Source organism: Phoxinus phoxinus (genome assembly GCF_949152265.1).
Source record: "Phoxinus phoxinus genome assembly, chromosome: 16".
Lineage (NCBI taxonomy): Eukaryota > Metazoa > Chordata > Actinopteri > Cypriniformes > Leuciscidae > Phoxinus > Phoxinus phoxinus.
In genome coordinates, this window is record NC_136891.1 from 9205330 (window position 1) to 9782045 (window position 576716).

Here is a 576716-nt window from a genome sequence, read left to right on the forward strand (position 1 = left end):
CATGGTAACAACAACAGTGCGTTTGAAGCAGGTGTTCACATTGGCACATGTCAGAAAAAGCCATGAAGACTCAGTCTAAACATTCAAGCTGAGTTAGTTAACGATACGCCTTTTCAAAATCAAAGGAAAATAACTTCAGTCATAACATGTTAACCATCATAAACCATTTTGCTTCATTAAACATAGTTAAACATTAAACATCAACTGTTTTGCACCAGAACATTAATTTGGACCATCGTTACACTATATTTCTAGAGCAAATGCTATTTAATATATACACACATGCTGTCAAATCGATTAATCACATCTAAAAAAAAAAGTTTGTGTATATGTGTAGAGTATATATACACACAAACTTTTGTTTTGTGTGTGTGTGTGCTATGAACGTTTCTTCTTGTTATTGCACTAAATTATTGTTATGCCGGGCAATCACCATCAAGGACATAATAGGGACTGACAAACGAACCCAAGGGAAGATAAACTAGCATCAATATGGCCATTAAAATTGACAATAAACATATAAACAAACGTATAAATGTTTATTACTTGTACAAAGCTCAGGTTTGATTTGGCAAATTTAGCTGTCACAGTTGCTGTGTCTACACTCAGCTCAAAGGGAAAGCCAAAGGCGTTTGCCCTTCAGACTTGTTTGTTTGAGATGAGATGTGCGCTGTGTGTGTTCTGAGAGAAAGAGAGAGAGCATCCATGCAGCTATGATCAGAACCCGCCGCTTTCTTCCACCCTGCCAGGTTGAAGCACACACTTCTGCTTGATAGTACACCTGGACACCTCGAGCCTGATTCGTTTAGCCTGCGCGTAACAGCCGTGAAGCATTGCTCTCCGATACGAGATCATCCTTTGTGGCACTTTCAATTCAATTTCACCACCAGCCCCTCGATCTGGCGTCATTAGCGAGTCATTTCTCATGGGATTAGGTGCTAATGATTGCGGAAAACCGATATATATACTCTTCCATCAGTTCCTGTCATGTTTTCATGACATTTCATAATTGCTTTAGCAAGAGAAATCTAGTCCAAGTGCTGCTTTTTTTTTTTTAAACACTATTAGCCAAAACACGTTTTTTCAATTATTGTCTATCTGTGGATACGTGTTTGTTTTTGTTGTTGTGTGTGAAAATCAGGCCCAAACAGAATATGTGGCTGTAGAATCAGAATTTACAGAGTTCCACAATTCCATTCCCGTAAAGAGATAGTTTACCCTAAAATGAAAGTTCTGCCATTATTTATTTACACACTCTCATGCTGTTTCAAACCTGTATAACTTTGTTCTGCATGTGGAACAAAAAAAAAAAATATATATATATATTTAAAATTACATAGGCATTTATGCTCATCAAGACTGCATTTATGATAAAAAATACAGATTTTTTTATTACAATTTAATATTTATTCATATGATGACAAAGCTGAATTTTCAGCATCATTAGTCTTCAGTGTCACGTAATTCTTCAGAAATCATTCTAATATCCTATTTTTCATTTGTGCTGCTTCATTTTTTAAGTAAACCGTGACAGATTTTTTTCTTCAGATTCCTTTGATGAATATAAAGTTTAAAATAACTTTATAATTATCATTATTTTCTTGAATTAATCAATCATGTCCCGACCTTATTCCCTCTTCATGAGGATGATTAAATGATGATGGCTAATTTGATTATGATTTGCTGTTTAAAACATTTTACCACGTGTAAATCCACTATGCATGTTTTCCCCCAAAATTAGCATAGGAAAAAAAAGCCCATTTTCTATCTAGGCCTGGTACAGATAATATACAAAGCCAGCAGGTAACATGACGGTTTCCAGTGAATGTTCCCAATAATCACATTAAGACTGACATCAATAGCCGATTCTGTCCAAAAGCAAGCAAGCAATTATGCAACGACCCCATCAAAATACAGAGACCTCCAAAAACAATATTCCATCTTGCTTACATTACATAGTTCAAGCCTCATGGTGCGCTTTCATTTCTTCTGTAAATAGACGACAAGATGATTCACATCAGCAATCTCATTTGTTGAACAATGTGAGATGGCTGACATATGTCTGCATATATTCTGGCTGCTGGTGCTATTAGTCACCAGGGTCCAGATGATCTCTCTACGGGATGTAATACTGTTAAAGCCAGAGCAGGTCTGTTTCTAACACGTGCGTCTGGCCACAGGATCCAAACACACCCCAGCTGTGTGAGGGATCGTCTCTGCAGTCCTGGACACAATACAGTAACGGCTCTCCCCGTGTGTCCATGCCTTGCTTGAAGCCAAGTCAGCATTTTAATGCAGATGGCGGACCACTGAGAGCGCAGCGAAGCTTCCAGCAGGCTCGGTGCGGTGTGCTTGTAACAGCGAGGCCTCTTCATTAAGCTGTTGGAGGAAATTAAGGCCCAACTTTGATCATGTCCCAGCCCACCAGGACCCAACAAGCAAATCTCCAGACTATAAGCTCTCAAGGAGCTGGAATGCAGGCGCGCCAAAAGTGAGAGGAGAACAAAGGCACTCGGCCGGGCTGTGGACTCGGACATTCTGTTCACCACGAGGACAGGACAGCGGTGACGACTTGTCACAAATTGCCTCCATGAGGAATACAATTCGTTTGCTGTAGGTCTTACAAAACAAAGTAAAGTAAAAAGAAATGAAATGAAACAAAAAGATAAAATAAAAAAGAAATTAATAAAAAAAAAGAAATGAAAAAAAAATACATTTTAAAAAATAGGAAAAGATTAATTAATAGATGAAAAAATAAAAATGCAAAGCAAATATTTTTTTAATATACAAAAACAAAATAAAAAACAGAGCAAAATGAACACATTTTAAAAAAAACTAAACAACAAAAAAACTAATTAATTCTAATTCTAAATAAGTCAACACAAAACAATAAGTTTCAATTCGTTTACGTTAGGTTTCATAATCAATAACAAGCATTATTAATCTATGTTGTTAATTAATTGCATTAAAGGAGAACTCCGGTCAATTTTAACATTGAGCTAAATTTTTTGTAAATTTGGAGTGCTGTCAATACAGAGAACAACGACAAAAATCGGTGTTGCCTACACTGTGTTATCCTCTTTTTAAAATTTGCACCCTATTGACTTGAATGGGGTCTAATTTTAAACCTGCTTTTATTTCTCTTATCATCCTTGATGTGTCATACAAGTGCCCAGCCATGTTGAGTGATTCCTTCAGAGTGAACACGAGTGAATCTGACTGCAGTAGATGTGAAAGATATGAATAAAAATTATGTTATATCAGCCAGCGCACATACCTGTATTTAGTTCCTGTTTTCGGTCAAAGTCCAAAGTAGTCGATTGTCGAGTTCATGCGCGTGATCATAGGTAACTAAACCCATAGACATGTATAGAAAGGCTAGATGGCTTACCGGCGCTGAGAGCCAATGGGACCCGACGACGTCACACGGCGGCCATCTTAGGACAGGACCGCTCGTCCAGTTATAACATTAAAGGGCACCTATTATGACATTTTAAATGTTCCTAATGTTGTTTAGGGAGTCCCCAACAACAGTTTTACATGCATGCAATGACAAAAAACACTTTAGTTGTCGTATAATATGCATTTATTTTTACCTGATTTGCTCACCGACTCCCAAATGAATCGTTCAACGACTCGTTTTTCAAACCCCTCCTTTGCGCGACGCTAATCTGCGTTGATTGGTCAGATGACCCAGCAGTGTTTACAGAGATAATACTTATTTTTAACACGGAATACAATGATGCTTTTATCAATTAAATTGTGTTATAATAATGATTATAGTCCACTGCTTTATTTTGTAGTAAAAAAACAAAAAATAAGATAAAGAATTTAATGTTAGCGAGCATAGCCCAGAGTTCATATTGTAAAAGCACAATCAGTCTTTGTTTGCGTTAGCCCGATGCATAAACATAACGTTTTTACAAAAAAATAAAACATAAAAATGCAGTTACTAGTACGAGGTATTACTCTATTCTTTAAGACAACTCCGAAAACAACGACAAACACTTCACATATCTCAATACAATTGTCATTGAAGACCTAGAAGCTAAACGGTGCTTACACAACAAACAAAATAATTATTAAGCATGCTACATAAAACATAAAAGCAACAATTATTTATAACACTTACAGGTTGTGATACGGAGGAGGAAGCTGATGCAAATACACTTGGAACTGAACCTTCCTTCAATATCAGCCGAATCGCGAATCCAAGTTTGATTGCATTTAAGTTGGTAAAGCAATCGTCTTCAAAATGCCGCGAACAAAGCACAAGGCTCGGACTATACTTCTGTGGTATAGTTGTATATATGAATTGTAGCCACTTAGTCTTCAAATGCTCCTCCTTGGGCAGATGAAAAAAGTTTGCTTTTGAGCCGCACTTCAGAACACAGCGTCTCGTCGCCATGATGTTGTCCCTGGCCTTGGAGCGCAATAAGTGGGCGTATCGTATTCAAATAACTTGACAAGTTGACGTCATCTAGTCAGAGAAAAAGCTTCGGTCTTCTAACGATTCATAAAAATGACTCCGAGTCGACTCTTACTTTTGAAAGACAATAACTTTATATACGGTGCACTTTCATATTTCAAACTTTGCAGGATGTTTTTGTTCACTTAGATCTATGTTACACACTACATGAAAGGTAAATTTCAAAATTCCATAATAGGTGCCCTTTAAAGTCTATTGTGCATGTAGTGCTGAAATAACTATATTTTGCTCAATTTTCAACCGATTTTCAAACGGCTTGGTGTGTCATAAACGTCAGGGATGCGGATATTTAACTGCATACTTGTGAAAAATTATAGCCACGGAGTTTATTAAACATCGGCATCAGCACAAATCATAGCCACGTTAATAAGGTTTGTAATAAACCAAACCGTTTGTAAATCCGTCAAGAATTCAGCAAGTTACGAGCATTTTAGTTGGCATATGTCACTCACCTTCCGTCCACAGCAGCAGGGAGCAGCAGCGCAGTCTCCTGACCTAAGATGGCCGCCAAGTGACGACACAGCTGACTCCGCCTTGAGCCATCTAGCCTTTCTATACAGGTCTATGACTAAACCTATGCGGGTGAATTCGACAATCGACTACTTTGGACTTTGACCGAAAACAGGAACTAAATACAGGTATGTGAGCTGGCTGATATAACATCATTTTTATTCATATCTTTCACATCTACTGCAGTCAGATTCACTCGTGTTCACTCTGAAGGAATCACTCAACATGGCTGGGCACTTGTATGACACATCAAGGATGATAAGAGAAATAAAAGCAGGTTTAAAATTAGACCCCATTCAAGTCAATAGGGTGCAAATTTTAAAAAGAGGATAACACAGTGTAGGCAACAGTGATTTTTGTCGTTGTTCTCTGTATTGACAGCACTCCAAATTTACTAAAAATTGAGCTCAATGTTAAAATTGAGTTCTCCTTTAATAAATGCACTACACACTATATTTAAACATTCCTAAATCAAGAAACAAACAAAACAACATAAGATGTTAAGTCTTGTTTTCAGAAACATTTATAAAAAATTAAGGGAGTTTAAGCTTAAAACTAGAAAAAAAAAAACGTAAAAAAACCCCAACTTAATTTAAAGGGAAAACAGGTTTATTTTTCAGAACCCTCGGATAGACATTGTTTTTCTTGTTTTAAACTTAAATACCCAAAAATGTATAGATTTTGCAGATATCGTTTGTCATTTTGCTTCTCGAGTTAATGTATCTTGATTTAAGGAAGTTTAGATATTACTGAAAAACAAGACAGAAAGAAAGAAAATCACTTTTGCAGTGTTGATAATAAGATCAGCTCTTCCGTCACACATACAGTAGACTGACTTCATGCTCACACGCACCATGATGGAGTATTATACTGTTTAGGGCCAAAGGAAAGCTGAGATCTGAGTCAAGTAGAGGAAGAAACACTGTGGGCTTTCTTCTGTCTTGAAGTGCTCTGCGTTCTTTACCTCTGACACTGGTACTTGAACCAATCAGATGTTTCTGTGCCGGTCCTTCTTCGCTTCTCTTTGGTGTGTGACCTGTTGAGTATTTGAAGCCAGATCCTTTGAAGACACCCTGATCTCAAGGTTTTCTTCTCGACAAGCCATTCAGCACACTCATATTTACATTCTTTCTTAGCCCTTTCTATAGTTGGTGACACAGTAGAAGTGTTGCTGAAAGCCTCCATGAGTTTGTATTGTTCTGCGGTAACCAAACACCTCTTCTTTAAAGCTGCTCCCTTACAGCCTGTCATGTGGAAGGAATTTACACACCTGGCCTCAAAGAAAGTTATTTGTATCACTGGTTTTAGACTTGCAAGGTAGGAGTGCTACACCAGTCGCAATCTCTGCATGTTGAGAGCGCATCGACTCGATCGCAAAGGCTGTAAACATGGCTAAATGTAATTTTGGCCAGATTGAAAGCTCATTCGCTCAATTCACTCTCTTTTTCATCTGTACTCAAAGCCACAAGATTGAACTTTCAGACATAAGAGTGATCTCATTGTTCAGTCTGCTGATCTGTGACAAATGTAATGTCCCTATTCAGCAAATCACACAAGCGGCGTATTCACAAATGAACAAGTAACAAGGCCGTAAGCGCTGGTGTACAGTCGAACTGAAGAACAGAGGAGCTAAACTTGGATTCATGTGTGGCTTTCTTCAGTACATTAGAACAATTGGTCAATATCAGTCCAGACAAAAACGGCCTATTCTGTGTCTTTTTGGAGCTCAGATTCCAAAAGCCTCATCGTGAATGTTGTCTTGTATTGTGTTTGAAGCTGCTGTGTGACGTTTCTGTGCCTCCAGTGGTGACGAGAGGAACTGCCGATAACTGTTTCCGAAAAGGTTTCCCAAAGACTTGCCCTGTCTGCCATGCTTATGCTGGGTACACACCAAAAGATAATCGGGCTGATTTTGGGCCGATTTCCCCCCTTTCCGACAATCCTAGCTATGTCCCGATTATCTTGATGGTTCTACAGATTATCTTATCAGATTTTCCCTTGGTGTGATGTGTGTTAAGAGTGTCCGAACCTGCTCGGAAGAACGTCGGAGGCGCCCCGATCGCAAATCGTAAATATTCAACATCAGAAATCCTGATGTTTGAGGGGAACCCCGAGAACAAACGCGCACGCTCTGGAGATTATCACGTGAAACGAAACAATATCCAATCAGAAAGCGAGATGATGGAAGACGGAAGCATAACAAACGTAGTCATGGCGCAGCACAAAGTGAAATTGATGTGGACAGCAGAGATGGAGGATCAGCTTGTTGATTTGTGGCAACAGCGCAAATGTTTAAACAACATGTCGTGTAAAACCATAATAGACTGGACAAGGAGAAGAGTTGGTCAGAAATATTTTTCTTTTTAAAAATAAAAGAAATTTTCCCCCGTGAATTTTCTGTGAAAATCATTCCAAACAATATCATTGCAATTTCTTCCTGCATATCGTCCGCCTTCTGAAGTCTCGCGAGATTTCCTGTGTTCACAGTCGAGACTGTTTGAAAATCTGTTTGTGTGTGGTGTGCCGTCTTTGTCACATCATGGCACACCACACACTATAGGATCAAGACGGTTAAATCTAGGATTTTTTGTCTTCATGTTTGTGATCCATCACATTTTGAAAATCCTATAAGATGTAAAAAATCTTTTGGTGTGTACCCAGCGTTAAACAAACAGGTTGTCAATGCCAAGAAAATATCCCCACCATTACACCGTCAGACTGAACCATTGATACAAGGATGGATCCATGCTTTGATGTTTTTTACTCCAAATTCTGACCCTAAAATCTGAAATTCACAGCAGAAATTGAGACCCATCAGAGCAGGCAACGTATTTCCAATCTTCTATTGTCCAATTTTGGTGAGCCTGTGGGAATTGTACCTTCAGTTTTTAGCTTACAGGAGTGGTGTGTCTTCTGCCGCTATTCAGAAGGTATTCAGAGTATTCAGAGATGCTCTTTAGCAGACCTCGGTTGTAACAAGTGTTTATATGAGTTACTGTTGCCTTTCTTTCAGCTTTCTATCCTCTGACCTCTGGCATCAACAAGGCATTTTTGCCCACATAACTGCCTCTCACTGGATATTTTCTCTTTTTCTGACCATTCTCTGTAAACCCTAGGTTGTAGACTATGTGAATATCCCAGCAGATCATAATTTTCTGAAATATTTAGACCAGCCATCTGGCACCAACAACCATGCCACATTCAAATTCAATTACATCTCCTTTCTTCCCCATTCTGATGCTCAGTTTGGACTTCAGTAGATCATCTTGACTATATCTATGCCTAAATACATTGACTTGCTGCCTTGTGATTGAATGACTAGATATTTACACGGTGAGTATATTATCAAAGTTTTATTGAATATTTTGAATGGCCTTCAATGGAGAATAAAGCTCGCAAGCTCTAAAAAGGATACAAAAGAACTATTAAAGCATGAAAAAATTGTGAAAAAGTATACTAACATCCAAAAACCACACACAGAAGTGTTAAATAGAAAAAGATGAATTGAGAAAGACAAATAGAAAGAGATAGGCTAACAGAGATACTGATAGAAAAAAAAGGATCTACCAGCAGTTAATCCCATAATAGTCCATTAGGTCTTAAGAGACACAAATGCCCCATTATGGCCTGAGCTGGAGTAAAGAAGCCATCCATCAGATGGACAATAAGAGCAAACTGATCAGTGATCAGAGAGTGCTGCCTGCTGCCATCTCTCTCCCAAAAGCTTTCACTGTTTATGAAAGTCCAATTACGTCCTCTGACAAGTTGCTGTGACAGCACGCCTGCCAGATTCAAGCATTAGCCCACATGTTATCAATGCATTAGTTATTCATTTGGGCAGAGAAAGACTTTATAATGAGCTCAGCAGAGATGGGCTCCAGAAGTCTCCAATGTTGCTTCAGATCGACAAGCCTTAAAGGGCCAGTTCACACAATAATAAAAAGTCTGTCATTATTTGCTCAAACTAATGTCATTTCAAACCAGTATGCTGCCACTAGACCATGAGAATATTTTAAAAACACAAAGATTCTTTAAAAAAATCTATTTGTTTCTTCCACAGAAAAAAATAAAATAAAATCAAATGATGTTAAGGCTGAGTAAATAAGGCAGAATTTATGTGTGTGTTTTTTTTTATATATAAATTAAGCCCAGCTTTCAGCCATCACCTAACTTCTGACTGTCAGTGTTTCAGATGAATAATACATTAGCTCTCACAAACACATTGAGAGGGTGAATTCAGTTTGTTGTTTCCCTTCTCTGACAGTTCCATCACCCATCACTCAGTTCACACGAAGACTGGCCCGTTTCAGAGAACTGATTGGCACCGTCGGACTGCCCCAAGCACCCTCTGTTACTGTCAGACATATTCAACAGAATAATGCCAGCTGTTCGCATTTTAATCCCACTGTGAGCATGAAATTAGTCAGGTCATAGTATGCACATTCAGAGAGATCACAGTCACCCGTCACGTCCATATTGCCCAATTGCACTTTGCACCAGCTTCAATGCTAATTTTTATCTTAACCTGCTGTGGGAAACATTAAGGAATAGATACAGTGCCAAAAATTTGGATTTTGTATGGTATTTTATGGTAAAATATTTCTTAAAGTCAAATAAATTTACTTGAGAAGCAAGATTACAAGACTTGTTTACTTTTCACAGTATTATTAACACACTGAATGTGTTAAAGTTTATCCTCATGTCCCATTCAAGGTCCCACGCCTCTTTTAAGTGCAAAAAAACATTTGTGGCATTTACTAATTTTATGATATTTAGATTACTTTAGTTTGGTGGTGTCAAATAATGACACTAAAAAAGTATTGTTGATTTAACTTTAAAAAGTAAGTAACATGATTGCCTTGAAGTGTTGAATACAGGATTTTGAATTCAAATTTGAGTTAGTACAATGGAAATTGGTTTAATCAACAGAAACTCAAAATATTATGTTATCTGAACCACATGATTTGATTATATGACAATATATAATTATTTTTGTGTTATGAAAATATTTTCTTATAGTGTATGAATAATATTTTATTTTATTTATTTAACCAGAAAGGTCCCGTTGAGACAAAAATATTAATATGAATGAATTCAAAGATTTTTTTCATCTTATGTGGTCATACTGACCTAAAACAGAAACAATCAAAATTGCAAAACAAAGGGTAAAATGTTCAATAAGGATCCATTTGTCCTTGGAAGTGGAAATTTCCTAGTTCCAGGAAATAACTTTTAATGGAACACAGCATCAAATCTAACCAGTTTAAAGTAAAATGTGTGCATAATCAGACACCCAAAAACATTTATCATTAACTATACATTAAATTACTGTACACAAATAACGAGTATTATGAATGTAACATTGGCATTTGTGTACTTCTAGCTTAATTGTAACCAACTTGATTAAGTTATTAATTTAATTGACACTGTAATTTAGGCTTAATATTTTCCCTAAAAATCCTGTTCTCTCTTACGTATCGTCTGTTTAAACTGAATCAGCCAGAGATACTGTACCTGTACTGTATCCTAAATAAACTCTGCATGGACTCCTCGCAATCCTTTTCTCTTAGAATCCGTCTTCAAGTATTGTCCACTCAGTTTACAGACTCTTCTGTTAAAATGCTGTGTAAACAGAAAGTGTTGAAAAGCGAATAATTACTACTTCCCAAATCAATTACTTTGAGGACTCAAGAGGACTCCAGTCTGGACCAATCCCAACATCCAACATTGCTTATTCAACACATAAAGACTTCACCCTTTTCTAGTTTATTCAGCATTTTTGAGTGGATGTACTGCCCCAAAAAAATGACCATTACCAAAATGCAAAGATGGAGAAACACGCAACAACATCATCCAGCAAAATTTGATCACTTCATTTCAAAACGCCCGGATATCAGTTTTTATAACATTAGCCGGGCCTGCCACACATCCTGAAATTGAATCAAAGCCGACTGATCATGAGTAATTAATATATGATTAGACAGTTGCAGACGACAGCCGTTTCCCGGTGGCAGACGGGGGAAGCGGGAGAGCGGGTATTCGGACAGTGTGCCCGTGGACAGCTGTGAGGCAGAGATGACCCCTGTCTCACTGCTCCGCTGGCACGCCACACACGCCATGCATGGCTGCTCCCAGGAAGAGGGAAGTAGGGCCGCTTTTGATGGCCACAAACCTTTAATTAGCCATCAGGGCTGAATCTGGACCAGCCGCCGAGACCCACCCCCTGCCCACCCCCCGCACCGCCCGCCCGGGCGCGCTACTCAACAGCTGTTTCTCCATCGATGGGCTGCTAGAACAAGAGCTCATCACTGAGCCTTCCTGATGCCACTCTAACTGTTGTTAATGAAGGTGCTGGCACACAGTCAGCTTTGAAGTCTGACTGCACACTTAGTGTGCTTTTGTTCTTTACACACAGTTATTTGTCTTTAATCTGCTTTTAGCAATCGTCTCTATTGTGGTGAACAACAATTGTTGATAAACTAGGATTACGCTAAATAAATCCATTTGATGATGTAAGGTTTCCTTGCTGTCAAAATATCTCATAATAAAGAATAATAATTCATGGCCTAGACCAGGGCTTTTCGATCTTTTAGTTGACACGGACTCCCAAATATGATCATCCTCATGTGAGGGATCACCATCCTGAAATGTTAAATGCAGCTATATATTTCATATAATACTGTGAATATGTTTTATAAAAGTGTACAATTTCAAGCGTGTAAGCGTTTCTATTACATTATATAATTCCACATTTTCCTACTCACTGTAGTACTATACAGTTTGACGCAAGTTGTATTCATATATTTATTTATATCAAATTATTTAAAAATGTATTAAGTCATAATATTTTGTATTAATTTATCATTTATTACTTTTACACTTTTTCACAGCTTTATTTGTATGTATTTAAATCAAGTTTTATTTATTTAGTTTTATCACATTTATTTGAGTGAAGTTGAATTTCATTTACATTTTTTCAATTGAATCATGTTTTATTTATGCAGTTATTTATTTGTATTTACATCAAATTGTATGTATTTATTATAATCAATTTATTTTAATCAATATATTCATTTATAATTTATTTAAATACAATTTTATTGATTTATTTTAATATTTTACTTCAATCGAATTTATTTATTTATTTATTTTAATCTTATTTTTATTGATTTATTTTAACATTTTTAACACTGCTTTTCTCTAATCTTTACCACAGACCCCCTAGCACTCCCTTACGGCACCATGAGGGTCCCCGGACCCCAGTTGGAAAACTCCTGGTTTAGGCTTTGAAGCTTTTTTAAGTTCAGTTTTATTTTATATTAAAATGATGATTAAAAAAAAAGTTACTATTTACCTCGTTTCATTCAAAACAGAAAGAAGAATGAATTTCATTCTTATGGGAGATACAAAATGTGAATTTTTAAGAATTCTGGCCACCTTATTTAATATAATGAAATAAAAGGCCACTGGGCCTATCAAACTCTAAAATCCAAAATAGGACACTTCATGCACTAATGGTCTTGTGGACTTACAATGGCTGCCGTGTTCATTGTGAAGTCCACGAGACCGCAGGGTGTCACATTTGTCATTTTAGGTTTCTGAAGGGTTCTCACGATGCGCACTTTCGCCGAGCTCTGCAGCAGACTTCTTCCTGACAGTCAAAGTGGCATCACGAAAGTGCACACTCGTAGGAAGACCGTGAGTGTTTAGGGTGCCATTTGGGACAGGGCCCATAAGTCTTTTTGTGTGATACTAGTTTTGTGTAAGTAACCACTGGAAATGAAAGTTATTGACTGAAAATCTTGACATCAGCCCTACAGCTCTCCTTGGCGTGTGAGAGTTCATGCGTCTGACATGTGAACAACTCATTGATTTGAGCTGGCTCTTTTCAGTTCATTCAGTTTTACAAACCAGTCTGAATGATTTGTTCTCAAACTTGAGAGTTCACCTCACTGACTCCGTTTATAGCGCACTGAAATAGAAACGCATCAATGAATTATAACATAAATCTGTTTGTGGTCCAAGAAGTCATTTCATCTTTTTCTTTTGTGTTCCGATACGATAAAAGACAAATTTTAAGAGAAAGAATTTTTGAGTAAATACTTTAAGAAAATCAATATATTTTAAGAACAATACATTTAACAGCCATAACAAGGTAAAACTGTTGCCTAGCCACTTTAAGTCAACAGTATGGGAACACAAAGCAATACAATGATTTGTACCTTTATACAGACTTGCTGTTCTTTGTGAACAATAACTTTGAGGAAAAAAATGACTTCATTCCATAATACAGTGTTCTGACAGAGCTGTTTTTTTTCTGAACTGACCTACTTTGCAGTTTATTCCTGTCTTTTCAAGCTTTTTTTTTTCCCTGAGAGAACAGTATGGCAGAATCTCCTCCCTGACTTCTCTATCTCCAGGAGCCCAGGTCCGTGAGCACTGCAGCCGCAACATGATAAATGACTATTGGAGTGTTTATTATTCTACTTTCCAGGAACATGGCATGTCGAAAAATTGACTTAGAACCCCTGCCATCATCACACCCTGTCTGTTCCAACAGTCTATCCTGTTTTGCATATTGCATAACCATCAATTGTTACATTATACAAGAGCTGTTAATTCTGCAGAGTTATAGATTTCTATATCAACCTCTCCTTGCAGGTCATTTGAAAACTTTAGACTTTAACACAGATGTACTGCAAACTAATGTCAACTTTTCAAAGGATTCTCACACGGTGGTAATACTAAGGGTTTTGCCCTCTTCACTAGATTTCAAAATGAGCGTGGAGTTTTTGCCTGACAGTGCTGGTGAATGTGAAGTACAGGTGGACTTTAAAACAGACAGAAATGCAGAAAATATGACCAAATCTTATAATCCTCATCTGATTAGGATGAAGCTGCTGAGATATTCATGTAAAAAAAAAAACTAAATTGCATAGTGTTCTTCCCCCAATGAGTCCATGGTATAATACAGTCTCAAAACATCATTAAATTGACACCAGCACCCAATGGATTTTTATGTACTGGTAAATGGCTGCATCTGAAATCTCATACTTCTAACAAAAAAATTGTTATTTATTCAAGTGTGCTATTAGCATAATTCTTTTAAACTATAATAAGAAAGTATACTTGGTGTGCTTATTTGAATTACACTCAAGCACTTGACTTAGGCTACTGCAGAAAAATCTATGGTCTATACTATATACTGTAAGGTCAATCGTTCTAGATATACTTAAAAGTATAATTAAGTATCGTAAGTATACTTGACTTGTAGTTGTTTACTTTTTTGATTGAGTAGCCCATTAAATACCTTTTTTCACATAGTTTTATAAACTTACATTGTTAGAAAATATTGATTTATAAAGAAAGATTCTGAGGTGTTCATACGATCATGACCACTTTACTATCCCATGAGGCCACAGGAGAGGACACACTGGTGTACAGTAGGTCACATGATAATGATAACATGGCGAAAGTAGTACATCCGGATTACATACTAAACACATTCATACTCTATAGACGGGTTTCTGTGCAACGTCATCACAGAGATGCGCGCGCAACTAGGCGGCAGAAAGCAGCACTCTTTACAGCAATTCTAGCAGAAACAGAGATGACACGGAACTTGTGGTGCTGTAAACTACACTAACCGCCAAAAAGATGGATTCAAAATGTAAGAAATCAATACTTTTATTCATCAAGGATTAATTAAATTGATCAAAAGTTACAGTAAAGAAATTTATAATGTTACAAAAGATTATATTTCAAATAAATGCTGTTCTTTTGAACTTTCTAGTCATCAAAGAATCCTGATAAAATATGTTTTTATCATTACCATATTAGACTGGATTAATGATGCTGAAAATGCAGAACTCGGCATAACACCTGTTAGCGGTTTTGCCTCTTGAATGCGCGCGCATCCAGTATTGTTTGTATACAAGAAACCCGTCTATAGAACATACTTTTTAGTGGTCACAAAGAAATTTTTTTTTATTCAAAATAAGAACTTACTCAGAGCATGAGATGTCAGACACAGCCTATGACTCATAAACATTGTCTTAAGTACAGTTGTGGTCATGAATTTAAATAAACCTTGCAAAATCTGCAGAATATATTTTTTTTTAAAGGGGGATCATAAAATTTGCATGTTGTTTTTTATTTAGTACTGCCCTGAATAAGCTATTCCACAAAACAGATGTTTACTGTAGGCCACAAGACAGAATAAAAACTGAAATTACACCAATCAAGCAGTTCAGTAGTTTATAAGCTTGATTCTTAATACAGTGTGTTATTATTCATGACTCCCTTGTTAATCCTGAGCAGATAAACTGCACTGTTCTTCCGAATATCCTCCACATTCTTTGTTTTTCCAGCAACTTCCGCATATTTGACCCCTTTTCAACAAGGGTTACATGATGTTGAGATATCAATCTTTTCACATTGAGGACAACTGAGGGACTCTTACACAACTATTACAAAAGCTGCAAACATTTATCAATGCTTAAGAAAACAACACAATTCATTAAGTGTGTGTGTGGGGGGTGTAAACTTTTGAAAATGATTAACAGTTTTATTTACATTTGACTTTATAGAGCTTGCAGTACATATAATGATAAAATCTAATAGTTGGAAATTAGAAATATCTTGATTTTTGATGGGAGATCAATTGAACGTTCGCAAAGACCCGCCCCGTTTAGTTACTGTTGCTATGTCCGACAAGCCACGCCGCTCTCACGCCACACCATGTTCTCACGCAGTGAAAAATACATCGCGGAGCAGAGAGGAGACTGACAACACACTGACAGACAGGACAGAGCTGGTTACTTTTGATATGAAGCAGTCTCACCTTTCAAATTTGGTAATTTTTTAAAGAAACTTAATACCGTTTAATACCGAAACAATAAATACCGTTTTGTGGCTCTTTATTGTGTCTGACAGATCGATGTAGAGCCTCAGTTAAAGCTGCTCGTGAACCGATCATCAAACATGAATGAACATAAGAAGGAATGCTGTTTTAACCGCGGAAAGACGTCAGTACACACCGTTTTTCAAGTTCCTCCAACGTTAATCTGCTAACTCTCCTGACTGCTTTGTCGGACAAAAATGGCGGACTCTGCGGATGGCGGATTATGATTGGTCAGATCACCTGTCAATCAAACTCCCTGCGAAGGGTCAATTGTCGGGGACAAAATGAGTAAACCCTGAGCATGAAAGGGTCAATACGACTAAATAAATGAGAATTCCACCAATGAGCAAATGTTCCTATTGACTCACATGGATTTATTTGTATTCCTTGTATTCTAGATAATTGTGAGTGGTTGCTCATTATCATTTCATTTATTTTTCATAGTTTTGTAGATTACTAGTTTGAGTGGTAACATTTGAGTGTTTCAGAAACAGATGGTTTAAAGATGGGAATAACACTGCTTATACACAAAATAAAAACATTTCTGGGAAATGCGCACCTTCTGCCTGGGTATATTACAGCAATACATGTGATGAGCAGTTCAGGAACACAGGAAAAGCTAAACAAATATATCAGTTTCCAATTTAAGCAATCACTCATGTGCACCGATTATCTCAAAAGATTCTTCTGTCATCTCTCACATCTGAACGGTGCATTAGACAATGTGAGAATCAGATGGAGTGTATGTAAATCTGCTATTGTAATTAGCTAACAAGATTCAGCACTGGAATAAAAGCAGAGAAAAGATCTCACAGTGCCATGCAAAACAAATAGTTTATTTGACTGTAAACTAAACCTAGACTAGAGTATTATACGACATAATGTTTATGTTATTAATACTCCCCGCCTTAAAAAGTTACTGACCACTCCTGCCTTAGCAACCGTTGTCAGGCTACATTAGCATAAGCAGGTGTAGGGTATTCTAGAAAGCGTTTATGTGTTTAGACGTCTGTACCTTTCCTCTCCCATGAAATCAAAAGTCCTTACTGTCTTTTTCCGGTGAAAATCTGTTGTTTATGAGTTTCAAACAGGGATGCTCCACAATGCCAATGTCAGCCTAAAAGCAAAGCTTCTTCCACGGGTGACCACCATATGTTAGGACAGCTGGTTAATCTGGGCACACTGGGTGTCATGGAAAGGCTTTGCAGCCAGCATGGTCCAGCTCAGGAAACCGCAAAGGCCAGCACCAAAAACACGTGTTTCTGACAAACTCTGTTAATGTCACTTCAGTTGGCTTCTTTCTCAGAGAATATTCTAATTCTGGACGTATTTTCATCAGTTTGTATGTGATAAGGAACTTGATACCTAACCTTTTTTGCTATGACAAAGTCTGTGCCATTGCTGAAATTTTAGAGATGTAGAAGAAACAAGACTTTAAACTGGAATGATTATAGGATGAAAGTTTATCCTAAATGCAGAAAGGGGGGCTCAGGTACGCATTTTGAACTTGTAATGCATTTCTTGCAACTGACAACTTTGAAGTGGTTGAAGAAAAAAAAAAGAAAAAAAAATTACTGCAGAAAATAATAATACTTACATGAATTTATTTGCAACTGAGAACTTTGCAGTGGTTGATTTGATAAAAAAATATGTAAATAATAAATCTTTACTGTAGAAAATATTGACTTGTACCTTGTTTGTTCTTGCAATTGAAAACGTTGTAATGGTTGAACAAAATAAAATATGGATAAAATCTTTACTGCAAAAAAATTATAAAATTGACTGTACCCATGATTTATGGTTTTAAAAGAAACTGAGCAAGTCAAAATTATTTTCAACGGTAATCAACATTATGCCACAAATGCTGTTGAAAAGGTTTAACTTGAACTCTGGGACAAGTTCTGTTAGAAGATTCCCCCATTTTACTGCTATTTCCTTACAGAATGACTCGCTCTTTTGCTCTTTTTGCGGCGAACAGTGAAGTAATGCTGAGCTGACACATAAATACAGTTTGTAAATTGCCCCCTGGATCCAAGATGAAGATAAAAACCACATATCACTGCTGCAACAAATTATTTGCAGCACATTTCTGTCTGAGTCAGACCCATTTGAACACAGACAACCCACTGATCACAGAGGATGAGAACTGGGGAAAAGGGGAAAAACTGGGCTGATCGCAGGGGAGTCGTTCCTAGAGCATTCAGCTACTGGTGGAGTAATTCAGACTTGGTGTCAGCTTGGGGATAGATGCCTCTGAGCAACACAGATAGAGCTCCCCTGCAGTACGCCATCCTCCATCCAAGTCATTTATTTTACAGTGGTAGAGACAAAGTGATACGTCCAAAAGCAATCTTTTAACAGATTCACAACAACCAACAGATTCTCGAATGATTCCTAGACTCATTTATGAAAGCTGGCATGGAAATATCTTTCAAACAGAATGCACTCTCAATGTGAGACTGCAAGATGATTGATTAGTCCAGTAAGAAAATAATATATCTGTACATTTTTTGTTATTATTTATTATATATTCATCTTAAATGGTTAAAAAAATGTGTTTCCGTATCTTATAGGTATTTGTTTCTCTTGCCCAAAACCTTAAAGCTTTTTAATGCATATGAAACTGCCTTAAATGTAAAACTGTCTGGGAAAATGTCTCCTTGAGAAAGTCAAGGAGCCCATTACAATCATTCACTCCATGCTGAAAGTAATGTATGCCAAATTGTCATTGTCTACTTCCATCTGAGACTGTAAAAGAGCTACACATACTTTCAGTAGCAAGGTTTGGCGTACATTTCCTTTGTATTGGCAATTTGCATGGATGACACTTGTAGCAGCACATATATACTTAAAGATATGTTTCTATATACAGTATATCCATTAACAACTGGCAGTGTAATTCATTTATAGGTGATATTTCATCATTATTAAGCTTTGATGACACATAGATTCCACAATGCAAGACTGCAAATTAATATTGAATGTAGCATCTGGTTTATACTTTTTTTTTTTACTTGACAAACAAACTCGGGTGTCTCATTAAAGGAAAGGAAGTCACTTGGTGAATCTGTTCTTTATCACAAGAATAGAAATTGTGTTTGATTAAACATGATTAATTTGTGAAAAAGCTCACTTTAATAATATTAATTTAAGACTATACAAGAGAACCAGTCCAAAGAGAGCTGTGGAGGTACAACACTGCACTATGGCATTTCTTACACTTCTGGTTTGAGGGAGAGGGGACACACTATAAAACCCAGATCCTGCTTTGCTTATATTGACAGCATTCCACTTCTTTTCTTGCAATGGATTAATAACAACTGAATGCAAAAAAAAAAATGCATGGATACTACTATGCATATGCATGTCAAAGATGTTAAGTGTGGCCTAAAAAATGTAATTCAATTAGATTTGTTACACATAACAACTTAAGACTTGGTTCTGTCTGTGTTCATTGTTGTTAATCTGTTATTGTAATCTCTAGCTCTTGACGTCTTATTAAATTGGCTATTTCAAACTAATTTGCTTACCTTTATCATTTTAATAAGCCATGATTTCATTCTAACTAAAAGATGACCTATGTAATAGGGGGTAAGAGCACGACTTTAATTTTTTTTTGTTTTTACATAATTCGGCAAGCAGTAGGCTATGCCTTCTCTTTGACAGCACAGAGTGAGTCTATTATGAAAACAGAGACAAATTTAGCTTTTATTTTAAAAAAAACATCATAATTCATGGAATATATTTTGAAGACTTCTAAAACAATACGACAGTGATCCTCTGAGAAGCAGACCACAATTTAACTCTTTCGCCTCCAGTGTTTTTTAAAAGTTGCCAGCACCAGCATTTTTGATCATTTTCACAATTTCATAGCCCCCAGAATTTTTGTGTATGAATATCTGAACAGGCAATATTTCAAAAGAAAGAACAGAGCCTCTGCTTTCAAAAAAACAAAACAAAACAACAACAAAAATTTATTCTAGCTTCATGCATTCTTTATCAACACTTGTATGTGTCACGGTTTCCCTGGTTTTCCCTGGCCCTGTCACGTACTACATTTCCCAGCATCCCCCTGGATCCACACCTGCACTCACTTCCCTCATCACCGCAGCTGAATCCCAGCTCCTCATCTTTACCTCATCACCAGCCTTTATATTCAGTTCCCTCACATGCACTCAGGGCCGGGTATTAATGTGACTTGATGTTATGTTCTGGACCTAGTTTGGTTATCTGTCACTGGTTCCAAAGGTCATCGGCGAGAGATTCCAGGTTTCCTCTCTCGAGATGATTCCAGGTGATCTAGTATCTACTGAGTCAGCATCTATGTTTCATGCATCTCGTGAGTTCCAAGTATTCAAAGATCTCTCCTGAGTTCGGCATCTATGTTTCATGCATCTCGTGAGTTCGAGTATTCAAAGACTATTCCTGAATTCGAGTATTCCAAGAGACTCTAAGCTCATTACCTTTTGAGTTTGACCTTCAGTTGCCTCCAGGGATTCTTGGGGTTGCACACGTGTATAAATAAAGTTTGAGTTTAAATTGTATTCTGGTCTCCTGTCCTGGTATAGCGTGACAGTATGTGGGTACGTTTTATACAAAAACAACATTTTAAACAAAAAGTTGAGAAAAATCACATTTGATCATAAACGTTTATCGACTAGATCGAGTTCAACACAATTACCAACATTTAATTTGGTAACATTTGGCCGTCTTTATTTATATGCTGTTTGATGATCACATTAGCTTACATGCTATTTTCTATCGCTTGTTTATGCTTCTACTTGGTTTTTGGATCTGTAGGTCGTCCAGGTACTTTCGTTTATTGTATCATGAATATTATGAATTCAGACACAACTTGGATACTGTTTTTCGGCTACTTTGTAGTATGGAAGTAGGCATATTCGGACACAGTGATGGATTGCCGGAAAAACTCTTGGGGAAGAGTTGTCATAATTTATGGAAAATCTCGTCAATGACAAGGAAAGAGTTAAATCATTCAATGAAAATCTGAAAAATGGGCACATTTGTGAAGGAAGTACTGCTTTTGAGTTGTATCTTTTCAATAAATTAAATTACATTACAATGATTAATTCACAAATTTTACTGATCAGGTTCTCAAGATATAGTTTTAGTACACTGAAAAAAACAATAAGTAAAATTTACTTCATTTTTCTTTGGCAAGTTTTTGCTCTAATATTTTTTAAGTAAATTTCACACGCTTATTTTTTAAGTAGCCTAAATTTCTCATATGGAATTAAGTAAACTCTACTTAACTAAGTTAAGTGAAAGTAACAAAGAAAATAAGTAATTCTAACTTCGAAAGTAAAAGGTTAAGTAATATGTTTTTAGTTGAAGCTTCCTTTGCAATACATTTCACTCAGGCAATATAACATTGAATAAAACCACACTTTTAAAGTATATGCTTTACTTAGAAACATCCAAGTAATTAATACAATAGATATTGTGTGAGACACCATATCTACGTTTCAGAAGATGTGTGTGAACGCAGAGACCTCAATACTTGGTAGATAATACACAATGACAGTAACATTTGATGGATCGGTTTTGTGTTTTGAGTGTCATTTTGAGTAAAATTAACTCCAAATGTCACAAAATGGCAAGTTACTAAACCTAACAACAAAAGCAATGATAAAACAGTGTAAATACAGCTGGAAAACAGTGAAAAATGAACCTTGTTAGTTATTCAAGTCCCAGTGCATGATGGGAACACCGGAATCAGACAATTTTACCAGAAGAGTAATTTTACTTCATTTTATAACGTTGATATTTATGCTTTTATTTCTACACGATTGGATTGAGTACTAATATAGAATTTACTTCATTTTTTTTTTATTCTTGCCTGACTTTTTCATGTAAATGACATTTTTCTGTAGTATTTACTTCACCACAAAATCATTTTTATCAGTGTAGTTAAAAACATCCCACTGGACATGAAGATTATCAGTAAATATATTGTTCCTCACATTATAATAGCTGCCATATGGCTTCAGGGGAAATAGAATATAGCACATGTCCGTAAATAAAGACAGAAGTTTAATTTTTAAATGACCTAATCCTCCTATAACTATAAAACTCAAACATTATTTGGGTATTCCAAATGCTTAAAAAAGTGAATCATTAAAAATGAGTCATAAAGAAATCAAGTTGCCATATAAAGCATGCATGCGCAGACCTGAGGCACTTGTTAAACACTTCACATTACATCATCCCACGAGTCTTAATTTTGTGGGATCAATTACGCTACAGAAATATGCAGCCGCAAATATGCAAATTATGAGTGGCAATCAATGAATGTCTTCAGCAGAGCCCTCGAGAATGTTCTCCACTAGTCTCATTTCCCATTCAGCTGCGTATGTCTAGTGACCAAAGTCATTTATCAGTGCAAAGTACCGATGACTGAACAGATAATGTGTTGTCACATGAAATTACAGAGAGAAGTGAAAGGCTGCCTTTCACACATCTCAATGTGAATGAGCTCAGGCCTGAATGTAATTGATATACAATATGTAAGGGCTAAGTACAGTCACCGAGTCATTATGTAAGGCATAATGTATAGCCAGTGGGTCATTACAACAATATTTATATTACTGCACGGCTACTCACCAATTAAATAAATAAGTGGAAATATTGATTTGAGCTGAAATTATTATTTTAGCTGTGCAGGTATATTATCTTTAAGCTAAGAAACAGAATAGAGCATTATAATGTATAAAATACAATCACCCTAGCAACAATATTACAGTAATAGTAAAGTCCTCCAAGATCATTTCACAGTTGATAACTGACACCCTGTTCAGAACAATCCTGGTGTGAGAAAACATCCCCTGACTTTCATCAAACTAAGATAAGAATGCAAAGCACAGTAAATGATAAATGTTGTTTCAAAAGTTTCATTCATACAGTATAATGCACATTACTGTAAATTAAGTGGAATAACCTGATTGTTGACATGTGACAAAAGTGCATGCATTTAAATTGACTTACAATGATTCAAATGTTGGTAACACTTTACAATAAAGGTCATTAGTTAACATTAGTTAATGTATTAACTGACATGAACTAACAATGAGCAATACATTTGTTACTGTATTTGTTAATCTTTGTTAATGTTAGTAAATAAAAATCCAGCTATTTATTGTATGTTCACAGTGATTTTAATAATGTATTAGTAAATGTTGAAATTAATATGAACTAAGATAATAAATGATGTAGAAGTATTAGTCATTCTTAGTTTGTGTTAACTAATGAACCTTATTGTAAAGTGTTACCATAATGTTCAAGATAGTCCCTATTGTTTCCATAGTTCAAGATGGTTATTTTAGTTTCCATCCTAAAAGTTATACTGTATGTAACGACGATGAATGTTCATGTTATTTGTTGACGTGTTTTTGTAAGTGAAGTATTTGCGCACACGGCAATGATTAAACTAACAAATGGGTGCAAATCTCCACATCAGAGGAAAAACAGCAAGACTGCCGCTGTCTATCACTTCTGTTGCATGAAGACAGCAATTATCTCTCTCCAGTCTCACACACATGCATATTTAATGCTGAATAGCTCATATTGCAGTGTATCCATGTGTTTTTCCAACATTGTTCATGACAGATTTAATAAACAACATATGGCATACGTCCAAAACACACACCACAGAACATCAGTTCTCGATTCATGACATGAAATTGATTTTGTTCCCAGCATTTCTGCAATGTTAATCTCTATACAAATGACAATGGGTTTCATTCAGTGTATACACAATCACATGCTTTTAAAACCTTTGTGTGAATGTTAGTACTTCAAATTATGTTAAAAAAATTATGAAAAAAACGTGACCGAAAACCAAATAAAAAAATACATGAAAAAATACAACAACAAAAAACACGAGAATGAACCTCAATGGTTCTGCAACGTCAAGTGAACATGCTTGAGCTTCTGTTTACCACAACTGATGTTGATGAATGTTTATATGTGAATAAAAGCCTGTTCATCATATAGAGCGAATGAGTCTTCAGAAAATTTTGGACTAAACTGCTCAATTCATATGGATTAGTTTAATATCTCTTTATTAACTTTTTTTTAAGCATCAAAGTGTCATTTGAGGGACAGAAAGCTCTCAGATTTCATTATAAATATCTTCATTTGTGTTCCAAAGATGACCGAAAGTCTTACGGGTTTGGAACGACATGAGGGTGAATAATTAATGACAGAATTTCCATTATTTTGTTGAACTATCCCTTTAACACAATATTGATTTTCTTTCCCCTTTTTGTGCTGTACCAAACGTTACACTCTACTTCTTATTCAAAGCATGCAATTAAACATATATTCAATATACTGAACTGTCCTATTATTTGTTTTAATAGCAACAGCAGAGTGTCATTAACTGTGAACAGTTAAAATAATGCTCCAGTTAATTACTAAAATGATCACTCTATGATCTTCTTCTGCAAACAAAACTGCAATAAAATATGTTTAATACGCATCTGAAAAGCAGTATGGTAAACAGCTAGCCAAGAGCATTACTGTGCCAACTGCACAAATCAGCCACACACAAACACGCACGCACACACACACACACACACACACTTTGCTGATACCATCTACTGTACTTGCCCATTGCACTGCAGAGTCCAGGCACAGAGCCACACAACGGCAACTGATCATCTGGGCTTTCCAAAAAGATAATCCAAGTAATCATCAACTAAAGGGATATTAGCAATGTAATATTCTCACACTCACCAGCAAAGCACATTACCCTGTGTGTGCAGCAATGGAAAATAAACCATGTGGCCAACAAGTAAACCGAGATGTCATCATCGTTTCATGCATGCATGCCGCAGTTTTCATGCATTGCTAAGCACAGAACAAGTTACTCGTGGAATTTTGACAGGACGGTGCTCACATCCTCAAATATGTGCATAGCATTAATATCATTATAACCTGGTCATTAAATTAGCATAAAATAATGCATTGTGAAAAATGCCTAGCATTTTTAATTTGTATGCGGTGAGCTTGCTGGAAAATTACTTGAATAAATCTGGAGGTGATGCCATTTTGAGAGCAAGTCTCAGGCATGAATAAAATCCTTAAGCATTTACCATAACTAGAGTGTCTTCGCTCCCTGGGGCGGCAGTGCTTGTAAACACCTCACTAATCAGAACGCTCAGTGCTCACAGGCTTATTGTCTCATGCTTCTTTGACCCAGAGCATTCCTTAACATGATTAAAACAACACTATTAGCATTATTTCCAGAGAAAAGATACAGCGGGGAAAACGTGAAAACTCCTTAACCTGTGACGTTATCGCTCTGAGATCTGCAAATATGAAAAACTTCTCGTTCACACCAAGAACGATAACTGTAAAGACAACTATATTAGCATGCACACCAGAGGACGATAACGGCTGTGTCCGAAAACTTAAAAAACCCTGTGGTAAAAATCAAGGTTTTTAATTTTGTTTATATGTCAATGTGGTGTTTTTAATATGCTCAATATTTAATGCTCAATAAGTCAATATTTTCTCCTTAAAACTGCAGTGAAAAAAAAAGACTCAAAAACGAGGTTTGAAGCTGGTGTTTCTTACGTCACAAACTACCTTGCAACCAGTCTCAAAAGATGCCAGGTTATCCCAGTAAATTTTTCTGTTGATATGAAAAATTGGATACATTTAGAAATATAACTGGTGAATTATGTATATGATGTATATTACGATGTTGCATTGTACGCCTTTCTCCACTGATGTTCATCAAAACGTTTCAAAGGATGCCGATTTTTAGAAGACTGAACATGGTTTGTGTAACATTAGCAACACATTATTAGCTGTTTGATAACGTAGTCAACATAGTAAATATTAATTACAGTTATGTGTCCGACGTTGTAGAGAGCCATAAAACACATTACCATTATGTTACATTGACTTGTAGATGACGCTGTATGAGGGAGTGCAGGCAGTACTAATTTGCATAGCCTATTCAAGATATTTTAAGGCATGAAAAAAATTACAAAAAAAAGTTTTCACACACAAAAAAAAAAAGTTTAAATATGCCATTTTGGTGATCAAAGAAGAGTTTTAAAGGGATACAATTATTGACTACATATGTAAATACAAAAAAAATACATAAATACATTTTTATCATTTAAAAATGTATAAATTATGTATAAAAAATTATAATAAATAATACATAATGTATAGATTATGTAGTTTTTAAATATAATTTTATATAATTATAATTTATTGTTTAATTTATATAGGATAGGCTATAGTAGCAGACTGTCTTTAACAAAATTAAGTTATCATAGACGATTCTCTCAGCAATTCTCTTTTTTGTTAGTCTCGCCATTATGCAATAGCGTGCAAATCACTGACCATGTCAAAAAATCATGTCCAGTGCTACAAGGAGTAACACTGCAGCTCTTTCATTTCTTGTCGACAATGTGGCCTTTTTGATCTATAATGAACCATTCACAGTTTAAATCACACACTTTATGAGCTATTGTGTTTGATCATACAGCCGAATGCACTGGCTATAACCCCACGCAATGTTCAACTACTTTAAAAATGTCTTCCATCACAGACTCCGAGAGAGAAAACAGGATGGCAAAGAAATGGTAAAACTCTGTGCAAAAACGGCAACAATTACACGGACTAATCGAATACTTTATACTTGGGAATAATTAATTTGTTTATTCAAATAAGCTGCTTGTCTCTCAAGTGTAAAATTACAAGACAGGGAAAGGGCTCTAAATGTATTTAAAATACGTATTTATAGAAGTGCCTAATAAATTCAGAATAATTGCTTTGATTAATTTGAGAGGGAAATGTTGTTCCCGTTGTTTGGTGGGTTGAGGTGAAATGAAACAAATGACCCCTGCAGGATCACCTTTCTGCTTATATATTAAAAATAAATATGCTGAACTGAATTGTTAATGTAAAAGCATGAACAGAATTCAGCATACATTCACAAGAATCAAAAGCTTCAGCATAAATTAAAGCAAATGACAAAAAAAATTCAGGTGGCAAATATTCGAGTTTGACTTAGAGAGTCAAGAGGACTTCCAAATCGTCTGAATCACTAATCAAGTTGAATTTCATAAAACATTACCAGGATCAAATGAATGCATCAGGCGATATTACATCAACATCAGAGCGTTCATGGAGTGAGGGCCATCCTTCAAAAAGATGTCTGGTCCACACGGCAAAAGCAATATCAAGTCATGTGACAAGCTGGATCTGCTCAGAGGGTCTGGTCTGATGGGATTAAGATCTCTCTTTAAATGCATGGATTTCTTGCTCGAGTTCTTCACAACCTGCTCCAAATATGCTGACTGCTCATGTTTTCGGAAGCCCAAATGCTCTGGGAAATGGTGTTTAAAAAGTGCTTAAGGATGCAGAGAAGACACTTATGGGTTATTGCATAGCTGAGATATGGAGTAGCAAATCTACTATAAATGCAGTAGGTAACTTTTCTGATTTATTAAATTTGAGTCTAACTACTGGCTTTATTATGTTATGAATTAGATTCAAATCACTATGTGGTCTTAATAAAAGTTGATACTTTCTCTTATCACAGCTTAATATTTGAATAGTAATAGCTATACCACTCAAAAGAATGATTTTTGTTTAAAATAAATTTAAAAAAGACCTTTACACTGTTACAAAAACATTCTATTCCCAATAAATGCTGTTCTTTTGAACCGCCTATTCATCAAAAATTCCTGAAAAAAAAACACATCACAAAAGTATTAAAGGGGTGGTTGAGTATGATTTCACTTTTCTAACTTGAGTTAGTGTGTAATGTTGCTGTTTGAGCATAAACAACATCTGCAAAGTTACAACGCTCAAAGTTCAAAGTAAAGGAAGACATTTGCTTTTAAAGAAAAGGACTACAACAAACGGCTGGTAGGGACTACACAACATTCCTCCGGGGTTAGTGACATCAGCAACCCTAAAATGTACATAAACCCCGCCCCGGGAACACACAGTCCATGTTGAGAAGAGGAAAAATTGTTGTATAAGAGTACATTTGTGAGCCAGCTCAAACTTTAGCATCCATCTTTTCACATGCAATAGAGAGTCACTCTGTGTGCATCTCACATCAGTTACAAGCGATTTATAGATTACCATGACAGAATATCCTAATTGAAGATAGTTAACTCCACATCAGCAACATCAATTCATCAACTAACCATTCAGAGACGTCCTGTTGCATTCTACATGTTGTCACTTCTTCTTGAGTCTCTCCATCTTTGTCTGACTCCGTTTTAACATTAAAGGCAGAACCGTTTCTGTCATTTTAGTGTGTCTGCGTGAGGAAATCGCAGCTGCTAACATACATGAGCTCTTGAAACCCCGCCCTCTGCAGCAGCTCATTTGCATTTAAAGGGCCAGGCACAAAACGGTGAGTTTTTGCAAAACCTCAAAAAATGACAACTTTAACATGCTATATAAAAATGTCTGTGGGGTATTTTGTGCTAAAACTTCACACACACACTCTGGGGACATCAGAGATGTATTTTACATCTTGTGAAAAGGGCATTTCACCACCCCTTTAAGCAGCACAACTGTTTTCAACATTGATATTACTAAGAAATGTTTCTTGAACACCAAATCAGCATATTAGAATATTTTCTGAGGGATCATGTGACACTGAAAATGCTGAAAGTTCAGATTTGCCATCACAGAAAAAAAAAATACATTTTAAAATATATTAAAACAGATATTTTAAATTAATATTTCACAATATTACTATTTTACTGTATTCTTAACTAAATAAATGCAGCCTGGGTGAGGATATGATGTTTTTTTTTTTTTTTTACTTTTGAAGGGTACTGTATGTTGAATTAAGGAATTTCCAACATTCAAGTTTGTAATGAAGAGGTGAGCAAATACAGAATTAAAATTTTTGGGTGAACTATCATATTAGTTCTTGGATTCTTGTCCATACCTATACTCCTTAAGCATTCACACCACTTTTGTCTTTTGAATGTGGGAAAAATGTATACAAATCCAAGCTACACCAGATCCAACGCTGATGTCATTTTATCCGAAGTGTTTAATACGATCAACAATTATCTGCAAGTATCAGCGTGCGTTAAGAAGGGAAGAATGCGCAGACAGCAGCTCTCGCTGAGATTCCTGGCCTTGAGAACAGTCTTGCTAAATTCCAAACATATTAGCACAAGCTCTTCGTGCCTCATGCCACTTGGTGCGGCTGCACTTCTCTGGATCTCCAACTCTCCCAAGACCTTGTAAGGCAGTAGGCAAAACAGCCCTGTCCAGGCGTGCCTTTACTGGTTGGAATGGTGAGATATTTGTGATGCGCAGGCAAATAACAAAACGCTTTGGCAGACAGTCAGGTTTGCTCCGCCTTGCCAAGACGAATAAAAGAAAAAGCTCACATTCCTTTCAGATATGCGGCTTTGTACAACCTAATTTACTCACTTAAAACAAATAGCAGAACACATGAAGATTTGTATGTCATACTAATATATGATAAATAGAAATGTAAATGTTTATTCATCTAATGGTTCAGGCATAAAATCATGCAGTTCTCCAATCTAACAGATTTTTTGCAAAGATATGTATTTATTGGTTGCACTCTATAAAGCAGCAATAGAAGAGTGTTCTATACGAGTGCATTTAACTTATTTATTTGAATGCGTTTAACTTTTTTGCATTTTCATATCTTTGAGGCATAACATTTAGAAAACAATAGTATACAGATAGTATTTTATGACGGACTGCCACATTCACAAAAAAATGTAGGCAACAATTCACCTTTTTACTGTAAAAAATTTTTTTACTATGAATCCACTAACCTGAAATGAGCTGCAAGTTCCCATAAACAAACTTTTACAAATCTATATATCAATCATCGCAAAGAGCATACAGTATTCTCATTGCACAATGGTCTTTAGCTTTTAAAAGCATATTTTAATATGCTTTGTGGTCCTTATAAAGACTTGCAGTTTGTTGTAAGACATTCTAAAGGACTTTATGAATCTTTCAGCAGAAGAATTCTCTGCAGTTTAGCTTAGAAACTTCCCAAGGCATTTCCTCTGGAACTGCTATCTTAATTAACTGTCTTGTAGAACAGTTGAGCAGTGAATATATTGGTTAACATATGCATGATGAAAAGACTAAAATTAACCCTTTTTTTCTGGTGAGATTAACTTTACCATTTTTGTTTGGGGTCCCAGAGACCCCAATAATGTGCCTATTAAAAAATAATAATAGTGATTTCAAAAATGTCCTCTTATTTTCCCTTCAAATTATTTTAAAATGTTCCTCTGAGCTAACCAAATCCCAGTAGGCAGATAACTTGAGTTTTAACCCGCTTTTCTATCTTGGTGTGATAACTCAGTAGGGACTTGTGATCACACCTGGGGTTTTCTCTCCAGTTGTTATATAGACAGTGACCAAGAAAAAAAAAGCTACTAAGCCAGCATGAGTGATAAATACTAAAGCCCTTTGTTGAAAGGTTTAACTTGCAGACATATCAACCTGTGAACCGCCAAAGCCAATGTGTTGATGGTAGGCAGATCTATGTGTGGAAATGTTAACTGTTTATGATCCCTACCTGATTCAAAGCAATCCTACGAGTAAATGCTGTAATACTTGGAGAAAAATATATTTATTTATTTTTTGATTATGACTTTGATATTGACTATGACTCTATCCAAATAAAAACTATTTATGCATAGTGTGGCCTCTCTCCTGTTCTAAATATTCTAATTATTCAGGCCAGCACTCTTAAAATTTACTTTTAATCATTGAGTGAAGCCCGCTCCTATTCCCATTTACTTCTTGATAAACCTTCATGGTGAAACTGGAAAAGTAAACTATGGTCCTGTTTACACCTGGTATTAAGAGGAGTTTATTTTTATTTTCAGGGTTACACTTTATTTTAACACCTCTTCCAGATCTTTCGATCCTGATAGACAAAATAAGCTTAAACAATTTGCATATGAATGTGCCCGGAGACGACAGTAAACATACAGAGAGCACCAGCTTTCGTACCGACAGCGGTGAGTTCATGTTAGAAATCAGGCATAGTAAAAAACATTAGGCTTGGTACGTTTTTCACAAAATTAAAATCCCGTCTGGCTAGCGCACTTCCAATGATGTTAGAGTAGGCGGTCTTTTGTGGCCGTTAGAACACATTCGACCACATGAGCGTTTACACTACGAAAGCAACCCAGTCAAATGCGTTTTCAACTACCTCTGGAAGTGATCGAAAGTGGACAAGCTCAAAACGTTTTGGACCCCGTTTACACCTGGTGGGTGGGTGGGTGGGTGGATGGGTGGATGGGTGGATGGATGGATGGATGGATGGATGTTCTCCATTGCATTTGCTGAAAAATAGCTTACACTCTTGCCAAGTTGCTTTGTCTAAAAAAACTAGCTCTCATCAGCAACTATGTGGGGGTAACTGCTATGTTGAGTCAAAATTGGACCCAAGCCCTGTAATTAAGGGTCAAGAGGTTATTTATATCATACAGCTGAGAATACAACATTTGTCTGTGTGTACAAGTAACCATATCCCACAGAGGTTACATAACATCCAAAGTCAGAACAAATACCAGTTTATCAAGCTTGTCTGACAGGAGAAAAGAAAGACTACATGACACCACACCAATGCCGAATTCAAATCTCTTGTGTTGGAAAATGATGGATTCACTTTGATTTAATCTTGTGGATGCGAATGACCAGGCTGCAGTTTAACATTTCTTGAGTATAAACAGCGTAAACAAATTAATGAATAAAAGTATTCCTTAATTAACAAAAATGTCTCATTTTATTTTACTCTGCATTGATGACTTCTCAACAGGCTAGAGGAACCTTCACTACAGTCATCACTACAAAGTGGAAATAATGAGCCATATTTTTCCATTGCGTAATTAATGCATGACTTTTTAAATAACTGAAGCGCAAAATGAATGTTATAATTGGTTTCAGTGCACCCTTGCCTGGGCCTCCTCTCTTCTTAGCGAGGACGGTTACAGTGTTATGGAAGGGTTTCAATGAAGCTGAGGTGCAATTAATCCTGCATGCTGCGTATATCATTATCACCGGGCTTGTGTACAATTTCTGTCTCTTCTCCTCTGAGGAGACATACTGTGAATACTCTCACAGCCCAGCTTATTATGTGAAGGCGGATGGCATTTTGATAAGTACTGAGTTAAAAGAGATAGCTGTGTGTTTCAGGAAGTATATTATAAAAGGTTTAAATATCAGGATGATGAGTGTATTCCTGCAGTGTGAATGATCTGATTATTATTACAATTATCTTTGCTCAGTACACTTTAGACATCACAAGCAAAGGCGGTTTTTTAAAGAAGCGATCTACAACAAGTCTCTTTAACATGCATAATTAAAAAGATGAACACTTAATCGTTTGTGTGATATAGATTATGCTAATCTGTTTTTAATTTGATACGGGCTAAATAAAGGCAATGCCAGGATATTCTTATATAAATATTATAGTAGAACAATAAACATTATTGCCTTGATTGTTTAAAAAAAAAAAGAAAGAAAAAAAAAAGATTGTTATGATGTTATTTCCATCAAGAAATGCATACATTTTTGTATTGACAATGCAAGAGTCCAGCACTCTGTATAGTCTACTCCAGCACATCCCAAAGACTTTCAATGAATTTAAGATCCGGACTCAGTCAGAGCTGCCCATTCATATTCATATGTGAAAATGATTATTCGTGCTCCCTCCCAACCATTCTTTCACAATTTGAGCCTGATGAAACTTTTGTCATCCTATATGGGCAAGATGTGTCTTACTTGGTTGTTTAAGAAAATGACACACTCCATCAATTAGGGTTAGAAGAACTGTTGCCAAACATATAACATGCTTGACATATAAGCATCACTGCGATAATGATCCAATCATAGACTCTTAAGCATTTGCCTATTTAAATCCAAACAGCTTACCCGTCACAAAACTTTCTGTTTTCTTCATAGGGACCAACAAATGTCCCCACAAGGACAAGGTTTTCGGATATTGCCATGATGATATTTGGCCCCCATTATAAATAAATGTAGGGTTTACAGGGCCCAACACACACACTCACACACAACTTTTATGTTATATGTGATTAATCACAATTAATTGATTTCACAATACTAGTAATTACTTTTCAAAGGTCTCAGAATTAGGATTTTCAAATCCATAAAAATAGACTTCATTTGGGTCAGTAACCATTCATTCATTCATTTGACTTATAAAGCACTTTTAAACACAACCGTAGGTTGACTAAAGTGCTGTACATAAAGTTAAAACCATTAAGCAATGCACTTGTAACATACAAAACACCCTAGCAACCAACCATCAGCCTGGCAAATGCTTAGCAATGCCCTAACCAACCCAAAACCCTATCAGTTGCCTAGCAATGGCCTCATCCATTCACTATTTGTTCTATGTATGTGGATGATACCTCAAATTGCAGAGCGTTTTGTGGAGAAGTATGCTATTATTATTCTAATCTAAGCGATCAGACATTTTTCACCTGGCGGATGATAAAACAGACATTAAAATCCCATAGACAGAGTGTAACAACTCTGAACCCATGGGGGCCTAGCCATTTCTTGGCACCAGTATATCATAGACATATGGAGATGGGTACTTTTGACTGGGGGCAGACATCAGTAGTGTGGCGCACCGCAAACAACACTCACATTTTCTTCAGAAATTTAAATGTTTATCTGCTCTTTCTGCCTACAGCGTTTGGTGTGTAACTCAACCCACACCCTTTGTGCTATGGATATGAGTTATACCTTAAATTGTGTGGCTTATTGTTACTTTTTCAAGTGATCATAAAGCAACCTCAGGTAGTAAGCAACATCATCTTAGCCACTGCATAGCAACACCTTAGCGATGCCACTGAAAACACCCTGAACACCTTCTCTCACATTCCACTCTTACATCAACATACTCTCACAAAGACACTCACATTTTCATGAAAAATCTAGTTTGATTTGTAAAAGACTTTGAATAATGAACTTATTTCATGACATTCTTTTGTGCAACTAAGAACACTATGTAAATGAGAGTCCTTGGGATTTGCATGAACAAGAATATAAACTGGATCATGAAGGGCAGGCAAATGTTCTCCATGTGAGTGGCATGCGAGCGCAACGTTAGAGAAAGAGGCTTGTATAACAGCATGTGGTCCCTCTCTTTCTCTCCCATGCACTTTCCCTCAGCATGTGGGGGATGGGCTGCCAGCTGTTTCCCCCAGTACTATCATGTTAAAAACTGTTTTTGCTGAGACTACCGAAAAGAGATCACACATTAATTTTCTGCTGAGTTCCAGAAACCATACACAGGGCATGCTCGCATGTGTTTGTTTATTTATTTATTTTAGGGTGGTCCACCAATCAAAAAATTTAATCATATTAATTACACGATTTACTAATTAATTCAATTACTGCGGCAGATGAAAGAACTGAATAGACATTAAAATGTGGCTTTCGACTATTATTGTTTTATGAAGTTATTATTGAAGCACTGAAGTGAACATAAGCCTATCACGGTCCACCATGTGCAATCAAGTTATCCCTCTGAAGTCAAATTAGAGACTGTTTACACAAAGTATTCTTTCTGTAATAATTATTTAATTATCTGCAATTATTTTTTAATTGTTATGGTAAGTTGCAACATAGGCACATTGGAAAACATGTCTCTACCTACATTTTTGCAAAACTCCAGACACCTATACATACAATCCAAAGCAATTCCCAGTAGATTGTTTTCACGTGGTTCTTTGCACATTACTATGTTAAAGACCTCAAAACACTTTTACCATAGTGAATTATTTGGACACTATTCCATTTCTGGACACCGCTCCAACCAGTTACAAATGTATAGCTTTTCATCAGCACTGACCGGACCGAACTGCCGCGATGCGTACAATTTCCAACGCAATATAGCGTTGCCACGTTTATATGTAATGGAGGAAATTGAATGCACTTTTATTTTGCATAATTCTCACATTCATGGTTCCTGTTTTTCATCTGAATCCTTGCCTCATGTGATCATTTCATGTGCTTCCCTACTAGAGTGCGGATCGGGCCGAATTTTTCAGTCCGAGCCCGGCCCGCGTCCGACAGAGCAGTAATCGAACCCGACCCGAGCCCGACAGGCATAAAGATATTTATGTTCGAGCCCGACCCGAGACCGGCAGTTAAAATCCCATTTTTTTCTCATACTAATGACAAACGTTTGTTTGTGTGGAAAGCCCGCTTTTATTAAGCAACTGTAGGAAGGCAATCGGAAATGTCAACAGGACAAGCGCATCAGTGCGCGGAGCAACAAGCGCTCTTAACACCTGGCGCGCGCACATTATGCACGTGTTTCGTTGTCACGGCTACATAAACAAATGTCCGCACACAGGAAGACGGATGTTATGGTAATATTTTACATGTATTTTAATCACAAAAACGAACGTTTGCATCAAGTGAAAGCATCAGGCACATTGGCTACCTACATAATAAGCTGTTTTAAATTTAAAATGTTCAATGCCTTATCGCGCTGATGTGACCGAGAGCGACCCGAACCCGAACATCATTTCTAAATATCTGTCCGAACCCGGCCCGGCCCGTCGGGTACCGGCGGGTCCCGTCGGGCTCGGGTCGGGTATCCATCCTCTATTCCCTACTGTGTCATGTTTTCAATGGTTGATTTAGTAATGTGGCTCTCTGTTCTGTTTGGTCATTGGTTCACTATGTTCATTGCTTTCAGGTGTGTCGAATGTCATTAATCCTCAAACTACCATTGTCTCTTTTCTAGCTTTGTTTCGTGTAACTGCTGATTGGTGAGTTTATCTTCAGGTTAAAGGTTGATTGTTCTGTGTCAAGTCGAGTCATGTCATTGTTTATTTTTTGTATTTGTTCAAGTTTTGTTAATAAAATCTCCACATGGGTTTGGAATACTCGCCCTCAATGGAGTTTATTACACTTCCTCAATTCAAATTCAGGAACTCAATTTTAAAAACATAAATTTAATTCTGATCAGACACGCAACAATTGATGGTTACAGAACAGCAGTTGAAAGCGTTTTTCTCAAATATTACAAATGATCCCCATTGTCCTCTTTTAAATCTGCATATAATGTCTCCAGTACAAAACAACACTTGAGAGAGTACCGGAATGGAACTAATTAGTCCTTATGCAATTGAATTACCCTATATTGTCAGTTTGTACTCAGCACAGGCCCTTTAAAGGCTTTTACGTCGCCTCATTATACTTCACCAAATTACACCAATAAAGTTTCAAACCGAATCTCTTAGATCAACAACTCTGCTCAGATTTCACCCTGGTGACAATTTCCCTGCAGAATCCCCCGATTTCCTTTGCTGGCCAATTTGTTCAGACATCCTGTGAATCTTAATACTATAGAGAAAGGTGACGCAGGTCTCTAGACTCTGGAATGGTCCGTAGGATCCCATTAATCACTCACTCGCACCTCCTCCAACTACACGCACACACAAACACAAGCACACACTCCAGCCGATCGCTCAACCTCGTCGTTGCTCATCTCTTCCCCTGCTTTTAAAACGGAAAGAGGAATAGCAGTGTCACTGCTGCTTTAGCACGCATGCCCTTTCAACAGACCCTCTGTAGACACATCCTCTAATGACCAACACAATGAGCCTGGAATGTGACCACTACCTATTAGCCCATTCTTAATGCTTTTAGAAAGAAATGGTCTTACAAAGGCAAGGGCAAATCCACAAATCCATGGCTGTTAAGCCATGTGGTAGTTAATTTAGGAGAGGAGGGATGGGATGCAATAAATTGAGGACCATTTTAGGTAGTATACCGGTTTGCTGGATTGTCTTGGAATACAAATGTTCTCACTAATGGCCTTTTATCAAAGCAAATGTCTAGTGTTTTGCATAGATCGATATGGACGTAAAGTAAAAAAACATTGATCCTTTAAAGGCACTTTTTGTAACATCTATTCAATTATTTACCCGTCTAACCCAATAATGTAAAGTCTCAGCAAATACTGATATATGTGATTAATTGCAATGAAATTGATTAACTAGTATTTCATGTAATTATGTTAATGTATTACATTGCTAATCAATTGATAGCCTTAATTAATAATTAAGCACTTACGGTTTGGTGTCTGTATTGACGTTGCTACCTGTACCACCGTAATAAAGCCATCCGAAAAGGAAGAAAGGAAACTGGCACCTGTGTAAACAGACATGTCAAGTGGCTGTCAAAAAATCAGAAAGGGACATAAATGCTTCATCGTTTAACTTGCTGTAAAGCAAGGCCACTCTCAGGTTTTTAAATGAATCGCAGGAGTGTACTCTTGAAGATTTCCCATGAATACTTTGATTGCAGCCACGCTTTATTCTAATGATTCAGACAATCTGGCAATCATGTATTGCCCAGACCACACGGAAGCGTAACAGAATAACATCTCAACGGATCAAATATGTCACTATAAGGTTTAGAGTTAGAATTCCAGTGTGTACGCATTTTGTTCTAGCTGGTTTCAAAGTCCTTCAAAATATTTGAAATAATGTTAAATAAAGTCCTTTAAATATCGACATGTACTTTAAAGAAAAAAACCTGAGAAATATTCAATGGAGTAAAAAATTGTGGCAATTAGTCCCACTCTCCCCTATCAAAACATCCATCCTCATTCCTCGCTGTGCTGGGAACACTGCTTCATAACTACCGGGCAGATCAGCACTTAATTTGGATTCATGGATCATCATTATTCAACAGCCTGACTCATGCCGCCTATACTAGTTGACAAACTGGAGGTGTCAAATTTCTAGACAAATGTCATTAGCTCGACCCATTCACTGTTGTAAAAACATCCTGTGTGTGTGTTTGATTAAAAATGCACTGTTGCTCTGGCAGGTTCCGCCAACTTAGAAATAGGCTGTCGAATAACCACTGAAGCATTGCCTCTACCTCTTTATCTGGTGTGTGACCTACTTAATGATGAATCTATAATAACTCAGTGGAGGAAAACATGTATTGGCTCGTGCATGAAAATGTGTTAATAAATTAGAAAAAAAAAATAAAGGAAGTGATACTGGAGCGGTCTTACTCGACGTGAGATTGGGCCGTTATTAATTAGCAAACGATGTCGGCAAAAAAGCATTATAAATCATCTTGGCCTTTCTGTATTAATATCAGGAATAATAGATGGCTTTAGTTTGTTGTGACCAGTGCATTGAGACTGTGCAACACAAAAGCAACTGGAGGTGATTAATGGACATCGCTGGATATAGACGCCAGATCTTCTGTTCTTTTTTCGGGCAAGGGGAAAATCCAGAAGCCCTCACATGCTGATATCTTCCCTATTAAAGCTCTCTTCCTTGATTCCAGCCTTGTAATAGTATTACGGATGACATTGTGGTCATTGATTTGTGGCCTTGAGCAGTGGAGATTACCATCCTCTGTCAGTTATTGTCCGTCTGAGATTATGAATGACTCATATTTGATTTTGACACAGAGACGGCAACTGAATGTCAGGACTATTGAGAGATAACTGAATTGTGCACTAGAAGCGTCCGATGGATAGTTTCAGTATCAATCTGTGTCCTTTTGTTACAGGGATCAATTTGAGCTCAGGTTCTGTATGAGGCGACGTTTAATAAAACATGTTTATATTGGACATGAGGATTAACCTCATGTTTAACACACTGTAAAAACAGGGCATTTATATAACCTAAAAAAAAATTAAGGCAACAGTTTGCATGCCTTTTTAGTTTTTGTACTTAATTATTAGAAGTTATCATGACTTAAAATCTGACAATTATCTTATTCAGACTTAAATGAACAGTTCACCTGAAAAAGGAAAACTCATTTAACCTCATGTCCCTGAGGCACCCATATGAATTTCTTTCTACTGTGGAACACAAAATTAATAACTTTTCAGCTTTAATTTCATATATAGGCCTATGTGTAATGGAGGCCAGGTAGTAAAGGGCTATGCGAGAAAAACTTCACTCCACTGACTTCAAGAGGTGCAGTAGAGACTGACACTAGCGGCTGCGGTCCTTAGTGTTCTTGTTAGCGCCCGCCTCTCATGCCGGTTCGAATCCTGCTCGGAGCGGTGCAAGTCGAACTAGAGGGGTTACATTGGTGCCATGATCTGGATGGGAGTGAGGTTTAGGGAGTTGAGTACAAAGGCTGGGACACACCAAACTGACGGTCGATCATCGGGGAATGTCGGGCTGTTTTTGAGCATCGATAAACATCTGTTTTTTCTTTTGGCGTGTTCCACACCATTGGCTCTAGTCGGACGGCGTCAAGCTTTTTGTGCTGATTCAGCATGTTGAATCGGCGTCGGGCCGTTGGTGAGAGAGAGAACTCTGATTGGTTGTTCAGCTTAGTCAAGACGGTACAGACAAAAGGCTGTAATAATTTTACATCATCTTACCTGAACATTCGAATGCACAAATATTTTCATAACATGAATTGTGTAAATAAAGTGATCAATGTGATTGATATTCAAAATGGTAAGCGAGCGCTGCTTTGTTTACGGTTTGTATATCTGCTATCACAACATCCTCCCCCCTCCCACCATTATTAAAAAAAATATTATACTATTATATTAATTCGCATGAGCCACCTAACACGGGTTTGTTCATTCAATAGTATTTGTATGCCTAAAATGAAAGTGATGTAGCCTAGTTGAGTGTGATGAAAATAGAAGCGAGGGTCTCCACAAAATCCGACGCATTTGAGACGCGCGATAATACCAGGTGTAACGATAATGTCTTGGCTGACCATTGTTCACCAAAAATGCATCTTAATTCCAGGTGGAAACTGGCTTTTTGTCTATCTTGCTCGATTTCAGGGATATTGTATATAATTTGCAGGCATCAGGGAGCCACTATATGCATAAGACTTGTTTGTGTGTGAAGTTTGTGTCTGTGGTCGAACTGCTTTGGTTGTGTTTGGAGTTTGTGTTTAAATCGCTTGTCTGTGTTTGAAGTTGTGTTTGTGCTTCGAATTCGCTTGTTTGTGTTTGAAGTTTGTGTCTGTGGTCGAACTGCTTTGGTTGTGTTTGGAGTTTGTGTTTAAATCGCTTGTCTGTGTTTGAAGTTGTGTTTGTGCTTCGAATTCGCTTGTTTGTGTTTGAAGTTTGTGTCTGTGGTCGAACTGCTTTGGTTGTGTTTGGAGTTTGTGTTTAAATCGCTTGTCTGTGTTTGAAATTTGTGTTTGTGCTTCGAATTCGCTTGTTGTGTTTGAAGTTGGGTCTGTGGTCGAACCGCTTTGGTTGTGTTTGGAGTTCGTGTTTCAAATCGCTTGTTTTTGTGTTTGTGTTTCGAATCGCTTAACTGTTAACGTTAGTTTGTGAGCGTGTGAACATATCTCCGATACTACTCTCTATAAAAAATAAATAAAAACAATCGGATTGCTTTGATATCGCTAGTTATATCCAACTTTCCGATCTTCCGTTACTATCTCTAACGTTAAGTTAGCCCGCTAGCATTTGCACGCGTGGTCTCTCCTATCGACCGTCTTATTTACACTCGAATCACTGGAAGGATACGGGTTCTATCCATGATTTCAGTCCTAAATTAGTAGTGATATTGGTAGCATCACTGCTAATTTATTGTTCATCTGTCATAATGGCGAATACATCGTATGTGTGTCTACCTCTGAGTGCAGGTGAGGACACGTTTGAGCTGCATTCGGTGCGGTTGGAGCTGGAGTCCGTGGAGAAGCAGATCCGTGATCTGCTGGGGAGGCAGGCCGAGCTGCGAGACCGACGATCAGCGCTTGAAGCATCACGCGCCGATGCTCACAAGTCAGTGGTTAGTAACTTTTCGACTCCGGCCTCCTCTACTCCGTGTATTTCTCTGCACAGGACCCGAGCACCCCTGGTTTCGTTTACCCCGACACCGACACAGCACCATGGACCCTGGATGATGCCACAGCGGAAGACACGAGCCAGGACCAGAGCAAGGACCTCTCCGCCCCTCCCGGTCTTCGAGATCTCCACCCGGAACCGCTTCTCCCCTCTTCGCGAGACGGAACGCGACGACGCTGTGATCATCGGCAGTTCCATGGTCCGGCATGTCCGCGCTACCTCAGGTAAAGGTATGGTGCGCACTCACTGCTTTCCTGGTGCTCGTGTTCTCGATGTCGCTGCGCAGGTCCCCGAGATCCTGAACGGTGACGAGCGCGTCGGAGCTGTCGTGCTGCACGCGGGGGTGAACGACATCAGGCTGCGGCAGACGGAGGTTCTGAAGAGGGACTACAGGAGCCTGATCGAGACGGTACGCAGAACATCGCCTGAAGCAAAGATCGTCGTGTCTGGACCGCTTCCCACGTACCGACAAGGACAAGAAAGGTTCAGTAGATTGTTTGCACTAAATGAATGGTTGATGTCATGGTGTAATGAACAGAGACTGCTCTTTGTAAATAATTGGAATCTGTTTTGGGAGCGACCTAGGCTCTACCGTGCTGATGGCCTGCACCCCAGCAGAATCGGAGCGGCTGTTCTGTCGGACAACATCTCCAAGACGTTACACACCATATGACTAGTAAGTCAAAGTCCAAATCACATTCTTTGCTGTCCCAAATTAATTGATATAAGTACCAGTGTAGAACACTATATAGAAACAGTGTCTATTCCTCGTTTAGTGAGGCCAAACAATAAATCTACTGTAGGATCTAAGAAAAATCTAATTGTGATTAAACCAGAAAATCTCAATATTAGTGAACAAAAACAATTTCTAAAGCTAGGTCTTCTAAACATTAGATCGCTTACACCTAAGGCGGTTATTGTAAATGAAATGGTCACTGATAATAGCTTCGATGTACTCTGCCTTACTGAAACCTGGCTTAAACCAAATGATTATTTCGGTCTTAATGAGTCCACTCCACCAGGATACGGTTATAAGCATGAGCCCCGTCTGATTGGTCGTGGCGGCGGTGTTGCAACAATCTATAGAGATATTCTTAATGTTACTCAGAAAACAGGTCACAGGTTTAATTCGTTTGAAGTACTTGTTCTAAATGTTACGCTCCTAGATGTAAGAAAGAAATCCCTATTATCTCTAGCCTTGGCTACCGTATATAGACCGCCAGGGCCTTACGCTGATTTCCTAAAAGAGTTTGCAGATTTTCTCTCAGATCTATTGGTCAATGTCGATAAGGCAATAATTGTTGGAGATTTCAACATACACGTTGATAACACAAATGATGCGTTAGGAGCTGCGTTTACAGATTTATTAAACTCCTTTGGGGTCAAGCAAAACGTTAGTGGTCCCACTCATCGTCTTAATCATACTCTAGATTTAATTATATCATATGGAACCGATCCAACCGATATAGATATTATACCGCAAAGTGATGATGTCACTGATCATTACATGGTAACTTGCATACTACGTACGGCTGAAATGTGTCATGTTGCGCCACGTTATCGACCAGGCAGAACAATCCTTCCAACCACTATAGATAGATTCTTGAATAGCTTACCTGATCTATCTCCGCTCCTCAGTGAACCCAAACAAACAGATGAGCTAGAGGAAATGACTAGCAGTATGAGCACCATTTTCTCTAGTACATTAGAAACTGTTGCACCAATTAGACTAAAAAAGGTTAGAGAGAAAACTAAAGCACCATGGTACAACAGTGCTACGCATGTTATCAAGAGAGAAACTCGTAACTTAGAGCGCAAATGGAAACAAACTAATTTAGAGGTCTTTAGAATCGCGTGGAAAGACAGTATGTCACGTTATAAAAAGGCTCTAAAAGCAGCCAGGGCTGAGCATCTCCGCAAACTAATAGAAAATAACCAAAACAATCCAAGGTTTTTATTTAACACTGTGGCTAGATTAACAAATAAACAGACATCACCTGAACAAAATATTCCATTACATTTTAATAGTAATGATTTCATGAATTTCTTCACTGAGAAAATAGAAAGCATCAGAAACACAATTGTAAATGTACAATCTTTGACAGCGTCTTATGATTCAGCCTCAATTATCGCCCCTCAAGAACAACTACACCGCTTTACAACTATAGGACAGGAAGAGCTAAATAAACTTATCACTGCATCTAAACCAACAACATGTTTATTAGATCCAATACCCACTAAACTACTGAAAGAAGTGCTACCTGTAGTGGAAGAGCCTCTTCTCAATATTATTAACTCGTCTTTATCTTTAGGACATGTTCCAAAAACATTCAAGCTAGCAGTTATAAAACCTCTTATTAAGAAACCACAATTAGATCCAAATAACCTAGCAAATTACAGACCCATTTCAAATCTTCCATTTATGTCTAAAATACTTGAAAAAGTTGTGTCCGCTCAATTGTGCTCTTTCTTGCAAGAAAACGATATCTATGAAAAGTTTCAGTCTGGATTCAGGCCACATCATAGCACAGAAACTGCGCTGGTTAAAATTACAAATGATTTACTTTTAGCTTCTGACCAAGGCTGTATCTCAATACTAGTTTTACTCGATCTTAGCGCTGCGTTTGACACTATAGATCATAAAATACTCTTAGATCGACTTCAAAATTACACTGGTGTTCAGGGACAGGCATTAAGCTGGTTTAGATCGTACCTATCAGACCGTTACCATTTTGTCCATTTAAATGGGGAAAAATCAAAGATAACGTCAGTAAATTATGGAGTGCCGCAAGGATCTGTATTAGGCCCCCTGCTATTCTCAATTTATATGCTGCCACTTGGTAATATTATAAGAAAACATGGAATAAGTTTCCACTGTTATGCTGATGACACTCAATTATATATTTCATCTAGACCAGATGATAACACTAAATTATCTAAAATGACAGAGTGTGTTAAAGATATAAAATATTGGATGACGTGTAATTTTCTTCTATTAAATTCAGATAAAACGGAGGTATTACTGATTGGTCCAAAAAACTGCCCACAAAACCTCTTACAATACAACCTTAATCTAGATGGATGTCCTGTTACTTTATCCTCTACAGTAAAAGACCTGGGTGTTATACTAGACCGCAACTTGTCTTTTGAAAATCATATTTCAAATGTCACAAGAACAGCCTTTTTCCACCTTAGAAACATTGCTAAGCTACGTAACATGCTATCAGTTTCTGATGCAGAAAAGTTAGTTCATGCATTCATGACCTCGAGACTAGATTACTGTAATGCTCTATTAGCTGGTTGTCCTGCATCCTCAGTAAACAAGCTACAGTTAGTCCAAAATGCAGCCGCTAGAGTTCTTACTAGGTCAAGAAAATATGATCATATAACACCAATTTTATCATCTCTACACTGGTTACCTATTAAGTTCCGTATCAATTACAAAGTATTGTTACTGACCTATAAAGCCCTAAATGGTTTAGCTCCTGTGTATTTAAGAGATCTTCTATCGCCATATATTCCATCGCGCTCTTTAAGATCGCTAAATTCGAGGCTTCTGGTCGTACCTAGGATATCTAAGTCCACTAAAGGAGGGAGGGCGTTTTCACATCTAGCTCCTAAACTATGGAATAGCCTTCCTGATATTGTCCGAGGCTCAGACTCGCTCTACCAGTTTAAAACTAGATTAAAGACGCATCTCTTTAGCCAAGCATTCACATGATGCATCTCATACCTTTTATACTACAGTTAAATCAGATCAAATGCATTCATATTATGAACAGCAGCTACGCTAATTATTTCCCATCTGCCTTTTTTGTTGTTATCTCGGGACGCCTGTCCCGAGATAACTCAAATAGAGTTCGTCAGCTCCAGTTATGTATCCAGCCTCTCATGGAGACTTCAGATGCCCCAACGCCTGTGATGAGACGACTCGACGCCTGTGAAGAAGACGACCCAACGCCGGCGATATGTTATGCCCTAAATTTCATGATTAACTAACTGTATTTTTGTATGTATATTTTTGAAATGCATTTTCTGTAAAGCTGCTTTGAAACTATGTGTATTGTGAAAAGCGCTATACAAATAAACTTGAATTGAATTGAATTGAATTGAATAAGACTCCCGGACCTTCCAGGAGAGGTGGGATGTCTGTAAAGATATAATTATGAAAGATTATATGTCAATCAATAATCAGTGGGGTTTTTCTTGTATCTTTTTTTGTTTTGTTATTGTTGCTTGAATTGTACAGACAAAACAGTAAGCATTTTTCAAATTATCTTTAAAAAAAATGAAATGCGTTCAAGTTTGGAGCGACATAGAATCTTGGGTGAACTATCCCTTATTTTGTACACACTATAGACTAAACCATAATGAGCATGATTATTCAAACATTAAAAGTATTACCAACATGCAGTTAACTAATTTCTTAAGGTATTCCAATTTGATTCAGATTTACTCTGCAAAATTCCACCATTGTCAGAAGCATCATTAAAAATAGTGTTTTAACATGACACTGCTCCTGCGTTCTGAATGAACTTCAGGGCTAATGTGTGAGACTTGGCAAGTCTTAATACTTCCCGTCTCTTCAGGTAGTCAGATCTGACAGCATTAAAAACATGCAGTACTCGGACATGAGTGCTCTAGTGCCAGCGCTGTACATCATCTGTCTGTTAGTCCAAAGAGCTGTTACCATGGCAACCTGTCAGGACAGGAAGTGGCAACCAAAATTATTCTGAAGGTCATACCTGTGCACTCAAAAAACAGAAGGGAGAGAGATAGATATGCAATTTGCACAAATGGCAATTTGCAGTGTTGGTTACCAGTAATTTGTGGTTACGTGTATATGGCAATCGATATGAGCACATGAATTATAATAAATGTTATTCACCTCTGTAATTTTGGGGTTATGTAACTGCAGCCCTAAACAGCTTGAATAATTGATTTCACAATATTTAACAGGAGCAAAAATTATCTGCCAAAGTCATTTTCTCAAATACAGGGGTTATTTTTCACATGAGCCACAGTGTTGATTTTTGAGTTAAATCTACAACGATACAAAACATCCCAGATGATCCAGCAGCCAGTGTGAGGAGCATTAGGTCTGCTCCATTAGTTCAGCGCTGCATGATGAACTGCACAGTAACTCTGAGATACGCTAATGAGCTAAGCATTCTCAGCATACCATGTGTTTGTGTGTGAATGTGTGTGTGGGAGAGAGAACGTGAGAGATGAATTAAAAAAAGAGGTTTTGGAAGGATGTTGGAAGTCAATCGTTTGAAATATTATTGCTTTTAAATGCAATACGCTGACTGTTAGAATTCATGCTTTCTTGAGGTGCTTATAAATTTGCATTCTAATGTGCATACATAATTTCCACTTACTTTGCTGTGTGTTTACACGTCATGTATTTTGCATATAGGGGATTCAGCACCATTCTTATTCACTTAGCCTATCACTTGATATCACTATCAAGTTATAGGTAGGGTTAGGGCAAATATATATATGCTGAGAATATATATAAATATAGGCAACTGTTTATAGTCTATATATATATGTTTACTCAAATTGTCCTGCTAAGTTATGATTATGATTTTCAATTAATAAGAAACAAAAAGAATGTGTTATTTAGAGTATACACACTAATGCTCAAAAGTTTGGGATCAGTAAGATTGAATCTTTTTTTTAAAGAAATCAAAGGATCAGAGGGAGAGTGAAAACTTTTACAGTGTTACAAAAAAATTAATGCTGTTCTTTTGAACTTTCTATTTCTTAAAGAATTCTGAAAAAGCTCCAAATCCACATATTAGAATGATTTCTGAAGGAAATAATACTGAATCAGCTTTATTACTGCTTTTACTGTATTTTAGATTTAAACAATGTATATTATTCTTATTTTATATCATAATTTTTAGTTTTGCTTTATTTATTTTTGAAGTTTTAGGATGTTCAAACCTCCATCACAAAGCATTTTGCCATCTGCCTGCGAGCAGAAGTTGGGTGATGCAACAGGACAACATCCCAAAGCTTAGGAGTAAATCAACAACCGAATAGCTTCAACACAAGAAAATAATCCTTCAGGAGTGCGGCCCAGTAAAGACTACTGACCTCGGCCCGGTTGAGATGCTTTGGCATGACCTCAAGAGAGCGATTCACACCAGACATCAAAAATACTGCTGATCTGCAACAGTTCTGTAAAGATCACTGGTGCAGAATTCCTACTGACCGTTGTGCACGTCTGATCCGCAATTACAGGAAACGTTTTGGTGGAGGTTATTGCTGCCAAAGGAGGGTCAACCGGTTATTAAATCCAAGAGTTCACATACTTGGATAGGTTCTTTTACAGAACAGACATACCAAGAATGTTCCCGTGTTCACAAATCTGTGCGAGTCCACAAGTTTCAGAATATTACATCAGTGTACAATGTTTGTTTTTTTTCCTACAAGATGTGAATTTTTAATTCAAAATATAGTCAGGTAACAACTATCTAGGATAGTTTTGTTGAAGCAAAACTAAATGTTTTTGTATAGTTTGAGATACGAAATCAATCATCAATGGTCATCAATGGATCTAGTTTTATCTCTAACATTCTCATTAAACAAATGCTACTAACACAAATATCATCATATTTGGAACTCTTTCCAGTTTGTTATCATAATCCTGGAATGTAAATTATAAAATTAAATCACTACAAATCGGCACTCAATAAAAACAAAATCATATGGATAATAACCCAAAATCACTGTAAAGCATAGTGGTGTGTGTGTGTGTGTGTGTGTGTGTGTGTGTGTGTGTGTGTGTGTGTGTGTGTGTGTGTGTGTGTGTGTGTGTGTGTGTGTGTGTGTGTGTGTGTGTGTGTGTGTGTGTGTGTGTGTGTGTGTGTGTGTGTGTGTGTGTGTGAGAGAGCATGATTACAAGTAGATTGCTACAGAAGACACCTTTTAATGAGAACTGTATTCCAGGCTTCCTTTGAGATTTTAATCTAGGGTGCTCCTCAAAGGAACGCCCATTATATTCTTTTCAATTAAGTTAGGACTTAAATTCTCAAGTACACTAGATAACATAATAACAGATAAAAATAGAGTATTAATAATAGCTGGTACGTATAAAATGGGTGACAGCTGTATGACACTAATTTTCCTGCTAGGCCGTTCGATTGATATGAAAACTGATATGGAATAATATCATCAGAGACACATTAACATATATATATTAATCTTTGTTAACGTAAGCTGATGAAAATACCACTGTCCGGTCACATTAGCTCAGGTCCATTAAATAATATTAACAGATACAACTTTTCATCTTAATAATGTATTAGTAAATGTTAAAATGAACATTAACTAAGATTTATATATTTGAAGTATTTTTACACTGATGTGTTGTTTAATGATGATAACAGATTGTAAAGTGTTATTAAAGGTCAATATTTTCATATATAAACTGATGAGCTGAAATGACTTAATATTAGCATGGCTTCACTCGTGTGATACTGCACAGCATTAAAAGCTTGATATAGAAAGTGTTACTTGTTTTAGTTTTGACGTGTTATTTTGAACAAAAAGAGCAGAAACTGAAAAATAAAATACGATAACGGTGGCATTATGCAATAGAATGTTTTGAGTGGGAATTCATGTAAATGGGGGGGAAAAAAATATCCAGAGAATCGACACTTTAATCTCATCCCATGTTAAATCTACAGTCACACTGTATGCATGACAGGGCAATGGGATAAGCCTGAGACATTTCAGTCCTCTTATTACCACAGGGTTTCCTCTCTCTTTAAAAAGAGCATGTTTGGGCTGAGATTTACTCTTGTAGAAAACAGGATTATATACCGCAGATCTTATCGGATACTGACCCGAGCAGCGGAGGTGGTATTTTAAAATAACGCTTCTGCCTCCTTGTTCTAAAGAACAGCCTTCACCTTCTCGTGTGACAACTTGACTAAAGCTCCACCGCCTCTTCCTGAGAAAAGGGAGAGGAGATGAGACGTTCCAGCCAGCTAAAAAATTCCCCAGGTCTCCCGCTCTCTGCGGCTCCCCAGGATGTCACCTTGAGAAAGATGAGGCCGGTGTGTAAGCTCTCTGCCGCACTCTGTGTCAGGGCTCCTTAATAAATCATTAACGGCTTATGAAAAAGGTAAACTTCCTTCAGGCCACAGGAGCCATTTGCACCAAATACATGGCACAGGGCCAGCACACTATCTCTTTTTCTCATCCATTCACAGAATAATAACTGAGACATGTTTTTGAGGTGACTTATGGAATGTATACAGTGCAAAAAGTCCCACAAGACCAGGACAGAGTCATGTTTCAGTCGTATGCCGGGAAACACCGCGAGCACCACAAATCAGACCAAAATGTGATCTTTTTAAAACATGATTATAATGCATTGATTCTGTTAATACAAATTCTATAAAATGAGATTTAAATGTGTCATTAAACTACTTTCGAGTAGTTAAAAATATGACCTGATGATGCTGCACTATAAAAAAAAAAGTTGCTGCCTTAAATTTCGAAGTACAATCAACTTGGATGTTTAAGTGATTTCAACTTAAAAAAAATTTACAGTGTGAAAAGTCATTCAAAAGACTGGGGTCATTAAAAAAAAAATTATTACGGTAGAAGGAAATGAATACTCTTAATCTTATTCAGCAATGATGCATTAAATCGAAAGTGATAAAGACATTTATAATGTGACCAAAGATTTATATTTCAAATAAATGCAGTTCTTTTGATATATTCATCAAAAAAATCTGGAAAAAAAAATTGTATTGCGGTTTCCACAAAAATGGGAGCAGAACAGCTTTTCAATTTTCATAATAATAAGAAATGATTAAACGGTATTTATATAGTTTTTACCTCTTGTAACACAGCCACGTCCAAGTGATCTGAGGGCGCGGGCGCTTCCTTCTGTGTGACGTGTGCGCAGACTGGTGCATAGATATATACACTAGATGTCGCCTTGGCTACGGCAGTTCATTGGAACGAATGTCTTTAATGTGAAATCTAGTGTATATATCTATGCACCAGTCTGCGTACACGTCACACAGAAGGAAGCGCCCGCGCCCTCAGATCACTTGGACGTGGCTGTGTTACAAGAGGTAAAAACGATATAAATACCGTTCGTTTTCTCACACAAACCGCTCGTTTCGTGTCTTAGGCCATCAATGTGTACTTACGATGGGGAATTGTTGAATTTGGACGATGGGGAATTGTTTTAATTTGGACTCTGTGTATGCTCTTTGAGACAATGACCATGATATGACTGTCAGACAAGAACGGTTTGACCTAAAAATATAAAAATTGAAACTACTGCTGAAAAAAAAGACACTTACATCTTGGATGCCCTTGGGGTAAGCTAAAACATACCACAATTTAATTTCAAAGTGAACTATCCCTTTAAGACTGTAATAATGGTTTCTGAAAATTCAGCTTTGGCATCACAGGAATAAATTCCATTTTAAAATATATTAAAATGTAAAACAGTTTTTGTTACAATATTAACTACATTAATTCTATTTATATTGTATTTCTGTTTAAATGCAGCCTGGAGCATAAACGATTTCTTTCAAAAAACATTTTTAAAATCTTTGACCAATAGTGTACATTTGACCGATAGACAGTGTACCCCAAGTTATTTACTCTTCTGCATAATTTACGATCCAATTATTTTCAGTGATGCAAAGAAAATAAAACAAATAATATACAGATTCTAAAACCATGTTTTGCAATATTTTTTCAATGTTTTTATCTGCCACGATAATGTCTTGTAAAAATGATTAATTACCTGACATGTTATGCAATTAGATCTGTAAAATGTAAGCATGTAGGAGAGGTGATGACTAAATTATTGAAAGATTGAAAAAGAAAAACCTTTTAGCAAAAACAATAAATAAATAAATAAAACAAAGATGCATAATCGCACTCGATCACACAGTGTTTGCAGCACAATATCAAATGGCTGATCTTTTAATCCAGCCAATTTGGTTCAACAACTGCCAAAAACAGGGGTTTAAATATTCTATTAATGTCGAGCCCCCTCTCTGAGAGAATGCTGATTCATAAACAGCAGATGTCCTCGTTTTCTTAGCGAATTTACATAACAGTACAAAGTGCTCCTTTTTTGTGTCTATTATTTTCCATTGCACCTTCTTGAGGTAGACATCTCATTTTCAGGGGATTCGTGTGACAAATGGTCTTGTATGACAATATGTGACAGGACAACTTTTGCAATCATAATGAGAGTCTCAAGACACAGCTGCAGAGAATCTGTCTTCCCTCTGCCATAACTATTCAACCACTACCTGCTTTATATTACTCAAAGTGAGAGCCATAATTAAACTACCTTATTATCATCATCATCACTGTTGACAGAATCGTTATCTACACTTTCAACTAATGTGGGTCGTGTACATCACTTATGCTCCGCGCCTTTTCCCGCCTTGTCGTACACACTGCCTATTACTGTGCCAAATGAACTATTTGCACACAGATCAAACTGCATCAGCATCAGTGAAAAAAATGTTTTTCAGGGAAATTTCAATTTAGCTGTTGCAGAACAGAAAACAAAGTGGCAATATTCTTCACAATGAGAGCGGTATGTGTGCGATGCAAAATATGAGTGTGATTATTTTGGGCTAATTGCTTTTGTACAATGAAAAATGATTACAACTATACGGGGGGGGGGGGGGGGGGAGTGAGAAACAGGAAAGAGACAAAGCAAAAAAATGCAGACACTACCTGATCACTGCTCCTCTTTCATTACTAGCCTAATAATACTGCACTGCAGGGGGAAATGTGCATTTGCATTTTATTCCTAACTATTATATGCTATACTTTAACTGTATTTTTAGAGCAGTGGTTCCAGAATTTACTATAATTAAGTGATGCATGAATACTATGGCTTGACAAGAATGATTGTGTACAAGTGAAGTGATTGTGTGTCATCGAATAACGTTCAAAAGTAAAAAAAAAAAAAGTAAAAAAAAAAAAAACTTTTAGTCAGCAAACTTGATGGTAAACACTTGCATTACAAAAAAAAATAAAATTGTTACACACGTTACAAGTAGTTACAGTAATAACTTTAAATTATGCTTATTTACATGCAACTAACCTAAACCACACCCTAACCCATATAGTAAGCACATGTAGTTCATTATCATTACTTGGTACTTAAATGTATATACACTGTAACATGGACACCCTAAAATTAAGTGTCCGTTAAATTAAAACTTTCCATTCATCAAAGAATTCTAAAATGTATCATAGATTCCACAAAAATATTAAGGAGCACAACTGTTTTCAGTAATGAATATTATAATAATAATTATAATAATAAATATTTTTGAACACAAAATCAGCATATTTAAATGATTTCTGAAGGATCATGTGACACTGAAGCTTGGCCATCACAGGAATGACATTTTAAATAAAAAAAAACATTATTTTAAATAGTAATAATATTTCACAATATTATTATTTTTACTGTATTTAATTTTTTTTTAAATCCAGACTTCATGAACATTAGAGACTTTAAAATAAATACAAACCGCTATAACTTTTGAACAGTAGTAATTCAGGGCACAGTTCAGACGGAATAAAAAGATAAGTTGTCTCTCGCCATTGACTACCATACATATTTTTCCCGAAATAAGGTCCCATGAGCCGGAAGCGGAGGGGCGGGACTTAGGCTCTATGTGCTTTGAATTTCAGCTCTTTTTGTATTTAAATTCAGTTCAAACTGAATTGGAATCTAAAAGCAATTGCAAATTCAGTTCTGATTTGCACAACTCTGGTGACAGAAAATGACCTACCCTGCAATGCTGATTTCACGGTTAAAACTCTGAATACGGTTTTAAATGACTGTTAAATCCTGTAAAATCACATCAATACCACAATAGACTGTTTGTTCAGGATCATTTTGGAAATGGTCTTGGCCTTCTGAATGTCTGTGTGGAGTTTCAATTGGATTGACAGAGGATGGGGCAATGAATGTTGCAGTGCTTATCTCCATGAGCCCACAGATCTCGCTCAGCGCTTGTTAGATCAGACAGATGGTGTTCTGCTGTCTGAAGGGGAGCAAAACATTTTGCAAGTGCTCTCAAGCAAAACTGTCGTATGATAAGTTGGTCTGAACAAGATGTTTTGGACAACTGTTACATTCATAAAGCCGTGGAGCGGTAGGACGTTCATTCTCCCTAAAGAGGACCTGATGTTTTTAAGGAACAGAAAAGATTTTTCAAAGCTTTGAAGCTGAAGCGTGTAATTTCTGCACTACTATCAATACTGGAACGGAACAGAAAATAGAATGGTGTTTGAAAACAGGTCACCTTTTTGAACACGTTTCAGAGAACTCAACCTTATAACTAAGATGACAGGAATGTTATTTTAACTTGAATTTTGATTGATATTTTATTATTATTATTGACCTAAATGTACTTAAAGGGATAGTTCACCCCCCCAAAAAAAATCCGCCATTAATTATACACCCTCATGTCATTGCAAACCTGTAAGACTTTCGTTCATCTTCGGAACACAAATGAAGATATTTTTGATGAAATCTTAGACATTTCTGTCCCTCCATTGGCAGCAACACAACTACCACTGACGCTTCAAATAGTTCGTAAAACTAATCCATATGAATTGAGCGGTTTAGTCCAAATTTTCTGAAGAGACACTTTATATCGTAAACATATACAAACATTCATCAACTCACACATTAGTTGTGATAAACAGAATCTCAAGCATTTTCGCTTGACGTGTGCGAGAACCAATGAGGTTCATTCTCGCGTTACGCAGCATGTTTGAGCTTACACAAAAGGTTTGTTCTGTTCATCATATAAAGTGTTCAAGAATTTCAGAAAATGTGGAAAAAAACTGCTCAATTCATATGGATTCGTTTTACGATATTCTTTAAGAACTTTTTGAAGCGTCACGGTGGTAGTTGCGTAGCTGGCAATGGAGGGACAGAAATCTCTCTGATTTTTGTCAAAAATATCTTTATCTGTCTTCCGAAGATGAATGAAAGTCTTACAGGTTTGGAACGACATGAGGGTGAGTAATTATTGACTGAATTTTTTTTTTAATTGGGTGAACTAACCCTTTAAAGTCGGCATGAAACTGAAGTTGTGACAGTCTTTTCTTCCCTACACTGTCCAGCGAAACCGCTTCTCAAACTACAAAAAATGTAGAAAATGATCATTGAGATTTGCTATTGCTGTGATCTCATTTGAGTGAGGTTAGGTTGTTGAGCAATATACCATAAAAAAAACAAGACATATCCATTTTGATATCATGCCGACTATAAATGTGTATTTACGTTTTTATAATTGACATCATACAAGACTACAAATGCTTAAAATACCTCAACAAGAAACCAACCACCACTATTTTAACCTGTGTTAACCCCTCGCATGAATTTCAGCTTCGATTTCCACCACTTCTCCGTTTTTAATTTCCTTCATCTCTCTAGGTCCCAAAATGTCACACAGTTGGCTCCGAAAAAGGAACATCAGCCACCTGGAGCAAGCTAGAATTGGTTTGCTGTTTACTGTATGCCATGATTCACTGTATGACATTACCGGAACAGGGATTTCTATTTTGATAGCATAGCTCAATGAATTTATCTGTCGGAAATGCAGTGTAATTTATGACATTAATCTACCAGGAATAGCCTCTGACCTCCGTCCATGTGTCCTCTCAGACTCACTGATATTGGTGCTGGCCTCCAGCGACTCCCACCCATATTTTTACTGATGTTTCCTCACAGAATTCACATGTGAGCTGACCCATGAGCTCTACTAGTGAGTGTTAGAAGCAAAACCATTTCAGCCTGCTCAATGGCTTAAATGGAAGAGGCAGATTTGCTGTTTCAAATTTACACCATGAAAAGAAATGTGGTTTGGTCAGATGCAAATTCTCATTGGTTTGTTGGTCATCCTCACAGCTAGCAATGTACTGAATATTCACGATATATTCACATGATAATCACACATGATTTTGCTGCCGTAACAAAAGTAACACGTGCGATGTTTTCAAAATTGTAATTACGCTTCATAAAGAGCATTAGACTACTTTAGCAAAAGCAGCAAGTTTAAAGCTATTCATTGAATATCATCAAAAGACTGAAGTCTTCAGTATCACATCAATTTAATATCTGTAAAATCCAACTAATTAAGTAGAACCTTGCCTACTCAGCTTTAAACAATATTTATGAGAACTGTGAACTGAGTGAAAATAATATTTCTTAATACATTAAATAATAATCTCTACTCAAATATTTAGTGTAGCTGAAAGTTCACTGACTGAATTGAGTACAACCATTACAATTAGAAACAAAATGAACTTGATTCTCTTGTATTTAACTGCTGGCAAAAATACCGTTTTTTTGTGTGTGTTTTTTTATATAAAGCAACACAGTAGAAATATAGTTTTCCTTGGTAGAACATGTTTGAACACTACTCTTTTTGTAGACCACTATTTTCATTGTAGAAGCGGCATGCATTTTACATAAATCAAGCAACCAATATCACAGAATCAACTGAGGAAAGTACGAACACGAAGCTACAGTGCATAAGAAAAAAACAGCCAGATGAGCCCACTCACTTTTCAACATCAGTTTAGCAGTTACTGGTCTTCCATTCTTTCTTACAATATGACTTTCACCAAACCAAAATGAGAATTAGTCAACATAAAAATGGACCCTATTCACTTTCCTAATGCATGTTCCTGCTCTTAATGTGAATGATTCATTTATGCTCGCTCGATTCACGCTATTCCAAAGGAAAAAATGACTTGTCTTGGTAATCATTAATCATAATGTAATACCTTGCTCTTTATCTGAAATGACTTTCCTTTTCTGCTGGTATTACTTAAGCCATCCCAGCTAACAGGGAACATTCTCAGAACTTTCTACCAGAAACGTTCTTCCAGTTACGTTAATAAAATGTCCGTTAAGATATCTGGTCTTTAATATTGACCATTAATTTTTCATGGGAGCTTTAGTTGGACATTCATCTAACATTAACAGGAAATTCAAAAGTAACATTCCCATAATGATTGCAAAATGATAACATTGGTGTTTTTTAACGTTTGCTTTACCGAGAAAAACAATTTTTAAAACATTTAAAAACTGGACATTTTGAAGGTTCCAAGAACATTCAGAAATGTTTTCTTAGCTTAATACGAACATTAGCAAACCGTTTTTAGAACATACTTCTTGTTAGCTGGGATGCAGGATATTGGATAATGTTAAATTCCCCCTGTGGTGAAAATCAAGCTTTTAATGTTGTTTATACGCCTTTGTGGTGTTTTTAATATGCTTTAAGACAAACCATGTGCAAATTCATGTCAACACCATTGAGTATTTTCTCCTTAAAAGTGCAGTGAACCAAAGACAGCGTCAAACTACCTTGTAACCAATCACGACAATGTTTGATCATCAACAAGTGTATCTCTGAGCTGGTGTGAGTGAGTGTGGATGTGGGGGGAAATTTACATACCAGTATTCATAGAATCGCGTATACTAAATGAGGCAATGGTGTAGAGTTATTTTAAGGCATGAAGAAACTTTTTTCCAAGGAAAGCATCATGTGCAACTAAACCTCTACAAATGATCCAGAATGCTGCAGCCCATCTTATCTTCAACGAGCCCAAAAGGGCCCACGTCACTCCTCTGTTCCTCTCTCTGCACTGGCTACCACTCGCGGCTCGCATCAAGTTCAAGGCATTGACGGTTGCTTACAGATCGACCACAGGCTCAGCCCCCTCCTACTTTCACTCGCTCCTACGAGTCTACATCCCTACTACCAGAAGCCTATGATCGGTCAATGATCGACGGCTCGTGGTACCATCACAGAGAGCCACAAAATCACTCTCCAGAACATTCTCATTCAGGGTTCCTTGCTGATGGAATGATCTTCCCCACCCTCATCCGGAATGCAGAATCCCTGACAACATTCAAAAGACAACTCTCTTCCGGGAACACAACCTAAAAAAAGAAAAGAAAAAGAAAATTCTTTCCTTTCACTTTAATCCTCCCTTGTCTGGCGTATGCTACTCTGAGCAATGCCTGCCCTGAACTTTGTATTTTGAGCACTCCTTGCGTTGTTTTTGCCTCTTCACAATAACTCGCTTGCTTTAGTCCTCATTTGTAGGTCGATTTAGACATAGGCGTCTGCTAAATGTACATGTAATTTTGGTAATCAAAGATACAATTATTGACAATAGGGGGACTTTAATAGACATTTAGCTATTTAAGCATTGTGTTTTAGCAAACTCGCAGATATATATATATACACACACACACAGAAATGGTTTCTGACCATTAGAAATGGTTTCTAATAATAAAATCAAGTCCCACCCCATATTTTGTCTCGCTTTGATTGTGACCATGTGATATGTTGGAAGTAAAAATGGGTTCCAAACAATAATTTACATTGACTTTAACAGTCTTTAACTTGGCATTAAACGATTTCCGCTCAAGAAATCAAAAACAGGCAGCAGATGTCATTAGTCACGGGCAGCATGGTTTTTGGAAGAGAGCAGAAGATAGTTGACTTCCCTTTTCAGTCTCCACTATTTCCCTAGTGACAGTGAAATGACTGGGTAATCTTCGCCATCGATTGAAATCCAGCTAACCATTTCATGAGTATTGTCAAGCACAGCACAATTGACTTGTCTTTCCACACGGGCAGCTGGAGGAAGCTGGAAATGCTTCCTTACAGTGCGAAATTGATTGATGAAGTGCATGCTACTGACTGCTGGGCGCATGTTTATATTGGCTTTTATTATCAATCAGACTCTATGGAAGAATTAATTAAGCCTGCTGTTTCCAGAAGGATATGGTTCCTTAGACCAAGACACCGAATGCAACACAGTCTACAACATACGTCTGTAGCAATAACAAATCCATCAGAAGCGATGTGCTATCAGGGCAGTTATTTGATATAAAGGATTTTTGGAGGGGGGAAAAAAAAACTTTCCTTGGCAAAATTTCTGCAATAGAGCTTGTTTTGTAGAGACAAAAACAATATCAATCATCTCATTCCAAAATTGTGTGCTCTAGAATTGTTTAAGGTCAAGCTACAGTAAGAGAAAAATAACTTGGTATTTTATTAAGGCTAAAATCACTAAAGTGCAGTCCTGGCCAGTTTAAGTCGAGACAACAATCATAAACAGCTATTGTCAACATGATCACCTGTTTTAACCCTCTAATGCAAATATTATAATAGCAATGATTCAAATTTAAGGCATAAAACTTCACTACTAGTCCAAAAACTAATAAAAAAAAATATTTGTTGTATTACCTGGAGGCAGCATTGTGCCCTGATGGAATAGAAAATCTAAATATTCATTGTAAAGTTAAGTGAATACACATCGTTTATTGATGACAAAATGCAAAAATGCTAACAAAAAGCTAATTAGCATAACATCGTTTACAATTACTGCTACATGACAGAATCTAATAGATTTACTTCATTTACTTAAATTATCTAAATTTTCATGTACTTCTATAATTTTCAATAATGGCTTATCATTGAACATCCAATAATGTATAATCTAGATAGAAGAAAATTGACGCAATATTGTGCAGTATGCCAGAAACAGATTTTAAATTGGCCACCAGTGTTGTGAACAAGAAAACCCCTTTTATTTTGTTTATTCAAAGTCTTTCCTTTATAAATAACCATGTAATGCCATTGTATAAACATCATGAGGTTTCCAATTAATGACTCAGAGGCAACATCATATAATAGAGGTTTAAAATCGTGTTCAATCACTGAAAATGTGAGTAATGTATTATTGTTTGAGATGCCAATTAAATTTCAGAATGATAGGGTGATAAAGAAATCATAGTTTCACAGATACCACTGTTATGTTATTTTATCCTTTGTCAAATATAAAGATCTAATGCAAATAATCTGAATATAACCTTGTTTGAATAGGAGGGTCATCAAATCATCCTTGATCTAACTGCGGCTTCACACCCACTGGTTACATGGTGCCATTCTCTACAGTCATCATTTAGCTAAACTGCATGAAATTTATGGGTGGACTCAAGGTTAATAGATTTCCACGAGAAATCCCATTAGGATATCATTTGCTCAGGATGTACAGGCAGACCTAACATTGGAGTATGGGCTATTACAAGTCCTGGATTCAAGCTAAGCAATACCCATTCAATTTACTCTGACTGTGTTCATAGTCTGTTCACGATGGGTTTATTGCTACTGGAAACATTCATTTGAAACCTGACACATGCTTTTGAATTCTGAATATCTTTTGTGATGCTTGTTTTAATTGATTTATGGGTTAAATCCTATAGAATTTTACTTGTAATATTAATTGTGTCACCTTAAAAGTTTAAGATTTCAGATTATTATAACATCAATAATTGTCTAAGTGAATCATGAACCTGAATTATGTGGATTTGTAAAAGCAATAGTTTTATTACAATAAATGAGTGGTCTTGCAGAGTCCACCCTTGAGAACATTTGCACAGGCTTTAAATCAATTACTTATTACAAACAAGCAGCCATTCTGAAATGTTATTTCATAAGGCTGATAATCATTGCGTACTCTTAATCAGTTTCTCTAATGCACACACATATACTCAAAGATAAGCACCACAAACATTTTGAAAATTTAATTCAGTAATGGAGAGCTTTATCCCCCCCTCATCCATTTGAATATTTCATTAGGCCACTCTGTTCCCCATTGAGAGAATGGCTGGTAATAAGAGTAATCCCTGGAATGTGTGGGCCCTGCGGTAGGAGCCGCACAGCCAGTGCATTCGACAGCTATTACTGCACCAGTCCCTCGCTCCACACACCCCTGTGCCTGTAAGAGGAAATGTGGCAAACCTAAAAAAGCCCAATGAAAAAGAAAAACAAACAGACAGTCAACCAGGCTGTAAACAGTGGGTGCAACGTGATACAAAACCAAATGCCACTTGAAAGGAATCACAACAGATTGTGGTTTCATTAGTGCAGTCATTGATAGCATATGCGCTAATGAAATGATTTGACCTACAGTACATTTTTCTTTTCAGCTATTCTTACAGCTAACCAAAAAATAATCTTATTTTACTCTGATTATGCTTAACCCAATTTGGGGAAATTTGTGTAGCTGCAATGAGTGGAATTTAAGACGAGACACGGCATGCAAAAACAGTTTGTTTGTTTTTCACTGGTCAATTTTTAATTGACCAGTGAAAAGTTTAAATAAAAAAGAATGAACTAATAAACTAACTAATAATAGAGCAAACTAACTATAGAATGAACAAATAAACTAACTAATAATAGAGCAAACTAACTATAGAATGAACAAACTACTGAGAGAACAAATTAATAAAAGAACAAACAAACAAAAAGATGAACAAACAATTTAATGAAAGAACAAACTAACGATAGAAGTTTTATTAGTCTTAGTGTTGCCAGTAAGTTACTGTAAAAACGGATGGATGGATGGATGGATGGATGGATGGATGGATGGATGGATGGATGGATGGATGGATGGATGGATGGATGGATGGATGGATGGATGGATGGATGGATGGATGGATGGATGGAAGGAATGCGGACAGACGGACGGATGTGACTTAGAATAGAGGAACATAACCAATTCTATTTCAAAATCTCATGTAAACGCTTAAAAATATATATTCAGCCTCAGGCCCTCTTAATCCTTCATCCTATCAGACAAGAACTGTATTTGTACTCTTTCCAAGGGTGGAGACATGAACATTAAGTGTACTGAAAAAAAAGTAATACCCCTCTTCCCAGGTAGTGTTTTGGCATTATGAACCGCCCTCCCCACTAAATGGACTTTAGCCCTTGAGCCATGACTCCAGGTTGCAAAGCTTTTGTGCCCGGCTTGACACAACCTCCGGAGAGGTTAGCCTGGATTTCTACTTGTAGGCATTGTTATAACCCTCTCTTACTTCCCTTCTGCCTCCTGGGAGGCTCCACTTTAATTTTTCTCCACAAGCACACCAGATTTATTGCTTCAGTAAATTTCTACGAAAGAGAGCGAAGCGCATACCCCGGGGGAATCGCTGCGGCAGATCACCTGACCCAGAGTTGTGGCCGCAACTGCAACAAAAACACATTCTCCAAGAGACATTTGTTATTTTTATTCTAATCCAGGAGCAGCGAGGGGTTTGGTCAGGGGGGCTCCTTTGCATTGGGGACTAAACATGGCCCCCTATTTATATGACGTACATACAAGGACGTTTTCCAGAAAAACAAGGGTATGATTCTCCTCACATCCGCGACTCTGACAGGCAGGGTTGCGCTCACTGAGCAAGCATGCCCTTGTTCTCTATTATTCATTCACTACGGAACCTGCAGAGAAGAATCACATAGCACACGGATGCCTGATTCTTTACCCCAAGACTAGCGGGTGTATATCATCCTTTTGTTTGCTATTGTACACTCAACAAGCTCTTTCACATAATCCAATACAAACTATTTGGTTTGTGCTGGCTCAGATATGACATGCTCTTGTGTTATTCTGGAGAGCGCTGTGCTGGCCGCAGCTGAATTCTGCCCAGAGCTATTTGATGTCTGTTTTATGGACAGCCAAGTGTCCGAGGTTTTCTGTCCATATTTTCCACACAGAACTCCAGTAGAAAGGCCCTTTTGTTCGTTTTTTTTTTTTTTTTTTTACATTTAGATGTACCAGTTTATTTGCAAGGAAATAAATTATATCCATGCACAGTTTGACAGTACATATTTTATCAGCCAATTAATAAACTATCAGTTCTTAGTGGTTTGCACATTCTATTGTTCTCTAATATTAATCGGGCAAAAATGATGTACACACACTTATATCATTCCAAGACTGTATGACGTATGTTCTTCTGCAGAACACAACAGATATTTTGAAGAACTTTTTGTCCATACACCTTGAACCCCATTTACTTTCATTGAACATTGATAAAAATGACTGAACTTACAACAATTAATTTAACAAATAAAGCTTTTATTGCCACTTAGATCATTTGAGTAGGTTTCTTAATATAGGTTTGTAGCGAAAACATTTTTTACGATTATATTTAGAATTTATTATCCTGAGTAATCTAGACAAGTCTTTGCATATACGTTTTCAAGATACTATTTATTCAAAAGATTACTGCTGGATTTGGCTGATACAGGATCAACATGAGGGTGTAAAACAATGACGGAATTTAAATTTTTTAGTGAACAGCTTCTTTAAATCATACTTTGAAATTTACAGTTTCCTTTCCATGAAATGTCTTGACTTTATTCCTGCACAGAAAGTCCCAAATGCAGATTGAATGTTTACAAGACTATATATTTATATTTAATCAAACAGATTGTCAACGGTTTTTCAACACCCCTTCCAATCTAAATGAAACTTTAATTTGATTACATCAGACTGGGCTGCCAGTATTAGAGTCTATTATAATTATGCTCCATGTAAATGGATGCTGCTATTGAAATAGCAACCTATTTACTATGACACTGCCCTGCGCAGCCCATTTAGCAAAGCTATGGAAACATGTCCTGACAAGTCATTTCCTCTCGTATTCAGACACTGACGGGAGGCAGAACATGTTACAACACAGTAGAGAAAGGCATGCCATACCAAAACTAGGAAATGGTTCCTCTTGTCACTCTGAAGAGTCCTTAACCCCATACAATGAGATTGACAAGCAAAGGTCGAAGCCAGGAAATAGTTTTAAATGGGAACAGTAATTCTAACAGACTCTTTTTCTTTATGTTTAGTAAGTGCAAAGAAAACCATTAGTGACAAACCAAGTTTCCACTTACTCTTCTAATTTAGTATGAGTTCTCACCTACTCATATCGCACATAATATATCAATATAAAATTGTATCAAAGAACTTGCATAAGAAAAAGTTAAAGAATCCAAGCAAACACAACAAATTTAAGTCTCAAGTTAGGAGGACATATGTTTAACAGCTGGTTATTAGACATTTTTTATATAACTTTATGGATATACTTTAAATTCAAACAATCCGATAGTCACTTGCCGTTTCAGACGCACAGAACTTCTCAGAAACGGGTTAAGAAACGACAATGGCGATTGATCTTAAACATCAAAGACTCTTAACGGATCTGCCCGTATATTAAAGCAAAAGTTAATTCCGAAACTCTGCGTCTACGGAATTGAAAACAGCTCCTGCATGTTGAATATGGGACAGCCTGCTGGAGACAAGCCAACAAGATTATGGGATGTGCTTTCTCATGGCCCACAGGCATAGTACGGAAAATGTGGGTGTGGGGGGGAGGGGGGGGGGGGGGGGGCTTACTTCCAGCTCACTGGAAACGAGACTGATGTAGCCAAAAGCAACGGGAAGTAATTTGTACCTGCTATTTTGAGTTTTTCACACTTGGATGGCAAAAACGCACTGGCAGATGGGATAAACTAATGACACTTCATTACATGAACCAGCTTACTGAAAACTGCTGCCTATTATTGAGAGCATTAACACATGATGTGCGTAACAGCCGCATAACCGAAAATGACATAAATTGCCTTACCCATTTAATCTTCCTCCTGATCATTGTTACACAGATTGAGGCCATTTGATCACAGTTATTTGTTGAATTTGAACACAGTCATGAACTGCTACAATCTAATGCAAATTGCCGTGTTTGAAAGTAAAATATTATATACTCAGAGATTTTATTCTGAGGGTTTGTTGTGCTTTTCATTTTAACTAATACGATTTTATGACATTGTGGTTTCTGTATAAACTGGCATGCTTTCACTCTCAATGGAATGTATCTTGTCTCTTAGGGATCTTGGCTTTCTGTCTGCGATTCTGACTGCATGCCAGTATGTTAAATCTTAAACTAACAGACTTTATGGTTGACTACTTCATGACCATCTCTAGTCAGTGCCAGCTGGCTGAGGCAAGCGGGGGGGGGGAATGGTAGAGGTCCTAAACAAGCCCCTTCAACAGACACAACGAATGAATCAGGGTGGGAAATGAGAAAACCACAGAAAAATAAATTCTTCTTTTAGCGTCATCCAAGTTGTCTTGGTCATCTGCTTTTGGAATTATTTTCCCTCAAAAAAAAAATTCTCAATGGCCCTTTTCGATTCAAGCGTAACATCAGCAGATATTACCAGGGATAGTTGTGACATGTTTTACTTGTTTACATGTCTTCTGTAGGTTACTGCACAGGAGAAAGTTACAGTTCCTTGAACCCAATAGCAGTGCATGCTGTCAAACTATATGGGGTAAATTACCATAATGGAATTTGGCAATTGTAAGCTTTTTCAAGTGAAAGAAATACAATTATTAACAGCAATGTACTGTAAAACAATATAAACCATCTCATTCAATTGGGGAAAAAAGAATGTGTGGCAACTAGCTAATCTTCACTACTCTTCATTGAGATTTAAAGATGTTTATCTTAATTGAATAACCACTTGGTGGATCTACTTTATAGTCATGGAAGCATGCTGAATAGCACACTGCAAGTCCTGAGGGGAAACTATAATATCACTGTATCATGCCATATTTTTTATGAATCATACTCTTCTTGCACTGAATATCTTATTTTACATTTCTACTTAGGCAATTAGCATTATTTTTATTCTTTAAACAAATGAAATAATGTAAAAAACTAAATTTTAACTAAGTACCGGTAATCTTCTTTCATTACCAACTCTGTGTTCATAAAAATTTTATTCATTGGAGAATTCTCTGAATTCCAATTGAGCTTTCCCTTGACATCTGTGTGTCTGTAGCTTAGCTCGGCCTCCCTGGTATGCCATCAAATTCACTGAGTTGAAATGAGTATGGTGTTAAAATTATTATGATGTTTAAACATGGTTTACAGGCAAGGATGAGGCCCCCGTGGAGAACTACACAGGGCCAGAGGCTCTTATTCAAGTGAGAGGAGAAGGGTGAGACGCTGACTGATTTCCCTTCAGCCATGCATGCATCAGGAATGCCAAGAGAGACCCATTTCCAATATACACTTGCTAACATCCACGAAGAAATTAAGCTCTGAAGCCTAAAATGCAAAGCATGGGGAGAATTAATCCTCAGTCTTTCTTATTATTTAAAAAGAATATGATCTCAACGAGATTCTTTCAACAATATCATGATCTGATTCTGAACACACTAAACAATTGCACCAATTAACTGAGCAGTATTTTTGCGGAAAAACATGTTTTATTCAAAATGCTCTAGATCTTATGATAAATTGTGTTGCACTTAATGTGATTAACATTGTGGAAAGAAGATGGCAAACTATTGAATTTCAAAGGGAATTTATATACAATTACATACAAAAAGAGCCAATTCAGGTACCTAAATGTGACAGGATAATTTTTTTTCAAAAAATTCAGAATTGAACAACTGGATTGCTTTCTACTGAATTTAAATTGAATTGGAACTTGAATTAGAGTGACAGGAAAAGAGATTTACTGAATATATACCTCATCTATATATCTATCCATCTATATACCACTGAAATTCAAACTGAAAATTCTGCACCCTGTTTGTTCAAATAGAATTGGAATGGACTTTATGCACAGCTGCACTACTTCCTGAACTTTAGCCAGCTCCTTTGTTTCCTGTCTGCCATTATTGGACAAACTGATTAATCCAGGTGTGCAGACACACCTGGATTAATCCGTTTTTGTCCAATAATGGCAGACAGGAAACAAAAGAGCTGGCTTAAGTTCAGGAAGTAGTGCAGCTGTGCATAAAGTCCATTGAACAGAATTTAATTGTGAATGGCACACAACCGTGATTCATGATGCTCTAAAGTATGCCAGATCAAGGTAGTCTGCAAGTCTGAAGCAGTCTGCAAGCATGCAGTGCAAATTGTTCATTAAAAATGTTTTGGGCATGTTTGCACATGATTTGCATTCATTCCTTTAGTGTTAAAACCCCCCAAATCTTCTCTTTCATATTATGAAACTTATCACAACATACACTACTATTCAAAAGTTTGGGGTCAGTAAGATCTTATTAATTATTTTAATAAATGTACACTTTTATTCATCAAGGACAAATTAAATTAATCAGAAGTGACAGTAACAACATTTATAATGTTACAAATTATAACATTTTTATTTCAATTCTGTTATTATGAACAGTTATCCAAGAATGAAAACAAAAAATGACGGTTCCCACAAAAATATTAAACCGGTTTCAACATCGATTATAGTACCAGTAAATATTTATTGAACACAAAATCAGCATATTTTAGAATGATTTCTGGAGGATCATGTGACACTGAAGACATTGAGTAATGACTGAAAATTCAGCTGAGAAAATTCACACACATTTTAAAATTACAAAATTATAAATTTGCAATACTGTTTTTTACTGTATTTTTGATCAAATAAATACAGCCTTCTTTCAAAAACATTTAAATATATATATATATTACCGACCCCAAACTTTTGAATAATAGTTTACGCTTACAGAGAATTTAAGCAGATGAAACTTGTTAAAGTTTGCGAATTTAAATTTACACCACTCAGGTTAACGGTCAAGGTAATAATCTGCTTAACTGCAGTGAGAGATAAAGCAGCCATTGTCAGAGAGTGTGGGATTTTTGCTTTATCACTTTATTAGCCCTGTAATGATAGTCTGGAGTGCTGTGTGGGCAGGCCATGCGGTTCGGAACAGCCTGCTGTAATTCGAATCTGTGAGATGTATATGTTTCATTCTCCTTCTTAGTAATCAACAGGGCCAACCAGAGCTTCCATCGCCACCCATTTCATCTGGCACACAACTACTTGGCTGGCAGTTAAAATGCAGATGATAGCGCAGTTTGCAACCTGTCTTCATAATCATTGCACAGTGTAGGAGGCCCTTCTTTAGTAAAGCTTTTATAATCTTCTGAACAGATCCCAGAATTCAGCAGTGAATGATCTTCAAAGGCAAATGCGTAGTGTGCATCGAGTTTGCTTTGCTAATTGCATGCTGGGCAGCACAGTTGTGCTTGCAACAGTACAAACACATCTCACGTGTTGCCACTGCCGATAAAACATTTAGAAGAAAAAAAAAATCACATCTTTTCAAGACAAAATGCTAAAAGAGAGCCAGAGGGGGAAAAAAAGTCAAATAATGCTTTTAGTTGAATCAGCTGAATGCTTTGTATTAACTTCCATTAGTCTTGTAAATGCATACTCAAAGGAGCGCAACATTACTGCTGTTATTTGTGTATTATAGAGTTATTTGCAGGTTCAATATTTATTATCTCCCTTGGACCATTACTTTGAGGGAGGCAGTAAACAGGATTTTTAAGAAAATTGTAAATTAGATGTGAATAAGGAAATCTGACAAAGAAATTATGTTGTAACTGTGTTCATTATATATATATATATATATATATATATATATATATATATATATATATATATATATATATATATATATATATATATATGTACAGTGGGGAGAACAAGTATTTGATACACTGCTGATTTTGCAGGTTTTCCTACTTAAAAAGCATGTAGAGGTCTGTAATTTGTATCATAGGTACACTTCAACTGTGAGAGACGGAATCTAAAACAAAAATCACATTGTATGATTTTTAAATAATTCATTTGCATTTTATTGCATGACATAAGTATTTGATCACCAACCAACCAGAAAGAATTCCGGCTCACAGACCTGTTAGTTTTTCTTTAAGAGGCACTCCTGTTCTCCACTCATTACCTGTATTAAATGCACCTGTTTGAACTCGTTACCTGTATAAGACACCTGTCCACACACTCAATCAAACAGACTCCAACCTCTCCACAACGGCCAAGACCAGAGAGCTGTGTAAGGACATCAGGGATAAATTTGTAGACCTGCACAAGGCTGGGATGGGCTACAGAACAATAGGCAAGCAGCTTGGTGAGAAGGCAACAAGTGTTGGCGCAATTATTAGAAAATGGAAGAAGTTCAAGATGACGGTCAATCTCCCTCGGTCTGGGGCAACCTGCAAGATCTCACCTTGTGGGGCATCAATGATCATGAGGAAGGTGAGGGATCAGCCCAGAACTACACGGCATGATGACCTGGTCAATGACCTGAAGAGAACTGGGACCACAGTCTCAAAGAAAACCATTATTAAGACACTACGCCGTCATGGATTAAAATCCTGCAGCGCACGCAAGGTCCCCCTGCTCAAGCCAGCGCATGTCCAGGCCCGTCTGAAGTCTGCCAATGACCATCTGGATGATCCAGAGGAGGAATGGGAGAAGGTCATGTGGTCTGATGAGACAAAAATAGAGCTTTTTAGTCTAAACTCCACTCGCCGTGTTTGGAGGAAGAAGAAGGATGAGTACAACCCCAAGAACACCATCCCAACCGTGAAGCATGGAGGTGGAAACATCATTCTTTGGGGATGCTTTTCTGCAAAGGGGACAGGACGACTGCACCATATTGAGGGGAGGATGGATGGGGCCATCATATATCGCGAGATCTTGGCCAACAACCTCCTTCCCTCAGTAAGAGCATTGAAGATGGGTCGTGGCTGGGTCTTCCAGCATGACAACGACCCGAAACACACAGCCAGGGCAACTAAGGAGTGGCTCCGTAAGAAGCATCTCAAGGTCCTGGAGTGGCCTAGCCAGTCTCAAGACCTCAACCCAATAGAAAATCTTTGGAGGGAGCTGAAAGTCCGTATTGCCCAGCGACAGCCCCGAAACCTGAAGGATCTGGAGAAGGTCTGTATGGAGGAGTGGGCTAAAATCCCTGCTGCAGTGTGTGCAAACCGGTTCAAGAACTACAGGAAACGTATGATCTCTGTAATTGCAAAAATATCTGTACCAAATATTAAGTTCTGCTTGTGTATCAAATACTTATGTCATGCAATAAAATGCAAATGAATTACTTAAAAATCATACACTGTGATTTTCGTTTCCGTCACTCACAGTTGAAGAGTACCTATGATAAAAATGACAGACTTCTACATGCTTTGTAAGTGGTAAAACCTGCAAAATCGGCTTTGTGTCAAATACTTGTTCTCCCAAATGTATGCATGTATGTATGTATGTATGAATATATATAATATATATATATATATATATATATATATATATATATATATATATATATATATATATATATATACACATATACACACACACACATATGTAAAACTGGGTTACACTTTATTTTAAGGTGTAGTTGTTACACTGTAATTATATATTTAAGTACTGAGTAATATTAATTAACCACATGTACTTACTATAGGGTTAGGGTAGGATAAAAATTTGGTTTCATGTAACTATGTCTAATTTACTGTTATTAATATGGTAAGTGCATGTAACACATGTAACAAGGACACTGTAAAATAAAGTGTTAACGAAAACTGGTTCTAAATACAATACAGAAGCAAACTTTTCACCAATGTTTAGGGTGAGTTTGAATATCTAAAATACTGCATCAACGCCATGTCACAACTGTCTCCCTTGGTCTGGCTTCGATTAGACCATCAGCTCCAGATGACCAGCATGTTACTGACAGTGAGTGACCAACTCCAACTCTACTAAATATTTACTGCTTTTCTTCCCACAGAGTGTGTGAGTTAATGATGTAACACAGTGAAAACCTGACGCTGTCTTCCACCGTGTCAAAAGCTTGAGTGACTTATTTTCCAGACACTCTCTTTTTAATTGGGTCACACTTCTCCTCAGCACAGAAAAATGATCTGACAAATTTATGTGCGCATAAACAACCTAGCCATTTTGGGAAGTCAAGTGATCATGTTCTGGACTAATAATTGCATTATCATTGATGCGTGGAAGGATATGAATCACCTTTTAATTCCACAGGAGAAAAAGGTTCATTGTATCTGGGCATCTAGCTGTACATCTGTTCCCAGATATATGCATAAAGACAGACTGGCTGCTCCTTCGCAGGGCAATTACCTTACAGCCTGGTTATTATTTACACCGTAGCCTGCCTGGCACACTAATGTAGCCTCACGTTTCCCTTAAGACTGCCCTATCAATAGTAAGGACACCTGCTCTCTGGTATTCGATGATTTTAGCCATTAGAGATGCACTATATTTCCCATCACAGAGTCAATGCTGAGCTCACTTATGAATTATACATGGTGCAACGAGCAATACGGGGTAGACTGTTCTATATTAACAGAACGATTTTGGTCATTATATTGCCACAAGGTCATGCTTGATGACATTCAGAACACAATCTTCTGTTGTTTTGCATTCGTTTAAAAAGTATTCTAAAATACATTTACTTTACTGGGATCTGGGATCACAAAAATGACTAATCTGGGATCACAAAAAATGTTTAGTTTTTGGGTTGCACTGGCTGGGCCGAAAACCACAGGGTTATCAAAGGGGCATGTCCTGCTTTGCGTGCAGACCTAGAGTTTCTCATTAGAGCAGGCCATCAAATAAATAAATACCAGAGGTATTTACTCTGCATTCACTTCCACTTACTGTAATTGATGATATTTTCTGAATTCTTCAGAACATAGTAGTCATGACAAGCCAGTTTATGTGCATTCATCAAACAGAGATGAACTGAACTGAAAGGAGACGACCGTGAGACGAGTTGTTCTCATAGCAGCAATTTCTTTTAAAGTTATGTGTTTGGCCTTTTTGTGCCTTTATTGGATAGGACAGATTTTGACAGGAAAGCATGAGGTAGAGAGAGAGGGGAATGGGATCAGCAAAGGACCTCGAGCTGGGAATCAAACTCGGGTCGCCGGAGGTTATCAGCGCGGACAGCAAATTTTAAACTAGCCGGTCAGTCAAAACATTCAGCGCTGCTAAAATTATTATGAAGAAACAAGTTTCAATCACAGCAAACGTAATTTTTCTAAAAAAAATTGTCAAATTTGTAAGAAAAGATCCTGTGGTTGCCAGGATGCATCTTACTCCCCTCAGATTGTTCTACTGTCCAAGTCCATCATTTTGAATGTAACGGGTGAATTTAGGCATCACAGCATTATATGCAGTATGAAAAAAATGGATAATCATTTTGGAATATGCTGAAAATTACATTTTACATTGGTTATTAAATAATTAGTGCGACTAAGAAGTAAGACTAACTTCTAATGAGAATTAGATGACAGGGTAAATGAGCATGCCCAGTAAAATATCAAATATTTGACCCAATATATATATATACAGTATATTGTATGTACTGTATGTATGTATGTATGTATGTATGCATGCATGTATGTATGTATGTATGTGGAACTGTTCATCTCTACCCATTTCTGCCTCTAACATTTCTCTTTCAAGTGAGTTTCAAAATGTAGTTTTTGCAGAAAATTGAAAATTATGATTTTTTTTTTTTTTTTTTTTTTTTTAAGAAAATCAAGGGAGGAAATTATAGGCAACCACTGTAGAGAACAGATGGGGAAAAATAGTTTTGATTATAGCCCATATGGTTCCAGAGTTGTTTGCACAAGCATAAATGTACATATTATAGTGTCACTTAGTGTCAGAAAGATGTGTGTCTAGACCTGGGTAGCTGGTGGGATTTGGGACTCTCCAATAATGGGGATAATCTAGATCTCTGTCGCACAAACTGTTTTAGGCCAAAAAACGAGTTATGAGATAAACGGCTTAAATAATGTGTGCTTGAAAGAAAGAAAAACTGAAAGAAAAAAATGATGTTCCGGCTAACTCAAGAAACGGCTAAAGATGCACAAGACCTGTTAATACTAACACTTTCTAATCTATTAAATTTCTATTCTATCTATTCATTTATTTATTGTAAAAATAAAAAAAACTTGCTACATATACTGTGCTAGACTAACTGGGACTCGTCACAGCACTCAAATAGTTGCTCTATTGTTGGTTTGATTGCTTCTATTGTTCTCCTCATTTGTAAGCCGCTATTGATAAAAGTGTCTGCTAAATGATTCAATGTAAATGTAAAAAGAGTGTTAAGAATGACATTTCCTCAGTTCAAGACGTTGATTAAGTATGGGGTTAACAGATGACTCAAGAACAAACATGGAACATTGACTATTTCCACATTTAAATGGATCTTAATTGAATCAGATGGTATTTCGTTGATTACAGGCTGATCTGCCGGGACCAGAAGATGCCTGAGGGTTTGTATGCTCAACAAAGTCAATGGGATTAAGATCAATATGTAAAAAAGGGGCCTAATCCCATAGGTCAAGACCAGACACTTCCCTAAATTACACAACTCTTTGCTATAATTAGCCAATCACACATGTGCATTCAACCCTTTACATGCATTTGAACACCGTTAGAAAAAAAAAGAAGAAAAAAAAACAGCTGTTCATGTAAGAATGATTATTTTTGAATCGGTTTAACCTGTGACACAGGAAACAGCCAAAATGGCATAATTTCAATGGTAAATGCTGAGTCTCCTACCTACTCTTGATCTTGGCTCTTTTTTAAGCAACATGGCAGGGTGCTAGTGCTCTTTGAATGTCAGGGAGTAGCAGCCTAGACCTGCTCCCCTGTGCTCTAAATGGCATGGCCATATTCAATGAGTTATATTACAGATGGCAGGAGGTGACATTTGTGCCCTGTTATATGCAAAACATTTCTATTGGGGAGTGCAGTTTAGTTACATGTCTTGATCTCTTTTGGCTTTGTCTGGAGGCAGAGTCAACTCCCAAAAGAAATTTCAAATGGCAACAAAAGAGGAACAATACACAATTTAAATCTGCACCTGTGCATTCGTCTGCAGTTACATGAATATCATTTAAAAAAAAAAAAAATTACCCATGAGCATGCGAGACTAATTAGATGTCTCTATCTCTGCGTAATATGCACAATTTTAGCTGATCAAGGCAGTGGTTCTCAACTGATTATGCTGTAAAACCAAAAAAAATAAAAAATTCCAAAGAAAATAAACTGTAGCCAGCCACTTAGCGCTTCTCCTGTCAAACAGTTGCAATGGCAGTCAATCAAACAGTATGGATATTTTTTACTGCATGGTTGGGTGGGTTTTATGGTACCACTTTACATTAAAGAATTTACATAATTCACCCAAAAAATTACTCACTCTCATGTCGTTCCAAACAAGTAAGTCTTCGTTCATCTTCGGAACACAAATGCTTGTCGCTTCATAACATTAAAGATTGCACCACTGTTAGTCATATGGACTATTTTACCGATGTCTTTACCATCTTTCTGGGCCTTGAAAGTGGTTTTGATGTTGCTGTCTACAGGAGGGTCAGAAAGCTCTCGGATTTCATCGAAAATATCTGAATTTGTGTTCCGAAGATTAACGAAGGTCTTTCCGGTTTGGAACAACATGAGGGTGAGAAATTAATGACAGACATTACACTTTGGGTGAACTAACCCTTTAATATTTGTTAACATTAGTTAACTGCATTAGTTAAAATGAACTGACAATGAAAAATACTTCTAAATCATGTATTAATCTTAGTTAATGTTAATTTCAACATTTACTAATACATTATTAAATCAAAAGTTGCATCTTCTTTTAATATTATTTACTGGACCTGAGCTAACATTAACTAACAATGAGCAGTTGTATTTTTTTAAACACAGATTAATAAACACTAACAAATGTATTGTTCATAGTTAATGTTAGTTAATGTACTAAAGGGGACATTATTGTAAAGTGTTACCATGTTTATTTACATTTATAATTTCATTTTTAATTGTAAATGTGTAATGTGTAGAAATGTATAAAGTAGTTTTCATTAAAACAGATTTATTCAAACATACATAAATAACAGTATTTAAACAATTGGCCAATGTCTTTTATCAGCCATACAAGCTATATATTTGCATCCCGTGCAATACATCATCTAATCAATATTCATGAGCAAGGTTTATATAATATATCCATCCACCCAGTAGGCCTTGGACAACAGTTTTAAGAAAATCATATTGCAATTGTTGGATGACAAAAGGGCAAAAAAAAAAAAAATGCACACAAAGGTTTAGAGACTGCGCATGAAAAGAGACGTGAATCACTTAGTGAAGTCGTGTGGTGCAGCATGAACAGCATGCCCTCAAGACCCATTCCTATGGTGTGAACAGGGCTGCCTGACAAGCCATGACAAATTGTAGCCATTGATCTATGTGGTCCATTTCCCTTAGGGCAGAATCTACTAGTTACAACTGATTATTATTCCAGATGGGTAGAGGGTTATCTTGTTTGCAAGTATAAATACTTCTACTGTAGTCACATGTTTGATGAAGACAGCTACACAAGGGCTGTTATCAGTGACAATGTGACACAAATCTCTTGTAAAGATTCAGAGAATGGGAGTTTATCACTACGAACAGTAGCCTACGCAAATCCATTCATGCAGCGAAAGACCAAATTTGAGATGACATTCAGCAGCAGAATAATCTCTGGCACTGGCCAGGTTGCAGGATAGTCTAATGCTAGTCATAATGGGTTCTCGTGTTCATATCCTAGCATTAATGTTTGTTTGTTTGGAATAAATTGCTACACTGAATTGATTTCATGTTGTTATGAGCTAATACTATGCCAATTTTGTGCTGCGACTTGATGCCAAAATAATTGCACAGTGTTATGGCCTAATGTTGCGTCAACCTAAATTTGTGTGTTTTGAGTTATTGCCAACATAATTTTGAGTTACCAAACAAAGAACAGGAAAGGTTTTGCATTGTATAACAGAATATAAAGTGGTAGTTGTAAAACAAGTTTCTATACACTAGCAAGATAACAAGTAATGTCCTGAAGCAACCTCTAGACATGTAGATGGAGGAATTAAAGGATTTCTGAAAAATGTGCGTTAAAGGGTTAATTCACCCAAAAAATGTAATTCTGGCATTTACTCACTGGAACAATTCAATGGTTTCAAAACAGCATTATAGGGTTATACTGGTACATGTATTCAGAGGAACAGAAAGAAAGATATTTTGAAAGTCAATGGTTTCGAAACAACATTATATTTATATTTATTTATTATATCAGAGTATTTTGGCTCTGACTCGACGATAAATGCAAGACGCTCGTCTCCGCTTCTCAAATACATAAAGATAACCCTTTATATGGTGGTATAAGCCTATTGAAATGTGTATAACACATTGCTTCATTTCACCACTAACTGGACTACACTCTCCTCTTCAAGAAAATGAGTTATTTTATTCCAATAAATCACATTGTTGTTTAACATTTAATGAGGTGCATTACTGCAGATAGATGGAATTTATTGCTCTCCCGTACACAATAAATGTACCCATGCTGTAATTCTAACTTAACATCCTAACTCTATTCCAAACAAATGATGTTAGGGATGCGTTTAGCCTGAGCTGGAGTTATATCTCCATTATCAGATCATCTTCTGACCATAACATTCCACTGGATCAATGTGGCGTCTAATTCTTTATACATATGTTTTCTGGTGGCGTTTCCCTAATAAATTAATATTTACCAAACTGTTCCTTGAGAATGGTTGATTTAAATCCAGTAAAACATTACAAACCTTTTGTTCTTTAGTACAGAAATTCCGTCAAGGCTGATGATTTTGAGCTACAAAACTGATGAAGAAAAAACCTTGCTGTAGTGAGAGCTGACACTGGAAAAGTGTTTTTGTCCTTGTCAGGATGTATTGCTTACCTCATCGAATAGTTTTGGTTACTAACCAGGAAAACTGAATAGCTGCATGAATGTAGTTTTATGAGTGCTTAGGCAATATTTGTAGAAAGGTTTTTCAATGTTTATTGGATTGTAATTGATTCTTATTGCATTTCAACTTTTTCTTTTTTGTTATATGAAGGTCACAATAAGTCATAATTTGTCTTTAATTTCTCTTATTTTTTTTTCAATACATGTATTATCTAAACAAATAAAATACTATAAAAAAAATGTTAAACGTGAAATGTAAAAAAAAGCATGCTTCAGATGAAATATGGCATGGGAAGTTACACATCACTTGCTAAAATAATATTTTTGCGCACCATTTCCAATCAAGCTGTTATTTTGTCAATTAATTCCAAATGTGTGTTAATAGGCCTATTTCATTTGCATACAATGCTAAGACAAGTTTCTGCATGTGTTGAAATATAAAACACAAAATTATTATATTGTATTCTTATACTCAAATCAGAACAGAGATTTCAGAAGAAAAAAAAGATAGATAAAATGACTAATTAAAAATAACTATTGTAATGCATTTTTATCCACGGTTGTGCAGTAGACAATTTTTCTTTTAAACCTCCACGGGGCAAATGACCCGTAGTTTGAATGTTTAACATCTTTGGGAGTAGATACAAAGGACAAATTTCATATTTACACATGGACTGAAAGATTTCTGTCTCACCACTGACTTATCTTTCTGTCAGAATAAACATCCCAAACCTCTAGAAACCTATTAAATCATTTCCTGAGAGCAGTGTATGTGTAAAGGTTAGAAGCACAGTCAGGGGGCCGAACGATTTGTGGCTTCAGGACACAGGGGGCTGATTCACCTACGGTTTCATCCTGCCACTGCCGTAAGGCAAAGTCTTTTACGCTGTACTTTCAATCTTCTGCTAGAGCAGCCTAGTTCATTTGTACACCCTTAAGTCCATTGCAAACCAGTGGTGGAGTTTCCCACATCCCCCTAGAGAGCGGCTAATATCCTCCACTTTACTTCAAACACAACGAATGGAATGGATGACCATTCAATGAGCTTAGGAAAGGAAAGGAAAGGAAAGGAAAGGAAAGGAAAGGAAAGGAAAGGAAAGGAAAGGAAAGGAAAGGAACATCTTACGGTAAGAGTAATTTTATTTCACGATAACTATTTATATCACGCTATAGTTATTTGTGCATTAAATAAGGTTTTCATATTTAATAAAAATGATATAGTCTGTCTCTCAGACAGCGTGATCACATACCAAAATTAGTAGTTTTTTTTGCTGCTTATTGTGCTTCACCGGTTTAAAATCACTTTTTTTCATAACAGCAATGCTTAAAAACACATGCAAAGGATAATCATGTCTTCCGGTATATCGCCCACCCCTAACTCAGATTAGTTTCTTTTCCCAATAGTGACCAACATAAGAGTAACGCACAACACGGTCAAGAATGCATTTCCAGCCACCAGATTTTCTTTCCTCTCGACAATATTGCACTTCTTGCTTACACAAGTGCTAAATTCTTTGCTAGCAGACTTTTCCAAGAGAGTCCTCAGATGAATCTCTGGAAAACACTGCTTTATTATGATGTTCCCCATTGCTTTTTTTTTTAAACACATCTGTAATAACACAATCAGAAGCCTGGATACCTCAAGCAGTACAGTAGAAACTTTTTCAGTAGTTATCCCAAAGTGAAAAACAACATTTTTTAAAGTCATTGAAATAAAGAGAATAAAATGAAAATGTAATTTCCTTGAAAAACACATATCTTCAAAACGTATCTGGAAATTTCCATCAGTCATGAATTCCCATGAATTTATCAAATCCAGGCAACTACAGGGAAAACATGCTATTATTGAATTTAGTAACTGGCCAGATGTATGGTTATCATCATTTTAAGTTTACTAAAACTGAAAAAGAAAAAATATTTTTATTATTATAACAGAAATTACAAAAGCCGATAACAAAAAGACTAGATTAACTAAATTATGAAATGAAAGATGAAAATATTAATAAAAACTAATAGTACATAAATAAAACCAAAAAAAAAACAATGGCCATATGACTGGTAAATTTAGATAGTGTTAAATATTACAAGCTTTAGGTATTAATAATAATGTATTCCTTTCTAACTAATTAAACCAAACTGATTCAAACAGTCTGGTAAAGAAAACATCTTCAACGGCGACGTGTCTTACACCTCAATGGATTGTACCACCACCAGAGATTTAGCTAGTAAACAAGTTTACTAGTACAAAAAAAAAGTTCACTGACTAAAACCATGTGATGATGAATTTATTCAATAATTGATCCCTAAAATATTTTTTCCTGAAAGCACTGCAAAATACAGTTTTATACATGTACACATAATGTGATCTCCTATATGCCTTGAACCTTTCAAGAGCCCTAAACCATTAGGCTACTTTCACCCTAAACAGCGCAAGGCAGTCATTGACCTCAACAGCACCGATCCACAAACCCCCTCTGCTCATGTGACTATTTCATGCTCATATACTATTACATTATCTGTAGCCCTCAGAACATGTAGAAAATGATGGCACCGATACACAGGCAGAAAATAAGGCAAGTCCCAGGCACAAGAATAATGTTCCCACTACTATCTAATCAATATGTCAATCCCTGCCACCACCAGATAAAAGACACAGGACTATCCCACCGCATCGCACGCTTCAACACCTCTGGGTAAATTGAAGTGCATCCAAAGCTTCATCCTTTTAGAATGGATTCCAGTGATAGAAATTTCAGGATCCAACACCATGACATTTTATTTTGGCTCATGACTGTTGTGCAACGAGTATATTGTTTTTGACAGTAATGGTTATATTTTGGCTTTACAAAGGGAAGAATAAATAGTTTTTCTTATAATTGATATCTTTGCTTAATTCATAAGAAATCAAATAATTATTTGGTGACTGACAAAATATGGTGACAAACATTTCAGTCAAAAACGCCATAATCCAAAAAAAATTAAAAAAATCACCTTTCTGTACTTGTTGCAAGCTCAAACAAGTGTGTAGAAAAGAAAAAGTAATTGATATGATGATCTATATATACACATCACATCCCCATAAAACCTTCAATTATCTAAGCTACAACTGCAAATGCAAAATAGATCCCACAAGCATTTCTAATTCAAATAAACAGAGAGAACAACATGACAAATGTTTTCTAAGTACCGGTAGAAGCCTATAAATCTCATGGTCTGCATGTTATACCCTAAGCCTTGTGAAATGAACCACATTCGTAGTTGTTGCACATACAGGGACCATATGTGTGCCCATCAGAGAATAAATAAAACATGAAACAGTCCATGCATAACGTATGCCTATCAGTGTGTAGCACCGTCTCAGAAGTATATGTGATGCGTTACTTTATGTGATGCGAATGTGAACCTCAAAATCATTTTGACATGCACGTCGTGACAATTTTAAAATATGTAAAGAGCTACTTAAGTTATACTAAATGGATTTTCAAGAGAATTAAACAATTAAATAAATAGAGAAACAGCGGTAAAGCTTAAGTGTGTGTAAATTCTGTGCCATTAGTCTCACTAAAACGATCTGCAAAGATAATGTCATGCAAGCTCTCTTCTGATTTTGAGAATCTGAAATACTGGTTCAAGGTAATCTGGTTACAGCAATCAGGTTAATGCCTATACATGAGGCTTACATAACTGGATCAAATTATGATTAATATTGGAATATTTGTGCATGTAAACACAGTCAAGGCCAAATAAAAATATAGAGGCAACATAGAGGTGTTTAAACTGACTTGTTGTTGTGTTCCACGGCTATACTTGACAAACCCCAAAAGCATACTGCATATAAAAGGGTCCTAAAATATTGCATTTGAAAAGCAAAAAAAAACCTTCAGATTTGCTAGCTCTCCTCTGCTCACATCCATGTACTCTCCTTTCCTATCAAGTATAAGATTAAAACCATAATATGAATACGACTTCAGAAGAGAATCTTGTCCATATACTATTAGTACAGCAACAGGGTGCCTGGAAATGTTTGCATAATTGAATGGCAAACAAAGAAGACTCTTGGGTAATCAAGCTCAAGCTAGCTAAGCAGCTATAAAATGACCCAGTTACAGAGCTGAGATAAAACCTACACACAGTGTGTGTGCGTGTGTGTGTGTATAATGGCACAACTCTCAAACTACTTTCATGAGTCAGCCAACAAATATGTTTAACACCACGACTGCAAACACCTAAAACCCCTCTCCACTCGGAAAACCAGTGGATGGTTTCAATGGCATGTTAATGCAGCAAGGTTCATTAGAAAAAGATCTTTCTTACTCATGTCTCATCACTGCCCAGAATTTTAAGACAGACTGCTCATTACAGCCAAGAATCACATCACGTAGATGTCAGAAATCTGTTGAGAGCCAAGTGTGAATTCATGACTTGGAACTTTGTTTCAAAATGACACATAAGCCACAGGAACAACTGCAATACATCAAAACAACAAATTCAAAAAAAAACACAATACAGATGTTTTCAACTAATGTTCAGCTATTATTTTCAAGAACATCTTGTTTTTCACACATTAAATTTACCATTAACCAACTTGATGTTGAAGATTTCCAATAACAACTCCATCCACGTCCTTCAAAGCCAGCTTTTGGTTGGAAAACTAGAGTATGCACATTTGAGCAGACGAATACACACATGATTTGTTATGTGCATTTGCTAATCAAAGGTGGTAATGGCATTTTCATTACATGTATGCATTTAGGAGGTTTACATTTAATGAGTTCATGCACTCCCTGGGAATCTGGGAATCAAATCCACGACCTTGGCATTGCTGGCTCTACGGTTTGAGCTACATGAATCATACATGAACATTTAAATGTGTATCTGCTAAAAATGTAATGATGGTTAAGATTAAACTAGCCTATATGAACTTAAGCCTAACAGACATGGACTAAAATCCATGATATGAGTATTGAAAAACTAGCTCTAGCTAAGCTATTTTTTCCCCAGTAATTGTAAAGTTATTTCCAGTAATGTTGTATCCTCGATGACCAGGAATCAAAACGATAGCCTACATGTCCTTAAGTTAGAAAAGAATATATTTCATAATGAATGTTTTTTTGTTGTTTTTTTAAAGGATGGATATTTTTTCCCCATAAAAGCAGTAAAGTTACGCCTTAACAACCAGCATTATAAGTATCTTTGTCTTGAAGACAGGGATACTTACCCTATACTTAGGTACTTGCCATCCCAGCAAACACTGGCTTACAGCGGTACCATATTTACAAACACTGCTTTTGCCACATCCAGCTATTCTATCCAGCCCTCTGCAAATTTGAACGTGGCACAAAATTATACCCTGCTACAAAAATCAACAAAAATGTACCACTGGCTTCTCATAATGCCAATTTCAACGTGAAAGTGATACTTGATGCAAGGGCTGAAATCAGTTTTATGAACTAGACTAAGAATAACATGAAGTATGTTTCTTCAATGCATTTTAATCATAATTTCGAGTCTGGCTCAAACAGACAGCTTCGGAGCTCCAAAAAAGAATTTCATTTGGGGCTTCTCCAGTATTCCAGTTCCTCCTCCCAGTAGGGCTCCACAATATATCATTTCTGCAACGACATTGTGATGTGAGCATCCACGATAGTCATGTTGATAGTCAGGATGTGCGATGTCAAGTAAGTAGTGATTGTAGTTGATCCATTATCCGTACAGACCAGGTCCAGTTTGGAACGCATGTGGTTTGCAGATTAATTGATTAATTGCAGAATAATTGAAAGTTTATCTTTGGTATGTTTTAAGTCCTGTCAGTTTAAACATTCAAGCGTGTATAAAGCATTTGTTTGTTTTTAGCCTCGTTCAGACTGTCAGTCCAAATCTGATTTGTGAACGGCAAAAAAACAACAAAAAAAAAACAATTTGAGCTACATTGAAATGTGGTTTGAAATAGTTTCAAATCGCATTCTTGAAATCCGTGTCAGTCTGATTGCTTGAATCGGATTTCGCGTGGTTTATGTCATATTCTCACGGCACACAAAATGTAAACATGTCTGACGTTGTTATAGGAAACATACTGAAAGTTGCTGGAGTTGTTGCAAAGTGCCGGTCGAGCAGAAAATGACAATTTAGTGGAGACATGTTTTGAGACCGTCGTAGACAACAGCATGAAATAAAGCCACGCATTCCAGCTTATAGGTTTCATCCGCTGCCTCATAAGACGTACTAGCCCAGTCTGGCTGGCTACATATTGTCATGTTGTAAATAAGACAACATATGTATTGCAAACCCCCATGTTGCTGCTGTTGTTGTTTTTGGCATTTGCCAAAAAAACAATGCAGATATTTCAGAAAACGGATTATAAATTTGGGCTTATATAAATTATATTTGGGCTGTGAACATAGCCTTTGTGCTTGAACGGACACAAACATGAAAAAATATATCATAATGACAGTCTCGACGAATATCCTCGCAAACACAGTCGCTTAAGTGAACGTAAACAATTGAAAAAAAAAAAAGATGCGTAGCATTATATAGGATCCGTGAATTACGTCTTAAAGTGGCAACAGCCTAATATACATGCTGCTGTCTGTGTCAAAGTTAATCAAACAACAAAAGACAAAGAAAATCACTTTTGTAGCTTTTTAACAAAGATTAAAAAGTTATTTTACATTTGATTATTCAATTTCTGTACATGTTAGACTTGCCTGAAAAACAAAGCACTGTTTATTTCATTAAATCACTATACATTTAATTTGTATCTTTGTTGTATTTATTCAGATGCACTCCATTCTAAAATGATTGCATGGTGGTTTTGTAGGGATTTATTCTTTCCAAATACAGCTATTTTCCAGTACCGTGCAGCCCTACCAGTCCCTGTGTCAGATACCTTAACAAGAGGTTCTGAAAGCCAGCATGCCAGTCAGCGGCAAAGGAACCAGGAGGATTCTTTGCTGCTGTCTTTATTTTACATTTGTGCAGCCATCTGCAGTAACAGGCATAAGTGATAATTAACCATTAGTCATCAACTGATCCCATTTCTGCCCTTGTTAATTACCACGTCGGTGCCAGAGCAGGAAAGAAAGTGATCGGCTCATATTTTTCCACGTCGAGATGTCACTCATCACTTATTCCAAATTCTCTCTCTCAGAGAGATGATTTGCCCTAGATTGATGAAGATGGCTCAGTGCAATGATCATTAGAGTGTGCAGTGATTGACAGGATATTGCTGAAACCTCCCGGTCAAGTTCTTTTCTCCCATACCGACCCCATTGCTTACTGTTATTGCGCTGATTGCAAGAGACAAACTTTGCCAGAATCAGGCTCCTTTGCCTTCCGTTTATCCTTCATCTGTGACACTGCTAGTCTTCGAGATCACAGCAGGGCAAATGCTAAATTTGCTTAAATACTCTCAGCGTTGTCACTGCTGTCTTAAATATCATCCCTGTTGAGATTAATCATTTGTGTGTTTTAATATGATGTTAATACAAACTGTGGTTTCTTACCACACCAGGAGATACTTCAAATCGACTTATTTCAATGCAAGTTCACACAGTGCTTAGGCAGTGTGTGTTCATAAAACAGGCGTCTTAATTCCCTCTGCAGCTTTGTTGCAGTTGACAGTTCTGTTATGCTTTACACAATGAACCTTTTTTTTGTTTCATTGTCTCTTATCCCTTGATGCTTCTTTATACACATTGAGCTTTCACAAAACTATGATCTTGAGAACAGGATGCATCTTATCTTTTGAGCAGCCAAGTGTGTGTGTGGGTTTTTTTTTTTTTTTAAGTAATACTATTATTCAGCAAGGCCAATTTAAACTGATCAAAAGTGACAGTATAGACTTTTTCAAATGACTGAATCATGAAAGAATGTTTCTTTTTACTGTATTTTGGATCAAATAAATGCAACCTTGGTAAGCAAAAGAGACTATTTTCAAAAACATTCAAAATCGTATTCTTTGATACTGAAAGCAATGGAAAGCATGCAAGGAGCGTTGCTGAGCATATTTGATATTATAATGTGACAATATTTGGTGACTATAACTTAATATAACCTTTGTGGTTATTGAGTTATGCACACTTGTTTGCAAAAAAAAGAACTAAAACTAAATGATCTAGCAAAGACAGACAGACAGACAGACAGACAGACAGAAACTGATGTTTGAACAAGATGTCTTACTCTGAAAGTGGGAGCTGTGCCACTAAACCAACTGGATATTCTTTTTTCATTTTTAGGCATTGTGTATGGTTTCGCCTTATATAAGGAGACCCCCCATTAGACATGAATCAATTTGAGCACTGGCTCCAGAAACAAGTTCACAAGGGCTGAAGCAGATAACATGGGAATAACCACAGCTGCCCATCTGCACTCATATTAGGCTTTCTTTTCCAAGATATTTTAGGTTATAAATGAGCTGGAATTAGGACAGCAGAATGAGTAACATGTAAACATGCATAAACAGAGCTTAGACTCAAGGTTTTATTACTTTCCAGGGTAAAAAAAAAAAAAAAAATCCTGGATTTCTTCCACCAGGTCTACAAAAAGGCCAACCACAAAGCATATTTCACTGTAAATTAGAAATTAGACCCTGAACCTAGAAAGGTTGCGTGTTTGGGTAAAGAAGTATAATAGCCAAACTGTTTCAATAATGCTCTACATGAAAATATGTTTCATGAATAATTCATCTACAGAGAGAGAGCGGACAAAACTGTCCTCATTCAAGCTACTAAAAGAGTGAAGTGTGAGATTCAAGTGTTAATGAATTCAAAGTGGAGGGCCATCTAGCACTGCACTATGTTATGCTGAGCTAACTTTAAAACTGGACTATTTTGGTTGGGCCCAGTGAAGCGTGGTGTTAAAGGCATCTTCCCAGTCTCCCTGTGCCTGCTACTGACCTGGATAGCAGCAAGAAATCTCATACTCACTTATTCCATGCAAAAAAATGCTTACAAATTAACTCACAAACCAAGTGAAGGAACTATATAATAGCAGACCGTGATCAATAGATGAGTAAAGTTATTTAAAAGTTAGTCACAATATGCCATAGCATTACTTTGTGGAAGCAAAGCAGAGTTTGATTTTGCTGTCAGATGAAATGGAAAGCTTGATTCTTGACTATTGGAACTATTTTCATTGGTTGAGAAAACATGCCAAATTTGGCCTGAAACATAAGTTATGTTTTATGTATAGAAATGGTTTCCACAAAAAGTAAGCAGCAAAAATGTTTTTAACATTGATAAAAATAAGAAATGTGTCTTGATCAAATCAGCATATGATTTCTTAGGGATCACATGACACTAAAGACTGGAGTAATGAGGCTGAAAATGTAGCTTTTATCACAGGAATAAATTACATTTAACATATTACAATAGAAAACAGTTATTTGAATTGTAATAATATTCAAATATATCAAATAAACGCAGCCCTTGTGAGCATAAGATTTATTTTTATTTTTTCAATCTTACCGATCCCACATCTTCTGAACAGCGGTGTTATTTTTAAAAGTAATGTTACACAATATTGAGTTACTCCCTAAAAAAAGTGACTACCGGTAATTGCATTACTTAATTACGTTTTATGGAAAGTAAATAATGTGTTAAATTACTTTTGCGTTGCTTTTTCTGACCTGGGCTTGCTTGCTTGTTTGTTTTTTAATAACAAAAAAATTGTTCTGGCAAATGTAAAGGCCCTTTCACACCAAAATTGAATAGGCCTAAGCCTCAGTCTGAAAGAAATGCAAATGCACACCTATACCTTAGAGGGCGCAGCTCAAACAAACCTTTCAGTTGTGCAGCCATTCTGGACTGCAGAACAATAGGATGCAGGAGAAGAAAGTTCAACACTCTTATTTCAGACGTTTTTTTTGTTTATTATTATGGTTGAATTGGATCATAGAAGGCCAGCAGCAAAGACATTGGTTAATAAAGTGAGATTATATATAAAGTATATTTGTATTATTTAACATTTAATTATTAAAGGTTTGCACAATATTATGAGTTTGCATTTCACTGTTTTAATCATTTTGGAGAATACTGAATTTGTTTCTGTGCAATTGACCTTTGGCTAAGCCCCGCCCCCCTTAGTTACTGTTGCTACCTCCGACAACTTCATCTGGGCTCTGGTTTGGTATCAACATGGCTTATGCTGTGACAGCTTTAACAAGCGATTAAACCGCTTGTTAAAAAACAGCAACTTGATCCTACAAAACTAGTCAATTACAGGCCGATCTCTAATCTGCCATTTCTGTCAAAGATATTAGAAAAAGCAGTATCCTCACAACTGTGTTCCTTTCTTGAAAGAAATGATATCTGCAAGGATTTTCAGTCCGGATTTAGACCGTACCATAGTACCGAGACAGCTCTCGTTAGAGTCACAAATGATTTGCTCTTATCATCCGATCGTGGTTGTATCTCTCTATTAGTATTACTGGATCTTAGTGCTGCATTTGACACCATTGACCACAACATCCTTTTAAATAGACTCGAACATTATGTTGGCATTAGTGGAATTGCACTAGCATGGTTTAAATCATACTTATCTGACCGTTATCAGTTTGTAGCAGTAAATGAAGAGATGTCTTATCAATCACAAGTTCAGTATGGCGTACCACAAGGCTCAGTACTAGGACCGCTGCTGTTCACTCTGTATATGCTACCATTAGGAGATATCATTAGGAAACATGGAATTAGCTTTCACTGTTATGCCGACGATACTCAGCTGTATATTTCTTCAAAACCTAACGAAACCTACCAATTCACAAAATTAACGGAATGCATAGCTGACATAAAAAATTGGATGACTAGTAATTTCCTACTACTAAATTCAGAAAAAACAGAGATTCTAATTATTGGACAAAAAACTTCCACACGTAATAACCTAGAGTACTGTCTAACACTTGATGGCTGCTCTGTTAAGTCTTCGTCGTCGGTTAGGAACCTGGGTGTGCTCTTTGATACCAATCTTTCATTTGAAAGTCATGTGTCTAGTATCTGTAAAACCGCTTTCTTCCATCTTAAAAATATATCTAAATTACGTCATATGCTCTCAATGAATAATGCAGAACAATTAGTTCATGCGTTTATGACCTCAAGGCTAGATTATTGTAATGCTCTACTGGGTGGCTGCCCTGCACGCTTAATAAACAAACTACAGCTAGTTCAAAACGCAGCAGCTCGAGTTCTTACTAGAACCAGGAAGTATGACCATATTAGCCCCGTTCTGTCAACACTGCATTGGCTGCCTATTAAACATCGTATAAATTTTAAAATATTGCTGATCACTTACAAAGCACTAAATGGTTTAGCTCCGCAGTACTTGAGCGAGCTCTTAACTTATTATAGTCCTTCACGTCTACTGCGATCTCAAAATTCCGGCCAGTTAATAATACCTAGAATATCAAAATCGACTGCTGGCGGTAGATCCTTTTCCTACTTAGCACCAAAACTTTGGAACAGTCTTCCTACCATTGTCCGGGAAGCAGACACACTCTGTCAGTTCAAATCTAGACTAAAAACACATCTCTTCGGCCTAGCATACACATAACACATTATAGACTTATATAATTAGGCTGCATAGTTTAGAACAGCCGGGACCGGGAACACTTCCCGTAAATCCTGATGTACTTGGTACATCATAATAAGGATGGCGTCTACGCTAATATTAGTCTCTCTGTCTATCCCGAGGTTTACTGCTGTCCACCGGAACCAGGCCGTATCCAGATCTGATGAAGGACCAGCGCCAGGACACGACGACGACGCCGCTGACCTGAAGTGTCAACCAGTCTCTCCTCCTCTCCACTCCGACTTCAACCAACCGGAACTGGACAAATACTCTGATTCATTCTGAACTTCATACACTGTTTACTCATTGGCCAGAGGAGAACTGGCCCCCGACTGAGCCTGGGTTCTCCCAAGGTTTTTTTCTCCATTCTGTCACCTGATGGAGTTTTGGTTCCTTGCCGCTGTTGCCTTACCTTCTGGCTTGCTTAGTTGGGGACATTTAATATTCAACAATATTATAGATCTGCCTTAAAGGTGGATGATGATGAAATTGTTTTTTTTTGTATTATTTTCATGTTATCACTGTGAAGCTGCTTTGATACAATCTGTATTGTAAAAAGCGCTATATAAATAAAGATGACTTGACTTGACTTGACAGCTCTTCCTGCTGAAATTTTATCAAACTTTTATAAAGCAGCAAATAAAGTGTCCGATAGAAGTAGGCAAAAGTGGCTGCAGTGTGCGTTCGAAGGCTATATTCAAGACATACCGGTGAAACGCAAGCAACAACAAGGCATCCAAATAGAGGCAAAAGCATAACGGTCACAGTCAAAAAATGAACCACCGCATATCCTACTAATCGAGACGGAGGCTGTGACTAACAATATCAGGAGAACACTGTTCATGCAAAGCTGGGTAGGTCTCTATTCACTTCTATAATCGTTATTATTTACAAAACAAACGGACTACGCGAGTATAAAGTTGTATTTATTAGCAGCGTGTGCTAACGTATCAACAATTAGGGTAGAGAACCGAAATCATAACCTAAACAGCATAAAACTGTCTAACTATATAACTTCACAGTAAGGTTAAAAGCTAAATGCATCTTAGAGCAAAAGTGAGCTTGTTGATCCTTGAGGGGTTTCGCTCACTGAGAACGTCCACACAGTTTAATCCAAAGATGACACTTGTCAGTATTTAACTTCGGTTTTGGGAAGGGAAAAAACGGACACCCCCCTCCAACCTCTCTGGGAAACGCGTATCTGTGTTACAAATGCCCCAGGCACAACGTTTAACCGTATTTTTAATAAAACGACGACGTAATAGCCTGCCGAGACCAAAAATATGAGCCGCCTGCGTTGAAGTCAATGGAGCGCCGTGAAAAAGTGTCGGACCCTCCGTGGGAGCTCGTTCTTGGCTGCGCTGTGAATGGTCAATCTACATTCTAGGGCGTGGCTTAGCCAAAGGCGAATTAACCCTTCGCAGGGAGCTTGATTGACAGGTGATCTGACCAATCATACTTCGCCATCCGCCATTTTGTCCGACAAAGCAGTCAGGGGAGTAGTAGATTAACATGGGAGGATTCGAACTTGAGAAACGGAGTGTACTGACGCCTTTCCGCGGTTAAAACAACATTCCTTCTTATGTTCATTCATGTTTATTTGATGCTATAAATAAACTAGAAGGAAGAGATGATCGGTTCACAAGCAGTTTTAACTGAGGCTCTACAGCGACCTGTGAGACACATTAAAGCGCCACAAAACGGTATTTATTGTTTAAATTTATTTAAAAAAATGACCAAATTTGAAAGGTGAGACTTTGTTTAATATGCTTAATATCAAAAGTAACCGAAAAGGAACCTAGTCTGTCCTGTACTGTCAGCGCGTTGTCAGTGTCCTCTGCTCCGCGATGTATTTTTCACTGTGTGAGAACATGGTGTGATGTGAGAGCGGCGTAGCTTGTCGGACATAGCGACAGTAACTAAGGGGGGCGGGTCTTTGCGAACGGTCAATTAGGATGAGTAAATGCATGTTCACATTAGTCTAGAACTGCAATAACCATTATGTTTACACCGCGCACACGACACCTCAGCACTTACTCACGATTTCTCTCAACATGGGGACAGACAGGAGAGCTGTCAGTTATAAATGGGAAAACAAAGTAATTTGCATTACTTATTTGAAAAAGTAACAGTAATAAGTAAAAGTAATCCGTTATTGAACAAGTTACCTGAAAAAGTAATCTGATTACATAACTCGCATTACTTGTAAAGCGTTAGCCGCAACACTACTGTACAATTTAAGACAAAAAAATATATATTTATTAACTTTGACATATAAAGTATTACACTAGCAATTGCGCTGTTGTACTGAATATCAACATGGATATGATTTGGCTGGTGATATTCCATACAACATCCATCTTGCCAAAGTGATAGTTTAATTTAAAGAAAACAACCATAAAATGCATTTCCTTTGGTACTGCATCACTCACTTCAACAGAAAATAAATACTGAATTAGTTTTTAGTGCATGTTCAACCGTGACTTCAGAGGATCACGTTCTCTTTTAGTGTTTGCTTTTCCCAGTAATATAGCATGAGCCGCCTCTGTTGAGATGAGCTGCAGTGATGTGGATTGACCTACATTTGTGGCCAGTTGTGTTTGTCAGGAAGAATCCAGTTTTTGTCTTCCGTTTCAGTTTAAGAGATCATTATTTGATCTTTCTTTGTCCATTACTTTGCATGTTGCCTTTTGACAACATGGATTGAGGTTTGGTCCATTACACAGTGAATCACACAAAAAGCTATTAAAAAGTCATCTTAACAACATAAGACTTTGCGTCATTAAAGATGATTACATTCAAAGGCTTTATTTTAAGCGTTATACAATTCATTAGCGCTGTCATTATGCTTATACAGTAGATAACTAAAAATTATATTAAATCGAATCGAGATGCTGTTTATGCTCTCGGGGAGCGCCTGCAAATGTTGTACTAAAACAATCAGGTTTGTCCTTCAGTTTATGCCTTTGCAGTTAAGTGATTTATCCATAATTAGTAATGCACTTAAAATATTCCCTCCCTTAATCAAGGTGTTCGCCAATTGGTTACACCATGGGAGAAAAATAAATCTGGAAAACAAGACCAATTTACATTTTTCCCATTGTTTTAAGGATTAAAGCTGCAAATAACTAGACTTTTCCCCTTGCCGCAATATCACTCCCTTAGACCATAGTAATTTTACAGCTGTCTCAATGTTATTTTAATTATTTATTTTAGTTTTTGATATTTTCAATTAGCTTTTATTTTTAGATGTTTAGATTTCTTTGAATTTTAGTTTAAGTTTTAGTAAACTTTGTAATGTGCTTTTGTTTATATTTATGTTTAGCTTTAATTAATGTTTTATTAGTTTTGGTCACTTTGGTAGCTCAGCTTAAACTTACTGCAGTTCCCAAGGAAACTTAAGTTTTTCATCTAAAATGTATATTCTGTTTTATTAATAGTTTAAGTTTTACTTAACGATAACAACACTGGTATGTCTGATGTCAGAAAGTTGCAAAAATATAGATCAAGCTATTTTTGCAGCATAGTTAAATTAAAGATAGATTGGCAGATATTCTGACAGATACCAACAACAAGCAGCTGATTATTTTCATGGTATGGTTATGGTCACATTTATGGTTTCCCCAAAGAGCCTTTCAGTGATTAGTTCTTAAAAGAACCAATGTCTTAATGCAAAGATCATTTTAATAACCTACAGAAAAAATTTTCATCATAAAGAACCTTTTATGAAAAATGGAAAGGTTCCATGGGTAAAGGTTCTTCATGGAACCATCAATGCCAATAAATAACCTTTATCTTTGAGAGTGTAAAGGTTTGGCCAAAATTAATTATTCTCGTGTAATCTTTAAAATGCTCATAACACACACACACACACACACAATCATTGAGCCACAGCTGGAGAATCCATGCGTCTAGTTAGTGTATACAAATTATACAAACTATGTAACAACAATTTTCCTGCACAGGCAATAAAATACTAAATATCAAGAAGTGCAGTTGCTGCACTTGTCATAGCGTTTGGTGTGTCAGCAGAAGCCTGTTCAACCAAGCTGTCAACTTCATAACAGAAAATTCAGACTCTATTGCTGTTCCTATTACTCCTTCACACGAGCCTGACATGAGATGAAAAATTTAATGTCATAACTCCACCAGGAAAAGTCCAGAGGGCAGTGGAAGACACAAATTATAACACAAGAAGCACAGCAACAACAAATGGAGCAACAGTCTAACTGTACAAAATTACATCTAGAGATGAAATACCTTCACCAAAACCAAAGTGTAAGATTAAGGACTTCAAAAATCAAGGCAAAACTTTTTAAAGGTTATTTCAAAAACCCCATCTCTGTGGTGCAAATATTTTTGTCTATACTTTACAGTGGCGCTTTGAAGGCAGAACGCTAACCTCTCCAGGATATAACAGTGGTGTTTTGAAGGTTAATTCCTCGGCAGTGTAAAGAGCAAACTCTCTAAAGCAGTGCCCCCCTGCCATCCTCTGTGCTTACAGAAAAAAAAAAAGAGCTGAGATAAAGAGCCTTGCACAACCTTCCATATCGAATGAAGCTCACGAGCAGCTTCTGTGCTCCTGAGTGCGAATCCCAGGGGTGCATCACCTCCCCTCCTTCTCCCCCTCTCAGGGAGTCTCTCTCTCTCTCTCTCTCTCCCTCTCCCTCCCTGACAGTGAGCAAATATTTCACCCAGACTCTAATTGCCAAGGGCTTCATCCTTCGCTGCCATAGCCATTGCTCAGACTACAGACTGCAGCTTCATGATACTCTGGACTGAGGTGACGGCTGCCTCTAACATTTCAAAGACAGATGGCTGACCATCACGTTGCTCCTGGGTTTCACTCAAACTCTTCAGTCATTGTTTGCAGTTTAAGGAGGACGATACTACACCGTCTTGTTTTATACTGTCTTGTCACCACGGAAAACAAATTCGGTTTGGAATCAGAGTAATGTTGCTTGGGTTTTGACCAATGCATCAATAATGTTGGGCATCAAAATCATGCCCAAATAATACAATTATTTTCCTAATCAATAGTGAAACTTATTTATGAGATGCTCATAAGTGAATCATTCCCTGCTACAGGGATTTGAGAACTCAAGGTTCTGAAATCATACAGATCAATTTAAACGACACAAATGGGGCACAACACAACTGTACGGCTTTAGAAGACTTAATATACTATAATAACATTTTTGGAGCTTGACAGCCCCTAGTCAACATTCAATTTCATTGTAAATAAGAGCAACAAGAACATCCTGCCTTTGGTCTACAGAAGAAAGAAGTTGGTTTGAAATCAAATCAACATGAATAAATGATGACTGTGCTGTTCTTGAGGAATTTAAAACAACTTGGTGTTCAAGGTTGTTTAAAACATATTACCGGTTTACCCACAACATGTCTCAAAACGTAGCATATTAAGCTTATTTTGTATTGTGCATGTGAAGAAAAAAAAACACTAAGTATTGTCCCACCAAACAGTCAAATGGAACCTACACCACTGATTCTGTAGCACCAGCATCTTAGATGCCATCTTTGGGAATGACATCAGAAATGGCAACAACACCTACAACAAACAAGGGGAGGATGAGGGGGATAGTAACAAATAAGGGGAGTCTAACCAGGCATGAAATTCGTCTGTGTCTTTTGCTGCATGGTGTGATTGCGCTGACATTGTTTGGAAGCTCCTGCTACAAATAGCCCAGTCTGCAGAATGGGGGGAGGGGAGCGTTTTTCCCCTCCTTGCATTTCAAAGGTTGTAACCGGATCCAGCGTCTTCCAGCTGACAGAGCTAAATGCCAGGTTTGAAAATTTGCAAAACATATTGTGACGAGCCACCTTCTAAGCTTCCCTTCCAAGTCTCACAATGCAACTGGATTTGGTTTAGAACAAGAGTGCAGTGAATAATACTTCAACTACACACATTTAACAGAAGTTTTGAAGTAGCCACCTGCAAAAAGAGGGGGAGTAGGCTTGTATTGCCACGATACGAGATGCACAGCATGGATGACTAATCCGACTTTTTCAGTCTCTTCAAAGCTTTATGCGACACTCTTTCAAACATTAACATAAGCAATTCCAATGATTTTTTTTCCCCCTTATAGGTTTATGTGATATTACAACCCTACAGTTGTACATCCTCGTGTTTACTTTCATATATAAATGTGCTTTGAATTGTAATTTGCAAGTATATCCTGACAATGGACCCTTTTCACATTTCCAAAGTTCTCAGAAGTGGAGGTACTCATAGTTGGTTAAACTTTTATACAGGTGAAAACTATAACAAATATAATGTTTGCTTCACCAATAGCAAAAGGAAAAAACCTTCTATGACTTTACAAAAAGAGGAAAAAATATTGAGAGATTAATTGCGTTACTTTCAGCATTGAATTAGAAAAGTGATAAAAAAATATAAAGAATTGCTAGAATTATGATGTTAATAACATCATCACAGTGTGTGAAAAGGGTCCTCTGAAACTGATCATACTGATGAACTGCATACTTCTGTGTATATGGGAATAAAAACGGCTTACTGTGGATTCTCATTTACAATCTTTATTCTAACCATGTGGTTTACCCTTTATGAGTTTGCACTATTTTTACAGCCATATGTCGCGGCAGAGTATCACACTCCTCTAAGCCTCTTTCAACTGTCTTCCATACTTTACACAAGCCTGTTCCTTTCCTTCCAGGTAGGTGAAAGCTGCAAATGTGCCGTTTCCCCCCCCCCATCCCCCCCTCCCCCCCTTTCAAAAGCATTAAGATGCTCCAGGCACTTGTGTTTTTCCTCTCACTTTTTCTCTAGCCTCATAAAAAAGAAAGTTAGAGGGCTATTTTCCAAAGCATTCTTTTTACGGGAGGGATCCAAACACAACAGAGCGAGACAAAGCAAAATAAGCCCATAAACAATGAGATGTAGATGTGTGACTGACTGTGGAAACAGCGGTAGCAGATGAATATGTTAGATGGAGGGGAGGTTATAAGGTGCAGCCGATAAGACAAGCGCTATCTTTCTGGCAAAACACGATTCTCCCAGGGATAAGGATAACCCTTGAGATTGAATATCCCTTTAGCCTCTTACACAAGAAGTTTATGAAGAGCCTTTTCAAAAATCTTTCAAAGGAGCAGAGATGACTTCGGTATCTGATTGTGCCAATTTTATGCACCTTTTACATGTTCTTTCTGCAGGCATTGACTAAAGATACAGAGTCAAAAATGGGTTTATTTTTAAATGAGGGTTTAAAAAAAATGCCCCGCTGGCGATACTTGGAAATTGAAGGTAGATATTGGTTGTCGTGCACAAGGAGGAGGTCTAAAATATGTTATCATTGACATTTATCTAAAATGCAGTTGCTCAACTGGTGCAGGGCTCACTATAAGTATGCAATTTGAATTATGCCATCTTGGCTTTCCTTAAATGTAAATGCCCTGTAACTACTGGGACACATACACTCCACAACTCTTCAATAGCAACTATCCTAAGCAGTGGGGTAAAAGACAGCTGAGAAGAAAAAACATTCAAAGTCTTTAATATGATCAAATAAAAATATAATTTTTTTGTATATTATGTAAGTCAATTTCATGCTTTTAAAGCATCTTGTATAATACAATAAAAAAATTACGATATATACCAGTTGCTTGCTAAAAATATTAATTTTGTTAGCTTTTGAATGACTACCCATTGAGAAAGATGGATTTTGCCCCAGAACAGAAAAACATTGTACATCAACGTGCAGGTCATAAGAGGCACATGCTAACCAATCAAATCTTGACCCATTGGTTATGCAGTGTTTGGAATTGACCTATAGAATACTAATACTAAGTGCAAAATCCCAACACTACGGTTTCTTTGTCAATGATGAAATCATTAGCTATACGTCTAATTCTCCATTTATAAATAAATATGTTTATTTACACTTTTCCAGATTAATTTATTTCCCGACTTATGTTTTTTTCCCAAAATGTTTGTTTTAACTGTAATTAGTCCAGAAATAACCAAACTGTAGTTGACTGTAGCTGCACATTTTTTCTATATTATTGAGTGCTTTTGCATGCACAATCTTACACTGACTATAGCCTGACAAATGCTACAAGTGAATTTAGGCATCACAAAATAATAATTCTCATAATAATTGAAAGTATGAGATCAGCTAAAGGTTACTTTAAAAATAATTTAATTATTGTGTAAAAGCAAGCTTTAAGCAAGCATTAAATGATGGCAGTGGTCATGATATGCATGTGTTAAATATCCAAAATTGACGACACTGATAAATAAATACAAAAACAAATCACTAATGTAGGCAACTAAATCAGAGTTTTGTTGTCTAAACACCTAAACACACATTGAAAAATCCTGCAAATTTATGAAAATATTAACTTGCACCTTACAAGAAACTCTGAGATTCTTAAAAGTTCTTACCTCTAGCATCACCAAATGGAACTGCACAAATAATGACAATTTCCTAACTGGTTTCCTAGACCAGTGTTTCTCAAACCTGTCCTGGGGACAGAGCTGGTCCTTCCTAAATGTAAAGTATGCAAGTTGCATCGGCCACCTTGCTCTCAAAGGTGATTTAATGTCTAGGGATGCGATCAATAGAAATTTATTTTCGGTTTTGATTTTGGCTTCCAACGATTATGAAAACATGATGCTGCATTCCGTTCCTTTCCTTTAAAGCGATGCGATGCGCTGTCACCCCTCCTCCGTAACATCCAAATCAGCAAAATCATGTAACATGACTGTTGTGACAGACTTCTGCCGATAAAAAAAATTATAATAAAAGAGTTAAAAGCATATTGAGCTGCGAAAAAAACACTGCTTGCTATGTGTGCGCTCCGAGACGGAACAAAACACGGACAAGTATAGGCTACTTTGAGCTTCAGACGGGCACTTAAATGGACAAATACGCACAAAAAAATGTCAAAATACCCGTCTTAGCAAGTTTTCACTTAAACAGTCATTTATGTCTTAAGTGAACATAAACAGTTGGGAAAGTAATCGAATGCTTGTCATTCTATTAGATCTGTGCACTTGCATTGCTGCCGTCTGTTTCATTTAATGTTAATCAATCAACAAAAGAAAATGAGAGAATCATTCACTACTCTTCACTGAATAACTTTTGTTACTTTAATAAGAATCAATGGGCTATATTTAGGCTAAATTGTTTATTTCATTTGTATCTTTTTTCTATTTAATTTGTCCTATTGTTTGTCATTACTTTTTTGTTATTACTGACTGTTTCAACTCACTGTTGTTTGCTGACAGTAAAACTGCTATGAAAGAACAGATTAAGGGGTTTGGGGTCATTTTGGGGGTTTTATGAATGCTTTGACGGGAGGCTCCAGAAGTCAAGGACCGCACAGCACATTTTGTATGTCTCCCTGATCTAACACACACGATTCAATTCATCAGCTCATTAGTAGAGACTGCAAGACTTGCCTGATGAGGGAGACATACAAAATGTGCAGTGGTGGGGGTCCCCAGTACAGGTTTAAGAAGCATCTTTCATCTGAAATCGCATACTCTCGAGTAGGTACTTATTTTGAATAAGTCTTTCCTTTCCTACTGCTATGCTCTATATAGTATGAATGTAATCCGGACGCAATACATTTGCCATGTTGCCATTACCATGTGGTAGGGGTGTAACGGTACGCAAAAATCACGGTTCGGTACGTACCTCGGTTTTAAAGTCACGGTTCGGTTCATTTTCGGTACAGTAAGGGATAGAAATGCAAAACATTAAACTGCTGGTTGTTTATTATAAACTTTTTTTTAACAATTTGTTTACACTTTTTTTAAACACTTTTTAATAAAATATAACGTTAGGCTAATAAATAAAAAAGATATCAAATAAAAAAATAATAAGAAATAAAATACTGCTGCAAAGTTCTCCACTAAATAAAATACTCTCAAACCAATATTGGCCATGACGCTAGCTAGCGAGAGGCTGGGCTAAAGCGAGCGTGCCGTGTATGTGGTGATCTTTATTTATGCGATATTTATGTCCGAGCCCGACCCGAGAGTTAAAGTCCAATTTTTTTTTCTCATACTAATGACACGTGTACGTTTGTTTGTGTGGAAAGCCCGCTTTTAACAGAAAGGCATTCGGAAATGTCCACAGATGAGCGCATCAGCGCTCTTAACACAGGCGTGATTGCACGTGTTTCGTTGTCACAGCAACATAAACAAATTTCCGCACACAGGAAGACAGATGTTATGGTAATATTTTACATGTATTTGAATCACAAAAACGATGAATCAGATTTAATCAGTGCAACGCGGAGACTTCCGACACTTAATATGTTCGTGTGGAAACTCGGAATTGATGTATGTTCCGCACACAAAACTAGCCTAGTTTACGTGAAAGATTGCATTCGGTGCACATGTGCACCGTACCGAAAGTCCTGTACCGAAACGGTCCGGTACGAATACATGTACCGTTACACCCCTACCATGTGGCCTACCAGCGTCTTTTGTGTCACTTCACTGCCATCCACAATTATCTCCCGTGGCCTCATGGGATAGTAAAGGGTCCATCGTATAATGCACACTTCAAAATTCCGCCAGTCATCCGGTTACTTTTTGCCTACTCTTATGAATGCTGTGAATTAGGACATACTTCTGTCACATACTGTTTTTCACCTACTAAATAATAGGGAAGTGATATTGAATGCGGCCTCTATCATTGATCAAACAAACATTTTCCCGCCCCAAACTTACTTTTATAACCATTGTTGCTATGACAGAATGATAGGGATGCTCAAACTCAAGCAATTATTTGTTAGCACCACAGAGTGTTGCTCTGTTTCGATTTATAGTTGTCTCAGCACATTAAACTGGGGGGGGGGGAAGAATATAAAAAAAACTCACGTTTTTGTAATATGTTGTACTAATTACTCACAGTATACATCATATTGTTTTTGCAAGAAGTGGGACAGTACTCTTCCAAAGCCGTAGTTCTGTAGGGACAACAGACCCATACAATATTTAGAAGCAGAAAAGATGTTCTTAATTATTGAGTCCACAACATTAAACAAGTCTTACAATCTAACAATCAAATCAAAAGGAACCATACGGTCCTGGGAAGCAAATAAAATTTCATTTAGCAGTAAAAAAAGCAAAAAATTAGCCAAACAAAAGAATGTCAGAGAACAATGTCCAATTAACAAAGCCACTTACTGTGCATCATGTATTCATGTCTCATTTCAATATTGTGAAACTTAATTAGTTGAGCTTTTAGTTAATTGGTTTATGGGGAAAGATGCATTGAGTCATGAGTTGCTTTGCCGCTTATACAAAAACGATTAATTAAAACATTCAGGCTCACGCTATCAAATCTACAGTTAAAGGCAGTTACAATTCTGAGCTCAATCGCACTTTCTTCTAAAAAGTCTTAGATGAACAAACGGATGGGTTTTTTTGTACTCTAGTCATATATTAGTCATTTAAAGCATCACAGGCAGACTGAATGTTGTTAATATGACCCCTATTCTCTAATCATACAGACTGTCATGAACAGACTGTCTGTTTATGTATCATTGACAAGTCACACAATCAACATACTTTCACATTGTAATAAACTCCATTGTGCAACTCCCTGAATTCCCAATAAGATTAGTTTTTTTTTTTTGTCCAGTCATGTACCCTTAGGGAGGAGGGGGAGGTTGTACTGCAAATCCATTTTTAAGAATGAATACCATCTGCCAGGCAGAGAGGTCAGAAAAAGGTTGGCAAGCTCTTCTGTGTTAGATATTGTCAGTCATCCTGCTTTCCTCTGCATCCTGTTTACCAATCATAAATGCTCCTCTCTTGCTACCCAAAACTGCAAAATTAAGATTTACATTTATTAATATTACCATGAAAGGCATTTAAAAACAACTGGCAAAAATTATTAACTTAGACTTAATAGGAATATTGACTACATTTGACCAGCAAACAAAACACATTGCGGTCAGCACAAACCATAAGAGGAAATAGAAACCTGTGTGTATACGCAACCTGTCCATGCTGACATCAACCTCATAACAGCTTGTAACAATTTGTTGTATGAGACTTGTACGTGGACCAATGACAAACATTCCCAATTAAATCATGTTGGGTTTAGGTTTTTGCAGGACTCAAATAGTTTTTGCCGTCTCATACAATTTATAACGACTTCTCATGAGACCAGGTTAAAATAAAAGACAGAGTTTTGAATGCCATGGTTTTAAGTATCAGGACATAATCAAAAAAATTGTCTTAAAATTAGGTAAATACAACCTCAGATGAACAACAACACAGGCACTCTGTCATTATTTATTTAATAAAAATAAAGCCAAAATGGAGAAGCCACGTGTTATAAACCAAGTGCACCTTATGATTCAACGGTTTGCAGAACCACCTTTAGCAGCAATAACTTGATGTAATCATTTTCTGAATGAATTTATCGGTCTCCCACATCGTTCTGAAGGAATTTTTGCCTCTCTTATGTACAATGTTGCTTCATTACTTTGATGGTTTGTGGGCATTTGTTTATGCACAGCTCCCTTAAGGTCCCACCACAGAATTTCAGTCTGGTTGAGGTCTGGACCTTGATTGGTCCTTTGACTGGATTTTGACTGGCAACACCGTGATTCTTTTCTTTTTCAGCCATTTGCTGGTAGATTTGCTGCTGTTCTTGGCATTGTTGTCTTGTTGCATGGCACAATTTAAGGGCCAAGCTGTAGCTGTCAGATAGATAGATTCCCATTTGACTCTAGAATACTTCGGTATGCTGTACAGAGGAGTTCATGGTCGACTCAATGACTGCAAGGTGCCCAAGTCCTGTGGCTGCAAAACAAGCACAAAACATCCTTCCTCACCACAGTGGTTGACAGTTGGTAGAGGTGTTTGTGCTGATATGCTGTGTTTGGTTTTCGCCAAATCTCCACACTTTGGTTTTGTCTGTCAAAAGGACATTTTTCCAGTCTTGTGGTTGTTCAGATGCGACTTTGCAAACCTAAGCCATGCTGCCATGGTCTTTTTAGGGATAAGAAGCTTTCTCTTGGTAACCCTTCCAAACATGCCATAATTGTCCAGTCTTTTTCAAATCGTACTGTAATGAACTTTATTATTTAACATGTTAACGGAGGCCTGTAGAGTCTGAGGTCTAGTTCTTGGGGTTTTTGTGCAATTTCTTGTGCAATACAGTCTGACCTTAGGATAAATTTGATGGGACGTCCACTCCTGGGAAGATTGGCAACTGTCTTAAATGTTTGCCACTTGTGAATAATCTTCCTCACTGTAGAATGATGTCTTTAATTGTTTGGAAACGGTCGTATAACCCTTCTCAGATTGATGAGTAACAATTGCTTCTCTAAGATTATTGCTGACATCTTTCCTCCTTGGCATTGTGTTACACATCTGAATGCTAAACAGCAAACAACCAAAACTTCTGGTTGTGTAGAGATGGTCATGCTTGCTGATGATCAGTTAATCAATGGTTTTTGATCAGCAGTGCTTTACTGCTATACTTAACCTGTACTCACACTCTGTGTGAATCGTCCCTAATTCCTATGGAAGCAGTAAGGGTGTACTTAGTTTGACAGCCTTCTCTCTCTCTACTTCTGCCACATATATATATATATATATATATATATATATATATATATATATATATATATAAACTTTTTCTTCCACCTTTTAAAAGTTAATGAGCCTATTTATTTAAATATTTATGATTTTTTTTGCAACCCACCAGTTGTGAACTACTGCATTTAACCATCAACCATAAAAACTAACTGACCCCTTTCTTCACCAAACATGCCCTTTATAAATTCATGCCCATTCTAATTCTTTTCTGTTAAATTTGTGAACCATTATGAGAAGTCTTGTGTCAACGAGAGCATGCAGTGTGTCCTTGCTTCAGATTGAGTCATAAGTCAATGTTATGAGGAAAAGGAAATAACTATTTATAGGGCTCTTCTGTGGGCAAGGAGGCTTAATGAAAGTTAATAAAGCTTATTCTTACTTAGCCTAGATTATTTGGAATATATTACTTTCCATTGAGAGAGGGAGAGAGAGAGAGAATGTACAAGAGTGAGAGGGAAAGAGATTGAGAGATCTTCTATAAGCACATATTTTATAAAAGCAGCTTGAGGATCATGAAAATAAACAATTATCTGTAAATAACCTGGTTTAAAGGGGAACCATTATGAATTAAACTTACTTTTCAACAACATATCCTATATCAATATAACGCATAGAATACCCTCAAATAATGTATAGTTGCCAGTACACGTCAAGCTTTTCTGGTATTTTAGCCGCTGTTAGGTACTTTTCATACACGAGGTGCGTTTAAACCTGAACATGCAAATGGCGGCGGCAACAAACAACAATAACTTGACATACCGACTTATGTTGGCTAACTTTTAATTGAGGTAATCTGTTTATAATAGGCTAATGACTTTGGAGATATTGTAGATTTATTTTTGCTGGTTTTGCCTTTTATTAGGATAGGACAGTAGCTAGACAGGAAGTGAGGTGTGTGAGTGAGTGAGTGAGTGAGTGAGTGAGTGAGTGAGTGAGTGAGTGAGTGAGTGAGTGAGTGAGTGAGTGAGTGAGTGAGTGAGTGAGTGAGTGAGTGAGTGAGTGAGTGAGTGAGTGAGTGAGTGAGTGAGTGAGTGAGTGAGTGAGTGAGTGAGTGAGTGAGTGAGTGAGTGAGTGAGTGAGTGAGTGAGTGAGTGAGTGAGTGAGAGAGAGAGAGAGAGAGAGAGAGAGAGAGAGAGAGAGAGAGAGAGAGAGAGAGAGAGAGAGAGAGAGAGAGAGAGAGAGAGAGAGAGAGAGATCCACGAGTCAGGACTCAAACTCAGGTCACCCGAAGCACAACAACGCTACATGTCGAAGTAGGGCTGGGCGATAAAACGATAACGATAATTATCGCGATATAATTTTTCTCGATAAAACGATATCAAGAGCTCGATAAATGTTCGATAAATGCCACACGGACCGTTTATCCGCTCGGCTCAAAGTCCAAACGGCAGCGCAGCGCGAGTTCACTCGAGCAGACGCGTTTACTCTGATCGTCTCGATCACTAGATCCAGTGAGAAGCGCTTGAATTCAGCGAAGAACACAAATGTCTCAGTGATTTAAACCAGTTTAAAGGCAGATGAGACCGCGCTGACGAACAGGAGAAACACTGTGCGCAACGATACAGTCAGAAGCTTCTCCGTCGACACATTCCCATCATTTACCACGGATTTAACGTTACTGTAACGTTAGCCTAGTAATATTAACTGCACCATGAAATGTGGGATATATATATATATATATATTGAATTGTATAATATTATTAATGTAGACAATGTATTAAAGGACTAATGGAATATAATTATAGTTTTTAATAATGTATTTAGGCTACTGGTTTTCATAAATACCATAGAAACCATAAAGTTACATTTTATCTGTGGTTATCATGATCTAAATGCATGATGCTGGATGACCAATTGTTAATTTTAATAAAACTAAAGAATATTACATTTTACCAAATACAAATAATGTTGTTGCTTTTTTTTTACAGATGTTACTTTTTTTGTTAATGAACATAAATTGTATAAAGTAAATCTGCATCCTAACTCAAGCTAATACTACTGAAATAAAGATATTTATTTTGTTAAGGAAAAATGTCAAATGTTTGAATGTTCTACCTCGGATTTGTGAAATGTTCACCTGTTTGGCAAGTGTTTGTCATGATATGTTCTGACAATAAAGAGTAGTTTAAAAACACAACGCTCTGGTTTCTACAGCTTTCACTTAGGAGTAAAAATCTCTTTAAACTTGAAATAAATAAAGATTTGACATTTATCGATAATTATCGATATCGACTGATATAAAAAAAAATATTGTGATATTTTTTTTGGGCCATATCGCCCAGCCCTATGTCGAAGCACTTGCCCACGAGGCTATCGGCATCGACGATTCAATTGTTTTTAATAAAAGCGTCTATAATTGTTACTGCTGCTAAACGCTTAAGTTTAATGTATAATGATCATACTGCAAGGCTACTACACTATATATTTTATCCAGCAGCTCTCAGTATGAGATTTGACTGTTTGATTGATAGATTAAGTAGGCTATTCCAAATGGATCACATATACATACTTTTTCCTCTGGGGAGGAGTTGTTAGACTAGTTGACTATTTGATTACAAAATTTCCGTTTAAACGTTAATGAAATTAGTTGTGTCACACATCCCTAGTCTGGAGGCAAAAGTGCAGCATACATATACTGCTACAGCATGGATGAGTGAATCCATTTGTACTTTAATCAGAAGCTCACTGAAGCTACAACAGCTCTATGTCTGATAAACCACTTCAAAATCAGTGTCCGACACCGAGGGAGGAGTCTACAACTTGTGACTCTGAACATGAGGTCAATTTCAGTGCCAACCAACTAGAGGGACAAAAATGTCTGCATGGTTGATGTTTGACTTGATGGCGATTACATAGTTTGAGGCTGACCTTTTTCTCCACACAGGAATTAAGCTGAGATTACAAAGAACCATATAAAGACACATTTAAACATACATTATTACATATTGGATTGTGGTGTGTGAGCCAAGTTAGTGTTTCAGCTCTGTCAGTGAAAACAGCTAAATGAAGCCGTATGGATAACCAAATGCATTCTGACTTGTTAAATCCTCCATTTCAGTGCTTAAATTGTGTAGTTAAATCTAATCCTGCAATGAAGAGCAAATAAAATGCTTAAGCAACACAACAGTACAGCTGGCAATCTCTCTCCATTACTCTGCCAGCTTAGAGACTCAGCATTAAGTTGCTATATAGAGATGTTAACACCTCTCCTACTCTGCTATTCTGAACAGACAGGATGTAACAGTAGGACATATTTTGCATATCTTAAGTCCCCAAATGAATCTTTAAAAAAGTGCCAGCAGTCTATCAGCAGTCCATGTTTTATTAAACAGCTATACAATTTAAACTGGGACATCTCCATTCTATTCAGACTTGTACATTATCTCCCTACATGTTAGCATATCATGCTTTGGTTAATCCACTCCTATCTATTTAGTGACTGTAAAATTACAAGGCTCCAGGGTGCGTAAAATTTCAAGGTTTTTCAATAGTTCATGCAAAAATTGCATGTCAAATTCTGACCCCATTGACTTTCATTGTATGAACAAAATAACACGGACACATTTATAAATATCTTGTTTTGTGTTCCCCAGAAGGAATAGTCATACAGGTTTGGAACAACATACGGGTGAGTAAACAATTTTCTTTTTTGGGTGAACTATCGCTTTAACTGTCAGTCGTCCTTGCAACCATGCTGAGCGGTAGGAGCTTTTTAGGGGGGAAATACATATTTTATGCACTCACACTGGGTGCCGATTCCAGCTCTACACATTGATTAACATTAGCAGAAACGCAGATCAATACCCACTAGACTGGGGCCAGTAGTACTGTATTATAGAAAAATTTGTCTGGAGCTCAACTAGTTTGCAGTGTATGTGGCGTGGGAGAGACCTTTGCCCCCTCATCATAAGACAGCCAGTCTCCATTAGGTCCAAAGGTTGTCGACATCACATGGCCTGCCAGCCTATGTTTGTTTACACCATGATTTTTGTCCTAATTCCAAGCCATGGCAACACAGGAGCAACGGCACAGGGGAGTGCCGTCGTAGCGAAGGAATGTGGATTGTATAACAAGAGCTAGGTTCACAAAAAACACCCCTGGAATGGATTTGGAAGGCTGTGAAAACACTGCGGTGCTGCAGCGCTTTGGATACTGACACGCCGTTGTCACAAGGGCATTCCAGGCTGGAAAGGCAAGGGAAGGGGAAAAACAAAGTCAGCAGCATCAGCAGTACACCCTCCCTCTCTTTTTTTCACCCTCATTCCCCACTCCAGATACAGACAGCTGTTAGAGTCCTTCTTTTAAAGACACAGCATCTTATGGCAAAAGGGTGCAGGAACTTCAGGCCATAAGGGACGGCGATGCCCTTGGGGCAGACTCGAAGAGGAGGAAAAATAGTTCCTTTTGAGGCCTGTTAGAGCTGGAAGATTGAGGGAATGTCAGCCAGGAATTCTGGAGCCTGGGAAGGGGGTGGGGGGTCTGCGTTGAAATGAATAAAGCCCTTTCTTCATACACGGAGCAATGCCAACTTAAAAAGAAGGGTGGTTGATTAGGGCTTGTTTTGCTTGTTTGACCTTAGTGCTTACAAGGTCTCGACCCCCCTGCTGGGTCCGGCAGTGGCCTGGAGGAGTTCATTTCAACCTCGTTTGGTTGTTTCTGTTTCCTGCAGAGATGCAAAAGCATGCAGTTTTGTCTTATGGTTGAACAAGAAAAATTGCTGTTGAGCATTACAAGATCCTTTTGAGTAGGTTAGCTGTGTAACTGAATATTTATTCTAAACCTGCATTTTTTTTGAGGGATAATTTTTTTTTAAATAATTGCAAATTTTACCTAAAACGCTGAATTACACAAGGTTTATACTTAAATCAAACTATTGGCCAATGTTGTGAAAATAATAATAATCATTTTCACGATACTTTCAATGAAAACTAAACATAGGCTAAACATATTTGTACCGATTATGAACATGCGGTGTAATATCTCATTGACACAGGTGACATTTACAGTCTTAACATCTATTTCCTAGTTTCTAGTAGGCTACATAAGATAAGACCTGTATAAGATGGCAAATGTGCATATGTAAATATGTAGATAAGGTCATGCATTTAAAAAAAGTGTTGAAATGTATGGATATTGTGAGGAGGACATCAGAAGAAATAGAGCTCATGCATGAACACAATCTCCAAGTATTCTGCCATTTATATACGGTTTTATAAATCTGAAAATCTGCCTTTTCTAATCGGCGTGTAATTTTATACACAAACCCCCTCGATTTTATGAGGAAGCCATAAAAGCCTAATTACACAAAGCAATATAGGATTTGAAAGTCAAATGGTTATCGTCGGTGGTTAGCATCAATTTCTCTCGAATGAAGTTTGTCATACCTAATGCTAACAATTTCGCAAAGAGATTACTTTCGTGAGCTCTGGCTTAAAGCTAAATTGTCTGAAAGTACTGTCTTTCACCTACTATTTGATGAGGGCGATAAATGACTCATCTGGTAAGTTTTGTTGCAGTAAACATTTGTCATGATGTTCTGCTGCAGTTGCCTGGCAACCTTTGCGAGATGAGAAAGATAAGTATGGCAGGGCAGCCCACACTGCTCTAATCAAGTTGCTGAGATGAAGCTAATTATTGCTCTGGTGAAATTTAAGGACAAAGACAAAGCCCTAATCTTCTCTCTAGCAAGCCAACGGAAATCCCATTTCTGAGTGATATTTCAGGGTATGGTGATATATTGTGAGAAACAGTTGGGTATTTAAGTTTTAACTATGTGGAATGGGTTCATTTGCAGCAGTGCTTAAAGCCTGGCACAAATGAACGCTAGTTCAATATGAGTCTGAACAGTTTCACAAATTTTTCACAAATATTGAATTCGGGCACTTCAAAATTGAAGTATCATTGAACAGATTTGTAGACTTTGCTAATAGTACAAAGATAGTAATTTTGTATAATCCAACACAGTGCATCCCCAAAAAATTCAGAAAGCAAAGCAAATCAATTCTGTGTAATGGCTTTTAGAATCCACATAGCTCATATGCAGATCAATGATGTGTTTGGAAACGGTCAATGTGATTTTGCCAAGACATGTTCCTGGATCAACATATTTTGTCTAGGGATGGCGAAAACTAAAAAATTATTGACCGACCACCGAGCCTCATTAGCCGGTTGAAACCGGTTAACCGATTAGTTTAAAATATGCTACGCTATTTGAAATAACAGCCATTCGAGCCGCGCCTGCAATTTCACAACTCTGTCGTATCTCTCCGCCGCTCTGCCTCCCGCTCACACACACACACACACACACACACACACACACACACCCCGGTGCCACCCTCCCGCTCTCACACACACAAACACACACAAACACACGGCGCCGGCGCCGCCCTTCCACTCACGTCAATTTTTTAAATCCCCAATAGCGTGAAACATGAGTCCCGCAAACGCGGCGCCGAGGAGCTTTATGTAATCGGCGGACAAATGGCTCCTTAGTTTCGAAATGGTTTGGGTACAAGGTGATCACGTTGAAAATAAAGGCGTTTGTCTAGCGTTAGAAGCTCATTTGAAACATTGCCGCGGCTCATTTCAGAAAATGACAGCTCCGAACCGAAGAGATGCCGCTTTAGTTTGAGGTAGTGCTAACAATAATAAAGAAAGATGATGATCATCATCACCTTATCTGTTACCACTGAAATGTATTTGTAATGTATTTTCATATTTAAGCACTATATCACACAAGTTGCAACTTACGTTACATCTGTGTCATTCTGTTTGGTGAAATGGTCCCACACACACACTACTATTTTCTGCACGCTTCCTCCTGTCGTCTGCCCTGTCTCTAACCTCGAGTGTGTTAGCCTGTAGCCTTTACTTTTCGCAATCCTTGTGATGCGCGCGAACCCAAACGCTGTGACCTCGCGCCGAATGTTTTTATTGGTTTATTAAGTACAAACGGGCGAGTTATGAAAGATTGAGTGAGGGATTTGTTCACTTCACACAAAAAGATCTTGGAATGTGACGGCTAACTGTAGTAGCGTTTAGTCCACTGTCTATAATAGACTAATTTAGAGATCACTTTTTTTTTTTTTTTACCGACTACCAACAACTTTGATCGGTTAACATTGATACGGTCAACCATCGGTCAAACGGTCATCGGTTAACATCCCTAATTTTGTCCCTAAATTTAGACCTTACCCTATCCCTACCCCTAAACCTAACCCTACCCATAACTTTTCCCTAAAATCAGAGGGAAATTATAGGTGAATAACACTGATGTTGAAGCACCTCACCCTGGTTCTAAGTCTAAACTTTACATAAACTGTAAACTTGTCCCTCAAATCTGATTGGTAGATTGGAATGTTGCTCCAGGATCAACAAAGATGTTGATCCACGAACATGTGGTACTTGGTGAAATCACGTTCACCGTTTGGAAACAGTGAACATGATTTCATCAAGTAGAACATGTTCCTGGATCAACGTTTAGGAAAACCATTCCAATCAACCAATCAAATTTGAGGGATAGGTTTACAGTTAATGTCAACTTTAAGCTTAAAACAAGGGTTAGGGTCTACACCATGCTTAATACTCACCTATCCTTTTCCACAGATTTTAGGAATAGGTTATTGGTAGGGTTAGGTTTAGGGGTAGGGATAATGTCTGGGTTGTATTTGGACATGGATGTTGTTCCAGGATCAACAAAAGATGTTGATTCAGGAACATGTCTTAATTGGCAAAATCACAGAGACCGTTTGGACACAAACTAATCATTGAAGTGTGTGTAGTGGTAGTCGGTCAGGTTTTGCCAATAGAATGGGGACCAACTATCTCCACGTGGACAAAAAAAATGAAATCAGCAACATTGGGACCAAACAAACAGTCCTGTTGAGGAAAAACAAAAGGATTCTTTGATGGTTAGGGAAAAAAAAGGAAAAGGAAAGTGTGTGTGTGTGTGTGTGTGTGTGTGTGTGTGTGTGTGTGTGTGTGTGTGTGTGTGTGTGTGTGTGTGTGTGTGTGTGTAACACAAAGAGAGAGGTTAAATGAGTGCGTTTCTATCCTATGTTAGCATCATTTAGGTAAGATCTGTCAATCTTCCTTTAGTCATTTTTGCTGGGAAGATGGCCACTAACCATCATCCAGGAAAGAAATATGGAAATAACAAAAAAAATTAAGCTTTTCTTCAAACAGCTCAGTTCAAGCTCAGACTGCTTAATTTAATAGCTTCAGGCTGCCAATTACATTCAGGGGAGCAGGCAGTACACTGTCAATTTCATCCTGTTGGGTTGAGTATTAATTTCCAATGACTCTTGTTGCTTGGAGACCAGCATAAAGTTGGATTGCTTCAATGTTTATTTATCAGAGTGCTTTCAGCCAGTGGAGGGGAATAATGCTAGACATACTTAAGATGGGAATAATGTCCTCAGTTCAGTGCAGTGAACTCACAGTCTGTACTGTGGCATTTCCAGATAACTGCAAGAATGGCTTGAATGCAAAAAAAAAAGGGAAAAAAAAGAAAAGAAAAAAAGTACAAATCATCACAGCTGTCTCTATTTTGTTCTATGATCTTCACTACAATAAATACAAATGCACTGTAATTAATGTACTGGAATGTACTGGAATGAACTAAAAACGTGAATATGGTCCATTTTGCTGGAGAAAAGTCACAATAGAAAATGTTGATATTAACATCAAGTTTAACAAGTTAACTTGGAAAAAAAACTTAACGGTGAGTTAATAACATTATTTTCTGATTTGGTAATCAATATATGCCACAGATGCTGTTCATGAAGCTTCACTTGTATTGAACCCAGAACATTCCTTTAACTTAGAGTACCTAATCAATAAATGTTGGGGATGCAGGCATGATAAAATGCTGATATATAACAGCACACAATAAATGTTGATTCAGAAACCTTTTTTACTAACACATTACACCTAGTTTCTAGCCTTGCAATCTAATTTGTTAGGCTCAGTGGAATTCTGTTGTTGACCCTGCATTTCTGTTACGGCAGTGTGAAATGAAGCAGAAGAGTGCATGCGCCAGGACGGCGGAATTCCACAATCATTTTGCCACGCTGAGCAGAAGCTCACCAGACAGGATGGCAACTACATAGCAGAGAGCAAGACAGTGTCATAATATTGAGCAAGTTTTCAAGAGTCAATGGCTAATACTGCGTTAGTGTGGCATTTGCTTCGCCAGCTTCTTCACAACAAAGGTTTGTTGTTAAAATGCCATTATCACTACTGTCAATTAATGACAGGCCCAGACTCAGAGAAAGCTGCAGGAAACTGCAAGTATTGTACGGTGGCGCATTGCTGCCACATACATCGTTTTTGTCCACTTAATTATGTCATAATAACGAGACGTCGCTAAAACGTCATTTTTCTCATTAAAAACTAATTATTTTCTCGTAATAACGAGATGTTATGTCATTAAAACAACATGTTTTGTACATGACGTGTACAAAATATGCCTTTATACACTCAACTATGATGACTAAATCAGTGCCTTTGTTAAACTTCAGTGCCTACATTTCATAAATAATGTAAAATACCAGTAAAAACTAAATCAAACATTATAAACATGTACTTTAGCCTATTTCCTCAACAAATCCTTCAAATTTAACAGTATTCAATACAAAACAAGAATGAAAAATAAGTATAAAATAAATTAGTGGCATTCATTACAAACAATTATTTATTTTAAAGCCTAAAGTAATTTATTTAAAGCGAAACAAACTGGTGTTGGGCTCCTCTCTCATTTACTTGGATACTAAACTATTATTTATTATGTTAACAATGTTTTGTACTTTACTCATTCCCCAGTATCCACGTTACACAGCATCATTCACATACGCAAAAACATCATTTATGGTCATACAAATAAGAGTATAAGTGTCATTCAAAACAGTAAAGGGTCTATTTTTGTGTACATTAAATACAACAAAACTTTTGTAAAATAAAGAAAACAAACAAGATGCGCTTTCCGTCTCAGTCTCAGTGAACATCTTTCAGGAGCAAGTCACAAAAATGAACCAAAACTCAGCGAATACTTGTAGCACAGATAAGCAATACATTTATAAAAGCATTTCAGGGGACGTTTACACAACAACGTTGTGCTAAAAACGGAAAAGTTTTTTCTTAGTATAGATGACAACGTTATCCAAACGATCCCAGTTCACATGGATCCGCGAAAACTACTAATAATGCTGTATTATGCATGCCAGACAAGTAGTTGGCGATGTCACTTTGTAAAGAAAGATGTGCCTGCGTACATAAGCATTATTTTTCTACAGTGCACTCGAGCCGAACACACATAGACACAAATTACATAACTTATAAAAGAAAACATTATCCGATTGGATGTTAATCTTGATAATACTGTATTATTACTTTGTCTTCTGGGTAAATTTCATCTTCACAAAGCCAGAAACATTCACTGAAATCGCAAATTTAGAATGTTCTCCTCTGATATAAAGTCCCGTTTTACTTCCTTTAAGAAAATGTCAAAACCTTTGAACACAAAGGCTTGGAAAACATGTATCATCCCTGAGTCAGTTTTTCATGATGACAAAATGTTACATAACGTGTTGATTTGTGTAGTTCTTATAACCACTAGTGATGTCCACTAGTTGAAAACGGTGTTTTGTAACTAAGTGTCTACTTTTACATAAGTATAGCTTATTTGATGTTAAATGCATCACAGCATTATTCAATATAAAAACATATGAATCTGGAGATTTACTCATTTAACAGTGTTTATTATCAGTGTTAGGGTAACATTAGAAGTAACGTGAGATACGTTACTTTTTTAAACAAGCAACGCAAGTTACTTTGTTTTCCCATTAATCGACCGACAGCTCTTCTGTCCCCATGTTGAGAGAAATTGGGAGTAAGTGCAGAGGTGTTGTGTGCACTGTGTAAACATGATGCTTATTGTAGTTGTAGACTAAAGGCTGATTCATACTTCTTGCGTCTGACCTACGCCGGCGCCTCTACGCTATAGACTACGCGTTGGTTTTCATTTATCATTATGCGTCGTTGTCCGCGTTGACGCGCAATTACACATGCAGAGGGAGCATGTGAAACCCGAGGGAGGGGTTCAAGCAGACCAATCACAACGCTTGCTTCCGCGTAGAATTGACGCGTTGTTACATTGGCGCGCTACACACAGCCTACGATGTAGCTACTCGCTATGGCGGGAGTTCGACGCAGAAGTAGAAATTGGGCTTAAATGTTAGGAGGCATTTACTCATCTCACTTGCACAAAAGATTCAGTAATCCTCAAATTAAATAAAACAGGAAAAAGTGTAAAGTCAAGATATTACGCACACCTGCAATAATTAAATATAGGCTACTATATTTAATCTCACTTTATAAACCAATTTCTTTGCTGCTAACCTTGAGAAGATCAAATTCAACCAAACTGATAAACAAAAATGACTTAAGATAAACATTTGTTTCTTTTTTATTGCTGATAGGCCTAAGTGTTAAACTCTTATTCTTCTGCAAACCAGAATGGCAACACAGCAGAAAGGTTTGTTTGAGCTGTGCCCTCTACTGTACAGGCGTGAATTTGCATTTCCTTCAGCCTGAGGCTTATTCGTTTCCCTTTTAGTGTAGAAATGCCTTTACATTCGCCAAAAATATAACTTTAGTTTTTAATGTTATTAAAAACAAACAAACAAGCTCAGCCCAGAGGACAGAAAGTAATGCAAAAGTAATGTGACACATTAACGCAATTAGTTACTTTTTTTAGGGAGTAAGACAATATTGTAAATCAATGCGTTCATTTTCAAAGTAACTTTCCCCGACACTTATTATTATTCTAATAAAGACAATAGTGTTGTTTGCTCAGCACCATTTACACTGCAAATGCAAACACTTTGTCAAGTGATCTCATCACAAAACATTTTATACATGTCTACTACTACTGTATATTTAGCTTTGTCCACAAAGATGTTCATATCAAGACTTTGTTTTACATCCAGGAAGTTAGGCTACATGGTTACAGACACACACCATGAGGCTGCTCATGTTTCAGATCTCAAAAATATCTGACAGGTAATTGAGATGGCAGAAAACAGTTTTACAGATCTGCCTGAGGAAACTGCGCTGAAGGGAATGTAACTAGAGGCTCAAATAAGCAGTTCATGCAAATAAAGCCAGATTAGATCTACATTCAACATCAGACATGGGTATCTAAACTACTAAAGCAAGCCTGCTCTGACCTCACAGACAAGCTGGAAACAACAACACTTGCAACTCCATAAATCAATGGAAACCTTGATGAACTGTGGAGGCGTAATTGTTGCAAAAGTTGCCTCATGCCTCAGCACTTTCTAATTGACTGAACTTATCCACACATCTACCATGCGTACACACACCACTTAAAAGGCTAAATGAATTGATTTATGGCGACTTTGTCTGTAAACATCCTGTCTTTGCAAAATGAACAAATGAAGGCTTGAGAGCCCAGTCTGCCTTCCCGGTTTGGGATAGCTGGAATATGGCGATCACACACACGCATTCCTTCTGCAGTCCACCGGAATCGTCTTCCAGACCGCCTTGAAGCAGCTTGTTTGGTGGAAAAGACTCCCAAAAAAGAAACGCCTTCAGTGCAACATGCACCATGAAAACCAGACTGGCATAAAAGGAAATTGCACAAACAGAGGAATTAACTAGCAGTTTAGACAAATTCTCCATGACTCACAGTAACTGCCGCTTAATATATGGGAATGTCTTTAAAAAATAAAATAAAATAAAACGTATGACCACTGACCAAAATAAATGCGTCATTGTCAAGTGTATTTTGTTCTAGAAAAACTGTGCTGGTAAATTGCTTCGCACATCAGTATAAATCAATACACTTGGATGACACTGTAGATGAATCATTTGAAAATATTGACAGACCAGTCAAGCAATGGAAAAGCAATGCATGGTGTCCCCTCTCTAATGTGATGCCAGAATCTCATAGGGGATCTCAAATGAACACTTCTACCTTTAATACACATAAACATGACTCATAGTTCAACAGTTCATTAACAACAACCAATGGAAAATGATATATGCTTGCTTACTTACATATGATATGCATAATTAACCTTCAACATTTGAAAAACACCCTCTTGAAGTGGCCCTTATCATCCCACCACAGCAAATCTAGTGGAAAAGTACAATCAAATGACTTCACAGATCAATGGAAATTAACTAGTTAGGTCCACACACACACAAAAAAAACATATTATATTTGCTATTTAACTTTGGCTAATAAAACTATCGGTAAAGAGTGAAAACTTAAAAGCAGACCACTTAGCCAACATGTTTTGTCATGTTTGAGAAATGAAGGTATGTATAAAGCATGCAAACATCACAGTTCATTATGTAGTGCTGTTTCCCTGAGTCATAATTGGCTCTGGCTGGCTTTGAGATACATGCACTACATCCAATATATAGCTAATAGGAAAGAAAGAAAGAAAGAAAGAAAGAAAGAAAGAAAGAAAGAAAGAAAGAAAGAAAGAAAGAAAGAAAGAAAGAAAGAAAGAAAGAAAGAAAGAAAGAAAGAAAGAAAGAAAGAAAACACAGTCTGAGCTAAAATATGAGAGGGAATAAATAGGTCAATGTCTGTTCCACAGACAGACAGCCTTCATACCATAAAATAAATGTCAGACATTACGTGTGGAAAGGCAAGCTGATACATGCTTAATGCAATAGAGCAACTGACCCCAAAAAAATCCCCTTCATTTGGCCAGCTTATATGCTAAACTACATAATGACCAATCACAAATATTTATATATTTTAATTTGTAGAATATTTACTGAACAACAACAAACTGCAGTTTGTTGCTATCAATCTATCATAGTTTCAAGTTATGCAATGCTATAAAATGCACTTATTTCACATCTGACAACCACTATTATACATACAGCAAATTCTATATGCAAGCAAAGGCTTACGAGGCATTATAGCCTACTTAATTACCGGTATTTAATTTTGGAATAGCTATAATAAACAGAGGATTTAAGGAATCTACATGTATATAATATTTTGCCAACATTAATATAACAATGTTAATGATCAAATTAAATAATCACGGATCTTGGCTATGACCGTTATGACTATGAGCAGTGTTGTACCATAGTGGGCGTGGCCATGTGTATGACGTCTGAAACTGCGACTAATAAAAAATATAAAATACATTTCAATTATGTACATATGATAATAATTATGATGTCGATAGAGTACCATGGTAGGCTATACAGTTATGGTGCCACTGTGCCACACAGTATAGCCTACCATAATACCTGATATTGCATATATTAGCCTACTAAATTCATAGGCTAGGTCTATTTCCCCCTGAAACGCCAATAGGCCTAGTACTTCAAAGAATAGGCTACCACATGTCAAACCATGTAATGTCACGTCACGGTACTTATTATGGTTTGTACTTGGTAGGCCTACTTTTTTGTGTTGTTTTAAAGCACATGTTTTGGAAAGAGTGTTTACCTTGAGAGTCGATCTTCAGGTGCACTGCGGGTGTTTAACTTAATTAAGATCTTCATCGCTGGAAAACAACGATGTTTCTGTAAATATCCATATTTTCCCGCGCTCTTTCTGTTCCCCGACCCCGTATTGTGAACTAACGTTAGAATATGCTCCAAACGATCGATTGCAGCGCGTGGCTGAGCGATCCAAGTGATTCAGATTAAAAATCACGAAGCGATTCATTGAAAAGAAAGAACCGAGTCAAAATAGTGATTCATTTACAAACGTACATCGATTCGCCGATTCTGCTTCAGACAGAAAATGCCATATTTGCCATAGGCCTATACTTTAGAGCTCTGAGCTAAAGCACCAGCTTTACATCTAGAATGTTTATTTTATTTAGGCTATATTTCTACAGTTTCTCTGACTTAACCTAACTTTAGTTGCCATATTTTAGTTAAGGTTATATAACTGCGGCAGTGAACGATGAGATGCTCAAATCCCACCCTACACACTCTGAAGGAGACATCAACTAGGCACACTAACTAGGTCGTAGACGTAGCCTATAATGTAAATTTTAATTGATAGTTTATTCACCTTATCATAAATTAAATGTCCATGATTGGTTCAGAATCACGCATGAATGAATAAATATGGCACCCAGTCTTGTAAAGCTGACCAATCTATAAAATCTATAAGCAACTTTTTCCCCTTGGGTAAACAGAAGAGGGGTTTACTGTACTTTTACTATAATGCTCTGTCTCATGAAATGCTACAGGCACAATCCACAGAGTTCTTAAGTTCACAGTTCAATTACTGCTTAAAGGGGTAAATAAAACTATAGGCTAGCTTTTATTTTCTCCATTTCTAAAATGGATGTGTGTTTATAAATTATAATGAAGGCTGACACTCTTTTTGCATGTTATATTAACACAAACAGATTTTACTCATGTATCGTCCAAACCAAATAAATGAAGTAAACTTCTATTTTACAAATTTAAATGTGTTGAATGCATTTAAATGAAATTAATTAATTAAACAACAAAATGTTCAAGAATCCTGTTAATTTAGTCAATTTAGCAATCAGCTCAAAAGTCTTTTTTGAGTTTAATACCGACTGAATGTTGAATTTAATCAAGACATATGGTACACATTTTAGATTTATTTAAATGTGTTTATATTTACATAAAAAGATTACGTAACGAAGTAAAAAGTAAATTTATTAAAATTGGTCAAAAATGAAATGATAGTCAGGTTAAAGATTTTAGGTTTGGCACTGCTACTCAACAAACATAACATAAGATTACCTAACCAATGTTAAACGCTTGTTAAAGATTTTAGGTTTGGCGCTGCTACTCAACAAACATAACATAAGATTACCTAACCAATGTTAAATGCTTGTACTGGACATGCATGGCTGTTCACATGCACAAAGAACTGAAAGCAACAGAGAGAGAAAGTGATTCAGAGTGATCCTGAGATAAGGAACACACGGCTGTTGCATGTGCTGCTGTTATGTTTTCAGTTGTTATTTAACTTGTCATTATCCTTTACACACCAGCATGACTGTTATTGACAGTTCCAGAATTTAAATAGGCTACTATAGGTATCTTGCAACACTGCACTGCACCAGGTCCAAACATTTCCACCTCTTGGCGAGAAATGAGGTTACCAGCTTCTATTATTTGTGCTGTAAAACTCCCATAGCTTACAGTCTCACGTGAGGCTATATTTTGTTGATCCTGGAGCAACATTCATATCTGAAAATTGAGTCTTAACCCTATGCCTATACCCTAAACCTAACCCTATGCCTATAACTTATCATTTCTCTAAAATCAGTGGGAAATGAAGCACTACACCTTGTAAGCCTGTAACATAAACTGTAAACTTGCCCCTCAAATCTGAATAGTCGACTGGAATGTTGTTCCAGGATCCTGGAACATGTTGCACTTGTTGAAATCACGTTCACCCTCCACTGAAGGGTGAAAAATACATTAAACCTTTTTATTTTTATTATGAAATAAATATCCTCAAGATCCTCCAATGAAACTCGGAGTATAGCACGGACAACAATTTACCTGCAATTTATTGTCCATAATAAACCCAGTTCTCTAAAATAAAATCATGGTCCCTGACGGTTTTATTGGTTACAATGCAGAGAGATTAAAAAATATAATTTTTACACCACATAAAGACAGTTAAAAGGCTAGGGCAATAAATTCGATCCAATAAATCAAACTGAAAAAGAAGTCTATTGAAACATTAACAGAGCATGTTGCATTTGCTTTCAAAACAAAAGCTCTCAAATCAATGAGTGTCTTCTTGCGACACAAATGCGCAATAGGTTTCGAACACAAGGCTTAGAGAGTGTAAAGCTCATTAGTTAGTTTCCCTAGTGAGGCTGATTCAGGCATGACTTTGGGATTAAACGGCTGCTGGAATGCTATTGTCTAAGCAGACTCTAAAACTGAAGGAAAACTTGGATGTGTCCAGGTCTTTCTATGCATAAACTCTAAAGATATGGAAAGCTTGATCTCGTTTGACAGAATAAGCAGTGTCTCAAAATTAATGAAGTATAAGCCATTAATCTGATTCTCGATTATGCTTGTCTATATATAGATATTTCATTTCATCCTTATGGTTTTCTCTCTCCTCAAACAGTGTATTATTTTAGATCCTATATTGAAATTAGGAGGGGGGGCTTTTTAGGCACAATTTACCCAAAGGCAATGAATATCTGCCTTTCTAAATAGCACAATGCTCACGTTCACACATCACATGCTGGATGCTTTGTTTAGAAGAAAAAAACTGTTCAAACACAAATATGGCCACAATAGCATTAATTAATGACTGTTAATGGGCCCATTAAACAAATGATCATGGCAACCAATGGTGTAGCTTTCTTGTGAAGACATATACATTATAATTGAACTGGAATGGCTTGTATTTAGAGTTGAGATGCTCAAAATGCATGAAGCTCTAAACAAGATTGCAATTATTTTTGGTATTGTTTCCAGGCTGTTGAATTTCAGAACATGCATTTACTCTCTTATCCGCTCCATCTACCTGGTCTATCAAGACTCGTATTGAGATCATTCTTTAATTTCCTCAAATAGTAACTTACAAACTCACAGTGATAAGAAAAGATGCCTTCCTGGTCGGAAAAGTAAACAGCTCAAAAAAAAATTTCACTTATTGATTTTAAGACTTATGTATTTATGTTAGATGATTGAACATTATAACTTTTACACATCTTAAAGCTTTGGTTTGTTTACATGATTTCTTGAGATCAAACCCACTGTCAACTGTCTCTCAGCAGGAGAATTGGTTTGGACGTGCAGAATGTGAAGATTAGTTGGCAGCACTGCAGACAGACTCGTCTTATCAGCACTCCTGGGATTTAATTGCTGCTCATTTTTTATTTGTCCTGTTTTATGCACTTAAGTTTGACAGTGTACAAAACTGACAGTTAACATTAGTGTTCAAGTTACAGTGTGATCACACAACAAAATTAACAAACACTATTTCAATAAAAGTAGCCGATAGCTGAATTGACTTTCTTAGTTTTTGTCATGTATCCTTTTTATTTTAGAGAATTTCAACTTATACTGTCACCTCAGGAGGATGATGTTCTTTTGATTGTCATTTCACTTGCAGTATTAAACTTGGTCATTGGTAAACTCAATACAAGTCATGTTATGTGTAACACGGGGAGGGGAGTGTAAAGTACCACCAGCCCTGTTTATCTCAATCAGTTGATCGTGTTAATGTAGGTTTGCGCACGCACAACTGCCTTTAAAACCTGTGAAACGTGATTCCATGTTCTGCTCACTCTTGCCATGAACAGAAATAGCCGCAATGAGGTAATGTGTGCAGCGGTGTTGCTCCATGCGCGCGGAATGGGATTGGTCGCGCGCTTCAGGTCCACGTTTTGCACGAGCCCAGATCCATACTTTTGCGGCAAGCCGTTTTAATATTTATTTCAGTATAAAAGTACACTGCCACTTTTTTTTGTTGTAGAAACGATTTTCACTCAGAAATTTCTGATTAACAATAGCTGATAAACATTTTTACACTAGTGTATTTTTAGTTAGTCTAAAAATTATTAGACTAACTAAATTATTAATTAGGCCTACGGCTAATAATAGCAAGTAGCCTAGCCTATCTTTTTTTTTTTACTATTAACTCATTAGATGCTAGCTATAACTACTAGTAGGCTACTTATTTATCAGATACGCATCTATTCAATTTATTCCAGTTTCAGAACTTCTACTGTAGCCTACTGTCTAGATAAATTGTTAGACATAGGATAGGCCTACCAATTTTTGGTTCCCAGAACGCTCTGGGAATGTTCGTTTCTGGTTCCCAGAACAGACATCCTAACCTTCACTGTTAGTTAGCCAGGAAAGTTTTCTTTACGTAAATAGAATGTTCCCTGTTGTTTTGGAGAACGTCCCCCTAACCTTCCAAGAAAGTTCCTTGTTTTGATTAAATAAGATTGAATTTATGCATTAATATGTAAGATTTCGTAACTTCTATCACTGACACTCTACCAAAATAGGTTAACCCAGATTTTATGTTTCTAAGCACCAAATAATAATGACTTCAACACAACATAGGGTTTTTTAAGTGTGAATTTTATTCACAGAATAAAATAAAATTATAATGCATTTGGACTGATCTAATAAATAAAAGCTTCATTAAACTTCAGACATGTAATTCTGCAAAATATAGTTTATGTATAAATTTCATCATTAGAATAATCTCTTGTTCATCACACAAAAACATCTTCAACGTTTTAATTAGTTAACATGGTTATGAAAAAATAAAACGTTCTAAGGTTCTCTTTAGGTTATAAAATAATAAACTGCAGGGAACATTCTGAGAAGGTTCTCTTTGGATTATAAAAAACAACAACATAGAGAATGTTCCACTTTCTTATTTGTTCCTAAAATGGGAACCATATAACATTAGGGGAAGGGGAACGTTCTGTGTTTGCTGGGTTAGACTTTACTTTCAGTTGCTTTTTACTTGTCACATTTAGTGAAAAGTCAGAGTGGCTATTTTTATTTCAAATAAAAATTATATTAAAACATTACACTGTAAAAAAAAAAAAAAAAAATCTAACCTCCCCAACTCAAAATTTTCTAGTGACTGGTCACATCTAAATTTTTCAATTGGCCCAAGTGAAATTCTGCACATTTATTTTAATCAATTTGCAGAATTTCACTTGGGCCAATTGAAACATTTAGAAGTGACCAGTCACTAGAAAATTTTGAATTGGGGAGGTTAGAATTTTTTACAGTGTACTAGTAACACACTAATAAAATGGCACTAGTGTATAATTGCTAGGAATGTTGGAATATCTCATTATTCCACAGATTCAGGAAAATGTACATTTTAAGTAAGCATGTATGTACATTTTAAATACAAAGTATTTAAAATAGTTTGCAGGAACAGCCTCCATGATAATCCGGCTTGCCACAGGCTGGAGTGTAGTCAGATTGAAGGTTGGCTTTGCTCCGCCCATGGCTTGATTGTATATGAGTGCTGACCGAGAAGCATGCAGCAGTTTTTTTCGTAATGTTTTTGATGCGGCGGCTGGCGCTGAATGCGGTCTGTATTTGGAGAGCATACGCTTTTTATTGACTTGGATTAGGAGGGATTGTAAACTCTTTCATCTCTGGGATTGTCAGTTACTTTTTGCTGTTGCCGACTGCGGTGGTGCGACGCACTCAGCAGATTCAAGCAGAGAGGTAAAGGTTACAAAGTTTAGCCTGCTTATGAATGTTTATGACACGGTCAGACGCGTGTGTGTTTACGCGTGCATGGTGCAAATAAGCTTCGCTTGAATGTTTCCAAACCAAATCATGCCGTTTGCGGATTTATCGGCACTATTTTTAGCTACGCGCATTTTATATAGGCTGTTAACTTTTAAATTAACTTTTGCAAACTGTTTTCCAGGGGAATGGTAGACCGAATGATGGCAATGAACCATGGACGTTTCCCAGATGCTGTGAATGGGCATCAGCACTCCGCGCGCAGGATGGGAATGGGACAGTTTTCCAACGCGCTTCCACAGCAACAACACTATAACGTTATCATGGGGGATCACATGCATTACGCGGGAGGGAATGTAAACGCAAACCACGGGATCCGGCATTCCATGGCCTCTGGGAATAATATAAACGGAGGGATCCCCAATGGCAACTTGCCTGCCCGCTTTAACTCCCAGTTTGTCGGACAAGGGCAGCAGCTCGCTGCCAGCATGCAGTTGCAGAAGCTCAACACGCCTTACTACGGTCACCTCACGCATCCTTCCCATCATCACCATTACATGCACGAACTGCACCCCGCCAGCCACCAGTTAAACGGGACAGGACAGCAGTTCCGAGACAGTAGCGCTAAGCAGAACGCGTCTGGAGTTCCTCTGCCTGGCCACCACATGCCTGCAGCAATGCTGCCCCCCAACGTTATCGACACGGATTTTATTGACGAGGAGGTCTTGATGTCACTGGTGATAGAAATGGGCTTGGACCGAATAAAGGAGCTGCCAGAGCTGTGGCTGGGACAGAACGAGTTCGATTTCATGACAGACTTTGTTTGTAAGCAACAGCCCAGCCGAGTGAGCTGTTAATCTCACGACTTTATCCGTTTGTTTTAAATGAGACTGATATTACTGGTGTGTTTTTTTGGATCCGTACACCACAGGGTTCCCACAGTCCTGGATATATCAGGGAATTTGAACAAAGTGTGATTTTCAGGCCTGAAAAAGTCATGGAAATGTGTGTAGTCAATATCAAATTTTCTCTGGTTATGCTCAAGTAAATCTTAGGCAAAAAATAATGTGATTTCTATATCAAAAAAAAAAAAAAATCTTTCAAATTGCAAATGACTGGAGAATTTATGAACAAAATCATATAAATTTGGTGGTCATCATAAAGGGTGGGAACCCTGAAATCCAAAATGATAAACCCCCAAAACACAATAGCCGTGGAAGTGAATGATTCAAGAGCAAACTTTTATCAGCTGGTTCATGCCATTATGTAACAGAAATTGATTTGTTTTGCATGAGGATGGTATGGACACCCAAGAGTCATGCTATGCATCACATACGCAGGGGCTGGAGAGTGAGAAAAGCAAAAAAAAAAAAAAAAAAAAAACCCAGAAAGTCTGTTAAGTATTAATGTAGCAGACAAAAAAAAATTCATGTTTTGTTCCTTCAGACCTCCAGTGATATCAGATGTCAGTGAATGCATATTCTAAATAATGTTGGTGGTTATGTGACATGATTGTAGATAATAGTGTGTAATTGTCTCAATCAGCATTGTACTATAAACTTTATTGGCCATATTTACCAGAACCCTGTGCTGCTCAGAGATTCACTGAACTGTGAGCAGGTGCTTCAAGTTGTTCTTCTCTCCACCCTTTCGACATCTTCTCAGGCCTATGTTGCCTCCATGACGCTTGTGTGTATATCAGAGCCTAAAAACATCTAAAGTGATATGAATGTGAGCGAGAGTGCACATTTACTGGTTACTCTAGCTTAATTGAGTACAGTGTATATGGAAAAGACATTCCGATCCTGAATGTCACAGTCTGGAATGTTGTAAAGGAAGGGAATGTGGAAATATCCCAACGCAGAAGAGTTTCATCTTCATCGGTTTTCAAAATAGATAGACCACTGTGCTTATTATAGTATGCGGTACATGGCAATACTACTGTGTTGAGGCTTTCTAGGAAAGTTTTACAGTATTTTTGTATATTTTTAGACAAAAAAATGTTAATTTATTATATTTTAATTTGCAAACATGAATAAAGCAGCAGAGGCTCATTACTGAAGTCAATGCTCTGTTCTTTTTGGGTGTCAGCATCATTTATGATTCCAAATTTTGGTTATGTTCTTTTCGTGTCAGTTTTTCAATTAAAGTCCTGTTCTAATCAACATATACGTTTGTTGTAACATCATAAATCTGCGAATAACGTGCAACAAGAGTATAATTATTATTTTTAATTTATTCTTAATTAACTCAAGTGAAAGTGAACATAAATATAAGGATATACTTTGTTAGTCTTCTCTTTAAATTATGTAATCTGACACTGTAGGCAGTTTTTTTTTTTTTTTTTTTTTTTTTACCAGAATAAGATATGAACATTTCAAAAAAGCACTGTAGATGTGCATTTAAATGCAAGACAAAGTGCTGGGTAAAGCGTCCAGTTTCACTGCATGAATAATTATCATGCAAATAGGTGGCATTCAGCAGACTTTGTCCTGCAGTGAAATTGAAGCTTCTCAGAGTTGTCAGCTTACTAGTGCCAAGCACAGTCTAAAAACCATCAAGGGTTGATATATGACTGAGCATTAGCATAATTTTGGAAATCATAGCTCATCCTCATTCCTTCAAGACAAGACCTGTATTTAACAATGATATCAAATGTTCTTCCAGAGTTATTTGTAATGCAAATATGATTATGTAAATGATGAAAAATATGTCATATCTAATGTAATATCTCTTTGGAATCATATTTTAATCATATCTAAAATGGTTTAAAGGGATAGTTCACTCAAAAATGAAAATCTGTCATAATTTATTCACCGATATGGATTGATTTTGCCTTTATGAGCTTTTTGGATCTTCTAAATTTGTATTACTTGGGCTTTTAACGGAGGGACAGAAACAGTTTCAAGTATTATAAAAAATATCTTAAAGTGTTTTGAAGATTAACCAAAGTCTTATGAGTTTTGAACATGAGGGTGAGTAAATTATGACAGAATTTTGTTTTCCTCTCTTTAAGAACAGGAGACCTTTCATTACCAGTACACAGACACTGTCTAAAAAAATTAGTCCAGACTCAAGGTTTAAACACTTTTAAAGAAAAACTTTTTTTTTTTTTTTTACTTCTCAATATAAAGTACTAGACAAATGAATCACTTAGGAATAAATTAAAATGATGCCACTTTAATTGTAGTTTCATGGCTTCCCTGTGGTGATATTGACTTATAATGGATGTTTCAGTAATGCCATTTTTAATAGCAGAAACCAACAGGATATCTGCAACCTCCTGCTCCCATGCTAAATGTGAAGGAGACCCTCATGTAAAGAGCCTGTGGAGTTAAACTGTGTGTTTGATGGCTGAGTTCTCAAGTTCCTTCCTTCATTAGTTCTTGCAAAGGCAATTATTCAGAGCACCATTATGTATCCATTACAGCAAGTTAATTTGAAAAGAATTTTAAACACAGCTTATATCAATAATTGAGACTAATAAAAAGGAAATGCCATAAGACTCCCCAATGAATATTGCAGAGAATATGCGGGCACACGCTCTTTCTCAAGGTCTGCCGTCCTTCAGATTTTTTGGCAGAGCTTCAGATTCTGCCACTTCATTCAGAATCAAGTAAAAAAAAGAGACAGACTCGTGGAAGTGGAGGAGAATTAAAACCATCTTATTTGCGACGAGGGAAATTACATTTACAGAGCAGGGCAGAGATAAGTAAGAATGGTAATTACGGAAACACATAGGCATCGTTACTGAGAAACGAGGAATGGAAGTGGAATGCTAAACGCTCCGGTGAATATCTGTCTTCAATAGGAAATCCATTTTGGGGGAAATAATTTGTCTGTGTCAGATTGATATAGGCTACTCTGCTCACGTTTGTAATGAATGATTGCATTTAATCAATGACCCATAAATTAAAACTATTACATACATATTTCACATTGATAAAGAGACTAGTAACTTCAATGACTGGCTTGCTCAAGGAGATCTAGTTTGCACAACATGGGACCGCATAACTTTCTGAGCCAATCACCTGAGCCGTAAAGGTCATGTGACTAATCACTCCGGAACATGGGAAAAAACAGAGACATCAAAGGCAACAGACAAGGAAAAATATGAAAAATGTACATTTTCTTTAAAAAAAAAATAGTTAATCATCTATAATACAAATATTTAATGAATACATACATTTTATGTTTTGATAAAAATTAATACTTTTATTCAGCAATGATGATTTGTTTTATTTATTAATTCTAATGGCGCTGCTGAAAAATAAGCTTTGCCATCACAGGACTAAATTAAATTATAAATTATAATACAACATAAAGCAAATTGTAATAATATTTCACAATATGACTGTTTTTACTATATATAAATAAATGCGAGGCTTCTTTCAAAAATCTTACCAGCGTTCAGCTTTTTAACAGTATGTCAATAAACGCTAAACTGCTACAGTGGATTTTCATCAAAAATTTCATAGTTGCATAATTAAGTCATTTTATATTGTAATATTTCATGATATTGCTGTTTTTACTGTATTTTTTTTTTTTTTAAACAAATGCCTTGGTGAGCATAAAAGGCTGTTTCCCAAAACATTTAAATCTTACTGACCCCAATTGTTTTTTTAAAGGTTGCATACATCTAAAATTATTGTTATTCTGTAGCCTATATTTATTGCCAAAAAAAACCCAGAAGTTTCACCAGAATGCACGGCTGCTTTTAAATACAGATGCTTTTCAAAACCACATCTAACACAGCAGGGGCTAAACTGTCAAACTGACCTTTTTGGTCTTGATCATGTCCTGAAATATCATTTCTAGTCTCAAATAATCACTTTCCGCCTCCTTTTGATATCAATCATCCTGCTAAAACAGTCATGACACTAAATCGGTGTGTAGAACATTCTGTAAACGGGCAAAGGCCAGATGACACTGATCTGGATTGTGACATTGTTTAATATACTAAGTGAGATCCATTATAGCAGTCTGTCAATAGAGGTTCTGCCCTGCTGCTCAGAGGTGAGTTTCACCACAGCATGTTTTTACAGCTTAATGCACCACAGATGCTGTCATTGCACTGCATGAAAGAGCATTGGACACTTACATGGGACCTATCAACAAATCCATTAACATGCTATGAGTCAGACTGTGATAATGCCATTCTAGGGGCTAAAGGGGTTTTCATTTAGGCTTCATAGCATTGCTGCTGTTGATGTCTTCCTCTGAGATGTAATTGTACCTTTTGTACCTACTTGCTGAAGCACTCATGTTGGAGAGTATTTTTCCCCATTCCTCAATGTTTTGAACGAACACGATCGCGAGTGTTATTTTTCTTTCACACATCAGTTCAATAAACAAAGAATTGAAATAGAGTAACATAGAGTCATAGACACATTTGTTAGTTTGACAGTTAGGCCTAATTTGTCACAGTGTCTGGTTGTGTTTCCCTGGGTTGTCACTAGAGGTCCTCGTTCTCACGGTGTCTTTCACATTTGACTTCAATTCCCAGCATTCTGTCTGTCACTCATCAGTTCATTACACTCAGCTGTTTCCCATCACCTTGTTAGATCTGTCTGTGTGTATATATACCCTGGCTGTTTCTGTGTTAGTTGTCAAGTCCTTGTTAGATGTCCTCACACTTCCTGGTTGGTTTCTTGCCTGCATGGTCCTGTATTTTGTTATTCTTGTTGGATTGCTTACATGGTATTTGACCCTTGCCTGGACTGGATTACGCTTTACGGATTACCCCAAATAAATACATCTAACTGCACTTGGATCTGCTGTCTCTCCATTGTGTGTGCCTATTGCTCGAGGACATACTGGCATAAATCGAGTTAAATTTATATTATATTACATATTTATACAATATTTTTCCCTCAAACCAGTGGAAACACAGATTTGAAAGATTTTGTTGGTCATATCAATCACAGGGCATATTGCCTAAACACTAAACCCTAACCCCACCCTTCACCATCTGTGTTTGAAATCGCCCCCATACCCTCATTCACTATTCCCTACATTCCAAATCCACCAATATAGTTCACTTGAAGAAGTGTATGAAAACGAGTGAGTAAATTCGGACACGGAGTGAACCGGAAGTCCTGCTGCTTTTGCATAATTTGTGCTAGCTCTGGAATTATCAAAAATCATTTGAATCTTAGCAAACTGGCTGCTCCAGTAGTAAGATGAAAATATGTATCTTGAACTCTGTCATGGAAACTAGCATGTATAGGCTAAACCTTAATCAAACAATTAAATAATTAATTTAAAAGAATTTTATATTTGTATGGTACGCTTGATTTTTCCATCAAAACAGTTCAGCAAACTTCGCCCCATAGGTGATTCAATGGATTTCATTACTGGTGTCAATCACATTGCTGATTGCCCACACAACAAATACAAACCCCTAAAACCTATACCCTACACTCTAACCTTAACCTTTTTGCAGAAAAAAATCTGCAAACATTGGAGATACATATTGGATTTAATCCAGAACGTCACATCACAATACAGAAAGCAGCGAGGACATCTTGGTCTTTCTGGAACGAGCGATACAAACAGTGAAAAATATGGAAGCTTATTTCTTCCACTGAATAAAAAAAAGAAAAGTTGCAATTTTGTTTTTTTTATTCTGTGGTGGAAACAAGCTTCCATAGAAAAGTCTAACGCAGCTGAACTGCTAAACGCTCTTTCTATCCTGTATAACACATAGCCTAAATATAGCTGAAACTCCAAGTCTAATTAAATGTTCATGACTTGCAAGCTGGGAATGCGGTCTTGTCCTGGTCAGAATTGACTTCTGTACAGTGCCGCATTCCTTTGCTCTATGACTGCGTGCAAATTGCATTAAAGTCAATGCAGAGGGATGTTGACTATAATTGCCTTCACTGTGGGAATGTTGGTTGTGCTCATACCTAACAGTTAGCTCTGAGCCCCCCTCTGCTACTGTGAACCCAGACACCTCCAGTCTGCATTGCAAGGAGATATTGTAGTCTACAAACAAGTCAGTGACATTCAATGTCAGGAGAGCTGCTGGAATGTGTCTTATTGAGAGCGTGAGGAGAAATGCTCTCTGTTAGCTTATGCTACATGCACATGTGTGACACATCTTCCTATTAAATGCTCCTCCATCCTCCCCTGTGAATAAAACACTAGCTGAAATAAGATTTTCACATTCCGAGATCTGTATTCCTCTATCATTTTTCATACGGCATTCTTTGATTCACTAACATGAGAGGCAAGATTCATTTGCAATATCAGAGTATCTGATTGCACTGGTAAAAATATAAAATAATTTGTAGATTTATACTCAAATCAATATTATTATGAGTATCAATAAGTAGTAATATAATAATAATAATATATTTTATTTGTAATGCACTTTACATTTGGAGCAAATCTCAAAGTGCTACAGTTAAGATCATAAATGCATGGTAAAAACATCAATATAAAATACAAATAGACATAGTAGTTAAAAGTCATAAGTTCTCCTAAAAATAAATGTTTTTAGTCCCTTTTTAAAAGTCTCAATAGTTTGAGTTGCCCTCAGATGGTCGGGGAGGGCATTCCAGATACGAGGAGCAGCAGAACAGAAAGCCCGATCACCCATGGTGCTGAGCTTAGTCTTGGGGAGGAGGCAGTTTGAGTTTGTTGAACGGAGGGATCGAGTTGTAGTTAGAAGTGTGAGAAGGCATTTCCATAGATGCACTGGTGGGTAAGAAAGGATGGAGAATGGAGAATGGGTGTGATGTGGTCGTATTTTCGCACTCTCATCAGGATCCTTGCAGCACTATTCTGAACATACTGCAGTCTCTGCAGGCTTTTGTTAGGGATCCCGATGAGAAGTGCATTACAGTCTGGAGGAGATAAAAGCGTGGACCAGTATTTCAGCATCTGCTAGTGTGGAACGGAGTTTTGCAATATTTCTGAGATGGTAAAATGAAATCTTGCAAAGGTTTTTGATAGGGGCTTCGAAGGTGAGTTGTGGGTCAAATCTTACCCCAAGATTAGTAACAGTTGTGGACAGGGGAATGTCATGACCAGAGATAGTTATACCAGTTATGGAGGAAGACTGGGTTTGATTCGGGGTGCCAACAAAAATGGCCTCAGTTTTGGAGCTGTTTAACTGAAGGAAGTTGTGTTTCATCCACACCTTTATCTCCTCCAGACAGGCAGTGAGTGTTGAAGATGGAAAATATGTTGGTGAAGTTGCAGAGGCATGTGTTTCCGATTTCATGTACAGTTGTGTGTCATCAGCATAGCAGTGAAATGAGACTCCATAGCGGCTAATGACATGACCGAGGGGGGTGATATAAGTGATGAAGAGGATGGGGCCAAGGACTGACCCCTGGGGGACCCCGCAGGTGACTGTGTGTTGCCGGGACCTTGCACTTCCAAGTGAAATGTACTCTGTTCTGTTAGTGAGGTATGATCTAAACCATTTAAGAGCAGTGTCAGTGAGTCCAATGGTTTGATGTAGCCGATTGAGGAGTATGCCATGATCCACGGTATCGAAAGCAGCAGACAGATCGAGGAGGAGTATGAGGAGGGATGGTGAACCAGAATCAGCATACTGTAGATAGAGTTTGTGACTTTAACCAGGGCCGTTTCCGTGCTGTGGGCAGAGCGGAAATCAGACTGGAATTTTTCGAAAAGATTGTTGTGTTTAAGATGATCCTGGAGGTGGGCGGCAACAACTTTTTCCAGTACTTTGGAGAGGAATGGGAGATTGGAAATGGGCCAATAATTTGCAAATACATCTGGATCAAGAGTGGGTTTTTTGAGAAGTGGTCTGATGATGATTATTCATAATAATAAATAATAATAATATGTTTATTTTATTTTATATATCACCTTTCAGAAGACTCAAGGTCGCTTCATGTCTTGTTTTCCTGTAAAAAATATTTTTACAGAAAGAATTATTGATTTTTCAGGGGAAAAGTTAAGGTTTCTTCCATTGGAAAAATGTTGCTGCTGTTTTATTAATAACATAACCTCATAAAATTTAGCCTATAGAAAACGTTTTCCACTAGTAGGAAATTCATATTTTTAGTAGAGAGAAAAAAGAAAATGATAACAAAAATTATTTTGTGGCATTGTTTAGAAAGTTAAAGGCACACTATGTAACTTTTTGGCTCTCTAGTGGATGAAAAACAAAACTGCATGCATTTTGCGGAAGAACATTGTTTTGGTTGTGCTTCGGCTATGCGTGACTGTGCGGATGAATATGGTTATCTACTGCTCATAAAACATTCACTAGGCTTAAGAGATCCAACCAGTTTAGATGGCAGGGATCTCAAGATGAAGAAAAAAAAATCCCAGGATGTCTTTCGAAAGAGTAGGGGTGTAACCCCGGCATCCTGGCCAAATTTGCCCAGTGGCCTCTGTTCATTTCGGCTTTTTTTCAAACAAGTGATTCCCTGGAGGTTCGATATTTAGCGTGCTCCATGTCAACCTTTCTTGCTCATTGTGACAACTAGCCAGTCCCACACCAAAGTACCTGCAACTTCTCTCTAATTAATTACGGATATGGCGGTGACGTATATATGCAACTTCATGTGAAACCATCCCGACCGGTCGAACAAATAAACAAATAAAATTACATAGTGTACATTTAAATAGGACATTGTTTCAGAAGCAGACTCAAGAGATGGATATGAAGTTAACAGGAGTTTATTGACAACAGAGCAGGAACAAAATGCAGGTAATTGAGATGAACAATGATAATTTGGAGAGCGTGTGCAGGCGATGAGTGGAATGGTTCTTACAGGTATGAAGACTGATGGTGGGTGAGACGAATGACAGGAACAAGGAACACTGAAGACACAGAGGAGAGGAGAGGAGAGGAGAGGAGAGGAGAGGAGAGGAGAGGAGAGGAGAGGAGAGGAGAGGAGAGGAGAGGAGAGGAGAGGAGAGGAGAGGAGAGGAGAGGAGAGGAGAGGAGAGGAGAGGAGAGGAGAGGAGAGGAGAGGAGAGGAGAGGAGAGGGAGAACTGTTGATTATGGAGATTATAGAGACAAGATGCGGGAGTGGAGACTGGAGAATGATCGTTGAAGAATTCGGAGATTTAAGGTTTGTAATAGCAAGGTAAGTAGTCCTCTTCGTGTGAACGAGACCAGACAGTGAACAGTGGTGAGGAGTGTGTCTTTATAGTGGTAGTGATGATGGTGACGACGAGGTGCAGGTGTGTGTGATTAGAATTTAGGTGAGGGAGTGCGCTGTGATTGGCTGGTGTGAGAGCCTGGCTGATCTCTAACAGATATAAACAACCATCTGATTTTCCAGCATCTGCCAAAACTTTAACAACACAGTCTGCGATTTAAAAAATGATGAACGGCAGAAATCTTATAGCAAACCTCATTATCAACCATTAAATACAACATCTCCCAGAGCAAATGAAATGTAGGATATATGGACGTTCCTGTCTCTGCAACACAGTCCAACGATCTGTGCTTTTGACAGCACCTTGAGAGATAGGAGAGCGAAGCAGGAGAAGCGGACAAATCTGGCTTAATTTGACTGCATGAGTCAGCAGCTCATTTAGAGGAACCCTCAAGCCAAAAAAAAAAAAAAAAAACCTGAGCAAGATTCTGTTGTGCCTTTGTCAGAAGAGACCTGTGTCATGAAAACCAGGAAGCGAGCAGTCCTCAGGTGTATCGCTCATTCATACAGTACCAGTCCATCTGTGCATATAACCACAAGACCTACAAGGCCAGAAACATTAGTCCAAGCCCTTGCCTCACCAGCTCTGTAACATGCTGACAGTTGCGGCAAAATGCGATTCAAGGTTAAAGAGACAAAGTTTATCAAAAAGAAAAACAAGCAAGAGAACCAAACGCAATTCTTTCCAGTGTCTCCTCTCAAAGAACAAGGACGTTACAATCATTAATTGAGAGCTGAGAGAAATAATGAAGCCTGGAGCCAGAAGAAGTCAGAACCATTTCTATCTGGTGATTAAAAGATTCACTAATAAAAGCCACGGGTGAGGATTATCAGAGAGAAAGACTATCGCCCACCACTCTTTACAAATCCTTAACCTGACCCGCAATAATTTAGACTCATTTGGGCTTTTACTAAGTGCCATTGCAAATAGCAAAATAATGATTCTAATGCCCAAAATTGATAATATCAGTGTTAAAGTGCACTACATAGGTCATTCATTAAAGACCACATGATATTGTTTGATGAATGGGTGGGTGGCCGTGTTTCGCAGTTGCATTCCAAATATGTTCAAATATTTAGAAATGTGCAGACAAAAACACTTACGGAGTGAGTTGCATTGGAGATGCTAATCACTTCACAATTCGCCATTTGCATGATTTGGAGTGATTAGAGTGCAATTGACTGGACAAATGTGATATAAATGCTAATAGGAGCCATTAACACCCAATACTAAGCAGATTGTTACAAGAAATTGGTCCTCAGGCATTCAGTACACAAGTCAATAACTGTGAGGGCCACCCAGATTTGCATGTTAACCCTATAAAGCCTACACAAATTTCTCTAAATTATTAAGATTATCAAAACTTTATACACAATCTACTACATGCCTTCTGCAGTCTGATTGATCGTTCATACTTTTTTAGCAAGTAAAATACCTCTTATAAAGTTGATGTAAGAATAACTTTTATATTGTTAGTAATATTTCTTAAACTTACTTGGACTGAAGCAACTTTACTTGATTATCCATGCATCATTTATCTATATGTTAAAATGTGAGTATCAAATGATACCTCAGGTTCATCATCATTCCATTGAATTGCATTATGTTTTTCCCCCACAATAAAAAATGACAGAGCTTTGATTAAAAAAAACTAAGCATTTAAATTTCATCTTAATAAGATATAATATTGGGAGATGATATTATAAGCATTTGATGTAAGTATGCGTTACAGTTATAAATATCTCATTGATTTACATTACAAACCTATTCGAATTCCATCTTACTTTTTGAATATTTATAAATATCAGAATCTGCACCAAATTGCTCCTCTGAATAAAACCGAGGTGTTTTCCCCCTCCTCGGGTATGAGCTCCATATATGAGCCATATATCAAATATCGTACTCAACAAAAAACACATATGCAATCTTTTTTTTTACTTTTTCTTTTATTGTTTGTCAAATGATTCAATAAACTGTTCCGTTATAATAATAAAATAATAAATTCTGATTATTATTTGATGTCAGGCTTCAGAAGGTTAAAAACCTATCATCTACCTAACTGACCTTTTGTAACCAAGTGCCAAAACAGAATGAGATTTGGATTAGTAGTAGAGGTCGACCGATTCATCGGTTTTGCCGATTAATCGGCACCGATTGTTGACTGGTGGAACTATCGTTATTGGCAAAAATATATACCGATAGTTTTTCCTGGTTGCGTCCATTGCTGGAGCGGCTGAGAAGCGCACGCTGTCATTCATTACACAGAGCTGAGAAGGGTCTGCTGGCACGATGCAGTACAAGAGCGGCCTCTAGAGGTGTAATAAAAACTTGTGCCTCGTGTTGTTTATTTCGACACGTGATTCTGCGTGCTGCACTGAGAGCACATGCTGCGTGGAGAGCGCTGACATCAGATGCGCGTTTAAAGCACCGACAGCTCAAATGTATGTAGCCTATACAGTACATTTTGTCATATCATTATAAAGTGATTAATTTGTTGACTAAATGCTGCATTAGTAGAGACAGTAGGCGTTTGTTTGCCTTCGAGGCTGAGAGGACGCTAACATTAGTAGTACCTCAAGCGGTTAAAACACTGACAAACATAAACGTAAGTCCCACCCGAATGTTTAATGTCACAATTGTTACCTCTATTTGCATTAGTTCATATCCAGCTGGTCACTTTTATGCATTACATATGCAGATAAGTTGCATATTTAAAGCTAGAGACGTAAGCAAACTGATATGTTCATACAGCCGACAGAAACATAAACGAATCAGAAAAGCATTCGATTTCGGTAATTTATTTTTTTCATCTTCACTTTAATACAAATTTTGTTACTTTTTAATTAATTAAGTTGGCTTGAAAAGAACAGTTAAATAGTTACATTTTGAATGTAACTGGTTTTATTTGTTATTTAGAGTTACTTTTTGTTTCAGTTTGAATGAAAGTCTTTTATTGACTTAAAATATTTATTCACATTTATATATTTATTTCATTTAGCATGTTTTCATGGTTCAATACAGTTTTTTTATTTTTATAATAAAGTTCAGCACTGTTTTACTTGGAGTGTTATGTTTGTTTTTATCCAGTATCAATTTTAAAAACTATCGGTTCATTAATCGGTTATCGGCAAGTATGGCCCAACCTAGCTATCGTTATCGGTAAAATCCACTATCGGTCGACCTCTAATTAGTAGATCTATGATAGCTCATGAAAAGGTCTGATTTGAAAGCCTTCAAAGGATACTACAAAATTAGCTCCTCAGCTGTCTTCCTGAAAAGCCTGAAAGATCTTGACAGGCCGATTCATTCAGAGTGTTTGGACAAGGTTTCCATTGGTGTTCCAGTGGAGGTTATTTTGAGGGGCTTGTGTTGTCAGCTGTTGTCTTGAGTCCTGGCGGACCCTCCTCACGTCTCTCTGTCACTCTCCTAAAACTGTGGACTGCCTGGTTCATTGTCCTCCTTTTCTATTCGACCTGAACAGACACGAGTAGGGTAAGTCTTGAGCTTCACTATTTTATTTAATGTTGAGCTGAATGTCACAAACGTGTTTTTGAGAAACATCTTGAGTTAGTTTTTACTTGGCTGTACATTTTGTTTCAGTCCTTATAGTGTGATTCCGTTATTGTGATTTTAGTAAGGACAATATGAAGAGAAAGTCTCCAATGCAATAATTCTGTCATTTTCAATTTAACGTAAGAGCAAAGTAATCGTGTCTTTTGCATTTCCCAAAGTTAGTCTAAACTGTGTGTTTCACTCTTAGCCTCTTGTTTTAAAGGTATACTGATGATCAGAATAGTCATTGTTTTTTTCCACTTTGCGTAAAACTGCCATCATTGACATCAGAAGGTACGTGGCAAGAATAAGAAATAGCTTGTCCATATTTAGAGGGTCCAAAAATAGCATGTGGCTTCACAACAGGTGCCGTGTTGCTGAACGAGGAGGGGTGATGGGATAGGAGGAGGAGTGAACACATGCACGTGGGGTGGAAAGAGGGCTGTAATTTTAACCTGATAAGCAACAGAGCTTCGACATAAACAACCTCTGGAATCTCAGAGTTCATTCCACATGAAATCAGCCGTGTTGAGCTGAAGGGCTCCAGGCCTGGCGCTATCTGTGACACATCAGATTTAGAGGCTCAGCGATACTCTGCCACTGTGATTTGTGCTATTTTCTCTGCTCCCCCTCCCATAGCCTTGTGTGTCACACGCGGCTCATTGCTTCTCTTCAGATGTCCACTCGACATGGAGGCAACTTACAGATCAGATGAGACTCTTTTTAGTGTTGCTTGCATTAAAAACTATCACTGACTAGATCACATAGATATTAAGAGACAGACCTTTTAAATTATCCACTGATAATAATAAAAATGTATATATTTGTATATATATATATATATGTATATATATATATATATATATATATACAGTATACACAACCATTCAAAACTTTTGGGTCAGTCTTTTATTTAGCATGGATGCAAAAGTGACATTAAAGACATTATAATCCTAAAACAATATATCATTTTACACAAAAATATTAAGCAGCACAACTGTTTTCAACATTGATAATAATATAAATGTTTCTTGAGCATCAAATCAGCATATTAGAATGATTTCTAATGATTTTTTAAAAGATCGTGTTACACTAAAGACTGGAGTAATGGCTGCTGAAAATTTAGCTTTGACAATATAGGAATACATTAAATGTGTTAGATATATTAAAAGAGAAAACAGATATTTTACATGGTAATAATATGGTAATAACAATATTAGTGTTTAATTATATTGATCGGACAAATGCAGCCTTGGTGAGCATAAGAGAGACTCTTACGACCCCAAACTTCATCTTATTTTTTTTTTACATTATTTATTTACCTACTATGTAACGATACTGTTGTATACCGATATTTTATTAAAATATATATATATATATATATATTTATATTAAATATATAAATATATATTAAAATATATATTAAATATATATATAAAAATATCGCCATACAACAGTATTGTTAACTTGGTACACAAAATAAAGAAATAGTATGAATACATAGAACAAATTCAATTATTTAATTAATTAAATTATTGTAAAAATTACATTTCCCTCCAGTTATTTTCCAAGTCTCAGTTTTACGGTTCAGCAAACATTTATTTTTAAAAGTCACTTATTATTATGATTGTTTCTGCCTGAGGCAAATACATTAATCAAATGTTAGATTTCACATTTATTACAAACAACCTCATGCATTTCAAACACAAATTCCTTCTATTAATGCAAACATACATACTGGCCAAAGGCCATCCGTCTTCAGTTTAGTGGCTGGTGATTTCAGGGAGTCATATCAAACCTCTCTACAAGAAATGCATAATCACTTCTCATTAATTTCAACATTCTCATTTCAGCATCAAGCCAAGAGTGTAATCAAGGAATTGGCTGTTCTACCTCTGCTAATCAATCTGCTTTCTTATGAGGCACTTTTATGATATATTTAACTTGATTTTTGCAGCATGATGATGGAGGGCAGTGACCAGACCCCTGAGAGCGCCAATGAACAAGTGGATGGCAACGAGGAGCCAGAGGACCCCATGGAGGACTTCAGCAGGCAGCTAGAGGATATAATCAACACGTATGGGGCAGCGTCCAGCCTGATGCAGGAGCAGATCTCCATCCTGGAGTGTGAGGAGGAGAAGGCTGATGAAGAGGCAAAGCCCAAAGAAGCTGCTGAGAAGGAGCAGAAAGCTGAGAAGAAACTCCTTTATGGCCTGGGTGAGGAATATGCACTTCTCCTCTGTTAGTTTGACATCTTGAGATAATAATAATAAAAAAACTAAAAGACTAAACGTCACAAAGAGAATTGACATGTGGTCAGCGTAAAAAAATGACATCCTTATGACGCAAAAAAAAAAAAAAACTTGAAACATTTTTTTTTAAGACTCAACCGTTCAAAAGTTTGCGGTCGGTTAGGTTTTTTAATGTTTTTGAAAAAAGTATCTTATCCTCATCAAGGCTGCTTTTATTTGATCAATAATACAGTAAAAACAGAAATATTGTAACAATTTAAAATCACTGTTTTATATTTTAAGATGTAATTCATTCCTGTGGTATCAAAGCTCAATGGCAGTTTTCAGTCACATGATCCTTCAGAAATCATTCTCATGCTGATTTAGTGCTCAAGAAACACTTCTTATTATAATTATCAATGTTAAAACCAGTTGTTCTGTTTAAAATTTTACGATACAACTTCTACGGGATTATTTGATGAATAAAGAAATCAAAAGCACAACATTTATTTGTACTGTCACTTTTGATCAGTTTAATGCATCCTTGCTAAATTAAAGTAAATTAATTTCTTCCAAAAAATAATCGTACTGACGCCAAATTTGTAGTAGTGTATGAACGAGTGACACAAATGGCATCCATTTTGTAGAATGACCCACATAGCAGAGATTTCAGTGAGAATACTGATTACTGTTTTAAAATAACATGGTATGCAGCACCTCTCAATCACACAGATGGAGCCATAAACAGTGATTGGGTTTTTCTATCAGCAGGATGGTCGAGTGCCATGAGTGCAGTAATCAACTGTTTCCATAATCAAATTTACATTCTCAAGAAAAGGGTCCTCACGTCAATACTAAAGACCCACTTCACCATCAAAATGCTGACAGACACACTTGCTTGACCTTTTTTTTCTTTTCTGCCACACTCTTGGGCTTTTTACACAAGGATGAAAATTCTGTCATCATTTATTCACTCTCATGTTGTTCCAACCTGTATTACTTTCCTCTGTGGAACACAAAAAGGGAACATTTGAATAAAGTACAGTATTGTACTGGTCACTCATTTCAATTCAATTACAATAAACAGGTGCATAAGCTTTCAAGATAAAAAAAAGAACACAAAAAGTAACAGAAATGTATCATAAATTGGTCCTTATGACCCATGCTCTAATATTTCAAGTCTTCTGAAGTCATATTAGTAGTTTGGTGTGAAAATATTCAAAGATAATTTGAGCTGGTGGCCATTGCAACTGAATCCTTCAGTGAGTCAGTCAGTGAACTGAACCAGTCTGATTTGTGAATAAATTTTGGTTTTGTGAACTGGATCAACAATTCATTCAGCGAACAGTGAATTAAATGTGTTATTTGTTAATGTTAGCTAACAGGGAATGTTCTCAGAACTTTGTTCGAAAGTTATGAATAAAAGTTCTTCCGATAATGATAATAGAATGTTCATTCAAAGTTATCTTGTTTTTAATTATTTTCTCAAAACGTCAGCACAAAAAAGTTTTTTATACATTGTTCATGGAACGTTTTTTTTCTGAAAGTTTCCATAAAATGTTACTACAGAATGTTCAAAGAACATTCACATTTACCATTTCCATTATTAGATCAAATGGAATGTTCCCTTAGCGAATCTTCGCATAAACAGTAAAAATGTTTTAGAACATTTAATAAACCGGACGCTTTGACCGTTCAGAGAACGTACAGAAATGTCAACGGAAGCTAAATGTTCATAGAACATATTTTTATTAGCTGGTTAACAGTTTTTCTCATTTTGAAGCTTTCTAGAGAAAAAAAGACAATCATAAAGGTTTGGAACAACATGAGAAACAATAAATAATGACAGAATTTTCATTGTTGGGTCCCTTTAAGGCTGAGTACTATCTCCTGAGCCTTGTTTGCTTTTCTCAACCGTTTTAGCGTATAGTAAAAATGATCACGCTGTGATTTCACCACTTCTGCCATTGATTTATTTTGAAGCTTGCGTGCAGAACTCTCCCTTGTGGGCTTCTGCTCGTCTTTTCATTCTCTGATCTGAACGGAAAACGCTTGTCTCGTAGGTAAAGAGGCTGCATCTTTATTGCAAAGTCTGAACAAGCTCGGCTCACCAGAAGAGAAAGTGGAAATGGTGTTGAGGAAATACACTGAGCTGGTGAGTATCCAGACCCCGAGAGAGAGCGGTGCTCTCTGAACGGTTTTCACCACCGGCGGCAACAATGCATAGAGGACAGTTAAGAGGAAACAAACAACACAAACCGGATTGACACAGAGAGAAAATAAAAGAACTCCTGGTGTGATGTTAAGAGTGGTTTCACTGATACTGCGATGACCTAAATATACGGCGCCCCGGGCTGAATAAGCGAGTCTGAACACAAGGCCATAAGCCACACAAGAAAGCCACAACACTCTCTTCAATTGCAGAACACAAAGATAACGGCAGGGACACATAAAGCCGTAATTCGGCCTAGTAATTCTCCTAGTTCTGACAAAACCAGATCTATACAATATTTGGGCCCCGTTTATGTGGGAAAACTGAAAAAGTCTGTATCCCGCCATTCCAAAATCCTCTTGAGGACATCCGAAAAACCAGGCAGACATTATTTAAAGCAGCTTTAGACCAGCCAGAGGTGTTAATGCGGTGCATAAGATGATGTATGGATCACACCTGTGTGTGTTTTGTGCATGTTGGCCAGGTGGAGGAACACAGGACTGAGAAGAAACAGCTGGAGCAACTTCAGCAGAAACAGGGTCTTCTGGTCAAGCAGAGAGATCAGCTTCAGTTCGAGCACAGTCGTGCCATCCTGGCCCGCAGCAAGCTGGAGATGCTCTGCAGGGAGCTTCAGAGACATAACAGGACACTGAAGGTGAGAACACTCTACTGACAGCTTAAGAAATACAAGTTGTGATAGAAAGTTAGGCTATTTACATTGGTGATATCATTTTTCCCAGCCTAAAAAAATCTGCTTAAAGGTCGTTTCTGAGGCAGAGAATGTTATTGCATTTAGATGAAAAGAAAAAATGTAAACAAACTATGATATGAAACGTACATTATTTCTTTTAGAAAAAGTAAACATGTAAATTTCCATAATCCATTTAAAAGTTTCGGGGTCAGATTAACAAAAAAAAGAGAGAGTTTGCTTTAAAACTCTCTCTTTTTTTTGTGCGTTCAATTGAGGTGCGTTCAATTGATCAAAAGTAACAGCAAATACATTTATATTCTTACAAAATATTTCTATTTCAAATAAATGCTGTTCTTTTAAACTTTAAAAGAAGTATCTTGAAAAAAATGTATCACTGTTTTCATTAAATATTAAGCAAAATTGATAGTAATAAGAAATGTTTTTTGAGTACCAAATCAGAATGATTTCTGAAGGATCATGTGACAAGACAGTGGCTGCTGAAAATTCGGGTTTCCCATCACAGGAGTAAAGTACATTTTTAAAATAAATTAAAATAGAAAACAGTTATTTTAAATTGTAATCCTGGAAATATTTGGAAAACAGTGATATTTCACTATATTTCTGTTTTTACTGTATTTTTGATTTTGTAAAAAGCAGCCTTGGTAAGGGATGTCTTTCGTAAACATTAAATTATTTGGAAAATTTGTCTTTGATTTTTTTATTTTATTGAATAGGCTGTGTGAAATTGTTGACCACAAAAGCCCACTGTTTAATTTTTGCAACAAAAATATCTGTTTATTCAATTGTCTCATATTTGCATTAGATTATGCTGTATTTTGGGGGGATGTTTCCATTTTTTCCATCCCTAAACTAGAAAAAAAAAGTATTACCAGTAGGGCTGGGACAACGCGTCGACGTCATCGATGACGTCGACGCAAAAAATACGTCGACGCAAAATATGCACGTCGATTCGTCAGACCCAAAACAAAAATGGCGGCGTCGGAGAGTAGTAGCAACACCACTCGCTCCTCAGACTTTCAGATGTGCAAGGCGGCACGCACTCGTTCCTCTAATGTGTGGGAATTATTTAATTAAAAAGGAAACAATTCCCTGATATGTCGTCTTTGCAAAATGGAGATGGCCTTCCATTCTAGCACCACGGCAGAGAGAGAGGCGCGGGCGCGATCGAAAAGTCGTAGAGTGTTTGATTATGTGTGTGTGTGTCTGTGTGTGTGTGTGAGAGAGAGAGGCGCGATCGCAAAGTCGCAGAGTGTTTGATTATATTTGTGTACGCGTGTGTGTGTGAGAGAGAGGCGCGATCGCAAAGTCGCAGAGTGTTTAATTATGTGTGTGTGTGTGTGTGAGTGTGAGGCGCGATCGAACAGTGGAAACAAAAACATACTCCGTCATTTTGTTTACAGGGCATCATTCAAACTGCAAAGTGTTTAAGTTGTTCTGTTAATTCAAATTTTAAGGAAAACGAATATATTAATCTGAAATCTGTATGTTACACACATAGGATTTGATTTGCCTACTTGTTGATATTTAATCAAGGTTTTATTGAATGCTACCTCTGACTAAGAAATGCATGCACTTGTACAATGTTTTATTTTGGAATTTTAAGAGCAATAAACATATAGGCTATTGCAATGTTAAGGAATTCATGTTTTTTCATTCAGACATGTAAATCAACATGTATAAATTGCTATTATAGTCAATTAATGGGCAGACAATCGATAATCGAATCGAATCGGACTGGGAAAAAGAATCGTTAGATTAATCGATGCATCGAAAAAATAATCGCTAGATTAATCGTTTAAAAAATAATCGTTTATCCCAGCCCTAATTACCAGTTAAATAATTACTTACTTGAAACACGAGATAAAATTATATATGAACCATTCACTAGAAAAGAAAAGCCGTCTGAATTACATGTAAAGCATTTTGTTTTTAAGTGCCATTCAGGGGTGTTTTCATCTGAATTAGATCACACCACAATAACAGACCTTATAGCAACTTGTTTGACATGTTGGAGATTGTTGAGCTTGACTTGTTGTCCTGTTATCTTGTTACTCAGTGTTTTGATTGCCGAGAATGGGTCGACTCAACTTCCTTCTGAGGAAAGGGTGTCTTTGAGCCCAGTGGGACGTTACTGCTGTGTCTCTGTGTCTCTGCCTCGATCAGACTCAAAGCGCTGCTGACAGGTCACTATGACAAGAGGGATAGTGTTACCGAGCTTCAATGGCATTTGCCCTTCTTTTATAAATCAAAAGTCAAAGAGAATGTCTCACTGGCTCAAATCACTGCAGAGGCCATGGCCTCCTGTTCTACCGTTGTGTTGGTGCTAGAGACAACATCTACATCGTAGACAAAACATGTTTTTTTTTCAGAATTCGGAATCAACCCCTTAAACGATTTCCATATTTATTTCAATTAGAGCTTTTATAAAAACAATTAATTCTTTACAGACTTCACTGTGCTGTGTGATTTTAATTCACTTTAAGAAAAGGTTTATAAGTCATGCACTCGAGAATCCGACTTCACTGGTCGCAGCTTGTATGTTTCGTGCAGAATACAGGGAACACTTTCAGAATAAATTGCTTTAGTAGTAGTCTGAGGGTACGTTTACATGACAACGATGTACTAAAAACAGAAACGTTTTTCCATTGCGTTTTACACGTACAGGCGACAACGTTGTCAAAACTATCCCCGTTTACACGGATCAGCAAGAACGATTAAAAACGCAGTATTAGGCCAGTAGTTAGTGATGTCACTTTGTAAAAAAAAAAAACTACGCACCTACAGACTGAAGTAAGCATGCACATGATGTCACCGTTTTCACAAATTCGCGTTTTTGTAGTCTACACGGAGACAAAATGGTATCGTTTTCAAAAACTTGCACTTTGAAAGCGTTTTTCAAAGGTTTGCGTTTCAGGCCCCCAAAAAGCATAAAATGTTTTCCATTTTTAGTTGACAACGATGTCATTAAAAACGGCCCCTCAAACTATCTGCACTGCAGAGTTGAGCTCCAACCTTAATTAAACACATCTGATCCAAATTGTCAAGGTCTTCAGGATACGTGATTTTTTCCCCCCCAAAGCAGTTCAGCAGAAATCCCATCCTGCAGTTAATTTCATTGTTTAAGGTTAGGGTGAAGGGTAGGGTTACTTAAGGTTTAGTGTTTGGTGAAATCAGCACCGTGACTGGCATGACCAATGAAAGCTTTAGAAATGGCTGGGTGGTGGAGTTTCCTGAACTGGTTTTAGGTAAGCGTGCCGCACAAGTCCTGAAAGGTGAAGCCAAAGCGCCTCGATCGCCCCCAGTTGGTTGGTTTGGGGGGGAACCCACCTTCAGGATTACTAGAAACTTTCAGGAAGGTGCGTGGAGCTGGTTGAAGCTAAACTCTGCAGGACAGTGGCCCTCCAGGAGCTGAGTTTAAGACCAATGTATACGGTTCAGAATATAAAGAGCTGCAACCTCATTTGTGAAGGCCTCTCTCAGCTGAGCTTCCATATTTGTTATTATACACAAACTATTCAGCACATGAAATGCTCCCAGTTGTCGGATATAGTGGTCCACTCATGCCTTTTCACTCTGCTAAACAATTATGTTGCCTTCCAAGAACAATTTCACCTCCATTTGGTGAATGTTTACGCAATATGAAAGATGTTACGAATCTTGTGCGAAGCACCTGGAGCCATTTTCTCTGCATTTGAGAAACTGATTTCAGTCTATTTGTACTATTCAATGAACAGGTGCTGGAGGACGGTGTGAGAAAAGGGAGCGGTGTCTGTCCCAGCATTCATACAGACACTTTTTTTTCTCACAATTGTGAATTTATATCTCACAAATCTTTACTTTGTGAGATCAAATCTGAAAACGAGGCTGTGATGTGTAGAATTACAGTACGTTTGAATATTACTGTTGTTTAACCAAAATAACAAAAAACTGCAAGTCTATCCCTGGTTTTCATCCACGTTGAATTCAATGGTGACTAAACTAACGTCTATGAAGATTGTTTCCACAATTGCAAGAAAAAAAATAGCGTTTTTGTCAAAGACTTCGTCCGGATCGGATTCAGAATGATGATCAAACATAGATGGAGTAGGATGTGAAAAAAGTATTTAATAGACTACTAATCAAAAGAGTAAACACAACTACAAGTCAAGTATACTTCGAATACTTAATTATACTTTTAAGTATATCTCCCTCAAAAGATTTAGTGCAAGTGCAAAGGATACTTAGACTTTTCTGTCAGTAAGCCAAGTATACTTTAATATTAATTTTAAGTATATTTCCGAGAAATATATTAAGTACATTTCTGAAGAGACATAATCTCACAATTAAAAAATTGCAGAATTGCAAGATATAACTCGCAATTTTTCTCTCTTGCAATTGAGAGTTTATGTCTCTCAATTCTGACTTTTTTCCTCACTTCAGAAACATCTTGAAATTCTGAGTTTATATCACACAATTTGGAAATCATTAAAAAAAATGCAAATACCTTTTTATTTTATGTTTTGTACTCCATGGCGGAAACCAGCTTAGTAAAGTGACTCAGAGAGAAGCTTTCTAATCATGTTTGTGTTTTTTTTCTTTTCTCCGAGCATTGAAGATATTAAACTCTTGCACTAATATGAACTCTGCATGTCTTTGGAAGTTGATGCTATCGCTCCCTAGAGGCTGTCTTTGACCTTGTTCCCTCCCCAATCAATTTTATTCAAATATTATAGAAGCCATTAGTGAGCAGGTCAGAAAAGAACATCCGAGCCCTGTGTGTAGGTGCGACTCTCGGCTATGATGACAGTAAATTACATTTAATCTGGGGTCATTTCCCTTGTGCTCACGATTCACCTCCCTAATGAGCTTGCGTATTGGTAGAACAGCTTCACCTTTCCCAGATGGGAGCTTGAGACTCATGCCATGTGTAAACACAGGCAAGCAAACAGCTTCAGCCCTTGAGAGGAACGCTGCATGCTTGAATTCCTTACGATTAGATGAGTCAGGAAGCCGGCGTCTCTGAAACAGGAGCTGGTGTTTACAGAGCGCACACATGGGATGGCAGACCTGTTTAGCAATCACACGTCCAATCCGAGACACTAAAAATAGGTGATATTGTTTATCTCGTTCCGCAAATCTAGATCTTTCTAGAGCATGATATGACATTAACACCATTTGATTATTAATATGCTCATAAGCTCTTCACACTCAGCCCTTGTATAGTACAGCTCAAAGATGACCTTTTTGTTGGTGCTGTGGAGTAACGGTTTGTGCACCTGCTTTGAACATGTTGAGCTATGGTACTCATGTGGACACTTAGGTTCAAGTCCAGCCTAACATGTCCATTCCCTCTATCACTTCAATTTCCTGTCATTCTCCACTATATCTATATATTTTTTATATGAAGGTCACATGGCAACTGCCTTAAAGAAAAATAATAATCATTAAAAAAAAAGATTTTTAATCTATGCTAATATGAAAATATTAAATTCCATCATAGAAATATTAGAACATTATGTTTTTCAATTATTGAAATAAACATAGACCACTAGGCATATCAATATTTTTGATAGTAAATAAATAAATAATGAAAATGTACATTTATAAAAATAAAACTTTAATATGTGTCCATAGTTGTAGTGTGATTTCCAATTATTTTGTCTCTAAAAAAAATGTGTCTACATGTTTATTGTTATTTTAGTATTATTTATACACACACTATTATGTATTTATTAATATTTTATTTGTCTATTTACAGTTTTCATTTTAATTTTAGTCATGTAATTTGTATTAGTTTTTTAATTAGTTCCATTTAGCTTCAATTAAATATTATTTCAGTAATTATAGCACTTTAACTTTATTTCAGTTAGTTTTTTCAGTTGAAGTTTTTCATGTAATAGGATATTTATATTTTATATTATTTCAATTAACAAAACTATTTAGTAATTTTAGTTTTAGTTAATGACAACACTGTAAGGGAAGAACACAACTGAGATCAAATATGCACATTTATGAGGGAAGAAAACAAACAAACAAACAAATGTCAAGTTAAATATTGCTCTTTTTGTCATTTCTAATCATGATTTCAAATAATACAAAATATGACTTAAATATTACTTCAAATAATACAAAATATTACTCAAGTACGTAATATTACTTTTTAGCTAGCCTACATAAAATGCCAACTATGAAATAATTGAGTCAAGCATTATTCCACAAAGGTTTATAATGTCATTTCCCCCACGAATGCTATCAATACAATACATAATTTGCCCATCTCACTCCAGATATATTGCTTTCATATCTTAAGGCTATGTTTCCCACACGTTTCCTTCTCTCTTTCTCCCTGCAGGAGGAGAGTCTGCAAAGGATGCGGGAGGATGAAATGAAGCGGAAGGAGATCAGCGCTCATTTCCAGAGCACGCTGGTGGACATTCAGTCTCAGATCGAGCAGCACAGTAACCGCAACAACAAGCTGTGCCAAGAGAACAGCGAGCTGGCCAGCAAACTCAAGACCATCATAGAGCAGTACGAGCGGCGAGAGGAGGTACCCACACGCATTACAGTAAACACACAAGCCTATACAAATCTGGAAATCCATTAAACCCACAGCAGGTCCAGATTTCATCAGTGTTTCTGCTGCATAACAGCTCCTGCCACACATCATTGTGCTGTTTACACAGGCGGTGCGGATACTGTAACCTGTTAATATGGGCCCGAAAATAAATATGTGCTTGTGGTGTGAAGCAGACCGAAAACCTGCGCAGCCAGTGTATAGCTACAGCGAAAGCCAGCAAAATGAATTGACCATTTCAAACACCCCAATATCTAACACATCTGTCAAAGCGATTCAGCCACAAATCCATTTAAAGCTGCACCCCCAAGGTATAGCCGAGATTAGATTTTGGCACAAGTGTGTGCACCATAAGTGATTGTAATACATTTGAAAATGCATCGGATTTTGTTCTGGTCTCGAAAAATTGACCAAACTTAGCCACTGGACTACTGGTTAAAAGTGTGGAATAATTCATATTTTGTAGTCATAAGAAGTCTCTTATGCTCACCAAGGCTGATTTTTGATCAAAAATACAGTAAAAAAAAATGTCATATTGTGAAATATTATTAAATAACTGTTTTCTATTTTAATATATTTAATATATATATATATTCCAAAGCAGAATTTTCAGCATCATTACTCATATAAAATAATTCTGATTTGGTGCTGAATTAACATCAATTATTATTGTTGCTCAATTATTAATAATGGTGAACCGTGTTTAAACCGTGATAAATAAATAAAAATCTGGATATTTTGATTAGTAAAGTTCAGCATTTATTTGAAATATAATTATTTTGTAACATTAATATCTTTGCAGTCAATTATCAATTTAATGCATCCTTGCTGATTAAAAGTTTAAAATGATTGTTCTTTTTTAATGAATCTTATTCCAAACTTTTGCATGCATGGTCACAGTTTTCATAAAAATATGAAGGAGCACAACTGTTTTCAACATTGATAATAATGAGAAATGTTTCTTGAGCGGCAAATCAGCATATTGGAATGATTTCTGAAGGATCATGTGACACTGAAGACTGAAATAATGACTTCTGAAAATTCAGCTTTGCCATTTACAGGAATAGGCTACATTGTACAATATTATTATTTTTTTAACTCTAATAATATTGAACAATTTTACTGGATTTTTGATCAAATAAATGCATTCTTGGTAAGCATAAGAAAATTATATTGAAAAACTTTTTAAATCATAATTATTCTGAACTTTTGATGGGTAGTGAAAAGGTATGGGCATTTTTTTTACAGTCTCTATGCATAAAAAGGGATGCGCTATTTAGAGTTTGAGCTGTAATTTCACAACATGAGGCAGAGGAAACTACACCCTCACACTTTCTAAACCTGCTATATGCACAGCAGATACTTGATTTTTTTTTTTTTTTTTTTTACTTTGACATAGTGATTCACGCCCGGTTTGACAGTGAATATTGCACCTTGTAGAACACTCTTGTATTCTGTATCTAATCACATGAGGATCGGCCTGTGGAATGACAAGCCTGATGTGAGGGGAAGTTAAGCTCAATCTGTCATCCTGATGGGTACCACGGAGACTGCTCACACACAGCTGTGTGTTGGGCTAAATCAGACCCTGTCTGTCGGGCAAGAATTTAAATGACTCAAGATCAAATTGCGCTGTGTGTCTCTACTGCCCTCTGCTGGCTGAAGTAGAGACATGAATCATGATTTACACAAGAAGAAGAACATGTTCCTGGAACAACATCCACCAATCGCAACCCTCTGATTGTATCTGTAAAAGAATGATTGACAACGAAAGCTGTTCCGAGAACAACAAAGGATGTTGATCCTGGAAAATGTTCTGGTTGTGAATATCACAGTATCATCATGATAGAGACCAAAAATGCAGTTGTTAGAATGTTGTACTGTGTTGACTGATGCAGATAAAGGTTTATTTCTAAGAAGAACTGTCTACCGACCAAAGCTGGAAAAAAACAAAAACACGGCGATACAATTCCAATTCCAGTCAGATGATATCTATTTAAAAGGTTCCACATGTGGTTTTAGACAAAAAGACGTTAAAATGAGTCACTCATCCTTCTTTTGAAAATATTTGTTAGTTTTAGAATAAAAAATTATAATAATATATATATATATATCCATGTTAAGAAACAGTTTAAGCATTTTCAGTCTTTTGGTGCAAAAAACATTACTATCATTTAAATAGATGTGTGAGGGGTAAAATATAATATTTATAATCAATCAAATAATTTAATCTGACATGTTCTCTTTAAGTCTAAATAAATACTCTTCATTGTGTGTGTGTTTTATGCAGACTTTAGAGAAGATCTTCAAACACAGAGATCTACAGCAGAAAGTGTCTGATGCCAAGCTGGAAGAAGCCAACATACTTCTCAGACAAGCTGAAGAGAAGCACAAGAGAGAGAAAGAATATGTAAGACACACAGATCTCCTGTTCTGGCTCTTCAGATTTGCCTCGAGTAAAATGAAGAGCAGAGACAGATTCATTTGCATGTGAATTCCTTTACAAGCAGGGTCTAAAATTAACAATCATCAAGTGCCAAATGCAAGTATGGGGGTTCGTTTTATAAGGAACGGCAGCATAATATATGAAGTCAATCTATACTCTGACCTTTGCTGTTAACTGACATGATGATTGTGTTATTCAAATTGAGCTGTCAGCTAAATAAAAAAAACGTTTAAATTCATTATTGTGTTAGATGAGAAAAGCATTACCTTTAGACATATATTTTTTTATTCAACATAATGTATTATACATAAACCTTTAAGCTGCATCTGAAGTGGCATTTAGATATTACACAGACTGTTTAATGAAGCTCAGAGGTGGCGTGAATATGAATGAAAGATTAAATGAAACTAAAACCACCAGGTGGCGGCAAGTGACTGTTTTAATGAGTGAGTCATTCAGTCATTCATTCAACCGATTCATTCAAACGGCCGATTCATTCAGGAATGAAGCAGTGACCGTCGTTATGAATGGGTTACTGAATCACTGGCTCACTCGGTTCATTAAAAGCCGCGGAGTCATTCATAAACTGCTGTGTGGCTTTGTCTGTTTTTGCTCAATTTCACCAATGAAAATAGTTCCAAAAACAATGTTGACAATATTGTGTCTAAAATGTAACAATATTAACTTCTTTTTAATTGAACGGTTAAATCCTTATCTAGTACATTTTCTCAAGTGTGGCAAAAAGTGAATTTTGGACCCTGATTATAACAATGTTTTAATGCAACTGGAAAGTGCCACATGTTAACATCTCACCATTTATGTTGTTAGTTGCTTAGAGATGCTATTGAAAAAACAAAGAAATGCTACACAATGACGGAGCAGGAGTTACAGATGAAGAAACAGGTAATGGCGAGTTCTTGGTCTCACCTGTTTGTGTGTGTCTTGTGTTTAACCAGTTACTCACTCAGGCTGCAGAGTGGAAACTACAGACTAAAGAGCTGAAAGAGCAGCACACAATCATGCAGGCTCAGGTGAATATCTACCGCTGTGGCATTACCCACAATCCCGCTCTCTCTCTTCTCTAGCTGTGGCGTTTCTCTCGTTGAGCTGTGTGACAAACCACAAACAAATTTAGATTTAAAAGGCAATTTACAGTGCTCACGCGTATCCATTAGGAACAAACGCATTAAATGCACTTCAGTTGAATACATTTCAGTTGAGATGGATAGATGAATTACAGAACAAAGCAGAAGAGCTTAAAATAAACTTTGAAGTGCTTAAAGAAAACCTTGACCCAAAAATGAACATTTGGATTCATCATTTACTCACTCTCATGCCGTTCTAAACAGGTATGAATTCCTTTCTTCGGTGGAAATCAAAAAGAGAAATTTTGAAGAATATATTGAGCACTTTTTTTCATGCAATGATAATGACTAAGGACTGAGGTTGTCTACAGCTACAAAAGTATCATAAAAGTGCTGCAATGAATTTTTTTTATCATTTTGTGTTCGAACAGATATGCAGATACTGATACATTTTGTAATGTCTCTGAATTACCACAAAGATGAGCTAATTATGGTGATGACTGTATGAAGACTTCCTCCATCTCACCGCTCTATAGTGAACACAAATACATTATGTCAGTAAATTATTATAGTTCACAAGTGCCTAAACACTAAATTAGACCTGGATGAATTGATTCACCACTGAGGTTGTGAATGATAAGTAAATGTAAGTAATGCTTTACACATTAAACACAGAGTCCTTGCAGAAGTGCTCACTTACTGCAGTGCTGCAGCTTTGTGTTTTTTGAATGGAACATTTGCCTTGTCTAATTAAAGATGAAGTGCATATAAAGTGCACACGGCAAAACCCGTTAAGTACGTAATACTCAAAACATTCATGGAAACCGATTACTTCAAAACATTTAAAGTAAACTAATTAACTCAAAGATAAAGTTAGTATAACTTTACCATTTTATTTTGCACTACACAAACATGTTAATTACAATTTAATTGAAATATTGAATTAACTATATTCAGTTTGCTTACATTAATATCATATTTAACTATTAAGCAGCACACTTGCATGTGCTAATGTACATACTTGCATGTACATAGTTCATCAACATGCAGTGTACAGCCTTGAAGTTTTGCAGCCCATCCTTGAATGGTTGGGTTACCATCCACAGTGGTAACCCAAACCTTCAACATAACAGAAAACCCTTTAAATCCCAACATAACAGAAAATTAAACACTAACACATCTCTTCCTATATTGTGCAAAAACCCAAACAATAACACATTTTTTTTCAACATTTAGCTTAATACAATCAGATTTTGAGTTCATGTAACTTTTTTCTATTAAGTAGAATGAAGTTTCAGTAGTATTTGAGTGAAATTAACTAATTTCTTTGAATTCATTTAAATTGTTTGGTTTACAGTGCAGTTGCAACATCAGTGATTAATTACTATTATTATCTTTACATTAGGCCTGAATGAATGAATGAACGAACGAACGAACGAACGAACGAACGAACGAACGAACGAATTAATGAATTTTACAAAGCAAAGAACAAATTTGTAACTCATTTGGATTGTTGGATTCTAGACCTGTAAAAAACTTGACATATTTTTCCAGTGTGTAAATATAAGATCAATATATAATACTTGAATGATAAGAAAGGCCAAGCTGATGCAGTATAAATGTTAACATTCTTGATCATGCATGTTTCTCTTACTGTACATGGATTTAGGCATTATTTTCCAAAGCTTTTCAGAAGGATGATATGTCTAATTATTTTTTTACAGATTGTGTTGTACTCCCAGAAGTTTGATGAGTTCCAGAGCACATTAGCAAAAAGCAATGATATATACGCCACTTTCAAACAGGAGATGGATAAGGTTTGTTGTGTTGCACACATTTACAGTCTGAAGCCGACAAGTAATAGGAAAACAATGCAAGAACCAACATCTTAGTTTTAATTAGTAATTTTTCTTCCAGTACAAATATTTAAAAATACTTGAGAAGCAACACAAGAGAATTTTACTTGAGAAGCAACACTGCATTAGATATTAAGACTTTTTTTGTATAGTTTAGTGTATTTTGTCTCTTTGTACTGTCAGTTTTTTCCCACTTCCATTTTTGTTTTATACTTAAAACAACTGAACAAATCTGCCAGTGCAGTAAGACAAAATCACATTAAAGATACATCATCTGAATAGTCTTAATATCTTATGGTGTTGTGTCTAGCTCATGTATCTTGCTTCAGGGATTTTTTGATATTTCAACAGGGAAAATTAGACAAAAATGCTTGTCAGGAATAGAATATTGTTGTTGTTGTTGCTGTGACCAGTTTTAAGTGTCTTTGTCTATTTTAAGGCATATACCTCTTACAAAACGCTGATCACATTTCCATTTTAATAGATGACAAAGAAGATGAAGAAGCTGGAAAAGGAGTCAAACACATGGAAGACCCGGTTTGAAAGCTGCAATAAAGCTCTAGTTGAAATGATTGACGAGGTAACAAACTCACACACACATGACTTGTCAGTATTTGAGCATTAGCTTTGCACTTACTAACTGATTAACTCAACTCCAACAGAGATCAAAAAAGGCAGAGGAGTTTGGGCTCTTCACTTTAAAAATCGACCGTCTGGAAACTCTGTGCCGAGTGCTGCAGGATGAAAGAAAAGGTTTGTACGACAAGATTAAAGAAATACGGCATTCAGAAAAGGAGACCTTAGCACCTGCGGTGGACATGCCCCAAGTAGATGATCTTCCAGAGCTCGCTCAACTTCCTATCCCGGCTCTCAACCCCGTGTTCACCGCAGAGATGGAGAGGCTGCGAGTGGAACAGGCCCGTCTGCAGGAATTTGCAGCCTCCTTGGTAAGTCCCATAACAGATGATGCTGGAGAATCGGAGAGTGAGGAAGAGGAGACAACACAAGAGGAGACAGCAAAAGAGAATCCAGCGATCACTGAGGCTCCCCAACTTGAGTCCATTGAGACTCCCCAACTTGAGTCCACTGAGGCTCCCCAACTTGAGTCCACTGAGACTCCCCAACTTGAGTCCACTGAGACTCCCCAACTTGAATCCATTGAGACTCCCCAACTTGAGTCCACTGAGACTCCCCAACTTGAGTCCATTGAACCCACAGAAAAACAGGAATCAACACAAGAGGAACCCTCTACTGTAGAAGAAAACAAACCCGAGGTTGTTACTGTAAACGAAGAGAAGCCATTAGAACCAATAAATCCTGAACCAGCCAACCCTGAGACGGAATCCAAACTTCCCCAAGAGCCTCTACAACCAGAGATCACAGAAAAACAAGAGTCTGCCAAAGAGGAACCAAGCCAGGAAGAGGTGACAAAAGCAGAAGAGACAGTCAAAGAGGAATCCACTCAGCCAAAGCCTGTCATGAAAGAAGAGGACAAAGATGAAGCTGTTAAACCTGAGCTACCTGAACCAGAACCGGCCAAACAAGAGCCACTCAAAGAGGAGCACGGTCAGAAAGCCGCAGCTGCATCTGAGGGAGCCAAAGCACCGCCGACCAAACCTAAGGCCCCAAAATCCCAAGAGGCCAAAGCGAAGGCCAGCAAAGCCCAGCCTAAAAAACAAGGTTCCGCCAAGAAGAAAGGTCCTGCTAAGGGGCAGAATAAAAGCTAAACCGAAATGCTTATGCTTTTTATGATTTCTTGATCAGTTTGTTTGACAAGTGTCTTGCCGTTAACGAGTTACAAGTTATACAGAAGATGACAGACACGTTCCTTTAAGAAAGTTTAATTCAAGGATGAATTCCTAGCTTACCAAGTGTAATATGGACTTTTTTCAACTTGTAATACTTTCTCAAGTACCCTCAAATAAACGTCTACTGTTCCTAATCCTACATAATGTTCTCTTTCACAAAGACTTTAATTTTATGACTAAGTTAAACGCAAAGCAATGTGTGAAAAAGGCACTGGAGAAAAAGTTTGCCAGGGCGTTGCTGACAGAGATTTACGTCACTTTCAAAGGAGATGGAGCAGACAACTAATAAGAAAACAATGTTTGGGGGACTTATTCTTGATCAGATTTTTTATTTGTCTTTTTTGTTTGTTTACTTGTTTTCCAGTAAAATTCTTGAAACATTTTACATTTTAAATTTGAGAACTTAATAGTTAGACATACAAGTTAATAAGTTAAATGCAAACCATTGTGTGAAAAAAGGCACATATTTTCTGGAGAAAATGGTTGCCATGGCGTTGGTCGTTGCTAAGATGTCTTGAGTGGCTTTTAGAACATTACTATGCAGTTGCTATGGCGATCTAAGTGGTTACTAGGAATTGGTGGATGCTATTGTGTTCTGGGTCGTTGCTAACATGGCATAAGTCATTACTGGTATATTCTCATCCCATGGAGACAGTCCTTTAACGCAAGAGAAGACTATGGGATTTTTGTGTGATTTATTTTTTGGCAGCATTCAAACAATAAATATGGATTTGGCGCTCTTTAATGTGACGTGACAGATGGCTAGCTGTTGCCCCCTCAGATCAAGCGAAGCGCATGTGAACGGATCATCTATTCACTATTAGTTACAGCGCGAAATAAACATGAATTAACATCAGAAGGTATATTAAAAGATACAGTACAACTTAATGAAATTAATCACGACTTATGTAATCGCCAAATCAGTATTTCAACCACGGAAAGATTAAACAGCTTTAACAGATTAAAGTACCATACTGTTCTTCAATATTAGTTTGAATCCGTCTTTTTTTATTACAACCACTGTTTAACCCTTTATATTGGCACCACGGCCATTACATATTTAAAACAGTAATATCCTATAAACCAATCTTGACAAACCTATATATCATTTGAAAGCTTACAATCTCTAGTTTTCATTTTTGGTGACTGATTTTTAAAATACATTACAGAGGAACCGTAATTGATCAATTTGCAACAAGAATATTTTCATACTCCTAAGGAGTGCTCAGGCCTTTATTTTGAAATAGTGATGAACATGAAAAATCATGAAAGAATGGTAGAAACCTCAGTTTGTTTTCATGCCAAGAGTTCAAAAGATAGCATCCATTCAATTATTTTAGAAAAATAGGTCTGAAAATGTTTTAATTATAAAAAAAAAATAGATTCACCATTTGTGATTCACCATTTGTGGCAGCGAGTTAGAATGCACATGCGTGTTCTTTTTATGTTTCTTAGAGGTTGAATTAATTTCAAAATCTGCCAAACTTCCAATACTACTTCTGAATACTTCTGTCTACTTCATAAATTGTATGAAAATTGTAAAAATAATGCTTCAGATCACTCAAACTACATATGGAAATGGAGGCGCCCTTATATGGCCAGTAATGTCAACTAGTGAAAAAGTTTGGTACTGCGCCCAAACAAAATCTCACTGAAAGCTTATTTTTCGAAATATCAACCTAAAATTTGAAACACAACTTGTTCAGATTTTTGCCTTTGATTTTTTTGCAGTTTTAGAGTCCACCAGGTTTTGAAAATATATATTTTATATAAAATATGAATAATTAAATTTTTAACGTTGTACATTTTCATACACTCAAACTTCTATAACTTTTTTTCTGTTTAATTTAATTTAATTCAAATGTCTTCTTAAAAACAAGACCAATCTTACATCTATACTCCAAAGCATTCTTGAATTACAACCATTTCAGTTCGGAATGTGCATTTTCATGTCTATTAGAAAAAAGGGGGGCGCTTGATAAGGGGTTAAATGTTAATATATAAAAAAAATTTGAAGTACAAACATAACTATGTAATTATATTATAACGTTATTATTATTAAAAAAAAAACTCTGTGTGTAATTTGTGTTTGCATGGGCCTATACAAATGAGTTAACTTAACCTTATAGGAGGCTAATGTAGGCTACTAGCTATAACTCCCTGTATAGTTGAGCATTAGTTTAGATTTTAGATTTTCTTTTCTTGTTGCCATGTAGCTTACTGTATATCCAAATGAATTGATAAACGCAAATTTAATCGGAATTGAATCATGGAATTTGTGTCAATACCCAGCCCTAGCAATAACAATAATAAAGAACCTTCAATTATATTCTGGAATATCTTTTAGAGAAAAGAGTTAGATTCATGATGAATAATGTTAACTGCTGTCCACATATAATAACTCTTATTGCACACCATGGTTTTTTTTTACCCAAGCAGCAGCAGTTTCCATGGCAACAGCCTAAAAAGGCAAGCAGCTTTCATGCTTACACTGTTCAGAATGATTCAGTGTCTATACCTGCAAGTAGATGTATTGACCTGTATTTATTTATATAAATGCTGTCACATCATTTTCCGTTCTGGGTTACACATCCTGTACCTCACAGACCTTGTACACATACTAAAGCAGAGCAGATTTGACTAGATACCCATATCGTTTGGGCATACATATATGGTTTTTCGGCTTCCCTCGAAGTGCACAAAGAAGCCACCTTTGTCCTAAATAAATGCACAAACAGACACAAACACATATCGTCTGTTGGAACAAACTAGATTTTGTAAAAAATAAAAAAAAGAAGAAGAAAAAGAAAAAAAGAAGATTCAGAGTAAGTCAGAGAATATTATACCTGCAGGCAATCCCAGCTTCTAACAGAATGTGAGTATGTATCAGAAGTCATGGTCATGAGTGGGAATGAGGAAGCCAGCGCGTCTGTACTTAACTTGACCTTTAGCCTGAAGCATAAAATATAGATGCATTAAAAAAACACACACACACACACATAAAAAAATGGAGTTCACTAGGCTTTGTGTATACAGTGTAAACTTCAGATTGTCTGATCTTGAATTACGTTGTCTTTGAAAGCCCTGCAAAAAGTGGCAGAGGTTTGACTGAGTTACCTTTTTAAAAAGATGTATACTGTCCTAAAGACAGTTAATACGGCAACACAAAAATAGCTTTTTAATTGACTTTTCACACTACATTTTCTTGATTCTGAGGGGATGTTTACACGACACTGTTTTCAACTGAAAACGGTTTTGGCCGTTAATTTACACGACAATGGCATTTTGGCGGCCTGAAAACGCAAACTTTAGAAATCGGGTTTCAAAATGCAAGTTTTTGTCTCCATGTAAACAACAAAAATGTGAAAAATTTGTCAAATTTGTGAAAACGATGACATCATGCGCATGCTGACCCGCCCCCTTTCAGCGCTGCACTCATTGTGTTCCGGTTTGAAGGCTATTTCCACAGCATGAAGGTAAGATTTTACGGATTTATAAAAGAACCGTTCGTTTTCCCAGCATACATGGCATTTGCTTCAAACATTACAATAGGTCTATAGGCATGTAATGTTTCTTTACAAAGTGACATCGCCAACTACTGGCCTGGCATGCATAATACAGCGTTTTTAGTTGTTTTCGTGGATCCTTGAGAATGTTCCTTGTTGGATCATTTTGACAATGTTGTAGCTGGCCTCTCTCCATAGACAAGCGTTAACTTCCTTGAAGGCGGGTATTCTGTCGAAGTTTAAAACTATTGGATCTGCCCAGAGTCACTCTGGATCTGCCATAACCAATCGCTAACGTTTGGTCGTGACGTGTGACGACTCAAACTAGCGCACAACCTCAACGTCATCGTTCTCAGCCACTCCCTCTGTTCGCTGATTGGACCGGTAAAATATTGATCGGAGAAAACCCAAGAATATACCACAATCCCAGACGTAGTACTGAAGGAGAATGAAAATTGAGCGGAAGTACGTAGGAGGGCGGAGCCAGGCTAAGTATAATCCTCATGAGATATATTATATCTAGGAGGCTTTAAAATGTAAATTTTTAGCAGAAATATGGCCAACAACAGGCCAGCAGATCCAATTGTATGGTAAACATCAACTGACAATTATAGATGCTTGTTGTATGAATTTTATATGGATGCTTTATCATTATACAATAACAAACATGCCTTAGTTCCTTGTTTCTTTAAAAAAAAAAAAAGTTATCTTTAAAAAAAAAAAAAGTTCTAGGACATTTTACATTTTAATCTAAAAAATGATTTATATATTTCTCTCACTTAATAAATGGCTTTGTCTTCCAAAATCCAAGATTCACAAACCAAAGGTTTTAGAGCACCTCTTGATTACTTTATCAAAGAAGCTGCTTCATCTGCAATAATGATGCTCATTGAGCATTGCTATTTGATATGGAAAACAGGAATTATGTATGCAGGTTCTGGGCGGAATGAGATTGAGATAAACAAATTATTAAAAAAAAAACACTGACCAAGCCTTGGAATAATTAATAATTACTCTGTGAAAGAGGAATGACCCTTTTATGTATTTTATTGTTTTCTTAGTTTTTTGTACAAAAGAGCAAATTTGGCATACAGAGATACATTCACTTGTCACAGTATTGTTGTTGCTTTGTTTTTTTTAAATGCAAGCTCAAACATTTCAAGGATGGCGTTAGAATATACGCAAAAGCACACCCTCTTTCTCTTAATAAAAGACGCGCTCTCCGACGTAACGGTGTATGCTTTGATTCTTTCTATTTTGTTCCTAAAGAGAACATAAGCTCACACAAAGTGTCGACAAGAGCCCAAAATAAGTAATTCTATGAATAGAAAAAACAGGGAAAAAATACTAGCATGCAAATGCAACTTTTGTCAATAAGCTTCAAGAACTTTGAACGAAGAGAATGGCTTTACAAAGTGATAGTCCAGATTGCCACAGTGAGGACACTGCTGTACATTGCTGTACTCAGAGAAATACTGCATGCCCACACGTACATCTATGACCGGCTTCCCACAATGCTTGCAGTTGAGCCGTGCCTAGGCAGACAAAGAGGAGTGACATTTTAGTAATATATGTATATATATATTTATAGCAATATTAAATGATATGTTATATTGTTTCTGTGCATGAACAGATTCATTACCTGGCAGCATGGCGTTGCCGCCAGTATGTCGTATGTGTACATTGTGCCCAGCTGGTGCCAGCTTCCATCCCACCTAGACTTGCACTTTATACACACGATTTTGTGTACTCCTTCCAGGCAGTCCACACAGATGGCATAAAGGTGCATCAGCCTCCCTTTAGAACATAAACAGAAAACCCTTTTAAACTGCAATTAGCCTCTAATTAATGAAAATATATTCTAATAGGGATTTAATGATATGCCATGATCAAAGCATTATTTTCTGTCACAGCTGCTTTGCTTCTTTATTACAAGAAGAAAGGGTTCATTTTATTCCCAATCAATTTGGTACTTTGCCTCAAAAATCCCTGCTTTAGTGTTCAGCAGCAGTCATATTTCGTTCTCAAATGTTATACTTGAATTGGTTTTGCTATGGTAAAATTATTATCACGTAGAGTTTGTCAACGGACTCAGCTCAACGTCATTTAATAAACATGGAGAAGCTGGAAATGGAAAGGTTTTTGCTGTTCTTGCTATTTTATCAGAAATTAATGATGTGCCTGCAATGCAATTCTTTCTAACCAGGGAATTATTATTATTTTTTTAAATAAAGAATGCGAAACCATGTGGATAAGACTCTTATGACCCTCTTTTATAAATCTTACATTGAGCCTGTAATCTGTATTCATATTTTCTATAATATGTTGGTATGGCAGTCTTACTATCCAGGCTAACAATGCTCTGTTCAGAATAGTGAAGGCCGGCAGCAAAATTTTAGACGTTGAGCAAAGTAGCCTTACCGTCCTGTACAATAGACAGGTGGTGGTACGGAAAGCCAAATCTATTTAATCAATTAGAGCCCATGCCCTTTACTCTGAGTTTGAGACCCTGCCCTCCGGCTCGCGGTTTCCATTTCCTTTAGTATAGATATATATATATATATATACTCATTTATTCCCACAGCCATTTCTCTACTAAATTGAGGCAATGGAGGTGGTGAGAAGGATCAGTGGGTTATTCACAGTCAGTGTATTGTTTTTACATTACATGTCTTTAATGGTTGTCGGTCTGTATACCTTAATAAGGTCTTTACCTGCCGTAAAACTAATTGCCCCCTGGCTGGGGGACATAAAATAAAAAAAACGCTGAACGTTGACCAATACCAAAAACAACTGACTGACATTTTTATTTTAGGAATACTGATAATATCATTACCATAAATACATCAATACTACAATTTTGTCCGATAATTATTTTCACGTTATGGCTGATAATAAATAAATGGTCAATATTAAAATTCTATACTTTTTTTTACTCAAGTTAAAATAAAGCATTAGATTTACTAGAGAGATTACATTTAGCAGCGTTACTGGATTATTAGTGTTGTTTAAGATTAACTTTGAGTATTAGATGGTGGCAAAGGTAATCTAAATGTAAAAATAGGAGAAATAAGCATGAACTATTAAATATCCAATATCTGCCAATACTGATAAAAAAAAAAAAAAAAAAAAAAATATCATCCAGTAACTGATATGATACTCATCATGCATCCCTAAATTATATTTTTACTTAACACTTAACATATATATATATATATACATACACACACAAATATATAGCAAATATATATATAAAAATTCACAAAAATCGAACCTTTCATCAAAGTAAAACAATCTCAAGTTTTTCTCCAAAACACATTATATATAATGATTTATAATATTTTAATTATAAATATAAAATGTCAGAAATAAAGCATTGATGATATTGAAGTGACTGCACAACAAAGTTTGGAGACACTGAAAATATGAAGAGAAATTTGTTTAATGAAAATTTTATTGAATGTAAACAGAATTACAGTTAAAATGAATTCTGTAAATCTTTGTAATTTATGAATGAATTCATTTAGATTTCGACAGATGTTCTTTGCTGTGCGAGCTGAGAAGTGTATGGGACACTAATGAAGAATAACTTTCCCACCCTACTATTTTCAAGAGAAAACCCTTTTGAGTGTGAATAGTGGATTCGCTCACCTTGTAAGTGGCAAGGTACATCATACTCAATCTCATCATGGCGTGAAGGGCTCAGGAACAGCGTTCCATCCACTAAAGGGAACTGCTCAAAGATGGGCAGGGTGTGATGGCAAAGGGCACAGTTCACCACATTGCGGTGACTCGCACTGAGCGCAGAGAGGATGAACTTCCTGAGATCCTCTCCCTGCCCGGCTTGGGCATCGTCCTCCATTCGCACGTGATATGTGTTGAGCTTGTGGCGGGGAATGTGTGTGAGCAGCTCTGAAAGATCCAGCCTCCTCAGGAACTGCACAGGGTTGTCTCCGGGAGAAAGTCGAGGGAGGCACATGTTGGCGGCTCCCTGGTCAAGGTGAGCCCCACGTGCCACCAGACCTCCGGACAGCAAATGCCTCCTGTGGCCTTCTGTATGAACCGCATTCTTTAGAAACTCGCCCAGGTGCCTTGAGCTACGCGGGCCACCGAGGGACGGGGGGAGGAAGGAGGCGAAACCCGACGGAGGGGACTGAGCGGGGGATTCGCACGGGGAGCGGAGCCCATGGGAAACCCCGCCGATGGCATTGGGAGGGCCGGCGTGACATCTCTCCTGTGAGTTCTGCCAATCTACCGATTGTCTGCGAGACAGTTCCTGACAGGAGCCACGGTGAGCTAGCTTATGGCTTGCAGACGATTTCCCTTTCTTGGACTCATCGACAACTTCCGGCCCAACTCCGCCGCAAGCGCCACCTACGGAGGCACCACAGCTGGGCTTCCCGCTCCCTTTCTCTGGCATCTTTTTCTTGCGCTCGTCATGCATGCGTTTCACCTGATACCAGTCAGTGTCTTTTTTCAGGTGTCCCTGGCCACAGCGACAGGAGCAGAAGCGGAAGGCTAGATCGTAGCCTTTTTTGGTCCACATGTTTTGTCGGCACTGCTTCTCGTTCCAGCTGCGGGCCCGGCCGATGCAGTTGAACTGCACCAGGATGCTGCTCTCCCACTCATAGAAGCACTGTAGGTGCATCCAATTGCCGTAGGGGCAGAGTTCACTGTTGCACACCACACGCTGGTAGTCGTCCTTCTCAAGGTCAACGGGACGGCCCAGACTGCACACTAATGGGGTGGCACATGTGGCCTCTGCCAAACACAATGAATATTATATTAACTTAGGCTTAATGCAATGGAAAAGCTCACATAAAAATGACACTTCTTTCATCATTTACTCACTCTCACGTGGTTCCAAACCTGTATGACTTTCTTTCTTCAGCGGAACAGAAAAAGAGATGTCAGAATTATGTGCGTTTTTAATGTAGGTGAAGGATGCAATGAAAGTAAATGGTGACAGAGCCTAACATCTTTTTTTGTACCACAGGAAAGTCATATGAGCTTGTAACAACATGAGGGTGAGGAAATTAAGCCAGAATTTACATTTCTGGTTGAACTGTTGCTTTAAGGGAAAATATCTGTAATGCAGTTTACAATGGCTTATATTATATACTAAATAAATATGATATTTAGTTAAATGTATTGTACTGTATGCTGCTGTAATGACTGCATTAATAAATAAACCTGAATTATTATTTTTTTTTACATAAGAAACATTAGAATAAAACAAATTCACAAAATTCATTAAGGGACATCTATTTATAGATAGTGTGATTCAAGCTGCTTTATTTGGCAGAACGTTCAATGTCAGTACATTCAATACATCATTTCAATTCATAATAACTCTGTGGGTGCAAATCCCACTCAAAAAGAAAAAAATATTACACAACACTCCTGTGAATGAAGTTGAAGTGTGTATGTGTGTCCCATGAGAGACAGAGAAAGACAATTATGCAACATAGAGTTCCAGTCTTCACATTTGATTGGACAGTGGCGTTCCAAGAGTGCTGTTTTTCTGTTTGAATCACTCCACTTCGAAGTGTTCACTACCTTTCAAACCAGATTAGTGAAGCATAAAGAGAAGGTTCCAATACAGAATTGAGTCAATGCATTGCTTAATGACACAAAAAGTTTTTTTTGTATTTTTTTGTTTTTGTGTTTGTGGTGAAGACATTTACAAACTAATTGAACAATTTGTACTTGAGTTACTTGAGTTATAAATAATATTAATAATAATAATCAACAAAATATCATCCTGTAGTACTACTAAATATGAAAAGAGTTATTGGTCTGCGCCCTGACATTCCACTGTTCATAGCTGCCACTCAAAAGATATAACACCATTTCCTCAGGAGCCATAGCCATTCAATGCATTATTAAACACTCTACCTGCACATCATTACAGTGAAGATATGACATGCCATTACACAACACAACACACACACCCACACACACACAGACAGCATTTTATCTCCATATCACATGCAACTTCATGCCAAGTGTATTCACTCAGACACTTGAGCAAGGCCTACACAACCACCTTACAGTGCAGGACGATAAGTGGGAGTCGTAATCATTCTGATGGCGATGACACACACACACACACACACACACAACAAGTTGCTACAAGTGAGAGAACGTTAGAAGGAAGGTAACGCACGCGCACTTTCAGGGAAACGTACCGTCATATAGAACATTCACTGAAGTGACGTTCTTACCGCTTATGCTGTCGCTCGGCGGACCCGCTGTCGCTCCAGTCAACACCGAGGCAGTTCCTCCTGTAACCGCAGACGCACAGGCTCCATTTTCTTGCTCGTCCCCGCTACTATTCGTGCGTTTATTTCTCTTCCCCTTGTTGCTTTTTTGGTTGGGCATAATGGAGCGCTCAGTATGAATGCAGCCTGTCAGCGACCGCCATCGAGCATTTCTGCGGATATCATGTCGAGGGTGCTTGACGAATCCACTTGCGAATCTTAATGCACGGTAGATGCAGATGTTACAGTTCGATTATCATCCTCCAGATTTGTGCAGGCAGTCTTGACAGCAGAGGTACACCATGAAGAAGGCGTGTCCCTCTCTTGTTTTGATTCCTGCTCTGAAGAGAGAATGTTCCTCTGGCCCCGCCTCCATCTCTGATCCAGACCCAGAGCTCAGAGTTATTAATAGCGCAGACTGAAGGGAGTCCCGAGCAAATAATCGACACACTGCTAAAATGATTAGAAAACCAAAAGTGATGAACGTGCTGTTTGAGCAGTTATCTTAATTTGGCTGATCATGGTTACATTTTTTTAAAACAAGGTTCATATAGAAGAACCTAAAATTTACAAACCTAAAGTTTTACAGCTATGCCATTGGAAAAGTTCTACAAAGATCCTTTGACTAATTTTTGACTTTGAATTCAAAATCAGGATCTCTAAAAGTCCAGTTTAACCTGGCTCATTTATTTCAAAGGGAAAAACAACATAGGTTTTTAATTGCACCATTCAGGCCTATAATCAAGTAGGGTGAATACTGGTAAAGTGGGACACTTTCTGATCATTTACGTTCTGCATAATGTTTTATTATGATCCAAATGTCTTAGCCCCTCATTTGATACTATTCTAAATAGCGTAGGTACTCTACTCTACTATACAGAATAAAAAAGAAAGAAACATTAAACACAGGATGGATGACTCTTCCTCAAACACACATGGACCCCAAACCACATTTTTCCAGGCGCTACTGTCAAACTGGGACACCTTTATTGGCAAACTGGGACACTTAAAACACATTAAATTCTTATTCAAATGTAGGCACAATTAATTAAATACACAATAACAATATAAACAACAACAACAAAAATAATAAAGATCACTTTTTTTAAGGAGGGGTGCAGGTACAGCAGATTCTTTCCACCCCTCCCTCCCTCGCCTGTCCACAATATTTTGTATTGGGTTTAGTTTATTTCATATAAATTTAAAAAACATAAATCTTTATAAACATTTCTTCTTCAGCTAATTTTATTCCAGACAGGCGTTTCCTTTCTTTTTGTTGAAAAGTTTTTTGCAAATATTGCAAATGTCCTGGCCATCCAAGCTTGTACCCTCCATTTTTGTGTGTGTGTGTGGAATTGCCTTTTTTTTTTTTAAAAAATCAGTTTACAATCTTTGTTGAAATATCTAGCTAAATTTATGAGGGGCGTACAAAAAGGCAACTCAATTCCCCCACTAGAATGACTTAAATGGCTGTCTGCCAGTAATACCCTTCATAATAAGTAATATCTTTTTATTTATTTATTTTTAAGTGATTTTGACCCTGTCCCAGTAGCGTATTGTTAAACTGGGACAGGGTCAAAATCACTTAAAAATAAATAAATAAAAAGATTCATATGAATGTGATTTTTACAAATTCTGCTTCACCATTACATCCTATAACAAAACATAATTACAAATGATTATTAATTAATTTTTTTATTACCCATTGTCCCACTTTGGCAGTATTCACCCTACTGGTCATGAATTTGAAAGATAAAGTGTTTTAAATCCAGTTCATTTATTTATATGACATAGTTTATTGCAATTTTCAATAAACCGTCTCCAGCCATTCTGAAAGCAGATGAACCATCACAAGACACAAATCAAAGACAGCAAAACAGAAATCCATACACATACTACAAATTGGAAATTTCAAGTCAGATTAAAATGTTGAGGTACGGATGCAGTAGATTTGTATATTTATCTATAAAAAAAAAGAAAAAGAAAAACTTTTTTTCAAGCTTATTCATGCTAGAACATACTTTTTTAAACCTTTTGCAAAGTAATTAATTATTCAAAATGATTAATTACAAGAGAGAATATGATTTTTCAGACACAGCCTCTAGTTTCTATTCCTGAGCATGAAATGGCACAAACTGCACCATTAGGAGTCCTAACATTCGCACAGACATAGAACAAGCACAATATGGGGATGTTTTCACAAGAGCTTTATCAAATATCACCCTGGAACAGCTCAGATGATTTGTCAAACTTGGTTCATTTCATTCCAGAAAATCAGCAGATGTTTTGGCACATATAACTTGAATGACTATGCATGAAATTAATAATTTCACAATAATGGTAATAAAAAATAGTTATTTTTAAGTACTGTTTACTAAGGTTCTTTGGGGAATCAAAAATGGTATTTCTATAGGCATCACTGCAAAAAAAAAAAAAAACTTTATTTTTAAGAGTGTAGGCAGAATTTACTGAATGGAATTAATTCAAAGTCCCAGAAACATAGTAACATGATCATGCACACTACTATAATGTTATGATATATTTTAATGATATGGCTGTTTGAACAGGGAAAATTGCTACTTTTCAAAACAAACGTGTGTGCAAATCACTCCCCTGAGAGAAAAAAAAATTGCTGTATAAAAATATTCCAATGAAGTATACAAAAATGTTACATTCTCAAGTATATTTCCATATCAAAATGTAGCAATGACATGTCAAAAACATTTGTACTTTTTTCACTCAGGTTTAGAAAAGACTGTCGAACTCAGTCCTGCAGTAATATGACGTCAACGTTGTCGTGAACTCCTTGCAGTAGTAGCTCCCCTTCAAAAGTGATGATCTTCTTTCGCTTGGCCGCTTTCAGCGTTCCGACCAGAGCTTCGAAGAGGTTGGCGCACTGGTCATCATTAAACAAGACTCCAAATTTGACACTGATCTTTCCATCTGCATCTGTGAGACAAGTTAGAGTGGTTAGGGTTCGCTTTAAATCATTCATTAACTATGCTGAAAGTCTCCCATTAACATTTATTACTTGTTAAAGCACTGAGACGATACAGAATCAGTGTTTACAAATCTCAAGAACAGCGAGTAGTATCAGGAATCATCAGCCTGGTTTGAGTGAATAGGAAAGCCAAATACCACAAAGACACCTGCATTTGCATACGCTGACTAACGGAAACTAAACTCATCACGGAACAAAGAATTTCTGATCACACAAGGACTTGAGAGTTCAGAATCAGCACTACAGCTTCTATTTTAATGTTTTAGTTCAAGCATTATATTTAGGCCAACAAACCATTATGCAAATGTGTGACATTGATCACCTAAACACTTTTGTACAGTCGGTCAGATGTTCTTCCATTAAAGCACAAGATGCACTTAGGATCATTTTATAATCATGCTGCTGACATTCATGCAAAAAGGAGACACCAAATACTAATGCATTTTCAAATTAAATTGTTAAAGGGATAGTTCACCCAAAAATGAAAATATTGTCATCATTTACTCACCCTCATGTTGTTACAAATCTGTATGAATTTCTTTCTTCTGTTAAACACACAAAAAAAGACATTTTAAGGAATGTTGGTAACTAGACAGTTGACGGTAGCCATTGACTAATAAAAAATTTTCCCTATGGAGGTCAATTGCTACCGTCAACAGTTTGATAACCAACATTCTCTAAAATATCTTCTTTTGAGTTCAGCAGAAGAAAGAAACTATTACAGGTTTGGAAAAACTTGAGGGTGAGAAAATGATGATAGAATTTCCTTTTTTGAGTGAACTATCCCTTTAATATTATAATTTGTAATGGGAAAAAAGGCAAAAAGGTGCATTTTCCCTAACGATTTTAGACTTTATCCCAAACAATTGTGTTGATCTAAAATAGTACAGGACTTACTTTTACTGCCCAGTCGACGAATCTCTTCGATGAGCAGCGTAACTTCATGTTCCACATTCATTTTTGCCACTGAAATTATAGATGCATGTTAATAGTGTAAAGACCTTTCTTTTTTATTACTCAATATACTGTATTACTCACAAATTGTTAAATCATTGAAAGTCTTTATAAAGATACAGGCATACTGATATTCCTGTTATCTATCTTAGAGTATGGAATAATATATAATAGTTAATTTAACTGCGTCATGAAAATTATTAACAACAAACATGCTGAATAAATTGTGCAAACTGATTTAGACATGCATGTTCTGTTCACCATTTATTTAGCGCCCTCTCTGGACGAGTTGAGAATTGCAACGCCGCACCCATACCGGCTTATTGCAGATGCTGAATATAATTACTTATCTTAAAATTTGATTAAGGAAATAATACGTGTGGCCTGCATAATTAATATCATGGCGTGGGTTAGACATAATGAAGAATAATTGATAAACGCCTGCACGGCTCTTACAGCTGAGCACGAGGATTATCATTTGATCAAGCAATGCGGAAGTGCGAATCTTGACACGGAAAGTGAAAGAAATGTGTGAAAAATTGTATTGGAGCATTTTGTGAATCACACAGGATTTAAATCTAATCATCACGCAGATTTAATTCCCTGAAATACACATAAATACACAAAACAAAAAACACTTTGGGTGCGTAAAAGGCACTCACACCGCATTAAATAGGCTTGTATAGATTCGGAGTTATTAATCCATAACTCCATTGGGAAAACGTGTATTCGTTTAAATAATTAATTTAAATCATATAACATTTCAAAGTAGTTATATGTTCGACCTACTTACCTCTGGTGTTTTTGCTCCGCCGCTCTGCAGACTATAGGCTGATTGAAATGAGAAAGCGCAACCATAGATGGCTTTGTGTGTGACGTCACATTAAACTGCCCCCTTTAGATTAACCTAGTTAAGTCATGTGTTAACCTTCAATGAATTGTTTGATACATTTCGAATGGCAGTAAGTAACCCTAACACTATGCCACTTGGATGCCATACCTTTAACAAGCATTTAAGCATTAAGACTTTCTGGACGTGAGGATTTTCTATGCTTATAAAACACTTTGATATTAAAAGTAGGCTTCACGTAATAGATTAGACTGCTGCTGTAATTGGCATCTGTAATTTTAATAATTAAAATTATTACATTTTAAGAATTTGACTGTTCCATAACTTGTTTTGACAATTGATATGCAATACAAACAATTTGCAACTAATTGCTAATTTTATTAAATCAAGAAATATGTATTCTTGTAGATGTCAGAAGAATAAAAATACAAGCACTCGCTTATATTTGATATAATTGACATTTACTTCAAGATTCGATAAAATGTCTCCATCTATAAATGTTTGAACTTCGTATGAAATTTAATTTTCAAGACACCAGATGGCAGTAAAAAACAATTTATTGTTGATACTGCTATTACAGTGATGACTGGTTTGTAGCTTTGTAGCCAGAGTTTAATAATTTTTTTGTGTATTCGGCAATTCGACTATAGGCTAATATTAAAACATAGGCTATAAAAAGATGATTAGATAGATAGATAGATAGATAGATAGATAGATAGATAGATAGATAGATAGATAGATAGATAGATAGATAGATAGATAGATAGATAGATAGATAGATAGATAGATAGATAGATAGATAGATAGATAGATGTTTCTTTAATAGTATTTAAATATTGATATTCATGCCGCAGAAAAGCGCATGCGTACGAAAATCACGGCCAGTCTTACGCAAGGAGCTTGTCTTACGTAGGTTTATCGACGCCCCTCTGATCTGGGAAATGGGGTTTTAGCTGCATGACGCTTCTTTTGTAGTTTAGAACGTATTACGTAAGAGGGTCGTCAACTACACCGACCAACCGGCTTGGGTAAAAAACGCCTTCGCCTCTTATTAAAGGTCGTAGTCCTGTTTTTAACAATGTAAACATTTAAAGAGCATGCACTCCAGGCTCGTGGTTCCTTTGTGAAAAATTATGTAGAATCACTTATTTATTCATTTCTTTTTTTTAAAAGTGGGAATCAGAGAACACCTGCTATGCATCCTGTACAAGAGAATTCGCGGTGGCCTCGAGTATCAAAGTTCACTCTGTCAGCATGTGCAGCAAGTGTTGCAGAACTAGGTAGATACACATCCTTTCTAGTTTTTGAAAATTTGATAATACTTGTATTTTAAAATATATATTATACATATTGATTAATATCTAGGCTACCTAATGTATTCACCTCTCTGAGTGATTTTTATACAATTTTAATTTTAGTCACATTCCCTCTGGACCTTACTAAAACCAGACTTCAGATACAGGGTGAAGGTGGTTCCCGACAGCATGGTGGAAGTGTACAGCCTCCAAAATACAGGGGCATGCTGAGCACAGCTATGGGTATAGTGCGAGAAGAGGGGCCCTTGAAATTGTGGCGAGGGGTCACACCAGCTATCTACAGACATATAGGTAAAATGTTAAAGTCTGCATGAAACAGAAGTTGTGATAGTCTTCTCTTCTCTATTGTAACATATCTGAGTGAAGTAACTTCTCGAGCAAGAAAAATGTAGGACAGGATTTGATTTTGTCCATCGGGAATGGACTGGATCATTCTGGTTTGCTATTGCTGTGATCTCATGTTAGTGACAGGTTGTCCCGCCAGTAAACACATCATCTGAGAAGAGATGAGATGTCGCTGCAAGAGGGAGGGAAAGTTATTTTGATGAAACATTATGAGGGCACATGAATTAAGGAATAGATCACTTCAAAATGAAAATTCTGTCATCAAGTTGTTTCAGACATGTATGAATTTCTTTCTTCTGCTGAACACAAAGGAAGATATTTTATGGAATGTTGGTAATCAAACAGTTGATGAACCCCATTGACCCCATAGTATATATTTTTTTCCTACTATTGAAGTCAATGGGGTTCATCAACTGTCTTGTTACTGACATTCTTCAAAATATCTTCTTTTGTGTTCAGCAGAAGAAATAAATTCATACAGAATTTTAATTTTGAAGTGATTTATTCCTTTTTTTTTTTATGTACAAGGATAAATCATTTATAATAAATACTGCAATATTCCATAACAATAAGAATTGTCACAGCCTACTTTATAAATGTTACGCATGCACGGAATGAAATCCTAATGAACTTGATTTTATGTATTTGAATCAACTTCTGAACTTTGAAATTCTTCATCCTTAGTGTATTCAGGCGGCAGGATGCTGGCCTATGAACAGCTCCGGGAATCTGTCTTGGGAAGATCTGAGGATGGCATTTTTCCAGTTTGGTGAGGGAAACATCTGTGAAATTTGAAACAGGACAGTGATTAAAGTCTAAATAGACGGGATCAGCATGTGTCCTGTGATGTCCATAGGAAAGCAGTGATCGGCAGTATGATTTCAGGTGCTTTGGGCCAGTTCATCGCTAGTCCAACAGATCTAGTGAAAGTTCAAATGCAAATGGAGGGCAGGCGTCGACTTGAAGGGAAACCACCAAGGTGAGGCACAGCCATAACTCTTGTTAAAGGGATAGTTCACCCCCCAAAAAAGCCCTCAAGTTGTTCTAAACAATCATTTGACTTCCATAGTGTTTTTTTTTTTTTCCCACTATGGAATCCAGTGGGGCCCATCAACTGTTTGGTTACCCATATTCTTCTTTTGTGTTCAGCACAAGACAGAAATTGATACCGGTTTGGAACAATTTAAGAGTGTGTAAATTATGATATAATTTTCAATAACCTTTAAAAGGTTAGTTCACCCCAAAAATGAAAATTCTGTCATTAATTACCCGTAAGACTTTTGTTCATATTTGGAACACAAATGACGATCTTTATAATGAAATCTGAGAGCTTTCTGATCCTTTCGTTGCAAACGCTTCAAAAAGTTCATAAAGAGATCGTGAAAAACGAATCCTTATGAATTGAGCGGTTTAGTCCAGATTATATGATGAATAAAGCTTCATTTGTGTTCCAAAGGTGAACGAAAATCGTACGAGTTCGGAACGACATGAGGGTGAGTAATTGATACAGATGATCTGACCAATCATACTTCGCCATCCGCCATTTTGTCCGACAAAGTAGTCAGGAGAGTTAGTAGATTAACATGGGAGAATTTGAATTTGAGAAACGGTGTGTACTGACGCCTTTCCGCGGTTAAAACAACATTCCTTCTTATGTTCATTGATGTTTATTTGATGCTATAAATAAACTAGAAGGAAGAGATGATCGGTTCACGAGCAGCTTTAACCAGTGCTCTACAGCGATCTGTCAGACACATTAAAGAGCCACAAAACGGTATTTATTGTTTAAATTTCTTTTAAAAGAGACTTTGTTTAATATGTTTAATATCAAAAGTAACCGAAAAGTAACCTGGTCTGTCCTGTCTGTCAGCGTGTTGTCAGTGTCCTCTCTGCTCCACGATGTGTTTTTCACTGTGTGAGAACATGGTGTGGCGTAAGAGCGGCGTAGCTTGTCGGACATAGCAACAGTAACTAAGGGGAGCGGGTCTTTGCGAATGGTCAATTAATGACAGAATTTTCATTTTTGGGTGAAATATCCCTTTAATATCCATATAACCTTTCCATTGCACAAAAAGTTCTTCACAGATTATTAAAATGTTCTTCTTCACACTAAAAAAAAAAGATGATAATTGAAAGGTGAAAGGTTCTTAGGGGAAACCAAAATGGTTCTTCTATGGCATTGCTGTGAAAACATCCGTATGAAACCTTTACTTTACGAGTGTACTCATTCTAAATGTATGTTGTTGTTTTTTAAACTGACAGAGTACATGGGGTTTACCACGCTTTTACAAAGATCATAGCACAGGGAGGAATCAGAGGCCTTTGGGCAGGATGGGTTCCCAACGTTCAGAGAGCCGCCCTAGTCAATTTGGGAGGTACAGTAGTCAAAAGACTTCTAGAAATCTGTTGACAGCTACATTTTTGTAATACGTCAAATATTTTCCATTTCATTTCACGTTTAGATCTCATGACATACGATACAGTGAAGCATTTTCTACTGAGAAACACCTCCGTGCCGGATAACAGCATTTGTCATGGATTGGCAAGGTGAAATTCTGTTATTCTACTAATGTTAACACGTACAGTAATAACGTCATGACTCATGTTCAACGTTTTTATAGCATATGCTCAGGATTGGTTGCAGCGATTATGGGAACACCAGCGGATGTTGTGAAAACTCGAGTAATGAACCAGCCGCGGGATTCAAACGGAAGGTTCGCGTTGTGTATTAATCAAAGCCGATTAGTAGTTGAACATTAGCTTTGTTATAACAACATATTTTTATCATTCTGTTTGCAGGGGTCTTCTCTACAAGTCTTCTACTGACTGTCTTGTTCAGTCGATGAGAAGAGAAGGATTTTTTTCCCTCTATAAAGGATTTCTGCCAACTTGGTTTAGAATGGTACTATGATTTCAAATATGTTCGTTTAAAGATTTATTCTCTTTTGTTGCTATTTTAACTATGTTTTTGTTCCCAGGCTCCCTGGTCTTTGACTTTCTGGCTTACATTTGAGCAAATGAGACGAGCAATGGGCATCAGCTCGTTTTAATGATTTTAAGAGGTGGACCGAGAGTATTTTTTTTACTTTGTCCCATTAAAGTTTCTGAGTTACACACTGCAGGACAGACGCAAAGTTGTTTTGATCACTGTAGGTTTAAGAGAAAATAATATGGCATGGCAATCATTCAAGTATGTTTATAAAAATGTGAAATTGGCAGAGAAAGTTCTTAATTATTTTATAATTTATATTACCAAACTACTATTATAGTTTTTATTAAGTGCAATTAGGTGAAATAAAATATTTTATTTCGGTTAACGTCTATTTAGGATTATTATAGAGGATTATACCAACAAGAAATGTATTTAAATGTATGAAATTCATTATCATATTCTATTACATATACCACACATAGTCCAGAAAACCTAGTGCGATAAAAGTAAAAACATCTTTATTATTAAATTAAGTGATCAAGAACATTCCAATGAACAAATGAGCTTTGTTTTGATTCCTCCATCTTCATTTTCTTTCCTTGTATCCTTCCCTTACATCCTAAGGGGGTGGAGTTAGGAAGCGAGGGAAAGAAGCAAGGATGCACAAATAAGAAAATGCATTTTAACCCATAAGAACCCGCGGTGATGCGGTGTCACACACACTAGTGATTATCTGGAAAGGTCTTTTTAAAGCATTATCCCTCACTTTCAACTCAGGAAGTCCCTAAGTGACATATAAGGAACACCCAGGTTCAGTCATGTGACAATGTGTGCATTTTTGTTGCCATGGCAACATTTCCAAAATGATGGCCTGTCTGGTTAACAAATGTTGCAGTGTCAGCAATTTTTAAAAACACTTGTTTTTATTACTAAAGGTATGTTTCAACCCATGCAACTATTCAAATGTTTTAATAACATATCCTATATTACACGTAACCTGATTTTAATACATTTCTTGAACAAATTGATATAAAACAAGTTACGAACGTATTGTGGTGACATATACAGTATGTCACATTGTGCAGTTAACCTTAAAACAGTAGATGGAATTTTGATGTATGTGTCACATTAAGAAAAATGGTAATGAGCTGCTCAATTTATCTGATTCAATTATTTTATTTATTACATTGTTAATTAAATGTATTTTGAAACTATTTTGCATGCCTGTAACTAAAACAAGATGTTGATATCATATGTTGGTCCTGTTGTGGGTTATTTTAACTTTTTGTAGTGAGAATAACATGAATAGATTCAGGAAACAACTTGATGTTCAGAATGTGCTGAAAATGATCCAGGGACATGACCGTGAGTATGAGGGGTGTGACAGTGACTCGGATGAAGACATTGATGACCCTGATTACACCCTTAGCAAAAAAGACATGGAGGATGATGAATCAAGTTGGTCTGATTAAAATATTAGCAGATTAAGTGATTTAGATTTAGAAGCTGCACAACCCAAACATAAACTCTGGAAAGCCAAATACAACCAGCCAGGGTAAAATATGCAAGGTAAAAATGAATCATAAACGCCCAATGTCACACTCACATATATGTAACATTACAGATCTTTCACTTGTATTTCATAAACATGTTATAAGTGGTCTGTTTTATACGCCCCATAATTTTCCTATAAGGTGAAATTGGTCCGGGTTCTTATGGGTTAATATTAAATGAATGCTCAGGGTTCTCAAACAACCAGTAGAGGGCATCCAGTCAATAACTTTACCGGTAAGGAAATAAACCCGGAACGTAAACAAGAACCCACTGTCTGTGTCATTTCCGGTCTGGCAATTTTCACATTCAATAAAATGGCAACGCCGAGTGGTGGCACGTCCAAGCGTTTAGTCCAGTATGTCATCGTCCGATCAGACCTGATACACGCGTTATCATGGCCTTTAGGAGCGGTTATAACTCAAGCCTGTCACGCGGCCACTGCAGCCATTCATTTACACTACAGTGACCCTGATACACAGGAATATTTGGCAGAACTGGACAGCATGCACAAAGTGGTACTGCAGGTTAGTACTGCAATTACATCACACGCGCCATGTGTTTCTGACCCCTAGAAGCAATATAGTAGTGTTTTATTCCTAAGTTTTTTTTTAAGAAATACATTTAAAGCCATTAACAGAATCACCAGTGACAAATGAATGAATAATTTAGGTTAATATACACATAGTATACAGATATTTTAAGTACTTTTTTTTTTTAAACCAAGAAAATATTATTTTTTCCCCACAGGCACCAGATGAGGCTTCTCTCTCCACTCTTTCCAGTACTCTACGTGAAAAAGACATAGCACATAAACTATGGATGGAGCAGCCAGAGAATATCCCCACATGCTTGGCTTTGAAGCCCTACCCTAAGGAGACTGTGCAGCCCTTTCTAAAAAAGTTCAAGCTTTTCAAATGAATTCTGCATGTATTGTACAAACATAAACACTGGTCAGAATGGCATGTAGCGTTAAGAATGAACTTGTTGGAACAGTCTTACCATCACATTTTTGGCTTTCATCCACATTTTGTCTCCTGTTATATCCGTGTAGCAAAATTCTTCTTAGTTATGGAATTGTGCCAGTATGGCGATTGAAATATATTGAAAACACGTGTGTAATATTTGAAATGGAAACAATGTATTTATTCCACATATTGGGTAATAAATGTAATCTATATGGAATCTGCAATGATCCTAAGCATTTTTAAAATGTAGCCCTTCTGGAAGAGTTTCTGAATTTAACAAACAAATTGTTAAAATTAAGACATAATTATGTATGTGCTGACAATGACGGGTCAGTAATTCTGGACTGGGTTGTTAGGTCCATATGCAGACATCCCGCCTCTCCAGGAAGGTCCGGGAGTCTCTTGCAAATTGATAGCAGCTCCATAGACGCCCGCAAATTATATATACACTCTGAAATCTAGCAAGGCCCATTTATAGGGTATTAAAGTAATATCTATCTTGATGCTGCTTCCCTAAATCAAGTTTTTACAGGATGGGATGTCTGCATGTTTTCAGTGTGGGCGTATAGCACGATTCATTCTAAAGGAAACGACTCTTATGAGCAGGTGTTCTTTGTAGTGAATAAAAACTGACCTTGCTCACAACAATGTAGAGTTAAAAATGTAAAAAAATAAAAATAGTAATCATTAATGGAACTGATTTTAAACACTTTCAATTCCTTACAATTCACATCCCTATAGATATAAAAAATGCACTGGCAGTCCTTTTTTTTTTTTTTTTACATGGTGCTTTATTGCAATGTGTTGCATTCTCACATTCATGGATGTTATAGAGATTTGTTAGTCAAAGCATAATTTCCTTCAAGGTATGTATCTTCACCTTGGAAAAGCAACAAAGGGGCCATATGCACGAGGTGTGAGTGAATGTTTCTTGTTTGTCTGAGTGTATGCGTGTGTGTGTGTGTGTGTAAATGTATGTGTAAACTTCAAATCTCAGTTTGAGCAGCCACATAATTCCATGAAATGGACAAGAAAAATAAGACTGATTCAGTAGATGCGAAACACAGTTTTGCAGCCTGCAGGACAATCCTACAGGTGCTGGACCCAGCATGTGACTGATTGTCTACAACGTCCTAAGAAAGGTAGGATTCTCCAGATAAACCTGGATATAGAGAAAACAAACAAAATAAAAACATGACAAAACATGCAGAAGTCTCCCAGATACATCTTCACTCATAATGTCCCACACACAGCTGCAACGATACCTCTTAAGAAAAAGAAAAAAGTTCACAAGTATTATACAAAACTGGACAAAATGAGTAAAATGTATATATCTATATATATTTGTTTATTTATATTAATTTTACAGGTGAAAAGTGGAACCTTGCCTTGAAAGAACGAGCGCCGTTTCAGTGGAGCCACAAGCACGACTTCCCTTCACCAATACAACTAATGTCTGTATATTAATAAGGCAGCACTTACAATATGTGAAAAATGTCAGGTAAACAGTAGCTACTGTAGATGATACCATGTAGAGATGACATCTGAATGACGAGGAGAGTGTGTGGATTCGCTACTATGATATGAGGAAATGCAGATTGTACGAATTTGCATAAATGGTTCTTAGCACTTGGCACTGAGCGTGCGGGGCCTGAAACGACACCGATACAGAAAGCTGAGGAAGATGAGGAATGTCTTCAAAAGATAAAGCCAGGAGGTCTAAAAGGACGGGGCAAAGGGGAGGTGGTGCACCTGAAGAAGATCAGATCTATGGTTAGATCTACGGTTCTGCAGCAGAAAAAACACCCATGTAGCAAAGGCTCCGCTACCCTGCTCTTTTAACAGATCCAATGAGGAGGGCCTGACAAGCCAAGTTCTTCCTGAAGAACCTGAGATGCGCTTTGATTTTCCGTGGAAAGCGAAATGGCGTTTCACTTTTGCGAAAATACATTCAGGGGATATTCGTTCTTTTTCGCCAACATGTACTCGGATTTTGACATGGCCTCTTTCCTTGTAGTTCATGTAAAGTGCAAAACTAGATTGTATTCCTTGCAAGTTCCTGGTACATTTAGGTTTTTAGTAAAAAATTCATGTAAAATACAGCAAAAGTCTTACAAAGGTCAGTATAAGAAAATCCTCATAAACAAGAAACGTCCATCAAACGGTGAGGAGCAGTCCTCTATGCTGAAAATATGTACAAGAGGCACCTCAAATTTGGTATAAAGAATCCAGCTAAATAAAGTCAAATATCTACGTAGAGTTGCATCAGTATGTTTTTTTTTATCGTTTTTAGCCCGAGTAGCTCGAAACCACTTGTTCCGAACTACAAATTATGTATATCCTTGAGTTAAAAAACAAAATAGAGGAAAAACAGGAGATAATTGTTAGCATGCATCGCTAGAATACTGCAGTCGAAGCAATAATCCATTCTGAGTAGTGTCAGTTTTAAAACAAAAGCCAAATGCTTTTCATTTAACCTCTAAACGTGCATAGCTAGCGGTTAGAAATCGGTCTTCCTGACTAAAGTTCCTCCCGGAGAGGCATTTGCATGTTTGGTAGATCTGTAGCAACGGGGGAATGTCTGAAGATAATTCGCTACTGAACATCTTCGAAAATAACCAAACCAGCTAGGGGGGGGACTGTCTAGAACAAAATGGTAGTGTTATAAACATGACAGGATACGGGACAGCTATTCAGGAAAAACTCAGTGCTACATTTGTCCAATTGCATGAACCTTGCATATGATATGAATCTTTTAGTATCTTGAAGCTTTGGTCATTATTCCGTTCTTGTCTTAAGAGCGTTTACACATGGCAAAACTACATCAGGCAGTTAACGAAACCCCACTACAATAACCAGGCGCCGTTCACAAACCAAGGTTCCACTTTTTCAGAGCTGTTTAAACTTTGACAACAGAGAAATTAAATAATATGGCCTTTTTTTTTTTAAATTAACCCGTACAAAAGCCAGTCCATGCTGCTTCTCCCTCAGCAAAGTCACATTCAGCAGTCGCTAAACCATTCTCACATATAGAGCAATCTCAACACCCACAGGAAAAGTTGCAGGTATTAAAAAAAACAAAAAAAAGAAAGAAAGAAAAAAAAAATCAGGACATTTGTCTGTTTTTCCATATTAAACACCAGATATACAGTATTAATCACACATACACCCTTTCAGACAGCCATACACATAAAAAAAAACAAAAAAAGTAGTTAATTACCACAAACTCGGAGCACTACATTTTGTTGATTCTGAACAGATACATATTCACATTTATCTGTTATATACACAATACTTTGATAATCCAGGTTCTGAATAGTTCTATTGTACCTTGGTGTTGTGTACTGACTGTGACAGCCGTTATAAACGAGAAAACGAAACAATAAAAACATTATTAATAGGCGCTGTTTGCTAGTTTGGTATATTTGGCATAAACACAGTAATGATGACAGGTAGGGTTCATTAAATGAATCTTATCCACTGCATAAAAACCATTTTATCTATACAGGAATGCCTGTTCCCCAAAGAGGAGGCCAAAAATGTATCATTACGAAGTCTGTTTTTTCGGCGAGCCAAAAACGGGGAAAAAACAGACCCGAGTTTTATGTTATGTACGGTATTTGTCAATTAATCTTGCTTGTTGTAATGTCTATGTACATTTATATATAGCAAAAAGTGGCTCGATCTCAACAGCACATACTGCCGGCTGAATTTCGTAGATGAATGAGGATCATCTTTATGAAATTGTAAAAAAAAAATTCCTGTAAGGACAATCTAAGCTGGTGTAGCATTAGAGCCATTCTTTGTATACAGAGCACACGCACAAAGACACGGCACTTAAACTCCACGGAGTGAGTCACGAACAAAAGAACACTGTTAAAGGAGAACGAAATTACGTGAGGAGGGGAGACGGTTGCGCATGCAACACGATTTCGAGTTGTGCTCCGATTGCGTCGCACGGTTTTGTGAAATACTTCGTGCTCACACAGAGACATCCATTTTGACCACAGCAAGTCTTAATGTAGGCATGACAATTTGATACCTTCGAAGAATTCGGTTTTCTGTTAGTAATTTTCACGTAACTAGCTTAATTTCAAATGTTTAGGTTGGAATCAAATTGAAATGATTCTTAAGAGGGGGTGAGTAGTAAGTAAATGAATAAAGGATAATGCTGATGAACAGTGTCTGACTGGGCAACAGTAGTCTCATGAGCAGTCAAAGAGCTGGAGAACGCCGCTGACGGTGCGAACGTTGCGCGGGACAACGCCTCGCTCCTCCTGTGGTTTTCAAGAGCATCTTTGAAACACTCAACTGTATAATGAAAGTCAATGTACAATCTACATTTTCGCACCTGTGTGCAATGCAGCGGAGGGTTTGTAACATTTACCGGGGTGTTCGATAACCAATATCAATCGTAAAAATCCGAGTCTCTCTCACTTGATATGTGAGAGCCATGAGACCCTACTGGATGATTACTTTTTAAAATAACAAAAAGTGACATTACAGATTTAGTCATTAAAGAAATAACTGGTGTTATGTTGATGCGTTCTAAACAAGAGTTGCCTGAAATTGGATGAGGTTTCGTTTTAAAGGAAATTACAAAGTGTGAGCTTGTCCCAACTTTGACCGTCTGTGTTGTACAATAATACCAACCAGCACAACACATCGCTGCAAACAACACTGATAGGCTGAGTTGACCCGATGTGGGTCGTATTCACAGCTGCTGAGAGGGGGGGAAATGTGTAGGACGTTGTTAAAAAATAAACTGTCTGTTGTTTCAAAACAGTGTTGCCAGGAAAGCCTGCGGCAGACGGATACGCACTACACAGCAGTCTCCCATCCTGGCGATGCTTGTTCTGAAAACAACAACAGACAAAAACAATCGAAACAACAACAGAAAGAAAACAACAAACAGAACAGACTAACAAATAAAAAGAGGCGGGAAGTTCCTCCCATCATCAGGCACTGCTGAGGAGAGCCTATCAGTCACAGATCCAGCTGAAACTGAGCAATATACCATGAACACAGCAACACCATGGCAAAAGCCTGACCCAGTTTCCAATCCGAGCTCAGCTGCTGCGCCGCTCTCCAAGAAGCACTGCAACGTTGGCCTGACTGACAGGACGTGTAGCCGGCAGAAGCAGCAGGTCCTTTTTACAGACTTGGCAAATTCTGGAACGTGATCTTTTCTCCTTTTTGGAAACAGGCGTTTAAAAAAGGTGACCAGGAATGAGCACTTTGTCGAACGGCTATGAAACCTCACAAGCCTGGGCCCAGACACCGACCCTGCAGATATACTGTATCGAAACCAAAGGTGAAGAATAAAAATCTCTACATGTGGAGACAGTCCTCTGGCAGATGGTAAATGGGCGGCTCACTCGGTCAGGAGCTGCTGGAGGAGGCTCTTCTGCTGAGACTGGACTGTGGGGGTCCCGCTCGGGCCTTTCTGGGTCCCGATGGGCCCCGACTGGTTAAGGTAGGAGTCACTGCCCACCAGGTTTACCGTGCACTGGACATCAGCGAACACCTGAACCTGCTGTACCTGAGAAATAGGTAAGAGAAGATTTTTTTAAAAGAAAGAAAGGTAACACTTTATTTTACAGTGTCCTTGTTACACGTTACATGTAGTTACTGTCAGAGAGGTTGGTATGGTAATGGATATGGAAATGACACTTGTAGGGTAGTTAACCCAAAATTGGTGCTCTGTTTCTGTGCAATTACAATGAATGGGGACTAGGGCTGTCACTTTTTATTCGATATTCGAATATGCATTCGAACATGACGTGAAATATCCCTAATCGAACTTCAAATAAACTATCCGGTTTTTAAAGTGCCATGTCTAGCGCATTTTTTACAGTCTATAATTAGTTTTTTATTTTAAAAAAGCGTGTTATTTTGAAAGCGTGTTACAGGCTATATATGTTATAGTCAGATATGACGGCGCGCTGCAACACGTATCACCGCAGATGATCTATTCATCAAGCGTCAAGCCAACGTGCAAACTAAACTATCGCAAATCAAAGTGAAAGTAAGTCGCAGACGCTTTAACACACAATAATAATAATCTTCATTAAAAGTAAAGAAACGAAATTATCTTACCAGGGCTGCCGCTCTCTCTTATTGCAGTCTTTGATGTTAGCTAGCTGATGATGAATAAATGCAGCTCAATATCTGTTTCTTTCGGTGACATTAAATCCATTAAATATAGCGCGGGAATTGAAGATCGGATTTATATCAGGTTTAAACTACATTTAGGCCTATGTGACCAGGTGTAAATGGAATCGTTTTGATAAATCGGATAGCTATCCGATCTGAGAAAATGCATGAAGTGGCCAGGTGTAAACAGCCCCAGAAACACAGCAGACGGCCAGAGCATCGCCAGGCGTCCAACATCGTATGACGGCATACTTTCCTGCACAACCAGTCGGCACCTTGCAGATGCACGTGTAAAGGCAAGGTTTCTTTGCAGATATGAGTCCTATAAGTGTAATTTTGGGAGTCCTGTTTATGACTGTCAAACTGTTAGTAAAGTTTTGATTGAATCTCCGTTACGAATAGATATTCGAATATATTCTAATACATCGGCTGGTATTTGATATCCGTTCGAATTAGATTTTTCTCAAAAGTGACAGCCCTAATGGGGACTAAAGCTTACAATCTTCAAGAAGAACAAAATAGTATGTTTCTTTACAAATTCGTTGTAAATTTTGTCAAATAAATAAATAAATTGCTCCACGGAAGAAAAAAAGGTCAAGCAGGGTGAGTAAATGAAGACTGGTTTTTCATTTATTTAAACTATCCCTTTAAGCCATCTCAATAAATTATATAGAGACCATCTTACCTGATCGTTACACATTGCAGTAACGTTGCCACGGTTATTGTTGCCCATGCCGACAGATGGTCCAATAGGAGGTAGAGTGCTCACCGCTCCTGACCCTCCAGCCATTGACACGGTGATGCTCATGTTGTTATAAACTCCTTGCTGCCCAAAGTTCTGAGAGACAGGCTGACCTGCCTGGTTATACATACTGACACATAACAAAATGAAATGGTTAAAATGAATATGAAGACACGTAAAAAAAAAAAAATGAAAGAAAAGCTAAAAATCGCATATTTTTGTGACCTTTTTGGTGATCAATATCAAACAGCATACCTGTTGTTTCCCATGGCCCCTTGCTGCCAGTTCTTTATGTCAGGTGACTGATAACCAGGTGGAGGCTGCGCTTGCTGGAGCAGAGGACTCTGGGAGGTGGAGTTCTGAGGTGAAAGCAAGGGGCTGGTTGGACTCAGCTCAGAAGCAAAGGATGGATCTGCTTGCTGGATCATGCCTGTGAGAGACAAGGGGTACATTGGCTCTGCTAGACATCATAACAGAAGCATGTGACAATCAGTGTTATTTTAGTATCATTGAGGGACTGTTATAGGTTTTATTCATATTTTGAATTTTCAGTATTTCCCCCCAATTTTGATAAATTGTCTAAAATAGTTTTTATTTTAGTAAGTAAACCATGTAAAAAAAGATAAATGCTGAAATAAAATGTGAACTTTTTAAATATTATATTTTTTCAGTTAACATTTATTTTATTTGAAGTGTCGGAAATGTTTTTATGGTTTTAGCTTTAGTTAACTATAATAACCCTTCTGATGATAAATTAGTAGCTTACAAATGAGACATACCAGGCCCCCCAAATTGCTGGAAAAGCCCCTGCTGAACAGGAGTGTTCACAGGCCCCCCAAATTGCCCTTGAATGCCTCCCATAATTCCTTGGTTTCCCATACCCCCCCTGGTAGGCAGCTTGGGGTCCAGAGGTCCTCCCATGGGGTTAAAATGGCTCGGGGAGGTAGGGGTGTTCCCAGGCACGGCATTGTAGCCAGGAGGAAAGCCAAACTGCTGCTGTTGCTGCTGGGGACTCTTAGGAACTCGCTGAGCCCCCAGAGGCCCTGTGTTCATCCCCTGCCTCATCAGCAGGACCTTCTGCTGCAGAAGCTGCCGCTGGCGGTGCTGGAAACTGTAAAGCTCCCGTTGCCGCTGCGCCATCATCTGAGCGTTGAGCGGAGGCTGGAGAGGGAGAGAGAGAAATATTATATACAGAAAATATAACAATTGTAAAAGGGAAAGAGTGAAAAAATACACAAAAGCATTTGACTATGTAAACTAAATGCACTGATTATGGAATTGGCAAGAAGGCAAAGGCAGAAGATATATATAAATTAGAGCTGTCAAATTAATTAATTGCATTTGTGTTCACATAATATATTTGTGTGTATATAATACATTTTATACATATGTCTGTGTGTGTCTGTCTAAATGTGTATAAATATATGTGTGTGTGTGTATACACACAGAAACAAGCACAAACATATGTGATGTATATATTTAATAATAGACATACATATATTATTTAAACAACAAACTTATGTTAGATGCGATTAATCGATTTGACAGCACTAATATAAATAAATAATGAATACTACAAAAGAATGTCTTATTTAAAAAAAAATATATTAATATAATCATTTTTTAAGTACATAAAACAATAAATACTAGCAATGACTGTCTTGAACAGAATCATAATTATTATGAATAATAATTAATTAATTAACTATTAATATTATGTGTTAATAATGAATAACAGTATAGTTCATAATAACAAAATAAGAAATAAACAATACTGTATGTATGTGTATATATATATATATATATTCTGTGTATTTATGACAAAATTAATATTATATGCATGTTTAATTCAGCTTTATAAATAATAAAATTAATAAATAATAGCAGTGATTGCATCGTGAGGACATTTAAAATACATTTGCGAACTTGTGAACAAATCAACAAACCAAACCAAAATTTGACCAAGATTCAGATCTGGTCTTAAATCGTAATCAAATCAAAGTTGTCAGAGCAAATGCTTACATCCCTATAAATGGCATTCATAATTTGTCTTGGTGCATGCAACACTAACCTGAGAGGGCATCTGAGGCTGCTGCATGCCCTGACGCATCCCCATGGCAACGTGCCCCCCCTGTGGGAACTGGCCCATGGCCGCAAGCCTGTTCTGGAGCTGATGGAGAGAGGAGATAGATCACCACTAAACAAGAGCAACTAATCATGTTCGCTCAGCAGCTGCACTCGACAAAAGAATAGGTTAGTTCCACAGCATGTTATTTAAAAGGGCGGAATCAAAAGCATTCACTGGATTTGTTACACAGTGCAACAAAATCCAAGAGGAGGATTTAGACATTGTGTGTTCACATTTATTATTGCACAATGAAGTGAAAGCTGGAGATCTACCTGCTGTGGGCTTTGCAAACGTTGCTGAAGCTGGAGTCTCAGCTGGTTGGGAGGTAGTCGGAGCTGGTTGGGCACACCAGGAGCTCGGTTCATGCTGGGCCGCACCGTAATGCTTACGTTGCCTGGAAATGCCATCCGTGGGGCCCCGAAACTCATGCCCTGTGCTGTGCCCATCTCAGCAGGGAACTGTGAGGGTGAGGGTGGGAACTGAGAGGGGTAGCTGGGCAGCTTGGGGTCCATGGGTACAGGTGTTGGTGGCTGAGATTGAGGAAAGGTCTGGGTGACGGGTTCGAGGCCTCCACTCTGTAGGCAAGGTGGTAAACCAGTCAACCTTAGGCCCCATCCACACTACTGCGTTTTCGTTTAGAAACGGAGACCTTTTGCTACGTTTGCACCTCCCGTCCAGACTACAACGGCAAAAACAAAGACCTAAACGGAGAAGTTTAGAAACGCTCCGACCCCGTTTTGCGTTTTGAATCTCCGGAGGGCGTTTTAGTGAAGACGGTCAAAACGGAGGAAACGCTGACGCAGAGGCTCACGCTCGGCTCTATGATTGGGTGTCATCAATCATGGCGTATCCTTCCCTGATTCGTCAGACACCCATCACATGACCCGTCCCCGGGAAGAAAACCTACAAAAACAGCCTGGACTACGTAACGTTAGTGACTGCAACATAGATAATGAATGAATGAAGAAATGTCTTTGCTAGCAGCTGTTGTGCAAGTAAATTCTGCATTTTACAATGCTATAACTGCCTACATGCGCCTGTTTACACCGGCGCACGCATGCCCAGTGTTGGTGAGTGTCACATGATCCGCGATTTCAGTCGTTTTAATGTGGACGGAGATCAATTCTAATACGCAGCTAAAACGCTGGTGTTACGTCCCTGTGGTCTCGCGTGGAAGTTTTTCTTTTTCTCTCCCTCTCATATTCTTAGGCTCGCTTCACTACTGGGGTGCAGTTGGTCGAGAGATCCGTCAATCTTCATCTATGGCGTGACGTCATCTTTCCCCCACCGCCAATCAAGTTCAACGCTGGAGTTTAAAGGGAAGCGGGAACGAACGCATAGACAGCTTGATTTCTTGCCGCTCTGTACGCTCCTTATTTTTCGTTGCTGTCGTTTTTCCTGTGTTGTTTTTTCTTTGTCACCTCGTTTGAATATGATTATGATACTTTCCCTTTTTACTCCCTTGTGCTCTGCCCATGTTGGCGTGTTTTGAGGATACTGTGCTCTGCCCATGTTGGCGTGTTTTGAGGATACCAAATGTGCTCTGCCCATGTTGGCGTTTTTTCTTTCATTGTTGATATCCACCACAACAAGCATTATTATTATTATTATTCATCATTTTTGTATTATACTTCCCTTATGTATAATAAATTACTTTTTTCTTTCACATATCTTCACTACGCGTTGTCTCTTGCCACCTTATACGCCACCTTTTGATCACAACCTCAATGTTACTCTTTGTTGACTTTATGTCATGAGGGTTCGTAACAGCTGGTGTGGACGGAGATTGTATTCGTTTTAATTCTCCGTTTCTAAACTAAAACGCAGTAGTGTGGATGAGGTCTTAGACACATCGTTCTTGTTATGGTACAAGGTATGAGAAGAATTATTTTTTCTTATAATACTAACTTGAACAATCTTGTCGATACCCAGAGCTCGGTCCAGCTCTGCGAGCTCGCTCTCGTCAGTCCGGCTCAAGAAAGTGACCAGCTGCTCCAGCAGGGCCTTCTCATCGTTGCGGCCCTCGGGAGTGGTGGGCGGACACAGCATCTCATCCAGAGGACACGGAACGCACTGCCTGCATAGTGCAGAGAACAAACAAGATGGTCTACGATTCTGATCAAGAGTGGAAGAAAGGCAGCTGACACTTCTATGTCATGTTTGCAGGGTTAACTGATCTGGCAGGTAAACAGAATTTTGGTGAAAGTGCACATTTTCTTCCCTGTGACTAAAGTATTATAGTAGTGCAGTAATTGTAACTAAATAGCGGCACCAATGAAAAACAGCTACTGTATACACGTGTGATTAAATACTACAGTATATGCTTATTTTGTCAACACTACGTCTCAACTCATTCTTACTCACAGATGAATGTTACAATTTGAAAATATTTATTTAAAATATTAGACAAGAACGCACATTATTTTTGTACCTGGCAGCAAAAATGGTCGATACGATATAATTCTGATATCGATATGAACAATATAAAAGCCTCAGGAAAAACTGCCAAGAATGCCCACAATTAATGTCTGTACCTTCTAACTTCTGAAAAATGTATTTCCCAAGTCTCTGAAACCTCCTCCTATAAAACTATATAATATTTTAGAAATAAAAATGGTACAAATAAATGATTGTTAATATTTTATTTGTATTTAGCCTTCATACAAGAAATGTGAAATCACTGTCAAATAAACATAAGTTAATAACTCGACTTATTAATATACTTTAACTTTAAGCTATAGGCTAACATAGGTTGATTATATTCTTATAGATTGAAAAAAGTGCTTCAGGCAGGATAAAGAATATGAAAAGTGCTCAGAGTTGCTGCAGAAAACAAACCAAAAAAAAGTGAGTAACAAAAGCACATGTTGCTTTGACATTGAGTGTTGATGACACCCAGAATTCATTTTGATTGATGAATATGAATGTAGTGTTTACATGAACGCTAAACACGTGATCGGGTTGATGTGCCAAAACGTGATCGGGTTTATGTCACAAGCTTCAAATCAGAATAGATTTTTTTGACATGCACTGTTTGCACATAATAACTCCATTCGCCGAATCCGCCATGTTTGTCTGACAAAGCAGTCAGGAGAGTTAATTTAGTAGATTAACGTTGGAGGATTTGAACTTGAAAAGCGGAGTGTACTGAACAACATTCCGCGTTAAAACAACATTCCTCCTTATGTTCATTAACCCTTGTGCATTGTTCAAATTTCCATCCTTTCGTTATGTTCGTGGCTGAAAACAGCCACTACTTTAAACTGCTGTAAAAATTGATCAGATAAATATTTTTTTGCCATTTTTTTTGCATAAATCTATTAATCAACATCAGTCCTGTCCAAAACTACTAAATGTTTTTTTAAAAATCAAGATTTTAACTCTTTAATTGCCAAATTCATAAATTATGTCACTGATTTGGGAGGGAAAAAACACACAAAATTACTTATTTTCAATATAAAATGTGATTGTGGACTGGATTTTTTTTTACCTTTTATCACAGTCTTGGACATGTCAAAGATTAGAAACAACATTGGTTTTGATGCATTGTTAGTTTTTGTGCAGCATCAGATTTTAACGTTTTCTCCCTCATTTACTGTTCGTGGCTGTTTTTGCCCCATTGACTTCCATTATAACCACATTTTTTGATTGCAAAGCCATGACACCATAAAATCATGCATTTTTGATTGTTGGTGGTTTTCCCTGTTGGGAAGAGGTAAAATTAGTAATTTTTACTGTTGATAACCAGGTGGCACCATTAACCCTTTAGGTAGGCCTGTGCAAAAAAAAGCTTAGTTTCTGGCTTTTACATGGAGTTATATGGAGTATAATAGCATAATAAAGTGTGTGTGTGTGTGTGTGTGTGTGTGTGTGTGTGTGTGTGTGTGTGTGTGTGTGTGTGTGTGTGTGTGTGTGTGTGTGTGTGTGAGAGAGACCTCACCTTGATGCGTCTGAGAAAATCAAAATATGCACCTCAGCTCTCAAAACTACATGGAGTAAACAAAAACAAAGTAAGTGTATTTATGCATCTGCCTTTTGATGGTGAGAAATGCAGACTAAACAAAAACTAAGCAAGTGGATTTAAACACTTGCATGCAAGCCTGCTGGTCATTTGATGATGAGAAGAGCAGCAAGCAAAATGAGAAAGGGCTTGACTTGTAGTGAAGTTTTAGAGATGATTATGCATGTCTTCTCCCTCTGACACCACAGACTCAGGAGAAGCAGATCCTGATTTGGATGTGGCACCCTCATCATCCTCTCTAGCTTCCACTGAAGGCGAGGAGGATTCGGAGGATCCTGGGTCTGGGTGGATTGGGAGAAACGGCGAAGTGTGGTTTTCCACCAACGCGGAGACAACTCCCTTTCTTCAGCCTGCCAGAGGCGTGACTTCATGGCCGACGCGCTATGCCATCGCAAGGGTCCAGAACATTGATTCTGTGTTCAATCTGTTTTTTACGGGCGCCGCACAATGAGAAACTGGACCGGGGTGGACTCCACAGATCTCCGTGCCTACATGGGGCTACTGATTATGGCCGGTGTCTACAGGTCCAGAGAGGAGTCCACACGTTGCCTGTGGGATGATCGCAGTGGTCGTGCGATTTTTAGAGCCACCATGTCCCTCTCAAGATTCAAGAAATCAGCAGAGCTCTGCGTTTTGGAGGTTGGTCATGCTGACAATGAGGTCAATCATCTCGTCGGCCATGAAGTCACGCCTCTGGCAGGCTGAAGAAAGGGAGTTGTCTCCGCGTTGGTGGAAAACCACACTTCGCCGTTTCTCCCAATCCACCCAGACCCAGGATCCTCCGAATCCTCCTCGCCTTCAGTGGAAGCTAGAGAGGATGATGAGGGTGCCACATCCAAATCAGGATCTGCCTCTCCTGAGTCTGTGGTGTCAGAGGGAGAAGACAATACCATCCTATGTAGCTCGCTGGACGGGTCGGGCTGCAGAATCATCTCTAGAACTTCACTACAAGTCAAGCCCTTTCTCATGTTGCTTGCTGCTCTTCTCACCATCAAATGACCAGCAGGCTTGCATGCAAGTGTTTAAATACACTTGCTTAGTTTTTGTTTAGTCTGCATTTCTCACCATCAAAAGGCAGATGCATAAATACACCTTTTTTGTTTTTGTTTACTCCATGTAGTTCTGAGAGCTGAGTTGCATATTTTGATTTTCTCAGACGCATCAAGGTGAGGTCTCTCACTCTCACACACACACACACACACACACACACACACACACACACACACACACACACACACACACACACACACACACACACACACACACACACACACACACACACACACACACACATACACTTTGTTATGCTATTATACTCCATGTAAAAGCCAGAAACTAAGCTTTTTTTTTGCACAGGCCTACCTAAAGGGTTAATGGTGCCACCTGGTTATCAACAGTAAAAATTACAAATTTTACCTCTTCCCAACAGGGAAAACCACCAACAATCAAAAATGCATGATTTTATGGTGTCATGGCTTTGCAATCAAAAAATGTGGTTATAATGGAAGTCAATGGGGCAAAAACAGCCACAAACAGTAAATGAGGGAGAAAAAGTTTAAATCTGATGCTGCACAAAAACTAACAATGCATCAAAACCAATGTTGTTTCTAATCTTTGACATGTCCAAGACTGTGATAAAAGGTAAAAAAAAATCCAGTCCACAATCACATTTTAGATTGAAAATAAGTAATTTTGTGTTTTTTCCCTCCCAAATCAGTGACATAATTTATGAATTTGGCAATTAAAGAGTTAAAATCTTGATTTTTTTTTAAAACATTTAGTAGTTTTGAACAGGACTGATGTTGATTAATAGATTTATGCAAAAAAAATGGCAAAAAAATATTTATCTGATCAATTTTTACAGCAGTTTAAAGTAGTGGCTGTTTTCAGCCACGAACATAACGAAAGGGTAGTGAATTTGCCCAGAGTGTACTGTTAAGTTTTTGAAAATTTTCAAAGCATTTTCCTAAAATATGTGTAAAAATAAGCTTTGTCACCAAAAATCATTCCATTTGTTGAAACACGGAAAAAGTTATGGCCAAAATAAGACTCAAAAATACCCCATAGTGGCTGAAAACAGCCCCAACAGCACATAAGGGTTAATGTTTATTTGATGCTATACATTAACTAGAAGGAAGAGATGATCGGTTCACGAGCAGCTTTAACGGAGGCTCGACAGCGATCTGTCACACACATTAAAGAGCCACAAAACGGTATTTATTGTTTCAATTTCTTGACAAAATTGCCAAATTTGAAAGGCTTTGTTTCATATCAAAAGTAACCTGGTCTGTCCTGTCTGTCGGCGCGTTATCAGTGTCCTCTCTGCTCCGCGATGTATTTTTCACTGCGTGAGAACAGTGTGGCGTGAGAGCGCCGTGGCTTGTTGGACATAGCAACAGTAACTAAAGGGGGCAGGTCTTTGCGAACGGTCAATTTGGAAAAAATGAACATATGAACCGGTGTGCCGTGCTGCTTATATTTATCACGCAGTAAAAATGAAAACGTAAACGTAGCCCATGCCTGTAATGTATATCGGAAATGTGTTTAAAAATCATATCACTGTTATTGAAAAAAATTATATCGCGATACATATTGATATTGAATTATTGTCCAGCCCTAACTATATCAATTATCTTTTGTCCCCCAGTTCTGTAGCCTGATTATTATCAATAATCTCACACACTGAAGAAGGCCTGAAAGCCAAAACATTTATATTTTTCATCCACGTGTAAAAAATAAAATAACAAAATTTGTGAAATTTGTGTGCAAATCACAATTGAATTAAATAATCACATCCATAAACACTCACTCTTGAGGAGAGGACAGAGGGGCCTGTGTCTGGCTGTCCAAGCTGCTATCAAAGGTCATTGGTTCAACCAGGGTCAAGGGTTGGAACTGCTGAGAATCAGGAAGCTCCAGCTTGGCCAGACCTTAATAAAAAAAAATATGATAACATCTTGTTAAAAGTCTTATTTCTTCCCTTGGTCTGCTATTCAAATTCTTTCTATTTAAAAAAAAAATATGTTTTGGCACATTCAATTTTGTACCTGTGGTGGTGTTGAAAGAGTTGAGGCTGGTTGGACTAGCAAAGGGGCTGCTGCTCTCCTTTGAGGGCTGGAAAGGGTCTGTCTGCCCAAGATCCGGCACCTGGACCTGACCCTGGTTTGGTGTAGAGGGGTCACAAAACTCAAAAGAGGACTGATTCGAGAGGTTTGATCCATCAGGGAATGCTACAGAGAGAAGTGGAGGAGGAGAAAAGCAGTTATTAAGGACTTAAGATAAATTAAAAAAATCTGAATTTTATAATTACTCCAGTGGGACAGGTCTCACCTTTGCTTGATGTTCCTGGTGACTCTCTCTTCACATTCCCCCCGATGGAAAGGTTGTCGTCACTGGGCTGGACGAGCACTGGCTCCTCTATAGATTTACCTCCCACAGAGCTTCTCCGAGTGGGCAAGAGCTGGTTCAAAGTGTCCAGATCGGTACTGGGAAACTGCTAACACACAGCGGTGGAGTGAAAATGAGAGCAAAGGTCATTGACATCAAAAGGCACACCAGAGCACAAGAAAGATAAAGTCCAAACGTGACTGCCTCAAAACAGTTTAAGAACACAGTAACTGAGGGAACCCAGCAAGAATAAGGGTTACAAAATGTATCGCTATATTCAGTAGGACACTGAAGGGGAGTTCATGGTAACAGAGGTTTTTAAGCTGCAAATAATTTTCATAAGAAACAACCATTTCCTGTGCCAGGGATGATGGGATAAGGACACATCCAACAACAAGACAAAGTTGAGAAGAGATTACTGTAACTTTATGCAAATGAGAAGACAACATGATTCTTTTGTCAAAAACTATGACTAACAGAAAAAAATAATTAATTAAATATTCCATCATGCCATTTTCATTTATTTTAGTCAATTTTAGTCTAGCTAAAATGGAATCTTATTTGAGCTGATGAAAATACATTTTTGGCGACGTGAATGTGCAAAATTAAGCCAAATATTCAAACCTTTCAAATATTTAAACATTGTCAACAACATTCAACAAAAGCATTTGAAATATGACCTTGTTGTGAAAACCTGAGCCTCTGAAATAATTATGAGTACACATTAATTGTAATAAAATTCTTTAAGCTTGCTTCAATATTTTTTAATTAAAATGTTTTATGTATTGTGATTATGTGCATTTTTCACCTCATTCTCGTTATCACTGTTACGAAACAAAAAAATAAATTTGGCAAAATAAATTTCTATCAGCCAAACATCCCATTTGTGATCAGATATTTAAAAGCTATGCGCATGAGTAAACGTACTACTACTTAAAAGTTTGGAGTCAAATAGATTTAAAAAAGAAAAAATTAATTATTACCTTTATGTAGCAAGGCCCTACCCTGGAAATCCATAGTTCTCACGAGAGCAGAATTTGCGATTTTACTCTGGTGTCGAGTAATAATGCTCATTAAATATTAATTTTACTTCTTTTAGTAATATTATTTCACAAACAAAACAAAAAATCTTGCCGACCCAAAACCTGTAAACATAAATTGAGTTGTGAAGTTTACCAATAATGTTAAGGCTTTAGTCTTTGTGGCATAGTAACATATAGATGTACTAAGATATTATTTCATTAAGTACAAATATGGAATAAATCAGGAAGTAAATACCGGACTGGGCTTGTCAATGGATTGAGGTGAGCAAGCGATTGCAGACACGTTGGTGGCTGCAGCAGCGGCACAGGGTACATTCTCTCTGCTCCCTTTCTTCTCGGCCTTCACCTTGACCGTCTGGAGGCTGAGAGTGGCCGGAGGCGGCAAGTCTTCCAGGTCCTTTTCATCCGTATCCAGCAGGAAACGTAGCAGCTGATGGTCCTGGGGCTCCTTCCCGAGCCCCCGTGCTACCAAGGCCGCATTGGGACTGGTCGGAGGCTCCTTCTTAATGTCAAGCTCCTTGCCTGCATCTGCAGGGCTGTTGTCTTGGAGCAGGCCGTGCAGAATCTTATGGCGCTCGGTCAGGCTGCGGTGAGAGCCCGGGCATTGGGACACGGGTGAGGGACGGGGTTGAGAGTCGTGTTCGGAGGCACCTGCATCGGGGTTGCCGTCCAAGAGCTGGTTGAGTTTGGGGTTGCCTACCGTCTTCGGCTCATCGGTGGATGCTTCCGGCGGTTTGGCCGGAGGCTGACGTGCCGGGGAGCTGCTGGGGGTTGGAGTCTGTCTGGGAGGCAGGGGAGAGGGGAGAGAGAAACCGACACCATCGCCGCTAGATTGCTGCCTGGTCAGTCCGCCAGCGGGTGAGTGAATGCCGGGCGTTGAGGGGGAAAAAGGATGGACGGGCACACGTGGGCTGCTGGCCAGGCCCGGGCTGCCCCGTGGAGGTCGGGGCGACATGAATGAGGTAGAGGTGGATGTGAGCGGGCTGCCTAGTGGAGAGGGGCTGCTGACCTGCTGGGAGGGCCCAACACGGCTGGGCGTCAGGTAGCCAGGTGGAGTGGGTGTGGGGGGTCCAGGAGTGGCATAGGTGCCGTTGCTGTTGTTGAGATGGAGGCTGAGGTCACTGGAGGGCTGCAGGGCAGGTGAACGGGAGGGTGGGGCAGCAGGAGATGGAAGGCTGGGGGTAGTGTTTTCCTGAGAGCTAGCAGTGTTGTGTTCCCTAAAACACATTAAAATAAAAAAATATGTCAGATCCAATAGTCGTTGTGTGCTGTGTTAAATTAAAGGGACATTCTCTGTGTTGGTTACTGTGAGAGGATACCTGTCTATAGTGTGAATGCCCATGATGAAGGGCTGTACATCTGGGTTTTGGGGGCAGCAGAATTTGCAGCGCGTCTGCGCACTGAGGGACGTCCCGTCACTGAGTGTGAAATGGTAGAGAGGACTGATGGCCGTGCCGTGGGTCATCACTGTCAACACACACAATGATTAAATCAGTCACAGTTTCTACAAAAATATTAAGCAGCACAACCATTTTCTACATTGTTAATAATAAGAGATGTTTATTGAGCACCAAATCAGTTTAGGATCACTGGAGAATGACACTGAACACTGGAGTAGCGGCCGCTGAATTCAGCCTTGTCATCAGAGGAATAAATACATTTTAAAATAGACAGTTATTGTAAATTGTTAATATTGCACTATATTACACTATACTACTGATTATTTTAATCAAATAAATGCAGCCCTGGTGAGGATAAGAGACTTTCACAAACATACAAAAAATAGACTCCAAACTTATGAATACAATACCCAATATTCATACCTCTATTTTTCTTTTTATAAGATTATTTTTGCACTTTGATTGGAGGAAAGCATTAGGCATCAATAAAAATAGAATTTTCAATTAAACAGCTTTTTCTGGCAAATAAAAACTGGCTACTCGATTAAACGAAGAAATAATCCACAGATTGATCAATTATCAAAATAATTGTTAGTAGCAACCATACTGGGCAGAAATGAACAGTATGAAAAGCAATAAGTAAATGAGATCAAAGGTTATTAAGCTATGAATAAAAAAATGCATGTGTAAATCATCAGATACATCATAAAAAGTGGTTCTCTAGTTAAAGAAAGACATGGTCTAATCATCGCTGCCTTAAAATTTCAAGTACTACTCAAAATGGCAAGAACGGAGGTGAACGTGCTCACCCTCATGAAGCAGCTTCTTGGCATGGGAGGGCTCGTTGCCCTGAGGCTGGAAGAAAGCATAGATGCACTTCCTGACCAGATCCTCCCAACCTGGTCGGCCTGTGGCCCTCAGAGCACTCGTCTCAATAGAGATGATTTTCCCTGCACACACACACACACACACACACACACACACACACACACACACACACACACACACACACACACACACACACACACACACACACACAACACACACACGATTTTGTCAACAGGACTAGAAGTTCAAGAGGAAGCTTTTCACATTACAGTTTTAACAACAAACAGTTTTGCGCTTCCTTGTGCAAGAATAGAAAAAGCACATAGTTTCAGTTTCAGTCTCCATGTTTGTTATTCTTCTCCAGCATGTTTCTTTTTCTTCTCCTGCACTAAACTAAGCAAGACTTTTGAGGAACAAAGCCACATCTGTATTTACACAGGAATGACAATCACAGGAAACAATGTACGAGCTCAATGTACCTGTCACATATGTGATGTTTGGAAAATTCTTTTTTTTTAAATAGTGCATTAAAATGGAAGGTGACGTCTGGAAATGCGTTTTAAAGGGGTCATATGGTGCTTTTTAATGTTTTCCTTTTGCTGTAGTGTGTAATGTATCTGTTTGTGCATGTATACGATCTGATCCATTTATTCTAGCTAACAGAGGATAGAATAATCCAGACCTGCCTAAAACGCCTCAAAGTCGAGATATTACATCAGCTGGCCAATCAGAGCACTGTGAGCTTTTCAGGAGGAGCTTTTTAGAAATGAGCATGTTTCAGACAGACAGGGGATAAAGTAGAGTATGTGTAAATTTGCTTTATGAATATTAACCTGTTAGCCTTCACCAGAGCGAGGACGCTCTGAAGCGTTTTTTTTTTTAAATAGTTCAAAGTTACTATCAGATTTAATGTTATTACCTTGACAAACTATACATCTTTAAAAATATATAAGTCTCACGTTTCAGTATTTGACCACTATTGTATTCTGAGAAACTTATAGTGACAGTTATGTCTTAATTTGTGTCAGGATTTATGTAATGAAAAAATGAGTCGATACCTTTAATATGAATTATGAGCGTCAGCTGCTCCATTCAGAAAAAAACTCCGGTGCTGTTGTCTTGAGAACGCGTGACAAAACAACGTTCCTCAGGGCTTTTGGCTCAAAAATGTGCAGATTTGGAGAAATATTGATATATTATCATAGGTTTACATCATATTTCTATAGACAGGAATAATATTTATTGAATTTATATCCAAATGCGTCGATGTATACATAAAGAGCGCTGGATACTCTGATGTACTGTGTTTTCAATCCATACAGCAGAATGAGGGCGCTCTATGCACAGTTTTTTCCAAATATGGGAGCTCACGAAGAAGAACAATAACCTGTGACCTTCCAGGACGTCACTGACATAAACACAGCTAACGTTAGCTTTCAGAGATCGCTATAACATGCAGATAAAGATGTTTTGAAGACAATAAACATGATTGCAATGATATTTGATTTACCTGTGTTCTTCGAGCCATGTCAGGTATTTTTATAATAATAGATTATATGTATAATGCAATGCTAATCGATATAGACTTTACAAACATGCAGAATACCATAAACTCATTTATTTTCTGTCTGATTTTCTTTTCTGAAGCCAAATAAGATCATAGAAGATTATTTAAAACACTCGACTTGCGCTATAAAGTAAGTTTGGAGCATAAAACAGGGTTTTAATCTCATAAATTGTCGTGTATTGATGGTGTGCTAAGCTAACATGCTAGCTAGCTCTCTAGTTGCACCTGCCATCTAGCTGTTATTTTTTATGATTTTTTTTCTAAATCGGAATGCTTACTGAAATATTTCTTTATTTGAGAAAGGCATTTGATACAGTTTCAAATGTGAAGTGAAGATTATGAAAGAAATTAGGGGGTGAAACACCGTGATTAGCCAGTCGTTAGCGATTATAATGGAGACAAAGGAAAATAATATTTATGGCCATAAGCCGGCTGGAAAGGTGTAAATGTGAGCAGGAGAGAGTGACACTGAATGGGGCTCGTTTGCACCACAAAACAATAGAGACAATAGACTGAATAGATGCTAATAGATGACAATAAACACAAGTTTGCATTTTAGAGTCAATTCAAAATAAAGTCATTTGAGATGATCTTGAAAAACATTTAACAAAATACAGAGTTTTAGACTTATCACCTTCAAATTTTAAATATAACATGGTCAGACATGTGTCTTTAGCTGGAGTGCATTTCTAGAGTGCTGACGGGCCAACTTCAATTTAATTTTCATGAAGATGTTTCATAAAAATAAATTTCTAATAACTTACACAACTTTGAAGCTATTCATAATTTTTTTTTCATTATGACAATAATTCATTCTACATTTCCAATAAAGTGCCAGGTGTCAGCTTTCAAATGAGACCATACTTGAGCTTTTAGGACGAAGGGTCAATGAATTGAATCTTTTTTAGGTTGGGTATGCAATTTCTGGGGATTTTTCAAAAGTGGCGCTGAAGGCTAACAGGTTAAAGCATGTTTTATTAATCCCAAAAATCAAAGTAATGAACGTTTAAAATAGCATATGACCCCTTTAAAAGTGTTTTTAATCAAAATAATTATTTCATATTTCATTATATATATTTCAAAAAAAAAAAAAAAAAAAAAAAAGTGGCTGTGTTCGAAATTGCCCCCTGTACCCTCATTCACTATTCCCTAAATTGCTCCACTAATATAGTCCACTTGAAGGAGTGAATGAAAAGGGGTGAATTCAGACACTAATTGTGCCTGAAGGGCAGTGGCTTTTGCATAGTTTGTGCTTGCCGTTAAATAATAATTTTAAACTTTTGAAACATAGCGGCAGTTGTAATAAAAAGATTTATATTGAGCTCTGTAATGGAAATATATAATTAATGTATAAACCAATGTATAAACCTTAATTAAACAATTTAATAATCAATTAAAAAGGAATGTATAGCTGTATGATATGACGCTGTAGCCACATGGGTGGAAAAATGGATTGATGGATGATTGAGCTCCGAGCGCCATCTTCCTGTGAGACAGTGCATTATGGGTATTCTCTAGCCGTTGAGCGCACAACGGTTATATACTCGTTATTGCGGTGCATTGTGGGATTGAATGAGTGCACTGTATGATATTGGACACCACTACAAACAGCTGTCCCTTCAAATAGTGCCTATTTAAGGGTATGGGGGGCGATTTTGTACACAGCCATCGAGACATACAGCAAAAGCATGAGATGGTCAAAAGAGACCATCAGATATGTTTGCATACAAAAACAATTAGGAGTTTGTCCTCCTGTGTGAATATTTGTGTCCATATTTGTCATCATCTCTCGCTAACTACAGTATTTATTTTTATTTATTAATTTTATTTTGAAAACAGCTTTTTCAACTACTGTTTTCTGCTTTGCAATAGTTGTTTTATTTTGGATTTGCTCAAATTTGTAAATCAATAGTTTAGTCTTTGGTTTAGCTTATGAAAATATTTTATGTAAAGTCTAGTATGTGTTTGTGTGTGTGTGTGTATAATGAAACACTACCTGTAGGGTCCTGCTTGGTGATAAAGGACTCCGTACTGACAGGGATCTGAGGTGGACGGGGCATTCGACATGCTATACATATCAAACAGCTCTGCAGGTCTGTGGACAACAGAGACATCATGGTCTAAACACAAAGTGACCCCCTCCCCCCCTTGCTATATGCAACACATTTTTAAACACATATGTAAAAAACATAATTAAACATGATTTGATTAGAAAAATGCAAAATAGAAGCATTTTTATTATTGGACTGAGAAAAAATAAAATAAAAAAGATTTCAGATTTGAACACTGGCACGTCAATGACAGCTTCATCAGACTCCCTTGCACCAAGTTAAATATTTATATGGGTATGACTTTATGAGTGTGTGTGTGGTCTCACCCTCGCCCTCCTCCTGCACCGCTCTGGGCTGAGAGACCGTGAAGCACTGCATGAGCTCATACTGTTGTCGGGCCTCCTGGTTCTCTGTGTCCACCTCATCTGGAGGCCTTTTCAGCAACCTGCAGTTAAACGTGTGGCAGTTCCTCCGGCCTTGCTCCTGAGGCCATGGCACACCGTTTACTGAAAACACACACACAGATGTGCAAGGTAAGTGAAGTGCGAGATAAAGACCACCAGTGGAGTGTAACGGAGTTCTGAAGTGAATGAGGTTGACCTCAAACGTTTGTGATAGTATTCACAGTGAATGATTAACACAGAGCTCTAACTGCCTTTTGTTTTTTCCCCACAAACGGTTTTATTTTTTTAAAAAAATTTAAATGGCTTGTACAAACAGTTAAATCCAGATGCACCCCCAACATCTTCCACATCCAAAAGTTAGTAACTGCCAGCCAGCATGGATAGGTTATTGGGACTCCAGAAACCCAGTGGCTTCAAATACCTGTCTGCTGCTCAACAGTGGCGTTTTATAGCTGCCCTTTTTATACAATTAATTTGTTTGACAGAAACTTTATCTGACCGAGTTCTTCCGTGCCTAAATCACTCACAAATCTTTTGATAGTTCAATAATCTCTATTCATTTTTCGCAAAATATTAGTTGTTTTCATGTCTTTTACAAGACATTTGCAACATTTCATGCGTTTCATCTTCAGAAAGATCTTTCTTCGCCCCCGTATTGCGTGAGAACTGTGACTTGCTTAATGCCAAACAACCTCTTTAAGCAGGTTTTTCATTTACGGTACCCAAGAAGACCTAGCAAACTATTTAACAAACCTGTCTGAGATTGATACCAGTTACCTAATATGAGAAATAAAACAAACAAACTCTTTGTTTGAAAAACTAAAATCTCAATCTTTGTTTGACTGAAATCCTACTTTTGTTTTTGTATACATCATAAACAAATCAATTCATAGCCTCAGGCAAATAGTCCTGTGCATTTTCAAGAGAGTCTGAAGCTCAAGCTTTCAGTCGCATGATAACATTTGGGCAGTAACAAAATCAGCCGTAGTGAGCTTCTTTTTACACCTATGCGAAGAACTTCGCCGTGAGTATATTGGGGCCTTTATCTATCATTCGGCTCTTACTGTTTCCGTCCTCACCGAGAGACTCACCAAGGCTTTTGGGTAGCAGGTTGCGCACAAACTCGTTGTGATCTCCCACATGAAGGATGCTGTAGACGCTGGAGGTCATCAGCTCTTCCTGACTATAACCCAGATAACTGGTGACATTTTCAGACACAAACACAATGCGCCCCTCGCGGTTCGCAACGAAAAAGAAGCCATCCAGGGCCTGGTGGAGCGGGCAGAGAATAGAGATAGAGGACACAAATAAGATGTATGTTGCACTAAAGTGCAATATTCCCAACCATAGGAAATGGGCCAGGCTAATTTGACAACAAATACAGGTCTACAGCAATACTCAGACATCAGTGTTTTCTACAGATAAACAATCCGAAAAGTTCAACATACCGCCAAAAGGAGTGGCCCAAGGGCTTCCTTCTCCACCATGCCCTGACTGCTGGACGATATGTCACTCTTTTGCACCTCATCATCTGGAGACATCAGAGCTGCTTTCTCTGTGGGCACACAAAGAAATCTCAAATCCCTGGTAAGTGATACCAAAATTTGAGAGCGTGAATATACATTACCGTTTTTTTGTTTTTTGAAATAAATACGCAAACACTTTTATTCAGTTAGGATGCAGTAAATTAATCAAAAGTTGCAGTAAATACATTTATAATTTTACAACAAAAAATCCATCAAGGTCTCAAAAATAAAAAGGCACAATTGTTGAATCCTAAAAAAAAATGCATCAGTTTCCAAAAAACATTAAGCAGCAAAATTGTTTTCAACATTGATAGTAAAAATGTCTCGAGCACCAAAGCAGCATATTAGAATGATTTCTGAATGATCATGTGACACTGACTGCAGAAATTTTCGCTTTGACGTCACATGAATAACATGAATGACATATAAAAATGAGCTCAAATAGAAAAGAGTTATTTTAAATTTGTAAAAATAAATCAAATAAATGCAGCATTATAGACTCTAAAAAAAAAAAGAAGAAGAAAAAAATCTCACTGACCCTAAACTTTTGAATGGTAGTTTGCATTTAAATGCACTTTCTGTTGGTACGGTGAAATGCACATTCACACAGTTTTGTGGCCTCAAGTTTTGGTTCCTGGTGTAAGGCCAGCAGGTTTTAGTTTGCGGGAAACATAATCAATTCCTCCAAACAAATCTTATGCATGCCTATCTGTCAGAGCTTTCTCTAATGTGTTAGCGCCTTTTATTCACACACAAAGAAACGTGAATCATTTCACTATTGTCCTCCTTCCTCTCCTGGACTGGGTGGATGAAAGCTACGCAGCGGAAGCTTCTCTTAGACTAATGCGAGCAAAGTGATACTTTTGGAGGGGAGCCAGCAGCAGTAAGTGCAGAGAGCACTCTTGAGAAACGCTTGAGACCAAAGAGTCACAATTCGGTCACTCCCATCCCAGTTAGACTCAAAGAGCTGATAGAAAGTGTCAATAATTATTCTACTGCCAAACTACTTAACCTTCTTTCTCCTCTCGAGATCAAAGCTTCTGAAGGACCGTTTGAGAACTCGACTCGGTCCAGCAGCTGGAGAGAAGAGAGGACGAGACTGTTTGTTTTGGGCTGCATTCTAAGTGAAGATTTCTTGAAGGAAAGGCTAAATTTAGATCAGAGCTTGAGCGCCGTATTTACACACATAATAGCAATGTAGCTCTCGCCGAGGAACTTCTGCAGAGCGCTCAACTCAGAGACGACATCAATCTGGTTTGTTTCTATCTGAACTCTGCAACGCAAGAGCTTAAAATGAAGTCAGTATGGTGGGAGAGGAACAGGCGTTTTGGGTCGTTAGACAAAAGTTTGGCCAATACATTGCGACTGAGAAGTGATGTACCGGTACAGTAATTGGTGATTGTCGACGTGGTGTGAATTGGCCTTGAAATGAACGATACTCCAATCTTTCGGGTCTTTAAGAAGAGGTGTGCTACTGATTTTCTAAGCAATCAGACTTCTTATATAGTGGACAATAAAACACAATTGAAAAAAATCCTACAGTTACATTAGTAAAATTCCAGTGAAATTATGTGACAAAAGGTCAATTGTTGATTGTCAACAGTTTAGAGATGAACGAAGCAAAGCACACATTGAAGTCGCTTTCAAACCAAGCAGTTTCCTGTTGGTTTATTTTTAATAAACCAACTATAAAGTCTATATAGTTTATTTCCTGACGGATCTGAGCCATTTCTAAAAACCTAAAGAACACAGAAACTTAAGAGTAGTGCTGTTTTGGCTTGGATCAATGAGCGACCACCTAGAACACCCTAGCAGGCACATGCCACATAGCAACATGTTAAAAAACACTGAAAACACCTTCGCAACTACATATAAATAATCGACAACCACCTACAACACCTTAAGATCATGACACCACTTATAATCTAGTCGAGAATCACAATTCCTTCTCAAACGATTGTGGATTAATTACAACAAAACATGTTTTAGAGTTGAGATGCATTTAACAGCCAAGCACAGAAAGGCTTACGTTTTATTCTACACCATCTTACAGCCAATCAAGGTTCTGCATCATGAAATATATTTAAATGGAGTTAATGTAATTAAACAAAAATCACAATTGTGAAGGATCGAAAATCATTCTAGAATCGGATCGTGACTTCCTGAATTGACACAGATAAAAGTGTGTGAGGTGTGTAAAGATTCTCCTTCTAAATACATCCTGTCAATTTAAATAAGAATGGCAAAGTGAACGAATTTCATCATGCACAGTCCTTAAAATGAGCTGAATAATACTTCAAGTAATTTCACCCAGGCATTCAACTAAACAGAGAGCAAACAAAGCTAATGGCTGCTGGTTTTCATGACCATTGCCATGAGAATTGTGCTCTGACTTAATTTCTCAGGTTTCAAATTGAATCGGATTTTGATATTTTTTTGTGTGCATTTGTTGAGGGGCTGGAATGTTAATGAAGTGCACTGTGCTGTATGAGAGCATGGCTGAAATGTGAAAAATGTCTTTGATGTACCCTTCATCCAACTAAAAGTGACATTTGATCCTAGTGTCTTCATTCATATCATCTGGAAAACACATAAATAGTGTGCAAACTTTTTCATACCCACACACAGACAGGATCGATCTGAGGTAGTCTCAAAAAATGTGAAGTTGCAAATATTTCCATGACAGATCAGAAGAATTTACTGATGTAGTTCTGAATTTAAGATGAATGCGTAGATCCTCGATGATCAGAATTAAAGGTGGGTGGTTGATTAAAATCTTAGTATGAGTATTTTTATGTCATGGTGACAGACTAAAACATGATATACTTTTCTTTCTTTTTTTTGCTGGAAAATCAATGGAAAAATGGCCTCCAATACACACCCTGCTCCAGTTTTCGTCATCCCTTCCACTTAAAGTTTAGGTAAAGTAGTCCTGTCACAAAAATATATTTACCACGGTATAAACAGACACACTTCTACCATTGCGAGGTATCGGATGTCATACTGCTCAGCCCTAAAAGTGTACCAAGAGACCTTCAGGTGACATTCCAGGTAAACATGTTTTTAAAGGTTGATGATGGAACACATGTGAAAGGTTAAGCTTAAGAGGTGAAAGTGTGTTCTTGTCTGACAACATTAACACCACCCTAAGCCAGGGATAGGAGGGGCGGCGTGTTCCTGTTTCTCTTTCTCGCAGGAAGAGAGGGGAAGCTGAGGTCTACGAGAGGCCCTCTCTTGCACAAGGTCAGGGGGCAGGGTCGCATCGCCATTGGCTGTTCTCTCGCACGCCCCTGCGGCCCCCCCTCTCCCTCAGGCTGAGAGCTCTGAATGAAAACAGAGAGGGCCAGCGCTCTGGGTGACAAACTAGAACTAAAGCAAGCTCATGAGTGAGATGACCCTATTGAAGGATGACAACAACAAAAAACCTCGGTTGTTAAAGTGAACCACATCAGCTTTTAAATCATATTTTATGCTAAAGCCCAAGTACTGCATTATATAGAATATTCACCAAATAAATAATTTTGTGGGTGATATATAAAACATTGGTTTATATCATGAATATTGAAAAAAGGGAGACATTTAAAGGGAAGGCAGGCAGTTTTTGGAGAGGCTAGCAATAGCAAGCTAGCTTTGAAAGCATAAGATCCCCTCCCTTTAGAGCGTCTCCAAAGCCACACTTCCTCCAAAACACATGAAGGCTTACAGAAAGGAGAAAACTAAAGCGTTACGAGAGATGGCGTTAAACTACCTCATGTCTCATAACATTACAATAATAATGAACATAAACAACTTAAAGAGTACTGACCAGTATCACCTGACTGCTGCAGATAATTTTGCCGTTGATAATGTCACGGGTTTACATCTCTTACAAATTACCGTAGTTTTGGTATGAACACAGTCGCAGCATAAGCGCATTATTTTGGTTCAGGAGGAACTGTAAAAGATGGCTGCTTTTTTAGTGGCGGTGTTCAGTAACTGAGGTCTGTTTAACTGTGCATTGCATGAAACGCGCTGATGACTTTCAACCGGCATAACAAAAAATATTTCTGGAACTGCGACAACAGGTTTACAAATGCTTCTCATTCATAAATCTACATGAAATGCATGAAACATAACATGCTGTAATCATCTGTGCACATCATCTGAGCACAAAACTGTTCAAAATTATGCTAATGTGAAAAAGTGAAAGTGCCGTATTACCCTGCCCTCCCACAGGTGGTCACACATCTTCCTTCATTTATAGTCAAAGAAACTGATTACACTTCTTGCTTAAGCAAAACATCTTCATATGCTCACCTATGCAACACAATTTAACCCATGTCCCACTGCTTCAAATGATAATAATAATGCCTTTCCTCCTACAGCGCATATGCGCCAGATATAGCAGAGCGGTTCTAGCAACTATCTGTCAAGTGCCATTTTAAAGGATTATGGTGTATACATTACAGTCCTGCAAAGAAACCAGAGACAGCTTAAAATGTTTGTGCTAGCCAGTGCCTGCCCACCTAATATCCAGACCCCACAACCTTCTGACATTGATGAATTTTTAGATATTCGGATAAACATCCTCTCGTGACCTCTTTGCATAAATTGATATTCACTATTCCAGGGGCTCCTTAGTTTGCCATGCCAACAAAACCCTTTTTTAAGGCCAGCAAATCATGAGATGACATGTTTACCGCTGTCGAAATGAAGAATGACCGGGTGCATGTTCTGAATTACTTTCAAGTGTGAGATAACGGGGTGATTTGGAGCTAGCTGACATGCTTTGTTCACATTTCAATTTACTTTAGAGTTTTCAAGGTGCCTCTCCTTGGGAAATAACGACGACGACAACAACAACAATCCAAATCATTTCTTGAAGCAAAATACTGGCAAGTTTCATGTACTGGCTGTGGCAATAAAATTAATACTATATTGCTTTAAGGTCAACCATAAATAATCTCCAAACAAATGAAACAATCTATGATAAGGAAATGAGCTTGGGTCACAAGGACTTTACTCAACTTAGGTCTCATCAGTAGTTCTTAGAAAATATTTAACCATTGAGAGGACTTGTCATTAAACAAACCAGACTCTTTCTCTGAAAACTAAGCCAGTTTTGGTAAAATTAGTTTGAAACTTATGTCTATTGATAGGCAGACCAACTAGTCCAAGTGTACTATATTTTATATAGCTTTGAAAATCAAGACAATTATTTATTTTGCATAGTTTATTGTAGTTTATTAATAAGAAATGAATTGAACCATAACATGAGTGATGCAATAAAAATAACGCATATTAGAAATACACTGTCAATCTTTCATTTAGTCCTGTATGACTGCATGCTTTATGGCATTGATAAATACATATTCCCAGATAGAATTATTTACATACCAAGTGGACTAATCTTAAGCAACCAGTCTTAAAAAGCTAAAATACATCACTGCAGATCTGACTTTAAACATAACACAGACATCTAGCTTTGACAAGAGCTAACATCCCCAAATGCTTGGTCAACACTAGACTGGCCAAAAATCCCAAATGTCTGGCTTGTAGGTAGAGTTAAGCCAATTTTTTTTTATAATTTATTCACCCTTGTCATTACAAACCTGTTATTTTCTTTCTTCTGTGAATCTTCTGTGATTGCTACAAAATTGCCCATGCAAGTTCCTATGACGATGATAATGATTTAATTTACACTTAATATTCAACAATATAATTGATCTGACTACACTAACACTATTTGATGAGAACTGAACGGAGCTGGACAATGACATCATTGTTTTCTGAAGAGCTGCTTTACAGCCGAATTTAACTCATTTAATAATTTATGATCTTTATAATGGTATTGAATCAGCAGCACTGAAATGACTTCAGTTGAACAATGACACTATTTTCTTTTTTTTAAGCGGTTTCATTTTATTGAATCATTATTTTGCTGTTAAACCCTGTAATGCTGAATTAAAACAATCTGTATTGTATAAAGTGCTATACAAATATGCCGATTTGGTACTTAAGTAACATTTATTATTATCAACATGAAAACAGTTGTGCTGCTTAATATTTTAATTGTGGAAACTGAGAAAATATTTTTGAGGAATAGAAAGTTCAAAAGAACCGCATTTTGTAACATTATACATGTACAGTACTTTCACTCGATGTAATGCATCTTTGCATAGAAAAAGTCATAATTTCTTAATAAACAAAAACAAACAAACAAACATACATTACTGACTTCAAACTTTTGAACAGTATACAGGAAGTCAACATCCCAGCAGAACTTCAAAACCTGTACTTTACCACTGAGTGTGTCTTGGACATAATATGGGTTCTCTTCATTTTATGGCTTTGTCTGAGAGCTCGGTCCAGTTACTGATTAAAACAAACCAAAAAGGCAAGCAAATAATCACATCCTCTGGGCCCCCCAAAAATATCTCACTAAAAGCCCTGCGCAACCAATTTAGAAGCACCTAAAAAAGGAGTGACGAGGGAACGATGTCGTTCTCACCACTATGATTTACAGCCAGTCCAACAACCAGATAAAAACCTTTTGTTGTGTTTCACATTTCAGTTTATTTCCCCCATTAGTCTTTAAGATGACTAAAGGAACAATCAGAACTGAAGTTCTAATCAGATTAGGGATGTCAACAAACCAAAAATCAAGTGCTATATGCACTATGCATGGTTTTTCCTGGGTCAAAAATGGTCTTCGGTGATTGCGGACGAACACAACCATCCACACATAGTAAAATGGATCCTACACATGCAAACTGTGATCACAGTACAGACAATAAATAAAAACATCTCTTGGTGCGTTCCTTAGTGCTCAATTCCGATTTATTGCTCAGATTCGATTTTTTTGTATAGCTGTTCACATTGTTGTTTTAAACGTGGCCAAAATCAGATTCCAGTGTGAACAGATCATAGTCCTGAACTGACCTGCATGCGCAAAAGAACGATAAAAGACGTCACGCAGCACGCTGTCATACGGAAGTAAACACGGAGGACATTAAAGTAAGCGATTATGTGTTTTTTTATTGTGTAATCTGCTGCCAGGCCAGCAAATTTAAGCGCAGGCAATAATTTTTTTAAAAAGAGGATGCGAAAAAAGAGAGCAGTGTTAAACATGACATGAGCCCTCATGTTTTGCTTGTACATAGAGCTGTCACTGTATACTTATGAATTCTGACACATCACTGTCTTGATGGCCACATTTCCCCTGCAATTTGAGCATAGCCTAAGTTTAAAGACATTGGGCCCTATTTTAACGATCTGAAACGCAAGTGTCAAAACGCAAAGCGCAAGTAACTTTGTGGGCGGATCCCGGCGCTGTTGCTATTTTCCCGGCGGGGAAACGACTCTTGTGCCTGGCGCAAATCTAAAATGGGTTGGTCTGAAGTAGCTTCATTATTCATAGGTGTGGTTTGGGCGTAACGTGAAATAAACCAATCAGAGCGTCCTCTCACATTCCCTTTAAGAGCAAACGCGCTTGTTCCACGGCGGATTGCTATTATAACGGCGGGTTTGCCAGGCGCACGCCAGGAGCAGTTCACAGCCGAGGAGACCGACGTTCTCGTCAGGGCCGTAAAACACATAGAAGTGACATTGGGCTTAATTAATTTGCTGGACTAAATTAGCTTCGGTTAAACAGGCGTATAATTTGGGTAAATGTGTAGCCAAATCTAGATTTTTTTTTAAAAATCTAGATAGATCTTTTTCACATCTTCACGGACACAACAATGATTTCCCTCGTGTGTTAATATTTTTCCTTGTAATAATGTATGATTTGCAAAAATGAAAACTGCTGCGTCTGTTTATATTAGAGAATCAAAGTGGATGCGTGTTAACACGCTACATTATGGCCAAGCACGCGCCCTTAAAATACCATATCACTAACGCGCAACGCGCCACTGTCTTTAGACTGTTTTTTTCCTGGTCAGTGGCGCAATTGCTTTCTAAAACTGGAAAATAGCACCAGGGAAGTTTTCCGCCGGAACACGCCTCCTCTTTGCGCTGAACCGCCCCCGCGAGCGCAAGTTCATTCCATAATTTACCGACGTGCGTCTGTGGAGGGAAAAGTCCGCTGTGCGCGGGTGCAAAATAGGAATGATACTTGCGTCGGTGTACAAAGTCAATTGCGCTGGGTGCAAGATAGGGCCCATTGTGTTTATCCTTTGTTGCCCAGACAGCAACATAGTATCGTCCCCAGATCCATCCCCAGACGATTTGACATTGTGTTCCCGCTCACAACAGATATGTCTGTGATTGGCTACAAAGCTCCGCGCTGAAGGGAGTGTTTTAAAGCAGACGGCTTTCAGCAGGTACCAATACTGCAGAACGGCACATGAAATGATCAAATAAATCTTTGGCAGGACAAAGATTTATTTTGGTGGCAGCCAAAATATTTTTAATGCAGGAAAAACCCTGACGAAAGTTGTTGCAGTCAACTGAACTATCAAATCATCTCCAGTGTCAATTTCCTGTCTGTACTGTGAAGTAAATAGAAAAACTTGTACGCAGCCCACACACAGCCCCAAAGGAAAAGCACAGACACTGGCTACTCACCCAGCTCGCGCCGTTTGATCTGCTGGATCTGGTCCACGGTGCTCTTTAAGATGTGGCATTTGTCCGGCTTCACGTTCAAGCTGGCAATGTCGCTCATGTTGGCCGATAGTAACTCAGCCAGTTCGTCAATGTAGCGGCACTCCAGCTCCCGCCGTCGCTTCTCCACACTACCATACGTGCACACAAACATGAACAAAAAAAAGAGAATTGTACATTTTTAGCACTCACTTGAAAGATTAAAGTCTAAAGCACTGTACCTTACAATGTAAACAAAAACAATAAAATATTAAATGTACATAAAATATTATCTATTACAAATTATAATATTTCACAATATAACTTAAAAAAAAAAAAGATAAATCCTGCCTTGGTGAGGAATGTTTTTTTTTCTTTTCTTTTTTTCTTCTTCTTACAAACCCAACATTTGTAAACAATAGTGTCAATTAGGCATATTTAAGTATATTTCAAATGTAAATATTAAATATTTTATTAATATTTTCTATACAATTAAAATTACTATTATAATAATTTATTAAAATATATTTATATAATAAATATTTAATTAATATGGGGGGGGGGAGATAAATATATATAGTAAATAAAAACACATGGCTATATTTGCATGGTTTAAAACAATTATAATAATATAACATAAAACAATCATACAATAACAATCATAATACATCTAAAACGCTCATTTCAAAACACAAAACTTATAGCTGCAGTCAGTAACTTTTTTGTTCAAAAAACGAAAACAAAAAACAAGGATAATAAGCGAATACATCATGAATCCATTTTCCAAACTGTGTTTTTGTCTTATCCCGAATCACAACGGTAAACCTACTGTATAATAAGTGTTTATATTCGGGCGGTTTTAGACTGGTTCGGGTCGTACCGCTGCGGAGTAGCCCAGTACCTGCATGACTCGTCATAGACATAAACAGAGAGAAGTAGCTCTGGCTACAGAATGTTCTTCCGCAAGTCGCATGCAGTTCTGTTTATTAACCGCTAGAACGCCAAAAGTTACGGACTGCACCTTTAAAGAGTCTAACAATCAGCTCTCCCTTCCTTTGCTGGCATATGAACAACCAACAGCACTTAAAGGGGAAGAAAATAAACTAAATAAAAAGTCAACCTGCTGCTGGTCTATGTTATGATGTTTTTAAGACAAAGCCTTGAAGTGGTAAAGTTTGGCACAGAGATTAAGTGGGCATTCTGCAAGGACTTGGAGTCTGAATAATTCATGATGCTCAGAGAGCACTATGATCACAAACAGCCCCTGATCCCTGTCTTTAGCGGTCTCAGCGTTCTGCCACCTGATAGAAGCAGAGGATTCTGCAGTTAAAAGGAAGAATGCTGGGCGAGAGGAGACTATAGGTGCACTCAAGGACAAACTGTGGGTGGCCTGGAACCAGAGCGAGGCTAAAACACACACTTTTACACAGACGTATCATTGTAGAGCTAATAAGGGTTGGGGTGTATACAGTCCTTGCACTAGAAGGCATTCCTCAAAGGCTTATGCTGCACATGGGTTATCAAGCTGAGAAGAGAAACGGAAAGAGAGAGAGGCTGAATAGGACAGAGAGACAGATGGTCAGGGGCTATGGTGAAGTAATGTTAGATATCAATGGAATGCAAAGGCTTCAGATCTGAGCCTATTTATCATCCAGTCAAAAACAAGAGTCCTATAATTGCGTGCGCTGTTTTAAAAGCAACTGAAATAAATTTCACAAAAATTCACAGAGTGGCCACTGTTTATTCTTCAACAATCCCTGCTCAACTGGCTAACGCATACAAGAGTATAGGGCAGCACAACTGTTTTCAACATTGATGATAATAAGAAATGTTTCTTGAGCACCAAATTAGCATATTAGAAAGGATTTCTGTAGGATCATGCGACACTGAAGACTGGAGTAATGGCTGCTGGAAATTCACCAACACAAGGACAAATTACATTTAAAAATTGTTGTTTTAAATTGTAAAACCATTTCACAATATTAGTTTTTACTGTATTTTTGATTAAATAAATAAAGCCTTGGCAAGCATACAATACTATTTTTCTAACTTTTGGACGTTAGTGTATATGTAAATTTTGAATACGGTACATAAAGACCCGATATGCTTTAAGCTGAATCAAAGAACGAACTTGGGTGACATTTTCAGGGAAAAATTTGTGTTCGTTTCAGGAATTCGAAACAGCTCACCAAAGCGAACTTTCCAAAAAAGCTCACTTTGGCTTAGGGCTGCACAATTAATACAATTTTAATCACGATCACGATTTTGGCTTCCCATGATCAAATTCGCGTGATCGAGCGATATTTTAAATGCGTCATTCCGTTCATAGAACGCTCCATATTAAAGTTTTTTTTTTTTTTTTTTTGCAAAGGCAATCTAGCGCTGACTCCATGAGCCAATAATCAGAGTTATTCCCTGCACCGCACAGCTTAGTTTCTAGATGTAGAAACTAGACTGTTTTGCAATAGTACGTGAGACCGAGCGTGTCTGCGCGCGAGCAATAGTGCGCGAGAGAGACCGAGTGTGTCTGTGCGCGAGCAATAGAGACTTTTCAAATAACAATGACTCTGAATTTTATTCACCGACATCGGGATCCCGCTTACATGGCTACCTACCAAATAAATCAATAATTTGACAAAATATTGATTTAAAAAGGAGATTATTGATTTAAAACGATTGTATTGCTTCCGTTGAAGAACACCGTGTCCATGGCAACGCTGTGTTATACTTAGCAGTGGTGTGTTATCAAGAAATAACTAACAGACCGCATCCAAGCCATGTAATAATAGGTAATAATAATTATAACAGAAGATAATATCTCTAGTCTATCCTAATATTAATTATAAATACAATGTATATAAAATATAAATACAATATAAAATAATAATAAATTATTTATTTTTATTTATTATTTAAGGAGATGCACTGAATTTTGGTGAATAAGAGGACCTATTTTATTTTGATGCACATATTTGTACATTAGCAGGAAATGGATGTGAAAGCAGTTATGTGACAATAACATTTGTTTTGGTTCAAATCAACAAATAATCGTGATAATTAATCGTGATCTCAATATTGATCAAAATAATCGTAATTATCATTTTGGCCATAATCGTGCAGCCCTACTCTGGCTGATAAACACCTTCGAACTACCATTGGTCCGTGGAGATTAGATAATAGGTGGGTGTGCTCTGAGGCTCCGCCTTCTTTGATGTGGAAATCTTCTCTGGTTCATTTCTTTAGTTCAGTCTGTCGAGGTCAGATATTTGCGAGTAAAAACATGAATATGCTGGAGAGTTCTGTTCAATTTAATAGAAATTGACACTGTTTTTTCATGTTTAATACTGTAAAGTTGCTTGCTTTTAAACAATCTATTGTAGAGTGTTATCTAAATAAATGTGATGTGACTTGACTGGAGTGCCAAATTGCAGAGCTCGTGAAAACATATCCACATTGCTATGTTTAGATGCTTTCTTAACTGCTGTTTTCTCACCACTGTCATTTTAGTTAGTGTATTTATTTTGTTATTGAGAGGAAAGCGCAGCACACATTTACATATTCATTTAAACGCCGCTCTCAGTAGTGTAGGCGTCATCGGGATGTTCCCTAACAGTATACCGCTGCTCACGTGTTTCAAACAAAGTGAAGAACGAAAAAAATCAGGCATTACTATATCGGGTCCTTAACTGATTTAGCACTCATAATCTAAGTCTAAGAATAAAGTCTAAACACGCACTGTACTTTACAATGCAAGTGATATGTAGAGATGCACCGATTGCAATTGGGATTTTTTTGTAAGTGCAACCTGCCGATACCGATTTTTGCCAATTCCAATTTTCTTTCAAAGAACTACAGATATGAAAATAATAAACAAGACTTTAAGTTTTTCACGTGGATATACAGTATATTCAGGTATGAAATACTACAGAAATGGAAGTAATCAAATGTAAAATAACACTGGACAGTCTTCATTGTGAAAAAACATTATAGAGAGATTAATGCCTACAATTAGTTACAAAAGTTATTCGGTCAAGAGCAGAGTGATTTTCTTTGTCTTTTGTTCTTTGATTAACATGACAGACAACAGCAGGAATATTAGACTGCTGTCACTTTAAAAGTGTGTGCATGAATTCAATATACGGTACTGTTACACAACTTTCGTTAACTTTCTCAAATAATTAGGTTCCAAAACTGACTTTATTTAACTGAATACTCACTAAGACAAGTATTTCGACATCATTTTGTGTGTATTTGACCGTTTAAGCGCAGTAAGCCACTCATTTTGGTACTTGCGACTCGCACTGCTTGAGACTAAGAGGCAGCTTGAGCGCTGGTGCGTGCACTTTTGGTGTTCGCACAGCTGACCTGCAGGAATTAGTAAAATTATTTAACATGAAATGGGTTCGCGTTACTTCTCGGTCAGAGAGAAGAGAGCGAGAACGTACAGCCTAAGTCATTGCCTGTGCCGCTGGCAACAAAACGGATCGGAAAAGGAAAAGACGTGAGACTGACCGGCCGGTTACCGGTCATGCGGAAAATCTTCTGATTCCAGTCTTTGACCGGTCGATCGGTGCATCTCTATATATAATTCATATATTTATTCATCAAGACTCAGTCATCTAGGGGAATAAATTATTAAGAGTAAACAAACAAACACGCATCTGCATGGTTCATAACAAATCAAAATAACATGGATCGTCTGCTTAGTAGAAATTAGGAAATAATGAATGCTCATTTCAATACACAAATCTTTAAGGGAATAACAATCAGCTCTCCCTTGCTCCAGCATGACCAATGGCTGGCGTATGTATGCAAGGATGGAGGAAAGTGCTTATCTGTTTGAGGTTGTGCTGCTTCTGAGTGAACGTACGTACGAATGACAAGTGTGAGCGTATGATACCATGTGTGTGTGGGAGAAGACAGCAAAGAAAGTAGGTCAGCGGCTTGCCAAGGTTGTGCGCAGGCGCGCTACATACACAGGTCAGGGAGCTGTGCGGGGTTGCTGTAGAAACAGGCAGTTACATCAGCCCCACCAAGGCCCTATGGAAGAGTATCACTCAGCCAGAAAGACCTGTTCTCCTCCAACCAACCTTGACACAAGGAAACCTTTACAATTTTTTTTTTTTTTAAACCACGCTGGCCAGCTATGATAAACCTAAAAACAACCAACTGTTGGACCTATATCATGCATAGCTCATGACAGAGCAGTGGGACTGGGGTTTGAATCCAGTCTGGGCTATGTCCTGATCACATTCCCCATCCCACTGACCTTTATAACACTGGTAAAAGCCAATAAAACTTAATAAAAAATAAAATAAAAAAAATTATATGTAATTAAATAAATATTTTATATATCATTAAACATTTTAAAAATATTTTCAATATTAGATATTTTTAAATAACGTATTTATGGTTTTTGGATTTTGTAAACAAACAAAGAAAACTGAAAAGACCATACAAATAAATACATTATTTTTTTACACTTTAAACAAGCACAATTGTTAAAATAGACCCCTTTCTCCTATTCAACATTTTCTGCACTTCCTCTGACACACCTTGACGCCATTGTCAGCAGCCTGCATGTATAGCGTTGTATTACATGAATAACATCATTGCTAAGATCTTATAAAATACTCACTAGTAATGTGAACTGAAAGAAAGACTAAAATATGATCTCATACTTCACCTGGGACCAGAGGTATCACATGGAGAGCCCTTCCTCTTCCGTGACTCTAGGGTGTTGGGGTCAAGGGCATTTTCTCCTGCAGCACTCATTTTGAGCATATGCACACCTGCAAAACAGGGTAGTCACAGGTCAGCCGACAGTCAAGCTTGAAGGAACCATTAAATAAACACAAAGCAGGACAAAAAAGTTAAGTCATCCAGTGAAGTAAACAACAGAAAAAGTTTGTAATAGTACACTCACATGTTATTGTATTCACCTGATTTGATAATATCATCTAGAACTACAAAATAATAGTGGCATTCTTTTGCCACTGGCAAGAATGCCAGGCACCACTTCAGACCAACAGGTTCTGGAAAACCAGCAAAAATACAAGTCTGACCAGTTCTGAATTAGGTCCCTTTTTACTGTAAACGCTATGATAGGCAACGATATCTCGACCGGATTGAGCGTAACAGTCAGATGACTCCATCAGGCACAGTCTGAAGTGACATCTCATTCCTGCTAGCAGTACATAATCAATGGCTCTTTGCAGGGGAATCGTAAATCTGCTGTGAAAGGGCTTGCTAACTGAAAGCCTTGTTTGATCTGTGGCGCTGTCCACCCAGCACTACGATCTAACTCTTGCTGTTAGAAGGAACCGCTGAAAATCCCATTTGTGAGGATACTGCGTGCATATAACCACTATTATGCGACACTGGGAAGAATCAACAGCCAAAGATGGCCATTCTGCCAATGAAGACCCTTTCAATTGGGTTTGGGGTTTTTCTCCTATCATCTCATGGACGTTTTCTGCAGTTACATTTCTGCTTTAACTTCTGTCTGTACTACTCTGGTTGCTCCACTGTTCGTTATAGTGGTACTCAGAGATGGGCATTTGAGTTAGAGATATCCAAGGCATTTTTTATTATATCCAAGGCATCGGACTTGGATATAATAAAAAAATAATTTGTGTTGTATTTGAATGGTTTTATAATATCTGCGCCACATATATTTCCCTACGTGTCGCGGTAGTTCTGACCCTACTCATATAATTTTATTACGTATCTCTGTATATTGCGTCTAAACTCCGAAATATCATAATGAAAGTAGGGCTGGGCGATATGGCCAAAAAAAAATATCACGATATTTTTTTTTATATCAGTCGATATCGATAATTATCGATAAATGTCAAATCTTTATTTATTTCAAGTTTAAAGACAGATTTTTACTCCTAAGTGAAAGCTGTAGAAACCAGAGCATTGTGTTTTTAAACTATCATCTGAATCATCTGAAACTATTATCAGAACATATCATGACAAACACTTGCCAAACAGGTGAACATTCACAAATCCGAGGTAGAACATTCAAACATTTGTCATTTTTCCTTCACAAAATAAATATCTTTATTTCAGTAGTATTAGCTTGAGTTAGGATGCAGATTTACTATATATACAATTTATGTTCATTAACAAAAACAGTAACATCTGTTAAAAAAAAAAGTAACAACATTATTTTTATTTGGTAAAATGTAATATTCTTTAGTTTTATTAAAATTAACCATTGGTCATCCAGCATCATGCATTTAGATCATGATAACCACAGATAAAATGTAACTTTATGGTTTCTATGGTATTTATGAAAACCAGTAGCCTAAATACATTATTAAAAACTGTAATTATATTCCATTAGTCCTTCAATACATCGTCTACATTAATAATATTATACAATTCAATATATATATATCCCACATTTCATGGTGCAGTTAATATTACTAGGCTAACGTTACAGTAACGTTAAATCCGTGGTAAATGATGGAAATGTGTAGACGGAGAAGCCTTCTGACTGTATCGTTGCGCACAGTGTTTCTGCTGTTCGTCAGCGCGGTCTCATCTGCCTTTAAACTGGTTTAAATCACTGAGACATTTGTGTTCCTCGCTGAATTCAAGCGCTCTCACTGGATCTAGTGACCGAGACCGATCAGAGTAAACGCGTCTGCTCGAGTGAGCTCGCGCTGCCGTTTGGACTTTGAGCCGAGCGGATAAACGGTCCGTGTGGCGCGCGGTTCAAATGAGATTCGTTCCGCTTTTGGCGCGAAAACATTATCGAACATTTATCGAACTCTTGATATCGTTTTATCGAGAAAAATTATATCGCGATAATTATCGTTATCGTTTTATCGCCCAGCCCTAAATGAAAGTCCCATGAAACATGACGGAAGAAACTGTGCCATATGTTCTTTCATTTGGGTTTATTAACATGTCAAATCGACTATATGCAAGGAATGTGGGAAAATAATTAAAGACACCAGAACGACAACATAACATTTTATAAGACATCGCATCCACAAAAGGATAGTCACATTATTATACTGTGGTGTATGTATCTGCATGGCTCCTTTGGATTGCAAGCCTGTTAAAACATTAACAAATAAAAGCTAGCCTTTAGACCTATAGCACTATGTTTTACTTTTATTGATCTTTTCGAAATAGGCTTTATGCAGCTTTTCTCTCTCTTAATGTAGGTCTATGAGAGAGAGGAGATAGAAAGATTAGCTTCATCACTCTCCACCAATAAGCTGGTGTGTGGTGGCCTGGCACTATGGCTGCCGTGGATGTTGCATATTGGTGGTGGTTGAGGAGATTCCTCACTTCCATATGTAAAGCGCTTTGAGTACAGAGAAAAGGACTATATAAATGCAACAAATTATTATTATTATTGGTAGCAATTACAAAGCTCTGTCAGATCAATCTGTCAGCTCTGCAGCTTTTAATTGTTTTTCTATGTAAACGTGCTAGATGGACGACGTCTGACCGTTGACCGGCGTCTCATGCTCACCTTCTTGTCCATGTATCAGCGCTGCAGCTCTTTACTAGTAACTATTATGCCTTGTGTTTTTAAAGCTGAATTCGGCAAGATTGTTTTGATCGTATTGACTGAAACCGACACTGCTCCGACAGAACAACATAAATCAGCCTGTTTTAGAAAAAAACCTGCGCTTCTACCTCCAGCTAGAGCCTGTTATTCGTTTTGCAAAAAATCCACCGCTCCCGGTTCTTCTGGTCCAATCAGCACAGTGCTATTTGAGATCTGACTGTCAATCACAGTTTGTGACCCTCTCGCCCGTTACAATATCACATGCACACGCCTGAAGTTCACAGGTGTGTTGGATTGTACGAAGCGTGATGGCGGAGAGAAAATCTACTAACAAGCTTCCAATTCCTTGGTTAACATCCAGAGCTAGGAGGTCCAAAACAAACAAGGGGGAAAAAAACAGCTGTAGAAATCGATGCTGAAGAGACAGGCGCGTTCACAGAAAATCTGGTGCACATGCACTGACTCGATGGGAGGGTGATCGGGGGTAGTGGGGGAGAGGCATGAGAGTTGTAAACATTACAAATTTTGGCTAAGTCCCCTCAATCTGCCAGACACTTGCCGACTGCAGCTTTAAGAGCAAAAACACATTCCGTGTGATTATCTCCTTAAAAAAGATGCTCCCCTAAAGATGCTTGCTTGCTCCAGCTGCTGCGCTGAATGCTACTAGATGGAACTCCTTGCTCAAGGCAGTGGAAAGACTGCTGTCAATGTGTTTTCCAACCCTTTCTTAGGCACCAATTGTACGGCCGTGACCTATACAAAAACATTTGCAGAACCGTAGTCTTATCATTGGTCAATTTTAGTTAATTACTCATCCAGCAATTGTTTGTTGAATAAGATGAATATTTCTATAGTGTTAACAGTGTTGTTGTTTTACAGGTTTAATCCAGATGAGCTTGCATTCCTCACAGAGTATGCTGTATTTTCTTCCAAAATTTAAAACAACTTAGACAAAGGATGATGCCACAATCTGAATTGGTCTGAGACAAAATGGAGAGAAGTGCTATTAGTACCAACATTTATGGGGACAGAGACATGTTTACTTACTGGAGTAGGATTTCTGCCCATCTCTGGTAAGATAGCAATCATGATGATAAGTGTGATCATTAATTATTAGTTGTTAATGGTGCAACGGATCACAGTTGATCCATATGGACCAGGCCCCACGGTTCGATACGCATGCGATACGTGGTGTAACTGCTAAGTTTAACCATCATAGAGTGAAAGTTTATCATTTGGATGTGTTTTGTCTTGCCAATTTACACATTCAAATTACTTAAAACACGAAAGAAGAGGCGAAAATATGGACTCGCGCGCTGTTATCTGTGAACCTATATTTAATTTCTACAGTGAACAAATAGTGTTATAGTGAGGAGAGCAGTCAGGAAGAAAGGCTATTCAGCATCGCAGCCCAAGAAGTGCTAGACTGCATTATGCAGAGATGCAAGATATTTTAGAAGACAATGTACCATTTCCAAATCATTTGTGTGCTTGTTCGCATGTGTTGCTGACAGCAAAGTATGCCACATAACTCACCTGCACAAAACAAAAACAGCAGACAGCAGGTCTGAATGAAGAATCACTCTACAGTAGGTGGCGCTTACGGAACAGCTTATAAACAATCCTTTATACGGAGATAAAAGAAAATGCCATCAGAACTTTTCTGAAGACAGTCAGTTTCCCTTCAGATATATATTCATATAAACCTCCACCCCCAATTCAATATTTACATTTTTCCACCTATATATCAAGCATCTTGAACAGTGAGCTTGCTGTGCTTGGAACAGTATTTTCTCTGCTGCCTCTCCTTTTTACATCCGTCTTCAGCGTGTCCCGTTTCTGGCCTGTGTTAACATCCTGTTTACAGACTTCATAATATTTCCACACAAACGACAATTTGGGAAATGATTGCAATGCAGTTTGTGAGCAAGTCCGGAATAAAGATCGGCCAGAATAAACCGAAAAAAAAGAAAAAAAAACGATTGCTGATTGTGTGTTTGGAGTAAAAACCTTCCGGTTCCGATTTAGGCCAGTCGACCAGTGCATCTCTACCTATTAGTAATAGTAACAGCATTCACTTTACTCTCACAGCACATACTTTTAATTTCAATGAGTGCATTCAATATATATAAGTTTGACTTTTAAGTTCTTCATCCACCACAGGCAAATGCACAATGTTCCCTAAAAGAATCAGGTGTCCTCAGTTGCAGAATGTAACCATAGAAACAGGACACATTCAAGCTTCACATTTAAAGGAATACCAAAGCATATGCAGCATTTTGTGATAGTGATGCATACAAGCGTATACCATTGCACAACATACCACTAAGGGTATTCAGAACCAACACATTGTTTACTTGTCTACAAAGAAACCTCAATAACAAAAGACTACCGTTCCCGTTGCTACTAATATTGGGTATACAAGGATAAAAAGCATGTTATTCCAGCTAATAAGTCTTCAATGATGATAAAAAGCAAGATCACAACTGCAATTCAGAGAGAAATGTCTGGATAAGGCTGATCTGAGCCCAGGTTAACAGCACAAATGGCAAGACCACACTTGTGACAGCACACCAGATGTCAACTCGTGATGTTCAAATAAATGACCCACATTAAAAGAAATGCAAGCTAAAGAATCTCATGGATAGATTTTAATTTTCAAATAATGGCACCAGATTTTCCCAGGAGCATCTTGAACTTTAGGGTTTAGCTCAAGTATCTCAATAGCTCAACGAACCTATAACCCTTTTGGTTATAAGTTCAGATGTTTACACACTAGGTAACACCACCCAATAATTTGGTGCCGACAACAGCATGGTTTAATGCTAACCTCGGACAGCAAACTAAGACTGAACTCCAAAATAATTCCTGCTCTATCAGTAATCTGGAACTTTGTCAATCCCTTCAGTTTGAAAAGGATCATTCGCCATATCTTGTGTTCTGTTTCTCCACTCGGGGAGGCCGCCACCCAGACCAGTGCTGGGTCCTCAGGCATAGTGCGCTTTGATCTGCAAGGCCTGAACAGGCTGCTATTGTGGGTCTGTTGAAAACCTCCAGCGGCCCCTAATCCCTGGCAGCTCCATTTCTAGCAAATTTGCCTTAAACAGGGCCATTTAAATTGAAAAAATTTAAAAAAATTAAAAAAATAATCCCAGATATCGCACTTGAACCTGAAAATTGCCTTTTTAGAAGAAACAGACAGCCATTTTCTTGCATCACAAGCTTTAGCAAATTTCTCATTTCAAAATGTTAATCACTGCTGAAGGATCCACTGAAAATCTGAAAATAGTAAAACAATCTATACCATTATAAATCCCTAATTCACACATTTGAGAATTCTTTAAGGTTTGGAGGAGGTAAAGACACCTTTGAGTTTACTACCCCATATTTTGAGGCACTTGAGCTTTCACTTCATTGCTCTGGAGAATGTGAAACATGATCATGCATGTGAATGTGCAAAATTACTCAGAAATTAGGCTAGTTCCTTAAGAAAATCCACCAGGAAATAATGACTCCCGTGCATGTGCGGCCCTTACTGTTATTATCAACAGCTTCCCCAATGTGCTCAATGTTCAGCCCTGCTCAAATGCCGACTAAAACCAACCCACACTGGTAATGAAGATACCTGTGCTTAGACTTGAGAATAAACAGTCACGCTGCTCATGTTGCACGAGTTAACCACATCAGCTGAAGCTAACGTCAAAAGAAATAGATGCGTGACGGCCGTGACCTATACAAAAACATTTGCAGGACCGTAGTCATAGCCCTTAAACACGGCACACAGATATTTACCTTGAACTACCTGAAACATGTTTTGTCTGGTTTACAGCACATTTTTTCAAAATGTCCAGTTCGTTAAGATAATGAAAAGTCAAATCATCTTTGGCGGCACACCGTTTGTGTGCCCTAATATTCCAGATAATTGATATTTCTATTTAATCAATGCATGTCTGTACTTTAAGAAGAAAAATATTTTGCATAAGGAACGTTTGTCTTTCAACCAAGAAGCTAGTCTTTCTCTTACCGTCTGCTGTTTGCTGAAGCTCATATTTCTTGCTAGATAAGAAATATTTGGCAAAGTCCAAGATGTCAAATTCCCTCACGAAAATGCATTGGATATAACGTTAATGCTTTAACTGCAAAGCTGTATGATAGAACTTGAAGAAACAGTTATAAATCTTGTCTATAGGTCAGCTTGATCCTGTTTATAAACTCTGAGTCATCAGTCTTTGGTTGAGAAAGTTTACATGTAAGCTGATGCTTCCATCTTATATCTGCTAATAAGTTGTGAGGCTATTTAACAGAGCTATAATTAAATATCTGGAAAAAAGTAGTGGAAAAAAGCACACTGTTGCCTATCTTTTTTTGCCAAGAGGCAAAAATTAAGCATTGCCATCATGTGACTGTCTAAATAAACTTTATTATTATTATTATTCACACACATCTAACATCTTTGCATTTCCTGTCAGTAGAATATCATGAGTATTCTATGAGTATTCTAGTATATATGAGACTTCGTCAAAAGTATGAAGAGACCCATTATCACAAGATTTATCAATAGAAGCATCACAAAACTAAAAAAACAAAACAGGTAACACTTAACCAGAAATAACCAAAACATGTGTTCATCCGCCACCACTGAAGGCCATTGTTGACCCAGGAAAAACCCAGAAAAGCTATCTATTTAACCCTAATTTGACATCAATCTTATCCTATTTAACACTGATGAAATATCCTAAAGATCAAAATGTGAAGAACACTTCAAAGTAAAGAGACATAACTGTAGGATCTCACCCATTTCAACAAGCACAAAAGCAAAAATCCTCATAATCATCCTCACTACAGCATTTTAATATGTGCTCACTTTGGTCACTCACTCTCCACGTTAATGTGTAAATTCTCCTCACACTTCCTTGAGCACACAAACAAACTATGAAACTCTGGGAGGCCTGCAGTCCCCTCACATGCTCGGCACACACACTCTCCCACGCATATGTGCACACGCGCGCGCGCGCGCGCGCACACACACACACACACGCACAGTAACGTTATGCCTAAAGGTAAACAACCTGCTTATGGAAGAAAAAAACAGTGGGAGGGTTTTTGCTTTTTGCTCTCTCTTTTTCTCGCTCACTCACGCACCTGAGGCAGGGCTCAGCTGTCACCTATGAAGTTGGCCAACGCAGCCTGTCCGGTCAGAGAACAGTCCACGACAGTTGCGCTAACCCCTCTGTCAGCACGAACTGTGGCCGCGTGTCTTGCCATTTCCCAGGATACAGGGCTCCTTCTCGTCGAGAGCTACACTAATCACTTCACTTCGCGCGCGGAGAGAACAGCAACGTATGTCACTGAGGGAGAGGGACAGACCACCATGCACCGAAAGAGAGGGGCTGCAAAGCATTGTTTACACACTCTTATCAGCACTCACGCCAGGCGAAAAGAGAAAAGGTGTCTCATAAAAGTGAGCTAATGAGGCACAGTTCAACAGTAGAGAGAAGAGGCCCTCGTAGAGGAGACCGACGGCGGAGCGAGGAAGTTTCAAAACGGACAAATCCCACGCCTGACTGCACACCCCCGTCCCCCTCGATCTGTCAATGGTTTGCTCCATGAGAAGCCGTGGAGTCACTGTTGCTGTCTACCTCCCCATAGCAATACAGATGAGAGAGAAAATGTATACGGCTCTGCCTGAAAATCTGAAAACAGTGTGAGGCTGAAGCAACAGTCGTGACTCATTCTTTGAAGATGTGCCAATGAATCCAATATTTCTTTAAAGATTCGTGAGCTTCCCACTGCAGAAATATTACCAAAGTTATTTGTAAAAATCTGACATGATTCACGGCATGGGGTGGGAGGATATTGTTTGACACATTCATCATTTATGCCTTGATTCAGGATGTTTACTTTAACCCTATAAAGCCTACTCTGTCTTATTTGATACATACATTTCTAAGGCATGTAAAATTATCTAAATTAACCAAATGTTGCTGAAAAAACTCTTGTATCTATTACATGCATTATTTAATCTCATTGATAGCTTATACTTTTTTAGTAAGTACAATACCTTTTAGTATTATTCCAAAAACATCCACCTTAGGTCATGGGAAATGTCTTTTCGCTGTAAAATCTTTACTACAGTTAATATGCACTAAGTCTAAGTGACATAACTACCGATACAAACAAAGAGAGATGATCTGAACATAAACAGCTCTAAATTACAGTAGCTATGTTTCCATCCAAAGTTGTGAATGTATCTTATGTGCAAAATTAGAATATAGCATAAAACCTTTACGAATAAAGCACCGTTTCCATCCAGTGAGCTGAAGAGAGCAAAAATCATCCTTCCTGTATCCTGATAAACGAAATGCAATAAGTTATCTTGCTTTCGGAGGTGGATGCCTGCTTTGTGGGAATGCAGTCGGGTAAGACAGTTCTGGGAGATAATTATACTCAACCACTTAGACAACAGTCTTTCCTTTGGCATTTCAGGACAACCAAAAGAGAAATTTAGATGCTGTGCAACGAGAATCCGATGGTTAGTCCGTTTTTTTATTTTATGCGCAGAGGAATTTATATGGTAAACGTGTTTCCATCGTCGTTTATGCGCATGTTTTCTTATTGGATAAAAAGTTTATCCGACTCACTTGAGCGCATAGGTTTTTTGCATTTTGCTATTTCCATCCAGTGTTTTTTATGCAATATCCCAAAAGGCGCATAAAAATAAGTGGATGGAAACATAGCTAGTGTTAGCTTCGGTAGCTCGCAAATATAAATCTAGCTTCAACTAAGGTCAGTGCATTCTTATGCAGTTTGAGAAATAAAGATTCGATGTTTGTCATTTTATAACTGCATTTACTTTGATATGGAAATCCACCTCTGTTTGGTGGCTTCATTCATGGACATATTCTGTCATGCACACAAAAAAATAACCCTTATTCATATACAAACCGCTGTGCTACACATTCTCCACAGTTCTCATTTCTATTCAGTGTAATTGCACCCTTGAGCATGCAGTGCACTTGATTCTCCAATAGCCCCCATATGACTTTTTCCACCTCCTATGACCCCATCAGCAGGCTGCAGTCTAGCAAAGGAACAACCGTTAAATTGAATACAAATGAAATGCTGAATATTAATCATGAAAAGAGAGCATAATGTTTTTTTGTTGTTGGCGTTGTTGTTTTTTTGTTTCTGAGCCTAACCAGCATTAAATTACACAAAACTTACTGCATAACACTACTGTTGACATCAGAAAAGACCAGTTTCCATAACACGAAACACGTCAAACTAAATCCGATAATTATGGGGGAAGTTGCTGGGAGAGTACAACTTAAGTATGCGGAAGCAGTAAAGAAAAGTCTGATGACTACAGCTAAGAAAGCAGGTGTCAGAGCCCCGTACAATCAGCACAAACCCTGTGAAAGAAAACACAGCCGTGCTCATGCAATCCTCATATAAACCAACTGCCTTTTTTCCAAATTGAATTGAGAAGCCATTATGGGTCTTCGACTAATTCATGCAAGTCAGTGATTACCCTCTTATTAAGAGGTCGGTCTGTCAATTCAGCTGGTTTCCAAGCAACTTAGTGATTAGCATGAGCATTTGTCCATACATTAGGATATGGAGCAAATTATATTTTAGTCGTGGGTTTTTGCATTTGATTACAGCTTGTGTAATATTGATGACTAGTGTGCATTGATGACTAGTGTGTGTGTATACCATCTGACAGCTTTCACCTACATCTGTGTGCGCATGTTGTAATCTCTGTATCTTAAAATCCACAGAGACGCAGTTAAATACTGCTGCAATTTTGTGCTTTACTAATCTATTGCATTTTTAGCTTCTTTAATTCACAGTGCAATTCAAGTGAGAGTGTGGAGGAATAAAGAAAAGCACCCGATTCTTTCTCATGCACTCCTCTAATCTGTGGCATGGTAAATCTTTTGTTTAATGTAGCTGGTTGGATTTACTTGAAATAATCGTATTAACCGGGACTACTACGAACTAAGAATATAAGCCTGTTTGTGAAAACAGAATGAATGACATTTTTTCATAATTAATACATTAAAAATGAAAGCAATCACAATGCTCTCCCAGCTGACGTAGACCAAAAAAATTCATTCCAAAAATGATGATCTGCACTCATAATTAATACATTAAATGCTATTAGGTGAGGTCCAGGAGTTTTTAGGAAAGTTCAAACACAATTATGCAAGACAAGTAATTGTGGCTTTCTCTTCTATAAAATAGTAAATGTTTCCTAACTTTCTTAATCAACCTCTATTTGATGATTAATATGCATGAGGAAAACAAAAACAAAAAAACAAACAAGCCAAGAAGAGGAGTGGAAAGTCCTTCTAAAGTACTAAAGACAACTATACAGAAAACGGCAAAAGCGGGTTATTTAACCCCTGAGCATCCTTGGATATTTTTGTCTTTAATGCCAACTGCATACATTTTGGCACATTTTTATTGGAATTTTACTACTTCACCCCCATACATCTATTTTACACTAGTAGTAAGTAACACAAAAAAAGTTAGGCTACACTCAGTCAGGACCTCAAGGAAAAAATTGCCCCATTGAAACTGCTATTTTTAATCCGAGGGCCATTTAACTATAAAATTATGTGGTATTTGTTAATAGGCTTTCATTATGTTGGCAAGGCTTCAAAATTAACATTTTTACTATATCTTACCAGATGGTGCCATTTTCTCAGGTTTGGCCTATAAAGCAAATACTCGCTTTATTGCCGTTTTCTGATTCTGCATATTTTAGAGCCAAATGGATAAATTATGCAGCTATAACTATGTGGGTGTGTTGGTATGGAGTGTGGTTTTTATGCGTGTAATAAAAATAAATTGTGTGTGTGCGTGTAATATTTGAGAGAGAAAATTCTACTGTACTGCAAATCACAAATCTAACAACTGTGTGCACCAGTGGAGCTTTGCTGGCATCGAATGAGGGAAATTTGATACTGTGCCCAAACTAAATCTCACTGAAAGCTAATTTTTTGAGATATCATTATCAACCTCAAATTTGGAACACAACTTATTTAGATTAATGGCTTTGATTTTCTAGCAGTTTTAGAGTTAAATTTACAGTATATGAAAAAATGTCATCAAATAATAAATCAATCAAAATAAATGTTTAAAATGTATATCAAAAAAATGTTTTTACTCTTTAAATGTATTTTACTTCAACAATAATCTGCCGAGGGTCTTCTTTAAAATGAGACCAAACTTGACACTTTATCAGTTTTTGGACATGGACATTTTTGTCCTCTATGGACCTATGTGAACCTAACTTTTTTTAATTAACAAGGGTCAACAAAGAACAAACATACATACATTCAATCTAGGCTGTTAATTAAATCAAGTTTGAGTGCGAAAATTAAACTTTAAATTAAAACAGCAACAGATTAAGTGGAGGCACAATCAGGTTACATTACCATGACAACTGCAAAGTCTATTGATCAACCACAACACATCTAGTAGGCTATAGCAGATGCAAAACGAAAAAAAGACAGTGGGGCCTGAAAAATTGTTATACCTGCCCCAACTGTCCCTCGTTCATATTTTAAACGACTCAAAGCAGTTGTGCCGTGCTGAATACCTTACATGTTTGAACAGAAACAACTGTCTTATGGATAACCTTTGCAGAGATGACATTAGTTGACAGTTGTGACTTTAACATTCAGAGGACTATTTTAACTACTGTTTTAGAAGCTGCTTCTACCTTTAAATGTATTCATTTAATAGAAGCCTTTATCCAAATGAGAATAAAACAAATGGCAGAGAAACTATTGTGTGCCCCGATACAAGTTACTAGGCACACAACAGCTTGAAAACAATCAAACAAACAAATGATTTCACTAGAAAACAATGCATGAACAAATGGTCTGAATCACTAAAATTAATACCCAATATTAAGTTACAAGTACTTGATTTTTGCCGTGGCACACGTGAGGGTGCATGTGATATAATGTGACAAACAACGGTGATGTAACTAGGGTGTATTCACACCTGCCTTGTTTGGTTCAATTGAATCGAACTCAAGTTCGTTTCCCTCCTTCGTGCGGATCTTTTGGGCAGGTGTGAATACAGCAATCGCACTCGAGTGCGGACCAAACAACCGAACCGAGACCCAGCTGAAGAGGTGGTCTCTCTTTCAATTTCAAAAATTGCAATTTTTTAAATTGACATTGAAAGAGAGAGAGAGAGAGAGAGAGAGAGAGAGAGAGAGAGAGAGAGAGCGAGAGCGAGAGAGCGAGAGAGCGAGAGAGCGAGAGAGCGAGAGAGTGAGAGAGCGAGATGCGTTTCCTTAAGACAGACTCGTCTTAAATTCTCTGCAAGTATTCTCTCGGTTATGTCATAGTTGAAAAGGAAACCAGATGTTTGTCATTTGTTCTCGGCCCGAGCAGAAACCCAATATTCCTACTGTTGTCTGTGTCATTAATGTTAATAAAACAACAAAATACAGCTTTAAAGATGAAACTATACATTTTATTTCTACAGTGAACAAATAGTGTTATTTTATATTTAGGCTTAATTATTCATTTCTGTACCGGAATTAGACTTTGTAACTTTAATATTTCATATTCATCTCTGCTTGTAATTTGTGTATTTGTTCTTATTTTATTACTGACATTTCACTTGTTTTTAATAATGTTTGAACTTTATCAGTTAAGAGCATGCTCTCTCTGCCAGAACCGTCTTGCAGCACATCTTCGTCTTCGCAAAATCCTAATTACAACATTGTATAGATGACATTGTGTAATATGATGCTCATAAGTTTCTTCATATTGTGTTAGTAGCTGATAACACCAAATCAGTAAAAGAATAAAAAGTGCACTATTCCTCCCCAACACCTGATGATTAAGTAAACATCAAAAGGCTGGACCCACAGTTTCAGCTGTTGCCAGTTCCGGTTATTTCAATACTGCTTTGAGCTTCTGCATGATCTGCTGACTTACTTGATCTAGGGCTCCAGAGTGATGCTCATTGAGGGGAACACAATGGCTGTGGTCCACTGGGTTTATAAGGGTGGGAGAGATCTCAAAGAGAGGGGGCTATGGCGCCACACCCTCTCTGTCATGCAGAACCATCCCACCGGGGGGAGGCAGCAGAGAATGGACACCCAATGTAACCTGTGGAAGAAGCAAAGTATTGTGTTAGATAATACTTGGGGTCACTGAGAGTCTTTGTCTGTAAAGCCCAATGTGGATGACTTACTTGATCTAGGGCTCCAGTGGGATGTTCATTGAGGGGAACACTATGGCTGTGGTCCACTGGGTTTATGGGATGGGGACTGGAGGACAGAGAGGGGGTTACAGAACCATACCCTCCCTGTCATGCAGAACCATCCCACTAAGGGAGGCAGGAGGAAATTGGTGCTCAATGCAACCTGTGGATGAATCGCAGAGAGAAAATTAACTGGGGTTGAGGGAGCAAAATCCATTTAAAAAAAAAAATTGCAAATCGCAGTCATTGCGAACGCCTCTTAATTCAATCACATTATCTATCAGTGATGAAGTCTAACACGGGTCTCAAACTTTTCCATGAAGTTTCACAAAAGAGGTTACAAAATGATCTTATCTATTTTCATACCAGCTTCGGGCAAGCAGCTGATCGGCGCTGAGCTGTGATCAAATCTAATGATTTGTATACAGCGAGAAGATGAAAGAGAACATTTCCTGCTGCGTTAATTAACAAACCTTTTACTTCACCTCAACTGATGTGAGACCTAGGGCAAAGATCACAGATGGTTTGATTAAACAAGTGCGTGTATACGTTCTAGATTATAGCAACTAGGACACCATTAAGCTTTTGACTTCAGATGGGCCTTTGTTCTTGTTCCAGACCAGTATTCTCTACCAACGATATTGATTCTCATGGGGCCCTTAAGGTATTTGAAGTGCAGTAGGCTATCAATTTAAGCACCAGTCGGATCATATCTTTTCATATTTGAAAGAACAAGGCTTCCAACAGATTTAAAACCAAAAAATGTAAGGCTACATTTATTAATAATGAATGCTTTGTTCACTACTTTGAAACACAACCTAGATAGATATGTACTATAAAACTGTAGTATTAAGCTACACAAGCCAAAAATAAGATTAAAGTGCCTTCAGTATTAAACACACAAAAAAACTACCTGGAGTTAAATCTGCTTAAGATAAAAAAAGGAAACAATTCATGTTTTACTGACAAGTTTTCCACAACGTAATGGTAGAGTAAATGAGAAAACTGAAATAAGGCTTTTAGGATGCTTGTGAACTATTGATTAGCCCTCATTAGGATTAATAAAACCCATTTAAAAAAATGTATTATTCTAAACCACTCACTAGACATACTTTATATTGATCACTGTGGTCTTTGTGAGAAAGATGGGCAGCACAAGACAACCTCAAAACTTATTTTTTACTTAACTTTCTATTACCTGTCATGGTCTTCTTGCCCCGGAACTACAAGCCTAAATTTATGGGTTGCATTTAGCTATTATAAGCATGATTTCCCATAGAGTACCTACAAATTGAAGGTCTTGAAAGTCAATGCTGAGAGTTGAGAATCAATTATGCATTTATTCCATGGCTACATACAAAATGACCAAGACGGGCACAGATTTTTGTAAATTGATCCAGCACTTTGGATCAATTTGCATTGTGTTAAAAGTGCTTTATAAATAAAGTTTGTTGTTGTTGTTGTTGTTGTTGTACTATGTGAGACTGCAGAGTAACATGAGAGTTGTGTAACTAACACAGCTATACAGGAAATTGTTTGTCTGGGATAATAATAGTCAGTTATAAAATTTAGTAGTCATTAGACTCATCATTATACAAAAATATTTGACCTCAGAATGCCATTATCAATCAATTTGAAGTATTTTCAGAAAGCCATGTGATAGGCTAAGTGATCCTAACATACTACTGAATGGATTTCATATGTAAAGCAACAGGGGTTTGGTCATTTTTTACATTTATTTCTGTAATATTTTATTAATTATGGTTCATTAATCAAATCCAGTGTACACAGTGGGCAGGAAAAGAAAATTCAAGAAAATCTCAGCTTTAAAATGTCAGCATGATTAGCCTAAAGAATACAAAATGCAACTGTGTGTGGCTGTTGTCTCTTCTCTTAATGTTTCTTTTATGAAAATATCAAGACAGAACCAGTGACGTGAGCATTGTCTTATTTATTTTCAAACAGAATCGTGAGAAACTCAAGACAATCAAAACAAGTCATCAGTGCACTGTCAATGGATGCAAATGTACATTTTGATTTGGAAATTATATTAAACCACATTGGTTAACACATGCAAGTAGCTATGATAATGAGTGAAAATCATCAATTTTGCAAACAAATGCAGACTACTTCCACAAATTAATGCAGTTTGGTTCCCAACTGTAAACAAATTTGGTCTTCTTTTGCTAATCACAGAATAATTTAATCAAAAATGTACACTACCGTTCAACTTTTTTTTTTTTATTAATATTTTAATTAAGTGGCAGTAAAGACTACAAAATTGCTTTCAAATAATCCCTGTTTTTTTCACACAAAAATATTAAGCAGCACAACCGTTTTCAACATTGATAGATTGAAATTTTAAGAAATGTGTCGGCATCAAATCAGCATGTTACGCCTGCTACAGATTTCTATCAGATCACTGCAGATCACACTGTACGACATGGATCTAATAAACTTGGGTAAGACATTTATGTAGACTGTATGATGATAATACCAATTGGATCGTAGACTACGACGCAAGTTAGTATACAAGAACAAAACGTCATCAGCATGCGCTAGTGGTAAACAAATAGAGCAAGTTGAATCACTTTGGCAATTGTGGTTTTAATGCGCGCTGAAAAAAAGAGGAGGAAGCGAAAAAGGAGAATATGGATGCGGTCATGCCATGGCTAGGGAAGAGAGGCCAACTTGGCATGCCAATTTTGCAAATGGAACTTGAGGAAAGTAGTTTTAAGTTGCACCATGTCGCATTGATCAATACGCAATTTCATGTTGCATTTTTATTGGCTAGTCAGTGGATGCATGTAGGTCGTAGCAGCAAACACACTGTGAGATGATCATGCTACATTTCTGACACTGTCAGAAAATTATCACAAGGCTGAGTTTGGTTGCAAGACTGACAACGGCCGTCTTTGAACCGCTCTCATTGTAAGACGTAGGACCACTGCTTAGGAGCCATGACCACAGAAATCGCCACGATTGGTCATCTTTCGTCAAAATCGCACAATGTGTAGTGTACCAGGCATAAGAATGATGACACTGAAGACTGAATTCAGCCATCACAAGAATAAATTACAGTTTTAAATATATTAAAATAGGCAACAGTTATTTTAAATTGTAATATTTCATAATATAGCTGTTTTTCCTGTAATTCAATTAAATAAATGCAGTTAGTGAGCATAAAATATTTCTTTCATGAAGACATTTTCTTCTTTTATGAAGAAATTGTAAAATAAATCTTACAGACCCTAAACTTTTGAACGTGTATGCTTATATTTGCGCATTTCAAATGACATGAGGGCAAAATATTACTGCATAAATAGTCTGAGAACTTTATGTTGACCTATGCTGCTACTCATAAAGCATTTCAAAGGCACATGAGTCATGACAGTGATGAAGAAATGAAAAAGTAAAGATAAGAGGGGAAAAAACAGTTAAGTAGAAGCAAATGCTTAAGTTGGAAAGATCCTAAAAATCTGGTAGAAAAGGGTTTACTATAGCCTAAATGCCTATGTTAAGAACGAAGGAATGATACAGAACAAGTATGTAAATACAGTGTGTAAATGAGGACACACAAATTCCAACAAAGCTTTCATTACTTTGTATAATATTATGCTATACCATAGTTTGTCTCTTGACACAGCAGAAGATGAGGTTTTTAAATATAAAGAGCACCCCAAAAGAAGAAGAAAAAAAGAGCAGATAAGACTCCAATGTGATATAAAGGGACTTTAGTGGAGCTAATTTTCAAATTCATAACTTTTTAATGGTTAAAGGTTAAATGTAATGAATTTAACAAAACTAAATTTGACTGGAACACAGATACATATGAGAAGGAAAATGTAAGGCCTGAACTGCATCTCTGGAAAAGCAGGATGCTGCACACCAAGTTTAGAGCATCTAAGAAATACATTGTGCTGCCCATCAAGAAGGATGAATTGAAAAGAAATTAAAGAAGGATAAAGGGAAAGGGTGTGTTGTCATTCGCAAAAGCAATTTTTGTTTGAAAAAAAAAAAAGTCAGATGTTCGCTGACTACTAATGCGTCCACAGTTTGTCTAGTAATTACTAACATTTCCCAAAAAATTATAGATCTACCTAACATCTGTCGATGAGAACTCCGAACCCCATTTCCATTCACTCAACATCTGTGTATAGACTGAAACCTCTTTCAGGAAACATTCAAATTCAAAACACTTCAAGAAGCATAATGACAATAACCTCTGGAGAAACAATGAATTAGGGCATAGAAGCAGATTTCACTAAACGTTTCCATGTGTAAACTCTGTTGATAGAGGAAGAGAGACATTGATCTGGACTACGTGCAAAACAAAATCATTCCCTAACTGATTAGTAGTTACAAGAATCTGAAAATAGTCTACTTCCTCATTTCTCATTGTTATAAAAAAAAACAAGAACCTCTGAATTTACAAACTGAAAAAATAAACTTAGTGATAAAATCTTTCATATTCATTCACTCGCTTAATACGGTCACAAACTGAATACTGGTGAAGTGGGTCGTTCATAAAAAGACCATTGCCTGTTGGAGACAATGCTATTCTCTATACACAAGCTGACCACAACAAATGTAAAATCTTTCTTTTAAATTCTAAGTTTGATATCTTTTCTAGACAAATTTATGTACATCTATAATACAGGAATTGTTACAAGGAACTGTTGGAAATTTACTGAAAAAAGTTGGCCTATTTATGCTTGTGCTTCACAGGTAGCTAAGTATTTTACAAATAAAATGATGGAAAGGGTAAAATGCTAAATATTTAGAAGAAGGTGTTGACTTTCAACCACTTTCCAGAGTCCTAAAACAGCTGCTCAGTGTTGACAAGTTCCCACAGCAGTCAGTCCACCTAGATTTTGCAATCTCTACATATTCAACCAATCCCTGCATTACTTGCAAAGGCTTGCAACTGTTGTCTTATACTACCATCACATGGCTTCCAGACAATTATTGTAAGTGATTAGTTTTCAGATTGAACCCTTTCCTGTAGCTCAAACAGTAGAGCGTTGGCGCTTGCAACGCCATGGTCATGGGTTCGATTCCCAGGGAAAGCAAGAACTGACAAGAATGTAAATGTGTACCTTGAATTGCAATGTAAGTCACTTTGGATAAAAGCGTCTGCCAAATGCATAAATGTAAACTAGCATAACCTGACTACATTAATAATCATGTAGAACTGCATCCATATGATTAGGAGTGTTGAAGAGTGTGACAATAAAAACCCTATTAGGATTAAGTTACAGTGCAAAAAATTATTTCCTTGGTTAGCATTTTGTATTTTTTTTCCCCAGTACATATCTAAACATGTTTTAAATCAAGATGTTTCATTGAGAGAGAAAAAAATTACTTGTTTCTTGTTTTCTGAAAATTTACCAAAATCAAGTGAGTTTATGCTTAAGATTATTTTTATTATTTCTTGTTTTAAGCAAGATCTTGCGTAGTTTTGATACATTTTAAGATTTAATAACCAGTTACTTTGATTTTTTTTTATTCTATAGGGGAGATTAAATGTGGTGAATACAGTGAAATACTTGGGTCAAATTATGAGTGATTTAAATGATAATGATGATGATGATGTGCAGCATAAGTTTATGCACAAGCAAATATCCTGGCTGGCAGATTTCATACCATGTGCAAAGATGAAGTTAAAATGTTAGAGAATATACTGTGATCCACTGTATACATTTGTAGTGCAAGTACAGTAAAGCTAAAATGAAAAGGCTTCAGAGGGCATTTAATGATGCCAGCCAAATGTGTCAAATAATGTCCACACCTTACATGCCATGTATAATTTTGTGTTGTTTACAAAAAAAAAGAAAAGTAATTATAATGTTCTTAAAATATCATTAAGTGACACAATGCATTCCTTTTATTTCTGGAATAATATTTTAATTAATGTCTAATGTTTTTATGTGATTGTATGTTTTTGTATTTTGTTTTTGTCTGCAATATGCATTAGTGAAATTTATCTTTTTTTATCTTTATCTTACTAATTGAGCAAAACGTTGTTTCGTTATGAATCACAACAACCCTATGACATCATTGATTCTAAAGTAATAAGATGAAAGTCATAATTTAAGAGAAAACAAGGAAGTTTGATCATAGGTATTAATATCAAGGGGAAATTGCCTTAGAATTATTTTATTACGAAGGACATTACAATGCAAATACTGTATATTATCAAGTCAAACTTTTGAGATTAAGTTAAGTTGGAGAAAAACATGTGCGTAAATGTTTTATTTAAAAAAGCTGAGGAATGTTAAGTGAGAGAGTGAAAAGGGGGTGTCAAAATTTGCAAGGTTAATAACAGCAGAGAGTGTGGCACATGTTCTCCGTGGAGACACTGATGTTTCACTCACACTGAGCTTGTTACAACATCCTGTACTTCTGAACTTTAGGGGTGAGACTCCCTCCCACCTCTGCTATCTGTAAATACAACTCCTTAGGCAAGGGAAGAAGTTAGCAGATGCTGCACTCGCACAAACTGTTGCCCCTCGACCAAACTTCCATGCAAAGGGGAAGCGGAGTTTGTCCGCCCCGTGCGATTACGGTCCGCTGAGTTGTTGTTAAGCCCGGGCATGATAACAACACTGGGTCTCCATCTCCATCTCCTCTCGCCGTTCACATTTCACAGTGTGGGCGTCTGAGAGCTGGCTTGAGCAGGCTTGCTTTCCTGTCCCTCACTCGTTCATTTGCTAGTTCACTCTGGCGAGCTCTCCCTACCCCCACACATTCTCACAGGCTGCTGCACAAGCTTTTTTTCGAGAGAGATGTAGGTCAGCTCTCTGACATCTGGGGAGGCACAGCTGAGCGCCACTCTCCACGCTGCGGCAGAGAGACGCTCGCACCAACACCCAGGGAAGGAAACTGCGCACGATACCGTCGTCTTTTGGTCACGCTGTAATCTGGATTTGACTACTGATGATTTACTCAAAAACAATGAAAAAAAAAAACATTAGGGAGCTTTAGAAGACAAAAAAGCAACTTATCAACAGTTGCATTGTATTAGTTACATTACCTGCCTTGAGATTTAGATAATAAAACACACTTGGCATGCTTGGCTCGGTTAAAACGACCCCTGGAGAAATTGCTCTGTTAGTGTGGTTCATTTGAATAAGTGTGAACGCTTTCCATCCGAACCCTTGTGCGCACCACCAAACAAGCGGGCCAAGTCCGCTGAAAAGATGGGTCTCATCCGAGACCAGCACACAGCACTGTTTTGGATGTTCGGTGAGATCCGTTGTGAAATACACACACCGTAATAAAAGCCGACCAATCAGGTTGTGAACATATACCTGTGCCTTTAGGTTCAGTATCTTTAGGTTCGGTGTGAACACTAAGCGGACCAGGAATAATTTTTTTTTGGTCTGGACCAAACAAACCAAGCAAACAGAACTACAAGTTTAAACACACCCGAAGTGAAAAAACACAAAGAAAAACTGAAAGCCAGGGCAATGCATTCAACTGCTTATAAATATTTACATGGCTACCAAACTATTTGCATGGCTCCTTAAAATCAAAGACCATTCACTGTAGAAGAATGTGTGTCGACTGCATTGAAATAAAGTCATAAGGCAGCTACAAACTCCTGTTTAGTCAAACTAAAGCAAACAGAATGCAATTCTTATATCCCTCCCCTGGCAGGTTCATGTAAAGGACATGCTTAAATGAATGAATATGTGCTGGAATGTAGAGGGGTGACAGTGAGCTGTGAATTCTGACCATGCACAAGCTTTACATATTTTGGGGCCTTCAAAAAGTATTAAACATTTTCCAGTGGCAAAAAAAAAGAAGAAGCACTAGAGCAAGGACAATCATTTATGGCAAAATAAAAGCATATTTGATGCACTTGATCAATCAAGGATGGTATAATAATGACAGCAAAAAAATTATTATAATTATAATTTTATTCTCAGTAATAATAATATTAAACTTCATAACTATATTACTATTTTGTTACTATTATTATTACTATTATTTTTTTATAAACTCTTATTGCTTTCATTATTTGAAAGTCTCTCCCATAGCCTATTGCATCTAAATCAATGCACTTAAAAAAAGCACTAGAGCAAGCAGAATAATATGGCAGGATAAAAGCAGATTGTATGCACCTGATTAGAATATAATAACATCAATAATTAGTATAATTGGTTGGTAAAATATTTGCAACAATTTTTTTTTTTTTTTTATTCTTTTACTGTCAATAATAACAATTATCATTGTTGTCATAATTATCGACAAAAAAACTATTAATAATAGTAACACAATAATAACAAATGCTGAATGTTGTTAGAAAATCTTATATTACTTTTATTAGGGCTGCACGATTATGACAAAAATCATAATTGTCGATTATTCCCATGAAATTGTAATTGCGATTATTAATTACGATTGTCACAATTTACATTGAATTATGTTTTGAATAGCTTTATGCCATTGTTTGAAGCGAATGCATGCCATATTGTAATATAGCTGAAAACACTCTTCCTGAAAACACTTTTTTTTTTGCTTCTCTATAGCCTCAAATGTCAAATATTAAAAAGTATATATTTAAAGAAACCAAACCAAAGTAAAAATAGGCAAGGTATTATAATGTTTTACTAAAACTAAAATTAAAACAATGGTGGAAAATCCCTTAAGATTGCGCCTTTGAACGATTACATAATTGTGGCATCCGTAATTGTAATCACAATTACAAATTCGATTAATTGTGCAGCCCTAACTCTTATTACTCAATACTCACAAATGATAAAAACACCTAACTGCAGTATCTCCATTCACCACACACACAAAAACAATGCACTTCAAAAAAGCCCTAAAGCACTTAGAATGAAATATGAAAAAAAAATATTCAATGCACCTGATCAGAAAAGAACAACATCAATAGTTAGGCTAGTATAATTGTTAAAAAAAAAAAATACAAATTTAATAAAATAGTAAAAACATTAATAATTGTATAATTATTGTTATTTTATTAACAAAAATAACACTTAAATTAACACGTGTATGTATACATATTTAATTATTAAATAACAATATATAATTGTTATTATTGACAACAACACTTATTCGTATATTATTATAGAAATAATAATAATAACAAAAACAATTGAAGCTGAATATTGTCAGAAAATCATATTCCTCTTATTAATAAACTCATCAAATTATTGAAAGATCTAACTAAACTAAATCAACTAAATCAAAGCACTTCAGTTTCAAACGCTGTCAAACCTGATGTGTCAGAATCCCTTGACATGACATTAGCTTGCTCTTCAAGCACTAAGAAAAAATGAGAAACGCATCTAATTCAAAGCCTCTGATCGCGGATCTATATTTCAATGCATAAAAGGTAGAAATTATCCTTTCCATTTCTGATCACTCAGAGCTGTCCGCGTAAACGCCACATCTTTCCCACCTGTCTCGTCAGTGGTCAACTAGATCATATCTCTGTGCAATTTGTTTATTATGGCTGTTCAGAGCAAGTAACCTCTAGCTGGCTCGGTCCTACCACATGATCTCTTCGCTCAACATCAACAAATACACAACATGAATGCATTCCAGTTACCTCTTCAGTCCGTTCTCTTACAGATGCTCGTTGAACTTTGAGAAGGCTGGAGGATGATGTTTTCTGGCAAATACTGCCAGATGGAGCGATTAGTTATGCATTCAGTCAAATGCAAATGTTTCTATAAACCAAGCGCCTGCAACCGAGCTTGCATTTGAGAGGTAAGTCGAGAAAAGCGGAGCTCATCTTACTCTGACGGAATAACGTTAATTCCGTTAATGTGGTGCTGTGGTGTCCGTTAAACCTTCCAGTTGAAGGCTAGCTAAGCTAACTAGGTTAGCGGGCTAATTTCAGGAGCTATTTTAAATCCAGGACGCAGTTTTTTCCTCGTTGAATTCTGGATGTTTGTTGTTGCAAATGCACTTGGTTGACGATAAGCTACTCCTTTATTCCGTCGCGAAGCTGCAGTGCTGCTGTCATCCAAGTCAAGTGGTCATTTGTATGTTTAATTCTCGCGTTCATCTCTCCCCACCGCCATTTTCATCCTCGAGCTACACAAACAAACAGGAGGATCGCTCACGTCACGCAGAAGGTGCGCGACTGCGCTGATCTCTATGGCATAGTTGGATGCGGTTGCATAGCGACGCATGCCTTGGAGATCTGATTGGCGAAGCAGGTTTGTGTGTGATTGAGGGATCGCTGGGTTGCGTAACTTGCGTAGTGCATGAACGTACAATGACGGGAGGCCCATCATTCTCCAAGTTTTTGTTGAATTTGCCGTGAAATGAACTTCACCTGACTGTGTTTTTCCTCTTGTTTCCTTTTCCGATGTATACAAACTATATCTGAAACTATTATGATTATGTTTGATAACACTGGGTTTATAGGGTTGCAGGTAGTGTTTTTATTTTGTCTTCCCACGTGGTAAATTTCAGCAAGTGGCACAGTGGGGAAATGAGTAAAGTCACCATGAAATCAAAATTGACAGTTTAATTTTTTTTTTTATGAAATACTGCAGTATTTATTATGATTTATCCTTGCACATTGTTTAATTCATGTAGCTACCCTTGTAATCTTTGTTCAAAATAACTTTCCCTCCCAGTTAAAGGGATAGTTTAACCAAAAATGAAAGTGTTGTCATAATTTACTCACTCCCATGTTGTTCCAAACCTGTATGAGTTTCTTTCTTCTGTTAAACACAAAGAAAGATATTTTAAAGAATGTTAGTAACCAGACAGTTGATGGCACCCATTGACTTCCATAGTATTCTTTCCTACTATGGAAGTCAATTCCTACCATCAACTGTTTGATTACCAACATTCTTTAAAATATCTTATTTTGTGTTCAATAGAAGAAAGAAACTCATACAAGTTTAGAATAATTTGAGGGTGAGTAAATTATGACAACATTTTCATTTTTGGGTGAACTATCCCTTTAAAACAACATATCTTCAATGTGTTTACTGGCGTGAGGGCTGGACAACCTGTCACTCACATGAGATCACAGCAATAACAATCCAACCATCCAATCAATTCCCGATAGACAAAATCAAGTAATTTTTTCTTGTTCAAGAAACCTTTTCGCTCTAATATATTTCACAATAGGAGGAAAAAACTACCGCAACATCTGTTTCATGCCGACTTTAAGAAAGGATGAAACAAGTAACAAGTACCGGTAGGTCATTACATGACCAAGACAGTTTTACTGCATGTCACATTTTATATTTCTCACTCAATATCTGCAAGCATCAGTCACTTAAAAATGCATATGCATGATTTTTGTTTTTAGCAACAATTTTATTCCACATAAATCCCAAAAAAAGGGTATAATTATTTAACAAATCTACACTGACTGTGTAGGCTACAATTAATTTAATTGACTAAAGAATGCAGAGAAGATCATTAGATTAATAGATTTTCTCATGTAAGTTTGGCCACAGGACGGTGAGGAGATTAAAAAATAGCCACAAATAGATGCTGAAAATTAAAGAATGTAATATTTTAGTTGAATAAATGTTTGATAAACAGACTGCAGAAGGTATGCAGAAGCATTTGGACAGAGATTATTGCTGCTGAATTTATTATTTTTAGAAAAAAAAATAGATTTTTAGTATGACGTTATCGTAACATAATGTTTTTGTTAAAATTCACAGCATGTGTGCTGCTAATTTAATTTTTTATATCGGTGGAGGAGTAATCACATGGTGGTGAACGTGAGTTTGAGAACCTGATCCTAGTGAGTGAAATGTGTAATATTCACTCCAAAGGGAAAGGCGGCAGTATTACAAAAGATACTGGCGAAAACATAACGTCATCTGTGTGCGACGGGTCACAGTAAACGCGATGGCAGAACCTGGGTGCGTATTTAAGTTGATAGAAAAATCTTAAACAATCCGTGCTTGATTTCTAAAATATCCTTGCATATTTTTGCTTTTTAGTATCTATATAATGTCACTATTTTTGTGGTACAATTATTTTTTTACGGGTAATACGATGTAAACCGAAGAATAGGGGATTAAGTATAACATGTTTTCACATGGAGCATCTGAGCTGATAGCAGCTTATCAGCAGGTCGCTGATTTAGTTATTATGTTCATACATTACAATTCTGTTGTGTTTAGGACTGATTGTCCGTACTTTAATGTGTAGATACTTATTTTGTAGTTTTTCAGAATTGGTTTACGTTATTGTAGTTGGCATGACGTCAATTGGTAGTATGGTGAAAATAACTATTTGCACTAGACTAACTTTTTTTTATTTGCACTAGAGTTATAGTATGCAGGATTTCATTTGTACTTTCTCAGCTGTAACCCCATGAAATTGCATTTCTTTACCACATGAGTTCATATGTTCAGTTGAAGCACTGTATTATACACCGCTTCATGTATCAGGTGACATACATAACGTTAGTGTTATTTGCTTGTGTACAACCTGACGTTTGTTTATCTTGCTGATTTCCGGAGGAGTTTGAATAATTATTTTTTGTGTACTTAAAATTATTTATTCATATTTTGTCTTGTTCAGAACTGAGAGAGTAATCAAGCTTGTTCCTGAGAATCTTCTCAAGAGACGCAAGGCGTACCAGGCTATCAAAGCCACTCAAGCCAAACTTGCGTTACAGCAGAAGAGAAAAGTGAGAATTCTTCCCTTATAGCCAGTTTTTATTTATAGGTCTATAATGGTTCCAGATCAAAACAGAAATTGTCAAATTTTCACAGGACAAAAAAGGAATCCCTTTAAAGTTTAAGCGCTTAGAGGAGTTTTTGAAAAACAGCAAGAGGAAGCATCGAGATGACACACGACTCGCCAGACTTAAACAAAGACCTCCGCCGGCCATGCCGCCAGCGAAAAACGGTCTGGTGTTCGCTGCCCGCATCAGAGAGTAAGGTCCTACTTATGCATCGTTCACTTTGACATTAAAAGTATAGTTCACCCAAAAAATAAAAATTTCAATCATTGACTCATTCTCATGCCATTTCAAACCTGGCCCCAAAAAAACCCTACAACAAATACACTTTCGTGTTCTACAGAAAATAAAAAACTCATACAGGTTTGAAACATGAGGGTGAGTAAATGATGACAGAGTTTTTGTTTTGGGGTCCATTATGTACTGTTCCACATCTGCTTGGTGGTTTAATGGTTTCGTTTTCCCGTATGACTGCTTGTAGGATCAAAGGTGTGAGCCCCAAAGTGATGAAGGTCGTTCAGATGCTGAGGCTGAGAAAGATCTTCAGTGGCACCTTTGTGAAAGTCAACAAGACTTCTGTAAAAATGCTTAAGACTGTGGAACCTTATGTTGCCTGGGGGTGAGTAACTATAATGTTCCTTTTTTGCACATAACGACTAAAGGCTGGAAAGCACTACATGACTTAAAGTCGGCATGAAACAGAAGTTACGGCGGTGTTTTCTTCCCTGTTTTGATGTATATCCAAGTGAAGCAGGAAAAAATATATAGGGTGGGACTTAATTTTGTCCATCGGGAATTGAATAAAACCAACTCACACTGAAAACAAGCATTTTGTTGCTAGGAAATGCATGACAATTGAAAACGTGTTCTAAAACGAGCTCAGAATATCAAACCCTTCGACTGAATGGATTCATAGTCTGAAGGTAAAAAAAAGTTTGTTCCCATCATACACTGCACAATTTTCTGTGGAATAGTTCAAACTCCAACTGCCCAAAATCTGCTGATTGGCTCTGACTTTCCGCAACTAGTGTTGACTCCTCCAGACTGTATGTCGGAGAAAAAATCTGTCAGGGTTCGTACAGTCATGAAAAACCTGGAAAAGTCATGGAATTTCAAAATGGCAATTTCCAGGCCTGGATTTTTTCAAAATATATATATAGACCGGTAATAAATATATGTATATATTATAAGTGATAATATTGGTTAAACAAACTGCAGTACTTAAAGTTAATTCGATCCATCTGACTGCTACATTCAGATTTCTTTTGCTGAGTGAGCATTGTAACCAATCACACGTTTCCGTCGAGCTTATGATTGTGAATGCATTCAGATGTCATCGCTATTATACAGAGTTTTGTTCAGTGCCGTGCTCTCTGACTGAAGCTTCTGAATTCTCCTATTATAAACATTTTACTCCTATTAAGTATTTGGCATATAAGACAATAGGGCTGAAACGATTAGTCGACATTGTCGACAAATATCTTTGTTGTCGAGTAGTCGTTTGATCTCACGTGACCAATGTATGGGCCTGCAATATCGCGTTTTGACCGCTACGACGCTGTAGCGCTAGAGTGTAATGCAGCCGTTACAAATGCTTTTGCGGTAGAAGAAAAAACAGCGCGAATTACAACATAGACAGTAAATAAACTGAGAATTATGGCGGAGTGTAAACGAGTTCGGACCAGTAAGGTGTGGGAAAGTTTCACAAAACTGCCAACTAAAAATGCTGTCATGTGCAATACATGCAAGGCTGAGCTTGCGTTTCACGGGAGCACAACATATGTTGGAGCACTTAAGAGAAAGCATCCCGGATCAAAAGAAGCCGGTGAGTGTTCAATCTCCAGGTGAAGCTAACTAACTAGTTGTAAATCTCTTTATTAGAGAATGCAATACTACCATTAATAAAAGTGATAATATTAAAAATTATAATATAAATACAGTAATGTGATTATTTATTTTGCATAGAATAAAGCTTGATCGAGCTTAGGAGTCAGGGCTGTTTTTATTATTGTAACACTATTAGGTAAATACGTTAGCTATTACATTAATATAAACACAATGAACTAACGTGAACAAAAATGTTAACAAAAAAGAATAATGTTCTCTCATATTAGTTAGTTCATGTTAGTAAATACATTAATGTTTACAAATTAAACTGTTACCTTAGTGTGAATTGCTTCTAGATTTCAAACTAAACACCCAGTAAAGATGATGACTAAACAACAGTTTAACCACTAAGAGAGTTAAAATAAAATGTTTTTTCTTTGCAAAAAATATATTTTCTTTGCATTCCTGCAACATCCACTCCAGCAGAACGGATCTTGTCAGCTGCAGGAAACATTTGCTCACAACAGAGCAAGCTTGTCACGTGAACATGTTGATATGCTGACCTTCCTTCATTTTAATTCACTTATTTGAAAATCCAAAAAAGCCAGTGCAGAAAGGACACTTGTTACTTACTGCTTTTCATTAAACTGAACACTTGGTTTTAGAAATAAAGCTCTTAATACTGCTGCCAAGAGATATTTACATTCAACATATTCTTGTCTGCAATGCAGCTGATTTATTTTTGTTGACCTGTTTAGTTGGAGGTTCATTAAAGTTAATTAAAACACCATTTCAAAAGCTGAAGTGATTTTTTTTATTTTTTTTTAAAGATTATAATATGTATAACTCAATGTTTTAACTTATTGAAAAGGCTGAATAATCATTCCAAACTTACTGATTAGTCGTCAATATAATCGACGATTAGTCGATTAATCGGTCCAATAATCGTTAGATTAATCGATTATCAAAATAATCGTTTGTTGCAGCCCTATAAGACAACACGGAATCGTAAAAACAATTGCAAGGTGCAAAGAAAATTATGGAAAATATTCTAACCACGAATGTCAGAATCGCAATGTGTAGTTTGTGCACAAAAAAAACCCCAGATGTTCGCTAACCTGGGTGTTTTTTTTTTTTTTTTCGTGTTTTGTTTTAAGATTAGGATTTATTTTTGCTATGCAGTGTTATCATTCCGATAACATTTCAGCGAGTGGACGGCATATTTATACTCGTATTGGGTACTACGTTATCATCTGACGGACAACATTTTGAAGCCACTTACTGTATGTTCACACCGCCGCCGGCGAGAGCGGCAAAATTCGCTCTCGCCGCCCTGCCATCGACGCCGTGAGATTCGGGGATTCTCTGACGCTCTGACGTATATTTTAGAATGCGTGATTTTTTTAAAACTTTATTTAAAGGAGCCGCAAAGCAAATAAGAACTGAACATAAATCAGTATCCTATTTTGTGCATTCTGGCCACACGTAGGGTATAAATTAACCTATTAAAATATTTTAAATGTGAAAGTAACAAAACACCAACAATTTCAGACACCTTTTACATTCGTCGTTCTTTTTATTAATGTCCCTGTATGTAAACAGGGATACGTCGTACAATAACGGGAAACCCGCAACAGAAATGATTAACTTTTCCTCCATTTGGCTTAGGAACTAATGTGGTCGGAACCTAAGTTTACAGGATTGTGTTCTCTGGTATCCTCTCAGGCGGAGGACTTCTACATTCCGATTGGTTGCCGCTGGTTGCCGCTGAACCGCGTCATAGCTTATTACCATAAAGTTGACTTGATTTCAACTCTTCTCGCCGTCCAAGACGCGCCGCGCCGCTCTCGCCGGAGCTCGCCGCCGGCTCTCATTGAAAATGAATGGCTTCCGGCCACTTTGACGCTCTCGCCGCGTGCGGTGTGAACGCACAGTTAGACCGCCATTTTCTCCCTTTTCTAGGACAGCGATGACATAGTCCAAATATCCGGTAGTGTGTTTTTTTCCAGGTAATGCGTGTACTCCTGGGATCTCTGTTTCTCGGAAATACTACCGTGTATTGTGCACGTTGTTTTTTGACAGACATTGATGTTGTGATATTCTAATGATGTGGGTTTTGAAAACGGATGAATCTTAATTTATTTCTTAGCCGGCAAGTATTCAGTGAAGTGATTGATGCCCATGAGTGTGTTATAAATGTTGATGTTTTTACTTCTAATCTTCCAATAACCAATAGTCAGCCTTAGTTTTTGACGAATGTGATAACGTGCATGAGGCGTGAACTGTTTGATTATTGGGTAATTATAAAAAAAAAATGCTTTTTGAGTAGTTCATTATACTTAGTTTATTTTGTGGCTTAAATCATGTTACTTAGAGACTGACATGTTTTTGACTCCTTTTCGCTAATTTAAACCGGTTTATTTCTTTATTTGATTACTGGTTTTATTTATTGTTGTGATCTCTTTAACAGGTATCCCAACTTGAAATCAGTCCGTGAGCTCATATTAAAAAGAGGTCAGACAAAGATTGCCAAGAGAAAGATTCCTCTGACTGACAATGCACTCATAGAGAAGCATCTCGGTAAGTAATTGATGTGGTATATACATCTCATTCAGTGGGATGCTGAGCATTTTCGGCTACATAACATAAAACTTTAAGAAGGAGCTTAAACCAAGGAAAAGGAAATGTGTAATCACCTTTTGCAAATATATATATATTATTATTTATTTATTTTAAATTTAAGATGGGGCAAACTATCTGACTTGACTGCAAAATCCCTTTTACTCACTTGCAAATTCAGTCTTTAGTCAAGTTTGAAAGACACATTGGCAAAATAAATTCTTAGATATTCTGTAATTACATTGTCAAATAGTGTTCATATTGGTAATATCAATTAAAAATGTCAATAAAATAAGTCTGAATATATTTCTTTTCTTTGTTTCTCAAGGACAATATGGGATCATCTGTTTGGAGGACCTCATACATGAGATCTATTCTGCCGGAAAGAACTTCAGGGTGGCAAACAACTTCCTGTTGCCATTCCATTTGTCAGTACCAAGACATGCTGCTAGAGACAAAGTTGGACTACTGAAAGATGTTGGAGAACCTGGACCCAGAGCTGAGGATATAAATAAAGTCATCAGGAAACTCAACTGAGCTAATGGACTCTCATGGACTGTTGTTTTATTGCCTGCCTTCCAGATTTCACCATCAAAAAGGAGAGAACAGAGCCTGTTTCTCAATTCTGTTAAAACTGAACGTGCAGTTTAAATAGACGTTTCCTTTAAATAATTCAGTGTTCAAAATTGACACCTGAATAGTTGAAATAAAGTGGAGAAGCATACAGCTGTATTTCAGTTTCTATGTAAACAATCTTTGTTTCTAATTGTAAAATTTATTGTGCATTATTTTTATTAAACAATGCAAAGTTTCACTCTTTTACAAACATTTTTTCCCCCATATTTTTTTCTGAAGATGTTACATTCAGTACAGTAGTGAGTCTACTAGGCTCCATTCCATTTTTAGGCTTCAGACTCCACAATGAGAGCAGATGAGGGTCCAAGGGTGAAAGGCTCAACAATAACTTTTTATAACTACAGTAATTCACACTTTTTAAACCTTTTTTTGTTGCACTTTTAGTTTGAAAGAAACTGACATGGCTGTCATGATTGTTGTCCCCTAAATGTGTTAACACATTAGTAACCACAATTAACAGAACATTTTATATAAATTGAAAAATGTAATAGGTTTAATAAATACATTTCTTTTTGACATTTATTTATAAAAAGATTCACTTTTTTTCTCATCTATTTTATTTACATTACAATTCTATAAAATAAAATATTATAGCAAGTACACAAATCCTTACCAGTTTTTCAAAACCTTGCTTTAAACATATTTCCAAATAACCACCTAAATGTTGTGGGAAAAAGTGTATATGTATATAATTTTATTTTATATAACATATATGCTCGCTGGTCATTTTATTAAGTACACCTGTTCAGCTGCACTTTTCACAAAAATATCTAATCAGTCAATCACATGGCAGCAGCTCAATGCATATAGACATGGTCAAGATGATCTGCTGAAGTTCAAACTGAGCATCAGAATGGGGAAGAAAGGTGATTTAAGTGCCTTTGAATGTGGCAGGGTTGTTGATGCCAGATGGGCTGGTCTGAGTATTTCAGAAAATGATGATCTACCTGGAGTTTCACATACAACCATCTCTAGGGTTTACAGAGAATGTTCAGAAATAGAGAAAATATCCAGTGAGAGGCAGTTCTGTGGGTGAAAATGCCTTATTGATGCCAGAGGTCAGTGGAGAATGGCCAGACTGGTTCGAGCTGATAGAAAGGCAACAGTAACTCAAACAACCACGCGTTACAAACGAGGTCAGCAGAAGAGCATCTCTGAACACACAACAGGGCTACAGCAGCAGAAAACACACCGGGTTCCACTCCTGTCAGACAAGAACAGGAAACTGAGGCTACAATTCACACAGGCTCACCAAAATTGGACATTAGTGGATTGGAAAAATGTTGCCTGCTCTGATGAGTCTCAAGTTGTTAGAATTTGTCGCAAACAACATGAAAGCATGGATCTATCTTGCCTTGAATCAGGCTGGCTGGTGGTGGTGCATGCCATGGTGTAGGGAATATTTTCTTGGCACAATTCGTACCAATTGATCATCGTTTAAATGCCACAGCCTACATATTGTTGCTGATCATGTCCATCCATTTATGACCACAGTGTACCCATCTTCTGATGGCTACTTGCAGGATAACACACCATGTCACAAAGCTCAAATCATCTAAAACTGGTTTCTTCAACATGACGATGAGTACACATCAGATCTCAATGCAATAGAGCACCTTGGGATGTGGTGAAATTGGAGATTCACATTATGGATGTGCAGCCGACAACTCGGTACTAAGGTGTAAAAAGTGGTGAGTGTGTATACACACACACAAGAGGAAAAGGGTGCCACTTTATGCAACATTTATGCAACAATATTATATTTGCTTACAGTAGTGGTGGTGCTAATCACCTTTTACTTTTGCACTTGTGTAAAACATTACAATAAGCTTGAACTAATTTTAAGTGAGAAAATTTTGGTTTGGACCATTTCAACTTCTTGTCAAAGATTTAATAAAATGACTTAAACGTCACACTCGTCCGCATACATGGGGGATTGAGAGAAAAAATACAAATAAACATTCAACTCTGGTGGTCACAAATATAAAGGGAAATAAAAGAAAAAGTACAAAAGTCGGTAGAACGGTGATCTCTTCTCCTCACCTGTAAAATCTATTATTGACAGTCTACAAATGCGCACTCTAATTTTACCTCAAATTACCATAAATTCACAAAGTGATCGTTTCAACCCCTGCAACTGACCCAGTGAGTGAGTGGTCTTTAACAGACAGAAGAGAATGTCACCTATCTCTCTCTTCATCAGTTTCTATCCAATTCAAGGCACTATTTGCCTACAGAACCGCCCTCCCTTAATTCAGACTTATGTGCCCTCCGAAGCTTGCGTTCGACAAGTTTTTATTATTATTCAGAAATACACAGGAAAGAAAATATATTTATGAACATTTCAGCAGGTTCAAGATAATTTTGGTTAATTCAGAGAACACGATTCAATGTTTTAATTAATTGACAGGCATAAAACGTAGTAATAATCAGCGTTCTTCTCATGAGTAAACTCTGTCTGCCTGTAGAGATCAGACAGTGGTAGAGAATAGAGATGCGCCGCTGAACGCTGATACCGGAAATTACAGTAATAGAACGCGGAAGTTGTGCAAGTTTCTCGCTTTGGAAAAAAGCGTCCGCTAAATGATTCAATGTAATAATGTAAATGTAATTTTATGAAAATAAAAATTCCCATCAAAATGAATAATTATATATTGTGACAAGAAAAAAAAAAAAATCGAGATCCATTGAGGTTGTATTGCATTTAAGACTATTAATTTCTCCACAAACTGTAATATTATTAATATTGCAAGAGAAATTCAGTACATCTTTTAGAGGATTTTGAACATTTCCAAGCATTCAAACATATTGCACAATGTAACACCCACATGAAAAACAAGTATTTACGATACATTAAGATCTCGTCATATCTCAAGTAAAAAATTGTATTATTAATTATGGGTTTCATATTTTGGTCGAGAGTGAGGTAGTGACATGACGTTTCAGCGTGACGTCAGAAGCACATGTGCATCAATGGAGCAGCAACCTTTGCGTGATGTCAAGGATAGTAGGGGTGGTCTGAACCGAGACTGGTTTAAACCTTTCTCCGTTCATCACTCACTATTCATCGCATGAACTCTGACCAAGGTAAGATAATACATGATAGCTGAGCAGAATGAATAACAAAGGTCGCTAAAACACTCTAAAAACTGCAAGAGCACATTGGGCGCTGCAGCGTAGGCAGCTTCGTTTATTTATATACATTGCAGTGTACACTTATTATCACTGTATATGTTTTACTTGGCTGCGCACATTGCGTTTTTCGTGACGAAATGGTGTCACCCTTTTACATCAGCATGTCATTTAGAGCTGGTATTTTCCGATTGCATGATTGGTATTTTCCGGTTGGACAGTCATTCAAAGCACGTTGTGGCAACCAGCAACATTGCTTTTCGTAGCTTTACGCAACATCGGGTTAACCGTAACTTATCTAACTGAAATCAAATATCCATACCCGTTCTTAACACTAACGTACACGCGCGCAATCTCCTTCTCGAGCTCGTGGCTCTGTTGCTCGCGTTGGTTGTGAGAGACTGTTTGAGACATTGAGCGCTCGATGACAGTGAACGATTTTCATTTTAAACGCCATTTTCTTTGATGATACGTACATCAAATGTCGTTTTTGTTTTTGTTTAGATTATAATTTTTTGGGGAAAAGTGTCGTATACCGCCATTAAAACGCATATGGAAAATATATAATGGTCACTGACTGATAACACGCGCGACATGGCAGTGTTTGCAGAACTGTTTTCATGAAATATCTATAATAGGCTATACTTTATCTGTAAGTAAGATGATTGATTTTAAATAACTTAACAATAATCCATATTGTATTTTATTTTGAAATGCATCTGTGAAACTTGTGAGAAAACAATTGCTTTTAATATTTAAAAAAGTGTCAAGGACATTAGTTTGTCATTATGAATAATGTACCAGTAACTGGCTGTCATTATGGCAAAGTGCTTGGATTTATCAGATGTCATATGGACTGATCTTAATCTTTAAACAGATAACGTTTGCAATTGCAACCAAATCAGCCACATTGCTTTGAAACCTCAGGTAGCTGTTGTAAAAAGATGTACAGCCCCAATAAATATTTTGTTGGCTGGAGAAGTTTAAAGGTATAGTTCACCCAAAAATGAAAATCCAGTCATTTGAGTGTCAGAGTAGCTATATTGTGATTTCAGCTCATAGCCTGTTCACAGCAAAACATAAGTGTTTCTCCACTACCATGGTGCTGCTACATAAGACAAACACAGAATGCCGGACTACAAAACTAAACTGTACACTACATACATAATTAAATGGGCTAAACATAGCAGTTAAATAAGAACTAAAAAAGAGCTAAAATAATAGTTGAACATTATACGCAGACTACGCACGACTATAAAGTGCACATGTGCATACCTGTGCAAACTGCAATATTTACTCACCCTGGTGTTGTTCTAATGCCACATTGTTTCTTTTTCAGACCTTATAATGAGAAACTTAAAAAGTTGTCCTGTTTAAGTTTATCGATATAATGGCAATGAATACACAAAAAGATGCAAAAGTATCACATAATGATCCCATACGGCTAGTGCTGTATTTTCCAAGTGTTCTGAGGGAATATGTTAGGATTTGGTGAAAAACAAACCAGAATAATTTATTATTTAGTGAAACAACTGTGATCAACTATGTTTGTTACATTCTCTTCACTCATTATTTGCCTTTTCCTTGGTTTAGAAGTGGTAGAACATGGATTGTAATTATTTGTTACAATAGCGAAGAGGGGGGCCTGTAAAAAAAAAAGTTTGCAATTTCTTTTAACCAGTTGGCCATTTTAGTGGACATAGTCAGTTCCCCTTAAGTTCACACAGCTGTCCAGCAGAAAATGTAGATCCCATAAAATGTTGTCCATTACATTAACTCTGGATATGTTCCACTAATGTTTGGCGATCAGAAACCGATACTTTTTGTCTGTACACATAACTTGGAAGAGTTTTTGTTCTATCAATAAATAAATAAAAAGCATACATGATGCACTACAGTACAGTAAATATAGGCACAGCATTTCAGGGTTAAAGTCTTATGGGTTTTGATCAACACAAGGATGAGTAAAAGATGACAGAATTTCCCTTTCATCGCTTTGGCAGTTTACATGCAGCCCATTTCTCTCAAGTTGCTAATCCTAATGCTGGCGAAACAATGACTTTTCAGGCATTGTTAATCATGTTGGTTGGCCCAGCATGCTGTGAGCTTGGTATTTTAAGTAGCGTGGCAGCTTTTCACTTGGGCTACTTCATTTCACCAGTGCTATAGTTCATGTCAGAACTTGTTCTATTAAAATCACTGCCCTGTTTTATTTCCTGTTTTCTGATTGAGGAGTCGTTGAGTTTGAGTTTTTTTAAATGTATAAAAAAAAAAAATATGTAAATCTGTGTCTATTAGTGATACATCTGATCCTTATTATTAGTTGTATGTGTTTGAGAATTAATTTCTGAGATATGTAATATTAGAACATCAGAAATTAGAACCTGTTATGAAAATCAAAATAAAGATTAAAAAAATGATATGAAAGATTATATCAATGATTATAAAATGAAAATTATATTGTTATTATTATAATATAAAAGGTTCCTGAATGACAGCCTCACCACGTAATTAGAGCTACAAATTGAAAGTTGTATTTCAAGCTAGATTTAGGCTACTCTTTTGGTACTAGAATGTGTTTTATTTTTAGTGTTAATCCCACTCAATAAAACTGCTTTTTTAAAAGTTAAGCCTAAATTTGAGAGGAACTAGCACAAATAATGGGACAGTTGGATTGTTAGTTGATTGGATGGTTAGAACAGCTGATGTTTACTAGTTGATCATCTTAATCAGGGCATGTGCTGTACAGTGAGTTCTGATGCTGTTCATGAGTCATAAACTGTGTTTAACAAGCAGGAGCAGAGCTTGATCATAGAGGCTAAAGAAAATCAGACAGACACTTTGCTGCACATTTATCCCACTGTTTGATCATCAAAAGCCTTGTGACCATAGAAAGGATTCAGGCTTGTCCCTCTTTTGCCCTGGATACTTATCCATAATAGATTTCGGGGTTTTTTTTAACAACGGTTTTCCATCATGACAAGAAAGAAGGGTCGACAGATCTTGGCCTGTGTGTCCTTGTATTTTCTTCACTGTTCTGCAGATAAGAACAGGTTTGTCCTTTCTTTTCTTTCAAATAAGAAATTAGAAAGATTAAATTGGTGTGAAACCCTCCATCCTAGCCCAAACATCTCTTGCGTGGTGTTGTTATCGGAGTTGCCACAGAGCTTCTAGGTCAGAGTCTTATCATATGCCGTATGTGAGACACCTTTTAGCAAACTGGCCAACGCTTTGATCACACAAAATGAATCTTGAATTGAGCTTTTGCTTGAGTTTTATGCTTGATGCACTGTAAACGTACCCAATAAAATGATAAAATAATGCTGTTATCTTTTTTTATTATTATTATTTGCTCAGATTCCAGAGAACTGCTTGTTCAAAGTACTCACATGCTGCTGTCAGAGTACCGATTATTTTACTCCGTGCGTGTGAGATTCATTCAAAAATGCTGATAATAATAATAATAATAAGTTTAATTTATATAGCGCCTTTCCCAAGCTCAAGGACGCTTCACAATAACAGTAAATAACAAACTGTTTACACATAAACGAAATAAATTTGCCCAGTCCAAGTAATGAGCGATTGCAGTTGCAAATCACATTACATTTGCGATATACAAACATCAAAAACAGAGGCAACAAACATTAGGTCCAGACAGCATGGTGGGCAGTTGGAGTAAATATGTAATAGATTATTGGTACCTCAGTTAACATAGTGACTGTGTTATGTCAAGTTAACATTTTCATGACTGGTAATACTGATTAAATAAATGTGGTCTGAGTTTATACTTAAACTCACTGATTAATTCAGTAATGAAACAAGTTAGGCTAAGTATTAATGAGTGAGTCATTGAATCATTCAAATATATATATATATTTTGTATTCAATTCTAAATAAATGAAACATTTTTGTCAGAACTTCTAGTAAATTACATGTTATTTTGTTTAGTTTGTCTGTTCAGAATCGTGATCTCGATTTGAAACAAGAAATCGTGATTCTCAATTTATCCAGAATTGTGTAGCTCTACCTAAAAATGAAAAATGCCATATTTGCCGTGGTTCCCTGCATGCAGCTTACTAGAATCACATGTTTTCTCATTGTAGGACGTATTGTTCCACGGGACAGGACAGGATTGTGGCTCTAATGCAACTAATTTACAGATTTTTTGCACTTGTAATCAGTAAATGAGTAAATGAGTAAAAAAAAAAGTTTAGTATCATGTTTGACCTTTAACCATTTTATGGGATCTTATGTAACATGCCTGCTACTAAATGTGTGCAGATGAATTAAAAGAGTGGAATAGTTCTATAAAATGAAGTAGTTGTCCCCTCTGATCATTATTGAGGTTTACTCTACTGTTCAGAAAATAGTTGATAAGATGGTTTAATGTTTTTGAAAGAAGTCTCTTAATCTAAAAAATGTCATCCGCATCATCCTCTCAGCATCACCTATTACATTTTTTTTTTTAATAAGCTTGAACCTTACAGAATGTTAGACTAGTTGTTGTAAGCTGGTTTGAATAGACAGGAAGCCCTAGAGACACGAGAGCCTATTCAATTAAAAAGAAAAAATGTCTAAGTCACATGATGACTCGTAATGTGCCTCACAAGACCAGTAGGTTGTGTGATTGACAAACTGAGAAAACTGTTTTTTTGGTTTTAGTATTTCATTTTATTTGTATATTTTTTAATAAGACAATGAGTCTGGAACTTCATAGAATAGTGATAATGAGATTGCATAGCTTTTAAATGATTTTATGCACTTATATGTACATAAATGTATGCACTTTTGAGTGGTAAAAAACCCCCTAAATCAATCAGAATCAGATTAATCTTAAGGATAGATGAGGTGTCTTCCTTTTTTATTATTATTAAAATTTATGTTTTTCATGTCAAATATTATAGGACTGCTGAAATCATGCTGCGTCCTAAGGCCACCTATCAGCAGCTCAGAAAACATAATGTAGAGCTTTTATCAAATGTAGGCGAGCCAACGGTGCTTCAGCTTTAACTCTAGTGATGTCTGTCTTTGCAGCAGCAGTTCTATTCCTTCTACTGATGCTATAAAATAAATTGGCAGCTGTAGCAAGCAACCGTGTATTTCACATACTTCTCCAATCATTTAGTCCGCTTAAACCCCACCTCTCCACAAACGACTGCAAGCTTGCATTGATTGTTGAGAGCAACAAAATAGTGATTTAAAATATATTGTGTGTGTTTTGAGCCATTTTGCACATGTTGTGTAATGCATTAGTGTAAATGTTTCTTTTTGCCTGCAAAGTATAACTTGGATATTCTGTTTGCATTTTGGGCTAAACAGTCTTTTAATTTTTTACAGCACGTCACCTGCAATCCTTCACGATGACCCAATGTGTAACTATCTGCTGACCCTACACTGATCATTCAGGGGCCACATCGCTCTGTGCGCTCCGACTCACGGCATCATGGGGGACGTAGTTCAAATGCACTTCAGCACGGTGGATTACGTGATTTTCGTCTTGCTGCTAGTGGCCTCCGCTGGAATCGGCCTTTACTACGCCTTCTCAGGGGGTCGCCAGAGGACCACGCAGGAGTTCCTGCTGGCCGACCGCAGCATGCGCTGCCTTCCGGTGTCTCTTTCGCTGCTGGCCACTTTTCAATCAGCGGTGGCCATCCTGGGCGCCCCATCGGAGATTTACACACATGGCACACAGTACTGGTTCCTGGGCTGCTCCTACTTCCTGGGCCTGCTCATTCCTGCACACATTTTCATTCCGGTTTTCTATCGGCTCCGCCTCAGCAGCGCCTATGAGGTACCACTATAGACATTCACTTTATTAGTTTGTTTGAGAGACTGGAGTCAATCACAGTTTGGGAATCGAAGTTGGTTCTTTTTTAATAAATCAATCAATCAAACCGGTTCAGAAATCAGTCAGTGAATGACTTAAAAAAAAAAAATCCTTATCCAGTAATCATCAAACAACTGGAAAGTTCATGGAAAAGCTATTGATTTTTATTAAAAAGGGTGAGATCCCAATAAACTGTCTTGCAGCGTTTCGTGAAAGAGTTCAAAATGGAAGCTTTCTCTCACTAGTGGTCTCAGACTGTTTTAAAATGAATAATTGCCATCAGTTATCATAGCAAAATAAACCCCAACATTATAAAAAATATATTTGACAGCATGATTCTGACCAATAAAAATCTAAGCATTCCAGAGATTAAATATACTGTTTTATGACAGTAAATAAGGTCTACACTACCTTTCCAAAGTTTGGGGTGGGCAAGATTTTTTAATGTTTCTAAAAGAAGTCTCTCACCAAAGATGCATTCATTTGATCAAAAATACAGTAAAAACAGCAATATTGTGAAATATAATTGCATTTTAATAATATTTTTTATTGCATTTTAATAATATTTTTTATTTTATTATATTGTAAAATGTAATTTATTCCTGTGATGGTAAAGCTGAATTTCCAGCAGACATTACTCCAGTCTTCAGTGTCACACGATCCTTCAGGAAGCATTCTAATTTAGTGCTAAAGAAACATTTCTTATTATCATCATTGTTGATTGAACATAATTTTGTCATTTCTGTAAATTGCAGTAATCAAACTGAACACAGAACTGCTCTATGGTGTTTCTATTTGTATTAAATCACATTCTTTTTCCTCTTCATAGTATCTGGAGCTTCGTTTTTGTAAAACTGTTCGGATATGTGGCACTGCGACCTTCATCTTTCAGATGGTGAGTTATGAGCAGAACCTGGGTGTTTGCAACAAGTTATTAAAACCTGAAGGAGTAATAATCAAATAATCTAAAGTAATATTGTCTTTTACTCTGGTTTTGCTAGGCATAAAGACGCCCTGTTGTCAATATAAAAACTTGAACTTACACCTACAAATCTATTCTGACACCCCCTATTGATATGGACAATATTTTACTCCGCGTTCTGCATCTAAAGTGTAATGATTCTCAAAACTATCAGTTACTAGATGGGGTAATTCAGAGAAAAAAGTTATTATGTCCCAAAGCAATCTAGTGGGCCTGCAGAAAAGTATCCGTTACATCTGTCTATTTATGTATTTTTCCGCAGGTTATCTATATGGGAGTCGTTCTGTATGCTCCCGCACTTGCACTAAATGCAGGTAAATGAGACTATTTATGCATTACTAGAAATGCATGTCGCTGTATGTCAGATCAGTGTGTAATTTGTTTCTCTGGTAAATGTTTCTTATTTGTTTGTGATCGCAGTAACAGGTTTTGACCTTTGGGGGGCAGTGCTAGCCATGGGATTGGTGAGCACGCTTTATACAGCATTGGTAAGTTGGAGAGGCAATTAATCAGAAGTGACTTTTATAATGTTAAAAACTATTCTAAACCTACCCATCACAGAAAACATACTGCATTTTTACATTAAAATCACTAAAATCACATACAATCACTTAGTATGATTTCTAAGATGTTTTTCTCTGGACTGGAGTACCGGTAATGATGCTAAAAATTCAGCTTTGCCATCGCAGGAATAATTTTTATATTTGAAAAACCTGTTGTAACTCACCTGTTCCTCTCTTCTCTGTGCCAGGGGGGTCTGAAAGCAGTGATCTGGACAGACGTGTTTCAGACAATCGTGATGTTTGCGGGGCAGCTGGCAGTGATCATTGTGGGTACCCACCAGGCAGGTGGCATCGCCGAAGTATGGAGGAAAGCACAAAACGGCAGCCGTATCTCAGGCCTTGAGTGAGTGTTGCGATTTTAAATCATTTTGTTTCATATATTAGAATGGATTACCGAAAAACGACAGTTTTTGTGCCTCATGTCATTCATTTTTAGGTGAACTGTTCCTTTAAGATTATCTAACAAACACTGTTCCACATGCCAGAATTGCAATTGAAGCCTACATTAATTGTTTTGTGGTCCCCTGTGGCAGCCTGAACCCTGACCCGTTAGAGAGGCACACGTTTTGGACTCTAGGAGTGGGGGGCGTTTTCCTCATGCTGGCCCTGTATGGAGTGAATCAGGCTCAGGTCCAGAGATACCTCAGCTCCCGCACAGAGAAAGAGGCCATCATGTAAGAAAACACCTCACTCTTTGTTAAGTCAATGGAATTTGAAACTGTAAACTTGTTTAAAGTACCATTTGCACATTTGTTATATTAAATTACTGCAACAAAACTCTATGATTTCAGAGCACCACAGTGACATGCTTTATATTTGTTTTCATAAAGTTTTTGGGGTGTCTTGTTCTCCAGGTCCTGCTATGCAGTGTTTCCATGCCAACAGGTCGTGCTCGCATTGGGCTGTTTAATGGGTCTTGTTATGTACGCTCGATATGGGGAGGAGAGCCCCCTGGATAAGGGCTACGTCAAAACAAATGACCAGGTCGGAAAAAAGAGTGTAACAAATTCATTTTGTTAGTTTAATTCTTATACAACTCTTGTTTTGGTAGTTTAGCGTTTAGCGTTTATCATGAGAAAGTCACTCTCCACCTCTCTCTCTCTCTCTCTCTCTCTCTCTGTAGATGGTACTGTACTTTGTAATGGATGTGTTGAGAGATCTTCCTGGTTTACCAGGACTGTTTGTTGCCTGCCTGTTTAGTGGAGCTCTCAGGTATCAACCAGAGTTTGTGATAACAAATCTTCTTACATAATCTTATTGTAATTTTCACATTTTTGTTATTTTCTTCTTTAAATGTGTTTGCTTTATCCTATAGCACAATTTCATCTGCCTTCAACTCTCTGGCAACAGTTACCATGGAGGACCTGATCAAACCACATGTCCCAGCCATGACGGAGGCTCGTGCCACCCTGTTATCAAAAATGTTGGGTAAGTGAATTTTCAATAACTGTCTGAAAAGCAGAGCTTTTTTTTCTTTTTTTCTATGAGTGGTCCATCTCCTCCCCTTATGTTCCTGGTTATAGTACAGTGATATTGTCCATACTAAACTGAAAGCCCATCCTGGGATCATGGGATTTTTTTTGTCCTTGTATTCCCCCACAGCGATTGGCTATGGGCTTGTGTGTCTAGCTATGGCGTACCTCGCATCCCTAATGGGCTCTGTGCTGCAGGTGAGGTCCATGATTATCATAACATGGATATAATAATCAGATATATACAAATACATTTGAGGTGTAATTTAATTAAATGTAATTATACAGTTAACAATCTTTCTGTCTATCTCTGTGATTTTTCCCTTCTTTCCCTTCTAAATCCTTAAGGCGGCACTCAGTATATTTGGGATGGTGGGAGGACCTCTTCTTGGTCTTTTCTGTCTTGGGATGTTTTTTCCTTGGGCCAATTCCACTGTAAGTCAAAAAGCAAAGTATTGCATTTATTTGATCAAAAATACAGCAAAACAGTTATTAAAATAACTAAAAAACAGTACAAATTAAAATTACTTTTTACTATAATAATATATTTTAAAATAATTAATTCATGTGATGGCATTACTCCAGTCGTCAGTGTCACATGATCTATATCATTGTAGGCTACATGATGATTTGTTGTTCAAGAATCAAGAAACGCGTTTATTGACCCAAAACAGTTTTGTAAATATCTTTGTTAAATAAGTAACTTGTCACTAATGCAGTGGAATTTAGTAGATGATTTCATTTCATGGACTGAGTGTGTTTTCAGGGTGCTCTGGTTGGACTGGCATCAGGGCTGGTCATGGCTTTCTGGATCGGTATCGGCAGTTTTGTTTCACGTATGTCTCCACCTGCGATAAATGCCACCATCATGCCTGATGTAGGAAACATGACAACAGCTGTCATAACAACCCTCATCACAGCTAAACCCAGGTGTGTATTTATAAGAAATGAATAGTGCTCAAGAATCCATTTTCTACGCTGAAACGCTTGATTACTTTAGACCAATCAGAAATTGATTATTTTAGCTTCTGTGGTCAGTTGCATAAACTAGTCATACAGGTTCTACATTTGTTTCTGTAAGATTGGTCATAACTTTTTTTGAAGTCTGTTGTTGCATTAAAACATAGACTGGTCAATTTTGAGACTGAAAACTGGTGCGAGTGTGAGACAACCTGTCACTCACATGAGATCACAGCAATAGATCCAACCATCCAGTTAATTCTCGATGGACAAAATCAAGTCCCTACATTTTCTTTTTCGTTTTTGAGAAGCCGTTATACTTCTACATCACAATAGGGAAGAAAAGACTATCAGAACTTCCGTTTCATGCCGACTTTATCATAATGGGACAGTGCAGCTGGCCCCTGATTACAATTCATAAAGCCTTTTTAAAAATGATAGCTACAGACTAAACCGGCTCATTTATTGTGTCTTTTTGTCTTTTCAGGCCCTCTGGAGTTCAGGCTCTGTACTCTTTATCATACATGTGGTACAGTGCTCATAATTCTACCACGGTTGTGGTGGTCGGACTACTGGTCAGCTTTCTCACAGGTAAAGTGTGTTTCTAAACACTTCAACTTGAAATTGTTACTCTTATATTATATAAATAAATATTGGGTAGATACACTGGTAATTTGCTTTAGTACAGTGACATATAAAAGCTAATAATTTATTTTTGGAAACACGTTGCATAAAAATATATAGATGCCTTTTATATTTTAGTAAAGGGGTCCATCACAACAGTATCATCATATAAGGGGGTCCTTAGCGCTACAAAGTTTGAAAACCCCTGGTCTACAATGACATTATTAGCAGTTTTATTTTGGTATTATTTATATAATATTTTAGTATTTATTAAAACATTTAATAAGTTTTTATTTTTGTTTTTAGTTTAGTTTAAGTTTGAATAATTGTATGTGCTTTTGTAATTTTATTAGTTTTTATATATTATATATATATTTAATTTATTTTTGTTTTAGTTTAAGTAATTTTAGAATTTTAACTTTTTTTTGTTGTTCTTTTTCATCTGATATTTTTATTTATATTTTATTTCAGTTACTGAACACAATCTTTAATAGTGTTAGTTAACAATAACAACACTGTTTACTATGCAAAAAAATAAATACAAATAAAACATATACATATTGTGGTTTGTGTCCACTCAGGGCCATGGAAGGAGAAGGACTTAAACCCAGGTACTATTTTCCCTGTGCTTGGCACTTTGCTGTTCTTTCTGCCCCAACGGTACAGGGAGAAGCTCTGCTGTGTAACCCCACTGGAAGACAAGGTAACTCAATAGAATGCTCGGTTGACATCACTTACAAAATCCAGTTTCATTTACAACATTCCTACTTTCATTATGGGCTATAGCCCAAAGGTCTGGACCACCAGCCTTACCTGATGGCCCAGAAAAAGAGCAACGGTGTTGCCTGCACTAATGAGGAAGACAAGATCAGGGAAGAGGAGGGAGAACAGATAACCGCCCAGCCAACTTGTAACCTGGCCCATACGGTGCAGGAAACAGCCTTGTGAAATCTCCTACTCTATGACAGACTTAAAGGACACTTAGTTTCCCACAGGCTCAAGAAGAAAAACATCTGTTAGAATGTCAACAGATGCCAGCGATGGAGGTGAGGGGTTGTCTTGCTTATATGTGATACTTTATGATGTCAGTGTTCTGTCATAAAAATCGTATTGTGTTTGAGATCCTGTTGAACAAATTGAGATGTGTTGAGCTGATGTGATCACCTAAATCTTTTAGTTTACATGTCCTAAATTTAATCTTAAGATTACTGGGTCGTGATATACACACGCACAAATCAAAGAAACCAAGCTGAACGGCGGGTTTAAGATGGATGGTTTATCACGAGAAAGACCACAGTTTGCACAAATCTTTAGTCGTTTAATGTCACTGCCATTCAAGTTTCGGAGTTTCTCTCTCCCAAAGATTTTGTTTCGTCCAAAGTTCACAACCATTAGCCTTTCCATTCTGTTTGCCTTTGAAAGCACTACAGATGCGTTGACTAAACCGAGTTAAGTTTACAGCTAATGAAGAATGGCTAGAATCGAAAAATGTAAATGTAGTGAACTTTCAGCGTGTCATCTGCAGTGAAGAAGTGCCATATTGTGATCATCCAATGAATCTAATGCATGTTTAATCTGTAGTTACCTCATTGAAGCCCATTGTTTGTGACAAGTGCCTCCTCTTATGAATGTATGATGTAGTTTTGTGACTGGATTGTTTCTTTAGTTTGTCGTTTCATAGTCTAACCCAAATGGAGCATGGCTCTGACCATGATAAGATGGTTTTTAAGCATCTGGATGCCCCTCTATTGAATTCCCATGATTCTTTGCATTGTGAGAGCCTGGCTAACTATACTTTAACATCTCAAAAAATATATATTTATGTTTGCCTAGATTGCATATTATTTTGGTATACATCAAACCATCTTGAATATGACCCTGATAAGATGCTTTTTTAAACATCTGGATGCCCCTCTATTGAATTCCCATGATGCTTTGCATTGTGAGAGCCTGGATAACTTTACTTTAACATCTAAAAAAAAATTGATTTTGGTATAGATGATTATTTAGGAAATGTTTAGAAATGTTCTTTCAAAGTTACAATAGCCTATTATTCACATATTTGATCTTAGATTTAATAGTAAAGATGCTTGTTATAGTATCAAGAGTACTGTGAAGACTAACTGCATAGAATTGAAACCTCAGTGCTGGCTACTGACCATAATTATCAGTATTAGCATATGAATTGATATGGTTGCACTTGGGTTCTTGTAATTTGATTAGTTTTTGATGTTATTGTGGCATTTTCTGTGCTTTGCTGTCTAATCCAAATCCAAATTCAAACCTCAGTCTAAGCCATACCATTTGTAGTTGCTATAGGATTCCTAGGTCCTTGTATTGTGCCTATGACTGGAACGAGAACTTACGGTACTCTGAACCTGTCACAATCTCACAAACACAGATATATAGTCTATTATATTTTCAGGTTATGTGCGCTCTGGGTCAACAGTTTGTGGAAGTCTTGCAGTTTTTGTGTTTGTTTGTTTATTGTCGATGTCTCATCTTGGTCTGGTGACAGTTTTACATTTGTCTTCAAAGAATCATCCTATGTGGAATCATGATCTTTTCATGGTGACTTTCAATTTAATTTCTACGTGCTGTTGCACCTCGTCTTGCTGCTTTTTCAGCATCTTGCTTATGGGTGCTGCATTTTTAAATGGGCATGCCATGATACAAAAAAACCCCCTTTTTTTAAAGGGTCTCGAGACTAGTGTTGTGGACATTTACTTTTAAAAGTAATGCATACAGTATACAGTATTGCGTTACTCCCAAACAAAGTAACTAATTGTGTAACTTTTTATTGAAAGTAACGCGTTACTTTGTGTTACTTTTACTTACCTATGCTGGGCTTGCTTGTTTGTTTTTAATAACAAAAAAGTTATATTTTTGGCACATGTAAAGGCTATATTTAGACACAAAAAAATTATAAATAAGACTCATGTTGAGGGGAATGTAAATTCACACCTGTAAGGTAGAGGGTGCAGCTCAAGCAAACATTTCAGTAAATAAAAACTAAAAAGTGGAACACAAATGTGATGTTCATCTTAAAGGATTAGTTCACCTCAAAATGAAAATTTCCTGATAATTTACTCACCCCAATGCCATCCAAGATGGTCATGTGTTTCTTTCTTCAGTAGAAAATAAATAAAAACATTTCAGGATTTTTCTCCACACAATGGACTTAAACCGCAACCACATTATTGAAGTCCAAATCGATGCAGTTTCAAAGGGCTTTGAAGTGCGATCCCAGCTGAGGAATAGGGTCTTATCTAGCGGTATGATCGATCATATCAGGAAATTTTCATTTTGAGATTAACTAATCCTTTAAGCCATTTTAGCTTATTAGTAAGGTTGAATTGGATCATTAAAGGTCAGAAGCATAACAATTTGGTTATTAAAGTATATTTGTATTATTTAACATATTTAATTAGTAAATTTAATAAATATTCTAGGTTTGCAATTCAGTTTTTATTAATTGAGGAAGACTGAATCTGTTTTTGTGCAAGTGAGATGAGTAAATGCCTGCTCACATTTAGTCTAGAACTACAGTAAGCATCATGTTAACACATAACGCCTCTGCACTTACTCCCGATTTCTCTCAACTTGGGGACAGACTAGGAGAGCTGTCGTTCAGTAAATGGGAAAACAAAGTAATTTGCATCACTTATTTGAAAAAGTAATATGTTATTTTACTCATTTACTTGAAAAAGTAATCTAATTGCGTAACACGTTATTGTAGTGCATTACCCCCAACACTGCTCGAGATCCTGCGTTCTTTCCATCTCGTAGCGCTGTGTCTCGGATGTCTCTTTTGCTGCACTGCTTCTTGTTCGTCCTGTATTCAGTTCGATTCCGTTACGATCCATCTTGCTGTATTTTGAAAGTTACTTTTTGTGTCCAGCCTTTTCTACATAGCCTATTGCTCGATGAACACCTTGTTTTTAGGACACCATTTCAAGTTATACTATTTCTAACTTTTTAAACATCCTTACATTCCATTGCAATCCTTTGTTTTTGAATGCAAGTACGCGTCCTGTGTGAATTAACGGCCCCAAGGGTTAGTAGAGTGATGATGACCACTCTACATTTCATAAGATCTTCACGCCTTTTGAAATATATTGACTGCAATGAATTACGACATACATTTTTTAGCCTAGCCTAGTTTTCAAACGTCTGCTACGGAGCCGATGTGTGTTCAGCCATTCTTGACACAATTTTTTTTAATCCATCCAGTTCAAGCTTTTAGATTAATAATGACATTTATTTCAGGTATGGAAATAAGAAATTCGTTTGGGATTTAGAAACTTGAGCATTCCACTCACATGGTCCGATAGAGATTATCCCTTCAATGTAAACAGTGATTTCTCATGTTCTCCTATTATATTCATTGTGTAAAAGACATTGTTCTTAACATTACTAGTGTCATAATGTAGTCTGGAGTAAGACTGGATCAATTGCGTGTTGAGTTGCCATCCGTCATACCTGAAATTACTTGAATTATGTGTGTAAAATGCTTTAAAACACCTGAAATTTTAAAAGTATAGAGTACTTGATTTTACAGACTGAATATTGCATCTAAATTGTTCCACTGATGATTTTTTTCTCTCTCCTAAGAGTGTCTTAATTGAGAATGCATTTCCCCTTTGAGCGATGAAAGAAGGAATAAATCACCACAGGCACTTTTTAAATCTGCCTACAACAAGACTAATTGTTAAGGCACAAGCAGGGACTGAACTATTATAAGCTATGCTGTCCTACAATCTAAAACTGTGTAACCCTATGAGAATCAACCTTGGGGGGAGGGTGTCTATGTGGAGAAAAAAAACACTGAGCTCTACTGTGAGAATTGCTTTTTTATGACATTTTTAATACACATTTTATATGGAAAGCACAACACTCGTTAGTGCAAAATAAATATTTAAATACGTAATATTTATGTTTGTATAAATATTATGAGAATATTTATTTTTATGGAAGTTTTCCTATTTTATTTTCCCAAATATGCATTCCAAAAACCATAAGCAATGGAGTCTGACCAGCTTGATTGCTTTGGGCGTGCCTTCACTTAGTGTCTCTTGATTTGATTGGTCGTGAAAGTTCCCGCTGAGAACTTTCCTTTATGTGAAAAAGAGGCAGTTGCATTGGCCTGCAGAGCGTCTATAGCGATGATCATTTTATTTAAACAGAGGAACCGATAGCCACTCTAGTGGGCATTACTTTGAACCATGAACACTCATTGTTTCCTCTTGATGAATTGTTTGTAATGAGAATGTGATATAAAATTCGTCTTGATAAAAATAAAAATGTCTTCCTGACTGTCTTCTGTGATTTCTGTCATTGCCACATATCACTAGGTTTCAGTAACTGTGCTTAAAAAGGCTAAAGTAAAATATTTTCATACTGTTTCATATCATAATTATATTGATCTTGTGGTCCTATTCAAAAACTGTTGAAACACCTCAGCATCTTCATAAATAATCACATCAAAAGCAAGCTCCTGTCAATATATAATTATTTAATTACAATAAAGCACCTCAGCATCTTCATAAATAATCACACTGAAATCAAAAGTAAGCTCTTGTCAATATATAACTATTTAATTACAATAAACAAAGGCACATATTCCGTAGTATGTTACTAGCATTAAACAGCGCTATTACTGTACCTAAAAATAAATGTAATACATTTGTTCATAATAGTGTTGATTAGCAGATTGTTGTAGTCCAAGGGTTGTTTTTTTTTTTACTTCATGGTCATCACTGTTTATATGCATTTATGAGAGTCCCATGGATGGGAATAAGATGACATAGAATTACTCATTTCCTCTTTCTCTTCTCTACAATCTTGACAAAGTTCTGAACATCCTCTGCCAGTAACTGCGGCTCCTCCATAGCAGCAAAATGGCCCCCACGGGCCATGGGAGTGTAAGTCTTGAGCCTACGGTATTTCTGTGTCACCCACAATTTAGGGGTGTGCATCAACTCATTGGGGAAAGAGGCCACACCCGCTGGAACGTAAACTGGAAGCCTATTGGGTGAAAGAGAAATAGCACATTAATGAAGTGATTTTTGTATTATGCACTACCATTCAAAACTTTGGGGTCAGTAAAATGTTATCTTTTTTTATTAAATCAATTTAGCAAGGGGACAATACATTTATTTACTGGGTGATGGCAAAAAAATCAATTTCAAATAAATGGTGTTCTTTTTAAATTTCTATCCATCACAAAATCCAGAAAAAAAATACCACGATATCCAAAAAAAAAAAAAAAAACATTAAGCAGCTCAACCGCTTCAAACATTGATAATTAGAAATGTTAATTCAGCATATTAGCATGATCTCTGAAGGATCGTGTGACATTGGAGTAATGCTGCTGAAAATTCAGCTTTGCCATCACAGGAATAAATTACTTTTTAAAATATATTAAAAAAGTAACAATTATTTTAATTTGCAATAATAATTCACAATATTACTGTTTTTACATTAAATAAATGCAGCCTTGTTGAGCATAAGAAACTTTAAAAACATTAACTCTTTACCAATCCCAGATGGTAGTGTACATATTTACATGTAGAGCAGTTCCTGTGTCAAATATCTCCAAACACTTTTGGGAACACTATATTGAATAAACAATTAAGCTTCATGTTAATCAAAGCCTGTATTTCTCTTACTTCGCATGGGGCTGGTCTAAGCCTTTGCTAAAGTTCTCTTTGTAGAAGCGCATGGAGGATATAATGCACCTAGAGGTCCAGTAGATCATCACATTCGTCAGTAGATCATCAAGAGAAAACTTCCTGTTGGGGAATCAACAGATTATTTAACTGAACACGCCATTCACTGACTTTTTAATGAAGCTAAAAAAATGTAATTAAAAAAGTACTACCTCTCCAGTCCACCATCCTCAAGTTTCTTAAATTCAGGATCAGTCCAGGTTGAAAATTTCTCCAAAATGTAGGCAGCCAAACCAACAGGAGAGTCGTTCAATCCACGGCCTGTGCAATACAGTCAAGCTTCAAATTATATGTTACACTAAACCAAATATATAATCCAATGGACCAATGTCACAACAGATTCATATGTGGAGTCTATAGAGTGCAACAGTGCCCGCCCCCTTATTCAGTGGCACTGGTTCTGGTATTTTTTCCATTCATTTTTCCTATAGGGATTTTTTTTAAAGTCAATGTGAATCATAACACTACAAACTTTGATTTAAAGGATTTTTTTTTTTTTAAATGTACACAAAAAGACAAAGGTACAGCTTAGGTACAGTGAGAAAAAAACACAAAAAACTACAATCCCATGAAGCATTGCGAACAGAGAAATATAAAACTATTCATTTTCAAAAGTAGTAAAAATAATAATAATAATATATATATATATATAAACTAGGGATGGGCATTTTTTTATCCATATATACCTTCGACCCTCATGTTTATCTTGCACAAACGGCAATAGTCGCTGAACGTCATTGTTTACAAAAAAATATCTTACCCATCGTCTTCTTCCTTGTCTAATTTCTTTCGCTCTACATACGTCATCTGGTATAATGGAAACGATTGGCTATGAGCTATACATGCGCATTTGATAGACATTCTTAGCACCCAATAAACGGCGCCGGGCATTCGTAAACCACGCCTCAAATACGAGAAAATGAACATGTGGTTCCCAGACCCAAGTCTCAACGAGAATTGGGTCTGGCGTTAGCCAGGCTACTGTTAAACAATTATTTAAAAAAATAACCTGAAATAATGTGGGCTGGCGGCTTCAGCAGAAGCACATATCATGGATTAACAACCTCGTAGCTCATAGTAGGTATTTTAAATATTTATAAGTTATTGATCAATTTCACTATGGAGAAAATGTATGTTTTTACTTCCACGACCGGACTGTTGCACTCCATTCAAAGATGCACATTTTTATCCATTTAATTCACTTTGAATATGTCTCTCACCTGCAGTGTCAGGTTTAGTGGATTGTATGTGCATGTATCCAGTCTCTTTCAAGCTATTCACTACAAGCTTTTCCATGCAAGGGAAAATGCGTTTCACATCATGTTCAGTGAAGCCAAAGAGTTTGGGGAAGCGTCGACCAAAAAGTATAGACAACATCATGAGAAGGCCTGGTTTTGCAGGTGGAGCAAAGTTAACGTGGAGGCCTTTCACAGCACTAAAAACAAAGGTGAACAACAAAAGTACTTGACATCTTTTTTATTTCTATACACATTATCTTCCTTTAATATATCTGACTTTAATTTACTACATTCTATCTGATGTTTTCAATGAGATTAAATACTTTAATACAGTGTTTCCCAACCACTAGGGGGCCTCAGCAAACCTCCAGGGGGCCCCAAGAAGTCTTAAAATCAATGTTGTTCTTTTAACATAATCTTAAATAAATGTTGATTTAAGTACCAAAGGTACGTATCAGTTAAAATAGGAGGGCATTTGAATATTGTCTTGAAGTCAAAAAAGTTGAGAACCAATGCTTTTATACATACTTGGGGTCCAGCTGGGTCATATTAGTGGTAATAAGCCAACCCCAGTCTCCTCCCTGAACGTAGTACTGGTTAAAACCAAGACGCTTCATCAGTTTATTAAATATGTGCGCTGCACATACAGAGTCGAACCCTGTGCAAAACACATTATGATCAATATAAAATGGAATTGTATGGAAAACAGACCAATTTACATGTTTTTGAAACAATTAAATATCTCTTGGGTTGGGTTGTTTGCCATTTACCTTTCTTATGTGGGGCCTCTGAGAAACCATAACCAGGTATTGAGGGACAGATGACTTCGAAGGCTATGTCATCAGGGCTGGCCGGCTCCGTAAGCAGGGGGATGATCCCATAAAACTCAAAGAAGGAGCCTGGCCATCCATGGACCATCATCAGAGGTACTGCGCGGATTCCCTCTGGCAGGTTCTTCGGTTTCACATGAACATAGTGAATATCAATACCTTTTTTGGATGGAGGACAATACAACACAGGACAACAATGAAATCTGTTGTAGTGTACTACTATAATATATGTCTATCTGTGAAAAATAATACCGGTAAGTATCACCTGGATGATATTTACTGAATAAAATTGAATATATTTTCTTACTAATTTTGTGGTGATGATTCCAAAAATAGTGCCAATTTTCTCACTAAAACATGATGTGCATTTCATAGCATTTTTGCTTTCAACAACCATTTGAAATGGTAAATGGACTGCATTTATATAGCGCTTTAACAGACCCATGGCCACCAAAGCGCTTTACATATTGCCACACATTCACTCATTCATACACCGACGGCGGTGTCAGCCATGCAAGGCGCCATCCAGCTCGTCGGGAGCAGCTGGGGTTACGTGTCTTGCTCATGGACACCTCGACACTTGGTCAGGTGAAACCGGGGATAGAACCACCAACCTTCCGGTTTGTAGACAACCTACATCAGGGGTCACTCGGTCCTGGAGGGCCGCTCTCCTGCAGAGTTTAGCTCCAACCCCAATTAAACACACATGAACCAGCTAATCAAGGTCTCACTAGGCATACTAGACACTTTCAGGCAGGTGTTGGACCTGGTTGGAGCTAAACTCTGCCGGACAGCGGCCCTCCAGGACCGAGTTTGGTGGCCCCTGACCTACCATGAACATGGTGGCCATGATTCCTATCTTTCTCTGAGCCATGTTAGAATTATTTGTTTAATTCTCTGCTGATTTTCACATGTATAAAAAATTATGTTAGGCCTAATCCTGATACATCAGAGGTGAATGTACAGTGAATTTTTGAAGTTTATATTTAATTACATTTTATGTTTTACTACTTCCAAGTTTTTACTACTTGTGTTTATGTAAAGTTCTTTGACAGTATTTGAACACTCATTTGCAAATTGTTTAAAAAAAAAGTTAAAATATACATTTTATATAGGCCTAGTTCTTTTTGTCATTACAATGAAACCTTTGACATTTGACTGCTTTTGCTATTTTGATTAGAGCAGTAAAAAAAATCATCTTTTCACGTTTGTAAAAAATAATGTACATGATTGAAAGTTTTTTTGGAAAATTTTGAATTAAGCATCATCAAATTAGATTGTTTTTAGAAATCAGCAGAATTTTTTCCAAGATGCAGAGATGTGTATTTCTCTCTATAGCTGTGTACTAGTTAAGACTCACCTTCGATTTTGGTTTTGAAATGAGGATATTTATTCAGTTTATCCACTTGTTTGCTCCAACTAAAATCGTTCCTCCAATAAGACACAACCTTATCAAGGTATTTGGAGTTGAAGCCGTAGTTAAACTGACTATCTTCAAGAGAAGGAAAGGAGCGGGTCTGGTCCAGCCTGCGGTGCAAATCCTAAGGAATATAAAGGAGCTTTTTCTTAAGACAAATCCAAAAAGTATATCTCCACTGAAATAATTATTCAAAATGTTATTCTGATGATGACATCAGGATTTACCTCAATCTCTTCTGGAGTTGTCTCAACTTTAAACGGGCGGATACTATCGTCCTCAGGTTCTTGGGGACAAGCTCCCACACCCCACCACCCATCCTGAGCTTTCAGGACATTCTTTCTCTTCTTCAGGAATACCAGAGCAACCACTGCTCCGACCCCCAATGCCACTGCCAACTCTATGTACATGGTTTACGGGCCTGGAATAAAGCAAATAATAGTTATTATCAACTAGATTTAACCTGACATGTCTTGCTCAATGATAGCTAGCTCATGGATCACCCCTTGCAGAATTTGAACCAGCAACCTTTCATTCCACTAGTCTAGGCAACATGATTTTAATGCATGCACGCAAGAAAATGGAGCAAAGGTTTATTGTTGCACAACATTCCCAGCACTGGGATTAGGGTGGACAAAGCTCGGTGGTAACAACATGTGGGTCACAATGCATGACAAAGCTTTTCTCTGTCTAACTCATAATGCACAGTAAACACCCTGTGAATAGCAATCTGATTTGATCTGTGCTGTTATGCTAATTATGAATTATTCACAGAAATATCATGCGACATAACCTCACCTGACAAATAGTTTTTTTATGCAGTTAAATGATATAAAAAAAATATCTGAATAATAATTTATTTAATCTAACAGGCTAGAATAGATGATTATAGTGGAATTATAGCAATTGCTAAATTCTTCTCAATATTTATCTTGAAAGAAAATAAACGACGAGTCGCTAACAGAACCTGCACAGAAGTTACTTGCAAATCAATTTACCCTAATAAAGTTATTATTAAAAGCTGTAGGCTATAACAATGAAGTTGTTGCGTAATCAGTTTAATTTCATGAAAAGATATGTAAAAAAAAAACGGAGCTACATCAACATCAGGGATAGCAACATTGTTGTAAATGAACATTAGTTAACAAAGTTACTAGGTAAAACATGCAAAAACGCCATGATTAATAACACCAGACATGATACTCACTCACCCCAATGTAGCAAAGTTGCTGTGTGACCGTTTAGCACCAAGACGCAGTAACATAAGCCCAATGCACTATGGGAAATGTAGTCACAAAGGCGCTTTTCTCACTCGTGGAAAATACATGTCTGTTATTCTGTTGTGTGAAATTTGTTTACGTCCTTCTTTCAGATAATAGTAGTGGTTTTATTTTAGTAAAGCTAACTGCACACCAAGCAAACGTTTTCACATTTCATGATATTGTATTTTGATTGTAGTTATTATATGACACGGTAATTAAGTTAGATAATGGTTTCAAGACGTTTTGTTTTTATTTTATTTTATCAAAACATTAAAAAAGTAACAAAAATAAACCTTTTTTAAAACTGACAAACATTTAACTTACGCAATTAATGATTGATCGTAGAGCCATTTTTCCCCAACGGCTTTTATAAATAATATTAGCCGGGGTTCTTTTTAACGGCTCTGGTGTGTGTGGGAAAGACTGAAAGCGCGAAGTTACTCGCGAAAAAAACGTTATTGAAAAAAATAAAAATAAACTGACTTGGACTGAAGCAGTGCGCGCGCACTAAGAGTCTGACAGGAGGACAAGCAAACTAGTGCTTGGGAAGGGTTGACGGGTTTTCTGAGGTAAAACACGTATGTCTGACAACAAATTATTTTCATAACCTTTTTTACACAAACATATTAGTATCACCATAATATTTTAGGTGAAGGTTACCTGCAGTTGTGGACCGACAAAGCTGAAAATCTCCCTACTTTAAGATGGCCTACTCACAAAATACTTCATCCATTGTGGTAACGTTACCACACCAAAAGGTAACGTTCTATTCAATGTGACAATATGTGCTAGACAAGTTTAGTACATTTATAACTGTGGTAGTACATCCTTAATTTTTCCCCCATGAGGAAATATGCTAAAAAATAACATTTTAAACATGACAGGTAATACTTATTGGTCATTAGTCAACAGGTAGGCTAGTTTTAAGCCATAACGTTATGTTAAGAACAGTAGGCTACTGTATTCATCTACAAACACTGAAGTCCTGGCAAATATAAAAACAAAGGTTAACATTGTTTAAAAAAAATCGATTAAAATGATGTTACTGTGCAGTGTGCACAAACGTTGGGTGTCAGCATATATAATCAAGTATTGAAATAAATGAATAAGTTAGCTTTTTGATTTAACTGTAAAAGCATTGTTAAATGTTTTGTAGACTAATGCTGTTAGAAAGTAAGATGGAAAAAAAAGAGCAATTTATTTAGTTCAATGTACATCATGATCATGCATAGACATACAAACTAGATTACAATAAAATCCTAAGAAATTAAGAAGGTCCTGTTTCGAAATGTATTCCCTTGATGTTGGTGCAGTTAAAACCCACTTTTTCCAAACATTAAATAGTAGGCAGACCAACTGAAACAACTGTATAACCATTACAACGTTGTCCGACCTCCGGAATAAGAACACAAATATCAGCATCTTGTATAGGATGTTTCCTCTTGTCTTGCTGCTTGCTCTCCAAACGAGCATAATCTTGATCATTCTCAGTATACAGTCAATAAACATCAACCAAACTTCATCTCCATCCTCCTGTAGATCCGTCTCTCTTCAATGTCAGTCAGATTGAGTAACAAACAACTGTCCAATCCCAACAGGTCCTTTCAATCATTCATTCAGTCAGTTTCCATGGATCCACTGTGGGTCTCTTTGGAGACCATTAATCTCATCAACTTCCCATGCAGTTTCTCGATCTTCTTTACATCTTGGGCCTGGTCAGTCTTGTACTGTAAACACTAAGAAGAAACGTACAGTGAATCTAACATGATCTACTCAAGACCACAAAAAAAAACAACAGTCTTCTTGCAAGGGCTAAAAACATACATACCACAGCATCATCTGTGACCTTCATACAGAGATTTCCATCACAGTGTCGATATTTCAGAACCACTCTGACCTGAATAAACAACATTAACAAGAGAGTTACAGTGCATCAGCAACTTACATGTAAGGTTTGAATACGGCAGTCTTTCTCTGGGTGACAGTTACATTTTAAGGCATTGAAATACACGATATTGTGTTTGTACTTACAGACAACAATTCGAATTCGCTCTACAATACATTTGACCCAATTTAAGTTTATTTTGGACTGTAAAATATGTGCATGTAGCCGGTAGCCAACAAATAAAAGGTTGTTTATCAATTACCTTCATCGGGTCCGTCAAATAAAGTTTTTCTGCAGCTCGCGCAAATTCTTCCCACGTCTGGTAATAAGGCATGATGTAATAAACACTAAATATAGGGTATTTTAGTAAATAGTTTAGAGGCGTAGCAATATACAGCTGTTAGAAGTAAAACCCAGGTGGCATAAAATATGGCCACTTTGAGTCGTAGAAAAACGCACTCTGATTGGTCGGCAGCTGAACTGGCCAATATAAAACGTGCACACTGACGAGCAATCACTACGTAGTGTACGTGGTCTGATTTGAGGACTGTGATTGGTTTATAGAAATAGAATGAGCGGTAGAAATGACGATTAGAATGAAAAGAAAGGCGGGGCTTAGTATCCGCGTTGTCACGTGGTACCTGTGACTTTTTAAACCACTAGTCAAGGCGGATTATTTGAGATTACTTAATTTAAAATAATACTATAGAAATTGCTAAATAGAATTTACATGGTTAAGTTAGGTACATAGGCATAGCAATTGGAATAGCAAGTTTTAAATGATTACACATTCTAGTTACAAATGAATTTAGTAAGACACAAAATGTCATGTGATTTGAATGCGATTTAGAGGAGAGGATTCGGTATTTTGAGCTACATGCGCTTCCTGTTGGTAAACAACCGTCTCGTCGTATCCAAGACAAGCACTAACTTAGAATATTTCCCGTAAACGGCCGGCGAACGACAGCTACACTGACGTGTATATAAAAAAAACTGTTATTTTGAACCGTTAATTCATTAATTCAGAATAATTGGGTCATTTTCCCCCAATAATCTCAATGGCAAAATGTGTCCCAATTTACCGAAATAGAGTGTAATTTTCAAATCTCAAAAAACAGTACAAGCAAATTATAAATCTTTGTTAATGTTTTTTTTTTTTTTTTTTTTTACTGCTTTTAAAAGACATTTGTCTTGATTTGTGACACATAACTTAAACACAGAATTAACCACTAAATATGGTCTAAAAAGCAATGGCATAACCGTGATACAAAAAAAAGACACGAGAATGTTTTAGCATGTGATGTGTACCAAATTGCATAAGAGTGCACCAGTAGATGGCAGTGTAGACCTTTTTTTTTAAAAGCCTGGATATTTAAACCAAAAAATTCACATTGTATCCCAAATGCTTTCCCTTTCATTCTGCCTTCAGTCATAGACGCTAGCCACATAAACCCAAATATTCATAGAGTTCATTAGAATCAGAGATGCATGAGTGACAGTGGTAGTTGATCTGGTAACTGAGATGTGGGGCCCAGGTCTCAAGGTTTGAACACTTGTGATGAACCATCAGATCCTTCACTCCTGCCATCAAAGCAAGCACACCATTGGCTCTTTTTATGAACAGCTGACAGCACACAGATTATAGTCAGATGATGACATACACTTAGCAATTTTAAAGCATCTTAAAATGCTAAAGGCTTGAATTAATGTGATCAAATGCACTATCAATTATAATAATTGTATTTTTTTTGCCCCCATTTTTTAAAATCGATAATACCATCACACACACACACACACACACACACACACACACACACACACACACACACACACACACACACACAATGTATATTCAGTTTTACCTTTATCTTAATATTTTACATATCAGTCTGTCTAAATCTAAAAACTATACAAACTGTCTGTACAAAAACTATCATCGGGGGCGTGACCTGTGCGTCGCTTGCGTGGTGACGTAGGCCAGTAAAGCTATGCGTCTGTGCTGTGGCTGTAGAAGGGGATCCCAGCGGCACGTTGCCGCTATTAGAAGATCAGGCGTTTGCAAGACCAAACAGAAAATTACATTCTCACTTACATTTTTTGTGTGCTGCAGCATCCACATACAGCTGCAATGCGGTAGATCATGTAGAGCTAGTTATTTTTTTTTATTTACTTTAATTTTTATTTTTTACTTTTCGCGATACAAACTCTCTCTGGTCCTGCAGCGTTTCATTCATATCTTTTGTGATCAAGTGCGAACTTTGCAAACTCTCTGAAATTATATAACACCGAATAAATAGCGCGGAAATCACCATGAGGTAAGTAAAATCTAGTTTAATCTCAACCCAAAGGCATTTATATATGCGCTGCTCTTCTTGTTTGGGGGAAAAATTATGCGTGGCTATTTGCGCACTGCCTATAAATAATTCAGAAACAAACAGTTGATCAAATAAATGCTGTTAATGATATATATTGTCCTAGAATTTGTACGGCAATTCATTTTTTTGTACTGTTAAAAGTAATCATTCAAATTATTACAGCTAAATTGATCAATTAGTAAAATCAATTTGAGCGCCTGTACAATTGCATAACGTTACTTGATATGGGGTGTGAGGAAAAGACGCACATATGTATATATATGCCTATCTGCATTTGAAGTATCATGTAAATATGCTGTTGTTGCAATGCAGCATGGCACTGAACTTGATAGATCTTGTTTGTTTAGGATGCATCATCTAAGCATAGTTGAGCTTATGTGACTACTTTGACACTTCTGTCCATGTTATGAAGAAAATGAGCAAATAAAAATGTTTTAACACATTGGCTTCATTTTAGAGGACAATGCCAATTCTAATCAGTAATTTCCCTGCCTTTATTATTAGATTTAAATATTGCTGTTTAGTTTTTTTAATTGTAGTGACGTTTGACACTGATTTAAAATGTACACACACACACACACACACACACACACACACACACACACACACACACACACTAGTCATACACTGTTTGCTAACTGATTGACTAAGGATTATTGGATCCATTACATTACATTGTGATGTAGGCATGTTCCCAGTGTCTGGTGATCTGGTGAGAGCATGTGTTAAAATGTTCAAGCCTTGCTTTGATTATCAGAATAACTAAGTATTTCCTCCCACACTCCCACTAAAGACATATGAAGAAAGAGCCAGCTGTTGGCAGCCTTCAGCAGAAACAAGCGGCCCTTAAAACAGAGTTAGGATGATATGACATAACCTTCCCCTTAGGTTTAGATTAATCTCTTCTGTATTATTTGGCCTGTCTTCCCACGAACTGTGGTGTTGCATAGTAAAGCACCTCAGATGTACGTGGGTTGCCTCATGTGTCAAAAACAGGATTGTCTCTCGCTCGGGAGTGATTGAGCGGAGGCGAATGTTCATGTTTGTTAGCCATAACAGGTGTGGTTTGTGTGATTTTAAGACCCAGACTGTTACTCATCAAGAGCATGTGTTGGAAAGTGTCAAGCTTTTAACTGTGTGACACGACCGTAGGTTTATTATGTGTATGAGGAATTAACCTAATTGTATTAACAACCTTTCTGTGAATCAAATGGGACAAAAGTTTGGATACACTTGCATGCATTTGTTTCTCGTGATCTTAAAAAGTGCCTGGGCTTGAATTTCTGTACACAGCTAAATTATTTATTTATTTTGTTATTTAGTTCATTTTTATAAATGATAACTCTTTTTAAATGGTCTAATTAGTGAATGAAAATTATCCAGTGTCCAGCATGCATAATATAACTCATTCAATATGCTGTAAAAAGCGTAATTTCCATACTTCCGTGTTCCGTCTATGTTACTTAATATTTTAACTTAAAAAAAAAAAGAAATGTGGAAAAAGTAGCTGTGAAGAATGAGTAGTGTCAACTTGTGGCTGGTTGTGTATACTTTAGGTTAGTAACTAAATTTAACCAACCCCCTGAAAGGCTTGTGTCATGATTTCCAACATTCCAGGAAGGCCAGGTCAGTAACACTGCTGTCTGGTTCATAGATCATGAAAGTGTCTTTCAAGATAGCCTAACTGAATGGACCTGAATAAGTCATGTCATTTTTGTTTTTCATTAGTGCATGTTAACTGAACTCTTGAGCACTTTTGTGTCTTTTCAAGCAAATTCAAATCAGGCTGCTCTGATCTTTAGGCCTAATCAAGGCTTTCTGAGTTTTGTAGATTGAAAAGTGTCCATATGAATTCATCAGTATGCTCTCGCTTTTTCTTTCTGCCATTAGAAAAGACAAGTCCTCTCAGAATATTCATGCCTAATCAGAACAGAATAATATGCGAGCGCAATTGTGTTGAAGGGGCCATTTAAACTTTTCCTTTTCTCCTTATGTAATTACTCTCTTTGGTAGAGATACTGTGTCTACCTAATCTGCCCCCCACCCCCACCCTTCTCTCTCTATTACACCCTGTCACCTATTATATTTTCCATTTTATCTCTCATTTAGATACAGAGCCCTCTGTGAAAGTTCTTTATCTTTGACGTCAGTGGCTCAGACTCATCCTGTTGCACTTACTCTTGGCTCAGTGGCTCAGACTCATCCTGTGCACTCCTCTCTTACCACCACATTGTTTCTAGAGGAATTTAGATAAAGCAACAGCAATCGAGAATGCATTTAATCATTGTGGATTACCGCTGATTTGTACTTTCTTTAAAGCAAGTTCATAACGCAATTTAATATCTGTGCTTTGAATGTACCGAAGCAGGTTCTGAATATGTTTGGTTGACATAATTTTGCTATACTGCAGGCTATATATGGACTTTGTTTCGTTACATGCAGTTTTGTACTTTAAACTGCATTATATATTTTTTTCTGGCCTATGTTTCTGTAATGTTACATAGATGGATTTGAACTGTTGATGAATTCAGTTTTCTCTTTGATTATCACAAAATGGAACATAATCATGCATCAGTCTTAATTTTTCATGGTTATTTAGGTAACATGCTATAATAAGGACACATTTGCAATATTAATAGATGATCGATGATATTATAATTTCCCCCTAACACTCATTTTTGATAGTCAGTGAGACACTGAAGCATTACTTTTAGCCAGTCACCTTGAAACTTAGGCTTGCTTTTTGGTAGGCGTCGAATCAGATGGTGTAGGTCTGATCATTGTCTTAGCTTGACCGGTGTTTTAGAAATGAAGTTTTGGCTAGCCTTGCTCCCTCTTCACCATAGATATCTCGTGCTATCAGACATAAAAATTAACTAGATAATATAAAGAAAATACAAAATTCTGACTGAGTTTAGAGCAAAACGCTGTCTGTTAGCTCCAGATATGCATGTGATTGTGAAATCTAACAGTCTCATGGCTTTGTAGGTCCCTTATGAACAAATCGCTCCATGTTTGACTGCATTTGAATGGTCTTCACAAATCCTTTACCGTTGCTGCTCTTATAAATTCAGTCACTTTGTTTGGAGTTCATTTACTTTTGCTAGGGATGATGATGATCACACCTGCCATCACGGCTCTCTGCATGTTGGATTTTCAATGAACCGATTCAGTGGCAAGCATCAAGTTGAGTGATTCTGATTACCTCTTATGCCCAAGTCTTTTCCCAGATGCTTTATAGGCCAATAAGCATTCCAGAGTGTTTAAAATAGGCTTGTCATGAATAGGTTTGATAGGATCTATAGATACACCACAGTTCCTGTTACATTTGCATAAGAACTTTTGTAGCACGTCACCTTTTCCTCCTAAGGTCTGTTTTACAGTGAACATGCAGTTGTTACACAGGTTAAGGTTTCTGGGTTACTAGTGCAGAATATTTTTATTGAAATATTGCCAAACCCTATCCACTTTATTTTTCACAAGTGTGGGCGTGGCCAATTGTTGATTAAATCTGTCTGGCTTCCGGTTATTTTTAGCTGTTCAAAACAGCTTGTTATGCTGCTTGATATTGCAAACTGGATGGCTGAACTTAGCATTGGGCTTGACTTTGTTGCAGCCCATGGGCCATGCCAGTAGGGGGCCCCGTCTTTACCGGTTTATATTCGTTTGATTTGTTCAGTTATATGCTAAATATGCAAAATATGTGGGCTTGCATGATTTCATAATCCCCCCATTTTCGTTGCAAAAAGTCACATATCTTAGCAGAAAGTTGAAAAATGTTGCGTTTACTTCACACAAGCGCAGCCATTTCCCCTGTTGCCATGGGAACGTTATTAAGTGACGTAATTACGCAACATCATTGAAAAGCTGCAAACCCCGCAATGCTGATGAAACCATGATGAAGCCCGCAAATCATTCTCACCAACAAACATAAGCGCAAAAGACCGCGCAAAGCAGTTTCCCAGTGTGTTACATGACAGTGGGGGCAAATTATTTTGCCCTCCGTGCAACTGCGTGTTGGACCACAGGCGGAAGTCGATGCTGGACAACCATATTGTCATTTTTACAGAAGTTGTAGCATATTCATTTTGTAAAGCTATAGCTAAACTTGTTCGACTCATCAATGTTTTGTAAGTTTGAGCCATGTGTTTATTAAGGTCTGAAATAAAACAAGATGAGAACTTAAATATTCCCAGCACTTTATGTGATGTAGTATGCTTGCTTATCATAGGAAGTACTAAGAAATGACTCTTTACATTAAAGTAGTAGCCTAGTGAATAGGGTGTTGGAGTAATCTTTATTTTTTTCTCTTTTTCATCAAACCGCAGTTTTTGCAAGTTCCCGCAATTTCATCGCATAAAATTGCATAAATATCCCGCATATTCCATCGCATTTTTAAAGAAAACGTGCCGCATAATCAAGGATTTTTGTCCGCAACAATTACAAAAAAACTGGATGGACTGGTTAGTATGTTTAAGTTTATCACAGCCACTGCACTAGCCATTGTTTTTGATCAAAGGACGCGTAGGCCTGTTATCCAAACATTAATGGCAAGGAAAGCCCCTTATACTTGGGATAGGCCACAAAGCATGGTAAAAATGAGCTCAGCACTGAAACGGAAACTCTTTTTGCACCTAGGCTTGCTTGTGTGGGCAGTGTGAACTCTCTAACCTATTAATATGGATACCAAAATAAATATGAGCTGCTTTTGTGTGTGGCATGTAACTAGCCTAAGTTCCTCTCAGCACCTGGCTGACTCTACAACATGTGGGTCTCTGAAGTGTTGAGAGGTAGCAGGAACTATCTATCTGCCATATTGGTTTACTTGGGTTTCTTTATTTTCCTTGTTTTGTTTTCTTTACCCATTCTATAGTGCTCACAGTAAGCACCTGTTCAGATTCTGTGAAAGTGGTGACCATTGAGCTTTTTGGGGATCTTTTTTTTTCATTGGAAAAATGCTTTTGTTTTTGCCCATAGCTATTTGTCTAAAGTACACTTGTTTTTGGCCATGAAACTTATGTTCTCTGTTGTTTGTACCTTATGCCTTCTCAATCAATGAATGTCATCAAGTGATTGAGTGATATTCTACCCTTAGTAGTCAATCCAAATATGCTTATTTATGGATCTGAGAAAGGCTAGTGATCCATCTTTGTACTAAATGGGACGTCTTTCTGTCCTGAAGTGAATGCATTGTCTAACTATTGCATGATTTCCTAATTTACACAACTGCATATGCTGTATCCCTTAATGAGGACTGGTCATGAATGTGACATTTTTGTTCCATGCACCCTTTTCCCTTTTTTGGAGGAACTTAATGTTATGTTAGCACTAGAGGATTTACATTTAAAGTGATTCTCTCTTTTTTTTGCATTGCTTTTGATTCATTTCAATTGACGTCATAATTCCTAGTTCTAAAAATCCTACTTTGGAAAACCACTTATGGGAACTGTCACATGACCAGTGCTCATGTCTCAAGAGTATGGGAATATGGGATTAGCTGGCAGTGATCTGTTTCAGTGAAGTGCTAAGTCTGTTGAATTGATTAACAAGAAAATTGCAGGAGAGTGCTGGGGAGGTGTAACCAGCTGGTTAGTTTTGCCTATTCGTGATCTTTCTCTGCAAACATAATGCAGTATGCATTAAAGCCTTGGGGCTCATCTGTACTTCCTATGAAAGGAACAATGCTACAGTTTTCCACCTCTTGTTGGTTAAATTGCAGTCAATCAGCAGCCGTTAATCAACAGCTCTAGGTGGAAAAATTATGCTGGGCCCATTTAGATTTTTTACTTCAGGCAATGAAATGTGTGAAAAATTGAGCTAAAAAAGCTATCCAACTCTTAATCATTAGCATGCTTTTCCACCGTTGGGCCAAACTGTTCTCGTTGCTTAACCATTTCATTCCATCCAAAACCGGCTCAGCCGATACAGATATGGTTTCATTTCCCACTGTGGGGCTGATAACGTAGCTTTTTGGAATGCAAATGTGTCAGTTTACAGACGATATCCCACGAGCCGGGACTCGAACTCGGGTCGCCCGAAGCACAACGGCGCTACATGTCGGCGCACTTACCCACAAGGCTATCGTCTCCGACAAGTGACCAATCCTGAGTGGTGACGTCACTACACGCATTCTACCAACACGGTTAGCCAATCATGCTGAGAATTCGGAGCCGAGAACGTACCGACTTCAGTACCAAGTCGATACTGAAATTTAAATATTGTGGCGCTTTGAGCGCGGTTGAGCAGAATCGTAAACACCTCTGATTGGACATTGTGTTCACGTCCTCATCGGATATGTCTGTGATTGGCTACAATGATCAACGCATGGGAGCGTTTGAGATCACACTCATTTGTGTTTGAATTGTTTTTAAAAAACGGGATCAACAAGAATCCCCAATATCTGCATTCTGTCCAGAATCTCTGCATCAAAATGAAGGCCTTTTCACAGATACAGCATCTGCATTAAAGATTAAATGTTTTTTGTATGTGTGTGTGGGTGCATTCGGTTTAGAATCTGGCCAGCTTCCCTCATCTTGTTTTCAAGATGGCTTGCTACACAGCACAACAGCAAGCGACGGATTCGTTACTGTCGTCCAACAGCATCCTTTCTACCACCGTCTCTCTGTGAAGCTGTTTCTGTAGCTGGAACGACTGTTCAGCAGGCACTCTCCCTTTAGGCTGCTGTCACTATGAAAGGACACTTTTTCGATGTGAAGTTTGGGTTTGTAAGAAGCTTAAGGGGCAGCGCGTGGTGCTTGCATTTCGCCTCTGCGGAGGAGGACACGGATAATTACTCTAATGTGTAGAGTGTTGAAACAGCTGTGAATGTTATCACAACACATAATTCTGATGAGTTTGCACAGTTGTACAGCCATCTCAAAGACGACTTGGATAAGGACTTTTCTTTATCAGCAAATGCATTCCTTTTTCCAAGGTTTTCAAAATCCTTCAGTGTTAAACATCAGAGAAAATCCAACTGGCGGCATCTTGCATCTCAATTAATAGCTGTAGTGAACATGACCTTAGAAGATAAAAAAAAATGTATCACACAAAATCCAAGTAGGATGCTTTGGCGGCATTGAATGAAATTAGAATTTGTTGATGCACTGATGCCTATTAAAAACAAAAGCAACTAAAGCTGCACAATCGATAGAAGGTTGAGAGGCAATCGGTCCGCATTCCTTGTCGCCAGGCCCCCGATGCCCTACATAATATAGTGCCCTGCTATTGTGAATAAAACATCTCCCTTTTGTGAGTGCAACAATAGAGCTGGACCCTGAAACTGGATTGTTGGACACTGGCTGTAAAACCTTCTCTTGCTTTTGTGGCCGATTAACAAAACAGACCCGACAATAGAGGAACCATCAAACTGAACTTCTGGATTCTAAAGACTTTTAATCAAAAACGGCCTTGAGAGATCAAATCGCATTATTGGAGATTGAGATACTGTTATATCCCACTTTGGCATTTCGTAAAAATGGCCTACTTGAACAAGCACAAGTTTATTTCTCTGATATTTTCCCCCTTCTTTCTTTATGGTTAGTCGGCTCAACTTGCTTTTCCCCCCCTCATGCACTGTTTTCTTTCTCATGTTTCATTAATGTGAGCTTGCCTCTAGTAAGTCTTTTTTAATCTCTCTTTTTGCCCTTTTATCAATATCGGATTGAATGTAAAGGATACATCTGCATTCCCTATTTAACATGCCACCGCTAAGAAGCTTCACGTGATCCCTCAGCCTGTACGCCATGCAGCAGCTCCATGTCATCCCATGTGCTTCTGAAAGATCTGAGCACAGCCTAATCCAGCTGCACGATTGAACCCAGCAGCCCGTCTGCCTTCTGCCCACCTCAAGCTGTGCCATTCACAGCACACAAGCCAAGAGAACATCCCTGAAAAAAACCTAACAAGAAAACAGCATCACGAATGACTTAATCAGACTCATAATGCCTCTTGCCTGCTTATGTACGCAACAATTCAGAGTTGAATCTTCACGTTCAAGTTTAAAAATACAACCAAGTCATTCTCATTTTAAAGAACTGACTTTGCAAGTTCGCATAGTTGTTGCTGTGTTAGTTGTTTGCTGTGACATTTTTAAAGTTGAACCGCAACAATGAGTCACACAATTAATGTGTTTTCTTCATGATTTTTCATGTCCATCCTTTGCCAGAAGCATAGTTTGCTGTTTTCTGAGATGGTTGATGTGCCATGAGATTGTGAGCTGTTTTTGTCAGATAAATCATCTTTGGAACGACTATCTTTAATACAGGTGTGTCTCGTTGTGTATCATATATCTGCACACTGAAGAAGGCACGCGCCGAAACGCGTTTGTGCAAATAAAAAGATAATTTATGCATAGTGCGGCCTCTCTCCTGTTCTTAAAGGGGTCATGACATGAGAAACCAAATTTGCCTTGATCTTTTGGTATATAAGAGGTCTTTGTACCATTAAAACGTCCTGCAAGTTTCATAGCTTAAGACGTCCTCCCCATTATAAACAAATCATTTATTTAATCAAGCTCTAAATACAGCTCGTTCTGGATCCATGGTAAGAAGTGACGTCACGGTACGAAGTGACGTACCAGCGTTTGCATATGACCGCCTCCAGAACAAGACAACTACGCTTTAAGCGCAAGGCAACTACGCTCATTTCGTATCGTTGTCGCGCCCGCGCGCCGCGCGCCTCACAAGTGTTCAGTCGACGGACAGCGAGTGGGTCTGTGTGTACAGGGAGATTACGACGCCGCAGATGCTGTTCCTGGCTGTGGACAAACTACATCTTTGAATACGCTGCGAAAGATCCAGTCGGCAGGGAAAAATGGATGCACTTTATTTTTTGCGGACGTCTCAGTCACGGCAGTGTTAGTTTAAGCGTTTGTTCTATACATTTGAAGGATGACTGTTTTGAGACTGTTTTGAGCTTTGCCAGAAAACTGTTGCTCAAAGATAAGTCCGTGCCGTCTATTCTGGGCTCAACAACGACGACGCAAACTGTAAGTAATGTATTTAAAACTTTAAACTACTTTTTAAATACGCTGAAAGATCCAGTCGTCAGGGAAAAATGGATGCACTTTATTTTTTGCGGACGTCCCAGTCACGGCAGTGTTCTATACATTTGAAGGATGACTGTTTTGAGGAAAAAATCCCAATATGATGATTGGCTTTGCCAGAAAACGGTTGCTCAAAGACGACGACGCAAACTTACTTTTTACCATGGCTAATATAAACACATTTGTATAAGAGAATCTTGAAAATATGTCGCCTTTCTAGTAGGCCTAATGTTACATGTGATAGAAAATTAAAAATGTTGCCTTTATCAATGCTGCATCTTCAAAGATGTGGTACACCCTATCATTTCATTGGAATTAGTTAAATAATGTTAAACTGTTAGCAAATGAAGCTATAAGATAATTATGCAACAATAATCCGTTTTCAAGTGTCTCGGGTTAATTTTTTTTTATTAATTCAAAATAGTTTCACTTTCCATGTGGACACGGGCTGATCCAGTCTTCGTTGTTGTGGTGATGCTTCATTTTCCTCTGATTCCGGCTCAAACATATAAGGTTTTATCATTGCAAGAGCCATCGCTTCGCATGCATCACCCGCTATTAAACAGTTACGCCGAATCCGCAAATGTTCTGGCTGGGGGCGTTAATAATTGATGCATAGGCACTGACCTTAGCCAATCATAACAGTGGGCGTTAACACTGAACTCTTAAAGGGGAAACACCCCCAAAACAGACTGTTTGAATCAGAGGATGAGAAACAGGGTGGGAAAAGGTCATAAATCACTACATTTTAAAAAAATTTTGTAAAAAAAACTATAGTAATACTATAATTGCACCTAAGGGAACATAATAATAAAATAAAAAAAAACCATGTCATGACCCCTTTAATATTCCAATTATTCAGGCCAGCACTCTTAAAGTTTATTTTAATCACTGAGTGAAGCCCGCTCCTATTCCTATCTACTTATCATATATCTGTAAAATTGTTGAAGGGTTGACTAGAGGATTTTACCTTTTAGAAGTTTATGGTGTGATGTCTCTCTTTCTGGGATATTTATCTTAGGAATTACTTGTTTTTGCTGTGCTCCAGTACTGTAATTTGAGATTGGCCATTTCAGCACTTTTCTGTCGAACTGATTGATGATGCCTTTAATCGTGTGTGTGTGGGTGGAGGTGTGTGTGTGTGTGTGCGTGCGCGCGCGAGAGAGAGAGAAATGTTGGTTCCATTGAAGCTGCCATCAGTTCAATGAATGCGTTTTGAACCGTGACCTGCTTGTCAGCTCTGTTAAAATATCCAAACGTCCTTAAAATTAGAAATTTTCTTGAATCTTGTTTGAGGATATTAATTGAATTAAGTATGCTTTTCTTGGTACTTTATTTCTTGTTTGAAGCATAAATATAGCAATGTACATCTATACAAATATAGCAACTATAGTGGGGTAAAACAATTAGCTGGTTGTGTAAGAAAAATGCTTAAGATGCATGTCTGATAAGTCTTTTAACTTAGTTCTGCTTCAAGTAAATGTTTCTTATTTTAATGGATTTTTACTGGAAAACAGGACAAAACAAATTAAGTAAATTTAACTTTAATAATTTTTGATGCATTGTTAGTCCTGTCTACAGCAAATCAACCCCCCATTTTTTTTCTTCTACAGTGGAAATGTGCCCTTGTTTACTAGTTTCATGTCCTTTCCTCACATCAGTCCTCTCTTTTGTGGATGCTGGTTATCGTTATAGCTACTTTTATCAGCTAAATGAGTATTCTTCTTGTGAATTTTCTAAGTTGCAACATGAATGAATAGAACAACTAGCAACCTTTGCTCTTTCTTTCAATAGAGTAGCCTATATTTAGTGTTGATCTTGTGGAGAATTTCAGACAATCATAATGTAATGCACTATTTAATGCTCTACATGAAAAAACACACATTGTCCTGAGGTTGACCAGTGGGCAGAAACAAGCATATGTCAGCCCTGGGCTTAAAGACACTTATTACAACAGATGTTGTGACTGAGAAATGTAAGGCTTTTGTGTTGAAGCATTTGTCTTGTCTGCACAGTATTCAGGGTAAAGAATACTTGACTGCTCTGCACCATGTTTTTTCCCCTGTCACATTCTCTTTGGGGTTCAATAAAACATCCATTCTTCCATCCATGCTGGGCAATTTGCATCTCTTCATGAGCACATTTCTTATTCAGAGTTTGACTAAATCTTCACCGTTTTCTTGCCCCTTTTGTGTGTAGTTTGGGATATCTCAGGGTTTATGTACTGAACAGGTGGTCTTTGTTGACCCATCTGTCCGAAAGAGAGGGCAGCTGTCCTGCAGACGTCATTTTTATTACCCCTGAGTGTTTTTTTTGCTGTTTTCCTAGTCTGAGAGTTATGTTACGTTACTGCTGGTACTGGCATTTCTGACCGCTTTCCTTATTATTGTCCCAGGGTTTGGGTGTGTGCTGAGGTTAGTGGGACATGCTCTGCACCTGTCTTATCTACTAAGAAGTGGCATGTTCACGTAAACTCCACCCCTTCAAGGTGCACTTCTTTTTCTTTGACCTTTCAAGGGAAGCCCAGTTTACATGTTTCATAAATTAGGTGAATCTTATGAAAGCTGTCAAGAAAGAAACATTTTTAATTTTTTTTTGCCTAAAGAATTTTTTCAAATGTTTCAAAAACGATGTCAGTTTAAGATACAATATGTAATTTTTTCGTCGCTAGTGGGCGCTACGCAAAATTTCCTGCGGAATTATGGAACTTGTCGTCAAGCCGATGGATCTAATAATGTTTATGGATGAGTGAATACATTGATGTTTTTATCATGACTGTGGTATGAAGCAGGGCGCAATTGCTAATAAGAGCCAGATATCAGCGTACACACACACACACACACACACACACACACACACACACACACACACACACACACACACACACACACACACACACACACACAAGAGAGTCACGCGAGCCTGGCGGATATGAAGGAATAAGGACATTAATCTACCGAACAACCCGCAAGTGCTGAATAATACTCACACAGGTCAGTTTATTAGAAGAATTAGACGTGAGGTAACGCAGCGATGTTTCACTTGGTCTACACCATCACACACAACTGCATTTGAGTGTGTTGACATTTATAATGTTAGTTTGTTGGCTATATGAGACTATTCTAACATTTCATCATGTTGAGCTAACATTGATTAGTTTTATGTACATTTGCTCACCTGTCTAATAAAGTACATGCAAGAGCGGCGTCTCTGTCAAGTCGAAGTTAGTCGTGGATGTGAAGCTCTCGGCATCTCGAAAACACCACACTGATATTGATCCTCGTTTTAGTTCTCCTTTTCCCCCAAAGTCTGCTTGCCATGGTCCATAATGTTTGAACGAAACAACAGCGTGCAGCTAGACATTACGCACTACGCAGTTGTCCATGTCTGTCGCCATGGTTACTATGGCAGTACTTGAGCGGAAACCAGGGATAACGCGGATATTACGTCAGTGACAGTCGACAAGTGAACAGGTTTTCCGGGACGGCCAATTATTTAAAATTGGAATTTCTCTGAAATTAAAAATCTTTGGGAACTTTTGGGATATTAGAAGCACACAACTGCAGGAAATATATCACACTGCAAGTGATTTTTGGGTATTTTATTACCTTTAAGCACAATATAGCCTAATCATTTTTTATTTTTTTTAACCCACTGGAACAAAAAAATCATTTAAAAGACATGTAAAAAGTTATTATAAAAGATTGTTTACTACTATAGCTACAATTGAGCAACAGGGCTGAATATAAAAATGAGCAAATGTAATTATTTTTAGTTATTATTATTAAAAATGTTATACTCTGAATATGCTATCTCCTTAAATGTGTTACCAACATTTACATTAGGGATGCACAATATATTTGCCACCATATTGGTATCGGCCGATATCATTTTTAATGTTATCGTTGTCTGCCTGATAAGAAAATTTGTTCGATTATATTAAAGCTGATAAATAATGTATTATTTCCTTCAGCTGAGACACTTCAGATGTGCACTGTTCACTATGATGGTTTTGAATTGTTTGAAATATGTTTGAAATCTCTTCAAAAAAGGAAAATACAAGTGCAACATGTGCAGCGCAAGTCTGTCATATAGGCTACATAAAGTTATAATGAGAACATCATTATAATTGTGTGATTGGGAAATAATGAGACTTTTGTTTTTGTAATCAGGCTCTCAAAAATTATCTAAAAATTTGGATTTAGATGTATCAGCCAATATATCGGTTATCGGCTTTCAAATATGTAAGGGATAATGTAGAGTAAGGCGGTTGTTATAGCGAATACAACCCCGACAGGCTGATCATCAGGAGGGGTCTTGAATCAGCCTGAATGGGTTGTGTATTCACTATAACAACCGCCTCGCTTTACATTATACCGCTTATTACATGGCTACCTACCAAATAAATGTATAATTTGCACAAAATATTGATTTAAAAAGGAGTTTATTGATTTAAAAACGATTGTATTGGTTCCGCTAAAGAACACCGTGTCCATGGCAACGCTCTGTTATACTTAGCAGCGGTCTGTAATCAAGAAATAGCAGACCGCATTCTACATTAGAATTTAACCAAGCCATGTAATAAAAAGAAATATAGTTATCGGTATCGGCCAAAATGTTCATATCGGTGCATCCCTAATTGACATACCAGCATTGAAGGTTTTACAACAGCTGAACACACTTCAGTATTCAGTTGTCTTTTTTTCTGCCTGTCCTTGTGTCAATCCCAAACACACTCGCACCAGTGTGAGAAACAGGTGAGCCTCAGTCAACATCAGACAACAGGACCTTCCCTTTCATTAGGCCATCAGAATGTTCTCACACCTGTCAGCCCTCCCAGAGAGGGTTAATGAAGACTAACAGGGTTTCATGGACAGATGCATAGAATCATCCAGACTATTTACCAGTACATGCTAGTTGTTGTTTCTCAGGTGGCCAGTATTCTGTCTTCACGATGCATTTTCTTGCACATGATCCGATTACCATTTGTTCAATTAAGATGGTCATTACAACTGCCGTCCGTCACACATCTATATGTGTGCTGCTGGTCCTCTTGGGCTGTCTAGAGGACAGTGCAGTTTCCTTGCTCATGCTGGCCAGTGGGAGCACATTAGGAATTTGGTGAAGTTTCATTGCGGCATCCAGTCTGACTGTGTTGTGCTGTCAGAATATTAACCAGCCCTCCCACTTCTCCTTCCCTTCTCTTCTTCCCCCCCCCGTCCTCCCACCGGCCATGTGCTGAAAGGGCCTCTGGAGTGTTTTCATGGCACGTGGCCAGCCCCGGAGTGAATGTGAAGAATTTCTCCTCTTCTTTCCCTTTTCTCATTTGATCAATGCTCTCTCCGCTGTCCGCGAGGGAATACGGTGCTCGGCGCAGAGCAAAGGAAGAGTGTTGGACCCAGCGCAAAGCAGCTTGTAATTAATAGGAAGAAATTATGATTTAAGAGGAATAAGACGTTGAAGGGGTTCCTCACGTGGTCTCGACACGTTCTGCTAATCACGATCCAAGTATAAAAGTGTTTTTTTGCTCAAGAAATATTTTCCAATATGCTTTATTCTTAATGAAAAGGAGTTGCACAAATGTATGAATGGTCCTCCTGATCATTTTCAGTGTTTGAATTATGTGAATTTTTATGACTAGAGGTGGACTTTTCTCTTTTTTCCCCCTTCTGATTATGGTTTGCTTTTGTTTCTTCAATATCTAGACATTAACTATTGCAGCTAGTAGATTTTTTTTTAATTGTTTTAATATTTAGTGTTCTCTAAATGAATAGTGAATTTATTTGTTGGTCTATTGTTCCGATGAATGAGCATTTACTATAGCATTGATTAAGTATAGTTAACATGAGTGTTTATGTCTTGAAGGCGCCGTATTTCTATTTCCAGCCACATATGTAAAAATAAAACCCTTTAAGAAGCGAGTGAGATTGTATAATTTTTTATTAAATTAATATCTAAATCAATTACACAGTCCATAGGGTCTGAGAACGAATTGCGAAATGTGAATATGGTTGTGTTCCACTGAGGAATTGTTCTTTCCCGATGGCTTAAAAATGCTCAGGCTGCAGTCTTGCTGAAAACCCCCGAAGCGGACTCTTTGGCTGACTTGAGAGTCTGGGCTGACTTTAAGAGCCGTGCAGCGCACAGCGTGATTAACTACAGCTTGCCCGTTAAAGCCATAGAGTTGTTGAATGACTGGATACACTACTTTTTTCCTCTTTAAAACACCCTAAAAAGAACACTTGATATAACCTTGAAGGTGAAGTACTCTTCATAATGCTTTTTTTATGAAGATCAAATTCCACATATTTCTCAATATTCATCAAATAGAGGATGAATGGATCAGTTGCATCTTTAATGTAAATGACAAAGATAAGTCTTCATGCTGACCTTTTGCATTTTATATACTCTCATCCTTAGAGATGGATGATTGACGGTATAATGAACTTATAGCATTAAACCGAGGGAGGCAGTATGGTCTTGAGTGAATGCAGTTTGCAGTGGGTGTTAGCACAGGGCCAGGCTGGGGTCACATGGCCGTGGCTGGCTTCTGCTTCGTAATTAAGGTCCTGCAGCCAGTTGGGATTTAATTAAGACAACTGCTGCCAGATCTCAGTTAGCATTATTGTCAAATGTGCCTTGGATCACACTCTATCTTGTCTTATATGATCTTTGTTGCACATGAGGGTATTTGTTCATCCTCTATTTGAGACACTTGAGTGTGCTCAGGACACGTCAACTAGTTTTAAAGGGTCTATATTCTACACTTTTAGAGCATTTTATTTTCCCCACTGAAATCACTTATAATGTTTGTCAAGGTTTCTTGCACCAGAGTTTAGTTTTACATGACCGATTCCCATACTCTCTCTAACCATTAGAATTAAATAGGCTGTTATACCTCAAAAAGCACTAAATTGTTCAAAAGTGACAGTAAAGATTAGGGCTGCATGATTAATCGCAATTAACATGGAAATCGTGCTTAAACCGTTTTGGATTATTGCGATTATGAAATCACGAAAAGGCAGCCATTTTTATTTTATTTTATGCGCAGCTTGTCAGTGAACCATGGCTTTGTGATCAGTTGTAAATGCTGGTCCATCTGATAGCACTGCGAGTTTGAGTTGCTTATAAAAAAAGCAACATGCGTCAAACATCTTTCCAAACATGAGAAGCATTTATGAACCTCTTGTCCAACACAAGACAACATTTAATAAATCAATCAAAGCGTTTCAATCTTCTGTTTATTCAGCTACATATAGTATGAAGCCCATAGGGATTTCCTGGAATGATGTGTGCGTCTACTTCTGCGGCGGGTCATATTTGGTGTGTCTGCGTGAGAGAGCAGTCTGATGTTCAGATGAGCAGCATTTACCGTATTTTCCGGACTATAAGTCGCACTTTTTTGAGTTTGGCTGGTAGTCAGGTGCGACTTGCATATCAAAACTAATTAATACGGACTGAGATGAACCAAGAGAAAACATTACCGTCGACAGCCGCGAGAGGGCGCTCTAGTTGGCGGAGTTGTTCAGAAGCGACACCGAGGAAGAATTTCAATGGATTCAGTGTATAGTGGAATGAGATCGTGGGAGCTTGGTGAACTTGCTTACCGGTAACTTGCTTGCTGGACTCGCTGGCTAATATTAATTTAGCCTATTCAGCCTCCCAGGTATATGTTCTTTATGCTATAGTGTATCTGAATAACTGTTAATGTGTTACGTTTACATGCCGGACACCTATTCAGCCTGTTGTTCTGTGTGCTATTGTGTAGTTGAATAACTTGCCTTTCCAGATTAAATGTCTATTCTTGGTCTTGGATTTTGTGAAATAAATTTCTAAATAACGACTTATAGTCCAGTGTGACTTATGTTTTTTCCTCTTCATGACGCATTTTTTGACTGATGCGACATACTACGGAGAGACTTGTAGTCCGGAAAATACGGTACTACTGTTCATCTGTGCTGCACTGACAAGCTGCACATAAAATAATCGCAGCCTTTGCCAAATCGTGCTGTTTCATTTCGATTAATCGTGCAGCCCTAGTGAAGATTTTACATTGTTATATGCTGTTCTTTTCAACTTTTTATTTATCATAGAATCCTGAAAAATATATATCACAGTTACCACAAAAATATTGAGCAGAACAACTGTTTTCAACATCAATAATAAGAAATGTTTCTTGAGCACCAAATCAGCATATTAAAATGATTTCTGAAGAATCATATAATATTGAGTTTTGCCTTCTCAGGAATTAAAAAAATAAAAAAATATTAAAATGGAAAACGACTATTTTCATTTATATCATAATATTTCTCACTGTTATTGTTTTTACTGTATTTTTGAAAAAACAAATGCAGCTTTGTTGAGTGTAAGATACTTCTTTTAAAAAATGAATCTTAAACTTTTAAATGGTAGTGTATGTATAAATGATCGCAGTTAGGATTGGCTAACCACAACAATCTGGTATGGTTCACATTGACTTTCATCATTACTGAGTGAAGTTTACCTATCATGGAGGTTTTTCTTTTAAGTTTCTTTGTAGTTTTCTGCATGGTTGAAGTGTAATGTGCTGCTTTGGTGCTCAGTATCAGTTTGGTGCCCCCATGACTGATAGCCTGAAGAAGTGGAAAGTATGCAGTTATTTCCTTTTTTTTTTTTTTGGAGTAGCCTCAGCTTCACTGATGAGCTCAACAATCCAGATCACTTAAAGTTCCAGCTTTGAGTGGAATGTGGAGACCCGCACGCATCCAGATCTCTGGCTCCTGAGTTATTCTCCGTGAGTGAAAAATGGAGAGCAGGGAGGTTAAGGCAGCTTAAAGGGGAGCATGACTCATCACACGCTGATTGCCATGTTTGGTACCGGAGCGGCTCGCTCTCACCTCCATGTGGACTTGATTACCTCAGTGAAAGCGGGAGAGAAAGACTTGAACACATCTCTGGACTCGGAGGGGACGGGGTATTAATGAAAACATTATTTCAGTTTGCTTCAGAGTTTATTTTTGGGGAGATGACTGCTCTGCTTTTGTTTTTGTTGTAACTTGCACATATATTTTATATTTAGTGATTTATAATTATTATTATTTGTTTTATAGATTAAGGGAATCTAAATTAAAAAAAGTTATGTTCTGGCTCATCATCAAAATGACATATCATGCAATCGGCTGCTTAGTCTCATTATGCTGTTCATTTTATTTATTTACACAAGTCATGTTTAAAATGATTTTGGAATAGATTGCCTGTTTCTCCTAAAAGCTTAAACCATCAGTTGATGTTTGGTTAGCGACCACTTATGTACACAATTTAGTTCAAAATAATAGTGACGTTTTTCTGTGTCATATATATATATAGCTAGTCTTTATGCTGGATGATGTGTTAAAGAAGGATAGATGGTCATGACGTTGTAGATAAGTGTGGAGTCCTGTGTATCTTTTTGTGTCAGATGTTTCCTACAAGGAAATGTAATTCTGGAGATTCTTTTTATGTTCAGTCCCAAAGAATTGACTACCCACAATCAATGCAATGTATCAGTTCTGTGATCTAAAACAGTCAATATGCTAATGTGTACTTGGTCGATGAATATTGTGTCCTGAGTTAATTGGACAAGTATGTCCTCTAAGGCCAACCCAATAGCAGAGCCGTCGCCAGAACATATAGAATCGTTTTCATAGGGGGGGGGAACACTTTTTTATGATCTGTGAAACAGACCCTCACTAAAACAATAACAACCTGTTACTGTTATTATAATAACTGAAGTAGACCAAGTTCTATATTAAAACAACGCCACAACTACACCAAAACCCATTTGCGGGTCTCCGGGTGGTGGGTCTCCAAGTGATGGTCACTTATAAATATAATTGTTTCAAGTTCCATTTTTCTACACATTTAATCTCTTATTTACATAATTGTTTGTTATAATAAGATTTGGGAGTGTGCAGAACTTAGAATCCACTTGCTGCTCAAAATGTTTTTGGTCCGTACACAATTATACACCCCTGATTGGCCATTGTGCTCAAAAATCAACTGATATGTTTGTGATTGACTACATTGCTCAACACTGCAAAAAAAAGATGTTGAAGATAGGAACCTTTGATGTTCTCCAGAGCGCAAGCCCATACGCACAGGATTGTTTGCCTGATGTTTTGCCAATATGCTATTATTATAGAGTTAACTGATCCTAGACCAACAGCTATGTCCAGCTTTTCCCTGTAAAAGCAATCAGAAGCAGCAGCGGTTAGTGGTTTGAGTGAGAAAATTATATTCTAGTCTCAAGGCTGTGGCCTAAGTTGCATTATGGAATACATGAATGGCCAAATCCAGAATAACTTTTTTGCCCTTAACAGTAAGTTTGCTGAACGACCATATGATTAGGGGAGCATCCCTAATCTTATGGTCATTCAGCAAACTTACTGTTAAGGGCAAAAAATTATTAGCATCCCTAATCATATGCAAATTTTTCTTGTTGCATTTCCAGCAAGAATAGATGTATGATACATGCTGTTACTCTGATGTAAAATTACATATACCATGATATGATTTTGTCATACCTTCTACCCTTATTGACCCAGCTTTTAGACCTCATCTTTGTCCATGACTTTTCTCTCCTCTGTCCGAAAATTTTCTACATGATATTAAAAGATTTAGGGATTATGGTCTCAGCATCACTGAAGCGCTAGATCCAGCTTGTGCCTGTTGAAATCTGCTGGTAAGCTGAGTGACAGAGCACTGAGGGTGACCTGGGTTTTTTTAGTTGACCCAGTCAGGAGCCGAGGCTTTCACAGCCTAGACGAAATGTGTGGTTTTGTTCCCTGTGCTTTGTAAGGGTGTCCTCTTTGATCCAGATAGTTTTGCCTGATTCAACCTTGGTTGCATTAGGTATCATGAACTAACTTTTTACAGCATAAATTTATCTTGGTTCATTTCAGAATGTTCATTGTTAAAGGGAAAGTCACCCTAAAATAAAAATTATCACTTACCATCATATTGTACCAAAACTAACTCCTTAATTCATGTTAGTTCATAATACATTAGCTTACATTAATTTATAAAACTTAAAAACCTAATAATGTACGCTGTAAAAGTATTGTGGATTATTTCATGATATCTAATGCGTTAACTGATTTTACCAAATTAAACCTCACTTGTAAAACGTTACCAAAGAAGTTATTGGATTATCTAATGCAATAGGCAAATATCTCTGATGCAAGTTTGTGGACATGGAAAAAGTGCTTTATTTTCCTTTATTTTCCTAACTGATTCCATGTAAAAGCAGCTGTCTGTGCTTCGATACAGAAAGGAAAGTGCATCTGAAAGAAGTGTCTAGCGGCTACTTTGGTTGTATAGAGATCAGAATGCTGATGGCCAGAGGCTGATGTAGTATTTCCTGAGAAACTGGGTGTAGAGCTGTATAGTCAGCGCTTTGTCAACAACTAGACACAAGTTTGGCAGCTGCTACAAGAAGGCCACTGCCTGAAGTGTATGTTTCTGCTCAGCAGATCAAAATTACCCTCGATTTGTTTTCTGTCATAGTGAATTGTTTATGTTCAGAAATAGTGATAGTTTTTTTCAAAGCAGCACCAGTAAAACCCAGTGTTGTCACCTGCGGTTGCTTGATTGTCACATTATTGTGGGCACTGGTTGCACTTGGTGAGACATTTTTGGCAACATTTCGTGATCTCAAAGACGAAACTCCATTTCACAGTGTGCTTTACCTTCACGTTGTTGTAGCAACACCCTGTCGCTAGCAAACAATCCTTGCCACAGATGTTTTTATTTGAGAATTCAGATCAAATCCTTCCAGACTGCATTCTTGAATTATTGTATTGCTCCTCAGTTCCTCAATAACAACATGCAGGCCCTCACTGTGGTTGCTATATGGGATTTCACCCATGCTTTACTTGCTATGTGAAACACCACAAAAAGCTCTCAACTGTTCCAAACCAGAGGTGGAGAAAATTATTTTGGCTGTCTTTCTGAATGTTGCGACCAAGTTCCAGATAGTCTGAGAACAGCAAAAGTTTTGTTCTCTTTTTTCTTTCCAATCCCCTCCAAGTCTATCGGTCCCATCTCTTCAGATGGATGGACGAGGCCAAGTCACCATAGAGACAAGTTCAACAAATGGCCAGGATTGAAAGGTTAGCTTGGAGAAAGATACAGGGTTGTCTGCATTTTAAGGGATCTATTTAATAGTGGCCCTCTGTTTGGATCCCAGCTCATTCAGATTTGCAGTTTGGTTTCGGTGGCCTGTGCGTTCTCTTTCGAGGATAGGATTTCACCGCAGAGCTCCTCACCATGGTAACTTTAGAAAAGCCTCCATGGACTGAAGGACTAACCCCTTGTCTGGCAGTTACATCACTACGACATGTACTGAAGTTGCTTGCTTGAGTGGAAATAGACCTTAAGGGTTGAGTTCAGAGTGTTTAGCCTCTTGTTCCTTAACACTTGGAACATTTGATAGCAGAAGTGAATACTGTGTGCTAAAGAATGCAGTTTAAATTGCAAATCCATTCCTGAATGTGAATTGCGATAAGCAAAATGCATAATTGCAATTTGAATGTATGTGTATGATGAATTACAAGCAATTTTGATTTTCATTAAAATGAATAATTCATACAATAAAAAAAATGCTGGGTTGTTTCAACTGATATCTGGGTCAAATATGGTCAAACCCAACCATTGGTTTAAATTTTGAAACGGTTGGGTTTGTCCATATTTGATCCAAACACCGGTTGAAACAACCCCGTATTATTTTTGCATGTGGATAATTCAAAATAATTCTAGTAATTTATAAAACTTAAACTAAAAAATTAACCAGAAAAGCGATTGAAAAGAGAAGTTGAATGTGGGTTTAAAAGAAGATTTAAAACCTTTACATTTTGAATGAATGAATGAATGAATGACACATTTCCCCAGAATGCACTACTTGCAGTTTCTTTGTATTACAATAGACCTTAGTCAGTGTAGCGCCATATTAATTTGTTACAGGAATGAAAACAAGGCTGTGAGGGATAGAAATACAGTTTTCAATGGATTGTACTGTTGTTTGACAACATACTTATTGTTCAGCTGATGAAACGTCTTTCCCCCCAAAAAACTTTCATTAGACAAAAACTTCTTATTGAAAGTTGTGGGTTGTGAAATTTGACAAAATGGTGTCTAACCTGTCTAAGGTCCAGTAAATTGCTCTTTCTGTCATTCCAGTTCAACTTCCTGTGAAGTGTGGACATTTCAATTCATATTCCAAATTATATTTGAAAGGGAGCCAATTGACCGTTCGCAAAGAACCGCGTCCGCGACTTTTAGTTACTGTTGCCATGTCCGACAAGCCATGCCGCTCTCATGCCACACCATGTTATCACGCAGTGAAAAATACATCGCGGAGCAGAGAGGAGACTGACAACGCGCTGAGAGCTGGTTATTTTTTATATGCAAGTCTCAACTTTAAAATGTGGTCATTTTTTTTAAAGAAATTTAAGCAATAAATACCGTTTTGTGGCTCTTTAATGTGTCTGACAGATCGCTGTAGAGCCTCATTTAAAGCTTCTAGTGAACCGATCATCTCTTCCTTCTAGTTAATTTATAGCATCAAATAAACATGAATGAACATCAGAAGTAATGTTGTTTCAACCGCGGAGAGACGTCAGCACCGTTTTTCAAATCCACCGACGTTAATCTACTAACTCTCCTGACTGCTTTGTCGGACAAAAATGGCGGATTCAGCAGATGGCGGATTATGATTGGTCAGTTCACCTGTCAATCAAACTCCCTGCGAAGGGTGAATTGTAAACATTGTGCAGGAGCGTGTTGAAATACGAATCCTAAAAGTTGACCAAGACCTATTAATTGAATTCATCGTAATACTGCATTTATTTTAAAGCCTGTGGTTTGTAGCCCTCTTGTGACCTTCATGGAAGCATAGCTTTTTAACTACCAGATATCATTCATGCCTGTTAGTCTTCTATCATCCCATCGGAGTTTGATTTTAATGGACAATAAATGAACTGTCACTGGTCCACTGCCCCAGTTGGGAAACGAATGAGAGGGCGAAAGAGAGAAGAAAAAAAAAGTCAGTGAGCTCATGGCACCCTTCAGTCAGCAGGTTTATTTTGGGGAGAGGGGACATTCTTGAGGGAACTGCCCAGCCAGACCGATTTAACCCAGAGGGAGGGGTCCTAGCGGCAAAGCTTGTCCCGGCTTCGTCTTGGAGTCCCACAGACCCGTCAGGAGGCTGACAGCTTCGAGGACACCTCGGGCTCAGAGGAATCTGGAAACTTTAGAGAAGGACAGTAGGCAGACTCCTTGCGGGCGGAGGATTGGAACACGCAGCGATGACACGTGACGTGTAAGTCTCCTAGAAAGTGGTCAGTTGAGGCCTGTAAGGTCTAGTGGACATGTAGTAGATTTATTGTAAATTAATTCTGGATATTTCTGTATCGTGAACATGTGGAAATGTAATCATACTTGATGCCTTTCCTGATAGCTAATCTTGGTGTTCTCTGGTGTCCGAGTAAAAATAGAGACTATAAATACCCTTTGGCTTTTGCTGATTAGGTTTTAACTTGAAGTAAAAGTGGATTGGGGTTATCGCAACATAAAGTGAATATTAAACTCAACCACCCTAGGTTAAATTTAGGATGAACGCAGTGACCAACCAAATTATTTTGAGCTTAGAGAAGGGCGTAAAGCACCAAAATAGAAAGTGCTTATCAAAGTGTGACATGGTTAGAGTAGCTTGTACAGTAAAGACAGTATAATACTTGATCAATATTTTTTTTTAAATATTTTTAATATTAATTAGATATCATAAATTAACTGAATTAAAGTTAATGTTATGTAACTAATACTATACTGAACCTGTTTTTAGCTTCTGAATTGCGTCATTTTGATGATGTTTATTGTTGCATTTAAAGTGTAACTTCACTTTATTATATATTTTTTTTCCCTTAAGCAGTGATGCAGTTTTGTTTTGAAATATTATTCATGTTTTGTCAAATGAAAGCCGTGTTGGTGTATCCAGGCATGTTCTATTTTTGTAGAAATTAATATAAACCTTTCTCACTAGATATGGTGAGTAATGTGTTAGACCTCACAGGTATCATGAATCAATGGATTCTAATAGTCATTGTGGTTTGCTTTCTCCCCACACAGCCAGCTGGGTTTTGATGTTTTTGCTGAACTATACTCCTGTGTTAAACAATAAATTAGCAACTCACCAGCATGTGCATATATCCTTAACAGATGGGGAATGATGTGGCTTTTTTTTCTCAGTTTCTTTGTAAATTAGCTCAGCAGTGTAGTCACGGACAGGTTTTATGTATACAGTACAAAACCGTTTATTCAGAATCACAATATTGTGTGAATTTTTTTTTTTTAGCTTTTTTTTTTTCCTTGTCATTTTTGCCTTTTTATCACTAGGGGTACTAAGACACTATGTTCTGTAAAGCTGCTTTGAAGCAATGTGCATTGTGAAAAGCACCGTACAAATATACGTGACTTGTTTCAATATATTTGACAGTCACCTCTGTCAAAGTGGTTTCTGTAAAACAAGTCTCACAGGTCTGATATTTACTATAATTCCCCTGATGGTTTTGTTTGGTGTGTACTGTAGGTGCACCTGCATTTGCACTTGATTTATGACTATTTTTCCACTATGTTAGTTAACTTACATACTTTATTGATTTCCTTGTTTGATTTCCTTGTTTTACCTAGATAAGCACCATGTGTCCATCTCTAAAATCTCTTAATGTACTGACTTGTCATTTATTGATTTCACAATTGATATATATATGTGCATACACTTTTTTCTTTCTTTCATACTTTCCTGTATTTGCAAGTGGATGGGAAATCCTGTAATTCATGCTTTTTAAACATTTCTCTTATCTCTTGAATGTTGACACGATGCGTGCTATTTCGGGATATTCATTCCTGGCTTTGTGATATTATATAATGGGATTCGGCTGCATTTTTTTTATAGCCTATATGCAAATGAGGGTCTAAATATAAAATCTGTTGGTTTATAATGCACTCTGTCATGACGCAGCAGGCGTCTTGCATACAGTCATTATAGTTTGCTGAGCTGATTGAAACGATTGCTGAATAAGTCACCTGGAATCGGCGTATGTGTTTGTTTGGGGTATTGACGCTCTGTATGGGTCTTTGTGTCTGTGCTGCAGTAGATCATTAGCATTGCCTTGCTTGTCCTGCTTGGTCTAATCCAGTCTCTTTCTACCCCTCGGTAGGGCTGGGCGATAAAACGATAACGATAATTATCGCGATATAATTTTTCTCGATAAAACGATATCAAGAGGTCGATAAATGTTCGATAATTTTTTTTGCGCCAAAAGCGGAACGAATCTCATTTGAACCGCGCGCGCCACACGGACCGTTTATCCGCTCGGCTCAAAGTCCAAACGGCAGCGCGAGCTCACTCGAGCAGACGCGTTTACTCTGATCGGTATCGGACATGAGATCCAGTGAGAAGCGCTTGAATTCAGCGAGGAACACAAATGTCTCAGTGATTTTAACCAGTTTAAAGGCAGATGAAACAGCGCTGACGAACATGAGAAGCACTGTGCGCAACGATACAGTCAGAAGCTTCTCCGTCTACACATTCCCATCATTTACCACGGATTTAACGTTAGCCTAGTAATATTAACTGCACCATGAAATGTGGTATATATATATATATTGAATTGTATAATATTATTAATGTAGACAATGTATTAAAGGACTAATGGAATATAATTACAGTTTTTAATAATGTATTTAGGCTACTGGTTTTCATAAATACCATAGAAACGTCACAATATGTGACGTTTCTCACATAGAAACCATAAAGTTACAATAGAAACCATAAAGTTACATTTTATCTGTGGTTATCATGATCTAAATGCATGATGCTGGATGACCAATGGTTAATTTTAATAAAACTAAAGAATATTACATTTTACCAAATAAAAATAATGTTGTTACTTTTTTTTAACAGATTTTACTGTTTTTGTTAATGAACATAAATTGTATAAAGTAAATCTGCATCCTAACTCAAGCTAAAACTACTGAAATAAAGATATTTATTTTGTTAAGGAAAAATGTCAAATATTTGAATGTTCTACCTCGGCTTTGTGAAATGTTCCCCTGTTTGGCAAGTGTTTGTCATGATATGTTCTGACAATAAAGAGTAGTTTAAAAACACAACGCTCTGGTTTCTACAGCTTTCACTTAGGAGTACAAATCTGTCTTTAAACATGAAATAAATAAAGATTTGACATTTATCGATAATTATCGATATCGACTGATATAAAAAAAAATATCGTGATATTTTTTTTTGGCCATATCGCCCAGCCCTACCCCTCGGCATAGCTGGCGTCCCGGTGAAATCATCTGTAATGCTTCCTCAATTAACATCTCAACACGTAACCTGTCATTATTCTGATCATAAGGTTATGAACACAAGGTAAAGCGTGTATTGTTTGAGGAAGAACTGGTGAATACGTACAGTGCCGCATTACTTCCCTCCATTTGTTATTCTGAGGATGATGTGTGGTACTGATCTGGGGATTTTTCTGTCTGTCTGCTTCCGAGAGTGCAGAGAACACAAGAGCCCTGTGGCCTTCTGCTGTTCTTTTTGCACATTTGAAGGGCACAGTCATCTTTTTGAAGTGAAAGTTTAAATTAGTCTTTTTCAGAACCAGTTCTACTTTGTTTGTTTTTTGTTTTTTTTAATGAAAGAATGTGAGCTAAAATCAAAACCAGATTTGTTAAAAACATTAGATTATCATCTTTAGTGAAATTACGTGTACAAACCCAAAATAACAATGAATCAGTGCTAGGCTATATCTTTCTACCATGCTGGGATGTGTTTTCCAAAGCCATGGTTGCAAGTTCCGTTGTTACCAATAGAGTTCAATGGAACTTGCGACCATAGTTAGGCTACTTTTGGGAAATGTAAACCAGGTCAGTAGTGAGTGACCTCTTATCCTTTTTGGTTTAAGGTTTTGCCTCTAAGTGTTGGTATAAAGAAACTCTGCTGTCAGCACTATTCAGAAGACTCTTTAGTCTAAGGGCGGATGAGTCGTATCCTCACCACTTCAGATGATTCATGGTCTTTTTACTGCTTGGGGTTATACTGTTGTATTGAGTTCATCTGAAAATAAAGTTATAACTCCAGTCCAACAAGTATTATGTAAAGCAATACAGTGATTCTTGATGGGTTTTAGTGTCATTTAATGCTTGATGCCTATTGTAGGGTTTAGTTTTCATGTGACATTGAGATGGTTTGAGTTTTGTTTGGGATCCTGCTTGGAGCCAGACCCTAGCAGTCAGTCTGTCTGTCTGTCTGCTGTCACATGTAGAATATAGCAGCATGCTGGGAGGTTGTTGCTAGGGGCAGGATAGAGCGCTTGCATATGTAAAGGTAAAGTAATTCGCATGACTTCCATTCAACTTTGAGCAGCTCAAGATTTGGATCACAATTAGAGGTGTAAAAATAAATCGATTCATAATGCATCTGCTAAAAATGAAACAAGATTTAATATTCAATTATAATTACTAAATTAATACCCAAAGTATTTACATTGATTATCTTTATTTTATTTTTGATTGAAAAATTGAACTCTATTTTTACTTTATTTCAAATAAAAAAAATTATTGGCACAATATTATGAATTTTAATAAATCTATTGATTTGGATCAAATCAAGTTGACCAAGTTTCAGATTTCATGGTGCATAATAGTAAGGGCTACATGATAATGATTAAATCGTTTACTTAATAGGCCTGTTGGTGGTGTATGGACTTTATTTAACCAACTATGATAGTTTCAACTCATGCAAAATCATTGGAAGAACTGCCTCCTACTCTGAATTCCAATAATTCCAAATGTAATATATATATATTTTTTACTTTCTATTCTAGCACAGAGGTTGCATAAGTGCAAACAATATGGTCGAGATTCATGTTTGGATTTATCATAGTTCACTTGCAGATTTAGTAGCAGCAAATCGCAGATGCGGCCTTGTGAAGTAACACTGGCTGTATGACACTTTCATTTGAGCAGAATTTCACAATAGACAATCAATTTCAACATACTGTTCATACACTTTGTTGTATGAGAGCTGAATTCTGCCGGACGATGACATAATTTTTTACAGAACTGCTTTATAGATGAAATTAACTAATTTAATAAATGGTCTTTACAACAGAACTGAACTAACCTCAGCTGAACAGCTGGTGAAATCCACCATTTCCCTGCCATCACTGTAAAGCTGCTTTGAAACAATCTGTTGTGTATAAAATGCTATATAAATAAAGGTGACTTGACTTGACTTGTCAGATCATAAGCGCTTTTTTGCAGCTCAGAGAGAGCAGAGCACGTGCGTATGGTTGCCTGGATGGGGAAGATAAAGTAAAACACTGGATTGAAAACGTATCTTTTTAAGAGAAAAGCTCTGTTTGGAGGATTTATGCTCTTGACATCTGGCAACCCCAAGCAGGAAAGATTACCAATGCAAGATAATGGAAATGTCAAATGTTTTCAGGACAATTAACCAGCGGGCCCATATCGCGACGATTATTTGTAATTAATTCGAGAGAAGCAGATATTGTTATCACAATTAAAATGATTAATCATGCAGCCCTAGAATCTAGTCATTTGTCAGAGAAAATATTTAACCCAAATCACAATATAGTAGTATCTAATTCATAGACATGGCTGGGTTCTCATATTTCAGATAAAAAGAAGAGCTTTTTTTATGGACATATTTCGGTTAACCAATGCAGTTAACCGATGTGACTCTATAGAGAATTGAAAAACACTAATATAGTGACTTTATATTCTTGTGGAATACGGGTTTAACAGAAAGGGACGAGTCCAGACTGGTTCTGTGGTGGTGTTGTCAGTGCCTGCAGAGGCATAAAGCTCGAAACGGCGGTGCCAGGCCTCCTGTGGACATGTGGTTTATAAGCAGAGGTGTTGCATGCATCCTCCCATGCACCATGTGTTCCGCCGATGCCGGCTCAAGGTTTCACACTCTCAGCCTGACCCGACTGCGCCGCCCACTCACGGGAACCTGGTGCTTCCAGGTGGCTCTCTCATCGCCTGACAAGTCTGGGATGTTGCACGCCAACTACAGTCTACGTGAGATTCGAAAGGTCTACGTTTGCTGTTGAAGTAGTTCATAGCGCATTAGCATACTGCTCTCAGGTCCAGAGTAGCTAATTGATTCCTGCGTTGTTGCGCTGCTCTCAAAACGGGTCTGTTGTGACTGTGCTTGACTTGCACATTTGCTGGAGTGCGATAACACTCAATGGTCTGAAAACAGTTGTGGCTTTTCCATTGATGAAATGGAAAATGAGAGTGAACATATTCTGCTTTTAGCAAGTGTTAAATCCAACCCAACAATTTGTAAAAATTTGCCAGCATGGTGCTCAGGCAGCATACTCCCAATTTTTGTATTCTAGCTAGACTGTGGCCACATACACACTAAAGTTTCAGGAGTAACAACTTTTAAATATGGCGGTGAATCCCCAAAATGAAAGCCGCGTCTGACAGCACGCAGATACTGAATTGATCTCTCTTTAACGTCGTCTTCTGCTTGAACGGACAATCTGACACAAAATTGTCAAAATGACCGACTAAGCGAGTATCCTAGTAAACATTCGTTTTTTTTTTGTTAAGTAAACATAAATTGTCGAGAGAAAGCGCATGTGTACGGTATCAGTATATTTGATACCTGCATTATACATTAAAGTGACATCAACCTAATATTCCTGCTACTGTCTGTGTTTTTAATGTTAATCAAACAACACTCACTGCAAAAATATCACTTCACAGAATTACTTTAATAAGGATTCATCTATATTTAATAATACAGTGCAGACTATGCAGTGTTTTTTTTATTACTTCATTCAATTCTATGTACATAATCTACATAAAATGTATCTAACTACTGTTAGCCTAGATCTAGTTTTTGAAATTGATATATTTAATATTATATTTATGTAGAATTTTTTTTCATTTCTTGCATTTCATGTTCATAAAGCATCACGTTATTAAAGTTAGCAAGCACGGGTCACAATATTTTGCTCTTTTTGACAATATAAAGCATTTAGATTTATTTTGGTTTTATTTTGGGCTTGTTTTTATTTTTTATTTTATAGATCTGGCAATCAAAGTTTGTACCTCTTTCCCTGTGAAGTTCTCTGTATACACCACATAGAAATGTTATGCTGTTGTAGTTTTTTGTAATTTTAGTTAATTCGGTTGTAGAATGCAGTTGTCACTAATTACTGAACTGTGTCTGGACAAAACGGTATTACGCACTAAAAGGTGAATTAACAAACAAATGTTATTTTGCATTAGTGTTATATTAGCATATTGGCTGTGGTGTTGAAATGATTCAAATAATACAATTCAATTCAATAATTAAATTATTATTAGCATATTTGCTGTGGCAATTGGTTTGAAATTTCACTGGTCTTGACTACTAAAAGTTTGGTATCTTGACAGCCCCATTGAGAAGCTCCAAAGACATATTGATTGCTCTTGCTGTCAACCCGTCCCTGTCAGCGATTGTTGATTTGGGTGGGTCCTTGACCGGTGCTGCCCTCGTCAGCGCCTGAGTGATTAATTGCCAAGTTTACAGACTGGACACTCGGAGCGTGACCGCGCATTATAATCAGGCGTCTGCGGCCTGAACCCCACCCTCAAAAATGACAAGGCCCTTCTTTTGCACCTGACCTGTCACTCACACCCATCTGTTCCTGTGGAGACAAGCCAGACAATCGCAAACCACAGGATCTGTGCCATGCACCAAACCACATGATCCAAGAGTGCATCTGTCACATGTTTCCCTGTTTTACTGCTCGGAGATCATGCTTTCAAATACGTAAATAATTGAATTGATTTGACTTATTGCTCTCTTCAGCTCGGTGGCACTGTTGTAAGTATCATGTTGAGCTTTTCCCATTTGAGAACAGGGTACCGCACAGCAATTTTGTGTAGATTGATTGCTCATTTTTTGGCCTCCAGCAGTTGGAACAAATCTGAATCCAGTGTGCTGGTCAAATCTGTTTTTGAAGGTTCAGTACCTTACAAAATGTTCAATTTAAAGGGATAATATTATATTGTGCCACTGTAGTCTGCAAATGTTTTAAACAATGCATCTTTAGTATCGATGTATTGTCTTTCTCTACTGAGTATCTAAGGCCCAGAATCTAGTATGTGAACACAGACGTTACTATCTACACAAGCTTGGTTTTGTGTGTTGCGTTACAAAGGGTATCAGATCAGGGTTGTTATATTTCATATATTAGCATAAACCTTTTTCTTTGTTCAGTTTTTTTAAGGTGCACTACTGTAATGGCAAGATGTAGGGTTGAACAATTAAATCTGTTTATAAAAAAATTAATCCACAATATCAATAATAAACTGAGAAATTTTTGACCTACATTAAAACGATCAGATGCGTGTTGCTAAAAACTCAAAGGTCTTCGTGACAAAATTGTAGTAGTCATTTTTACAGTGTACTACTTCTAATAATAACTCATTTCATTAGACAGCATTTTTAATAATACATTTGTATTAAATCATAAAACGGAATCATAATAATTTGAATAAAAAATCAAATGGAAAACAAAGCAAAAATATAAAATGGATTTTTCAGTGCCTTAAATGAAAAGCAGGCTTACTTTGTAGAGTTTACTTCTTAACAAACATGTTGAATGCTTCGCCATCACTGGTATGAATAGTGTGATTTGACATTTGTGATAAAATCGCCCAGCCCAGGGCAGTTTTGAAGAGAACATTAGATCTAATTTAAGTCTATAGATAGTAACTTACCTGAATACTAACACATCTGGTTTAATGACACCAACATCTAATGGCAACTCTAGCACTCCCTTGACTACTGTCAGGCCAACGTAAGCGCTAAACACTCACATTTACGTATATACTTAAACTATGTTTGTGACCTGAGAGGTCACTTAAGGCCAAAAATAAGAGTTTCCTTCTTTTTGATGGCAAAGCTACCTCTCAATCATTAAATATTTAGGCTAGCGTTTTGCATATCATGCGTTTGAAATCATGTTTACCTCATTCTGCACAGATCACTGCATGCACATGCTGCTTCAAAACAAAGCTTAGCCAGTAAAGATAAATCACTATTGAAACCGAGCAGCACAGAATAAAGAGAGGAGGGTGGGGGTAGGAAAGACCAGAGCGAGGGAGAGAGAAAGGGAGAGAGGCAGGGCGGGAAAAAGCCTGCTCAGTTGAGTATTAACACAGCGTAGCAATTTCATCTTCCCAAACGTGATCTCCTTTAACAACTGTGAGCACTCAAATGCCTGTTGCCAGGTTACCGTCCAGCACTGTGAAAAGCGGGATTGTGTACGCGAGCAGCATGGAGAAGCGCCGCTGACTTGCGCCCATCTCTAAATAATGAATCACCGATGCATTCAGAATAGAGGGAACGCGATGAATAGGCGTGTGTGATCGGGATCGAATCCGCAGTGTCGGAGCCGGGGGAAGCCATGCAGCTCCAGTCTGCAGCACAATGCAAGGTGTCCGGCTTCATACTGAATGAAAGATGCACCCAGTCTTCGAAAATGGAAGTCCACCGGTACGTACACACACAGGCTTCATGGGTTTGTTTTCCTTTGCAACTGTTGCATCCTTAATGTAGCTCAAAGACATTGTTGGAATGCATGTTTAGGTTCACGTCGGTTTACTTTCTACTTGAATATTGCTCTCTGGGATTATGGGTTTAATAAAGCAGTGCTCTATTGTAATTATGGAGGATGTGAGCTGCTTTAGGAAGTGTGGTGGAAAATGTTTTGAGTAAGACTACAGTTTCATTTGCTCTAATAGCTCCCTGTGGAATGGATGGGATGCACAAATTGGCCTATAAAACCAGTGGCAGGCTACCAACATTTGTGCACTGCAAATTCACTCATCAAACATTCATGGATAGTTTATCCCATCGCACAAATATGGCCCTGCAGACCAAATCAGAGTTCTTTTTTTTTTTGTCCTCATTTTACTGACAAAGGGGTCTCAACCAAGTGAAATTATTTTCTCACTGCTAATAAGTGCTTAAAATTCTTTGAAGGAAAGGTGTTTCCCCATGTAGCCATAATGAATGGGGTGTTTTTATGAACCATGCTGCCATGACTAAGTATCACTTATGACGTTCTTAAGGGGAACCTCCATGCATGCAAAAGGTTTGGTGTGAGAAGCCGCTGTGCATTCTTTGTGTGTGTGAATGGGCAGCTCAGTGGAGGCAAAACAGGTCGCTGTCAGCACTCACCTGCTACTTTGTTAAAAAAGTAAATTGCATTGGTGTTTGCACAGCATACACGGTAAACAGTGTGAACCTGCTTTTCCGAGAGCCTCAGGTCATTCTGGAGGTGAGGTGTTGGTGGTAGCTTTTTCTGGAATGAGAAGATTCTTTGAAATTCTTTGGTTTGCTGATGTTTATGTTTTGCAAAACTGTGCTGAGGAAAACCAGTAGTGTTGGTCCCGTTTTACAAGTTAGGATTACTCTGATTCTTAAGATTTTTTTGGGGGGTGAACACTGTATTGCTTTCTTAACATTTACTCCACTTTTAATGTTAAAAAACAACAACATGTATTTACATATATATATAGATTATATTTTTCACATACTTATATAAAATATATAATATAAATATTACATGTTTATTTATATAAATGATGAATGCTAAATGCTAGTTTTGGTTAACACCTTTGCTTTGGCAACGCATTCAGTCCATTTTAAATCCCAACATGTGTATATACACACACATATTTCAGGTTTACATGATGCTGTCACATTAATTGATGTCAGCTTGAGTTCCAGTTGTAATTGGAAAGCTATTGTGAAAGTTCCTCATGATTAAAAAGAGGGAAGTAGTAGCCTATGTCTTAGACTTCATAATGCCGTCCGTCTGGCTTTACTACACAAACATGAACCTCTTGAATTTCCTACATGTCAAACTGTGTGGATTATACCCGATGCACTGCTTAGATAAAGATGACAGATGGCAGCTGTCAAAGAGAAAATGTATTTAGGATAGACGTATTTTGCTGATGTTTTTCAGTGACCAGTCAAACAAGGAAAAAAGAAAAAGGCATAAATTTGTGCTGCAATAGATATTGGCATGTTGTAAATTGGGTAGAACAGACATTCTCTGAAGTGTTTTGGGGTCTAAAAAGTATTGCAACCAGTCCTCTGACTGAAAACATTCCAAACTCTTAATTTTCCACAATGACAAGGTTTTGTTCGACCTGTTTTTAATTTTAGGAAAGTGCTTTGTGAAGAATCTTGCTAAAATGCTAAAATCTGAAGTCTTTGATCGCTGGTTTGACATGTTCACCGACAGCCGATTAATGACTGCTGTGATTAAATTTGACCTCAGACGATATTCTGTCAGTGTCAGAAGATTTGACTCGCAGTCCTGCAGTGTGAGGACTTCTACGACGACCGTCAAATTGTCTTCATTTTTTAAGACGAGCCTTGACCAAAATTAACGTTAGAGGTTTCTTTGTAGCCACTATTTCAATCCTGCGTGTAATGCAGCCCACTGTCACCGAACGTGTTATTGACTGATGTAAAACTCCGGACAAGTTTTCTTGCGTGCGTCCGTTTTTAACACGTCTTGACTGTCGTACAGTCTGACATTAATGACAACTGAGATCTTACAGTGTGACATGGATTACAGCGATGATTATGTTCGTACAGTCTGACAAGCAACAATCGTGAAGGACTATTATAAACCTCACAGTGTGCACACACTGTGAAATTTCAAAATGAAAGTCACAAATTGAAATTCGAAATCACTGTATTCTTAAAACAAATGTACCATTTCATACGATTTTTCTCAGTCTTTTTCTTTACATTAATGTTTAAAGTTAAATAAATATACAATATAAATATGATATACATGTTATGTTGTATATATTATATTACCCTACCATTTCATCTCATTATTCTCAGAATCATTATCTTTATATTAAAGGAGAACTCCGGTGCAAAATGAACCTTTGGTCTAATTACACATTGTTACCTAGTCAACCGTTATCTGAGATGTGTTTTCATGATTATCGAATGTAAATAGTTTTATCTCTAAAAACAGTTTAGCCTATAACGCTAGTATATGGGGCATAGAGTAATGACAAATAAAAATCGCTTGTTAATACCACTAACAAGGCTCAAAATAGCCCCACACTAACACGGTAGCATAATGAGGGTCCCTACATGCAAACCGAAGCATTGAGAACTGTGTAAGTGTCCAGACAGTTTAATAAGAAGGTATTTTATACATACAGTCAACTTCACGTATACAAGCAGAATCCATCTTTGAAAAACAGACTCTATCAATCGATCTACGAACCACCGATCCAAATGCGCTGGACCATATGAGATTCTACACAGTTCAGCGCATTTGGATCGGCTGTTCATAGATCGACTGATAGAGTCTGTTTTTCAAAGATGGATTCTGCTTGTATACGTGAAGTTGACTGTATGTATAAAATATCTTCTTATTAAACTGTCTGGACACTTACACAGTTCTCAATGCTTTGGTTTGCATGTAGGGACCCTCATTATGCTACCGTGTTAGTGTGGGGCTATTTTGAGCCTTGTTAGTGGTATTAACAAGCGATTTTTATTTGTCATTACTCCATGCCCCATATACTAGCGTTATAGGCTAAACTGTTTTGAGAGATAAAACTATTTACATTCGATAATCATGAAAACAAATCTCAGATAACGGTTGACTAGGTAACAATGTGTAATTAGACCAAAGGTTCATTTTGCGCTGGAGTTCTCCTTTAATGTTTTAAATGTTTAAATTATAAATTTAAATGTATTATATATACATAACACATATGATGTGATATGTTTTTATTAATTTAATATATTATGTATTTTGTTATTATAATTATGTATAATATAAATAACACATTTCTATAATGCAGGTGTGGGCCATATACCTGTAGACATAATTAAATCTACATTCCGTAACTTTTTTGGGTTAGAAATTATCCAAAATAAATTTGAGTAAGTACATAAGTTTTAGTAGCCAGTTTTCAAAACTATCTGCTTGCCTTACCTCGATTCAAAACGGTAAGCTTGTAATAATGTTTTTAATTCCAGTCGTACTGGTGGATTTTCGCGGGAAATTCAAGCATGTATTTGCGTCATTACATCATATCTGTACACATAAAGAAGGTGTCTCGGCTATGTTGTGTGTGAGGATGTTGGAGGTGGAGATTTATAGCCTTTTCTCACAGCACTTGATAGAATTAAACTTATTATTTAATGGCGGATCCAGAAAGGTTCAAACAACAATCACCAGTGACAACTGGAGATTTACCCGTTGTAAAATGCAAAAGACTTCATTCGGACTTCGGAGTGGCTACAGAAAAAAGAGACGGGAACCGGGCCCATGCAAAAACAAGGATAATATCGGAAGGGCATTAAATGTAGTCACGCAATGCTGATGTTGTTAACATTAAAGCTACACTGTGTAGGAATTACTCCCTTCTAGCAGTGAAATTATATATGACTACCAACTGAATATTACTTTCTAGCCCCTCCCATTCCGAGGGCGTTTTAACTCCTACGGTGGCCGTATTATTTCAAATCTGCCGGCAGTCGCAAGTAATCTCCTCCTCGCATTCGTCCCGGTGCCACATAATTGTGCTTGAAACGGTTAAATACCGTTTAACCAATACTTGAGTGTAAAAATGCCCGTCTTTCTAAGTATCCTCGTAAACACAGTCATTTATGTCTTAAGTGAACGTAAACGGTTGAGAAAGAAAAAGGATGTGTAACAGAATATCGGATCTGTGCATTTGCTCTTAAAGTGACAGCAGCCTAATAAATCTCCGGTCTGTATCATTACTGTTAATTAAACAATAACAGCGAGAAAATCTCTCCTTGCTCTTGACTGAAACACTTTTGTAACATTAATAAGGTTAAATGTATATTTAAATTACACATTGACTAAACAGTGTTTCTTATAAATTGTATTATTTTACACAATTTATGTAGTATTTATTATTTATAGTGCTTGAAGTTTTTCAGATAGGTTGGTTTCATTTGTGTCTTTGTTCTATTGTATTTTAGTATTGTTGTAGTATAGTTGTAGACTATTTACATGACTTTGTAAGCTTGAGTTTTTTTTAGGGATGTCCAGATCCGATCACGTGATCGGAAATCGGGCCCGATCACGTGGTTTCAGACTCGATCGGAATCGGACGTAACCTCCCGATCAGGACTATATATATATATATATATATATGTGTGTATATATGTTCTCATTATTTTTTAACACCTCTATAGTTATGCGGTGGCACAGAGTTAGACCCTTTTGACTCCACACAGAAACAGCAACGCGTGCGGCATGACATCTCTTTGTTGACATCACCAAAAGTGAAGAATTTGTTATTTATTACTTGATTGTTCACAAGCTACCTCACAGAAGTGCTCTGTTTGTTAACAGAGCTGTTGAATGTTAAAATAAGGTGAATTAAATAAAAAATAAGGAACATCCTGGATCTCTTTTTTTCCTCTTCTTTATTCTTTTTTTACGTATTATAGAAGTATCGGATCGGGACTCTGTATCGGTAGATACTCAAAATCAAATGACTCGGACTCGAGGGCAAAAAATCCTGATCGGGACATTATTTTTTTACTTGTGCTAGTATTCGGTTTTTTTGTGATATTGAAATTGGTGATAAGAATTATACAATTTCAATAAACATTTTTGATAATATAAAATCCTTATTTTAAGCAAAAATAACTAATTTGTGATGTATATCGTTATCATGAAATAAAATTACTTAATGCAGATAATTACCACCCCTACTATGATGTCCAGACAAAAAGATTTCACTAAAATTAATGCTACATTTGTCTGTATTTAATAAATATTTTGCACATTTTTGTTTCTAATGTTGCTGCCCTTTTTTTTCTTCTTCCAGATTTCATATAGCCCATTTTGTGTTCGTACTCAAAAATCAGTGAATTAAAACGGTATTAGCACTCTGCATTGGTTTCTGTCCTTTCTAAGTGTGTTCTTGTCCCCTTGCCAGTGGCTTAAAAGCAGACTCCTCTCACAAATAGCTGCCCATGCAGAGAATGTCACCAGGGCTGTTTATACAGTGATGATGTCTCCCATTGTCCTGCAAAGCATGGCATGAATGAATCTGCACTGGCATCTACCGAAACGGGTGTTCTGCGTGACTCATGGTTTGTGGAGTTTATTTTTAAGCCAGTTTTTGCAGTTTCTGTGGAGGAGGTGAGGTGTTGGCAGCTCAGGGACTCTCCATCTCGACTGTGGAAGGAAGCAGTCACTGTCATTAGCTGCAAAGGATCATAGTAAGGGTGAACAATGAACACCAAGCTGAGAGTATTAACGTTCATTTTTTATTATTTTCATATAACTCGAGAGACTCGGGGATAGACCAGTTTACTGTCTATTTAGCTCTGATCATTGACTCGAGGCTTGTGCTATAGAGGAAAACAAAAGGCAAGTGAAAGAAGCCTGAATGGTTCTGTATCCCCCCTTCATACAGATTTTTTTTCTCACAGTAATATGTAGGAACTACACATAAAACCCACCCACGTACACAGTGTTGCTAAGGTGATGGCTTTAATTCCTCAGTCTATAAAAAGACCAAAAGAGAGCAAAAACACCAACGAGGGATTGTGACTTATGAGGATGTCTCTCTCGACACTAGTGTGTGATCACTACGGAGTCTGAAATCTTTTGAATTGGCATGAAGATTGTGTCACGGATAGTATCCTCCTCAAAATGGAGGAAATTAAATGCACAGGAAAACAGATACAAGTGCTGAATTGGTTGACATGCTGCTTCATATAGGTAGTGAGTTCGACATCCTCCTCTTCCAAACGCCTCCTATACAGTCATATAGGAAGAGCAAAATTCCGATTTCCTCACCTAGCCTGACTACTCCTCAAAAGTGTTGGCTCATGCTTGTTTATGTGTTTGGGGTTTACCTGTAAACTAAAATTGTTATTTAAAGTAAAAAGGACAGTTCTCAAATAGCCCTTTTAGTTTGAAGATTCAGTCTCTCCAAGCCCCGCCTTTCCGAGAACTACTCTCCTCTGATTGGTCAGATGGCCTAGTCTGTTGTGGTTGGTCGACCGCTTACAGCACGTGTCCGAAATGTCCATTACCATATCTGAAATTCAGTTCCAGAGGCTTCCTAAATCCTCAGTGATTGTACACACTGTAAAGACCGTAACGATGGCATTGATTTTACCATATCAATTTGAGCATGAGTCCGATGATGAAACATTTGAAGAGATAGTTGTTCAACCTGAACCTGCATTAATTGACACAAAATGTAGGTAATAGTGGAACCACAGATGATTAGCAGAACTGTTTCAGTAAGACAGTAACAAGGTGATATAGACGGTTAGCCGGAGACCTACAGCTGCACTGCGTGTACAAAAAAATTAAAAACAAAACTATGTATTTTGAACACTCGGTTGAAAATATTTACATGAATAATTAATCGTACAGAGTATGATTCAGAGGAGCAAGTTGGTCCAGATAAAGTGGTACTGTCCTATCTTTAATGGATTGTTTTTGCAAATCCCGCGTTGACCACGCCAAGATTTAAGAAGCAATCGTCAGTAAAATGACGGGAACACGAAAAAAGGTTATACTGCATTTGTATCGCTGTGGTCCTTTTAACCAATGACTCTTCACGTCCTCACTCTTTGGAAGTGTATACAAAGAGGATTTGCTTTGGCAGTGCAGGAAACAGCGTCTTCTCAACATAACATAACACGACACGAACCATGTGTTTGAGTGCAGGTCAAAGTAGACGACGTTTGTGGGCAGCCAATGAAAACCATAGACTGGCATAATGCAAATTTGTTACGTATGAATGTTATGGAAGTAAGACTGGAATTACTGACGAGTTTTGGCAGGTCAGAATCGATTATTTCTTTTGGGAGACAATAATTTTATTTGTCATGCACTTTGATCCTTTAAAACTTTGCAGACCTTTTACATTACCAAACAGCTATATTACACACTGTGTGAAAAGGAATATCTGAAAAAGCATAATAGGGACACTTGTGTAAAACCTGTATGTTATTTTTTTAATAACACAATATTTAATATTTTTAACACACAAGGAGAATTTTGAAGAATATTCATTGTTTTTCCATACTGTGCTTGTTCTCAGTGGAGTGTCACTGAGGACTGATGAAAATTCAGCTTTCCAATTAAAGGAATAAATAGCATTTTTTTAGAATCATTTTGTATGTTGTGTATGCTTTATATATTATGTTATTTATATCTTATATGTGTATTTTAGTTATATCCTGTCGGGTTCATCATGATTTATTTTGCAGACGGTGATCAGGGTTTCAGTTATTTGTCACTGTATGCTGATCTCACCTTGTGGCTGAGAGACGGTATGAATCTCACAGTGGGAGTTGGAGCCTATTTCCAGCTCCCTGCTACGCCTACACCATGCCGTGGACCCTCGAGCTCCCTGTGAGCAGTCAGCTCTCAGCCTGAGCCATCTCTGTTACAGGAGTATGGTTTAAAATAGCTCCTGTCTGCTCTTTCTCACGCACCTGTGGCTAGTTGAGTAGCTAAAACGCAGCAGAAGTGTTATTTTAGGAGTCCATGGCCCTCTTAGGGATTTGTCGAATCGTTCAAATGAGATATTCATGTTGCCATTGATTATTTGGTCCATTTTGCTATTAAACTTGAAGTGTGTAATTTTTTTTCTCAGTGTTAAAGTGCTTTCTCGTATCCCAGCTTTAATATACTGAGATAAGTAAACAAGTAAACCATGTGTTGGTAATATCGTTGAGCATGATTATATTGGCTCAACCAAAGGCATGAGTTTGGAGTGGGATTTAACTGGTTTTAACGGGTTTAACTGACCAATGCAGATGAGGTGATTTGTTCAGGAAACCTGTTGTAAAATAAGGCATTGCATCTATACAGATTTCCCAAATTGATAAATTCTGACTCGCAAACTCTTGATTAAATTTCAGATTCCATTTTGATTCATTTGAGTTTATTTCAGTGATTCAGATTGATTGATTGATTCAAAACTGTAAAGTGCTCAGCTTTTAACTATCAGTTAAAGGGCACCTATTATGACATTTAAAATGTTCCTAATGTTGTTGTGGGAGTCCCCAACAACAGTTTTACATGCATGCAATGACAAAAAACACTTTAGTTGTCGTATAATATGCATTTATTTTTACCTGATTTGCTCACCGACTCCCAAATGATTCGTTCAACGACTCACTTTTCCAAACCCCTCCTTTGCGCGACGCTAATCTGCGGTGATTGGTCAGATGACCCAGCAGTGTTTACAGAGATAATACTTATTGTTTAACACGGAGTACAATGATGCTTTTATCAATTAAATTGTGTTATAATAATGATTATAGTCCACTGCTTTATAGTTTGTAGTAAAAAACTAAAAATAAGATAAAGAATTTAATGTTACATTAGCGAGCATAGCCCAGAGTTCATATTATAAAAGCACAATCAGTCTTTGTTTGCATTAGCCCGATGCATAAACATAACGTTTTTACACAAAAAAAAATGCAGTTACGTTACTACGAGGTATTATTCTATTCTTTAGACAACTCCGAAAACAACGACAAACACTTCACATATCTCAATACAATTGTCATTGAAGACCTAGAAGCTAAACGGTGCTTACACAACAAACAACATAATTATTAAGCATGCTACATAAAATATAAAAGCAAAAATTATTAATAACACTTACAGGTTGTGATACGGAGGAGGAATCTGATGCAAATACACTTGGAACTGAACCTTCCTTCAATATCAGCCAGCTCGCGAATCCAAGTTTGATTGCATTTAAGTTGGTAAAGCAATCGTCTTCAAAATGGCGCGAACAAAGCACAAGGCTCGGACTATACTTCTGTGGTATAGTTATATATATGAATTGTAGCCACTTAGTCTTCAAATGCTCCTCCTTGGGCAGATGAGCCGCTTCAGAACCATAGTTCAGAACACAGCGTCTCGTCGCCATGATGTTTTCCCTGCTGGCCTTGGAGCGCAATAAGTGGGCGTATCGTATTCAAATAACTTGACAAGTTGACGTCATCTAGTCAGAGAAAAAGCTTCGGTCTTCTAACGATTCATAAAAATGACTCAGAGTCGACTCTTACTTTTGAAAGACAATAACTTTATATACGGTGCACTTTCATATTTCAAACTTTGCAGGATGTTTTTGTTCACTTAGATCTATGTTACACACTACATGAAAGGTAAATTTCAAAATTCCATAATAGGTGCCCTTTAAAAGAACCAGCTCATAAGAGTCAATTGTTTCTGGAATCAGACAGTTGGGTATGGTGTATTCTTTTTTGATTCATTAAAGGGGTCATCGGATGCAAAATTAACGTTAGCATATAAATGTGTCTTTGCAGTGTGTGAACACAACCACCATACAATAAAAAAATCCATTCACTCATTTTTTTCTTCAATCTTTAAAAAGCCGAAAAACTCTCAATAATGTCATATTGTTCATGCTCCGCCCATGACCACTGACGGACTGTCCCGTATTAGCATATTTCCGCCCTTAGCCGTTTGTATACTGTTTGCCAAGGCATCACTTTACGTGTCTTGTGTCAACACGCCCCATGGAAGAGAGGGGTGGGGTGAGCAGTTGCTCATTATCATTTAAAGAGACATTCACCGAAACGGGTCACTGTGAACAGCTGTTTTTAAGGAGGTAAAAAGGGTATTTTACACAACCATTGAGGAATATTAACCAAAGTATGTTACAAACTTTACATGAAGACCTTAAAGAATCATACCAACTTGTGGAAAATGGGCATCCGATGATCAGTTCATGAGAGTCCTTTTTTGAATCGGACTGCTTGCCAAGGCCCAAACTATAGAAGGCTTTTAATGGGCTCCTTTTGTCACAGGGCCCAGGACGTTCTAGTTATCCCCTGAACCTGATGACAATCCAATGTTTCTCTTGCTTTCCCAGCCCTTACTCAGAAAGAAATACCACCTGTCATCCAAGAAAATACCCTTCTTTCTCTCTGAATTGACTCGCTGACCCAAATGTGTGTGCTTTTCAATAACTTGTCAAATATGGCTTTCAAAGAAGGCTAAGTTGTATCCATTCTTTGCTGGCTTTTGTCTCTCTTGCAACATTGTCTATGACATTTTAGAGGGCACATTTCCTAGCCATTCAATCTTGGAGATTTACCGCATGATCTCTGTCGCTGTGTCCTTTAAGATCTCTATTCCGTCATTGTGTGAAACACATTGTGGTTTTCTCTGTTGGTGTTGCATGAAGTTTGAGGAGTTGAGGAGCCATCACACAAGAACAGGGTTATATTGTGATATTATGGTGGTAACCTTGACTGAGACTTTGTCTAACTGTTTGTCTGTATTTAATTTTTTCTTTTTTGATATTCTTTGTGAGAGAATTCAACAATACCTCAGAACCCCCCTGGCCTCTGTGAGCAGGATTGCTCTGTTGATATCTGGACCTGAGGTCAGTGCTTCCACTTGACTCGTGAGGCGGTTTGAATCCTTGTGTTTGCTAGAGTCTCAGTGGATTTGTGATGTGGCTTAGAGATGGCAGCTTGTTGAGTTATAGTGTTAGACAATTTGAGCTGTGTAAACAAACTAAGTGTTAAAGTGTGAACGTGTCTGAGTTGGCCTTTGTGACATACATGATTCATATCAAACCTTCAGGGCTAGTTCATCATACATTGACACACATATTAAGATCTATGTTTAATTCACATGTAGTGTTTTGCGACTTGTGAATTATAGAACATTAATGCATGATTTGAAATTCCTAAATGGATGTTTTATTATATTTTATTTTTCACATAAACATAAAAGCAGTGACACTATTATTTCAACCAAACAGCCATTGTTGCCAGATACATTTTAAATGTTTAATGGTATATTTTATTAAATGAATACAATAGTCTTCAAACAACAGATTATACAGCCTTTACTCGGATGCATTTTTACTTACACTTTTTAATGCATAAAAATTGCTTCTGTAAACTTTCCTGAGTGATGATGCAAGCATATTATTGAGTCAGAGCTGATTTATTGAATAAGGTTTGTAAAACTTGTCTGATGACATAACGGCTGAATAAAAATGACATTAAAATAATAATGATTTTCACAATGTTGCTTTTTTTGTGTGTGGTGTTGTCGGCTTGCAGAATCCGCATCCTTGTTTATAGGTTCAATGCCATTCTCACACATGCTGCGACAAGCATCCCTTCATCTTAACTTGTGTAGTTTATTTGTGAATGAGTGTGTTACACAGACATAGACAATGGAGCTGTCATTGTGGACGTTACTTTGAGCTGTGTAGAAGGTTGATGATTATTTCTCCTGATGTTGTGGGCGCTGGGTTGCATAATCAGATCTTGGTTTACCATGCTCTTCCCCAGAGCATTTTGCAGGCAGTGCTTGCTGTTGCGTCACTGCAGCCTCAGCGCGAAGCCCTCTGATGTCGTATTTTTTAGCTGTTGAGATGTCAAGGCGATGAAGGAATGAAAATGTTGCTTTGGATGGGTTTTTTTTGTGCATATCAGCGGGTTTTTGATCACACTTTGTCATAGTGCTTGTTTACAGCCAAATTAATTCCTTGAAGCTTTAAACAAACAGTTTTACAGTTCGTATTTGATCCAAATGTCAAACACTTTCAGAGAGATTCAGAGAATTATTTGCCAATTAACGTTCATATAATCATTAATATAATTACCATTGTTCACTTGAGCCTTTGAAGAAAGACAAAGAATATAAAGATTTAATTTCTTTCAGCTTTATTTTATACTTGAAGCACTGCATAGTCGCACACCACTAGTTTAGCTTATTCATATCAAACTGCTTTTTTATTTGCATCCAATTCCAGCACAGCGGAGCTTGTTATTTTGACAATTCCCTAAATGGCTTATTAATCCTGTGATAGATGAAAAAATGTGAGCATAGATTGCATGGCTGTCATAATTTTGGCTGTGTGCTTTATTCCATCACGTTGTTTTCCTTTCATCACAGAACCCTGTGTGCGTGCCTCTGTCTGTCCTTGGGATTTATGTGCACCTCTGAAATGAGATTGAAGGGAAACATTATCTGTTTAAATGTTTTATTGCCAAATCAGAACAACTTTATAAACATGAATGGTGGACTGACACTGTTCTTTGTGTAGTCGTACTGTGTGTTTGAAATCCACCGTTTTCCAGGCCTGCTGAAGTGTCAGATTGAATTTAGGCCCTGTTTACACCCGGTATTAAGATGCGTTTTGTTCGATCGGATCACAAGTAGACGAGGGAGACACATACACGTTTACACCTCTTTTGGTCCACTTTCAACCACTTCTGTCCTGATTTCTTCGAGGGGAGGGTCTATGGGCAGGTAAATGTATGGACTCTTCTTTCGATCTAATGGATGAAATAAGCTTGCGCAATTTACATATGAACACGGCTGGAGAAAACAGAAAAACACAAGGAGAGCAGCAGCTTTCGTTTCTGCTTTGATGGCCGCAAGAGCACACCGAAATTGGCGCGTTTGTGTTAGAAATCAGGAATTGTGAGTACATTGTGCTTGGTACGTTTTTTTGTCTTCAAAACAAGACTGGGTCTACAGCCAAAGTTTAAATCCCGTCAGGCTAGCGTGCTTCCCATAATGTTTATGCATTAAGTCAGTAGGCGGAGAGTAGGCGGTCTTTTGTGGTTGTTCGACCACGTGAGCGTTTACACTACAAAAGCAATCCGGCCGAAAGCGCTTTCGACTACCTCTGGAAGTGGTCGAAAGTGGACAAGCTCAAAATGCAGACCCCGTTTAGCATCGTCCATTTTTGATCCACTCGACCAAAACGCATCTTAATACCAGGTGTAAACAAGGCCTTACTTACAATAGCAAGATGTGGGTGAAATGATCATTCCCAGGTATCATGAGATCAGCAAATTCCAGCATTGTGGCCTGTTTCTTTCTTGTAGCTGTTGTCCTGACCCTCATACTAATGCTCTTAATGTTGAGGTCTATGATCTACAGATGAAGCTGGATGGTCAGACTGCTGAGTGGAGTTCTGCTTATAACATCTAAAATGTATAAATAATAACAAATATTGTATGTTTAAAAAATAGGTAAATTATCACAATGAAAAATGATCACAAAAGTGGCCCATACAGCACAAGCACTATATTATATGACTTAAACCAAAACCAAACATGTTTTATATGACCTCAGTAATAAAATAAAATATGAAATAAAATAAAATAGAATTTTGGGTTGAGTCATTCCTTTGTTTCTATCTATGCAAAAAATGCTTGGGCTAATGATGCAGGATGTGAATGTTTTCTATTAGTTATTGGTTTTTGTTGAAAGAGTTATTATTATTATTTTTTTTTTTTTATGTGTCATGGCTCCCTCCCATTGACCTGTTCTCCTGTAATAAGCATTTGCTCCCTGACTGTCTGCCATCAATTACACCGTAATATGACATAGAGCACCGCAGAGCCCGCTCGGCCCACTCCCGCATGCTTCTTCCTTAATTAAAGTGTAGGGATTGGTCTCGGAGGACAATCCTGTTAGATTAGCCCTTATCTGCTAGGCGGATGATCCCGGGATCTCATCTCAGTCCCCAGATTGATTTCAGGGAAAACCAAAACAAAACACTCAACAGTCTGTCGATGTATATTCTGGAGCGCTTTGTCATGATTATTTATTTTACCAGATTAACTTGATTATGTTAGGCATCTGATCTTGAAGTCTTTCCATCTCCCCAGCAGTCCAAAGTCTTTAGTATGTTTTTAGTACGTGACATCAATGCTTGTGAGAACTAAGGTTAGTGTAATCAAGTAGCATGTATTTATGACACAGACATCAGCTTATTGTTGTTAGTTTTACACCGTGTTCTAACCAGGCTGACTAGAGCTACTTGGTGCAGAGAAACCAAGCAGCCGAAAGAATGCAAGTGCTGAGGACATGAACTCTTCCATAAAATCTAGCTTTCATTTCTCAAGGTCTGTTTTGCAACAAAGTGACAAAGAAAAAGATATATTAAGATGCAAGGTTTCTAGAGTATTTTTTTTTTTTCTAAGGTCAGGGCACTTTTTCTCTCGCTTTCTCGCTCTCTCCTTTTGCCACCTGCATTAAGTGTTACTTCGATGTGATCACATGACAAGGGAAAGCTTTCAGTGGCTCTTTTGCCATTCTATTAACGCAGTGGGAGTTTGGAAGTCATTGTAAATAATTTAGTGTTATATGCAAGGTAGAGTTGCTCTATAGTGCAAAGTGAGCAGAGAGACACGGGAAATTGATTTCCAGTGTTTACATTTAATGGGTGACTGCTTAATGAAAGCGTGACCTATAAAGGTGTACTGCACTCGAGTCACATGACAGATGGTTACTTCACTGTGGTTCAAAGCTTTCTGTGATTGAAAGAATGTTTAACTACTGCAGTTTGCATAGATATATGTCTTTTGATTGAACTTAATGCACTGGATCCCATATTTATTGCCACTTTAGATCAGAGGCAGTTCATTTGAGTGAATTTTTAACCCTTGAAAAAAACCTTGTGAATAGTTTTTCATCATCCAATCATGCATATGTCTCTTTTTTTCTTCTTTTTCAGTGAGCAGAGTATCTGTCAGGCACGGGCTGCTGTCATGGTATATGACGACGCCAATAAGAAGTGGGTTCCGGCTGGTGGATCCACAGGCTTTAGTCGAGTCCACATCTATCACCACACTGGCAACAACGCCTTCAGAGTAGTGGGCCGTAAAATTCAGGACCACCAGGTAAGAGAAAGGGGAGCTGTGGTCTCCAATGAGTTGACAATGATTAAATAGCTTGGTGTATTGACAAATAAAGGCTCTTTTCACAAGTAGAAAGGTCAATATTTACCCTTAGTTTTATAGAAATGTTATTTTTTTATTTATACTGTTATCTTTATTTATTTATAAGTGCTTTTTATTTATTTATTTATTCATTCAGAAAAGCTTCTATTTATTTTTATGTATTTATAAATACCTTTATGTATTTATTTATAAATATTTAAATTGTATTTATTTATAAACATTTGATCAATTCATATAAAATAATTATATAATAATTTTGGTCAACATATCAAACCATTTTTAGGCATTTATGATGCAATTGTGCTGCTTTTTTAATAGATATTTGCAATTTTAAAATAGAATGGCTTTTTTTTTTTAAAGAACTAAAATTAATTGGGCTTATATTTCCCCCCTGTGGTAAAAATCAAGCCTTTAATGTTGTTTATATGTCTATGTGGTCTTTTTAATATGCGTTCAGACAAACCATGTGGAAATTCATAGTATTCAAATATTTTCTCCTTAAAACTGCAGTGAACCAAAGACAGTTTCAAAAACGCAGTTTGAAATCGCTGGTGTTTTTGACGTCACAAACTACCTTGTAACCAATCACAACAATGTGTGATCGTCAACGAGTGGGTCTCTGAGCTGGTGTGAGTGGAGGCGGGGCTAATATGCATATTCATAGAACTGCGTATATTAAATGAGGCAAAGGTGTACATTCAAGTTGTATTCAAGCTATTTCAAGGAACGGAGAACTATTATGTAATTTTGGTGATCAAAGATTAGTTTTAAGGGATTAAACGATTGACTACAGGGAGACAATAAACCATAAAATAACAATAAAGTATGTATTGCTGCTAATTTATTGTGAATAATGTGACAGCTGAAGGATGTTTTTTAGAATCTAGTCTGATATGAACGTCGTAAAGGCAGTCCACATCCAGTGGGTTTAACTGGGAGTCGTCTGCTTGGCCTTGTTGGCTTCCCCTGCAGAGAGGGCTCTGGTTTCACTGCAGTGCTTTGATGACCCATGACACACAACACAGGAGGTTTGAGTGGCTCACAGATCAGCGCAGCATGGTTTAAAGAGAATAACATCTCATGAGAAATGCTCCTGGTCTTGTTGTGATCACAAGAATGTTATGCTTCGCTACATTTTTGAAAATGCTGTTCATTTTTCCTTTTAGTGATTCATTGTTGTATTTCAAGGAAGAGTTCACACAAAGAACCAGTTCAAATAGATCAAAATGCTGTCGTCATTTACTCGCCCTCAATTTGTTCCAAACAAGTATGAGTACGACTGTCTTTTTTCTGTGAAACATAAGAGGAAGAAATTATAAATTATGAAGAATGTACTGGCTATTTTTTCCCCTCATATCATGAAAGGGAGTAAGATTAATAATGTCCAAAATGATCAAATAAGTGATCCAGATGTTTCATGCTCTATCTATATTAATCTTTCTGTTGCTACATGGTGCCATCATTAACTTCAGAAGACACAAGTCATATGCTTTTTTGTTGTTGTCATTTTGTAGTGTGACAGCCCAGGTCACTTTTACTTTTATTCTATGTGAAGGAATGGGCAGTAAATTGTCCTTTTCTCTTTTTGTGTTCCATGGAAGAAAGAAAGTCATGATGGAGAATAAATGATAATTTATTTTTAGCGCTATTCCTTTAAGAAAAAGGCTACATGTACTGAACAATAGTTTTCTCCTATTCAAGATTTGGGAATGTTGTTTTACTCAGAGTAACCTTGACCTTATCGATCTATTTGAATTGCAGGATTTTTTTCTCTCTCTTAGCTATTAATTGATCAATCACTCAATCTATTTCCTGACCTGAGACTAAATATTCAAAGATTTATGGGTCAAACAGAAATGATGTTAAGAAAAAGATCACCAAAACATTAAAAATCCCTTTTATTTCTAAAGCATTTATAATACTGGATTAGTTATGCCCTCTAGCTACTCTATTCAATGGAAATGGTAGAAAAATTCGTAACATTTCAGGATTTTTAGGTTCTGTACAAGAACCCTTTCTGTGGTTAGGAAGCCATTTGTCTCTGGGTTTAAGGTGGCATTTGCTGAGATTAACTGTAACCCTGGTCTCATTTGAATGCTATTAACATGTCTTATATAAAACTACCATGTTCGCATTCAGGAAACATGGTGTGGCAGTAAAAAATTCTGTTGAATGCTTCTAGGGTGAGGACATATTACTGAAAAATGGCAGTGCTTTTTATTGGCGGTATTTAAAAGTTCATGACATTGCTAAAACATCTACACACATGTGAGTGGTATGTGCTGCTTTAGCAACCTTTTAACTTGTTGTCATCTTTTTTTGTGCATTTTGTGAACTCCAGTATGTAGTGGGAGAGACTTCATTAACTGCCCCTTAACTTCTAAACACTAAATGTAGGATGTATAATGTTGCTTGTAATGCATTTTTGTTGTAAAAACATAAAATGCAGCATAATCAAGACCCTACACTGTTTATAATTATCCGAAACAGACCCCCCCCCCCCCCCCACTCCCCCCTCCAGTCTTTACTTCTAAAATTAGTTATTTAAAAATGGAAGCATCTGTTTAGCAACAGTTTTGTGCTTACATTGGAAATTTTTTTACATTGGTCCTTTTTTATTTTTCCCAGAGGTCTACTTATAATACATAAGTCAAGGTTTCATCCAGCAAAAACCTACATGAACATTTTCCACCTAGGCCTACGCGTTTTTTTAATTTGTTTTCACTTTTCACTAAACAACCTTTGCATTTGAAATGAGAGGCAATGCTTGCTTATGTTTTATAATTTTGATTATTCTTTCATTTTTTTAGGCCCAATATAGTTCCCATATACTGTCCCATCCTTCAAAACAGCCTTTTTGTAAAGTATGCATTATATATTACCTGACATCAAGGACTTATTTGTATGCTGTATCCTGATATAACCAAGTCCATTATATTCTTGTTAATAGACACCCAATCAATTTCTCTATGAAGGTTACTCTGTGAAGGTTGTGTAAGATTTTGTCTTTAAATAGCGTAAGTGTTCAGCTTTGTTGTCACAGTGTTGAACCATTATTATTTTTTAGTCTGGAGTGTCCAGCTGTTTTCTTTTTATCTATTAAGGACTATTTTAAGTGAATTCTGTTTCTAAGGTTTTCGTTTATTAATTGAAAAAAGTGTAAAAGGTATATATCTCTTAGGAAAGTCTCTTGGGAAATACCTGTAATTTGTAGGTAAAAAGTCATTTGTAGGTTGATTCCCATTAAAAGTGTTGACCGTGTTTAACATTGCTATGTTTAAGCATCTCAACCAGCTCTCTATAGCAACTATGGTCCAACCAATGATGTGAGTTTTAGGCGGAGCTATCTGTTTTTTCAACCAATGGCTGATGGTGAGTGTTTTGAAAACCTTGTTGGTAACAGTTAAGTTTTTTGTTTTTGCAGAGAAACTACACTTCACCTTTGCATACTAAATTTAGAGCGTTTCATATCACGTAATTCACTGCAGCCTATACATTGCATATGTATTTAATTAGTGTCTGGCCTCGTTCTTTCTTTATCTGTTCTTTTCCTGTGAAGAAATTAACCGTTAAAGAAGCCTTTTTCTTTTCCATTGTTTGGATAAGGACACTTTTCTACACTTTAAGTGAAGTGCAAGGTAACGTGCACTTAAATGTAACCTTTATTCAGCAATGACTGTGGTTGTTGCTCCCTGCACAAAAGGCAGAAATGCTGAGGGGGTGATGACACTGTACATGACTCATTGCTATTTTATGGTTATTCAGTGTTTCGTGGAAAGCATATTTCTGCCTCTGAGAGTAGCTAGGCCTTTTTAGTCCTGGTTACGTTAATGATTCATGAACGGCACAATCATCACAGTGATATCTGAGGATGGAGTGGGTCAGATTACTTCAGGAAACTTACTGACATTTGTTGATGAGCTATTCATGGTGGTTTAATGACCGAAATGAGTAAAGCGTTGAAGTGCCGCACACAAGGCAAATGTCAACACACATTTTACGTTTGACCTACCATAATAGCCCTGCCATCTATATATAACTAATGTCTTCAGATCTATACCTGCAAGTGTGCCAGTAACTAGTCATTTAGTTGACGACACTTAGCACAGATTGAACACTCCGTAGCAAGCTGAGCAGGGCACATTAAAAATTAAAACAAAATGTATATTACCAGTGGTTAAATAATAAAAAATGTTTATATATGTATATGGGTGTATATATGTATATATGTGTGTATACAAATATATAATTCATTACATGTATTTACAAATGTAAAAATATATGTAAAAAATATATACACCATTTCCCACATTAAATGCGGTTGTATACGTATCAGTGTCCTTGACATTTTCACTTTGTATGATACTTTAGCAAGAAACTACTACCACTTTGACAAAAACAATGGAAGACTGTCCAAAAAAACTTGACTAAGTTGCATATATAGAACCATGGCCCAGTTTTTAATTCGAGTTGCTCAGTTTCATTAATGTGTTGAGAAAACTGAGAAGTTTTCTGCACTTGTCAGTTGTGACAGGATGGCTTACAGAGCACAGTTCCTTTTTATAACGCTCGCTAATTAGTTGCACTTCTTATGATAATTACATCGATGTCAAAAGGATGAGAAATCGAAATGACTGGGAAAACAGCCAGTTACCACAGAAGCTTCGAGAAAGATTCACCCTGTTGAGGACATGCTTTTGGGAGAGTTTAGGAAGTCAGTCAAGTGTTTGATATTTAAGTATCTCCCACCCATTTGCAGTTACCATATTTACCAATTAGTGTTAATGCTGTAAAACCTGTCTGGAGCCGAGCTGGCCTCAGCAACCTTTGTGAAACTTATAAAGAAATGCCTTTACTTTTTTGTTATCTACAAGAATAGAGGTGTTGCATGCAGCAGTTTTTCAATCTCTAGTTCGTCCTTGTGAATCTTTTAGAGAACGAGTCTTGGTCGCTGAAGTGCAGTGTTATCTGTCATCTTTCAGTAATGTTGAAGTTTCTGCTTTGTGGTGGCTTATTGAGAGGTTTTAGACATTTTTACTTTAAACTTTTGAAGCCTTGGGTTTTAGTGACTTGGTCTCATGAGTAAAACGTGACTTTGCATATGTCTTTGCAAAACACGGAATATGTTGGCCTTACTAAACATGAGTTTTATTTTCTTCAGTACAGATGATTCTTTAAAAGGGATAGTTCACCCAAAAATAAAAAGTCTGTCATCATTTACTCATCCTCAAGTTGTTCCAAACTAGTATGAATGTCTTTATTTTGCTGAACACAGAAGATATGTTTGTAACCAAACGGTAACATTTATTTTATCGTTTTTTTTTCTTCTTCTTTTTTTCTCCATACTTTGGAAGTCGATGGCTATAACATCAACTGTTTGGCTACCCATATTCTTCAAAAAATCTTCTTTTGTGATCAGCAGAAGAAATAAATTCATACAGGTTTGGTCAGGAACAACTTGAGGGTGAGAAAATGACAGAATTTTAATTTTATGGGTGAAATATCCTTTTAATATGCTTGAAAACATTTATTTTAATGTGTGTGAACTGTTTAGTGCCATATTTTACCTGTTAAATTTGATTTACCGCTCTCTTTCTGCTTATTAGCGGATATGTAGTGATTCACAGTCCTCTGAGCTTTTAAGTTCAGTTTGGACTTGAATTTCAAAACAAATGGTATTCAAGCATTGATTTTAAATTATATATGCTGTTCCTTTCTGTCAACAGGTGGTAATAAACTGTGCCATTCCCAAGGGGCTGAAATACAACCAGGCCACGCAAACGTTTCACCAGTGGCGAGATGCACGGCAGGTGTACGGCCTTAACTTTGGCAGCAAAGAAGATGCCAATGTATTTGCCAGTGCCATGATGCATGCCCTGGAGGTGCTGAACTCTCAGGATGCAGGTGAGAATGCTTTTTTCACACCAGCTTGCAAAGCTTAATGATGTGTGAATAGTGTGAACTGGCTTCTGTGTTACGGCACTATTACGCTGCATTCCAAAAGTGATACTCGGACACTTCGGAAAAATCATATAAAGAATCATCTTGGAACTACTATAAGCAATTCTGCAGAATCATCTGTTTAAAGTATTACTTAAAAAACATGAAAATTAAGATAAATAAAAAATGGCTTCAATAAAAGTGCTACATTACTTGAATCCGTTAAAATGGCTACACTAATATACACTGACTGATATAAATAATTATGTGTTGAAGTAAACGCTACAGAACTTATTTCAACAAAAATGTAACGCCACAACTTAAGTTGGACTGTGATGCTATTTTCTTCTGGAAACAAACTGTTGCATTATTTTCCTGTTATCTCTGTAAAGCTGATTTGAAAAAATCTGTATTGTAAAAAGCACTATATAAATATATGTGACTTGAGGCGGCAGATTGCAAAATCTTCACATTTTGTTTTATGTCAGACACCAAATCTATCAAAAACAGTCTAATTAGTAAATTCTAGTCTAATCTAGTAGTTCTATTACTGTTTTGTGTTTGGCGCTGGTGAGCCCTGCAGAATTTAATTTTGTCCTGGTCTCTGCCCAGTTAGTGAGGTCACATTTGGAGCCAGACCCAGCCTATTGTGATACTTAATTGTAATTTAGCAAACGGGACCTGCTCACAGGGGGGATTGTTTTGTATGCGTGTTGTTTATGAGAGAGAGAGTCTGGGTTACCTCTGTTTGTGCTGATTGGGTTTAGGGGGAGGTGCCTCGGCTTGTGAATAACAGTCTGCTTGAAATCCATTCATCTGCAGTGGTTGCGTCTTCATGTGCTCACACACGTGTCGTTTTCTGCCCTTTTCCCTCGGCTGTCTGAGACCCTGGCCCGGTCACAGCAGGGGGTCAATCCACATACCGAGCTCAATGTTCTCAGTGTGGCAAGGCAGTTCATTGCTGAGGTTGTTTGCCTTTATAAACAGATGATGCTTTGTTTTGTGGACTGGACTCTGCTTGTCTCTGAGATATGGCTGATCTGTGAGTTCTTAACTGTTGCATATTGAGCTGCTCTCTGCTCTACAGTGCATCACAATAGTAAGGTCATTCTGTTAACCCCATACTGTGTTTGAGGCAAGGATGCTTTTTAAAGGATTGTTTGTATTGATTTCAGCAAAAGTTGAATTTCATTATTGGAAAACAATGTTTCAGTGATGCATAGAACAAATATCAATGTCACAGTTTGATTTTTGGCTTGTAGGCCCATGCTATAAATTACTGACATGGCATCTGAGGACTAATTCTTCTTTTTCTCAGAATTGCTTTATTTCCAGATTCAATCATAGGCTCGTTACAACTCGAATGTGTATATATTCTGAATGAAAGATATAGATTTGTACTAAATGTCAGCTTGCTTATTTTGCTCCAGATATGGATTTATTTTAAGGTTAGTTCATGAATTACTCGCTCTCATCTCATTCCAAACCCATAAGACTGCCGTTCATCTTTGGAACACAAATGAAGATATTTTAATGAAATCTGAGAGATTCCTGTCCCTCCATTGACCGCAATGCAACTACCACTTTGACGCTTCATAAAGAGATCGTAAAACTAATCCGTATGAATTGAGTGGTTTAGTCCAACTTTTCCGAAGATGAATGAAAGTCTTACGGGTTTGGAACGACATCAGGTTGAGTAATTAATGACAGAATTTTTTTAATTTTTTTATTGGCAAAACTTCACACGTACAAAACCCAAACAAAGTGTAAAAGACATAAAACATACAACATACAATGATTGTTTGATATTATAAAAATATGGAGAGAGCATGTTTCACACATTCAACATAAAAAAAATAAAAAAAATAAAAAAATAAAAAGGGGTTGTTTACCATGAGGGTGGAAAAGGAGGGCGTGTTTGTGCGTGCGAGTGCGTGTGCGCGCGTGTGTGTGTGTGCGCGCGTAGGAATAAACTACTGCAGTATTTGTTAGTGTTTTTAATTAGTAGTTTTCAGTTGAGTAATTTTATTACGTGTATTTGTTTTTTTAAATAATAATAAAGTTACAGGTAACACAGTTTATTACAGATTTTTATTGCAGTTAGTTGCCAGGCAACTTTTTTCTTTTTCTTTTATCTTTACATTTTTCATCTAATACATATATTTTATTTCAGATTTATTTCAGACTGTTTTTAATAGTTGTAGTTAACAATAACAACACTGGTTCAAAGCAGCGTTAGGGAGTTAAACTAACTAACTATTTTAACTAACTAACTTAATTTCGCAGTAGTATGACAGTAGGTCACCTCTTTTAAAAATAATATCCTCTCCAGTAACAGCAACTTTTTCTTTGTATCCAAGAAGGGAGAAAGGGATTTTGTGAGACCATATTAATGTTGCCATTTTCCATGACCTTCAGTTCTTTGTCTCACTAATCTCGCTATGGAAAGTTATCTAGTCACTGCGCTTGGCTCCTGTTATCGCCACAGGAAGCTTCAGACTCTGTGGCCTTATTACTGTCTATTAATTACCTGATAGCACGGCAGTTAATTATGCAATGCGATGTTAATTATGCATACTTTGCTGATGTGCGGATATCCTGGTCCAAATCCTCTGACTGTTGCGATCCAAAAAACTGTGAATTAACTCTGTAAAATGCGGTTTACTATGAAATTTTCATTTGAATCTTACTCTCAGACCCCACAGACATGGAAAAAAATGTCTGCTCATCTCCTGTTGCCTTGGGGGAGACGAGTCTTCAACGTAGAAGTTTTTCGCCTTTGGGATTTTCGTTTCTCACATCTGCCTTGCAGCTTTCTTCTCACATCTGATCCCTCTCGTCCTCTCCTCCTTCGTTATACGTCCACTTTCTCCCTTATTAGAAGATATGGTTTAGTTGTACTTCGTGCCAGATTTGGGGACACTACTAGATATTCATAATTTGAGGTTGTTCAACAAGCATTTCTCTTTTGAAAATGAATTAACTACACTACAAGCTAATAACAGACCGACACTATTTTTATTCCCTTATGTCCAAAGCTGCAATTATTTGACCAAAGATGCTGTAAAAAAACAGTAATATTGTGAAATATTACAATAAAAATCTTGTTCTATTTTAATATATTTCTAAATGTATTTTATTCATGTGATTGCAAAGCTGAATTTTCAACAGCCATTATTTTATTATTATTTTAAAAACATTTATTGAAACTTTGATTATTATTTTTTTCAGGCTATATATTCATATTGTTTATTTAATTTTCAAAAGAACAGCATTTTTTAATATATATATGTTTTTATTTTATATATGTTAAAAATATTTCTAAGACATTATAAATGTAATGCTTCCTTGCTGAATTTTAAAACATTATAAATGTAATGCATCCTTGCTGAATTAAAGTATTAATTTCCGTAAAAAAAAAAAAAAAGAAGCTGACTCCAAACTTTTGAGCAGTTGTCTGTCTCTGTATGTGTATAATCCAAAAATTAAAAAAACACAATTTATATTACTGAATTGAAATTTATAGTGCTGAAAAGCAGCTTTTAACTAAATTTGCTACCTAAAAGGTGCATTTGGAAGCAAATTATTTTGTAAATATTTGTTTTTAACTGTATCACTTATGAATCGTTTTAATGAACAGTTCACTAAAATTGAATCTGGTTTTCCAATTTTACATAAAAATGAGCAAGGGGTAATTATAGGACAACGTGTTTTATTATTGACTATTTGGTTGGGTTAAAAGTGTGAAATGCGGTATGAGACAAGATAAACAGTGATGCTGTCATTTTATAAAAAGCAGCTTGTAACTGGAAAAGATACTATTTTGAAAACCACTGAGTGACTGTCATGCTACCTAACAAATGTAGTTACGTTAGTAGCATCACTCCCCAGCACTGTTGTGTGCGCTACACTATCTCTGCTGAATTTGCTAATGCCTGTATAGGTACCTGGCATGGAGACAGTATATTTGGGGAGTGTGTTAAACTGCACTAACCAGCCAGCAGTAGGATCCCAAATGACTGAGCCAAAACAGAAAGGCGTAATTGGCTCCCCCTTTAATTCACTCCATTGTCAACATTAAGCTGTGTACAGCTGCGGTAGGGCTAAATGTCTGCGCTCAGTTCTGTTAGAGCCATCTAACTAACTGCATTCTGTATCTTAGTGGTCTCTAAGTGAACTTCTTTGCAGTATGTGTATTAGCTCTTTTACTGAAGCTCTGAATAAAGTTCAGTCAAGATGCAATTAACCTTTGGTGCATGTTTGAGTGCTTTGACGTTTGTTTGGCAACACGCTTTGTCAAATTACAGTATTTATGCATTTGAAATCCTTGACTGACTGTTTTTCACTCACATTTATTTACATACTTTGAATAAATCACCAGCCAAGTAATTTAGAAAATGAAGGCACTGGCAGGCAAAAAATATAACAATTGATTTGTTTTAAACAATTGAGCTCTTAGCTATTTGGTGTTATTTATTAACACACTTGGCATATTCATGCTGAAGAGAAAAAAAGAGACTCATCAAATTAAAATGCGCCCCCTGTTGATCGCATAGAGAATTGCAGTGTTACTAGGCAGACTTGTTAATAAATCATGTCAGCCGGTGTTTTCCTAGCATATCCATGACCTCAGGTGGGCTAATACTTGTCAAGCCACATGTCGCAGAATGTGATCCACTGTCTTTTACACTGTGTCTAATCACAGTCTCAGGTGGAATAACAATGCAGTCATCTCTTTTTTTAAGACTCTTATGCCTCGTTTCCACTGAGCAGTACGGTACGGTACGGGACAGTACGGTACGGTTCGGGTCTGTTAACCATGATCTGGCTAGCGTTTCCACTGCCAACAGTACCCTTACTTGATAGGCGTGGTGTTTCGATCTACGTCATTTTCGCGCGAAGAAGAACATAGTAAACTACAATGGATGACATATACAGCAGATCTAGTTCTTGCTCCTCGACATGTATGATGTTTGTCACAAGAAGACAAGCGCCGACATTAGGCTTTTCTCAATATCAAGTACGCAAAGTTTGTACTTGCCATGTGCGACTCCTACATGCAAATGGTAGGCTACAGCGCGTTCTTAAAAGCGTCACTCAGGTCGCGCTGCTACTCCGGTTATCTCTGTCACTCGGTATGTACGTTTTAAGCAACAATAAAACGAAATATGTTATAAAACACCACTCTGCCTCTTTTCGTTTTCATTTAAATAAATTAAACATATAGGGACACAAATGTGGTTCATGCGCAACGCATATTGATTATTCACTGCACGTTATACGTTATTCTATTTATAACAAAACGAAATTTAAAACACAACTCTAACGTTACCTCTTTTCGTTTAAAAAAATAAATAAAATAAACATATTCCAGGCAATATATGCATTTGTACAAATGTTGCAATAAACATCAGTGATAATCTTGTAATAAAAAATGACAATAAACCATATTTCTTTTTGTAAAATTTCAGTTTTATCAATAATAGCCTATATAAAACTTTAAGTAAAGTACAAGAAGCTATACAATAAGAAATAAAGCAAACAATTCAGTCAAATATCCAAATGCAGCGCTCAAGTAAACACAAATAACGTTAATATGAAACTAAACTTAGCCCTCAGCCAAAACGATTGACAGGGAACTCATTATATATTCACGAGACCAAAGATCGCCCGTTAGGTCTACACAAAACGAATTATATCTTATGTTTAACCACTACCGTCGGAGTCAGCGACGAACTAGCCGAGGAAAGGCTCATCCAGCCGGGAAACATGAGCGCCGAGCGCCCGCTGAACACATGGATCTCACAACCGGGGAAAAAAATAATCATCTTTATAAATAAACCACAGATTTGAGCTTTAAACAACTACATTTTCGCCTGAAAAACTCTTAAAATTACATTTCGTGATACAGTAACAGTAGTATTATATTAAACTATATTAAAAAATGGCGCTTCCTATGTTGTCATTCCTCTTGTAGCACGCGCAAGTGACGATTCTCTGTCAACCAATCAACGTCCTGCAGTGATCTAGCTCCACCTTTTAGTACCGTTCCACTGTGCTAGGTACCCCAATGGAAGGGTACCTAAAAAGTGGTACGGTACGGTTCGGCTTTTTGGTACCATTCACAGCTTTTGACAGTGGAAACGCAAATAATTGCGTACCGTACCGAACTGTACCGTACCGTACCGCTCAGTGGAAACGGGCCATTAGTTGCTGTGTTTGTATTTTTGGAGCGTCACATCAGGTAGTGTGTTTACATGGCCTGATCGGAATGTTTGTGAGCCGTTTGTTGTGTGTCATCCCGTTGCATATGTTTAGGTACCGGTGATCCACTTTGAAGACTTTGTGACGTATACATGTTGAGTAGTTTTATGTGCAGCATGTCATCCGGACGTGTATATAGTGGTTGAGGGGTCCACGAGAATCTCAAGCCCTTTTTTCCAAACCCCTAGAATGTGTCTGCTAATTTTAGTTTGGTGTAATGTGCAACACAAGAGTCACATGCCTGGGTGATGTTACCCTGACACTGGAGCCATGGACTGTGTAAGATTTTGTGAGTTTTTATATAAATGCTGTTGCCAGCATGACTGAGGAGCTCTTGTAGGGCAGACAGCCATAGAGCTCTTGGCAACATGGGCTATATATACATGCAGGCGTGATGGATGTGCCGATTGATGTATTGGTGAGGTAAATGTATGAACGTGTTTGTCATTTAGAAACCAACCTGTCCAAACCAGACAATCCGCCTGATGAGTGTACATGAGAAATGTGACCTTTTATCTTTCCCACGGGTAAATTGAGTTTAATTATTGTAAACTTTATGCTTTTTTTTTTCACTGTTTTTTTTTTGTTTATCTCCCACCTTGACATGACTGCTTGGAATGGTTGAACAAAGGAATGATTGCTTACTGGCACAGACATGCAGGTGTTTGTGGTTTAGGACTCGGATGTGAAGTTTGTTGTATTGCTGACAGGCCGGCAGGAGTTGTGTAATTTAGTTGCTGTTGGTTAAGCTCCTCCAATACCCGGGCTTAGCTGAAGCAGTGTGATTTCTCACGCTGTGACATCTCAGTGAGGAATAAGACCTTGTCTTCTGTATCTATCACTTTGGCAATGTGGACTGTTATTGAACTTTTCATTCAAGGTATTTTAATCGAGATGCACGAATAATAACATTTCTGGATGAAACAAGGCAATAGTTATGTTCATCCTATGGCCAATAACCGTTAAATTACACAAAAAAATGCAAAATGCAAAAATCTAATGGAAATTAAATTACTATGCACAATATAAAATATTGACTGATACCAACCAATTAAAAAAAAGAATGTCTAATTTCAGCCGACAACTCATGTGGCACCAATGTGTTGTGCAATTCCTAATGAGTATTTTTGTCTCCTTTTTTCCCAGTAAAAAATAGTAAAAGTAAACAAGATTTTAAAACCAGATGAATGTTTCTCATAGAGGTTGTAAAACTAATCCATACATTAATTGAGCGGTTTAGTCAAACATTTTGGAAGAGACTTATATGTTTGATATATGCTATATATGCTTTATATGATGAACAGATTGAATTTAGGCTTTTATTCACATTAAACATTAATCAACTCACACATCAGTTGACGTGCGAGAACCAGTGATGTTCATTCTCTTGTTACCCAGCATGTTTGTTCTTCCACAAGAGGTTTGTTCTCACGTGTCAGGCAGGTTCGGGTTGAGCCTCTGTTTATGTTCACTGATCAATGTTTTATAGGCCTATGTGAATAAAAGCCTAAATTCAATCTGTTCATCATAAAACACGATTGTGTCTCTTCAGAAAATTTGGACTAAACCGCTGATTCAAAACGATTTCTTTTACGATCCCTTTATGAACTTTTTAAAGCTTCAATGTGGTAGGCCTAGTTGCGTAGTAGGGGTCGAACGGTACATGTATTCGTATTGAACCGAATCGGTACGGGCGTCACGGTTCGGTGCACGGATTTACACGGAGAAAAAAACCTGCGTGCAAATTAATTAATGTAATGCGGAACTACTGTTAGAAACGCGGGTTCTGTAGGTTTGCGCTGTCTATGTGTTTGACATAGCGCCTCCCTAAATGGACGAGGCATTTATACTTCGTGCTCGCCGGTGTACTATTCTTTGAAACGACAGGGTGCGACTCGGTGTAACTGTCCTCTAAACCATCAGGAATCAGCGGTGAGAAGTAAGGTACACTCGTGAATGTTCATTTTAGTACACTTTAGTAGGCTACACCGAAGCCACCCTACAAAAGAATCGTGCAAAGCAGTAAAACAGATTATTCCTTGTGACATTAGAAAACAAAAAAAAAATGGATATGAGACCGTAACCTACAACTAAATTAACGTTATCTTACATAATTTCTAAACATTTTTATTTCGTTTTGTGAACCTTTTTATAAAACATGGCCATTTATTTTTATTTAAAGGGCTTATGTCTGCTATTGTAGGCTCATTTAGTTAATGTAAGCAACTAATTTAGATGCAAGAACTGGGTGCCGGTGCTGTGAGATGTACATGCTTGGCCAGATTTGGCTTGAAGTCGTGTATCTTCGGATGCGGAGCCGCGCGCGCACAAAAAAAGCCGTGCACTGCACACCGCCACGCGAAATGGGGCCTCAACGCGCACGACCGCCCACATCGCAATGACGACATTTTTGCCACGCGCACCTTCGCGCTCATGCGTTAGCACATAAGAGATGCTGTATTTTCAGTTTTATAGCTGATTGTCTTATATTGCTTACATCTTACTTTACACAGGCTGTAGCAGCTGCTCAGGGGAGAGACTGTATAGGTGGTGCAGACTGAGACATGCAAAATAAAAATAATTGCCGTCTGCATTTTGCTTTGCTTTTCCCTCCATTGTACCGAACTCGTACCGAACCGTGATGTCTGAACCGAGGTATGAACCGAACCGTGACTTCAGTGTACCGTTCCACCCCTATTGCGTAGCTGGCAATGGAGGGACAGAAAGCCCTCTGAAAGATTGAATGAAAATTCATTCAAATTCATTCCCCAATCTTTCAATTCATTCATCCCCAATCTTTCATTTCATTAAAATATCTTCATTTGTGTTCCGAAGATGAACGAAAGTCTTGTGGGTTTGGAATGGCTTGAGGGGGAGTTGACACTTTTTATTTTTGGGTTAACTATCCCTTTAAGCCTCAAGTTCCCTCTTATGTAGTTTTCAGATTTTTTAAAAAATGTATTCATTAGCTAAAATGGTTACTGAACTTAATTTAATCACTTCTGAAATGGAAAGATTGTGGAAGGAAAATTCTGATAGGAAAACTAGAAGCACAAAGAAAATAACTTTGTATAATCAAAAAAGTTGTTCTATTTCACAGACACTGTGCCTGGTAACTGGTATAACTTATACATGTGATCATTTGTTTTCAAATGGAGCTCTAATTTGAGGTATCAGTCACTTTCATATATCATCCTGCCTAGACCAGTAGCTTAACCACAACATGTAAGAAGGTCATGTGTTAAGGTTTTGTGCCACCTTTCAGTGTATAAATACTGTCTTATGATGACCTGTTGACAGTCGTCAAATATGTGGGATTGCATGAGCTCATCCCATGTCAGAACAAAGCAGGCTTTTCACCCCGTCCAGACGTAGACCCCCAGGAGCCTGCTGCGTCTGCGTCTCGCGGTCTAAATGAAGGTCGCCCTGTTTTCAGACTTCACAGTTTGGCAGGACAGGTGTTTATCTTTTGAGAACTGGTTCCTCTATGGGGAAATAGCAGGACAGAACATTCCTGAGCCAAAAAGAGTTTGTTTTTCTGGCTGTGGAGCCTGAATATGGCTTGAAAGGGGTGGGGTGGACCCCGTGTCTGGTATGTGTTTGTTTTCTGACTTGACACCACATGACCACACACTTGCTCCAACTGCTAAGGTGGGATGACGTTGGCGGCCCCGAACACTTTTTATCAATGAGATCATTCTCTTGCCCCAGACTCTTAATAGTCCTCGTTGCAGAAGGGTTTCCTCTACATCTTTCTCAAAAGCTGCAGAGCTAGTCTTGCTGCTTAAGTTCTTCCAGGCTGCAGGTTAGCTTTGTTGCTTTGGAACTATAGCTTCATTTCGAGTTCTGAAATTAGTTATATAGATTTATTCTTCAATTTTTCTCGTTGGAATCGGACTCAGGTAATACAACATTAGAGCTCAGTATCTCTACCACAACTCTCCCAGAGGGACTTGGTCTGGGTTCAGAGCGTCAGAGCAGAAAGGCAGGCCTGCAGGCACCTGTCCATCATGCCAGCCCCCAGAGTGTACCGCTTCCCGCAGAAGATCAGCCGCACTGAGATCATCTTGAGGAGTGAGTTTGCTGGGGAGGGAAGGGGCTTTAACCATGAGAGACTCCCAGCCAGGGCAGTCAGGTACTTTGTTGTGGTACAACTCTTTTCCAGGACTAAATTGTCACTTTTGGGTTTAGACAAACCGTAATGTGCTTATGGTATGTAGAAAAATGGTTATTATGAATAAAACTAAATATACCTTTTTTTTTTTAGATATGAAGACACATTTAACCTTTTAAAAAATCTGATCTTTGTAAAGGTCTGGATCAGTAGTTGTTATGCTGATTCTTGCTTGTCATAGTCTGTCTTAGAAACGAGCATTATCTGTCTGAGCACCACAGCGTGTAAAATCTTGTTTGTTTATCATAATTATGGTTTGACTATTTGTCTTCATCACACTTAAGCTACAAATTGTAAAGGTGTAGTGCTTGATTTAAAGTTCAGCATTCGTAGACTCAACCAATTGCATGAGTTTGAGGGCAGGAATGATCAGTTTGTCTGACCAATGACATTTGGCAATCATTATTTTTTGCACTTCCGTTTGTTGCCACTAGTGGCGCAGAATTACTTAACCTTTAACGGTGCATTCAAGTCATGTCGGAAAGATCTTATTTATGAGTTGAACACATATAAACGACAAAATGTCTTTATTTATGAGTGGGGAAACTCATAAGCCCGGAGATTTTGAGTTGAGGCGTCAGTGAGCAAACATGTCAGATGCAATGTATAAATTTGTTAAAATGAATAAAACGCTTTTTTAACAATAAAACGAAGTTGCATGTACAAAATACCACAGTATTGTGCAATTATCTTAAAATATATAACGATTAATTTTACAGCACCTTCATTAGTCGAATAGCATAAAACAAAAATACGCCATTCTTTGTGGTTTATTTGTTTATAAGTTTGTAGGTGTAGAGTTTTAAAATTCTTGTTGAATTTCATGCAAAAAAAGGTACATCGCCATCTAGCATAAGTTCATAGCAATTTGCAGGTTTCCTCAAGCCATGACAGGAACTTAATTCTGGAATTGAATTTGTTGAATGTCAAACCAAAATACTTGTCAAGGTATGTTTATTGTGACAACTGACGGATTTCATCCAATCAAACCACTTAACCTCTCCACACTTCTTTGCTGAGGTTAACAGCACAGCCATGCCAAGTTTATCACGGGAAAACCATTAAATGTCTGAAACGGATTGTCCATAACGATCCAAGAGCTGTTCTGTTTTTCTCAGGGAAATGTGTGCTTGTTTTAGCTCTGTGTGCTGAGTCAGTCTTTTCACTCTATTACCAGCAATTCTCAATCTTGCTTATCCTGTAGGTTTTTCTCCGTTTGAAGATAATACAGTTTTCCAATGTCATTTCATTTTCTGTCAGAAGTGCAAAAAGTTGCATTGTATGGAGTGCGATTTAACAGGATGTCTTTGGATAAAAGTTTTGTTAGCTTATTTCAGAAGTACTGAATATAATTGTTTACACCCTCCACATGTTCGGTGGTGGGTTTGTTCTTATTTCATTTGGACTAGTAATGGCAGAACTGTTTCCAAGCAGAGTTTCTTTTATTAGGAAACATTGCATCAAAAAGCCTCCCAGTGGTTTTGCAGCCCATTCCTGCCACTGCATTCATTTACCCTCCCCAGAGCTGAAGTGGGATCAGGTGATGCTATTTAGTGTCTCTGGGGTAATGCAGAACACTGAAAACATCAACACCTTGTGCACAAAACAGCTGATCTAGGGCCAGTAGCATTACTAGTTAAAACCGATCAAAACACACAAACTCTTAGTTTATTTTATTTTTAAATTGAAGGTTATCATATCTGTGTGGACATGATACTGTAAATATTTTGAGCAAGTTGTAATACAGTATGTAGAACCCAGTAACTTGTAGTGTTTTTGTTTAGTTTTGTATGGTTTGGTTTTTGTTTGATTTTTACATTGGAGGTTATCATATCTATGTGGGCATGATAGATTGTGTTACTAGATGAACAAAGATTTTAAGCAAGTTGTAGTAAGTAGAACCTGGTAACTAGTGCTGTGTTGAAAAAATCGATTCACCAATTCTGAATCGATTTTCATATTAATTTCTAAAGATCGATCCGTAACTCAGAGGATCGATTTAATAACAGGCCTACATTTTCCCCATAAACACACCGAGACATGGCGACCGGCGGCGCTGCTAATGCGGTTTCTCTGAATCCACTTGTTGACAAGAGAGGAGGAAAGAGCCGTTCATAGCGCGTTTTTTGCGCGTGCAAATTCGTTTTCTAAGCGCGCCTCTGTTCATGGTTGCATAGCAACGACAGACGCAAAAGGAAAGCACGCGCTTGTGGAGAGGAGAAAGCGGTGCAAACTGCGCTCTCCATGATGACGAGGAAGTATCATCAAATAATTAATTGATTTCTATCCCTTGCATTAGCTTTACTACTAGATATATTCATTGAGTTGAGAAATAAAAAGCCGCCCTGTACCATCAGCTGTCCGGCCGAGCTTTCCATGTTGTTACGGAAAGGCCGTAACTGGCTTGTTTTTGTCACATGACCTGTTGAGATGCATTGAAGTGCTTCTCACTGAATTTGCACGCGCATAAAACGCGATATGTGAACAGCCCCTAAAGTGGTATCGTGTGCGGTTGTATCTAGTTTAAAAGGCCTTTTAAATATGAACGCAGTTTTGGATTAAATAAAAGGACAGTCAAGTCAAATAAAACACGTTTTATCTCCTGTTTAGTTGGTAACACTACATTAAGATACCATTCATTAACATTAATGCCTTATCTAACATCAATACATTGAGTGAACAATACATTTTTACAACATTAATGTATGTTTGTGAATGTTATTTAATACAAAAACTTGATTGTTCATGAACAATAAAAACTTTTGATTTTAAAAATATAAGATTGGATCAGATCGGATCGGATCGAATCGAATCGAATAATGATAATCGATTCAAGATCTTGAGAATCGGAATCGAATCGATTCTTGAAATTTGAATCGATACCCAGCACTACTGGTAACTACTATTTTTAGGTCCCAGTCCCATATCTTACTAGACTTTCGGTCTCAGACATGGAGCCCTGAGTAACGAGACTCGCCAAAACCCCAACACTATATTCGTTATATATCCCAGGATGACTGCAAACAGATAGTCTTGTTTGACGTCTTAAGCTTTCTACCACTGAGGCCGTAACCTTGATTCTGTATGCGGTGACATTTTCTTTTGACTCATGTAAATTGCTTTAATAACATCACATTTAACCGGTTCACTGACCTGCTCAATATATACAATCAGAATCATTATAGAGCTAGAGGACTTATCGTTTGCTTCCTCATCTTAAAATTATGCAGCCCTTGACTCTAATTTCCCATTTGCGAAACCACAACTGTGGAATTAATTGGAAGGCTTGTGCCCGTGTTGTGCGACTCATATGAGTGATAAGGGGATTTGTGTGTTGTATTTACAAGGTGGCTGGGGCTGTGTGTCAGATGATGTTTGTTTTCTCCAAATGTTTGCTGTAAAACATTGGAGGAGGAAAAAGTTGTCTTGTCTTTCAAGGACAGGTGGTGTATCAATCCTGGACTGATTGTCAAGCCTTTGGGCACAATTAATGGTGCTTGCTAAGGGAAATATCCCAATTATTATTGCTCATTGGACATTTGTCAATCATATGGTTTCTGTTACTTTATCACACCTAGGGAGTTTATGGGTTAATGTGACTGTTTATGTGGCGGTTTGAATGTTAAAGAGATCTTAAGAGTTCTGCCAAAAATGAATGTTCGGTCACATTTACTTACCCTTATTTTGTTCCAAATCTGTATGACTTTTATTCTGTAGAACACAACATTTTTATTTGGTCGATACAATGAAAGTCAATGGGGCCAGTGTTGTTTTGCATTTAACTTGTATTGTATGGACCAGAATCATCTTTAAAATATTTTTTTGTTCCACAGAAGAAAGTAACACAGGTTTTGAACGACACAATGACTAAACTATTCCTTTGACTGTAAGCTGAGCTCTGAACAGTCAATGCAAAAAACAAGATTCTTGGAGGTTTACAGCTGTGGCATTTTTACTGATGAGGCAATAGATGTAGTGCCACATCAAAAATGTTGGGTTAGAATATAAGAAATGGTGAAAAAATAAATAGTAGAAAATGAGATCCTGTATATAATATATATTGAGTATTTGTTTAACACGGTCTAACAGCGACACCATCAAGTTTCAGGGAAGCACTGTTTATTTTTCCTCCCTTGAACTCATTGTGGTCCTAATGTGAGGTGTGAATTTTTAAAGATGATCTAACTCTGTGAAATGAAAGCTCCCCAGTGTATCTGTTGCTATTAGTTGTTGATGACATCATTCGATAACTTGATTTCATGGCCATTATTTGATCATGTGGCTTTTGAGACAAGCTGTGTATCTCCCTGTCAGTGCTTAAAAAGACTTCCTAAGACACCTTTGATCCGTTGTGTGGAAAAAAAAAAAAATGTCTTCACATTTTTCTGAAATGTTTATCTTAAATTGTATTTTGTAGGTGGCTCACTATACTGTGGGTCTCAGTCCTTCTGTATCTGCGTCTCTTGCTGTCTTTCTCCCGAAAGGGTTAAGCCTACAAATACATTCATGTTTTTCTCCACCCACCTGATCGTAATAGTTGTGATGTGATTGTAACATTGACCGCTTTACCCTTCGCCCATCCAGGCATGAATAATTGATCAGGTCCGGAAAGTGCAATAAGTGAACCACATCCTGCTCTGTGAACATTGTGGCAGAGCGTCTAACTGCCATCCTATTGGTCCGGTCTTATTTTACCACAGCAGTGTTTGCTCGGGAATAGCCAGAACAACATGCTGCTCTCTCTGAGATCTCATGGAGTCATTGATGGCAGTTTGGGAGCTGATGCGAACGGCTCTAGCGCACTTGTTACAAGTGCACATAAAGACCAGGATGGACTTCTACAGTACATCTGCTGTCAGAAGAGGCTCGGTGGTTCCCTCCTCTCATGTAGGTGCTATTCGGACTCTTTAGCTTTGTGTTGGTCCGCTAAACGAAACGAAACTTAAACGAAGAGAATGTTTGAGTATGATCTTTGGTGTATTTTGACATTTTTAATTAACATATAAGTTAGTGTTAAATAGTTGAATAACAACTCATTTTTAGCTGTAAGCTAAATGGTGCAAAATGTAAATACACTGATGCAATTTGCATCCAATAATGATAAAACATTTTTTATTTTATTTTTATAATTAATAACATTATAAAATGAAAAATAACATTGTTATTACAAATTACATACATATGTAAAATTGTGTATTTTAATTGTATTCTTGTATTTGTGCATGTTTGTAGAGTAGGAAGTACATTGGAGGTTATGCTATCAGTGTGTGATCTAATAGCAGTACATTACCAAACTGGCTTGAAGGAGGATCAGTTCATATTAAGGCTGACACTGAGTGCGTTTGGACCCGAGCCAGCCTTTAAAGTGCTCAGATTGGCCGGGTTAAATGGGCCAAGTATGCTTGCCTTTGTGTCAGTGTTTCAAATGGCAGTCATTGCACTTGGAAATCTCCATAAAGTGGCCATAATAACCAATCAAGTTAATATTTGTACAATTTGACCTTAGTCTCTGGAGTGGCTAAATCTGCTGAATCATTAGATTTCTTTTTGGCTTTGATAATTTGTGATTAGCTCAACACATTTTAATAGTAATGTTTGTTTCTGTTTCAAGGAAGGAAGAGGGATGGAGGGTGCTTGCTTATATAACAGGGCCTTTTCATACACATTAAGGCTGGCGTAGGTGTGTTTTATGTGTTAAAGACAAAGAACATTTGAGAAGGGAATTTGTAGAGTGGGTTACACAAACATGGACAATCAGGAACGTTTGGCTTTCTTAAAAGGGGGCACAAACCTGTACTGTTAGATTAGATTTGACAGATGACTTGATTACGGCTTGGCTTGTCCAGATGGCTCAGCTCTAATGTCATGTTTTTTCATGGAGTCTTGTTCTGTAAGGAGAATACATTCAGACTTGTTTAATCCAATTAGCATGTTCTGCAAGCCATTTCTTTCTGGTTATGGTAAAGTTTAAGTTTGTTACTCGATGTGCATTGCATGCCATGATCTGCTTTGCTCCACCTTTAATATTGATTTTTAAAAAATAGGACTTTATCTCAAGACAGACGTTGTTTTATATGTTATGTTTTATGTTAAATGTTGTTTTGTGTTTTTCTGTTTTAGGCTATGTTTTTTGTTTTTTTTTTGGTTTCTATTGTTATGTTTTGTAAATGTTGTGTTATGGTTTAATGTTATGGTTTTATGTTATGTAGTTTTGTTTCATATAAAATGTTTTGTTTTATTTGTTTTTTTATGTTTGTTTTAAGCTTTGTTTTTTATAACTTATGTTTTGTTTTGATGTTTGAAGTTTTATGTTTTGTTATATTTTGTTTTATTATTTTTTAGATTTTATGTTTGTATGTTGTGTTTTTTTTTTGTGTGTTTTTTTGTTAAATGTTATGTTTGATGTTTTGATGTGTTTTATGTTTGTTTTGTTTTATGTTAGCGTGCTTTTTTTTATTGTGGTATAAGCCCTTTCAGATTTTCCATGCAAAACGTGCAAAAACGAAACAAATTGTTAACTGGTCTTTCTTTGTCGGACAGAGGGTTTCAAACCTGATATATGGACCAAACCTTTTGCTAGTCGATAATTTGACTATGTGGCTATTTAGACTACCTTCCCCCACTAAAATGGTCAAACTGCAGGGAAAAAAACACAGGTTAAACAGGTGAAAGTATAAAAAAGGTTTTGTTTTTGCAATGCCATGCCGTGAGAAGCAAATAAACAGGAAATGGTGGAGGGCATATGTAGTCTGGTAATGAGCAGAGAGAGCCTTTCCTCCAGATCTATAAACAGACCTCTCTTACCTGCACAATGCTGCATTGATCGATCAGTCAATCGTGCCACGGCAGAGACCTGTCCTGTGTTTGTGCTAAGCTTTCATTCCAAACTCTGCATCCCTGCGTTCTCAAATCCAACCTGGCAAAAGTATCAGGGCCTCTTTACCAAAGACAATATCAAGGCTCGGTTTTCCATCTGCATGATATATTCCCGGCATGCGCTCATCATTCAGGCTGGCACTGATAATACAGTTATACATGTTAGTCAAATCACAAAATAAAACCATACATCCTCTGATGTAAAGTTGCTATTGTAAATGCTCATTAGCTTTGTCGGTAGCCTTTTCTGATTTTTACATTTCAGTTTGGGTAAATGTCCTTTTAAATATTAGTTTTATTTGAGATTTTCTTGCAAGAAATGTATAAATATAATTTTTAACCGTAATAATGATATTAAAATAATGATAATGGTGACAATAATAATTAATAATTAATTTTAATATGAATATATATAACATACTATATAACATGCTGATATGATTGTTTTTCATTTTATTTATATTACATTTATTTTTATTGTTTTGTATGGTTTTACGGTTATGCATTTGCTTGTATTTCTAACAAAGTTGAAATCTTCAGACAAGGATGATATAGTGTTACATTGTTTAGTTAAAGTGACAAATATGTCACTTCAACTACATCTTTGGCATTTCGAATGCCCCCTTAAGTTATTTGTCCTGGCTCTGACTCCGTTTTGGTTCTTAGCCATTTTTTAATGCACAGTGGCTTGAACTACTGCTGATGGTTCTTTTTACAGATAATCTTTTCCCCTTTCCCTGATATATAATGTCCTAATTAACTCTTGCTGTCCAACACAACTGATCGATGCGCCAGCGCTCCGTTACTCTCTCTCTCTCTCGCTCTAAAACCTGTTCTTCTGTCCAGTGCACTTTACATTATTGATCAGATTTAAATGTCCTTAGTGCTTTACCATAAGTTTTCAAAACTGATGCTTAATTCTGATTTTTCCTCTTTTTCATCAGGCCCCCAGTTGCCAAGACAGACCCCTCAGGTGCAGAATGGTCCTTCGCCAGAGGAGCTGGAGGTGCAGAGAAGGTAAATACCAATGTTAAAGACACTGACTGCAGTTAACAGTACAAATAGCTTAAATCGATCAAAAAGCCTGCAGATGAGATTTGTTCGTCATTTAAAGGTATGATAAGGAAATTATGTTTCAGGGGTCTCCTATTTGTTTTCCCAATACCGGTAGAACCGCAATCTTGCTCTTATATTTGGCTTTGTAGTGTATTTGCCTAAATGTTTTTTTAAGGTGTGAAATTAGTTTTAGTGGGGGAAATGGATTAGTACACCTTTTAAAGATCTTTTAAAGTCTTAAACAAAACAACTTCTACCTTATGGGCGAACATGTGCACTCATAGATTCCGAGTTGACATCTGCACGTGTGAAGGTGAGAATATGAACCAGGTGAACCCTCACACTGCAGAATCAAACACAGATAGTGTTGCAATGTAATGTTAATGTCTGTTGGACTAAGTTCAGTTAAATCACCACTTTGAAGCTCTGAATTCGCTTTTTCATGAGCGTGTTTTTATCAAGAATTCTGTGGACTTCAAAGGATGACGGAGGCTGTTACTCACCCAGGTCTTGTTAATGAAAAGCTTTTCTGCAATGAGTTCCCAAAGGAAGCTGCAGTCAAGGTTGAGGCTGCTTGACTGGAATATACATGCTCAAAGCTCACAGCCTGCTTGACAGATTTCTTTTCTTTCTACTCTTTTCTTCAATAATACCATACTATCGATGCAACTTTTGCATCCTTATTAGATTTTTAGTGCAGTAAGGCTTAAAATATTATTATATAGCACAAGAGGATGTGCTAGATGATGTGTAGTCATGTTAACTCTTTCCCTGACAGTGTTTTTGAAAAAAGTTGCCAGCCACCGCCAGCATTTTTGAAATAATTTTCACAAAGGTTTCATGGCCCCTAGAATAATTTGTTGTATGAATATTTTATTATGCAATATATCAAAAGAACAGACCCTCTGCTTTTAAAGAAACAAACAAACAAAAATGTTTTATTCTACCTTTTATTTCAACACTTGAATATGGGTAAGTGTCATAGAAAAAATTAAGATAAACACGTTTTTTTCAAAGACTACATCCAGATCGGATTCAGAATCATGATCAAAACATAATGGAGTAGATAGAGCCATTCAACACCCCCAAAGCTTCACAGTCCAATACCTCATCCTGGATCAACTTTTCATTCAATAACATTAGGCAGTTATTATTTATATACTGTTTAATATTGATGATTGCGTTATTTTACATATGTATCTGTTTACATATGATATTGTTTATTTCTGCTTCTTTTTTGCCTGTGTTTTGATCAGGAGAGTCAGTACTCTTTCAGAGGTTGCGTAATACAGTAGGTCCCTACCGTAAACTGTAAACACCGAACACGAAAGCTTGAAATTTCCGTCAATGGCTGGAAAGCGTTGTCTCATAAATGATGGAAATTGCTATTAATGACGGAAAAAGTTAAGTGCTGTTGTTAGACATGGCATTTTATATCTATTTTATAATGAATAGGAATTAAGAGGGTAAGTAGCAGTCAGGCACTGCTAATTTAATGCTTTTGATTAACTGATCATCATAAACCTCTATAAAAGCAGAAGTTTTGGCAGTTTGCTGTTCTAGAGCATGCAGGTGTGTAACACAATGCCAAGGAGTAAAGGCATCAGCAATAATCTTAGAGAAGCAATTGTTGCTGCCACCAACCTGGGAAGTGTTATACGGCCGTTTCCAAACAATTAAAGACCATCATTCTACAGTGAGGAAGATTATTCACAAGTGGAAAACATTTAAGACAGTTGCCAATCTTCCCAGGAGTGGACGTCCCAGCATATTCAGACCAAGGTCAGACCGTGCAGTGCTAAACCCAAGTACTAGACCTCAGACTCTACAGGCCTCAGTTAACATGTGAAATGTTCAATTTCTTGACGGTACAATTTGAAAAAGTATGGCATGTTTGGAAGGGTTGCCAAGAGAAAACTGCTTCTCTCTAAAAAAAAACATGGCAGCACGGCTCAGTTTTGTAAACTTGCATCTGAACAAGCCACAAGACTTCTGGAACAATGTCCTTTGGACAGACAAGATCAAAGTTGGAGATGTTTAGCGGAAACCAAACTCAGGATGTCAACACCTCATACCACCTGTCAAGCACTGTGGTGAGGAATGATGATTTGTGCTTGTTTTGAAGCCACAGGACCTGGGCTCCTTGCAGTCATTGAGTCGACCATGAACTCCTCCGTACAGCATACCGAAGTATTTTAGAGTCAAATGTGAAGCCATCTGTCCGACAGCTAAAGCTTGGCCCGTAATTGGGCCATGCGACAGGACAATGATCCCAAGCACACCAGCAAATCTACAACAGATTGGCTGAATGAAATCAAGGTGTTGCCAGTCAATGTTCAGACCTTAACTAGACTGAAATTCTGTGGTGGGACATTAAGAGTGATGTGCCTAAATAAATGCCCACAAACCATCAAAGTAATGAAGCAACGTTATAAAGAATAGGCAAAAATTCCTCCAGAATGATGTGAGAGACTGATAAAGTCCTACAGAAAATGATTGTCTCTACATATACACATTTTAGATCTGGTCTATTTCTGGTTTCAGAAATAAATAACAGATTTCTGGTCTGTTTTAGATGAACAACAACACCTGACACAATGGAGAAGCCATGGGTGACAACCTAAGTGCATTTAGTGTGTGATTTAATTTATATTAATAATGTGTGCCTTTGTGGGTGCGTTATCAGAAAATCATTACAAAGGGGCAGAAAGATTATAAAAACTATCCTTCTGCCCAATTTGTTCTTTAGGTTAATGTACAGCATCATTCACAATAAGCACAGCAACTTTTATTATGTAAAAAGGCTCCCTTTTGAATTTGTGTTGTCCTTAATGACTTAATGAAAGTTATTATTCTTTGCTTTGATGGAGAGTAGGGAAAGATCTTCTAGCTCTGTTACATGAGTGTTTCTCCATCAGTGATGCATCATTCCATGAGACGACCCAGAGGAGTCTGAGGCGCTCTGTAGAATACTGAACATGATCTCAGTCTTTTGATGGTGACTCAGCATTGGTCATGTCCTACTTCTTTGCTACAGAAGAGATGTCAAATCTTCGCAGGCTTTATCTGCAGAGCCCCCTGCAGCCTGTGAAAACATTAACTATTGGTGTATTCCCTGCATGCTGTAAGCCAGGCGAGTACACCGTTGGACACCGGTGCGCGTCTTGCATAACAAACATTGTTTAGCTGCCTTTTTCGCTCCAGACAAACGTGCTCCACGGCATAGCGAAGAGCCTGAGGAGTGTACATGGATTCAGTTCACTGCACACACAATACTGATTTGTAATCATCTGTGTCAAGTTTTCACATCATGGCTGTGTTTTGGATTTTATTAAAATAGTGTGGGACGGACAATGCCTGCACTCTTGGATAGATGCTGCTGTGGAGGGTTTATTAGCTCTGGCCTTCCCTTCAAAACTGGCCATTTTTCACAAAATAATGTTCCGTGAAGTGATTTTTCTCTGTTTTGTATTCTAGTTGTAGGCAAGGTCACAGAGTCTTTGTAAACTGTGTGAATTTATATTGTGATGAAAATGAACCGATTTCTAAAATGTTCTATAATGTATTCAGTTTTACCATAGGGTGCCCCAAGACCCCAATTTCAGCATAAGCTGTGATAGAACATCAACTTTGACCCCAGTTTAAGCATAAATATGCTTTCATGTCAGAGAAAGTGTTGGGTCAGATTGAAATAAGCTGGAAATATATTGAGTTAGAGTGCTAAAAATCATGATGAGACCCAGTGTTTAGTATTATTTGTATGTTATAATACATATTTGTTTATATATAATATTTATTCATATTTTGAATTTACTTTATTTTAGTTTATTTTACTATATTTTAGCTTTTTTTTTAAAAATTCAGCATTTAAATGAATGAAGGTGATTTTAATAGTTTAAGTTAGTTAAAGGATAATTCCGGTATTTAACACCTTGAGTCTATATTGTAGTTTGTTTTGGATGAACAAAAACGAACATCAACGAACACCACTAACCACTCGTTGAGTTTAAACGAACATTATTGGCTGTTTTAATGACATTTTCGGACATGCCCATTGACTCCAATGTTAAATGGGTCCATGGCCAATTCTATTATAGTCAAAAACTCGAGAGAGGAACCATTGTCAAAAAAAATTTGTCCACCACTCTTGTTCATCCAAAACAAACTACAATATAGACTCAAGGTGTTAAATACCGGAATTATCCTTTAACAATAACAATACTGGATCCATTTCTTTGAAATCCCCATTGTTCAAGGAATGCTAGTACAATACAACGCTTTTTTATTATATTTTTATTTATAATTCACTTTTTTGGGTGCACAGAATTCACAGTTCGATTTTGATTCTGATCTCACTTCATTTCAGATTGATTTGGGTATATATTTCATTATCTCTTTGACTGACATGTAAAAGAAACGGCATACGTTTAATTTTGGGGTGAACTATCCCTTTTATATGAAGTTGAAACTATCATTCATACATTCTAACAGATAGTGTTCGTCAGCCAGGTGTTGTAATGTACATATAGTGGAAATGCTCCATATAAGGATATTTTCCTCTGTCTGTGAAAGATCAGCCAGAAAGTGAAGGGCTCATATTCTCTGAAAGAATGTCTTTGAGCGCGTGTAATGGAGTTGGCCTGCTGCCGCCCACCCGTCCGGCCGTGGCGTGCCGGCCCATAGCCATATTTAGCTATTGCAGTCAATGGAACCGGGTGCATGCTTACTGTCTGATGTCATCTCGTGATGCAAACCTGATACAATGCGGCTGAGAAGGAGAGCAGAAGAAAGGAATGAGAAGCAGGTTACTCAGTCATTTATAAACAGCCATCGGGGCATATGCATACTGTCAGATGATGAATTAGTAGTGCTGTCAGACAGACCAGAGTACTCTGGTGGTGTGAAATGAGATTTGACAAAAGGCTGCTTGGGTCACTATACTATAAGTGTCACATACTAGCATGCTATAGGAATTTTAGTTACTTCCGAAGCACACCAGTTGATTTTCTCTGAACAGTCACCTTGAAAAAGTCCTTAAAATGATGCATGAGTGAGTGTGAAGAAATTGTTGTTGCATAATATCCTAATACTCACTGTAAGAAATATATTGATGCAATGACAGAGAAGTGCAGTTTGGAACTTAAAGTAGAGACTTAAAGAGGATTTGTCACTCAGTCTTCTGTGGTTTCACATCTAAATTCTTTTAGTACGAGTCAGTGTCAAGTGTCCATTTTTGTTTGCGCAAAAAGAACCACTATGTTTGAGGCCTAGAATGTTCCTTCCTAAAGCAATTTTTTTTAGCTTCTATTTTTGTCTTTTAATTTTGTGGAGTGTTTTAGTACACACATGCTTTGAATTAGAGGCTTGAGCATTTTTGTAAACCTCACAATGAAATGATGACAAAAAAATTCTTGCACGACCTCAAAAATGGTGCATTTATACCCTTTTTGGTCGAAGTGCATGCCGTCTCTTGTACTTAAACATGCTACATTTGTGTCCCTTTCATGCTGGGAAAAATAAATATTTGGCCATGTCTCTCTTCACCAGGACAACACAGAATAGTTTCCAATGGATTACGTGTATATAGAATGTAGTTTTCCGCTTCATTTTTTTTTTCTCCAAGCTTTTTTTTTCTTCTAAATCCATCTTCACTCCAGCAGGACCGCAGTGACATGTGGGTCGACTCGTGTTCTGTGCGCCAAAAATATACTGTATTAGTATTTGATTAAAAAGACATAAAGTGGCATAATGGGAAGATAAAAATAGCCAGCAGGACAGCTTGATACAGGTTTGCTGCTCTGCCGGCTTTCAGCACATCTGTCAGGTGGAGACACAAAAGCCCATTTTCCCAACCGTATCCCGCTAGCAGGGCGAGATTGGAGCCACCACCTCATTAACAGACTGATGGCATCATTTAAAGCTGATCGTCATAATCATCGCCACTTCTTCACACTTCAGCACAATAATGCGCCCAGATCGCTCGGCAGCCACGTCCGGATGTCTATCATCGCTTTATGAATGACCCTTCATCTACAGAAAGCCCTCATCCTGCTTTCTGAGCTCCTTCGGGATGTGCTGCACCGCACTCTCTGCTCAAAGATGTTCTTCCTTCTGTATAGGGGAGAATCAGAGAGCCCAAATCTGTTGAAATTTTGGAGGAAGCCTTGCAAAAGAGACCATATGGCTTAGCTTGGACACAGCCAACGTTAACCAAATTGCTGGGCTTTTCCAGGAGAGAGGGGAACTGCACTTGCCGAAAAGACTTCACTATTGTGCTCATTCGGTTCACTTTCTCACCATGGTCTGTCATTTTTTTAAATCAATGTTGGCCTCTTTTCGACATTTAATATAATTTTTTTTAAGATTGCAGTAATTTCCCCTTTCTTTTGGACTGTACTTTTGCATACTTATTATAATTTTCTTCTATAACACCACCAATCTTCATACATGATTGTGGTGTTCAAGTTGGAAATCACATACATATTTCTTCACATTACATTTTTATGTGTTTTAATTTGACTTGTTTTAGTAAAATAGCTTGCATGAAATCCAAATCCTTGCTGGAAATCCAAGTTGCATTTCCTTAAAGCAATACTGCATACGATAATAAAATTTACTTTCATAGATTGTATATAACTGTATTTGAATAGAAGTGTATTTTTGTGTTACTATACTAACAGATTTTTTCACTTTATTCTCAAAACAAGAGTATGAAAAATTTGAGGGTGAGTAAACTGACAAAAATATATATTTTCTGAAGATAAATGTAATATAAAATATTTTTTACTGGAAAATGAAACAAAAATATATAAGAATTGTGGGGTTTTTTCAGTGTAATGCGATGACTTGATGAACACCACTGTTATTAGACATATATTATTCTATGCAATATACAGATATTTTTTTAATGATTTAACTCCTTTTTTCTGTGTTTTGCATTGTATTATCACCCTGTTTTAAATCCAATGAAGTCATACTGCCTTTAGAATCTGTTGTAGTAAGTTGTTGGAAGACATTCTGAATCAGGCTGTGAGCCGCCTACACTCCCTTAGCTACTGTTTCCTTGGTAACTGATGTCAGGAACGGAGACGCCAATAAATGGATCTGCTGCATGTTTCCCATCTTTCAAGCTTATTCCATGCTCGAGAAGGGGTGTTTGAGGGAAAAAGTAAGCAAATGTTGCATTGCTTGTAGTGTTTCCTATATTCAAAATGCTCTAGACTGCAGAAAAATTGCTCTAAACTAGTGTAGATTCCAAATTACTGTCGCTTTGGCCTGCTATTTGATAATTTTTTTATTTTTTTTATAGGGACTTTTTGACTTGACTGACTAACTTCTCCTTGAAAGAATACTGAATGGCCCTTTGACAGATATGTCTGGTCTGCTCCAAAACATGAGAACAATCCCAGCCATGCTTCATTATGTCATTGCGGTGGAACAATAAAACATACATTTAAGTGCCTTTAAGTTCCACCAGCTTTGTTGAAAGGGGTTATTATGTAAATGCAAAGAAATGTTGAAGAACCAGGGTGCTGGTTTTCTCCGACATGATCATAAAGAGGTACATGCATACAACGATACATATTCAATTCAATTCACATTATGAAAATGAGCTTCAACTCAAGAGAAAAACGCCTGTTAAACATGAAGTTGAGGGGTTACTGAACCCCTCAACCCCATATTTTGGCCCCTTCCGGTCTCTCGCCTGAGAGCAGATCCCGCTTCTAATTTTAAGTGTTTGTGCTGCTCGTTATTTTCAGAATGTTGTGTTCTCCTGTGCCAGGGAATGCATATGTATCCAATGTGACTAGGCACAAATAAAGCACTCAACCGCAATGGTGCGAACAGGTCTGGGGTGTCGTTCTTATTTAAGAAACAAGGAGCGCACACATTTGATCCAATAAATCCTTTTTCCTGTTGGTCAAACGCCAGTTTGGTTTAACGTGATGTTTGTTCTGGGTTTATTTTCAGCAGCTTCCGAAAACAAGAAGCCCTTGATATTATTATGACCCCTCCATCCGTGTAGGATCGCTGGGATTGCACAGCAGTTGCATCATGAACAGTTAACCTCACCTGACCCGTATGTGTCATGACCCATCCTCGCTCTCATGTTTAAAATTAAATGTAGACCTTTAATATCACATGTCCATTTTACCTTATTTCTCTTAAGTGTTCGGTCAACGCTCCTCTCTATAGGAGGCTTGTTCTAATACCCTGCTCTAGGGGTGACTTATGGCTGGCTCTGCTATGGCTCCCGTGAACTTTTGCGGTAGTATATTACCACAGACATGAGCGAGGCTTCCTCTGCTCTTTAATTACATCTCTGAGAGCATGGCTCATACTCAGCAGGGATTTTGGGGGAAGTGGGACACGCTCTCAGCAATCCACCCCGCAACAGCCTTTCGTAATGGAGTGGCTCAGAATACATCCTCTGGGAACCCAGGTACAAGAACATCTCTGAAACAAGGCAACTAAATTAAGCAGATATAGAGAACTCGGGCAGTAGACTAAGCATTTGGAGGCTCTTTTTGGAAGGTCTTCATAGTTCGCTCATTCATGGTTAGCTCTCTATAGTTGTATTCCCCTCGACTCAACCCGACTGCACCTGTATGTTGAACATCTGACCCTTTGCTACAACAGATAAATGACTGACAGCCTAAAATAGCCAATCTGAGGGTACGTTTACACAACAAAGTTCCTTTGCGTTTTTTTGTGTACAGGCGACAACATTGTCAAAACGATCCCCGTTCACACGGATCCGTGAAAATGATTTAAAACGCTGTATTATGCATTGTAGATGGCGATGTCACTTTGTAAAGAATCCCACATAAGCCTAGACAGAACACGTAATACGCATGCGCATGACATCACCGTTTTCACGAATGTTCAAAAAACAGTTTGTTTTCAGGCCCGCAAAATGCTGTTGTGGTTTAAATAAACGGCCAAAATGCACAAGTGTCCCTTTTTAGTCTTGTAAACGGCCCCTATATCGTTGCACAGAGAAGCCTTGTTGCTATCTGCCATTTTGTTTGTCAAGCTTTTATTTTGGCAATTTTTTTTTACTATGATAAAAATTAGTTTTATGGCACATGTCATTTGAGTATCCAGAGAGGCTAGTTAATTAAGTTTGGTTCGTTCCATTCCCGAAATCACCTGGTAATCTAAAAAAAATGCAAGTGTTGGATCAGACTTGTCTGTCTTTATCACATGTGGCGATTCGATAGTATTGCGATTTTTGGGCCATGATTCAATCTTATTGCGATTCTTAACATATTGCGATACAGCAAGTATAGCGATTCGATTCTGTGATATATTGCGATTTATGTCCCCCATATTTTTATAAAGGCATTACAAAAAATGAAGAAAATAAGACTGCTCAACTCACTTCAAATGTCACATTTAATTCTGTGAACATTATCTTCTACACATTAACTGAAGTGTAAAAACTTTGTCCTTGAACATTCAGGACACAGGACCTTATTACAGGACAGGACGTAATTATTCTCTAAATATTTCTCACATGAATGGTGAGCTCCCAGCACATAACTTTAAAATTATTTAAATACAATAGAGTAACATAAAGCTGACATAATAGAGTAACATAAACCTGAGAATAATCATATAAATAAGAGTAACTTAGAGCTTCAATCAAATTGAGAGAGAAAAAAAGAAGAAGAAAAAAAGTGTACTGCTAGAGTCCAGTCCTGTTGGCTGCAAGGTCATCAACCAAAATTAATTTGGAAATATTGGCATTTTTGTTTAGAAAAAAATCAAAAATCAGAGTTGTTGCTCAGATGTTAAAGTGCACCTCTGGGCCGTTACTATATCTCCTTTTTGATGAAAACTGGAATTTACCCACACTTTCGATTTGAAAGACGACGGAGCGCCGTGTACAACCGGTTGTGATTGTGAAGCCATTTTCAGTTGAATTAGGTGTTGAATGCACGACAACAAAGCACGCAACAAGCGCCACCTTGTGGATGTAATACACAAATGTAAATTATCAGAGTAAACTCCAAGAAAACTAATGGAGAAAACCCGAAAGTAAAACAGATAATTTTATAATGAAATATTGCAATACTTTGCGCTACTGTATCGATATAATTGCGTGTGCAAAATATTGCGAGATTGAACAGAATCGATCCCCCCCCACCTCCACCCCCCACCACTACTGTTAAGGTGTGTGTGTGTTTGGGCAGTTTTCATTGACACTAGTTCCAATTTAGGAAATTACTTGTCGTCATTTTGTTTGACGGACAGAGTATCCACTCAGGTGGACACAAATTGTTGGGTGTAGTTAAGTAACCACTGTCATAAGGTCTGTTGAATAGACATTGTCCTTACAGTTGGAATGAAGTGACATATTGCAAAGCATTTTCTCTTGCTGCTTTTACTTTAAAGATATTAAATTATCCAATATTGCAATGAAAAACCATCAAGTCAGATTCGAGGCAAACGTTGATCGGTTATCTGATGAGAAAAGCCTAATTTCAAGTGCTAACATTAATGTAAGCAAACAGAAACACATTATACTGTGAAATTTTTATTTCTGATATTTGAGGTATGTTTCAGTGACAGGACTGAGCAGGAGTGACCGTGTCAGTTGGAGCCTTCGGCGTAAACGTGCTCTTCTCAAGGGATCTTTTAAACAAGTGAGGTGTGGTTTTCCCCATCTTATTTTATTCTTTGGAAACTTGTGGAGGCATGATGTCAGTGCACCTGAGCTGATATTTGTCTTGGAGATGAGCGTCATACTGAGTGGAAGGTGTGCCTGGCAAGCTCCCAGGAAATGATATCATATACACCCATTCACACAAAAAGACATGTGGGAGATTAGTTGACAGATGGGCAGAACAGGATCACCTGTCTTAATGCAAACCCCTATGACGAGACTCTGATGTGTCTGATTATTTATCATCCAGTTTCCCATGACAGCGGAAATCTGGCAGGAAATACATTCAATGAGCACAAAAGGAGATCCTTAATGGTTATATAATTTAAAGGGATAGATCACAAAAAATGACAAAAGGTTAATGTGGGTGTCTTAAAGGAATAGTTTCCATCTTAAAATGAAAAATTTAATTCTTTACTAATGTTTCCTCAAGAAAAATAACATGGAATGCTTTCTCTTTTGCCATTAGAAACCTGGACTGTTTTACAAGTCATTAAATTACTTTAAGATTAAATCATTTTTATTAGGAACTCTTTGTTTTTTGTACTATATTACCAACCTTGTGAGTGGGTGTGGGGTCCTGGTAAACCCTACATTACGGGAACAAAATATCTCCACAAAAATGGCAATATCCAAAATCCTTGTCCTTGTGAGGACATTTTTTGATCCCCATGAGGAAAATGAATTATAAATCATAAGTGATGTTTTTTGAAAATGTCATAATGACATTCTGTCATAATGCAGAAAGTTTTCTGTGATGGGTAGGTTTAGGGTTATAGGGTTAGTGTAAGGGGATATAATATACAGTTTGTACAGTATAAAGATCATTGTCTGGAAAGTCCCCATAAAACATGGAAACCAGGTTTGTGTGTGTGATTTTTGTATTAATTTATTTGTATAATTTATTTTAGTGCTTTCAACACAGACACACACACACACACACACTCATTTATAGGAGTATTATTACATTTTACAATATACAATGTGTATTTGGTTTGTAGCGCTTTGGGTTTGTGAAATTATTAGAATTGTTATAATAGCAAATAGGTTTGAAACGACATGATTGTAAGAAATTACAGAATTGTCCTTTTTTGGGGAATGTTTTTTTTTTTAAAGTAAAATATTGTGGAAATTGTGTACAAAAACCTGGATTATGATCCTTAAATGATGACTTGAAGTTAAACTCCTCCTAAATACACCATGTCCTCTTTATGCTGTCAGGCTCTTTGCCTTTTGATTTGGTTTCATTCATGAATGCTCTTCAGTTTGTTCAGTCTTCAGTCTGCCCCTCGTCTTCAAGTTAGGTCCATCTGTCCAGTTTCAGAGCCAGAGCTGCAAACAGCCTGTTTTTCTTCATTTACTGTGCCTGCTCTCCGCAGTCTAAATGTATCTGGCTCTCTAATGTAATTACACACTGGAATTCTGTGCTGGATGCTGATTAAGCACATGACAAGCAAATCTTTCATAAACCCTTACTTAGCAGAACATCTGCAGGCGAGCTGGTCTGATGCTGAAGTTGGCACTTCTCGCACCTCTTGTGACCCATTTGAGCATGCTGCCATCTAGTGTATGGTGTGATGTACTGCCTTTATAGTGATCAGCTGTCTCCCGTATCTGGAAGAAAGCAAGTCATTTTTGTATTTTTTTTCTTTCTTTCTATAAAAGCCTATAAAAGTGTTTATTACTTCATCTGTCTAAACTAAAGCTCTAGGATGTTCTCTTCTGTGGACCCATTAAGCGATAGATGCAGTCAAATGGCAGCATCACTAGGACATGTTTTGGAAGTGTCCTAATATTTGTAGTTATTGGATTTCAGTTTTTCAACTATCTGTCAAAAGTGTTGGGAGAACCACTAGACCCAGATATGACTATTTTTGGTGTCAGTAGTGACAATGTGGAGCTGTCAAAAAAGCAGTGTATTGTGCTTGGAGCTGTCACACTCTTAACACGTAGATTGATTTTGCTCAACTGGAAACAAAAAAATCCACCTCACTGCTCTGCCTTGATTAGAGATGTTATACACCTTCAACTCGAAAAGATTAGATTTTCCTTCAAAAAGAAGACTGATAATTTTTGTAGTATGGAAACCCTTTATTTATTATTTTAATAAGACAGCAGTATTGAAACTTAACTCCACTACTACTACTACTCCCCCCCCCCCCCTTCTTCTTTTTTTCTTTACCTGTGTTAAAATATAAATTGTTTACATATGTAAGTAAGAATATTTCTGCACACTTGTATCTGCAAAGTGAATTTTTTGTTTTTATTTGTGCCAATATAGAACATTTTATAAAGAGAATGTTCAAAAGTTTCTTACTGAAAATGTTCCTAAGGCCAGGGTTAGGGTTAGTGTTAGGGTTAGGGTTAGGGATAGGGTTACTGTTTTACAAATAAGCTCCTGCTATACACTGACTGAAATTTAAACTGACCAAAACTGTTCCACAAGGTTACTTTTCAATTATCTACATCTCATCAATCATCTATGAAAAACTGTCATTATTAATATTCTTTATTTAGATCAAATATATTTAGCACAACATATTTTTTAGGCTAGTCCAGCTGCACTTGTATGTTTAATGTTGTAATTTACATAAATTAGATGTTTTTTTATTATACACCACCATTTAAATTTTTTTTGTCTGTAAGATTTTTAAATGTTTTTGAAAGATGTCTCTTATGATTCCCACGGCAGCATTTATTTGATCAAAAATACAGTAAAACATTTGTGAACTTTTTTTCCATTTTAATATATTGTAAAATTGTATTTATTTGTGTGATGCTGAATTTTCAGCATCATTACTACAGTCTTGAGTGTCACATGATCCTTCAGAAATTATTATAATATGCTGATTTGGTGCAAGAAAAAAATATTATTATGAATATTGAACCCCCCCCTAGGATTCTTTAATGAATGGTTAAAATAACGTTTTGTAGTCTGTCACTTTTGATCAATTTGTTTGTGCCCTTGCTGAATAAAAGTTAATTTCTTTTAAAAAAACAATTCATACTGACTCCTAACTTTTGAATGGTAGTGTATAGTACCAAAACTACCTAAACCAAATCAGGATTCGCTAATGCGGTGTTGTGGCGTGGTTGTTAAAGATGTAAAAAGTTGTAGGTTTACCGTGAACACTAGCTCATTCCCTTCTGCTCCGATGTGTCCTCAGGCAGCTGCAGGAGCTCCAGCGTCAGAAGGAGCAAGAGCGGGAACGACTGGAGCGAGAGCGACTAGAGCGGGAACGGCTGGAGCGAGAGATGCTGGATCGGGAGCGCACCGAGAGGGAACGGCAGGAACGGGAGCGGCTGGAGAGGGAACGTGCGGAGCAGGAACGTCTGGAACGTCTGGACCGACTGGAGCGTGAGCATCAGGAGCAGGAGCAGCTGGAGCGAGAACGCCAGGAACGGGAGCGCGCCGAGCGGGAGCTGATGGAGAGAGAGCGTGCGGAGAGAGAGAAGCAAGATAGGGAGCACCAAGAGCAGCTGGACAGAGAGCAGATGGACTGGGAGAGAGGGAGACGCATCTCCAACGCCGGTGAGCATCTTTATCTTCTCCAACGTCTTTTTATAGACAGGGCTGACTGATAAGATGTTGACAGGATAGGCTGAGGTCTAGATGAATGAGGTTTTAACACAAACTAAGAATATATGTGGCGTTTCTTCTGTTGCTGAGCATGCAAATGCCTGTGAAATGCTGTTTGTGTACATTAGAAATCATTTATTACCGCGCTGCATTTATTACGCCCATGAAATTATATTTAAAACTATTTTTAATGTTATTCTTTTATGTTAACTATGTGTTCGAACTGATGCACCGATATTACAGTTCTGGCTGCTAATTGTTTTCATACTATGGCTGATAACCGATAAACAACATATTAAATATCTGTACTTCTTTGCCTAAAAATAACTCGCCACATTCGGATAAACTCAAATAAATGCGACTCTTGTCCATGTTAAATCAATTATTTGATGTTTAAGTGAATGTAATCAGCACCACAACAATATAATAAAAGGAACGAATAATCAATATTTTATTTTTTAATTTGAATATGGAAAATATTCAATTGGAGATGTACATCTCTACTATAATGCATCTCGATGTTTCCTTTTGTTGTTCTTGCTGTGAAATATATATTTAGTATGCGCTTGGCCTCTTGTTCGACGGGACACTACCTCCTTGCGTCTTATTATATCAATAGGCGATCTTCTCCTGACGTGTCCATCTGTCAGTGTGTTGGAAGAATCTGAATCCACAGCTTGAAAGATGATGGAACTCACAAACTAAGCACATTTCTCTCACACTCCTGTGTACAGCTCACTAGGATTATAGGTTACCTGCCAGGGCTTGAGAATCGGAGGGGGGGGGGGTTTCGATTCAATATGAATGTGGCTTTAACCTGTTTTACTTTTGTAATTTGACATAAGTCTGATAGAAACAGGATATTCAAAGGGAAAAAATGTCGGACATGTTTTTTTTTCCATCTGTGTTAGATTGGATCGTGAAAAGTGTGCGTTTCAAGTTTCCTAAAACATTGGCTTAATAGCTATTTGGCTATTGGTTAACATTATCCAGTATAAATAAGATTAGCAGAAAAGTTTTAAAAGTTACAAAGTTTCTTTTGCTTTAGAATAACATGCACATTTGAATAGTTCACAATAAGACGAGGAACTTGCAATAAGACATACATTTTGACTTACTGTTGGCTTTAAATGGCCTGTTATAAAGTTGTGTATCTGAGTTCATCATATTAGATACAATTCTCAGAATCATGCGCCATCCAAAAATACACATGGGGGAGGGGATGTTTATTCCACAGACACTGTATGAGTGGCCAGGCATCAGGCTTTGATGGGCATAATTGTCATTCAAGTGTTAAACATTTGTGCACGGTATCTGTATTATATGCCACTGATGTTGTTTTTTGGATATAGCAAGATGCAATGTTCCACAGAAGGAATGTCAAACGTACATCAGTACCAAGTCATAAACTTTTTAAATACTATATAGTTTGCTCAGGGGTGTATTGAACCTAAATTACTACTAACTCAACTGGTTCTGTTACACATTAACATACTAGTAGTTTTAACTTTTACAGAAAAATAAAGCTTTATTCAATTGCAGTGAATTGTAAATATTGACTGGTTTTTCCTCAGTGATATTCACTTTACATACTCCCGAAAGCTCTCAAGGAAGGCTCACATAAATGTTTTCAGTGTCCTTAAAAAAAAGAAAATGCTTAGACAAATCATTGTACAGCTAGTCTGATGTGTTTCTCACTGCGGTATTGACTGGCAGGTGCTCTTAATGTTTTATTCTGACTGTTGAATTGACACTAAATTGAGTTCTCTGTCTGTTTTGAAGTCTTTCTGTATGGGAGTTGTATTTTTGGTGGATATTGTCTTGACTCTGTGACTTCTGAGAGAAGTCATGTCTGGGAGAAGGATCATCAAGTAAATACCCTGAGATTCTGCCGGATGTGTGCAACAAAATCTGTATTATTAGTCGAGGCACAATAGGGATAAGTGAAAAGAGGTGTGTAAATGGATAACAATAGCCAAAACTTTTTGCTAAAGGTTCACTTCAGCGCATGATGTTCAATAATTTCTAAATAAATACTCATTAGTATTAAAAACTGTGTATTTGAGTGAGGATCCCTAGTCACAAGTTGATTTCTTAAAGTTGGATTAGTCCAAAGAGCACAGCCGATTGGTCTTGCCATGTGACTGCCTGTGCTTTAGGAGTGGAAGAATTTCATTAAGTCACTCTGGTGAACATACTGCGTTACATCACGGGTCATGTGGTCTGCTTGTCAACGCTAATAGTGTGGAAACGCAGAGGAGGCCAGTGAAATGGAAGAAAGTAAGGTACAAATAGGCTACACCATTTAAAACAAGGGAAAAAAGCTGCACTCGTGTCATGAAGCCAGCTTGAACGATGGGAAAGGGTTAATAACCTGAATGTAGGGCATGATAATTTGTGTTTGCCTGTGTGTTGACGTGTATTTTGAAGAGTGCTCAGGGGGCGTGGTGGGCTTCACGCAGCAGGAGGGCAGCTGTGTCTGCAGGCTGCTTATGAGAATCACTAGAGCAGAAAGATTTGGCCAACATATGGCAGGCAATGACTCTTACAGACTCTCTATAAACCAAAACATGAATTTACATGCATTTCCTATATAAACAAGCATAAATATATGGCAAATTATAATTATTTTAATTCATAATTAATGCTTTCATTCAGCAAGAATGCGTTCAATTGATCAAAAGTGACCATAAACACATTTACAATGTTACAAAACTGTTCATGTAAAAAGAAAAAAATGTTTTTTTATTTTTATAAAATCTTTATATTCATCATATATATATATTTTATTTTTTATTTTATTTTTTATCACAGATTCCACAAAAATATGAAGCAGCACAACTGTTTTCAACACTGATAATAATCAGACATTTTTCTTGAGCACCAAATCAGCATATTAGAATGATTTCTGAAGGATCATGAAAAAATAATGTCAGAAATTCAGCTTTGATATCACAGGAATAAACGACATACAATATATAAAAATAGACAGTTATTTTAAATTGTAATAATATTAAATTGTAATAATAATATTTTACTTCTTTTAAAAAAACTTACTGAGCCCATAAATGTGTATACTTTTAGTGCGTAGTACGTTTGTGATTTTTGTACACAGCTCCTGATTCACCAATGATGTTGTTTGAGTGGAAATTTTCAGTGGACTATTGGGTTGAATTAGTTTGAACCCTTTCAGATTTTAATGTGATATTAGTATACCGTATAAAGTGCAAAAAGAAAAAAACAAACAAGTTTTCATTGGCAAAACTTCTATTCATTATAATTGTCATGGCATGCAGAGAGTGGACTATCCTTTAGCAGGCGTGTGATGATACTGAGACCCTAACCTCACGTGCATCCAGGAGTTACAGTAACCCTTCGGTGCCGTCTCCTGGAAGTACTACATGCTAAACAGGATGTTTGTGTAACATTTTGCCCATGTGTTGGAGTTGATCTATCTTTTCCAGTTCATGATGTTTTCACAGCTAACCGATTGTACTAATTCTAGTGTGTTCCCTGTTCATAGACAGAAATAAGAACATATGATGGACTTGTAGGTCTCTGCTGGTTTTCTTGCTTCATTTGCCCCCTTTCTCTCTTCTGTCTCCTTCCCCCCTTTCTCTCTTTGTCTTGTGTTCTTTCCCTTTGCACGGTTGCTGCTACCTCCCTCCCTCCTATCCTCCGGTTGTGTGCAGCATTTGAAAGCACCCTCTACACTCCTCCACCTCCTGAATACAACAAGACCACCTCCTCCTTACCAGTCTCTCCTTCCACACCCAGTTACCCTCCACCGACGCCATTGCCCTCCACAGCCACTCCTCCAACCCCGCCCCTGCGTCACTCGGCCTCCCGATTCGCCACATCGCTAGGCTCCGCCTTCCACCCGGTCCTGCCCCATTACGCCACTGTCCCTCGCAGACAACCTGCCCCGCCCACACCGCCGCCCCCTGCCCCAGCTCCTCCTCCTTTTGCTCCGGCCTCCAAATCTGTCATCTGGACGGCTAACAACTTCACTCCCTTACCGCCTTCTCCTCCGGTCATGATCAGCAGCCCCCCGGGCAAGGCCACGGGCCCTCGCCCGATGATCGCAATCCCAGCCCCCAGTCCGCTCTCCCAGAAACCCCCTTCGCCCATCTCGGCGCCCAACGGGCCGCCCACCTCGCTTCACTTCCACACCTCATCCCCCGTCTCGGGTCAGCCATTCTCTTTACCCCCGACGCCACCCCCTCCACCGCCCCTGTACTCTCCCTCACCCACCTTGCCCACCGCTCCCCTTGTGTCTTGTCCCTCACCCCAGCCTGCTGTTCTCCCTTCTCCTTCCACAGCCTTCCCTGCCTCTGCTGAGCACTCTGTAAACTCTGGGTTGGGAGACTCCTGCTCCTCTGCTCCAGAGCTGCCCACTCAGCCTGCTGACTTCCCCAGCCAGCCGGGTAAGGCCTCTTCTGTGTCGCTCAGCCTCCACTAACCCGCTAATTGGGGTTCGAGGAGGGGGCCTGCCATGTTGAGCTGGGTTGCTTTTGGCTGCAATTGGCTACTATCGATTGCTTGTTGGCTCAATATGAAAGTCCTCAGGAAATATTTAGCTTTTTTTGTCTTGTCTGTTGGGTTGTACTGGTTCCTGTGATCATCGGTCTGATGAATGCTCGTTTGTGTGGCCTGTAATTGTGTGGCATGGCATGAAAACACATCTCCACTCTCTCGTGAAACTTCACGTCAAGTCTCACGTATTGCAAAGCGGATTTCTTCTCTTTAGTTCTCATGCTTTTTTTCTGGAGTTTATCACAACCATCTCATTCTGATTATTGGTTTATGGTAAAGAAGTTCTTGATGTTAGCATGTATAAGTGAGCTGTCAATGCACAGTAAGCTTTACATGATCTATAACTGGCCGCCCCACATCCTCTGGTTATTATTCACATTCACAAATTTGATTCATGAAACATGCTTTTTTTAAAAAGCAATGTTTAAATTAAATGAAAAACGTATCCTTTTTCGTCTTTGACTAGGTTTATGTTACAAACTGCATACAATAAGTGGAGATTTTCATATGAGGTCAGGTCATCAGCAATGAAAGAAATAAGATCAGCTCTTCCTCTGAATTATTTATAGAAGAGGTTTTAGACTTCACACTTCATATGCATGATGCAGCTTGACATTGAGCTAAATTCTACAAACTAATATGATTAACGAGTGTGTTTGGTAGGCATGCATGTCACATAAACTTCAGCTGTTTATACCCCAAAAAAGACACATGTGAAAAATAGTCAGGCTGATACCTTTCTAAATTGTGAAGATTTTTACTCTTTATACATAGTGATGCAACATCAGCTTTTAAGTTACATTTTAAGGATTAGATGGGAATGGGATGAAACCATTACCCCAATTACATATCTGCATTTTGTTACATTTATGTACAAATTTGTTTCATATTCCCATAAATCATCAGTTTCTTCCTAGTGATGTTATAATGATCATCAGCTATGGACAATCATGTATTAGTGTCATCTGTCTGTGTTCACTATTATGAATGAGCTTTGGATGTGAATAATTTGTATGATGTTATATTATATTACATTATATTATTGTGCTGACATCCATTTAGCTCATTCTGAATGTAATAATCTATTTCACAATGCAAAAAAAGTTAAAACGGTCCTAAATGTAGAACAAATCAAAGTTTAACTGATCAATACAGGAAGTTACAAAGACGTGTCCTAACTATTCATTTCTTTTTTATTTATCCCTACAGATTCAATACAGGGGATGCCAACTCCTCCACCCCCACCACCCCTCCCTCCCAGCTCCACTGTGACTCCCACCACTGCTGGACCCCCACCACCCCCTGGTCCCCCTCCTCCCCCACCACCTCTGCCCCCCGCTCTTACCCCAACAGGGCCTCCCCCTCCCCCTGGGCCACCACCTCCACCCTCAGGTCAGGCTCCGCCACCAGCACCACCTCCACCCCCTGCCCCACCTTTGCCCTCGGGTCTGTTCACCCCCTCGCCCACCACAGATGAGAACAAGGGCCTCTCTGGGCTCGCAGCAGCCCTGGCTGGAGCCAAGCTAAAGAAAGTGCCAAGGGTAAGGGATTGAGGCCTGTAAAACTCTCATTTGCATTGAATTACACCTGAAATGTCTTAACACTGTGCCCTAAATGCCCTGATATACTCATGGCGAAGTTCTTTTTCGCTCTTTGCTTAGGTGGAAAAAAAAGTTTGAAATACCTTTGCATCAGAATACTGGGGGGTTAGATGAATATGTGAATATGTGCTGCACACTGTCCTCTCAATAACAAAAAAAAACACACACAAAAAAACACAAATGACAGCAGTGAGAAAACAGCAGTTAAAAAGCATATGATCTTAGACCTTATTCAGAGCAGCGCCATTGCAGGTATGAAAGCGACTTACTGTGTTTTCAATGGAATCCACTATAAAAAAGCTGTATAAATAGATCACTTATATTTTTCCACAGCTAATGTTTTCTTGGGTTTTTATCTAGGGAAATTTTTTGGAAAGATATTTTTGCAGTGTTTTATCAGCAAAACAATCCAAATATTAATTAACAGTACTACCCACTGAAGAGAGTATGGCCCTGTCCCAAATGGCACCCTAAACACTCGCTGTCTTCCTACAAGTCCGCACTTTCGTCATGTAATGCCGATTTGACTGTTGGTAAGAAGTCTGCTGTGGTGCTTGCCCCAGCGCATGCTTGGCAAAAGTACGCTGCGAGGGCGCTTGCGAGCACCCTTCTGAAACCTAAAATGTCAAAAACCCTACAGTCTCATGGACTGGCTGCCATGTGCGCATGGCCATTAATTTGTAAATCCGTAAGACCGAAAGTGCACATGAAGTGTGCCATTCGGGACAGGGCCTGTATCTATCCCTCACAGCCTCCCTTTCATTCCCATTAAAAACCAAAGATGCCTCTGCTGTGAATAAGGTCTATAGTGATGTGGATGTGTTTGCACAAGCTCTACAATTCGGCTCTCCAGTCAAGTCACATCACGTTTATTTATATAGCACTTTATACAATAGATTGCTTTAAAGCAAACAGCTTTACAGTATTACATGAAAAGACAGTGTCAGTGTCAATTTTTACTTGCGGCAGAACTCGACGGACTGAACAGAAGAAAAGCTTTTCAAGTCAAGGGCGGCAGAGCTTCATAACACACCTACATGTGACACAATCGCCATGGACCAGTGGTAGTTTAAAGGGGTTTACTTTGACAAGCTGTTTCGAACTCCCAAAACAAAATCCAAACGAACTTCAGCTTTGGCCTGATTTTGTTAGAAATTACATCAGTTTGCTTGAAGTAAATGAAGGCCTTAAAACGGATAACGTCTTCATCAAAAATGCTAAACATATTCAATTCCAAATCCTATATGTTACTGTAGAGTGATGAGCCCCTGGCTCCAGCAGCAGGACCCGCGGTGAGTTCTGCTGGTGCCAAACCAGAGGCATCCCGTGGGAATGGTCTTTTACCTGGAGGAGGAGGAGGAGGAGGAGGAGGAGGTGGTCTAATGGAGGAGATGAGCGCCCTGCTGGCCAGGAGGTGAACTACGTGCTTTATCTGTCTCTAATGCCATAATGTTTTTAAACAATGATTAGTCTTGGAAATTACTAAAATCTGCTTTTTTGAGGTCAATTATCAGAAATGTTGTATCATAGCCAGAAATGAAATAAAATGTAAGAATATGTACCATTGATTTGATACAGGAGAAGAATTGCTGAGAAGGGATCATCACCAGAGCCTGAACAGAAAGCTGTGAGTTAATATAATTCCTCATTCAGCTGTATACAGTTTCTGGCTAAACCTGTACATATAGACTACTCTTAATTTTATTGATATGATCATACAGTTTGTGATCGATTTTCAATAATTTATATTTTTTATTTCTCCATTAGGATGACATTGAGGCTACCATAACTCCAAAAGTGTCAGCCTGTAGCACACCAGGTAAGCAAGGGGAAAGGGACTAATACTAATGCAACTTTTGGCAGCTGTTCAGTCTATCTCATGTTAATAATTTAGCTTATTGTTGAGCCATTTTTTTTAACTGGGTCTTGAAGCAAAACCAAATCATGGCAATTTGCCTTATTCATATAAATAGAATGCATACAAATGCCTCGTTCATTTAAATATGATAATAATATCAATATCATAAAATGTTACATTGCATTTTTTTCCAGATATGCCCAGAAAGCCTTGGGAGAGGACAAACACCATGAATGGTAGCAAATCACCAGTCATTGGAAGGTAATAATTTGCATGTTATACATCCACCAATTCATATTGCCTTTTGAAGAAAAATGTCCAGCTTTTGGGATCTGACTGTTCGGCAGGTCCCGCTTTCTTAAAGCTAAATTGAATTATTGTTGCTTCGACTGCTTTGCATCACGTGCTTGTGGCCGGAGGCCTCCTCACAATCGCATGTCAGAATGCAGGCAGTCGGGTCTCGTGCTTGACATCACTAAAGCACAGTGTTGTTGCTTCTCATCAGATCTGTGTGTACCAGAGCTGTTCAGCATTTTTTTGAAGGATTCGCTTATTTTTTTGCTTAGTATATGCCATCCATTCAGGCATTTGCACATACAATTATACAAATGATTGAAGCACCTTTCAGTAGGGCTACACTGAAATAGAAATATTTCTCCTTTCAGCTAAATTAGACCTAGTGCTTTCAGAAGATTACTATGAAAATAAATAGTTCAGATCCACACTATTGACCTCTGACCTGGTTAGTCTCTTTACTCTCACAGACGGGACACACCATGGAGAAATCAGATGGGTACTGACAAGTACTATGATTCCTTAAACAGGTATAAGAGGCCTAGTTTGAGAACTCTTTCTAGACTTTGTTTGCTGAGAGTGCTCTTTAAATAGGATGAGGGTTGCTGCAGTGACTGTCTACAGTTATTCGTTTTTTTTGTTTTTGTTTTCACACACAAATATTTTGCTGTTGCCAACAATATAATCACCATGAATGTGTCCCTACTTCTTTTTATATACATATACACACATACATATAATAATAATACTAATAAATTTATCTTGAATACCAAATAATCACATTGCAATGATTTCTGAAGGATCATGTGACACACTGATGACTGGAGTAATGATGCTTTGCCATCACAGGAATAAATTACATTTTAAAATATACTAAAACAGAAAATGGTTATTTACAATTTTACAATAGTACAGTTCTTACTGTATTTTTCATCAAATAAATGCTGCCTTGGTGAGCATAAGAGGCTTCTTTCAAACCGGCTCTAACTTTTGAATGGTAGTGTATATAAATAATTTTCACACAATATAAATGTTAAAATGGTTTATAATAATTTCACTTATGAGACACGAGTGATACAATAAAATCTATATAAAATAAGGCCTAATAAAAATAAAGTTTCCAAGACTATAATATATGTTAATTGTAATAAAAATCACCCCCTGTTAAAAAGTGCACATAGTTATAGAGAAACACCTTTTTTCAGTGAGAAAGGGAAGGAAGCAATGAAGGATTAACCGTTGTATTATTATTAGAGCGTCCTGATACTGTATATTGTGCAGTACTAGGTGTCGTCAAAGGTCATATCAGAAAGCTGGAGCATTTGTCCACTCTTGCCAATTTGTCCACCTGGTTTCAAAGATAACATGCTCCCTCCTCCCCCCACATTTAATTTGGTTTATCCTTTCACATATTAAAATGCAGGAAGCTTTGATACAAAGCCTTCGGGCTGTTCACATAAGTTTTGCTCTGAAATTTGTTTCTGACTTTTAAACTGTCACAATGTTCTTATCCGCTTGACTTCTACTTCCTTTCTACGCAAGGCAACCCACTGTTCAGCATTCACTTCTTTTCCGATGGGATAGATAAAGCGTCATTTCCCTCATTTCCCATGTTCTACCCTATGGTGATTATTGTGTTGGCAATAGTATCGTGTCTGATTCAGCTTCAGACGAGCATGAGAGTGATACGGCAGCTGCATTGTGTATTTTGAAGTGTGAATTCTGTCTCAAGCTTTTGGTTTGCTGTGCCATTTTTGTTGTGGTTGACTTTAAAAATGTGTTGGTTTCGATGAATTTGCAGCTCTTCTCAAGGCTCATTTTCATGTCACCCATTTATGCATATATATCTGGATGTGTGAATTTCCTTTTCAGTACAACAATTTCAAGTACCTGAAATCTGAAATACCCTGCATTTTCCTCACACATCTCGAGTGTATCCCATGTTAATGCTGTGTATTCAATTGTAATGGATGCTGTAACAGTGTAGATTTACACAGCATCTGAAATGACTGTAAGTGCGTCATTTAACTTCTGCCTTGCATCTTGACTGCACAGTGTCGACTTCTGTGACTAAAATAGCTTTGCTTCACACCATATCTTTTCTTCTTAGACCAAGGTCTACACCAACTCCTACCGGATCCATAAGTGCCAATGGGGTGCCAACAGAAGCTCTTGACTACGACAGATTGAAACAGGTGCTTCTCAAAACCAATAAGTAACTAACTTGAACTGAAACTCATTTAACCTTTTAGCCCTTTCGGGTTTGATAGAGGGGGCTGTTCACTTCCTCAATACTTTGGCAAAGTGTTACCAAAGCTAGTGGTACAATTTCTCGTTACAGCACTTCCTAAAAAAACTGAGGGAGAGTTACTGGTTGAAAGTGCAAGCTTTTGTGGGTGTGTACAATTATAGTCCTCTCCACAAAGGCAATATTGTACCTCCCTTCTCTATGAATGAGCATGATAGATATGAAAGGCATATGTAGGAATCTCACTTATCTGAGGACACAGTTACTCAAGTCGAAAAGTTGAGTCTGCCTCAACTTTTCCCCCGCCAAGTGCTCAGAGTGTGTTTTTGTTGTGGAAGAGTTACAAACAGCAGCTGCATTTAAATTGACTTGAGTGTTGATGTTATAGCATACACCTACTCATCTGGATATCTTGTCATTTAATACTTTTATAGCTGCATTTGATATAATAGCTTATAGTGTTGTCACGATACTAGAATTTCTAACTTCGATACGATACCTTGAAAAATATCGATATTCGATACCATTTTCGATACCACAGAGAGAAAAACTGCCACTATATTAAGGGGATATTTTTTTTATTTAAAGCTAAATATAACAAGTCTAGAACATGACAATGAGGTATATTTTACATGAACAAAAATGTCCTGAGTTCTTGTTAATATTTTTTAATTGGACCAGGGGTAACATTACCCGTTGTATTTGTATAACCTACTGTTATCAAAGATTAAAATATAGCCTACTGTAACAAAAAAGCACTTAACAGTATCAAATTGGAGGATAGAGTGTCAATAATGTATAATAATAAGATTAAACATTAAATTTTCAGTTAAAGGCATTTCATTATTGAATTCAGAGATGCCATTGTCTAGCTGTTTAGTTTAATTAATATCTGTGTAATCAAATTGATGATAATCGCTAATGAAGGCAAATTGCAGAATTAAATAATTTTCTGAATAAAGTTAAATAGGCACAAGTCAATTTACATTTGACCACAGTTAAAATATTTACTGATTCCTCAGTCAGATTATGTTAACTTTAAGAATTACGGTGAAAAAACGAGACAACACAGACTCATTTCAACAACAATACTAGGCCATCTAGGTTTATGTTTCAGAAAAGTTAAAATGAGAAGAGTTACAGTGTTTCCTTTAGGATTTTTTTAGCAGTGGGGAAAGGTCTGTCCAAACAACAAACACCCCTGATGCTGAGCGTAGCCTATGCTTGCTAAATGGTACCCCTGGAGCCTGTTCCTTAAGTCTGTTTTCACCTATAAAATAATTTAAAAAAATGAGTGATGTGAGGGATTATTGATTGTCAAACAATCTTTTGGGTGCCCGCAGCCCGCTCGCAGTGTGAAGCGCGTGTCTGCGCTATTCTCTGACATACCCGCTCGCGGTGTGTAGCGCGTGTCCACGCTATTCTCCGACTCCGACGTGCCCGCTCGCGGTGTTCTTTCTCAATCAACCAAAGTCGGTCGCGGGGGCGCCGCCCTCGCCATCTTTCCATTCACTTCACTTGCTATTTAACCAGAGCGAATGAGACGAGTGCGTCACGTGTGGTGTTTGTCAACGCGCCTTTGGAGAGAAGTGAAAGTGAAAGTGACCGCTCGGCTAGTATCGATACTTCGGGAAATTAGTATTGGTACCGTTCAGATATTTCAGTATCGATATTTATCGAAATTTCGATATTTTTGACAACACTAATTATCAATAACTCATTGCAAAGGGTCACGTCAGTTTTTTTTACTTGGCACAATGTCCTTATGGCATCTCATTTCTCTTGCATTCTAGTGTATATATTCTAGTCTTGAACGCAATCTAATTGACCTGAAAACAGTTCTTTTTTTTTATTTGTATAAACAGTATTCTAATCATATTCTTAATGTGTTGATTTTCTTTTTAGGACATTCTAGAAGAGATGAGGAAGGAACTATCAAAGCTGAAAGAAGAACTTATTGATGGTAACATTTTATTGCATTGTATTGCCCCAATATATGATGCACATTGAGCTTTTTAATACTTTTAGAAACAAAATACTCGACACTCACACAGTCTAAAGTTTTAATTTGTTTCTCGTGACCTTAAAACATTTTGATCTAAAGGCCTATTGTTAAATGCTTGATAATGTTGTTAATGATAATAATAATAAAATGCTAATTAATAATAAAACAATTCCCTTATTTCCCTCAATTAAAAGTTAAAGGAAAAACTTTTTAATAAAAATTATTTGTTAATGTATTATTTTTTAAATGTATAATTCCTTATTATTTTTTTATACAACTTTTTTTTTTTTATTCGAAATAATAATCTCTAATCTAGGCTAATAATAAGAAATAGTAATTTATTTGAGCATTTATTATTTTATATTTGTGGATTTATTTATATATATTTTGTATTTATTTATAATTAAATTTAGAAATAAATACATTTATAAATGCATTTCAACTATTAATTTATTGTATACAAATTAAATTGTCTTTATAAAATTTCAATTAAAAAAATGGACGAGCTGGAATGAGTAGTGAAATAGCAAGTGTCCAGTTTTTGGTCACAACATGCCATATTCCCATATTACCTTTTGGTGTTTTTTCATGGTTTTAGTGACATCACTATTATTTTGAACATATTTTTAAAAGTAATAATGAAGGATTAGGCGTTTAAACCTTTGACTGTAATATTTTTTTTGTGTAAAATGTAACTAATCTACAGATCTGGCCAGGACTGTGCCTAATTCTTTTGTCGTCTCTGTGTTTTCAGCAATCAGGGAGGAGTTGGGCAAGTCAAACTCTGCATAGGAGGATGAGATGCACCTGTATTTTTTTTAACCACAATCTGTCTCTTCAGAGGTCAGCTTCAGTTATCTCAAAAGCAATGAAAATGGAAAATTACAGTTTTAACCAGTGGTGATCACAATAACCATGTTAATTCGGTGGATCTGTCAAGTATGATGCTGGGAAAGACAAACTTTGAGCGTGGGGGGGGCACAAGGAGGCGTATCAGCGAGAGGATAATCAGACGCCTCAAAGCGACGCCGTACACCAAAAGCCCCATATTGAGGGAAGCCAGGACACAGTCTTAAGGAAGTGACTGTCAGTATGCAATGGATGACTTTTACTGTGGAAAGAAAATGAAGAAAATAGACAAACTATTACTGAATTACATAGTGTATTAACCATTGAAGAGTGAAATTGTAAATCAAGCAGATGACATTCATTCTACGGCACATTGTTTAGCAAAGGGCAGGCTTTGTTTATGACTTTAAAAGGTGGTAATGGTGGTGGTGAAGTAACGTTAACTCAGTTGGCCTTGTATAGAGCAAAACCTTGAATCTGGCCAACTAAACGAGTATGGTCTATTGCTGCAGGACTCTAAAGCTTGTCTTCCTACTATTTTAACCAGAATATGTACATTAAAATGATGACAAAATAAACATTATACCTGCAAGTCATTCAGTCAACCTGTTCTAATGTACGCCATGACCACATCAGGTAGCTTACTCGCGCTTTTGGTCGGTTTCCGTTATTATTCAGACTTCTCTTTTCGAAAAGTGAATGCTCGACAGGCCGTCTCTAATGAGCCACTGTTATCTGTATACCTTCTTCGTCTTGTGTGTTCGCTAAGTGTTCGGGAAGATCACGAAGGACAATGCCTTTCTACTGTACATCATTGTAGCTCTCTACCAAAATCCTCTCAGCCAATCGAAGTTAAGGTTGACGTCAACGTCAGCTCAGACCGTATCTGTAGATAGTGCTAACCAGAAATACTATGAACTTTTTATTCACCGTAGGCTCTTTTCGTATTTCTTTCGTTTTCAGTGCATGTCTTCTTATGAACGGTAAGGGAAAAATGGTTGCCACGAAAAATTATTTTGTTTTCAGTTCATAAGCAATAAGTGTAGCATTGTTACGCATTTTTTTTCTTCGTTTTGTTTTTGATCGATCATCCACTCTGCCCTCAAAACTGTGTACGAATGTTCTCCATACGCATTCTCAAAAAGTGCAGTTCACAACAGACACCTCTTTATAGCCATAATAAATTTGCAGGGGTATGACATCTTACTCATTTTCCTTTGGATTCAAGTATGTGAAAGATCATGTATGGCAAATTATTCATTTTGCATGGAGTATTAACCAACTAAACAAGTCTGGGGTGTCTAATGAGGGCCAAGGAGCACATCACAGCTTTTTAAATGGGACGACTTCTCTTTTTTTTTGGTCCAATCATTTATTGTTTTACCTTTCTGCACACCAGAAGGCACTTGGCTGTTTTTCAAAGGGGCTTTATCTTCCAACACACTTTTGTTAGGGAACTTTTATTGGGAAATGTGCTTTTTAAGACCGAAATCTTTGTACAAACATGAAGTGTGATTATAGGCTGTGCAAATTTTGAGGAGAATAACGGAGAACATTTGTGATGTTCTCTCAGATCAGATTTTTCCTCAGTTATCCATTTTCCCCCCATGCCATGCTCACTTGTCAATCCTTCGCAGGTTTTTTTTTCTCTCACTTGCGTAGTTCAACACCATCACTCGAAAATAATCTCTCAAGGAATAAGAACCGTTTGTATAGAGTGTTTACAGCATTGATTGCACTTTAAAAACCCGTAGAAGTTCAAATGATTCTATTGCTGACAAGACGGCCGGCACTTTGTGATCGGCAGTATCACCAAAGCTAAACGGTTATCTCTAGAACGTCACACTCTCCAGATCCCTTTGTTTTGACGACAAATAACTATTGTTGATCGGTCTTTAGGTTAAGCAAAATGTTTTGATCAGGGTTGATTCATTCCTGGATAAACCTGTTTGTGATCTTCATGGTTTGTGCCTTGTTCGGAAGTTGCATTTGATATGTCAAAAATGTAAAAGCGTATATATAGAGAGTATTAATTTAGGGCCTGCCATAACTTTATTCATTTGTTTTGCATTTTGCTTCAGTGAGTTACAAAGGACACTTACGGTCTTTGTTTAAAATCAAACATGCATTCACGTTCTTTTCTCTGTGTCATTTTTCTGTTGCATTACAGTGTGGATTGTGTTATGGTTAACATCATGTATGCTGGTGGGATCCGAGAAATGATCTTTGTCGTGGTGGAAATCAGTTGAACAATATTAGGAAAACATTGATGGTGTTGTCAGCACACTGAGATTCGATTATGAGCAGACTGCTGGTCAGATTCAACTGAATGTCCTTGTAATGCAATTTTCAGTCTCTTTTTTTTATCGTTCATGTTGTACCATACTGTTTTCATGTTAATTAGAAGTTTCTTACATGCTAACATTGTTTTGTTTGAGCAAATTAAATAAAAATTGCAATACATTGCTGTTTGCATTTATTTATGAACTAAAAAGCAGAAATTGATTCCATGACAAACCCGTTTTACTTCACTGTATTTTCAAAGCAGCAAACACATCCTAAAGGGATTTATTAAATTGCTTTCAGATTATTAATATGCACTCAAATCTAATCTTAGTAAGATTTGAAAGCCTATTTGACTTTCTTACTCATTGGCACCTTGTTTAACATGACATAACTTCAACTTTCACACCTCATCAAAGGCAAATGCTGCTTTTCTGCTGCACTGTTCTGTTGTGGCAAACAGGAAGAAGGCAGGACTGAACTAAAACTGCAACTAGATGAGTTCCACGAATCTTTAGAACACCATACTCCTCTTAAACACAGCTCCAGTGCAATCGTACTGGGCCAGAAAGCAGCTACTAGCAGTTCAAGCACCAATATGCACAAATCGAGACAGCTCCAGGACTGAGCATGCAAAAACGGAAACTGAGTGAGACTATATCTGCTGTGTGCATCTACTCTTCAGCATAACCTAAGAAAAGCTGGTTTGTGATGAACGCGTTGGATTGTTCAATAAGACTGCAAACTGATCTGTTTTTTTTATTGTAAGAAAAAAAAGATATTGGAATCATTATGTAGCCTAGTCATTATAGAAATGACATTCAATATAAGATTTAATTACTCATAACAACCTAATTTAATAATGTAATATATCTGTACAAATGCAAATTATATCACATAAATATATTTTAAACTTCACAATGTTAGTTGCCCTTAAGTTATAAGTTCACATTCACATGATTAAAATTGTAGGCTGAAAGCTCAATATGCCTATATTACATTAAAATGTAATCGTCTGTTGTTTTCACTCTAAACTTTATAGTGACCATCTTATTCAGTGTTGTTTTCTAAGGTAGGCTACCACATAGCCTAATATTGACAGATACAATTAGCTAAATATAACAAAACGACAAAACAAGGTTCTATGTTTTAATATAGAAATACATTTCAATCAACATGATAAATCAGAAGTGGGCGATTAAAAGCATTTATGAACATTATCAATCTGAAAATAAAATTAAAACCAGAAAACTTCCAACAGATTAACGTTATAAGACGTAACGTTTTAGTTATTAGTTTATGTATTTCAAAAGCATTACCCTCCAACGCATACGTCTGAAAAATACCCATAATTAACGTCAACTCCAGTTTAATAAACATTACATTAATGAAGTATATTTATTTAACATTTACAAGAAACTTTTCGCGGTAGAAGCACAACCTAAGACGTCGGCTGTCCATTCTGTCTCCTCTCATTTCACACTGATCAACTGTCTCGCAAGACAGGACTCCATTTTGTAAACCCAAAAACCTTCCAACTCAAATGCCTCGTCTCCAATCAACGCTCACGCAAACCTCTCCGCCGTCCAATCAGAAAAATCAGAAATTTAAAAACAGGACACGACAGCCAATCGGAGAGCTTCCCGCCCTCAAGGACGCTGGTAGGTTGAGCGGTCACGGAGGGAGGAACGTATTCAAAGCGGGGGCCAGTTTTTAAAACAATATTCTTTATTTTATGAAGTTCGGTGGAGAAGCTTTAGTTATTATTAGGGTATTAAGATCGATTGCAGGTAAGAAATCTTAATGAATTCACTTTGTATGTTTAATGTTTTTCTCTGGAAATGCCTGTGACTGCGTAGTTAACGGTACAGAACGTGATCAGCGCTTGGTCCGCCCGCAACTCTTGCTTTGTGAAGTAGCAGCTAAACATAATATATTGCTTTTAACAGTCACTACTTTCTGCATATAATGTGCCGAACACTTATACTCCTTATTTATGTGAATAAAGCTGTTTATCATTGTTTTGGTGTTGGATTTGAATGATAACTCGATTTCCAGCCGGCTCGTTAACTTAACGTAACGTTACACAGGAAACTTGGGCACGGCGCGCATTTATTTTGGTCCACACACAACTCGTGTGTTTTATCTCCACAATTAAATTCTGCATTCGTTTTTAATATCTGTTTAAGTTGATGTCTTTCTTCATATTGGATTTATATTGGTTTCATTATCTTGTATGTGCACAAAAGTGCAAGTGAGTCATTCCACTCTTTTGCACTAAAAAAACACTTTTAATGGTATTTTGACTGGTTTGGCAGTAAATATTTGTTAAATACACCAGTCGCTCATTATAACAGTTGGTTTATGTAACTTACTCGTTGTTTATTAATACTGATGTTGCTGTGTTATGAGCTTCTCGCATGCGGACTGACAATGGTTTGAATACATGACGTTTTCCCTCCATTCCTGTCATTATTTTGCTGCGTTAAAGGAACAGCACGTGAATGCTCTGTGTGCCTCCGTATCACATGAAAAACACAAAGCATAAACACAATAATTATTTATTTTACTGACTTTTTTGTATTATGCTTTAATATTTCAGGATGTATGTTCAGTCTTCCAAAGCTAAGGTATTTTGTTGGTCTGTAAATGTACAATTAAAATTTCACAAATGTGGTCAGTGTCTGGCATACTGTTAATTTGTTGAAGTCAGATTTTCTGTAGTAACGTTAAGTTTTCATTTGAATAGCCACTGGCAGTGATGGTAAAGCGCGCGTGTCGTCTTGTGCCATTACATTTGCATAACAAAAAGCAACAGACCCCGCCCACTCACATTCACACAGTTTAAATCTTTTGCTCTGTAGTTTAACTTCAACTCTGGAAGCACATGGGATTTCTGCAGTGCTGGACTTCAACTCTGCTGGGTGTGTGTCAGTGTGTTCTGGTTCAAGAATGTCTGGAATGTGTTCATGGGATTAGGGTAGAGATGGCTTAAGTTTTTATGGGCTGTACTTTTCATGTGGTTTAATACGAATTTTTGGGTGTTTCCTATAACGGAGTGTGTCTGCTTGACTGCTAAATAGCCTATGCTTCTATATGTCTTGTGTGAGCGGAATTTTTACTTGCACATCTGTTTCTGGCCTTGCTTAAGTGCTAAACTCATTCATATGTTGGTGGTAAGAAAACTGCTTCATGTTATGGTGGTGTTTGCTCTTCACAACATTTCTTTGCAAGGTTTTCTAAACATCAAAAAAAAAAAAAAAATCAGCACCAAGCATTAGGCTACTGTCTTTCAGTGATGAAGTGATAGTTTTTTTAATTGTTTAGATATATGATAATACAGCATAATCTCGTTAAGACTGCAAATCTGCATTATGAATACATTATTATTATTTTGGGATTATTATATATTTGTATATTATTTATGCAAAGTGTATTGCAGTAAAAGTTGGAAGCTTGTTTATATATATATTTTTTTTCATTTGTACCATGAATGCATGTCTAAAAAGTTGAGTAATAATAATGCAAACAAAAGTTTTTTATGCACTATGTATGTAATGTTGTTTTTGAACACTATTCCTGCTTAGAGACCCACCAAATGCGGCAAATTATCTGTAGATCCAAAATATATAAAAAAAAACGGTTGAGTAGAAAAGTGTGAATATGTATAAATACTACTACTAGTAATTACTATTGGTCTTTCTTTATGGATTGTTTTTGTCTGTGGCTGGATAGTAAAAGTCCTCTCTTTAGTTAGCTTGTTACAGTGATAGTAGAATCCCTCGCATAAAGGCCATTGAGAGCTCAACAATAGTGCGGGTGCTGAGAGTACAGTGTGGATGTGTAATTCAGACCCATCAGCACTTCTGAGATGGCAGCTGACATCACCGCTTCATTGTCATCAGGCCATGTGCAGCTACTCTGGTGTTTCCCTCGTGGGTTTACCATTGAACGTCTGAAATATTCACACAGAATCTTTAGGTCTAGACAGATTTAGATTGTTAGTTTTGTTTTCAAGCACACATGCTCAAGTGCATTATGTTTTTTAAAGGTGATGTGTGCTTTTCCCATGCAAATCTCAGCTTAATATGCAGAGGCAACTGTAAGTAAGCTATTCATGGGTAAAATATCCCCAAAAACACTGTGGCACTTTGATTATACATCAATTCAAAACTGTTTTAGCATCTGAAGTTCCCACCATGTGTTTACTTTTTTTAGTTTGTCTGTTCAGTGAAACACTTTGTCGTGTAAGATCTGTGTTTCTGAGTGCTGAAACCAGTTGAAAAATCAGCGCAGAAGTCACACACTTGACTTCATCTTTGAGGGCTGCACTGCTACATCTATCATTAAGTCAGTGTTGATGCATTTAGTTTCTAGTATGTAATTTCCAGACTGTTATGTTGTTTAGTAGTTTGTTAAACTGGAAAGGCCATAACAATGCACAATGGCATCATACTGATCCGATTCCTGTGGGGAAAAAACATGGTGAATTGCATTGGTTGTGAATGATGCAGACCTTTTATCTTGTGTTAATTGTTTTGTAGGTAAAGGAGAATGCCGGCTACAAGGTTTCAAAATGGAGATACTGTAATGGGCCGCTGGCCTGGCAGTAATCTTTATTATGAGGTCAAGGTACTGAGTTACGACAGCAAGACTCGGCTCTACACCGTCATCTACAAAGATGGTACTGAGCTGGAGCTGAAGGAATCTGACATCACGGTATGAAAACCTCTGTTCTACAGCATGATTTGATAATGATTACAATGTGCTACAATTAGAGCCAAAACATATGACCATCATCTGTACAAATGAGTTCACTTGATCAAAGACAACTTTTCTTATGTGATTACTTTAGTGACCTAGAAAGTGAGCAGAAATGTTTCTTAATGTCATATTTCTTCAAAGGTTTCAAAATCGTAAAAACTTTATTAATTTCTAGGTTCTAATCCATAGAGATTTAACTGAACTTAACTTGCAGTGTCTTGTGGATATTGTTTTCTTTATTGCAGAGCATGGCCGTATTTAAGCAGGGTGTTACACCCTCTCGGTCCAGATCCCGCTCTCGCTCACCGGGACGCCCACGTCGTAGTCGCTCCCGTTCTCCTGCTAGGACGTCCCGTCGATCTTCCTCTCGCACCACAGATGTGCAAGTGCGCAGGGAGAAACTCAAAGAAGTGCTGGAGGTTCGACTCACACCCGTGGTAAGGACACTCTTTTTTTAGGACAAAACAAACACACGCTCGCTTTATTTCTATCTTTCTCTTTGCATGATCTGTCTAACCCAGGATGTTCAGATTCACACACACTCTATAGTCTCTTTTTCTAAAAAGTCTCTTATTCTCACCAGGATGCATTTATTTAAGAAATACAGTAAAATTGTGAAATATTACTGTAATTTAAAATATTTTTGTTCTATTTGAATGTATTTTAAAATCTGTTTTATTCATGTGATGGCATTCTTATGTTGATTTTAAGTATAGGAGTTTAATCTAATTCAGAGCCATTAAACCAATCCTTTTAATGCTGTTATCTTATTTGTCTTTCCTCATGGGTTCACCTCACGTGTGCTTGACTGTCATCTGTCTCAGCCGATGAAACATGAGAACAATAGCAACAGCAAACATGAGAAGAAAGAAGAAAATAATACAGATAATACAGCTTCCACAATCACTGAGGTATGGGTCTATATGTTAGAAACTGGTCTAGTGTAGGTTGGAATGTCATGATGCATGCATGTTGTGCCTCTCATGTGTGACAGGAGCCCATTTAGTTGTGCACACAAAGCTAAAGCTGACTGTGGTTTCTGTTTAATCATACCCTCACGTTTTTCAGCATGTTTCTCCTCATGGGACAATTGAATGGGCTTGACAAAGCATGACCCGACTGCTTTACCCTTACAGTTGTGCGGTCACAAAATAGTAACATTTCTTGACTTAGACTGACAGTGAGATCGATTGCCACTGAAACATTGAGTTTCATGACACACATATTTTTATTTTATTGACACTAGAGTTTCTCAAATTGGGAAGCAGATGTTTTAAGGGGGCCGTAACACATAAACACAAAAGTTTGGGGTTAGTAAAACGCTTTTGAAAGCAGTCTTTTGTGTTTTTACCAGGGCTGCAGTGCAGTTATTTATTGTTGCAATTTTAACTGTTTTAAAGGGGTTCTACTATGCCCTTTTACAAAGTCTTGATTTTGTTTTTGGGGTGTACTAGAATATGTTTTCATGCTTGATTGTTCAAAAAACACATTATTTTTCACATATTTTACATTATTACTGCTCCTCTCTTCCCAGTCTGTCCCAAACGTGTCGTTTTCGATGAAGCCCCTCCTTCCGAAATATGAAATATGCTGTGATTGGTTAGCTGGCCCAGGTTGTGATTGACAGCGCTTAGCACGTGTTCGGGAAATGTCCCGCCCCTCCATAATTGCGTTTTTCTCTAATGTAAATATAAAGTATGGCGGCAATTTCAAAACACTATCAAGAGGACAGTGCGGAACAGATTTCATGCACGGATTTCACAGGATGTTTCAGAGTGGTATGTTTTACTTATACATTATAGATACGATGTTATCCCCATTTAAGCATTATATATGTTGGAAAACTGGTTATGCAAACGGTAATCGATCACAAAAATATGGTTAATTTTCCTAAGGGGGGAAGAACACCCTTACAAAAGCTATAGTAAACAACACTATATCAACACTAATGTTGGCTAACAGGCGAGTGTAGCAACAACATACAACTTATAATTAGAATTGTTAATAGAAAACGCAACTACAAATAATAAGACACACTTACAAGTTTGTCCCGACACAAACAACAGATTGTCCCGACAAAGTGGAAACTGCTCCATTTCTGGAAGCTTTTATCTGTAAAATGTGCTGTGCACAGATAAACATCGGGATTATAATGTTCAAAATAAATATAAAATATATTTTAACCACTCTTAAAGGAACACTCCGACTTTTTGGGACTTTAGCCTATTCAACTTATCCCCCAGAGTTAGATAAGTCCATACATACCTTTTTCATCTCCGTGTGTGCTATAAGTCTGTTTGACGCACCCACCGCTAGCCTAGCTTAGCACAAAGACTGGATGTAAATGGTTGCAGCTAGCATACTAATCCAAATAAGTGACAAAATAACGCAAACATTTTCCTATTTACATGTTGTGATTTGTATAGTCACAGAGTGTACAAAAAACAAAGTCATATGAGACAGACATATTTTAAACCCTATAAATACTGTGAACTATATTCTCTGAAGGCGAAGCACTGCTACTTGGGCGGAGTGATAACCGCAGCACCTGAGACACGCTCTGAACGAACTCTCTGCTCCTCACCACGGCGCGTCTCAGGTGCTGCGGTTATCAACAAATGAGTTGTGGAAAAAATAGCGTCTCTTGACATAGCAGCAGCTCATCCAGGCCTCGTCCGCTTTTTGGCTTATTCCATCGGCACGGATTATTTAAATGAGGAACATTATGACTTCTTAAAGCCCGGAAAAATCGTGTTGTAGTCCAAACGAGCCGTTCGTTGTAGTTCTTGAAAAGTGGATTTTGTTCAATAAAATATCTCCCTTTGGAGTGGACTTTAAGCTTTGTAACCTTGCAGATCTTTTTTATTCTCAAAAAGAACAATTACACACTAACTAAAGTTGAAAAAGTGAAAAAGCATCATAGGACCCCTTTAATATATTTCTAAATGCCATTTATTCCTGTGATGGCAAAGCTGAATTTTCAGCATCCATTTCTCCAGTCTTCAGTGTGACATGATCCTTCAGAAATCATTCTAGTATTATCATTCTTTTTATTAACAATGCTGAAAACAGTTGTGTTGCTTGCTTAATATTTTTGTTTGAAATAAAAATATTTTGTATCATAAATGTCTTTACTGTCACTTTTGGCCATGCATCAAATAAAAATAAAAGTATTCATTTCTTACTAACCCCAAACTTTTGAACAGCCGTGTGTTTTTGTTTTTATGGGTGTGTACTGTGTAATTATTTAAAAAAAAAAGTAAATAAAGTGTTCACATTTAGTATGCTGTCTTGATTGTAATGTACAGCAGAAGACCGAGACTGAATCAGAGAACCAGGCAGGTGGACGCTACAATCTACGGCGCAGGAAGGACCAGGGCGATGGCAAGGCAGTAGAGATGGAGAAAAAGGAAGAGGCCGAGGCATTATCGCAAACTAAAACACCTGCTGCCATCAAGACAACTGACCTGGAGTTTGGTGGAAGAGTTGGTGAGTCTTGTCAGTGATTTAATGTACTTTTGTACTGTGTAGATAATAGCAGACCCATCTTTGAGGCAAAATGTTTACCAGAGCCTTTTAAAATGGCTTTTACCAATTTTTATCAACATCTATATTGTATTATGTCACAAAACTAAATGCCTTACATTAACAATTAAAAAAAGATAAGTGTAGAATATAAAAAAAATTTATGCAAACATTGAGTCTACAGTAAAGCAAACAGGGAAATATTATTAATTAATTCTTGTCTGAAAATCTCTGATTATTTATGTGCATTTCCCCCTATTTTCGGGAATATTTAAAATAAATCATTGGTTTAGATTATAATAAAGGAGCCCCTTTCCTCTTCTCTTTCAGGTGTGTTCTTCCTGATGTTTCTTTTGCCCGTGGCTGTGTTGGCGCTGCTCATTCTCTGTGGGCAGAAGGATGCCAGTCTCCAGAGCTTTCCTCTTGAGCTTCCTACTCTTCAGTCTCTCTGGGACTGTCAGGTCTTTGGCATCGTCCTGCTCTGGCTTCTCTTCCAGGCCGTCCTCTCCCTGCTCCCTGTCGGAAAGGTACAGTCCCCAATCTCATGACTCCCCGTGACCCGGGTTTAGACACATGACCACATAACTCTGTGGCTCTTGTTTCTGCTTTGCCTGTTAGCTGCAGTGAAGCAGTCTAGATTAGATTAATCACTAGAGGTGGCATGCAGATAGAGAGCCTCTCTGGAAAACATCTGGTTTCGTTTCCAGCAGCTTAAGGGTAATTATGATAGGATCGAAAAATTGAAGTGCTTTTCACTGAGTTTGAGGTTAAACAGATTATTTCAAGATGATTCTGGGTTTTTTATGAAAGAAAAAGGACCTGATTGCCTAGCAATAATTTAATATAAACTCGCAACTCTGACTTTTGTAATTGCGATTTATAAAGTCTAATTATGGGCTTGGGGGGGGGGGGGGGGGTACTTTTTTTCAGAATTCAAGTTTATATCTCACAATTGCAATTTTACATCACACAATTATATATGTATACATTATATATACATATATCGGCCAATATAAATGTTCATTTTTAATGTTATCGGTCCGATAAGATGATTTGGATTTAGATTTATCGGCCAATATATCGGTTATGCTTTCAAATAAAGAATTATCAGTATCGGCCAGAATTTTCATATATGTGCATCCCTAATTACATGTTTATGCAATATATCAAATATTTGGGGATTACCGGTACTGTAGCTTTCCTGTAGCTCAAACAATAGAGCGTTGGCGCTTGCAACGCCAAGGTCATGGGTTTGATTTGCTTTCCTTGATTTCCCAGGGAAAGCAAGAACGGATAAGAAAGTAAATGTGTACCTTGAAATGCAATGTAAGTCTCTTTGGATAAAAGCCAAATGCATAAATGTACTGTAATATAAAATTACTCATATTATGATTTTAGTCATAATGATTGAAATATTAGGAAAATCCTTTGTATGATGCAGAATTCTAAGATTAATATGATAAGCTTGTTTTTATCAACATGACAGCACTATACCAATGTTTTTTATTATTATTATTTAAATATTATTATAATATTTATTAAAATTCAGAATTTGTTTTTATAGTTATATTTTCAGTTTTATGCATGTGCTTTTGTCATTTTTTTTTAAATATATTTCTATTTAGCTTTATTTTATTTTTTATTTCAGTTTTAGTCATTTTAGTACTTAAACTTTACAAATATATATTTGAGTTAATTGCCAAGGCAGCATTTTTAAGTAAAGTTTTTCATCTAATATTTATGTTTTATTTAATTTCAGCTTTATTTGATTGAGCAAACACTTTAGTTAATAATCACACAGATTAGAGGTCACATGTAAATGTTGCATGCCTCTCTATCTCTCCACCGTACAGCTCGTTGAAGGAATGCCTCTCAAGAACGGGAAAACCTTGAAATATAGGACTAATGGTCAGTCTTTAATGTCGATTCATTTTAATGTTAATGAAATTTTGGTTTTATTATTTGTGAGCGAGCTGTTTGACGATCTCAGCTTCTGTTCTCCGTCAGGTTTCTATGCACTGCTCCTCACGGCTGTGGCAGTGGGTGTTGCCGTGTACCAGGAGGTGGATCTCAGCTACATCCATGCTCACTTCCTGCAGTTCTGCACCTCGGCCCTGCTCATCGTCACTCTTCTCAGCGTCTATCTGTTCGTCCGCTCCCGCTGGGCGTCTGAAGACGAGCTCGCTCCTGGAGGGAACTCTGGTAAGACGAATAGTGTGAGATCAAGCTGCGTTGACTGACTTTTCACATTTTGGCTCAGAGTATTTTCACTTCTATGGCTTTTGAAGTTTCTCGTAGCCATTTTCAGGTTTATATGATCATCCAGACAGAGTTGTCATGTAGTTCCTGTTACTTTCCTCAGTGCTAGTTCAAATAGACCAGTCATAGTTGTTTATGATTACTAAATAAGCCTTCTAATAAAATCGTTTTATAGAGATTGCAAGGAAGAATTTATATGTACCTGACATTTGTATGTCAAGTACTGTTAATAGATTTAATATATATATATATATATATATATATATATATATATATTATTTGTATTCCTCTAGGCTACATCATTTATGATTTCTTCATGGGTAAAGAGTTAAATCCCCGCATCAAAAACTTCGATATCAAGTTCTTCTGTGAAATGCGCCCAGGCCTGATGGGTTGGGTGAGTATTGTTATTGTTTTTTGCTCCCTCTTGTGGTTAAAATTGTACAATTTGCTAGATGAAATCAGTAACACTCAGATTTCTTGTGATTCCCTAACTTTTCTTCCTTATTAAAGTGTACTTTTTTTAACCAATTCAAGAGGAAACATAATTATTGCTTGTTTCCACAGGTATTGATTAACTTTGCGATGTTGCTCGCTGAAATGAAGCTCCAGAATCTCCAGAATCCCTCTCCAGCGATGCTCCTGGTCAACCTCTTCCAGCTCCTGTGGGTTGTTGATGGTTTTTGGCATGAGGTACAACAAGAGTTTCCAAAACAAACATAATTATTTCTTAATGCATTGTGGAAACCATGAACTGATTCGAATTAAATCACTCTGTGTTTCAGGAGAAACTTCTGACCATGATGGATATAGTCTACGATGGTTTCGGATTTATGTTGACGTTTGGAGATCTGGCTTTTGTTCCCTTTACATTCACCTGTCAAGCATACTATCTAGTCAGCCATCCCAATGAACTCTCTGTATTCTGGATTGTTACCCTCGTCACTATGAACGGTCAGTTTCTGACACATTTCCCCACTATTTTTTCTTAAGTTACACCATAAAGTACATTTAGATGCTTATTCAGCCAATAAGAACAGGATATTGATATGCTCAGACTTTGAACTTGAGGTTTTTTTTACTTCTCCATTAGGAGTTGGATACTACATTTTCCGGAAAGCCAACTCTCAGAAGTTTGCCTTCAGGAAAAACCCTTCTGACCCGGCAGTGTCTCGTAAGTGTTTTGAAACGGATAAAACAAAGGAATAAACATAAAATGTTAAGACTGTTTGGTCTAAAACAGTTTTATCTTTATCTTATCAGACCTGAAAACTATTCCTACTGCAACTGGAAAGAGTCTAATTGTGTCTGGCCTCTGGGGGTTCGTCCGTCATCCTAATTACCTGGGTGATGTCATCATGGGTTTGGCATGGTCTCTACCATGTGGTAAGTATTCGCATTCCGTTCACCTTTCTGATGATATGAAGCTGTCTTATCAGTCGGTTTTGACTCAATTCCACCACTTTATCCCTAACTTTTCCTTTAGGATTCAACCATTTGATCCCGTACTTTTACCTGATCTACTTGATTGCTCTGCTGGTGCACCGTAATGCACGGGATGAGCGTCAGTGCAGGAAAAAGTACGGCTCTGCATGGGAAGAGTACTGCAAAGCTGTCCCGTACCGCATTTTCCCAGGGATATACTGAGAACTCAATCTGTCATGGACACTCGGGGCAAATAAAACTTTCCTCAGGATGACATTGAACATCAGACTGGGAATGAGTCATTAGCAGCTTGCTGTCTTTTTTAAACATTTGACTTTTTTCGCAATTGAGCACCAAATTTAAACCAATTTTTTTGCCTTGTCACAAAATGTTTACGGATTGTGGACCCTGCTTCAGTTTTCAGAGCTTGATGTCTTAAAAATGTATATTGTTGTACAGATGTGCTTTTTTTTTTTACTCTCAAGATTGTTTTGCATAATCCATAACTTGCCGTCTCATCTTATGTATACACAGTCTAAGTATCTGGTTGGCTATTTACCGTTGACTTTTTGTAATGACAATTTGTATATTGTGTATGATGGGATATTCTTTTTAATATGTATAGTAAGAAAAGGTGTAATGTTCTTTCTCAGGACCAGCAATTTGTGAAGAAGTAAACAACAAAACTATATTTTCTTAATTTCTGTACATATTTAATACAAACATTTAGTTTTGGTTTGCATTTTAGGCATTATGCACTATGCTAAAAGACTTTCTTTTATCCAAAGTTCACAAAATTTGGCTTTGCTACCTCAGATTTTTCCTGTAAAAATTAGCAAAACATTTTTTTAATCTTTTTTTGTTTGTTTTGAAAACTGGTTTTCAGGCACTATGTGAAGTGTCCCAGTATATTTTTCAAATTCTTAATTGTGTGCTGTGAACAAAAACTTTGAACTTCAATCTTGTAAAGGTAGCGTAACTTCTTTACATTTTTATTAAGGTTTTAATTTAAAATGACAATGCTCAACTGTGAATGTGTTATGTAAGGCTTTTCTTAACTTATTACTTTTGCATGTTTTATGCAAGTATATCACTTGTGGGCATCATTGCCCTAATGAAAGTTTTAAGTGTTTATAACTAAGATGAGCTGTTACTTACTCGCAGTGAAAAGAAGCATTGTACAATGTTATTTATCTGGTTACATATTAGAATGTTCGATTTTGTTTATCTGACCAGCAATTTCTGTAAAAATGCCATTTTTAATACCCATTATTAATTAAACCACTTTAGACAAACAGACTGCCATGTCTTGTTGCAAAATGAAATGTACAGATGACAGAATTATTTTATTTTTTTCTTATATGTTAGTAGATGTTTTGTAGATATTTCAATTTGCATTTGACTGTTGAGTCTGATTTGTTTTCTACTGTAGTTGTTAGTCTTATCTTTTACCATCCTCTTTATTCCAGTTTTTTTTCCCTGTCAATAACTCCACTCTGGTCAAATGACTTGTAACTGATAAATGTGTTATCAAAAGAAATGTATCTCGTTGTCACAAAATATATTAAATGTTCTATTTCTTTTCCATATTTTATACTATTTGTAAATTTCGTATATAGTGTAATTTTTAGTATATTTCTGAGAAGTACACATAAAGTTAACTAAAAGTAGACTATACTTTCTCATTTTAGTTTAAAAATAGCACACTTGTATAAACTTTTGGGAATTCCCAAACTTTTTCATACTATCCACTTATATTCTTCCTCAGATCCAACAAAAATGTTTTAGTAAAACATGTCTTTTAGTAAAAAAAACTTTAATGCTTTAAATGTTTTATTGACCTTGTAATTTTTTGTTTTTAATTTAATGACCTGCTAAATTATTTGACTTGGTAAACTAACAAGGATAACAAAAACTTGAGTGTTAGATTTACTGATAAAGAGTGAAAATATTTGCTATATTATAGTAGCCGCTCTGATGGGTTCATTCAGTGAAGAACACAACGCGTTTCTTTGCATTGCACTTTCCATTGTTTTTCAACATAGGCTAGACGGAAATGTTAGACCGTTTTATTCAGTGTCCTCTCTTGAGATTCTTTGGATGATTTGTTAGACGAAAATCGGCAACTCCTAAATTGATTATTTTAAACGACAATCATCTAAAGAACCGACCAGTAGCCTATGAATATTTGATTGTTAAAATACATCTTGTCTTGTCTATGTAATTTCGTGGAGCTCAGAAACTAAAAAGCAGCGCAGGAAACACCGCTGTGATCTGCGACCCAGGTATATTATAAATAGCAAAATAAGCTAACGTGTTAACTGACAACAGATTTGGGTGAGAAATATAATTTAAATAGGTCACATGATCTGATTGTTGTCAGTCAGTTGCACGTGCAGCATCTAGCTAGCATTTATAATTTATTTACGGCTGAAATGTTTCATATAACAAGCAAAGTATTTATCATAATGTAGGCTACTTTAAATGACATTACAAGTAATGAGAAATATATCAGCTGTGCAGTTCATAAATAGGCTGTTAGTGGTGATGTTGTACAATGAGGACATTGTCGCCGCTGCCGGAAACAGAGTCATCATCAGTGTCTCATTGTGTAGTGAGCCAGCATCGTTTACTGTCCTTACCAGTGTCCGAATTCGTACATACGTTATACAGTTTCACGAGCTCGGGAGCTTGTGAATAAGTATTAGGCCTAGAGATTAGAGTGATATATATATATATATATATATTTTTAGCTTCGTCCCAATTCAGAGGCTGCATCCTTCGAAGACCAGATTCGAAGGCCGATTGTGTTACAGCGGTGTAACGAAGGCTGTCCCAATTCTAAAGGCTTCTTCAAATGCGGCCTCCAAATGCGTCCTTTGTTTCCTATGCAATGAAGGATAGAACAGATGGTTCGTAGCCTTGCCTACCCCAGAATTCATTGCGTAGATTTTTTTTTGCAGAATTGCAGAATTACACTATTAAACCTAGGCTAAGTATTGGGTTTCAGCTTATTCAAGTAATGACAAAAAATTAAAGCAGTTCAAGTGTTTACTTATATCTAACTAGGTGTCAATTATGTATAGCCTATACTCTTTATTTATATACAGAAATGGACCATGGTGAACATTAGACAGTTTGTGAACCCTGTTTTGTTTTCAGAGAGTTTAATATAACTTTCAAAAAAGTCCAGTACAAACGTTATTGCCACTCACCCACGGCAGCTGTCACAGTTGCTAGGCAACAAGAACAGTCCTCCGTAGGCTATAGGCCATCCCATTTAACAATGCCTCTTTCTGACCTTCACGGCCTTCGAAGGATGTAGCCTCTGAAGTCCTGCACACTTACTTTCTGTTTCGTGCTCGCGCTCTCAAGTGACCACCAAGACTGCAATTGTGGGTATTGGCACAAGCCCTAAGACTCATCAGTGATATTCTTATGCATTAGCTACAGTCTAGCACTAGATGTCAGCAATGTGATGTACAATTGATGTAAGGTTTGCTCTGTGATAGGTCAGCTGGCATGAGAATGTTTATTTTAGGCTCCTGGGGTGAAGGATCTAGTGTCAGAGTATCACTTCCCTCATCAAGGGAAATGACAAAGTGACTGATGCATGAAACCATTTCATTCCTTGGCCAATGCGCAACAAATGAAGTACCCATGAACGTGCACATTAGAAAGCTAATTGGTTTTAGTGTCATGCTAAATTGTCCTTTATTACAGGCAACATCTGTTAGCCTGGATCTGTGTGAAGCGCTTCTCACTTTCAAATGAGACTTTTCTTCTTTCCAAAGACAATTTCCTGTGAGTTTGGCAAATTCAAACGCATGATTTTTGTGACTGTATAAACAACTATTTGATCAAAGTCAAATATTGTTGTATCATGTGAAATTCAATCTGCGTCCGTTCAAAAATTCACTCAACTGTGTTTCATAGTGTTATTCCAAGCTGAGTACATTTATCAAAACTCGCCAGGGACTGATATAAAAGGATACCCATTGTTTCCTCTCATTCAGAGAAAGATGGGCATTTTTAATAGCGTCTGGGCATTGGGGGTGGACATAAATCTGAGAACGTACATGACCTCTAGTAATATGTGGTTTTGTCTTCAGCCAGAGTTCTTGTCTGCAGCCTGCTGCGGTTGACTGACTCCATTTGCAATTTATTACAGCACTGGAAATTACAGGAATTTGTCCAGTCTTGCTACTATTTGGCATCAGTGACAGAGCATGAGTGCGGAGCTTGTAGTTCGCTGAAAAATCTATTTGAGATGCAGTTTTATTTTGCAACAACACATCCATCTGATTGGGGGTGGAAAGGGATTCACTGATGTTGAAAGAAGTATGCGTGTATAGCTTTTTCACAAACAGTAAAAGCGAGCATGAAATGCACTTTGATTTTTCTAGCTGTTTGTGTTGCTTTGTTTGTTTACTTGATGCAGAAATTAATAATTGTTAAAGAACAGATGCAGCATTAACACATTCCTATTAATCAGAATCACGCAGGCGTTTTTGTTTAGTTTTTTTTATCAGCTCTGACTGCTCCTCTTTTTGGGTGGCTAGAGGTGGTGCGTCGCTTTTTCTCAGCTTGGTGCTGGAGAAAATTATAATTATGCTGCTCCAGATGGCTTGCATATTGTGTTGCTGTTGGCGGGCCTTGAAAGAGCTTTCGTCTTTATCGCGCAATAAAATCATCTCGGTGAGCAGACGCGTCAAACTTAAAGACACAGCTATAATAACATCTCTGGAGGTTTGTGCGTTTCCTGCGACCAGCCAGCCCTCCTCTTTCAAAGCGTTGGGGCCGTGAAAACGAGAGTGACACTGATGATGCTCGCGAGAAACTGAGAAACTGTGACTCGTTCTTACTGTTAATCCTGGCGGACAATGCCAAGAAAAGCCCAAGGGGAAAGCTGTATAAGGTCCTTGTCCTTATCAGCTCAGCAGGCTCTCCGAGGGCTGAGTGATTGTGGCGCCTCCACCGATCACTTGTGCTCATCGACCTGCCCTATTATCATGTGTGCTCACTGATATAACAGTGACATCAATCTGCCGTGAACCAGACCGTACCTGTGCCAAGTTAAACAATCAAAGCCATGCATAAGGTGCCCTGTGAATTCACACACCTACGCAAAAACGCATGCCCGCAGATTTTTCTCTAGGGACGCAGGAGTTCATTTGGCAGGGAAACCTGTCATGATCTGTGCATGTCATTTTTCTCACCAACGTGCTGTGCTGGGAGTTTTACAGAGCTCACACTTTGCTGGAGGGGCAAACATTTCGGCTCATTTCAGACTTCATCCGAGCTCAGACCCGGCTACTAGCTTTGCATGAAAAAGCAGCGTTGGATTTAGACGTCCATAAAGCATCTGGTCACAAGGTAAGTCTGCATTAGTAATTTGCATCTAACACAAACAGTATGTCCGTTTTGAGGCAATGTGTGGGGTTCTCTTTGCGGTAATACCCCTAATGCTCTTTTCAGTAGGATTATATTGTCCTCCGTGACATAATTAAATCACTGGCTCTGCGTGTTTTCAGGGATATGAAGCTGGTTGCAGGGATAGCCGTGCTATGGCTGTGGGTTGCAAAGGCCGTGGAAAACTGCCCCAGTGATTGTAAATGCAGCCAGAAATCCAGTACGGAAAAGACTGAAGTCAACTGTCAAAGGAGGGGACTTCAGAGCATCCCACCCAAACTCCCTCTGGACTCGTGGATCCTAAAAATGGGTGAGTAGGAGAGTGCATGGATCTTCATGTAACCTTAATTCACTGCTTACCTGTTCAAAAATATACTATATTTTCATCCAGAATACCACGTGTATCTACACTAAGATTCAAAGTTTTGGGATCAGTAAATTAAACAATTTTTTGATTAATACTTTTATTCAGCAAGGTTGCATTAAATTCTGGTCCCTAGATACAACGCAGGCTTTTTATTCAAAATATATGTAATTTTCTTTGCAGAATCATGGATAATGTAGTTTTTCACCAGGAACATGTTAAACATGCTTAAATAATGCAGGCTGATTGCTTCAACAAAAGCATACCATCATTTAACAACCTTGCAGTTCAGTTTTAATGGTCAATTATTGTTAAAAAAATCAATTCCCCTTTGGAGAAAATGATTGGGAGTTTTACTTCCGGGACCTGACTGTTGCACTCAAGTTCTTAACCCTAATTATGAACATAGTGATTTTTGCTTCAGCACCACCAATTAAACCCTCCTCTTTTGCTTCCTTTTGTTCATTTATTTTCAAGGTGAAAATTTTCTGCAGGACCTCCCAGAAAACATCCTGAACTCCGTCCCAAAAATCGAGAGCGTAAAATTGGAGCGAAACTCAATCAAATCAATACACCCTCAAGCATTTGCTGGTGCCCAGCGATTGATGCTTTTGAATCTGCAAGGAAACCGAATGTCGAAACTTCCAGTGAAGGGTTTCAAAGACCTCCTAAACCTACGCTTTCTCATGCTGGGCCAGAATCAGATAGCTAGCCTGAAACCTAACATGTTCATTGGCATGAGGAACCTCTCAGAGTTGGATCTGCCCCTGAACGCCCTCACTGCCCTCCCTCCAAATGCATTCAAGCCCCTGATAGCCCTCAAAGTTTTGGACCTTGCCTTGAACCGCATCCAAAGGATCTCGCCCAAAGCCTTTGTTGGACTTGAAGAGCTGCTTTTTCTCAACTTGGACAACAACAAGCTGAAGAATATTCAAGCTGGGACCTTCGGTCCCCTGATTGGTCTGGAGATGCTGGTACTGGACAACAATTTGCTCTCCACACTTACCGCGTCCACACTAGAAGGTCTTTCCAACCTGCAGGAGCTCTATATCAGGAAGAATGAAATTGAGAGCCTGCCACCTGACGTATTCCGTCACACACCTAAACTTACTCATGTGGGCTTAAGTGGGAATCGACTTCATGCCATTGATGGAAACATGCTAGCCAACATGCAAGGTAAGAATTAGGATTTTTAAAATCGACTGTTTGGTGGGTTACCTGAATGACCAGCTGACTGTCAGTTCTAAGGAAACACTATATTATTAGGCTGGTTTCAGGTTCCCAGACACTTGTTTCAACACAAAACTTGTTTCTTAGGCTGTGTTGCCATTAAACATGCTTCTGCGTTTATCTAGATGGAGCACAATGTAATAGAACAGAATATAGGTGTCTCAAGATGATTTTTACTGTCAACATAATTGCTAGTAGAAAAAAAGTATGTAACATGGTATGCTGACTCAAAAAGTTCTGTATTGTTTGGTCAAAAACATGAAAACATTGACTTTTTTATTCTTGTCTGTTAAGTGTAACACGTTATTCAAATCTCTGATTGATTCAGGGTTGAAGGAGGTGTATCTGCACGATAACCCATGGAAATGTGACTGCAGTATCAACTCGCTGGTACATTACGTAGCCCAGACGAGGGCCAATCATTCGCCTCTGCAGAGACTTCGGTGCATTAGCCCAGAAGAGTTTCGTGATAGACCCATTCACCAGCTGAAAGCTGAGGAACTTCCCTGCAGGGCCTAGAAAATCCTCACATCTGATGTCATATCACGTGCGACCTCCAAAAAGATGGAAGCGCAGCATAATAACAGCGTGATGTTTTCTGTAATTGAATAGTGATGCTTCACATAACTCCAACCACAATGACTTTGACAGGTTAATGATAGAGCTGCTGTTCTGCAGATAACCGTAACTTTCACTCACACCAGACCACCTGGAGAGGCTCTCGGCAGTACATCCTACAAAACTAAAGGAAGAACTGGGCATTTGGTATTCCATATAAGAAATGTCATTTTTTTGTAATATAATAATGCTATATTTTCACTTTCAACTTAATATTACAAATGATTCTCTTAAATGCATTATTTATCCAAAGTGTTTTTTTATTGTCCTTCAGCATCAACATATAATCCCTCTAAATAATGTTAGTATAACTGCTGTATTTTTTAATGCCATTAAATCCATGTTTACAATTATTTATCTATATGATGTATACAGTATGTACACAATAAACACATCTTGAATCTGCGAATGCATATGTGCAAATGCTTTTTTTGTTAGAAGCAGTGAAGCTTAAAGGAAATAAATAGAGGTTAGAAAATCCCCTCTTGCTCAGAGACCGACTGCAAACTTCCAGCACCACCTGAGACTGAATTCCTCATCGGATTGTTACAGCTGAATAAGCTTCCTTTGAAATCATCATTCTGTCTCTAAATTCCACCCAGGGCGCTGAAGCTGCAGTCCCACATTTCAGATGCTGGGAAGGTGTTACAAAGCAAGCTGCTTTAAAACTTCTGCTTCAGTACTGCCACAGTTTACTGATATTAAATCGAACTGGTGGAACAGCATTTCTCAAATGTATTCGTAGCACATGTAAAAAATTAAATAAAAAGACATTAAATATTAAATCGGATCATTGGACATTACAGGAGATTAGTCACACATTTAAACACGCAAACACACAAATATGTATGTGTATACACACACACACACACACACGCTACAGTGTTTTTGTTGTACATTTTGATTACTGATATGTCCTAAAATACTACAAAAACACTTCAGCATGCAATGTTTTCACACTCTGATGACTGTACATCTACTGTCTAACTTTCAAAACAAAATTACTGGTGCATTATGCTTTTGTGCATAACAGGATACTCCTTTAACACCTAATTTCCCCCAGCGTTGCCATGGTAACCGTTGCTTATAGTAGGGAGCTCCTGCGGATGCCTTACCCCTCACTGCATCACCCCCTCAACCAGCTGTTACAGACTCAGCGTCCTCTAACCAGCTCACTTTCACTAGCAGATTTACAATGACAAATTGCCATGATTCTGGCATCAAATAAACAGCTTTACAGCAGCTTACATTAATCACAGCTTGAGAAAACCCACTTTTCCACTGAATATATCTACATTAGCGGGAATGCCACTGAGATGGAGATAAACTGTGCTTGCTGTTGTAGTGCAGAGTATTGTAGTGATGTCATTGGTCAATTTACTTCACATTGAGGCCGTATTCGACTGAGATTATCGATTTAATAGTGATATAACCATCCTTATTCATCACATAACATGGATTTTATGTGATTTTTAACCCCAAAAAGACCCATTAACCCATTCTTCCTTTCTTTTAGGACTGTATGACTTAGCTTAATATGCAACCTAACATTTCATTCGCCCAATACACGGGTCTGTTCAAGCTTTACTAAACCCTGATGAATGGGCGGCAGTGTTCCTTGGTGTTTAACCTTTTTAATATTTGAATATGATTAAGAAACTAATTTCAGCCCTTAATTAGAAGCATGCTGTTTTAAAGGAACGGCCTTTTGATAATGAAACGCTACACTTGCTTGCTGCTTTTTCTAAATAGATTTAGACGAAAATGCCCATGAGGTTGCCAAAATGATCTGTAATCTTGAGGCTTATTTTCGAAGTGAAACATCCCCACAGCATGATGCTGCTATCACCATGTTTCACCGTAGGTACGGTATTAGGCCAGGTGTTGAGCCATTTTAGTCACAGTGCTTGGCATTCAGGCTGAAGAGTTTAACGTTTATTTCATCAGACCAGAGGATCTTTTTCGTCAGGATCTTAACTGCTAACTTAACTTTAACATTAACTTAAGACAGATTTCCATCTAACAGCTTAACTTAATGACTTAATGATTAATGAAACCATATGCAGAGATGGTTTTTCCCATTCCATTGGGTCCAGCAGGAGCTTTAGTAGCCTGTAGTGTCTAATTGAGTTGTAGGTCTCAGTATTGTCTTATTTAGTCACTTCCAAAATGATTTCATTTTCTTTCCATCTCTGTTCCATCAATGGTAGACATTTGTAGTTAAATTGAATTGACATAGAGAAGTGCATTTCAAAAATCTACTTCCAAACAAAAACAGAGCAGCTAAAGTAAAGAAGTGTAAGCATTTTCACTCCTTTCATTGCCCATGCCCACTTGTGAAATTTGTAGATACAGCAACATGTACATTATTTCTAATAGTATGGAAGGAATTTTGTTAAATGTTGTTTTACCTTGATTGTTTGATTTTTTTAAAAGGGATATTTCATCAAAAAATTAAAATTCTTTGCAAACCTGTATGACCTTCTATCTTTCTTTAAGAAGATATGAGAAATGTTGTTCTATTTTTTCTTTGGAATTCATTTGGCACCAAAACTGGTTATCAACATTCTTCAAAATATCTTCTTTTTTGTTCCATAGAAGAAAGTAAGTCATATATGTTTGGAATGAAATGATGACAGTTTTCTTTTTTGGGTGAACTATCCCTTTAAGACACAGTTCAGTATCTAATGAATCACTAATCAAATAAGATACTGTTAATGATATAAAGCATAATGTTTGTGTGAATACGACTCCCAAAAGTCACGTTTTTTTTACTATAAAGTTTAAAATAAGCTCTTGGGAAACATGTCTGTTTCCTGACTTCGTCGTGAACACTGATCCTTGAGGGGGAAAAAACATTAAGGGATGTTTTGTAGGTGCGTGCAGAGAAGTCTTTCATGGTTGGTGATGATTACAGCACAGTAAAATTCAACAGCAGCATACCTCTGGATTCACTGTTTGCAGAAAAAGATACTAATGATGTGCCTTGTGTAAAAAAAACTCCCACTGACTGGCGGCAACAAAGAAACCACATTAAAGGAAGGGTCTCGCATTTGTCTCGCAGCTCTATAGAATATAGAGTATAGCATTTTTTTGTTTGTTTGCATGCAATATTGTAAGTTGCTCTGTAGCTTTTGTGCATAAGTTTAAATGTGAAGTTTAAGCATTTTCACCCAGTGGAATAAATCAAAAACAGTTCATATTTTACCGAAATCAATAGGTTTCACAGTAATATCTCTTTAAAAAACGAATGCAGTGCTGCTCATGTTGTCATACAGACACATGTTTCCAAATATTGCACCGCTTGACATTCTGACAGCTGACGTTTCTCTTTGAAGGAGCAGTTCAGGGTTAAGCGTGACTATATTCAATGGAGGCACTTGACTTGCCTCATGAGTCATTGACTTAAGCCTTACACTGCCGTTACGTAAAATACTGGCTCACTAACAGGCCCTGACGGCTTTAGCAGAACTTCAGCTGAGATTTTCTTATCTGTTCTCAACTTCGTAGCTTGGCAAATGTTATATGATAGAGGTGTTATGTTAATTTTATCCAAGTCTTGCTGAAACTGGAAACTGGTTGTCGGGTGGTCTGAACATTTATTTGGCTCTTGATTTAGCCTGAATCAGTATTAGATCGACTGGCTGTGTACTAAAATTACTTTAGATTATATGTTTATTAATATGTTGCTTATTGGTCTTTGTACAAGTTAGTTAAAGGGACATTTCAGGCAAAAATTCAAATGTCATAATTTACTCACAGTATTGTGATGTTTCTTTTTTTTTTTTCTTCAAGATAATGAAAGTGATTGAGGACAGGGATTGTCAAGCTCCAAAATGACAAAAGCACCATAAAAGAAAGTGTTCATGAGAGAAGCAATGTCCAATTTGTTATATATTAGTTGATCCAGTTCAAAACCCATTCTAAACGATTCGTTCATGAATCGGTCTGATCCTGTTCATAAGTTCAACATATTTAGATATAATATGTAATAGTTTGATGATGATTTTGCAACCGTTTTGAAGCTCCTTAAAGGAACACTCCGACTTTTTGGGACTTTAGCCTATTCAACGTATCCCCCAGAGTTAGATAAGTCCATACATACCTTTTTCATCTCCGTGCGTGCTATAAGTCTGTTTGACGCACCCACCGCTAGCCTAGCTTAGCACAAAGACTGGATGTAAATGGTTGCAGCTAGCATACTAATCCAAATAAGTGACAAAATAACACAAACATTTTCCTATTTACATGTTGTGATTTATATAGTCACAGAGTGTGCAAAAAAACAAAGTCACATGAAACACAGACATATTTTAACCGTATAAATACTGGGAACTATATTCCCTGAATATAGGGCGGAGTGATAACCGCAGCACCTGAGATGCGCTCTGAACGAACTCTCTGCTCCTCACCACGGCGCGTCTCAGGTGCTGCGGTTATCACTCCGCCCAAGTAGCAGTGCTTCGCCTTCAGAGAATATAGTTCCCAGTATTTATACGGTTAAAATATGTCTGTGTCTCATTTGACTTTGTTTTTTGTACACTCTGTGACTATACAAATCACAACATGTAAATAGGAAAATGTTTGCGTTATTTTGTCACTTATTTGGATTAGTATGCTAGCTGCAACCATTTACATCCAGTCTTTGTGCTAAGCTAGGCTAGCGGTGGGTGCGTCAAACAGACTCATAGCACACACGGAGATGAAAAAGGTATGTATGGATTTATCTAACTCTGGGGGATAAGTTGAATAGGATAAAGTCCCAAAAAGTCGGAGTGTTCCTTTAAATTATCATAGAAATGAGAGGTTGTCCCTTTGCAAAATGAAAAACGTTTTGTTAGACTTGATCCATTGGCCTTGAATATGAAATAGTTGATTCAGAACTCAAATACAAACTATATGCCAAAAACAGATTAACAATAGTTAAATGAGTGTTCGGTGCTTTTCTTTGTGCTTAATAAATGAGGATGGATATGTTCTATCAGAGAAGTATTAGCAATAGAGAAATTACCAAAGATTATCGTGTTTCTTGGAGACGCAACATTAATGAATTTCAGATGCTCTGTTTGGACAGTCTGTGTTAAGTGGATGTTGTAACAAACACAGGACATATTGTTGCACCTAAAAGAATCTTTCACCATCAATAGTCTTTTTTATCTAATTAAATGTTTTCGTCAAAATATTAGTGTTCACACAGTAGTAACTGTTGACAGCTGTTCTCTTGTTAGTTAACTATGACAGTGAATGTCTATTCTCATGATGGCCATCGTCTGAATTGTGTCTTCCTCGCTCATGAGACCCATCTGGGCTTCTCTGAGGAGTTTTCCTGCTCTGTTTCATGCGACCGCCTGTGCTAGGGCCTTATTATCCACGTTAGGAAGGAGCATGCCTTCTGTCCTTACCAACACCACATTAGTCATGAATATCATCAAGAGCAAGAAGAGTTCTGATAATTCTGTTTACAGCCAGACTAACAGCCCTGCAAAAATAACTCTTTAAATCAGTGTTTTCCAGTAAACATATTTAAAATAATACATGTACTGACTTCACACGAAAAGTTGCACCAAAGAGTTGCATCATGATAACAGAGATTGGATTGAATTACATTTCTTAATATTTGTTAACTTAATTGCTTAAGCCTCATGAAATGTTGTTTGATTTATGGTTAAGAAAAACAACTTGTCAATAGGGTAAAAAAACGAATAGGTCAATAGGTTCTCTGGAAACGAATCACATCTTATGCATTTTCACTTCTCAACCAAATGTATTTTGTTATAAGGATGTTTTTACTGAAATTAAGACAAAAAATACTGATTAAAAAATACTTCTTGTATGGTGCTGTATGCATTTATACAGAAAGCAGTCTTCTGTATAAAAACTCGGGTGAATATCTGGTAGAACAGAGGTATGGTTACACACGTTGCGCTGCTGTTATATGCGAGGTGGCAGGTGTGTTTACATCTCAAGCGTAAGAAGATTTGTGTGCACCCCTTCGCTCCACTCTTCAAAACTACTTCCCTTCACAGGTGCTGTCAGGGCTGTCAGTCACAGCCAATGAAAGCGTGCACATAAACAAAAATTTAATTTCACACAGGGGCATAAACTGATTGGAATATGTCTTCTTATATTAATTGTTATCCTGTCTTTCCTCCATCTACCTTCAGCTCTGCTCTCTCTCTCCCTCGGGCTGTGGCAGCTGGGGGTGAGGGTTTCGGGGGACGCAGGTTTAAAAATGCTCTTTTTGAATTGTATATGAGGATTACAGAGACCCATTCTGACACACTGTCCATAGACTGAGGCAACATCAATAAACCCCATAGGGCACGTAAGCCAAAGTCTCCTTGAGCATACACAGAGAGTAGATTTAAACTGTGTGACAGCATGAAGGTGCATATAACAAACGGCTATAGGTGTGTGGTTTGTAGATTATATGTATATTACCTTTCAGATTAAGATGTGTTAGTAATGCAAAAGAACAGTCAGTAATACTTTAGGCCTATATATATTTCAATCATTACAACTTTCTCTCTGAATAGTTTTAGCATGTTATTAAATATGGTAATGTTAATTTGTCTTGGCGGACTAGATCTGCTACGCTGCTGCTGTTGATTATTGCGGCTGCTTCAGAGCTGCAGTACAGCAAACAATGAGAAAGCATTTGAGAACGCAATCTCATTGGCTGCAGGATCAGTAGAGGCCAATCATCTTGTGCTATGGGGTAATGATGCGATTGCTTGCAGATTGCATGTAAAGGACCCATCAGCTTGCACCGTCTAAAGTTTTATATAAATATAGTACTATATAGAGGGTGCACAGGGTCATACAAAGGCAAAACATATTGTGTCAGAATATACAAAAACAAATCATTGATAGTGACAATAGTTATTGTGTATAATTCAACCAAATTTAAAGCTTATTTAAAGCGATTTATTTTAGCATCAGATATGGTAAATGCAGAAGGGGGAGAAGAACCAAAGTCCAAGTATATTCCTAATGTAATACCAAGTTTAGCATTTTAATGAACAGTAATTTTTGTTAACTGTATATCTTGTGTTTTAGAAGTAGTAATACATTTTATTTTATTTTTTTTACTATATTTTGGCTTTGTTTTAAAGTATTATGACAGTATCATATCGTTGTTTAGTATCGTGTATCGAACGGAATCGTGATATGAGTGTATTGTACACCTCTACAAAACACCATAAGGGTATGTAAATGTGTCTCTATAGCACGCAGTGTGTTTATCGTGCAACGTACACGCGAAAATTAGTTTTTACGTGCATTTGATACGCAGTTTTCGCGTGCATTTGATACGCTTTATTGCGTGTAATACACACGCACCCTACACCACTAATCTTACCCAAACGTATAATACACACGCACCCCACACCACTACTAAACCTACCCTAACCAACCCATGCGCATCCTATGCACGTAAAAACTAATTTTCGCGTATACATTGCACGATAAACACACTACGTGCTATAGAGACGAATTTAGTGTGATCGGGTTGCATATTACCCAGCCAGCAAAAAGTCGTCTATTAGACGTTGAATAGACGTAATTTTTACGGTCTAATTACGGTCCACTGAAGGTTGAAAATGAAAATTGAAAAGACGTCAAATTTGTCCGACTTTTCAACGTTTACATTTTTTTTATAACTTTGACGGAATATGTAAAACTCTTTAAATTTATTTGAGATAATAATGAACATGGTTTGGTAGTTTGTTTTCTCTGTTGTTTTAGCATGTATAACAGACTTATCCTAGCTGTCTTAGATTATCAGTTGAAAACATTTTAGATGATCAGTTGAAAACACGTAGTCAAACAGTCCGGCCAAAACTACTTAGTTGAAATCACGTCGTAAACCAGTCCAAGGCGGACCGACATATTTTCAACCATATTTCAACGTTGAAAGACGGTAATTGTTTACTGGGTAGGCTATATGACGCTAAAATAATACAATAAACATTTACTAAATAACAAAAATTGTAACACAAAAACACCCTAATGTACCCTACATTACTGATAATGAAATTTTAAATTTAATTTCAATTTTAAACAAAACTATTTAAATAAAATAAAAATTAATTACCGGTACATGCGTCACACAGGGAATTCTGGGAAAGTCCTCATACTGTTTTTGGCCATAAATTATATGCCAATTTAAAGTTTTTACTTCAAAAACCATAAATTGATGCAATAAGCCTCATGAAGCCATTTAGAACAGCTAAGGGACGCTGTTAGGCATGCATATTTTTAGTCCATTCAAATATTTCGAATGAGGCTCAACCAATCAGGATCAAGGACCAGAACTACCCGTTTTATAACTGACATTTTATCATATATATATATATATATGTACAAATAATTTGTGTACCTTATTTATGTTGTATCTTTTTTTTCTTTTTTTTTCTTGCTGTTGGTTGGTTTTGACAAATATGATTTTGGGGAGAAAGTTGCTGACTATATAACATACCACTATAGTTCCTGTACTAGTTTGTGCAAACTGTATCTTCCCCGGTGACACTTGTCAGCATACTTTATGACAGCTGGGCTGGTTATTCTGATGCAATGGACGCTTTGGGATTTACACTCTCTCCAGCATAATGCCATTAATTGAGGTAACAAAATATTCTCTTGTACTTTCTCATCCTCTGGCATTACAACATCATGTTCAATAGCAATTAAGATTGACTGTTATAACTATTTACATTTAATTTAACTAATTGAAAAGTTTAACATAATATACTTGATGACAATGCACTAAAAATTCTTAGTAACTATTTTAGTTGCAAAATGTAAGTGATTTATTGCAAACATCTTTTTTATTACACTATTTTATTATAGGCCTGCAGTCAAACATTCAGTAAAACAGCATTGCTTTTGTGATATTGCTTACACATTTCAACTTGAGTTGAAGCTCAGTGCGACTTCTAAAAGAATGACTGAGAATCTGATTTGCACATTTTCACAGTGTCAGAAGGACCTTTCAAATTCTCAGTTACACTGCCTCCTGCTGCGTGTCCAGATTGTAGGCTTCAGATTTTATTTACAGGGAAATGCAGACTCAAGTCCCCTAGGTAGGCTATGTCAGCAAGACTGAATTGTGTGCACAACTGGCAGTCTTTATCAAAAACAGACCCTCCCTGTGAGAGAAAAACCCTAAAAGCTGGTATAACTGCAGGTCATAGTCCCATATTGTTTTCCAGAGGTGGTGTACAGGAACTTGGTGGAAGTGTTTTGGTGTTGTTGGAGCATTAATAACGTGCCTTCCTGTAGCTCGAACAGTAGAGCATTGTAACACCAAGGTCATGGGTTCGATTCCCAGGGAAAGCAAGAGCTGATAAGAATGTGTGTACCTTGAAATGCAATGTAAGTCGCTTTGGATAAAATGGAAATGCAAAATCTACCAAATGCATAAATGTAAATGTCTGCAGAGTCTGTAATCCTTGACCAGCATGTCAATACTCTCCAACTGGGTCACAGAGCCTCATTCTCACCAAGTGCACCAAGCCTAAATAATCCTTCAACACCTCTTTTCTTACTCACCCTCTCTACTGGAGTTCAGTCCTAGTAAAGTCCCTCATCATTCTAGTTCTGAATTAGTGCGATAGCTGCTCGTATCTTCTGAGACTGCTCCTCTGTAAGATAAATGATATGAATCATAAAAGGGGGCGTGCATTATTCCGATTCACGGGAGTTCATATAGTATGCTCTGACAAGAGGCAGATAGCGCATTGTAGGTTGTAATAAAATTTAGATGTCATTTTTTATGACAGCTCCCCTCATTACGGGGTAATGGTGCACTTTCCCAAATGTACCGATCTCAACTACAGTTGTTAGCCGGGCAAAGGTAGTGGAGTGCTTATACAGAGTCACATATTGAAACACTTCTCGGCATCTGAGTTGTAGAACATCAGCAATGAATATTAATGACTGGTGTTGACTCTCTATATGCCATGGCTGATTTATCTGGATTACAGTATACATAAAGATGGACTATGAACTGAAATAAGTCAGTAATGGCTTGCAAACGTCTGCATTTAGCTTCAAAGGGTGTTTTCAACAACAGTATTCTATAAAAATTAAGACATGAAGATCTCTTTTTTTTTGCTTTCAGATTCTGACATTCAAAAGGACAAGACATTTGTTTTCTCTTTTTTGGTGGCTTTTGCCAGTTTTCCTCCACTTGTTACTTGTATTTCTGCCACCACAATGTGCACGCAGCTGCAAGTGACGTAACTGTGATGTCTAATCCTGAATTGTCTTTTGCCGAGGCGAAAAAAATCATACAAAATGTCAAAACATTTTGGTTTAGATTTTTTTTATTGATTTTCAAACACACAATATTTCATAAAACAGGAAACCATATCAAAAAATCAAACAAAACATACATATTTATAAAACTGTGGTATTAAAAAATGTAAAAAGGTTTTGAGCTAGTGTTTAGAGAAAACAAGCATTTATGAAATTGTACTTCGACTATAAAAACAATTACTGAGATTGATACAGCCCATGTAATAACTAGCCCCGGTCTCCCCACACAATGAATAAATGAGTCATGTTTCATTCTAAGAGAGAAAAATATGATCCAGATTATTACTAATTTACTGCATCTTTGCTCAAGCTGGTGAAAAGTGAAATCTTCCCTCATTTTTGTAAAGTAATGAATTGTCCGATTGCCATGATAACTCGGAGTGAAGCTCACAGGCCGGTGCAGTTGTTTCTACTGGTCATGTGAAACCAGAGCAGGTCCTGTTTTAAAAAGGTCACATGATGCTGTCACTATACCCTAAAACAATACGCGAAACAAATGAAGTGCAATCTTTTTCAGTCACATTTCTTATGTCACAATCCATTAATTTGATTAGTCTTCTCGCAAACTGCGTCAATAAGACATTTTTCATCTGACGTGTTTTTAAAGGTTTGATATTCGAATTGTTTATGGATAAATTAGCAAGCACTTGCAGTGGATAGGATGGCAAGAGTTAATGTTAAGTCTCATGTGTATAAAGTGTATCTGTGGGAGCATGAATACTCTGTGAAACAGAGCAAAGAAAATGCAAAGCTCTCTCGTGCTTATAGTGCATCACACATGACTAAAAACAGCACATGATGAATGTTCTGGGTAATTCACATCGATCCATGACTCATAGAAGTGATGTCGTATCGACAGCCACAGACAACCCAACAACATTAGTCATGCAACGAAGAATAAATAAAAGGAATAATTCTTAATCATACATCATTGATGTACATATATTGATGTCATTTTTCTTAATATATATAAAATTTGGAGGGACAATGAGACATTTAGCTGAAAATATCAATTGTCACTTGACTTTTTTTTCTAAGTAACGTAGTTACTAGAAGTATTTCTTTGCAATTTGAAAGTGTTTGGTGACACTAGAGATGCAGAAATTCACCTTTAAAGAGCATTATGTTCTCAGTGAGAATACAACAATGAGGATGTTCTTACAGGAGAGTAAAACAACTGACAGAATGAGTTTAGGGAGATAATCCCTTCAATGTCCTGCATTTTGAAGATAAAAGAATTTTCCCTCCAGGAAGCATTTCTGTGCATAACCCTCCCCTCGTCTGTCTTTGAATCATCTTCATTTGGGGGCTTTTCTCTGCAAATATGACGTGTAAAATAAGAATACTTTGTCTAATTTATCAGCGTTATGCAATTAAGTTGGCTATTTTGCTTAAAACCCTTAGGTTTGAGTGATAAAAGTGAAATCTTGCACGATTTAATGAACTTTTATAATGTTAGTTCTTAAAAGAACTCCCTTAAACAACCTTATAATAGCACGCACTGAGCCAGGCCATTTAACAGATCCAATCTTTGTACAGCAGATTCTGTCAAAAGGACCTCACGATGGAATTAGGATACACAGTTTTTAGCTATCGCCAGTGTGGCCCCGATGTGACTTTACCTCCTCACTAATTAGCTTCCAGTGAGTTATGATAATAGGTAGCTAATTAACCAACGTAATTAAGCTCTTCCTAGACCTCGGCGAGTTTATAGCTCTTGGAGCGGTACATTTAAGCAGTCTGATAACCACAGGATAACCACTGGGATTTTACACGGATCCGCTTCAAAGAGTTGATGACCTTTCTCAGATGATCCGTGGAGTGCGAGATGTGCAAAGCTAACTGGTGATTTGTACTGAATGCAACAATGATCTACAGTTCAATGAACTGGTTACTTCAACATACTTTTCTGAACGTGTAAGGTGTACTTGAACTTCTGACATTACTTTTCATTCCAGCCAAACATAGAAAGGTAGGTGGCACTCATTACATTATAACTCACATTATTAGTTTTGTGAGGTCAAAGGGTCTAAGTCTGTTTTTTTTGCTCCTATCTGCATATTGTATAATTGGCTAAGTTATTATAATAATTAAAATAGAAGTCAAGTTAGTTCATCCTGTTGAGGGAATTTAAGAAAATGTAAATGTGGTTTTGGGGAAATTAAAGTTAATTTAAAACAGACATCAGTTGGATTTTGACATTCTTGCTTTAAAACTTCTAAATAGTATTTCAGTCCTAACAGATATCAGATATATTATATTATATTCTATTTAAATTATTATATTACAAAATAAAAATATATTAAAGCATGAATATGATGTAAACAATACATCTACATAATATTCACATAGCCTATGTAGTTAATAGAGGACATCATTTATTATTAGCCCTATACAGCATGAAATAGGCCTAATATTTAAACCTAACATCTTACATAAGTAACATTTAAACCCAATATAACATCTTAATCTTAAAATTCTGAGATATAAAATGTATATCTCCCAATTCAGATTTAATAACTAGTTTATTGCAAGTTTATATCACAATCCTAAGGGAAAAAATTCAGAATTGCGGGATGTAACTGTTATTTGTTAATTTAATTAAAAAAAAAAGAGCTTAAAACCAGGGAAAAAATGCTCTTTAATGTAGTTTTACTTGATAACTAAGATTCACATTGATTTTGATAAAATAACATTGATAAAATAACTAAGACTGAAATAAAAACAAAATTACTGTAACTAAATCGTATCATGAGAAGCTTTGAGTAGAAAGTGTGACACTTAGTCCCAGTCTCCCCCTACAAGTTAACATACATAATTTAGAGTATTTGTGGGGGATAACAACTGAACGTGCTGCAAAACATTTAGGCCCAACTCTTAAAAATAAAGACATACTGTACAAGTTTTCTGACCTAGTTTAATCCTCGAACAATCTTTCTGTTTCAAAGCATTACATCATCCTTTCAATTAATACTTGCTTTTGCCAAGCAGTAAGTTTGAACTGAAGTTTTTGAAACGCTTCAGAACATGCTGTTGAGGAAACAGGTGGAGTTTCAGCCATTACAGAGCATAACAAAGCATATGGACACCCCCTGCAGACCTTTTCCAAGCTGGGTATTCACTTCTAAAAGAACCATGGGATAAAAAGCCAACAGTTCTTTGCTCCGCCAGGTACATCAATTACGCGGATACAGGCTACTTTCTATTTCTGATTTTAGCTGTTGTTAGAAAAAAAGAATGAAACGCTCAACTTTATACAATGTGACTGAGTTGGTTGAAGACCTCTGCCTCATATATTAGACAGCATTTAACCCTCTGGCTGTTCTGTCATTTCATCGGAACAGTATGAAACTTGGTAAAGGTTTTGTGAACACAATTCATGGACATGATTCGAAAAGGTTAAATGGTCTTGGAAAAAAAAAAAGTCACAGTTGTATTCCTCATGGTCAAAAATAACTGTATTAACTGGAAATTAATTTAATAGTGGAAATGTTTGGTACTGCGCCCAAACATAATCTTACTGAAAGATATTTTTTTAAGATATCAACCTCAAATTTAGAACTCAACTTGTTTAGATTTATGGCTTTGGTTTTCCTCACAGTTTTAGAGTAAAACGTTTCGGAAAATATATATTTTATATATATAAAATTGTATGCATTTTTCATAACAGTAAACTTAAACTTCTATTATGTAAATACTAGTATATTACTTTATCAATTCAGCAATAATCTGACACGTGTCTTCTTTAAAAAGAGACCAAACATAACTCTGTGCTCCAAAGCATTCAAGATTTATGACTGTTTAAGTTGGAAATTTTAATTTTCAGGTCTATGCTCAATGGTTAACAGATAATAAATGGATTATAACTACTGCATAAATATAATTTAGTGCCATAAAATCCCCTATAAATACAAAATATGACAAAATACATTATTGAACTAAAATATAATACATTCATTTTATTATATAATTTTTTAACTGCCACTCGAGGAGCACCACGGTTAAATATGCTGGCCATGCAAAGGACAAGGGTTTTTACTCACAAAGATCGGTGCCTTGTTTATTAACCTTAGCTGTCACGATCGCAGATACTGTCCTGCTGTTGACCATAAGTCAGTCCTGCCTTCAAGACGTGCACATGAACAGAGCCGCAAGTCTAATCTAACACCCACTGATGCTTGACAGAGAGCACATACTGAACAGCAGCTGCAACAAAACAGAACCTCATGTTGCTTCTGTCAGATTGATACATTTTCACTGAGAGATTTGAAAGTGTAAAATAATGAAAGAGTTAAAACTGCTATTTGCATAACGTAAATGCATTTGTGCATGTGCGTTAATTCAATTCCCTTTTGTTTAACATTTCACGAGTTTGGGGTGGCATGCAGGGGCTGTTTTATATGCCGTTACAGCCGACCCGATATTTGTGCAAGATTTATTAAAACTACATCCGAGTTTTTAAGAGCGAACGATTTAAAGCAATATATAGGGAGTCTTAATGCTTTGTGACTCCATTAAAAGCTGATTAGCACCACTGAAATGATGCCCGCAGCATATGTTTGTCCTTTATCCTCGACCAAGCGCCACACTGCCCCTATTCCACATGTAGTTAGTCAGTCTACTAATGTGCTGTTGTGCCACAATGATATGGAGCGTCACAGGGGGAGATAATGACAGTCTGCTCCTGCTCTCCATTACCACTGCTCCGCCTCTGGGGACTCGTGGAGGAAATTGTATGCAGAGTGGCTTGCCGTCTGACTTTAAAGCCGGCGTACCCGGCCTTCTGCCACTCTCAATCCCACGGATAATGACATGATGGCTGTGATCAAACTTTTCATTTAGCTGGGATCTCTCGGAGAACTTTTCAAAGAGTCTGTGTAGTTGACTGGGAAGAGAGAGGCTGAGTGTTGTGAAGTGCATCGTGAAATACTGTGGAGGACTGTTAGCGTAACCAGATAAGGCAGAGTGGTTTTAGATATGTTAAACATGGGGTGAATAACAATAGGCCTAGACTTACTATCCATCCTAAATGCAATAAGAAATTAGAAGTGTAGAAATCACAGTATACTACAATGAGATTTGAAGCGTCCTTATAGAAAATGTAGTTTTTTTTATAGTCACATAGCCTACCGTTCAAAAGTCTCTTATGTTTACCAAGGCTGCATACCCCCCCCCCCCCCACAAAAAAATACAGTTAAACAGTAAAATTGGGAAATATTTGTACAATTAAAAATTCCAAAATCCTAATCTTAAAATCCAATCTTATATTATTGCGTGTGTGTAACCTGTTCTACTTGACCCGCTTCGAGAGGGATTCGAACTGTGGTCTCCGACATGGGAGGCGGGCGTTCTAACGAGGAGGATAAAGACCACAACATCTGGAGATCAGGGGAGTGATGTTTACACACACAGCTCTTACTGGCCTGACAATTACTCTCACCCCCCCTAAACCTCACTCCCATCCGGGTCGCGGCACCAAATGTAACCATGGCTTTTGGTGTGAGAGACGGGCGCTCTAACAAGGAAGCTAAAGACCGCAGACTCCAGTGCCAGTCGCTTGAGTGCCTCTTGAGATCAGGGGAGTGATGTTTACCTGCACAGCTCTTACTAGCCTACGACAGTTACACTTGCAGTGAAATTATGGATCAGAGCTATTTCAGTGACAAACAGATGTTTAGGAAATTACCGTGGTGATGTTTGTTGAAGTGTTTTGAAAGAAAAACTTTGGAAATAACTTGCAATTTTTTGTTTTAACCACAGATGGTGATAGAGAGGCCAATTTAATAATATTATGCGAAATGTATTTTATAGTAATTCCAGTGGAATTTCATATGTATGCATGCTTTAATGTGTGACACATTGCCCACAGCAAAAAAAAAAACAACAACAAAAAACGTGGCACTGAATGCAAGGGGTCATCTCAGCATCTCAAAAAACACTTTATTTATACACTAGAAGTTCAGTAGGCGTTTTCCTAACCGGATGGACAGTAAGTAGAAATGGAATCGGATAAGTCCTTGTCCAATGTTATCCTCCTTTCCCATGAGATCTCTATTAAACAACAGCAAACCTCCTACACAATCAATGTGAATGTGACTGAAGAGAAAGCTCACTTAAACATTGCCAGTGATCAATGTGACCTGAGAACAGAGGCATGGATCAATTAGACGATGGTTTCTGATCCATCAGAGAAACTCCATGAATTGGAGACATTCCACCCTCTTCCTGCCCACCAATTCGTAAATGCGATCAGGTTGATTCTGAAAACAGGCTTTTGCTTTGGGCCAAAATACTGTAGTGATCTGGCTGGACTATTCCATCTGCCACTGTACAAGAATCACTCAACAAATCTAAATCATAGCAAATGAATAATGGTTGCTTTTTTAAATCTATATATATGATTAATTATTTAATAATGATAATGCTTAATACTTATAATTATCAGCAACAACAATAATATTAATAATAATAATAAAAAAAAATACTTTTTTCTTTTTTAAATAATTATAATAATAACACACATTGAAATGCCATAAGCTTTTTAGCCTCGTCTCAGGGAATGTTGGTTGTCTTTTTATTTTTATTTAGATTTATTTAGATGAGATGTAAGTAGCTTATCCTCAAATACCATGATTATAGTTGTATTTCTTCAAATAAATATTCCTCAAAGTCTGGCTTCATGCACCTATACATGCACTCTGGGTTATTTGAATGCTATGTTATCTGCCCTGGGAGAACATTGGCTTTCTGCTTCACTAGGCCCGGTCATTACAGCAAAAATATATCCCTTGGATCGAATACACTTGACTGCTCACATCAAATTGTATCCCTTTGTCCAAACACATAAGCGCATAACATACCCTCAGAACATATTTATTGGCCCATCCCTCTCAATCAGAAAACACTGCAATGTCACTGCATTTGTCTTATTTAAAGTCAGTCTGGAAATTGGGGCAGGCTCTGAAGGGTATAGGGTGGGGGGAATGGTATAAACATCAACCAATGCATATGATCCCCAAAAATCAAGCACTTTACACTTAGAATTGGATGTCAGATGGATGCGTCATGCTTGAGGGAAAACTATTTGCAAATCCCTTACTGACGGGCAGTGCATGCAAGTATTGGGATGCAAGACAGATGATAAACAAAGGAAGAGAAGAAAATGATAATTTCCGCGTACCAGTGATAATTGCCTAAAGCGCAGCACTAAGTATAATTAATATGTGGAAATAATATAAGCTCATGTTATTAATAACAAAATTGGATTAGAGATTGCTCATTCAAGTCCTGCAACAAGCAGGCCATCTATTTATACTGTTCTCTCAATAAGCTGGCTTTAGATCTGCGGCAAAACCTACACACAGGCATATTGCATTTGTTCACGAGAATCCACTGCAATAGAATAGCAAAAAAAGCCCTGTTCCATTGAAAACCAAGTGAAACAGCATAGTGTAGAGTTACATTTCACATTTTTTGTGAAAAATGCACATATTGGTATCCTCTCTTAAAGTGAGCATTTTGGCCCGTCGCACCTCAGAGATCTTGACCTTATTGACTGTATCCAATAATCATACAATTATGTCAAGGTATGAAAATAACTATAGAGCTAAAGGGACTATCATACACCAGGCGCAATGCAACGCCAAGCGTGACACAAATTATGTTTTATAAACAAAGTTCGGGAGGAGCACGATCAGATAACCAATCCAAATTACTTGTCATACAACAATTACGTCTACCCTAATCAGCATGACAAGAAGCTTATATATCCATTCTGTCAAGTCACCTAACATTCCTTGACAGTTTCCAGCATCCCTCCCCCACCCTGACTCCTCACCCTTGGCTCTCTTTTACAGCCAGGAATACGGGGGGAGTACTCTGGGTTCGGGCCGAATACCGAGCCCGGAGCCCTCTCCTCGGACAGCACGCCAAATATGCATACCATTTATTCCATCTGACTTATTTGTGAGTGTGAACTCTTGAAGTGTTTTTTTTGCTAGTTTCAGCCTGATGCAGTTATCATTTTCACGTCCTGCGCCACGTTGTTTAAATAGCAAATGCCTTTGCGCCCATTTGTGCATCCATGGTCTGAAAACGAGACCATGTGCTGGTCTGAAAACGAGGTGAGTTCAGGCGCATTGTTGGCGTGTTGCTATTTTGAGGCAACAGGAATGGACTGCGCCATTGACAACTGAAACTAATTTTTTTTTTTTTTTTTTTTTAAAGAGCGCATTTTTAAACTATATTTGGATGCCATAAAATTGTTTTTTTTACAGGGTTGAACCCCCCCCCCCCATAAAATTAATATGAAATGAAATGGCCTATATATTGTTTAGTTTGAACTGTTTTAGTTTGAAAAAGAAAAGTACTTTGTACTGTTGTCAGTTACCCAGCAAGCTTGTGGCTTGGTAGTAAATACCGTAAATAACAATACTAATTTTTGACATTTATATTGCGCTTTTTCTGGGACCTCAAAGCGCTTCAGATATGGAAGGGGGAATCTCCTCAACCACCACCAATGTACAGCATCCACCTAGATGATGCGACAGCAGCCATATTGCCGCCAGAACGCCCACCACACACCAGCTCACTGGTGGAGAGGAGACAGTGATGAAGCCAATCAGTATATGGGGATGATTAGGAGGCCATGATGAACAGAGGCCAAGGGGCAAATTTGGCCAGGATGCCAGGGTTACACCCCTACTCTTTTTCGAAGGACATCCTGGTATTTTTAATGTCAGGACGTCGGTTATAAATAAAGTGGAGCAGTTTGCACTACTCTTAACCTGCAAATATTATCATGTAATACATATATATATATATATATATATATATATATATATATATATATATATATATATATATATATATATATACACTATATATTATTATTTTATTATTATTGAGTGAAGCATCTTTATAATGTTCTACTGTAATGAATAATGATAGAATAAAGTAGGATTTTATTTGTTGTGTCTAGGAGCAGCAGATGTGAGGAGCGCTCAGATTGATCTTCATGCACAGCCTGAGGAGATCAGTGTGAGACTGCAGATGCCACATCCAGCACTAATTAAAATGGTTAGTTGCTGAAAGCATCTTGAGCACAGTGTGTGAAGAGTCAGTATATGAATATTGCTTTCTCATTGTCACTTATATTTTTGGTGTTGTTCCAAGACATTAGTGAACAACATGTTCCTAACACAGAGCTGTTCTAAAAGGTAGGCTATAGTAAGTTATAGTAATTATGCTGCCTCATTTTGGACCAATTCTAGGCATTACTTCATGGAGAAAGCAATCGCAGAATACATTGTGACGAGCTTAGTAAAAAAAAGAAAAGAAAAGAAAAACAGTACCGCTATTGGCTTAACAACGTGCTAAATTTAAGCTACTGAAATAAACTGTGAGTCTCTTGTTTAGAGCACTTTTTATATGGCAGAGTAGGATTTGGAACAAAGCTTTTTCTTTTGCTTTCTTTCACAATTATGTTTCACAGTATTGAATAAATAATGTGCAAACAAAAAATAGTACATGTTGCACTCTTGCAATGAGGCCCAGAGAGTCAGCTCATTATGATTTTATTTCTTAACTTGCATAGAGAATGATCACATTAAAAAGCTGAAGGACTGAAGATAACCAAACAAGGGCTCATAACTCTGAAAGTGACATAAGTTCAGTCAATAATCAGCCATGTTAACAAGCATGCACGCACGCACGCACACACACACACGTTGGTGCAACTACATTATGAGGACATTCCATAGGCGTAATGGTTTTTATACTGTGCAAACTGTATATTCTATCCCCTTACACTGCCCCTATCCATAAACCTACCCATCACAGGAAACATTCTGCATTTTTACATTTTTAATAAAACATTGTTTTTTAAGACACACACACACACACACACACACACACACACACACACACACACACACACACACACACACACACACACACACACACACACACACACAAACACAAACACGCACACGCACACGCACACGCACACACACACACACACACGCACACGCACACACACACACGCACACACACAAAACCTACCCATCACAAAAAACTCATCAATCGTAAACTGTTTTTAAGTCATCCTAAAAGACTGCCTTTAAGGGATTCTTATACTTTAGCTTTATGGGCTGAAGATTTTTCAAGTAAAGCCTAGCGTATGATGAATAATCCAATATTGCCAAATAAAAAAAAAAGGTAATTTCTTGCTTTGCCAAAGTCATTAGTGACATAATGCCACTGAAAAAAAGTCTGAATATACAGCATTGTTTGAAGACAAGATTAATTTCAGATCCTCAGTAATCTAATTCTCACCCTGACCAGAGGATTGTGTCAGTTGGCAGACGCATTAATTCTTTCCCAAGGCAATATAAGACTCTGGCCCATTAGACATGCAGCTCAAAATGCATCAATAGCATATTATTTTTACAGTAAAGTGATTTTTTCTGCGCCTCAGACATACAGTATGTTGTCCATGGCCCTTTCAGTGTGCCTGCATTAATCAACATGTCGTGTTGGGAGCTGTTGCCCTATTCCCTGGCGAGTACATGAATATTTAGAAGCAGCCTGGGTTAAGGCTTTAAGGCAGTAATAAGGTCATTTCCCTGGCATGATACTACCCCCTTGTGTGTATATGTGTGTGTGTGTGTGTGTGTGTGTTTATCTGGTAATGAGGTTGACTGCTGTCTCATGGTGTGCAAGTTTTTAAAAGCCATATATACATTCCAGGGATTCACAAAGTATCTTCGTATACTGTTCAACAGAATGAGTGCTTTCCGTTTGGCGGTGGGAACAGCGCAGTAGGGGACCATCATTAGTATATCTGAAGAGCGTGTTTGGATATAACGGCTGATGCTCAGGTGCTTAGATGAAATGGAGGGAAAATTATTATATATTGAGTTTAAAAGGTAGATGAATTGGTGTTTGGTTAAAATTGAGTGTGAAATCAATGAGTTTTCCAAGATGCCAGCCTCTGGTCGTAAAAACCGCCAAGATTTAAATTCCTGAAAAAAAAAGTTGTTTACAGTTGAGAATGTGTTGGTTTGTGTTTTTATATTACGTAACTCAATATTACATTTTTAAACTATGGTAACTTTTAATTGCCGTGTTAGGTAACGCCTTCGTCTTGTTGCATTGTGTTAGTTTAGCAAAATTCTCTGCTGAAGTCTATGTAGATATACATATATATATATATATATTCACATGCGTATAACGGTTGCAGATGCACATATTCAACTTGCTCTCGAATGTTTGGGTAATGATAGTTCCAATATGGCCGATGGCTTACAGCGGCCCATAGAAACAGCCACTAATGAGTCATGTATACAGTATATAACTATGGTTTATACCACCAACAGTAAGTACAGTTAATAACAATAATAATATAAGCAATCAGTCGGAATGCCTACTATAGGGAAAACAAGTACAGTGACCTTCAGTCACAAAATCATTGTTTTTAATATAAATGTTTTGACCAACTTCTTCATAAAAAAAATGACTTGCTGTATTGGTGTTGTTATAATGGTTTACAAATTTCCATTAAATCCTAATTGAGGTTAGTAATTGCATGGTTCACTGTGCTGTATATGGGTGTCATTAATCAGCAGAGGACTTTGTGTCCTGTGGTGGTGATGGGATGTGACATGTCACGTCCCGTGGATCAATCCCACGGATCAATACCATCACTACGGAGATAAAGATCTCAATTTCACCGGCTGCAAATGGCAAATTAAGAGAGGCAATTTGACGCCTCCCACTGTGCTTTAGCATTCCTGAACCCCCCTCTGGAATACTGAAAAACTGCCATTGTAACACAGATCGTCGTTAGAAATGCCCTGCTCTGCGCGCCGCAATGTGAGCTGTGTTTCAGTTCGGGTCTTCATCGAGTCATTAACAGACTGCTGCATGGCAGAGTCATTTATTAAAAGCATTTCAAAGGAGTTGTTTTTTCCCTTTTGGAAAGCTGAAAAATCGTGGGACACAAAAGGTAGTTGAAAGGCTGGCTTTCAGAGAAGTCGTTCTAAAGAAACTCCCCCACATGATCCTGCACACTCAAGCTTTTGAAGCCATGGCTGACATCACTGGTGCACATACTTGAATTATTCAGCCTTTGTGACTTCATTTCTTTAAAAGATGTTTTATTAACAAAGTTCGGGAGAAACACGTTCAAATGATCTATCCAATCACCAGAGAGGAGGACTATATATATATATTAAAGTTCAGTAATTTCACTTAAATGGCAATGAAAATTACCTATTAATTGTCATTTAAGTGAAATTACTGAACTTAAATATACAAGCTTTTAAAAAAGTATCATTCTAGAAGAAAATTTCAGATGGCACTTAGAGGCTTTTGCATCTGAACTATATACTGATATATAGGCTACATAGCTGAGGAAAACTAGCTACATAGCTAGCTACATTCGGAAAATACGTTTATTCAAATGTGCTTTTAAACTAAAGATAAGAAAGTATACATTCTTTTTATGTATTCTCAGAAATATACTTAAAATTGCTCTTAAGGATACTTGACTTATACTGACGAAAAGTCTAAATATATTTTATAACACTTTTTACTCATGTTTGTTAGCCTAGAAATATAGACGCACCCTAGTGGCAGCAAAATGTATTTTGCAGCCAGGGCAGTCTAGCAACTCCCCATAGACCTTCTAGCTGCAAAAACCTAAATTGGGTCAGGCCAATCACGTCGTGTATAGAGTAGGCGGGGGCGGGCTTAACATATGACGACAGAGTTGCGACGGGTGCCACTTGAAAACAAAGAATGGCGGCTGCGGATGGAGAACAGCGGTCTTTCGAATCGGCTTTGGCCGCGACTCTGGAGGACTTGGAGTTAAGTTTTTCTTTAAGAAAAGAGCAAAGAACGGCACTTAAGTCATTCTTAAAAAAGGAAGAAGTGTTCGGAGTTTTGTTGGACCGGATCTTTGCCGCTCTGACTACGTCACCTTCTTCATGCTCTGGTTGGTTGTAGCGCTATCCTATTGCGTGCAGAGGGATTTTGAGAGACAACCGTTTCTCCCGCCCCTCGGATTAAGCCGCGTCTATGGAGAGTTGCCAGACTAAACATCTTGATGTAAGTCTGGCTTGCCAGGCTACGTGTTTGTAGTTCTGAACCGAATCCTCCTCCAAAGCGCAATGGGTTATGGGAAACATTTGCCTTTATTGGCCCTTTCCCAAATGGCACTTCAAATGCACTTTCGGTCTTGTGGACTTACAATGGCTGCCGTGTGCGTATGCCCGTTAAGTCCATGAGACCGTAGTGTGTCCCATTTGTCATTTTAGGATTCAGAAGGGTGCTCAAGAGAGCCCCCTTTGCGGTTGATGTGCACCCTTGATGCGCACTTTTGCCGAGCCCGTACTGAAGCGAGCTCCGCAGCAGACTTCTTCCTGACAGTTAAAAGTGGTGTTACGTCACGAAAGTGCGGACTCTGATTAGGGTGCCATGCGACAGGGCCATTGTGTGCACGTATCTACACTTACAAAATCTACCGGAAATAGTTGACCATCCGTGGACATTTGACATACTCTTTTCAACATACTATGCTTTGGGAAACACTTATTCTAATCTCGCACAATAGGATGGATAGTATAGACATTGGGACGCAGGGATAGAACATTGCGTACGCAAATGTAAAATAACGAAATCATCAAACATTAAACAGCATATAAGTTCAAAACTGTGAAGCTTTGAGGGTGTTGATAGACTCAATCTACTCCATCTATATGTTTTGATCATAATTTTGAATCCGATCCGGACGCACACAAAAGTGCGATTTTCTCAGTTTTTTGTTTAAAATGTTTTTTTTTTTTTTTTTGTTGCTTTTTTATGAAACTTACCCACATTCAAATGTTGATAAAAGGATGCATGAAGCTAGGATAAAATGTTATTAAAATGGAAAGAGTACTGAGCTATTACTAAATTATAGTTTACTGAGAGTATTCTTCAAAGTGTACTTTCATAAAATAAAAAATGTGCAATCAGTATAGGCTACTATAAGTTCACTTGTAGTATAGTTGCAGCACAAACGAAAACTTAGTTTCAAACTAGTTGTGCACTCAACGTTTACTACTGTTAACTTGAAAAAACTTGAAGTAGCCTACGTATTCATTATATAAATGCCTCATTCATTCATTCATTCATTCATTTTATTTTGCACTTTATTTTACAGTACGTGAACTTGCATGTACTTAGTTTACTTACCTAACGAAATACTGGGTATAAGGTGTCAACTACAGGGGTTATGGTTAGGTTTAGGTGTAGGTTCAGGGTTAGTACCTTACCCAGTTATTGCAATTACTGCAATAAGTACATAGTATGCACATGGGGAACAGGACTGTAAAATAAAGTGCTACCCTTATTTTTTTGTAAGGGCACCTATGTGCTGTGAGTGATTTTCTCTTTGCCTTTTGTTGTGTGATTCGCATTAATGGCGTAATCGTCAGCATGTTTATTATTGCTAAAATAATTAGCTGCTTCCCCTTTAAGACCGAGTGCAGATCTAATAGGCTATGCACCACATTCTCCCAACTATTTCCATAACAACGTCCATTTAAAGCTGCACTTGGTAACTTTTTCAACTTAATAAATCCGTTTAGAAATCATTTGGATGGTTAAATAATCTGTTCTGGTGAGAATGGTTACTTTCCCCGCTCCCCCCAGCGTTCCCAGGTGGAAAACCAGCCTTGCAACATTGGGACTAACGTCCCGGTAAGTTGAAAATAGCAAGTCTCGTGAGAAGCGAGAACGAGCGAGAACGAGCGAGAAAGAGCGAGAAACACGAACTGCTTTACGGAATACAAAATGTACATGTCAATGTTAAATTATACTATGATGTGGTACCCACCTCGGTAGACATGCTCCACACGATAAAGTTGGTGCGTCTGGGACTCATTTGTTCACCACACCGGCTCTGACCATAACAAAAGCACATGAGCAGCGGTAGAAAGGGGGAGGAGTGCGCCGGCGCGCCGCAAGTGACTAAGACAGTTATGTGAAAAATATACCACCGCAGCTGTAGGGGGAGCTCGTTGAGAAAATCAGCAAAGCGGTGGCTAGAGTTACCGAGTGCCGCTTTAAGACATAAACTGTGTTTAAGTGAATCTCACATTTTGACATAATTTTGTGTACATTTGATCGTTTAGACGCGCACATGAAACCCGAATTAGCTTGTCTCGGTCTGTTTCGGAGCGTGTGCCGCCTCCTTGCGAACAGCATCTCTTGCGCAGATTGTTATGCTCTTTTTATTATTAAACGCGTCCCGCAATTTTGCAACAGTAGCTAGACTGCATTTTACAACAATCACAGATCGTGCTGATTCTGTCGTTAAGTTTGAGTTTTAGGAAGAAATGCAGCTGCTGCGAAGGTAAGAAGTTGCGCAGAATGCGGCTATCGTTTTTAATAGATTTACCTCACTCATATTATTTTTTAAATCTTTGGAAGCCGAGATATAAAATAAAATCAGACTAGTCACCGATCTAAAGTGACACACGGCTCCGTTTGAATGTTTAGTTCTGTTCTCCGTCGTCACTCAAGCAGGGCTCGTGTTGTGCGCGCGTGGCTCTGAGATCTCTCTCTGTTTTTCTTGGACTGCGAATAGCAAAAATGCATCACAGACAAATTGTTTAATATTATTATACATAGAAATGGCTGGCGAGATAACATAAAATAACGTCTTTATAGCAATAATAAATAGTAGCCTGATGTGTATTTTCTCCAGTACCGACAGCAGAACCGATAACGTCCAAGCTTATCGATACGGCGGTCTTTCAAAATTCAGCCCCGTGGCCCGTACCGGGTTTCCATCCCTAGGAGACATTTAAAAATGAATCAAACGGACCCGCTGAAGCAAACAGCGAGCTTTGACTGTGTGGGGGAGTGTAAGGACAAAAGCGTGCAACAATGGAGCTGCAGTATTGATCCAGGCTACTCTTTTGAATGTCTTTGAGTCATTGTATCAGCTTGTTTATGAGAAGGGGATGTGTTTGTTTGTTTGTCAAGAGACAACCAAGGTGGCAGGTGCAGGAGAGAGCAGACATTTCATTGGGGACCAAAAAAAGGCTGTTATTTTGAATTATATTCATCAAATAATCCCGTGATGCAATAGTGATTAGTTGAGGACTTTTTTGGAGGAGGAGATTGTTGGAGGAGCGACCAAAAAAAAAAAAAAAAAATCGACAATTCTTGTTTTTATGGAACATTGCTGTTTTTATTATAAATATGTTATGATATATAGGACAATGGCAATGTCCTTATGAATTATTTACCTGTTTTTTCAGTGCATAATAGTGACAAAAGTACAATTATTTTGTCTTTTCAGATGAGTCATTCTCCATCTGTCAATGAAATCTCAAGACACTTTAAGATCATGAAGGCACACTACATTCTTCTGTCAGTAAAGTTTTCTATCATACTTGTCTAATTAAAGAGCATTTCTTAACCACCCCTTCTCATATCTCAATTCATGGCTTAGATATTATTTAGCTAAATTTGCAATGGTGCCAATAACACACTTTTTTCCCCACCAAAAACTGGCTTGTCAAGCCTGCCAGAAACTCACATTCTCACACCCTCGCTTTTTTGTCCCTCAGTGTTTCTAAATTAATCTCTCCGCATTTCACTAATCCGGTGCCACCAAATGTATTCTGCATCACTCAAGACATTCATTCGACCTCAATGAAAGCTAAGATCCCCCCTCTGAAAACTGCATTTCCAACAAACCAATTGATGAATAATGAGTGAATGTGCAAATGTGTTGGTCTGCCGTTGCTTTTAATCCAGTAAGAGAGGCAGAATCCAGTCGGTGATTCATCATCATTATCTACACAAACATGTTCTCAACATCATCTGTATGAAAACTGAGTCCTCAGAAATGAAGGATAGATAAGGAATCCTTACTTTATGGATTGAAGTATGAAGGCAAAAACTGAGAGCAGGATTAATGTAAGTTATAGACGGCCAAGAAAAGGTTCATTAATAACTTAACAAATCAGTTTATTTTCATATTAAGCTGCGTAGAGCTGTTCAGTTTGTAGTCCTTAACACGTGGAAAAGTAGGAGTTTTAGAAATTCGTTTTTATTTAGGAGATAAATCATTTTTGTGCCTTTAAGAAACTTTCACTTTCAGTGATTATCACAAAATACAGGATGATACAAGAAATGCTGATCATACTGCAAAGTGTGTTGTGAAAACGCTAGAGAGAAAGAAAGCTCCGAAGATGATGGTTTGGACCAGGGGAATTAAAATCCCTCGCTTATCGCTGCTTTGAAGCGCTGGGTTGTTTGTTCAAGCTCAGATGAGTTTTCTGTGCTGGGTTATGGTGTGGAGATGGGGGTGAACTGCAGATCCCTGTAGCCACTAACATGCTTACAGCTATTTCAGGAAATCAGGCTGTCTGCACAGACAATTTGTTATTAGATTTGTTTATGAGTACAACATCCCTGAATCTGTGTGGTTATGAGGACCGAGGTCTAGCTCAAGAGAATCTCACATTAGAGGCATTTTCTCTGAGGAGGTAGTGCTTCCTCAATAAAACTTGGATGAGAAAATAATTGACAGTACAAAAGCATATACTGTAACAAAACAAATATGAAATTTGAGTTCAAGTAGCAGTGTCTCTTTCGCCTCCCTTGAGCTCATTGTGTTCCTATTGTTTTTGAAGCAATGTAAATGTCTAAAACGCATTCAACTTGATTCTAGTTTGATGTTACTTCATGTTATTAAATAGTATATAAATATAAACATGCAAAAATATTATAGTATTTGTCACATGGATTTATAGGACCGACCAAAATGTATATGTTCTTCCTCTGCAGAATATTTTTTCCATGGAGTCCGTGCGTTAAAGTGTTGGCTAAGCGCAGAGGTAAATGTTCTTGAATATTAAATAGGTGCTAGTAGAGAAGGGCATGGAGAATTTGAATGTGCATCAGTGCATGAGGAGGTGACGTTTGCTTGCCAGCACCTTGTCTGTTCCCCTCTGCTGGCCAGTCTTCAGCCCTTAGTTCTGGGCAAGCTGACAGAGGTTTATTTGGACTCGGGGATGCCAGTTTTTGGGCCAGGATACCACCTCATATGAATATTAAAAACTAGAGAAATACCCACTGCCACATTCCCAGTGAGGTCCAAAAGACTACTAGTGAAAATGCTTTTATTTTCTATTACTTAGTCTTGCCTACTTTTTTCCTGCATTTCTTAAATAAATGAATAATTAAGTATTATTTTCACACAATTTGATTGGAAATGGAAAATTTCCAAAACTTTATTTTGAAAATTTATATGAATAATATAAAATTCTTTATATTATGTATTTTTTTAATTCGGTATATAATATACAAGTAGAATAATAAGAAATACAAAAAAAAGAAGGATGACGAATATATAGAGCTTAAGATTTAAAATTATATATAAAAAATAATTATTACAAATATTTAAAACATTGTTTACACTGATGAGCCAAAACATTATGACTAGTCACAGGTGAAGTGTATTGTTGATCATCCCCTAACAAGGTCACATATTAAGGTTTGGGTAGATTAGATGGTAAGCAAACAGTAATTTCTCATATTCAACGAGTTGGATGCAGGAGAAATGGGCAGAAATAAAGATCTGAGAGACTTTGACAAGAACAAAATTGTTATGGCAAGGCGACTGGGTCAGAGTATCTCTGAATGGTAAGGCTTGTGGGTTGCTCCTGGTCAGCAGTGGTGAGAAATATTTACCAACAGTGGCATGAGGAGGGACAAACCACAAACCGGTGACAGGGAGCTGGGCACCCAAGGCTCATCGATGCTCAGGGCAATGAAGGCTATCCCGCCTAGGTATATTTGTGCTCCAACAAATGTACCTGTGGTTTTGCACCCCTGAGATCAACAAGATTTTTTAAAAGTAAAAAAAACTGCATTTATTTGATCAAAATACAGAAATAATTGAATAGTGTGAAATATTATTTCAATTAAAAATAACCATCTTCTATCTTTATATATATTTAATTGATTTATTCTTATGATGGCAAAGACGCATTTTCCGCAGACATTACTCCAGTCTTCAGTGTCACATGATCCTTCAGAAATCATTCTAATATTCTGATTTGGTGCTCAAGCTACATTTTTTTAATGATTAATGTTGAAAGCAGTTGTGCGGCTTAATATTTTTGTAGAAACTGGGATACATTTTTTTTTTCAGGATTCTTTAATTAATAGAAAGTATATATTTAAAATAAAAATATTTTGTGTATATATATATATATATATATATATAGACTATTCTGGGCCATTTTTTGCTTTCACATGCTTGTTTATAGCATGACAGAAGGCACACAAATCTTTTATAATCCATGCACAGGTGTGAGCGGCAGCATTCCAAGAGTATGACAGCCAAGAGATCAGACTGGCAGATTCATTGAAGGGCACAATCAAAACACAGCACACACGTCTTATACCGTCCTTTAGTGAAAATGTAATCGCTTTAGAACAAAGCTGTTACAGTAAATTCAATACACATCTCCAGTTCAGCATGAATTAAAGGAAGCATGCTGTTTCCTACAGGAAAGGACATCGGTACAGTCTGCTTAAGTGGTTTCCTCTCCATCGCCCTCCCACATGCTGTGCAGGTGAGCGATATGACGAGGCAGTCAAAGGACGAGGCTGAAGGTTAAGACAGAGTAAAGAGGCAGCACGAATTGACCGTAATTAACAGACTCATGGAGACTCAGGCATTAGCGCTGTCTTCCACCAGATTCACTGAGGCATATCCACTCACAAGCCAGAGCCAAGAGCCCAAGATTAATGCAAACAGCCACTCTCGTTATAGGGGAGCGCGTCTGTTAACACTGCTAATTGTTATTAATAGCTGAGAAAGCTGAGGAATGTGTTGAGATTAAAATCGAAGGCCTCATGAGAACATTTTACCATTTTACTTCTAATGCCAGATGAATTTTTCCCTGAACCTCTCATTTATAAGGACACACACATGTCATTAAAAAGTCCAGGCGGAATCCGTGGGGTGTTTTCTTTTCAGAGCTGATTTTGGTGAAAAATTCTGTGGAATTCTATGGAATACAATCTCGTAAATGCTATAAATATACTGTTGCTATAAAAGTAATAGTATCATATCACGGGCTTATTTCTGTGAATATAGTGATTTGTTTTTATGACTGAATCTAGGTTCTCTGACCTGTCTGCTATTATAATATGCACATCCTCATTAGTTAAAAGTCCTTAGTTTTGTGCTTTCGGTCAATGAATCGCCTAATGAACTCACATTCGTTTAATAAAGTCAGATTGCTGACTCTTTCTCAACCCACTGGAATTACCCATGACTGGATCAACCTCATTCACCCTTGAATAATTGATATTTTATATCATGTAGTAAATCAGAGCCAAAACTCTCTGCAAACAATGTATATAATTGTGCTATATACATACATATATATATATATATACTGTATATCAAATTATCCAGCCAAAGGACATTTACACAGAGGGCAGATTGTTTGTCAGAGAGAGTTGTTTAGGTTCTGTCAGATTTTCAGATATGAAGAAGGAAGTTCCATTGTATTGTGCCAAATGGGTTACAGACCTAAGGTTTGGCATATTTTTTAGCTGATGGGAGGAAATAAATGTTCTGTGCAAACAATAGAGAGGCCAACACTGCGCTTTCTACCTGATGGTGTTGTTATCGCCTTTCTACATCCCCACTGGTGTGTTTTGAAATGGATTTTAGGTTCAGACACAAGAGAGCTGGGGAATCATCGTAGAGGACAACATCCTCTGATGTCTGCTCAGAACTCTCAGCATCATTTTTTAGTTTACCCAGTGGACCAATTTATGCATCATATACAGGCATCGGTGTTGTTATCTAACTAAAAAGTATCAGAGTTTGCTCTCTTTTGCAAGGATCAGCTTTTATTTTCTTGCCTCTCAAATGGTGCTCATCTGCCTTTAAGAACTCCAAGCTATGATTCACAGACGGCCGTAGTTGAAGGTTTTTGACAGTCAGCACTGTTAGTTGATATGACAAGATAGCCAATAATAAGGCAAGAAAAAAAACTTTTTTATAGAACACTTTTAAAAAAAGAACAAGAAAAAGTTTAACTTAAAACCAAAAAGTGTTTCAATGCCAGTTGACAGCAAAATCTTTTTTAATAATTAAAAAAAAAATGTATATGCATAACGTGCATTTTAGTCACAATATTACCAGTTAATTTCTTCTACTTTTGCTGCCACCAACGAAAAAAAAGTTGTTTCGTTCCTGAATGAATCAACTAATTTTGAATGAATCGGTTAAATGAATGATAAAATGACTCACTTCTATGACTAAAGAGTAAAGACAGAGGCTGCATCCAAAATCTCACTCTCTTGAGAAGGTTCTTTTTTTTGAAAGTAATTGCTTCGTAACCCTTAAAAAAGTATGTTCTGTATAGTGTGAAATTGTGTAGTATGAATGCAATCTGGATTAACTACATCCACCAATTTGCTTCAGTGACAACATAAAAGCCTAATATTTTTCTTACACACTATAAGTGAGTTTTATAGATACATAGAGTTGGTCCTAATCTTAGAATAGAAGAACGAAAAAGCTTGCTTGCTGAAGCTAAGGTGCCACAAAGAAATGTAGCTTGGAAAGATGATAAAAAAAACAGAAACCAGATTATGAAGGTTTACAGATGTTATTACTTGCTATTGTTATCTATAACAACAGATAATGAGATTTACTGGATCCTTTATTTGGCTTTTTAAGGATTATTTGGCACCTAAGAGGATGTATTAGTAAGTCAAGAACAAAATCTTTGTGAACAGCTGCCAAATAAAAAAAAAACTTCTTCTCTTGGGTAACTATTAGATTGAATGATCTGTTGCCAGAACACTGGCTAGATGTGCCAGCAATCGCAGACTGTACAAAGTTTTGAAAAATGCGAACATAAGCCAGACTACACAGATATGTGTGCGTTTGTTTGTGCGGCCAGGAAGCAAGGTGAAAAAGCCATCCAATCCTAGAAAGACAAGGCAAGTAAAATCCATGCTCAGCTGGCTTCATGGGTAATCCGTGCTGACAGGTTGGGCATCTTAGAAACCCGGCAAGCTGACAGGTTGCCCATCCAGCACTGTGTGGGGGACAACCACACTTGTCAAAGCACATAATGTGCAAAGCTCTTCGCTTGAGGGCAAGGATATTTTCTGAGTGGAACACACGGAACTCTTAAGAGCAAAGATAAGGTGTTATTTCATGAGAGCGATTATTATTTATCAACCCTAAAATACTCTTTTATTGTAGTTTATTGAGTTACGCATCTCAGATGTTCATGTCCCATGAGTCCCTTTGAGGCCAGAGCCAAAATTCATCACTAATCTTGTGCCGCAGCATACTAACCAGGGTCAGATATGGGTGTCGAAATAGTGTCAGAAAGCGCTGCGAGTGCCAGGACCTGCAGACATCTGATGACGTTCATTTCACGGCTATAAGTGGCAAAGTGTTCGATTGTTGGCAAATGGAGCTGCATCCTTTACAAACTGTAATTACGGAGCATGTGGCAGTGATTTGGACGGATAGCAGGTGGAGCAGGAGGACAGCCTGTCACCGATCTGTCAGCCAGTCACTGCCACACAGGGCTTGGCGCCAGAAAACACGTATAATAGTCGACTCATGCGCGGGAGGCAACGTTCCCTGAAGAGGAGACATCTGAGAGATGGGGGCACGCGTCAGTCCGAGGTGGATGTCACTCCAGGGTGAGGATTCCAATGCTTTGTGGGTAATTGAGTGAAATAACCACATATGTATAATGAACCGCATGACTGATGAAATTAATGCGATTGTGGAGGAAAAAAAAAACAATGCCTCCAACTCTCTTAGTGGTATTAAAGCATACGAGTGCTGCATGCAAGTGAAAGGACCTATGACAGTTTTAAAATAGTCTGTTTTATTTCATATACAAATTTCTTAAATGATATTTGGATGGGTGAACACGTCCACAGTAAGGATATAGAAAATGTTTGGTCATCATGTGTAACTACATAAGGCATACAAAAGCAGGCTACATGACAGCAGCAGAGTATAGTTCTGCTAGGGACCGGTATTATTATCCCCTACATAGCAATGAAAATGATGTAGTATCTCTACTGCTATTTTCAGTACTCTGCGTTAAATATGGTGCTCAACCAAAGCATCAAGTAGTCTTGAGGGGTTTATGCTCATATGCATCATGTGGTTACTCCGGACAGTTAGCCTGACTGATCCAACAACACTGTCAGTTTAAAATCTGTAGAATCTATAGAAAGAAGTAGTCAGAAACACTATGAACTCTAAAGAGATAGATAGATAGATAGATAGATATAGATAGATAGATAGATAGATAGATAGATAGATAGATAGATAGATAGATAGATAGATAGATAGATAGATAGATAAATAGATCGATAGATGAGAAAGTGTTAGATCATCAGCTGTGGTTTTAATTTCTTCCCTAGAATGAAAATCTATGATAGTTTGATACACTGTAATATATCGGAAGACTTGTACTGGGTATATAAATATGACTTGTTTTTCCACCACAACCAATAACTGTATCTATTGTGCAAACTCATAACATCTTTGTGCAAAATTGTGGAAAAGTGGCTTTTGTTTTCTATAATAAAGCCTCGATATTAGCATTTTGTAAATATAAAGTCCAAAAACATCTCAACCAACTGACACCAGCACATAAAAGCATTACACAAAGTTCTCTATGTACACGAGTAATGCAACAGATACATATTTCATATTAAAAACGCTTATGTTAGGAGTGCACAAATACACATAAAATATATCACAAAAGCTTCTCACACATGTAATCAAACTCAGTGGCCTAGTGTGTGACTGGTAAAAATGAAACATTCGCTGATCAAGTTAGCCATCGTTTCCTTTCATTTGTTTGAATCCGACGTTAATTTGAAGCTACATATAGTGAGTGTAAAGGTTGGCAGGTTTTGCTTCTCAAAGTGATAAAGGACATGTTGTGCTATGCCTGAGACAATCTTTGCAAATGTTACTGTGAGCTTGTGAAAAGCGCGTCACACCAGGTCCATGAGACATCTTGGGCGTTAAGTCAGATCTGTAAACAACACAGGGTTTTTCTGATGGGGTCAAGTCTTTTCTGTAGGTTCAGACACCGCGGTGTGTTGAACTTGTGTCTAGCGGTCTAGCTCTTCTTTCATTCAAATGTAGTTTAGAGCTTTCTGAAAACTGGACTTGACTTCAGTGTTGAGAACTCTGTTATGAGGTCACCAAGGAGTAGATCATACTGGAAGACAAAACAAAAAGGCATTACTGACATTGTGTGCAAAAATGTGTACTAAAAATCATAAACTAAGATAGATAAACTCCACTCCAAACATCACTCCCAGCTTCCATCCTATGTATTTGCTTAGAAACTGGGACTTCTCCCTTTATGCACACTACTTTTCGATTCTGTGAAATGAGCTTGTGCCCATGGGTTCCATCATTCTGTCAGGGAACGGCTTTAATTAGTTAATTTCTTCCTAGCTAACAACAAACACAAAGACACAATTTGTCCCCAAATTATCCAGCTGAAACCGCAGCATTCATCCTCAGCTTGTGGAAATGTGAGGCGAGGGGCTTCAAAGCAGTTGACGCTATGAAAAATGACAGCTTACAGCTTGAGGATCACTCCGGGCAGGTCATGATATGGATTGTATTTATTTAGAATGCACTGCCATATGTTGATGTATGTTGAATTTCTGTGCTGACTTCACACTAGGGGCCATTGATGTCATGCCAGAATGCTGTCCACAGGCATTAATACATAATAAGGGGTTGCCCTGATAAAAACTGCATAAGCAGTTCTTGGCACGCTGTGTCTTATTATCTTCAATGTGTGGGGGTTGGAAAAGTATGGCATGGGTTCCTTTTATATTTCTAATCTTTCATAAGAATTTTAAAGAAAGTAGATATATTTATGCCCTTTGAAATTATATCACTGCTGCTCATGCAGAATATGCTTAACCTAATCAGAATTTTTTTTTTTTTTGGAAGGTTGAGTGATTATATTCAGTGCACACAGCTCATGGCTGGTCTCAAACATAAAGATGTTTTCGATGGAGAGCTGCTGTATTATTAAAGAAAGACTGTGTCTTATTTGCGTCCTGAGAACATCTTTTTAGTGTGTAGAGTTGAAAGTAGAAGATCAATGAAAAATGTATTTCAGCTATGAGCAGATATGATCCTGATGGAGCCTGAGGCGAACAATGTTCCTCATGCCTTCGCAATCTTTGTGGAGCTTAACATATGAGAACTGGTGTGACATTTGCCCAAATCTCTCTTTCACTTCTATCAAAGTGGAAAGCTCCTTTCTTGAGTCATTAGGTTTGAATGGTGTTTAGAAAAAAACTACTATTGTAATTGATTGGGTGATGGCCTGGTGCGCTGATAATGGATTTACAATTGATTTGTAAGATTGATTCGTAAGAGGGAGCACAACATTGCGAATATTACAAAGGGTTAGAGTACAAATTAAGTTTGAAGTTCAAGCCACAGGGGTTAAACTAGGCAGGGCAGACAAATAGACAGTATTCATCAAAACAGACATTACATAAGAATTTATAAGATTTGTTTTGTTTCTTTTCAGTCGATGTGCAGACTGATTGTTCCAAGATAAGATCAGGTTAAGCATAATGTTGATTACCACAGAAATAATTAAAACGTAAAAAATGCGATGGTCATATTTTCAAGCACTATCAAATTATTTTATAAAAACGTGTATAATTTGAGAGTAACATTGTGTAAATCATCATGTTGGAGACAGATAAACTTTTTGTTATATTTGCCACCAAGATCATTTCTGTTTACAGACGTTGCTAAGTTATTCTATCACATTAGTATTATATTATTTAAGTATTGTGGTTATACTATACTTGTGGCTAAAGCATTGTGTGTTTTAACATTTATTGTCAGCCCCATTTTACTTCCATTCCTTCCAACTTCCAAGAATTAGAAATTATTTTCTGTGATATTTGAATGCTGTTGATTTAGTTTAATTTGTGCTGAACATTGGGTTACACTTTATTTTAACAGCATGTACTTACTACAGGGTTAGGATTTGGAAAGGGGTTTGGTTTAGGGTTAATTGGATGTATGCAGTAAGTGCATGTAACATATGTAACAAGGACACTGTAAAATAAAGACATTTCTTTAAAAAAGTAGCAATAAAAAGCCAGCCGTTAGAGGAAGGGTCAATATTCACGAAGATGGCATGACTGCTGTGAAGAGAAGCAACAACTCACTACCATCACTTCTAAAAGAGGGAGTGCGTAATAGATGCTGGAGAAAAAAGGGGGTAAAACGGCTGTATTTGGCCTAGAATTTCAATTCTAGAAGCAAATAGCGTTAAATAATGCAGAATGTGGCTGATACACAACAACTGCCTTTGATCTGACAAAAGGTCATAAGGCCTGTTCGCCCGAAGGGTGAACCTTTATAGAATATGTGCGTTTTTATGTGTATTTTTAACATTTAATGTGACGTGATATAGTGTGGATGAAAAAAGAATCAGGAATTCAACCCAAAGGCATGTTGCAGGCGTCCTTGTCAGTTCAAATGCTTGTATATGTAAGTATACATCTCTGCTATGCTATAGGCTTGAGATAGCTTATACTATACTATAGCAAAAGCACACAATAAAAGCATATTTAGCTGTAAAATATAAAAATCAGTTAAGATGTTGCACAGAATTAGCAGACGATAAAGTTTGGTTGAGATACAGTGACTTCTGGATATCTACTCACCAATAGAGATAGTAGAAGAAGGAGAGGACGAAGAAGGACATCTTGCACCAGGCTTCTTTTTGGCAGAATTTGAGCGTGTCTCCATTCATGACAGATGCTGGATCATAGAGAAGCTCCTTAGTGTCTGTGGGGCTGTGGAAGTACCTGCCGAAAATGGGAAAAAACACGAGGCGGGTAGTGCGTCTTGAAACATTATGTGCACCTTTGTTTTGTTTTTCGGTTTTTATTTTTAATTCATTTTACATCCAATGCAAAGTTTGGCTTGTCTAAGCCTCTTAATTCTATGAATTTCTGTCAATCTAAGCAGTTCTTGGAGATGGCTGACTTAAATGTAGTCTTTAATTGTAAGACAAGGAAAAACGCCTCCCCTAGTGTAATAATTCTATTAGGAAAATCAAAAACAAGGAGTGGAGGCTTTAAGTGCATTAGGAAGAAAGACGTGGAGGAATTGGAGCAAAACGAAGGGAAGAAGAGACTGACAGTGCACTGGAAAGCAGCATCATTGAATCTGTGAAAAAGGTAGACTGATTTTATTGAAAATTATTGATAAGGAATTCAACCAGCTAATCAAATGTAACTTCATAACAATAATTAAAATTCACCATTGTACTGACTAAGTTTGATATTTCACCATTCATCATTCTGCAAAATAATAATAATAAAAAACAATGATTTCTCATATTCTGAGGACGGTGGCAGTAATTGACAACAGCTCTGAACATTCAGTAACAAACCCTGAAGAAAGATTTAGAGCTCCAAAGAGACTGAAACTCATTTTATCCAAGTTATGAATTCCTCAGTTATTTCACTGTGTGATGAAACATTCAGTCTGCTATTATTCATCCAAAAAAATGAAAAGACTAATGCGTAGTGACAAGATCAAGAACACACTGAACATTTAGTGGCAAGGAGCTTTAATGTAGGATAATTAAGAATGGAATTGATCTGAAATAATTCCAATACTGATGCTGTATCAAGAGGATCAATCCTCACATACAAATATTGATTTTTTTTATTAAATAAGAATGATTTAACATGAAAATTCTTAGTAGTCTTAGAATTCTAAGAAAAGTCTTAGGATAAGAACCCCCGCCCCGCTAATGGCTTTTTAATTTTAAATGGCTATAATTAGCATTTTTATAATGAAATATTCACAAACAATACATTTAATAGAGGTATATTAATATCAGAAGTATTGCTATCTCAGGGACAAGTGGGATTTCTAATGACACCTATTTCAGTGATATCGGACAGGTAGCAGGCCATTAAAGTCCTCATAGGCTGTTTAAGCGGAGTAAAGGCTGGTTCAGGTGCTCACCTCCATGTGTTGTAGAAGAGCAGAGGGATATTCAGGCCTACGGTAAGCCACTCCTGAGCACACAGGAACATGATACAGAAGAGTCCATGGATAGAGTACTCTGGAAGCACCAACTAGAGAGAACACAGATAAGTAACTCAGTTCTTTTCTAAGGTAAAACAGGGGGAAGACAGTGCTCTGATTTAGGTCTGATTCATGCAGTTAGATCTATGGATTTGAAATCTTTGATTAATTCTTAAAGGAATAGTTCACCCAAAAATTAAAAATCTGTCATTATAAAATGGATAGTTCCGGTCATTGTTTCTGATTGGTTGAGCCGCGTTCGAAGCCGTTGTAAATACTCAACATAAACATACACTCGTGACCGCATTACATTAGTATTACTGCGCAACTGCCGTTTGTGCTTCTTTGTTGCTGTATGTGTTGCTTGGCAACCTCTCTGGAACTACATTGCTTGGCGGAGGAATAAATGTTTTATAACATTATATTTTTTGTTGCTGGTGTTTATTTTATGAATAAAATAAATATTAAAATGAATATTTTTATGGAGTAACCGTTTTTTAAAAGCAATAAGCCCCTTGAAGCCGTGTTTTACAGTGAATTTAGAACAGCTAAGGGGGTTTTAGGCACTCCGCTCCGCTAACATGCCTAACAACGCCCCTTAGCTGTTCTAAATTCACTGTAAAACACGGTTTCGCGGGGCTTATTGCTTTGTTATACACTCACCCTCATTTCATTTTAAACTGTATTACTTTTATTTAAAGAGTGACTAGGATATTACGCCATTATTCAATTTGTAATGTATTAAATTGTAATTTGGATGAACTATCCTTTTAAGAAAGGAAATGACTGTTTTATATTCACATACTGTGTGTTGCTCTGAAGAGATTGCAGAGTGAAAAATTGGATTTCTCTTATATAAGAAAGAAGGATACAATTGTAATGTTTTCATGTAAATTCTAAGGCAGAGTACTTGATGAAATCAATAAAAGTCTAAGGTGATCACTGGAGTTCACATTGTGAGTTTGAGGACATGGTTACAGGTTTCTAGGTTATGCTAGCCTAGTTCACCTTCAACTGAGGAAGAACAGGGCAATTTTAGGCGACACTGCTGTACCAGTTTGCTGTAAATGGACAAGAAAGGGGACTCTTAGGGCAGTTACTTTGGACAGTACTTGAGGTTGCTAAGTAATACCTCTACTTCAGCTGTGTTGCCCACAGTGGGCTTTCCATAGATTTCCATTTCCATTCCATATATATATATATATTTAGGACTTAAGGCTTAAAGGACTTAGCCATTAACAGTTTATACCTGACACAGACTGAGGGCTCAGGGCTGGCTTCAGTGAATCATTTATCACTTAAGACACAACATCCTAAGGCACAAACCTTTCCTTTTAGAGTCCACAGCAGGCTAAAGAAAATTTGGTTCAGGCCAACATTTATGTAAGAGGGCTCATTAAAGTTTGACCTGTCCCAGCTATTTAACCTTATTGGCGCAGAAAAAGCCCAAAATATTCCATCATTACTACAAAAATACCCTAGATATAAAAAGAAAAGGATGCTTTAGAGAAAATGTCTTGTCCTGTGTAATTCCCTTCTGCATGCCACATTATCATCTTCACAACAAGAGAAATATTAAAGTCACCTTTATTTATACAGCTCTTAATACAATACCGATAGTTTTAAAGCAGCTTAAAGGGATAGTTCACTTTGAAATTAAATTTTGGTATGTTTTAGCTTACCTCAAGGGCATCCAAGATGTAGGTGTCTTTTTTTCCACAGTAGTTTCAATTTTGATATTTTTAGGTCAAACCGTTCTTGTCTGACAGTCATATCATGCAGGTCTATGGTCACTGTCTCAAAGAGCACACACCGAGTCCAAATTAAAACAATTCCCCATCGTCCAAATTAAACAATTCCCAATCGTAAGTACACATTGATGGCCTAAGACACGAAACGAGCGGTTTGTGTGAGAAAACGAACGGTATTTATATAGTTTTTACCTCTTGTAACACAGCCAGGTCCAAGTGATCTGAGGGCGCGGGCGCTTCCTGGTGCACAGACTGGTGCATAGATGTATACACTAGATGTCGCCTTGGCTACGGCAGTTCATTGGAACGAATGTCTTTACTGCTAATTCTAGTGTATATATATCTATGCACCAGTCTGCGTACACGTCACACAGAAGGAAGCGCCCGCGCCCTCAGATCACTTGGACCTGGCTGTGTTACAAGAGGTAAAAACTATATAAATACCGTTCGTTTTCTCACACAAACCGCTCGTTTCGTGTCGTAGGCCATCAATGTGTACTTACGATGGGGAATTGTTTAATTTGGACGATGGGGAATTGTTTTAATTTGGACTCTGTGTATGCTCTTTGAGACAATGACCATAGACCTGCATGATATGACTGTCAGACAAGAACGGTTTGACCTAAAAATATCAAAATTGAAACTACTGCGGAAAAAAAGACACCTACATCTTGGATGCCCTTGAGGTAAGCTAAAACATACCAAAATTTTATTTCAAAGTGAACTATCCCTTTAACAGGGATAAACAGGAAAATAATTATTCTGTGATGCAAACAGAATTCAAATCTTCTGTAAAGCAGATCTAAAAAGACAACAGTAAACAGTCATTATTCAGTTGGTAAATCTGTTCAGTGTTGATTCCGTTCGGTTTAATAACTGTGTAAAGTTCATAAATTATGGAATGCTCAATTCATCTATAAAGCAGCTCTGGAGAAAACAGTGATATCATTATCCAGGCCAGTGTTGTTCTCATCCAATAATGTTAGTGCAGTTCGATCAATAATATTGCTGAATATTAAGTGCCTCCAACTAACTGGCCAGATGAACAAACATGGTGTGGTTTAATTCCAGGCTGCATTACAAGTCAGATTGTGGACTAATATCATTCAGAATATTTCATCTCCTTCTACTTGAAGATCGGGACATACACGTCAGCATTTGGTGGGAGGGGAGCTAAAGCTGACCATAGGGTCTGTGCAGAAGACTTGTCCTCATGTCTTCGCTGAAGGCCAAACAAAGACTTTAACATATTTTGCATGAATTCAAGTTATTATTTAAACCGTTCCCTGCTTAGTGTATCTATTCACTTCAAGCTGAGGCTCATGGGTAATTTATTATCTGGATTTTAGCTGAATTGTGAACTGCCGTTGGCAAAGCAAAGTCTCTCTTCTAAAACTCCACTCTCCTCTCTAGAATAAATGATCTTCCTGCCATCGCTCTACATGGGAGACTCGGGAGAGTTAGATGTTAGCATTAATGCAGTCTAATCAGTATTCCAATTAGTCTAATCAATCTTGAACAAAAATTTACATTCAAATTATTTATAATCAGCATTCTCTCACCTTGTCCACCATCTTGGGTTTATTGTTTTTCCACTGAGCTTGTTGCAATGCATTTTGGGACTGCATTCTGCATGAGTTATATTTGTGAAGTTGCCTTCCAATTTGGCTTTACCTATCTTATAAAGCAGCATAAGTAAGTTGCTTACCTTTTGAAACAGCTTCTTTTTTTTTGCGCCCATGATGCCTTAAAATGATAGACTTCAGAACAGGGCAGAGGGCAGTAATACATTCTGGATAATCAAGTAAATATGGACTGGCAGCTGGCCCAGGAAGTGCCCATCTGGAAGATCAGTCTTAATCTGTTAGACTTCAGGGCTTCTGAACATCTGACTAACTTTAGGCACAATATTTTGTCCTTCATTTCAGTGGCACACATAAACAACAAACAGCAATTTTGGAGTGATTTTATCATTATGTGTGATATTTATGTGACATTAACTAGCAGACCAGCTGTGACACTAAATAATAGCATGTCTTAAATAAAATTGCAGAAATAAAGCCATATTCTGCCATCAATTGTAATACAAAGTAAATAAATTCCTGGCTGGAGAAATTCTTGTTTAAAGGTGCAGTATGTAATATTGACAGCTAGTGGTTGAAATGGGTACTGCAATATTGGAGAGAGATTCGCCGCACACTCCTCCACAGTCTCGACACTCACACGGTTTGCCAGATTGAGGACACGCAAGAGGAACAAGTGTAATTGGCAATGGAAGGTGACACACGTTTTACACTGTAAGTTGAAGAGTTGATTTATCCGCATTTATTATATCTCTGGACATACTGTACTAATGGATGCTAAAGCTTTATAGGTCGGGTAGAATCTGCAATCTCTCACGCAGTTCTTTTGCTTGCGTCCATGGCTACAATACGCTGTATTTTCCACCAACTGGCAACCTGGGGTGTCGAAATACTATTGGTTAAATTGGCTATGCGCAGGATCACACCAAAACAAAAACAGACTTTCCGACATGGAACGCACATTTCGAAGTAGAATAGCTGGCTGCAGCGTTGTTTTTCCGGAGAAACATGAATGTGAACAGTCAAAAAAATAAATACAAATAAAATAAAAAACCTACAGCACCCTTTACATGATTTCCTGTTGAAAATAGAGGCAATAAAATATAATTTGGTAACATTTTACAATAAGGTCTCATTTATTAACATTAGTAAAAGCTTTCACTATCTTGAAGTATTAGTGAGCTGAGCAATATATTTTTACAACCTTTGTGATTTTTTGTTATTGTTAGGTCATAAAAATGCAGCTTTATTATGTTAGAAATTAACTAATATTAACAATTACCTTTTGATTTTTAAAATGATGTATTTGTTAATGTTGGAATTAACATTAACTAAGATTAATAAACACTGTAGAAGTAGTGTCCAGTCTTAATTAATGTTATTTACAAATGGTAACAAATGAAACCTTATTGTAAATTGTTAACAATAGTTATTTGTAATAATAATAAACTTACTTTGTCATATTTCAGATATTATGTTTTTTTTATGGGTTTAAAATCATTTTTTGGCTGTATATCAGCATTTTCCTGCATTTTCCTGACTCTGTACACTTGAAGCCTCTCATGCACACATTTAACCATTCAGAAGGAGCTAGTTTCTCCACCATTGCTTTACCTATGTTAATTATAAGGACCACTCAGACCGAAGTCCAGAAGCTTTGAGTGCTTTAAGTATAACTTTTAAACTTGCCTTCCCATGGGATTCACAAGAGCCTCTTCAGAATCATGTCACCTAATGAGAGGTCTACTTTGGCGGAGAGCTTTGTACTGTGGAGTGTCCTTCACATTCTCTCTTCCTCACTCGCTCTAACCCTCTGTTCCCACCATTAGTGCAAAAGGGAGCAAACACCAAACCTGTAGATATCTCTTTAATGAGGCAGTGTGTCTTGACAACATATATATATATATATGTGGAGATAAAAAAGAAATGGGCAAGAGCCACTGATACCATTAGAGGACTGACCACAAGAATAGAGAGGACAGTTCTACATACAGTGCTTGTAACCATAAATAAATGCATATATGTTCAGGACCCATTCCCTTATTACAATGACAAATCTGACTGTGCCCTCAGATTAGCAACAGCACAATGTTCTCGGCCTTAGTAGATCAGAATAGCCGCTATAGTCTCCAATTACTGTCTTGCTCTTTCAGCAGCAGCCAATAATTAACTGCAGCATAGAATTATACATATTTTCTCTTTAAAGAACATCTATTCCCATGAGACAGGATGGCATATGAACTGGCTCTCCATTAAACTATTTGGACTGTAATTATCACCATTTTCAATATCAGGTTATGGCACAGATACACTCTTCCAGGCTGAAAATGAAAAAAATAAATAGCGTATTCAAGATAAAGCATGCAGGGTCAAAAACAGAACAATTACCAGCAGAAACACTGTCATATTTGATGCACCAAGAGATATTATATTTATTTATTTATTATGTATAGGCTTTTATAAAGCAGTTGCAAAAAAAAAAAAGAATTTCTACAACCCTGCAATATCCTTCTGTCAGAATAAAACAATACATAATAATATAAATCAATTGAATAATAAATAATAAACTGAATAATAATGAATGTGAAAGAGAAAGGTTACTGAACATGTAATGTTAAAAGTTAACATTAATAATATCTATTATTAACAAATAATACAATATGCTGTATTTCTACAACCCTGTAATATCCTAAAATTACATAATAATAAAAAACAACTGAATAATAAAATGACAAACTTAACTAACATTTTTTAATTAAAATAATGTAGAATTTTTTTTAGAGAATTTTTAGAAAAAATTCTGTAATACCTCATGCTGTGTTTCCATACCCCTGCAATTCAATTCAGTACACATAAACATATAATAATATGAATTTATTGAATAATCATTTATAAACTTAAATGGCAAAATATTCAGAACAGGCAGGAACAAGATATTTCTAAACACTTAAAAAGTCTTAAAAAACTATAATAAACATGTAAATGTAAGTCAACCTTGGGTAAGAGACAAGTGACGTCAAGCTGGAAGGAATACACTAATTGAAAGTTATAGTGGAACACTGATTTTTAGCGGCTGAGTAATTATACCAGCAGCAGCAGAAGAACTGCCACACCTCTGATAAGAGCACATTGTCTCAGAGCCTGTGACAGGCTAATAGGCCCCTGCTGCCCCCTACACACCCAAGTCTCAGACCTAACAAGATGCATACAGAGACAAGATACTGTATGATTACCAGCCAGATGTTGCTATTTTTAAAAGCCACAAAGGAGAATGCTCTTTTCTCCAGCAGCGCGGGGCCAGCTACAAGAGGCTTGATAACAAAGGCTTATTTTTAACTGTTTTTTCTTTCTGAAAAGAGTTTAGCATATACATCACGAGCTGATAAATTCATAAGCAGGTTTTCATTTTTCATCGCACACGACTGATCTAGGCGGCTCAAGCAAATTCATTCACAGGCTACGCCTCGGCAGCAGTAGTTTAGTCTCGGCACTAAACTGTCTGATGAAGGCTGGGCTGCTTTTGGCTTGGTAAGAGACTGAGAGCAGTGCAAGAAAGCCCCCTCCTCGTTCTCTGCCCTGAGCCCTTTGAAGGCAAATGGAGCTTTTCCTCCAGGCAGAGGCAGAATTTCTTACTGCGCTCCCGAGTATATCCATGTAGGGTGTGAAAAAGAAAAATCACATTCCCTGCTCTAATGAGATAAGGATTGCTTGGAAAAGACATAAGAGGGAGAGACTGAAGTATGTGTGAGGCAAAAAACAGCAGTCTACCAATCTGAGATGAGGTTTCTTTCTGACTTATGCTTGAAAAAGTGCATCTGAATCTGGCCTGAACATGTTGTCACCGTAATAGAAATTATGCAGAATAGTACTGAAGATGATGCCATTGTACTGAAGCTGTAGAAAATTATTAAAATAATATATGGACATTTTAACTTTGTATCAAGCTGCCGTCTGTGTTTCTGCCGACTATTATATATGAAGATGTACAACTCTAAAAAGAAACATTTTCAAATAATCACTATAACACTTTCATACACTCTAAAAAATGCTGGGTTGTTTTAACCCAATTTTGGGTCAAATATGGACAAACGTTGGATCAAAAATGCAATTAAAAAATGTAACCCAATGGCTGGGTTTGTCCATATTTGACCCAAAATTGGGTTAAAACAACCCAGCATTTTTTAGAGTGTAATCACAGAGAATGGGGTATTGGGGTAAGCTGTGCCCGTATGTCCTCTATAGTACATAAAAAGAAACTGGACACATTTGTTTTTTGTCCAATGTTCAGGCAACCTATTTGAAAACAGTCAAACAATCATTTTGCAATTCCTTTGCGTTTTTGATATGGGTATGTTATTTATGTTGTCGCAAAACCTTCAAGCATTGTCAAGTTATGTTTACCACAGACCTTAACCCCGTAAGAAAATCCCGAGGGAACTAGTGGCGAATTAGTCTTGCAGACTTTGATGTCATCCCTGCACCGCTCTATTGCAAGGGTCTCAATGCGATCCTTTTGAGAAGATCCAACGTAACAGATCTCAGAGTCAGAACCCAGGTTCAAAAGAGTCTTATTAAATGTTTTATGCTCTGTCATATATCTCGAATTATGCGTATCCCTGTGTACCGGAAACATCATTAGGGTAGTTTCCAAAGAGAAAGGGGCTGCTGCATATCATAGGTCTTTTATGAATGATCCTCTGCCTTTCAGCCTCTACCATTGTCATTTCCATTTATCGAAAATTCTGTGCAAATGCCTTTGGTGATGAATGCAAGTGTGAAGTGGAGTGATGAGAGGACAGAAACGTTTGTACTGCAACATCAAAAAGTAGCTTCTCGTTTGAAGAACAAACACACAGCGTTGGCAACCATAGGGGATTACGCCGCACTCCCCCAGTGGACGGCTCTGATTGGCTCCTGGAATATTGACCTTGACCTTCAGAGTTAGAGGGAAAAGCTTAGCTTAAGAGAAAGACAGGGTCAAAACAATGATGGTATACCACAGGGACAGAACTTGACAGTAAAATTAAACAATTATAGGTTCTGAATTGTGTTGTACTGAAAACGGTTTTATGGAACAGTAAACTATAAGCCGTTATCTTATTGATTCTTTGACAGACATGAATTAAAAACTTTTCAGCTATTTATTATTCAAACAGGGGTACAAAAGGATATACTTGTGTTAAAGATTATTTAAAGAAAACAGCACTGGGCTACCGGCCAAATGTTTTGGCCAAGTGTTATGATGAATGGTGAAAATACAATTTATTCAGAGCCATGATTTTTTTCTGGCAGAAATTTAGTCAAATGGTTAGTAGAGGTCAGGTAGATTTTATTATTATTTGAAAGAAATTAATATTTGATTAGTTTGAATATTAAATGAATAACTAACCCTAACCCTAACCCTAACCTAACTAACCCCTAACATAACCAAAGACACATTAATTGATCGAAAGTTATAGTAAATGCATTTATAATGTTACAGAATATTTCCATTTCAAATAAATGCTGTTCTTAAGTGTTCTATTCATCAAAGAATTGTGAAAAAAGTATCCCGGATTCCACAAACACAACCATTTTCATAATTGATAATAATAAGAAATGTTTCTTGAGCACCAAATCAGCATGTTATGCCAAGTTCACACTGAACGATTGTAATGATTTTAAACGAGATCACGACAAATGCCCAAAACCATAGGCAAATCAGTGCTCGTTCACGCGAGTGACGATCACGCAGTGTGAATTATCAAAGACGCGATCTGAGACAATCGCTGACGAGTCGCAGACGCCCGTGAGATATTTGGCATGCTAAATATCTGGACCTGTCGGCGATTCAAAATCCTGATGTGTGACTGTGTTCTGACTGAAAACTACATCGGCGATGACCTACAGCCAATGAGAGAGCAAGATACTGGGCAGCGGGATGTTCAGGGAACAGTTATATACCAGAATATCAGTATTTTAACATTGCAAAATTATTTATTTATCCCCAACTCTCTTTACAGAACACACTCCTTGCTCCCCGTGTCATTTCCTCCAGCGCACGGGTAATTTGGATCGCAAGCCTCTTGCGTGCCATCATTTTGAATAACGTGTGAGTACTTACATTATTTCCTTATCACTTTTTGCGTGTGTTTGGTTGTGAAACGTAGTTTGCGGAGTGCGGTGCGAAGTCATGCGGTGTGAAACCTCCTGTCGCCGATCCATCGTGTAGTGTGAACACAGCAGAATGTTACCCCAGATAGTCACACAGTGTGAAAAGAACAGTGACCCGACTACTTTGAAAATCGTTCAGTGTGAACTCGGCATTAGAATGATTTCTGAAGGATTACTGAAGACTTCTGAAAATTCAGCTTGGCAATCACAGGAATAAATTACATTTTAAAATACATTTAAAAAAGTGATTTTAAATTCTAATAATATTTCACAATATTGCTGTCTTTACAGTATTTTAAATCACACAAATACAGCGTTGGCAAGCAGAAGAGACTTCTTTCAAAAGCAAACAAACAAATACACATACTGTATATGTATAAATTACTGGTGCCCGGTATCTGAATTATGGATCCTGAAAGGACGTGTTAGCAGTTGTCTAAAAATATGCTGGCACTTTGCAAAGAAGCTCTGTGTGCATAAGTCATTCAAACAAACCACCATTCCTTTCTTGTTTTTCCAGACATTTCATGCTCTGTGTGTTTTGGTGAATACACACAAAATGACACAGATGTCAAAGACTGACATTTACACCGGCCTAACAAAAATGAGAAAACATGCATGTTTGTTTGCCGGCTGTGAAAAATACTCCGCGCCTTTAGTGGGGGGGAAATAAATGATCTAATGCTACCGTTTGTCACCCTAGCACTGAATACCTGTGAGCATAACTGAATGTCTCATTCTGAAAAGATGCACAATACACAGATGCACTCGGCAATAAAACTGTCTCACTAGCAAAAACTTTGCTACGTATATGTTTATTCTCTCTTATTTGCTGAGTAAAGAGATCCGCAGCTGTTAGGACTACGGTACCTGTTCAGAATAAAAATGAACTTTTCTTTATTTACTGTCTGGCTTGATTCTCACAAATTATCATTGTGCTCATGTCAGTCAAAGCAAAGACTGTGACCCATTAGGGTGTGATAAGAGCCTTAAGCTAAGTGTTTACAACCAAGATAATTAATAATGATAATAAATGACAAACCACATGCCCCATGTGCATGAAGACCCCAACCGAGAGACAAAGAGGGAAGGGAAAAAATAAGCAAGAACAATAACAGCATGTCACCTTTCCAAAGCTTTAAAACCTAACGGTGGCTTTAAACGTGGCTTGTTCAATCACAATTTACAGCTGTAAACCTGGTGTGTCTGTTAAATTGCAGACAATTCAGCTCAAGCACATGTGAAGCCCTTGTGGACACTGTTCGGATAAGTGTTTTTGTCAGGCTGTGTTTTCTTTTACATTTGCAGTCAGGTGAAACCGAGTGACAGCAGAAACCTTTTCAGCAAGGTGCACATGCACACGGAGCAGCTGGGACTCTAGACGAGCCTCATTCCACGAGACATATTACTCATGAAGGCGGCTGGAAGGCGTTCTGCTGATGTTGGCACAATATGTAGTATATGGAACATAACTGGTTCTGGCCCCCTGTAACAGTGCTTGGATTCAAATGTTCAAACACCCACAATGCCTTCAGTTTCACACTAAAAGGGTTTGGGAAACACTTTACAATACCTTGATTATTAAGAAGTCATCATTGTACAACTGAGACGTGTCAAAATGCTTCTATTTTGCAGTTTTAACAAGCTTAAATAAATAAACTCCTAATAAACTCAAATTACATTTTCAGTATTATAATATAATATAATATCATATAATAATATATTATATAATATAATATTATATAATATTATATTATATTATAAGTAAGGGTTAATCTATTAAATTAATAGATTAAATAAATGGACGACAGCGAGGCGTGAACCGTCCGACACGCACCGAAGTCCAATAATACCTGACAATGGACACCTCGAAGGGCATTAACCCGCTTATACCATGTTCACTTGCCAAATAACACATTTTTAAAACATTAGTTTATATTTTAATTTGTTTTACAATCAAAACCTAACGGTTTTAGAACTCCTTTACTAGGTGTCCTACATCACTTTTTAATGGACACCCTGCAGCCAATCAGAATCGAGTATTCACCCAGACCATGGTATAATATAATATAATATAATATAATATAATATAATATAATATAATTGAATATGTTATATTATATAATAGAATATGTTTTTCCATTCCACTGTGCTACTTTTCCATTATTTTTCAATGTAAACACGCGGTGGACGGACGTCTTTAACCGTTGCGCTGGTGTCTTTTATAGCAATTCCCGCATGACAAGGCATTCTAAACATGCGGCGCTCAAGTTAAAAGAAGTAAAAGAATACCTTGCGCTTTTTCCCTGTTCTACTGGCCTGTGTCTCACGTTTTTAACAGCAAAACACATTCTGCGTAAGCCGGCCCTTAGAATACATAGAAAGTGACATCGATAAAATTGGACCTCATTCAGACTCCAGGACCAATTCTTTTTGGATCTAATTAAGCATAAAATGCAGTACATGTCACCTCGAATGCAAAAGTGGTCAATCAATATGGGTTTTCCAATGACTGATTCTTAAACTTTTAAATTCCCCACAGATAAAAGACAAACGTTACATACCTTTCGCAGCAGGCAGCAGATCCTCTCAATATTCCGCAGCCTTTCACGCTGTTAAAAGAAACACATATCTATTAAATCTCATATAACACCTAAAATGCCAGTCTCAAGGACAAAACTATACGAAGGCCACATCCTTCATTTGATAAAAAGTTGATGTGATGCATCAAAAAAGCAGGAGTAGGGTGGATTTTTAGATTTTAACGATGTCCATGAGTGTATATGCATTCATACGTGTGTGTGCCACAGTGGTTGGTTTTGACATGCCACTGCTGCCTGAGGCACGTGTTTTCTGTAGCTCCTGGACAATGTTCCCTTGCAGAATCATAGAGCACTATACACTGGCAAGGACATCAAGGGACTTTCATTTAGAAAAACAACAGCCAAGAGGTGGAAAAAACAGCAGGGAGTTTTTTGAATGGCATGAGAAAGTGGCATATGGTGATTCCTTCCAAACATGTACGTTTTGGGGGTCGGGAAAAGTGGCAATACTCTCAAGGGAGAATGTTTCAACACACTCCCAGACATAGTCAGTGCTTTATCATTTAATCACATGTGTGCAATGGATTAAATCTAATTCAACAGAGAGTTGAATGCATGGTCTGCTGATTCAAATCAGGCTAGCGTTTCCTTTTTTTGCACCAGTAATTTACTTTCTCTGCATGCAGTTCTCTTATATGCACTATGGAATAATTTTTCATATTTGAGGCACAGAAAGAAGCAGAACTCAATGGGAGCCATGTGTGGATGTACGTTTGGCACAAATAAATCTTACATGAGTGACACAGAAGAAAAATGGCTGCACTGCCTAAAAAAGCACTATTCTCATGCCCGTTGGCAAGAAGTGCAAATATGTTGTTTTCTGCAGTAATGAAGACTAAACATACATATTTTTTTGCCATTTTTTTTTACATTTCAACTTAACTTCATTCAACACAATGCATTATTTATACTACTAGCCTGCACTTGTAAATAATGTACTGTTATTCACTAATACACAGAGCCACCCATAGTGACCACTACTACTCCTTCTCAGCAAGAATGGCCGTGTTAGTCACACATACAAACTAAAGATGATGCTATATTCTTTTTTTCTAGTAAATGTTTTTTTTGTTTTTGTTTACAAATAATTTGCAGACAGGGGCGTTGTGAACCTGTTTTTCTTAAGTGGCAGCAATAGAAGTCCTGTCTAACTTGGTGCCCAATTCAAGATAACACACTAGAGATTCTTAATTGCTCATTTTATATAAGACATATCCAGGCTCAAATAATATGTAATATAATATATCCAAGTAAAAAAGTTTGTATGTTAATCTATATTAATCTGTATTATAATATAATATAATAGCCTATATTATAATATAATAATATATTTAAACAAACTGCAAAGATCTTGCAATAATATAACAACATAATTATATTTAATATATGATTATTATTATATGTAATACTATATATAATTATTATATATTATAAATTAAATTATTCGATTTTTGCCACTGGCAAAAAAGTGTCATGATGCTTCTGTGTGCTGAATTTGGTGATTTTTTTTTTTAAATATATGCAGCTTTTTCCCCAAAGTTTCTTCAGTGCATTTCCAACATTTTTTTCTAAGGCTTTTGATTGGCAACCCCCACTGTCTTGTTTCAGCACACAGCTGTGTTTCAGAGATTACACCAAACATCCATGAAAGTTAGACAGAACTCTGACTATTTTTGGACCGCACCTCGTTTTAGTTCATCCAAAATTTGCTTAAGACTTGTTTTCACACCATTCCACTCCTCAACAACAGCATGCAAATATATTCCACTGGCAGCCATAGCGACTGGAGATAACCGCAGCCATATCAGCACTTTTAATTAGCAGGCAATTAGACCAAGCTCCCTTTGAAATATTCGTCAGCACAAATTCTGCTTGACAAGTGCTTGCATACAGTGTAAACAATGTATTAAATACAGGACAGAGAGTCAATACAGCAGCGAGATCATAATGTTCTTGAGCCGTAGAATCGGCAACATACGGTAATCCTTGACGGAGATACAAATGCAAACACAGCAGAACTGAGTCTGAATCTCCGATGTGCAAATGATATTCAGCATACCAATAACAATGGCATAGAAAAGAGCATGAACAGATTTGATCAAAAGCTGAGCCTCTGAACAAACTCAAACTATTTAGGTCACTTTAACTTTGCATTCCCTCATACCTAAAATCATGAACAAAACATGGAAAAATATGCGTAAAGTTTTTTTATTTTTTTATTACTAAAATATGACCTAGACCTCCTTTAAAGGAACCGTATGTAAGATTGTTGCCAAAACTGGTACTGTAATCACTTTCAAATGACAATATCCTGGCCGGACTACTGTTGTCAGTGATATAAGTATTTGAAATGAACATGATTTCTTAATGTCTACTGACATATCAGGGCCATTTTATGATTAATTGAAATACATTTCTTACATACGGTTCCTTTAAATGAGAGTTCACATGCAGTGAGTTTTTGCTAATCACAATCCAAAATTGTCAATTGTTTTATATAAACAAAAAATGGCTTGTATAATGTAAAATATGGGCCCTGACACAGACCCTGCTATCGAGAAATGTTTTTTGAACTTCTGACCTAAGCAAAATCTAAGAGCTATGTTATGTTTGTGAAAGCACCCCTCGTTTCTCTCTCTTCTCTTCAGTGTAATGTTTCAATGCCGGAGTAAAATGGTCAGACTCGCTGCTCAGCTCATGCAGCTAATTGAGTGGTAACAGATGATATTTGACCCCAAAGGGACCATCCGTATCCAATTCAAAGTGGGCCCTGAGGAGGGTTGTGTGACCTCTACTAAGGCCGCTGTGGTAGGTAATATTGTTACCATAAGCTCTGAATTAGACAGTTAGCTAATGTTTAGCAATGCTCATGTAGCTCAACTGGTAAAGCTTAGCGCCATCAAAGATATGGGTTTGATTCACAGGGATCACATATACTGGGAAAAATATATAGCCTTGATGTACTGAATGTTGTTTTGGATTACGTGTCTATATACACATATATATAAAAACAGAGCTGATGTGTTGGTTCGGTCATATTGTGCATGCTGACAAACATCTGAATCATAAAACTCTTGCCGTCATGCAACCAACATAATGTTAGCTCTATATAGCTCTAGTTTAGTGTTGTTTTACATTGAAATCAGCCACATGTGTGATGTCTAGAACATTAGCATGATAAAATATTAAAAGCTTGAGCACATCAGGCAGCACAGCAGATACAAATTCTGTCTAATGAGCACATAATGTTAAGATGAAAGATGCCTCGTTTCAACACATAAAGAAAACTCATCAAGGATTATTAGAGCATCTTATAAATGAATAGCATCAGAAGTGTTTAATTGCTGGAGAATTACGTCTGGAATGCCTTCATAGAATTAGCCGGGCAGTCAAGGACAGTTAAATGTGACGGCTCTGCTAGCGCTCGCTCTTTGATTTATCAGAGACATTAAAGTTTAAAACTTTTAAACCTCACTAAATTATGTTTGTTTTATGCTTCAAATATTGCCAAACGGGGTAAGAAAAATATACATAATTCAAGATGTATTCTGTCTTATGCTAATATCCATAGCAGTTTTGATTCACAAGTGTATCTTGTTTCAAGTACCGTATGTTTAGATATTATTTACTGGAAAACAAGACAAAAGTACTAGGGTTGTGATTCAAGTAAACAAAATGGGATTACAGTTTTCTGTGATTAATAAATTAATCTCAGTTGCATCCAACATTAAAATCTGTAATAATATTTGCACATAGAATCCTCAAATTTAAGTAAAATCAACAAAAAGACACTAAAATGTACGGCATCTTTGTAAGTCAAATGACCTTTATTTATTTAACACTGACAAATTATCTTCACATTAATAAACAGGAAAATAATGTTTTAAAACTAATTTAATTTCAGCCATAAAGCAGCTCCGCAGAAGAGAAGTGTGATTATTCAACTCAGTTTAGTTCAAAGCTGTTTAAATTCACTTCAATAACGGTCAAAGTTGTAAAGATGATCAATTATGAAACAAGTCCAATTCAGCTAAGCAGCTCTACAGAAGACAATAGTATCATTTTTTAGCTAAAGTCAGTTCAATGTTAATTCAAAAACAGTGTCAGTGTTAGTGTCATTATCCAGCTCAATCCAGTTAAAATGATGTTCTTGCAGTGTTGGTGCAGCTAAATCTATTATATTACTGAATATTAATTTAATATCGATACCAATACCAGTAGTGATATCGATACTGCTATTAATTATTATTATTTGTATTTTTTTGGAGGATAAAATTGAGAAAGAAGTATAGTCATTCAAGCATGGCTGATATGGTAAATGCGTACCATCCTTTTTCAACATAATAGTATTTAACACTCGCCACAGGAAATTGGGGAGAAAAAACATTAGCGTAGCCTCATAAAAATGCTGTATTAATTGCATGAATTAATTTTCAGACTTAAAAAATACTGATTAAGAAACATTTTTCTGCACATTAATGGCAGGTGTAAAAGGAGCCTGAGACTGAAAACAGTGACTGCAGACTAGAGTCATTAGCGGAGCTCCAATGAGAATCACAGGATGAAGTCCTGACTTCCTCCCAGCTGAAGACTGACAGAAGCCACCAATTAGCCAGGCAGGGTGTGAGATTGACTTGACTGGGTGGTGAGATCAGCTAGGAGGCCATCAATCTTTTAGCACCCCCCACCTTCCAGATCCTCCATTGTTCCCTCCAGTCTGACAGAGGGGTGGGTGACATATGAGCGTGTATCTCTTACTTTGACACTTTGTTGGGAAGACAGCAATGAATTACGACAACAGAAGTTTTGAGCGGAACAGATACGTGACTCAGATACTTTGTCTACACATCACGGTGCCCTATTCTGAATGAAACTTTCTGACACAAAGTCCAAAAATATCTGCATTCGCCTCCTCCGCCATTGCCTCTTGATTTGTTTTCTGTCACAACATAGACTGGCGAGTTATGAAGTGTACACATGTAAATTATTCTGCAATGCTGGCATCTAGAATGACAATGTTGTTCTAAACTTTTGGATAACAGTTGGTGTAAAAAAAAAAGCTGGAAAAGTTGCCTCATTTTGAATTAATTAGCGAGATAAAAGCTGCCAAGGCCTCCAGCAGAGGAAAGACAACACATAGACAGCTGCTCTATGGATTATTCATGCAATGCTGCGGATGACAGGAAATGTTTCCGAGTTTGGGGTAGGCAACACACCTGGTGCCCGCAAAAGATCAGAGGGCTTGCTAAAATGTATTCCCACCATAAACAAATAAATACACAAACACACACGCACGCACGCACGCACACATGTCTGTTAAAGTGCAGAAAAGGGCAATGAATCAAATAATCAAGTCTATTATTTGCATGACTTACCGCGTGAAGTGGATTGCCCTGATCGATCGGCACCTTGAAGTCTGCCTGAAGCTCATCAAAGGCTGTTATCTGAAAACCCAAAGAAAAAAAGAAACACGATCATTATCATTAGGCTAGACGCATGGATTTGCAGTGTTTGCGCGAACTTCAAGGATACATGCACTCTAAAAAATGCTGGGTTGTTTCAACCCAGTTTTGGGTAAAATATGGACAAACCCAGCCGTTGGGTTAAATTTTTACATTACATTTTTAACCCAACGTTTGGGTTTGTCCAGATTTTACCCAAAATTGGGTTGAAACAACCCAGCATTTTTTAGAGTGTGCTCTTTTGTTCAGATTTATCCTCCGTTATTTCAGCATCTCATTGTTGTACAAGTATAGATGATACAACTAAAATATAATGTGTATTAATAATTAGAATATATAATTTATATATATATATATATTAATATTGACAAAGTTTAGATATATACATGAGTCATAGAATGCTAAAATAATGCTAATTTAATGTTCATGATCTTTCTTGAATCTTGAGTTCAGCGAAATCTTTGATTATGTCATGAATATCTATTACATCCGGTGAAAGTGCTTAATGTCTCAAAAATGTTTACAGATTGCCAATGCATATAAAATTATCCCCTTTAGTTAATGCATTAGAGCAAAAAGGGTCTTGTGGTGCCTTATGGCTATAGCACATGCACAAAGGCAAGAGAAGCCTAAATTAAAGTTAGATCAAATTAGACAAGCTTATTTCCCCTGTTACAGATCAAACTGCCCTCCCTTCCCACACTGCCTCTCTCATAGTAAACCAAATGCTCTCTCAGTTCTGTAGGCGACATGAGCAGTGAAAGGGGTTGGTTTTGACTGCTTTTCTGCTTGGGTGTCAGATAAGCATGTTATCTGAGTTATCATGAGTTAATTGCCGCATAACTAGAAAAAGAAAATTCATTAAATACACGGTTTTAAATCTGGCCATCCTTTAATAATCACATTAAGATTTGCACCACGAAAGGGGGGTCATTGAACCATATAGGAACAACACAAGTGACATATAAATAACTGAATTATAACTGAAAAATAACTCTTAATGTTGATTAAGCATAAAAAACACTTAATTTAAAATAAGGCCGGGTTTAAACCTGACAGCAGCATGTGAATTTTAATCATAGTTGTAAGAAATTCAAAATGTCCCTGCATAAGTTGCATGTCTTCTACTGTGTGAGCAAAATGTTCACAAAGCAATGTTACTAAAAAAGACAACCAACAAAGAATGTAACATGTGCATAATGCATCCATGTGGAAACATTGCTGTTTTGTTCCCTATGTGGCATCAGTATACCCATTTGGGGATTACGTTAGTGAAAAGAGCTAAGCTGACTGCAGAACTGTACTGTATATAAACACACTTATGTGACAGAACGGTAATTTTTGCTCAGTAAGCTGCTTCAGTGCAGATTTTTTAAATAATTAGAAATGATTTCCTCAAACACTCTCTTATATATCCATTATAACACATTGTGCTGCGGTCAGTAAAATGGAATCAGGCTGTGAGAAATGATAGATTGTTGCTGGATTGCCTGCTGTTCTCTCTACAAATGTTATCATGCTTGACCTCATCCATCACCTCATTCTCTAACACTGACCTCATACCTATTATTTCCAGAATTGTGTCAGTATTAACTTTACAAATCCTCTTAGTGGTATTAGCCAATACCCATGGTTTGGGGTTAGAGACCTTCCGTAATACTAGCTCACAAGCTACAGTAAATGACAAAACCAAGGCTCATTGGAAACGTGCCTCACATATTTTTGCAAAACTCCAGAAACATACCTACAGCAAAAAAAATCACTGCATATTCCAAAAACTTATATTCCTTTTCAGACAAATTATGATTACAGGGGCAGATTATCTATTAAGAAACCCTTATTTTTGCGTGGTTCCTTGTACAACACAATGTTATGACACTTTTACCATAGTGCATCTTTTACCACAGATTTGTAAACAAATACTATTTGAGGTTTGTATCATATAACCATATGCATTTCTGATGTAGTAAATTTGCTTGGTAAATTTACCATGAATCACAAGTCACAGACACAGTAAAAGAGCTCAAACACTTTTAGAAGCAAGCTAAAATTGCATGGTTGCTTCAGAAAATGCATTTTTATCTTACTTTTACTTTTGTTAACATTAGGACATTAGAACAATAGGGTGCCGTTCACCTTGTAGCATAATAAAGGTGTCCTCCGATGTTGAACAAGAGCTTGTCGTAGTAGTTTGCAGGATTACTGAATTAAACTTGCCACAATTAGGACGACCACTATACATCTCAATAATACATTCAACCCTTCACAGATGAACGCACCACTGCACTCACAGATAATCTGTTAAATACTGTTCTAAACTGTGCATCTTTGGCAGGCGTTTTGTGGGCACTAATGTGTTGGTTTCCACTGGCTGTGAAAGTGTACTCGAAACATCTGCTGAGGGAGCTTTTGACTCTCTGAGTTAGTTAAGCTAATGTGGGGATCATTTCCCCTCAGATGTAGAATAACACACAAGGGGAAATATGCAGATTAGGATTCCCTTTAGACGGTTAAACAGTATTTCTTTGAAAAGGACAACAGACAGATTCTGCTGTGCTCTAAGATAACGAAAGATAGACTTAGCTGTGTTTGGGGAAAAAGTATCATTTATTAGGCGATTCTGATTGGTGCCACTAGTGATTTTTGCACATTTTCAAAATGAAATATGCAGTGAGTGGTGCTAAAAAGAGTGTTTAGTTTTACTAGAAAAGTAGACAGGGATGGACAATGTCGGTCCTGGAGATTTTAGTTCCAATCAAACACACCTGTACAAACTAATCAATAACTCCTTTCACAGATTCAGTCTTTACTGGTAAATTAACGGTAAATTACCGGTAAGAGATCATGTGTGGACCACCGTTTCAAAAATACCGGTAGGCCTATATCAGTTTTGGCAATGAATCAGTAAGAGAAGTAACATTAACATTACCAGTATATTACAGGTATGATGAGCTGTGTAAATGCAGAATGAAGATTATCGGTATGAGCACGTACGAGCCAGAACACGCGGTTGTAATACGTTTTCTTTGGGCCAGCTTTTTCAACGGGTTGCGCTCGAGACTCAGCCTTCTTTTCCATTCATCAGCATTGCGGCTCTGCAGTTGGATACCAACTATTATGTGCGTCTCGTTTAAGAGCAAAAACATGGTCTGTTTGATCATCCCTTACGACTGTCAATCAGAAGTCAAACATTTTTTGTCAATTTTAACAGACAGTGAAACTAAAACGTTCTCCTCAGGCAGGCGAATAAAGACAACGGCGCGGCGTTTAAAGATAATTTCCAATGAATGACTTCACAGAATATACTAGTATTTTGGTGCTGATGTGTGAATAGTCTCTACTGGTAAAAATCCGGAACGCTGTTTCTTGTGTGAACAGCATATTTGTGTATTTACCGTTAAGTCATTCTGATAATTTTACAGTATGGGATTGCTGTGCAAGGGGCTAATGTCTTCAGGATTAGTAAGGCTACAGGCAGGTGAGTTTTCAGGGTTGGAGCTAAACTCTACAGGACAGCGGCAATCCAGAACTGATGTTGCCCATCCATTCCTGAATAATTTTTTGGTCTTTTAACCACACACCTTGGCTGAATCCGAAATCGCCCCCTATACCCTCATTTTGGGCATTATTTGAGGGGACAGACATTTGTAGTGCTGTCCGAAACCATAGTGGACGTTATCGAGTGCACTCATATCCCACATTGCACCGCAATATCAAGTGTACAGCCGAAGTTTCATTCACTCCTTCTAGTGAATTGTATTAGTGGACTAACATGGGAATAGGGATTGAGGCAAGGTTTTAGGGGCGATTTCGGATTCAGCCCTTCTTTCTCTTGTCAGACAACCTGAAGTCACTAAACAAAACAGGTTTCCAACAGGTTTTATCGTAGTTTTCAAGCTCTCAACGGAAGAATGGGTGTGAGGCGTTTGAAAAAAATAGGTCCACAGTTTTACAACGAATGGTAAAACACCTGTTGGAAATCTTTTGCAGCGATTTTTGTGTGAGCATATCAGTGAACACCCCTGACCACTCGGTGAGTTTCACGTCTTTGTAAACGAAAGTTTAATGCGTTTTAGGAAGGATTATTCCTGTGCACCTATGCAGCCATTGTGGAGGTGGGGTAGCCTGGGTTTCCCCAGACTGCCTTTGCGCAGCGCAATTTTATTCTCGCTGAAAGGCAGTCTGGAAACCATGGACCTGATTTTCGCCTCGTTTAGGGAACCAATCACAGAACGGGGAGGGAGCAGCAAGACGATGACGACATCTTTGCGACACAACTAAGCAGTTTGTTTATATCTATGGAGTCAACATGGCAGCAGACGCGAAGCTACCTTTTGATGCAGCCTTAGATATTGTTCTAAGTAGTTTAGAAATTTTATGTAGAAAAAAGAGCAGCGTTTGGCGTTAAACCATTTCTCTACATACGTCATCTGGTATAATGGAAACGATTGGCTATGAGCTACGTACCTACGTACAGGCGCATTTGATAGACATTCTTAGCACCCAATAAACGGCGCCGGCGCATTCGTAAACCACGCCTCAAATACGAGAAAATGCACATGTGGTTCCCAGACCCAAGTCTCAACGAGAATTGGGTCTGGCGTTAGCCAGGCTAGAGGTGGGGGGGAAAGCGAAAGAAAACAAAAATTCTCGGGACTGCAGCATGTGTCCAAATTTTTAACTTAACCGTTCTATTTCATCAGAAACTATCTAAAAACAGGGCTTTAAGTGTAAAATACCGAACTTGTCCTTTAATCCAGTCTTCAGTGTCACATGATCCTTCAGAAATCATTATATTATGCTTATATCAATGTTGCTGCCTAATATTTTTGTGGGAAACATGATTCCCTTTTTAAAATCCTTTGATTAATAGAAAGTTCAAAAGAACAGTATTTATTTGAAATAGAAATGTATTGAAACATTATAATTCAATTAAATTAGATTCACATTTATTTGTATAGCGCTTTCCACAATACACATAGTTTCAAAGCAGATTTACAGAAAATGCATGACATACATGTCTTTAATGTCACAATGTGATCATTTCTTTACCCTTTTTACCGACCCAAAACTTTTGAACAACAGGGAAAAAAACAAATACAACTTTTTGCACGCAATAAATAAATCACAAATAATAGATGTATTGCCAGTGCCTTTGTAGAGGGCTCTTAAAAGCGTGAAATGTACTTTCATAGGCTATTGTGCCTGTCTGCTGCTTTTCACACTACAGCTCAACATAGCCTCTTGGGATTGTGTGTGTGTTTGTGTGGTGCCATCAGGCATTAAGAATTGATAAATGTATGTATAAATAAGAATGTATGTGTATATTTTTTAAAACATCACTTACAACACCTTCAGGATGTTGGCTGAAGGACCAACTAATGTTCATGAGTCCGGTTGCAACTAACCCCTTAAACTAGAAAACCCTTATGATAAGGTTTTCTTAACTTATTGTGTTTGCTGCTACCATAGTCATAATGTCTTAATGTCCAGAAAGTAAAAAAAACATGCCTTTATGATAACAGGTTCTTTTTAAATCAGGAGCTGCTCTCTTTGATGTCAGGGTGACATCCTCCATTCCAACATGGCTTAAAATAATATACAGTGCATTCAACACAAAAACTGCATCAAAACAAACTGTACACTATGTTGAACACCAACGATCAGAACCTAAAGTGTAAAACGCATTAAATTTGCAGATGTGAAAGGGGATCAACGTGTCAGGATTTTCCCATTGTGAGCCGATCGAATTAAGTCTATTAAAGATTCAAAAGCTGAAACAGCTGAGGACGGCATTCCTGCCTTCCTCATGCAATAACTGACAAATAAAAGGAACTTCTTTTAGAAAACACGACGGACACTTTTAGGAATATTGGAAATAGATTGAGTTTATTGATGTCTGACTAAAAGGTCTGGGTCAAATGAGAAGTGCTCATAATTACCCCTTATTTAACCCTTGGGGCTATAATGTCTGTTGCTATGCAAAAGCAAGCCTAGGGCAAACGACTGTGCTGACCCAAATCTAGAGCAGTCTTGCGGTGCTATGAATGTGAGCGAGTGCTTTGATGCAGTTTTCCTCAAGAAAAAAAGAAAAAAATAAGTGTTACACCTTGCATAAAGTGCACAGACATTAAGGACAGTGCAACATCAAAACAGGTCAGGCACAAACTGCTGGCTTGCACAGTTGAACTAAGGGGGTTTAACACAGGGATGCAACTCCTGAAATGTAATCTGTACGAATAAAAAGGATCTGAAGCAACCCACAAAGGTGCTTTGGTCATTGGAGGGGTGGGAATACCCAGGAAAGGTGTGCAAAAGACTTCCCCAACACACACAAGCTGCTGCCACCAAGCTAATGTTGTCACCCAAGTCTGAAATTCACAATCAATGTACACCCAAATGATCACTTAATAAGACAAGTCGGAGACATTCATAATGCCAAGGATGCTTTGATCCGGTGATGGACAGTTTTGTCTGATGCATCAGCAACCCCTGCTCTAACACATGCATGCCATCCTGCAGCAATATATTTTCACAAAGCACGTCAAAGATGCAAACACTTACATGCCAGATCGCGAAGAAGATGAGAGAAGCACAGAGGACAAGAGAAAGCATATAGCAAAAGGCAGCGAAAGTGAACATAATTGAGAGGAAACTGGAAGGAAAATCTCCAGGAGAGAAGACGGTGCTCAGCGCCAAACTGGACTAAATGAATGGAAGCAGTTACGGGGCACGCGAGAGGGCGAGCATCATGTTCTTCATCCAAATATTTGCAACAATGTGTTGCAAACCTCGGCTACAGTTCACTGCGATCGTTTTGCCATATTCACGAATGAATAATTATAATAACAAAAAAGTCCAGTGGTGCGTCGATATTGCGCGAGTTGCAGCAGTGTAGCGAAGTCCCTGCGAGATCAAGGCATTTGTGGACGGTTAAGCAAATTGTGCATTAATATTTTCCCATATGGTGTCGTCGGCAGTGATAGTCCATTAAAGATGGAGATTTTGTGCGGTGAGGACTTGGGAAATGCAGAAATTTGAGTTCATGCACTGACACACGGTCCTGGCGATCAGTTCACCTTCCTAAACTGAAGGCGCAAGAATATGCTGGCTAACAGGTGGATTTAAAGAGCTCTCTCTCTCTCTCTCTCTCTCTCTCTCTCTCTCTCTCTCTCTCTCTCTCTCTCTCTCTCTCTCTCTCTCTCTCTCTCTCTCTCTCTCTCTCACACACACACACACAATCATACACTGGGTCAAAAGCATGTCCCACGTTACTTGCCTACTTTAAACAGCCACATTTACACTTTGAAATCAATTAGATTAAATTAAATAGGCCTACAATGTAACCTCCCATTACATTTCATCACAATTATGGCATTATCAATCACTGTGCCTAAAACCAGCTGTCACGCAACTCATATACTTCATATAGATTGAAATATAAACAAAATTATTAGTTATATAGTGTATATTTTAAAGAATCACAAAGTTATGTCCTGACAGAAGGAAGAGGTTCATTTTAAAAATATTCCTCTTTTATAAGGTTTCTCTGCTATAAATAACACCGTCAGATATTTATAAAACGAGTTACTAATATCAAAGTCAGTCCACATCCTGACAGTCATTTTCCATATTTAATCGCCATTGAGTTTAGAAACACCATCGCTTGATAATTATATTTTATACATAAACTTTTCCCCACCGATTTGCATGTTTTGTTCTATAACTCAAGAATCAGTGCATATGGCTACTAAAGTGACTCAAAGTGATTTTCATCAGGTCTACTTCCCTTAAAAAAAAAGGCTATATATTATAGGCTACATTTAGCATTTTTTTTATATATTATATTAAAAAAAAAATCTTCTAATTTAGCAGAGGATTTAACGTGATTCATATTGTAGGCTATTTAGTAACTAACTACCACAAGTAAATATATAAATTATTTTCTTGCGCCATCTTGCGTTTCGACACGATAAAGTCAGAAAAAAAAATCTAATTCTGATTTAAAATTTTGCGATGTAAAACAAATTGATCGACAGAATTACCATATTAATAAATAATGAATATCTGTAAGTAAGTGATTAACTGCACATTTAAATAGGTACACGATCGATTTACACTGCAAAATACAAACCAGGTAAACTGGTATTGGCAGTTTTGTTTATGTTCTCCGGGCAACGGATTAGCCTATTTAATCTACAGCCTTCAATCCTCTGTAGCTACAAAGTTCCCCACTCCATAAACGGAACATTTGAATATAATGGACAGGAGGTAAGGTATCCAGAAGAAATATATAAAATTGGTCAATTTATTTAGCTTATAGGCCTACTATATATTTATAGTTGGCTATTTGTCGCTTGACGTGGGCGCAAGTGAGAGAAAGTATTTTTAAATAAAATGACTCTCATTGCAACATTTTGCTCACAATAACAGGAAGTAACGCTTGTAACTTCATTGAACTGTTTTTCCTCATCAGAAACCGACTTAGCTGATTTACAAGGAGCAGGTCGCCATGGTGGCAGACATGTTAAAAACACATGATTCTGAGCAATATCATTTGTTTATGTGGATTTGTGTAAATAATTCATTAGGCTGCTTTAACTGGCACAATTTCTGAAAATCTAGTGTATTTTTAAATAAACACTTTTTAATTACAACACAAACACAAGTTCATAATGTAGGCTACCGCATAGGCTAACAGGTCATTCCCTTTGTGATTTTTTTCTCTCTGTCACTTACAGTGAAATGTCACAGTCATACACGGATATGAAGAAACACACCGACGTCGGTGACTCATTCTGGAGTTTTGGAAAAGAGCAGGACTTCAAGCCTCACATTAGACACGTTGAGCCTGTTCTTACTGAGTATTTCATACATCAATTTCTTTCCCATTAAAGTGGATGTAACTACAGCTATACTTGTGAATAACACTTTTTTTCTCCTTAGTAGCTATTTGATGTAGTGCATGGATGGAAAGTGTCAATGTTCTTTTTGTTTAATCTGAATTGTAAATTGAATTGAATTTTTGACTGGGACACACAAGAGTCTCTTGGTTACAGCTAATTGGGATACACTTGTGATCTGCCTTTGGCTATTGTATTTCAAATGTTCAAGTCAAACAGAATGTCTGGTGTTTTTCTTCTACACTACATTAATGTGATGGCAATGGTTTTAGATGTGATCTTGACTGGAAATCCCATTTGCGCTGGATACCTGAACCTCGATACAGTGATGCCCCATTTCCACACATCAAAGATATAAAGTTTCCCGATGAAAGGAGGCTGATGAGATCCTTCCCACGTGAGTTAGGCTTTGATCAGCAGAAATCTGTTCAAGTTAATAAAAGGATCTCAAGTGGTGGCAGTTGCACTTTCATATGTTTTCATTAGAGTAATCTGTAGCTGGAACATCTAAGACACTTTTACTTCTTTCTTTGGAATTTGTTGTTAGATTATCTTATTTATCAGCATGTCTGTTTAGAGGCTAATATGATGTCAGAGTCCGAGTGGAGCTTTTATCCAAACTTTGGACAGCCTAAGACCTATCACACTGGAAAGAGATGTTATATGGATGGCATTAATCATACGAGAAGCATGAGATGCATTTCAGAAAATTCCCTGGAATCATCCATAGGGAGGAAAAAACAGGGTAAGAGCAACATTATCAATGCTAATTATATAACTCACTGCTGCTGTTCCCAACCATTTATATAGAGAAATTGTAATGTGTACATCAGTGCGCCCCATGTTGATTTAGATCTTGGGACATTTGTATTTATTTTTCTAATATATAGTTTAAAACATTTGTAGCCTGAGAGACATTCAGAACTTTAATAAACCTGCTCTTTTTTTCACAGACAAATGCAGCATCTACCCATTAACAAAGGTCAGGCCATTTCTAGTTCCTGAGTACAGCCCTGACTTTCACAAATATGAATCAACACTATGCAGGACCACTTTTGGGTAAGGACCAACATGCTTAGAGTAGATGCAGAAAGATAGACCAAAAAGATGGGACGGTTGCCATGTCTTCATGCTAATTAATGAACATTAAACAATTTCTACCTCCTGGGAGGATAAATCAACATCTCAAAGTTCCACGCTAAACTGAACAGACACACACTCTACCATTTGGACTCTAACTTGTGCACATATACCATACAGCACACTATGGGCAATTGGATACCCAAAGACAAGGGCTGCATCAGAAACCGCATACTTCCCTATAGTAGGCGAAAAACAGTGTGTGACAAAATAAGTATGTCTGAATTCACTGTACTCATAAAAGAGTAGTCGAAAAGTACCCTTATGACCTTCCAGCAGGATTGTAAAGTGTGCATACCATGGACACTTTATATCCCATGAGGCCACTGGAGAGGATTTATGAATGGCAATGAAGCGGGCAATTGACGCTAATCATATGATAAGGACAACATGTCGAAGATAGTACATCTGGTTTACATTCATAATACACAGATTCATACTATAGAACATACTTTTTTAGAAATCGTTAAAGGGATAGTTCACCCAAAAAAAAGTTCTGTCATTATTTACTCGCTCTAATGTTGTCCTCTAATCCTGTATTAATTTCTTTCTTGTGCTGAACACAAAAGAAGATATTTTGAAGAATGTGGGTAACCAAACAGTTGCTGGTCCCCATTGACTTCCATAGTATTTTCCTTACTATGGAAGTCAATGGGGACCAGCAACTATCTGGTTAGCCACATTCTTCAAAACATCTTCTTTTGTGTTCAGCACAAGAAAGAAATTAATACAGCTTTGGACAACAACATTAGAGGGAGTAAATAATGACAGATTTTTTATTTTTGGGTGAACTATCCCTTTAAGTAATTACTTATTCAAAATAAGTACCCACTTAAGAGAGTATGCTATTTCGGACGTAGCCAAGGGCTATAAATATACAAGGACCTAATGATTTAACAAGAATAATTAACAAGAAACATCTGGAAGACAAGAGCAAAGGGACAAAACTTCAAAGTAAGAGCACAGGCATAGATCATAAACTCATAAATAGGGAAACACCAGTTAAATGAGTGAATCTATCTTACATGTTTATTCATATATTACTCCAGGTCTGGGTCTTTAGCCACATTCAAATCATTTTTTCACCTAAAGCCCCCACTAAAAGACATCAGGTAGGTAAAACAAATCATCTTATTTATTTTGTCACTAATATAGAAAAGCAGCTAAATAAATGTATTTTTATAAGAAAAATGTAATATGTTTAATAAAACAATGCACAATACAATTTTAATGGCTGACAAGAAATATGTATGGAATTTCTTGAAGGGTTAGTTCACCCAAATATGAAAATTATATCATAAATTACTCACCCTCATGTCATCCGTCAAGATTTAGATCTTTGGAACACAAATTAAGATATTTTTGATGAAATCTTTCTGTCCCTCCATTGACAGCTATATATGCAACCATCACTTTGACGCTTCAAAATGTTCATAAAGAGATCTGAAAACAAATCCATGTAAATTATTATATTAAATTATGAGCAGATTGAAGAGAATGAACCTCAATGGTTCTCGCACATCAAGCAAAGATGCTTGAGCTTCCATTTACCACAACTGATGTGAGAGTTGATGAATATTTATGTGAATAAAAGCATAAATTCAATCTTTTCATCATATAAAGCGATTACGTCTCTATAGAAAATTTGGTTATACGATCTCTTTATGAACTTTTTGAAGTGTCAAAGTGGTAGTTGCGTAACTGTCTATGGAGGGACAGAAAGCTCTCAGATTTCATCAAAAAAATCTTCATTTGTGTTTCGAAGATGAACAAATGTTACGGGTTTTGATGGATATGAGGGTGAGTAAATGATGACAGAATTTACATTTTTGGGTGAACTAATCCTTTAAAATGCTGTATATATTTACAGTCCACCGTATGCAGAGAAACATAAAAGACGTCTGCGAGAGGAGGACATTCTTGAAGTCCAGAGATTGAGCAGTTGGAGGCCAGCACCAGACATCTATGACAGGACAGTTTTGCAGGACACCTCATTTGGAAGGTGTTGAAATCTTTTAGAACAAATAAAATGCATTTTCTTTCCTTTAACACCACCTAATGGCTTTCCATTGAGACATGGTTTAGCACCAGCTTCACATCGGAAAGGACTGAAGCATCATCCATCAAATACATTTTCCTTAATTCCCTGACAAATGAATTAAGATCTTGGCCCAGAATTGAATTACAGAATAAAATAGGGAGCAGTAGTTGTGTTGGCAAGTAGTTTGTAAATAAAAGATAAACAGAATGTCTTTCACTTTCTGGTTTTAAGAGAATGTTAAATTGACTATATGTATCATAATCAGAATGATATTATAAGCGAACATTTTATTGCAGTCCATTTTTTGCACTGAACCATATTTTACAGTGGGTGTAATTTCTTTTGTAATAATGTTTTTATCTGTATAGGGTAGTGTGTGTTATTCATACACGAGCTTATCAACACTACACAGCCTGTATGTTGTCATTGTTGTGCAGCAATACTGTCTCTGACCTCACACAACACATTTTGATAATATATTTATTATCCTTGACATGCATCACAGTTATGCAGTAGAGATGGATGATATTATTTCAGTCTGATAATGCTATAAAATTTCCATAAAATCTACCCAGAGCATAATACCAGCCCACAGTGTCATTCATATTTATATAGACCACAGATTGTCGGCCATTATAGAAGTTGTTTAGTTATTTAGCTCTCAACAAAATGTGTTAGAAGCCTTTTAGTGCATGCCATTTCTTTTGCATTTTCCTATTATCGTTAAGGACAATAAAAGTGATAAATGAAAGAGTGAGACCGGTTGAATAGTGTGTGTCCATTTACTGCAGCTGTGTGCAGATCCCTCTTTGGGGGTCTGGGACCACCTAGAGCAATTTGCCATCCTGGAATTTTTTACATGTATTACCTTATCTGTTATCTGAAGTTCATTTTTCTTTTTTTAAAGGGTAAGTTCGGTATTTTACACTTAAAGCCCTGTTTTCAGATTGAAATTTGGACACATGCTGCTGGCCAGAGAATTTTCGGTTTCTGTGGTAGCACACACCCCCCCCCCCCCCCCCCCCCCCCCACCTCCACAATGGCTGCATAGGTGCACTGGAACAATCCTTCCAAAAACGCATTAAGCTTTCGTTTACAAAGACGTGAAACTCACCGAGTGGTCAGGGGTGTTCACTGATATGCTCACACAAAAATCGCTACAAAAGATCCATTCCAACAGTTTTTATCGTAGTTTTTGTCCAACTCCATTGACTTGTATTGGATGTGCTGTGAGGTACGGTATTACAAAAACTACGATAAAACCTGTTGGAAAGCATCTTTTGCAGCGATTTTTGTGTGAGCATATCAGTGAACACCCCTGACCACTCGGTGAGTTTCACGTCAAAGTTTAATGCGTTTTAGGAAGGATTTTTCCAGTGCTACCACAGAAACCGAAAATTCTCGGGCCAGCGGCATGTGTCCAAATTTTAATCTGAACCGTTCTATTTCATCAGAAACGATCTGAAAACAGGGCTTCAAGTGTAAAATACCGAACTTGTCCTTTAAGCGACGAGAGGCATTCAATAGTGACGTCAATTTGCAGGTTGCTTAATTGCACCAATACATGTCTTTATACATTCATCTTTTTATGCATCTTTAAAGACTAATTTAGAGATTTCCTGATTGGCTGGTTATTGAAATGAGGTGATTTCTGTTCCAAACAATAGGCATAGAGCTAATTTTTTCGTTGGACCATGCCTTGCAGGGCTCCAGAGCATATTGGTTTACCCATGGAATGTGTGTCCATTTACAGCCTGAGCCATGTGCAGATCCCTCTTTGGGGGTCTGGGACCACCTGGAGCAATCTGGCATCCTGAACCTTGCACAACACTTTACAGGTATTACCTTATCTGGTGCAAACAGGCCTCGCTGTTTTCTAGAGCACTTGCCTGCGAGACATTTCAGACCTGCTGCATCACTCTAGGGAGAATTAATGTAAGGGCCTTTTGTTTGTCGGGTGTTTCTGTCTTCTCAGGAGAAAAGTATTATGTTTAGACCAAGTGCACAGACAGAGGTCTTACAGATCCAAGTACTGGTAGTTGTTTGAAATTTTCTGTGGCATTTCTAGAGTATGTGGTAGCCACTAGAAACATGCAGTAGCACATTGTGGAATTTGGCACATACCCCACTCCATATTGACAGGAAACAGACATATTGCTCGATACAACTGTCTGGTGATGTTTTAAAGGAACACTCCACTTTTTTGGGGAAATAGGCTCATATTCCAACTCCCCTAGAGTAAAACAGTTGAGTTTTACCGTTTTCGAATCCATTCAGCCGATCTCCGGGTCTGGCGGTAGCACTTTTAGCATAGCTTAGCATAGATCATTGAATCTGATTAGACCGTTAGCATCTCTCTCAAAAAAAAATGACCAAAGAGCTTAGATATTTTTCCTATTTAAAACTCTTCTGTAGTTACATCGTGTACTAAGACCGACAGAAAATGAAAAGTTGTGATTTTCTAGGCCAATATGACTATGAACTATACTCTCATTCCTGCATAATAATCAAGGAACTGTGCTGCCGTACCATGGGTGCAGGAGGCGCAATGATATTACGCAGCGCCTGAATATAGCATAGACAGTATATAAACTGGACACAGCGACCCCATAGGTTTCAACGGAGAAAAATGAAGTCAATTAGAAGCACTCACTTCCTGATGGCTGGGCGAACTGCGCAGGCTCAAACTGAACTTGACGACGTTTGCCCTGTCCCAAATGGCGCACTTGATGTGGACTTTCGGTCTCGTGGACTTAAATTGCGCGTGCTCGCTGAGTCTACGAGTCCGTAGGCCGTCCCATTCATCATGTTAACGCTCTGAAGTGTGCTCAGCAGCGCCCCCTTTGTACCCTTGAAGCGGTCTTCCGCGAAGCCCGCATAGATGCAGGCTTCACGCACTTTAACTACCCAGGAATCCTTGCGAATTTGCGAAAGGCCAATCAGACGACGAATGGGAGGAGCTTTCGCTCACGTTAACATGGATGAGAAGAAAATATTTAAGTGTAAATATCATTATGGTTTTTATGACCTATGTGTACATTTTACCAGTTATTACCTACAGTTTATACAAACATTATGGTCATCAACCAGTGGTTGATATCTCAAACATAAATATAAATATATATTTATATTTTATAAACATAAATAGCTTGCTGAATAATAGGCTACGATCGCATTATGATTCATTAAATAAATAGAACCGAATGGCAGGGCTTTACTGAGTCATATATAAATGTAGAAATATAATATTTAAACAACAACCGGACCGTCTTCCTATTTCCGGCGTGACGATCGAGTCTGTCCCAAAAATACCTCTCAATGCGCCCTCGTGGACTCGCGCCAAGGGCCCTTTAGGTCTGCACTACATGACGTCAGCAAAGTGTGGACTCTGAGGAAGTCCACAAGTCCGGAGTGTGCCATTTGGGACAGGGCTGTTGATGTGATGTGAGCAACCTGTAGGTCTTCTAGTAGGTGTGCCGAGAGAAATCTGAATCATTCCCTTCCGAATCTCGCAGAGACGGAGAGCGTGAGTATTAGCTGTCCATGAGCTAGCAGCAGGAGCAACTTTATCACTCTCTATGGGCTTCTCTCTTGACTTTATGCTTCCACGTCCCCCCGATTGCTTGCGAGCTTCTCTGCCTGTCCATACGGTAATTTCTCGACTTGTGCGACAGAGTCGCGCGGTTATGACGCAATCGTTAGCCTATTTTTACAAAAACTGCTTCTATGGAGCCTTTTATACATTTTCGTGTTTCTTTAGAAATAAACAATTAACAAATGGAGTCTTTAAACGCCTCAGATGTAAAGTTATTCGCTGTCAAAGTGACGCCAAAATGAATGGGAGTCAATGGAATGCAAACAGCAGGTGGGGGTCACCTAGCCACCTAACCAATGAAGCCAGGGAAGCTTCAGTTTCCGGCGGATGGATTACCCCCTTGGAAAATAGTCTCCAGCTCGGTAACTTCCAACGTGACGGACGGGCACTAAGTTTGTAATATCATTGAGCCTGCTGGTACAGCAGCACAGTTTGAAATTTTCACCCAAAATGAAATTACACAAATTTTTTTCATTTACATTTATTCACCAGACAAAGTATATGAAAACCAGAAACCTAACCGCACCTTTCTACTAAACGTGTTTGTCATGTGATTTATATTAAAACCCCTTTTCTGTAATATTTTTCTTTCTTTTTCTTCTTTAATGTCTGAATACATTTGTCTTTAATATGCTATCTTTGATATTAATTCTTTGGAGCATTACATGCTAAACATTTGTATCTTTTGAAATATATATATTTTTTTTTTAAATAAATGCAAAAAAGTGTATACATTGGGTTTTGTTTAGATTTTTTCCCAATTATTCCTGCAATATCTGAGAGCGCCGTTTCAGGACCGCTGCAGTTATAGGAACCATAGTTTTTTTAGACGGTTAACTAAATAATTCCTGAAAAATAATAATATAAATACAGAATTGAATATAAGGGCTTTTATAAACTGCTAAATCATAGGCAAAAGAAAAGAAAGAAAGAAAAAAAAAGGGTCCTATTTGTTTCCGTATTCACATCCCAGTCACTAGAGGGCGCAGTTTCTGAGTTCCAGAGTTCTATTCTAGAACTAAGAAAGTGGAAAACGGTTCTGTTAAGGTTAGTAAATACTGCAGCTAATGTTGATGATGAGATTGTGGTGTCTGTTTAGTTTTGATGTGTAACAGAAAATGTGTATCCCAGAAAGAAAGTCACTGAGTGCTTTGTTGGTTCAGAGAAATCATAATTGAATATTATGATCCTCAGTCTAATTTATTTTGGAGCATGATCAGATGTCCTTTCTGGTAATCCAATTTAGCATGCAAGAACATGAACAAGCCAATGTTCTGTGTGACACAATACCAGAACACAGAGGTTAAAAGCAACAAGTCCATTTGAAAAGTCAATAACATTAATTTCTCCAGTCAGATTTTTATTATTATTATCGTTTTGTCTCTTTAAAAAAAAGGTTTGAGTAGGGTAAATCAAGAATGCCATTGGTGAAGCCCATTGCACTCATCTTTTCCTCATTCATGTTAAAAAATGACATTTTGATATTATGTGAAGAAATGCTTTTGTTTTTTCCTGACATGTTAGAGCCTCCTGACATTTCAAGAATGGCTTTCCCAGTAACACTTTTAACATTGTGACAATCTTTAAAGCCGGTGACAAGCTCTCTTGAGAATTTATAAGCTCCACACAGATCACCTTTGAGCGCATTTATGTCAAAAGGGGAAGACGAATCCCTGGCACAAAAGTGCACAGAGCGCACCAGAGATCTTGCATGACTTGTAGCATACCAGTGTTGACGTCTTCTTTTGGAATAAATGCATTCAGAATAAGAAGTGAGCAATTAAATGTAATTTTAGCCGAAGAATCTTTTTTTTTTTAAGTGATGAGTCATTCAATGGCAATGTTAACTTGCATTTGGAGTAATTGCCACCAATACAATTATATATAATCTTTTTTGCATCTTTAAAGACTAATTTAAAGATTTCTGATTGGCATGGTTATTAAAATGAGGTGATTTCTGGTCCAAACCACAGGCATAGAGTTCACTTTTTCTTTGAACCGTCGCAGGGCCCCAGAGCATATTGATTTACCCATGATCGCTCATTGATCCTTGGCCATCAGAGAAACCCCCGACACAGCACTCTGTAAGGATTTGTTTCTGACAGTGGTGTTGCTGTACACTGACAGTATTAAGTAGAGTGCCTACTGATTAACTACCAGCGCTGTCTAAACAAGGCTACTACTATACTGATAGGCTTTCTGGTTAAATGCGTGCAAGGAAAAACAATGCGAAGGGAGGATGACGGTAGTCTGCTGTGCTTATCAAATATTAATGAAAGCTTTCACAAATTTGAAATCTAATTAAGTTGTGAATTTGTCATTTGCAGGGGTCACAAACTTAATTTATGCACAGTGAGGTCAGTGCAAACTTGAATGGATTTTACTATCTGTCCAGGCATTTTTAATCAGGAAAATGTCAACCCGACAGCTGTTGTTATTTTCTTATAGTTGTACATTGAGTCAATGGAGATTGGTTAATTTTTATGAGATCACAGTCAAAGCTGTCCTTATTGAAGCAACCACTAGATGACACTGTTCATTTTCTGTTTGCATTTGACTCTCAGAATATCATCTCACTGGCAAAATGCAATTTTCTGAATGCGGGATACAGTACAAAACCATTGTCTTAATCAGTTTTGGTTTTGTATTTGTTATTTTCCACTAAAAACATTGAAACGTCTTTAAAATCCGTTCTTTTTTTCTTTCTATGATTGGAACATATTGTTTTATGCATGATCCTTTAATTGTTTTATACTATTTTTGATTTGAAGCATTAAAGTAAAACATTTGATAAAACATAAATCTGTAAAATATAAATATGGACCCTAAAGTATAATAAAGCATTAGGCTATCACTTCTTGTATTTTATTTTGATAATGAGCTAAAATAAGTGTAAAAAATCTGAAAGAAATATTTCCCCCAAAAGACTTAATCATTTACTTTACTTCACATTGTTCTAAACCCTTTTGACTTTCTTTCTTGTGGAGGTTAACTTGCAGATTGCTCTACAAAAAAAAAAAGTGAATAGTGACCACAGCTGTCCCCATTCATAGTCACAAAGCATTTCGGACATTCTGCTAAACATACTTTTGTGTTCCACGTAAGAAAGTATACCACATATATAAGAAGAGGCCTTTCAGAAGATCAGAATCTTTATTCCAATTTCTTTAAGTGAGTGTTTCATTTAAATGCGCCACAGGCCTTGCAAAGTCAAACCCCGCTGGAGCTGCCCATGTGTCTGGGCACTGCTCTAATTTGTCCATCGCATGAGCCAATCTGTGTAGGACACTGTCTGCTGGATCAGCACTTTATCTTCAGCCCACAATGCTCGCCGAGCTCATTCCTCCTATCCTCTATCCTCCACTGTTCGTGTCTTTTGTTAGTTTGCTCCGTTTCCCCCTGCATTCACTCATGGCCTGTGCCGTTTAATTTACTTTTAGTGGTTACTAGTGAAGTCAGGAGTCAGCCTTTTGAATACAGCTGCTCTAGACTGTTAATTGTGTCCTTATGCAGGCTGCAAGTTCATCTTGATGGGAATGCACTGATAATCAATACCATACCGAAGCAGTATGCAGCATTTGCTTGAGAAGCAGGTAGGATTGAGTTTTTTTTGGTGAGCAGAGCAGATCACAATCGGATTGGACTTGGCCACAATACAATTCACATGTACATTCGCTAAAGGTGCATTGTGATAATGTTTGGATCACTGAAAACATATTTGGAGGTGATCTGTCTGGGATGGATTCCGACCACATTTAATGAAGGTTAAAGGGATAGTTCACCCCAAAAAAGAAACTTCTGTCATTAATTACTCACCCTCATGTCGTTTTCAAACCCGTAAGACCTTCGCTCATCTTCGGAACACAAACAAAGATCTTGATGAAATCTGAGCGCTTTCTGTCCCTCCATAGACTGTAACTTCATAGCAACCTTTCAAGGCCCAGGAAGGAACTAAAGACATTGTTAAAAAAATAGTCCATGTGACTACAGTGGTTCAACCTTAATTTTATATTAATTATATTTACATAAATATGGAATTATTTATCAAATTATTTCATTGTAATATTTTACTTGGAATCTTGTTTCTGCTTTTTCTTATTTTTTTTCTCACACAAAAAACATTTTACTTTTTTTTTTTAACCTTTTCGTCTAATACTGTACCCGTTAAAGTCAACATGAAATTAAATTTCATCTATTTTCTAAATGCATGTTATGGATAATATTCCAAACAAAGTATTATAGTAAGTGAATATATCTTATAATCTTTTTTTTCTTTTTTTTTATGTATACCTTATCTTTAAATAAATATCATAACTCGATATTCCGGAGAAACAATGGATTGACGTATGCCTGACTTTTACAGACATTTAGTCAATATGGAAGAAAGATCTGTCGCTACTTCTGTTTTATCATGACTTTAACATCCTTTACACAGGCTTGTTAAAAAAAGGATATGCAAGAAAAAAGAAAAGAAAATCATTTTGAATTATCTTGTGAGTTTGGTAAATTATGGAAATATTTTAGCTAAGTCAACCTCTCATTTAGTAAGTGCTTTTTGCATGGGTACCCTAATGAAAAAAGAAGTAGGCTATACTTCAAGTTAATTTTATACTTAGTATACTTAAGTATAAATAAGTATATGAGGGAGGTATATGTTCAATAAGTATTATGTTCAAGTATATTTTTAAGTATAAATTATGTAGTAAGTACTAATGTCAATATGTACTAGTAGTAAACTTGTAACTGTACTATTTTAATACCGCTTGGGACTAAATTGGCCTGAATACATTTTTAGTATATAAAATGTTAAAGGGATACTCCACTTTTTTTGGAAATAGGCTCATTTTACAACTCCCCCAGTTAAAGGGGGGGTACAATGGTGTTTCATGTATTCAGAGTTGTTTACAGTGTTAAAGAGATGGATTCTCATGCTAATAATGGCCAAAGTTTGAAAAGTTATTTTGAACGAATAACAGAGAATTTCTGTGCTGAAAATCATACTTCCGGATTGCAACACGTTTCGGCTGGTTTTTTTCTATCGTAGATCTAATGACGTAGACCAGAGTGGAACTCCTTATATGAGCATTGCTCTCGGAAAAGCGCGTTCACGCACACGTCGACCAGAGGAGAGAAAGACCGCGCTCATAGGAATAGGAATGGTTGATGTCAAGAATGTCTCCAAAAAAGTGTGTTTTGGGATGTGAGGGAAAGTTTACCTTGTTCAGCTTCCCAAAGAACAGTGTTACTGGAACAGTGGATGCAGTTTGTATTTCCGGGACAGCAAAGGAGTGTGGCAAGTGCGGTTTTGTGTTCTGGTCATTTCAGTGACGAATGTTTTATTAACAAGGCCCAGGTCGTCGCTGGATTTGCAAACCAAATACTATATATATAGTAATATGGCCTACCGCACCACGATCGATAATAAGCAAACCTTCCCGGGCGCTCCCGCTTGACTCTATAGCTCCGCCCACGCCCAGAATCAAGGACCTCGGCTTTTTCCGGTTAGAATCGGAAAGCTGTATTTTTATTTTATAAATATTATGAAACTAAAGACTTTTTGGAGATATGAAGGACGCACTATTACTCTATAGGTACTCAAGATTAACATGAGATTGACTGAAACTAAGTATTTTACCCCCCCTTTAAACAGTTGAGTTTTACCGTTTTCGAATCCATTCAGCCGAACTCCGGGTCTGACGGTACCACTTTTAGATAGCTTAGCATAGATCATTGATTCTGATGAGTCCAGTAGCATTTCTTTCAAAATGACCAACGAGTTTCAATATCTTTCCTATTTAAAACTTGACTCTTCTGTAGTTAAACCGTGTACTAAGATCGACGGAAAATGAAAAGTTGTGATTTTCTCTCTCTCTCTCTCTCTCTGCCTTTTTAGAATTACACTTCATTGGGGCCTGCACAAACATGTCATTATATATGTATTTCGATGACATTATTATTATTATTTTGTGTAGGACACAGACATATTTAGATGTCGTAATTCCATGATTTGGTGCGTCTGTGTTATGGTTCGCATGATGGCCCCATAGACAGTATATAAACTGGCCACATAATAGGTTTCAACGGAAAGAAGTGAAGTCAATTAGAAGCACTCACTTCCTGATCGCCAGGCGAACTGCGCAGGCTCAAACTGAGCTTGACTACGTAGATGTGACGTGAGCAACCTGTAGGTCTTCTAGTAGCTGTGCCGAGATAAATCTGAATCATTCCCTTCCGAATCTCTCAGAGACGGAGAGCGTGAGTATTAGCTGTCCATGAGCTAGCAGCGGGAGCAACTTTATCACTCTCTATGGGCTTCTCCCTTGACTTTTTGCCTCCACGTCCCCCCGATTGCTTGCGAGCTTCTCTGCCTGTCCATACGGTAATTTCTCGACTTGTCCGACAGGGTCGCGCGGTTATGACGCAATCGTTAGCCTATTTTTACAAAAACTGCTTCTACGGGGCCATAACGTAAGATACAAGGTAATGGAGCCTTTTATACATTTTCGTGTTTCTTTAGAAATAAACAATGGACAAACGGTGTCTTTAAACGCCTCAGATGTAAAGTTTTGATTTACACGCTGTTTAATGTTTGATGATCACATTATTTTCCATTTGTGTGAGCAATCTTCCATCACTTGTTTCAGCTTCTTCTTCTCCTGTGTTTTGATCCGGAAATTCTGTACTAGAAGATGAAATTAATTATTTTTAATTTTACATCCATTTAATTCTGCTACACTCAAAAGTTAAGATTTAAAGGATTGCATCATTAGCTACTTGATTTTAACTGTTCAAATATGTTCGTTATAGCAAATACATGGTTGCGCAAATTAACTAACCTCATTCAAGCATACTTTTAACAAACCTGATTAAAATAAGACAATCTCCTTATTTGTTGCATTATTATTATTTTTCTGTAACTCTGACTACATGTGCTGAAAACATTTTTTAGTGGATCTCAAAGGGTGCATTTCATAATTACAGTAATGATAATAATAAAAAAAACCATTATATTGTAAAACATGATTAGGATTTAAAATGGCTGTGTTCTATATTTTAATATTAACAGTTGTTCTGCTTTATATTTTGTGAATAAGAAAGTTCAAAAGCATTTATAAATGAAATAGAAATGTTTAAAACTTGATTCACTTTTTAAAATCACAAAAAAAAATAAAATAATTATATTGCCAAAGAAGTAAGGTAACACCAGTGACAAAAAATGGTGTATGCGGTCTTTAAATAAATACACACACTAAAAATAAATAAATCATTAAGCTGGCAGCAATATTACTTATACACTTCGATTTACACGGTTATCTCTGGAAAATATTATTACCGTTGACTCTACACGAGCTGGCATATTGCCGACAACATCTCGTTTTGAGTTTGACATATCATGTGGTTCTTTGTGATTTGGACAACTTAAAGTTACGCCCACTTCAAGTTACGCCTACTTCCTGTTACGCCCCTCTCTTGCAGTCCGCAGACAGACCCATCTCGAAAATTCAGTCAATGGTGGGGAAAGAGTAAAGTAGAATTAAAGTAAATTCTTATGTACACTACCAGTGGACTAGCCTACACGGAAATTCAGATACACAGAATTAGAAACATATCTGTTTTATATCAATATTCTAATCAGTATTTTCAAACAATGTAAGTTTCATAAGACTAAATGAAAAACTGTAAAAAAAAAAAAAAAAAAAAAAGTATAAAAGCATATTTAATAGGCTACTCAATCAAAAGAGTTAACACAACTACAAGCCAAGTATACTTTGAATACTCAACTATAGTTTTAAGTATATCTCAATCAAAAGATTGAATACAAGTACAGGCCAAATATACGTGGACTTTTCTATCCGTAGCCTACAGTCCTATCCTAGTACACTTAAGTGTAATTTTAAGAATATTTCTGAGAAGTACATAAAGTATATTTTTGAGAAGTATATAAAATGTAGACTGGACGTATGCTTTCTTATTTCTAGTTGAAAAGAAAATACTAATAGAACACTTGAATAAACTTATTTTTCTTAAGGGTAAGTGGAATAATAAATGTTTGGCAGATGGTTTTATTCCAAAGCTTTTACAGTACATTGCATTCAAGGTGTATTACATTTGAGTGCATAAAGAACAAATAACACTCACAGATTGCATGACTTCTTACCCATGTTTATAAAATGAACGTTTACAAATCTGCTCATCAGGTGCATGTGTAACCTCCCTCATTTTGTCGCTGCTCCTCCAGTGTTATGGGTGATAATGAGCACAGTGTGAGTGTGGGTGTAACAAGATTCAACTTCTCTCCGGGCCTCCGTCAAGCTATTAGCACATTTTGAATCACCACTCTGCAACGCTGGCACTACCTCGAGAGCCACACTGTCGTCAGCGTATGTGACTGGTTGCATCAGGCCGTTCCTGCTTCCACCTTCATCTTTTACTCACCGCAGTTCCAAAACTCCCTGAAGGCGTCACATTAACTGTGTCCATAAGCCCAACTGGATGTGTGAGGACATGGAAGAGGTACCCACCCATGTCTGGGCTAGCTTGAGCTGAGAGTAGGGCCTAATGAAAATGCCCTGAGGACCTACTTTCCTTCCCAAACATCAGTTTATCTCTTCTAGACTGTGAAAGCCCTTTCTCCAGCACTTTTACTCTATACTTTAAGCCTAGGATGTTTCCAGTGATGTGTCCTGACTCATGTTGTGTTCCTCAAGCAGAAACAGTAGAGCATGGCGTTAGCAATGCCAAGATCATGGGTTCGATAGGGAATGCATGAACTGATCAAATATATCTTCACTTAGTGATCGCTTTAGATTAAATAATTTTCAGATTGCATGAATGTAATAAAAGTCCCAAAAGCCCATTTTTAGTCTCAAGCTACAGTGTAGTTAACCTTGTCTTGTTTGTCGATATAGCTACCGGTATTGACGATAACCATCATATTTAAAAAAAAAAAAAAAATTGTTATTGTGTTAATTGGCGGTGTCGCAATATACCGCTATTGGCGATAACCATAATATTTTCAAATGAATAGCTTATGATAATATGGCACGCAAATATTCCGTCGCCAGTGTCTGGTTGACATCCCAACGTACTGCGTAGGCTACTGTGGTGGTGTTCCCTTAACACTGGTTGGCAGGCACCTGTCATAAAACATAAGCATACACAGTCAGCGAGCGGCTACTGCCCCGTATAACATAGTCGAAGATGGCGGACGAAAAACGATATGCACCCCAAGTTAGGGAGCGCCAGTGTGGACGTTTTTTTAGTTCCGTGAAAATTACTCGTTAACTCTTTCCGTTAACTTGTCATTTATGAGAAAATGCTGAACGGTAAGGGGCGTGCAGATCGGTTTCTCATTGCGAAAGGCAAGCCATTGGCCTACAGATTAAAAGGAAGCAATAAATCCATAATCCTATAAGATCAAATCCCATTCTTTTAACGTAAAAACAGTGTTATTAAAGGGTTAGTTCACCCAAAAATTAAAATGATGTCATTAATGACTCACCCTCATGTCGTTCTAAGCCCGTAAGACCGCCGTTCATCTTCGGAACACAGTTTAAGATATTTTAGATTTAGTCCGAGAGCTTTCTGTCCCTCCATTGAAAATGTATGTACGGTATACTGTCCATGTCCATAAAGGTAATAAAGACAGAGTAGACAAAGACACAAAGTAGTCCATGTGACATCAGTGGGTTAGTTAGAATTTTTTGAAGCATCGAAAATAAATTTTTGTCCAAAAATAACAAAAACTACGACTTTATTCAGCATTGTATTCTCTTCCGGGTCTGTTGTCAATCCGCGTTCACGACTCAGCAGCGTCTTACGTCAGCAGCGTCACTGCGGAGTCGTAAACGTGGATTGACAACAGACCCGGAAGAGAATACAATGCTGAATAAAGTCGTAGTTTTTGTTATTTTTGGACAAATTATTTTCGATGCTTCAAAAAATTCTAACTAACCCACTGATGTCACATGGACTACTTTGATGATGTTTTTATTACCTTTATGGACATGGACAGTATACCGTACATGCATTTTCAATGGAGGGACAGAAAGCTCTCGGACTAAATCTAAAATATCTTAAACTGTGATCCGAAGATGAACGGAGGTCCTACGGGCTTAGAACGACACGAGGGTGAGTCATTAATGACATCATTTTCATTTTTGGGTGAACTAACCCTTTAAAAATATTTGATAACAAAAAAAAATTTTTTTTTTTGATTTCAGCGATTTCAGATTCAGCCATGGTCTTGTAGTTTATCAATCATCAAAATAAATAATCAAAAACAAATTACAATTATTATTTTAAGGATACAAAATACAAATGTCTCTTAACTCTGTTAGTCGCACTAGTCATACGTTGGAAATGACTTGTTTTTAGTGTCTATTATCATTGTATCGTTTACACATGAAAAAATACGTTATCAGCAATTTCTACAATTTTTAACTATTAAAAATTGTTTTGTCCCTTCCCTAAAAATGTATGCAAACAAAAAAAGAGTAACGCTTAACAATAAGGTTTCATTAGTTAAAATAAACTAATAATGAACTGTAGCCTACTTCGACAGCATTTATTAAAGCTGCAGTCCGGCACTTTTTTGGGTTTAAAAATATCAAAAAATACATTTTTGAAAAAAAACGTAACCAGACAGTGTTCAAAACGATCTGCTTGCCTTACCTCGATTCAAAACGGTAAGCTTGTAATAATGATTTTAATTCTAGTGGTACTGGTGGATTTCCGCGGGAATTTCGAGCATGTCTTTGCGTCATTACATCACTTCTGTACACATAGAGAATGAGTCTCGGCTAGTCGGCTATTATAGCGTGTGTGGATGATGGTGGAGATTTAGCTTAGCACTTGGTATGGCGGATCCCGAAAGTTTAAAGCGACAATCACCAGTGACAACTGGAGATTCACCAATTGTAAAACCCAAAGACTTCGGACTTCAGAAAAAATATATTTTTCACGTTTTGACGTGATATAAGCAATCGTTAGATTTAATCAGCATGCTATAGCCTACTGCAATGCTTCCCCCCACCCCCCGAATTTGGTCAGAACGAAAGTGAATGTTACTTACTTGTTCAGATGACATTTTTCGATGAAAATTCTAATGTTGACACTTTCAAAAAGTATAGCCTACTCTGAGATTGCTGATGACAGTACAGTATCCACAGCGACGCGGCAGCGGCAGCGACAGGTTCTCCTCAATACATTGTGTTCATCCGCGCTGTTTCATGCCGATTTACTACCCACGCACAGTTAATAATTCCGCGAATAACTGCAATTGCAGATTTCGAACAGAGATGGCGACAAAGAGGAAAAACGACGGACTGCAGCTTTAAGCTTTGTTAACGTTAATTTCAACATTAACTAATGCATTATTAAAATTAAAATCAATGTACTGTGGGCTAACAACAAACTGTTAGTATTAGTTAATAAAAAATACAGCTGTTAATAAAGTTAAATATAAATAAATAAATACTGTAACAAATGTATTTCTAACAAATGAAACCTTATTTTAAAGTGTTACCCTAAAAACAATGTTTTGTCTGATAGAGACAAATATATATAGTTGATACAACACTCACCACAAAATTATAAAATAAAAAAATTAGACAAGTAAGAACTGCAAAAACTGAATTGAATTATCCACTAAAACATTTATTCAGTTTTCAATTTCAGTTGTCAATTAAATTTCAGTTGTCAAAGAAGGCTTATACAGTGCTGGTCAGAATTATTTGCCCCCTTAAGTATGGGTAGGTTGGTACACTTTTCATGTCAGGTGGTACAACTACAGTATTCAACTATTTGGTTGTACCACCTGACATGAAAACTAAAAAAAATATGTAAACGAAACTTGTTTTAATACATTGTTCATGACTCAAAAATATGCATTACATCAGTTTTGAAAAGATAATTTATTTGTCAATGACCTATATGTATATATAGAATTTTGCACTGATTTAGCGCATTTTTTTTTACATTTTGTATGTCCTTTCCTCTGTTGTTCTTGTAGTGTCCACTATGGTTTGCAGTGCTGCATGAGGATAATCCAGTCACTCAGAGAAAGCAGTATGAATGTATAGTTAAGTTTACCCACTGACAGAGAATCGGAGATGAGGAAATATGCTCAAGTCAGCAGAAGCAATCTAAATAGAACTAAAGATTTTATGCTAAATTATGCGCTAATCATGCTTAGTATCTGCACTTTTTCACAAAGACCAACACTGAGAAGTTTCATGTTTATTAAAGGGTTATTCAAAATAATGAGCAAGGAAATACTTGCAAAATCCAAGGAGCTGAGACTGAAGGGGAGTGTACAGCATCAGTGCAGGGAGTCTTCAGGATCCACTGAATCCCCTTCGTGCTTCTTGTGTTGAAAGAGAGAGAAAAGAGACAAAAACAGGAAACATGTATTATATTATAATAAAACAGTTATAATCCAGGTTTGGTATTATTTAGCATGATTCCCCATTTAGCCTGGTATGATTTTATTTTTTAAATGGCTGGCTGCTTTCAAAGTGTGTATGTCAGGTTAAATTTGTAATTATGATTAACAAAATATAGTTAGGGGAAATACACGTTTGACAAGTTGATGTATTGTTTTGTATGTTTTTCGATACCTAAAGGCAGAATATAAGATGAAAAATGTCGTTATTTTCAGTCCTCACTTAAAACTGCTCCTCCCCCCCAAACGAATCGCTTGACGTCATAAGAGGAAGACGTCTCCCCGGGTCGCTGAGTTGTGAGCTGTGTTGATAATTGTACGAGTGATAGAGCGAGAGAATTAGTGATTAGGAGGACATTTATTTATTTAGTTATTTAAGTTAGGTAGTTATACGCAGGCGTATTTTCACGATGGTGAATTACTGTGTTTGTGCTGGGTGCAAAAACACCGTTAAAACCGGGCACAGAGTCCACCACTTTTTCCCAAAAAGCAATGTGTTCCGTGCCTGGGTCAACTTTGTTCGGACCAAACGCGCTGACTTCAGTGCTGCTTCGGTATCCAAGAATTCGGTCATTTGCAGCGCCCATTTCACTGAGAAAGACTACTCTGTTGGAGATCTCATGAGTTATAAAATGGGATTTAAAACCCGAGTGAGACTGGTAGCTGATGCGGTGCCTACGGTGTATGCTACTGAAGTAGAAGCAGTCGACGGAGGACAGCGAGCTGGTCAACCGCGAGCCGGTCAACAACGAGCCGGACGATCGAATGACCTGATGAAGCGGGAAGTGCTCACTGTAAGTCTAACAAGATAATTGCGTGGTTTATGTGAAAACACGATTTGATGCCAAAAATACGTATGGCATTGTTTTTGTTTTTTAAAATCTCACTTGTAAACTTCCCTCTCCCATCAATTAAAAAATCAGCTGAGCTGAAACAGGTAGCTAAAAGTCAACAGAAACAATGGCAAAAAAATATACGATTTTTCGATTTAGCTCAAATATGCATTCTAAAATAAAGATTTATTTTTTTCGTTATTGCACATAAAGCCTCAGGAATCTGAAAAACGAATTTTCTAATTTTACCATTGCACACGACACAATGTTATATTTAACCACCGCATTTTCCTCTAATTACACAACGATGGATAGAACTGCATTAATAGAACGGGTTTTAGGCTACAATTAATAGGCTTCGTGGTTTATGTGTGACTAATGTTATCCAATAGCCTAACCTATTTTAGTCTAATCTCTAATCTATCTGATAACATCCCATGAAACTACTAATTTAGAGAGCAATAATCAACTCGCATGCTTTAATACACTATTTAATTTGATTCAGATGTACTGATAATATAGAATATTATTCTTTAAACGTCTTACCTTTTAAAAGTGTATCACAAACTGCTGTATAGTCTAAGGCGCTGCTGCTAACGATTGAGAAGCTTCACGAGTCGTTGCTGTAAAAAACGCTCCATTGAGGAGTTGTCGCGACTCTCTCTGCCTTTTTATTTTTTTTATTGCATTGCTAAGAACATACAGAAATCAATACCAGGGGTAAATTAAATTGAGAGTACAGTTACAGGTTATAAAGTCAGGAGAATATCATGCAAATGAGACAGTTTTAAGGGCTTTGGAATGGCTGGCTGGATGTACTCTCTCTCTGCCTACTGGTCTAAAGGAAATTGCGTAGCCTACATGGTATGGTTACCGCTGATTGGTCAACACAGTTGCCAGGAAGAAACGTCATATTACCTCACGAGAGGGAGTTGTTACGTTAGTCGGGCTCTGCGTGCGTTGCTCAGTGCAGAGTAGGTTGGTATTCAGTAGTAGCGGTCGTGATTCAGTGTGTTTTCGGTAGTTATACTGTATATTTCAATTTATCATCGCCATGGTAAATTATTGTGTTTGTGGAGGTTGCACAAACTCCAGCCTGACAGGACATAGAGTCCACAGGTTTCCTAACAAGAAAAAGGATGGTGCTATCTTCCGTGCCTGGGTGCGTTTTGTGCAGGTTAAGAGACGGGACTTCACTTCTGCATCTGCTTCGAGAAACGCGGTAGTGTGTAGAGTTCACTTTAGACCGGATGATTATGATCCCAGCGATACGATGGAGTTCAACATGGGATGCCGAAGCAAGAACCAAGTGAGACTCCGAGCTGGTGCGGTTCCTTCATTGCACGCAGCATCTGCATCGGGTCCGTCGTCAGCATGTGGTTCGGCCGCCGGCGGGAGACATGACGATCAAGGATCCGTCAGAGATGCACTTAGTCTTAAACGAAAGTGTTTTGTAAGTGTTAAGTGTATTATTTACATTGCAATATAAACGAAAAGATAATTTATTCATATTAATAATGTATTAATATTTATTTATATTTTTTAATTTGTTATTTCACTACAACACAACAACAGCTGCACTGCAGTTTTTAACACTTTGGTACGAACACTTCTAACACTGTGGTAAAAACACATTTAACACTTAAAGGGTTAGATCAGGATTTTAGACATGAATCTCTATAGCTTCCCCATAAGCAGTGTGGTGCATTGACCATGACTTACCCCCGACAGCGTCCTGTGAGCCGAGCTCCGGTCCAGTTTTGGTCAAGATGAAATTAGTCCGGCAAGTTTGCTGGGGTCACGGCAATAAAGCTTTTTTCTTTTCAAATCAATATGTGTTCAAAAGAGTGATATATTTAAAGCACAAAACCGCTGTCTATGGAGAGGTCAGACCTCGTAATGGCTTAGCACTATTTTCTTCCCCGTCATGTCACTGCGCGCTGCCGCTACCTACAGCCAGCTGCGAGCTGCGCAGGCGCACACCACTTTTTCAGTTGTTCGGCAGTAGTTACAGCAGTGTTTACGTGCTCAGAACAGCTACACGAACGAGCTAACATAGCTACTCACCAAGAGCGATCAGTTTGTACAAGCTTTGTACAAAATGGTGCGGACTTGTGACTATCCGGACTGTACAAACAAAGATGTGGCGCTTTCTCTTCACACTTTTCAAAGATTTCCTGTGGCAGATGTTGCTCTGAGGCGACTTTGGCTCATTGCTCTGGGCTTCAATGTGAACACCAAACTGGCGAAGATAAAGAAGCTTCGCGTTTGCAGTGCACACTTCAGCGACGACGACTATGTTTCTTCCGTCCCAGGACAGAGGAAGCAACATGTTTTGAAGAGTACTGCTGTCCCAGCACCCTGGGTAAGTACACACCCTTATTTACTTATGGGTAAGTAAATAACCTTTTGGCTGTGTGTCGAAGTCAATGTTGTCATCGTCGCTGCTGTAGTCTGACATTTTATCTTTCTCTTTACGAGTTGTAAACAAAGTTACACGTGCGCGGCTCGCAGCTGGCAGCGCGCAGTGATATGACGGGGAAAAAAATAGTGCTAAGCCATTACGAGGTCCGACCTCTCCATAGACAGCGGTTTTGTGCTTTAAATATATCACTCTTTTGAACACATTGATTTGAGAAGAAAAAAGCTTTATTGCCGTGACCCCAGCAAACTTGCTGGACTAATTTCATCTTGACCAAAACTGGACCGGAGCTCGGCTCACAGGACGCTGTCGGGGGTAAGTCATGGTCAATGCACCACACTGCTTACGGGGAAGCTATAGAGATTCATGTCTAAAATCCTGATCTAACCCTTTAATCGTTTGTCATCATTCCTTGAGCATAAATAACTTTCCACCGAAGCTTGCGCAGAGACCAACTGCGCAACTGGTAGGTCCCACGCAATATAGGTTGCCAGGTTGAGGTGACAAACGGGTTGAACATGGTGTGTGGATTGGATGCAAGGGCGTAGGTTTGGTCTCAGCTTTGGTGGGGACATCCCACCCCCACACCACCCCCTTATTTTTTCAGCCAATCAAATGACGGCGTTCCTTGTACTGGCCATGGGAATCGATGCAAATCGCTGCAGCAGGGATTTTTTCCTGGCTCAAAACTAGGCGGAGTTGATAAAATTCTGATGATGTATTTTATTAAAAAGATAATTAACTTGTATTTTTCATATACCAACATATAGCCTACTGTGTTTTCCACAGTACTTTTGTGGATGGACCTCGGTATCTCTGGAGGGGTCCGGGGGCATGCCCACCCGTAAGAGAATTTTGTACATTTTAAAGATAAATTCATTAATCTGGTGCACTTTGAGTCACCAGAATCCACTGTTAAAAATAAATAATCCACCTGCCCAAACCTATGATATTCTCTGATTTAGATATCTGATCATCACATTAATTACAATTCAAATTATCAGTGTTAAGCATGATAATATGGTAAAATGTCACACTGTAGTAGGGTGATTTAAAAATAACATTTATTTAAAATAAAAGTTCTTCTTTTGGCAAAATTACATTTCTTATTTAGCCTAAACCGAGGCTTTACTCCCTTCAAACTTAAATTGTCAATGTTTCATTACGTCACTGTTGGAAAACAATCTTATCAGAATATATATTTTTTTACCTTTATAAAGGGCATTTCCCCCCTAATTTTATTAAATGTATGCTCAGCGCCAACGCTCCCACCACGCGCTATGCATAGGGCACCAAGAGCTGAGAGGGCACCAAAAAAATTACCTAATGAAAATCAATAATAATGCCGATATTATTTCAGTATAGAAATACAGACATCCCGGGAGTCTCCCGCATATTGATAGCGGCTCACTGATGCCCGTGAATTAGTTAAAATCTCCCGGAATCGCGAGCGCGCCCGCGAGACAGAGACTGTGCTCCAAACCGCGTAGCGCGTGCACGACAGAGAGGAAGAGAGAGCAAGAGACCGCGCGCGCGTGTGCCTCAATAAGCGCATGTAATATGTTTGATGGACACAGGAACCAAATAGAACCGTCACGGTGGAAAAAGTGTATCTGAGCATGTGACTGTCTATCGAGCTTTGTCGAGAGCAGAAGGCGTCACAACTAATTTGACGGAGGCGGCCGCCTCGTAATTCTCTCACAAATATTGGTGGGGACAATTTTGTCACTTTAAAATATTGATTGGGACTAGTACCTAGCGTCTCCCCCTTAACCTACGCCCATGATTGGATGAATAGGATGCGTTTCATACAAGATCTGGCAACTGGTCAACATTAGAGAAACATGTTGGTCCGATTATTTATAAAGGAGTTTGGGTCATGCAAACGGTAGTTTCCTGTGAGAAATAACAAACCGGGAGGGGTTCGGGAGATGGGGCTAAAAAACGGGAGTGTTGGCAGGTATGGTACCGAGTCGACCGTTCTCTGGGATGTTTTCATGCTAATCGATAGGGCTGTAACGATACAGCAAACCCACGATTCGGTTCGTATCCCGGTTTCTGACCCACGATTCGATACAAACCGCGATTCTTGCGAGGAGGGAGGATTTTAAAAGCCAAATAAATAAATAAATAAATAGCTAAAGCTATAACTCTGTTTTCTTGTAACAAAATACTTTTGAAAAACAAACAGAACTATACTCCATTGTGGAGATGATTCGAGCATGTTAAAAATTCTTCTGAGGTAACCGAGGCTTACTGTCTGTGCTGTAAACCACAAATAATATATTGCCTATTCCGCATGACCCGCATCTCAAGCGCAGGAATAACGCTTGCCAAAAAGTGAACACGCCTATATAGAGAAATGCACACTTCCTACGAATTAGCCTAAGCCGGCATTTCTTTATGTTTTGAATTAACGTTAAATCAAGAAAGTATTTCAAGCTTTCTAAGTTTCAATTCGTTTATGAGGTGAGCTCCAGTTCACGCGCGGGCCGGTGCCACACACACACACACACGCAAACACCGTGCGCTTTGCTCACTTGCTCTGGTGTGTGTGTGTGTGTGTGTGTGTGTGTGTGTGTGTGTGTGTGTGCTTGCGCGCGTGCGTGTGTGCGTGTGGGGGAGAGTGCGATTTTTGAATAATAATCAAATGATACCCAGCGATCTTCGAATATTATTTTTGCTTGAAATTCCCATACCTAATATGTAAAAGACCCCGTCACAGCCCTAGGATCTATTCTGGACGAGAAAGATAAGTCTGGGAAGGGGTGTGTCGATCGCGATCTGCCTTCTCATACCGCGACACAGGTTCGTGGATCTGAGTGTCGCGATTTCGATTTAATATCGTAAATCGTTACAGCCCTACTAATCGAGTGTAACCAGTTTTAGCTCGAACCGGATTAGCTACGTTAGTATATAGGGCATAGAGTATGTAAAAAGAAATCGCTAGTTAATACCACTAACAATGCTCAAAATAGCCCCACACTAACACGGTAGCATAATGAAGGTCTCTACATGCAAACCGAAGCTTTGAGAACTTTGTAAGTGTTCATACAGTTTAATAAGAAGATACTTTAAAGACCGTACACTTCGCGTATACAATCAGGAGCCATCTTTGGAAAACAGAACGCCGTGGTAAGTGAGCTGGTCTATAGAAATTACGTTTGTGAAATCTAATTGCATGGAAATGCATGAATTATATCTGTTAATTAAAATATATGGGTGACCTAACAACAATGGAAGAAGGGGCCCCATACTTTAAATATTTTTACCAAAAACATAGCTCAAGCATTTTCACTCGAGAGGTGAATCCATCCGCCGGAAACTGAAGCCTCCGCGGGAGCCGCCATTGTAGCAGAACTTCACCTGCTGTTAGCATTCCATTGACTCCCATTCATTTTTGCGTCACTTTGACAGCGAATAACTTTACATCTGAAGCGTCCAAAGACTCCATTTGTCCATTATTTATTCCTAAAGAAACACGACAATGTATAAAGGGCTCCATTACTTTGTATCTTACGTTATGACTTCGTAGAAGCTGTTTTTGTAAAAAATAGGCTAACGATTGCATCATACCCACGCGACTCTCTGTCGCACTGTAGAGAAATTACCGTATAGACTGGCGGAGAAGCACGCAAGCAATCGGGGGGACGTGGAGGCATAAAGTCAAGGGAGAAGCCCATAGAGATTCATAAAGTGGCTCTTGCTGCTAGCTCATTGACAACTAATAATCATGCTCTCCGTCTCTGAGAGATTCGGAAGGGAATGATTCAGATTTCTCTCGGCACAGCTACTAGAAGACTCACGTCACATCTACGTCGTCAAGCTCAGTTTGAGTCTGCGCAGTTCGCCTGGCGATCAGGAAGTGAGTGCTTCAAATGGGCTTATATACTGTCTATGGTTCAACTTCATATTGCACTGGTCAGTGGTCACGTCTTTCAATATGGCTAGAATTTGTGCAGTCAAAAACTGCGGTAAAGTTCCTAAAAAAATTTGTTGTCATCGGTTTCCTTTACAAAAGCCTGAACGACTAAAGTCATGGCTTTCATTCCTCGGGTTTGACAAACACTCCTTTAGATGTTCTTCGAAAAGCTGACCATCGAGTTTGTGCCTTTCACTTTCGGGACGAGGACTATGTTAAATCTACAGGTTTTCGAAAAAAGTCTCAGAGGAAACTATCTGAAAAGGGCAGCTGTACCGACGCTCAATGGACCAAAGCTAGACGAAGACGACCTTGGGGTAAGCTGAACAATATAGAACAATGTTATGTTATTTGTATGACTAGCTTTAACATCTGGTAGGGTTCCCGTTGAGTTTTAAAAAGTCTAAAATTCCCGAACTTTACATTTAATATTTTAAAACTTCTTATAAACGGGTCTTGTGCGCTCAAGTTAGTTAGGCGCGCGATAAGCACGCTCCTACTTGAAGAGACGCGCTAGTTTTTTACAAGGCGCAGATAGAAAAATAGCAAAAAAAGTAGTAGTTTATGCACCCAAACACTACGTGTGTTTTACTCTTCTCCATAAATAGATATTGAAGCAGTCAGAGTCACATCTAGTGTTTTTCGGTTGGGTTAATCCAGCTGCGACTGGCAGCTAGCAGCTACTAAGTTACTTTTTCATTGTGGAGAGCACAATGCATGGATTCATACAAGTAACAATTAATGAAGGTTTTGTTTGTTTATTTCGCTTACTCTCCCGGAGCACAGTTGCTCTGCTCGCTAGCCTTATGAGAAACGGAAGCGAGCAAAAAGACTACATCGACCAAATGTAAACAGCCCCCTTTCCGTTACCGGTAGCGCATTTATATTAACGAGCACTCAGTCCTTCAACAGAATTCAATGGGATTTTACAAAATGACGAATAAAACACGACAGAAACTGTATTTCGCAACACTTTTTGTTTCTGGAACATCAACTAACATCACTTATCAATCGGTGAGTTGCACAGTTTTGAAAACTAATGTTAAAGGTTGTTTTAATGACATTTTCGGACATGCCCATTGACTCCAATGTTAAATGGGTCCATGGCCAATTCTTTTATAGTCAAAAACTCGAGAGAGGAACCATTGTCAAAAAAAATTTTTCCACCACTCTTGTTCATCCAAAACAAACTACAATATAGACTCAAGGTGTTAAATACCGGAATTATCCTTTAATTCACCTTTGGCTAAGCCCCGTCCCCCTTAGTTACTGTTGCTACCTCCGACAACTTCATCTGGGCTCTGGTTTGGTATCAACATGGCTTATGCTGTGACAGCTCTTCCTGCTGAAATTTTATCAAACTTTTATAAAGCAGCAAATAAAGTGTCCGATAGAAGTAGGCAAAAGGGGTAGGTCTCTTCACTTCTATAATCGTTATTACAAAGCAAACGGACTACGCGAGTATAAAGTTGTATTTATTAGCAGCGTGTGCTAGCGTATCAACAATTAGGGTAACGTTAGAGAACAGAAATCATAATCTAAACCAGCATAAAACTGTCTAACTAGTATAACTTCACAGTAAGGTTAAAAGCAAAAATAGAGCACAAAAGTGTGCTTGTTGATCCTTGAGGGGTTTCGCTGACTGAGGACTACCACACAGTTTAATCCAAAGACGACACTTGTCAGTATTTCACTTCGGGTTTTGGGAAGGGAAAAAAACGGACACCCCCCTCCAACCTCTCTGGGAAACGCGTATCTGTGTTACAAATGGCCCAGGCACAACGTTTAACCATATTTTAGATAAAACTACGACGGTAATAGCCTGCCGAGACCAAACATATGAGACGCCTGTGTTAAAGTCAATGGAGCGCTGTGAAAAAGTGTCGGACCTCTGTGGGAGCTCGTTCTTGGCTGCACTGTGATTGGTCAATCTACATTCTAGGGCGTGGCTTAGCCAAAGGCGAATTGAAACTGTACATTTATTTTATTGCAACGAACCATATGATATTCCAAGTCACAGTTCAGCTCACGTAGCACCGCGTTCGTGGTTCGACTGGTCGAGACTGTTTTCCAAAGATGGCTCCTTCTTGTATAATACGCCAAGTGTACTGTCTTTATAAAGTATCTTCTTATTAAACTGCCTGTACACTTACAAAGTTCTCAATGCTTCGGTTTGCATGTAGGGACCCTCATTATGCTACCGTGTTAGGCCCTGTCCCATTTCTCCCCCCTTAAAGGGCACCTATTATGGCATTTAAAATGTTCCTAATATTGTTTTGGGAGTCCCCAACAACAGTTTTACATGCATGCAATGACAAAAAACACTGTCTTATATGCATTTATTTTTACTTGATTTGCTCACCGACTCCCAAATGATTCGTTAAACGACTTTGCATGACGCTAATCTGCGGTGATTGGTTAGATGACCCAGTCAGTTGTGATTGGTATACTCTGTGCAAATTAATGTTAGCGATGTTTACAGAGAAAATACTCATACTGGTTAACACGGAGTACAGTATACAATGCTTGCATCAATTACATTGTGTTATAATGATGTTTCACCGCTTTGTAGTAAAAATTTCAAAATCAGAGAAGGAATTACAGTTGATTTATGTTAGCAACCATAGCCCAAAGTTCGGTGGTAATTTCTGGTAAACACCCAATCAGTTATTGTTTGCGTTAGCCCAACGCAAAATCATATTGATATAGCACTGCAGTACTACAAGGTATTGCACTATTCTTTGACAACTCAATAACGACAAACATTTCACATATTTCAAAACAATTGACATTGGAGACCTAGAAGCTGCGCTGAGCGTAACGTTACACAACACACACAAAATACTTGTTGAGCATGCTACAGAACACATAAAAACAACAATTATTAATACTTACAGGTTGTGATTCGGAGGATGAAGCTGATCCAAATAAACTTGGTACTAGGGCTGGGTATCGTAACAAAATTTTCGATACCGGTACCGATACCTTGACTTCGATACCGGTTCCTGAACGATACCTTTTTCGATACCAATTTTATGAAAATCCTATTTTAACAATATTACATTACCTTTTTTTTTCAGTTTGTTGAATATTTTACACTCATATTTTGAGTCAGTAAAAAAGGACCAATGCTAAAGTTTTCTATGTTTCCTAATCATTTAACAACATGTATTCTTTACTTCAATGAGCTCATTGTTTCTGCCTTAATGCATTGTTTAACAATGAAACAATGAAAATTAATTGAAATGCATTACACACAGTCACCTCTAACAGATCACTCTAAATTGTAATTTAGACGCATGCATTTTCTGTAAAGCTGCTTTGAAACAATGTTTTGTGAAAAATGCTATACAAATAAATGTGAATTGATTAAATACTGGGGTGCGAACTGTACGCGCTCAAAAAAAAACCTGCATAAAGCTTGCCGCAAAGCAGCCTAATGATTATGGATGTGTCGGGAAAAAATAGCAAGGATATATTTAAACTTTTTATTAATAAACAAGTGTTTACTGATTGTGTTGTCTGCAAAGATGAATATGGCGATGTTGCCTCGATCGTCATTCCTGCAGTAGCCTTGTAGTGAACACGCACGCGCGCCTATGGATTGCATAAGCAAACTATTTCTAATTGTTTCGTTTAAAAGTAGACATATTTGAACCTATATTTAAGTCTATATGCCTTCTCGTGTCTGTGAGTCAAGTATCCTATACGCTGAGTTTCGGTTCATTTGTGACGCGCTCCAGTTCTTGCAGTCGAAGACAGATAAACACTCTCAAGTGTTGCCGGTCTTGGCAGCAATTATCTTTTCGAAAATATTGCATCGCGTGCTTCTGGCATCGAGTGTGGTACATAGGTAGGTACACTGTATCTTTTCCACATATTTTCTATCTATCTGGGTTGGGACACACACACACACACAAACACACTACAGCCTCACGTGCGACGAGCCACGTCTCTCTGGGCAACCGCGTAAACTACCGTTAGTGTTTTTCCACCACAGCCAATCATGCTGCATGCTGATTCATTGTTTCAGTGACGTTGACTAGATTAACCCCTTAGGTATCGAAATGTGGTACCGAAAAACAAGACATGTTTCGATACTCGGTAGTACCGAGACAATTCGGTCGGTACCTAAAAAGTATCGAACTCGATACCCAGCCCTACTTGGTACTGAACCTTTCTTCAGTAGCAACCGGCTTGCGAATCCACACGTGACAGCATTTATGTTTGTAAAGCAATTGTCGTTTAAATGATGCGATCACAGCACAAGGTTCGGGCTATACTTGTGTGGTATAGTTGTAAATATAAACTCTAGCCACTGATTCTTCACATGCTCGTCCCTGGGCAGTGAAAAAAAGGTCGCTTTTGATTCGCACTTCAGAACACAGCGTCTTGTTGTCATGATATTTTCAAGTGGGCGCGGCCAATTTGATCATTTTTCGTCTTGACGTCATACCGAAAAGGAAAATGACTCATTGGAAAAACGATTCATTAAATTGACTCTTTTGACTTTTGAGAGACACTAACTTTTTTTTACGGTGAACTTCCATATATAAAACTTGCAGGATGTTTTTGTTTACTTAGATCTGTTACACACTACATGAAAGGTAATTAAAAAAAATTACATAATAGGTGCCCTTTAAAACTTCCACTTGGTTTTGAGTGCCCTCGAAAGTAAAGTCCCCTCAATGAGGTAAGTGGAGTTTAAGATCTTTCCCCATGAAATGGGACACCAATCTAGCACGGCAAACCTCACTACGTCACGCGCAGCGTCGATATGTCTATTTTCATTTAGAAAATGCCGGTTCCAGCTGTTGTGTGGGCCGGGTTCGTCATTTATTGGGGTCCCCTGCAAACATTTCCAGTGTGGGTCTTTGCTATTTGCAGTGCGTTTCTGTATTTGATTGTGTTGTGAACTTTTGCAGCGCATTTCTGTATTTGGTTGTGTTGTAAGTATTTGGAGCACGTGTGTTGTGAAACTGATGAAGATGTTTTCTTAATTTGCGGGTGTTTTTTCTATTTGACAGTAATTATTTTAAGTATATGTAAACCCCACATTTCATGTCTCTGCAGTTAAATGTGTAATGTGGAACAGTGGCACTACACACACCTTCTTCTCCAGGTCCAAGCGCTTCTGCAGTGTCCTGCTCACGTTTATATTCATCCAACTCCAAAAAATCCTCAATTATTGCATGGCTCCAATTGGGATTTTCTCGCATATAATTATATACATATTTATTCAAACAGTAATTACATTTTTGTGTGGTTTTTGTATTTAGGGAAGGCCACCCATAAGGAAGTCATCACACAAACCGTGTCTAAAATCACAGACTGAGGCTCCACAGTCAAAGGCCAATGAGCAGCATCAGGAGAGCAGAGCATTTGGACAAGATGGTAAGATAACGGTGAGCTTTACAATTGTAATTTTGACTGTTTTAAATTTTAAATTGCCCTGTCTTCTTCCAAGCTTCTTTGGCTGGATTTGACTGGGGTAGTTACCTTGAGAAAAGTGGCCTCCTCGCTGCCCCTGTATCCTGCTTCAGACACGTGAGTGATTTCTATCCACCAAGTTCTTGTTGAAATGTACCTGTAAAATAAATGTGGTGGGTGTAAAAACTTGATACATTACATGTGTAAATTTCCTTCACATTGTTTTTGCTATTGTATTATAATGGTCTTTATTGCTCATTTCACAGGCGCCACTCTGTGCTCAATGGGACGACATCTATGTGGGGTTAAAAGTGGAGGTTTTAAACACCCATACAGCCTTGTACTGGATCGCCACTGTTGTACAGCTGACAGGTATATAAACTCTTGTTTCCTCCACCACTGCTGAATACTAAAGCAAATAAATATTATTTTATTATTTCTATCAAAATATATATTTTTTTATTACACTACCGTTCAAAAGTTTGGGGTTGATGAGACTGTTGAAAGAAGTCTCTTATGCTCAACTATAAGAATAAAGTAATATTGTAAACTTTTTCAATTTGAAGATCAGGATAAATTGTACTTATTTTGTCTTCTGGGAAACATTTAAGATGCTTCTGTAGCTTCTAAAGGGCTGTGCTAAATGAAGAAAAAAAAAGAAGAAAATCTTCATCCTTTTCAAAGTTTTCACCCCTGGCTCTTAATGCATTGTGTTTCCGTCTCGAGCATCTGTGAATTTCTTCACCTTTTGTAAATAGTTGCGTATGAGTCCCTCAAGTTGTTCTCGGTGTGAAAAGATGAATATTTTCTATACTTTATAGTTATTTTACCCAAGTTTTGTGTTTGCAGTCTGAATAGAATGTAATGAGTTAGACTGGTTAATCACAAATAAATATACAAAAACAATAAAGAAATGATACTCATTAAACATTACAATACTCTTTCTAATTAAAAACAAAAAATATAGTGTACTGTGATTCATAAACGGATGACTCTGGACAGGTGACAGAGGAAACATAAGTTTTGGAAGTTATTTGTAAATTTAAACCAAGAGGTTTTAAATTTACACATTTACAGAGTAGTTTGGAATTTAATAAATATTATTTTAATAAAACATTAATTTTGTTTACGGAGACTAATAGGATGATGTGTGATAAATTGATTCAGTCTTTGTCATATTGTGTTATGTGATGTTTCTCTCAGGCTATAAAGCTCTTCTGCGCCATGAAGGTTTTGAGGACGATGACAGCCATGACCTGTGGTGTAACTTGGGCACGGCTGAAGTTCATCCTATAGGCTGGTGTGCACTGAATAACAAGCTCCTGGTCCTTCCTCAAGGTGAATGTTTACACTAAGTCGTTAGGTTTAAATGACATAAAAACGCTAAATCGTGACCATTTCTTTTTGTTCTACAGAGTTCCACCAGGATATTAAAGACTGGAAATCCTATCTGATGGAGAGACTAGTTGGAGCACACACACTTCCTGTTGACTTCCATGTCAAGGTAAAGGCAATGGAAAATTAGTAATCCATTGACGCTATCTGATTTTTTTTCATTTCTGCATAACCGTCTTCCTCTCTTTCCCATTTGTATGTGTTTCAGATGGAAGACAGTTTGAGGTGTCCGTTCAGACAGGGGTTTCGTGTGGAGGTGGTCGATCGCTCGCAGGTGAGCCGAACCCGTTTGGCAGTGGTGGATACTGTCATAGGAGGGCGACTCAGACTGCTGTATGAGGATGGGGGACTGGGACCCTCGGGCGAGGTGCTCTCAGATTTCTGGTGTCACATGCAGAGTCCTTTAGTACACCCTGTTGGCTGGTCTGGAAGAGTGGGGCACTCAATCAAAGAAACAGGTGAGAAGAAACTGGCATCTATGGTTTGAGTCAAGCCTAGAAACCCACAGATAGACAAAATGTCAGTACAAACATGAAACATTTACATGGTATAAAAAATACAGGGCTTCGCACAGGATGTGGGGAGGTGAAAAACTAGATATTGTGGCGATGGATTTATTCCATTTGTAATTCAATTTGTGGATGCTGAGGGGAGAATGGGAAGGAAGTTTATGGAAGTACATTTTTAAGTAATGGTTATCTTGTATATTTGTTCCTTAAAGATATGGTTAAAAAAAAGAATTTGTTCCCATAACAGATTATATTTTCCCCTTGTTTTAGTTAAATGGTTGTCAGTCGTGGGAACGATTAAACTAAAATGATTCTAATAATAAACTATTTAATAAAGTAGTCACAATATTTTTCTCTTCCGTGTTTCGTGTGGGGCTCATTTAAAAAAAAAAAAGCGATTTAAAAAAAAACAAAATATTAGTTTTGTATGGAGGCCTAAAAAAGAAAAAATGTGGAACAAAAAATAAAAACGGTGTAAGATAAAATAGCAATTAAGAGGAATAAAATAGTTTGTTTTTTCCATATTCTTAACTCTGCCTTTTGTTATTAGGTTATTTGTAATGATGTCATGCATGATTTTTCTGACACAGATGAAAAGGTCAACATGGGTAGCCATCCAGCATTTCATAAAGTCCTTCAAAACAGTGTGCCAGATCAGTTTAAGAAGGTTAGTGAGTACACCATGAACTTTTTTTTTTGTTTGTTTTTTGTTTTGTTAATGGTAATTTAAATATCTTATGTCATGTAAGCATCTAGTATGTATAATTTCTTGCTGTATGCAAACAGATGAGGACCGTTTACATGGGAAATACGTTTTTTGAGGAAGGCATGAAACTTGAAGCAGTTGATCCTCTGAACCTTGGGAACATCTGTGTTGCATCAGTCCGTAAGGTACAGTACAGCCACTATTTATTTACGACTTTAAATTAATATTGAACATTACCTTGTACCACTGATCTGGCTTATCTTATCGCTCAGGTGTTGCTGGATGGATACATCATGGTAGGCATTGATGGTGTCGAGGTCGGTGACGGTTCTGACTGGTTTTGCTACCATGCCAGCTCACATGCCATTTTACCTGTTGGATATTGCGAGAGCAATGACATCTCTCTTACTCTACCTCCTGGTAATGTGCTCAACTGATTATTCCAGTGTTCTTTTTGAAACAAAAATCAATATTGAAGCTAAAGAGCCTTTATTTGCAATTTCATAGTGTTTGTTGATTGTCTCCTTTCTCATCAGGTTATGATCATGCCACTTTCACATGGACAAAATATTTAGAAGAAACAGGAACTCTAGCTGCTCCACAAAGACTTTTCAACACGGTAGACCTTTTATTTTGACAATTGAGCCACATACAATGTGTTTCTGCATAAGTGGGGTTAATGTTTTTTAAAGGGATGGTTCGGAGTAATTTCAACCTAGGGTTAAAAAAAAGTAGTATACCAAAACTTTTTCAGCAACACTGGGTGATCCCGACTTTTACGGGCTTTTCCCAAATCACGGAAGTGACCTCGACGTCCGGCTTAGCGGTAGGGTGACCACCTGGCTATTGCTCTGTTGCAGGTCAGCAGACCTGATTTTGCGGGACAATGCGGGACACGAGGGAGAAAACGTACTATTATTATACTAGGTGAATAAATATTGATTTTATATTAGATGTCTTTTTGCAGTGATATTAACATGCTTTAAATTGCTAATAGGCTTTATAAAAATGTTAATGATGGCGCTGACCGGCACTGTTAATATAAAACTCATTTTAACAGCACGGGTCTATTCAATCTAAATAATTAAATGAAAATAATAATCCAATGGCTAAAAAGCACATTTCCAAATAAGCACATAAATTCCATTAGTGAAGAATAGAAAGATTGAATGCATTCTTACCGGATTCAGTGCATCTTGAATTAATATTTTTTTGTGTGTGTGTTTTTTTTTTCTTTTCTTTTTTTCTTCTTCTCAGTGTTTGTTTTCCCGCTCTGGCTAGAACCAATAATAACGGCTGCGCTGTGCATGTTCAGTGTTTTCTTATTATCAATTTTTTTAATTGTAGAATTGTAATTTAAAGGACGATTAAATAAAATACAGACAAAATTAAAATGCGGGACACTGTTTATGACTTGCGGGACGCGGGACAAAGCTTCAAATTTCGGGACTGTCCCGCAAAATGCGAGACAGGTGGTCACCCTACTTAGCGGTAGCATAAACCATCAGGCAAGTGTTATTTAAATAAACTCCTGATGTACTTACAAACTTTACAATGCCTTGTTTTATGAGTACAGAACCTGTTTGGTACCATTCCGGGCATTATTAGTGGGGTAATTTACGAGATACAACCTTGGATCCAATAGCGCCTCCACTAAGCCATTCGGCTGATATATCTAAATAAGCTCTAACTTTAATAATGTTCGACCAAGGGAAAAAAGCTTCTGGGGAGGCTTTTGGCTCGAGGCCATGGTGCAAAGGACCCTAGGTTGAAATTACTCTGAGCCTTCCCTTTAAGCTGGTCTTGTGCTCCCTTCCTTATGTCTTTCCCAGGATGATGTAGGCCACGGCTTTACCCCAGGTATGAAGCTAGAGGCAGTGGACCTCATGGAGCCCCGGCTGGTGTGTGTGGCCACTGTTAGGCGCTGCGTAGGCCGGCTTCTCCTTCTCCACTTTGATGGCTGGGGGCTTGAGTTTGATCAGTGGGTAGACTGTCAGTCGCCTGAAATTTATCCTGTGGGCTGGTGTGAAATCACTGGCTACCAGCTGCAGCCACCCATCGGACCAGGTAGATTATTGTAATTTTTACAATATACATATACAGAATGCACTCCAAAATTTGGTTTTCATGTTATATTGTGCTCTTTGTGTAGAACCACCTCAGGGTCAGGAACGCTCGAACACAAGCAAAAAGGCAAAACCTTTTATTGGGAAAAAGAGTATGTTTTATTTCAATTTATTCTTAGTTTCTTCTTTAAAGAATAAATATTAAATTAGAGATGCACCGATTACAATTTTCTAGGCCGATTCCGATAAAATTTTTTCTATCCACTTTACAGCACACAAATATATTTTCTTTAACACTTTCACGCGTAAGTTTAAATAAATGCAAGAAAGTGGCCGGTGAACTGAGAGAAGAATAGAATAAGCTTTATAGTTACTTCCACTATGTTTGTCTGATATGAATAACACAAATTATATTTGAATAGATTATCGCTGCTTCCACAGACATCAGTGTGTATTTTACAAACTCCAAATGGATTGTTTTATGTGCTTGTGTGTATTTAAATGTCTGAAACCTAAAATAAACATTATGAGGTTAAAAACACTGCATAGTTGTGATATATGACAGCGCTGAACGCGTCCGACTCTGGCTCAGTGCCAGCCAACGCGCGAAAGCACAGTTTGAATCTGGCAGTTATGCGACGTCACTGAACATTCTAAATGTGGCACCGTACTCTCAGAGCACAGAAATAAAAAACCCTTATGAGACCATACCACTCAAAAGGTTAGTCATGCAGCGCCCGAGTGCATTTGACCGGCATAAAATCTGCATATGTCAGACTGGCCGGTCATGGTCGATCACGTGAAAATTGGCCAATTCCGGTCACCAGCCGATCAATCGGTGCATCTCTATATTAAATATTACATTTTGAATGATGAACAATTAAAGCACATGATTGTTACTTTCATTAAATTCCCTTAGAATGAAGGAAAGATAATAACAAAAATCTATTCACTTACTATTCTGTATTTATTACTGTAGGACGAAGATTTGTGAATAAAAACACAAGTAAATGCACATCTAAAACCCAGCCCACTCAGCATAATGAGAATCCAGAGACGAATCAACCACAAGAGGCACCAAACGTCACAAATCAAAAACAAGAGGCAGGCAAATCCTTCATCACAGCCCCCATCTTACAAATAAAGGCTGAACCTGAGGACGAAAGTATGTAGCATTTATTTCAAATATAAAATGTATTTCTTTTTTAAATGTAGTTCTTACTTGGCTTCCCTGTCTCTCTCTCTAACACAATTATTGCAGTAAAAGTGAAGGTGGAGGAAGTGGAAACCCCCATATTATCCAGTGTACAAAGCAAAGAATGCTCCAACCCACCGACCTTAACAATCTTCAAACAGGAAGACGTCTCTGTTTAGCCCACCACCGTTCTCAGTGGTCACTACTTTATTTTTTTTATTAAATAACACTGGTAGTTATTTAATTAACCAAACTGTTAGTGTAAAACAACAGGTATAGTTAAGAGATATTGTTATTTTTATACAGTTCACATGTTTTGCAATCTTGTATTAAAATGACAAGTTATGTTAAGGAATTTTCTGACTTTTAATTAATCTTTCATCGCATAATATGGAATATACTGAATTAAAATTTTAATTGGTTCTATATCTGCTCATTAAGGTCCTAGCACACTGAGTCCGAAATTCTTGTCTGAAGTTTTCACACGTTAAATAAATACGACCACGCGTTGTCAAACACGTTTACACACTGTCTCTGAAACTTTCGTCTGTCATAAAAATCGAATCTGGTTCTATTTTCTGCTTTTTTTGCATCTGTAGCTAGTATTTTGAGAGGTGTTATGACAATTCAGAACCATCGAATGACGAATACGGAAAAACGCATAAAACAATGTCGGACTCAGTGTCCCTTTATAGATGCATCATAAATGTTGAAGAAAAAACATTTATAAAAAAAAAATTAAGGGTTTTAAAGATTTTTTTATTTATTTTTTGACCAGCATAGTATATCCCTTGTAAATGAAAACTGCATTAAGATGGTTAATTATATACTCTAAACAGTCATAACGCAGAGATGGGGACTCGAGTTTGAGACTCGGACTCGAGTGCGACTTAAGTCGCACACACAGTGGCCGTTTCTCAATACCAAGTACGCAAACTTCGGACTTGCGTCCTTGGTAGTTCAGACTTGCCAAGTTCGACTTAGGAGAACGAACTCCCGAGGACGAGAGGACGCAAGTCCGGTTATTCTGCAAATGGGACAGCGGCGTTCTTGATCGCGTCACTCAACACGCTCTGGCAACTCTGGTTATCTCTTTATGTATATTTTAGGCAACAATAAAACGAAATATGGTATAAAACAACACTCTGCATCTTTTCATTAAAAAAAAAATCTTAAACACATTAAATGGCCACACAAATGTGGTTCAGGCAACGTGTTCATTGATTATCTTCACTGCATAACAACACGAAATAAAACGCAACCCTGCTTCTTTTTGCTTTCATTTTAAAAATATTAAACATTATTGAACATTAAAACTGACATTTAAAAAACAGACGGGGTTGTGTCATTTTATTTTATTATACATGTACAGTGAAGAGAATGCTATAATAAAATAAATATAAAAAATATTATATATATTTTAAAATATATAGCCTAAAATAAAATTACATAACCCTGACTCTTTTTGTTAAATGTCCGTTTTAATGATCTGATATCCAGTATAAAAGTATAAGTAAATAAAAATAAATAAAGCAAACAATTCAGTCAAACATAAGTCAGCTTAAAATAGCCTAAATATATAAATTATGAAACTTCACTTTGCCCTCAGCCAAAACGATTTGCCATGGAACAAATTATAGATTAATGAGACCAAAGATCGCCCGTTAGATATACACAAGAGAAGACGAATTATATCTCATGTTTAACCACTAGACTAGAGACACCAGAGCCAGAGCCAGCGGCAAACATCAGAAGCACTAGCCGAGGAAAAGCTGGTCCAGTCGGGGTTAATGAGCGCTGAGCGCCCGGTGATCGCCTGGATCTCACAACCCCGAAAACGTCAGATACATTTTTTAAATAGGCGCTATCTTTATAAATAAACCACAGATTTGAGCTTTAAACAACTACATTCTCGACTGAAACACTCTTAGAATTACATTTCGTGACACGATAACAGGCCTAGTAGTTTGATATTACTCCTCTGCCATTGACGCTTGCTGGTGGGACGAGATGCATTCTGGGATACCTGTCTGTCTCAAGTCTGCACAAGTCACCTCTACATGCATCCTCGGTAAAAGGGCGGATCAAGAACACATCCGGGGATTTGAACTGGACTTGGCTAGATGTGAACTTTTGAATTGGGACAGTACTTGGGCAGCGACTGATGACGTTTCACAAGTCCACAAGAACACAAGTACAGACAAGAACGCATATTGAGAAACGGCCAGTGACTTCAGACTCGACTTGAGACTCGTCCTCGAAAGACTTCAGACTCGACTCGGACTCGAGCTGCGGGACTCGTGAACAATGTTTATTTTTAGGAAACGTCTGATGAGCTCACTGTTATTCCCCTCCTTCCGTTATCTATAACCTGCCTACATAACACTATATCTGCTGCGCGCGGCCACACATGAGAGGACATCAAACATCGATTGCACCGGCCGCTGCTGTGCCATTCATCGTAAGCTTGGGTTTAAAAACTTTCACCTCAAACAGAATTTTCACTTCAAACAGAAGGCACAAATCCTTTCTTTAAAGTGAATTTCGTTTTGTATTAATTGTATCTTAATTTTAATCAATGTTTCATCAACCAATTGCCTGGATTTAATAAATAAGAAGTAAATATAGCAGACAATATAATCACGACACGGAGGCGCCTGCGTGTGAACTGGAGCGCGTAGAACTGGGTCATTCTACGAAAATGGTGGCTTTCCTGTCCCGGCCTCAATCACCAGGAAAAACACTTAAAAGTGTCAGATAATGACACAAAATATATGTTTTTTGTTTTAATTGAAGTGTTTTATTGTTAATAAAACATTTGTAAGACAGTTATATTGCAAACTATTTTTTATATATATTGTAGAACACGGTCAGCACCATGAAATTGGCTTGTCCCTCGGGTCAGGAGTCGTGGTTTAGTGACATATTTTGAGTTAAATAATGTATTTTGCTCCCCCTTTAAATGTCATAATACAAAGGGAAGTAGTATAGTTATTTAGTGGACTACTTAAAAAACTAAAATATAAACTAAATATTATAAATAATTTACAGGGAACACCTGTCCCTCAATTTCATGTCACTGGTGTTACAATAAAAAAAAAACACCACTTTGAAAAAATTCAACATCCTTGCCAACTTCTTCCTGGGTCAAAGGCTCATTGTAGGCGTGGCTGTTTTGAAAAGCACATTGTGAGTGTGAACTCTCTCTTCACCTCTTAGCAATTTGATAAATAATTTGCTAATTTCATGCGAGGACTTAAGATGTGTCACTGGTGTTCTACAGTTTATAATAAGGGGAAAGGATATTTTATTAATATAATTTTTCAAATTGCATGATTAAGTGATTAATTTACAATTTAAGAAGTGTGGTTTGAGCTACTGTGGCCGCCATCTTAGATATGCCATTTTGTCTGCAGATTTGTCACTGGTGTTATCGTCACTGGTGTTACTGTTGCTGCTGGTAACACCAGTGACATGATGATAACACCAGTGACAATCAATAACATCACTAACTTTTTTCTCAACATAAGGTTTCATAAAAGCCTCAACAATTATATTAATAAAGACTTGTTAGCATTTCATTACTGTTTTAATATTGTAAACACATAAAATTGCTATCCTTTTGACAGATATGTCACTGGTGTTACATTGCGTCACTGGTGTTACCGCATGGCATATTGGTTTTCTGGCATCAGAGTTGCCCAGTTTCATAGAATATGGTTTTTGTATCTACCTAACTGTTGCTGCATTCATTAGTAAGCATTTTAAGGATATGATCATTCAATTTTGAACACTAAACTTCAATTATTTCTAATGTTACAACAAAAAACACAATGGTAGAAATAGAAAAATGTCACACAATAGAACTTTACACATGCCTGTTTAAAGTAAATTATTACTAATTAAGACAATTTCTTAATATTACATTAACTTTTTCTTTATATGATTATGTATGCAAATTAAATAGTCAAATTACATTATGGGAAGCCTGAATTGTCATCTAAAATATAGGTAACACCAGTGACAAAAAAGCAGCACAAGCATTTTTGAATGTAATGTAGTAAAAATATAAAAATACATTAAGCTGTCATTTAAGTTTATTTATAATGTTAAGAGGTTGACTATTATCTGACTATAGATTTTGGTATAAAAAAAAGAATTACATTTTTAAAAAGTTGTCTGTTCAAAAAGCCACCATTTTCATAGAATGACCCGTCTCATAAATTAACCGAAACTCTGCGTAGGCTATAAGGTAGGCTAGTCTACTTCACAGACCTGAAAAATATATCTATATTGAAATGTATACTTTTATACAGAACAATTCAAAACGAAAGAAAACGGACTGCTCTCTGCTTATGTAATCCGTAGCCTATTTCTCTCTGGCGCATTCACTACTGCGAAGATCGCGAGTCAGCATCGTCAACTTCATCTTTATTAATAAACAATTAAAATGTATCCTTGCTATATTTGACATATTCATAATCATTGCTTTTGCTGGTTCTTTGAGTTAAAAACATGATTGCGTGATGAAAACATGATGAAAAACACCACCTAAATATAGCCTAACTGCTTAGAAAGAAAACACAGAACAAATAGAGTAGCCTAACGCATACGTCCATCTCGCGAATGTACAGTCTTCTTCATGCCATCATCACCCATATAGCCGCTTTTCCACTGGCCACCGCGAGCACAGAGGCCGAAACTCCTGTCAAAAATAAATCGCTATACAAATATATCAGACGCTGCCATTTAGTCTTTATTTAAAAACCACAAACAGGTAACTTAGCCTACTTGCATTCTTCATTTGTCTCGCGGTCTTTTTTTTTTGTTTTGTTTTTTGAACAAGTAAAACTAAAAGTGTGTTGTAATGCAAGCGTTACTGAATATTTAACGAGTAAAATATTACTGAAAATTGATTAGTAATGCCGGCTTAGACTACTGCGTTACAGCAAAAAGTAATATGTTACTGTTATGCATTACTTTCGTAACGGCTTACTCCCAACACTGCATATTACTTTGATCCTTATATATAGCTATACAGTGTTCTAAGCAGCCTGGATGGGTCGCTGTACGTGATGCAACACTTATTTAACCACAAAAGACTTGAGACTTGACTTGGACTCGAGCTCAGAGACTTGAGACTTGACTTGGACTCGAGCTCAGAGACTTGAGACTTGACTTGGACTCGAGCTCAGAGACTTGAGACTTGACTTGGACTCGAGCTCAGAGACTTGTGAGCATCTCTGTCATAACGTCACCTTCCTAAAATAACTGCCTATGGCCCCGATCACACCCGGCGTGTTTTTTGCAGTGAGAGGCACCTTTGTCCTTGTCAAAGTCTTTCAGATCTTTATTCCTGCGCATTTCTCCTGCATCCAACTCGTTGAATATGAGAAATTACTGTTTGCTTACCATCTAATCTACCCAAACCTTAATATGTGACCTTGTTTAGGGCATGATCAATAATACACTTCACCTGTGACTAGTCATGATGTTTTTGCTCATCAGTGTGCATGCATATATATAGATTGTTCTTTAGTGTTTTTATGTTCATTCTATTAACTACGAAGGATTTTGACATCAGGAGTTATCAAAGATTGTTCTTTTTGAAGTATATTTTCAAAGAGAAGTGCATTTGAGGTTCGACTGTAGTTTACATGAGGAGTACTTGTTTCGCCAAAAAGCAAACGCCAGCAAAGAAGCAGAAAATAACAAGCTCTCTTTTGTAGTCATGACTGTGCTTTCATTATTCAAATCCTCCTCATCTTTCAGCTCCAAAAAAAGACATTTGGCACTCGGCTCTTGGAAAACAATGAGCAGAATGTCAAGATGGGCTTCTTCTATTTCTAGTTACTTGCATTGTCCTAGCCAGTTCACTTGTCTCCCTTCACCTCATTATTGGACAGCAGCACCCTCAGGTTAGGTGTCTTAATCAAAAAAACTCCACTAATGCAATGAAATCGAGGGTAGTCTAAAAACGCCTATTTTTTTCTGCCCAGGTATAAAGAATAGCCTGTGGACGTGTAACTGCAGTGATAAAGGCAAATGAGAATCAAGAGAAAGGCGGTGGGGTGCCTGTCTTTTGGTCAAGCTTCCTTTGCCCTACTGTTTTTGTTTTGTAAATGTTTCACTGCAAATGGCCCCTTGCAGGAAAAATACCATGTTTATCATATTCACATAAGTTCATGGAGATGGAAAAAGTGAATTACAGAGCCTCCGCCTTGAAGTGGGGTCTTCTCGCTTATTGGCTTGTGCACCTGCTCTCCTCTGGTAATGGCTTTTGAGAGAAGATGCACAGTGGGCTTTCTGTGTTGAATGATGTGGCCTATCGTAGATCCGTGGACAGGCATAAATGTTAAAGTAAGCAGTAGACTGGGTAAGGTATCCGCTATTGTGGTTAAGCAACAGATATTGGACTAGAATCCAGCTTATCTGACTACTGGTACATTAGGTCAATAAGGAATCCTTGTTTTATTTTATTCCTCTTTCAGCATTCCATCATGCCAGGGATTTTATATTCCATGATTGTTTAGTTGTCTTTTGTCCTCACGCTGTCAGGACACCATGATAAATGGTTGTAGGTAGGAATTAAGTGGGAAAGATGGAGGAATCGGTTCTCATTTCCACCGTTGAGTTGCTAATCCCCAGCTGACATTGCTCTATGGACGTCTGCTCCGCAACGATTCTTCCTCAGTGTCAGAAATCCTATTTCACACACTCTTACTATACTTCATTATGTATGACATGCCTGAGAGATAAAAATGGACGGCGTGCAGCCATTCAGGCATTCTGTCTCTTTTGTAAAGCATCGCTGAGGAAAAACAAGAAATTGCCAATATTGTTGAGAATATAACTAATGGTCAGACGGATATTCGCTTTATAGATTCAAAACTCATATTAGGCCACCTCGTGAAGAACAAATGTGATTTATTAGAACTGAAAAGATGGTCTTAGTAACATGAAGAGGTGAAAAGGAACATCTTACTTTTAGGCAAACGCAATGAAAAGTTGCCCGTTTTTCTTTGACCCCGCTCGCGGTTTCTCAGCAGCAAATGTTAATTTAGTTTTGATGAAACAGAGCTGCAGGGTATTCCAGTCTGACTCATCATTGCTGTTCTGGTAAATAAGGACATCCACAGAGGAAATCAACACTTTCTGGATTCTCTTTGATCTATTCCAGTGCTGGGGCAAGTGTGGGAGTGTATGTCTGCTAGAAAGCTGCAATCACACCGCTGTCATTGCGTTTACTGATAAACATTCACTTAATAATCCAGTTACATTCTCTAAATTGATACACTCTAGATCCGATTTCAGCGTTTTATTATAGAGACAGCTTTATTGCGGAAAACTGCAGGACAGCTAGAGCCATAGCTCCTCATCAGTCCTTAAAGGGATAGTTCACTCAAAAAAAGAAAATTCTGTCATTTACTCACCCTCAAGTTGTTCCAAACCTGCATGAAATTCCTTCTGCTGAACTCAGAAGATATTTAGAAGAATATGGTTAACCAAACAGTTGACCCCATTGTCTTCCATAGTATGAATAAAAAAAATAAAAATAAAAAAAATCAATGGGGCCCATTAACTGTTTGGTTTCCGACATTCTTCCCTGATCATTTTTCAAGTGCTCAGATCTTAGTAAAAAACAACCCCCTTAAGCAATTGTATTGTAAAATCATCTGATGTGTTTTGTGTGCGGAGCCTACCTGGTGGCAGAAAGTGACAGTTCAGCAGTCGCAGCCTATGGAAGCAACGTATAAAAAAAAAAACTTAATTCCGAGTTTGTATCTCACAATCCTTTGAAGAAAAAGTCATATTCTCAATTTTTCCTTTTTTTTCTCAGAATTGTGATATAAACTGGCAATTGCTAGAAAAGTCAGAACTGTGAGATAATGTTATAGGTTTAAATATGATCTATGTAAAATGTTATAATTTCAAATATTATTTAATTCTCTAACAGTTCTAACTGTAGAGCTAATACATCATGCCCCCCTATGAACTGCATATGTTGATCTATTGTTTACATCATATTCATGCTTTAATTTTAGGGTAATCATTGCATGCATCCGCCCAATCTGTTTGTTTAATGGCTTGCAACCATAACCGTCTGCATTTAGCTTCAAAGGGTGTTTCGACAACGGTTTTCTGTAAAACTGATGACCATCTTTTTTTCGCGTTCTTATTCTGACATTCAAAGTCACAAGTATACATTTTCTTATTCTGTTGATCTCGCCCATTTTCCTCCACCCTGCTACCACTTTTTTTTTCTGGTACCACAATGTGCAAGCAACTGCAGATGTAAGTGTGACGTTGGCTCCCAAATGTCTATTGCTCTTCTGTGCGTCACTCAGCGCTTCAAACTCCTGGCCAGTAGGTGGTGGATGTGTGAAGTGTTGGTTGGTATACAGGAGAGCAATGGTATGCGGGTTATCCACAACAAATGTCCATATTAAGGAAACGGGTCTCAACACTTCCGGTTCAGGTCTTCTACATTAAATATGGAGTGGTTTACTCAAGGTGCCTTTAAACGAGTGAGCAAAGATGAGCAAAACCAATGTCCAGCGCATATGCAGATTGACACAAAAGTTTATTTATTTGTCTTCTCACTAACATTCATATATTTGTTAACAAATATATATTCATTACTTCAGTGAGCTCATTGTTTTTGCCTTAACTTAATACATTAAATGAATACATTATTGGCTAACTGTGATTTGTATATGTACATTTCTGAAATTTATAACTTGTACAGTCACCTCTGATAACATCACTCTAAATTGTAATGTAGACATGCATTTTCTGTAAAGCTGCTTTAAAACAATATTTATTGTGCTATACAAATAAATGTGAAACAGCAAATAAACGGCTGTTTTAACAAATAAAACGGCAACAATAAAAAGAGCTGTTAACATTCATACTGCTGTTAACTGATCGAAAAGCATGCAGCATTATGATTCATAAAGTGACCGAAAGTCAACTTCAACGTTTAACACACGCGCACACACACGCTGGTCATAAAATTAGAATATCATCAAAAAGTTGATTTATTTCAAGAATTCAACTTAACAGGTATTATATTATATAGATATATTTCAAGGCTTTATTTGTTATCATTTTGATGATTATGGCTTACAGTTTATGAAACCCACGAAATTAAAATCCCAGAAAATTAGAATATTACATGAAATCACAGTAATACCATGGTCATTGAACCAGGTGTTGGTTCTTTTGGCAGTGTGGGCAGGTGCAAATCCTGCTGGAAAATTAAGGAATCATGAAGTGCTCTGAATTTAATAAAGCACAGTGGACCAAAGTCCTCTTTTCTGATGAGAGCAAATTTTGCATCTCATTTGGAAATCGCGGTCCCAGAGTCTGGAGGAAGAGAGGAGAGGCACATAATCCACGTTGCTTGAAGTCCAGTGTAAAGTTTCCACTGTCAGTGATGGTTTGGGGTGCCATGTCATCTGCTGGTGTTGGTCCACTGTGTTTTCTGAGGTACAAGGTCAACGCAGCCGTCTACCAGGAAGTTTTAGAGCACTTCATGCTTCCTGCTGCTGACCAACTTTATGGAGATGCAGATTTCATTTTCCAACAGGACTTGGCAGGCACCTGCACAAAGTGCCAAAGCTATAAAGAACCTGGTTTAAGGACCATGGTATCCCTGTTCTTAATTGGCCAGCAAACTCGCCTGACCTTAACCCTATAGAAAATCTATGGGGTATTGTGAAGAGGAAGATGCGATACGCCAGACTCAACAATGCAGAAGAGCTGAAGGCCACTATCAGAGCAACCTGGGTTCTCATAACACCTGAGCAGTGCCATGGACTGACCGACTCCATGCCACGCCGCATTGCTGCAGTAATTCAGGCTAAAGGAGCCTCAGCTAAGTATTGAGTGCTGTACATGCCCATACTTTTCAGTTGGCCAGCATTTCTAAAAATCCTTTTTTTATTGTATTGGTCTATACAGGCGAGACACTACAGGTGAATAGGGTACAATTTTAAAATAATAGATATCACCATGAAATTTCCTTAGTTGATTACTTACACAAGTTCATAAAATTTTTTATTACAAGTGTTTGAAATTTGTATGTTTATTTATGCAAATTAGGCATTTTCTCATTAAATATGTGCAATTTTGCATATATTTTCGGTAGATCTGAACATATGATAAAGCCAGGTGCAAAATAATTTTTTTTCATTTTGATAACACACAAGATGAAAGATGATGTTCAGAGGGATTTCAGGATAATATGCTTTAATTACCTAGAAAATCAATAAAAAAAAATAATTACCTTGAATATTCTGTCCATAGCCTTAAAAAAAAAATCTATTTTCGCCATATTTTTTTGATTAAAATGTCACATAAATCAGGCCAGTAATGATTTATTAACAAATCCCTCTGAACATATCTTCAGAATACTGCTAAGTGTATAACTGGAAAGTTTGGTGTACATTGGTGCTACATAGGCTGAGATGTTTCTACTGGAGAATGACAAAAAACTCATTTTGAGAAAAAGGCATTTAAAGATTTGTAATGTAAAAAATCATACTTTTTTAGTGGAAATAACTATTTACTGACACAATATCTTATCAAATCATTAGCAACAACAATACAAACCACCTAAATCACATCAAAACTTATAACCACAGCATTTATGGCCTTTAACTGAGCAGAAAAACAGCCAAAAACACACATCTAAATGTCAGAGCGCGTCACGTGATGCATCTGAACCAATCACGTTGTCAGAAATTGACATCAGTCAATGAGATTTCGCTTTTACAGTTAAATGCCCATTATATTTTCACGATTGGTTGCTGATTAAAAGGAAATGACCATATTTGGATCGGACAGCATTGTAAAGGAGAGAGAGCTTTCCAATGGTGTGTGAGATTAAAGGAAGCAGAGAGAGATCGGGGAGCAGCGCGTTGATTAAGGCCCTGTCCCAAATGGTGCACTTTATGTGGACTTTCGGTCTTGTGGACTTAAATTGCGCGTGCTCGCTGAGTCTACGAGTCCGTAGGCCGTCCCATTCATCATTTTAACGCTCTGAAGTGTGCTCAGCAGCGACCCCTTTGTACCCTTGAAGCGGCCTTCTGCGAAGCCCGCATAGATGCAAGGGGGTAATCCATCCGCCGGAAACTGAAGCCTCTGCGGGAGCCGCCATTGTAGCAGAACTTCACCTGCTGTTAGCATTCCATTGACTCCCATTCATTTTTGCGTCACTTTGACAGCGAATAACTTTACATCTGAAGCGTCCAAAGACTCCATTTGTCCATTATTTATTTCTAAAGAAACACGACCATGTATAAAGGGCTCCATTACTTTGTATCTTATGTTATGACTTCGTAGAAGCCGTTTTTGTAAAAAATAGGCTAACGATTGCGTCATACCCACGCGACTCTGTCGCACTGTAGAGAAATTACCGTATAGACTGGCGGAGAAGCTCGCAAGCAATCGGGGGGACGTGGAGGTATAAAGTCAAGGGAGAAGCCCATAGATATTCATAAAGTTGCTCATGCTGCTAGCTCATTGACAACTAATAATCACGCTCTCCGTCTCTGCAAGATTCGGAAGGGAATGATTCAGATTTCCCTCGGCACAGCTACTAGAAGACCCACGTCACATCTACGTTGTTAAGCTCAGTTTGAGTCTGCGCAGTTCGTCTGGTGATCAGGAAGTGAGTGCTTCAAATGGGCTTCACTTTTCTCCGTTGAAATCTATGGGGTCGCTGTGTCCATAGACATGTATAGAAAGGCTAGATGGCTCAAGGCGGAGTCAGCTGTGTCGTCACTTGGCGGCCATCTTAGGTCAGGAGACTGCGCTGCTGCTCCCTGCTGCTGTGGACGGAAGGTGAGTGACATACGCCAACTAAAATGCTCGTAACTTGCTGAATTCTTGACGGATTTACAAACGGTTTGGTTTATTACAAACCTTATTAACGTGGCTATGATTTGTGCTGATGCCGATGTTTAATAAACTCCGTGGCTATAATTTTTCACAAGTATGCAGTTAAATAGCCGCATCCCTGACGTTTATGACACACCAAGCCGTTTGAAAATCGGTAAAAAATTGAGCAAAATATAGTTATTTCAGCACTACATGCACAATAGACTTTAATGTTATAACTGGACGAGCGGTCCTGTCCTAAGATGGCCACCGTGTGACGTCGTCGGGTCCCATTGGCTCTCAGCGCCGGTAAGCCATCTAGCCTTTCTATACATGTCTATGGCTGTGTCCATCTTATATACTGTTTATGCATAGATGCAGGCTTCACGCACTTTAACTACCCAGGAATCCTTGCGAAAGGCCAATCAGACAATGGATGGGAGGAGCTTTCGCTCACGGACAATTGTTAACATGGCTGAGAAGAAAATATTTAAGTGTAAATATCATTATGGTTTGTATGACCTAGGTGTACATTTTACCAGTTGTTACCTACAGTTTATACAAACTTTATGGTCATCAACCAGTGGTTGATGTCTCAAACATAAATATAAATAATATATATTTATATTTAATATAAACATAAATATCTTGCTGAATAATAGGCTACGATCGCATTATGATTCATTAAATAAATAGAACCGAATGTCAGGGCTTTACTGAGTCATGTGTAAATGTAGAAATATAATATTTAAACAACAACCGGACCGTCTTCCTATTTCCGGCGTGACGATCGAGTCTGTCCCAAAAAATACCTCTCAATGCGCTCTCGTGCACTCGCGCCAAGGGCCCTATAGGTCTGCACTACATGACGTCACCAAAGTGTGGACTTGAGGAAGTCCACAAGTCCGGAGTGTGCCATTTGGGACAGGGCCCGCCAACCTATTGTTGAATTTCGGAGAAATCTACAGACGCAAATAGACTAAGTGTAGTAAAATAAAGACCTAAATGTGTATTTTGGACTTTTTTTTCACCACAAGTCTGAAAGAAGACATGTTATTGAAGACAAATATCCCAAAATCTCAAAATTGACCAGTGAAAAAAAAACCGATGTTTTTTTTGCCTGCCGTGTCTCGCCTTAAGTAATATTCTAATTTTCTGAGATACTGAATTTGGGTTTTTCATTAGTTGTCAGTTATAATCATCAAAATTCAAATAAATAAACATTTGAAATTATATCAGTCTGTGTGTAATGAATGAATATAATATAGGCTACAAGTTTCACTTTTTGAATGGAATTACTGAATTAAATCAACTTTTTCATGATATTCTAATTATATGACCAGCACCCATATGTATGCCATTAGTGGCTGTTTCAATGGGCCGCTATAAGAGATCTACAATGGAACAGTGCGCTGACATTTCTCGAGTGGTCGATTGTGGCATCTACGTATCTAAGGTTTCCATGCCAGAAGTTGACCACTCAAATGAACAAATCAATATTTTAAAAGCACCACAGTGATAACACTCATCTGGAAGTCAAACTACAAATGGCTTTCTTGTAATTGTCTCTGCACATTAAACTTGAGCTATAAATTATAAATATAAGTGAAGCATTTGAGTTTAAATAGTAGCTGTATAAACACCAACAACCAGCCAGTTGCTGCACTGACTGATAGTGGTTTATAATTTAAGCTGATCTGTCTAATATGCATGTAGCCGTGCACTTTCACACCCATGTCCACCTGGATGGTTAAGGAGCAGCTCAGGCCTTCTCTGATACGTTTATTTACCATTATACTCATGCTGGCACAACCATCTGTCGGCTAATGCTGCAACATGGAGCTGTAGTTTGAGTTGCTCTTTGGAATATTAAAAGCCTTTACAATCCCTCTGAGTAATGACTGTCATCATCATTGGCTTTAGGAATTTATTTAGGTAATGAAAAAAATCAAGCCGCTATATATCATTCAGTGGAAAGAGGTAATTTTGTGATCTATTATCTTACTTACAGATTGTTTGTTAGATTGGAAAACATTGCAAAATATATAACTAACATTGTGCCCTGGGGGGATTTCTTCTACTTTTTTTTAAAATGGTGCATGTCTCAGTATTTTGAGGCAATTTCTTTTGTCTGAAAAGATGTTAAAATAAAAGAAAGAAAACAATTCACCTTTATTATTTTGACTGTCTTAACAGTTCACATTTCAGAAAATGTATGACTTGTAAGGACAACTCCTTTGTCTGTTTTAACAAATTAGAGACAAATTAAGTTAAGTTTGTTCATAATGCATATTTTTTCAGTGCACTTCGTGATAACCTTGTCACAGCTTGCTTTGTGTATCTGCATATCTTCCATACTTCTACAAATCACAAAATAAATGACTTGGCCACTAATATTTCCTGTTAATTGCGATTCATATTTAAAAGTGCACCTGCAGTGAGCTGTCATTTCTGAACGCATCCTTTATGAATAATGCAAAACAGTTTTTCCCCCTCCATGTGCAATTTATGGTGTATTTGCATAGTCCCTAAAGACTCCGGCAAGATCTCACACGAAGATGCTGTGCCACAGCTAATACATTTCTTAATAGCCACAAGTATGTCAGGCTGACAGTTTTATCTATAGATTTATATTAGAAAGCCACAGTCACTCGTGGGCTCATTTTGTGGATTACACCAGATAACAAAACAGAAACCAGGGTGCCGTGCTGAAGCTTAGGTGTTTGTGGATTTATTTATAGGCTTCTAAGATTCTGTCCTGCCCCTCTTTCCTCCTCCATTGCTTTATGTACATAATCAATTATTTAGCATGCAGTTTTCTCCAGCGCTACCTCATGCTATGCTGAATTCAGGGCTTCCTCCTGGAAAAGCTGCAGCGCTGTCATTCATAAAGAAAACTATAAGCTCATTTAATGCTGTGGACTTATAGAAAACACACTTTTCACATGTTCACTAGCACAATTTGTACACTAGCAATGTGCAACAGTGGGTAGCCTATACATTCATCACATGATAATTTTTTTGAAAGTCATGATCACCTCTACCACCACATGTTTTGTTTAATAGCATTGTTTTGAGGAGACGTTGTGGTGTGGAAATAGTTTTTTTTTCTTTTAGAAGACAATGACCAACTCTTTTGTCTCACTAAGGCTAATGTCATAGCATCTTATCTTATAAATACCTGTGGCAAGCAGGACGGGGCCAAGGGACATGGGAAGGGGCCACGAGCACGAGTGATAATTAGCGTCACTTACCAACCACACTGGTCTCGAGTCCCACGGAGAAGCTCCGGAAGGATATAAGGACAAGCGGCGACAGTAAAGGACAAGAGAGGACCAGGCCTGGACTTTACAGTATGTTTTGTTGTTTGTCTATTTTATGATTAAACTTTTTACCGGTTCCCGCGTCCTCCTCCCCTGAACACACACCTTGTTACAGCGGTGCCGAAACCCAGGAGAAGACTCTTTGTGCTGTCAAAGAGTCTTCGCCGCTGTGGGAAATCCGTGGTGCCGTCGAGCATGAAACCGCCATGGACGCTCAAGGCGGTGGGCTGGAGTGATTTACTGATTTTAACGTTTACTGTATTTATACTAGTTAGTTATTGCTTTATTTTTGTATTGCTTTAATAATAAAACAACATTCAGTGTTGTAAATTAGGTTGTAAACATTTCTCAAATATTCCTTCCCTATTGCTATAGGGCTTGTATAGCTAGGATTTTACTCTGTTGTATCAAATGCACCGTTACCAAGGCCACACTATAAAAGACTCGTGTCTTGCGACATACTTCCACACTGATGGAAAATTAAAACAGTCCTTCTCATAAGAGCACAATCATTTATAAGAACATGTAGCATGACCACCCAGCAGACACCTTAGAGCCTGCGTGAACGCAGGACAATTCAGTTGAGATTTAAAAAGCAGTCATTGGAGTTGTGATCGAGACTACAACTGACTGTGATGTATGAGCAGGCAAAATAGAAAAACATCCAGCTTATAAAGCCTGTGGCTGAATGGAGCAATATTTCAATATTTAATAGTGGCCTGTCAGTCCCTTACTGCTTCATGCATGCATCTGTCTCTCTCCTTGTGTTTGGAGTCACAGTTTTGATTCATAATCTTGAGCACGAGCGAAAGCAATATTACACTTGATTTCCATTAAATATGCAGCACTTTATTTTCCTGCCAGTAGACAATAATACAGGAAGTGCTATTTGATATTTTAATTGAAAGCAGTGACTTTAAATCATTTGAAATGAGTTTGTAATTTATGATTCGGACCAGCATTTTACGTATTAAATGAAATTTTTTATGTGATGCTTTGCGCTGTTTGAAATCTATTTGTTAATCTACTGTAATGGGACTTGTGTTCTTTAATGTATAGCACAAGACACACTTCATGTTGTAGACAATTAACTAAACTAAATTAGCTCGGGGAATTGTTTTCTGAACCATTTGAGTTCTCTCAGTAATGGGTATTCTATTTTATTAAATGCATAATACTAAAGTAGGGCTTAGCAACCTGGGATTCCACCGATGGGCATTCCCTGCTCTCAGTAATGCTGATGGGCGTCAGTTGTAGAGCTTTTATTTGTCATTTCGACAGCCGAAAGCCTTTAAAAAATACATGAGTCTGGCTTCAGCCAGGTCAGAAACATGTTTAGAGGGGTCTTCTCTCACACACAAAAGTGGTGTCAGAAATAAAATGGTTCAATGGGGCTAAAGGCACACCCTAAGAAAAATGTGCTTTTCATATACTTATATGTTTACTTTCATTTAATGAATAAGAATTCGTTTTTGTTCAATAAATACAGTGTCATTAAAATATATTCATTTTAAAAACAGAAAAAATATTATTTAAAAAGTAAAGATTCTGAAAAGCATTGAATGAGATCCCACAATAATTTAATATAGTTTATAGTAACAATGAATATTATATTTAATTATATATATATATATATATATATATATATATATATATATTTTTTTTTATTTTTTTTTTTTAATGTGATGGTTTCATTATAATGGTGATAATCTCTAAAGGATTAACCCAACCATTTGAATCTAACCGTCATGTCAACAAATGGAAAAGTCAGCCAGATCTTTATTAACGTGATATTTATTCTTTAGAATAAAAAAATAAAAAAAACATACCATACTTTTACATGCATCATCAAAAACGGTTGTTAAGAAAAGTGCGGTTTCCAGTCAAATGCGCCTTTTAACCTGGTGCACCTTTAGCCCTGCTGTAGCTATCTTAGACTGTCGTCGCTGTCGTGCGGAAACCGCGTTTTAAATTGATAGGCTATATGCTCAATGTGCATATATATATGCATGTGTCATTGTATTATTGCAGGCTATTATAACATTTTACGAAAAATCAAGCGAGGTTGTTACGAGTTACGAGGTTTTTGACCATCCAATGTCGGATATAGGCTATAGGCTAGGCATACATGTTTTTTACAGAACGGTAGCGTGTCTAGCATTTGCGTTAGTCATAGCCATACTATCTTAAATAGCCTGTGCGTATCAAGTCATCTTTTTTAACATGAGATTAGAGATTTTGACCAAACGAAGAAGAAAAAAAAAACTCACAATAAACTGTAACCTTTAAGTTGATGAAAACTTACTGTGATTCACTTACTACCTCAGTATCCTCAAATAAATAAAACAAATTTACTTAATTCACAATAAGAGGCGGGTGGAGTTATGAGGTTTTACTGACAGTTTGAGGTTCAGTCACAAGCTCTTTTTAGAACTTTTCATTTGTTGAATATTTGCAAAACCCACAGACAGGCGTAAAGGTATAATAGGCTACATAGTAATATGACTGATGAAAACTTGATGACACTGGACAGCGACGCTATATAGGCCTATATGATATTGTTTATCTCGACTTTAAAGACTTTTCACCCCACTGTATTAAACTGTGAAATTATTAGAAGCAGTAATTTTACCACAGTATCACAATTTAGAAATGCATCGAAATAACGAACCTTAATGTGTTAAGTTGTATGGGACTAAAGTTCCATTACTCTGAAATATGAAGCACCAGCATCATTTGATGTGACCTTGATGCACAGCTGTCACTGCAGACACTGCCAGACCTGTGCTCCAGGCATCTGTCACACTCTGTTGCTGTATGGATGACACAAGTGAAAGATTGTTTTCTATTCATTTCATCTTAGCCCACGGGCAACGTTCTAGAAGGTTGATCCCCACTAGAATTTAAGAGATCCGCCGTGAGAAAATGTATTCTGAATCCCTCAAAAATATTACTCAGTTTTATAGTTTTGACAGACAGTTAGTCAACAGTTTCTAAATATTTCAGATGTTTTTCTTATTTTGGAAGCATCCCATAGGGTGAGGATTAATATCTACAAATCTAAAAACTAAGTTGAAACATATTTATTATTTATTTGGATTTTAAATAATATGCATTGATATACACATAGAAGAGTATATGTAGGCTGTATTAGGTACAGCTTATTCCTATTTTTTTTATAGGATTTTGGGCATGGTTTAGTATGAGTAGTATTTATTGCATTCTTGTATGCTAAACGTTTAAATTTGCTGTGTTTGTAGATTTTGTATTTTTTTTGTATTTTGTATGTTATCTTATTTTCTTGGTTTGTGTGTGTTTGTGTTTTTGATGCTGTAATAAAATATTTTTGCGTGGATTAAAACAGTAGTATCATAAAAGTAGTATAATATAATATATTTTCACTTTGTTTTAGTAATACGATGATGATGCTGTTAATCATGAGAAGGAACAGTAAACTGGGAAACATTTTTTGACACTTAAACAGAAACAAATGAAATTGTTTTCAAAGAAATAATTCGAAAACGGATAAAATTAGTAAAATTTTTTTTATAAAACTGATGTACAGTCAATATTAATTCTCATTTTCTGATGAATTAGCATGAACTAAAATTAGGAGCAGATAAATGTACACATGTGTGTGTATAGATTTTTCATTTGTGTGAGGAATAAGTTTTTTCAACACATTCTTTCATGCATTCATTGAGGACAATAAATCATTAAAATTGTTGTGACATTAGAATAATGTCAAATAATCATCCTTTGCCTTGACTGTCAGGTTGTCTATATTTTTAATACTTCAACAAATCTCCTAATTCTTGAGATGAGATAAAAGATTTACACACAGAAAGACAAAACATCAATAGTGATAGATAGTGGTCTGAAGATTTAATGAATGCCTTCAAATCATGAAGCTGAGACGTTCTAAATTACAGAGCATGTCAATAAACCGTGGATATTGCTTCATTTATAATAGCGTTCCCAGTGAAAATAGTCTAGTCCAATATATATGATATTGTTGGGGAAATATGGTGATGTTTTAAAAAGGTTTTGTGTGCCAGAGTGTTTCCTTATTTCCAGTGCTGTGATTATGCATTCCAACAACGTCTGAACTTGACTTCATGCTGCTTCACGATGTTTTTCCATTATCGCAACCACCTCTCTAAAAGCACTCACTATACAAAGGGAGCTTGTATTGATGTTGTGGTTTGATAAATTGCTTGGCAGGAACTTTTGATTCTATTGTAGCGGAAAGGAGAGAACACGAGTTCCACTGTTACACAAAGAGAAAATCTGAGGTGAAGAAACGTTCCTAGGGGGCCCTGGCATTTGCTTTAGAACGCTTGCTTTGGAGCTTGATTGTTGGATATATATTATTCTTCTGTTGTACAGCATCTTACACAATGGTACCCCCTGGCAGTCCACAGAGTCAATTCAGGGCATTTCTGGGGGTGTAGTATTGAATTGCAAAGGAAGATATATTGCAACTGTAGTCTTATTTGTTTTCCACACAGTTCTTCACCAGCACTCAAAAATGCATAAAATGCTAACTTTTTTAAACTTGTTTTTTCGTGAAACCTTTTACTAGGATTGTTTATTTTCAACAGAGAACAGGAAGAGTGTGTGTGTGTGTGTGTGTGTGTGTGTGTGTGTGTGTGTGTGTGTGTGTGTGTGTGTGTGTGTGTGTGTGTGTGTGTGTGTGTGTGTGTGTGTGTGTGTGTGTGTGTGTGTGTGTGTGTGTGTGGTTGCAATTATTATTATTATAAACTTTGTTGTCTGCATGCTGTGTTTGCTGTAACTATCTGCAAGTTTCTTCTCTTAGGTCTGCTAAAAATGCTTTGGCACTATGAGCTGAAACTTATGAAATATGAGCACATTGGTAAGGCCTCAAGGGGGGACAGATTAATATGAACACTTTAATGACCTCTGCATTGAAGGGAGCACAGGTAGTGCCTCTATACCATGTAATGGGAAATGATAAGCCAATGAAGGACCATTCCACACTGATGCTAATAAGTCAGCCATCCTCCATTGGTTTCATCATTCTTGTTGTCAGGGGGAAAAAAGTATATATATAAAAAATAGTATTCATTTATGTGTCCCTAAAATGTTTTAATACTATTTATTTATTTATAATTTTTAGTACATGCTGTTGGTTTAAAGCAATGGTTCACCCAAAAATGAAAATTCTGTCATCATTTACTCATCAACGAGGTAGTGGAGGACAAATGATCTTGCTATTCATAATAATACTCCCAAATGAGTACAGGTATCTACCTCAATCTGCTCAAGTAGCTGTAAGATAGATGACAAGAAATGACAGAGTGAATCTAATATCGACTGATTCAAACAATATAATCTATCTTGTGTTAAGTTTAAAACAAAAAGAGTTCAGGTTAGGGCACAAGCCGCACAACCTGTCACATTTGTAAAGTTGCAGAAAGTGGCAGTCACTATTTTCTTACAAGCTTGATTCATTGAGTAATTTGATATGGAATGTGTGTGTGGGGGTGTTATGTTTGATTATCAATTACAATTAAGAAATTATAACTAAAATTCTCATGGTCTATCCAGTTGTATAAATTATATTAATCTTAAAAAGAATATTTACACTCCCTAAAAAGCATCGCTACTTTTTCAAAAAGAATCACTACTTTCACAAAAAAGCTACATTCATCTGAAATTAATCGTTACTCTATCCCAAAATATCGCTACATTTTCAAAAAAAGATTGTTACTTTTTCAAAAATGAATCGCTATTTTTTCAAAAAGAATCACTACTTTTCCCAAAATGAATCTCTACTTTTTCAAAAAGAATCGTTACTTTTCCTAAAAAGAATCGCGACTTTACCCAAAATTAATTGTTACTTTTCCCGAAAAGAATCGCTACTTTTCCCAAAATGAATCGCTACTTTTCCCAAAATGAATTGCTACTTTTCCCAAAATGAATTGCTACTTTTCCCAAAATGAATCGTTATTTTTCCCAAAAAGAATCGCTACTTTTTCAAAAAAAAGAATGGTTACTTTTCCCAGAATGAATCGCTACTTTCCCTAAAAAGAATCACTACTTTTTAAAAAACGAATCGCTTTTAAAAAAAATTAATTGCTACTTTTTTAAAAACTAATCGCTACTTTAAAAAAAAGGAATCGCTACTTAAAAAAAAAAAGAATCGCTACTGTTCCTAAAAAGAATGCATGGTCTACTGCATGGTTTATTATATTTAGAATGTTTTAGGATAGATTTTGCCTCCTGTTTTACAAAATTAACTTATAAAAATTATTTTAAATATGTTTGCGACTCACCTAGCGTCACCTTCACGTTGACATTTGGTTACTGCTTGTTTTAACTGCACCAGTGGTGATGTATAGTTTGGTGGCACTTGGGTAATTAAGACACAGCTGCAGTAGTCGTGCTCCATTTCCACATAAACATCTTAACTGAACACATTTAGTTTTAATGAGCTGCTGTCAAATGTGTGAGTTCCAAAAATGGGGCTTGGCCACATTTTCCCCATAATGCCTCACTTATGGGAGCACCACTTGTGAAGCAACATACATGTGCTTATCTGGCAGTTCCCAAGCTGATGGCTCTGGTATAGAATAGCTTCTCTTTTGCTGATGGAACAAACTGGATTAGTTCTGCCGCAGCCTCAAGACTTTCCTCTCTGTAATATCTCCTCCAACACATGGCTTTCCTTCTAGAGGGAGACGACATCTGAATGGTTTACATAATGTGTTTTATAGTCAGAGCCAATGGATGTGTGCATCTGTAAATGGCTGCTAAGTGCTCAAGCAACCATTCTGTTTGATTTCGCCTTGCGAAATAGATTCATATTTGTTCCTGAGATGAAGTGCATGCAGCAGGAGGTATTAGATGTATTATTTCTTGCATCCACTAATTTCCTGATTTACAGGATGATAGGGAGCGTAATGTGTGCAGGGATGATGGCCTGTTTATGTTGCCATGCGTGCAATAATGCAAGACTGAATTGTCTCATAAAAGCATGTGACTCTTCAGTTGATTTATACCTTCCCTTTAGAGAAAATGCCATCAATACAATTAAGCCTGGTTTCATTAAGACGTGCTTTGCATTTCCATGCACAAATATAAATTGCTAATAGTAAAAATAATGCATGATTAACTATTCATTGATTTTTGTGGTAATGCATATTAAGCTAATTTTAATCAATAGTGAATAAAACGAGACTCACTGTTTCCATGCATGCATTTTTATCGTACACAAATTTAATAGCAGGGCACTGTACTGCATTTTAATTGCATACACTTTCCCTGTTGTTTCACTGCTGCTCCTGGCCTGTTATAACATTGTTTTCCATAGTGCAACAATAATTCGAAAACAACAATAACCCAGCGCAACCAAACAGCCATTCTCCTATGTCATCTATGAGTTTACTGAAACATTATTAGCAGTGCTTTCAAAGAGAGATCAGTCCAAACCTAACAATATGGACACTCTGCTCCACAATGACCATTAATGAATGTACTTCAGAGATAGCTCATAAAATAGATCACTTACACTTTAAAACTGTCACGCACTGCTCTGAGACAAGAAGGTTGAGGATCCAAATGCAGTATTTTGAAAGGGTAATCCAAATATGTAATCCAAATCCAGGCAAGGGTCATACAAAAACAAGAAATCCAAACAATAACAGAAAAGGGCTGAGGCAATGAGAGAAATCCAAGGGAACAGGCAGAGAATCCAGGTAACCAGGACACAGGAGAAACAGGATACAAACACACTCAGAATGGCAGTATAAACACTAAACAAGACTTTCCAGGGAATGAAAGTGAAAACCAGGCTTGTATGGGGTGAGACAAGGTAATGACATACAGGTGAATGTGATCATGGCTGATTAGTCTGGGCAAAGGATTATGGGAAATGTAGTTTGTGAATGTGTGGTGATTGTCCGGGTTGGAGTGCCCAGATTAGACTGGGTAAACCCAGCCTGATCTGCCGGCGATTTGATTTCGCCCTGCAGATCAGGCTGGAAACCTGTACATTTATTTCTCCTGCTTCCTTTTAAAATTTGCGGGAACCAATCACAAACTGGCTTATCCACCTGGTGAGCTCTTGGCAGGTTTAACCCAATGTCGATAGAGAAGCGCACACATCTGATTTACCCGTCTCTCGCACGACGTCAATCCAATGCTACATACCAATAGGTTTGGTGACACGTTTCCTGCCTGCAGTTTTCGCGTCGCTGATTGGTTGAAGGACTATCCATTTGCGTACAGAGTCATTACAACTATGCCCGTTGATCACGCCTCTTGTGCAGTAGAAAAACAGAGCAGACTCCCCAGATCAATGTTTATTCTTAAAAGAATGAGCTTGGTCTGGTGATAGCCAGATGGTTATCCCGGGTACTCTCAATGGGGATCGTTACAAAAAACATGGCAATTGATATATTAAAAATTTTATTCTTCTACAATCTGGATGCCATCGTGGCCATATGAAATCTGTATATGTAATGCATTACGTAATACATTAAATGCATTATAATGTTACGTAACAGGGACCCGGGGCCGGAGGCAGAAGAGCAGGTGAAAGTGTTTATTTTGCAGCAGTAAAGGGTAGACAAACAGGTAAATAGCAAACACAAGGTAGAGGAGAGCACAGGATACAGATGCTGGAGAAGAATTCTGGGGATGAACACTGGAGGAATCGCTGGAGAACACACCGGTAAAGACACGGGAGGTATGGGTCCAAACGTTCCACACTCTTGAGATGAAAGAGACGATGAGGGAACACAAGGTGAGTTGTTTTATGGTGAAGCTAATGAGGGAGATCGCTGACAGGTGCAGGTGTGGGCCAAGGAGGATGCTGGGAAATGTAGTGAAGGAGGTGGTGACTAGGCTGGTGACCGTGACATATAAAATGAGCAATATCACAAAAACTGTTCCCGGGCTGGTACTGGGAATACAGTTGTATACAGTATTTCAATTAACAAGAAATTACTATATTACAGTTTTTTACAATCGTTATGACAGTTTTTTCAATACATTTAACAATTTTCCTAAACTCTTAACGCACCAACACACCTAAAACACACAATTGGCAAAACGGTTAATTTCATGCTCAAAATCACACACTGTAAACTAAACTCCAAAACTACTTTTCAAAATACAATAATTCACTAACACAATACACTATGTCTAACAAAACACTGCAAACATGTTTCAAAATCAACTAGTTATGCAAAACACTAACACATGTTCTCTTCCAACAGGAACATTTAGTCAATCATAACACAATGACAAAAATAACACTAACATCAGCTGAAATTACAGAAACTGCATTATATTATGTGTCAGGTCTGCCCTTCTACAATAGACAGTATATTGTATTGATCATAGATTGTGTTTTGCACTGTAGTTTCTTTTGAAGCCTCTCTACATTTTTGTTTTGTTGGGTTCAGTAAATACATGCATTTTGTTTCAAAAAACTAATGACCATCTCAGAGTAGCTTTATGTACAGTTTATGAAAAAAAAAGACAGAGACAGAATCCCTGCAGTAAAACCTTTATTTGCAAACGGACATTACTGCAAGATATTCCTCTCCATTGTTCTTTCTTTCTTTCTTTCTTTCTTTCTTTCTTTCTTTCTTTCTTTCTTTCTTTCTTTCTTTCTTTCTTTCTTTATTTCTTTCTTTCTTTCTTTCTTTCTTTCTTTCTTTCTCTCTTTCTTTCTTTCTTTCTTTCTTTCTTTCTTTCTTTCTTTCTTTCTTTCTTTCTTTCTTTCTTTCTTTCTTTCTTTCTTTCTTTCTTTCTTTATACATATGATCCTGCGATTGAAAGAACCTCAACACCTGAGTGTGCTTCTGGATGGGAATCAGCTGTAATTTATATATTTGCATAACTTCAATAAGCCGTTTCTCAGTAGCAATGGAATAAAATACAGGGAATATATTTGTGTTTCAATTCACAATATGAACAGCTGTTCACTTTGACTTTAGCCTATAAGTTATGTTTAGAACATGATGTTATCTGTTCTGACATACAGTGTGAAAGCATTTGTAAATTTGGCAGTAAAATTACATTGTTTTGGTATTGGTTGAGCTTGTGTGTAAAAGAAGTTCAAGCATTTTAAATTTGTGTTAACTGTATGCATTTTGTGTCAAAGCAACAAGAAATGTGTTAATTGTATAGCCTACAAAGACGGATGTTGTGCTAACTGTGTTAAGAGTTTAGGAAATTTGTTAAATGTATTGAAAAAACTGTCATAGCGATTGTAAAAAACTGTAATATTGTGTAACTTACATTTTAGACAATATTACCAGCAGCAAAAAAAAAAAAAAATCTGGTTTTGTACAGCAAAGGCAAAAAATGTACAGCAAAGGCACAGTACTTGAATGAATCAGTGTTTATGAACAAATCGACTCATAAAGATGTGGGTTGTTTTGTTTCTGAATGAATCAGTGTTTTTGAGTGAATCAGCTGAATGGATAATTAATTCAGTTGATTATAAAGTTACTCGGCGCCACTAACTGGTGTCATGTTCAAAAGGCTAATGTAATATAGGAAATATAGAAAATAATATAATAGCACAGGCTTCATAGAACATGTTACCGAATGTTTTGCTTGAGAAAATAGGCTTGTTTGAGATGAGCAAAATCTGTGTAGAACCGATCACTGGTGATCAGCGAGAGATGCATGCCTGTTAGAAAAGTGTCCGAGTGCGGTCCGCCTGGCTCTGATGTCATGTTGACTTATGTCAAAAAACTCTCGTGAGTGCAAGGCGCACGTGTCGGATTCTGCAGTCGAGCGCAGTTTCTCTCCACCGACTGCTTTGATCAAAAGCATGATTGGAAACGACTTGCTGACGACACAGCTTCATGCTCATTGGTTTAAACAACCGTGAAATTGTTCTCTTTTAAAATGTTTGAATTTAAAACTCTGATTTCGTGTTTTTATGTGTATAAATTATGTGTGAGTATTCCCAAACTCTCTGACAGTGCGATCTCTATATGGGTTTGATTGTTGTCATATTTATTAAAAAATATTCATAAAAATAAAAATGATTGATAAACACGTCTTTGCTATGTAATTAAATAACAAGAACTTTGAGTGTCTTGTTCATTATATTTATTTTCTTATAAAAGCAACAGAACTTAAATTACATCCAGTTAATTAGCAACACCGTGCACGAGCGTGAATCCCGCGATTTCCGCCTTTGATCTCGTTGGTGTCTGAGATCTGTCCGGCTTGCCTGCACTTTTTTCACTCCTCCACTCACTGCAGACGCCTACTCTCGACTACATTTCAGGCAAGGCAAGGCGCATCTCAAACAAGCCTAATCACCCAAGTATTCGAGGTAATAAAAATGAATGATGCCGTTATTCTTTCTACTATTAAAAACCTGTGAAATCCGATGGCAAAATAATCACAACATATGGCAAAAAAAAGCACAATATATCTATTTTCAGCATCTGTGCCCATGACATTCAGATATTATCTTAATTAATGTACTGGTGAAAATGTCTGTGACGCAGAAATGCTGGCAGCCTCAATGTACATTGTCTATGGTGTCTTCTTCTGCAAAATTACAATTATCATTTTTCTGATCCCTGTGAGTGAACTGAATTCTGTGTGATATAACAAAATGTCTGGTGGTTACACAATGCAATTTTTTTTAAGTCTGCAAAAGAAATACAGCTTGTTCTGTTCAATGGGAAACTATGCGAAACCTGTACTTGTAGACTGTAATTGTCAAAGCACCAATGCATAAATCACCCCTGAAGTAAAGCAACTGATTGGACAGTTCTGCGCTAGTGTTACTTAATTTGAGACCAAAAAGTGGGTCATCATGTATTATTGAAGCACTCAGGAAAGCTGCGATTTCAAGAGCTGTTGATTTGAGGCCACTTCTCCACACACACACACACACACACACACACACAAACATTTTAATAATTGATCTGTTTTATCTGATTTGAAGACAGGATTTTTCTCTGAGCAACATCAAAGATTTAGAGCTGGGAGCTTCTGATGGCTTAGAAAGAATGCCAAATGAGCAAATTTCGAATGAAAAAGGTTTGAGTCATACAATGCACTGTTCTCCAGATAGTCCATGACGTAAGAGTGCCGTGCAGCTCTGAGCTCAGTTTTTTTTTTCTCTTCTCATCTCATACTTTCTGGCCATGCTTTGAATGGTCGGATTTATCTCAGATCCTTTGGAAACCCATTGAAAAGAGAATGGCAAACACAACTGTCAGATACTTACGTTTGCAGGGAATTTTTCACACAGATAGTACATACAAATACAATACAGTAATGTGCTGAATAAACTGTGCTTTTGGAATAATCCTGCTGCCAAAACATACCTGAATGTTTTATCCAGGTGTAGTCTCCCCTGCGGTGACCAGTTAAGTGAACTGAATAATTAGAATTGAATTTGTATTGTGGTAATAGCAAACAGGATGTATGATTACAATTTGTGTATAGATAGATGGATAGATGGACAGATAGTATAGACATTGGGGTATTAGAGCAAGCAAACATAGCAATAGTGTAAAAATTGTGTACCATTTCACCATTTTATGATCATAGATTCTCGTTATGTTACATACTCTTTTACTTAACCAATTAGGCATACTTTATTGTCCGTCTCTCCATTTTACCTTTTTCCAAGCTGAGAAATAACAAGTAAAGTTTTAATCAGCCAATAAAAAGAGAAATACTTGACATATGGATAACAATGTTGGATGCGATCTAATTTTGTCCTTGACTTAGCAGCTCTGCAAGACTGCGAAGATGCATTAACATATTCCTCAGTTTAATGAGAAAACGACAGATGGCGGCCCATCATTGTGCTACTCAACACTTTCACTAGGACTTTGCAGCGGAGGCGTGCTATCTGGAACAGAGGAAAAACCCTCTGTTTAAGAATAGTTCACATTTAGTGTGCATCATCAGTATTCATAAGGGCCGGTTTGTGTTTCCTGAGAAGTGTGTGTGGTTGTTGCTTCCCTAGCCAGACAAATGTGCTCAATATTTAGCTACATTGGTCACTGTCACAAAGCTTGCCTGCCATTATAACTCTCCACGGCGCACAGAATGGCTTTTCCCTTCATGTGCTTTCTCTTCCGGAGAAGGAAACTTCTTTGAAATGTATATATTGGTATAGCATTCGGATACAAAATAGCAATTGATATTTTACACCTGCATTTCTGTTTTTCTTTTGTTCTAAAACTCTTACACCATGACGTTATCAGTAAAGTTACAGGCATTAGTGTATTAGAGCAAGCAAACATATCAATATGATATCTCTAATAAATAAAGCCAATCATTTTAGGTTGAAAATTTTAAGGCTAAAATTTAGCTTCAAAACACAGGATAACTCTTTGTTATTCACTTAAGCCCAGAAACATATCTGAAGTAATGTATGACTTCCCAGCTCTTTTTTCCAGTGGAACTGTACAAACACTTCATTTGCATTTACAGGATGTTTGTGAACAGATCAAATATGCATGTTGCACATCCTTGCATAGAATACAGGCTTCTCTATATGTCTGATCACAGTTATTTGCATATATACAGTGCAGTTATATACAGCAGTGCCATGCACTTCTTTTTTGAAGCAGCAGTAGTCTTGGCTTACTTGGTGCCTTATGTGAGATAAGACCTTTTTAACCACTAAGCAGTTCTATATATCTAAGATGGTATCACTTGTTGAGTTGTTGGCTAACATAAAAGTGGACTCTGTTGGTTGTTCCATACACCAAACAAACTTGAACTTGATAGCCAGTGATTATAATGCATTTTCTTTTTGATAAAGCAAATATAAATAAGGGACACGATATATCAGTTCCATATCAGTTTTACTGATATTATTGACTTATCCTTTTTATTATTAATTATGTTTGTTTATTTTTTGGTTCACACACACACACACACACACACACACACACACACACACACACACACACACACACACACACACACACACACACACACACACACACACACACACACACACACACACACACACACACACACACACACACACACACACACACACACACACACACACACACACGTAGATAGTGCATGCTCATTTCCATGCTTTTTTACATTTACATTTAGATGAACATTAATAATTTAACAACGTTAAACATAATTTTTAGTCTCAACTATTGTTATTTTAGTATTCTTTATTAAAGTATTCATTCATATTTAAAAATATATATATTTTTAGTTTACGAGCTTTTAGTAATTTTGTTATGTGCTTTTGTCATTTTTATTTTTAAAATTAGTTTATGTATTTTTATTTTATTTTAGGTTTAGTAATTTTTAATTGAAATGTATTTTTATATTTTATTTCAGGTAGTTGCCTAGTTTTTTTAAGTTTAAGTTTTTCATCTAATATTTAAAATCATTCTTATATTTTATTTCAGCTTTATTTAAATGAAATAAAACTATTTTTTAAAAGTTTCAGTCAACAATTTCAACACTGATCTCAACATGAAATGATGTACTTTCAATTAACATTTATTTATTTATTTTAGTAAATAATTTTATTTAATATCAGCTATTTATTGTTATCTACCATAATATCTTAGTATTGGTTACAATTTTAGTATTGGTGCATCCTCATTGTAAATGGATGATTTTTCTTAATTTTTTTTTAGAAATCAAAAATCTGAGGTTACTGATATACTGTATATTCACTTTCCATTCAGGCATTATATAAACAGCAATGCAGCATACAAATTGGTGTGGAATAGCTGATTTCCTCTAGTAGTGCCAATCAAGTTCTAAACATCCAGGATCCAGCATATTGACTCTTACGACAATGGACTGCTAATGTATTCACAGCGAGACAAGTGATGAATGGTACGACAAACAGAAATCTTTCTTTGACCGTGAATGCTTTGAAAAGAATAAACCTCTGCAACTTGACATCTCATACCCGGTCAGGGCTAATCAAAACAAGACACTGCTGTTTTATGTCTTTCAATGAAGAAAGTAAGTCATGAAGCATTTTCACAGAAACAGAAGATTATAAATGGGAAATGTTGACTTGCAAAATCCATTAGAGTAGTTTACATCTCGTTCAGTGTGCTTTGTGAGTCATTACTTAAAATGACTATATCTTGATCTAAATATTTATCTTATGAAACAATTTCAGCACTCGTTTGCACATGGCATTTAATGTGTTGCAGCAAGTCATGAGGTCACAATCATTAGATGAATAAAGCTTAGAATAAATGCCACAGGACCACAACAAAATAGAAAATTTCCCAGCCGTCGGTATCATGTAGAAGAAGAACGCTTTGATTTGATGACTTTTCAAAGTAGTATTGATTTGCTGAAGCAAGATCTTGCTTGGCTGATCTTACCCAAAAGATCTTCAGAGGATAAAAAGCTTAAACTTTACTGAGAAAACCGATGAGAAAAACTAATTTCGCCTTGAATGCTAACAGAAAAAGCTCAAGTATGGTCATTAAAACACCATTAAAGCTGGCTTTGCAAATGGTAACTTTGCTTCACCAAAGGACTTAAGACTGACTGTGCAGATTTAAGCACAACAGTGAGAGCCAGAAAAGCTAATGAGACGCCAGAGCTGCGAAGAAGAACCCAAGGTGAGCTGGGAATGCCCATGCATCATAACTGACCCCATCTAGTACTCATTCACAAGCCATCAATTCACAGTAAACTAAATTGCTGCACTTCATAGTTCAATGGAGTGAATCAACCCTTTGTCAGAGAAAACCTCATGTGGCTTCGGTTGTAATGTCGACCGTCCACACACACGCACACACACACACACACACACACACACACACACACACACACACACACACACACACACACACACACACACACACACACACACACACACGCACGCACGCACGCACGCACACACACACACACGGGCGCGCACACGGGCGCACACACATGACACACCCAACCCACATACCATCAGTCACACACACTGCCGTATCAAAGAGACGTGCTGGTCCCGAGTCAGTTGATCAATCAGCCCCATCTGGGATGGCGTGAAGCACTCTGCCTGTCAGGATGGCTGACTGTAAAAACAGGGCTGCGAAAAGAGGAGAAAAAGGGGCCGTTTGATGGACAGAAGCCGTAATTGAGCGTATTCTTCTTCCGAACACGACCTGGCTTAAGGGGAAACTAGTGAGGCTGGTTCAGTGTGTACAGTGTTCAATAAAATAACTTAACTCAGCCAATACCCATGAGATTACCTCAGGTGATCAAAAACACTCTGGGTAAATGGGTTTCTATAGCTTAGTATTTTATACTAGTAGGCCTACACTTTAAGAAATGTCCATAAAAAAGGGCCCAATGTACTATGTTAAGATTAAGGATTTTTCTGTTGATTTTCACAGTTTTACTTGTATTTTGAATTATGCATTGCAGTGTGTTTAAAGGTAAAAGGATTTGTCTGTAAACTCAACAGCTAATGCCCTGGCAGAAAATTTACCTTTTTCGCCAATATATTTCTCCTTACAGTCCATTAATATTTGGAATTATTTTGGTAGGTTCTTTGTAATTTTGGTAATTTAATAATGTGCTTTTGTCATTTGTATTTTTGTTTATTTATTATTCCTTTAAGAATGATCAGTCCTTCCCATCTCCCTATAAGCGTCTTGCATTACGGACATTCCAGTTTATTGTTTATTGTCCGCAGATGCAGTCCTCATGGCTCCCTGCAGCAGGTCAATGGCATGTTCACGCTTTTTTGATCAGAGACCCTGGACATCTTTCTTCTGGTGTTTTTCAGAGTCAAGCTATAACGTTATTATCTACTGCATCTCAACTGTTACTGCCTTAAGGACTGCATGTGCATGTGCAATAATTGTTTATGGTTCTGAACAAGCATGAGAAACATTATTTAAACCCTTTCCAATAAAGATCTGTAAAACTTATTTGCATTTAACAAAATTACTTTTAAAAAATCCAGTCTCCTTACTGTATTATATACTGTGTGTGTGTGTGTGTGTGTGTGTGTGTGTGTGTGTGTGTGTGTGTGTGTGTGTGTGTGTGTGTGTGTGTGTGTGTGTGTGTGTGTGTGTGTGTGTGTGTGTGTGTGTGTGTGTGTGTGTGTGTGTTTAAATGTTATTTTATTTCGTGTTTCAATTACGGAAATTATTTTTGATTGTTTTTAGTTTTAGTTAACATTAACAGCACTGTTAGTGCATTGCATTGCATTGATTCTTGTAGATGTTTATTTGGGTTTTGAGTTGCTTGGATTAATTTTAAATGAGTGGAATGAGTTTTTCTCTTAGTATGTTTGGTGCTTGAGTTTCATAGTGCTTGAGATTAAATATTTTAAGATTAAGATTAAGATATTCTAGAACCACTGTTCTAGAACAAGTCACCTTTTAAATAATTTTATCAAAAAAATATTTGTATCAATTTTTTCAGAAGACGTTCGCCATTTGGACCTCATGATCCCATCGTGCTGTTTTGGAGTCCGGTTTGAGTCTCCCCAGGCCTCTACTGGATTCACTCCCTTTAAGTTACTGTTCGGGCAGCAACCACAAGGGATTCTAGATGTGGCCAACTTCTGCTGCATTTTTGAAATCTGGCCTGTCCTGGATATTTTTTTTTTTTACTATGAAAGACATGAAAAATATATATTTGAAACATATAAACTCCTATGAAAAATCTTTATGCAGGTCTTTTTTTATTTTTGTCTCATGTGAATTTTTATCCTTGTTTTTCTATTTTATTGACTTTTTCAACCCATGAAAAACATGTGTGCATGATTACAATACACAATACGAACTTCCTTTCCTGTGTTACCATTTCCATTTCTACCTAAAGTACAGTTTATTTCCTTTGAATGACTTTCCAGGAAGCCTGGGGTCAGGTTTAGTTCTTTAAAAATACAGTGTGGGCTCCATTATAAGCTTACGTTTTGAAGTTATTGAGCTGAGGCAAAGGTAGGAAACAGACGGACACACTCACATGGAAAATTGAAAGTCCCTGGTGAAAATATTCTTGTTCCACATATTGGGTAAAATACATATTCCTATCGCCACTCCTCATTTGCACACATCCTCCGTTGGAGTATATTTTTAGAACTTCACAGTCTCTGAACGCAGACGATTATACCAGTTGACAGTTCCATTTTTGGCAACGCTATTTATTTGTATGTATTTATAGTTGATATTCAGATGAATTTCTCTCGGGGCATGTTGTCACAAAGGTCAATGTGTGTTCATTGAACTGTATATTTTAATTCCTGGGCAATAACACTGACAATGTCCAATAGCTTTGTTTGTAGGCAAGACTTCAAGGTTTGTGTCTTCAGAAATAGCCTTTCGGAAATAAATCTACACAAAGAAACAGTCACTGGAATAAAAATAATCCCTGGTAACTATGAAATGTAATTTGCACACACAACAACCATCCAAGGACCATATTGAATTTTCTGTAAGGATGTTTGTAAATCAAATGTATGATTTTTCATACATATAATATAAAGTTCAAAATAAAGTCCTTTTGTAAATATTGCACAGCAATCAATGATAATAATGTAAAATGACACATGATTTGGATGTCCATCAAGACTCTTGCTTTCCACAAAGTTGAAGTATTGTCATGGAAAGGCAAGGCAGATTTCTTTTTAAAAGCCCTTACTTGACAAGTGTGAAAAATCTAACTGCATTTTGATATACTCTACAGGGAGCTATGGGAAACATGCCCCAGATCACACTGAAAGGTCATTTTCATCTCTAAAATAGAGCTGACACATTCTATCATTGATGAGGGAGGGAGTCATTTCAGCTCTTAGCAGCAATCCTCCTTTTCATAGTATTGATTTAGCTACTAACATGCAACAGGGTCAGTGGTATTGGCCTTTAAATCTGATTGGCTGATTTTATTGCCCCCTTTCTTTGCCAGAAATGTGCTCCAAACACTGTAGGTGATGTTAATGAATTCTGTCACATTACGGCACTGCTCAGAGAAGCAGCCATGGAACGTTTAGTCTTATTCTTAATTAAGTGGAATTTTGTACAGCTAGCATAAAGCATTTATAGAGTTTTCATAAATGATAAATGGCAGCTGCATAAAGCAAGTGCTTGACGTAGAAAACCTGTGCTATCATGTATGTAAAGCTGTTTGGGTTTCTGAGCTTAGTAGTGCAGAAGTTCTTGAGTGAAATTTCTATGTGATGTAGGCTAGGGGTGCTTCTCACTGTGAATGGCATATTTTCATAAATCAGTCAGTTGAGTTTGCAGTTTCTGAGGTAAGATGCACTGTAACCAAAGGTTACAAAAAAATCTATTTTTCGGTTGCACTTGCCCTTGGTAATGCAATTAGCCAGTAGCTTCATAGACTTCCCTGCAATGGGTTGAGTTACAGCTTTCATGCTGCTAAAATGCTAATGATCTCACTGCTGTGTAGCATAAATTAAAACATTTCACAACAATATTAGCCTAAAGGAATCCAAGAACTCACAGCACTTGTGATTTTAAAGCCTTGTGAAATCATTTTATTTCCATTAAAATATGACATTTGGATATAAAAACGTATTTGTCTTAAATAAACACATAAAATGTTTAAAGAACTTAGAACTTTTGCCACTTATTGGCTGTTGATGAAGTATGATTAGGTATGCAGGTGAGTGGCAAAAATACATTCCCTGAACATACTACATCTGCCATGTTGTCATTGATTCATATGACGTATGATGTACTATTAACATCAACAGATGTTGCTGAGGAGGATTTAAGCACAACAGAAAGAAGCTTAGGGTAGGCTAGATCTTCCAAGACCAGACTAACACTTTCTCTGGCTCTGTTCTTCTGTAGGCTCCAGTTATTGTTAAGGAACCCAGAGACTGCGATTCTCCAACATGTTGCCACACCTGGACTCTTGGGCTGAAACACCAGCTTTCCTGCACCTTGGAACACCTGCACTAATTTCAAACTGTTCACTCAATAAGGTCCCTCCAGGGTAATTTTACCAAGTATTGAGTCTGGTCCTCTTTTCTCCTGACACATGTGGGCAAATGAGAATGGAGGACAGATACTGAGCTAACTTGTGTGTGTGTCCTCTTATCATTCTACTGATCCGGCTCGCTCTCATTCTCTTCCTGGTATGGCATGGAGGACATCTTGTGCCGGCTTGCCGAAAGTCTCATTCTGCCAGCAGAGGTTTTTAGACGAGTTGGCTATATGTCAGGAAAGGAATGAGCAGAGCTTGAGTTTTAGCAGCTCCGACTAGACACCTCATTGCAAGCTCCACTCCCCAGTACCCGAGCCACAGACAGCCATCTGCTCACCAAATGAACATACCTTGATGATCTGGAGGCCTACCTACACATTTTCAAAGTCGTGGCTGAGCAAGAGGGGTGGGACGAGACTGAGCGGACTGGCATCATTGTGCCAGTCCAAAGCAGGAGATTTTAGCTCAGAGGGGATTTCACCTGTGTGTGCAGGACAGTGATTATTTGAGTGGGCTTATGACCCTCTCGTCCTGGTTCATGTCCAGGTTAGCCCATCCATGGCTTCTAACTGGCCAACCTACTGTCTTGCAAGTCACTGAGAAAGTGGTGGTAGACAAGCTGCCTAGATCTCTGCCTCGAGGACACCAAAAGGCTGTGGGGATGCAAAATCCAGAGTCACTGGTGCAATAGTTGCAGTTGGTGCAAACGTTACAATTGACGGAGGCAGCTCAAGCATGAGACACCAGAGAGAGAGAGCCGGAGTAGGTAGTAAGCGCCGGGGCCACATGATGAACCCATGCCCACCACCCATCAATCCCAACCCAGGCTTTATTGTGCACCTGCTATATCTTCCGGGGTGCCAGAAAGGATAGTGAGGATTGGTTCTGTCAGTTCAGTGACCCTGGCTTGTCCAGATGTTACACCAATGAAAGACTGAGGTAAAATGGTGATGCCCATCACCTGGGTACATGGGGAAACCCGGTATGTGCCAGCCCGTATGGTAACCATTGTCGCAGACCCTGGATGCTGGAGGATGGAAGTGGGGGTAGTACAAGATCTACCAGTACCCCTCCTGCTTGGTCGTAACCTACCCGGGATTCAACCACAATGCAGCGCCAGTTGCACAAAGGAAGAGGGATGCCCCATGACAGCCAGTGATGCTCATCACTGACAACGAGTGAAAGGGTGAGTCACATGCCTCACAGTGAAATGTGTACTCTGATCTGTTTCAGCAGGTAACTGCAGGAGGTTTGTTTGGCAGAGAACAGAGCGAAGATGAATGCCTTAAGAACTGCTGTGATCAGGTCAGAGTAATTAATGGAGAAGAGGGCCTACTCACCCCACATCCAACACTTCATTGTGGAAAATGGTATGCTCTACTGCTTGGCGATCAGGAGGGGCGAGGAAAAGCATCTGCTGGTGGTGCCCTATACCAAGATGGAAATAGTTTTGACCCTGGCCCACTCTCATCCACTGGCAGGGCATATGGGTCCCGAGAACACTCTACAGCAGATCAGGGATCGGCTCCACTGGCCAGGAATAAATGTAGAGGTGAAATGTTTATGTAGAAGTTGCGATGCGTGTCAATGTACTGCCCCACAGAAACCACCCCCAGCACCCTGATCCCACTGCCCATCCTAGAAGTGCCCTTTGAATACATTGGTATGGACCTTGTGGGGCCGTTGCCAAAATCAGCTTCGGGTCACAAAACGCATCTTGGTCATCATAGATTATGCCACCCGGTATCCCGAGGCAGTTCCACTCTGAAAAGCATCTTCCAAGAACATCACCAAGGAGTTGTTCCTTCTGTTTAGTTGGGTGGGCATCCCCAAGTAAATACTGACCAACTAGGATACTCCATTTGTCTCCCGGCTTATGGCGGACTTGAGCAAGTTGTTAAACGTAAAACAACTTCATTCCTCAGTCTACCACCCCCAGACAAATGGACTGGTTGAGCGTTTCAGTCAAACTCTTCAAAGAATGCTGAAGCGGGTGGTAGCCGAAAACAGGCACGATTGGGACCTCATGATCCTGTACGTACTGTTTGGGGTCCGGGAGATTCCCTAGGCCTCTAATGGATTCACTCCCTTCGAGTAACTGTTCTGGCTGCAACCACAAGGGCTGTTAGATATAGCCAAAGAAGCCTAGGAGGGCCAAGCATCCCCACACCGAACTATGATTGAGCATGCAAAGGAGAAGTTAGTAATGAAGCACCGTTAATAGTCCGCCAACCCGGGAAAGTCACATACCTAGGTCTTGATGTTAGGTGGGTTGAATTGCCTGTTTCTATTTATGTTCTTGTGACTTGATGAGTCCTCTGCAAATCCTGTAACCCATGTACTGGCCCAGGTGGGACTTCTTTAAGTTTGGGTATCTATGGGTATCTATCGAATTAGGACATCTCATTCAACAGAACCATCCATCCTTCTTGGGCACCATAACTATAGGGCTAGACCACAGGCTTCGAGATTCCTCAATTACTGCCAAATGAAGCATCCGTTGCACTTCCTCCTCTACAGCCTGTCGAGGAGTTTCCAGTACCCAGTAGGGCCGCTGCCAAACGATGGTTCCAGTTGGGGTGTGAATCTCGTGGGATAGGATGTTGGTCCAGCCCGGGGTCTCTGAAAACACATCTAAATAGCTGCGTACCAGGGCTTCCAGTACTTTCTTCTGGACTGCTGAGAGTTGTGTTCCCAGATTCACCACAACCAGTTCCTTTATGGAGAGCACTGCCACTTGTTTGGCTCGCTCAACCTCTTTAACAAGTTAATGTGCTAGATCTTGGCTGGCGGACTCAATCATTTACCGTCCCCACTCACTCAGACACAGTATATGGTCACTGCCAGGATGCAAGAAATTTACAAGCAGCATTTGGGATTATCACCATTACTTTGTCACATGGATAGAACCCATAACCTGTCCCCTCACAGACCTGACCAAGAAGGGGCAGCCGGAGAAGGTACACTGTACAGAGGAGGCAGAGCGAGCATTCCAGGTACTCAAGGCTGTGCTCACCACTTTGCCAGTTCTGCATGCACACTTAAAACTTGCACAATAACAGTGTCAAATGCTGCATTTCCTTTCATTTTAAAGTGTTGCATTTTTAACAGGTTCTAATGAGGTTTTACTTGGGGCTGATGTTATTTCAAGCTGTTCCAGAACATTTTGTTTTGGTTCCTCCTTGTAAGCAAACAGTTGCCCTCCACAGTTCTTTGGTGCTTATCGGTATATCCTTACACTTGATTAAATGTAAATGTAAATTAAATGTAATTTAAGTGAAAAACGTAATGAGGACACTAGAGAAAAAAAGAGGAGCCAATCCCTCAAAGGAAAGTTGCTGTGCTTTTAAAAATCACCCCTTAAAAAAAGGAGAGGATGATGGGATGGCTTATGCCAAATTAAATTTACACACCAAGTTTGCTTACGTCAAGCTATAAGGACATTTTATCACAGCAGACCTCAGTAGCGATTAAATCAATTGTCAAATTTAATGTTTATTAGACTGTTTACCCTAATTGTATTTTGGCCTTTATAGACAGGGAATACTGTAAAAAGGCTTGTGTGGTTTGTTTTCCTCATGAATGATTTAGAGAGTTGATCTGGCAGAGCTATTGTGTCTATCTTATAATCCTCTCTAACATTTTGTTTACTGTATTAATTGTGTGAGTGATTTGGGAAATGCATATTAAATCATGTGGATTAGGATTATCTTTAATCATTGCCTCTGTTGTTATTATTTTAGTTTTTGTTTTAACAACATATGACAGTTTTAGAGTTGGCAGACTTTCTTAATCATCCCACAGAGGAATGTAAAAAACAGACCAAGGAAGGAAGATGTTGCTTTGCCAAGCTGTAGTATCATGCTAGCCATTCTTGTCAGAAAGAAAAATGACTTAACCTCTTTAAATAAAATAGATCTCAGCCTCATAACAATATAATTCGTAATTAAGAAAATTTTGTTGGTGCAAACCAAGAGTTAGAAACATTAGATCTCTGTGTAGCCCCCCCCCGTAGGGCTATGGCAGTGCTAACTACGCCACCCCTTGCATAAGACCGTTAAGAGCAAGGGGACTCTGTACAAAAGAAAACACGCACAGGCTTGGCTTAGCAAAGTAAAAATATATCTTTATTTTATCTTTTTGTTAAAATTGAGTCGCTATGATTGTCAATAAATAACACATAAACAATTTGACATGGAGATAAGTCATAGGAGGGTGGGCCACCAGATTACCAGCTAGACCGGGCCTAGGTTAACGCCACACGTGAGCTAAAGCACACCACTTTTATGGTAGAACAAACACTACAGACTCAGTCCACATAACCACGGCAATCATGCTCTTTGATGCACACATCACAGCACTACACTGCACAACTCAGTCCAAATGGGTGAAATACTAAGGGAACCAGGCTAGAACCCGATAAGCTAGTCTATTCGCTGGGCCCGACACACTCCAAGACTATTATTCGGGAAGAGGGAGAAACAAACAACAAAAAAAAAGAAACCGCTAGCCGGTGGTCACAATTGGTTTACTAACACAAATCTCTTACACCCCACCGGTTAGCGGGAAAAGAAAGAAAAAGAAACAAACCAAAAACATGTCTAAGAAAAGCAGCACCTGCACATTCATACACATTTAAACACTTTTAAACATTCAAGAGAACAGCAGCCGACAATCGGATTGCTGCAGCCTCTATAAAAAACAAACAAAAGACCCAGTTGAGTGTTCTATGCACCTAAAATTCATAATCAGTCAATACATTTACATATAATTGCTCAACAAACGCACACACCCTGATAAAATTACTGAGAGACAAGTCCTCCGCCATTACCCCTTTCAGCAAAGACCATGAAGCACATACTGTATTACACGTCTTATCAAACACATAATAATCGTAGCCATAACATACCTGTCTGCAGTCTAGCGATTGAGTGAGTAGACAGTGTTTCGCCGCTTCACAATCTCACGGAACGCTGCCGAGCATAACAACGGAGCCCCATTACAACCAACACCATAAGCAGGAGGGATGCGCTAATGCCCAGCTAAAATAACAGTGTACCTTCTCTGTGTTCATCAGTTTAGGCACTCCAAACATGTTGTTTCGGAAGCGTGCACACATACAATCAGTAGCGCCATTGGCAAACACTCTGCAACATCTTAACCCATAAAGATAAGATCTCGCTTAGTGCACTGAACCAAAAGAATAATTATTGACATACAACATGAATAAGTTGGACATACCTTAACTACAAACAGCACCCCGGAACACTGCTGCACTCCAACGCGTTAGCAGCTAGCTACAGTGTTTCGCTACCGGCATGAGGACCCCAGGTGCCTATATACCTGCCTGCTCTCAATTTCCAACCACTCCCACCCACATTAGCTAACGAGAAGGAGTGAAAAGCGATCAGAAGCGGTGACGGAGGGAAATGAGACAGAGCAACATCGAATGCCTCAAACCCACAGGCTACAATCCACCCCCCCCAAATGAATCGGCGGCCCGACGATGACATCTCATGTCTGGGAATCTTCACCCTCCATTCCTGATGGATCATAATTTATGCCACTAGTCGACCGGGGTAGATGGTAAGGATTGGAATGCCGTCCTGCCGTAGACCTCGCTGAACGGCGCATGGCCACAGTATTGTCCTCAGACACCTCAGCTGTATCTTCAATGTCAATTTCCTCCAACGCTAAGGTGCCGGTTGAAGCAGGTGCAGCGTGGGGCTCTTGATCAGCACCATACCATACGATCACGTCTCGGGCATCCTCATCCTCCCGAGGGTCTTTGGGGGTCTCCTCTTCCCGAGCTGGACCAGGGAACCCACCTGCCCCAAGCCTCAATCCCGCAGGAACGGCACGCATCTCAGAACGATGCACCTGTCGAACAGGTCCACCCGCATCTGCAGGGATCACAGTGTAGACTGCTCCTGCTCCAGAAGGGCAGCGTACAACTCGATAGACCACAGAGTTCCAATAGTCCTGGATTTTATTTCTCCCAGATGGATGGTTCCGCAGATAGATCAAATCCCCTTCTTGGAAACCAGCATCGTTCACCTGATCATTATGGCTCTGGTTCCGCCTGAGGGCCAGTTCTTCTGCTCTCTGTCTGACGTGTTCATGAGTCATCCTGACGCTTTGTTGGTGCTTTTCAACCCATTCTTCTAGGCTGTTGGTGTCTGGGACAGCCTCCCTGGCACCAAGCAAGAAATCAACTGGCAGTCTTGGATGATGGCCAAACATCAGATAATATGGGGTATGGCCTGTGGTCTGGTGGGGTGTACCATTATAGGCAAAGGTGAGCTGAGGCAGATGATGTGGCCAACGACGCTTCTCGGCCTCGGGTAGGGTACGCAGCAAGTCGTGGAGTGTACGGTTGAACCGCTCACACTGGGCATTCCCTTGAGGGTGGTACGGAGTGGTGCGGCTCTTTTGTATACCATACATCTGACACAGTTGCTGGATCAGGAGGCTCTCAAAGTTTCGTCCCCGGTCGGAATGTATACGAGCTGGGGGACCAAACCTATGGAACCATTCTTGCACCAAGGCCCTGGCAACAGTGTGTGCTTTTTGGTCTTTAGTAGGGACAGCCTGCGAGTACTTGGTGAATATATCTGTAAGGATCAGGACATTCTCTCGTCCATCACTGGCCGGCTCCAGCAGAGTAAAGTCAAGAGCTAAGATTTCATTTGGTCGAGTGGCTTGCATCGTGCTCCAATATGTACGGACTTTGGGCTGAACGGCCTTCCCCACAACGCATCGCTGGCACTGCTGACACCACTGTTCAGCATCTTTAGTCATACTGGGCCAAAAACATCGGCTCCGAAGTAGTTGGAGTGTTCTTTCCGTGCCTTGGTGTCCTTGCTCGTCATGGACACTCCGTAGGACTTCTGTTTGCAGGCACTGGGGCAGTAACAGCTGGAGAGTCTCCGGCCCTCCCCCTGGTACATAAATCAGGCGATAAAGAACTCCTCCTTCGTCGACTAGGCGGTCCCAGTGTCGGAGCAGGGCTCTGCTGGATTTGGGTAACGCTTCACGCTCCCTTGCACCTGGCCGTCGCCCTTCCTGATAGTACTTCTTCAAGGGACCAATGACTGGGTCAGCTTCCTGAAGCGAGCTGAGATCCTGAGATGAACGCCCGGGTAAGGCCACCACCTCCCCGCATTGGCCCTCTACGGCAGGCATCGGACCAAGACTGGTCAATGCACCCAATGCGGGGACCTCCGTCCCGAATGTGAAGCGTTCCAGATACTGACGGGAAAGAGCATCCGCATTCTGATTGCTCTTGCCTGGCCGATATTTGAGAGTAAAATTGAATGACGCCAGCTGAGAAGCCCACCGCTGCTCGGTTGCGCCCAGCTTTGCCGTAAGCAGATGACTCAGGGGATTATTATCAGTGAGTATTGAGAAATGGTTCCCCAGCAAATATTCGCGGAACTTCTCCGTTACTGCCCACTTTACCGCAAGTAGTTCCAGCTTCATGGAGCTATAATTCTCCATATTTCTTTCAGCAGCTCTAAGTCCCCGACTGGCAAACGCGACTGGACGTACTTTCCCTTCCTGTTCTTGGGAGAGGATTGCACCAAGGCCTCCGTGACTGGCATCTACCTCCAAGATGAATGGCTTCTTAAAGTCGGCATAAGCCAGCACTGGAGCCGAGGTAAGTCGCTCCTTCAGAGACAAGAATGCTCGCTCACATCCTTCGTCCCAGGCCGATGCCAGGGGAACTGGGGGGGTCTTTCCCTTCCTCCGAGGTCCGCTGAGTCTACCTACCAGCTGATGAAGCGGGGCTGCCAACTTTGAAAATCCCTCCACAAAGCGCCGATAATAGCTTGCGAACCCGAGGAAGGATCGTAATTCGGCCAGGTGTCCAGGGCGTCTCCACTCCTTGACCACCTCTATCTTGGCGGGATCCGTGGCAACTCCGCCAGCAGAGACCACATGCCCCAAGTAACTGACCTGGTGCTGGAAGAACTGGCATTTTGACAATTTTACTTTTAGTCCCTGTTTTTGCAGGCGGGAAAACACCTCTCCCAGCCTTTCCAGATGCTGCTGAACAGTGGTGGAAAAGACAATCACATCGTCCAGGTAAAGTAAAACAGACTGGTATCTGCAATCGCCGAACATACGCTCCATCAAACGCTGGAACATTCCAGGGGCATTACACAGTCCAAAGGCCATTCTATTGAACTCAAACAGGCCGAAAGGTGTGCAGAAGGCAGTCTTTGATTTATCCTGCTCCACCATTGGAACCTGATTGTATCCACTTGCGAGATCTAAGGTGGAAAACCATCTCGCTCCTGAAAGTGCATCCAACGATTCTTCTATACGAGGAAGGGGATATGCGTCACGACGGGTTTTTGCATTTAACTGCCGGTAATCTACACAGAGGCGCAAACTACCATCCTTCTTGGTCACCAAGACTATCGGGGAAGAATATGGACTGCTACTTTCTCTGATGACTTTACTATCCATGAGCTGTTGGATGTGTGCCTTGACTGTTTCATACTGGGAGGGTGGAATTCTACGGTACGGCTGCCGGACAGGAGCATTGTCCAACAGGGGAATCTCATGGCTGATTAAAGACGTGCATCCTAGGTCTCCCTCCCCTTGCGAAAAGATGTCACTATACTGGACAAGGAGGGCCCTGGCCTCAGCAGCTTGTTGCTGGGTCAACCCCGGGAAGTCTGGCACCGTAAACTCGGGGGGACTGCAGCACTCGACTATCTCCTGTGTTGAGACATAAGCTTGACACTGTTCCCAAGAAGGGTCGACGGATATGGAGGCAGCAGTTCCTGTTGCAGCCGCAGCTACAACTTGTACAGTGCCAATAGGGTGGCGTGGGGGCAACCATACCTTTGCGTTACCAACATTCACTACAGGTGCATATACCAAACCCTTACTCGCTGGCACCAGGGTAGGGGACACCAGTAGGCCTTCAGGCAATTGCTCCTCGTCAAAGCCCAAGGGCTCCAGCAAAAATGCTGCGGACTCAAGCTGGGGGCATGTAACCAGGACCATGGTTAGGGCTCCTGCCTCCAGACAGACAGCCCCTTTCCCATGGACTTTCACTTTGAACGGCTTCGGTGCATTTTCAATGGCCTGGATCTGTTCACAGTGTCTCAATGCGCGTCGGGCTGCCGGTGCCGCCGATTTCACAGGAGGGGAGTGGAAGAGCTGTGAGCCATGCTGTTTAAAAAGGACCTGATAACATTCCCCAATTACATTCATTCCCAGTATCCCAGGTGTTATAAGCTTGCGGTCTTTAAGAGTGCTATTCCCTGGGTCTTTCACAATTAAAATTCCCCTGCTTGGAATGCATTGCCCCAATACCCCCACATCCAACTCTAGGTAACCAACATAAGGGATGTCTAACCCATTAGCGGCCTTAAGCCCAAGCCATCTACAATCTTTCTTTTGTAGGTGATGGAAATGCTCTCGAAAGAAACTCTCAGTGATGGTGGTCACCATTGACCCAGTGTCAATCAAGCAGGGAACTGTTACGTCTCCCATAGAAACAGACAATACAGGACAATCTTTGACTAACTTATCATATGTTTGAGAATGCAATGAGCCATCCACATCCCTTCCCAGCGTGTGGCTCTGCACACTGGGAGTTGCTAGTTTCCCGACTGGCTAAGGAGGTTGTCTGGGCCTGATGCTGGGTTAGGGGCGGTATCAGGGGGTAAACGTAAAGCTGACCCACTATTGTGGGTGGAGGGAGGCGCCTGGCAGTAGCGGGCTATATGGCCTGGTTGATCGCACCGCAAACAAATGGGCTGACCATTAGGGGCGCGTTTGTATCGCCCACCCCGGTGTGGTGGAGGGGCCTGTGATCTACTACTAGGGTGTCCTAACTGCCTTACGAGCATATCCAACTGAGCTTGTTGCTTAAGGACCAAGTCTTTTAATTCAGCGAATTCTGATGACTGGGGGGCTGTAACACATTGCGACACAACCTGAGCTTCACTGCTTACCCCTGGAGCACGATAGCTACGGTCTCGGTTGGACTGACCCTCCTGCACCCACCTTATAGCTTCTTTCCGTACGGCTAGAAGAGTCAACCCACTATCTGCTCGTACCAATCTCTTCAGTTCTCTACGTAACATGGGGTCAGAGACATTTTCACAGAACTGGTCTCGCAAAACAATATCAGGGTTTCTGATGGCACCTTCATTTGACTGTTATCCAACATTTCCATTAAAGCATGAGAGAACTCAAACAAACTTTCATTATCCTTTTGCTTTCTATTAAAGAAACGCTGTTGCCAGTAAACATACGATTTAGCACACCCATATACTTCCCTTAAGACTTCAATAATCGACTCAGGGTTTTCACGTGTGACTGCAGGACGGTACTTAACCTCATTTCGGGCTTCGCCCTCTAAATGATCAAACAAAAACAATGCCTTGTCAAAATTAGACATGTGCGTTGCCCGAATACAACTTTTCGCTTCCTCAATCCATTCGTCGACCGACAAAGACCCTGCAGTTGCAGAGCCAGAAAACTTCGGCACCGCCGCTCTCGAGGTATAAAGAGCGCTTGCTCCCGTCGAATCGGCTGGGTACTAGTAGCACTGCTACTAGCATTGCCCGCTGTCCCGCCCCCCGAAAGTCTCTCATTTTCAGCCTGGAGCTGCACCAAACGTTGTCGTAGCTGCTGCAACTCCCCTGCGGACTCCTCTCCGTCACTCATATTGTTGCCAGCTGCTGTTCTCTATACACGCCTGCGTACTCACACACACACACACACACACACACACACACACAGGTGCTGCTTAAATAGACTAACCTAGCGACACAAATGCTACCCTGCCGACTACGCCAAAATGTAGCCCCCCCCCGTAGGGCTATGGCAGTGCTAACTACGCCACCCCTTGCATAAGACCGTTAAGAGCAAGGGGACTCTGTACAAAAGAAAACACGCACAGGCTTGGCTTAGCAAAGTAAAAATATATCTTTATTTTATCTTTTTGTTAAAATTGAGTCGCTATGATTGTCAATAAATAACACATAAACAATTTGACATGGGGATAAGTCATAGGAGGGTGGGCCACCAGATTACCAGCTAGACCGGGCCTAGGTTAACGCCACACGTGAGCTAAAGCACACCACTTTTATGGTAGAACAAACACTACAGACTCAGTCCACATAACCACGGCAATCATGCTTCTTTGATGCACACATCACAGCACTACACTGCACAACTCAGTCCAAATGGGTGAAATACTAAGGGAACCAGGCTAGAACCCGATAAGCTAGTCTATTCGCTGGGCCCGACACACTCCAAGACTATTATTCGGGAAGAGGGAGAAACAAACAACAAAAAAAAAGAAAACGCTAGCCGGTGGTCACAATTGGTTTACTAACACAAATCTCTTACACCCCACCGGTTAGCGGGAAAAGAAAGAAAAAGAAACAAACCAAAAACATGTCTAAGAAAAGCAGCACCTGCACATTCATACACATTTAAACACTTTTAAACATTCAAGAGAACAGCAGCCGACAATCGGATTGCTGCAGCCTCTATAAAAAACAAACAAAAGACCCAGTTGAGTGTTCTATGCACCTAAAATTCATAATCAGTCAATACATTTACATATAATTGCTCAACAAACGCACACACCCTGATAAAATTACTGAGAGACAAGTCCTCCGCCATTACCCCTTTCAGCAAAGACCATGAAGCACATACTGTATTACACGTCTTATCAAACACATAATAATCGTAGCCATAACATACCTGTCTGCAGTCTAGCGATTGAGTGAGTAGACAGTGTTTCGCCGCTTCACAATCTCACGGAACGCTGCCGAGCATAACAACGGAGCCCCATTACAACCAACACCATAAGCAGGAGGGATGCGCTAATGCCCAGCTAAAATAACAGTGTACCTTCTCTGTGTTCATCAGTTTAGGCACTCCAAACATGTTGTTTCGGAAGCGTGCACACATACAATCAGTAGCGCCATTGGCAAACACTCTGCAACACCTTAACCCATAAAGATAAGATCTCGCTTAGTGCACTGAACCAAAAGAATAATTATTGACATACAACATGAATAAGTTGGACATACCTTAACTACAAACAGCACCCCGGAACACTGCTGCACTCCAACGCGTTAGCAGCTAGCTACAGTGTTTCGCTACCGGCATGAGGACCCCAGGTGCCTATATACCTGCCTGCTCTCAATTTCCAACCACTCCCACCCACATTAGCTAACGAGAAGGAGTGAAAAGCGATCAGAAGCGGTGACGGAGGGAAATGAGAGAGAGCAACATCGAATGCCTCAAACCCACAGGCTACAATCCACCCCCCCCAAATGAATCGGCGGCCCGACGATGACATCTCATGTCTGGGAATCTTCACCCTCCATTCCTGATGGATCATAATTTATGCCACTAGTCGACCGGGGTAGATGGTAAGGATTGGAATGCCGTCCTGCCGTAGACCTCGCTGAACGGCGCATGGCCACAGTATTGTCCTCAGACACCTCAGCTGTATCTTCAATGTCAATTTCCTCCAACGCTAAGGTGCCGGTTGAAGCAGGTGCAGCGTGGGGCTCTTGATCAGCACCATACCATACGATCACGTCTCGGGCATCCTCATCCTCCCGAGGGTCTTTGGGGGTCTCCTCTTCCCGAGCTGGACCAGGGAACCCACCTGCCCCAAGCCTCAATCCCGCAGGAACGGCACGCATCTCAGAACGATGCACCTGTCGAACAGGTCCACCTGCATCTGCAGGGATCACAGTGTAGACTGCTCCTGCTCCAGAAGGGCAGCGTACAACTCGATAGACCACAGAGTTCCAATAGTCCTGGATTTTATTTCTCCCAGATGGATGGTTCCGCAGATAGATCAAATCCCCTTCTTGGAAACCAGCATCGTTCACCTGATCATTATGGCTCTGGTTCCGCCTGAGGGCCAGTTCTTCTGCTCTCTGTCTGACGTGTTCATGAGTCATCCTGACGCTTTGTTGGTGCTTTTCAACCCATTCTTCTAGGCTGTTGGTGTCTGGGACAGCCTCCCTGGCACCAAGCAAGAAATCAACTGGCAGTCTTGGATGATGGCCAAACATCAGATAATATGGGGTATGGCCTGTGGTCTGGTGGGGTGTACCATTATAGGCAAAGGTGAGCTGAGGCAGATGATGTGGCCAACGACGCTTCTCGGCCTCGGGTAGGGTACGCAGCAAGTCGTGGAGTGTACGGTTGAACCGCTCACACTGGGCATTCCCTTGAGGGTGGTACGGAGTGGTGCGGCTCTTTTGTATACCATACATCTGACACAGTTGCTGGATCAGGAGGCTCTCAAAGTTTCGTCCCCGGTCGGAATGTATACGAGCTGGGGGACCAAACCTATGGAACCATTCTTGCACCAAGGCCCTGGCAACAGTGTGTGCTTTTTGGTCTTTAGTAGGGACAGCCTGCGAGTACTTGGTGAATATATCTGTAAGGATCAGGACATTCTCTCGTCCATCACTGGCCGGCTCCAGCAGAGTAAAGTCAAGAGCTAAGATTTCATTTGGTCGAGTGGCTTGCATCGTGCTCCAATATGTACGGACTTTGGGCTGAACGGCCTTCCCCACAACGCATCGCTGGCACTGCTGACACCACTGTTCAGCATCTTTAGTCATACTGGGCCAAAAACATCGGCTCCGAAGTAGTTGGAGTGTTCTTTCCGTGCCTTGGTGTCCTTGCTCGTCATGGACACTCCGTAGGACTTCTGTTTGCAGGCACTGGGGCAGTAACAGCTGGAGAGTCTCCGGCCCTCCCCCTGGTACATAAATCAGGCGATAAAGAACTCCTCCTTCGTCGACTAGGCGGTCCCAGTGTCGGAGCAGGGCTCTGCTGGATTTGGGTAACGCTTCACGCTCCCTTGCACCTGGCCGTCGCCCTTCCTGATAGTACTTCTTCAAGGGACCAATGACTGGGTCAGCTTCCTGAAGCGAGCTGAGATCCTGAGATGAACGCCCGGGTAAGGCCACCACCTCCCCGCATTGGCCCTCTACGGCAGGCATCGGACCAAGGCTGGTCAATGCACCCAATGCGGGGACCTCCGTCCCGAATGTGAAGCGTTCCAGATACTGACGGGAAAGAGCATCCGCATTCTGATTGCTCTTGCCTGGCCGATATTTGAGAGTAAAATTGAATGACGCCAGCTGAGAAGCCCACCGCTGCTCGGTTGCGCCCAGCTTTGCCGTAAGCAGATGACTCAGGGGATTATTATCAGTGAGTATTGAGAAATGGTTCCCCAGCAAATATTCGCGGAACTTCTCCGTTACTGCCCACTTTACCGCAAGTAGTTCCAGCTTCATGGAGCTATAATTCTCCATATTTCTTTCAGCAGCTCTAAGTCCCCGACTGGCAAACGCGACTGGACGCACTTTCCCTTCCTGTTCTTGGGAGAGGATTGCACCAAGGCCTCCGTGACTGGCATCTACCTCCAAGATGAATGGCTTCTTAAAGTCGGCATAAGCCAGCACTGGAGCCGAGGTAAGTCGCTCCTTCAGAGACAAGAATGCTCGCTCACATCCTTCGTCCCAGGCCGATGCCAGGGGAACTGGGGGGGTCTTTCCCTTCCTCCGAGGTCCGCTGAGTCTACCTACCAGCTGATGAAGCGGGGCTGCCAACTTTGAAAATCCCTCCACAAAGCGCCGATAATAGCTTGCGAACCCGAGGAAGGATCGTAATTCGGCCAGGTGTCCAGGGCGTCTCCACTCCTTGACCACCTCTATCTTGGCGGGATCCGTGGCAACTCCGCCAGCAGAGACCACATGCCCCAAGTAACTGACCTGGTGCTGGAAGAACTGGCATTTTGACAATTTTACTTTTAGTCCCTGTTTTTGCAGGCGGGAAAACACCTCTCCCAGCCTTTCCAGATGCTGCTGAACAGTGGTGGAAAAGACAATCACATCGTCCAGGTAAAGTAAAACAGACTGGTATCTGCAATCGCCGAACATACGCTCCATCAAACGCTGGAACATTCCAGGGGCATTACACAGTCCAAAGGCCATTCTATTGAACTCAAACAGGCCGAAAGGTGTGCAGAAGGCAGTCTTTGATTTATCCTGCTCCACCATTGGAACCTGATTGTATCCACTTGCGAGATCTAAGGTGGAAAACCATCTCGCTCCTGAAAGTGCATCCAACGATTCTTCTATACGAGGAAGGGGATATGCGTCACGACGGGTTTTTGCATTTAACTGCCGGTAATCTACACAGAGGCGCAAACTACCATCCTTCTTGGTCACCAAGACTATCGGGGAAGAATATGGACTGCTACTTTCTCTGATGACTTTACTATCCATGAGCTGTTGGATGTGTGCCTTGACTGTTTCATACTGGGAGGGTGGAATTCTACGGTACTGATTAAAGACGTGCATCCTAGGTCTCCCTCCCCTTGCGAAAAGATGTCACTATACTGGACAAGGAGGGCCCTGGCCTCAGCAGCTTGTTGCTGGGTCAACCCCGGGAAGTCTGGCACCGTAAACTCGGGGGGACTGCAGCACTCGACTATCTCCTGTGTTGAGACATAAGCTTGACACTGTTCCCAAGAAGGGTCGACGGATATGGAGGCAGCAGTTCCTGTTGCAGCCGCAGCTACAACTTGTACAGTGCCAATAGGGTGGCGTGGGGGCAACCATACCTTTGCGTTACCAACATTCACTACAGGTGCATATACCAAACCCTTACTCGCTGGCACCAGGGTAGGGGACACCAGTAGGCCTTCAGGCAATTGCTCCTCGTCAAAGCCCAAGGGCTCCAGCAAAAATGCTGCGGACTCAAGCTGGGGGCATGTAACCAGGACCATGGTTAGGGCTCCTGCCTCCAGACAGACAGCCCCTTTCCCATGGACTTTCACTTTGAACGGCTTCGGTGCATTTTCAATGGCCTGGATCTGTTCACAGTGTCTCAATGCGCGTCGGGCTGCCGGTGCCGCCGATTTCACAGGAGGGGAGTGGAAGAGCTGTGAGCCATGCTGTTTAAAAAGGACCTGATAACATTCCCCAATTACATTCATTCCCAGTATCCCAGGTGTTATAAGCTTGCGGTCTTTAAGAGTGCTATTCCCTGGGTCTTTCACAATTAAAATTCCCCTGCTTGGAATGCATTGCCCCAATACCCCCACATCCAACTCTAGGTAACCAACATAAGGGATGTCTAACCCATTAGCGGCCTTAAGCCCAAGCCATCTACAATCTTTCTTTTGTAGGTGATGGAAATGCTCTCGAAAGAAACTCTCAGTGATGGTGGTCACCATTGACCCAGTGTCAATCAAGCAGGGAACTGTTACGTCTCCCATAGAAACAGACAATACAGGACAATCTTTGACTAACTTATCATATGTTTGAGAATGCAATGAGCCATCCACATCCCTTCCCAGCGTGTGGCTCTGCACACTGGGAGTTGCTAGTTTCCCGACTGGCTAAGGAGGTTGTCTGGGCCTGATGCTGGGTTAGGGGCGGTATCAGGGGGTAAACGTAAAGCTGACCCACTATTGTGGGTGGAGGGAGGCGCCTGGCAGTAGCGGGCTATATGGCCTGGTTGATCGCACCGCAAACAAATGGGCTGACCATTAGGGGCGCGTTTGTATCGCCCACCCCGGTGTGGTGGAGGGGCCTGTGATCTACTACTAGGGTGTCCTAACTGCCTTACGAGCATATCCAACTGAGCTTGTTGCTTAAGGACCAAGTCTTTTAATTCAGCGAATTCTGATGACTGGGGGGCTGTAACACATTGCGACACAACCTGAGCTTCACTGCTTACCCCTGGAGCACGATAGCTACGGTCTCGGTTGGACTGACCCTCCTGCACCCACCTTATAGCTTCTTTCCGTACGGCTAGAAGAGTCAACCCACTATCTGCTCGTACCAATCTCTTCAGTTCTCTACGTAACATGGGGTCAGAGACATTTTCACAGAACTGGTCTCGCAAAACAATATCAGGGTTTCTGATGGCACCTTCATTTGACTGTTATCCAACATTTCCATTAAAGCATGAGAGAACTCAAACAAACTTTCATTATCCTTTTGCTTTCTATTAAAGAAACGCTGTTGCCAGTAAACATACGATTTAGCACACCCATATACTTCCCTTAAGACTTCAATAATCGACTCAGGGTTTTCACGTGTGACTGCAGGACGGTACTTAACCTCATTTCGGGCTTCGCCCTCTAAATGATCAAACAAAAACAATGCCTTGTCAAAATTAGACATGTGCGTTGCCCGAATACAACTTTTCGCTTCCTCAATCCATTCGTCGACCGACAAAGACCCTGCAGTTGCAGAGCCAGAAAACTTCGGCACCGCCGCTCTCGGGGTATAAAGAGCGCTTGCTCCCGTCGAATCGGCTGGGTACTAGTAGCACTGCTACTAGCATTGCCCGCTGTCCCGCCCCCCGAAAGTCTCTCATTTTCAGCCTGGAGCTGCACCAAACGTTGTCGTAGCTGCTGCAACTCCCCTGCGGACTCCTCTCCGTCACTCATATTGTTGCCAGCTGCTGTTCTCTATACACGCCTGCGTACTCACACACACACACACACACACACACACACACACACACACAGGTGCTGCTTAAATAGACTAACCTAGCGACACAAATGCTACCCTGCCGACTACGCCAAAATGTAGCCCCCCCCCCCGTAGGGCTATGGCAGTGCTAACTACGCCACCCCTTGCATAAGACCGTTAAGAGCAAGGGGACTCTGTACAAAAGAAAACACGCACAGGCTTGGCTTAGCAAAGTAAAAATATATCTTTATTTGATCTTTTTGTTAAAATTGAGTCGCTATGATTGTCAATAAATAACACATAAACAATTTGACATGGGGATAAGTCATAGGAGGGTGGGCCACCAGATTACCAGCTAGACCGGGCCTAGGTTAACGCCACACGTGAGCTAAAGCACACCACTTTTATGGTAGAACAAACACTACAGACTCAGTCCACATAACCACGGCAATCATGCTTCTTTGATGCACACATCACAGCACTACACTGCACAACTCAGTCCAAATGGGTGAAATACTAAGGGAACCAGGCTAGAACCCGATAAGCTAGTCTATTCGCTGGGCCCGACACACTCCAAGACTATTATTCGGGAAGAGGGAGAAACAAACAACAAAAAAAAAGAAACCGCTAGCCGGTGGTCACAATTGGTTTACTAACACAAATCTCTTACACCCCACCGGTTAGCGGGAAAAGAAAGAAAAAGAAACAAACCAAAAACATGTCTAAGAAAAGCAGCACCTGCACATTCATACACATTTAAACACTTTTAAACATTCAAGAGAACAGCAGCCGACAATCGGATTGCTGCAGCCTCTATAAAAAACAAACAAAAGACCCAGTTGAGTGTTCTATGCACCTAAAATTCATAATCAGTCAATACATTTACATATAATTGCTCAACAAACGCACACACCCTGATAAAATTACTGAGAGACAAGTCCTCCGCCATTACCCCTTTCAGCAAAGACCATGAAGCACATACTGTATTACACGTCTTATCAAACACATAATAATCGTAGCCATAACATACCTGTCTGCAGTCTAGCGATTGAGTGAGTAGACAGTGTTTCGCCGCTTCACAATCTCACGGAACGCTGCCGAGCATAACAACGGAGCCCCATTACAACCAACACCATAAGCAGGAGGGATGCGCTAATGCCCAGCTAAAATAACAGTGTACCTTCTCTGTGTTCATCAGTTTAGGCACTCCAAACATGTTGTTTCGGAAGCGTGCACACATACAATCAGTAGCGCCATTGGCAAACACTCTGCAACACCTTAACCCATAAAGATAAGATCTCGCTTAGTGCACTGAACCAAAAGAATAATTATTGACATACAACATGAATAAGTTGGACATACCTTAACTACAAACAGCACCCCGGAACACTGCTGCACTCCAACGCGTTAGCAGCTAGCTACAGTGTTTCGCTACCGGCATGAGGACCCCAGGTGCCTATATACCTGCCTGCTCTCAATTTCCAACCACTCCCACCCACATTAGCTAACGAGAAGGAGTGAAAAGCGATCAGAAGCGGTGACGGAGGGAAATGAGAGAGAGCAACATCGAATGCCTCAAACCCACAGGCTACATCTGTATAGGCCCATGTTTAGAAACTACCCCAATGGACTGAAGGCAACAATATTCCATTTTTAATTTCATGGAATCTTTGAGGCATGAACTGTATTTTTGCATGGATTTGAGCATTGTTTAGTCCGATTATTGCAATGTGGCTTTTCAGGGCAGTGATGCAGGTTACAATTTTACTTAAAGTGGGCATGAAACGGAAGTTGCAAAAGTCTTTTCTTCCCTATTGAGACGTATATCTGGGTGAAATGTAGTGCGGCACTGGATTTCATCCTTGGGAATTGATTGGAATGTAGAGGTTGGCAGTTGCTAACTAAGTGGAGGCAGATCTGAATGACTGTTTGGAGTCAGTTGTGGAGAATATTTAGTCCTACTCTCCGCCAAGACATTAAGAGAACATGTGCCGTTTCGAGGGGGAGGGGAGCCTATCGTTTTTGTGTAAAGATTACAAATGTACATGAATTTAAAAGAATAATGATGTGCACGGATACATCTTTTAGGATAAACACTTCACCATTCTGTATTAAAAAAATAAGAAATGTCCAAATTTCTTTCAAATGTATGTATATAAATATGCTGTAAATTTATTCATTTGACCAGGTGAATCCAATAAAAGCATGCCACCTCTGATCCAAACCATGGCCTTTTAGTGCAAGGGAGTCAGCAGGTTTCAAAGAGCTCATTAGTAATTAAGTACTGCCTAAGCCCGGTTTAAGCCCCATAAAAGCCAGTATGACATTGAACCCCAGCTTTGGAGTGCAAGGAGCTTTTACTGAATAAGAACAGAACAGGTCTATTTTTAGTTGGGACTTTTAGAACTTTTAGTACTCTTCACTTTCAACGCTAAGGAGAGTTTGTTTATTTTTTTTTCTACCATCTTTTGTTTGCGATAAAACAACTTAACCACAATGAAAAGTATCAGTCCCTTGAAATCTGCAGATTTTAAAAGTCATGTATGTATTCCAGCCTTTAGTTCTTCAGACAAAAGGAAAACAAAGGGCAGTGATATGGATACAGAATGACAAACATTTGAAAGACAATATTCTGGTTTCTCGTTTATGTTTCACTGTATTTGTTTAATTTAAGGGGCAGGACAAATCCACCATTTCTCCCTTCTGCTCTTTTCTGTAGGCTACTAATAACAAAGACCCCAAAGGACTCAAAGCAGATCTTTGTTTGAAAGAGTAACAATGCTATTTTTGGTCTGCGTCTAGAGATAGGCCTAGCAAAAAAGGAGCAGCGCTGAAAATTGACCTGTTTGTTCCATCACTTTCAGTGCAACAACTGCAAAACAACACTGACATCTTATTCCTTTACCAATAATCAGCACAGGCATTTATTTGGCAGTAGCTGCAATTTGCTTTTACTTACCAGGCATTTTCAGCGAGTGAATCAGTGGCGTACAGTGGTGTTCTGAAATGAGGAGGCAAAGTGCTCACCTTTTTCTTTCTTAATAAATCAAGTGTAAATTAATGTCCCATGTTACACTTAATGTTGTCACATTTTCCTGGTTAAATAAACATTACTATACATTAGCCTACATAAAAAAAGAGAAAAAAGAAACCAAATACAATTCTATTTTTACATTAACAATTGATGTTCTATTTATTAAAAGTATAAATCTCATCAAGTTTTTAATTTATTCCGAAATAATAACTAAGGCAGTAACAATTAAAAATATATATTTTATTTGTGAACTAATGTTCAGCTGTTCTTTTTAATAATCAGCTCATTTTCGGATCATCAGTCATCATGCTCTTTAAATGCTAAAAGGCTTTAATTTCACCAAGCTGATTGCTCAGTAAAAACCCCCCACAGTCATCACCTTTTCAGGCCATTTCAAGTTTGATTTTGACAGTGAGAGCGGTGAGATCTAAGTGGCTGAGCTGTTTACTTACTTTTTAATAGTCTTCCCATTAATTCAACAATTTTTGTTCATTCAGACTGATGCACGAATGCAGAATATGCTCAAAAAATAAATCAGTAATTTTGTGACGGTGAAAGAGTTCTCCTCACAGATTTTGCAACGGGTTTGAGTATGTCATGCAAATTCACCGTGTTTCCCAACAGAACTGCTTGGTTTGAAAGTGATTTTTGAGATGTGCTTTAAACGGTATTGCTACACAACTGACAACAGACATTGAAATTTCGTTAATGTGGTCAAATGCATTAGTTAACCATTTACTTTATATGCCTTTTTCTTACATTTAACATTGCATAGTGCCACCCTATTCTGTCTCTGAGAAATGCTTGACCTTTAGTTGTGATATATTATGATACTAATCAACTTTGACACACCCTTGTCCCAGATGACCCCCAAAGAGATCCAGTTTATTCAACTGTTCACAAAGCATGAAATGAGTTTAATTTCCTACCATGAAGTGTGCGTGATTTACTCTCTAGAACCTGTAAATCATTCCATTCCCTTGTCCTGTTTTTGTAGACTCACCGTTCGCTTTTGTCCAGTAGATGCTTTTTTAGATGGATCTAGCTCTGTCTTAAAAATGTCTTTCTACAGCTCATTGGCCAGTGCTCACCAGATCTGAACAGACCGTCAATATATCTGGCATTTTACAAGCTACATTACCCTTACTAATCTGCTCCTATCATATACCCAGCATGCATCTTTCTCAGGCAAATGCCAGATTCCACCAAGTGTTTCCTGAAGGCATTCTAAGCACTTAAGCACAAAACTCTGCTTTTATTTTCCAAAATTGCCTGCAGTTTATTGTGAAATAAAACCATGTCCTCTAAACCATATAATGTTGTTGTAAGGAACATTAAGTTCCTTGACTACCTTTTCAATACCACCTGCCAAGAGCAGGAGAAAATGACCAACATGTCGGCAAATTTGATGTGTTTTAATACCTGTTGTGTATAATTGCAATGATTCAACAGCTGTTTTTCATTTAATGTGATTCGCTTCTTTCTCTGTAAAAATGTTCTTTTCTCTATATCCCTGTAATTTTACTAATGTTAATGCTCAGATATTTTAATTTACATTTGAAATATGCACATTTGGTATGGGTGTGTTCTTGGGAAGTGACTAAGTAAAATACTTTTTTCACTATAGCCCGACATCATTTCAGCTACAGTGGGGAGAACAAGTATTTGATACACTGCCGATTTTGCAGGTTTTCCTACTTACAAAGCATGTAGAGGTCTGTAATTTTTTATCATAGGTACACTTCAACTGTGAGAGACGGAATCTAAAACAAAACTCCAGAAAATCACATAGTATGATTTTTAAATAATTAATTTGCATTTTATTGCATGACATAAGTATTTGATCACCTACCAACCAGTAAGAATTCCGACTCTCACAGACCTGTTAGTTTTTCTTTAAGGCCCCGTTTACACGTACATGGTTATTTTGAAAAACTGAGACATTTCCCTTCATTTGTGCTCTTCGTTTACACGCAAACGGAGAATTCGCCTCTGAAAACGATTCTTTCTAAAAACTCCAGCCAGAGTGGAGATTTTGGAAAACTTTGTTAGGACGTTTGCATGTAAACTGAGAAAAACTGAGTTTTAGGCAGCCGACGTCACAGTATGAGACTATTTTTGGGATTCTGATTGGCTAACGTGGCCTTGAGCTTCTCGTTACACTGCCACCTACAGGTTTGGCATGCTCTTGACGGCATATACACGGATTCGTGTAAACGAACACTTTTCTGAAAACTGAGAGGTGTGCACAATATGTTATTTTTGCATTGCAGAAAACGGAGAGGCGTGAAATGTCCGTTTATGAAAATAGCCGTCCACATGTAAACATAGCCTAAGAAGCCCTCCTGTTCTCCACTCATTACCTGTATTAAATGCACCTGTTTGAACTTGTTACCTGTATAAAAGACACCTGTCCACACACCCATTCAAACAGACTCCAACCTCTCCACAATGGCCAAGACCAGAGAGCTGTGTAAGGACATCAGGGATCAAATTGTAGACCTGCACAAGGCTGGGATGGGCTACAGGACAACAGGCAAGCAGCTTGGTGAGAAGGCAACACTGTTGGCGCAATTACTAGAAAATGGAAGAAGTTCAAGATGACGGTCAATCTCACTCTGTCTGGGGCACCATGCAAGATCTCACCTCGTGGGGCATCAATGATCATGAGGAAGGAGAGGGATCAGCCCAGAACTACACGGCAGGACCTGGTCAATGACCTGAAGAGAGCTGGGACCACAGTCTAAAAGAAAACCATTAGTAACACACTACGCCGTCATGGATTAAAATCCTGCAGCGCACGCAAGGTCCCCCTGCTCAAGCCAGCGCATGTCCAGGCCCGTCTAAAGTTTGCCAATGACCATCTGGATGATCCAGAGGAGGAATGGGAGAAGGTCATGTGGTCTGATGAGACAAAAATAGAGCTTTTTGGTCTAAACTCCACTCGCCGTTTTTGGAGGAAGAAGAAGGATGAGTACAACCCTAAGAACACCATCCCAACCGTGAAGTATGGAGGTGGAAACGTCATTCTTTGGGGATGCTTTTCTGCAAAGGGGACAGGACGACTGCACCATATTGAGGGGAGGATGGATGGGGCCATGTATCGCGAGATCTTGGCCAACAACCTCCTTCCCTCAGTAAGAGCATTGAAGATGGGTCGTGGCTGGGTCTTCCAGCATGACAACGACCCGAAACACACAGCCAGGGCAACTAAGGAGTGGCTCCGTAAGAAGCATCTCAAGGTCCTGGAGTGGCCTAGCCAGTCTCCAGACCTGAACCCAATAGTAATTTTTTGGAGGAAGCTGAAAGTCCGTATTGCCCAGCGACAGCCCGAAACTTGAAGGATCTGGAGAAGGTCTGTATGGAGGAGTGGGCCAAAATCCCTGCTGCAGTGTGTGCAAACCTGGTCAAGAACTACAGGAAATGTATGATCTCTGTAATTGCAAACACTGTGCAAATACATCTACTGATGCTACTGGACACATCTTCAGTGATGTTCCTGGAATCATTGGGTTTTTCGGGTCTTTCAACATCATACACCCTCATCCAGGTGACCCAGCTGTGGCTGATCAGACCCCAGCTTGTGTCCAGTTGGCAAATCTAGCTACCCTGCCACCATGGATCTCCTCTCTTGAGCCATAGCCGTCTTGAGGCTTTCTCTGCCGCTTCAGTGGTATTGTGGGTGGTTCAGTGGTAACTTCCCTGGCAATCCAGACCGGTCCACAGACTTCAGCCATCTGTCCAGCTCAGTGCAGGTTGACTGGATGGATGCGGAGTCCCTCAGGGTGCTGTCAAACACCTTGCCTAAGCTCTTGACAGGCTTCTCAGTGATGGTCGGGATTGTTACACCTGCAACGCTAAACCGGGATTTATCATCCCCCTTTCCTCTTCTCAGCACCATTGATCTTGACTTGGCTGGTTTAAAATGCATCCGTGCCCACTCCATTAGCTTTATAAAGACCCTTTATAATCCACCGGCAGCCTGGAACTGATTCTGTGGTGACCGTGAGGTCGTCCATAAATGCTCTGATCGGTGGCTGACGTTGAGCTGACCTCATCTTGGGCCCTCTGCACTCTGGTTCAGCAGACTTTGTGAGCATATTCATGGCCAGGGCGAACAGAATTACAGAGATGGTACAGCCCGTGATGATTCCGATCTCGACCTTGTGCCAGATGTCACTGCTCCTGAAGAGGTTCTCATCCTGAAATTGTTGTAATAGTCAGCGATGAGGTATCTGACTCTGCTGGGGACGTGATGTTTTGTCAGAGTGAGCTACATTTTTCATGAAACACGTAGATCAGCGGCCCATTGGTTCTTTTCTTGATTGACACTGGGCTGACCCAATCACATCTTAATGTAAAGTATAGAAATTAGTACAAAACTAATTATGAAAGTTTCCTTTATTTTTCAGTGCATTTGTTTTACAATATATGGCTATTACTATCATGTGATTAATATTATAACTATTATTATGTAGTAGTGTAATGTAGACAGACACTGTAACTAAAAGAGGTTTGCATTTGCATTGTCCCCCAAACCCCCCTAGAGGGACAGAGTTCAATTTTATTAATAAATAGCAATTTTTTACTTATTTTATATGTTAACTCTCACTCGTTCCTCACTCATTACATTGGACACTTTTTTTTTCTTTTTGTTGTTGTTGTTGTTGTTTGTTTGTTTGTTTGTTTGGGGGGTGGGGGGCGCCTAATTTGTTGCTGCATACCCCTCTGACACTGGGTAGTTGCGCCCCTGTCTACTATCCATTAACAAGAACGCCAGGTCAGCATCGCTGTTGCATCCATTGCTGCTTTTTAGCTCTCACCAACGAGTGAAAGCCTGACCGAGTGAGACTCTTGTCCAGTTCCATATGTGGTCAGTTTCTCATTTTCTTTTCCTTGACTCTTCCGACCGCGTTTTTCTTCATCGAGTCTGCCATGATTCACGTCTGCGTGCTAGTGTCTTCCATAGAGGGTACTTCATATGTTGTTGATGTGTGTGACGTGACGTCATGCCGTAAAGCAACCTCTCACACTTGCATTGTTGGTTTATCCAGCGGCGTCCCCCCCCCCAGGCATTGCTTTTGGGATGATTCGCCCTACTAGTTCGTTTACCATCAAAATGATTTTGAAGCTGTTATATTAAGGTACAATTCTTACATAGTGTGCCTTTAACAGTAATCACCAACGAAGCAAGCCAAACTAAACAAAAAACATGACCTCCCAAATGACACAAATGGGGAACTTATATACACAAAGGACTAGTTCATTACACATACACAGGGAATACACAAACATCACTTAACACAATTAAAATAAATGTTTGGTAGAAATTTGGTAAAATTATGGTTAGCATGTAGTTTGTATGTTCACTTGCAAAATTGTCTTCTCAAACACTGATTTTCTACTGACCTTACTGTGCAGTTTGTCAGAAATGTATGTTTTCTTACCATCCATGCAACAGATACAACAAGCATCAGTGTAACTGGCTGCTTTATGCATATACAGGTGAAACTCAAAAGTTCATTTATTTCAATTCAACTTAAGAGGTGAAACTAATATATTATATAGACTCATTACATGCAAAGTGAGATATTTCAAGCCTTTATTTGTTATAATTTTGATGATTATGGCTTACAGCTTATGAAAACCCCAAATTCTAAATCTCAGAAAATTTGAATATTGTGTATATTGCATGAAGTGCTCTAAAATGTCCTGGTAGACAGCTGTGTTGACTCTGGACTTAAGTGGACCAAAGTCCTCTTTCCTGATGAGAGCAAATTTTGCATCTCATTTGGAAACCAAGGTCCCAGATTTTGGAGGAAGAATGGAGAGGCACACAATCCAAGATGCTTGAAGTTTCCACAGTCTGTGTTGGTTTGGGGAGCCATGTCATCTGCTGGTGCTGGTCCAATGTGCTTTATTAAGTCCAGAGTCAACGCAGCCGTCTACTAGGGGTGGGACGATACAGGTACCTCACGATTCAATTCTGTGGCGATATGTGGTCCACGATATGATAATATCACGATTCGCGATATCTACGATATTCAATATATTGGAAGAAATTTCCTCAACGATATATCACGATATATGTGACTGAAAAGAAAAAGAAGGAATAAGGAAATAAGGAAATTTTATGCATTTATTAATGCCAACATTTCCAACATTGTACAAAGAAATATGCATTTGCATAATAACTCACTGCCTTGACGATATCCATATGGGGCTATACCTCAGTGGCAGCAACCATACAGCGTGCGCATACACTGTCACACACACACACACACAAACACACACACTCTCTCTCTCTCTGTCTCTCTCTCTTGTTTTTTTTTATGTTGAACGGAATGGCTACTGTTCTCTGCTTTTCAACAAATCATTTGCACACACATTCTGTCATTTTTCTATCTGAAGCTATTGCCTGCAACATTGAAAGCTCCGGTCTCTGTGTTTAGCGCGAATGCTCACGTGATTGCCGCCGGCTCGGGATAAAATTTGTGCAGGACAGTCGTGCCGTGTACCAGCTGCTTTGACGCGATTTAACTGACTCGTAATGTGTGCAATATCTCACGACCTCCCGAGTGTCCGAACTCGCACCGTGTACGCTCGCCTTTACTTTTGTTCTTCACCGGCCGCTGTTTGCGCCATTTTACCCCTATTTACTCGAACAGCGCCCCCGGCAAACAGAATGGTAGTGACACAGACAACGGGTAAATTAATCATTTTGTGTTGTAATAAAATATCGATATTGGGCGTTAGTGTATCGATTATTTATTGCGACAGAGAGCACAACAATATATTGCAATATCGATTTTTTTTTCCACCCCTACCGTCTACTAGGCCATTTTAGAGCACTTCATGCTTCCTTCAGCAGACAAGCTTTATGGAGATGCTGACTTCTTTTTCCAGCAGGAGTTGGCACCTGCCCACACTTCCAAAAGAACCAAAACCTGGTTCAATGACCATGGGATTACTGTGCTTGATTGGCAGCAAACTCTTCTGACCTGAACCCCATAGAGAATATATGGGGCATTGCCAAGAGAAAGATGAAAGACATGAGACCGAACAATGCAGAAGAGCTGAAGGTCGCTATTGAAGCATCCATAACACCTCAGCAGTGCCACAGGCTGATAGCATCCATGCCTGCCGCATTGAGGCAGTAATTCATGCAAAAGGGGCCCAAACCAAGTACTAGGAGTAAATGCATTATTATACTTTTCAGAGGGCCAACATTTCTGTATTTAAAATCCTTTTTTTAAATTGATTTCATGTAATATTCAAATTAGCTGTAATCGTCTAATATATAATATATTAGTTTCACCTTTAATTTGAACTACTGAAATAAATGAACTTTTGCACGATATTCAAATTTTTCGTGTATCACCTCTATACTGACATGTCCAACTGTATTAAGTATAAACCCAAGGCTTCTTAAGTATTTTTGAGCAGCGTTTTGATTCATTTGATTCACAACTTCTTATGAGCCACTTTGTATATCCAGCTCCACTGACAGAGATACTTTTACAGGCCTATTTCTTTATTTTAGAACAGTCCTTTGAATTCATATATCAATGTGGAATTTAGGAAATATGCATTTATTTTGTTAAGGTTGCTATCTGCTTACACACACAAATATTTCTATTCAGCTTTGAATTATTTTTCTTTTAGTTTTAGTGTAATCTTCGTTTAAGCATTTAAGGTTTAAACTTTAATGCGCACGAACACACACACACACACACACACACACACACACACACACACACACACACACACACACACACACACACACACACACACACACACACACACACACACACACACACACACACACACACACACACACCTATTGAAAATGACTATTGAAATTTTAGATAAGTGGTGTCTACAGAACACATGAACAGACACAGTCATTCTATGTGGGAAATGAAAAATAATGATTTTTTCTATTTCTGTGAAAAAAATTATATTTAGATTGGCTCTAATTGACAATGGCAGGTTAGTTTTACTTTTATCATTTTTATCACAAATATGCATTTCTTTCTTGCCCTGGTTGCCACATGCTTTCATTCTTGTTGGCTGTGAAATAGCCATCATATCACGGAATCAGTCCGTTAAAGAATTATATATAAAAAAAGCCCTCTAATGAAATACACTCCTTATCTCAAGGCCAAAAGATCAATTTGATGGGGGGTCCAACATCCTTATCAGAAAGAGATTACATGGGAAGAGCCGTTTCCTATTGGAGTCTTTCCTCAGACAAGCCACTATCTGCCAACTAATTAAAAATCACAGAGAAGGCTGGGTCTTGTGACTCACACATTGAATTAAAGCCCCACATGGACCAACATTGCTTAAATCTATAATGACAATGTACTGTATGCATGTCTCTCTCTTTGTCTAATTAATAATTAGATCAAATGAATGGTGATTTATTGAATGACTACATTCTTTCATGTATGGTATCTGCATTTGAAAGAAAAGTAATTCATAGATTTGCATGCTTTAGTGATTTCCAGTCATCATATGTCAGACTCTTTACAAATAGTTTCTAAATGGATTGTGCATAAAGATATCAATCAGGCCTTTTCTTGGTCATCATGTAAAACATTAAGTTAAATAGTCCTGGAAATAAATAATAAATTGATAAATAATGAAATTAAACTTTGAACCAACAAATATGCCTACGGCTACAGCAATGAAAGGTTTAACTGCAAATAAAATAAAATACATATATTTTGATAGTCCAATATAGACATTAGACTCTCATTAGACTATTAGTAGACTGTCTGCTTAAAGGGGTTCACCCAATTATTATTTTTTTTTATATATCTTTAATATCTGAATGGAGCTGTATGGTTTTGTGACACACAACAATAAATATGACAGACAGTTTGATAACACAGAGCGCTTGCTGAGGCACAGAAGCTAACGCCTGTCAGACCGGATGTGCTTTTATCCTTTCCTGGTTATGACGTCACAAGCCCGTGATATTCATTCTCGCCATTGGACTAGTTGACACATGTGCTTCAGACGCAATCACACAGGGGCGTTCCCAAAGCGCCATCGACGCAGTGCGAGTTCCCTTGAAAGGGAACTTAAAGCACTGCTTGTTTTCTAGGTTACATGGGTCAAAAACAATGAAAACAATAACTTTTTTTGTGTGCAATTTTGTCAGGACAACTTAAGTACAAATCTGAACCAGCCCAACTGGGCCAGACAAAAATTCTTACGCCCATTGATAAAAAGGAAAGTCTAATAAGCTGGAACTGAGGAACTGTTGGTTGTTGCTGAATTGCGCATGCATAGTTAATCAGATTTTTTTTAAAAATCAATTCACCTGGGAAACATAAGCCTCTTTTTTCCAAGCATTATGACAACCCTAAAAGAAAGAAAAAAGTTTATTTTCTTCATGCCCAAGTCCAAAGTCAAAGATAAGCACAAATAACTCTTAATGTCCTCTAATAAAAATAGGTCAGGCATATAGCCATGTAGGGAAAACAGAACGCAGTATTGCTGAGTTGCAACCTTGTATGAAATGAAGATTCCTTATCAGCAAAATTACCATTTAAGGGTTTTTAAATAAGGACACTGTGGTCAAATAATACCTATGAGGGTTTGACGCAGCACACACACACACACACACACACACACACACACACACACACACACACACACACACACACACACACACACACACACACACACACACACACACACACACACACACACACACACACACACACACACACACACTTTCTAAAGAGGCCTTCCAGCATCTGGTGTGCCGTATCACTCTCCAGCTCCTCTATTGTGAATCTTCTCTAATTGTCAGCTGAAAAGACAGAGAGATGCTCTGGCCTCTAACAAGTCCCTCTCAACTTGAGTGTCTGGTGCACCATCTCAAGGAAGGGATAATTTAATGCAGGCTGCATTGTCAACCGCCATTTCTGCATTGCTGTGTGAAAAGTTAATTAAGCTAACATTAACATTACGTTTTACTTTCTGGATATAGCCTATGAGATTTGTATCAGCAAACCGTCTTTTAAAAGTGTTTTTATTCAGCTTCCCATCAGCTTTTCATTTTATTCAGCCATCAACTACATCAACTCAGTTTTACAGTAAATAGCAGTCATTGAATGCAAGACTTTTTCTTGAAACTTCGCTATCAATATTTACAGGCTACTCCATGCAGGTGATCACAAGTGATGATGCAGCCTAACAGGGGATTATAACGCTTCCGGGTTTCATGGGCCGGGATTTTTCAACTTTGTGCATGTCCACTTCCGGCGCAGTTCAACAATGGCTGAAACGAAGGCTAGATGTCACTGCTCTGTTCCACTTTGTAAACAAACAACACCAACCCTACTTAAATTTTCATGGATTCCCGACTGAACTGAGTCTAAGGAAGAAGTGGATTAAAGCGGTTCGCCGGGATGAAGGGCCAAACTGTAAAATAAAACAAGGTAGCACGTTTATTTGTAGCCGGTACGTTCATTCTAGCAAAAGGGACACTTGTATGCTGACGTTAGCTAGCTGACACGGACAGGGGCTAACGTTCTTCCTATCAGAATACAATTGAAATGGGTGAATTGACTCAGCCTCATTTGAAGGTGAATAATCTTACTTTAGTTGGGTTTAACGTAGGATTGAGATCTCTCTTTTCATACAGATCACATAAACAGAAGAATATTTGATTTAGTTTTGAATTAGATAATTTTAAAGTACACACTTAAATGATTATAAAGATATATAGCTCATGCCTGGGTAAGGAGTATCCGCTGAGTTTTGATTAAGTTTAGAGACGTGCTCCCAAAAAAAGCTTCACGGAGACGGAGAGGCAGAAAGCACACCCTGTTAATTTTCCTTTATTTTACAAAAGCACAATGTTTTTTTTCGCTTGTAAGAGGACACATAAAAAGTAGACATTTAACAGTTTTTTTTTCCCAGATTTCTTAAGTCTGTATGACCATAAATGACGGAGTATTTTAAGTCTATTTTGCTGCTATGTGAAAAAAAATCGAGCAAAACGCGCCGGCACGTTTGCCGACCCCAAAGGGTTAAACACCTTATAACCATACAAACATCTGAGCTGACGCCAAACTGACGTTAGCATAAACTAACCTACCTAGCTAATGTAATGTATGTAGCTAGTAGCCACTCACCTTCGTAGTCGTAGATGAAGTTCTTGAAAAAGAAACTGTATCCCTTGTCCACTTTGGAGCGGGCTGTGATGGAATGTTGTTCAGTTAGTCGATGTACGTCAGAAACAGTTGTTTTGGGTAAATTTACCAGGGATGCAGACAGTATAAGTAAACTTAGGGTCGTCCATCATGGGTTCGCCAGAGTGATGTGTGATTCACCGGAAGTGGCAGTGCACAAAGATCACTGAATGCGGAAGTAATACAAATCAGCGTGATAATGGCCTATAGGAGAGATCAAATTACAATATTCATTTGAGTATATACTTTCCAAAGTTTTCCGATGTTTTTGTCAGTGCTAATGTATGACAGGAAAAATGGCTACAAACAAATGAAGTCGCCCTTGTTCTAATTAGATTTGGTCTGCTTGTTTTTAATTCTTTAATTGAGTCTTCTCTTTCTACGTCTACCTCACAGATTTGTCTTAACCTAAGAGCCAATATCCCCAGCACAGAGGAAGACAATTGGTTTTAGGACTAAAAAAAGACTAAAATAATTGGTGCTACTGCTAATCCTAATTTTTTTTGTTGCTAGAGTTTTTGTAGGGCATATAAAGCGGAGTCTTATCTTCCATAGTGTTAATTCTCAGACAGACATTGTGTTATATAAAAGCACAAAGCTATCGAACTAACAATGATACATGCACCATTTTGAATGATTTCTGAGCCCAAATAAAAATTTTGGTTAGACTGTAGAGGATACTTTGATACAATGTGGTTGGATATTCAAAATATTTTAGGTTGTGTGTGGAATATATAGATAACTTTATGAAGCAAGCTATAAACAATACTGATTGTTTTAAAGCAGCTTTACAGGGATAAACAGGAAAATAATGATTCAATGAGGCAAACAGAATTCAATTCTGCACTATAGCAGCTCTACAAAGACAATAGTGTCATTGTTCGACTGAGGTCAGTTCAGAGTCGATTCAGTTCCATTCAATAAGTAAGGAATAATTGACGACAGGCCGTTGAATTATTATAAAAATAATGCACACCCGAGGTGGTAATGCGGTCACGACGCGAAGCGGAGTGGCCGTTACACCTCGGGTGTGCATTATTTTTATAATAATTCAACGGCCTGGAGTCAATTATTCCGCTTATACTACAGTTACCACACCTCAAAATATTGTTCAGATTATGTATTTCAAGACGTTTGTAAAGTTTTTGTCATTAAAACGCTCTTGTATGTAGGACTAATTCCTTGCGCATCTAAACCCATGCTCCGTTGCTAATTCCAAAACGTCATTTTAGAGTTAGTAACGGAGGTTTGAGCCGCTGATAGCAGAGTAATGCTGGACACACTTAACGACTAGAAACATTCTCTGACTGTGAATGCAGCAGATTTTAAAAACCGCTGTGAACACAGACTGAACGCGCTGAAAACGCGTGCATGATCAGTCTTAAGTATCAAATTACATTCATAACTGGCCTTAGAGAGAAGCATGTGCGTCAATATTATTATTAATTTATTAATTCAATTCGTTTTAATTAATTTGTTCATTCTTTTTTTCTATTAGTGACAGTAGACTAGACTAATAAATGAAACACAAAGCCCTTTTAACAAGTATAGGCCTATCAATTTTATTTATTTGTTATATTATCTTCAATAATTACGAAAACCCGTGCAACAGGACTATCAATTTATTTAAATATTCAGTTTAATTTTCTATTGATTATGTATAGGACTGTATACTTTATTTATTCAAATTAAACTGCATGTTTCCATTGATTGTGAAGTTAGACATTGGAAATTGCAGATCAAGCGCATGGGGCTGCAGCTTTTTCTTGTTATGAATTGTATCCTATTTTCCGTTATTACGGTTGACTACGCGAAGTGATATGGAACTGTAATGAGGTCAAGACCTGCTGGAACTACTTTAGCCGTGCGGTTCCCTGAAAATAATTGCACACCTCAGAACGTTCGTCAACCAATCAGATTCAAGCATTCAACGGCCCTGTAGTATAATATTCAATAATATTATATTATAATTCAATAATTGTGTAAAGATCATTAAATATGAAATTAGTTCAATTCAACTATAGCCTAAAGCAACTCTGTAGAAAACACTGATGTCATCGTCCAGCTCAAGTCAGTTCTCATCTAATAGTATCAGTACAGTCAGATCAATAATATTGCTGAATAATATGTGTCCCCAGAAATTGTTGAATGAATCTTCTAAATTATCATTATAATTAACCAAATGCAGGAGTCACTCCCTAATTTGCAATGGTTGACACAGTGATCGCAACATTGACTTCTTGTTGCTGTAAAGAAGATGTTCCTTATTTAAATTATTTTAAAAAATTATAACAATTTTAACTACTGTAGGAAAGCTGTCAGCAAATGATTTAGGCTTTACTTACAATTGATTCAACCACTCTCCATCACATGTTCTCTAACAGGGCTCGTTTTTACACAAGAGTAACACATTCCAGTTTTCACACAGATTTATCAACACCAGATTTTCCCCTTGAGTTCAAAAGCCAGTCTGTCACTCTGATGTGCGAAGATCTTTAGCTCTAAAGTTCTCTGGATTGTTAAAGGCTGGAACACATGCCCTTAAGGCTACGTTTGACCTTCATCTGAAATGATTGTTTCAGCAGTATTACAAAACTGAGCCAGTCAGATGAGTCACCATTGTACAGGAGAACTCACTTATGGGGATAGGCCAAGAGCGCCAACCTTTAACTGGTGCCGCTCGCTATAACGTTAGTTACTGGGCAATAAAATATGAAACCCCTGCCAATGAATTTCACTCTCACATGAGGCAGAGCAGCACGGCGGGAGACGCTGTGGTGAAGTCCCTTGGCTGAAGGTAATGTATTCCCAGAAAAGCAATGTCAGCAGGGTGGCAAATACACTATGACAAGTGAAATGATTAATGAGCTTTGAAGGACTGCTGCAGACATTTAACTAGGGGTAATATTTTTGATGAGGGTGCTTTGGAGTGCATTTACTGAACGGTAACATATCAAGACATTGAGTTTTCATATTCACACTTGCATGCAATGAAAGTTTGATTGATCTATGTGCACAGTGACTTCAAAATTTAATTACAAAAATTGTATAATGTGCAGTAAAAATGTACAGTAACAAATACAAGTTCCAAATGGGGGTTTTCACAGCGATGCCATAGAAACATTTTTGGTTCCTAAAAGAACCTTTCAGTGAATAGTTCTCAAGAGAACCATTTCTACCAGAAAGACTCGGGAGATAAATTGATATAACAGCCCAGCAAGCATGAATTTATCAAGTTCTTTGGCGTAGGCCCCGTCCTTAGAGATCAATGCGAGGGTAGCGGAATCTGCATATCCTGCCTGAAGACGAAGGCAGGGGCGCAGCCGACCCCCCCTGGAGGTTAAGGAAGGGACCATCCTGGTGGTGGTGGGGAGGACGAAGGGGAAGGTACCATCTTGGTGGTGGTTGGGGAGGATGGAGGTACTTGGCAGCGTCAGCATCTGCGAACTCAGACGAATGTAAGTAACGATCTTTTATACTGTGAGTGTTAGCACATGATTGGTTAGAAGAGAAGTAATACGTGGCACGCTGATTGAGTCTTCCTGGCAGAACCTACGCTAAAGCTGTCATTTATATCCTAGTGTAAAGAATACTTTAAAAATCGAAATATTATTTTTCCACTATGAAGAACAGTTTGTGCAATGGAAAGGTTCTTCATGGAACCATGTCAATGCCAAAAAAGAACCGATATTTTTAAAAGTGTACTTTAGGATTGGATAGTATCCACCTTATTTTAAGAGCGGGCACAGCCATTTGTAAATTAAATTGCTTTCAATGTCATCCACTTCCACTTATTTTTAGCCGTACAGCTCGTTATGCTGCTTAACATTGCAAACTGATATTTCTTACCATATTTTTTTAATGTATTGTCATAATTATAAACACACTGGTTACTTTTAGTTTTACAGTTAATTTTTTCTTCTAGTTATTTAGCCTACATTGGAAGTCTCGCACATTCACAGAAAATATACTTCTACGTAGTAAGGTGTAAATAAGGTGCGTAAATAAGGTGGATATAGAATATCGGTTTTACTATTCAAAACCATATCAGAAGAGACCTGCGACCCCTTTTTGGGTCACAAACCACTGTATAATATAATAAGAGTCTCATAAAATAACTTATGTTCCTCCCAAGGTCTTTTCACCCTACTGGAACTCTTTAAAAAGTCTTACTCTGTTAAATGGTGTCTGCTATTTTGATGCAGTAGTAATTGTGCATATAGCACAGAGCATCAGTGACAGAGAGGACGTCCATGCTGTCTTTCACTATTACAGCCAGTTACCGCCTCTCTTATTCAATGAAATCTTACTCAGGGAAATTAACATCAGATTTGAACAGCATGTGGGGCTTCCTGTTTTCCTGAGTGGAAGCCAAAGCAATTCATGACTCAAGGTTGCACGGACTCTGTTGGGCACGAGGCATATTCTGCAGCAGGACCATATGAGGGCCATTTATAAAACTGACAACAATAGCAAAGCACACTGTCACCTCTGAGAAAAGGCCTGTTTCTTTCAGCAATCATTCGCGATTTGATTAATTTATCACAGTGCGCGACTTGAACAGCGGTGCCAAGAACTGACTTCTCTGTCAGCTGCATTATGTTACTCGTTTTATCGAATTCTTCGTGGTCTAGTGTTCAACAGATATGTGTTTCCAGAGGATATGAAAGAAATATTTAGCTAAGGACATGATTTAGACCCGTTTAGCAACATATTGTAGATGTCATGGTGGCAGACTCAGTTGGGACTTATTTTTCAATGAGTAGACCTAATGTGAAGTTTGTTGGGTTTGATTTGAAAACTCTCAGTAACTTTGCAACTACATGTCAACTAACTCTCATTAGATTATTAGTTTATTATTAATAATTATTATATTATTAAGCAGACAGTCTAATACTCATGATGACATGTTGCAAAGTTAGAATGTCTAAAGTGGAATATAGAATGAAATAGTGTTACCGTTTGTTGATTTTGGGAAATTATTATTTTTTGGGACTGATTACACCTGTCCACTTCATGCGTTTTCTGTGATCGAATGGCTATATGAAAAGATCCGAAATGCCCTCCGAAACGCATTCGAGACGGATTTAAATCCGATCGCTCAAACCACTTCAGTTCCTAGACTACGCATTCCAAACGAAAATGGACAAGTCTAAATGCATCTGGTTGTTGTAACCATAGACATGTATAGAAAGGCTAGATGGCTCAAGGCGGAGTCAGCTGTGTCGTCACTTGGCGGCCATCTTAGGTCAGGAGACTGCGCTGCTGCTCCCTGCTGCTGTGGACGGAAGGTGAGTGACATACGCCAACTAAAATGCTCGTAACTTGCTGAATTCTTGACGGATTTACAAACGGTTTGGTTTATTACAAACCTTATTAACGTGGCTATGATTTGTGCTGATGCCGATGTTTAATAAACTCCGTGGCTATAATTTTTCACAAGTATGCAGTTAAATAGCCGCATCCCTGACGTTTATGACACACCAAGCCGTTTGAAAATCGGTTGAAAATTGAGCAAAATATAGTTATTTCAGCACTACATGCACAATAGACTTTAATGTTATAACTGGACGAGCGGTCCTGTCCTAAGATGGCCGCCGTGTGACGTCGTCGGGTCCCATTGGCTCTCAGCGCCGGTAAGCCATCTTGCCTTTATACATGTCTATGGTTGTAACCACATCTAAATTGTATTCCCCCCAACAATGCAAAAAAAATTACCAAGTGAGAGCAGTGGTTCTACATTGAATTACACCCTGGGCGAGACCCCCTTCGAGCCAAAAAAAAAAAAAACATTCTGCACAAGCAGTTATATTTTATTATAACAACATAAGTGCCCCCTGTATTATAATATTATGAATGAAATGTGCGTTATTTGGAATAAATTCCAGGTGTGACTAATGGAATTAGTGGGCTAAAGTCAGAGTATTGCATAATAGAAAATAATAGAGCGTGTTATAGGCTATATGTCCTGTTATAGCCAGATATGGCGTCGCTACTGCAGCACGTGCCACCGCAGCGGAGCAGATGAGCGATGTATTCATCAAGCCAACGTGCAAACTATCGCAAATCAAAAGTCGCAGACGATCAAATCACAATCATCTTCATTAAAAGTAAAGAAACGAAATGGTCTTACCAATGCTGTTTCCGCTCTCTCCTTGCGGTCTTTGATTTTGAAATGATCTGATGATCAATAAAATGCAGCTGATATGGTTTAGGTGACGTGACTCCAATCTGCATATTGCGCGGGAATTGAAGATCGGATATATCCGTTTTGCGAAAACACATTTATGTGACCAGGACAGGTGTAAATGGAATCGTTTTGATAAATCAGATAGCTGTCCGATCAGTAAAAACGCACGAATTGACCAGGTAACAGGCCATCTGGCACTTTCTTCTAGACAAACTAGCCTATTATATTTATTTATTTGTAACATAACAGTAAAAGGTCTTGACCTTTACTGTAGGCTACTGCATTTATAACAATTAAAACCGTACAACATAATTTTTTTGAAATCTGCTAAAGTTACAAATTGGTAAAATTATTATTATTATTTTATGTGGCTCTTAATATTTAAATCTGTTTCAGAACATTGTAACTCTTGTATAAAATTAATGGGTGGAAAATTCAAAGCTTATCATGTAATATTTAGTTTGCTTTCATGAAGCTGACCAAAAATAGCCTTAGCATTTTTCAAAGGTTAGCCTATTTGCTTTTGTGACCATTTATTAATTTCTTAAGAGGTTCTATTTGCATTTTATTTTTGGAAAATATCGGTTAGTGTTTTGTTTTCTTTCCTGTAAGAACAAAACATCTGTACTAAATTGTCATAAGCAGGTATAAGCAGGACCCTAGGGGGCTTCTTTAAAACTACATTAAACCAGTTAGCTATTTATTATGCATGGGATTACTTACTCCCATGAAATGGATGTATTGACAGCAGCCGATAACATGAGGGCTAATGGCAGGGAAGAGGCTGTTTTAATTAAGATGGGTCATTTCTTTTCTCTTGGAGGCTAACGTGAGCTCTGTGTCAACCCATACATGTTATAGTGGCTGCACTCATCAATGGCCAAAGCTTTGTTGAGACGATGTTTTGGAAAGAAAGTAAAGAAGAGTTATGAGATAATTTTACCAGTCTATTTTGCAGGTCCGTAGAAGAAACACAGGTGTTAAATGGATAAGTGTGTATTCAACTGTCACAATTTTAGTATAATGTCAGTAACTGAAGATACCGGTAAGTTCAGAGGGCAACACAGAGCAAAATTCATCGCACAAATAAAGACAGACTATATTTCCGTCTATAGATTAGAAACAATTACATTTTATACCTAAACGACCTATACATCTTTGTTGAAAATAAGCTTTAGAATATAGCTTTACAGCATCTGTGAGATGTGCACAAAAAAAGTTCTGGTTTAACACAATGGAGCAGTATATGGTAGACAGTGCATTCATTTATAATATAATATTTTTTTATTAATATATATTATAGGCTACATTTAGAATTATATTTGTTACTATATTAATACAATATTGTTTCTATAATATTTTAAAGCATGGATTCTGCTGAATAGCTGTAAATGTTAAAAGGAAGCCCACTGTAGAGGATAAATGATCTTAAGGTTAATAACGTAGAGTGGATTATTATACAGGTCTCTCTTCATGTTTGACAGATGTGGCCTCAGGCTATGATGTGGAACTCAAGTGGTGTGTTATTCACAATCTGTCACCTGTTTTTCACTTTTGCTCTTGCGCTTCTGACTTAGCATCACACCATTGGTATTGATAACGCAGCACTCTGCGTTATTAGAAATATGTGCGCTTTATCCAAAACAGGGCTTATTGTGTTCTCACATCACTGGCAATTCAAACTATAATTCATCATACATGAAACAGTGAGGGTTTTTTAAAATAATTTTCTCCGGCTTCTGTTTTTTTTTAGTTATAGCCACTTTAGAAATCATTGGCCTACATTTTGTTTTGTGCTGATTTTATCATTTAAATTCAGTGTCGGTTTCGTATTTGTGCATTTTGTGTCAATTTCACAATGTGAATTCTCCACAGCTGCTTTAAAGATGTGTGTGAGCGTTTGGCCTGCCACTCTTACAAGCACACCACCTGGCAACAGTGGCTGGCAGGAAGTGAACATTAAGCTTTGACTGCAGGCCCGTATCCTGAGACTGCAAAAATACGGGATTCCTCTCAACTGCACAACACTTTCTTCTTCCACTGTCCTTCTCCAACTTCAGTGCTATTTCTCTCTTTTCATATAGTCCAGTGTTGCTACGTCTGCTGATTCTAAGCAACTTTGGGCTTGTTTTCTCATCACTTATAAATATGGGCAGTCAGGTTGTTTATTTTGGGCTTATTTGAGAGAATAGTCATGTATGTTGCTATAGTGTCTGACTTCCATTGCACAATCAAATATGGCTGACCACAACAACTGCTGTTTGAGTTCCACACTCATGTCATTATTAACTGGCATAGTTTATTTTCTTTTTTTTCTTCTGGGTTTCTGCCTTTTACTTTGACCAATAATACATAAATATGCAAAAGATCTTCATCTGAAACAACATTGTTGGTTTAACTTGAAAAAAGTAAGTACATGGTTGCCATAACATTTCAAGGTCATCATGTTTCCGTCAGTTAAAGGTATAGTGGAAGATTTTCTTTTTCCGGGTGGATCATCAAGACTATTGGTCCTCCTAGTTGTCAATCATTCTGGTGATATTTTTACGTAAGGCCGTCGTACGTGCTCGTCCCTAGGTTTCCGCTTTCTGCGCATGCGCACTTTCAGGTGTGATGAGCTACGGTTTCAGCCATTCATTGAAGCTCGCCGTTCTCACCGGGTTTTTTCAATGTCTGAGGGTCGCAAGAGAAAAAGTGTCTACGAATTGTAGAAGAGAAAGGCCTCTGAAGAAAGAAACAAGATCAGAGTGTTTTTGGGAGAATATTTCACATGCTGGCATGCACTAAAAGCACAGGTTGGGCTTCCCACTGATGCCTCAGTCGCAAAGTTTCTACTCGACAGGTAAAGTTTGGCATGCTATTTGGAGAAATCCATTTAAAATGACTGCTAGTAAAAGTTAATGTAAGCTATGATTCATGATGCTAGCCCTGGCACAATTCACGCACTTCGCAGACACGGTAAACATCTCAATTTGTCTAAAGTAGCCTTATGACCAATTGGTAAAAGGTATCACGCTGAAATGTTAAGTTATAAAACCTTGTGTGTTCATTTTTGATAATTCCAATGTGTGACAAAGTGGAAAAAGTACAAATCTTCTTTTTGAAAGTAGGCTTCTGAGCCATGCCGACAGCAACTTGTAAACAGAGCGTGCACGAGGAGAACTAGGCTCGTGCATGCTCTCTCGTGCACACGTTTAATAGGCGTTCCCTCTCAGGAGCAGGTAGAGTGTTGCGCATGTGCATTTTTTCAAAAAGTGGAGAGGGCGGTTGCTTTCTAAAATTCAGGAAAATCTTCCACTAAACCTTTAAGATATTAACTTGAGCACAAAATTGGAATATCACATAAACATTTGCAAATAAAGCAGTTTCGATGTGTTCAAGAGAAAAAAAAATCATCACTTCCTGGGAAATTGGCGTAAAAT

General features: G+C 37.9%; 16 protein-coding genes and 1 long non-coding RNA gene across 48 annotated transcripts; 10 read left to right on the plus strand and 7 right to left on the minus strand.

The window, feature by feature from the left end:
- Window positions 1-112553: 112553 nt before the first annotated feature.
- On the minus strand, window positions 112554-115238 carry LOC307012406. Its single transcript, XR_013800612.1, has 3 exons — window positions 115026-115238; window positions 113603-113680; window positions 112554-113162 (listed from the first exon to the last, which is right to left on the minus strand). It is a non-coding gene; the product is annotated as an uncharacterized lncRNA (long non-coding RNA).
- A 5231-nt stretch (window positions 115239-120469) lies between these two features.
- On the plus strand, window positions 120470-122851 carry cited2 (Cbp/p300-interacting transactivator, with Glu/Asp-rich carboxy-terminal domain, 2). The gene is made up of 2 exons (XM_079639377.1): window positions 120470-120760; window positions 120969-122851. Exon 2 carries the CDS (start codon window positions 120973-120975, stop codon window positions 121639-121641), a length of 669 nt encoding a protein of 222 aa, XP_079495503.1. The 5' UTR covers window positions 120470-120760; window positions 120969-120972; the 3' UTR covers window positions 121642-122851.
- A 10446-nt stretch (window positions 122852-133297) lies between these two features.
- txlnba (taxilin beta a) lies at window positions 133298-153532 on the plus strand. Of its 3 annotated transcripts, XM_079639264.1 has the most exons (11): window positions 133298-133384; window positions 134269-134435; window positions 136453-136712; window positions 138790-138881; window positions 139423-139593; window positions 145982-146176; window positions 148494-148613; window positions 149606-149680; window positions 151459-151551; window positions 152075-152170; window positions 152253-153532. In XM_079639264.1, exons 3-11 carry the CDS (start codon window positions 136454-136456, stop codon window positions 153315-153317), a joined length of 2166 nt encoding a protein of 721 aa, XP_079495390.1. In that variant the 5' UTR covers window positions 133298-133384; window positions 134269-134435; window position 136453; the 3' UTR covers window positions 153318-153532. The 3 variants fall into 3 exon arrangements, with proteins under 3 accessions (XP_079495390.1, XP_079495389.1, XP_079495388.1); XM_079639263.1 differs by lacking the exon at window positions 133298-133384 and having other exon boundaries at window positions 134199-134435; XM_079639262.1 differs by lacking the exons at window positions 133298-133384; window positions 149606-149680 and adding an exon at window positions 149478-149552 and having other exon boundaries at window positions 134290-134435.
- A 4370-nt stretch (window positions 153533-157902) lies between these two features.
- On the minus strand, window positions 157903-163538 carry heca (hdc homolog, cell cycle regulator). 2 transcript variants are annotated; one of them, XM_079639266.1, is made up of 4 exons: window positions 163132-163538; window positions 160556-161665; window positions 158547-158701; window positions 157903-158439 (listed from the first exon to the last, which is right to left on the minus strand). In XM_079639266.1, exons 1-4 carry the CDS (start codon window positions 163286-163288, stop codon window positions 158275-158277), a joined length of 1587 nt encoding a protein of 528 aa, XP_079495392.1. In that variant the 5' UTR covers window positions 163289-163538; the 3' UTR covers window positions 157903-158274. The 2 variants fall into 2 exon arrangements, with proteins under 2 accessions (XP_079495392.1, XP_079495391.1); XM_079639265.1 differs by having other exon boundaries at window positions 163096-163510.
- Window positions 163539-165359: 1821 nt separating this feature from the next.
- On the minus strand, window positions 165360-168014 carry abracl (ABRA C-terminal like). The gene is made up of 3 exons (XM_079583821.1): window positions 167916-168014; window positions 167066-167134; window positions 165360-166116 (listed from the first exon to the last, which is right to left on the minus strand). The coding sequence occupies exons 2-3, from the start codon at window positions 167124-167126 to the stop codon at window positions 165932-165934; spliced, it is 246 nt and encodes an 81-aa protein (XP_079439947.1). The 5' UTR covers window positions 167127-167134; window positions 167916-168014; the 3' UTR covers window positions 165360-165931.
- Window positions 168015-168059: 45 nt separating this feature from the next.
- Window positions 168060-173816, plus strand: slc25a27 (solute carrier family 25 member 27). 7 transcript variants are annotated; one of them, XM_079583815.1, is made up of 10 exons: window positions 168060-168084; window positions 169146-169252; window positions 169391-169579; window positions 170318-170402; window positions 170490-170612; window positions 171896-172008; window positions 172096-172180; window positions 172255-172347; window positions 172433-172535; window positions 172612-173816. In XM_079583815.1, the coding sequence occupies exons 2-10, from the start codon at window positions 169168-169170 to the stop codon at window positions 172681-172683; spliced, it is 948 nt and encodes a 315-aa protein (XP_079439941.1). In that variant the 5' UTR covers window positions 168060-168084; window positions 169146-169167; the 3' UTR covers window positions 172684-173816. The 7 variants fall into 7 exon arrangements, with proteins under 7 accessions (XP_079439941.1, XP_079439944.1, XP_079439943.1 ...); XM_079583818.1 differs by having other exon boundaries at window positions 169422-169579; window positions 172612-172850; XM_079583817.1 differs by having other exon boundaries at window positions 168077-168199.
- Window positions 173817-176417: 2601 nt separating this feature from the next.
- On the minus strand, window positions 176418-238764 carry ncoa1 (nuclear receptor coactivator 1). 4 transcript variants are annotated; one of them, XM_079639604.1, is made up of 22 exons: window positions 238260-238764; window positions 228668-228839; window positions 228409-228582; window positions 214586-214691; window positions 208885-209051; window positions 200260-200366; window positions 199903-200080; window positions 198734-198913; window positions 198353-198451; window positions 194771-194911; window positions 193881-194028; window positions 192797-193778; window positions 191462-191624; window positions 191179-191361; window positions 190941-191061; window positions 186019-186187; window positions 184383-184685; window positions 184054-184152; window positions 182762-183143; window positions 182238-182412; window positions 181926-182112; window positions 176418-180626 (listed from the first exon to the last, which is right to left on the minus strand). In XM_079639604.1, exons 4-22 carry the CDS (start codon window positions 214681-214683, stop codon window positions 180459-180461), a joined length of 4050 nt encoding a protein of 1349 aa, XP_079495730.1. In that variant the 5' UTR covers window positions 214684-214691; window positions 228409-228582; window positions 228668-228839; window positions 238260-238764; the 3' UTR covers window positions 176418-180458. The 4 variants fall into 4 exon arrangements, with proteins under 4 accessions (XP_079495730.1, XP_079495731.1, XP_079495728.1 ...); XM_079639605.1 differs by having other exon boundaries at window positions 182864-183143; window positions 191462-191627; XM_079639602.1 differs by having other exon boundaries at window positions 191462-191627.
- Window positions 238765-240401: 1637 nt separating this feature from the next.
- Window positions 240402-246657, plus strand: rpl7l1 (ribosomal protein L7-like 1). The gene is made up of 6 exons (XM_079639632.1): window positions 240402-240555; window positions 241223-241331; window positions 241417-241580; window positions 241867-242004; window positions 245683-245792; window positions 246160-246657. Exons 1-6 carry the CDS (start codon window positions 240542-240544, stop codon window positions 246366-246368), a joined length of 744 nt encoding a protein of 247 aa, XP_079495758.1. The 5' UTR covers window positions 240402-240541; the 3' UTR covers window positions 246369-246657.
- A 2741-nt stretch (window positions 246658-249398) lies between these two features.
- On the plus strand, window positions 249399-265343 carry slc5a6a (solute carrier family 5 member 6a). Its single transcript, XM_079639629.1, has 16 exons — window positions 249399-249554; window positions 254937-255390; window positions 256256-256321; window positions 256671-256722; window positions 256829-256896; window positions 257160-257314; window positions 257505-257645; window positions 257826-257955; window positions 258095-258183; window positions 258287-258399; window positions 258574-258641; window positions 258792-258878; window positions 259210-259373; window positions 259891-259994; window positions 260609-260730; window positions 260814-265343. Exons 2-16 carry the CDS (start codon window positions 255043-255045, stop codon window positions 260973-260975), a joined length of 1869 nt encoding a protein of 622 aa, XP_079495755.1. The 5' UTR covers window positions 249399-249554; window positions 254937-255042; the 3' UTR covers window positions 260976-265343.
- A 186-nt stretch (window positions 265344-265529) lies between these two features.
- ephx1 (epoxide hydrolase 1, microsomal (xenobiotic)) lies at window positions 265530-271605 on the minus strand. 2 transcript variants are annotated; one of them, XM_079639631.1, is made up of 9 exons: window positions 271451-271605; window positions 270471-270664; window positions 270187-270367; window positions 268767-268985; window positions 268525-268654; window positions 267979-268193; window positions 266911-267019; window positions 266699-266821; window positions 265530-266054 (listed from the first exon to the last, which is right to left on the minus strand). In XM_079639631.1, the coding sequence occupies exons 2-9, from the start codon at window positions 270651-270653 to the stop codon at window positions 265844-265846; spliced, it is 1371 nt and encodes a 456-aa protein (XP_079495757.1). In that variant the 5' UTR covers window positions 270654-270664; window positions 271451-271605; the 3' UTR covers window positions 265530-265843. The 2 variants fall into 2 exon arrangements, with proteins under 2 accessions (XP_079495757.1, XP_079495756.1); XM_079639630.1 differs by having other exon boundaries at window positions 271455-271528.
- A 245-nt stretch (window positions 271606-271850) lies between these two features.
- On the minus strand, window positions 271851-273852 carry srp9 (signal recognition particle 9). The gene is made up of 3 exons (XM_079639633.1): window positions 273653-273852; window positions 273334-273402; window positions 271851-273241 (listed from the first exon to the last, which is right to left on the minus strand). Exons 1-3 carry the CDS (start codon window positions 273722-273724, stop codon window positions 273122-273124), a joined length of 261 nt encoding a protein of 86 aa, XP_079495759.1. The 5' UTR covers window positions 273725-273852; the 3' UTR covers window positions 271851-273121.
- Window positions 273853-275328: 1476 nt separating this feature from the next.
- On the plus strand, window positions 275329-378115 carry enah (ENAH actin regulator; the record flags this gene model as incomplete). 12 transcript variants are annotated; one of them, XM_079639621.1, is made up of 15 exons in its annotated part: window positions 275383-275705; window positions 323473-323638; window positions 329425-329602; window positions 347897-347969; window positions 361848-362212; window positions 365953-366687; window positions 368006-368337; window positions 369654-369811; window positions 369976-370024; window positions 370165-370216; window positions 370450-370516; window positions 371020-371079; window positions 372660-372744; window positions 374703-374760; window positions 375557-378114. In XM_079639621.1, the coding sequence occupies exons 1-15, from the start codon at window positions 275701-275703 to the stop codon at window positions 375592-375594; spliced, it is 2421 nt and encodes an 806-aa protein (XP_079495747.1). In that variant the 5' UTR covers window positions 275383-275700. The 12 variants fall into 12 exon arrangements, with proteins under 12 accessions (XP_079495745.1, XP_079495747.1, XP_079495749.1 ...); XM_079639617.1 differs by lacking the exon at window positions 275383-275705 and adding an exon at window positions 299002-299146; XM_079639623.1 differs by lacking the exon at window positions 371020-371079.
- A 1452-nt stretch (window positions 378116-379567) lies between these two features.
- Window positions 379568-391496, plus strand: lbr (lamin B receptor). The gene is made up of 14 exons (XM_079583651.1): window positions 379568-379724; window positions 382479-382653; window positions 382944-383135; window positions 383523-383609; window positions 386007-386187; window positions 386554-386750; window positions 388077-388131; window positions 388231-388425; window positions 388776-388879; window positions 389050-389175; window positions 389268-389436; window positions 389576-389656; window positions 389746-389868; window positions 389969-391496. The coding sequence occupies exons 2-14, from the start codon at window positions 382489-382491 to the stop codon at window positions 390127-390129; spliced, it is 1836 nt and encodes a 611-aa protein (XP_079439777.1). The 5' UTR covers window positions 379568-379724; window positions 382479-382488; the 3' UTR covers window positions 390130-391496.
- Window positions 391497-392097: 601 nt separating this feature from the next.
- Window positions 392098-397937, plus strand: LOC306983613 (uncharacterized protein). The gene is made up of 5 exons (XM_079584174.1): window positions 392098-392192; window positions 395154-395283; window positions 395442-395629; window positions 396161-396859; window positions 397242-397937. The coding sequence occupies exons 3-5, from the start codon at window positions 395446-395448 to the stop codon at window positions 397430-397432; spliced, it is 1074 nt and encodes a 357-aa protein (XP_079440300.1). The 5' UTR covers window positions 392098-392192; window positions 395154-395283; window positions 395442-395445; the 3' UTR covers window positions 397433-397937.
- A 32845-nt stretch (window positions 397938-430782) lies between these two features.
- Window positions 430783-460693, minus strand: cnih3 (cornichon family AMPA receptor auxiliary protein 3). Of its 2 annotated transcripts, none has more exons than XM_079584034.1 (6): window positions 460160-460693; window positions 453509-453577; window positions 448095-448142; window positions 435981-436093; window positions 434663-434806; window positions 430783-432162 (listed from the first exon to the last, which is right to left on the minus strand). In XM_079584034.1, exons 1-6 carry the CDS (start codon window positions 460235-460237, stop codon window positions 432135-432137), a joined length of 480 nt encoding a protein of 159 aa, XP_079440160.1. In that variant the 5' UTR covers window positions 460238-460693; the 3' UTR covers window positions 430783-432134. The 2 variants fall into 2 exon arrangements, with proteins under 2 accessions (XP_079440160.1, XP_079440159.1); XM_079584033.1 differs by having other exon boundaries at window positions 430791-432162; window positions 434663-434809; window positions 460160-460266.
- spats1 (spermatogenesis associated serine rich 1) lies at window positions 460596-466437 on the plus strand. Of its 3 annotated transcripts, XM_079584032.1 has the most exons (8): window positions 461621-461732; window positions 461815-461866; window positions 462337-462459; window positions 462771-462895; window positions 463076-463243; window positions 463452-463557; window positions 464688-464750; window positions 465509-466368. In XM_079584032.1, exons 2-8 carry the CDS (start codon window positions 461856-461858, stop codon window positions 465645-465647), a joined length of 735 nt encoding a protein of 244 aa, XP_079440158.1. In that variant the 5' UTR covers window positions 461621-461732; window positions 461815-461855; the 3' UTR covers window positions 465648-466368. The 3 variants fall into 3 exon arrangements, with proteins under 3 accessions (XP_079440156.1, XP_079440157.1, XP_079440158.1); XM_079584030.1 differs by lacking the exons at window positions 461621-461732; window positions 461815-461866 and adding an exon at window positions 460596-460713; XM_079584031.1 differs by having other exon boundaries at window positions 461528-461866; window positions 465509-466437.
- Window positions 466438-472828: 6391 nt separating this feature from the next.
- LOC306983591 (lethal(3)malignant brain tumor-like protein 2) lies at window positions 472829-500725 on the plus strand. 5 transcript variants are annotated; one of them, XM_079584120.1, is made up of 15 exons: window positions 472829-472867; window positions 494176-494290; window positions 494364-494443; window positions 494593-494698; window positions 495530-495664; window positions 495742-495830; window positions 495930-496179; window positions 496821-496897; window positions 497017-497121; window positions 497209-497356; window positions 497473-497555; window positions 498769-499003; window positions 499089-499154; window positions 499982-500167; window positions 500264-500702. In XM_079584120.1, exons 1-15 carry the CDS (start codon window positions 472844-472846, stop codon window positions 500374-500376), a joined length of 1812 nt encoding a protein of 603 aa, XP_079440246.1. In that variant the 5' UTR covers window positions 472829-472843; the 3' UTR covers window positions 500377-500702. The 5 variants fall into 5 exon arrangements, with proteins under 5 accessions (XP_079440246.1, XP_079440243.1, XP_079440242.1 ...); XM_079584117.1 differs by lacking the exon at window positions 472829-472867 and adding an exon at window positions 482017-482513 and having other exon boundaries at window positions 500264-500725; XM_079584116.1 differs by lacking the exon at window positions 472829-472867 and adding an exon at window positions 483442-484005 and having other exon boundaries at window positions 500264-500715.
- Window positions 500726-576716: the final 75991 nt, after the last annotated feature.

What these genes read in the sequence shown, in the direction of transcription:
- abracl (XM_079583821.1), bottom strand. Translation starts at nt 167,126, where the DNA reads ATGAATGTGGAACATGAAGTTACGCTGCTCATCGAAGAGATTCGTCGA. An exon ending in TCGTCGACTGGGCAGTAAAA is followed by an intron (nt 166,117 to 167,065) that starts GTAAGTCCTGTA and finishes CTTGTCTCACAG; the next exon opens with ATGCAGATGGAAAGATCAGT.
- ncoa1 (XM_079639602.1), bottom strand. Translation starts at nt 214,683, where the DNA reads ATGCTCAAAATGAGTGCTGCAGGAGAAAATGCCCTTGACCCCAACACC. An exon ending in ACCAGGAACATCAAGCAAAG is followed by an intron (nt 191,362 to 191,461) that starts GTGAGACCTGTC and finishes TTCTCTCTGTAG; the next exon opens with CATTCCCTGATGGATCAAAC. An exon ending in GTATCGACAAGATTGTTCAA is followed by an intron (nt 184,686 to 186,018) that starts GTTAGTATTATA and finishes CCTTGCCTACAG; the next exon opens with AGTGGAGGCCTCGAACCCGT.
- LOC306983613 (XM_079584174.1), top strand. Translation starts at nt 395,446, where the DNA reads ATGAAGCTGGTTGCAGGGATAGCCGTGCTATGGCTGTGGGTTGCAAAG. An exon ending in CTCGTGGATCCTAAAAATGG is followed by an intron (nt 395,630 to 396,160) that starts GTGAGTAGGAGA and finishes TTTATTTTCAAG; the next exon opens with GTGAAAATTTTCTGCAGGAC. An exon ending in CATGCTAGCCAACATGCAAG is followed by an intron (nt 396,860 to 397,241) that starts GTAAGAATTAGG and finishes TGATTGATTCAG; the next exon opens with GGTTGAAGGAGGTGTATCTG.
- heca (XM_079639265.1), bottom strand. Translation starts at nt 163,288, where the DNA reads ATGCCCAACCAAAAAAGCAACAAGGGGAAGAGAAATAAACGCACGAAT. An exon ending in AGTGAATGTTCTATATGACG is followed by an intron (nt 161,666 to 163,095) that starts GTACGTTTCCCT and finishes TGTGTTTGGCAG; the next exon opens with AGGCCACATGTGCCACCCCA. An exon ending in TGTACCTTGCCACTTACAAG is followed by an intron (nt 158,702 to 160,555) that starts GTGAGCGAATCC and finishes TATGTTCTAAAG; the next exon opens with GGAGGCTGATGCACCTTTAT.
- rpl7l1 (XM_079639632.1), top strand. An exon ending in GAACCTTATGTTGCCTGGGG is followed by an intron (nt 242,005 to 245,682) that starts GTGAGTAACTAT and finishes TCTCTTTAACAG; the next exon opens with GTATCCCAACTTGAAATCAG. An exon ending in ACTCATAGAGAAGCATCTCG is followed by an intron (nt 245,793 to 246,159) that starts GTAAGTAATTGA and finishes TTGTTTCTCAAG; the next exon opens with GACAATATGGGATCATCTGT.
- cnih3 (XM_079584033.1), bottom strand. Translation starts at nt 460,237, where the DNA reads ATGTTCACTTTCGCTGCCTTTTGCTATATGCTTTCTCTTGTCCTCTGT. An exon ending in TCTGCTGCCTGCTGCGAAAG is followed by an intron (nt 436,094 to 448,094) that starts GTATGTAACGTT and finishes TGTTCTCTCTAG; the next exon opens with TTGGTGCTTCCAGAGTACTC. An exon ending in TTCTTCTACTATCTCTATTG is followed by an intron (nt 432,163 to 434,662) that starts GTGAGTAGATAT and finishes TTTGTCTTCCAG; the next exon opens with TATGATCTACTCCTTGGTGA.
- spats1 (XM_079584030.1), top strand. An exon ending in GTTGAGCCTGTTCTTACTGA is followed by an intron (nt 462,460 to 462,770) that starts GTATTTCATACA and finishes CAATGGTTTTAG; the next exon opens with ATGTGATCTTGACTGGAAAT. An exon ending in CTATGCAGGACCACTTTTGG is followed by an intron (nt 463,558 to 464,687) that starts GTAAGGACCAAC and finishes ATATTACTCCAG; the next exon opens with GTCTGGGTCTTTAGCCACAT.
- slc25a27 (XM_079583815.1), top strand. Translation starts at nt 169,168, where the DNA reads ATGCATCCTGTACAAGAGAATTCGCGGTGGCCTCGAGTATCAAAGTTC. An exon ending in AGCTATCTACAGACATATAG is followed by an intron (nt 169,580 to 170,317) that starts GTAAAATGTTAA and finishes CTTCATCCTTAG; the next exon opens with TGTATTCAGGCGGCAGGATG. An exon ending in ATTTGTCATGGATTGGCAAG is followed by an intron (nt 172,181 to 172,254) that starts GTGAAATTCTGT and finishes ACGTTTTTATAG; the next exon opens with CATATGCTCAGGATTGGTTG.
- LOC306983591 (XM_079584116.1), top strand. Translation starts at nt 483,607, where the DNA reads ATGGTAAATTATTGTGTTTGTGGAGGTTGCACAAACTCCAGCCTGACA. An exon ending in GCAGCCACCCATCGGACCAG is followed by an intron (nt 499,004 to 499,088) that starts GTAGATTATTGT and finishes CTCTTTGTGTAG; the next exon opens with AACCACCTCAGGGTCAGGAA. An exon ending in GGCTGAACCTGAGGACGAAA is followed by an intron (nt 500,168 to 500,263) that starts GTATGTAGCATT and finishes CAATTATTGCAG; the next exon opens with TAAAAGTGAAGGTGGAGGAA.
- lbr (XM_079583651.1), top strand. Translation starts at nt 382,489, where the DNA reads ATGCCGGCTACAAGGTTTCAAAATGGAGATACTGTAATGGGCCGCTGG. An exon ending in CCCTGCTCCCTGTCGGAAAG is followed by an intron (nt 386,751 to 388,076) that starts GTACAGTCCCCA and finishes TCCACCGTACAG; the next exon opens with CTCGTTGAAGGAATGCCTCT. An exon ending in TTGATGGTTTTTGGCATGAG is followed by an intron (nt 389,176 to 389,267) that starts GTACAACAAGAG and finishes TCTGTGTTTCAG; the next exon opens with GAGAAACTTCTGACCATGAT.
- slc5a6a (XM_079639629.1), top strand. Translation starts at nt 255,043, where the DNA reads ATGGGGGACGTAGTTCAAATGCACTTCAGCACGGTGGATTACGTGATT. An exon ending in GCCTCAGCAGCGCCTATGAG is followed by an intron (nt 255,391 to 256,255) that starts GTACCACTATAG and finishes TCCTCTTCATAG; the next exon opens with TATCTGGAGCTTCGTTTTTG. An exon ending in CGCACTTGCACTAAATGCAG is followed by an intron (nt 256,723 to 256,828) that starts GTAAATGAGACT and finishes TTGTGATCGCAG; the next exon opens with TAACAGGTTTTGACCTTTGG.
- txlnba (XM_079639264.1), top strand. Translation starts at nt 136,454, where the DNA reads ATGATGATGGAGGGCAGTGACCAGACCCCTGAGAGCGCCAATGAACAA. An exon ending in GAAACTCCTTTATGGCCTGG is followed by an intron (nt 136,713 to 138,789) that starts GTGAGGAATATG and finishes CTTGTCTCGTAG; the next exon opens with GTAAAGAGGCTGCATCTTTA. An exon ending in GACATAACAGGACACTGAAG is followed by an intron (nt 139,594 to 145,981) that starts GTGAGAACACTC and finishes TTCTCCCTGCAG; the next exon opens with GAGGAGAGTCTGCAAAGGAT.
- ephx1 (XM_079639631.1), bottom strand. Translation starts at nt 270,653, where the DNA reads ATGTACATAGAGTTGGCAGTGGCATTGGGGGTCGGAGCAGTGGTTGCT. An exon ending in CAACTCCAGAAGAGATTGAG is followed by an intron (nt 270,368 to 270,470) that starts GTAAATCCTGAT and finishes TATATTCCTTAG; the next exon opens with GATTTGCACCGCAGGCTGGA. An exon ending in CACTAAACCTGACACTGCAG is followed by an intron (nt 267,020 to 267,978) that starts GTGAGAGACATA and finishes TGTATTGCACAG; the next exon opens with GCCGTGGATTGAACGACTCT.
- cited2 (XM_079639377.1), top strand. Translation starts at nt 120,973, where the DNA reads ATGGTAGACCGAATGATGGCAATGAACCATGGACGTTTCCCAGATGCT.
- srp9 (XM_079639633.1), bottom strand. Translation starts at nt 273,724, where the DNA reads ATGCCTTATTACCAGACGTGGGAAGAATTTGCGCGAGCTGCAGAAAAA. An exon ending in ATTTGACGGACCCGATGAAG is followed by an intron (nt 273,403 to 273,652) that starts GTAATTGATAAA and finishes TTGTTTATTCAG; the next exon opens with GTCAGAGTGGTTCTGAAATA. An exon ending in AGGTCACAGATGATGCTGTG is followed by an intron (nt 273,242 to 273,333) that starts GTATGTATGTTT and finishes GTTTCTTCTTAG; the next exon opens with TGTTTACAGTACAAGACTGA.